Source organism: Pinus tabuliformis, chromosome 3_2, assembly GCF_031772625.1.
Source record: "Pinus tabuliformis cultivar Carrire ecotype Pingquan chromosome 3_2, CPIR1, whole genome shotgun sequence".
Lineage (NCBI taxonomy): Eukaryota > Viridiplantae > Streptophyta > Pinopsida > Pinales > Pinaceae > Pinus > Pinus tabuliformis.
In genome coordinates this window covers 1,002,567,756-1,003,144,471 of record NC_142302.1, presented here as the reverse complement: position 1 = coordinate 1,003,144,471, position 576,716 = coordinate 1,002,567,756, and the positions used below count along the sequence as shown (strand labels likewise).

Below are 576,716 nucleotides of genomic sequence, written 5' to 3'. Positions count from 1 at the left end.
GATGCCCCCCACAGGCTCTTGAATGACATTCATTCAGGGCTTTTTCGGCCTCCTCATGGGTAAGGCACCTCCTCAGAACTGTATCGATACCACGACGGTAAAGTGTATCACCGACGATCATGTAGTCTTTTGCTTGGTATCGTATACGTTTCTGTTCAGAGTGAGAGGTGTTAGGCCTGAATTTTTGGGTTTGGAGATAAACTATGATATCTCCATACCAATCATCGCTTGTAGATATCAGAGACAAACTTTCGTCCACGATTGACTCTTCTGATGTTTCATCGTTGGACGACGATGGGAGATCGCATAATAATTCTGCGAAAACTAGAGCTTTCTTTGATTTGGATTTTACAAATTCCAGATCAAAATCTTGAAGGATTGCTATCCATTTTGAATATTTGCCCCCCAGCAACTGTCGCGACAGTATATAAGTCATGGGGTTGCAATTTGACAAAATGGTAGTTTTCCGAAAGAGGACATAATGTCGAAATCTTTGAATCGCTTGAACAGCTGCAAGCGCTAGTTTTTCAACATAAGAATATTTACTTTCTGTATCATTTAAGTTTTTACTTAAATAATATATAGGATGTTCAATTCCATCGACTTCTTGAACTAAAACCATTGCAATGGTCGTATCCGCTGCAGCCAGATACAGGTTAAAATCTCTTTGATAGTCCGGGGCATACATTAATGATGCTTTTACTAGACAATCTTTCAGAGCATCAAAGGAAGCTTGCGCCACCTGGTCCCAGACGAAAGGTACATCCTTTTTCAAAAGACGAGTATAACCTTTAGCAAGTTCTGCGTAATTTGGAATGAACCTCCTCAGAAAGTTTGCTTTCCCTTGGAGTTTCTGAATCTGAAGCAAATTTGAAGGTGGAGGCAAATTAATGATTGCCTGAACCTTGCAAGGGTCGAGATGAATCCCATCCTTAGAGACTACAAAGCCAAGTAAACGACCAGAACCGATGCAAAACACACATTTGTGCGGATTGAGTCTTATCTTGTAGTGTCGGCAGCGTAGAAATATCGCTCTTAAATGCTGCGGATGATCAGTCCGCTTTCGCGAATGAGCCGGAAGGTCGTCGAGATAAGGTTGAACGATGTTCTTGATGTCATGGAAGGCATAATTCATTGCCCTCTGAAACGTCGCCCCTGCGTTCTTTAAACCAAAGGGTAATTTTCGATAAGCGAATGTGCCCCACGGACAAATAAATGCAGTCTTTGACTGGTCCTGTGGGCGGATATTTATTTGATTATACCCGGAAAATCCATCCATAAATGAAAAGATTTCACATCCGGCGCATTCATCAATTATCTGGTCGATGAAGGGTGTAGGGTAGCTGTCCTTTGGACAAGCTTGGTTTACATCCCTATAATCGACACACACTCTAATCGTCCCTTATTTTTTCATAACAGGGACAATATTTGATACCCAATCGGTTAGAGGAACCGGGTAGATGAATCCAGCATGGAGAAGTTTTTCAACTTCCGCCTTAATGGCAGCGGCTTTCTTGGGGTGCACCTGCCGAAGCCGTTGTCTTACTGGTTTGACATCAGGATACATTTTAATTTCATGTTCAACGATACTCGAGTCTATGCCTGGCATTTCATCATATGACCAAGCAAAGACATCTCTAAATTCGCGAAAAAGAGCGTTATATATTTCCAATTCTGAAGGGGAACAACCTTTGCCGACATAAATATTCTCTACAACATTTGTTTTAGTCGAGATATTTATGGCTATAGTCTCTTCAATATTGGATAAGTTTCGCTCGGAATCCACCATATTTACAGTATTTGTTAGGAATTCAAAACCTGAAGGGTGATAAAGGTCACTTTGAGTATCTTCTTCATATTCCGGAAGAAGGGAACGATGGTGGTGATCATTCCATGGTGCCCCCTCAATCAACATTGATTGTAAGATTCCTTCGTCAGTCCCATGTACTTTCGACCAGGGATCTAATGAGGTACCATATTCTTTAGACCTATCTACCCAAACGCTTGACGAGTGTTGATTTGGGTTCACCTCCCATGCTTGAAACATTGATTGCTAGAATATTTCTAAAGGGCTCGGGGGCAAAACAATTGCATGATCCATGTCGACATTGTCTTTTGCGACCTTCGTGGAAGATATCATGTTGCAGGTTGCTACAAACGGTATATTTCCTATGTAAATAGGAGGTGGTAGCGCGAAAGTTCCCATCATTGTGGGGTGTTTCAATAATCCTACTCCGATATCTTGAAGCGAATGGTTGCTCTCATGGATCATGGGAATGCTTCCTGTAACTTGTGAACCATTAGGGAGGAAGTTCTGTTGGTCGACGACCGTAATCCCTCCTTCAAACGGGAATGCGATTTTCCTAAAATAAGTCGACACAACAGCTGCCATGGCATAGATCCATGGTCTACCCAGTAGGATGTTGTAGTCAAGATTTCCATCGATGACCTCAACATCAATTTCTACTGTTTTTCCTCCCAGTTCAACCTTCAAGTTATTAAGGATACCGTACGGGGTATAAGTCCTTCCGTCGAAAGCTTTTAATGTTGTCGAAGATCGCGACAAGGTTGGAGATCCTAATGTTTTCCAGCAACTCATCGACATAATACATGTAGATGCTCCCTCATCAATAATTGTTCTGTGAACAGTTTTGTTGAGGGCTTTCACTTGAATAAGGAAAGCTAGTTGAGCTGGTAACTGAGGATCGTATCCTTTGTGATCAAAGGATACAAGATTGGAATCCTTAGGATCAACCCCACCAATAGCTGATAACAAAGCCTGCCTTTGGGATGGGCAATTCTGTAGTACTTCAAGAGTCGACATAGCGGATGGCGATTGGGCCAAATCTTCTACTATGTTATAATGCTGCACCGCCCTGACGCGAGGATTAAACGTCGACTTGTGTACTACTCCCTTTGGCAGTTTTATTGTTAATTCAGGAATGATGGGCGGTACAACTTCTGTCGAAGTTGTTGTCGAACTACTTGGTTGATCTTTACCTTTGTCATTCGACAGCTGAGGATTCCCGTAATCTTTGTTCCTTGTCGAAATCAAAGCATCATTCTGCTGTTTTGAAACCGACAACATAAGTACTTGCGACGGGGAAGCATTTCCACTATCAACCATATTTTGACCTGGGTTGGGAAATGGATCAGTTAACACAGCTGAGGTTTGGGAACTTTTAAAGAACCTCTTTAATTCAGCTTTGAATGGACAATTCTTTGTGTAATGATCCTCTTCATCACATATTTGACATGGATAATTTGGTTTCCCTTTCCCAGGAGGGTTTGAAGAATTTTTCCCAGGAGATGACTCACCCTGTTTCTTCTTCTTCCCTTTGTTTTGCTTCTTCTTGCTTCCTGGTTGATTGGTTTCTTTGCCTTTATCTGTTGATACAGCATTTACTTCCGAAGCAAGAATTTCTTCTTTTGCATTTTGATCCGAATTCTTACGGGCCTTCTTAGACGAAGCCTTTATCGATTTCGCGTTTGCCGTGCCAATCACGCCATCACCTGCATGAGAGTCACTATTGGATTTTGGAGGAGGAGGAATTGAAAATTCCGGTCTAGGGGCGTCAGGTATTTTGTCGTAGAGTGTGCCAGACTGAGTATATACTAAGTCTAGATATTGTGCACGAGCAATAACTTGCTCCTCTGTTACGACTCCCCCCTTTGCCACATCTTCCGTTATAGCAGGAAGTAACGATTTTATAAACCATTCAGCTAACAGCTGATCGGGAACGTATGTTTTTACCATCCTTCGACGACGACGCCATTCATGTATATGATCAAATATATGAGTGGTAGTTGTCTGCTTGAAGTTGGTTAATATTTCTGTTCCTGTTTCATACCTTATCGGTAACTGAAAATGGGTTAAGAAAGTCGTGGCTAGGGAACTAAAATTGTCGAACGAGGCTCTAGGTAATTCAATATACCATTTTGCCGTTGGACCTGTCAATGTCCTCTGAAAAAGGCGAAGCCTTATCGAATCGTCGTTCAGGGTGTTGGACGAAAACCACAGATGAAAAGTCATCACGTGATTCGATGGGTCTTCACCTAGATTTCCATTGAATTTAGGAATGTCAGATGGAAGTTTGTGAGGAATCACCGGCTACCAAGGGGCATAAGCAATCGGATCGTTGGTTAGCCGGTGTAAATCGGGTAACTCTAAAGTTGCCACGAATGGTAACTGTTGATTTAGGTTAGGCGAAGCATAACCAGGGTACGATGGAATCGCTTGAGCAGTGGGTCTTTGCATACCAGCAAAATGTAATTGATGTTGGTATGACTGATACGCTTGGTGGATTTGACCACTGTAAAGTGGTTGGTTTTGACCGTTTTGGATATACGGTTGTCCACTGTTCGCAAAGATCTGCTGCTCAGAACCTTGGTACACTTGCTGGAATTGTGGTTGTTGGTATTGCACCAGCCATGGTTGTGAAGCCATGTTCTGTTGTGCTATGCTAACTGTTGGACCAAGGTGTGGGGTAATTGTACCCGTTTGGACCTGTGTCACCCCACTAGTTGGCGATTGTGGTTGTGACCCATGGTCAAGGGGCTGTTGCATTACAACCTGAGAAATCTGAGGTTGGCATGCAACAGGCATCGCTTGAACTTGTGACACTGTTACAATAGCCGGTGTGGTTGGGATGTTCGTCATAAGGACACACTGTTGCATAGAATATACAACCCTCGGTTGTTGAGGTAGCATAGGTACCCAACCACTTGATGTAATTCCAGTATAACCTGAACACTGTTGTGAACTCCCGTATGGATACCCTCCCGGAGGGGGTAATGAAAGGGCATACTGCCCCCCATACGGTAGCAATCCGGAACTCAAGGGGATTGATTGTCCTTGGGGACTGGATTGCCCAAATTGACCTCCAAATGGATCAATTTGGCGAGTCTCAACATAAGAGTTGCCGGGTATTACTCCGGATGAACAAACTGGAACAGACCACACTGTCGAAATAGTCCCTTGGTGGACTCCTTCTAGCGGTTGTGAGCTAGTTGGGATAGATGGTATGCCGGCAAACATTGTTGGAGTGACGGCAGGGGCTTCTGCTGTCGCTGTGTCGTTTGACACAGTCCTAGATGTTGACGGTTGTTCAGACATTTTAAGTCTATCCAATAGATTGCCTAGCGATTCTACAGGAACTTCCACTTGTGGTGGATTAACTTCTGATGAAGGAAATAGAGTGACCCCGACTCCAAAATGGGTTGGAGTACTTGCTTGCAGATCCTCTGCAATTTCCTCTATCGCAATCAAACCAGGTGGAAGAGGAAGACCGTCAGGTCCGTAAAATATTTCTGGTGCTGAAGAAGGGGTTGTTTCGACAGCGACAGTTGTTTGAGGAACAAAACTCTCTGGACCAGTTATAGATGGAATTGGTTCAGTTACACAAGTATTTGCCCCCAGACTAGGATCAGTATTACTGTCCCTCTGTGGCTGCTGAACTTCTTCTATAGAGGCAGGGTTTCCAGAAATGTTTGGAGTAACCGGAATCTCAGATGTAGTTGGAACACTTGTTCTAACTTTGATAGGAGATTTTGAACCGGTTAAACGAGTTCGCTTTGTCCGTACTGTTTTCGATTCCGGAGACAAAGACGGTTGACTCGTAAGCCTCCGCGAACGACGGGGTTTCAATTGACTTTCTTCCACGATTGCGGATTACTCGATCAACCAAAATACAAAAAGGGGAAATTGGTGTTTCTGAACTGAATGAATTTTATTAGACGCTTTAGACACAACTTGCTTTTTTAGTTTTAAAGAGTCGAGAAAAAGCTAAAGATGACTCTAGTCTCCTTCGATGTTTTAACGAGCCCGAAGTGACAAATGCTCGGATGGACTTTTTCTGTTATAGAGTCTGAAAAAGGCCAAAAGAAACTGCTCTGGAGATCTAGACAGAGGGTGTGCCAAACCTTTCGCAAAACCACAGAATACTTTTTACGGTACGGGTGGTCGATCTTCGTGAATGCTGTGTTCACTGCATTGCGATCAGTAGGGCGGCTGACACGGCTTCCTAAAGATAAAAGATATATGCCTATAGGGGTCTCCCAATATATACGCGACGGTACGTGGGAGCACAATCCGTATTAGTGCCACCGACTCTCAGGAGGAATCACCCACCTTCTTCGAGATCGACAGTCACTATGTTTAATGACGCCGGAACACGTCTCTAGCCTAGACCTCTATGTTGTGCGTTATGTTACAAAGCGTTGTTAGGTTCATTCAGTTTATTTTAGGTTGATCTTTTTAAAGTTTGCCTTTCAAGGTTCACCACGAGATGTATGATACAAATTCCTAAATGCAGTCTAAGATGATAAGCAAGCTTTACAATCTTTCAACTTTGAAAATCCTAGCTACTAAGGGAAAAGAGAGCGACTATCTTTTCTCAAAGAGCAATCAGCACACTCTAATGCACTTTCCCTAAATCCAACATGCAAACTTATCAAATGCAAAATGCACAATGCAGGTGTTTGTTTTCACTTTCTTAGTATAAATGCCTACAAAGAAAGCTTTTTGCACAACTTTGAATTTGCTTTTACAATGATCAAAATAAACAAGTTCACTTTCTTCGAAATCAAAAAGGGTAGAAGAGATTACAATCACTTTGCGATTTTCGAAATAAAGACTCGTTTTGATACTTTGAAAAGAACAAATTCAAACCAATAAGCAAAAGTAAAACTATAATCAATCTGAACAAACAGCCAATGAACTCTCTCCTAAGATCACTTTCAATCAGATCTGAATCAAAGGCTATAGAAAGACTACTTTACTCATGCAAAGGAAGACTGTAACTGACGCCACAAACACATAAAAACATTCACAATCTTTTTGTACAAAAATTGGGGCAGAATTCAGGCAAAGAAAAGGTTTATCAGACTAGCACCTATACTTGGTTAAAGGCTGCAAAAACAGAGCTCAAAACAGGGAAAAAAAGGACAAAGAACCCCAGCTGCACAAGGCCACACTGGTTCAACGCAGGTCCAACACTGTCAGTTTGACATTCAGCGCAGGTAGCCCCTTCGGGACCTGCGTTGAAATGCAGACTGCCTTCACAGTGCCTGCGCTGAAGAGAGAAACTCTCGTTTCCCTTGGTTTCTGGGTCACAAAATGCTCAAAAATCAACTGTTTCAGGCCAAATCAGAAACACAAGCAAGGTATAAACAGAGGGATGCTTTGATAGGGTACTAAAGACTATCACAAGGATCAATCAAATCATTTGTGGATCTAGTTTAGATCATAGACAAGTCCAACATACTGGATCAAAGCAACAACTTTTACTTTGCATCCGGGAAAGATGCAGTTCAATAGTAGCTGTCAAGTCTATGAAGTAAACAAATGACGGAAACACAAACGAAATGAATAAACAAGTTCCTCCCCAGCGGAGTCGCCAATTTGTTGTGGGGAAAAATGCCTATTTAGGACGATCCTATCCACCTAAGGTGTGACAGCGCCTTAGCAACAAACGAATACAACTATCATGATTTCTTCCTTTATGAAATATGAAAGAGAGGAGATCGGCAGACTTACCGTTATCTTCCGGTTGTCCCTCGAACTAGATCCTCTTCTCTTTGTGTGTCCACAGCTACTTGCCTCCTCTCTCGATCAAGAGAACAGCTACTTGAATTCCACGAGATCACAAGAGAACAACTACCTGTGACAAGAGAACAGCTACTTGCAACAAGAGAAGAACACAATACAAAGGCAAATATACATATTCATAAATGATTCAGGATTAGAAGTAAATCAAATATACTAATGCAATTACACAAAATACACCAGCATATAGGAAAGAATCAAGATAGCTTTATTGAAAGTAACAGGGTTCAGGAAGAGATACAACCCATAGGGCTCCAACCCAGCATCTCCTTCCCAGCAGAATGGAATTCCTTCTTCAGCTCCTTTCAAAGCATAACACACCCAATATTTCTAGCCACAAACCAACAGCAATTCTTTGCAAATACCAATTTCCAGCCTCCTTGATCTCATGTAGAAGAGATCTATATATAGGGTTATTGGAGAGAGGATGAGTCAGCTTGAGACTGGTCTGAGACTGATTAGTGTCCTCTCCCACTTCAGTTCTTGAGTCCACTTGGAGGTTCTTGCTTCCACTTGGAGATTTGGAACCTCTTACTCATCACTAGTTGAATTCCCTGATCCAAGTGTCATTTTGGAAGCTTCCTGGGCATTGACACCTTGAGAAATGACTCTGCCACTTGTCCAAACTCGCTCAGCGCAGGTAGCCTTCTTTGCAGTTGACATTCAACGCAGGTAGACAGTGGAGCAGTTGACATTCAGCGCAGATGCTCAGTGGAGCAGTTGACATGATCCAGAATTGCCTTGTTTTTGAGTGTTTTCAGGTGGAGAACTTTTGTTAAGTGCTGTGGTTTGCTGGCCTTGTTCCTCTAGGGGTAGGAACACATGTCTAGGGACTTTGGATCCCTTCATTATTGACATTTCATGCTCAGTGATGCAAGGCACAAAAATGTCTATAACAATCTTCCCCTTAATTTGAGAGTGAATTAGAGAGAAAACAAATTTCCCAGTCTAGGAGATGATCTTACTGCATTTCCTAGCAGATATCAAAGAGATGGTGGTAGGCGAGGCTACCTCTGGTATCCTGTATAGTTTATTACCCAAAGAAATAATAAAAATTGTGAGGCCTCGACTCATATACAACATGACACTTCCACAAGTATGGTTGGCCTAATAATACATCACAAAATTCAAGAGGAGCAACATCAAACAATACCTCATTCGTGGAGGGCTTGATGTTGTAGGAAAGGCGATACTGCTAGCTGATGCAGAGATCTCATCCTTGGTGAAGCCACTCGATGGTGTATGGCTATGGGTGTGGTGTGATCAGTAGGCCCAACCGCTTCATGACCTTTGTTGAAATGAGGTTATTTTGGCTCCCGATGTCGATAATGAATTACAGTGGGGAACCCTTCACCCACATCTGCGAGTGGAAGAGATGGTCCCCCTCCTCTGGATCTCTAGGCTCAATCATTAGAATCCTTGTGGTGGAAACAGTGGCACTGGGCTTCACATCAATAATATGATTCCATTTTCATTCCCCCTGTCGAGTTCTGACTCAAAGTCGGAACATACATCTGATTTTGAAGCCTTCAGCTCGGCCACCAATGAATACTTGGCTCAAAAATCACTTGGGTTGTGAATGGGGCTCTTATTGAACCCACACCACTTTCCTGTGTCCTTCTTTGTCTTCATGATGTTGTTCTTTGCTTGCAGATTTTACGGGTTATCCAGGGTCACCCCACCTTGGATTTGTCCTTTGTTCTTCAATTTGGGGCACCTTTCCCTTGCTTCAGATTCAAAAATCCAAAATCTCACTTCTTATGTTTAAATTTCTGCTTGATCTTGACAATGTACTGGTTGGCGGAGCCAAGCGAGGATATGTATAGGAAATCCCTCTCATCTTGGATGTATTTGTGCAGACAACAGTGATACTTGAGTACCAGATGTCGCTCAGAATATTTGATACCCAACTTCGTGCAAAGAGTATGAAAAATATCTGTTAACTCCGACATGTCTCGGTCCCTTCCTTGTCGTAGTGTGGTCCACTTTATCTACTTATCTTCATAGCTCTCGATAGGGTAGTACTTCTCTTTGATGGCGTCTCAAAGAGAGTTCCAAGTGGGTTTGGCTAAAAATAGTGAGGGTTCCATCTTGGCCTTCTGCTCACAGTAGGTTTCCCACCAGTCCTTGACTTGGGGGGCAACTTTGAGGAGTGAAAAAGTATTGTTTTCCCTATTGGAAAAATCATGAACCAAAAAATACTCGTCCAATAGATTTAAGCATCTATCTATGGTGTATGCATCGATATGGCCTTCAAATATGGAAATATCAAAGTTGACTTGTAACTTGAAGGCAGTGGTGCCTCCAGAGTGGCTGTCAGATGAAGATGCGTCACATGTGGGCATCTGTCGAAGGATCTGGGTAAAGTTGGCCATCATTGCATTCCTCTGTCACTCAAGGGCTTCCTCGATCAATATTTTGAAGGGATCTCCTGCTCCCTCGTATTCCTTTTCTTCCACCATGGGAGGTCGTTGGAGTTTGTGAGGTTGTTCTTGCAAAGGTTCAACCAATTCAAGCCCTAATTCCTTATACCTTGACCTCGTTGGGGACATGAAAAGAAAAATAGAGAAAGAGTAGACCGCTATGATACCACTAATCTAGACTTATGTAAGAACGCAATAGAATACAAATATAAAAATATACATAGATATGTGGCAGAAATAAAACTTCATTTCATTAATATCAAAGAACTGAAATATGCTTACATGCAAAATGGAAATAAACTAGCTCGAGCAATGGTAGCTTCTCTCTGAGAAGAGATGTGGCAGCTACATGTATCTGAACTGTGTTACAATGAGGCTTGAAGGTCTATTTATTATTAAGAAACAATGGAAAATCCTAAACATCCAAAAGCCTAACCCCAGGAGATGAAGTGCCAAAATGATGGGCCCCTTTGGGGTAAACTGGTACATCAACTTCCTAGGGTCGTAACTTTGGCATATGATCTATGTTTGATGCACACAATACATTGTTAGAAATATATATCTGAGGACTATAACTTTCAATTGCAAACGTCATTCAAAATTTTACATTTGCTCGTTTTCCAAAAAACGTCGTTTAGGGCCTCAAAATGGCTCTAGAAGTTCATGACCCAAAAAATGCCAAAAATAGTGAACTTTGCTAAAATTAAGGAAACTAAAAAACTGAAATAAAAATGTTGAGGGTCCAAGTGGAATAGGCGAGAGGCCACCAATATCCACCTGGATAAAGTATCAAACAACCTTTAATGCTTGATTGGGCATTTTGAAATGGGAGTATCAAGTGTCATGTGAAGAATTATTATAGAATATATTAATTAGTCATTCTTTTTTGTTTATTTTTCCAAAGGAAAACATTGTGAGGAAACCCAAGGGATGTTTCCACACTTTCATGGATTGTACCCCTAGTAAACTCATTGGTGTAGACCAGTGTACCCCACTTAAAGAGAAACAAATTTGGACCTTACTGGCATAAAACTATCCAAATCCTCAACATTGGCAACAACAAGTTGAGCTAACCCCTTGGGCTACATTAGTCTATGTTTTTGTTTATGTTCTCTTTCATGTAGAATTGTACATATCATTTGACAATAATAAAATCATTGTTATAATATAATTTTCTTTTTGCACTTTTCATTCATTATTTATTTCATTTTAGTTCATTTTTCCACATTCATAATCTAATCACAACCACATATTTAAGTTGTAATTTTATTTGGAATCAAATCAATGATACTTATCCCAAAAAGATACATATCTACTTATGGTCATAAATTTCTAATTTCCTTCGATGGAATGACAAAATCCAGTCTAGAGATATAGGAGTGGGGGGTTCATCAAGAACTTCGAATATAATAGAAAGTTTATATTTATAAAAGTATAGGTTTATCCCTGATAACATAGCCAAGGTTTGTGCTTTTTGCGAAGGTTTTTGAGTACAAATGGAAATAACTAGAGAACTTATTTGCATTGGTAACTATAAGTTATTAATTAATATCATGAATGGATATATTATCCCCTAAAGCGAAATTGAGTTAAAAACTATAACAAGAGGCCCCACTTTCACCTTGTGAGGGTGTTGTGAAGTTGAGGATGGTTGGGTTAAAAATGGACAAGTTGTACAACTCCCCCTGCAACACCACCCTCATGAAAGGTATGCAATATCATATTAGACTCCCTTCTTATCTCCTTTTGCAATAATAAAATCTCAATGTAACCTTACACATGAAGATTACCCTCAAAGTAAGTGTACAAGAGGAAATATAGGGAAAACACAATGTAATTGACACCTTTTTAAAGTCTCTTAGAATAGATGAGACACATTTTCAACATAGAGAATTGAGACATTGTTTTGAATTTGCAATTGGATGGGTAAGCTAAATACATTAAGAGTTTCCAGCCAAAGGCTTAAGATGTTAAGAAGAAAGAATAGACACTTTTGTAAATGAATGTACAATCAAACACTTAGGAAGCGTCAAGAAAAAAAAGGGTGGTCAACACATTAGAAGATTCTCACACTTATGGAAGTAATTACTTTCCATATTATAATTATTAATGAATATGTGAAAATTTTAAATTATCAAATCCAAGGGGATCATTCAATATATTATTGTCATTGTTGTTAGGTATTTGGCTTATTTTGTGTTAGTGGGTGTTTAGTGAAAAATCCTTTGAGTGAGACAAATTAATCTATTTCAATGAATTTACCAAAGATTCCACACACAAATGTGGAGAAACATCCTTTCATTTCTTTGAAAATTTTCCTAAGAGAAAAAGGAGAATACATTATGATTAAAAAATTAAATGAAAACAAATATAAAGAAAATTATATTATTAAAATAATAATAATAATAAATAAGATATTAATTTCAAAACAATTTGAAAATTAAAGATCATATTACTAACTTCTTTTTCTACAGAATTATATAAAAAAATTGCATATGTCAAATGCTATAGAGCATTTCATGTTTTTCTTAGAGGTTTATTATAATAAAATTATATGATTGTTCTCTTACATGAGAAAAAATTATAATTGAACCCCCAAAAAAACCTTTAGGAAAATGTTGGTTCTTCCATATTTTCTTTTCCTATTTTTCTATCATCACACATAACAAAAATCAATCCATTTTTGTTAATTTGTCCATTTTCTTGGAAATAACCTATGTAGATGACACAAAAATTGTAATGGAGAGTAAGGGAAATTACATCCAAGGATCATGGATATATTCATAGATATGTTGATGTTGGTTTTCTAAGATGATGCAAACTCTTTGGTCCAAATATAGTCATACTTTCAATAACCTAACTATTGTCATATTCCTATCCTTATAGATATGTGAGAACACTAAGTATAGACTTTACATTGAGAAACAAACGCCAAAGAGTAGAATTTATCAATATTAATTCTTGTTGCATCTATTGAATTACTAGAAGAGTGTCCCCAAATATGTGAATGTGGAACACTCCATATTCCTGGTATAGCATCAAACCAATTTAAAATCCAACAACTCACAATAATTCCTCATGCTCCTCTCTTGGTTGGGTGTGGGGGGGGGGGGTGGGAGCTTGGGTTCCTTTGAGAAACACCATCAAAGTATGCTTATTGTGGTAGAATTTACACACAAGGAGACATTCCTCTATAATCATATGCCTTGATTAGGATCACTAGAATCACTAGATGGTTGTTGTTGTTGCAAGAGTTTAACATTACTATTTTAGATCGACATGGAAAACAAAATACAGTTGTTGAATTTTTATCAAGGATTCAAAATGATAATAATGACATGCTTGTAGAAGATAATTTTCCTGATGAATATCTTTTTGCAGTATCTACTAAATCTCCATGGTTTGCAGATATTGCTAGCTATTTGGCTACAGGAAAATTACCATCATACTTGTCTCCTCGAGAAAAAAGGAAGGTAATGCAAATTAGTACATATTATTCATGGATAAATGAAGAATTGTTAAAAAAAAGGTCCATATCTGACCATCCGAAGGTGTGTCAGAGAAGATAAAGTACTAGAGATATTGAAAGCTTGTGATGATGAGCCATGTAGAGGACACTTTGCTGAAAAAAGAAATTCTTACAAAGTCCTTCTCTACCATTGGCCTTCCCTTTTTAAGGATGATAGGGAGTATGTTAAGAGATGTGATAGTTGTCAAAGGATGGGAAACCTGTTCCTTCTGATGAGATGCCTCTACAACCTCAGGTACTTATTGATCCTTTTGAAAAATGGGCTCTGGATTTTGTTGGTCCAATCAATCCACCTTTGAGACAAAAAAGGTACATTCTTGTTTGCACTGATTATGTTACAAAATGGGTAGAAGCTAAAGCACTTCTTTCTGTTGTTAAAAATGTTTTAGTTTCATTTATTTTTTAGGATATCTTTATGCATTTTGGTGTCCCAAGAGAAATTGTAACAGATCAAGGTACTGAATTCACATCCAAGTTGGTACAGAAGATAATGGAGGAATACAAAATCAAACATTGGAAGTTTGCTCCATATCATCCTCAAGCAAATGGACAGGTGGAGTCCTCCAATAAATTCATTGAAGCAATTCTCACCAAAACTGTGCATTTGCATAGAAGAGATTGGGAAGAAAAGCTTCCAGAAGCTTTATGGGCATACTGTACCACATGGAGAAACACTATAGAACATATTCCTTATGATCTCGTCTATGGAAAACAAGTCTTTTTTCCTATTGAGTTTCAAGTCAAAATACAACAGTCAAATTGGGTCTTGATCTTTCAGTGGCACAAAAAAAAGAATGGAGCAACTGAATGAACTTGATGATATAAGACAAGATACAATCCAAAGAACCAATCTAGTTCAACAACAGAGATACAGATGGCATGAAAAATATATCAAAGAGAGAAAATTCTAGCCAGGAGATTGAGCAATACTGTTGATTCAAAGTTCAAAGATTTCCAAGGGAAATTTCAAACTCATCGGCTTGGTCCTTATGAGATTGAAACAGTCTTTGATAATGGTGCAGTTAGAATCAGAACTATTGATGAAGAAAGGACCAATTTTCTTGTGAATGGTCATCGACTGAGAATCTATCATAAGCCATTGACCAAGGAAGAATTTATCAAATATTTGCAAGATAATACTGATTTAAAGTTGGTGAAGAAGGATTTTCCTTCTTCCCTGACTTGATCTCTAAAAGTCCTTTCCTTTATGAAAAATAAAAGAAAAATATAAAAACAAATGAAAAATAAAAGGTAAATAAAAAATAAAAAAAATAAAAGATGTATAAACTTGAAAACCAACAATGGCTGGCATGTTTATACAGAAAATCTAAGGTGAAAATCAATTTTTGACACCTTAATTTATCTTCACATCTATTCTAAACCCATTTTCTTTATATCCCACTCTTTTCTTTTCAAGAATAAAATAGCTACAGAATTATTGAGTTTCTGCATCTCTAACAGGTTTCTGCAGCCAATTTGACAGAAATTTCTGACGGAATAATTGAAAGAGTGATTGACTCCCTCCACTGCAAAGCACCTGAAGAAAATATAAAGGACAACAACAAAGGTTAGAAGGCAATAATTCAAAGGTATGCAACTCTTTAATTTTATAATAGGGATAAAAAACATTAAATGTATGAATTATATAGACATCGTACTACCGAAATTCAAAATAATTATTACTAAGAGTTGATAGTATCATCTCAAATCGGATCTAATCCGCCATTCTCTCTCATCATTATACATACACTCCAAGTCACATCCCGATTTTATTGATCTAATCGCCCAAATAATTCTCATCTATGCTCTCAATGGTTAGATTATTTTGCACTTCTTTATACCCTTACCACTTACACTCCCATCATTCACACTCTCGTCCTTATCGCTTTGAAACCCTCATACCCTGTCAAACAAAATAGTCTTGAAACAAAGCTTCTCAACCATGGTGGTTATAGTCAAAACAGAACCAGCAAGGAGAAATTTTTAGAAGGATATCCACAGACAAGAGAATTATTGCAGAAAGCGCAGTGGCTGAAGTTTGTAGAGAAATTCGATGGTTTCCACAAAGAAGTAACCAAATCCTTTGCTAGAGCTTTTGATGGGGTGGAAGTCGAGATAGGAGACATAAAATTTATAGTCACAGAGTCCTTTGTTGTCGAAGCCACTAGATTGCCTCGAATTGGAGAAAAATGGTTTAAAAATAAAGGTATTGAGAGGGAGGAGTAGAAGTTTTTCTGAAGAACTCTAGCATGGACACCACCATTTTCAAGAAGGGCATTTTGAGCACATCATTGAAAAGTAAGTGGAGAAATTTACTTCTGATAATTCAAAAATTTGTTACTTGTGAAGGGAGGTTTGGATGCATGCTTTTCTATCATATTTGACTACTGATGAATTTTATTAAGGATAATGAAATAAATCTTCCATATTTCTTACTTAATAGTTTAAGAACGATGTTAGGGAATGTTCAAAGGAAATTTCAGTTTATAGAGAATACCATGTATCACCATGGTCTTGTTAAAATCCTCGTTGAATATCATCTTAAAAATATGGATGATAATCAGGAAAGCTTTTTAATAAGGAATCATTTTAAGGAAGATACCCAAGAACATTCTAGCAGCAGCAAAGCCAATAAAGGGAGAAAAATAAAAATTGAAGAACCAGTGGAACAAGAACAGTTGAGTAGCAACAAAGCCAAGAGAGCAAGAAAAAGAAAAATTGAAGAACCAATGGAACAAGAACAACAACAACAACAGCGACAGGAGCCATCAAAGGATGACATTCCTCTTGCAGAAATTTTAGAGAATATAAACAAGAAATATGTTAGAAGAAAGAAAGCCAACAAAAAGATAGAGAGCACACCCAAAATAGAAAAGCCTAAGATAGAAAGGAAGAAAGAAAAAATTCAAATGCCTCCTATAACAAGCTTAAGAAGAAGTACTAGACTCAATCCAACAACAAAAGAATTGCCTTCAAAAAGTATGGAGCATATCGACTTAGAAGTAGAGGAAGATTCAAGGGTTTCTTCGCCAACTTTCATCACACCTCCTCAGAGCCCAGGCCGAAGAACACTTGAAATTGATCCTGTACAACAGGATATTTATGATTATATTGAGTCCCTGGAGAAAAGAGATGCGGCAAGAACATCAACATTAAATCAAGAAGTCTAGTTTAGTAAACCACAAGAACCTCCAGTAATAAATGTTTTAAAACAACAAATTTTTAAGATGGAGACACTAAACAGGTACATTCAGAAGGAGAATCAAACTCTAAAGGTGTAGATTGAAATCCAAAAAGCTAAGAGTGACAACATCCTTTTACACCTAAGTTTGTGGTATAAGAAAAATAAGAAGCTGAAGCAGCAAAAAGCTCTACAAAGACAAGTCATAAACCTGAAGTACAAGATTCTCATGAAAAATCGAAGGATGGTATTGGTCGAAAAGAAAGGAAAAAAATGAAGTTGGATGTACTTGCAGAGGTCTCAAAAGAAATGCAGTAATTAAATAGGAGACATGAGTTTTGTGTTCTGAATGAGGACATGCAAAGACCTCAGCATGGGGGAATGTAGAGTCTCCTGATTGTTTTTTTTTTTGACACCCTTTCCATCCATTTTTCCTCTTTTCATCATTACTATCAACTCAAATAAATAGTAAACTATAGATTTTGACATGGTCAGGTACTGAGATGTCTTATTTTTCATATTTATTAATGTGCCTTATTATTAAGTTAAAATATTGTAATAGCTACAGAATTAACATGATTCTGCAGTTGTTTCATGATTCCGCAGCTATCTCCATGGTTTGTCGGATTCTAGTATGCCAGCCAAGAAAAGAAGCACATGGGAAGATGGGGATTGATCTCCTCATGGATCTCCTCCTATTGGCCTGAGCCAAATCATCAAGGAAATCGTTCAGTGGCACAGTCAAAGAAGCAGGTCAATATGTGGATAAATGGAGCAGCGAGAGTTCAGATAGATCACGACTCTCTGATTTGCTTTCCAAATAACAAATCGTCGAGAAACATTATTACTCTGTTATAGATTAGAATTGTTTGAAGTTTTTAAGGCATAAAAGTCTTAATATGTTGAGCATGAATTCTATATATATAACTCTGTAAACAGAAAGAAGGGACGTATATGTAATCTTTAATTGACAATTGGAAGTTTTATAACTCTGTTCTTTTTAATTGAAGAAGTATTCTCGTCAAACTCATGCAGGTAGTTGTTGAAATTAAAGTTCTAAACCTGTTGATTTGTGGAGGTCCCCTACAGACAGTCAAAGTTTAATCTTTTATTTTTACCTCAGTTCATTTCTTTTTCATTATTTCCATAATTGCATTATCGCAACTTCAATTTCTTTGTAATTATTTGTTTACAGTGTTTCATTTGTTGTCTACCAATTTCAATCATTTATATGCTTTCTAAAATAGAAACTTTTATGTAATCTTCTTCTTTTCATATAAAATACTTTTGATTAGATCGCATTCCTTCTGTTTTCATTTTATTATTTCAAGTAGAATTATTAATTTCAGTATGGAGATCTCAACATAAGATGATTTATAAATTCATTCTAGAATAGAAGTGATTTTCTTTTAGAGCATAAACAATTGTCTTTCTAGAACATAAGTAGTTTACTCATAGATTTTAGAATAAATTTATTTTTAGTTTATTTTCAAAAACACAATTCATCTTAAAGAAGTTTTCATAGAATTTACAAAATAGTTTTGATTTTCCATTACCTTGCATAGTAGTTCTTTTGAAACTAATGACAATCAGTTAAATAGGATCATGATAGCTTGTTTTACTTTTCTTTTCAGAATTGATCATAGGAATTTAATTATAAATCTTCAATTTCATTAGGAACATGAGAATAAAGAAAATCCTTAAAAAAACACAATCATCATTCTAATATTCTAGCATATATAGTGCATTTGCACTTCACAAGTTTACCAACTCCAGTCGATAATTTATGTAAGAAATTTAAGAACATTAAATTGACTAAACAGTCCTGAACAATATTATGCTATAATAAAATGATGGCCTCTATGGTGTATTTTTTTTAACATGATGTGCGCTTTACAATGTGAAATGTCTTATCATGTGCATGGTTAAAACTTTAATGTGACAAAATCCAATCTAACACATAATTAGCTAATGAATCAACTAATGTGTTTTTCTCTCGAGGAATCTGAACATAAGAAATATAAGAAAATAAGCATTCTAAGATACCTACCCTAAAAAGGTAATGTAAAATGGTAGGATTCCTTACAGAATAGGGATGGTTGAGATGAGACACCACGAGTTGAGAGTCGATATGAACAACTAAGTGGTGTATGCGAAGGAAAGTAGCCTCAGTCATAGCTCAATGACAACACTATATTTTGCCAGATTGTTGGTAACCGGGTGAAGATAAATACCCCTTGAACTCACAAAATCATTGGTGGGTGAGAACATGACCCAAGCAACGGAAGAAATGTTCTGAGTATAATGGATTGCACCATATGCAAAGCCTACATAAGATAGCAACGGTGTTGACATCTGTCAAACCAAGACCAAACACATGAATCACACACAAAAACCATGGAAAAGTGAGGACAAAAACAGAAAATACCTATCATACCCACACTTATATACAATATGTACAAGAGACCATGCAAAGAAACTAAGAATAGTAGCATTCACATAAAGCCAATTTTGTGTTTGAAACAATGGATTTCCATCACAATCAATTAACTCATAGGCCCCTTTCTTGAGAACACATTTAACAATCTAGGGACCATACCACATAGGTTTAAGTTTACCATCGCCTAACTTATCATGGTCTTAATCATAAACCGAAACCAGATTGCCTTTAGAAAAGACATGAGGTTGGATAGATTTATCATACTAGGCCTTCACACGTTTCTTATGATTTTGTTATTGACCAGGGTGAAAAGGAGTTGTTCATCTAAATGGGAAAGTTGTAAAAGATGTTCTTCGTTGGCCAAAGTGTTAGGAATCATTTATATGGCTAGTTGAAATGAAGAGATTTCACACTAAATAAGGAGGATAAACTCTATGCCATAAACCATTTGGAAAGGAGTAAATCCCATAGCATATTTAACAGAGGTTTGATATGCCCATAGCGCATAAAAGAGCATAAGATGCCAATTTGACTTATGATTCCATACCATCCGTTGCAGCATAGTTTTCAAGGTGTAATTAATAGCCTCAACTTAACCATTAGCCTGAGGATAGTAGGGTGTTGAGTGTTCTTGACAAAAACCCAACTTGGCAGCCATTTCTTGCATTATATGGTTTTGAAAATGTTTATCATGATCAGTCACAATTCCTTTAGGCACACCAAACCTAGCAATGACATGGTTGAATAAAAATAGGGTTGTGGTGGCTTCGTCATTGGAATGTGTAGGCATAGCCTTAACCCACGTAGTAAAATAGTCAACAACCACAATGATGTAGTGATGACTACGGGCTGAGGGTGGGTTATAGTGCATGAAATCAATACCCTACTATGCAAAAGGACCAACAACCAGATGTAAAGGGGCAAGATGCATGTGCATTTTTCAAGAGAATATTTGGGATGTATGGCACTTTTGGACAACATATATGCAATCCTTAAAGAGTGAAAGCCAAAAGTATCCAATGTGTAAGATCTTAAGAGCAGTGGAAAGCCCAAAGAGATGACCAACACATGCCCCATCTTGGCAATCGTTCAAGACTCGTTTGACTTCTTCATGAGTAAGGCATCGATGTAATAAAATGTCAATGCCATGACAATATAAGGTAGCATTGATAATACGATAGTGTTGAGACTGATGACATATGCGTCGACGATCATCATGAGAAATTTCAAACCAAAAATGTTGAGTTTGGATGTATGACAAGATGTCGTCGTACCAAGGATCAAAAGAGCTCATGAGGAACAAGGATTCATCAGGTAAAGGATTTGTGGCCACAAATTTCTCACTAGTCTGAGGAAACTCAACAAGTAACTTTGCAAAAGCTAGGGATTTCTTAGATTTAGAAATGGAAAAATCCAAATCAAACTCCTAAAGAATAATGATCCACTTGGAGTAATTTCCCCCAGTGATTTGATGATGAAGGATATGTTTCAAGTGGTTGGAGTTGGCAATGATTGTGGTCTTTCACAAGAGTATAGTGCCTTAATAGTTGGACAACAAAAACAACTTCCAAACCAACTTTTCCACCTGGGAATAGCGAAGCTCGGGACCTAAGAGGCCTTTTCTAAGGTAGTAAATTTGGTTCTCATTGCGCATATCTTCCTCTTGGACCAAAACCATACTAAGAGCATACTCTGAGGCTGCAAGATAAAATAAAAAGTCCCATTTGAAATCAGGAGGACTAAGTAAGGGCACAAACAACAAATTATGCTTGATAGAATCAAAAGGAAGTTGGGCTTGGTCATCCCAGATGAAGGGTACTCCTTTTTTCAATAGACACATAAATCCTTAGGTAATGTAAGAATAATTGACAATAATCCACCATAAGAAATTGGCTTTCCCATGTAATTTTTGAAGTTGGCGAACTGTGTGTGGAAGAGGAAAGTTATTGATAGCCTCAACCTTAGAGGGATCAACATGAATCCCTTATTTATACACAATGAATCCTGGTAGTCTCCCGGATTGTACATAAATGACACATTTGTGTGGATTAAGCTAGATTTTACAGTAACAACATCGAAGAAAAAAATCTCGAAGGTGTACAAGATGATCCTCACAAAGTAAAAAATGAGTAGTAAGCTCATCAAGATAAACTTCAACAATGTGTTTTATATCCTGAAATTCATAATACATGGACCGCTGGAAAGTGGCTCTAGCATTTTTAAGACCAAAAGGAAATTTACGATAGGTGAATGTTCCCCAAGGAAAAATAAAAGCAGTCTTGTGTTGGTCTTCTGGTTTTATCTCAATCAAGTTATAGCTGGAAAAAACCATCAATGAATGAGAAGATATAATTGTCGGCACATTCGTCTAGAATCTGGTCGATGAATGGTGTGGGATAATTATCCTTTCGGAAATCCATATTCAAGTCATTTTAATCAACACAAATCTAATGGTCCCTTTCTTTTTATCGACTGGAACATGATTAGAAACCCATTACGTAAGGGCACAAGATAAATAAAACCAACAACTAAGAGTTTTTGAACTTCAACTTTAATAACAGTTGCCTTGTAAGGGTTTACTGGTTGGAGTTTATGTCAAACAATCTTAGCTCTAAGATAAGTCTTAATATCATGATGAGAAATCTTGGGATCGATTCCAAGCATTTCATCATAGGACCAAGCGGAAACATCACAGAAATATTTGAAAAGAGAAATATAAATTTTGATTTCTTGAGGAGTACAATATGCCCCAATAAAAATATTTTCCATGACACCTATCTTCATGGAAATATTGATAAGAATGGTAGCTTAAATATTATCCAAGTTCTCTTCAGAAGAGAGAGTAAAACCCCGAGTGGGGATCAAGGAATATTTATCATTGTTAGAGGAAACCAAGATTTGATTAGACACATCCATGTTGACTACCTGATGAAGGAAAGAGGAACGATGATGAAGATATCCCCAGGGACGATATGATACTTACATGAATTATTGAATAGCTTCATCTGATGAAAGAGGAAGATCAAGGAAGTCATAAGACAAAGGATGGTCAACAATTGAAATAAGCATAGGTTAATTATCAAGTGGCTCAAAAATAGCATCACCTGACTCATTAGCTACAGAGGCCAGCTAAATGGTTTGATAAGCAAGTTCTACTGGACTTAGAGGCATGTGCTCACCATATTGATCAATTTCATAAGGAGATGGCACCACCGAAGGATCATCATAAATTTTGGGTCCACATGTGCGAGAAGATATCATATGCATGCAAGAAATAATAGATGAGGAAGAATTGTTGGGCTAGGGTAATTGAGGGAATATCCTAGTAAGAGATGAGCTTTTAAACAAGCTTGCACCAACACTCGCATACTGACCAGGGTGATTTTCGACAAGTGGGATCAAAGTCCCCATAGTGGTAACATGGGTTGACAACACACAATAGTCCAATTGGTCAATGGTAACAATCTTGTCTTCATGAGGAAAGTAAAGGAGAAATAAAATGGATGATACAACCACGATCATGACATAGAATTAATTACGGCCAAGGATAAAGTTATATTCTAAATCAGCGTCGATGACTTCAACATCAACATAGGAGTTTTGGCCCCTAGCTCAATGGAAAACTTGGGAAGAACCCCCTTAGGAATGAAATGATACCTGTAAAATTCCTAAAGGATGGTAGTAGACTTGGTGAGTTCCAAAGAGCTGAGAGATTTCCAACATGATGTTGACATGCCACAAGTGGAGGAGACTTGAACCACCAACATTAAATGAACATTTCTTTGAAATATCTACACAATAATCTAAAAGGCGATCTAGTGGGAAAGTCAAATGGAGACCTTGTCAACATTAAATGTGATAATATTTTAGTCAGAGAGGTCCACCCCACCAATCGCAAATAACAAGGCCTTGCATTGCTAAGGATAGATTTGAAAAACCTCCAAGGCATACATGGCATAGGGAGATTGGGCTAAGTCTTCAACAATACTGTAATGTTGAGTGGCTCGGGTAGATGGATTGTATGTAGTCTTACGAATGACACCCTTAGATGGGCAATAACCTGGCTCCACAAGCTTATCTAATGTGAGAGGTTCAGTGGAAGTATGTGGGTTGGGTGAGTCCTTTGAAGAATAAATCGACTCAGGAGGCTCGTAAGATTTAGCTCATGTAGTCACATTGATTTTCTCCTAACACATAAGGATGGGCATATGAGGAGAAGGATTGGAGGGCCCCTCACTACCCCCTTGTGGAGGTGGAAGAGCATGGGAAACCATTTGTTGTTGGGGTTGTGCAAGGAATGGCTGAGTTAAAACATCATGTTGTTGGGGAAAGAATCCTATGAACGTCATCCATGTGAGAGCACTCATGAGTTAAATATTCACCTTGGAAAATATTGCAAGGGAACTTAATCTTATGATGATGTTTAGATGTACCCCCTCCCTGATTAGACGAGTTTGGTTGAGTCTAATGAGTAGTCTGGTTAGGGTTTATGATTGTTCTTAGTTGTTGTGGACTTCACTTGACAATATTGGTGGGCTGCTTAGAAGAGGGTTCCTTTACAGAGCTAGACGCACTTGCTATGGCTTGTGATGTCATGATCAATTCCCAAGTTGGGCAGCAAGTTGGCTCATAGAATCGGAAACGAAACCAATCACACCATCAAAATGTGGTCCCAAAGTCGGTTTAGGTGGGTTAATAGAAGGGTGTGGAGCATTAGGAAGAATGTCATAAAGCATGTATGACTGGGAATAGATCAAATCCAATTGTTGGGCAACTAAAATGGCTTGTTCCTTACATCTTTGGATATTTGAGGTAATATCAATCGAATGAACCATTTACATAAGATATTGTCAGGAAATTTGGTTCGAACTAACGTCTTGTGACGTCGCCACTCAAGTATATGATCAGAATTCAAGGTGGCATCGTCTTGTTTGAAATTAGACAATAAGTTAGAATCAATGTTATACCTCGTGGGTAACTAGAAATGAGTCAAAAAGGTTTGGACCAAAGATGAGAAGTCATTGTAATCTGTTGTGTCCAATTCGATATACCATTTGGTATCATATCTAGTAAGGGTATGTTGGAATAGGCATAATTTGATTGAATCGTCCACCAAGGAATTTGATGAGAACCACAAATGATAAGTGGTAATATTAGTGGATGGATTTTCTCTGGGTTTCCCTTCAAGCTTGTGGATATCAAATGGTAACTTTGCAGGCATAGGCGACCACCAAGGATCATGTCATATGGGGCCATTTGTCAGTTTCTCTAAATTCGGTAAATCTAAAGAGGATAAAAATGGATTATGGAGTTGAGTAAATGGGTTATAGGCAGGAGAGTTTCCCGACCAACCATGAGATAACCCCTGTTATCACTCTGTAATTTTCCTAGGTCGAGGAAGAAAACTACAAAGGTAACCACAAAACCACTTTTAAGGTTGGGATCTAACCCTTCCAGCTTTAGAGAGGGATCTCTCTATATGATTTAGATTTATGTTTTTAAGATCTTAGGCTAGTAATTTAAGCTCAAGTAGGTTTTTGCAAACGTTTTGTTGAAATATGCAAGAAAAGTCCATTGGGCATGGAGTCATGAACCTTTGGGTAATGAATCACAAAATAAGAGAGTAGTTGTAACAGGGCAGGATAGGCAAACTTTGGATCTTATAGAGTGCCTGTGGGGTGAATAGCATGAATATGATTTAATTTCAATTAAATATAGAGCATACTGAGATGAATTCTATTTTTAAAACAAGAAATAAAACATGGATATTGCTAACAAGCCAGAGCAGAGTACACTTAAGAAAATTTGGCCCTTAATCTTCTTGCAACAATAAAGAGGGGAAAAACAAATGGAAACTGAGAAAATAAACAAATTACATAAGAAAACACATCACCAATTGCTTGACACGGGAATCCTGGAGCAAAAATATCTGTATTTTTGTAAATTGATCACTTTGTGTACAATCCACGACTTACATCAATGTATATATCTCTTCTTCATACATGTTCCAACCCTTTCTAAGTCTTATTACAAAGTATTTATAAATTGTCTCAATAAATTTGGACTTCAAATCAAACTCATTAGACAAATAATATCTACTAAAAACATGTAGATATTTCTAAAACAAAACTAAATAATAGGAATCTTGGACAAATGTGGTGATTATGTTGAATATTTAAAGGAAATTTGTTTCTAATTGTGACTATATACTTCTGGAAGAAATAACTAAAAAATACACTAAAAATAAAAACAGTCACTGGAAAAGTGCAATAAATCTAGAAATTGGTTCATTGATGTTGATCCTCTGCCTTTAAATCTTGAGTGGTTGTAGTTGTTTTCACACTAACTTGTCGAATCTCAATTTCAAACTACCATTCCCCTTTTTCTTGCGATTTCAACAACTGCTGACTCATCTATTTGTTAACACTTCTGCATGGTCTTATTGGAGAGGTTTCCCACCTTGTTTTGGCCTTATTGTTTCACTAATACTTATTATCCCCTTGCGCTTGCTTCTTAGGCCTTTATTTTGTTATATAAATGGGCCAATGAATATTAATTTAATGTTGTACTAGAGCCCCTTTATGATGAAATTTAACATGAATTTCCACTTTTTTCTGGCTCCTTTTGCTTTAGCCCCTTCCCACATTTCTTTACTATAGGACTGAGGGTTTTGACCATCGGCTTAACCTTGAGGTGTTAGGTGTTTTATTCACTTCTAGTGGCTATTTTCCTTTGTTAAATTCTTTAACGCCTTAATTATTTAAGTCTTAATAATTGCGTGCTAGTCCCAATACTGGAGCTTTTCAATCAGAGCTTTTCGATGGGAACTTTTCAAGTGGCAAGTGTTACAAAACTTCGATATCCTCAACCTTCGATACGCCGATATCTGATATGACATCATGACTGCCATGTGGCACCTCGTGAGTGGTGACATGATTCACCCTAATATTCCCACTTATGACCCCTCAAAATGCCAAACTTCCTGCCACATGTCCTTTCGTACCGCCACACCATGTTGATGTCAGATGCCACATAGTTTTATCAGAACCAATCATATGCTGCTAGGTGTCCCTTATCGGAACTAATCATATTCTTCCATGTGTCCCACTAGAGAAGAGATAAAATGTTCGTCCACCTCTGGTTTTGCGATGAAAATCCTTTGTAAATTTGTTTCGGTGTTTGTCAGTGGTTAACACTATTTATGCTTTTTCCCACCTTTTTAACACTAACGACACATCTCCCGATGATTTTAACACTATCGGAACTCGCATATCGCAACACTCTAAAGTTGTCACCTTGAAAAAAAACTGATATGTGATCATCGATGTGTTGATCCCTGATATTCTCCAATGTGCCAATGTGCCCTGGACCTCGCCAATTGTCGATTCACCAATCATCGATTCTACATGGACCTCCGATATGCACATCGATGATTCGTTGATCGCCGATGTGCGATATGATTATTGCTTCGATATACAGGACCTTGTGACTTGTGATCGCCGATTGCCTCTTATTTATCCTTCCAACATGAAAACATCATAAATACCCAAAACTTAGAACGTTTTCATGTTTTTCCTTTGTTTTTTGGTTTTGAGGAGCAAAAGTTCAACTTTCTCTATATTTTGATCCAAAAGTCAGTTTGAAGAACCGGATATACCGTTGGAAATATTCTTCTGAGCACTTTCCAATGAGAACACCTGCAACATGATATGAACCAGACTTTATATGCAAAAAACCTCCCAAACTTTCAAACTTGTCTTGATCACAGGAATTCACAAACTAAATGCTCCTTTGACAAGTAAACCTTTAAGCTATCACACCTTAGTGATACATAGGCTAAATTTTTCATCAAATTATCAAAATGAATAATAGGAAGGATACACTTCAACCCTAAATTATATTACCCTAACATTGGCTCTAATGGGGATGACATCCTCCTAGTGAGGTGTTAAGAACATTATAGATTAGTAGCCTTCTCCCTTGGGCAATGGAATTAAAAACAAAAAGAATAAAACTCAACTGACTGAAAACTGATTACAAAACTGCAAATTTTAAAGGAAATAAGAAATTTGACCACACATCACCAAAGTATTAGTGCCTTCTCCTCGGGCTTCAAATGTTGATGATGGTTGTCCACACCTGTTGAAAGTATATACACTAGGTGATCTCTTTTCTCCAATGTAGCCAATCAAGAAAATGGCTACTTGACTGAGTTCTGATCATAGTTACCTTGAGCAAACAGAAGAAGGAAGAGAATGGAAACTCAAATCTCAAACTGAATCCAATCTTTGCACTGGTGAACAAAACAAGATCTACCTTGACTGATGATTCCATCAGGCTTGTAAAAGGATCTTCAAATGAATGATCACCGAAATTTAGCTCATCTGACATATTATAATTTTTCTCCAGGTGATCTACATACCAGGAATGCAAACCTTTATATGCATTCTTGCTTTCATGTAATTTCAACTTATAGTTGTCATGATAGGGTTGCAAATTTCCATGTGAATTTTGTAATGAAAACACTGCTGGACAAAACAATGATGTTGGATGCCAAACTAAGTCTTCGTCACCCCTATTCTCAAGTTCATAGCTGACTAAATGAGGAGAAATTTGACCGCATAAACCATCCAAAAGATCGGCTATTGGATCATTTAAAACTGAAAAGGGCTAATGCAATTTATTGATTATTGGTTCGAAAGAGACTATAGGCCCCTCTCTAAGGTCACCATCCTTTGCTCCAGTGATAGTTTTAACATTTTTCTTCAAAAACTCCAATGAACCAAAACTTAATGGCACAAAACCACCTTGAATTAATTCACAATTCTATTCATGTTTCAACCCTCCAACCACGTCTTCAATCTCATGGTTGCTCAATGGTTGTGATTTTGATCTGAAAGAGTCTTCCATATAACAAATAACATGTTCATAAAATACATGAGAAGGATGTTGCCAATCTATGATATTTTCAACTTGCTTCCCTACTTCATTAGTAATCTTATAATTTCCGTTCAACAGTTAAATTGAAGCAAAAAATAAGGGTAGAGGGTTTCCATCAGCTAAATCATTGTTTTCCTCATGTTTGATGTCAAGACTACAAGATTGCTAACTTATAACGCTATGAAATTTCTCCTTTAGTAATTGAAATGAAGCAAAACACAAGGGAAAAGTTTCTTCACATGATTCAATAACTTCTTCATGTTCTTCATTGTTGTCTTCAAGTGAATTTATAAAACAATCAATATGTATCCCATGGTGACATGAACCAATAACCTCTCCTTCTTCTGCAAAATCTGCTTGGAAATGAGGTCTTCTTTGTTGTTCCCTAACAATAAGTTTGTTTTTCAAAGTGATTTTTTCCATCAACCTTTGCATGATTTTCACTAATGCATCTAGTTTATTGTCTAATGATGGAATAAACTCCTCCTTAACCACTCCCCTTCTTTCAGCTTCCATTTTGGCCCTTTTGATCAGTAGATTGCTTCTATATCAACAACATTTTTTTTGTTTTTATTCCAAAGTTGCTAAGTTTCTTTCCCTTAATTGATAGGTTGTCCCCGCATCAAATCCATCCAAATATTGAAGCAAAGCCAATCCTGGGGGACACTTGTTTCGGGAATAATTAGTGTTCTTGGAAAAACACCTAACCCTCTAGATCTAGTAGTAGGTCTAGAAACAACAGACAAAGTAATCTTGATCTTTTTCTATAATCAACAGATAAAACAAAAGAGGAGAGAAACCTACTTGTAGTTTTCGCTAGCTCCTTGTCTCCCTTGACCGATCTTGCTACTCCTTTCCGTACTTAAATTGCTTGGAAAGTACCTGCACAACTACAGAAACAAAGACCCATCAAGGCAAAATGATAATGATCTATTGCTTATAAATAACATGGAATCGAGAACATGATATACATATGAAAGCATTAACATATAACACAAGCATAAGGAAAAAGTCTTGAAAACTTTATTGATAAGAGGAAAGATTACAACCCATATGAGCTTAGTCCAACGACACTCTTCCAATTCAAATCTTCTTCAACCTCATGAAAAGCAAGACATTCCAACACTATTACAATACTTGAACTCAATTCTAATCTCATATCACCAGCATCTCCTTACAACTCAATACTTTTCAACCCTGATCTCTTAGATGAGTGATCTATTTAAAGGTGAGTGAAGGAGGTTATGCCATCAATGGAGGTAATGAATGCCTTTCTAAATTTAGAAATCAGTTCCATGGAAGGAGGGATAGGGGATTGATGTTTCCTAATTCCATTTCTCATCCAAAGGCGAACTCAAAGGAGCAGGTGGCATTGAGAAACTTCTAGAGGTTTCCAATGGATAAGTAATCTTCAAACCCTCACCAACATTTGCCCAAATTCGCCCAGTGTAGGCCAAAGAGGGACCAAGTGCGCTGCATAGCACCCTGTCAGTGTATGGTTTGTATTGCAACGCACCCTAATGAAGGCCTACTTGCGCTGATCTTCTTAGAGGTAGTTTTTGGATGTTTTCAGTGATGGAACTTCTTTGGAAGTAAGGCATTCTAATGACTAGCTTCTTTAGGCATTTAACAACTGCACTAGGGATTGATGGGACCTAATAGCATCGATCTGTAATTTGGGGTTGATGTGCCCAAATGGATCTGTAACAGTTGCCCCCTAAAGCATGAAGTCGAAAATATATATGTCAAGTGAAATGATTTATCACGAGGAGAGGAGGTTTCGAATGGAAGGTGACCTGTATCAATTACGATACATATGTCATGATAATTTGATTTTTCTCATGAATTAGCTGAGGGAAGCATACCCATTCTCAGCTTATAAACTTTCATTACATGTACAAATATAGTCGTCTACAAATATAGACCCATGAATGGTTGACCATGAATGTAAGGCCATTGCACATTTGATTTAGTACTCCTGAATATATCGCAGCCCAAATGGGTGAAACTAGATCCAGGGTTTTCAATCTTGTCCAATCTTTCGCTCAAGTACAAGTCTAACCATGTGAATAGATGTTCTAAAGTCAAACATGGAAAGACATTGTCTGATTACTAGCCAATGATGTAAGTTGTTAACAGATGGGGGAGGAATCACCGATAATGATGATGACCCTCAAGGTACTACAGTACATTTCGCATGGTGTGAATAAATGATTTGATGTCAAAGACCATACAGAGTCTTTCAGTCGAAGGCCATTGATGTCAACCTATCGTCGGAAGCGAGAAACCTACCATTGATGTATGCAAGCTTCAAGGCACTGAAGGGGTGTTTCTAAGTTAACTTCTTGGATGATGTGCTAATGTCGACAAGAAGCAACCCTTCGCAGGAGGGCTTTGATGTTTCCCACATCTATGACATGAAACGAGGTAAATGATTTTGGAGATGAGAATCAACTGACGACACAAGGTTTAGGAATGGAGGTCATGAAAATGAAGGTTCACGGTATTGCAAAGGATGAAGTTTGAACTGAATGACTTCTCTTGAATATATCAGTGACACTAAGATGAAATGGTAGCATTGACCCAAAACAAAGTAATGGATGGTATGAAAAACCAACGGTGTGATAAACATCAAGCTGAATAACTCAACCCACATAGTCACGGTGATGAGGTGAAAGTGTCATGTTCAAGAGCGACTCGCTACCATAAAGTTTTCTCGACTTTTTCCCATTTTCCCTAGTCATTGTTGATTCATTACCTCTTTATTTTTTATCAAGCTTAAGGAGGATAACATAGGCTTATTGTATAATTCGTCCTTCGGGCAAACCCATCGCTATTTGATGCTTTAATGAGTCTAACGAAGGTGAAACTCAGTCTTGTCTAGATGGACAAGTTTGTCCCTATTTGATGTTTTTAACGAGTTTAATGACAAAGAAAACTTGGTCCTTTTCATGTTTAGAGAGTTTGAAAAGGGACGAAAAGAAAACTCCATAAGTTCTTTTTCATAAAATAATCTCTCAAGTCTGAAAAAGTGTAAAATAATACAAGAGAGATGTCATTTATAATCCTTTAACAAGCTGGAATAGACAAGCGCTCGACAATCTTTTCATATTTAGAGAGTTTGAAAAGAGTTTAAAGAGGACTCTATGGGGGTTTCTTTTCGTTTTTAACAAAGCTCGAAAAAGAAACAAAATTTTGCTTTGTGGTCAAAGATGTTCAATTTACACTTAAGCATTTGAATTCTACTTTCAGTTGTTAAACCTGCTCAAAACTCCATCAAAGAGGATTAAAAATACATGTTCATGGATAAAATGAATAAAAAACTAACATTTACTTGATTAATATGCAAGAAATAAACATAAAAACAAGTTTTATTATTCATTTTCACCATTTCACTTTTACCATTTGACTTTGGAGATCTGGAGCAGTTTTTTACCTCAAAGTTTACTAGTTGATTGCGGAGGATTCAATGGACTTTTTCTCGTGCCTTCCAAACCAGGTAGGAGCTATCCCTGTTCTATTCCATTTATTTTCAGTTTTGAGCAAAACTTTTTGGTTTTTGAGGCCCCTAGGGTTTCATTTTGCGCACTGGATCAGCACACCCTTTCAATATCGAAAGGTGCGCTGCATTGCATACACCCAGAAGGCAGTATGCATTGCAGCGCACTCTTTAATGGAGGGTGCGATGGTGCAAAAATCAAATTTTGACACTTGTTTTCTCCCAAATTTTCAACTGTTTTTTGCAAAAAATGGATCCTAATTTGTCTAATGGTTTCATTTTAGACATTCATAAGATCAAAATGGTGATTGTATGGAGAGAACGAGTGCATGAGGAACAAGACATGGTTGCCCTAAATGATCAGGGAACGGTTGATGCCCTTAGGAATTGTGGGTTACTGAAATATTTTCGATTATCCAGCATGCGGCAACAAATTGAACTGTTACAGTACCTTGTTCGTTCTTGGGATCCTACCGATCAAGTTTTCCACATTAAGGGTAAAATGATCCCCTTTACCATTGAGGATATTTACTTTCTGACTCGACAACCGAGGTGATCCCATATCATTATCAGGATTTACCAGAGGAGGTGAATCAGTGAGAGATTATATTCGAAAGTTCTGTCGGGAAGGAGCTCAACCCAGTAGAGACGGAAAGATCAATATCAGATATGTTAGTGATTTACCATTGAGAACAATCATTTTCCCCCTCACTAAACTGGCTAGCAGTGCAACTTTACATTTGGCAAACAGGTCATATATGCAGTGTGCTTTAGAGTGCCTGGAGCCAAAGGTATTCAACTAGTGTGAGGCAGTTCTTTCATTAATGAAAGAACAACTGACCAAGGTAAAGAATGGAAAGACAAAAAAATTTGGTTATGGGTCTATCTTGATTTCTTTTGCCTTGGAGAGAATCCCTCTCATGCAGCCACAACATATCTCACTGGGAGTACCTGGACCTAGAGACCCATGGATGCAGAGGTGGGTAGATCTTATGGCTAGGCATGCTGGCTAATCATTGATCTCATTTACCTCTACTTTCTTTGAGTGGTTTGACCATTAGGAGATGGCCTTCGCAGAATATCCATACTCTGGGATGGATTTCCGTGGTGATCCAGATCTAGTGTTGCTAGTTGGAATGCAGTGGAGTGCTATTGGTAAATTGTTTGACCACAGTGTTTTTCTTTTTAAAGTTTCTACTTTTTTTTGTGTTTTTTTATTATTTCCAAGACTAAACAAACATTTTTATATGCATGCATATGTTGGATCTATTCGACCTGTGGGATGCCAACAGGAGGAAGGTGCGCCAGTACAGAGAGCTGTTGGGAGAGCAGTTCTCCGAGACCTAGATTTAGCAGAGACCTTGGTCGAGCTACAGGATCACATAGAGGGTTTGACTCTAGGTATTCCGGATGTCTGGATCGAGGAGTTACCTATGCGATTGCAGCGCCATACCATTGGCGTACCGAGTTGTTGGATGAGACTCCTACGCATGATAGCACAGGTTATGACCTGTTATCACGAGCAACACTAGTTTACTTGGATTATTTTCTGCATACATTTTTGAGTTTTTTGGGTCAGATGACCAATTTTGTCTTGGACACAAACTATTTGTAAAAACTTATATGCAACTATCTATTTGACTTTCAGAGTTTTATTATGGTTAAGTGATGCTATATTATTCAAATGATGTTGAAAATGTTTACTTTACACATGTCGCAAATGTATATTTAACACATAGTTCGATAGAGAGTCAGTTAATGTGTTTAAATTTCTGGAAATATGTTGATATTGAATAAATTCAAAATACCTTTCCAAAATACGAACTCTAAGGAACATGCAATGAATTTCTTGGTTTCAAACGGTATAGACGCCAGTAAGTTGTAGTACAACAAGTGAGTCTAGCCTAATGATGATTCGGCGTATGCCAAGTGAAATGGCATCAGAGAGGAGTTCAATCAACGCACTATACTTAGTGATATTGTTTGTCGATCGTCCAATACATATCCCTCTGAAACTCACTAACTCGTTGCTTGGAGCGAAAATGGCCCATGCTGCAGAAGATAAATTCTGCGTACTACGACTAGCTCCATCAGCATACCCAACAAATGGTTCCAAAAAGTTCAACATCTGCAACAAATGTGAAGTGGATTACCTAACCAAATAAAAACTCTAAAAGAAACTAACACACACAAATGCAATCAAAGCATATATACAGTGAGTCTTACTACACTTAACTAAGCATAGTAACGTTTAAGATACAACCCGTTTCGAGGCTGTGACAATGGAATCCCATCATAGTCCACTAACTCGTAGGCACCTTTTGTCAACACACGTTTAACAATATAAGGGCCCATCCAAAGTGGTTCGAATTTCCCTGCTCCAAGTTTATCAGAATCCTTATCATAAAGCAAGACCAGGTCACCTTCTGAGAAGACACGAGGCTTAACATTTTTGTCATATTGCGCCTTGGTGCGTTTCTTATGCGCCTCGTTAACCACTGCGGCATCACGACAGGTTTCATCCAGATGGATTAACTCCAAGAAACGTGCTTCTTCTTCAGAAGTGTCAAGTAGCAGGTCAATCACGAGTTTGAGAGACGAGATTTCACATTGGATTGGTAAGACTGCTTCCAAACCATACACCAACTGAAAAGGTGTAAATCCGATCGCATTTCTCACCGAGGTTTGATATGCCCACAAATCCGAGTACAGGATTAAATGCCAATTCCTTTTATGAACTCCAATCATTCTTTGCAACATGCGCTTAAGGACTTTGTTGATAGCCTCAACTTGTCCATTAGCTTGCAGGTAGTATGGAGTAGAACTATCATGTGACAATCCTAATTTGGCAGTTAATTCGACCATCATGTGATTGCGAAAATGCGACCCATGATCTGTAACTATAGCTTGTGGTACACCAAACCTGGCAACCACATGGTTGAAAAAAAACAGAGCAGATTTTTCGCTGTTGTTGTTCAATGTTGGCATCGCCTCAGCCCACTTGGTAAAATAGTTAACAGCGACTATAATATACCCATGCCCCCTGGCCGAGGTGGGGTTACATGTCATAAAGTCAATGCCCCATTTTGTGAATGGGTCAACAGAAACAACTGGATGCAATGGTGCAAGTGGTAATCTGGTTTTACTGTCAAATATCTAGCAAGCATGGCAAATTCTAATAGCAAGAATGCAATCTTTGAATATGGTTGGCCAGAAGTAACCGATACGTAGAATTTTCTGTACAGTTGCATAACCAGACAAATTCCCCCCACAAGCACCTGAATGAAACTCATTCAAAGATTTTTCGGCCTCCTCATGAGTAAGGCACCTACGTAAGATCGCATCGACACCACGACGATAAAGTGTATCACCAAGGATCAGATAGTCTTTGGCTTGGTATCAAGTACGTTGTTGTTCAGAGCGAGAGGTATTAGGCTGAAAAGCTTGGGTCTGGAGATAGACCAGTGTATCTCCATACCATGGATCACTTGATAAGATTAGAAACAGAGACTCATCCAGGATTGATGCTTCTGATGTTAAATCATTGGAGGAAGAGGGAAGATCGCAAAGTAACTCAGCAAAGACAAGAGATTTCTTTGATTTATATTTTATGAATTCCAAATCAAACTCTTGCAAGATAACTATCCATTTAGAATACTTGCCCCCCAGCAATTGACGTGACAAAATGTATGTCATAGGGTTGCAATATGATACAATGGTAGTTTTGCAAAGGAGGATGTAATGACGAAATCTCTATACTGCTTGAACTGCTGCCAAGGCTAACTTTTTGACATATGAATACTTACTTTCTGTATCATTGAGATTACGACTCAAACAATAAATAGGATGTTCAGTTCCACTTTCTTCTTGAACTAAAACTATACCAATGGTTGTATCTACAGTGGTGAGATACAGGTAAAAGTCTTTTTGATAGTTTGGGGCATACATTAATGACGCTCTAATCAGGGAATCTTTGAGACCATCAAAAGAAGCTTGTGCAACTTGGTCCCAATGGAAGGGTACCCCTTTCTTCAATAGATGTGTATAATCTTTAGCTAATTCAGCATAGTTTGGAATGAACCTCCTTAGAAAGTTTGCCTTCCCTTGAAGTCTTTGTATCTATAACAAGTTTGAAGGTGGAGGCAAGTCAAGGATTGCCTGAACCTTAATGGGATCTAGTCGAATTCCATCTTTCGAAACTACGAATCCAAGCAATCGACCAGACCAACACAAAACACACATTTATGTGGATTGAGTCTTATTTTTTAGTTTCGACATCATAAGAATATTTATCTCAAATGTTGCAGGTGATCAATCCATTTTCGCAAATGAGCAGGTAAGTCATCAAGATAATGTTGAATAATGTGCTTGATGTCATGGAAGGCATAATTCATCGCCCTCTAAAATGTAGCCCCTGCATTCTTCAAACCAAAAGGTAGCTTTCAATAAGCGAATGTGCTCCACGAACATATAAAAGTGGTTTTTTATTGGTCATGTGGGCAGATATTGATTTGATAGTAGCCAGAAAATCCATCCATGAATGAAAAGATTTCACATCTGGCACATTCATCAATAATCTGGTCAATAAAAGGTGTAGGATAATTGTCCTTTGGACATGCTTGGTTTACATCCCTATAATCGACGCACACTCGAATTGTCCCTTGTTTTTTCATCACTGGAACAATATTAGATACCCAATCAGTAAGAGGTACAGGAAAAATGAAGCCAACACGCAAAAATTTTTCAACCTCTGCTTTAATGGCAGCAGCTTTCTTAGGATGAACAAGTCGAAGTTGTTGTCGTACTAGTTTGACATCAGGGTACATTTTAATCTCATGTTCAACAATACTTGAGTCAATGTATGGCATCTCCTCATAAGACCATGCAAAGATGTCTCGAAATTCGCCAAAAAGAGCACAATACATATCAAGTTCCAATGGAGAATAGGATTTTCCGACATGAATATTTTCTACAATGTCAGGCTTGGTCGAAATGTTTATAGAAATCGTTTCTTCTATGTTGGACAAATTGCACTCAGAATCTATAGTATTTATAGAATTTGACAAAAAATCAACAATCGATGGGTGATTTAGTTCATTTGAATAATCTTCATTGTCATCTAGAAGGTGGGAACGATGATGATAATCCTCCCACGTCATCTCTCCTATCATCATTGATGTGAAGATTCCTTCATCCGTAGAATGTATACGTGAAAAAGGATCCGAAGATGTACCATATTCTAATGATCTATCTACTCATACAATTGTTGAGTGCAGATTAGGGTTTTCTGCACAAGCCCGAAAAATTGATTACTATGATGATTCAATGGGGCTTGGCAGAAATGCCTCACTTTGACCATCAGTTTCAAAGTAGTTGGAAATATTCATAAAATTAGATGATGTAGAAGAAATCATATTTCAAGTCTCTACTCTTGCCACTTCCACCAAACCAGATGGTGATGGGAGGGAAAAAGTTCCCATCAGAGAAGGATCTTTAAGGAGACCTACTCCAACACTTTGAAGTGACAGTGGGTTTCCGTGTATCAACGGAATGCTTCCCTTAGCCTGTGAAATATTGGAAAAGAAGGCTAGTTGATCGATGATTGTGATTCCACCCTTGAAAGGAAATGCAATTGTATGAAAGTACGTGGAAACAACGGCAGCCATAGCATATACCCAAGGCCTTCCTAGTAAAATGTTGTAATCGAGGAGTCCGTCAACTACCTCAACATCAATAGCTACTGCCTTGCCCCCTAGTTCGATTTACCGGTTACTCAAAATCCCATATGGAGTGTATGTTCTTCCATTGAATGCTTTTAACGTAGTTGGTGATCATGAAAAGGGCGGTGAACCAAGAGTTTTCCAGCAGCTCATGGACATAATGCAAGTAGATGCCCCCTCATCAATTATAGTTCGGTGAACATTTTTATTGAGAGATTTTACTTGTATTAGGAATGCTAATTGCGCTGGTAACTGTGGTGAATATCCCGCATGGTTGAAAACCACAAGATTTTAATCCGTAGGATCTATTCCACTTATTTCTGACAATAAAGCTTGTTTTTGGAAGGGACAGTTTTGTAATACCTCAGGTGTCGACATAGCGGAAGGTGACTGAGCCAGATCTTCCACTATATTATAGTTTTGAGCTACTCAAGCACAAGGATTGAATGTTGATTTGTGCACAACTCCCTTTGGTGGATTTATCATCAATTCAGGTACAATTGGTGGAACAAATTCTGATGAAGTCGAGGTCGAAGTACTAGGTTGATCAGTGGCTTGGTTATTCGACGACGACAGATTTCCATAATCTTTATTCCTTGTTGACACCAAAACATCGTTTTGTGGATTTGCGATGGATAACATGAGTACTTGGGATCTGGAAGCATGGTCAGTTGCAACCAAATGTGTCTCCGAGATAGGAAACGGATCTATCAACACTGCTGATGCGTTTGAAGTCTTTAAAAGTTTAGAGACCTCAAAGTGATGTGGATAATCTCTTGTACAATGCTCGTCATTACATATCAGACATGGATAATGAGGTTTCCTAACTGCGGTAGGGGAATTAGATGATTTTTTAGGAGTGGAATTTTCCTGTTTCTTTTTGTTATTCTTCCCCTTTTTCTTACCTCCTGGTTACTTTGGATTTTTTCCTTTGTTAGATGACATGGCATTAATCTCAGAGGCATGAGTGTTTTCTGATGCATTTGCAGCTTGATTGGAAATAGCAAGAGTTTGACTAGATGGTCTTCCTACTATCTGTGTGCTTGAAGAACCGATCACACCGTCGCCAGCAGGAGAGTCCTTACTTGATTGTGGGGGTGGTGGAACAGTGTAATATGGTCTAGGTGCATTGGGAATTCTGTCATAGAGCGTGCTAGATTATGTGTAAATCAAATCTAAGTATTAGGCACAAGCGATAACTTACTCTTCTGTGACAACTCCACCTTTTGCCACATCCTCAATGATTTATGGCAACAAGGACTTTATGAACCACTTAACTAAAAGCTGATCGAGAACATATGTCTTAACCATTCGATGATGACACCGCCACTCATGAATATGATCTGATATATGGGTGGAGGTAGTCTATTTAAATTTGGTCAAGAGTTCCGTTCCAGTCTCATATCTGATAGGTAATTGGAAGTGGGTCCAAAAAGTAGTGGCTAAAGTGGTGAAGTTATTGAAAGAAGCTCTTGGTAATTCAATGTACCATTTAGTAGTTGGACCAGTAAGTGTTCTTTGGAAAAGACGAAGTCTAGTCGAATCATTATTCAAAGGGTTGGATGAACACCATAAATGAAAGGTCATCACATGATTCGATGGGTCTTCTCCAGGATTTCCGTTAAACTTCAGAATATCAGAGGGTAACTTGTGCGGAATTACTGGCGACCAACATACATATGTGATTGGATCATTGGTGAGCCAGTTTAAATATGGTAATTCTAAGGTTGCTATGAATGGCAACTGTCGATTCAAGTCAGGTTGAGCATACCCAGGATATGATGGAATTGCCTGTGCAATAGGTCTTTGCAGACCATCATAGGGCATCTACATTTGGTAACCTTGGGATGCTTGTTGAAAAAAACCAGTATAAGGTGGTTGTTGATAACCAGATTGAAATTGTGGTTGTCCATAACCTGCAAAGCCTTGTTTTCCAAGACCTTAGTAAGCTTGATATTGACCAAAACCAGGTTGAGCTTGTGAACCAAGTCCAAATTGAGGTTGGAACTGTTGGAATCGGGGTTGTTGGAATTGCGGCAGCCACAATTGTTGAACCAACTGTAGTTGCTCAGTAATGAAAGGTTGACCAAGTTGTGGATCAACTATACCAGTATAAGATTGGGTCAATCCGAATGAAGGTATACTAACTTGAGGTTGTTGTTGAGCTCAAGAAACAAGTGGTTGTTGTATAACAACTTGAGAAACTTGAACTTCTTGACTTGAAACATGTGGTTGCAAGGAAGAAGGATCAATTTGTACTGGTTGAGATACAACAGTTTGAGCTTGTGACTGTGGCATAGTAGTAACAACTGGTGTAGTAGGAAAATTTGACACAGTTTGCATTGGTTGCGTTGGATACACAAGCCTTGGTTGAGTTGGCATTACTGGTTTCCATTGACAAACTCTAATTCCAAGTTGACTTGAATATTGTGGGAAACTACCATATGGCCGTCCTCCGAAATAATGAGGATACGGTGAATAAGCATATTGCTCTCCATATGGTGGAAATCTAGTATTTAATGGATACAGAGGTCTTTGTTGACTAGATTACCCAGCCTGACACTGATGTGCAGGATCAAACTGTTGGGTTCCCATTAGAGAAAAACCAAGCAGAATTCCGGATGAGGAAATGGGTGATGACCATGGTGCAGAAGCAACTCCTGAGTGGGTTCCAAACAATGATTGGTAACCAATCAGGACGGACGATTCACCATATAGGTGCGACTTAGGTGTGGTAGAAAACATCGAAGGAGTTACAACAGAAAATTCTACTGCAGCTGCATCAAATCATACAGTCTTGGATGTTGACGGTTGTTTAGCCATAGTTAACTGGCCCAAAAGTTGTCCTAAATATTCGATGGGAACTTGCAAGGAAGCAGGATCAGATGAAGCAAAGTAATCAGGAGTAGTAGTAGGGTAAAGATAAATCCCAGTTCCAAAGTGAAACAGGGTTCCAGGTGTGGAATATTTTACTAATTCCTCCTCTATAGCAATCAAATTTGGTGGAAGAGGTTGACCGTCAGGTCCGTAAAAGATTTCTAGTTGTGTTGATGAAAGTGTTGTTTCAACAGTAACTAATGTCTGAGGGGTAACAACATCTGAATGTTGAAATTCGAAGTCCAGATGTTCAGGTAAATGAACAATAGTTTCAAAGGGAGGTTCCTGAACAACTTCAGGTTCAGATGTAACTTCTATTTGAACTGGGATAGATTCTGGACCAACTCCTGGTTGAGCTGTTTCAAGTTCAGAAGCACTTTCTAGTTGAACAGTTTCAAGTTGAGTATCAACTTGTTGTTGGACAACCTTGGTTACTGTTACACTAGGATCAGTGCTAATGTCCTCAGGTAATTGTGAAACTTCTTCTTTAGGAACGGAAGTACCAAAAATAATCGAAGTAACTGGAGTCTCTGTAGTTACCGAAACAAATGTTTCAAGTAATCTAGATGAAGAACTACGAGTTCTTGATGTACTAGACTCAGTTAAACGAGACCGCTTTGTCCGAATTGGTGACGCTTCAGGAGGAAAAGGCGGTTGGCTCACCGTTCTCGGCAAATGGCGAGGTTTAGGTTGATTTTTCTTCACGATTGCCGATTACTTTTATCAACTTAAAATCAACTAAGGAATGAGGATGTTATTCGGGGTCAATTAATTTTTTACGACACTGAAACACAACTTTTCTTTTTCATTTTTAAAAAGTCAATAAAAAACAAAAGATGACTCTAGTCTCCTTCGATTTTTAATGAGCCTGAAAGGACAAGTGCTTAGATGATCCTTTTACTTTTGAAGAGTCGAAAAGGAGTGAAAGTGACTGCTCTGGAGATTCTAGACAAGAGGGTTTACCAGACAAGTCGCAAAACTACAATATACACCTTGGTGATAAATGAAAGAGAAATTACGAAGGACTTTACGTGCGGCAGTAAATCTTCCTGAATGCTGTGTTCGGTGCGTTACGATCGGTAAGGCAGCAGACTTAGCTTCCTAGGGATAAAGGATTTCAACCTATTGGAGTCTACCACTATATACGCAACAATACAGGGAGCACAAGTTCGTACTAGCACTTATTGAATCAGAGAGGAGGAATCACCCAACCTTCAGTGAAAACCACAGCCACTAGGTTTAAAGACGTCGGAACACGTCTCTAGCCTAGACCTCTAGATGTTTTTTGTTAAGTTCCAATGTGTTGTTAGATTAATTGATGTAAATTTTAAGTTGATCTTGCTTAAAATTTGCCTTTGAAGGTTCACCGCGTGATGTGTTCTGAAATTCCTAAAAATGCAACTAGAATGAGAAGCACTCTTTCCGTTTAGTTTTAGCAATTAAAATCCTAACTATGAGGGATAGAGCATAGAAGTACCTTTCGAACAAGTAAAAAAGAGCACAAACTAATGCAATTCCCTAAACCATTCCTTGAACACACAAACTCAAGCTCTAAAATGCAAATTGCATGTATTTATTTTCAGTTTCTCTTAATGTGAATGATGCAATAAGAAAAAATAATGCACAAACGTTTCAAAACTCTTTTCACAAAAAATGACAATTTATGAAAATTCCTTTTAAAAGAGAAAGGAAGACTGTATGACACTTTTGATTTTAAAGAAATGAAGATTTTCGACTCTTTAAATGAAAATACAAATCAAATGCACAAGTAAATCAATCGATTATTTATGAAGGAAGACTTTACAACACTTCATTTATCGAATAAAATGACGATTTTACGACACTTTTCTATTAACAAAACAATCGATCAAAACAAATTTTCGACAATGGATTGCAAATGATAAATCAAATACACAAAAAACATTCAACAATCCAGTCTAAATATGGCCAAATTCAGGAGATGAAAACTAGTTTCAGAGACAAAACATCATTAACATTCAGCGACTCATTCAAACAAGAGAAAATTGGCAAAAATTTCAGTTCCTAGATGGGAAACTAACCCTAAAGGGATCAGTGCAGGCAAAAGTTAGAGACAGTGCGATGAATCGCACTGAACCTATGTGGAAAGTGCACTATAGCGCACTGTGTCCTTCATCAGACTATGCTGATGACAGTAAGCAATTATGAAGGCAATTTTGTCACAGTTTCGACTCAATTTTCAATGAAAGAGGACTGAAATCAAAAACGACCACAAGTACATTATGTAGAAATGTCTTAAGAGGCTGATAAGCTACTAAGATGGACAATATGTTCACCAACGGAGTTGCCAATTTGTTTCGGGAATAATTAGTGTTCTTGGACAAATGCCTAACCCTCTAGATCTAGTAGCAGGTCTAGAAACAACAGACAAAGTAATCTTGATCATTTTCTATAATCAACAGATAAAACAAAAGAGGAGAGAAACCTACTTGTAGTTTTCGCTAGCTCCTTGTCTCCCTTGACCGATCTTGCTGCTCCTTTCTATACTTAAATCGCTTGGAAAGTACCTACACAACTACAGAAACAAAGACCCATCAAGGCAAAATGATAATGATATATTGCTTATAAATAACATGGAATCGAGAACATGATATACATATGAAAGCATTAACATGTAACACAAGCATAAGGAAAAAGTCTTGAAAACTTTATTGATAAGAGGAAATATTACAACCCATATGAGCTCGGTCCAGCGGCACTCTTCCAATTCAAATCTTCTTCAACCTCATGAAAAGCAAGACACTCCAACACTATTACAATACTTGCACTCAATTCTATTTTCATATCACTAGCATCTCCTTACAACTCAATATTTTTCAGCCCTGATCTCTTAGATGAGTAATCTATTTATAGGTGAGTGAAGGAAGTTATGCCATCAATGGAGGTAATGAATGCCTTTCTAAATTTAGAAATCAATTCCATGGAAGGAGGGATAGGGGATTGATGTTTCCTAATTCCCTTTCTCATCCAAATGCGAACTCAAAGGAGCAGGTGTCATTGAGAAACTTCTAGAGGTTTCCAATGGATAAGGAATCTTCAAACCCTCACAAAAATTTGCCCAAATTCACCCAGCACAGGCCAATGAGGGACCAAGTGTGCAACATAGCAACCTGTCAGTGTATGGTTTGTATTGCAGCACACCCTAATGAAGGCCTACCTGCATTGATCTTCTTAGAGGTAGTTTTTGGATGTTTTCAATGATGGAACTTCTTTAGAAGTAAGGCATTCTGATGACTAACTTCTTTAGGGCATGTAACAACTGCTCTAGGGGTTAATGGGCCCTAATAGCATCGATCTGTAATTTGGGGTTGATGCACCCAAATGTATCTGTAACAAGGCTTTACGTCTGCTAGGTTGGAATTGTAAACCTTGTTGAATCTAGTTGAAAAATCTTGGATTGATTCTCTCGAATACCTCTCTAGATTCCTATACTCAACCATAATTTGGGAAGGGTTCTTTTTTACCTCCCATCTATCAAGGAAAGTGTGCTCAAACTATTGCAGATTAACAATATTGTCTGTTGCTAGTCCCCTGTACCATTTTTTGACCTCTCCAACCAGGATTTAGGGAAAATTCCTCATATTAACATCATCAAAATCAACTTCTTCTACATCTACAAGGTCAATCATTTTTTCTATGTTTTGTTGTGTTGTAGTGGGTCGAGTGCCATCAAATTGAGGCAACCTTTGACCATAGTTTTATGGTAAATCATGTAAAGGAGATTGCAGATCTAATCGAGCATATTGGGCATCAGCCATGACTATGTTTTTTGAAACGGAATTGTACTAGTTTGACTATGATTATCACTTGGGTCTTGTTCAGGATCACTAATACAATAAGGAGATGCATTTTCAACTTCAAAGGAATGATATACAATTTTAAAAGAAGAATTATGTGCAAATTTGTAATATTTGTTTGGATACAACCAGTAAAGGAAAATCATTTTGACATTTTTAGGAAAGGATAGAAGGTACCTGATGAGAAAGAATACATGATACCTTATTTTTCTGAGATGTGCTTCCATTCCTTTGTGAACAAGTTTCGTTCTCCAATCGAGTCTCCAAATCTGAATGTAATAATGATTGGAATTTCCAGGTGAATGTTTCAACCTTCTTATGTCTGATCACTGTCCACCATCAGCAATCAAATATAAACTCTGTTGATATTTCCGAGGAATATGGAACCACCCATCCCTAGTATGGTCGACAGAATGTTATCACTATGTAATTTTCCTAGGTTGAGGAAGAAAACTACAAAGGTAACCACAAAAACACTTTTAAAGTTGGGATCTAGCCCTTCCACCTTTAGAGAGGGATCTCTCTATATGATTTAGATTTTTATTTTTAAGATCTTAGGCTAGTCATTTAAGTTTGAGTAGAGTTTTTCAAAATTTCGGTTGAAAGAGGCAGGAAAAGTCCATTGGGCATGGAGTCATGAACCTTTGGGTAATCAATCACAAAATGACAAAGTAGTTGTAACGGGGCAGGATATGCAATCTTTTGGATCTTATTGAGTGTTTGTGGGGTGAATAGGATGAATATGATTTAAGTTAAATTAAATATAGAGCATATTGAGATGAATTCTATATTTAAAATTAGAAAGAAAACATGGATATTGCGAATAATCCAAAGCAGAGTACACTTAAGAAAATTCGGCCCTTAATTTTCTTGCAATAATAAAGAGGGAAAAAACATATGGAAGTTGAGAAAAGAAACAATTTTACATCAGAAAACACATAACCAATTGCTTGACATGGGAAGCTTGGAACAAAACTCTCTGTATTTCTGTAAATTGATCACTTTGGGTACAATCCACGACTTACATCAATGTATATCTCTCTTCTTCATACATGCTCCAACCCTTTCTAAGTCTTATTGCAAAGTATTTATAGACTATCTCGAATAAATTTGGACTTAAAATCAAACTCATTACGCAAATAATATCTACTAAAAATATGTAGATATTTCTAAAACAGAACTAAATAATAGGAATCTTGGACAAATTTGGTCGTTCTATTGAATATTTAAAGGAAATTTGTTGCTGAATGTAGCTATATATTTCTGGAAGAAATAACTGAACAATACATTAAAAATAAAAACAATCACTAGAAAAGTGAAATAAATCTGGAAAGTGGTTCATTGATGGTGATCCTCTGCCTTTAAATCTGGAGTGGTTGTAGTTGCTTTCACACTAACTTGTTGAATGTCCATTTCAAACTACCATTCCCCATTTTCCTGTGATTTCAACAGTTGTCAACCCATCTATCTATTAACACTTCTGCATGGTATTATTGGAGAGATTTCTTGCCTTGTTTCGGCCTTATTGTTTCATCAATACTTATTATCCCCTTTCGCTTGCTCCTTAGGTCTTTATTTTGTTATATAAATGGGCCAATGAATATCGACTTAATGTTGTATCGAAGCCCCTTTATAACGTAATTTAATGTGAATTTCTGCTTTTGTCCTAACTCCTTTTGCTTTAGCCCCTTCCGACATTTCTTTACTATAGGACCGAGGGTTGTGACCATCAACTTAACCTTGAGGTGATATGCGTTTTATTCCTTTCTTGACACATTGGCATTTGTTATAAAAATAAACCATATACATTACATTATAGCCATGTTAGAATGAGTTCCCTGGTACATTTGTTAACATTTCCATTTTATAGTTGGACCTAATTACAAGGTGTATCAATTGAGCAGTTGGATGGTTATAAAAGTTGTTTAAACTAAGTGGTATATAAAACTATGACATTACATCACCCATTCAATAGTCAGCTCGTGGTGCACTGGATAAATAAATGATATGACTGGTCAACAAACGTCACTAGTTCATGCCCTACTGGGGTGTAGTTTTGGTCCAATCAAGACATTTCAAACCTTAAATAAATTTTTACCAAAATTAAATAATAGTCACCTATTGGCCCAATGTCTAGACCATTAGCTACCCTTCGCTGAGATCGGGTGTTCAATCCCCGTGGCAGTTGATTTATGGTTCTCAAAGCCCTTTTGAAAAAACTCAACTACCATGTGGCAACTTATCATTGCACCATGTTTTAACCTCCTACTAATCCATATCATTGTACAATTAACATCCCTGTCATCGCCATGTGTCATCCTCAGACTCGACCATGTGTCGCCATCTTAACACCTAGTCGCATGCCATGTGTTTTCAGATCATGCTACCACATTCATTGTGTTGTCTATCACATTAGTGTACAGTCTCCGCAAAATGTCAAATGCGTAGTCTTCCATGTCAGCTCTATATTTGTAGTGTTACCACGTGGAACCTTTGCTAGCATTTTTTCCTATTCCATGCAAACTTTGAAACATGATAACTTTCGTGTGAAAAAAAAGAAAAAAAAAAATCTCATTCAAATTGTGTTGGAATCATCTCATGAGGCTCTTTGACATGAAATTTTTTCGATTAGGTTATGGGCACTTCGAATTTTACCCCTTTTTGGGATCCTCCTAGACCATTTCCACCCATGAGAGGCTTTTGGACATCCAAAATATTTTTAGTCATACACGAAGTGAGGATATTGCCTCCGTGTTCTGGGAACTTGTATCATCATAATAAAATGCCCTGTGGTTACTCGCAAGAGGTCATATTCCATGTGATGAGCTAGAATAATGCACTCAACTCCATCCTTGGTGATACATGTTTTCCTTCTTGAAGTAGATAGTCTTCCTCTAAAATAAGTAAGGACTTATAAGCACAATTTTACAAATATCTAATGGAACCACATCTAGTTCAACTTCATCCACAAATTTAGATGTGTTAGAAAACCTAAGATTAAATATTCCAGTCATCTACAACTTATTCTTGTTACATACCTATTCAATCAGATAATGTTTAGGATACAATATTGTTTCCCGTTTAAGATTCTTAATGATTTCCTTGGATATTAGATTGGCTTGAGAACCAGCGTCAAACAATCGACTTTTACATATTTGATTACTAGCCCTATGTGAAAAAAATTCATTAGAAGGTAAAATATAAGAACCATAACCAACATGTAGAGACTATATACCTTTCAAACCCATAGCTGCAATTTGTTTCTCGTCACCAAAGTTTGATCCCATGTCATGTTGAACTGTCATTGCCACTCTATGCTTTCCCTTCTTGCTTCAAAACCACTTGGACCTCAGTTATGAATGTAGCCTCCAACAATGATCATCATCACGCCACTCTTTCTTGCAAAGGGTACAAGAAATTGCTCCATCGCCCTTCTTCACATAAATTGTTCTCTTTGGTTTCTCCTTTCCTTTGCCTTTATCTTCTTTCCATTGCATGGCTTCCATGGAGACTCCACCACCTTGTTTGCATGCTTCAATGTAGGTAACTTGTACACATGCCTAATCCATCTTAGATGGATTCAACAAGAAAATAGTATTGTGAATATACACATATAAAGTAACAATGTATTTCAAGAGAGTCTCTTGTGTGTAAAGTGGAATATTTAAAGCAAATGCCTTTTTCCTAAACTCCTCAATGATTTTTTGCACACTTTGGAATTTACGTTATCATAGAGTTTGACATCTATAATTTCCTTATGGTTATGTGCCAGAAAATAGAATTGCTTTTTCAATGTTGAAGTAAATTCAAACCAAGAGGAAATAGTTTTACCTTCCCGAAGTTTAGAACCATATTAGTGCAGTACCATCCAATCGAAGAGATTCCAACTTAATTTTTACCTCGTATTCAAAAATATGTTTCAAACAGTAATAGACTTCCATTTGGCAAATCCAATTATCAATTTTTTCAGCATTTCTCTCTCCATCATAGACTAGCAAATCGAATTTAATGTCCAACTTCAACAACAACTTATTTGAAGTAACTTTCCCATGAGGAGATGGAGGAGGAGAATGATTAGAATGAGGACTTGAATGAGGATAAGGAGGAGGAGGAACCATTTTTTAATCACAACCATTTACTCTGTCTTTAAATTTCTTCAACAAGATTCCTTCTCCAAACTTCTTCCATTCCCGATACATTTTTTCTACCATGGGCTTCATTGCTACGAAAGCTTTGTAAAATTATGCCTTGGAGTTAAATGGATTTCCTTCTAGATTTGTTTCCTTTGGTGAGGATATCTAAATTTTTTGGGTTTTCCTCTAACAAATTGCAAAATTCCCTTATACAAGTGTTCCTTCACCTCGCTTGAGTTTTCTCCTAGTTATCATGCACACTCACAAACCAATACCAATCCTTCTCTGATACCACTTGATTTGTATCTCTTAAAGTGATTTGGTTTGCAAAACTATTCAAGTGTAAATTAATTTAAACCAAATTTAAGTGAATGTAATTAAATTTAATGAATCATAAAGTACATTAAAATAAAATTCAATTAAATGAAATATAGAAGATCGAGAAGAAAAGAAAAATAAGGACAACAAATTGATAACAAAGTTCATTTGGTGTGGACTATGTCTCTGGGTCTTGCCTCAAAGGGAGTAGGCTCTTTATTAAGGCTCCCAAAATTTTGATTACAAAGAAATTCTACCTCCAAAACCTAGAATAAAACTAAGCTCTCTTCTACTAGGAAGTAGTTTAAAACACCACCCAAAACTCCTTCAGTTACTACAAGTTCGAGCTCCAAATACACTTGTTTGCAAAATATTACATGCTAAAAAAGTGTTCAAAGGCTCTCAGATCTACAATGTTTTCAAATATTTGTGCTCTAGTGTGTTTACATACATTTTAACATTTAAAAAATTAAGGGCTTGACAAAACCAGGGTTGAACCCGCAAGTTTTCAACCCTATCCCATATTGGGCGTCATTCTTTTATTATAAAAAAACATGTTGTCGAGCTTTATAAACCTTATAAAAAATTAAAATGGGATTGTATCCTTACAAGATGGAATTTATTATAAAAAAGAACCATACATACTATATTGTGTCCTACTTTAGAACAAATTCGATGGCACATTTGTTAACATTGTCATTTTATTATTGGGCCTAATTGCAAGGTGTATCGACCGGGAGGTTGGTTAGTTATAACCATTGTTTAAACTTAGTTGTATTTAAAACTATGACATTACACCACCCACTCAATATTTGTCCCATGGTGCATTGGCTAAATAATTAATAGGGTTGGTCAGTCGACCTCATCGATTCAAGTCATGTCGAGGCATATTTTTGGTCCGACTGAGATATTTCAAACCTTAAATAAAATGTTTACCGATATTAACTAGGCCCTTTTGACCAAACTCAACTGCGATGTGGCAATTTGTGGTTGCACCAAGTTTCATCTTCCTATTGGTCCACATCAATACATATTCATCATCCTTGTCGGTGCCACATATCATGCTCAATATCATCCACATGTCTCCAACTCAACATCTAGTATTCACTTACAAAGTGTCGCTATCTCATGTTGCCATGTTAGTTGTATTGTCTGCCACATTAATTTACAATCTGTGACATGTGTCACATACTCAACCCGCTATGTCAGCTTTGTACGATTTCCGTGTCAGCTTCATATTTCCAACTTTCCTTTGGAAGGGCTGCCATGTGGCACCTCTACTAATATTTTGACTTTTCCATGCAAACTTCAAAACACGATAACTTTCTTGTGTGAAATCCATTTTTTCCTACTCAAGTTACATTGGAATTGTCTCGTCGAACTCTTTGAAATGGTGTAGTTTTAATCTTTTTTGAAGACAAATCCCCTCTGCAAACAAAGGTGATCCCTCTATCCCAATGAGTGGGTCTAGCAACAAATCGAACAATCTAATACTCACTTTCATAGCTTATACTTGACAAATGCAATGAGAAAGAGGAACCCACCTCATTCTGATGCTAATCGCTCGTTTCTCAGAGAAGGATTTGAATATTTTGCTCCATACCTCGCTCCTAAGTCATTCTTCACGTTCAGAAACCTACAAGGAAGATCAAAGTACTATACAAGACATGAGAGCATATATAACATATATCAAGCATAAACTACTTAACAGATCAAGGAACATTAAGCTAATCACATAAATATTTATACAATTATGGAAAGTGAACATCAGATGTATATATTAAGAAACTAAAAAGGGAAGCATACAACCTATGCCTTGATGTTGAGGCCTTCCTTTGGGTGGATGTCCAAGTCCAAGCAAATACTCTTCAAGCACTCCTTCTCCAAGCTAGAATGGGAAGCATGTAAGCATAATCTCAGCATAGGGATGCAACAATCAATGACCAACCATTTGGGAATGGAAGGGGGTGAATTTATAGGAAGGGAGAGGGAGTTAGGGATCCACAAAAGAGGGAGGAAGGTCCACATCTCAAGGGGAAATCCCATGATGATAAGATCAAGAGGCCCAAATGAGAGAGCTTGACCATATCAACAACAACCAATATCCAGCTCGTTGTTCCTAAAGGCTCTAGTGAGTAAAGCTTCTCCTCTAGTTTGGGAAATCTTGCCATAAGGGGTTCAGCATGAGTTTTCTTATGAAAACCTACACTATCAGTGTGAGTATCTAACTGAGCAACCTTCCATCAGCATGGGCAAGCAATGGAGCAAAACACATTGATGCCAAAAATTAGGTTTTAAGGCAACTTTCTCCATAATGATTTCAGGGCATCTTTCCTTTGATTCTTCAGGGAGGTTTTGGTCTGTATATCATGATGGATATTCTGCACAGTAGTCAATGTTTTGGCACTCCGGGATATGGCACAGGAAGTGAACAGGAGACATGACAAAATATTGTGTAACACCTTCGATAATCAATGGTTTTATGTCCAAATACATGACACTTATAGCAGTGACCATAAAACAAATAGGCACACCTATTGTTGGAAGCATTAAGAGATTGTGTAAGAAAACACCTTGGTCTTTTGGTTGATTGGTTCGTTGCCTGTTGATGACTTCATCTTTGCACAACTGCTTTTTTATCTCCATTAGCTATTTCATGATACTTCTTCTCATGGCTCTGCGATTCTTCGGATCCTGTGGACCTGAAGTTTTTCTTCCCAATAGAAGATTCTTGTGTCTTAGAGTATCCCAGACCAGTTCTGATTCCAGAGGGCCTTTGAAAATTCAGGATCTGATTTAGCCTTCTTGTCCCTTCAGCAAATTTCTCATATAGACCCTTCTTGGTCTTTTCTTTCTCAAGATCAATTCTTAGAGAGACAACCTCTGCTTCAAGACATTGACATTTTTATTCCCATTCTTGAATTAGGTCTAGAAGAACCTCTTCCTTTCGTTTGGCCTCCTCCAACTCAACTTTCAAAGACAGAATATCATCTTTACATATTTGTGAGATTGTTTCCCTTTTTAACTTGAGCAGCTCCTATTTCAATTACTTGTTCTCCTCTTCCAGTCTCTCACAGTTTCCTTGTTCTCCATTCAGTAGAAGGGCTAGATTGTCCTTTCTCTTGATAGCTTCTTCAAGCTTTTCCTTTTTATAGCAAAACTCCTCATTATCATAGTTATACATTCCTTCCTATGCATGTTGTAAATGTTCCTTCCACTGCTTATTTTTCTTCCTTTCTTTCTTCAACTCATCAAGGGAATTGTTGAGTTCCCCTTCAAGATATACTACTCCTTATTCTTCCTCTTACATGTCAATAATACCCTGTTTTTTGGATAATGCTTCAAAGGCCATAAGAAGATACTTATTTGACTCATTTTCCAATGAGTCTTAACAGTCTGATTCTGGTGCTGAACTATCTTCTTTGGAGAAGAACCCCTTCTTCTTATAGGTTTTGTTCTTCTGATGTGTCTGAGACTTGTTTCCAAATTTCAGATCCTCTTCCCTTTCAACCTTTTCTTTATAATGGAATTTGGAAGAGAAATATCCAACTCTTCCACAGTAAAAACAATTAAAGGGAAACTTCCCTTTATATTTTCCTGAGCCATGCTTCAGTTTTCTGGCTAGTTGAGCCAACTCCTAATCAGATTCACTGATGGAGAAGTCTTGATGAACTTTGTGCTCCTTTCCATTTCTAGATACTTTGAACGTCGCTTCCTTTGGTTCAAATTTTTCCATTCCTACTCTCATCTCATAGGCTGTGAGAGTACCATGTAGCTGATCCATCCTGAGATCCTTTAAGTTATCCATTCCCTCAATAGCTAAGATTTTGGCATTAAATATCATGGGTAGAGATCTTAATATTTTTTGAATAATCATCTCTTCCTTGACTTCTTCTCCAAGTCCTCTAATCATATTAACCACTTCATCAAATGTGAGGAAGTACTCTGCTATGCTTTCATTCTCATTCATTCTCAGGCTTTCAAATCTCATCATGAAAGTATAAAGTTTCGCTTGCTTGACTTTGTCATCTCCTTCATGACACTGGTTAAGCTTTACCCACGTTTCATTAGCAAACTTACGATGCATAACTTTTACAAGTTATGATTGACTAAGACCAATGAGAATGGCATGCTTGGCTTTATCATTGCTCGAATATAATTTTTTTCCATCTGCATTAGTAGGAGGAATACCAAGGACATTGCAGTTTACTAGTATCGAAGTCCAAACATCTACTCCCAAGGACATACGATACGCTTCCATTCTCACTTTCCGAAAAGCATAGTTGGTCCCATCAAAGACTGGTACTCTACTTGAGTAAACTTCTTGACTCTCTTGCATATTCATAATTCCTTATAGATCTACCTTTCAATGTTTAAAATGTTGTTGAAGGAACTTGGCTATGATACCAATTATTGGAATAAGGAATTGCTAAGAGGGGGGGTGGGTGAATCAGTAATTAAGAAACTCTTATCTTTTAGTTTTTATGCTTTTGGTCCCATTCTTTTGCTCTTTATCCTATGAGAGAATTCAAACAACAAATACAATGAGCCAACAATATTTCAGACACACATATTCAAACAACAATCACAAGAGAAACATACATTTGAGATAGTGTTTTTCACGTGGAAATCCGAAGGGAAAAAATGACCAATTTGTTGTTTGTTTATGATGTGAATTAAGTAACCACTTAATTACATTTTTTTGTTTTTGAGCACCCACTCATAGGAGGCACAAACACCCTTGGTTAGCAAGCACAAACTTGCTTAGAAGCACCAACCTCTTTGATTAGCAAGCACCAACTTGCTTAGAGCCACCAACCTCTTTAGTATGCAAGCATCAACCTAATCTTGTCATTGTTCTACTATTTCATACAATTCTCAAACTAAAAACAGAGGCTTACAATAATAGACGTAAAATACCAACAATGGCTACTTGTAGATTCTACTTCTGTACTCTTCCTTCTCTACTCACTTGCAGTCAAACTTCTTTTGCTACCCACAACAACACTCCCTCTGCGCTCTGTCTTCACTACAAGGGCTCTCCACTGACTATTTCTCAGCACTACCATTGTAAATCTCCACGCATTTCTCAAGTTTCTCTCATCACTGTGTTAAACTATGTATACACACACTCAAAGCATTTCTCTCTACATATGCTCTCTTCCCCCACCTAGCTCAATGGAAGTTCTATGTTTTGTTCATGTGTTGCATTGACCTCAATGTAGTCTATGTCACCATCCACACTGCTTGAGAGTGTACTCTTGTCACACTTTACTAATTTTGTCACTTCATTAATTCATAAGAATGGGATTTGTTCATTTCACCATCTCACTGTGTGACGTTCCTTGCTGAGTATTTAATTTTAGTCCACTTGCGAATTCCATCGAGACTCCCCATGCATATTCATGGCTCATAGAGCTTGATTGTACCTCTGCATGGCTTATCTGTTTTTCATTTATATCTTATAATACGTGCACAGGATATCTCCAGTAATCAACTCCTTTGTTCTGCATTCAAACCTGAAGTTGCCAACCCATAAGCCTTTAAGGCTCCCTGTACTATTTTATTGCATATTTTATATCACAGCTTCATAGTGGTGCTAAGTTTCAAAACTGTCGATTTCCGACCTCCGATATGTCAAGCCCCTTTTTATTTATCTCCTTGTTGCATCTCCACCATAGGATTGGGTACGATGATCGGGGGCTCAACCTTAAGGCGCTAAGTCTTTCATCACTCTTTTAGGAATTTTTTCCCTTTGTTAAAGCTTTGTGCCCTTGTTCCTAATACTTTCATGAACAAGCACTAACACATATCAGAGTCCCTTGATCGAGCTTTTTCAATTGTTACCAAGTTCCAACAGCCACAATCCTTTAATTTTCGACTTCCGATGTGATGTCATGACTGCAACGTGGCACTTCCTGAGTGGTGACACATATCACCTAGATATGGCCCATTAGGCCACCCAAAATAGTCGAATATGTTTGACATGTGTCCTTTGGGACCGCCACGTCATGCTGACATTAGTTGCCACTTGGCCTTATCAGAGCCAATCAGATCTTACCATGTGTCCTCATCAGAACCAATCACCTGCTACCATATGTCTTTATTGGAACCCACCAGACACTGCCACGTGTCTTGCCAGAGGAGATAGAAAGGGGCTCACCCATCCTCGTTTTTCACCGAAATCCTTTGTTAATTCTCCTTTGGCCTTCCTGGAGGTTTTTAATGCAATCGGCGTTTTAACAATATCGCCACATGTTAAAGGGTTCACACTTGGAAAGTTTTGATATGTGATACACCATTATGTCTATTAGCACTCCTTTGGATCTCCAAGGCCGAGGAAGAGTCTAGCTGAGGTAACCAAAGACCAATATTTTAGCTTGGTAGCTAGCCCTACCAAGCTGGAGAGGGCTCTCTCCAAAGGGTCACAGCCAAGAGGGCTAGATAGGTTAGGGTTTTAGGCTAGATGTAAAGTGTAGAGGGTTGTTTGATTTGATTTTGGTTGGGTTGTTGGAAGAGGATTAGGTCAGAGCAAATGAGGTTATGATTGCAGACATCTGATGGAGCAAGGTAGTTAGGCACTCAAACACTTTAAGGTTATGAAGTGAGATGGATAAGACTATTGAGCTGCTAGAAAGAGAAAGACAAGCATGTATTCTTTCTAAACTAAAGAAATTGGACAAACTATGTAGATTTCCCCAAAACAGAGCATATAAAATGTATTCTGCTTATCAACTTGAAAATCAACATATCATAGAAGTGAAATGCAATATGGGAGTAAAAAACATTCAAACATATGAAACATAAGAAGAAACTATGTCAAAATTCCATACCACAGGTATTCCATCAAAATAGCTGCAACTCATTCATTAAATTCTGCCAAATACTGATTACACTAGTGTCTCTGATCAATAGCCAAACATCCAACTGATTCCAACCTGTAAAATGACTAAGAAAATACATAATATAGGCCTCAAACCAACTCATCCTAGCCTCAAGGGTCGAATCCATGAGAGGAGGAGCATTTGCAAGAAACGTTGAACTGATAGCTGGAGTATAGGGTGGTCAAAGTGACTCATCCCTAACTTAAGCAAACTGATTCATTACTTGCCATTTAGGCCATTTGACTAATGTATTTGCCCTAGATAACAGTAAAAAACATAATAATTACATCATCTTGATCAATTACATGAGTAAAACATCAATTTCCCATAGGTGAAAATCAATTTAGAGTGAAACAATGAAAATTGGAGAAGACTGTCAAATGCGTCGTCCCTTTGTCAAACGCGCCCTGTTAGTGTCAAATGCACCCTCCAATTTCAGGGATGCTTTTGGGTGCCTTCCTGGTGTCCAAATTTGCTTCAAGATAGCTTTTTGGAAAGCCCTTCGTGTCTACTTTCTAGATATGCCTTTATTTTTCAATTTGGAGGTCATTTTCCCTGTCAAAATTCCAATCTCCCAAGACTAGTAAATGCGCAACGACCAGGCCAAAAAGGAGGTAGAAAGGTGGTTTTTTACCCTTTTGGCTGACCAATTTTCCTCCAAATTCTTAGAAAATGCATAGGGTGCATGTCCTCATCACTTTGAATCCAAAAATGTTGACCATTTTCTCATTGGATGCCCCAAAAAAGAGCGCAACACCCAAGGTGCTGCACGTTTGACTGTTTCATTGTGCTAAAAATACTTCAAAAAACACAGAAAATCATGACTTGCAAAATTTGTTCAAAATTGGTGGGATAATAGTTGATCATATGTTTGAGGCATGGAGTGATGCCTTGATAAGAATATCTAGCCTCCTTTTCTCCTCTTGCTTGGTCAAGGCTTCAATTTTTGCATGGGCTCTTTTGAGTTTGGCTCTTGCAATTTTGTTTCTCATGGCATAGTACTTTGCCATCCTTCTCTGAATCTCAACATCCCTATTGGCCTTGTCTAAGAGGCTCGAGCCAATGTTCCTGGTTCTCATTTACCATTTTGGCAAATTTCTCATTCAAGGTGAGCTCATTGGCTAGTTCTGCCTCCCTTTGCCTTTCTAGCTCCAAAGCTCTCTTTAGGCCTCTAGTCCTTGGCCTTCTTCTCGGTACCTATTCATCAAGTTGTTCACCATACTGTCCATATGCCTCATCAAGTAAGGCCTTAGCCTTTTCAGCCTCTCTCTTTTCTTTTCTGAGTTGAATCTCCATAAGCTCATGTTTGACCTCAAACTGCCTGTTCTCCTACTCATAGTATGAAATAATGTATTTGGCCCTTTGCAAGTTGACCTGGAGCTCTCCTATGAGTGCATTCTTCTCCTTGATGACAATGGCTATGTTCTCACTGTCATCATGTTCATCTGAGTCAACTAACTGAAAATCATGCTTTATCTCATGGAGGTCTTCCTGCTGCTGGATCTCTGCCTCTATAACCTTTTCCTTACCCTTTCGTACCTGCTTTACCAATGAAAAAGGCAAGGCCCCTCCCTCAATCACTTGGGAAAACACTTGCTTGTGCCCTCTCTGATAGGTATGTGCCATGTTACCTAAACCAGCCCTTTTAGGCTTGCTGCTCTGACCATGATCAATATGCTCTTTCCCACTACCTTCATCTCTGCCAAGTGAATGAATAGGCTCATGAAATGTTGATGATGGAGGTGATGGTGTGGCTGAATCATCAGATGAAGATGAATGATGTATGGGTTGAGGTGGAGGAATGGAAGTGGATGGGTGAGAAGATGAAGGTGCTTCTTGTCCATGTTGAATAGGTGGGACTGTGAAAATCTCATTGGATATGAAAGTGTCCCATGCAATGTTAAGCTGATCAAGGTGGTGTAGGACTATCATCTTGATGAGAGAGTGGTGAAATATGTTATGCATTTGATGATCATAATCCTTCCTTTGGGTAATGAATGGTATCTTATCATTGTCCCGATAAAGATAGTAGGGTAGACTGAGACTTTTTACTCTTGTGAAATGCATGAGTAACTGAATATGATAGGAATAGAAGAAAACCTACCCTCACATGTGAAGTACTTCATGATGATTTTCATCATGGGAACATATCTGTCTAGGAGGAAAGAGAAAGGAAAAATCCTCTTTCTCTCATTCTTGTAGCTTGGTTTAAGATATGCCTCATAATATAAATGACCCAATTCTCCTTGTTTAAACCATTTTTCTCCAATATTTGGAATCCCAGTGGCAGCTGATATGATAGCAGGAGATATAGTGAAGGTGACACCAGCAAGGGTTGCCTGGTTTTCATGGAGGTTGGTGATGAATAATCTGGTCAACTCAAGATAATGTTGGATCCTTTCCACTTTCTCACAAAACTCAAAACATCCCATATGTTTAAAGCTTGCCATAGTCGACGTTGATTGGAAAGTGGGGAAAAACCAGGGTTGAGGGTTTCTACCAAGGGGGAGCGAGAAGAGTGGAAAATCGGAAAAACCACGGTTGATGGTTTCTGCGCGCGTTTTACTCCATGGACAGTGGGCAAGGAGGGAGCTCCACTCCCTCCTTCAGAGAGGTAGTGGTTAACAAGGGCAAGACTCCCCCGGAACCAGGAAGAGGTAGCAAGATGGAAGGAGGAAGAAATAGGGAAGAGGAAACAGAATGTAACAAGAAGAAGGAGAATGAAGGCACAAAAGACAAGGAGGAAAACGACAAAAAACAGGGAACAAAAGACAGGAAACAAAAGGGACCGTGCAAACCTAAAGCTGAAATCACTCCCAGAGTAATCTTAAACAATCTAGAGCTGCAGGCCCACAGGGAACACATGCAGACTTATGCAATCATATGCAAATTCATGGGACTATGGCCCACCGAAAGGCTTTACAAACATGGATTAGATACCACTAGAAGCCTAAAGGAAGCATCGATCTTCATCTAGGATCCAAGGGTTTTTTCACTGTGATGTTTGCTAACATTGAGGACAAAGACAGAGTGTTTGAAGGTGGGCCCTACTTCTATGCAGCAGCAGGGCTCTACATGTAGCTGTGGATGATGAACTTCGTGTCGGAGCGTGAAACCTTTACCTCAGTCCCAGTTTGGGTAAGACTCTATTCGCTACCTCTGGATTACTGGCAAATAGAATCACTAACAGCCATAGGCAATAAATTAGGGAGGTATGTCAAAACTTCTAAAGCTACAAGAAGGGGTAAATATACCTCCTTTGCCAGGATATATGTAGAGATGGACCTATCTAGAGCACTTCCGGACGAGGTCATACTAGAGGTTCATGATGAGGAATGGGTGCAGACTGTCGACTACGAGCATATTCCATTTAGATGCCGAAAATGTCATGAACACGGAAAACTTCTTAGATACTTCCCTCTCAGCAAGGCAGAGAACAAAATCAAACCTAACACAATGAAAGAAACAGATGGATTTCACAAGGTAGCTCACAAAGGAAAAAATGGAAAAAAAGGGCCAAATCAACACCCAAGAGATGACCAAAAGGGAGGCCGAATCAGTTCCATGTTCTTGAAGAGGAGGAAGATACAGTAGGTGAAAATCAAGTAATGAAGGAGGGATATGATAAGCAGGGAAAGGAAGAAGAACAGGATCCGAAACAGGTAAAGGAAAAACAGAAAGGGATAATGATGAGTGAATCAGAGATGGATACGGATCAGGAAATGACTTAGAGCGAGATGGAACTGGAAGACAGTGAGTTACAAGAGATTCTTAACAAAGAAAACCTATATCTAGAAGGGTTATTGAGTAAGGGAACAATGGGTGGGGTAGAATCTCTACCACAAGAATAATGCAATATAATAAAGCAGTTATTTTGTTAGGCCCCTATACTACTAGTGTAACCCCTTATTGTTATTATTACAACCCACTTATTATATTGATGTACCCATGTAGTGCCCATATTGTTACTATTGTGCCCCATAGAAGCCCACTATTGTTATTATTGTGCCCTTACATTATTATTGTTATGTCGGCTCTAATTATGTTATGACCCCTTAGACTCCAATATATAGAAAGGAGGTCTTTTCATTTGTATCATCCAAGAATTGTTCATTTATGTAATGTAAAGGATGTTGCCCCCTCGAAGAGGCTAAATTCTAAGGCATTGATATATCTTTTCTTGAGCTGGTTCCATAACATTTGGTATCAGAGCTTTGGATTCTAGGGTTTCGCTGCTCCAAACAGGTCATCGTGGCATTTTCGCTATAAAAAATTTTTGCGATGTTTCAGAAGCTAAAAAGGAAACCCATTTGAGACAAGATCGCACTGAAGCTCGGGTCTAAATTTCAGAGCTTTTCGCACTACAGTTGCAGAGATATGATCTGAGGAAGTTGGTCTTTTTGTAGACTCCTCAATTACATTCCAAACAGGTGACCTGGGGAAAATAGTCATAACTTTCTATCTGAGCATCGGATTGAAATTTCATAAGAAGGTATAGAAAGAGGAAGGACTATAGTTTCTTGTATATATTTTTCAGTGCCAAAGGTCAAAATAGTGACACGTGGCACTTCATACAAGTTCGCTCTTCTGGAAAGGTCTATAATCAGGTCATCTTGGGAGATTGTGCATAACTCTTTCTTGGAGAATCCAATTTGGATCAAACTGGTGGCATTGGAAAGAAGACACAGAGGGCTACTATAGGTCGCAATTTTAGAACTTAAATATCCCAATTCCAACAATATTACCATAAATTGTAGAGGAAGGAAAAATCATATTGGAACCTAGAGCAGTTACAGAAACAAGAACCCGAAAGCTACGAAATCGATCAATTTCAGAGTATCTCATCAAGTGGAAGAACTTACCCGCTGAAGATTCCACATAGGAGGACAAGAATTTTATACAAAAGCATCAAGAACTACTCAAGCGTTGAGGACAACGCTTTTTGAAGGAGAGGGGCATGTTAGGCCCCTATACTACTAGTGTAACCCCTTATTGTTATTAGTACAACCCACTTATTATATTGATGTACCCATGTAGTGCCCATATTGTTACTATTGTGCCCCATAGAAGCCCACTATTGTTATTATTCTGCCCTTACATTATTATTGTTATGTCGGCTCTGATTATGTTATGACCCCTTAGACTCCAATATATAGAAAGGAGGTCTTTTCATTTGTATCATCCAAGAATTTTTCATTTATGTAATGTAAAGGAGGTTGCCCCCTTGAAGAGGCTGAATTCTAAGGCGTTGATCTATCTTTTCTATCTTTTCCTGAGTTGGTTTCATAACATATTCTTATGGAAAACATAGGCAAAGAGCTTGGTAGAAGATAACAACATTGAAAGACCGTGAAATCATGGAATAACAGCAGCAAAATCAACTCCAGAATTAGCTCCAAGAAACCCGAGGAAAAAAAGAGGCAGAAAAAAGCAGAACGAGCTTTTAATGGAATGTGGAAAGCTCATGATAGACTTAGGTAAGATGAAAGATCTAACCAGTTACTCCACCAATCTGTAATTATGAAGTTTACAACTTGGAACGTAAGAGGTCTAGGAAGCAAAAGAAAACAGAGAATGTTGAATAATAGAATGAAACAGGTAGCTCCGGATATAATTTTTGTCCAAGAAACGAAATGCTCGGTTCAAAAGATAAGACAAATCCATAGTAGATGGCTCAGCAGATATGAGTTTATAGAAGTCAAAGCAGAAAATACTGCAGGGGGTGTCCTCATCCTCTAGAACCCCCAAAAAATAGGTATTATTGATGCGAAGGCATCAAGAAATTATTTATGAGTTGTTATACAGCCTGTAGGAGACAGGGACACATATCTTGTAACGAATGTTTATGGCCCTCAAAGGTTAGATGAAAAAATCAAGTTTATTGATTCCTTAGTGGACCTTCGGAGCAGATTCGCAAGGTTACCATGGGTTATAGGAGGAGATTTCAACATGATTAGATCTCTCTCGGAGAAAAAAGGAGGGATAAGAGCACTAAACAAAGATTCCTCAACTTTCCAGTGTTTTTCAGAAAACATGAAGCTGGTGGACATTGAGACAAACAATGGTCTTTGCACATCAAACAACAAAAGAGGAGGGGATTCCCGGGTAGCTTCCAAGCTAGATAGATTCATGATCTCTAAAGAGCTCCTGCTTCTAGACAAGGAAATAATAGCTGATATTCTTCCTTTTGGAGGCTCAGATCACTGGCCAATTCAAATGGAGATCAAGGGCATTGGCACCCCAAGAAACAAACCATTCAGGTTCGAAAATATGTGGCTTTCACACCCAGATTTCATCAGCAACATTGGAAAATAGTGGGCTAAAGACCTGCAGATTCAGGGATCATCTATGTTCCTGTTACATAAAAGATTAAAACACATCAAGTAGAAGCTAAAGGAATGGAACCAGAAGGAATTTGGAAATATTTTCACAAGTAAAAGAATCGTGGAAATCAAAATCCTAGAGTTCAATCAAGCTTTGATCAAGAATGGTTTTGACAAAGACAAAAATGATCAAGCAGAGAAATACCACCAAGAATGGGAAAGGTTGTGCAAACAAGAAGAAATTTTTTGGAAACAAAAATCTAGAGTGTTATGGCTAAAAGAAGGAGAATGTAATACTAAATTTTTCCATAGATCTACCATTGCGAACAGAACTCACAACAGAATCTCTTCGATCAAGGACGAGAATGGCCAAAATCATCAAGCCCGTGAGGAGATAGAAGCAATGTTAGTAAAGCATTTTTGGGACATTGCCAAGGAAAACTTTTCAGGAAGAGAACCTTTCATCAAGAATTTAATTAAACACATACCTAAATTGGTATCCAGAGAGGATAATGGAAATCTCAACAGACCTGTAACTGAAAAGGAGATCAGTGAGGTCCTCAAGGAAATGCAAAATGGCAAGGCACCAGGCCTAGATGGATTTAATGTGGATTTCTTCAAAGCCTGCTGGAATATTGTTAAAAGGGATATTGTAGAGATAGTAGAAGACTCCAGGTGGAACAAGACCATTTTGAAATCTCTCAATACTTCCTTTATTTCCCTTATTCCAAAACAGGACAATGCCCAAACACCAAAGAAATATAGGCCCATCGCCTTATGCAATGTTGTCTACAAAATGATCTCCAAAGTTGTGGCCAATAGACTCAAACCCCTGCTGCCCACACTTATCTCCGAGGAACAAACAGGGTATGTTGAAGGAAGACAAACTCTGGACAACATAATTCAAGCTCACGAGGTGGTTCACTCGTTAACTAGCAACAAGAGAGCTGGAATGATCATGCAACTGGATATAGCCAAAGCATATGACAAAGTGAATTGGCTATACATCAAAAAAGTGCTCACAGCATTTGGTTTTGATCATAATTGGGTCAGATGGGTCATGGCCCTTGTAACTTCATCCAGCTTTTCAATTTTAGTGAATGGCTCTCCTTCTGAGCTTTTTCTCCCTTCCAGGGATCTAAGACAGGGAGATCTCCTCTCTCCCTTTCTCTTCATCCTCATGATCGAAGGGCTGGCGCAGTCCATCAATCATGCAAGAGTAAAGGGAAGAATTCGAGGTCTCCAACTTATGGAGAATGGGCAAGTTCTAACTCATCAATAGTTTGTAGATGATACCATGTTACAAGGAATTCCTACAGTCAAAGAAGCACTTGCTTACAAACAGATTCTAGACGACTTCGCGAAAGCCACAGGTATGGAAGTTAACCTTACCAAATCAAAAGTATTTTTCTTCAACACTCATATTGCCATCCAGAGAAATGTCTCCAGAATTTTAGGCTTTCAAAGAGAATCTCTTCCCTCCAAGTATTTGGGAGTTCCACTTACAGCTAAACCCCGACACAAGAGCATATGGGATCCATTAATAACTAAAATGCAAGACAAGGTCAGGAAATGGACAATCAAATCTTTAAATTTAGCTAGTAGACTGGTTCTTACTAAAGCAGTTCTCCAAGCTATCCCAATCTTCATGCGATCAGCCCTCCCAGCTCCAATTGGAGTCTTGCAGCAATTTCAGAATATTCAATGAGACTTTATGTGGGGCAAAGAAGAAACTAGGAAAAAATGGGCTTTAGTATCATGGGAAAAGGTCTGCAAACCCAAGAACCAAGGAGGCCTGGGTTTGGACAACCCAGAGATTCTCAACAAGGCTCTCGGAGCCAAACTTTGGTGGATGTGGGTTAAGGATCCTAAAGCTCAATGGGCAAGCATCTAGAAGGAAAAATATGCCAATGCCTGGCCGGATTTGAATATCATACGTATGACAGGAACAGTGAAAGGCTCCCCCATATGGAACGAGGCTTAGGAGAACAGAGAAGTGGTGCAAAAAAATAGTTTTTGGGAAATCAGAGAGGGAGATCTTGCTCTTTTCTGGGAAGACAAATGGCAACAGGAACCAAATCTACTAAAGGAAGAATTTTTAAGCCTCAAGCAAGAGACTGGCCATCGAGGATTAGTAAAAGTGAAATACTTTTGGGAGAACTCACATAATGCAGGAAAGTGGAGAATCTGGAAAAAAATTGAGGGCAGAGAGGACAGAACCCTCAACTGTAAAGCATAATCCCTCAAGAGACTGCTGGATCAAAGAATAATTTTAGTAATGGAAGGGTAGGACCAGCTGAGATGGGGTAACAACAAAGAGGGCAACTTTAATATCAAGGAAGCTAAAGGTTTTTTCCTTGATATCGAACCCCAAGCTCCTAATAAAACTTGGTAGAAGCTTTGGAAGCACAAAGGCTGGATGAAAATAAAACTTTTCATGTGGTTAGTTCTCCACAGGAAAATTTTAACCTGGGACAACCTTAAAAAAAGGGGCATGCTGGGGCCCTCCAGATGTCAACTCTGTGAGACCTAGGAGGAGACTATAGAGCATCTTCTCAACAGCTGCATTTTCACCGACAGGATATGGGAATTTTTTACCAACATCTTCAAACAGTCTGATAGAGACAAAGAAAGTATTGCCAACACTCTAAACAACTGGAGGAATAATTTTTCAGATAATGAAATTCTCAACTGTGTCTGGAATCTTCTGTCGAGTTTCATCATTTGGAATGTGTGGAAGGAAAGGAACAAAAGAATATTCAAAGAGGAAAAGTCTGCCTCTCTTAGCCTGGTGGAGCTAATCGTAAAACAACTAAAGGAGACAGTGGGCACCACGGTTAGGAATCTCCCCAAAAATCCTCCCTCAGTTGGAGAGTTGAGAATCCTCCAGTTGTTAGACTTGCAGGGGCTTATTCCTCAAGGTCTAGACAGGATAGCAAGCATGAGAGAAAAGGTGGAGGAATTCTGGCATCCCCCCCCCTGAAGGTTTTTTAAAGTACAACATTGATGGAGCTTCCAAAGGCAACCCGGGAGATGCTGGTTTTGGGGGAGTGCTAAGGGATGATACAGGTAGCATAATCTCCCTCTTCCATCGTCACTTAGGAAAAGCCACTAACAACATGGTAGAACTAATGGCTTTGGAACAATTCTTAGAATTTTTGATACAGAGCAACTGCCAAAATGTCATAATAGAAGAGGATTCAAAGTTAGTCATAAATGCTGCCAAGAGAATCGGTAATGGAACAGGGCCAGAAAAGGTCACAAAACACTGGAGGTTAACTAGAGTCCTTCAGATAATTCAAGTGCATCTATAGGAACTTCGTACTCTTAGATTTATTCGTGTGAGGAGAAAGGCCAACAAATTGGCTGACATTCTAGCCAACCAAGGTGTTAACAGCAACGACAGCGCAATCTTAAGGAGGTGGAATACAATGGTGCAGATTAACCTGAAAAAACTCTGCCATAACCAGGTGGAGGAGGACAAAGAAGAGTACAGATGCAAAATGACAGAACCCAATTAGTAATGTCAGCGGTCAGAGGGCTTCACCAAGTGGGACAAAAAAATCCACAATGAAAAGTAAGCCAAGGTTAGAGATAAAGTGGATCACGATCAGGACTATTCTCAATAACAGGCGTCAGAGCTTCTCGGACCGTAGAAAGCAGCATCAAAAACTTCTGCATCATCCTAATTTTTCAGTGAAGAAAGGTAAATCCGCCTCTGGGTGGTTTCGTAGCGATCGCATCGCTCTCAGGTTAAAAGTGGTTTCGGTTTTTTGGCAGCGATGCCATAGAACTCATGCCACGTGGTGGAGGGCCCAGCACAATAACCACTTTCCCCACGCCCTAAAGGTCGATTACTTTGGGCGCGCGATTTTCTGCTCTGTCGTCCGATGGCGCAAGGTAAATCAACGCCCAGGATCCATCGAGAAGTTGAGTAGGGCCCGAGAGTTTGGTGGGGTTGGCGGTTTCGTAGCAATCGCACCGCTTTTTTGTTAACAATGGTTTTTGTTTCTTGGCAGCGATGCCATAGTTGTCTTGACATGTGGAGAAGGACCCGGTCCTAATACCACTCGCCCCGCACCATAAAGGTCGACGACTTCGGGCATGCAATTTTTTTCTCAGATGTCCGATGGTGCAAGGTTTTTCAACGCTCTGGATTCATCGAGCTAGTTGGTGGGGCCATGGGTTTGGTGGGGTCCGCGGTTTCTTCAAGCAGTTTTTGTAGTGCGTTGCTTCGGGGTGTCGTCCATTTGGGTGGGTATGTGTTTACCGTCTGATCGGTTGGTGCTTTTTTTGGGGGCCACGCGTCCTGATGGGCTGTTCACTTGAGTTGCGCGGATGTTTGTTTGCCAGTGATCAAGCCTTTGTCTTGAATGGTTCAGCCAAAATTATGTAATGAAATATTTTGATGTTTGTTGTAGCGGGGTGAGGCTTTATTTTGGCATCATGCCCTTTGTTTCCCTGTCACCTCTTGGAGTGCAGGGTTCTTGTATATTCTGTAAATTTATTCTCGATATTATGAAATAGAAGGAACTACTCTTGCTTTAGCAAAAAAAAGCTTGCCATAGTGATGGGAGATGCCATGAGTTCTCTGGTGTTGGTTGGCTCATGTCTGATGATTCTCCCCCCTTTCTTATATTTCCTCCTCTCTTGTCTTTATTCCTCACTCTGAATTATGTGCTCTTCTTCTTCCATGAGTTTGTTGCTGTCAAAATTCTAGGGAGATGATAAAATGGACTGTGGGTGCGGAAATATGGAATAATGTGAGGAGATTTGATGAGGAGGGAAAGGGGATGTGTGGTATGAGGGAGGTGATAGGGGATAGTCTTTAAGTGGTGGGAGTGGTAATGAAATGCTAAGAAATGTGATTTAAGAGTAAAAATATGTTACTAGGGTTTTGAGTTGAGTAATGACAGCAAATGACTATGAAACCCTATGTAGATCAACAATGGAGGGGAGGAGTGAATGTATTTCCCACCTACCTCATTTACTGGAGCATTTGATGAAAATTTTCAAACCTTGGATCAAATGGAGGATGTTTTGGGAAATTTCTGGTCTTCCCAAGCAAATGCACAGTGACCCAATCAAATGCACCCTTGAGCTACCAGTGCGCAGTGCCGTTAGAAAATGCACTGTCTTTTCTGGCAAACGCACAACGACCAGGCCAAACGCGCCCTCCAACTTGCAGGTTGATTTTGACTACCTTCCCCGTGTCCAAATTGAGCCCAAGATAGTTCATTCGAAATCTTGTCCTCTCTAGTTTTCAAATATTCCTGAAATTTTTAAAATGGACTTGATTTGACCCTCAAAACGTTGATTCTCCCAATACTGGTAAAAAAAGTGCAGAATGAGGGTGCAAAAATTAAGTGTGATCTTGCAAGAAACGTTTGGAGGTCTTCCTCAACTCCAAATTGACCTCATGATAGCTTATTTGAAATATATTTCTCTCTAGTTATCATTTGACATATCACAAAAGTCATTTGGATAGTCCAAATAGGAGAAACATTGGTTGTCCCAAGGTCACTCCAGAAGTGCAGCAACTCTCTTGTAGCAACTTTATTTTAACATTTTTTCAAAACCATAACACCCGTGTAAAAATGGAAGGAGTTTTTTCATAATTGGACTATTATGGACAAAAACCTCTCTCACTTTTGTAAAATTCATCTATGTTTGGTTGGAAACATACTTGGAAGAAAAATTGGCCCTATGTGTGGCAAATGATTTGTCCCTTGGAATGAATTCTTGAAAAATGATGGAGGCATGATGCTTATGAGTTGGAATGGCCTCACACTTGCTGAAATGACCTCCCTTAGGCCTTCTATGCTCAGATGTATCTGATTCCATAGCCAACCCTAGCTCTGTGGGAGAGGAAATTAGGGTTTAGTGCTTGTGGAAAATGATGATTTGGACACCCTTGGGAAAAGACAACTCCCTTTGGCATTCACTTAACTCTTTGAAACTTTGCCCTTTCCCTTGACTATTTCCTTTGACAAATTAATCTTTTGATGGTCTAGCATCTTCAGAACACTGAGTTAACAGCTTGGGAACCTTGTACTTATTACATTTAAATGATATAAAATTACAAAATGAAAATTAAAAATATTACATTTGAACTCAACATTACATGATGAAATATGCATTTCTCTTTACAAATCATCTTCACATGGTTAAGAGATGTTATTTGATCACCCTTTACTTGTTGGTCTTATGCAATGGAATGGAGTTTTATTGGAACCTTGGAAACCCTAATGACTTAATGGGACCTTGAATGACTAGGTTTCAAGTGGACTTGACTGACATAAGACATGATGACATGAGCCTTTAAAATGAATGTATGCTCAGCAAGACACATGAATGTGGGCCAGCAAATACAAATTTTTGAGAGGGGAGTGTGATTTTTGATTTTGGGCTACCATCAGTGAGTAAACTTTTGCATGATGACCTAGGTGGAATGATGAAAAATTCAAATGGGACATTAATATGATGTAAAAGAGGAATTTTGATCACTAATGGCAGTATGAAAATACTGACTCTAACAGTGTCGATCTCTGATCTTTCGATCTGTCGATATACGATACAGCTTGCTCTAATGTTGCAACCTCCAATTGTGATCACTGATTTCCCTACATCCTCGACCTCTGATCTTCCGATCTGCTAATATGTGATACAGCCTGCTCTGATATTGTGACCTTCGATTGTGATCACCAATTACCCAAGATCGTCGATCTTCGATCTTCCAATCAGTCGATATGTGATCAGCCTGCTCTAATGTTGCAACCTATGATTGTGATTGTTGAATTCCCTGGATTGTCGTTCCCTCGATATGGCTATTGGATTGTTGAACCTCTAATCATCGATCATTGATAATGTGATGTTGTGATGCATTGATATGTGATCACCGATATGGCTGGCCTCAAATCTTCTAATCTCTGATATGCTAAATTGTAGATGCTCTGATCACCAATATTTTGGATCACTGACCTCTGACCATCAATGCCCCGATACGCCCAAGTTCCAACCTCTGATTTTGTTTTCCGATTTTCTTGGATTGTCGATCTCCGATATGCGATATTCCCTTACCTAAGGCTTTAAAACCTTGAACTTAAGCAAGCCATAACTTTTGAACCATAAGTCCATTTTAGGACTTCCACATATCGATGGAAAGCTCTTCCAAAGGAATTTAAAATGGAGAGGGTCTAATGTAGGCTTTGAGACCATATCATATCTCTAGTATGGCTCCAAAATCTCTGCCATTCTTTTTCCCCTTTACTCTCTAGACAACCAGAATCACAACCACCAAGGTGATCGTCTGCATGAAACCTGCAGCTACCATGGACTTCCTTCTAGACACCCAATCATCATGATGACCCTTATTTGACATTAATTCCAACACTTACACAACCACCTATATACCATCAAATATACAATAATCTCCCCCTTTGTCATTAATGGCAACACCATAAGCTCCCCCTCAGGCTTGGCATGGTACTCTGATTCCAATATTCTCCCCCTTTGACATCAGTGACAAAGAATAATTCACAAGAAATCCCCCTAAACCATTGCAGTCTACTCTCCCATGAATTCCACGTGCTAATTAGCTACCACCACCTTCCAAAATGAAGTCATTTGGAGGGAGGAGTCACAACTCCTATCTTCTACCTGAGATACTCAAATGGTTCCCTTGCCAGTGGCTTGTTAAAGATATCTACCAATTTCTCTTTAGTGGGTACATATACAAGTTTGACAATGTTGGTTTCAACCTGTTACCTCAAGAAATGATGCTTAATAAGAATATCCTTACTATTAGAATGCATGACTAGAATTTTAGAGATGCTTATCACACTTTGTGTTGTCACACATTATTAGAATGGGATTAGACAACTCTACATGTATATGTTTCGAGGATTGCTTCATCCTTATAATCTGCATACAACAGGTAATAGAAGAAATATAATCTGCTTCAACAGTTGACATAGAGATAGAGCCCTATTTCTTATTGACCCATGACATTATGCATTCACCTAGAAAGAAAAATGCACCAGAAGTACTCATATTGTCATCAAGACTTCTAGCCCAATCTGCATCTCTGTAGGCCTTCAAATTGAAGTCTTCACTCTTAGCATACCACAATCCATACTCTGATGTACCTTGAAGATATTTTAAGATCCTCTTCACAGCAACAACATGACTTTCTCGTGGAAAAGCCTAAAATTTGGCCACAATCCCCATTGCTTGCATGATGTCTAGCCTTAAAGTTGTTAGATACAGTAATATTCCTATCATTGACTTGTATTCAGTCTGATTTATTGGTGGCGTTCCATCTTCTTTGCAAAATTTACAACCTGTAGTCATGAGCGTGCTGACAGGTTTGCAATCTTCCATTCCAAATTTCTTCAGAGTTTCCTTTAGATAATTGGATTGGGATATAATAACTCTTTGTGGAGACTGAGTAATTTTTAAACCCAAAAACAAGGACAGTTCTCCAATAATGGACATTTCAAACTATGTTTGCATACAATTTTAAAATTGATGCCCCAACTATTCTACATCGCTAACAAATATTATATCATCCACGTACACAACCACTATCAGTAGATGGTCATCTTCAAATTTGACATAAAGGTTATTGTCAATTGTTCCTTTCTTAAACCCTTATTGTTGGATATACCTATCTAGCCTTTCATACCAAGCTCTAGGGGGTTGTTTCAAACCATACAGGGCCTTCTTTAGTTTACATACGAGCCCTTCATCGGAGGAGAGTAGAAATCCTTCTAGATGCACAATGTAAACCTCACTTCTAAATCTCCATTGAGAAAGGAAGACTTCACATCCATATCATATACCTTTATATTATCATGCATGGCAAGAGAAATAAATATTCTTATAGCTTCCAGTCGAGCTACTAGTGCAAATGTTTCTTCGAAATCTACCCCTTCTATTTGGCCATACCCTTTGTAGACCAATTGAGTTTCGTTCCTGATTAATTGACCTTCTTCATTCAATTTGTTCTTGAAAACCCACTTGGTTCCAACAACATTTTTCTCTCTTGGCCTTGGAACAAGCTCCCATGTATCATTCTTTTCAATTTGGTCCATTTCTTCATTCATGGATTTCACCCAGAACTTGTCTTCGCTTGCTTGACATAGGTTCTTGGGTTCTATCTGTGATAGTAGAGCCAAATTTGCATAACTTATACATCCCACAAGTTTCCTTCCGATCTAGACATCCTGTCTTTGATTTCCAATAATCTGACTCTGAGGATGTTCCTTCTGTATATACCTGAAGGGTGTTTTTGGCCTTGAAGGTGTGTCGACTTCCTCACCTTCATTGTCTAAATCTGTTTCATTCAAATATATGGTTGTTGGAATGGGGTCCCCAGGGGTAGAATTGAAGTAATTTAGTCATTTTTTGTAAATAATTTTGTAAAATATGTAAAGTCTCCGTGAAATGTGGATGCGGAGCGTGCAGATAGATAGGAGTCAAAGGGGTCTTAGCCCCTTTCTTTGGTCAGTTTTGAAGACTCACCCATGAACCAGGGGCCATGGTATTGTATTAGAAAAGCTATACATAGTTGAGTCATAGTGAATATTAGATAACTTAACTTTGGATAGAAAAAATATAGAGAGATGAATGAAGGAATATTGTTGTAAGGGTTGGATAGACAGGAAGGTTTGTTCCTGTTAGTAGTGAAGGAAAGGCTATGCATCTGAGTGCGAAGAGGCCTATAAGAGTCCACAGTTGAGTTCGTGGACCCTTGTAACTGAGTGCGTAGGATAGTTGAAGTCTGTAATGAACTGATTCTGATTAATAAAGACTGATTTTGGGTTGGAAATATTTGCATTTGTGATCTATCTGTTTACCTCACTATGAATATTGTTTCCATGAATTAATGTATCTTACCTACATGAATTAGGTTAATTGAATATGTTTATGCTTAATAATATGATTGAATGATGTACGCGAAGTTCTAGATCTAAACTGAGTCAGTTTCAGATAAGGAAGATAGGTTTGTGCAACGGCAGATCTAGATCCCAGAAACCCTAGAAGACTTGTTTAGGTGCATGAAAGTTTGTAGAAATTTTGAATAATTTAACACATATTCACAGAGATTATCCTGATCATACAATTATAAGCGGAACATGTATAATACATAATCTCCTCTACGTTGATCATCAATTTACAGAAGCAGAAACATTCACAGGCACACATAGAAGCATCAATCAAACTCATTAACACAGTATGTATCCCGGGGAAAGCATCTCGCTAAAAACCCCACACTATCTGTATATTATATTGATTGAATCATGTAACATTACACAGCATAATACTTCTCACAAGTATCTCCACCTGTTACACACAATACAGCTCATATTTGATCTCCAAATCTATTCCACTGCTTGCCTGCCTCCACTGCTCAATACCTGCTCAAGAACTGATGAGAATAGCTCACCAAACTCGTATTTCACCTCAAAATAATCACTCACACTTTGTTGGACGTGAGCAAAAGCTACAATACTGGGCAAATACGTGAGAAAACTCATTGGCATACTCAATCCCTTGATTGTGCAAGATCTGGTGCACAACTATAGTCACAACTGATAGCAATCTGATTCTCTACCACTTGTCCTTGTTGAACTGAACATGCACTGACATGCAACTGAGTTAACTAATGTATTCTATAGTTGTATTATGAGTTAATAACTTGTGAATTAATTAATAACTAATTCACCCAACTCATCTCTAGTCTATTGATCAGTTAGACTAAATACAACCAGTTTAACAAAGCTAAACTGAACACAACTCCATCAACTGCACCTCCAGTCCACTAAACTCAACTCACTTGAGTTCTAACTGAAGTCATGCATGCAAATATTAGTCATCCCATAGGTAATCACGTATTTCCTTCTGGGATCTGCATGTACCACATCCGTAGCTCATCCTGAAGTGCTCCAAGAGAATAAGATCAAGTTTATAGTCAAAATATTATTATGAGACAATAATATTTGACTTTTCTATTTTTGACAGCTAATCTAAAAATAGACTTTTGATCACTCACACTGTGATCCAAAAATAGAAGTCCATCTATTTTTCCCAACATGACCAATCATCCATAAACAGCATCCTGCAACTCATAGACATGATCCATATGTCTAAAAATAGACATAGTCTAAAAATAGACTTGCGCCAAAAATAGCCTCCGGGCCCACTTAGTGAAGGCGACTCTTTTCACTAAGCTCCATCATCTTGTTGCATTCTCAACAAGCATTTCTTGTTGCACACTTTTCAACACTCCCTCTCAACAAGAAAGGCTTCCTCTCAAACCCGATCCTGTAGCTCTGGAATGTTCTCCATGCAACACATCTGGCCGGTCCACTTGCTCTGTCATCAAAGTCTCTTACTGCTATTGCCTCTGTCGACTGAAACTCTGCATCTCTGTGCTCTTCAGTATCTGACTGCTCTAGCCTCTGTCACTTTGATCTCTGACTGCATCCGTGCTGTTGTTGGTTCTATCTCCCAACATTGCATCCGCACTGCACCTCCCAACTGACCTCCCTGTTGGGCTAGAAACACCCTCTGATGTTGAAGCTCTACCTACTGCTGAAAAGTGCTCCCTCTCTGACATCTACGCTACTGCAACATCTCCATGCATCTCGTACCATTGCACACCTCTCTGTGCCACCTAGCACTGTGCAAAACACTTGTGCCTCTCGCATTGCTGCAACCTGCTAGCTATGCGCTATCCTGGGATTCCCTGCACTGTCGCTCTCTCTGCCGCTCCATCCACATCTGTCTCTACCCAATCAATCAGTTCCTGCTACTACACATTGGGGCTCCCATAGCAAGGTCTCATCCAAGAGGTTGGGTACCTCAAGGATCCTGCCCCTCCTCCTTGGGAGAATCAATCCACATCACCCCACCTCCTACCTGGAGGTATGGCTGCATGTGATCCCTCAGCCCACCTGGCTCAAAGTTTCCCCCTACTGGAGGTCTCTGGATGAGTAGATGTCTCTACTCGATCTCCTCTCAGCTTCCCCTATTGTGGCTCCTCCACAACCTCCTGAAGCTGCTGCACCAATCGTGGCTCCTCCACAATCGTCTGAGACTTCTTCTGGCTCTGCATGTTGAGAGGTAATATACGCTCCCTCTCAACCACCAAGTCTCCATCAGTTGCCTCGCTGCTCAAGGCTTTGCATGCATCTTGAACCTCAAGAGCATACAGGTTCCTGACCCATGAACCAATCTCATGACAACGAAAGCATCTCACCTTCGCCTTGTCAACCTTCTTCCCATCACTGGAAGAACAAGATTTGAAAAGAGAAACCTTCTCCTTCCCCTTCTTCACCTTACTCGCTAAGGCATAGTTCTCCTCATCCTGCATGGATGAAGAACCGTCTCTGGTGCTCCATCTAATCTCCTCCTGCACAAGATCCGACCAAAGTCTCTCCCATCCTGGCAGTTTCTCCCTTCCATTCACCGAGTCCTGGTAGCTATGCCAACTCTTAGGAAGGTCAAGGAGTGCTAGACTCACCATCCTCATCCGACAGTCACCCCCACACTTCCCAGTTCATCCCGGCATTGGGTGAACTTCGTGAGATACCTGGGCATACTGTCTCCATTCTCAAACTTAATGTTTCTAAGTTTTATCTCTTGCTTTGGAATTAAATTCGAATTCCACCAGCACAAAAACTCAACCGCTTCTGATCTAGAATTCGTGAGAACACAATATTTCTTGTACAGAGATCGACTGTATGGGCATTCACCAGATATCTCACCTTCCAAAGGAAGGATGAATCCAGAGGATACCTGGCCTGATTACAGACTCTGCCTAAAGAAATAGAATGTAAACACTTCTTGAATAATAGATCCGATGATCAATCCTCGCTTGATATCCTGTAAAAATCTCTTCTACAAATCAAGCAGCTCCGATACCATGTAGAAACTTTTTCTACAAATCATCTAGCTCCGATACCATGTAGAAATTTTGAATAATTTAACACATATTCACAGAGATTATCCTGATCATACAATTATAAGCGGAACATGTATAATACATAATCTCCTCTACGTTGATCATCAATTTACAGAAGCAGAAACATTCACAGGCACACATAGAAGCATCAATCAAACTCATTAACACAGTATGTATCCCGGGGAAAGCATCTCGCTAAAAACCCCACACTATCTGTATATTATATTGATTGAATCATGTAACATTACACAGCATAATACTTCTCACAAGTATCTCCACCTGTTACACACAATACATCTCATATTTGATCTCCAAATCTATTCCACTGCTTGCCTGCCTCCATTGCTCAATACCTGCTCAAGAACTGATGAGAATAGCTCACCAAACTCGTATTTCACCTCAAAATAATCACTCACACTTTGTTGGACGTGAGCAAAAGCTACAATACTGGGCAAATACGTGAGCAAACTCATTGGCGTACTCAATCCCTTGATTGTGCAAGATCTGGTGCACAACTATAGTCACAACTGATAGCAATTTGATTCTCTACCACTTGTCCCTGTTGAACTGAACATGCACTGACATGAAACTGAGTTAACTAATGTATTCTATAGTTGTATTTTGAGTTAATAACTTGTGAATTAATTAATAACTAATTCACCCAACTCATCTCTAGTCTATTGATCAGTTAGACTAAATACAACCAGTTTAACAAAGCTAAACTGAACACAACTCCATCAACTGCACCTCCAGTCCACTAAACTCAACTCACTTGAGTTCTAACTGAAGTCATGCATGCAAATATTAGTCATCCCATAGGTAACCATGTATTTCCTTTTGGGATCTGCATGTACCACATCCGTAGCTCATCCTGAAGTGCTCCAAGGGAATAAGATCAAGTTTATAGTCCAAATATTATTATGAGACAATAATATTTGACTTTTCTATTTTTGACAGCTAGTCTAAAAATAGACTTTTGATCACTCACATTGTGATCCAAAAATAGAAGTCCATCTATTTTTCCCAACATGACCAATCATCCATAAACAGCATCTTGCAACTCATAGACATGATCCATATGTCTAAAAATAGACATAGTCTAAAAATAGACTTGCGCCAAAAATAGCCTGCGGGCCCACTTAGTGAAGGCGACTCTTTTCACTAAGCTCCATCATCTTGTTGCATTCTCAACAAGCATTTCTTGTTGCACACTTTTCAACAGTAGACAGACCCTGTTAGGACCTGATTAACGCAATTGACTACTCCAGTTAAGAGTTGAGGGAAAGTATGAGGAATTAGGAGCCCTAATGATATCAGAAGGAAAGATATGCGTGGAAACAAATCTAGGGTACTAAAAGACATCACACTAGTCTCTAGATGCAAAAACTTGGTTCTTGCATCCCCCAATACTGCTTCGAGTGAGACTGCAACCTGCACTATGCAGGTTGCTACCGAAAGGGCCAGTAGTGTATGGTTTTGTTGGTTGGTGCAACTAACTTCGAACCTGGGTCAGGACCCCTTAAGCCAACAAATGGTTTTGTTGTCGGGACTGGATCTGCTTAAAGAGATGTGTGATGTCGCATCATTGGAATCCGACTAAGAAAGAGATTGAAAAGTAGTTAGATCGGAAGATTCACAAGTTTGCGACTCAAGAAAATAGGAATTTGTGCCTGTCAAAGGAGGATTGGTTGAATAGGTATCTGTATACAGAGGTACATGAAATTTATTTTTCACTTTCCCAATTGAATAATATTAGTGGTTATCTAAATTGACAGACAGTCACGGAAGATGGAAACTTGATAGTCCTATAGTATGGACTCCAGAATTGGTGCGACAACTAGAGGCATCTGAAAACAAGATCTTGCGAGTTGTAAACCATTGGCTTGATTGAATTCTGGGAGAGTTCATTACTGAATTTGCAGTTGATACCTCAGTTAGCTATAGTGAAGCGTAGAGAAGATTCTTCAAGGGCCGTGAGGTAAGTACTTAAGGTCATTGAATACTTGGATTAAAATTATATTATGTAACAAGCAAGTAATGCCATTACCTTAATGTTCAAAGCTACACGAAGTGGTAGATTCTTTAGAAATTGTGATGGATCATGTCCAGAGTATAGTCCATTGATTGAACCTCCTTCAAGCGACGATGAAGGGGCGATGCTGACTACACCGTGAAGTGCTATTCAGTTAATAACTCAAGGTATTTTAGTATACCTCATCCATCCACTCCACCTCCACCGCATACACCTTCACCTACACCTCCGCCTCCACGTCCACCATTCATCATAGCCAACGCAATGAAGATGTCGATCTTCAAAGGAATAAGAAGTGAATATCCAGAGCAATTCTGGTTTGTTGTGAACGTTGTATGGACAGTGCAACAAATCACCAATGATAATATAAAGTAGGCATAGTTGGTTACCACCTTACAGGATCTCACAGTAACTTGGTACATTAACTATTGCGTTGATGATCCCCATGCATCATTAGCAGAGACACGAATAGCTCTGAATAAAGAATTTAGTAAGCCTGAATCGAAGGCACAGTCAGTAATTGAATTTAAGGATATTCGAATGAGATTCAATGAGACACCATGGGACTTTGATCATAGGTTGAAGTGCCAGATCAGGCAGGCTATCATGCAAATTTTAGATACCCAGCATCGCGACTGGTTTATAGCATCACTTTTTCCGCACTTAAGAATACCTTTGTCATAGTAGAAGATAGAAATGCAAGCAGAAGCCTTAGAGATCACGATGAGGCTGCACGCATCACCTATTCAGGATACAAATCTGGGGGTACAACAGATCCACTCGTAGTTAGAGAGTTTGCACCTCGAACTATAGAGTCTAAAGAAAGAAAGGGAGGCTAAGCCAGAAGTGCGCATAGAGGTTTGGTGCTTGAAGTGCAAGGGCCACAGGAACGATAAAGATCATTGTCCAGTCTACATGAATTATATTACAAGTGGGGGTCAGTCCCCATAAAACCAGAAGCCCCAACCGGGCCGAGCACGGGAGCTACGCTATGGTGCGCCATTTGTCAAGTTACTGGGCAACATGTGACAAATAACTGCCACTTACTTCATAAGTTAATTCAGACATCCCTGTATCTATTTTGTAATTTATGTAAATCTATGGGCCATGATGAGCGCCATTGTGAAATTTATGAGCTAATAATGGAAAGAACCCCTACTTTCCCTATGCAAGAAGAAACTCGGCCTCCAAATCAAGGCACAGGAGGAGTGCATGGGGGTTTTCAAGATCGAGGAGGAGGAGGAGGAGGACCTGGTAGAGGTCGTGGTCAGATTATCTGCTACAACTATGGATAGTCAAGGCACTTCGTGCAAGATTGCCCGAATCCTACACACCCTTGGTGTCAATACTATAGACAATTCGACCATGACATAGAAGATTTTTCGGTGCTAATAGCTAAAATGAAAAAAAATAAAACGCAACCTCAGCAGCTTGTGCAGAATTTACAAATGATGAGGGTTGAGCCCTGCGAGGAAGATTAGAACGTTAACATTGTACTAAGAAGTGGTATGACGACTAGCGCAAATAAAGGTAAGCAGCCTGAAGAAGATAGATGGGTCTGCAAAGCTCCTGAGAAATAAGTCGCCTTTGACCTTAATCGTGCTAAGGAAACATTCATGGAAGCTAAGAAGAGCTTCGTTGAGGCCTCCACCTCAGGAAGCCAGGAAAAGACACCAGAGACCAGTGTGACACAAGAGGTTGATCCTTCCGTACTCACTACTTTTTTGGAAACCTGCATGAAGTTACTACGCGACAAAAAGGTTGTGGAAGGATTGCAAGACTTAATAGACAAGTGCGCCAATAAGGAAAATACTCCTACGGGGCAGTGCATAGTTATAAAGATTGGTAAGCATAAGGCATGAACAGGAAGTGAGATGCAGCTAACAACGCAAATAGGCGATTATGAAATGGACTAGGAAGTTTGGATCTGGGATCTGATGCGAATGTTCTGCCGAAACAGACATGGGAAAGGATGGGGAGACCTACACTATAGTGGTCTCTGATTCAGCTCCAAATGCTAAATCAGTAGAAAATAATCACCATGGGACGATTGTATGGAGTAACAGTTGATATTGAAGGTGTGAGTGCATTAGCAGACTTCGAGTTATAGAAATTATCGATGACAATAATCTATATCCTGCGCTCCTGGGAATCGACTGGGCTATTGATATGAATAGGGTCATTAATTTGAAGAAGAGGAAAATGACCTTTGAAAGTAAGTCGCTTAGGGTCGTAGTACCACTGGATCTTGCGCAAGGAGCACGCTATACCGAACATGTTCGCTATTATGTAAAAAGAAATGACGAGCTAGATCAAATATACAAGATAACAGCGCGAGATCAGGATCGGATCAATCCAATGGTGGATGGATAGATCACATGGGACCGAGAGAGCTCATATACTTCTGACTCGAATGAGGAATTAGAGCATTGAAAAAAACCACTTACATGAAGTTTCTATATTGCGATGCAATATGATGATGAAGCCGTTGTGCTATGTTTCATCGGAGGTAAGAAAGCTACCTTATTATGATGGTCTGACTGACGTAGATATGTTTTTAGATGAATTTGAGTGCGAAGTCCCTGAAGACCACCATTTTCAAGAATTGGAGTTAGCGTTGCGCATTATGCCTGCACGATTGTGGGGTACGCATAAAGAAAGCTTTGCAGGATGGAGGGATTACAGGTAAATGATGAAGTTACGCTTTGGGCATGCTAATACTAGAATGGCTCAGAAGTATAGTGGGAAGGATTATCCATGCAATCACTTGGAAAAGTGGACTAAGGTGTGGAGAACAGAACTGCACCGAAAATGGGTACATATATTTTGCCATACCTTGGATACAATACCCATGAACTGGTATCTTGAAACAGAGCTCCGACGGCACTGCGGAATGGGATGTATTGAAGGAAGGTTTCTTATTGAATTTCAGATTTGAGGATGGGTTTGCAAGCATAGATGAAGCACTTCAAGAGATTAAAGTGGTTATCTTTAGGACGCCGAAGGAACCTATGGAATGGACCCAACCAGATTGGAGCACCTAGCTGCGCCATGCATTGGAATGCTATAATGTGACCGTTGAAGAGGAGGAAGAAGACCTGAGGAATATCAATATTCCAGAGACAGAAGGGCATCGCATAGTAGAAGGACCACAAGTAGAGGACCCAGACATCTCCACACCTTTGAAAACAAGACAGGTAAACATTGGCACTGAAGAAGAACTAAAGTTCGCGAAGATTGGAGACTATTGGGACAATGCTACAGTAGACAAAGTTGTTGAATTACTTCGTGAATACCAAGATATCTTCCCCACTAATTTTTCAGATTTAAAGGGAATACTTGGTGATTTGGGCGTTATGAGGATCACATTAAATCCGGACGTGAAGCCTATCAAACAAAGGCCTTATCGCCTTAATCCTAAGTATAAGGAGAAGGTTCGCCAAGAGCTGGATAAAATGTTGGATGCATGAATTATAGAACCTGTCGAAGAGTCTGATTGGGTGAGCCCAATGGTAGTCCAAGAGAAGAAACAAAAAGGAGAAATAAGGATCTGTGTCGATCTGCAGAAGTTGAATGATGCATGTGTCCATGATCCATTTCCAACGCCATTTACAGATGAAGTGTTAGACAATGTCGGACGACGGGAGGCCTATTCCTTTACTGACAGGTTTTCTAATTATCATTAAATTAATATTTCACCAGAGGATAGAAGCAAGACCACCTTCGTGACAGATTATGGTTTCTTTCAATACACAGTTATGCCATTTGGATTGAAGAACACGCCTATTATATTTTCTCGGGTAGTCATCGCGATGTTCAAGGAATTTATTCATAAATTCCTAGAAGTATATTTCGATGATTGGACCATGTTTGGGTTGGTGAAGTGACATGTTGCGAGTCTGCACCTCATGCTAGATACATGTCGAAGATTTCGGATCGCGCTGAACTTGAAAAAATGCATATTTAGTGTTCCATTTGGGATCTTGTTGGGTCATGTCATGTGTAAGCAAGGATTGATGGTGGACCCTACAAAGATCGTTGTAATTGTGAACTTGGAAGACCCGAGGAATGTCAAGAGGTTGTGCGCAATGCTGGGACACACAGGATACTACATAAAATTTAATAAAGCCTATGCTCAACTTACCATGCCCATGGAAAAATTGTTGAAGAAGGATATGACATTCTGTTGGGATGAAGAATTACAACACAACTTGGATGTGTTAAAAGAAAATATAGTGACTACACCAATCCTGGTATTTCACGATTGGAAGAAGGAGTTTCATGTACATGTGGATGATTCTTGCATTGCACTAGGTGCAATGATAACACAAGCAGGCGAAGGCGAACTAGACCATCATATAGCTTTCACAAGTAGGAAGTTATGAAAGGCTGAAAAAAAAATCAACAACAGAGCACGAGGGGTTGGCCATGGTCTACGCACTGTAGAAATTCAGGAATTATCTGTTGGGAGGACATTTCAAGATGTATACAGATCATTCTGCCTTAAAGTACCTGTTCAACAAGCCTATGTTGGGGGGGTGGGGGGGGAGGGGGATTTGCAGGTGGTTGTTATTATTTCAAGAATACGATTTTGAAGTTATTGTTAAATCTAGTCAGTTGAACGTCGATCCAGACCACCTGTCGAGGATTGAATCAGGCGAAGAAACCACTAACCTGGAGGAAGGGTTTTCGTATGTGTAGCTCTTTACTGTACGAGTAATAGATTACCATTTTCTGAAATTATTCAATTCTTAACTAACGGGATGGCACCTTAAGGATATACAACTCAGTGGAAGAGAGAACTAGTATTCTGCGCAACAAATTTTTCGGTCATTTCGGGTCATTTGTACAAAATGGGGGCAGATAAAATATTGCAGAGATATGTGCTAGAATTTGAGCGTGATAGTATTCTTGTTGAAGCTCATGGGGGAGTTGTAGGAGGCCATTATGCAGGGAAAGCAACCGCACAGAAGATTTTGCGCGCAAGATTATGGTGGCCAACATTGCACAAGGATTCCAAAGCATACTGTAAGGCATGTGATGCATGTCAAAGAATTGGCAGGATGTCGCGGAGGAACGAACTACCGCTACATCCTTAGGTATCTTTGCAGGTATTTGAGAAATGAGCGATCAATTTTATTAGGCCAATTTAGCCACCTGGAAAGAAAAGGGGCATGTGCTACATTATCACTGCCACATAATATTTAACTTGATGGGCGGAAGCATAGCCAGTGAAGTATTGTACATGTGCTACGGCAACCAAATTCTTATTTGAATACATCTTAACACGGTTTGGATGCCCAAAAGTATTAATGAGCGATAGTGGAACGCACTTTCTGAATGAAATGTTTAGCACACTAACAAATGAGTTTCAGGTTTACTATCAGAAGAGCACTCCATATCACCCGCAGGCAAATGGGACTATCGAAGATTTTAACAAAATTTTGGAGAATGCGTTGACAAAGGTATGTAACGCACAGAGGAATGAATGGGGATGTGCACATACCTACAGTATTATGGGCCTATAGGACAACTTGTAAGAAGGTGACAGGGAAAATGTCGTTCAGATTAGTCTATGGGGTCGAAGCAGTGATGCCTATGGAGTACATTGTACATATTCTACACATAGTGGCCCTGATAGATATGGCGGATCGCGAGGCCTTGGAGGAATGGCTCGCGCAGCTAATGGAGTTAGAGGAGGACCGATTTCTGGCGGGATTCCACCAACAAGTACAGAAGGAACATGAAAAAGCATGGCATGATCACCATATCAAGCTTCGCACTTTCAAGATAAATGATCTTGTGTTGTTATATGATAGCAAGTTCACCAAATTCCAGGTCAATTCCAAATGCATTGGTTAGGACCGTATATTGTCAAGGAAATTACAGAGGGTGGCACAGTTCAGCTCGCGAAGCTGAATGTTGAACCTTTTCTGGGAAGAGTGAATGGAAGTAGGTTGAATTTGTACATAGGGGATCCTTCCCCTATACAATGACTATATGGCAGCAAGACAGTGTTAGTGCTCTAGGCAGTTGCAAGGGAGCATGGGACTATAAACTACACTTCTCGACCAAGAGGACATGGCAGCAAGTAGGATTTGTGAATATTGACGAGGGTGCGCCAGATGAAGTTGTGCTCAAGACGCTGCGCCATGGAGGGTGTCGTGCAGCCCAGCCCCAAAATAGTCGTTAGAGTTACTGTAGCTGATTGAAATGAGAAAATCTCGTTAGAAGGAGTGGCTAGGTAGCAATTAAGGCAAAAATATTTGAAAATTTGCTGCCAAAGGTGCATTTATGACAAATTTATGGAGGGAATGGTTGGATTTGAATCTGAAAATTGTTATAAGTATGTCCTGTTGGTCTGCAAAGAAACACTTTATTGTTTTCGAATTTCTTTCCTGCATCGATAATATTGTGAGGTTTTAGTCAAGCACCCAGGGCTAGTTTCGTATTTTGATACAGTGCGCTAAATTTTTGTGGAGAGGATATTTGATCCTATGAGTTCTGAAGCCGCGGTGTTTCAGGCCCCAACTCTAGAAGCTGCTGGCATATAATCTACATGAGCAGTGCCTACGGCGCCAAGGTCGCCTAAGCCAAAGAAATCGGCATCCAAGTCAAAGCAAAAGAAGTTGGTTGTGGAACCAATGCGCCACTCACCCAAGAAGATTCCATGGGAGGTGCGGCAGAAACGAAAAATGGACAAGTAGAAGCAACCTTTTGTTCCTCTAGATTTAGATGAAGAAGAACTCCACTAGGGGATTGAGGAGTTAGATGTCCAGGATGATGAGCCCATCACTATGCTTCTAGCATATGTGCCTCCACGAAGAGGGCAGAATAAGGTGACCAAAGACCCCAATTCCACCAAATTTTCAATTGCTATGCCACTACTCCCTGTTGAAGTTCCTTTTGAGGGTACGCTCTTAGCGCGCGTACCAGTGTTAAAGATGGAATATTGGGACCTAACTGACCAGGCAAAGTTCCCACATTTAGCGACAAATCAGTATATGTCCCGCATATACTATGAAGATACATGGGTCACGAAGCTAGAATCGATGAAATGGGTCTGTGGAGTTCAGTTAGTGGGACTATTGCACATGTTATTTGTACCCCACTTTCACTGCTCCAACATCAATACTGTGTGTGTAGGACAGATGTTGACATTAGTGCATGATGGGTGTTTATGGCTAGGTGAGCCTATCCCCATCATGGATATGTTAATCCATTGGATTACTAAGCTACCATATAAGGGAGCGGACATGACAAAGGAGTTTTTGGGAAAATCCCTAGAAAAACAACTTGCAAACCACATAAAGATCGAGTACAGGGTGGTCAAGGGAAAGCGCAGATATTATATCTGCTCCATAATAGACTAGGCAGTGCAGTTTTCAACACAGATCTTAGCCAACAAGATAATGCGGAAGTGTCGCACAAATGAAGTGCCGCATCGGTCATTTCGTTAACAGTACAGTGTGCGAACTGGGTCCAGTATAATTGGGCCCGGTATCTCTGTAAATAATTTTTGGAAAATTGTCTCGAGGTGTAGGAGAAGAACCAGTCGTTCCACTATGCTTGGCTCTTATTGTTAATTTTTTTGGTGGCATGGCAGCGCTCGGAGGACAGTTAGTTCCCCCTGTTGAATGAGACCCTCCTAGAGGCAGCGAAGTTTGCTTCATTATGGCAGAAGAAATACATGCAAAGCATTAAATAATCCAAGGTTTTTTGGGTATTCATGGAAATGGACCTTCGAAACCAGCGGCCAAGATTATCTCCCACATTTCTTGAGCAGTTGAGACCCTTCGCAAACTTTCACAATGTCTGGATCCATGTGTGGAAGGACCCTCAACAGGTATGGCACACGCTACCTTACTTAGTAGCTGACATAGATGTACAGGAAGTTGTGGGGGGATGGCCAACCGAGTGGTGGAGCCTACCCAATTGGATGTCAGGATGAGCAAGGTACAAGAAAGCTCCTCCGCATAGACCTCTGTTGCGAAAAAGAAGAAAGAAAAAGACTAGGTAGTCGCACGAGAGAAGGCTGCCCAGCAGAAGAATAAAGAAGTTGTGGCTAAGGCAACTGCAAAGAAAGAGCGTTGTGAAGGAGCGCACTACTAAAGAGCAGGATGAGAAGGAAAAACCAGATACCAAAGAAAACAACAAATCCGAATCATAGCACACTGATGAACAAGATTTGTCTGATCAGGGAGGCGATGGGGGTGAGGAGGTATCCAGCCCCTTTAAATTCTAGAAGCGCACCAAATAAATGGAAACAGGTTCGCAAAAGAAGCGAAAGTCAAATAAAAAATCGCAAGTGGACCCTCTCCTGCTGACAGAGGGTGATTTAGATGAAATTGGCAACAAATTTTGAGATACCATATCGGAGCTATGTTCACACTTTGAACAAAAGTATATGCAGACACTAGGAAGTGTCCAGAAGGATCTGTGTGAGCTGTAGCTCTAGGCTAGAAGGATCCAGGTGAGCATTGGACAAGCGAGCGCGGTGCAAGCGAGCTAGACTCAAGTGAGTGTGAGTGTTCCAGAAGTGGAACGGACCATGGACTTAAGGGTCATCCCTTTACCAGAAGGATCCTTGCGGGCAGATAGCTAGGAAGACCGCGTAACGCTAGAAAAAATCAAGGATCTTGGAAACAATGTGGTTGCGCTACCACTCCAGACCCTCCATGCATTGCATCAAGGGGTCTCAGATGAGTTGCAAATCCGGGAACACTACGCCCTTTGGTCCTCAGTGCAAAGTCAAAAATGCACAGATGTACCAGGAGAAGACACGGTCGCTAAAAGAGAAAGAGGCAATGCAAGCGCAAAGCACAAACCTTGAATCCATAATCAAACAAACCTTGTCAAATAGTTCCAGACTTTCATATCCCAGAGGATGCACAGGCTGAGATGATAGTCAGAAAATTAGCAGCGGCAGTATGCAACGCCAAAGATGAGGTTGGGTGAGTCACTTTTGAGTTCTAGATGAAGATATCTGAACTCCAGCTCAAGCTTCAACCAACTACATCGCCAGAAGTTCGGGAACAAAGAGGTGCAACTATAAAATAATCCATGGGTCAACTAGATGTCGTAGTCCAAGGTTGCAACCAGCTATTCAATCAGGAAATGGGCCTATGGGATACATTACAGGAGGACCCTAAGTTGCAATAGTTGAACACAGAGATCAGGGAAGGCAGCAACAATATGATGAAATAAGTATGAATATGTGAACATTAGCACCAGTCTAGCGCTTGCAAGAGGGCAAGGCAATTCTAGTGCAGATCCAGGAGTTACAGAAAAAACAGTCCCTGCTAAGAGACCAGCTTCAACCTTGGACACAAGAAGCCAACCAACTTTCACAAAACATTCATGAGACGCTGAAGGCCATGCAGTAGACCTAGAGGACTACACAACTTGCAATGTAGGGGCCAACCATAGAGAAATTGGTCTAGGAGGTACATCAAGCAGCAGAACAGAGCAATGTGGGGCTTCATGCATTAACCAAGGTAGTCAGCGAACTCTGCTAGAAAGAGGAACAACCAGCTGAGTGACTCGACGGTGAGTCACGATCTTTGTGTTGGGGGGTTGTTGGTTTGGGGTCCCCAAGGGTAGAATTGAAGTAATTTAGTCATTTTTGGTAAAGAATTTTGTAAGAGATGTAAAGTCTGTGCTAAATGTGGATGTGGAGCGTGCAAATAGATAGGAGTCAAAGGGGTCTTAGCCCCTTGCTTTGGTCAGTTTTGGAGACTCACCTATGAGCCGGTGGCCATGGTATTATATTAGAAAAGCTATAAATAGTTGAGTCATAGCGAGTCTTAGATAACTTAACTTTGGATAGAGAAAATATACAGAGATGAATGAAGGAATAATGTTGTAAGGGTTGGATATATAGGAAGGTATGTTTCTGTCAGTAGCAAAGGAAAGGCTCCACCGATGAGTGCATGGAGGCCTAGAGGAGTCCACAGTTGAGTGCGTGGACCCCTGCAACTAAGTGCGCAGGGTAGTTGAAGTCTGTACTAAACTGGTTTTGATTAATAAACATTGATTTTGGGTTGGAAAATTTGCATCTGTGATTTATCTGTTTACCTTGCTCTGAATATTGTTTTTTTGAATTAATGTATCTTACCTATGTGAATTGGGTTAATTGAATATGTTTATGCTTAATAAGATGATTGAATGATGTACGTGAAGTTCTAGATCTAAATTGAATCAGTTTTGGATAAGGAATATAGGTCTGTACTACGATAGATCTAGATCCCATAAATCCTAGAAGACTTTTTCAGGTGCACAAAAGTAGTAGATAGACCCTATTGAGACCTGATTAATGCAATTGACTGATCTCACAAAGAGTTTAGGGAAAATAGGGCCGAATTAGGGGCCCTAGCGATATCGGAAGGATAGATCTACATGGAAGCAGATCTAGCATACTGAAAGACATCACACTAGCCTCTGGATGTAGAAACTTGATTCTTGCATCTCCCAATATTGCTTCGGGTGAGACTGCAGCCTACACTACATGGGTTGTTGCTGAAAGGGCCAGAAGTGTAGGGTTTTTTTGGTTGGTGCAACTAACTCTGAACCTGTGTCAGGACACCTTAAGCCAACAGCGGCCCTCAAATCTTAACTTTCTTCATCATCTATGTTCAAATTACTTTCAAAAGATTGTGGTTGTGAACCTACTTTATCAACTACTATGTTGATGCAATCCTCTATCATACTTGTCCACTTATTGTAACAATTGTATCCTTTGCTTCAAATACAGTATCCAAGCAACATACCTTCGTCGGCACATGAGTCAAACTTCCCAAGGTTCTTATCATTCTTTTTAATGAAGCACTTGCTCCCAAACACCTTGAGGTGTTTAACTGATGCATGTCTTCCCTTTCATAACTACTAGGTAGTTTTATCACTATCAGGCTTGAGTTGTGTTCTATTTGATAGATATACTATCACCTGGGCTACTTCTCCCCAGAAGTTTTGAGAAATTCCTGCTTCATCTAACATTTCTGTGGCCATTTCCTGAATTATTTTGTTCTTCCCTTCTACTACTCCATTTGGCTTAGGAGTCTTGCCTCCTAATCTCGTGCTCTTTAAAGAATTCCTCAAATTCTCTTGGGGTGTACTCTCTCCCTTTGTCTGGTCTCAAGCATTTTATTTTTAACTCTTTCTTATTTTCTACTTGAGCTTTAAATTTTTTGAAATGCTTCAATGCTTCTGATTTTTCTTTTAAGAGTACAATCCAAGTAGCCTTGGTGAAATCATCAATGAGAAACAGGAAATACCTCTCTCCTTTTGAGGTTTTTTCTCTAGTTGGGCCATAGATATCTATGTGAATAAGCTCCAGAGGTGTGGATGAGCAGAACTCTTTCGATTTGAAATAAGTCCTAGTATGCTTACCAATCTAACATGACTTGCAGATTATGTTATCGGGCTTTGATAGTCTAGGTAATCCTTTCACTCCTCCTATCTTGCTTATCTTTATCAAGTTTTCAAAATTCATGTGCTTGAGCCTCTTGGGCCACATTTGTGCTTCACTCATTTTGCTCAAATAACAACTAACCCTTGAATCGTCAAACACACATACGTTATTATGGGTCATGATTTCTTTTCCCACTAGTTTTCCATCCTTTATGTTGCGGATCTCACAGTCTTTAAATCGAAAGGTCACATCATAGCCATTTTCACACATATGGATAACATTGAGCAGATTGTGCTTGAGACCTTCCTCATACAACACATTCGATGCTTTTGTCTTTTGTTCAAGGTTGACTACTCATTTTCCCTTGATTCTTGCTGGAGCGTTATTTCCAAAAGTGACATTGCTTCCTCTATCTTTTTCTTCAGCGACAGAAATTTTCTTTTTTAAACAATCATATGTTTGGAAAAATCACTATCCACCTACCATTTGTTTTCTTGATTATGAGTTGATAAGGCAAGTCCACATTGCATGCTCTTTTTGGTCTTCTTTTCCAACTTCCTTTATCCTTTTGGATAGTTGTCTGTATGTCATTTTTGGACTTAGACAGGTATTCAAACCTTCTTCTACACTCACTATATTTGTGCCCAAAATTATTAAATTTGAAGCATTCTACCTCACTTAGCAAGGGAGAGAAGACATTCATATTTCTGAGAGAAAAGTTTAGAGACCTAGAAATATGATGCGTATTATATCTGGGATTTTCATCGATTTCTTCTTTGATCCTTCTACAATAAATGGATTTATGTCCAAAGACATAACACTTATAGCAGTGACCATAAAACAAATAGGCACGTCTATAGTTGGAAGCATTAACAGATTGTGTAGGAAAATATCTTGGTCGTCTGGTTGATTGGTTTGTTCCCCGTTAACGATTTCCTCTTTGCACAACTGCTTTTTTGTCTCCATTATCTCTTTCATGATACTTCTTCTCATGGCTCTTCGATTCTTTGGATCCTGTGGACCTGTTTATCTTCCCAATAGAATATTTTTGTGTCTTAGAGTATCCTAGACTGGTTCTAGTTCCTGAGGGCCTTCGACAATTCAAGATTTTATTTAGTATTCTTATCCTTTCAGCAAATTTCTCATTTAAACACTTCTCGGTCTTTGCTTTCTCAAGATCAACTCTTATAGAGACAACCTCTTCTTCGAGACACAGATAGTTTTCTTCCCATTCTTGAATCATGTCTTGAAGCACCTCCTCCTTTCGTCTAGCCTCCTCCAGCTCAACTTTCAATGACAGAATATCATCTTTGCATATTTGTGATATCATTTCCATTTTTAACTTTTGAAGCTCCTATTTCAATTGCTTATTCTCATCTTCCACTCTCTCACGGTTTCCTTGTTCTCCTTTCAGCAGAAGAGCTATGATATCCTTGCTCTTGATAGCTTCTTGAAGCTTTTCTTTTTGATAGGAAAATTCCTCATTATCAGAGTTATACATTCCTTCCTCTACACGTTCAGATGCTTATATTTCTTCCTTTATTTCTTCAACTCGTCAAGGGCACTGATGAGTTCCCCTTCATGATCTACTACTCCTTCTTCTTCTTCCTCTTTAGAGTGCACACTACCCTATTTTTTGGAGTTTGTTTCAAATTCCATAAGAAGATACTTATTTGACTTATGTCTCAAACTTGTTTCCAAATTTTAGATCCTCTTCCCTTTCAGTCTTTTCTTTATAAGGGAATTTGGAAGAGAAATGTCCAAATTTTCCACAGTCAAAATACTAGAAGGGAAACTTCTCTTTATATTTTCTTGAGCCACGCTTCAGTTTTCTGGCTATTTGAGCCAGCTCGTGATCAGATACATTGTTGGAGCAGTCTTGATGAACTTTGTGCTCCTTGCCCTTTCTGAATACTTTGAACGTCGCTTCCTTCGATTCAAATTTCTCCATTCCTACTCTCATCTCATAAAATTTGAGAGTACCATGTAGCTGATCCATCTTGAGATCCTTTAAGTTAGCCATTTCCTCAATAGTTGAGATTTTTTCTTTAAATATCATCTGTAGAGATCTTAATATTTTCTTAACAATCATCTCTTCCTTGAATTCTTCACCAAGTCCTCTAATCTTATTAACCACTTCATCAACTCTGAGGAAGTACTCTGTTATGCTTTCATTTTCATTCATTCTCAGGCTTTCAAACCTCATTTTGAAAGTTTGAAGTTCCACTTGCTTGACTTTGTCATCTCCTTCATGACACTGGTTAATCTTTGCCCACATTTCATTAGCAGAACTACAATGCATAACTTTTACAAGTTCTGATTGACTAAGACTAGTGAGAATGGCATGCTTGGATTTACCATTACTCAAATATAATTTTTTTCCATCTACATCAATGGGAGGAATATCAAGGACATTGTAGTTTCATAGTAAAGTCCAAGCATCTACTCCCATGGACATAAGATACGCTTCCATTCTCACTTTCCAGAAAGCATAGTTGGTCCCATCAAGTACTGGTACTCTACTTTAGTAAACTTCTTGACTCTCTTGCATATTCATAATATCTTATAGATCTACCTTCCAGTGTTTAAATTGTTGTTGAAGGAACTTGGATCTGATACCAATTGTTGGAATAAGGAATTGTTGGGGGGAGGGGGGGGGGGTGAATCAGTAAGTAAGAAACTCTTATCTTTTTTATTTCATGCTTTTGGTCCCATTACTTTGTTATTTATCTTGTGAGAGAATTCATTCACAAATATAGTGAGCCAATAATATTTCAGACACACATATTCAAACAACAATCACATGAGCAACATACATTTGACATAGTGTTTTTCACGTGGAAACCTAGAGGGAAAAAACCACCAATTTGTTGTTTCTTTATGATGTAAATTAAGTACCCACTTAATTACATTTGTTTGTTTGTGAGCACCCACTCAAAGGAGGCACCGACCCCCTTGGTTAGAAAACACCAACTTGCTTAGAGGCACAAACCTCTTTGATTAGCAAGCACCAACTTGCTTAGTGGCACCAAACTCTTTAGTATGTAGGTACCAACCTTCTCTTGCCACTGTTCTACTATTTCATATAATTTTCAAACTTAAAATAGTGGCTTACAATAATATAAGTAAAATACCAACAATGGCTACTTGCAGATTTGACTTTTGCACTCTACCTTCTGTGCTCACTTGCATTCGATCTTCTCTTGCTGCCAATAGAAACACTCCTTCTACGCTCTTCCTTCACTGACAAGGGCTCTCAACTGACTGTCTCTCAACACTACCCATGTAAATCTCCACACAGTTCTCAAGTTGCTCTAGTCATTGTGTTACATTGTGTATTCCCAGGTGCCTTAACCTCTCTGCTTCAATACACACACTCACAGCACTTCTCTATCGCACATACGCTCTCTTCCCCCACTCATCTAAATGGAAGTTCTATCTTTTTTTCCTGTGCTACACTAAGCTCGATGTAGTTTTTGTCACCATCCACACTACTCGAGAGTGTACTCTTGGCATGGCACTCCATTCTTCTGTTGCATCAAACTTTACCGACTTCGTCATTGCGTAATTGATAAGAATGGGCTTTGTTCACTTCACCATCTCACTATGTGACTTTCCATGCTAACGATTTAATTTTATTCCACCTACACATTCTACCGAGACTCCCCTGCATATTCATGGCTCACAAATCTTGACTGCACCTCTGCATGGCTTCTATGTTTTTCATTTATATCATATAATACGTGCACGAGATATCTCCAACAATCAAATCCTCTATTTTGCATTCAAACCTGCAACTGTTGGCCCATACGCCTTTAAGGATCCTTGTACCGATATATCGCAGCTTCACAATGGTGCTATATTTCAAAAATGTCGATTATCGGTCTCTAATATGTCAAACCCCTTTTGATTTAGCTCCTTCCCGCATCTCCACCATATGATTGGGTGTGGTGACCGAGGGCTCAGCCTTAAGGTGCTAAGTCTTTCAGCACTCCGTTGGGGGCATTTTCCTTTGTTAAAGCTTTGTTCCTTTGTTCCTATTAGTTTCGTGACCAAGCGCTAGCACATAATAGGGCCCCCTTATCGACCTTTTTCAATTGTTACCAAGTGCCAACAGCCACAATCCTCCAATCGTCGACTTTCAATGTGACGTAATCACTGCCACGTGGCACTTCGTGAGTGGTGACACATGTCACTCGAATATGGCCCACTAGGCCACCCAAAATGGTCGAATATGCCTGCCCAATGTCCTTCCGTACCACCACATCATGTCGACGTCATCTGCCACTTGTCCTTATCAGAGCCAATCAAATCTTTCCATGTGTCTACATCAGAACCAATCACCTACTACCATATGTACTTATTAGAACCCACTAGACACTACCACATGTCCTTCTAAAGGAGAGAGAAAGGGGCTCGCCCATCCTGGTTTTGCATAGAAATCCTTTATTAATTATCCTTTGGCCTTCCCAATGGTTTTTAATGCAATTAGCATTTTAACAATATCGTAACATTTGAAAGGGTTCACACTTGGAAAGTTCTGATATTGCGATCGTCGACATGAAATACACCAATGTGCCAATATCTGATCTTACAATATGTGATACATCCTGCTCCGATGTTGTGAACTCTGATTGCAATCGTTGAATTCCTTGGATCATCGATCTTCCAATCTACTGATATGCAATATAGCCTACTCTGATATTGCAACCTTTGATTGTGATCGTTAATTTCCCTAGATCATCGATCTCTAATCTCTAATCTTTCGATCTGACGATATGTGATACAGCCTGCTCCAATGTTGTGACCTCTAATTGCGATCGTCAATCTCTAATATGGTTTTTGGATTGCTAACCTCTCATCGTCGATCACCAATAATGTGATGTTGTGATGGCCCGATACGCGATCGTCGATATGGTTGGCCTCCGATCTCTGATATGCTAAACTTTTGATCCTCCAATCGCCGATATTCTGGATTGTTGACCTTCGACCACTGATGTACCAATACACCCAAGTGCCGACCTCCGATTATGATTGTCAATTTTCCTAGATCGTTAATCTCTAGTATGCGATATTCCCTTACCTAAGGCTTCAAAACCCTGAACTTCAGCAGACCATAACGTTTGAACCAAGATTTCATTTTAGGACTTCTGCATATTGTTGGAAAGCTCTTCCATAGAAATTTCTAATGGAGAGGGTCTAATGTAGGCTTTGAACCCATATACTATATCTAATATGGATCCAAACTCTATGCCATTCTTCTTCTCCTTTACTCTCTAGACAGCTGGAATCACAACCACCAAGGTGATCCTCTGCGTGAATCCTGCAACTACCATGGACTTCCTTCTGGACACCCAATCATAATGTTGACCCTTGTCTGAAATCAATACCAACACTTACACATCCACCTATATACCATCAAATTTCCAAGAATCTCCCCCTTTGGCATTGATGGCAACACCATAAGCTCCCCATTAGGCTTGGCATGGTACTCTGATGCCAATCTTCTCCCCCTTTGAAATCAGTGACAAAGAATACTTCACAAGCACTCCCCTTAAACCATTGCATTCTACTCTCCCATGAAGTCCACATGATGAGTAGCTTCCACCACCTTCCAAAATGAATTCATTTGGAGGGAGGAGTCACAACTCCTATCTGCTAGTTGAGATACTCAAATGGTTCCCTTGCCAATGGCTCAGTAAAGATATATGCCAATTGTACTTTGGTGGGTACATATACAAGTTTGACAATGTTAGCTACAACCTGTTCCCTCAAGAAATGATACTTGATAGAAATATCCCTAGTCTTTGAATGCATGACTAGATTTCTAGAGATTGTTATCGCACTTGTGTTGTCACACATTAATAGAATGGGATCAGACAACTCTACATGTATATCTTTAAAGGTTTTCTTCATCCATATAATCTATGTACAACAGGTAGCAGCAGCAATATACTCTACTTCAGCAGTTGACAGAGACATAGAGCCATGTTTCTTACTGACCCACGACACTAGGTATTCACCCAAAAAGAAAGTTTCACCAGAAGTACTCTTCCTGTCATCAAGACTTCCAGTCCAATCTACATCTCTGTAGGCCTTCAAATTGAAGTATTCACTTTTAGCATACCACAGTCCATACTCTGTTGTACCTTGAATATATTTGAAGATCCTCTTGATAGCAACAACATGACTTTCTCGTGGAAAATCCTGAAATCTAACCACAATCTCCACTGCTTACATGATGTCTGGCCTTCAAGCTATCAAATACAGTAAGATTCCTATCATTGACTTGTATTCAGTCTGATTTACCGATGGCATTCCATCTTCTTTGCACAATTTACAGCTTGTAGTCATGGGCGTGCTGATGAGTTTGCAATCTTCCATTCCAACTTTCTTCAGAGTTTCCTTTAGATAATTTGATTGGGATATAAAAACTCCTTGTGGAGACTAAGTAATTTTTAGACCCAAAAAGAAGGACAGTTCTCCAATCATGGACATTTCAAACTATGTTTGCATACAATTTGCAAATTGATGCCCCAACTGTTCTACATTGCTACCAAATATTATATCATCCACATACACAACCACTATCAGTAGATGGTCATCTTCAAATTTTACATAAAGGTTATTGTCAATTGTTCCTTTCTTAAACCCTTATTGCTTAATATACCTATCCAGCCTTTCATACCAAGCTCTAGGGGGTTGTTTCAAACCATACAGGGCCTCTTTAGTTTACATAAGAGCCCTTCATCGGAGGAGAGCAAAAATCCTTCTCACTGCTCAATGTAAACCTCCTCTTCTAAATCTCCATTGAGAAAAGCAGACATCACATCCATTTGATATACCTTGATATTCTTATTGATGACAAGAGAAAGAAATATTCTTATAGCTTCCATTCAAGCTACTGTTGCAAAGGTTTCTTTTAAATATACCCCTTCTATTTGGGCATACCCTTTGTAGACCAATCAAGATTTGTCCCTTATTACTTTACCTTCTTCATTTAGTTTGTTCTTGAAAACCCGCTTGGTTCCAATAAAGTTTTTCTCTCTTGGCCTTGGAACAATATCCCATGTATCATTCTTTTATATTTGGTCAAGTTCTTCATTCATGGCTTTCACCCAGAACTTGTCTTCACTTGCTTAACAAAGGTTCTTGGGTTCTATCTGTGATAGTAGAGCCAAATTTGCATAGCTTGTATTGCCTACAAGTTTCCTTCTGGTCTAGACACCCTGTCTTTGATTTCCAAGAATTTGACTCTCAAGATGTTCCTTCTATACATCCCTTGAGGGTATTTTTGGCCTTGAAGACGTGTCTGCTTCCTCACCTTCATTGTCTGAATATTTTTCATTTAGTTCAACGGCCCTCACTTCTCAACTTTCTTCATCATCTGAGCTCAAATTACTTTTAATGGATTCAAGTTGTGAACCTACTTCATCAACTACTACATCGATGCAATCCTCTATCTTCCTTGTCCACTTGTTGTAACACTTGTATCCTTTGCTTTAAATATAGTATCCAAGCAATATTCCTTCTTCAGCACGTGAGTGAAAATTCCCAAGGTTCTTTTCATTCCTTTTAATGAAGCCCTTGCTCCCAAACACCTTGAGGTGTTTAACTGATGCAGTATTCCCTTCCATAACTCATTGGGTGTTTTATCACTTTCATTCTTGAGTTGAGTTCTGTTTGACAGATATACTGCCGCCTGGATTACTTCCCCCAAGAAGTTGTGAGACACTCATGCTTCATCTAACATTTCTCTAGCCATTTCCTATATTTTTTTGTTCTTCCTCTCCAATACTCCATTTTTTTTAGGAGTCTTAGCCACTGACTACTGCCTCCTAATCCCATGCTCTTCACAAAATTCCTCAAATTATCTTGAGGTGTACTCTCCCCCTTTGTCTGATCTCAAGAATTTTATTTTTAACTCTTTCTTATTTTCTACTTGAGCTTTAAATTTTTTGAAATGCTTCAATGCTCACGATTTTTATTTTAAGAGCACAATCCCAGTAGCCCTGTTTAAATCATCAATGAGCAATAGGAAATACCTCTCTCCTTTTGAGTTTTTTTTCTCTAGTTAGGCCACATATATTCTTGTGAATAAGCTCCAGAGGTCTGGATGAGGAGAACTCTTTCGATTTGTAATGAGTCCTAGTATGCTTGCCAAACTGACATGACTTGCAGATTGTGTTATTGGGCTTTGATATTCTAGGTAATACTTTCACTCCTCATATATTTCTTATCTTTATCAAGCTGTCATGATTCATGTGACCAATCCTCTTATGCCACAGTCGTGCTTCATTCAGTTTTCTCAAATAATAGTTGACCCTTGAATCGTCAAACTCATATATGTTATTGTGGGTCTTGATTTATTTTCCCACTAGTTTTTCATCCTTTATGTTGTGGTTCTCACAATATTTAGATCAAAAGGTCACATCATAGCTATTGTCACACATCTAGCTAACACTATGCTTGAGACCTTCTACATACAACACATTCTGTGCTTCTGTCTTTTGATCAAGACTGGCTACTCCTTTTCCCTTGCTTCTTGCTGGAGTATTGTTTCCAAAATTGACATTGTTTCCTGTGTATTTTTCTTGTAGCGACAGAAATTTTCTTTTTTCCCCAGTCATATGTTTGGAACAACCACTATCCACATACCATTTGTTTTCTTGATTATGAGCTGATAAGGCGAGTCCACATTGCATGCTCTTTTTGGTCTTTAGTTTCTAGCTTCCTTTATCCTTTTGGATAGGTGTATGTATTTCATTTTGGGACATAGATAGGTATTCAAACCTGCTTCTACACTCATTGGATTTATGCCAAAAATTATTACATTTGAAGCATTCTACCACTTAGCAAGGGAGAGAAGACATTTTGATTTCTGAGAGAAAAGTTTTGAGACCGCGAAATCTGATGCGTATTATATCTGGGATTTTCATCTCTTTCTACTTTGTTCTACAACCAGTGGCTTTGTGACCAAAGATCTGACACTTATAGCAGTGACCATAAAACAAATAGGCATTTCTATTGTTGGAAGCATTAAGAGATTGTGCGGGAAAATATCTTGGTCATCTGGTTGATTGGTTCATTCCCTGTTGACGATTTCCTCTTTGCACAGCTACTTTTTTTTGTCTCCATTAGCTCTTTCATGATACTTCTTCTCATGGCTCTGTAATTCTTCGGATCCTGCAGAATTGAATTTTATCTTCCCAATAGAATATTCTTGTGTCTTAGAGTATCCCAGACCGGTTCTAATTCCTGGGGGCCTTTGAAAATTCAGGATTTGATTTATTCTTCTTGTCCCTTCAGCAAATTTCTCATTTAGACCCTTCTCATTCTTTTCTTTCTCAAGGTTGATTCTTAGATAGATAACCTTTGCTTCAAGACACTACCAGTTTTCTTCCCATTCTTAAATGAGGTCTCGAAGAACCTCTTCCTTTCATTTGGCCTCCTCCAGCTCAACTTTCAAAGACAAAATACCATCTTTTCATATTTTTGAGATTATTTCCCTCTTTAACTTGAGAAACTCCTGTTTCAACTACTTATTCTCGTCTTCCATTCTCCCACGGTTTCCTTGTTCTCCTTTTAGCAGAAGTGCTAGACTGTCCTTGCTCTTGATAGCTTCTTCAAGCTTTTCTTTTTGATAGGAAAGCTCCTCATTATCAAAGTTATACATTCCTTCCTCTACCATATGTCCTTATCGGAACCCACGAGGCGTTGCCACGTGTCCTACCAGAGGAGAGAGAAAGGGGTTCGCCCATCCTGGTTTTGCACCAAAATCCCTTGTTAATTCTCCTTTAGCCTTCCCAATGATTTTTAACGCAATCAACATTTTAAAAATATCACAACATTTGAAGGGTTCACACTTGGAAATTTTTGATATTGCGATCGTCGATATGTGATACACCAATGTGTCTATCTCTGATATTCTGATATGTGATACAAATTACTCTAAGGTTGCGACCTCTGATTCTGATTACTGATATCCCTTAATCACGGATCTTCGATCTTTTGTTTTGTGAATATGCGATATAGCCAGCTCTGATGTTGTGACCTCTGATTATGATCGTTGATTTCCCTGAATCGCTGATATTCGATCTGTCGATATGTGATACAACCTACTCCGATGTTGCGACCTCTAATTGCAATCTTCGATTTCCTTGGATCATCGATCTTCGATATGGCTACTAGATTGCTAACCTTCGATCACCGATATGTGATGTTGTGATGCGCCGATATGCGATCGTCAATATGGCTATCCTTCGATCTTCCGATCTCCGATATTCTAAATTGTCAATGCTTCTATCATCGATATTCTGTATCACTAACCTTCGACCACCGATGCGCCAATACACCCAAGTTCTAACCTCCGATTTCAATTTCCAATTTGCTTGTATCGTTGATCTCCAATATGCGATATTCCCCTGCCTAAGGCTTCAAAACCCTGAACTTTAGCAGGCCATAACTTTTGAACCAGGAGTCCATTTAGGACTTCCACATATCATTGGAAAGATCTTCTAGAGCACTTTATAATGGAGAGGGTCCGATGTAGGCTTCAAGCCTATATTCTATCTCTATGATGGCTCCAAACTCTCTACCATTCTTCTACTCCTTTACTCTTCAGATAGCTGGAATCAAAACCACCAAGGTGATCCACTACATGAAGCCTGTAGCTACTATGGACTTCCTTCTAGACACCCAATCATCATGTTGACCCTTGTTTGACATCAATTCTAACACTTACACAACCACCTATATACCATCAAATTTCCAACAACAACAACCTATTGAAACATATATAGAAAAAAGTGCAGGAAACAAAGAAAAAATAGCTTAGAATGTGAGAGGGAAAGGCCTCTCAGCACCATAAAAAAGTAAGTAATGATTATGGCCTCTTGGAATTGCAGAGGTCTCAAGCACTTTTCAAAGGTTAACATGGAAAAATATCTCATAAAATCTGAATCTCCAAACTTCTTGTTATTATAGGAGACCAAATCCTTCGAACAAGATATGATTCAAATAATTAAGAACTTTATAGGAACAATAATAAGTGCAATAGGCGCTTCAGGAGGAATAAATACTTTGTGGAATTCCTCCACTTGGGAGCTAACAGATCAGCGAAAAGAAGCACACTGGATTAAAACAGAATTCAGAAATAAGATTACTGATTATCAAATTTGTCTCTTTAATATTTATGCGCCTTCACATTTTAGGGACAAGGAACAGTGTTGGAGTTCCTTAGGGGATTGCATAGGACAAGAAGGAGGGAAAAACACATTTTATGTGGAGATCTCAACTTGATTATGAACTCCAATTAAAAGTGAGGAGGTTATTTTCAATCTTATCCCTTTAGAGACAAGTTAGAACTTATAATGGAAGTAAACAATTTATTGGATATACAACCTAGAAATGGGAAGTATACCTGGAGTAATAAAAGGATAGGGTCAGGAAACATAAAGGAACGATTGGATAGATTCTTAATCCATGACAACATTACCTCATATTTTAACTCTGTGATCTCTAAGATAATTCCATCTGCAGCTTCAGATCACAAACCAATATCCTTAAAATTGGGGGACAATGAAAATCTCGGCCCTCTTCCTTTTCGCTACAATCCCTTGTGGATTCACTCTGAAAATGCTAGAACCTTGGTTGCAACAGCTTGGAGGAAAAGCATAAATGGTTCCCCAATTTTTGTTTGGGAAGCAAAGTTAAAAAATGTCAAAAAATCACTCAAGGACTGGGCCCGATCACATTACAAAGAACCTCAACAAAGGAAAGAAGAGATGTAACTATGATGTAGGAGCATCCATACTTAGCCAACAATGTGAAATTTTGTTCACGTGTTGTGGCTAAATAAGTTGAAATTCATTGACTTGATGGGTCAAAAAGGCAGTTTTACTGAGAGGGTTTGATCTCTCAAGAAATGAGTTGTATTTCATTATTGTAATAAGTTAGAAATTGTCTTATTTTACGCTGAAAGATGAGTTGTTAACATAGGTGTGAGATAGAGCTAGGAATTAGAAGATTTGTTGTTAGATTGATTAAAATAGGGATTGAGTTGTTAGATACAGTTAGAGTGATATTCGATAGATAAAATAAAGGAAGAATGTAATGAGAGAGAGGATTGAGGAGTGGATTTAGTAGAGCGAGAGAAAAATAGTGTGGGGATTGTATTTTGAGACAGAGGTCTTTATTTGTGTAATCAGGCCCAAGGTCAAGACTCTGTAACTCTTTTATTATGAATAAATTGTTGTTGTGCGCATGATTGTATTTACAGCCCATGGAGATCCTCGAATGCTTGTTTCTTTGTATTCGAATTATATTGATGCTTGCTCTTTTTTTCATACTTTACAATAGAAATACTAAGTTAAAAGAACAATCAGTAAGTTTATTCTATCGTTTTGGTTCCGCAAGTGGAAAACCCAAAATACACTTAGGATCGACGCAAAACACATTCGGATTTGGAATCTGGATTTCAAATATTATAGACAGAGCTTTTTAATGCTATTGGATCCGTGGAACCCAAATCGCATCGCTTTAGTGGAGAGGAACCAACTTGTTGAACCGCCGAATTCTGACATTGCGACACAACCGGATCCGAAATGTTATAGAGAAGGGGTGATAGTCTAACGGATCCACGAAGCGTTATCGCATCGACGCTTTGAAGTGGAAGAAGACTAAACAGTGGCATCGCTGTCTGTGATTGGCCGATTAAATCGCAATTGTTGGATCACGATCAACCGTGACCATTGGATCGCCAAGCGGTTTTGCTACAATGAACGGTATTTCGGGCGCGCTAAATATTGTAAGTGGTTTTAGTGGTCTGGCACTCGATTCCATTGAAACGTTGCCACGTAACAAAGGCGGAGGGAATAAAATTATATATCGGGTGGTTAAACCTTGGTATAATTTTCCACCTGAAATCTCTGACAACCATCAGATCTCACAGATCCAAATTGATGGTTCCAAAGCATCAGCGCGTTGAATTTTGGCGTACAATAAGTGTGCCAATATAAAAAGGTAAATTTCAGTGTTTCAACTTGTTTTTTTTTATGTATTTCGATTAAAAAGGAAAACAGTCGGTTACAGTTAAAGGGGGATCCGCGGGGTGATTTGGGGGTTTTCTTGAGTCAGCTTCCGCGCTGTGTCATTTGTGGTATCAGAGCAGAAGAAAGGGTTGTTTGCAGCGAAAATGCTGCCAAGGAGAGGAGTTGGCATTGGTCGAGGAAGACCTGAAGAAAATGCAATTCTACTAGAAGAGGTCTGGAGTTTGCATACGAGAATGGAGACAATTGAGACTGCCCAAATAAGATAACCTGATGAAGGGGATGAAAGTTCTTCAGAAGAATCTCCTGAGGAGGTAATAGACGAAGACAATGAAACTACCAAATTCATCAAGATGTTGGCGAAAATAGGAGGAAAACCTAAGGTGGAAATCCCTATGTATGAAGGGAGTCTAAATGTAAAAGAGCTAATGGATTGGATCAGATCCTTAGACCAGTACTTTGACTATGAAGAGGTTGATGAGAGGAAGATGGTGAAGTTTGCAGTTACTATATTGAGGGGTCATGCAGCTATCTGGTGGGACGAGGTACAGACATCAAGAACGAGGAAAGGGAAGTCCAAGATCAAGCAATGGGACAAAATGGTAAGTAAAATGAAAGCCAAGTTTTTGCCTAAAGACTATCATTTGAATCTTTTTAAACAATTGCAAAATTTAAGGCAAAAAGGAATGTCTGTTAAAGAATATACAGAAGAATTTTATAGAGTGAGTATTAGAGCAGAGCATGTAGAGGATGATGTGGAAAAGGTAGCCAGATATATCAATGGCTTGAGGTATGACATACAAGATGAAATTAGCTTTTTAAGTCTGAAGACTATTGAGGATGCCTATCAAGAAATTTTGAAGGCAGAAGAGAAGATATTGAGGAAACAGAGTCAAAGGAATAGAGGAAAAAGCTCAGTAAGAGGTAGAGGAACTACCAGACCAAGGGGACAACAACATCAGCATGAAGCAGGAAGCTCAAATAGAAGACCACCATAGAGGGGAGAATCTAATAGAGGAAGATTTGTGCCCAGAGGAAGAGAGTGAGGAAGAGATGTTTGGTGTTATACATGTGGAGAATGGGGACATATGTCATGGAATTGTCCTCATAATAAACCAGGAAGTCAGAGGAATGTGAATGTGGCTGAAGCAAAGCCAGAACCACCTCGACTTGTGGAAAAGGAAGAACCCCCTGAGGTAGGTGAATCTTTGTTGTTGAGAAGGACTTTGCTTAGGGCAGAGCCAGAGATTAGAGAACCAGCATAGAGGAAGGATTTGTTTAGAACTACCTGTAAATCAAAAGGTAAGTGTTGCAAAGTAATAATTGACAGTGGAAGCACTGAAAATCTTGTTTCTACAAAGATGGTGGACAAGCTCGGACTAGCAAAGACCATGCACCCTACTCCTTACAAGGTATCATGGTTACAGAAGGGACATTAGATTATTGTGACTGAACAATGCAAGGTGGAGATACAAATTGGTATGTATAAAGATGTGATATTATGTGATGTAATGCCCATGGATGTATGCCATGTATTGTTGGGAAGACCGTGGCAATTTGATCGAAAAGCTATTCATGATGGAAGAAGAAACACTTATACTCTGGAGAAGGATGGAAACAAACACACATTGTTGCCATTGAAAGATGATGCTGACAAAGGAACACCTGGAAGTAGTATTACGTTGATAAGTGGAAAGGCGTTGTTGCAGGAAGTAGTGAAGAATGAGGAGTTGCATTTTGCTATTGTGGGAAGACCAAAGGTAATTTTGACTTCCACAAACTTGGATGATTTGCCTGAAGAAGTTAAAATTTTGTTAGATGATTTTGCTGATATTATTGTGGATGAGTTGCCGAATGCATTGCCACCGATCAGGAATATTAGTCATCATATTGATCTAATATCAGGAGCAAGTTTTCCAAATAAAGCAGCATACAAATTAACTCCTCAAGAGAACGCAAAAGTTGGAAGGCAAGTGCAGGAGCTAATGGATAAGGGGCTAATAAGAGAAAGTCTTAGTCCATGTGTTGTACCAACAGTACTCAGTCCAAAGAAAGGAGGAGAATGGCGTATGTGCACAGATTCCAGAGCCATCAACAAGATCACAATCAAGTACAGATTTCCTTTGCCACGCATGGATGATTTAATGGACTATTTGAGTGGATCAAAATACTTTACTAAAATAGATTTGAAGAGTGGATATCATCAAATAAGAATTCGAGAAGGTGATGAATGGAAGACTACATTTAAAACAAATAGTGGGTTGTATGAGTGGTTAGTGATGCCTTTTGGACTCACTAATGCACCTATCACATTCATGAGATTAATGAATGAAGTCTTGAAGGAGTATGTAGGTAAATTTGTTATTATTTGTCTTAATGATATTCTAGTTTTTAGTAAAAGTAAAGAAGAACATTTAGAACATCTTAAGTTGGTCCTAAGAACTCTGCAAAAAGAGAAACTACTAATAAATCTGAAGAAATGTAGTTTCATGAAGGAAGAACTGGTTTACTTGGGATTTGTAATTTCTAAAGAAGGATTGAAGATGGATCCAGAGAAATTCCAAGCAATTTGGAACTGGCCTACTCCCAGAAATATATTTGAGGTAAGAAGCGTCCATGGTCTTGCAAGTTTTTACTGACAGTTTATCAAAGGCTTTAGTCAGATTTGTGCACCCATTCTTGAAACAATCAAGGAGATCAATCAGCCATTCAAGTAGACAGAAGCAACAGACAGAAATTTTAATTTGCTGAAGAAGAAAATCACAGAGGAGCCAATTTTAGCTTTGCCTGATTTTGAGAAAGTATTTCAAGTAGAAACAGATGCTAGTGGAATTGTAGTTGGGGTAGTTCTGAGTCAAGAGCAAAGACCGATAGCATACTTCAGTGAGAAATTTAATGATGCAAAGAAGAAATATTATTCTTATGATAAAGAGTTTTATGCTATTATGCAGGCCTTGAAAAAATGGAGACATTATTTGCTGCCAAAAGAATTCATATTGTATTCAGACAATCGTGCCTTACAGTTCATTAATAACCAACCGAAGCTGAATCAGAAACATGCCAAGTGGGTAGAATTTCTACAAAGCTTTACTTTTGTAATAAAGCACAAGAGTGGTAAGTCAAATAAAGTAGCAGATGCAAAATAGTGTGGGGATTTAGTAGAGCGAGAGCAAAATAGTGTGGGGATTGTATTTTGAGATAGAGGTATTTATTTGTGTAATCAGGCCCAAGGTCGAGACTCTATAACTCTTTTATTATGAATAAATTGTTGTTGTGCACATGATTGTATTTACAGCCCGTGGAGATCCTCGAGTGCTTGTTTTTCTCTGTATTCGGATGATATTGATGCTTGCTCTATCTTTCATACTTTACAATAGAAATACTGAGTTAAAAGAACAATCGGCAAGTTTATTATATCGTTTTGGTTCCACAAGTGGAAAACCCAAAATACACTAAGGATCGACGCAAAACACATTCGGATTTGGAATCCGAATTTCAAATATTATGGACGGAGGTTTTTAATGCTATCGGGTCCGTGGAACCCAAATCGCATTGCTCTAGTGGCGAGGAACCAGCTTGTTGAACCACCGAATTCCGACATTGCGACACAACCGGATCCGAAATGTTATAGAGAAGGGGTGATAGTCTATCGGGTCCACGAAGCGCTATCACATCGGCGCTTTATAGTGGAAGGAGAATGAACAGTGGCATCGCGGTCTGTGATTGGCTGATTAAATCGCAACTGTTGGATCACGATCAACCGTGACCGTTGGATCGTTAAGCGGTTTTGCTACAGTGGACGATATTTCGGGCGTGCTAAATATTGTAAGCGGTTTTAGTGGTCTGGCACCCGATTCCATTGAAACGTTGCCACGTAGCAAAGGCAGAGGGAATAAAATTGTATAGCGGGCGATTAAACCCTGGTATATTGTTCCACCTGCAATCTCTGAAAACCATCAAATCTCACCAATCCAAATCGACAATTCCAAAGCATCGACGTGTTGAATTTCGGCGTACGATAAGCGCGCCAATATAAAAAGGTAAATTTCAATGTTTCGACTTGTTTTTTTGTGTATTTCAGTTAAAAAGGAAAACAGTTGGTTACTGTTAAAAGGGGATCCGCAGGGTGATTTGGGGGTTTTCTTGAGTCGGCTTCTGCACTACGTCAAACAGAAGCTTGAAAATATTCAAAGGATTATGGAGGAAGGTGAAGTGACAAGGGAGGATCAGCTAAAAGAAAAATAAACTCATTGGGAAATCTACAAGAACAATAGAAATGAGGAAGAAACATGTGGATTCAATCCGGCGATAGAAATACTACCTTTTTCCACAACACCACCAAATTGAGATCAATTAGAAACGGCATTGATTCAACAATCAGGGAAGGGGGTTTTGACATTATGGACTAAGAAGGAATTAAAAAAGAAGCTTTCCAGCACTATAAGAAATTTCTTTCTTCAAACCAAGAGAACCAAAATTATGAAGATTTTTTAAGGCATATCCTCGAGCTAATTATAAAAGAGACAAATGAGGTCCTAACAAAGGAATTGGATGAATATGAAATTCAACAAGTTATATGGTTTCTCCATCTCTTTCTATTGTTCCTTTTGGCGGCTCATTAAAAAGGACCTCTTAAAATTGATCCGTTGGGTCCTCAAAAAAAGAAGCTTAGTGGAAACACCAACTCCACTTTCTTAGCCCCCATACCCAAGGAGACCAAACCCTCCACCTTTAATTGCTTCATACCAATATCCCTTTGAAGTTCCTCTTATAAAATTCTTTCCAAAATTCTTTCCAATAGATTGAAACCCCTCCTCCCTAACTTGATATTTGAAAATCAAGGAGCCTTTGTTCCCAATAAGAAAATTTTGGATAACATCTTGTTAGTACAAGAATCCATTCACTCCATCATATCAAGAAATGAAAAAGCCTTCATTCTAAAATTATACATGGCCAATGCTTTTGATCAAATCTCTCATCCTTTCTTAATTGTTGTTCTCCAAAAATTTGGCTTCTCTTCTAACTTCATCGGCCTCATTACAACTTGTATAAAGGGACCATGGATTTCCCCTCTTGTGAATGGAAGACTAGGAGAATTTTTCCAAAGCTCAAGAGGTATAAGACAAGGATGTCCTCTCTCTCCTTTTCTATATATTATTATGGAAGATTCTTTAAGTAGAAGCTTAGAAAATAGTAGGCAAAATAGTACCATTATAGGTATATATTACAGCAGGGGTCTCAAAAGTATCAATCACTCCCAATTTGTTGATGACACCCTCTTCTTAGGAGGGGCCTCATGCATAGTAGCAAAAAGAATTAAAAAAAATCTTGGATAGATTTTTGGAAGTCTCGGGTTGTGCTTTGAATAACCATAAATGTTGTATCTATGGTTGGAATACTTTCTCAAATTTTTGATACCCCCTTTAATGCAAATTGGGATCATTTCAAGTATTTGGGACTCCCAATTTTTAAAGAAAATTTGAAATCAAAAATATGGAATGCCATCATTGACAAAATAAAAAAGAAAAAAAATCTTGAATTGGGGAATGCAATGGCTCAATCTAGCCGGAAGAGTCACCTTGATAAAAGTTATTTTATCAGCCCTCCCTTTGTACCAATTTGCAATCATTCAAGCTCCTACAGGATCGCAAAAGAAGATTGAACTTATCATAAGAAATTTCCTTTGGCAAGGGGGTAAAACTAAGTCAAAAAAAATTTAGTCTAATAAATTGGAAGCAAGTGACAACTCCCTATGAGAAATGGGGCATCTAAATTCGACTTCTAGGTTTGATGAATATTTCTCTAGTTGCAAAAATAATCTGGAGATTTATAACTAGATAACCCCCCTGGTAGAAACAAGTATTGGAAGAAAAATATATGATCTCTCATCGGCATCAACTTCTTGTTTTAAATATCCATATCAGGCCTTGCTCGCATATTTGGAAGCTTACTAGGAAAGCTATGCCATTAATAAAGTGCAACACTTCCAGAGTTTCAAGAGGAGGACAAGATATTAATATATGGAGTGACAGTATCATGGGTTCTCCCCCTCTTTCAGACATCCAAGAAATCCATCCTCTGATGATCTGGATGCAAAATAAAGGAATAAACACTCTTGATCAAATTTCCTCATGGAATCATGAAGATAATACTTGGAATGGATGGATTCCCTTGAATTTCCCTCTTGGTTTCAACAATCAATGGAATTTGATCACCTCTAGTCTTAAGGGAGAAACGCCCATAAGCCTTCAAACCCAAGATAATTTCAAATGGAATCCAACAGGAGGATATTACAAAGTCAAGTCAGGATATGCAAAGCTCCAAGATGATCTAGGTCAACAAGATTAGCTTCATTGGAAATCTGTTTGGAAAATAGAAAGTTTACCAAAAATCAAATTCTTCATGTGGACAATGCTCAAAGGAAAAATTCTTACAGCGGACAATCTTAGGAAAAAAGAGATACACAAGCCTTCCAAATTCCTGTTATGTTGTGGAAAAAAAGAAACAATCCATCATCTTTTTTTAGACTGTAAATTTACAAAAGACTATTAGTTGAAACTCATTCATTTGATTAAGGTCAACATCAATTTCAATCTCTTCCTCTTTGACTTCTATGATAGTTGGAAATCTTACTATCCTTATCCATTTAAGAATAAAAATCTAATTAAAATATTTTGGAGTTGTTTTCCATCCTTTCTTTGCTGGCAAATTTGGCTAGCTCGCAACAAGCAAATCTTTCAAAATAAAAATCTGGAAAATAGGAAACTCCTAGCTGAAGCATCGGGTCTCTCTTCTAAATTTATATATGCTGTTAGCGCTTGAAATTTCACCTCAGGCTGAGAAAGGTAAACCTCAAGGCAACATCAAACCATTTAGCCTCGTAGCTAGCCCTACGGGGCAGGAGAAGGCTCTCTCCGGTCTATCTCGGTAAAATCTTCAATGGATGAGATGACCAACAAGGTAACACTGATATTAGGCTAGTAAACTGATCAAAAGGGTTGATTTGGGGTTTTTTGGGTTTTTGGTGGCAAATTGAGGAGAGGGAAATTTTGGGTGCGGGGATTGGACACAGTTTCTGCAGGTGGTTCTTTGGGGCGAGGTAGGAGACAATATTGATGCCTTTGATTGAGGTGGATGATCAGGAATGAAAAATGAAGAGCTAAATAGAGCAAACAATAACTTTGAATTCTCTTTAGACAGTAGAAAACATTGAAATTAAACAAACTTAAAAGCAGAGCATGGCATGCATGAATTCATACTTTAACACTTCATTTGTTTAATGTGAAGAAGTAAAAGAAAGGAAATGATTCACATAACACACTTACAAGCACATTGAGAAACACACCATCAACACATGAGTCCACAAGAATCCCAAAGAGGACTGCAAAACCCTGGTCTTCCTTAGCCAAAAATTGCAGAGATACAGTGAATAATACAATGATAGCTTCTCCCTCAAGAGTCCAACCATGAAAATGAGCAAGAAAGTACATAATATAGATGATCTAACCTCTTTACCTGCCTCCATGGGTCGAGCTCACTATCCTAGGAGCTGTTTCAACCACTTCTAAACTAAGCACTACAAACTAGGCAGTCAAAACAACTTACCTCTATAAGCTAGGAAACCAATTCATTCATTAAATATTTACCCTTTACATGAATGAATCTTCTAGAAGTGTTACATGAGAGTAAAAGTGTCTTAAGAGTACAATAATTACATCAAAGAGAATCATAATTCACCCCAAAAAGTCAAACTGGGTCAAATCTGCGTTTTCTGAGCTATACAGTGCATTTTTGGAAAATTCTGCCTAACGGGTCGCGTGCCCCTGCCTGACGGGTCGCGCGCCTTTGGAGCCATGTTTGGGGCACTTTCAGGTGTCCAAATTGGGCAAGAGTAGGCTTTTTGGAAAGGCCTGTGAGTCTACTTTCCAACCCAACTGGAATTTTTGAATTTGGAGTTCATTTGCCGAGTCAAAAACCAAATCTCCCAAGACTGCTTTCTGCAATTCAAAAAAGGGGCAGAAAGTCATTTTTTGCTAGTTTTTTGACTTTTTGGAGGCCCAAAACTTCACCAAATCTCAAGTCCATCCATAGGCATGTGTAATTTTGCACGAAAAATCTGGAAATGCTGAGTTTTTGCCAAACTGAGTTGCCATGATGAAGGGTCGCGCGGGGGGTGAGACCCGTTAATGGGAAAAACCTGCAAATTGCCTGAAAATGTCAAAATTCACCCAAAATTCTCAAAATTTCTTGGGATTTGTGCTGTGGCAAGGCTATTTAGTGCCTTGATCCTTGAGTGAAGCCTCGGCCAAGATGTGGAGGGGATCGGGCCTCTTTCTCCGTTTTAGTGCCTTCGCCAACCGCCTTTGAAGCACCTTCATTTTTGCTTTGCACACGTGCATCCTTGCCCAATAATGGTTCTTCATGTTTCTTAGCAACTTTTTGTCTTGGTTGGCCTTAGCCAACAACCTCTCTAAGTGTGCATTGACCCGGATAAGCATGGCCTCCCGCTGCATTGGCACTAGATCACCGGGCCTCCTTCGGTTCAAGATTCGGTCACTACGGATGCTCCACAACTCATCAAGAAGTTTCTCATCCTCCAACTGTTTGTTGCACTGCTCCAGGTATGAGATTCTCCATTGTGCACCCTCTAGTCTCTTTTGCAACACCTCATTTTCAGCTCTAAGGTGCTGAATGATCTCCTTTGCCTCTTGGCTCGGAGAACTGGCCTCAAGATCAACAAGCTCAATACCTGGAACTCCTGATGGCCCCTCATCGATCATGGGCTGCTTGCCCCTCTGTGCTGCCTGTGCTGCTGAAGAGAGCGAGGCCCCTTCCACCTGGTGTGGAGATAACACTCACTGAGATGATGATGAAGGCGAGACCCCTTCCACATGCTGTGGAGATAGTACTCGCCGAGCTGCTGCAAATAAGGCCCTCGGGCCTTTCTGATAGGTAACCAAAGGTGAGGAGCTGACATGTCTAGTGACAAGGATGTCATGCTACTGAGATGGTCCTCCCTCCTCGTGAACAACCTCAGGATGTGGCGAGGGTGGTGCTGTGAAAAGCTCATGAGAAATGAACTCCTCCCATGAGATGCCCTGCTGAGCCAACTGATATAGTACTACAAGCTGAATCAAACCATAATGGTAAAGGCTCCTATACTGCTGTGCCGGGCTCTTCCTCTGCAACATGGACACCATCCTCTGAATGTTCTGATAGAAGAAAACAGGGATGTTCATCATCCGTACCCGTGTGAAGTGCATCAATAGGCGAATATGGTACGAATATATCTGTGAAAATCTGCCCTCACAGGTAAAATAGTGCATGATGAGCCTCATCATGGGAGCATACTCACTCCTGAGAAATCTGAAGGGAAACACACCTGTCAAGTGTCTCATGGATGCTGGTCTAACAAAAGGCTCAAAGTGAACACTGTCCAACACCTTGCGTTTATTCCACACCTCCCCAACATTAGGTATCCCTGTGGCATGTGAGATCACCTCGGGTGTCAATGTAAAGTTCACCCCGGCAAGGTTGACATGTCCATCATGCAAGTGTAAAACAAATAGGCGAGCCAACTCTCTGTGGTGCTGAATCCGAGAGATCCTCTCACAAAACTCATAGCAAGACATATACTGGAAACATGTGACTGCCATAGGACAGGCCTGTAAATCTGCTAAAGAGGTGGGCTCCTCTCGCCTATGATGACCACCCTTTCCACCCTTATGAGGCCTCCTCTGTACCTCAATCTCTGAAGCTGATGACTGGTCATCACTTTGCTCATAGGTTTCGGTTTCTGACATTGTTTAAGGAGCAAAGTGTACAAACTGTGCTACTGTTTCTACCTTGCAAAATGCTGATCTATATGCTTAAGCAAATCGGCGATTTGATAGCTCCTTGGGTGAATTTGCAGGTGATTTCAAAGGGAGGGCGCTGACGGGTTGCGCGCCTCACCCAATGGGTTGCGCGCCTCTGAAGGGTCGCGCCCGTTGAAAAAATGAACTGTGGGAATGCGCTGGACGGGTCGCGCGCCTGGCCTGACGGGTCGCGCGCCTGTCAAACTCCTGAATTCGCTCAACTTTCACTCAATCACTCGCCCAAACTCTCTTGCAAGTGACTTGAATGCATAGTGAGGGTAAATGGAGGGAGATTGGGCCTTTATAGTTTTGATTTGAAATAATCTCATGCCCAAACCCACTTTCTAATGTTCTTCTTTGACACTTTATAAAACTGACTTTTCTTGGTTTCCTTTGTCCTGAAATTTGACTGATCTAATGCTTTTGCTCAATTCTTTTTGCAGGGATAGCATCTGAGGGATCTTGGCAAGGGAGCCAGGGTTACATGCTGTCCTTTGAAAACTTTTGAATTTTTACCATTTTTTACAAAATTTTGAAAAATGACCTTGGCTTTAAAAACAGAGTTTTTAAATCCAAGGTGAAAATTGACTGTTCAAGATAGAAATTTGCGAAGAAACACCATTAAAATCATCCCCCTGGCTTGTTGAGCACTTATTGACCTTCAGAGACATGACCTTATAAACAAACTTGACTAAAACCCTAGACCTAGGAATTTGACCTCAAGACAAGACAAGACAAGCTTGAAAGAGATTTAAGGACTGAAATGACTTTGATCCAACAATGCCAAGAGGGGGACAAAGACACCAGCTCCTCCATCAGGGTTATGGCATGCCTAATGGAATGCAAAAATTGACACTGATGAGACACCTACTTATGCAAATGCAAAGAGCTTTGATCGCTGATGGAGGGCTACAAGACCGACTCTAACATATGCTAACGGAGCAAAGAAAATGGACCTAAGCATTCTCCAGTATGAAGAGAAGGAATGGATCAATTTATCCTAAACAATCCTCAATCTAGGAGCTCTCTTCCTACTACTATGAGTAAGCCCGAAGACTAGAAAATCATATTAAAATAAGAGGGCTTCTTAATATGGATAAACTCCTTGAAGTGACCATGTATTTTATTTAATGGAGCTTCAAACAGTAATCCATGAAAATATGGAGCAATTGGCTATATTTTTTATAAGGAAAATACGAACACCATCTCCTTCAAATGGGGATTGGGAATATAATCCAAAAACAAGGCAGAAGATTACGGGTTCCTCCTGGGGTTTGAAATTCTAAACAAAAGAAACTATAAGAATCCAAAAGTCATAGGGGATTCCTCAATTTTAATTCAGTAAATAGTGAATAAAACAAATCCAAAAAACGTCGATCTTAATCAGATAGTTTCTAGAATTCGACTTTAACTAAAAAAATTGGGATGTGTCTCCCATTTTCATATATTAAGAGAGAACAATAAGGCTGCGAACAAACATGCAAATAACGTGTGTGTCCGACCTCAAGGAGAAGTTAAAATCAATGACGAAGTCCAATTCAAATATATTCCATAATCCTGGTATTTTTCTTCACCTTAGGCATGGTTTTCTTGAGAGCAGAATCGTGGGAATCGTCCTCCTGAAGAAGCCTTCCACAAGAAATATCTACCATTTTAATTTTTCTAGGATCTTCATCTCATCCTCAAATTTGAAGCCCAACACCCAGTTTTCATGTCATGGACCAAGAATTATCTTCTTGAATTCACAACACCTTATCCTCTCTGTTAGAAGTAAAATCCAAATAAAATATGCTTCGTCCTCACTCCTCTGCTCCAAGCCAAAATTTTGGTTTTTGTCTCCCTCTCTCCTTGTAATTCTAACCTTCCTGCTCCTCAATCTTCCAATGTCATCATCCTCCCTCCCTTTAAATTAACTCACATCTCGTTGTGCCCCTCATCAAATGTGTGTTCTCCTCTCCACGTTTTTGCATAGCGCTTTCTTGTTTCCTCCCTCTGTCATTTCTTTTGGTCGTGTTTGGGCAGCATCCTTCGAGATGGACTTTCCTATGCCACGTAGATTTAGTGATTTCCAAAGAAATTTGTGCCTTCCTCTATCGTTCCAAAGCCTTCCCCTATTGTGCCTTACTCGATCTTACCTTACTCTGTCGTGCTTTCCAGAGTGTGTCGTGAAAGAGCCTCCCTATTCTAATCTCAATTTCCTATTTAAAAAGGCTCTTAGTTGCATCACAGGGAAAATGGATCCCCTTGAGCATGCCTCCAAGAATGAATCTTGTGTCCATTGTCAAGCAAACAAATTTATGATTTAATAGTTGAGGGAGACTATTAAGAAAATCTGATATCATTCAGAAGCAGAGAATGTTATCCTAATGATGTGGCTTATCAATCAGAATGTCAAAATCCAGGCTCTGAATAATAGGTGTGCTCACCTGGAAAATTACATTACATATCTAAAATATATCCTCACCAACAAGAATGGGGTAAACTCAGTCATGGTGGATAGAAGCAGCGGGAACAAAAAAAAAAAAGAGAGACCACTGTGAACCAGCCATAGGAAGACCCAGTTCTCAGTTTGCTATGGATCTCTCTTGTAGTTTTTCAATTTTCCTTAGATTTAGCACTTCAAGCACAGTAACTAAGTAATATTTTGCATTATGAATTGTAAATGTAAGTTTTTATTATAGCAGTTGTTGGGAGCTAAACTTGCATGTTTTTACTTACCTTTTTATCCTATTTTCCTTCACATTTACACTCCTAACTAAGTCATTTCATATCCTAAATCGTGCAGGTACACCTCTAATCATGTCTTTATGAATTATTTAACCATTGAAGCATAGTCTAAGGGATTATGACCAAAGCACTTGCTAAACTTCCTTTTATGTGCATATTTCCCTATCAAATGGCTAAGTTTACACATCATGCTGGCAGAGCTATTATCGAACTGCAGCTATAACGGCAGATCCAATCCAGACTTCCTCTTTCTATCTTTTGTATTCAATTTTAGGCTTATTACAGCCTTCATGTAAATTGCAGGCAACAGTTACCTTGATCTCAGGAACTATTTTTGTATAAGAAAGGATAGAGAGATTGAAATAGGGGGTTGGAGAGAAGAGAATTGAGCTTTGTAACAGAGACTTGTTTACATTAATGAAATTTCTAGTTTTCTGATCTTTCATTGAGTTCGTGAGTTCATCACAGCCCTGATCAGGGAGTTGGGCCCACTCTCCTGATCAGGTGTTGCTGAATTAGTGTGTGCTAGTTTCCTTTTCATGTATGTATTTCCTTTCCTTGTTGTGATGGTTTGATGTAAATGTTGTGAATCATATTGCTATTACAATTAATTATTGCCATTATTTTCATTGTTGTTACATATTGTTTATTGTTGTCATTTCCATTTGTTGTTACAATCATTTATTATTTGTTGATGAATTCTCGGTCAATTCTGGGTTGTGCAATTATTACCTGCATATACTTTGCGCGTTAACCTTGAAATAACCAGTAGATCCTGGATTGATGATTAATGTGGGAAAGGGTTGAATAGTTTTATTCACACTTGGACACCAACAGCAGTATGTTAGAATTCACAAGAAATATGTAGTAGGGAAGTTTGGCATATATGAAAATAGGATAGCATCTAATTTGGGAGGTTCCTTCTTCTCGGCCTCTTCCACTATCTAGCTAGCTCCAAAAATTTTGTAATTGGAGCTTGCTCCCTCCTCTATTTTTCTAAAAGTAATATCAATATCCATTTTTGTTATAAAAAAATAAGTAGATAATCATATGATATGCATAGTACTTCAAACTCAAAAAGAAATGTTTCAAGATCCTTAGTTCTTAAGCCATGGAAATTTGAAAGGATAGAAGTTGAGTTATTTTTCATGGTGGTTGTGGTATCCTCTTCTAATATGGAAAATCCATAAGGATCATCTCCACCTATGTCAACTCATCCTCTTATACCACCTCCTCTATCTCCTCTTCCTCCTCTTCCCATACCAATCCTAGGTCCACCATCTCCGTTATTTACTTTTCCTTCCCCTTCTCCTACCATTGTGGATTCTTTAGAGCTAATGTAAGGTTCAACAATGGGATTGTCTACTTCATCCTCCTGCTCTTCTACTAAAGGTATTTCAAAAAGGCTTCCTCCTCCTCTTCACTAGGCACTTCCAACTTTTATCCAACGATTTGTTCCACCTGTTGAAGACATAAATATAACTCCTTCAGTAGGAGATGTGGGTTCTTCAACTACAGCTTCTATAGATGAAGTTGGTGAATCCCTAGGTTTAATTTCTAATCTATGTACTTCAGGAAGTCTATGTCTACCTTCTATGGATGGAATACGAGTGTCGGTGGATGGTGTGGCACTACGTGGTCTAGCGAGGGTGGTTGGTGATGTTGGTATTGAACTATGTCCTCTACCTCTACTTACAAATCTACCCCTAGAATCTCGTTCTCTATACATGCATTCTAAATGATTTTATTATGATTTTAAAAATCCATCTAGAAAATGAATGCATCTAATATGATATGCAAAAATAAAACCCTGTATGCACTTCCTCGACAATGACACCAAAAATGTTGGGTAATTTAATTGATAGTTAAATTACTTCATTAATTGTCAACCAAGGTTCGTGTACTTATGAAATGCATGTGTACAATATATGCTAGGAGTTCTATTTTTTATTTTGAGATGAAAAAGTAGCTAAAGGAAATTGCTAAAAATTAACTAGTCCAAGATTAACTCATTTCAAATTTACACACATGTTCTTTCTATCAAACTTGAAGAGATAAATTACGCTTTCAAAAACAAGATCTAGCATAAAATATTGTCTAATTGCATGGAATTGAAAGGAATAATCTAATTGCATCAAATTAAAAGGACTAATCTAATTGCATTGAATTTAAAAGACTAATCTAATTACATCGAATCGAAAGGATTACTCTAATCACATCAAATTGAAAGAGCTAACTTAATTGTTGGAATGAAATCTTAATCTACCACAATGAATTAAAACATATTCTATCAGCAAAATCAAAGCTTGTTCAAAAACCCAACTATTTGAAATCAAATTTCAACTTAGGACAGATTACCAGTGTCCACAATGGAGAATTGAATTAATTCAAACATTTACATCTGAGACTAAGTGGAAATCCAAATGAAGAAAACTTACTATTCAATATTTTGTTTTTTTTTTTTAATTTAGTGAGCACTCAATCCTATGCAACAAAATCAATGGTAAGTAAATGAACATAAATGAACAAAGCAAGATAACTGTAAATTCAATTATGACTAACTGAAATAACACTAAAATCGAAACATCTAAACTATCTTATAGCTCTCCAGGGGGGCCTCTTGTTGAGTGTAAGGTGTTATAAACTTCAAATTAAATTTGCTATGGACACATTCGCACTTCAGGAACAAAGTATTTGCATTGACGAAAATTGAGAGTCTTTGCACAATCTAAAACAAAGGAATCAAAAAATCTATTGTCTATTATCTCAACTCACAGAGCAAGGAGATATCTATACATCAGAGAATTAACCACTTTTAGAAAGAAATGCCAAGAGGCAAGTTTAGAGATCGATAACATAATTTTTTATTTATTTTAATTACAAAATAGATTTGCCATGATTTCTATGTCATAGAAAATCATGCAAATATTCTTCTATTTATCAGCCATATAAAACTCACTCATTTGATATCCTTTTTTCCACGCTTGCTTGATGCCAAAACCGCTTCCTAAAACCTTTGCGTATGAAAAAAATGGCGTTGACTTCGATGTTTGGCCAAAGTGATTCAAATCCAATTGATCTCTTGAGTTGACATAATAGGTGGATGAGCATGTTCTTGACATTTGTCCCATGCCCTTTTTTAGCTTTGAAAGTCTCTACATCATGTCTAACCATGGATCGAGCTATGAAAAATTTAGTTAGATATGGAAATGTTACAATGTGGTAGTCAAAGAGATATTTTAATCAATTTCATAAAGAAAGTCTAGATTATGGGTAATAATTGATTTTATACCTTTTTTATAGCTGAAATGGCATTGATGACATTATAACCTATAAAGATATACCAAAACATATATGGAATGGATGAAGAAGAAGGAAAAAGGATGTCAAAATTGACGACAATTCGAGAGTCCAACAAAAATAAGGAATAAATGCAAAAATCCATCAGGGAAGATATAAAAGAATTACAAAACATTCTGTTAAAAAATCTCCCGAATAGGGATGTGGAGATACAAGGAAAACATGAACATGAGAAACATGATGTTGAGAATAAATATCATATGGGGAGCATGCTATCGCACATGAAGAGAACAAATATTGATTCACATAACAATAATCATGAATTTTCAATGCAAGATCCACATCAATAGGGCTTCAGTTCATCACCAAGGAACTACTATCTTCCAAATATCGATATGATTTAAGTTTTATTTGTAATCATCTTGTAACATGGATTTAGATAGAGAAATACTTTAATCTACACCAAGTGGCATCCTTACAAAAGTTAAATATTGCACCTCTGTTTTTAGAACAAGGCTAACATGTATGGTGTCAATGGTTTTGTGAAAGGAAAAAGGATTATGTTGTATCTTGGTCCATTTTTGCAAAGGAATTGATAACCGTATCGTAGGGATATTGAGAGAAATGCATTCTTTACTCATCTGGTAAATATTCGATGAAAAGGTCCAATTACAGAGCACATTCAACAATTCCAAAAGTTGAGTCTCAAAGTAAATAATATTTCAGAGGATAATTTGGTATACCTATTCATGAGAACTTTAAAGGAAAGAATCAAACATGAGGTGTGTCTCTTTGAACACAAATCTCTAAATTATGCTTTCAATCTATCAAGCAAAGTTGAAAGTAAAACGATGACCACTAGAGTATCGGTCACTAATAACTATAGTGAAGATCATGCTCCTTCTCCTAAATGGACAAGGTTGACTCCTCAACAAATGAATGAAAGAAGAGACAAGCAACTATGTTTCAACTATGATAGTAAGTATAGTAAGGGACACAAATGAAATGAAGAGAAACTATTTTGCATAGACTCTAAAGCGGAATAATATCAAGTATTAGAACAATCACAAGAACTAGAGTTAAAAGATACTACTCCAATAGTATCATGTCATGCATTAGCTAGCATCAATACTCTAAAATAAAAATGCAATAGTGTTGATTAATTTAGGAATTACCCATAACTTCATCAATTACAAATTAGTAAAACTTATCAATTATTTCATATATCTAGCACCAAATTTTCAAGAAATTATTTTAGGTGGAGGCAACATAAATTGTTCACGGAAATGCCATAGTATTATTGTAGATGGAGGCAACATATATTGTTCAAGACCTCACAAGAAAATGAAATTGAGCTATGACATATCCAAGGGAACCCCTATAAAGTGATAAGCCCTAATGGAATGAAAAAATTACTCAAAAAGGGGCACTAAGGTGTGATGGCACAGTTATATTATCTAAATGTTCAAACGTTAATATCATCTATGTTAGGGGATCTTAATAAAGTTGTCAACAACATCCTAAGGTATTTGGTTTAATGGCCAAGGGTCTTCCACCTAATCGAGATCATGACCATGTTATTCATTTTCACACGAGAAGTGAACCAAAGATAAATGAAGGATAAATCATACTAGAAGTAGAATAAATCCTTGAAACAAATATTAAGTATCCAAGTAATGCAGAAATTATGAATAACATCATCAAATAAAATAATCTATTGATGAAAGATATGAAATGCGAAGATAACTTATTCTTCCAGAATCACTAGCAACTAGTCCAATGTTGAGGACATCACTTGTTTGAATAAAAGTACAACACTTTTTTGAAGGGAATGGGCATGTTAAGCCCTATATAAGACCCATGTTAATCCTAAAACCTCTTATTAAACCCTATATATTGAGTGATCACATTTCTCTTGTTATATTGTTAGTAGGCTAGAACCCTTCATGGTCCCATTTTATTATAATTGTACCCCTTGTCTCCTATATATATTAAGGAGACATAGCCTTATAATCACTAAATATTTCTTGTACATTGAATTCGTTGTAAAAGGAGGTTTCCCCCTCGAAGAGGACAGTAATTATTAGCATCTTATCATTTTTAAGGCATACAATTCATAACATAATACAAGTTAGGGCTTGTTATGGAAGATAAATAAATGTCAAGAATCAAGTTTAAAAGGACTATGGGTCAATCTAAAGACTAGGGTTAGCCTAAGAAGTCTCAAATAGGTTACCTCAACACAACAACTAAAAAGAAACTCAAATTTGTTGTAGACTAAGTCTCTAGAGAAGAAAATTACAACAAAACAATAGTTCACAATAGCAGCAAATTTAAAAATGTATAAAAGTTATATGGAACGAAGGCTAACTTTTGAGTAAAGTAAAGACAAAACTACAACAAATTTTGACAGTTTATATAGCATATAACAATAAACAAAAGTACGATGTTAGCCTTAGAAAATGGTAGCAAAATCCATAAGAGCTTTGAATTAACTTCTCTAATGAACCCTTAAACAAAAATTGACCCCAATGTATACATCAACAAGTCATTAAATGCTAAAACATAAGATTTTGTTGTATTTTCACCCTTATTTACCATAAAACAACAAGAAAAAATGAAATAGGGTTTTAAAAGAATGCCACAAATTATAAATACTAGTGTCAACTATAGAAAATGGAGTTTAGGATCCAAATTACTCTATGGTTTCTTTTGGATTAATTCTAAACCCAAACAAAACCAGGGCAAATAAAGTAACTTACCCTATGGTTTGCAATTTTTGTACTCAATTTTCTAGATGATTAAGGAAAATAAATATAGGTTCTAACCCTGTACAATTAATTGTTGTAAAAAGATTCATAATAAAATAGGAAAGATGCAACAACAAACAAACAAGTTAACACAGATATTTTATACTAATAACCCAAACCGAGAAAATCATAAAGGTTTTTCAATATATTTTTCTTTACCTTATTATAATGTATGTGTGTGCGTGTGTGTCCCATGGCATCCGTAAATAACCAACCCATTTACCTTGGATTATAGTACAATCATTGTTTCGATGAAACTACAAAACCATGGGCTAAACCACCAAAACCACTAAAAGAAAAAACCATGTGCCGAAAACCACCAAAATTATATGCAAAAAGCCACCTAAATTTTTTTGGGATGCTACCCCTGAACCCCTATGTAGGGGTCCTTCATCACTTTCTGATGCCATCATTGCACCCAACAAAATGTACAACACATGGTGGTAGTCGTGCAGAGACGATAACACATATCCAACAAGAAAAACATATCTCTATTCCTAAAATACTTGGAGGATGTACTTAGCTCAACAAGAGATAATGAGGAAAATAGAAAATAAACCAATTTAGCATAAGAACACACATCTAATTAAACATAAACCAAGGTAAAGCAAATAAACTAACTTATTTCACCATGGCAACATCCAAGATCCACCATAAGCGTGGATGAAAATAGGTCACATCATCCACCCAAGAAATCTGCTTAACTAGGTGTCTATTGTGCACTAGAGACAAATATTTCTAATGAATAAGTGTAATAATCCAAGTATGAAAATTATCAAAGGTAAATCTACTCACATCTACTTATATGGGGGTAACCAAGTCGATTTTCCCTAGATTAGACTAAAAATCCATAAAAGATAATTGAATCCACAATACAAGATAGATAGGTCATAAGTCGACCTGTCAATTAGGTTTATCTCGGGTGGTTGGGAGGAATGATCAAGATCCTCCACACCCATGTTCAATATTGCGACATGATGAACTTTGATATAATGGTTTTAAGATGATGATGTAATGGAAAGAAACATGTATATTCCTCATTTGGAATAATGGATATTAATATTTAAAAAAAAAAAAAAAAAAAAGTCACATGCTGACCCCTAGAGACAGTTAAATCGATGAAATAACATAAAATTAACCTTCAATTATCCAACATGCATGAGTCTAATGTCCTCAAAAAGTGACATCATCATCCCAAAGGTGTAGGTTTTAATCCCATACAAAAATTACCTGCATACAAAATCTAAAAATAGAAATAAACAATGGCGAGAGCATAACACATAAAACAAATATACACAGAGATTTTCCCCTGGATCCCAAAACCGGGACTACGAGATTGATTTTTCATTATGTTCCTATCAATTTTACAATACATATATATACATGACGAATCATCCATAAACCTCAATCCATTAACCATGGATTAGAACATAACTGTAGTTCCCTTAACCGGATCTATAAAATACCATGGACCGAAAATCATTGCGCCCAAAACCATGTGCGGAATCCATGCACAAAACCATAGGTAGGTCCACCCACCTAATATAGGGTCCAAAAATAAATTCCCGAGGCGCTACCCCGACAGTGCCCGACGCAGCGTACAAGGAGTGCCTACTGCCCCCCCATAACCCCCAACGCGTGGGCTAGTCGTGGAAAGAATATATCACAACCCAACAAAAGGTGTGTCTCTCCATGAAAAGTTGCAAGGAATAACTTAAGGGGTGTATATTATCCCATAAGTTATGGATCTCCATCAAAATGAGGTGGAATATCAACAAAATAGCCTTCCAAATCCCACCTCATCATAAAAAATGACTCATGTCATAATTAAAAGAGGAACTAGGATGGCATCCTCAAGGTAAAGGTTGCATCTACCCCTCCAAAGTGGTTCCAAGTGATCAACATTGTCAATCACCATCAAGAGAATTACAATCTCCATTAAGAAGGTACAATGCCAACTTGGAGGTGTCTAGTCATCTCAGGGGTGCACCATCTCTCAAACCAATGCCCTAGCCCCAAAGCTCAACACCCAATGTCTTGGGGCTAGAGGAGTGTCACATCACTAGTGCAATTTCATCATTAAAGAAAACGCTCCTAAAAAGGACTCCAATTTCCTCTCTATATTGTCATGCATCATCATGGAATGTGATTGGTCATGTTCTACAAAATGCTAGAGAAGAATCGCTTATCCCTTAAGGGTTCCAAGTTGCATCTTCAAGGATCACCTAACACATATTCAAGTAACAAATTGAGATCAACATCATGGGTACAAAAACCATAAGAGTTTCAATTTGGACCATATCCAATGTTAAATTTATCAAGTACTTCACACAGGTATCATCTGCAAATGTCTTACTAGCTTATGATCATCCACGAGTTAGCTCACTTAAGTATGGGGGAGTTATCACATGACCTTATTAGGTATCTCCAACCATAAGGGGAGGAAGAGGTCATAGGTTGACCTTTCAATGATAGGTGCAAGTGATAGGTGTTATGACTTAGGGTTTACTTTATGAAAGGTGTCATCATCTAATGGTAGGTTATGCAAAACCATTGTCTGCGACCATCGTTTGTAAAAGGAGTGTTATGAAACTAGCTCACAAAAAGATATAAAAGAGAGATAAACGTCTTAGAGTTCAGCCTCTTTGAGGGGGAAACCTCCTTTACATTACACAAATGAACAATTCTTGGATGATACAAATGGCAAGACCTCCTTTCTATAGATAGGAGTCTAAGGGGTCATAATATAATCAGAGTCGACATAACAATAATAATGTAAGGGCACAATAATAACAATAGTGGGCTTCTGTGGGGCACAATAATCACAATATGGGGACTACATGGGCACAACAATATAATAAGGGGGTTGTACTAATAACAATAAGGGCTTACACTAGTAGTATAGGGACCTAACATGCCCCTCTCCTTCAAAAAGTGTTGTCCTCAACGCTTGAGTAGTTCTTGATGCATCTGTATAAAATTCTTGTCCTCTTTTGTGGAATATTCAATGGGTAAGTTCTTCCACTTGATGAGATACTCTGAAATTGATCGATTTCGTAGCTGTCAGGTTCTTGTTTTTGTGATTGCTCCAGGTTCTAATATGATTTTTCCTTCCTCGTCAAGTTCTGGTAATATTGTTTAAACTGGGATCTTCTACAACTTTCGAATGAGTGGCCACACTTCTTCGTCCTTCTTCCATTCATCCCTTGCTTCGTTTATCCAATCTGGTTGGATAATAGAAATAGCACAAAACAATGCTTCCACATCCTCATCCTTTCTTGAGAGTGCATCTGCAACAACATTTTCCTTCCCTTTTTTGTAGATGATTTCAAAGTCATAACCCAACATATTAGTGACCCATTTTTTTTGTTCTTCTAAAGATAATCTTTGTTCTAAAAAGTATTTAAGACTATCATGATCCATTTTTACCTTGAAGTGTCTTCCCATTAGGTAAGGTTTCCATTTCTTAATTGCATGTAGTATTGCCAACATTTCCTTCTCATAAATAGCTTGCTTGAGATGTAGCTATAAAAATACCCAATCGCCTACATAAAAACTTATTTCACTGCGATGTTGATCTGCCTGTTGTTTCATTCGATTCTGCACCAAAGTGGCGCTATCCTTTAAAAGTTGGAGAACTTGTTGTTGATGCTCAATGTGATCTTTCACTGCTTGAATATTTTTCTTGTTGATATGTCCTTCTATCTTGAGAGTTTGAGGAGTGGTAATTTCTTTCAATGCATTACAAGATATGGTCGGATTCATTTCTTGATGCTCAATGTGATCTTTCACTTCTTGAACATTTTTCTTCTTGATATGTCCTTTCTATATTAATAGTTTGAGGAGTGGTAAATCTAGCCAATGCATTACAAGATATGTTCGGATTCATTTCTTCTTTCTCGATGTGATCTTTCACTTCTGGAACCTTTTTCTTCTTGATATGTCCTTTTATCTTGAGAGTTTGAGGAGTGGTAATTCTTTCCAACGCTTTACAAGATATGGTTGGATTCATTTTTTCTTTCTCTGGGGTTGGTTCCTCGTGTATATCCTCTTCTTTTGATGTTTCTTTGTCCTTTTCTTCCTCCTCTTCATAATCGATGTAAAATAATTTCTTCTCAACACACTTATGACCTTTAGTGTATTTGTTATCACAATTGTAACAAAGCCCTTTTTCTCTTTTTTCTTCCAATTGTTGTGGTGTAAACCTTGTAGGTTGTGGAAGGTTAGGAGAAAAAACACTTCCATAATTATAGTCGTGAGTGGTGGGATTCCTTGTTTCCATAATTTCGCTTTCAATTTTTCTTGCCAACCTAGATGCCTTTTCCAATGAATCAGGTTCCCAAAGATGAACCTTATGTTGAATGTTATCCTTTAAAGTCCCTATGAAGACATAAATCCTTTGCTTCTCTGGAATATCATTTACCCATATATTCAATTTTTGAAAGTCCTTAATGTGCTCTGCCATTGAACCCTTTTGTTTGAGATTTATCAATTAGCTAAACAAGGTGTTTCTCTTTGTATCCTCATAATGTGCTGTCATTTCCTCCGTGAAAATTGACCACGTGACAAGTGGTTTACGAGAACAAAGCCCTTCATACCATAAAAATTGATTCGGTTCAAAATATAAAGATGCAATACATACCTTTTGCAACAATTGCACATCATGTAGATCAAAATATTGCTCCATCTATAGTATCCATTTTACCGGATCCTTTCCATCAAACTTCCTCATATCGCCTTTTCTTGATTTTAGGAGCTCGATCTTAAAATGACTGTAACGCTGTAATTTTAGACCTCCCAGTTCTGAAATTATGACCTGCGGTATCCCTCTATGTCCTCTTTCCAATGCCACCAGTCTAATCGAAATTGGATTCTCCAAGAAAGAGTTATGCACAATCTCCCAATATGACCTGATTATATACCTTTTCATAAGAGTGAACTTGTAATAAGTGCCATGTGTCATTGTTTCAAACTTCGAATCTGAAACAGATAAACAGAAAACTAAAGTTCGTTGTCTTATTGTAACTTCTTACGAAATTTCAATCTAATGCTCAGAGAGACAGTTATGACGATTTTCCCCAGGTCACCTGTTTGGGATGTAATTTGGGAGCCTGCATAAACCCTAAATGTCTTGGACTGTATCTCTGAAAATATAGTGACATAATATCAAAAATTTGGGGCCAAGCTTCCCCACGATTTTGGTTCAAATGGGTTTTAATTTTAGAGTCTAAACCTTTGTACAAAACAAATTACAGTGAAAATTCCATGATGACCTGTTTGAGATTGAATTTTGGATCTTGCAAAAACCCTAACTTCCTCAGATCAAATCTTCGAAAATATAGTGAGACAAGATCTGAAATTCGAACCCGAGGTTCAGAACGATTTCTCCTCAAATGGGTTTTTTTTATCTTCTGAAACGTCGTAGACAAAACATTATAGCGAAAATTCCACGATGACCTGTTTGGAGCAACAAAACCCTATAATCCAAAGCTTTGATACCAAATGTTATGAAACTAGCTCACAAAAAGATAGAAAAGAGAAATAAACGCCTTAGAATTCAGCCTCTTCGAGGGGGAAACCTCCTTTACATTACACAAATGAACAATTCTTGGATGATACAAATGACAAGACCTCCTTTCTATATATAGGAGTCTAAGGGGTCATAATAGAATCAGCGTCGACATAACAATAATAATGTAAGGGCACAATAATAACAATAGTGGGCTTATATGGGGCACAATAATAACAATATGGGGACTACATCGGCACAACAATATAATAAGGGGGTTGTACTAATAATAATAAGGGGTTACACTAGTGGTATAGGGACCTAACAAGGAGCACTTAGTTGCTTGAGTTACCTTCCCTCACATTTGTTTTTCCAAGTCCCCACATTTGCCTTTCTCTTTTCTTGCTTTGAGATGGCTTACTTAACAAGCTTTAATAATCTATCAAGTAATAATTATCATATAATCCACATTTAATGATGATAATTGTATCGCTTCATTGGGGGGGTTAGGATGTTTACAGCTAATTCCTTTTACTTTAATAGGTGTGATATGCATGAACACTCTTGGGGATGAATGGCTATATGAGAGTGGGTAGAGTTAAAGATAAAACTATAATTTTCTTGCTTTATATCCCTTGTCATTATTTTTCATTTTAACATCTAGATCATGTACTTTATTTTCTTACAATTGCATCAACCTTGGGTATATTCAACCATTTCTTCTGGTAGGACAAGGTAGACAAGGAATTAGTATAAGAGACTAAAACAACGAATCACAATATGGGATAACAAACATTAGGGAGTGATTACAAATGTTAAGTATGAATACCATGGAGTGCTACCCTCATCAAAGCCTCCTATTTGTGCCCTTATTGGATAGTTAACGAAAAGACCCTAAGGAAAGTCATAGTGGGCTAGGGACATGTGATAACCTCCAAGGTGAAGTAACAAAACAAGTACACAACCCATAGTGGTTGATAATCCAATTTCATCTTGTGATCCACACTAGAATGCCTTAAGAATTAAATGAAAGCACTTGAATGCAAAAAATGGTTAAATTACCTCATAATAAATGACCCATATTCATTGGATGAGTAGAGTAGATCAATGAGCACACTAGTCAGAGAAAGGAAAAAATCCATTTGAGGTTGGCTATCTATGGATCAAGTAGGGTTGCTGGCTGGAAAACCGCAATGTAGGAACATTTTCTCCAATTTTTGTAACATAGTCCCAATTGGATTTTTTGACCAAACAATATGATATTTATAATCTCTAAACCTGAAAAAATTGTGTTTTATGTTGTTTATGTATCTTTTCCAAATTATTGCATATTCTTCCCTTAGTTCAATTTCCCTTCGGGATAACCAATGTTGTTTCTATGTAGATGACTTGTCCTAATTTACCACTTGCCTTACAGTATAAAAATATGTGTCTCTTAAATCATGAATCATCTATGGAGATAAATTTTGAAGTCCCTTGCTACCAATCCAAGGAGCTAGATTTATTTGGATTATATCTCCTTTTCCTTTCACCAAACTAACCAATTTGCAACTAGTGCAAAAGCCTGAGTTGACAAATTTCAATATTATGAAGGCATTTTGGGTTCTCTTAACTAGATTTATTACTTATTCCTCCATTGAATTGAGAGTTATGTGCTTGGCATTTATTACTTTCACCCACAACCTAATATTGTCAATTAATCACCAAACATTCTTTATAGCTATGTCTTTGAAAATAGGAAAGGGTTCTTTAGTTTGCCTCTCCCTTGTGCCTTTAATATTGATATTTTTTTCTAAGATAGCAGGACAAACCCCCTTTTTCAATCATTGACCAAATGAGCCTATACAATAACAAATTAATACTTTCTAGAACTCCGTTTGGAATCCATATGAGCAACATCTAGTGTATTACAGTCACTTACATAACTATTTTAGCTAGAACCAAGTGACCACCACTAGATAGCCACCAATTACACCTAATGTTCATTTCTTTCTTTGCTATAAACGATTGCCAGTAACATTTTGGTAAATATTTGGAAGTATTTGAAAGCCTAAGTATTTCATTATCACATCAATATCCACCATATTGTAAGAAAACACGTGTAATGTAGTTATTTTCTAGCCAAGAGACACTCCAAAGGCTATATTGTTGATTCGCTAAATCTATTTTCCTGCTAATGGCCATGGAGAAAAGCTGTATAATTTCTTTAAGCTTCTTGAACACCCTCTGTTAGTCCTTACAATCTCCTAAGCTAAAAAGGAAATCGAGAAGGGTAACCTCAAACCACTTCAGCTTAGTAGCTAGCCCTACTGAGCATGAGAGGGATCTCTCTAAGTCTCTTATCAATGATATGACTTTAAATCAAATGAATTTTAGGCTAGATATGTTTATTTATTTGTTTGTTTGTGAAAATTTGGTTTTTAGGATTTGTTGAACTTAGGGTTTGGAGCCACAAATAGGTCTAGGTTGTAGGAGTGTAGGAGAAAATATGAGAAGGAGCTATATATCAGAAGCCATGGTGTGATTTGAATATTTTCAGTGTAGTATAGAGGATAAAGTGTAGAAGAAACTAATGAGCATAAGCAAACATGATTTCATTAGCTTAGGAAGACATAAACATAACTATGAAAACCAGATAACAGAGCTTGAAAAACAAGAATTTTGTATATTTCACTGTAAGGCATCCATAGAAAGAAGAGATATCATATAGATAAATATGTTTAAACCATGAGAAAACAAATAGAATGAAGTACAAGCACCATGAACTCACTGGGCTAGAGTTCCTTGAAAATAGTTGCAACCTGTCTCTATATTAGCTGAAAAGTTGATTACATGCAAGCTTCCTTCACAAAAAGTTCAACCCTCTTCTCCTGAGGATAAATGATACATATAGACTCTCCTAGACCACCTTATCACCTTCAGGATTCGAATTTCTTGGTGGAGGAACTAACTCCAAAATTCTCTCAACCAACAGGTGAGAGTGAGAAGGTGAAACTCAAACATTTCATGGAGAGTTTGTTTAGGAGTTTGCTTCTTTTATGAGGCCTAATAAACATCAAAAACAACCTATGGTGTACATTTATTAATGCCTACATAACCTATCCTTGAAACTAGTGCCATTACATAGATAATCTTGACTTTGACTAAGTCAAATTAGAAACTAGAAATTTTACACAGTGAAATTTACAAGTTAAAACACAGAAAAGTGCAGAAGCGCAGCTCTGACTTTGAGCTAATTTTGAGGTGACTTCCAGGGATCAAAATATAAAATTGAGAGAACGGTCAACTAGCCCTGCAAGTCTAGTTTCCAGAACAGTTTCAATTTCTGAATTTGGAGCATGGAAAGGCCTTCAAAAATCCATTCTCCCAAGGTCGCTCCAGAAGCACAGCGGCTGTCAAAAAATGGTCCAAAATGCTATTTTTTTGCCACTTTTTTACCTTTTTCTCCAAAACTAAGCCACCTATGCAAAATCTGAGAAAATGAGTTTTTAGAGGATGGCAAGAGATTTCCAAAAATTTATACCTTTCCTCAAATGGAGGCCTAAGGAAAAAGTGCAGCGCTTCTGGAGCAGCTGAATTTCTGAACTTGGACCAAAATTTCTCTAAAAAATCAAAATGGTCAGAATTTGCTCAAAATTGGACGGAAGGTGTTAACATGTTTGTTATAGCTTCATTGATGCTTCAGCAAGCATCTCTAAGTTTCCCTCATCCTTTGGGTCCTTTTTTGCCTCCTTGAGCTTATTTTTCAAGTTGTTTTACTTTGACATTGGCGATCATGTTTTGAGCTTGATAGTGATGCGCCATGTGTATGAGAAACTGAATTTCTCGGTTTGCCTTCTCAAGGAGCTTCTCCAAGTGTTCATTCACCCTGTTGAGCCAATATTCCTTATCTTTATGAACCTCTAGGGCAATCCTATCTTCTAGGTCAAGGTCCTCATTTAGCAGAATTTGTTCTTGCTCCTCTTGCAAAGCTTTCTTGAGGCCTCTTGTTCTTGGTATTTTCCTTTTTCCTCTCCCCTTTCATGCTTCAAGCTCGCTTGATTCCATGATCTCCTTACCTTTGCCAACTTGCTACAATAACTTGGCTTTTTCTTTTTCTAGGATCAACTCCTTTGCTTTGAGTTGATTGTTTTCTTGTTCAAGGAATGATATAACATACTTTGCCCTTTCCAAATTGATTGCTAGCTCCTTGGTTTGGTAGTCCCTATCCCTGATTGTCTGTCGCATGTGTGAGGTCTAATCTTCAGTCCCTAGATCAACTAGTTCAAACTCATGCTCAATTGTGCCTTTCTCTTTTGATGTCGGTTCATGCTTTGTTGATGAAGAAGGTTTGGCCCCTTTCTCTCTGTGAGAAGAAAACACAAGCCTCTGCCCCTTCTTATACACTTTAGTCACCTCAGGTTTGGGTATTTGAGTCTTCTCCACTATTTTTCTAAATGACCCCACCTCTGTTTTTTGTTTTGGCACACTAGGAGACTGAGATGCTTCATTTTTCTCATGCCATTTCAAGGCTACTTCCAAAAAGGCTTCCCAAGCCATACCTTTCTCTGCTAGCTAATGAAGAACAATGGTTTTGATGAGACTGTGATGAAACAAGCTTGGGGAGTGCTCTTTGTCCTTTAATTGTATTTTTTCAAACCTTTTGGAAATGCTCATGAATAGATAATTACACATGTTGAGTGGCTTTTGAGAGGTGAAATGCATCAGGAGGCAAATATGATAGGCATATAACTTGGGGAATCTACCTTCCCAAGTGAAGAATCTTGTGATAGTTTTAATATAAGGGGTGTATTTCTCCAATAAATGTCTGAAAGGCGTGAGGTGAGTATGTGTTTCTCTATATGGCGTCTTCAATAAAGGCTTGTAGTATTCAAGATCTAGGCTCATTCCTTTGAACCAATATTCACCATTTTCTGGTAACCCAGTTCCAATTGAGATGGAGGCAATTGAAAAACTGAACTCAACACTAGCAATGACAATAGCTTCTCCTTTCATTTGAGTTGCCACCCAATCTGTTAATTTCTCATGAAATCCCACCTCGCTCACCCTTTTGCAAAATTCCAGGCAATGGACATCCTTAAAGCAATGTTTGATGAAAGAATATGAGTTGATTGTATTGCAGTCTTATGGTTCATATCCGAGGATCTTCCCTCCTTTATGTTTTCTTTTTCTTTCTAGCGAATATTCTGCCTCCCTGATGACACAAAGCCCTAGTAGCAGGCAGCGAAAATAAAATGTGAGGTGTGAATGGAAATGAAGTGATATGAAGGTGATTTTTTGACAAAATGATGGAGGGGTCTTGAGAAAGGTGAAAGGACTTTGAAAGCTTATGAAAATGAGTGGAGAAATAGTGGAAAGATAATTTGCTTACAGGTAGTGTTATCACCCCAAGAAACTCACCTAGGTTGTAAATCAGTGATGCTCAGGAACATTACAATTTCAACAATTACGGTTGGATAAGATGATGGATAAATGGAGATATGTTGCACATTTAAGCCAGATAACCACTCCTACTATGACTATCCCCGGACATGGGTGAAGACCCCCAAACTACAAGGCTTTCAACTACCAATTACTCACAGTTTAAGGTAAAGGTGATGATGGAGAAGACTAATTACACCAGCAGATGCACAGGACCCTGTGATGGCCAGTTGCAACCAGTTAAAAGATCTACAAAACTATTGTTTAATACCCAGACAGGATGACAGCTCCCTGATATTAAAACAATAGCAATCTACAAGCAATTCCAATGAACCATTAAATTATAATACAGAGGTGGGATGATAGCCCCTCTGATATTAAAAATCCACAGCACATCAAATAAATGCAAGCAGGCACAGTCTGGAACAAGAGAGAGAAGTAGGAAGTGAGCAAATGATAGCAAAAGAAGCTTGTATTAGTTGAAAATCAAGACCAGAAGCTACAAGTCTCATAGTATTTACAATCTCCAGAAGTTAAAGGCAACAACAAAACTATCATTCATCAAACACTCATCAACCCCATTACATCTGTTTTTTTTCAGTATATATGATGTCTCAATACACAATATCTCTGTTAGCCATGCGTGGAGGAGCCCATAAATGGTCACCAACCACATTTACATTCAGAAATGGGCCTCTGATACAAATCTGGCTGTGTTGTAAATGGATTTGACCCCTCTGTTGCTTTGTAGTCCTCCTTTGAGCAGGTGGCATGAAATACCAATGGAACCATAACCATTGATTGCTCTGATCAAATAAACGGTGTCATGCTTCCTCCTCAGCCATACTTTTGATTAATGGCAGCTGCTGAATCATTAAAACGGCTCAATCATGACTGTTTGGCTTTAAAACAGTGAAACACTGCCACATTGTTCATTCCCGCCCATCACTGCTTTAATTTTGACTTTTAAAGGTTCAGGCATGGTTCAATCCTCTATCGGGTCCGCCTTTCGGGTCACAATTCATATTAAAACAGGGCCATCCTTTGTTTTTTAATATTTGAGAAATACATGCAAAACTGCTGCAAAACCATGAAAAATGGCTTTGGCGGATTTGAATCATATATATATTTTGTTTCTGAACCTTTTCGGATCCGAAACCCATTGCAATTGCACCTGCCCATGCATTCCTTTGTATTTTCTTATATTTCATTATACACAGAAAATGGGCCCAAAACCATTGAAAATGGCTTAAGCGCGGACTTGAAAATTTATCAGAAATCATTTATAATCCCATTGGGTCCGAGCCTCATCGCTATTGGCACCCACCAGGCCTCCTTTGTATTTTATTTATACAAAGAAAATACACAAAAAACAATGAAAATGTGAAGGTCGCGGACTTGAAATTTTATAAAATGGAGCGTTGTATAGCAGTCGGGTCTGGCCCATCGCATCGCAACATAACTCATGTTAAAGCCCCGCCCCTTTGTAATCGCCGATAGCGATATCGGTGATCGCTCATATATATGCGAAAGGCCTGCCCCCTTTGAAAGCGTCGATGCGACTGTCGATAGCGATACGCCGATAGTGATATCGGCAATCGCTCATCACACAATAATAAAGCCCTTTTGTAAGTCCTCCCTTGCGATACGCCGATAGCGATATCGGCGATGTCTCATGTCGCTGCCGCTGCCTCCTCCGACTTGCGATATGCCGACGCGATCTGGACCATTGATCGGCCAGATCCAACGGCTGAGATGAATGCGGATCCTTAAGCCTGTAATTTTGATTTTGCATGGTTTTTGGAGTAATTTCGCCTCCCGATAGTGTATTTCCGCCCTCCAAAGGGCTTTCCTCTTGCAGCTTTTTTGCTCGATGGAAGGCTTTTAGATAAAATTTGAAGATTTAAACAGCAACAATGGATCCTTTGGCATGATTATAAGTGTATTTGCAGCCTTTGAGAGTGTTTGAATCCATTTGTTATCCTTTTGCATAGCAAAGCTAACACTGGCTCCTTCTGGGGATGAGATCCTCCCTGTGAGGTCTCAAGAACCTGCAGATCAATGCCTTTCCAGCAACAAACAAATTAGCCAAAATCCCTAGTGTTCCATTGGGCATGGAGTCTACTACAGTTATACTAAAAACTGATAAAAGCACAATATTTACAGCTTTTAAGGCCAAAAGACCTTAAATCACATAGTTTTTCAAAAACCGCCCATTAACTAGGCCATCAAAGACTGGTTCTCCTCCCATACTTTTCAGTATGAAGGTGTTGTTTCCTTGAATCTGTGAAATGATGAAAGGGCCTGTCCAGAGAGCCTCATACTTCCCATGATTGCCTTTCTTTTCTTTCAATGCATCCCATTTTAGAACCAAATCCCCAACCTGCAAATTATTTCTTTTTGCCTTCTTGTCAAAGACTTCCTTGATCTTTTGTTGATGTGCTGTAGATTTTTCAATCAGCTGCTCTCTGATCTAATACAATTCTATTAAACCAGTGATTCTATTGGCCATATCATCTTCTTCATTCTGCGCTATTTGGAGAAACTTTGCCACAGGGAGGGTAAGTTGAATTGGAAAAATAGCATCAGTACCATATACCAGCTTGAAAGGAGAGCAGCCTGTAGATCTTTTGATGGTCACTCTGTCTGCCCAAAGTGAATATTTGAGCTTGGCATCCCAATTCTTCTTACTATCCTCTAACAGCTTCTTAATTATCCTGATCAGACTTTTATTAGAGGATTCTGCTAGACCATTCCCTTAGGGGTAATAGGAGGCGGAATGAACAAGTTTAATGCCCATTGAACCACACATTTCCACCAACTCTTTTGCCTTGAAGGCTTCTGCATTATCTGTTATAAGCTTATGTGGGCAACCAAATCTGCTGAAAATGTTTTATGATAAAAATTTCATGACCACATTATGATCAGCCTTCCTTGTTGGGATTGCTTCAATCCATTTTGTAAAATAATCAATGGCAACTAATATCCACCTATGCTGGCCACTAGAGTGTGGGTTGATTTCACCAATGAAATCCAAGCCCCACTGCTGAAAAGGTCCTTTTGCAATTATTGGCTTTAGGGGCAGGGGTTTTAACTGTTGCTTACCTTCAAATCTTTGGCACCTGTCACAAGATCTAACAAAAGCAAATGCATCAGAAAATAAAGAGGGCCAATAGTACCCAGCTCTCAGGATCTTATGGGCTGTAGTCCTCCAATAATGATGTCCTCCACACATGCTGTTATGGAATTGCTGCATAACTTCTATTGACTGTTCTTTGTCCAGGCATCTTAAAAGCACTCCAGATGGATCCCTCCAATAAAGCAAGCTACCATTGATGCAATATTTCATTGCCTTGAGCTTTAACATTCTTGCTTGACTTTGAGAAAATTCTGAAGGAACTTCTAGCTTTAGCAGGAAATTAATTATTGCAGCATACCAGCTACATGAAGCTAGGTTCTCGGCCACTGACTATCCTCTCTGCGTTTCAGTTATTTCATGCTCTTCTATTAGACCATTTTTTGCTACATTGAACAAGAAATCAATGTCCAAAGACCTGCAATTTTCTTCAGCCAACAGTTTAGCAAGCCCCTGACCTCTTACTAGCTTGGTGGGCTTCAGCTCTATGTTGAATTCTATCATTTTTGCAATCTATTTCACTCTTTTTCCATCAGCATCAGGCTGCGTTAAGACATCCTTTATTGCAGCAAAAGGCACATATGAAACTATTTTGGAATGCAAGATGTACACTATGAAAGCTTTCAAAGATTTGATAATAGCATAAGCCTGCTTTTCAATAATATTATATCTTAGTTCAGCATCCCTCAGATTCTTGTTGAAAAAGGCCATTGGATGCTCTTGACCTGCTTAATCTTGCTGCAACAGGACAGCTGCAATGGTATCCTTAGAGGCGAATGAAAATAGGTGAAACTCCTTGCTATAGTCAGGGCTTATTAAAGTAGGAGCTTCCACAATAGCCATCTTAATGGACTCAAAAGATCTTCTGGCCGCATCAGTCCACTTTACTTCTGCTCTCTTTTTCAACATGGAGGTTATGTGCTTAACTATCTCAGCAAAATTAGGAATGAACCTCCTTACAAAGTTAATTTTGCCAAGAAAAGACTGTATATCTTTCTTTGATCTTGGGAGAGCCAAGGCCTGAATCGCTTTGACTCTTTCTGGGTCAATTTGAACACCTGCAGCAGACACTACATGCCCCAACAGTTTGCCTTCTTCCAAAGCAAATTGGGATTTTTTGGGATTGAGTGAAATTCCAAATTTCCTGCACTTTAAAAACACCTTTTTTAAATGTTGTAGATGATCATGATGGCTGCCAGAATAAACAGTTATGTCATCAAGGTAAATTAGCACAAATTTATCCTTTTCACCCACAAAAGCAATATCCATAGCGCGTTGAAAGGTGGCTCCAGCATTCATCAGCCCAAATGGCATTTTGGCATACATGAACGTGCCCCAAGGAGTGGTAAATGTTGTCTTCTCTTGATCATCTGGATGCACAGCGATTTGATTAAAGCCTGAAAATCCATCTATAAAAGACATTACTTTGGCACCTGAGACTTGCTGCAACAAATGCTCCATTTTTGGCAGGGGATAATTATCCTTTTTAGAGCATTTATTTAGATTCCTGAAATCAATGCACAGTCTGATTTCTCCATTCTTCTTCCTCACAACAACCAGATTGGCCACCCATTTAGAATATTTGAGAGGCACTATAATCTTAGCAGCCAGCAACTTTTTAATTTCTTTCTCAACCAGAGGAAGGAGCATAGGATTCATTGGTCTCAGCTTCTGTTTAAAAGGAATAGTGCCTTTCTCAAGCGAAATTTTATGCTGAATTATATTCCTGTCATATGTTTTCAAATCATTGTACTCCCAAGCAAACACATCAGCAAATTGCCTCATTAACTTGCAGTATTCAGCATTCTGATCAGCAGATAGATTAGTGGACAGATTTATGAATTTGGGCTGACCTGGACCTCCTATATCATGCTTGCAAACTGCAGACTGATCTTCTTTTTGGGCAACTTTGTAAGGCACATCATTGTGATCAAACAATCTCTCAAGAGGAATTAGACCCTTAGGGATATGGTTACTAGGAAGCTGGACTATGCTATTCTTGCCAATCTTATTTCTAAGCTGGGACTTGGGATCTTCTAACAAAGCATCATTATTTTCGTCAATTTGCATTTCAGAGAACTCATCAATGACTTGAAGGAACTTATTTAACTCATCATCATCATCAAAAACCTTCCAATGGTGGACATTATCAGGCAAGGAGGGTCTATACTTCATTTGTACCTCATAAACTAGTTTGGGAGGCGATGGAGGGATGAACAAACTAGCTGAAACAGCAAAGGAATTAGCAAGTTGATTTTGGGCTCTAGGAATATATGAAATGCAGAAAAAATCAAAGAACTCTTTGACTCTCCATACCTCATCTCTGTAAGCTCTCAGCCTTGGATGCTTTGCTTGGAATGTTTTATTTACTTGCTGAATTATCAAATCAACATCTCCAAACACCTTCAGATTTTGTATTCCTCTATCTTTGGTTGCATGAAGGCCCAACAGCAGTGCTTCATATTCTGCTATGTTGTTTGTCACCTGAAAAACCAGCTTTAGAGACAACTAAATTGTTTCTTGTTGTGGAGATACTAGCACCACCCCTGCTCCTGCAGTCTCCTTGGTACATGCTCCATCAAAGAACATCTCCCAAATCTGACCTCCTGTATCATGCTCAGCCTAAGCTGATGGTTTCCTGATCTGCAATGCAGCCTTTTGAGATTCTTCTATTTGGAGAATGCACGCTCCAAAATCAGTGTCCACTGCATATATGGGATGGTTTGTAGGATTCTTCTCATCACTAATGATATATTCCAGCTGTGCTTCTCTATATAACCTCCTGCTTTCTCCTCCAAACACTGGAACAGTTGCATAAGATAGATCATTCTGCAATTTCCCACCTAGTCTCTTAATCCACCCTCCAGACAACAGCATACCAAACTTCGGAGGAACATCTGCCACCACTATATCCATCATCATTCTTTTCATGGGCAGTTGGGTTAAGGTAATGGCCAGATCCTTAATTAATCCAAGGCATTTTACCTTCCTTGAATCAAAAGAGAACAAATCATGATAAGGTCTAGTGATATCAAGGCCTAACTCTTCCATGACAGTTTTAGGCATTAGATTGTGGCTGGCCCCTGTGTCTAGCAGGCAATTGTGGAGGATTTTATCATGGATGGTTAATGAAACATAGAAAGATGGAGAACTATTATCAGCAGGTTCAATCATGGGGCTAAGCACAATAGCAGGCTTGTCATCTTGCAAATTGACAGAGTCAATGGAGGTTTGTTTAGATTCTAGTTCAAGGGCCTCAAGGATGGGTTTTCTAAATAATTCACTCTTCACCAATTCAGCCAGAGGCATGGATATTTTCAATTTCTGAATTTCTGAATCAAAACTAAAAGAAGAGAATACTTTATCAGCAGTTTTTACCTCTTGAACTGGAGCTTTGAGGGTGACAGGATCAGCTGCTGGTTTTCTTTGCCTGCTATTCTGTGGCATTGTTTGAGCAGCTGCTTCTTGTGTAACATTTTCTTTAACATTCTTTGCATTGGATCTTAGATTATATCTTTGCTGCTGCTCACCAGATTGCAGAACAGCACCACTGTCCCACCTCTGATTGTTTTTCTCTTGCAGCAATGACTCTTCATATTTGGCCAATGTTAAAAATGCAGCGCTGCCTTTATCCTCCAAGCAGTGAATTTCATCCTCATCTTCTTCAAATTGTTCCCCCTCCATGACTACATTTTGAAAGGGAGCTTTAACTTTATGATCTTCTTTTGCTTCTTCACCCCTTTGCATAATTTGTAGCTGCTCATTTGCTTTTCTAAATGGGTTTGGATTTCTTGGAGCAAATGTGTTTTGTTGCCTTGTTTTTCCTGAAGTCTGCTCAACCTTTAACTTAGAAATTTCAGCAGCCAATGACTCGATCATTTTAGTCATTTTCTCTAATTTAGGCTCTGAAGTTGATGCAGGGGAAGAAGAAGCCTCACCTCTCAGCCTTCTTCTATCAACTTGACTCTTTAACTTCTCTGCTGCCATAATATTGGATTCCACCTCCAAGGCTGCCTCTTTCATTTCACCCAGAGTATCACATCGTCTTTCCCTCAACAATAAGCAGAAATCAGAGTCAAAAGCATTGGCATGTGTGAATTTGGTAGCAGTGGGGGTAGGCTTTGCCTCAGCTGGAATTTTACTATACATTCTATTAAATCTTTTATTGAAATCAGGCAAAGACTCACCCTTTTCTCTTTTCAAGTTTCCAAACTCTGTATGATAATACAACAAGTCCTTCTTATCTCCCCATTGCTTCAAAAATGCATCATCTAATGCCTCAATATCTGTTATATATCTTTGGGGTAATTCTCTAAACCACTTCCTAGCCTCACCATCAAGGCTTTGGACAAAAACTCTCATCCATACATCATTCTCACTTATATCTAAATTATCAGCATAACTGTAAAAAGCTTCAAGATGTTCTTCTGTTGTCATTCCCTCTGTTCCAGTAAATTTAGGCATATATTTTTGATATTCTCTTGCAGGCATGTCATTTAAAGGTGTAGGCAAAACTAAGGGCCCATACCTAGCAACAACAATCCTCTCAATCCTAGTAGGTGCTTGCTGTCCTGCCATGTTTGGAATATGTGGAAGAACACTAGCAGATGCAGCAATAGGAAATAATGTACTGGATAGCAGAGATATTGGGATGTTTTGGACAGTATGGGAAGCTTTCTTTGGACTGAGATTCAAAGGGGAACTAACTGCACAAGTGGTTGAACTAATCTCTGAAGGAATTTCTTTATTAACAGTGCTAGGCTCTTTGACTTCAAGTTGTAATTCTTCAGTTATGAATTCATATTTCAGAGATAAATCAAAGTTTTTAGGCTTACCTGGTCCTAATGCCCCTTTCTGTGATGATTTCTTCGATTTAACAATTTTCTCAGGGTCATGCAACGGTTCAGCTAGAGACTTCTGCGGATTTCTTCTAGTATGCCTCACAAACTGAGCCAGAACTTCAAAGTGGAGTCACCAAAGGATGGTCTTCCACTAATGGAGTCGCCAGACAGAAGATTACAACCAATACTGTGTTCAAACCTTGTCTGTCATCAAAGCTTGAAACTATGTCGTTCTCCCAGGGAAGCTTGAGCTCCGATTCTCCTCTCCCCGACAGCGGCGCCAATTAATGTTATCACCCCAAGAAACTCACCTAGGTTGTAAGCCAGTGATGCCCAAGAACATTACAATTTCAACAATTATGGTTGGATAAGATGATGGATAAATGGAGATATGATGCACATTTAAGCCAGATAACCACTCCTACTATGATTATCCCCAGACATGGGTGAAGACCCCCAAACTACAAGGCTTTCAACTACCAATTACTCACAGTTTAAGGTAAAGGTGATGATGGAGAAGACTAATTACACCAGCAAATGCACAGGACCCTGTCATGGCCAGCTGCAACCAATTAAAAGATCTGCAAAACTATTGTTTAATACACAGACAGGATGACAACTCCCTGATATTAAAACAATAGCAATCTGCAAGAAATTCCAATGAACCATTAAATTATAATACAGAGGTGGGATGACAGCCCCTCTGATATTAAAAATCCACAGCACATCAAATAAATGCAAGTAGGCACAGTCTGGAACAAGAGAGAGAAGTAGGAAGTGAGCAAATGACAAGAAAAGAAGCTTGTATTAGTTGAAAATCAAGACCAGAAGATGCAGGTCTCATAGTATTTACAGTCTCCAGAAGTTAAAGGCAACAACAAAACTATCATTCATCAAACACTCATCAACCCCATTACATCTATTTTTTTCAGTATATATGGTGTCTCAGTACACAATATCTCTGTTAGCCATGCGTGGAGGAGCCCATAAATGGTCACCAACCACGTTTACATTCAGAAATGGGCCTCTAATACAAATCTGGCTGTGTTGTAAATGGATTTGACCCCTCTGTTGCTCTGCAATCCTCCTTTGAGCAGGTGGCATGAAATACCAATGGAACCATAACCATTGAATGCTCTAATTAGATAAACAGTGTCTCGCTTCCTCCTTGGCCATACTTTTGATTAATGGCAGCTGCTGAATCATTAAAACGGCTCAATCATGACTGTTTGGCTTTAAAATAGTGAAATGCTACCACACTATTCATTCCCGCCCATCAGTTCTTTAATTTTGACTTTTAAAGGTATCAGGCATGGTTCAATCCTCTATCGGGTCCGCCTTTCAGGTCGCAATTCATATTAAAACAGGCCCATCCTTTATCTTTTAATATTTATGAAATACACGCAAAACTGCTGCAAAACCATGAAAAATGGCTTTGGCGGATTTGAATCATATATATATTTTGTTTCTGAACCCTTTCGGATCCGAAACCCATCGCAATCGCACCTACCCAAGCATTCCTTTGTATTTTCTTATATTTCATTATACACAGAAAATGCGCCCAAAACCATTGAAAATGGCTTAAGCGCGGACTTGAAAATTTATCAAAAATCATTTATAATCCCATCGGGTCCGAGCCTCATCGCTATCAGCACCCACCAGGCCTCCTTTGTATTTTCTTTATACAAAGAAAATACACAAAAAACAATGAAAATGCGAAGGGCGCGGACTTGAAATTTTATAAAATGGAGCGTTGTATAGCCGTCAGGTCCGGCCCATCACATCGCAACATAACTCATGTTAAAGCCCTGCCCCTTTGTAATCACCGATAGCGATATCGGCGATCGCTCATATATATGCGAAAGGCCTGCCCCCTTTGAAAGCATCGATGCGACTGCTGATAGCGATATCGGCGATCGCTCATATATATGCGAAAGGCCTGCCCCCTTTGAAAGCATCGATGCGACTGTTGATAGCGATATCAGCGATTGTTCATTGCACAATAATAAAGCCCTTTTGTAAGTCCTCCCTTGTGATACGCCGATAGCGATATCGACGATCGTTCATTGGCGATGTCTCATGTCGTTGCCGCTGCCTCCTCCGACTTGCAATATGCCGACGCGATCTGGACCGTTGATCGGCCAGATCCAACAGCTGAGATGAATGCAGATCCTTAAGCCTGTAATTTTGATTTTGCATGGTTTTTGGAGTATTTTCGCCTCCCGATAGTGTATTTCCGCCCTCCAAAGGGCTTTCCTCTTGCAGCTTTTTTGCTCAGTGGAAGGCTTTGAGATAAAATTTGAAGATTTAAATAGCAACAATGGATCCTTTGGCATGATTATAAGTGTATTTGTAGCCTTTGAGAGTGTTTGAATCCATTTTTTATCCTTTTGCATAGCAAAGCTAACAAGTAGAAACAACAGGGTTTATGAAGAAACTTGCCCAAAAACCTCTAGGAATGAGCTAGGGTTTTGCTTTTTGAGTGTTAAAACTTTGTTTGGGGTGGGTAAAATGGTTAAAATGGATCATTAAACATGTATGCAGGTGTAGGGTATCATTTTACATGTTTTAGAAATCAAAAATAATGATGGCCATTTTCACCCTATCATTTCCCATGCAAATTTCGCTACAAACCCTAACTTGAAGAATCATTGACATGAGATGAAATTGGAAAAGAAAAAGAGGGATGACGATGGTGTACTTACTTGTTCCTTAGCTTAGAAGTCAGTGAAATCAAGCTTGCAGGTGGAAAAAAGAAGTTTGGGAGAGTTTTGAAGGATTTCGGGGTACTTTGTCCTACGCGCAGCGTAGTGTTATTGAACGCAACGCCAAAGTGCAACGCAGTTCTCCTGAGCACAGCGTTGGCCTCCTAAGTGCAGCGCCTGAAATTTTTTGCCAATTTCACCTAGGAAAACGACTTTTTTGCTCTCTTGGACAGGATAGCTTGATAACAAAGAGTGAATAGGATGTGAATGAAGGAATTTGGGGGATTTTGAGTTTATATAGGGAAAGTTTCTTCACTTTTCAAAAAAAATGGGACCCACCCTCCTTTAGAAACTGATTTTCACTTTATGAAAACAGAGTTACCTTTACCATTGCAAACCTGAGATGTCCTTTACTTTCCTTAGTGTTGGAGCTTCTGTTTCTAGGACTTTTGGAACATGAGAGTATGAGGAGTGTGTGAAAAGTCAAAATCAACTCCCAAAAGTTCTTTGTCATGTTTTACTCACTGTTGGTTTTATTCATGAAAATGATGGACCTTGGAAACCCTAGCGACCTAATGGATGACCTGAGACCAAATGGAATGATGATGATGACTGGCCCATTTTTATTGTGACACCTCCCTAAAGTGTGATAGGTGACCAACATGAGTGAATTTCAAAAGAATGACTTCATCTTTAGACTAACCAAACAATGACCAAATTTTGCAGTGTACACCTAGTAACAAAAAAAAAATTGATTTTGAAAGTCTGGAAAAAACATAGTAAAAGCATATTTGATCCAGATGACAGGCTAACAAGACTAACACTAACATTCTCCTTGAAGCTTCATAGAATATCATGATATCATCAACAAATAATAAGTGTGTGTTATAATAAGAATTTCTAGTATTTACCCCTTTGAAACTACCATTTACCATGGTTTCCCTTAGCAATTGATTCCACCCTTGAACAACTAACCAAGATACCATAGGGGACAATGGAAACCCCTATCTTAAGCATCATTTTAGCTTGAATAAAGGAGAGGTTTCTCCATTGATAAGAATAGAAACTAACTCAAATGTAATGAAATTCATCACCCAAACAACAAACTAATGACAATATCCCAAATGTATAAGACTTAATCTTATGTAGAGCTAGCTCACACTATCATATGCTTTGGATAGATCCATTTTAATTGTCTTAAATATTAGATATAATTCCTTGATTCTATGAATTATTTCTTGAGAAATCTCCATTGCCTCATGATTTCTCCAAAAATGTAAATCATTCATCAAAGGTTTTCCTTGAAAAAAACATTTTTAGTCTTCTTGCAATAACCTTTTATATGATTTTACAAATGCATTTGCATAATGAGATTGGATTGGAATATTCAAAGGATGTTGGATTATTAAACTTGGATATTAGCATTATGAATATTTTTTTGAAAACACTGAGGGTTTCCCCTGTGTTTCTTAATGAATTAATCACCCACTTTAGATCCTCTTTTATGAACTCAAAACACCTTAAAAAATCCCCATGGATAGTACATCTATTTGTTACACAGTACTTTGTTACACCTCCTGCACTTCCCCGTGAAATACTCTGAAGTGCCTGAAACATGACCATTATGAAGTTTACTTATTCAAATATGCAGCTCATATCCTCCCTAAAACATTGATTGGAAAATGCCTTGAGCTTTCCCCTAAAGAAATATCTCTAAAACTTTAATTTTGATACTCATCACTCTTATGAGGTTAAAAACCATGATGTTCGCTTGCTGCATCACTCTTGACCTGTGATGGCATCGCTCTGTTCCCTCGCATACCCACGATGATCCCAAAGAGGTAATTTTTCCAAAGAGGATGAGAAGCTTCGTTATCTAGAAGCTTCCAGAGCGACGAGCTGGAGGTTGTTCGGCTAAGATGAGGTCGAATTCTCCCAACTTGGCCTCTTGGTCGTATCCCTATGAGCTACCTCCTTGAGATAAGGGCCTAATCCTATCTTTGAAGGGGTCCTAACTCCCTTTTCCAAGCTATATATTCATCCTTTCCCATTCCCAAATGGTTGGTCAGGTTAGATGTTGGGTTGGTCTATGTCCATTTGCACCCCTATGTTGAGCTTGTGCTTAGAGGCTATTCATTAGACTTGGAGAAGGAGTGGAGTAGAGTTCCTTGTCTTGTGTCAAGCTTGTTAAAAAATTAAGCAAGGATCATGGAGAAGAGTTTCTTCTCTTGTCTCAAGCTCCTTAAAAAATGAAACAAAGGATATGAGGATAGTTCTTTTACTATGTCAACCTCGTTAAAAAATGAAAAAAGGACCATGAAGATAGTTCTTTCGCTATGTCAACCTCATGAAAAAATTACCAAAGTGTCATGAGAATGGTTCTTTTCTTGTGTCAATCTCATTAAAAAATGAAATAAATCCCCTTCCAATTCGAGTCTTTGATTAGATCTTGTGAAATCCCAGTCGAGTCTTTCACTGGATCTCATAAGTGAACCTTCATTCCATCCACTTAGGTGAATGAAATGAAGCTTGGGGGGCATGTACCTTGAATTGAGTCATTATGCTAGTGCCATGCAAACTCATATCGAGCATATTTTTTCTCATGTTTCAAGCTTGTGTAAAAATGAAACACAACCCAAGCATAGTTTGTTTTTGTTTCAAGCTTGTGTAAAAATGAAACCAAATCCAAGCATAGTTTTTTCCCATGCTTCAAGTTTGTGTAAAAATGAAATCATTCCCATTTTACATCTCGTGATTTCCATCTTTATCAACCTATTTTTGCTAGATGAGCCTTGGTTGTTCCATTCCATCGCCACCATCTCTTTGGCCGGTCATTTGCTTTCACTTGGTTGTTTTGCTTGTGCATGAGGAACATCTGCGATGAGTGGTCTTATTAGCTAGCCTCTTCACCATTACATGTTTTGAGCAGTTCCACCATTACCAGACCAATTGATATCCTTTCATGCCACTCGTTCCTCTGGGTGGAGTCCTCATTCACCTCTTTTCAGACTCCAAAACTATGAAAAGATTGTCGAGTACTTGTCATTTCGAACTCGTTAAAGTAAATGAATTAACGTCTACTCAGTATAAGTTAAACCCTTTTACAGAATGAGATAGACTATTGTACGAAAAAGGAACACCATAGTCAAACATGGTTAGGAGGTTCTCTTCAATATTGTTTTCTACCTTTTCGGATTCGAGAGACAAATTACGAAAAGGGACATGATGGAGTTTTCTTTTTTGTCTCTTTTTCAAACTCTCTAAATATGAAAAAGATACCGAGTTATTCTTACGTCGGACTCATTAAAATTTTACGATGAAAGACTCGTCACCATGATGAGACCGAGTCTCTCCTTCCAAGGACTCGTAAAACTTACTAGGATGGATTCATCCGAATGGTGAACTTATATGACAATCATATGCTATCCTCTTTAAGCTTGTGTAAAAATAAAGGGGTACTCACTAGAAATAGTGGGGGAAAAAATGAATATGAAACATCCTTTGTATAAGTAGCATGTCTCTCTTGAACATGACACTCCTTTGTTTCTCATGTCGGTTTTGGGATATCCTCACTTAGTCACTTGTCCTTCCAGGTTTGGGTTATCCATTTTACCTCTCATCTGACTATTCCACTTCATCGTCATGACCCTTGGTCCTATGTTGAGTCTAATGTTGCCACACTCTGGAGTCGTGTCGCCAATATGTTCAAGAGAAGTCCAATCTACAGTTATTTACTTATACATCGTTTGAGTCATTGTTACAGTCTTGAAAACTATTCCACTTTATTTCTTTTTTCGTGTGGATGATGGGGGATTCATCATTTCCCTCCTTCGGCAAGTCGCTTCCTATCGACTTCAGCTCATTATCAGAAGATGACTTAGAAACTCCCTTTCAATACCTTAGAGCTTGCATGCCTTAATGGCAAGTTCTTCGCATCCGACAACAGGTTTTCGTCATTGGCCTTTGATCGGATGATTCCATGAGTGTTCGACTTTAGCTTCGTTATCACATTCACAAATTGTATTGCGTACCTTGAGAGTCATTGTCATTATGGGTGGTTCCTCTCATACTTGTTAACGGCCTACATCAATGGGCAGTAATAAGGTGGTTTTCTAGCATGTTCGACTACGACACATTCATTTGCATGTTAGAATTTGTGCTTTGATTGGGTCGGGATGGAGCACAAGACCTTGAGTTTTGTATGATATAACTGAGGCTGCGTGGAGTTATGTATTGTTCATGATTATACACATGTTTCTTCTATACAGATGGTTGCGCCCATACCACAGATCCTTTCATATAGTTCTTAGTATATGGATGGTTGTGTCCATACCATGGATTCGTGTTTTGACATCATATATGTATACACATCCTTGATTTGCAGGTCTCCTGACAGTTTGCGTCCCCGTCCTTGCAAAAGCTCGTAAAGCATCTCAGCCATCACTCCTCGTTCTGCCTTCATGCTTTGGGGGGCATCTATTACACAGTATTTTTTAACACCTCCTGCACTTCCCTGTGACATACTCTGAAGTGCCTGAAACATGACCATCATGCAATGTACTTATTCAGATATGCAACTTATGTCCTCCCTAGAACATTGACTGGAAAATGCCTTGAGCTTTCCCCTAAAGAAATAGCTCTAAAACCTTAATTTTGAGACCCATCGCTCTTATGAGGTTAAAAATTGTGATGGTCAACACTGCATCACTCTTGACCCATGATGGCATCACTCTGTTCCCTTGCATACCCGCGATGATCCCAAAGAGGTAATTTTTCCAAAGAGGATGAGAAGCTTCGTGATCTAGAAGCTTCCAGAGCGATAAGATGGAGGTTGTTCAGCTTGGATGAGGTCAAATTATCCCAACTTGGCCTCTTGGTCTTATCCCTATGAGCTACCTCCTTGAGATAAGGGCCTAATCCTATATTTGAAGATGTCCTAACTCCCTTTCCCAGCCTATATATTCATCCTCTCCCATTCCCAAATGGTTGGTCAGGTTAGAGGTTGGGTTGGTCTATGTCCATTTGCACCCCTATGTTGAGCTTGTGCTTAGAGGCTATTCATTAGACTTGGAGAAGGAGTGTTTGGAGAGTTTCTTGGCTTGGACTTGGATTACCACTCAAGGAGAGCCTTTCAACATCAAGGATATGGTTGTAAGCTTCCCTTTATTCTTTAAATAATATACAACTGTTGGTTCATCTTCCCAAAATATATATGTTCATATATGTATTAGCTTGGCATTCCTTGATCAGATAAGTAGGTTATTATTGGATTTGTTATTGTTTTTGGCATGCTTTTTTGTCTCTTGATCACTTTTTCAGGTACATAAGCGTTGATAGAAGCAGGAACAAGTCCGTGACACAAGTAGTTCGAGGCTCTCAACAAAGGAAGTCAGAATAGCATCAGAACGAGGTAGGTCATCTCTCTCATTCTACTTTTCAATTATAATCTAAGAAGATGTCTAGTTGATTGTCACTTCAGTTTCTAGACCCACTCATCAAACTAGAGGGATCGTCTTTGTCCGCAGAGAGGATTAACCTTGTCAACACTAGCATCTTGCTTTTATCCTTTTAGAAGCATTGAAGTATCACATGCAATTCCTCTTTGTCACTTCTTCCATTAATGTTTGGTTGTCACCTGGATTGAAAAAACTTGGAAAAGGATTTGACAATCTTCTTACCTCTGCCATTGTGGCTTGAGATTCAACATTGAAAAGGGAGGTGAAAGAATTTAAATCTTTTGTAGTGGTTACCATATTATCCATCTTACTTTTCAATCTACCATATAGAATTAAATATGCTTCCCACAGTTGGCATATCTAATAAAAAACTTAGTATTCTCATCTCTTAATTGGATGGATAATGCTCTACTTTTTATTCTCCACTTTTATCTTTATTTATAAGGATAATCTCTTTTTTTTCTTCAAGCAATTTTATCTTTGTTTTCCATTGCTTGGTTATATACCTACAACCTTTGTTGCTATAATGAGATGTTAATTTTTTGTCCATATCCTTGAGAGTTCTCACATCTTTTTGTCTTCTGACTTCTACCCATTGTTTTGTTATTTTTTTCCCATTTCAAATTCTATTGGAATTGTAAGGGAATATATTTTCTCTTGGATCCATCATAGGTTCCCAAGCCTCTTTAATTTTATCCAAAATATCTTCCTCCTTTACCCATTATGGGTTGAAATTAAAGGGATTGGTGAGTATCCCTTACATTGAGGCTATGATTAGAATCCTCCCCAAGAGGAATTCTATCAATGAATTTTGATGACTTCTTCAAGGAATGCTTCTAAATTAAAGAACAATCCATCCTTTTTGCAATGTGAGCCCTCCTTGTCTCTTGTTTCTCCAAGTTGGGATAATTGTGTAGGTTCAATATCCAATGAACCTAGTTCTTCTAACTTTTTAATGATTTATGTAGTTGATTGCCAAACTTTTGAAGCTCTCAACATGAAATTTTAAACCCCCTACCACAACCAAACAATTTCGAATAAATTTCATATTGGATATCTTATCTTAATATGTGACCCTATCCAAATAGGTCCATATATATTTAGAAGAGTTATATCTTTTCCAAGGTCTAGAGAAATCATTGATGTCCATAAACCTATTGAGAAAGCCCATAAGTTAGTAGGGAAAAATTATTCATTTTTCCCACCTAGTAATGTTCCCCCTCAATATCCATTTTTCACTAATATAACTAAATTCCTAATTCCTAATAAATTTGGAAATCTCATGAATTATTTACTCTCCATTAGCCACATTTTCTTGTAGAAAAAATGACACTCGATGGAATTTTTTGCCTCTACTAATATTTTTAAAGCTAATTTATTTGAGGGATTGATCAATATTTGATGATTTAGGCTCAATAAAATCATTCTAGAATATATTTTGTGGCATGTTATCTAATAGATCTTATTAAAGACACTAGTTTACCACTTTTTATTTATGAACTTGTTTGTTTTTTAGCCATCGATATATATGATTTTCTTCCTTTGTGTCAATCATTTTAATTTCCTTCCCTCTAAAAGATTAAAACCCCCTTCTACCCTTCATGGAATACTTATATATCCTTTGCTTCTTGATATGAGGATGTATTTTGGAATCTCTGTAAAATTTGTTTCATGGAGGACTTCAAGATTTCCATGTTCCATATTCATATTTATAGATCTCCAAGATAAGGAGTTTTCTTAAGCCAGGTGGATATCAGTGGCCACCCACCTATTCCACTGGCTTGTAGCACAGTTTTCCTATTTTGGTAGTTTTCTATTTTGGCATTTTCAGGTCCTTAACTTCTGAAGTTGTTTTGAGGCCATAAATGGTGTTCTTTTTGGAAACAAACCAACAATATTCATATATTTCATGAATAGTAAAAAATTATACTCCTTGGATAAACCTTTCCAATGGGCTATCATGTGCACCAAATGGAGATCGTATGCCAAAGTTACAACCCCCTGAAGTTGATGTTCCTCAAAATAAAAAGGCCATTGAGCTTCATTGTAACACAGTTCAGGAAGGCACATAGCCATCACATCTCTTCTTAGAGATAAGCTACCACTATTTGAGCTAGTTTTATTTTATTTTGCACGCATACAATTTCAACATTTTCCATATATTAATTGAAGTCAAGTTTTATTGTATCTCTTTGTTTTGATATTAAATCCATATTTCATTTTTTCCCTTCATAAATTTGAATTAGTGGTATTAGAGCGATCTTCTCTTCCTCTATTTTTTGGCATGTCCCAAACGAGGTCCGAGTATAAGGAGTTGGGACTCAAACTCCTTGAAACCTTGCAAGACCATCCTCGTCGGCCCCGATGACCTCCCATGGCGGAAGAAAAGAAAGATAAGGGAATATGAGATCCTATAAAATTGTTGCTTAAAAAATCCCTCAAACGACAAAGGAACAAGATGATGATAATTTTTCCCAAATTCTTCGGGGGATACTAATAGGCAACGCATCTTCACCTAGTGGCCATTGTTAATGAATAATATGATTCAATTTAACCCTTATGAATCCGTGGATAGATAGGACAAGAATTTGGGTATTGTGCCCAGTTTTAGCTTGAATAAACTATGGTACAACTTCAAAGTAATGAAAACGAAAGGAAAAACTTTACAAAACAAAAATATATTGACATATGCAAAAGAGGGAAAAGATATATATAGGAACGAAATGTTATACATAGTAGTAAAATGTAATGATTACACTTGTGAAGCAATATCATAAAAATAACAATGTTTAAGTTATGACTCATAAATTATTGCCTTCGTTTATAATAATATTCCATCAAGAATAAAATTACAGTTTACAATGTATAGGGAGTAGTAATAAAGAAAAAGAAAAATACAAATAGCAAAATAGTGCACAAGATGGCAGAAGTAATAAAATAAAATTTGTTGCGTGTATCAAAGAATAATGTTGAGATATGATGATAACAAACTTGAAAAAGCATAAGTCTGCACAAGGGACTTCTTAACAAATGACCTTGATTTCTAGACCATATTATTGAAATGCCAACAGTCATAAACAACAAACTAACTCAGACTTGCTACAATGAACTCAAAATGATATGGATTCTCCGCTACCATAATTAACCAAGATCTTTTACTTATGTGATGTTAGCATAATTGCATGTGAAAGAGTATGAAAACCACGTGTACATATTTTAAAGAAGAGGAAAGATAATGACGACCATCAAATCAAGGACACACACACATTAATAACGGAGTTCACCTAGTGTGGGTTACATCTCCGGGCCTAGTGTCAAGAGTGGTGAGGTAGCTTCATTAAATGTCACAAGATGATGATGAGTACATGGTACATTCTTTGTCAAGGATAAACTCCCTCAACTAGAGTGGCATGTCTCTCCATGAGACGTTCTCCTATAGGAACTCTCACTCATATGGGCCCCCCTTCAGCATGACAAGATATTAAATTCTCACATGACGTGGCATACAACTATCCTTCAACATAATAGTAATAAGGATCTCAACAACAAAATCATCATCTCAGCAAATCAAAAGAAAGACACAACATCACTGCATCATATACCTCCACTTTCGGGGATGGCCTAAAAATGCATAGCTCTGTGGAATAAATCAACTACATCGTTGAATTCGTGGTGTGAAATCATGTCAAATCACTATAAACATGACCCCTTTCTAACATCGTCAAAATCTAGACCCTCTGGAATCTCAAAGATTCCTCAAATATTCTTTCTCGCTTGTTGACTGCAGTTCTGTTGCTCGGATGAGAATTGAGTTCACCAATGCGCACCTTGTGAAAAACTGAGTAATTTGAGTATAAATTCGACCCGGTTTTGAAACTGTCCAAAATCAACCCTCAGGGAACCTTTTAGATTCCTCATGATCCCACAAAGATTCCTTTCTGCGAGTTGAATGAAATTTCGCTGCTCAGATCAGTAAACTGATCATGCCATCAGTCTCTTGGCAAAATTCTAGTTTGTTTGAGTATAAATTTGACATGATTCTCTCACGGTGAAAAATTGGCCCCGAGGGAATCTTTTAGACTCCTCATGATTCCACAAAGATTTCTCTCTGCAAGTTGATTGAAATTTCGCTACTCAGATCAGAAAACCGATCATGCCATCAAACTCCTGGCGAAATTTTGGTTCGTTTGAGTATAAAGTTGGCATGATTCTATCAATGTGAAAACTTGGCCCCAAGGGAATATTTTAGATTTCTCATGATTCCACAAAGATTCATCTCTGCATGTTGATTGAAAATCTGTTGCTCAAATTACAAATCTAATCTCATCATCGCACTCTTTGTGAAATTCTAAGAAAAATGACTATAAATCGGCAATATTATGCCTCTGTCAAAGATCAGCTTCCAAGGGAATCTTTTAGATTCCTCATGATTCCCCTGCGTCAGGGTTCCCTGTCTCGATTTACATGTTGGCTCAAGGTTTTTTGTGCTCCCTTCTACAATTCGTTCCTTTGTTTGGGCGAATGAGAAATTTTGGTTTATATAAAAAAAATGGGCGTGAATTACAAAACCAAACAGGTGTCGCATTGGTAAATTCGGCAAATGGTTGGAGGGTGGCCCGAGTTCCAACCCACAGCCCACCCGTTTCCATTTTTTGTTGGCGTTGTGTTTTTAGATGAGGAAAGGGATCGCAGCATTGGGCGGGCAGGCCATCGGCCAGTGCGGGATTTAGGTTCAAATCCCGTCGGCCCCCTATTATACGACAAGCATTTGAAACGGTCAGCCCATATAGTCGTTATATTTTGTATATAACCTGGTTTGGGGGTGGCGGGGGTGGTGGCTTGCCACCCCATTTTTTATATTTTTTTTAAATTTATAAAATTTGAAAATATTGTCAAAAATCGTCGACCGAATTTTTAGGGGTCACCGGAAAAATTAAGTAGGCAACAAATTCACCCTTTCTGACTGTCGGAATCCATCACCAATAAGTGCCAAATTGTTGCCTCATTAATGGCTGCCAGTGGACCTAGTTTGACCAAAACTTTAACTGACCATAAATTTCACATACGAAGTCGAATTGAGGTATCGCTTGTGTCTTGGAAAGATTGCGACAGGATCTTCGATTTGACTTTGGTTTCACTTCAATCCAAAAATTTTGATTTTTGAGCTTTTCCAAAGCCACTATTGAATTTTGAGCATTTCTAGAGCCACCTAGATCATTCCTCCCCACTGAGGAGATTTTTGTCCTCCAAAAGCATCAACATAATCTACAATTGTTGTGTTACATTTTTTGCATAACAAGTGTCCTGACAAATCACACTTCCTTCTCCTTGACACTTGTTCTTCGGAGCCATAAGTGATGAACCGACATGTGCATCCTCTACAAACTTGTAGTACAATCTTTGCAAACATGATCTTTGATTTGAATTTGGTTTCACTTCAATCCAAAAATTTTGATTTTTGAGATTTTCCAAAGCCACTATTGTATTCTGAGCATTTCTGGAGCCACCTAGATCATTCCTCCCCACTGACGAGATTTTTTTCCTCCAAAAACATGAACATAATCTGAAATTGTTGTGTTACATTGTCTACATAACAAGTGTCGTGACAAGTCACACTTCATTCTCCTTCATGCTTGTTCTTCGGAGCCATAAGCATGAACCGACATGTGCATCCTTTGCAAACTTGTAGTACAATGTTTGCAAGTTACATGTTCAATTACATGACCAATCATGGCCCAAGCATCCCCATACTTGTCAAGAGTTTATAACGCACACTCTTTAGTCAAGTTTACATCATAAAAGAAACCAATACCCCAGCTATCAGTAGAAAGCCCAAAACATTATCGTTTATTTAATAAGTGATGGAAAACACATCATCGCTTTTACAATTATATTGCAACATGTGGCCATGATAAGCTACTATATCTAGAAAAAGCATCTCTCCCTCATCAAATTGAATGGGTCATCTCCCTGTGGCGGATTCACTTGTTGAACATCTTCACTAGCTGATTCCTGCACGATCGCTTTATCCTTGAGACATCGTTCTCAATGGAGCCTCCAACATGTGGCTCTTTGATGTCCATATCTGTTTCAATGAATGCAAAAACTATTCTTCCTCCAGACCTGCTTAACATTCTTCCCTCCATGATGTGGAAGGTCTTTCATGCCTCATCCTCCTTCTTTCTACCATTCTCTTCCAGCACTCGGAAACCACGTGGTTATGCAAACCATGAAAACTACATGGTTTTCTACACCATGATTTATGCTCATCATTAACAATATGTTTGTAATCAAAATTAACTTTAGAATATTAACACTTTTAATACCTCTCTTGGCTATCTCTGGTGAAATCTAGGTGATGAGAGCTTGCCTTAGCTCTTTCTCTGCAATGTGCACTATCGTGGGAGGATTGTGATGTGTTCCAATCATCCTCTTTCCCCGATGGCTTCGAAAATTTCTTGGAAGCTTCTATTTCCTTTGAACACTCTCCTTCAGTGTACGCCAAACTTGAAAATTGAGGTCTTTGTACAAGCTCTAATGCCTAAGTCATTACTTGGCCATTAACATCAAGTCCTCCTCCTTCATACCCCATCTTGGTAAGGAGTGTCATGCCAGTGCCTGAAATGGGTACCTCCATGTTTCCAACATAAATAACGTCAGGTGAAAATGAAACTGAAGAATGATCAACATTGTTTAGCTTAGCTGTCGATTCTAAAGTAGGTGACAATGGCTTCACTAAGACTTCGTTGCACTTCATATTTTCCAAGGCCTCTTCCATGGCTCATAACTGAAGCTGCAATATTTGCTTCTCTTTTTCTTCTTGTAGATGTCTCCTCAATTCAGCATTCTCTGCTTGAAGGCTCTGATTCATCTTCTCATTCGAATGATGATAAGACGATGAAGAAGATGAATAATCACTGGAAGATGGAGATGGAGCATCATCCTCTACTCTTTCTTTCTCTTGATCCTCTCTTGTCATTTTCTCCTCATAATATGCATACATTAAATCTACCATGTTGGCCATCCTGTAGAAGGCCTCATAGAGATCTTTTTCATCCTCCATTTTCTTTTCTTGTTGCACGTTCAATAGCTGGTTATCATTCACACACACAATTCACATCAGTAAGAATACCGCTCTAATACCAAACTTGATCCGAATTCTCTCCGCTACTAGAATTAACCAAGAACTTTTACTTCTGTGATGTTAGCATAATTGCATGTGAAAGAGTATGAAAAGCCACATGTGCATATTTTAAAGAAGAGGAAACATAATGACGACCATCAAATCAAAGGAGACACACACATTGATAATGGAGTTCACCCAGTGTGGGTTACGTCTCCAGGCTCAGTGTCAAGAGTGGGGAGGCAGCGTCAATAAATACTGCAAGATGATGATGAGTGCATGGTACATTCTTTGTCATTACAAGGATACACTCCCTCAACTAGAGTGGCATGTCTCTCCACGAGACGTTCTCCTATAGGAACTCTCACTCATATGGGCCCTCCTTCAGCAAGACAAGATATTAAATTCTCGCATGACGTGGCATACAAGTATCCTTCAACATAATAGTAACAAGGATCTCAACAACAAAATCATCATCGCAGCAAATCAAAAGAAAGACACGTCATCACTGCATCATATACCTCCACTTTCATGGATGGCCTAAAAATGCACAGATCTGCGGAATAATTCGACTACACCATTGAATTTGTAGCGTGAAATCATGTCGAATGACTATAAACTCGACCCCTATTTGACACCATCAAAATTTGGACCCTTAGGAATCCCGAAGATTCCCTCTCACTGGTTGACTAGAGTTCTACTACTCATATGACAATTATGAGTTCACCACTATGCTCCTTGTGAAAAACTGAGTAATTTGAGTATAAAGTCGGTCTGGTTCTGAAATTGTCAAAAATCAGCCCTTAGGGAATCTTTTAGATTCCTCATGATTCCACAAAGATTCTTCTCTATGAGTTGAATGAAATTTTGTTGCTCAAATCAGTAAACTGATCATGCCATTTGACTCTTGGTGAAATTCTGGTTCGTTTGAGTATAAATTTTACATGATTATGTCACTTTGAAAAATTGGCGCCATGGGCCAAACTTTTAGATTCCTAAATGATTCCACAAAGATTCCTCTCTATGAGTTGAATGAAACCTTGTTGTTCAGATCATAAAACTTATCATGCCATCATACTCTTGGCGGAATTTTGGTTCGTGTGAGTATAAAGTTGACATGATTCTATAACTGTGAAAAATTGGCCCCAAGGGAATCTTTTAGATTCCTCATGATTCCACAAAGATTTCTCTTTGCAAGTTCACTGAAGACATGTTACTCAAATGAAAAATCTGATCTCACCATCACGCTCTTTGCGAAATTCTAAGAAAAATTACTATAAAGTCGACATAATTCTCCCTTTGTCAAAAATCATCCTCCAAGGGAATCTTTTAGATTCCTCGTGATTCACCTGCGTCAGGGTTCCCTGTCTCAATTTGTGTGTCGGCTCAAGGTTCCATGCGCTCCCTTGTGCAGTTTGGTCCTTCGTTTGGGCGAATGAGAAATTTTGGTTTATATAAAAAAAATCAGGCATGAATTAAAAAGCCAAATAGGTTGGCGCATTGGTAAATTCGATAAATGGTTGGAGGGTGGCCTGGGTTCCAAACAACGACCCACATGTTTCCCTTTTTGGTTGGTGTTGTATTTTTAGTTGAGGATTGGGGTTGCCGCGTTGGGCAGGCCAGTCATAGGCCGGCGCGGATTCAAATCTCGTCGGGCCCCCATCATACGACAACCATTTGAAACAGTCGGCCCATATGGTTGTTATATTTTGTATATAACATGGTTTGGGGGTGGTGGCCCGCCACCCCATTTTTATATTTTTTTTTTAATTTTATAAAATTTGAAAATATTGTAAGAAACCGTCGGCCAAATTTTTAGGGGTCACCGGAAAAATTATGTAGGAAACAAATTCACCATTTCTGACCGTCGGAATCCGTTGCCAATAAGTGCTAAATTGTTGTCTCGTTAGAAGCTACCAATGGGACTAGTTTGACCAAAACTTTGACTGGCCATAACTTTCACGTACGAACTCGGATTGAGGTATTGTTTAGGCCATTGAAAATCTTACAATGATATATTCGATTTGACCCTAGTTTCACTTCAATCCATCAAAATTGATTTTTGAGCTTTCCAAAGCCACTTCTGAATTCTGAGCGTTTCTGAAGCTACTTGGATCACAAAGGCACATTTAGAGACTGGCATGCTATTGCAAGAAGAAGCAATATCAATATCGATAAAATTTTGCAGTAGTTATAAATCATTTGTCACTGAAATGTATAATACCTCTAACAACAAGAGGTACCATTGACCTTCGTCTATGTTGTTGTTCAAAAGAAGCCTTGTAGATCAGAGGTTGTAAGTCACAAATATCTAAACATAGAAATTAAGTAACTAAGTGAAGAATGAAACCATGTCAAGCCAATTTGCGTTTTAATTCAAGGATCTTGTCTTCCTTTTGTGAGCTTGTATTTGTAGTCACGAGCTTTGGAAACGAATTACATAATTGTTCCTTTTTTAATTAAGTTGACAAAATTGCTTCTGTTGGGGAATAAATGAAATTTTATGGTCAATATAGAAACCCTTACAATCGCGCCTTTTCACTAATGTATCTTCAGGCTCGTATAGTTCCCGAGAGGAAATAGGAATGACATTTGTAAAATACATTACCAGCTATGGTCAACATAAAAGTGTCTATCTAGATAAATACAACTGAAATTAATTTAATATTTAATATAAATTTTAAGAATATTCTGAAATGTAACTGAAAAGAATGAAATTAATTGCTTATTAATACAGTATTTTGGTTTCAGTTTAACGTTTTTCGATAAAATCATAAATTTATCACCTTCAAATAAGTATCTTCGCATATGATTTGGATTATCCGTTGAGCATGTATAGGGTTATTTTTTAATTATCCTCAGTTTGATCGATTTTGAATGTGACAAGCTTATACAAAATATATGTATCACGAAAATAGCTAAAAAAAAAACCCACAATAACATTATCAACACGTGGTGATTAAGTGTTCAATATTTATTAATTTCGGTCGAAAAACAGATTCATCTAATAGTTATTTGGTTTAATTTAGTTTAATATTATTTTTTATTAATTTCAAAAAAATATTATAAATAAAAAAAATTCTATTAACTAAATTAATTACATTAATATTAAATAAATATATTGTTAAATTAATTAATTCAAAGCGACTCTAAAATTTAGTGCTTACAATGATACTTTATATAATATAACATATTATATCCACTTAATTCACCAACGCAACATAGCATTGAATGGTAGGCACCAGTGTTTTAATAAAGAAACAACCAATTCAAAAAGGGCAAATATTGCACCCTCGCTCTCCTCATATTTGACTTTTGGGGTTTTCGTTTTATTCAATTGTGGGTTGGGATTCCCTGCCTGATATCCCCACTAGACTCCACTAATGAAGCTTTCACGGTCTAAAAGAAAGAAGTATGTCAAGTGTTAATGAAGAAATGACTTTTGGGGTCTTCGTTTTACTCAATTGTGAGTTGGGACTCCCTGCCTAATATCCCCACTAGACTCCACTAATGAAGCTTTCACGGTCTAAAAGAAAGAAGTATGTCGAGTGTCAATGGAGAAATGAGGGGCAACCAAATGGGAGAAACCAGTGGGAGTGCAATTAAAAGTAGGTTTGGAATGGTTAAAAATAAAAATTAAAAAATCTAAATCTCATGCTATAACTACTCATACTCTGACTTGGATAGACATGCAATACTTGCATGAGTAGGCATTGAATTTTTTAAAGAGTGAGGTGGACGATTTACCATTAACATTAGAGTTTTACATCCTTATTATGATAATATAATAAGGTGATATATATGTGTGTGTGTGTGTAACAACCTTCGCGAATGTGCATATAAACAACATAATAGGAACATAAATACAATAAACATATCAGCCATCAAAATCCATATATACATAAGTACATTTGCACATGAAAATCAAGGTAATGAATTTTTTTCATTAATAAATGCAATGAACCAACCGAAGATGGGACTACCATGTTCCACCCGACCATAGATTCGCTGAGCCAAGTCTCTCTTTAGCGAATCACCCTCGTGCCATATTCCAAGCATGAATGTGGGATCTCATAGAACACATCAATCAAAACTCATCCAGGGCTTCCAGAGGCCACCCACCTCAACCCATCAAACAATGATTCCACCTCACGGTCGGACATCACCAAAAAACATCATCAGATTGGTCTCCATCCAAGCCTTCCAGGGCTTCTAGAGCGTTTGTCCAACCAAGGCTTCCAGAACTAGTAACTCAACCCGCAGCTTATACAGGGATTCCATAGCGTTTGTCCAACCAAGGCTTCCAAGGCTAGTAACTCAACCCGCCAAGGGCTTCCAAAGCGTTTGTCCAACCAGGGCTTCCAGGACTAATAACTCAACCCAAGTTGTTACAGGGCTTCCAGAGTGTTTGTTCAACCAGGGCTTCCAAGACTAATAACTCAACCCAAGCTAAGGAAACATGAGAACCAACCAAAACAAAGCAATGAAAGTAAACCCACAATCACCATGGTTATCCAGGAAATGGCATGGCTAGGCAAGGCAATTCACTATCAATCCAAGCAATCCTCCATTCCAATGATAGATCACAACCAAGAAACCACATGCATGTGCCATGCATGCCAAAACTAGTGAATAAATCATACATGCAACTCGATACCTGTAAGCAAATCTGATGTAGTTGTTGATGCTGATGCCTTCTTGCTCTTTCCTGCTCTTCCTTTGCCTTCTTGCTCCAAGAATCCAAGTATGCCACACCCTCCAAGAGTGCTCCAAGAAAACTCTAAGTAACCAAGAGTATCAGAGAGAGAGAGAATAATGAGAGAGCTCCAAAACTGAACTGACCAAGTCTTGCCCATTGATCCTCATAAGCCATTTTATTAATGAGGCATTTATTTTCTTCATTTTCCATTATTTTCCTTCAATTTCCTCCTCACATGCAACCTGTGACCTTTCACCTCCTAATTCTCCTAATTACCATTATTTTCTTTCATTTTCCTCCTCACATGCAACTTGTGACCTTTCACCTACTTTTTCTCCTAATTTCCATTATTTTCATAAATAAATGTGCCAAAATACCTTTTTGCCTCTTTAATGCCTTTGGCAATTTCCTTAGCCATAAACAACCAAATGAACATGTAGAAATTTCACCTGTAGAACAAACCGATATATGCAATGTCCTAAAGCATAATACTTGTTCTACTTCTACAAAACATTAAGCGGAAGCATAATCGAATTCATAAGCAACATCAAGTAGAAACATGCATAATTGATCAAGAGAAATAATCACACATAACACAAGATATATCCGGGGGAAAGCACTAGCATAAAACCCCATCCATGTATTATCAATCAAGTGGAAATCCTCTTCACAAAACAAAAAGAATTAGCTCTCAAGCTATTCCATTCTCAATGAACTATGAAGATATGAAGATATGTCTCATGAACCAACCAAGCCCTGTATATAAAGGCTTTACCTATGGTCCAATCCTTCCTTGCGCAGTTTACTTAGGAAATAATAGCAAAAGTATATGCAATTAAGTTCAAACATACCAAATCAACCAATGGTCCAACTATGCAATCCTTGAGGACACTAGTTCCTCAACCATGCAAAAAATACTTACTAGAAATAGTCAAGCATCTGATAGTACACTGTCCCACATTTGATCTCAACTGGGTCTCTGACAGAACTGACACGCAACAATTATCCATGAGTGAATTCTTAGTTATCTAAAATAATAGTTGTCACATGCATGCAAGCATTAACAAACTATATTTTATTATTTTAACAACTTGTTAAAATAATCTCACTGGACTTTACTAGTTAGAACTAAGTCAACTGATTCTCTCATTATAGAACTCATACTTATTCCCTCAATCAGTGGAGGAAATTAAGGATAAATTCCTCAATCAGTGGGACAACTCATGTGCATGCTCACAAAGACTTCAAATTCGAATTTCCTTAACTAATTAACTCAACTGAGTTAATTAATTAATATTTCCAACTGCTATTAAGAAAAAAATTAATTTTACTTCCTATAGATAGACTAAGGACTGCTATAAATAGGAAGGGACCAGAAATGCTATTTTTAGAACTTTCTATTTTTAGCAGTTTCACCTCTCACCCAATTTGGCCAATGACCTCACTGGCCAAACTGCTATTTTTAGACATGCTATTTTTAGCAAGTCTATTTTTAGCACATTCTAAATTTAACATTTCTTGTTGCACATTTTTCAATAGAACACCCCCTAAGGTGCCTTGCCCAACATTGAGCTTGGAATACATGTCCCAGTCATCCGTGGTTATTGTTTTTAACATTTATTACATGGAATTTTCACCAGGGTTGTTACAGAACCCTCCCCCTTGGGGGAACACCGTCCTCGGTGTTCAATCACACATATACCTCAGCAGCCTGCTGAAAGAAGACATACTACTCATGGAGATTTATAACCCAGCTCGATGTAGTATTTACAATGAAAGATCTACTCAAGCCATAACATCATAACGACATGACAACATACCGCATAGTGGAGCTTTATAACATAGCTCATTACGGTATTTACAATGATCATTCTGCTTAAGAAAACTCATATGACATCATAACATCATGATAACATAACCACATGATAGCATAATAACATTACACCCATACCACATAGTGGAGCTTTATAACACAGCTCGTTACGGTATTTACATCCATACACGGGTGTACATATAACAATAGCATCAAAGTATATATACCAAAACATATGCCAAATCATATACCAAACATATATCGATCATACACTAATCATCATATAGCATATATGAAAACATCATAAGGCATGTCAAAACATCATATAGCATGTAAAGCACATATCAAATCATTATAAAGAATATATCAACCATCATAAAACATATATCAATCACCATAAAGCATATACTAAACCAACATAAATCAAATACTAAACCATCATAAAGCAACTACGAAAGCACCTCAAGCAACCACCAAACTACCATATAAAGCTGTTAATTCTTGTAGTTGATTTCAACTACCCAACCAAGCATGTTCATGATTCATGTACTACGCACATAACTTCCATCAGTTTTAAAATAAATTAAAATAAATTCACATCATACCTCATTGGTAGCTCATCAATACAGTACATTTGCAATCATGTTCACTTCCTATCACAACAAGTCAAACTAGCATATTTGACCAAGTCAACATGTATAAAAATATCACATCAAGTTAGCTCAAACATAACCATCAAAATCATAAATGACATGTAACCATCATAAATCAAAATCATAGATCACATGTAACCATAATGTACCATAATCATAAATCACATGCATAATAAAATTGAAATAAAATGTTGATACTTATCCTTTCATCAATCCTTAGCTTCTACCTTTGTCTTTTTTCCCTATGCACTCTAGATCGGTTGCTACACCCAAAAAACACCCAGTGCCTTCTCCTAAACCATGGGCATAGACACATAGTGTGCATCACACACATATAACCACACAGCATACCACACCATGCAATACATGCATCTACACCTGACATACAACACATAGACCTACACCCAGTATATACAATACAATGCATCCATCCATACCTGATGTGAAATACCACCCAATACATGTACCTACACAAAGTACCACACAACGAGTACACACACCGCAATACCACGACTACATGATCCACATACATAATATTGCATGCCCATAACACAACATGGATGACATGCACACAATACCACGCATGCACTAGTACCATATGTACAACATGTACATAATACCACCGGTACACCGCACCACTTGCACAACGTGTGCACAGCATCACATGTAAATGGCACCACCTACACAACGTGTACACAACGCCACATGTACACCGTACCACCTGTATAATGTGTACATAGTACCACATGCACGACATGTATGCGATACCACATGTACACAGCATCACATGCACGACATGTACATAGCATTGCGTGCTCATAGCACCGCATGCTCATAGCACCGCGTGCTCATAGCACCCTATGTAAAGCATGTACACGACACCACATGCTTACAACACCACTTGTACAATCATGCACACAACACCATATGGACATAGCACCGTATGTACAACATGCATGCAACACCAAGTGTACATAGCATTCAATGAGTTTTCTTAACCCAGGTGGATATCAGTGGCCACCCACCTATTCCATTGGCTTGTAGCACAGTTTTCTTATTTTGGTAGTTTTCTATTTTTGCATTTTCAGGTCCTTAACTTCTAAAGTTGTTTTGAGGCCCTAAATGGTGTTCTTTTTGGAAACAGAACAACAATAGTCATATATTCCATGAATAGTAAAAAATTATACTCCTTGGATAAACCTTTCCAATGGGCTATCATGTGCACCAAATGGAGATCGTATGCCAAAGTTACAACCCCCTAAAGTTGATGTTCCTCAAAATAAAAAGGCCATTGAGCTTCATTGTAACACAGTTCAGGAAGGCACATAGCCATCACATCTCTTCTTAGAGATAAGCTACCACTATTTGAGCTAGTTTTATTTTATTTTTCATGCATACAATTTCAACATTTTCCATATATTAATTGAAGTCAAGTTTTATTGTATCTCTTTGTTTTGATATTAAATCCATATTTCATTTTTTCCCTTCATAAATTTGAATTAGTGGTATTAGAGCAATCTTCTCTTCCTCTATTTTTTGGCATGTCCCAAACGAGGTCCGAGTATAAGGAGTTGGGACTCAAACTCCTTGAAACCTTGCAAGACCATCCTCGTCGGCCCCGATGACCTCCCATGGCGGAAGAAAAGAAAGATAAGGGAATATGAGATCCTATAAAATTGTTGCTTAAAAAATCCCTCAAACGACAAAGGAACAAGATGATGATAATTTTTCCCAAATTCTTCGAGGGATACCAATAGGCAACGCATCTTCACCTAGTGGCCATTGTTAATGAATAATATGATTCAATTTAACCCTTATGAATCCTTGGATAGATAGGACAAGAATTTGGGTATTGTGCCCAGTTTTAGCTTGAATAAACTATGGTACAACTTCAAAGTAATGAAAATGAAAGGAAAAACTTTACAAAACAAAAATATATTGACATATGCAAAAGAGGGAAAAGATATATATAGGAACGAAATGTTAAACATAGCAGTAAAATGTAATGATTACACTTGTGAAGCAATATCATAAAAATAACAATGTTTAAGTTATGACTCATAAATTACTGCCTTCATTTATAATAATATTCCATCAAGAATAAAATTACATTTTACAATGTACAGGGAGTAGTAATAAAGAAAAAGAAAAATACAAATAGCAAAATAGTGCACAAGATGGCAGAAGTAATAAAATAAAATTTGTTGCGTGTATCAAAGAATAATGTTGAGATATGATGATAACAAACTTGAAAAATCATAAGTCTACACAAGGGACTTCTTAACAAATGACCTTGCTTTCTAGACCATATTATTGAAATGCCAACAGTCATAAACAACAAACTAACTCAGACTTGCTACAATGAACTCAAAATGATATGGATTCTCTGCTACCAGAATTAACCAAGATCTTTTACTTATGTGATGTTAGCATAATTGCATGTGAAATAGTATGAAAAACCACATGTACATATTTTAAAGAAGAGGAAAGATAATGACGACCATCAAATCAAAGGACACACACATTGATAACGGAGTTCACCTAGTGTGGGTTACATCTCCGGGCCTAGTGTCAAGAGTGGTGAGGTAGCTTCATGAAATGTTGCAAGATGATGATGAGTACATGGTACATTCTTTGACAAGGATAAACTCCCTCAACTAGAGTGGCATGTCTCTCCATGAGACGTTCTCCTATAGGAACTCTCACTCATATGGGCCCCTCTTCAGCATGACAAGATATTAAATTCTCACATGACGTGGCATACAAGTATCCTTCAACATAATAGTAATAAGGATATCAACAACAAAATCATCATCTCAGCAAATCAAAAGAAAGACACAACATCACTGCATCATATACCTCCATTTTCGGGGATGGCCTAAAAATGCATAGCTCTGCGGAATAAATCAACTACATCGTTGAATTCGTGGCGTGAAATCATGTCAAATCACTATAAACATGACCCCTTTCTAACATCGTCAAAATCTAGACCCTCTAGAATCTCAAAGATTCCCCAAATATTCTTTCTCGCTGGTTGACTGCAATTCTGTTGCTCAGATGAGAATTGAGTTCACCAATGCGCTCCTTGTGAAAAACTGAGTAATTTGAGTATAAAGTCGACCTGGTTTTGAAACTGTCCAAAATCAACCCTTAGGGAACCTTTTAGATTCCTCATGATCCCACAAAGATTCCTTTCTGCGAGTTGAATGAAATTTTGATGCTCAGATCAGTAAACTGATCATGCCATCAGTCTCTTGGCAAAATTCTAGTTCGTTTGAGTATAAATTTGACATGATTCTCTCACTGTGAAAAATTGGCCCCAAGGGAATATTTTAGACTCCTCATGATTCCACAAAGATTTCTCTCTGCAAGTTGATTGAAATTTCGCTACTCAGATCAGAAAACCAATCATGCCATCAAACTTCTAGCGAAATTTTAGTTCATTTGAGTATAAAGTTGGCATGATTCTATCAATGTGAAAACTTGGCCCCAAGGGAATATTTTAGATTTCTCATGATTCCACAAAGATTCATCTCTGCATGTTGATTGAAAATCTGTTGCTCAAATTACAAATCTAATCTCATCATCACACTCTTTGTGAAATTCTGAGAAAAATGACTATAAAGTCGGCAATATTCTGCCTCTGTCAAAAATCAGCTTCCAAGGGAATCTTTTAGATTCCTCATGATTCCCCTGCGTCAGGGTTCCCTGTCTCGGTTTACATGTTGGCTCAAGGTTTTTTGTGCTCCCTTCTACAATTCGTTCCTTTGTTTGGGCGAATGAGAAATTTTGATTTATATATTAAAAAAATGGCCGTGAATTACAAAACCAAACAGGTGTCGCATTGGTAAATTCGGCGAATGGTTGGAGGGTGGCCCGAGTTCCAACCCACAGCCCACCCATTTCCATTTTTGGTTGGCGTTGTGTTTTTAGATGAGGAATGGGATCGCCGCATTGGGCGGGCAGGCCATTGGCTAGTGCGGGATTTAGGTTCAAATCTCGTCGGCCCCCTATTATACGACAACCATTTGAAACGGTCGGCCCATATAGTCGTTATATATTGTATATAACCTGGTTTGGGGGTGGCGGGGGTGGTGGCCTGCCACCCCATTTTTTATATTTTTTTAAATTTATAAAATTTGAAAATATTGTCAAAAATCGTCGGCCGAATTTTTAGGGGTCACCGGAAAAATTAAGTAGGCAACAAATTCACCCTTTCCGACTGTCGGAGTCCGTCACCAATAAGTGCCAAATTGTTGCCTCATTAGTGGCTGCCAATGGACATAGTTTGACCAAAACTTTAACTGACCATAAATTTCACATATGAAGTCGGATTAAGGTATCGCTTGTGTCTTGGAAAGATTGCGACAGGATCTTCGATTTGACTTTGGTTTCACTTCAATCCAAAAATTTTGATTTTTGAGCTTTTCCAAAGCCACTATTGAATTTTGAGCATTTCTAGAGCCACCTAGATCATTCCTCCCCACTGAGGAGATTTTTGTCCTCCAAAAGCATCAACATAATCTGCAATTGTTGTGTTACATTTTTTGCATAACAAGTGTCCTGAAAAATCACACTTCCTTCTCCTTGACGCTTGTTCTTCGGAGCCATAAGTGATGAACCGACATGTGCATCCTCTACAAACTTGTAGTACAATCTTTGCAAACATGATCTTTGATTTGAATTTGGTTTCACTTCAATCCAAAAATTTTGATTTTTGAGATTTTCCAAAGCCACTATTGTATTCTGAGAATTTCTGGAGCCACCTAGATCATTCCTCCCCACTGACGAGATTTTTTTCCTCCAAAAGCATGAACATAATCTGCAATTGTTGTGTTACATTGTCTACATAACAAGTGTCGTGACAGGTCACACTTCCTTCTCCTTCACGCTTGTTCTTCGGAGCCATTAGCGATGAACCGACATGTGCATCCTTTGCAAACTTGTACTACAATTTTTGCAAGTTACATGTTCAATTACATGACCAATCATGGCCCAATCATCCCCATACTTGTCAAGAGTTTATAACACACACTCTTTAGTCAAGTTTACATCATAATAGAAACCAATACCCCAGCTATCAGTAGAAAGCCCAAAACATCATCGTTTATTTAATAAGTGATGGAAAACACATCATCCCTTTTACAATTGTATTGCAACATGCGGCCATGACAAGCTACTATATCTAGAAAAAGCATCTCTCCCTCATCAAATTGAATGGGTCATCTCCCTGTGGCGGATTCACTTGTTGAACATCTTCACTAGCTGATTCCTGCACGATCGCTTTGTCCTTGAGACATCGTTCTCAATGGAGCCTCCAACATGTGGCCCTTTGATGTCCATATCTGTTTCAATGAATGCAAAAACTATTCTTCCTCCAGACCTGCTTAACATTCTTCCCTCCATGATGTGGAAGGTCTTTCACGCCTCATCCTCCTTCTTTCTACCATTCTCTTCCAGCACTCGGAAACCACGTGGTTATGCAAACCACGAAAACTACATGGTTTTCTACACCATGATTTATGCTCATCATTAACAATATGTTTGTAATCAAAATTAACTTTAGAATATTGAGACTTTTAATACCTCTCTTGGCTATCTCTGGTGCAATCTGGGTGATGAGAGCTTGCCTTAGCTCTTTCTCTGCAATGTGCACTATCGTGGGAGGATTGTGATGTGTTCTAATCATCCTCATTCCCCGATGGCTTCGAAAATTTCTTGGAATATTCTATTTCCTTTGAACACTCTCCTTCAGTGTACTCCAAACCTGAAAATTGAGGTCTTTGTACAAGCTCCAATGCCTATGTGATTACTTGGCCATTAACATCAAGTCCTCCTCCTTCATACCCCATCTTGGTAAGGAGTGTCATGCCAGTGCCTGAAATGGGTACCTCCATGTTTCCAACATAAATAGCGTCAGGTGAAAATGAAACTGAAGAATGATCAACATTGTTTAGCTCAGCTATCGATTCTAAAGTAGGTGACAATGGCTTCACTAAGACTTTGTTGCACTTCATATTTCCAAGGCCTCTTCCATGGCTCATAACTGAAGCTGCAATATTTGCTTCTCTTTTTCTTCTTGTAGATGTCTCCTCAATTCAACATTCTCTGCTTGAAGGCTCTGATTCATCTTCTCATTCGAATGATGATAAGACGATGAAGAAGATGAATAATCATTGGAAGATGGAGATGGAGCATCGTCCTCTACCCTTTCTTTCTCTTGATCCTCTCTTGTCATTTTTTCCTCATAATATGCATACATTAAATCTACCATGTTGGCCATCCTGTAGAAGGCCTCATAGAGATCTTTGTCATCCTCCATTTTCTTTTCTTTTTGCACGTTCAATAGTTGGTTATCATTCACACACACAATTCACATCAGTAAGAATACCGCTCTAATACCAAACTTGATCCGAATTCTCTCCTCTACTAGAATTAACCAAGAAGTTTCACTTCTGTGATGTTAGCATAATTGCATGTGAAAGAGTATGAAAAGCCACATGTGCATATTTTAAAGAAGAGGAAACATAATGACGACCATCAAATCAAAGGACACACACACATTGATAATGGAGTTCACCCAGTGTGGCTTACGTCTCCGGGCTCAGTGTCAAGAGTGGGGATGCAACTTCAATAAATGCTGCAAGATGATGATGAGTGCATGGTACATTCTTTGTCATTACAAGGATACACTCCCTCAACTAGTGTGGCATGTCTTTCCACGAGACGTTATTCTATAGGAACTCTCACTCATATGGGCCCTCCTTCAGCAAGACAAGATATTAAATTCTCGCATGACGTGGCATACAAGTATCCTTCAACATAATAGTAACAAGGATCTCAACAACAAAATCATCATCGCAGCAAATCAAAAGAAAGACATGTCATCACTGCATCATATACCTCCACTTTCATGGATGGCCTAAAAATGCACAGATCTGCAGAATAATTCGACTACACCATTAGCCCCAAGGGTTAGCTCAGTTGGTCAAAGTCGTGCCTCGCCATCGGGAGGTCACAGGGTCGAATCCACCAGAAGCCCTTGGGGTCAGGTCTTGCAGTAGGCCGAGGGGCGATTTAGCTAGCTATCGCCCAAATTTTTCCGTGGACGTAGCGATCACTCACTGACTAGGGTGCTCGTGAACCACAGCCAAAAAAAAAAAAAATCGACTACACCATTGAATTTGTAGCATGAAATCATGTCGAATGACTATAAACTCGACCCCTATCTAACACCGTCAAAATCTGGACCCTTAGGAATCTCAAAGATTCCCTCTCACTGGTTGACTAGAGTTCTACTACTCATATGACAATTATGAGTTCACCACTATGCTCCTTGTGAAAAACTGAGTAATTTGAGTATAAAGTCGGTCTGGTTCTGAAATTGTCAAAAATCGGCCCTTAGGGAATCTTTTAGATTCCTCATGATTCCACAAAGATTCTTCTTTGTGAGTTGAATGAAATTTTGTTGCTCAAATCAGTAAACTGATCATGCCATCTGACTCCTGGTGAAATTTTGGTTCGTTTGAGTATAAATTTTACATGATTATGTCACTTTGAAAAATTGGCCCCATGGGCCAATCTTTTAGATTCCTAAATGATTCCACAAATATTCCTCTTTATGAGTTGAATGAAACCTTGTTGTTCAGATCATAAAACTTATCATGCCATCATACTCTTGGCCGAATTTTGGTTCGTGTGAGTATAAAGTTGACATGATTCTATAACTGTGAAAAATTGGCCCCAAGGGAATCTTTTAGATTCCTCATGATTCCACAAAGATTTATCTTTGCAAGTTCACTGAAGACATGTTGCTCAGATGAAAACTATGATCTCACCATGCGAAATTCTAAGAAAAATTACTATAAAGTCGACATCATTCTCCCTTTGTCAAAAATCATCCTCCAAGAGAATCTTTTAGATTCCTCGTGATTCACCTGCGTCAGGGTTCCCTGTCTCAATTTGTGTGTCGGCCCAAGGTTCCATGCGCTCCCTTTTGCAGTTTGGTCCTTCGTTTAGGCGAATGAGAAATTTTGATTTATATAAAAAAAATCAGGCATGAATTAAAAAGCCAAACAGGCTGGCGCATTGGTAAATTTGATAAATGGTTGGAGGGTGGCCCGGCTTCCAAACAACGACCCACATGTTTCCCTTTTTGGTTGGTGTTGTATTTTTAGTTGAGGAATGGGGTTGCCGCGTTGGGCGGGCCAGTCATAGGCCGGCGCGGGTTCAAATCTCGTCGGGCCCCCATCATACGACAACTATTTGAAACAGTCAGCCCATATGGTCGTTATATTTTGTATATAACATGGTTTGGGGGTGGTGGCCTGCCACCCCATTTTTGTATTTTTTTTAATTTTATAAAATTTGAAAATATTGTAAAAAACCGTCAGCCGAATTTTTAGGGGTCACCGGAAAAATTATGTAGGAAACAAATTCACCCTTTCTGACCGTCGGAATCCGTTGCCAATAAGTGCCAAATTGTTGTCTTGTTAGAAGCTACCAATGGGACTAGTTTGACCAAAACTTTGACTGGCCATAACTTTCACGTACGAACTTGGATTGAGGTATTGTTTAGGCCATTGAAAATCTTGCAATGATATATTCGATTTGACCCTAGTTTCACTTCAATCCATCAAAATTGATTTTTGAGCTTTTCCAAAGCCACTTCTGAATTCTGAGCGTTTCTGTAGCTACTTGGATCACAAAGGCACATTTGGAGGGTGGCCCAGGTTCCAAACAACGACCCACATGTTTCCCTTTTTGGTGGTGTTGTATTTTTAGTTGAGGAATGGGGTTGCCGCGTTGGGCGGGCCAGTCATAGGCCGGCGCGGGTTCAAATCTCGTCGGGCCCCATCATACGACAACCATTTGAAACAGTCGGCCCATATGGTCGTTATATTTTGCATATAACATGGTTTGGGGGTGGTGGCCTGCCACCCCATTTTGTATTTTTTTTAATTTTATAAAATTTGAAAATATTGTAAAAAATCGTTGGCCGAATTTTTAGGGGTCACCGGAAAAATTATGTAGGAAACAAATTCACCCTTTCTGACCGTCGGAATCCGTTGCCAATAAGTGTTAAATTGTTGTCTTGTTAGAAGCTACCAATGGGACTAGTTTGACCAAAACTTTGACTGGCCATAACTTTCACGTACGAACTCGGATTGAGGTATTGTTTAGGCCATTGAAAATCTTACAATGATATATTCGATTTGACCCTAGTTTCACTTCAATCTATCAAAATTGATTTTTGAGCTTTTCCAAAGCCACTTCTGAATTCTGAGCGTTTCTGAAGCTACTTGGATCACAAAGGCACATTTAGAGACTGGCATGCTATTGCAAGAAGAAGCAATATCAATATCGATAAAATTTTGCAGTAGTTATAAATCATTTGTGACTGAAATATATAATACCCCTAACCACAAGAGGTACCATTAACCTTCGTCTATGTTGTTATTCAAAAGAAGCCTTTGTAGATCAAAGGTTGTAAGTCACAAATATCTAAACATAGAAATTAACTAAGTGAAGAATGAAACCATGTCAAGCCAATTTGCGTTTTAATTCAAGGATCTTGTCTTCCTGTTGTGAGCTTGTATTTGTAGTCACGAGCTTTGAAAACGAATTACATAATTGTTCCTTTTTTAATTAAGTTGACAAAATTGCTTCTGTTGGGTAATAAATGAAATTTTATGGTCAATATAGAAACCCTTACAATCGCGCCTTTTCACTAATGTATCTTCAGGCTCGTATAGTTCCCGAGAGGAAATAGGAATGACATTTGTAAAATACATTACCAGCTATGGTCAATATAAAAGTGTCTATCTAGATAAATACAACTGAAATTAATTTAATATTTAATATAAAATTTAAGAATATTCTCAAATGTAATTGAAAAGAATGAAATTAATTGCTTATTAATACAGTATTTTGGTTTCAGTTTAACGTTTTTCGATAAAATCATAAATTTATCACCTTCAAATAAGTATCTTCGCATATGATTTGGTTTATCCGTTGAGCATGTATAGGGTTATTTTTTAAATTATCCTCAGTTTGATTGATTTTGAATGTGACAAGCTTATACAAAATATATGTATCACGAAAATAGCTAAAAAAACCCACAATAACATTATCAACACGTGGTGATTAAGTGTTCAATATTTATTAATTTTGGTCGAAAAACAGATTCATCAAATAGTTATTTGGTTTAATTTAATTTAATATTATTTTTTATTAATTTCAAAAAAAATATTATAAATAAAAAAAATTCTATTATCTAAATTAATTACATTAATATTAAATAAATATATTGTTAAATTAATTAATTCAAAAGGGACTCTAAAATTTAGTGTTTACAATGATACTTTATATAATATAACATATTATATTCACTTAATTCACCAACACAACATAGCATTGAATGGTAGGCACCCATTTTATTAATAGAGAAATGACCAATTCAAAAAAAGGGCAAATATTGCACCCTCGCTCTCCTCAGATTTGACTTTTGGGGTCTTCGTTTTACTCAATTGTGGGTTGGGATTCCCTGCCTAATATTCCCACTAGACTCCACTAATGAAGCTTTCACAGTCTAAAAGAAAGAAGTATGTCCAGTGTTAATGAAGAAATGACTTTTGGGGTCTTCGTTTTACTCAATTGTGGGTTGGGACTCCCTGCCTAATATCCCCACTAGACTCCACTAATGAAGCTTTCACGGTCTAAAAGAAAGAAGTATGTCGAGTGTTAATGGAGAAATGAGGGGCAACCAAATGGGAGAAACAAGTGGGAGTGCAATTAAAAGTAGGTTTGGAATTGTTAAAAATAAAAAATAAAAAAAATCTAAATCTCATGCTATAACTACTCATACTCTGACTTGGATAGACATGCAATACTTGCATGAGTAGGCATTGAATTTTTTAAAGAGTGAGGTGGACGATTTACCATTAACATTAGAATTTTACATCCTTATTATGATAATATAATAAGGTTATATATGTGTGTGTGTGTGTGTGTGTAACAACCTTCGTGAATGTGCATATAAACAACATAATAGGAACATAAACACAATAAACATATCAGCCATCAAAATCCATATATACATCAGTACATTTGCACATGAAAATCAAGGGAATGAATTTTTTTCATTAATAAATGCAATGAACCAACCGAAGATGGGACTACCATGTTCCACCCGACCATAGATTGGTTGAGCCAAGTCTCTCTTCAGCCAATCACCCTCGTGCCATATTCCAAGCATGAATGTGGGATCTCATAGAACACATCAATCAAAACTCATCCAGGGCTTCCAAAGGCCACCCACCTCAACCCATCAAACAGTGATTCCACCTCACGATCGGACATCACCAAAAACCATCATCAGATTGGTCTCCATCCAAGCCTTCCAGGGCTTCTAGAGCGTTTGTCCAACCAAGGCTTCCAAAACTAGTAACTCAACCCACAGCTTATACAGGGCTTCCAGAGCGTTTGTCCAACCAAGGCTTCCAGGACTAGTAACTCAACCCGCCAAGGGCTTCCAGAGCGTTTGTCCAACCAGGGCTTCCAGGACTAGTAACTCAACCCAAGCTGTTACAGGGCTTCCAGAGCGTTTGTTCAACTAGGGCTTCCAGGACTAATAACTCAACCCAAGCTAAGGAAACATGAGAACCAACCAAAACAAAGCAATGAAAGTAAACCCACAATCACCATGGTTATCCAGGAAATGGCAAGGCTAGGCAATCCACTGTCGATCCAAGCAATCCTCCATGCCAATGATAGATCACAACCAAGAAACCACATGCATGTGCCATGCATGCCAAAACTAGTGAATAAATCATACATGCAACTTGATACATGTAAGCAAATCTGATGTAGTTGTTGATGTCGATGCCTTCTTGCTCTTTCCTGCTCTTCCTTTGCCTTCTTGCTCCAAGAATCCAAGTATGCCACACCCTCCAAGAGTGCTCCAAGAAAACTCTAAGTAACCAAGAGTATGAGAGAGAGAGAGAGAGAATAATGAGAGAGCTCCAAAGCTGAACTGACCAAGTCTCACCCATTGATCCTCATAAGCCTTTTTATTAATGAGGCCTCTATTTTCTTCATTTTCCATTATTTTCCTTCAATTTCCTCCTCACGTGCAACCTGTGACCTTTCACCTACTAATTCTCCTAATTACCATTATTTTCCTTTATTTTCCTCCTCACATGCAACCTGTGACCTTTCACCTACTTTTTCTCCTAATTTCCATTATTTTCATAAATAAATGTGCCAAAATACCTTTTTGCCTCTTTAATGCCTTTGCCAATTTCCTTAGCCATAAACAACCAAATGAACACCCCCTAGGATGTCTTGCCCAACATTCAGCTTGGAATACATGTCCCAGTCATCCGTGGTTATTATTTTTAACATTTATTACATGGAATTTTCACCAGGGTTGTTACAGAACCCTCCCCCTTGGGGGAACACCGTCCTCGGTGTTCAATCACACATATACCTCAGTAGCCTGTTGAAAGAAGACAAACTACTCATGGAGATTTATAACCCAGCTCGATGCAGTATTTACAATGAAAGATCTACTCAAGCCATAACATCATAACGACATGACAACATACCGCATAGTGGAGCTTTATAACACAGCTCATTATGGTATTTACAATGATCATTCTGCTTAAGAAAATTCATACGACATCATAACATCATGATAACATAACTACGTGATAGCATAATAACATTACACCCATACCGCATAGTGGAGCTTTATAACATAGCTCGTTACGGTTTTTACATCCATACACGGGTGTACATATAACAACAGCATCAAAATATATATACCAAAACATATGCCAAATCATATACCAAACATATATCAATCATACACTAATCATCATATAGCATATATGAAAACATCATAAGGCATGTGTCAAAACATCATATAGCATGTATCAGCCAACATAAAACACATATCAAATCATCATAAGGAATATATCAACCATCATAAAACATATATCAATCACCATAAAGCATATACTAAACCAACATAAATCAAATACTAGACCACCATAAAGCAACTACCAAACCACCATAAGCAACCACCAAACTACCATATAAAGCTGCTAATTCTTGTAGTTGATTTCAACTACCCAACCGGGCATGTTCATGATTCCTATACTACACACATAGCTTCCATCAGTTTTAAAATAAATTAAAATAAATTCACATCATACCTCATTGGTAGCTCGTCAATACGATACATTTGCAATCATGTTCACTTCTTGTCACAACAAGTCAAACTAGCATATTTGACCAAGTCAACATGTATAAAAATATCACATCAGGTTAGCTCAAACATAACCATCAAAATCATAAATGACATGTAACCATCATAAATCAAAATCATAGATCACATGTAATCATCATGTACCATAGTCATAAATCACATGCATAATAAAATTGAAATAAAATGTTGATACTTATCCTTTCATCAATCCTTAGCTTCTACCTTTATCTTTATTCCCTACACACTCTGAATCGGTTGCTACACCCAAAAAACACCCAGTGCCTTCTCCTAAACCATGGGCATAGACACATAGTGTGCATCACATACATATAACCACACAGCATACCACACCATGCAATACATGCATCTACCCCTGACATACAACACATACACCTACACCCAGTGTATACAGTACAATGCATCCATCCATACCTGATGTGAAATACCACCCAATACATGTACCTACACAGAGTACCACACGAGTACACACGCCGCAATACCACGACTACATGATCCACATAGATAATACTACATGCTCATAACACAACATGGATGACATGCACACAATACCACACGTGCACTAGTACCATATGTACAATATGTACACAGTACCACCGGTACACCGCACCACTTGCACAACATGTGCACAGCATCACATGTACATGGCACCACCTACACAACGTGTACACAACACCACATGTACACCGCACCACTTGTATAATGTGTACACAATGCCACATGTACATAGTACCACATGCACGACATGTATGCGATACCACATGTACACAACATCACATGCACGACATGTACATAGCATTGCGTGCTCATAGCACCGCGTGCTCATAGCACGCTATGTAAATCATGTACACGACACCACATGCTCACAACACCACTTGTACAATCATGCACACAACACCATATGGACATAGCACCATATGTACAACATGCACGCAACACCAAGTGTACATAGCACTACATATCCAATATGTACATAGCATCATTCGTACACAGCACTGCATATCCAACATGCACAGAGCACCATAGGCACACACACCGCCTATACATCATGAAGACAATACAATATGTATACAACACCCCATATGCAATATTCACACAACCCTATTTGTACCATCATGTACATAACATTGCATAAATAACATGTACACACACTATGTATACCCAACACCGCATGTGCACACATCATATATGAAACATGTACAACATATACAGCGTATGCACAACAATAGCACCACACATCCAAAACCACACTATCCTTAACAAGAAACCTTGCTTCCTGTGTCTTATCCATGCTTATCCTAGCATGTCGCAAACCACACTACTTTCACTTTGCTGATGTATCCTTCAACATTACCTATCATAACATAAACATAGGCATAACACAAGTATACAATACCAAATCATATCCACATGATATTGACCTCGTATATTTGTGGTGACTACTCTTCCCAATTGATTTCTCATGAACCAGGAATCTCTTCATGCCATTCACCTGCATAAGAAATCATTTTGCCACAAGAATGATCCTGACAACCCTGTCAAACAACGACATAGATACATACATACATATATATATAATCATTAGCTTAAAAAAATCATCATCCTGTCAAACAATGACATATATACATACATACATGTATACATATATAAACATCAACATAATCATGATCATAACAAAATTGCTAGATAACATAAGGTCTAGGTTAAGAGAAATTCCTTTATTCATGCAACACATGTGCAACATTGAGAACAACAGTTCCCAACATAGCCAAGGCATATGACGCCTCAAATCCATTTACTTTACCTTTTCATGTTACCTTTCTCATGACTATACTGCTACCATCCATTTACCACAATGGACCCAGCCAGTCCAACCAACTGTCATAGCCTTACCTTCCGCTGCGCTTACTCATGCATCGAGCTTCATCTGAATCTTACATTACCTTTTGGGTACCACAAATCTCTCCTCGAGCTCCATCAACTTTCCTCTTTCCCAACCAATTCCCAAGAATCAAAACAATAAAAGAGAAGACAAGAAAAAACCAAGAAGAAGACCACGAAAGCCCATAACGATATGACACTATAACAAAGTGGCAAGGCCTTGCACCAGACATAAACAAAACCGCAAATCAACTTCAAAAAACCAAAAGCACAAGACTGACACCATGACTCAATCCCCATGGTTCGCAAGGAAAGTGCAACCTGATCCATCTTTAAGATTTCATGGAAACCTCTCTTGCCAACTCCCTGCATCATGCTCTCACATGTCAACCACATGTTCAAAATATCAAGACAATCATATCTATTAATTTGAATTCAATCGTTACCAAGACTAACAATCATGTCATAATCCATAGTCAACTCATTTCATCAGTCATAATACAAAAAATATCAACTACATTCAAGTACATATCAACTGTCTCAACACATACATGTTAGTACAATCATCTTGAAACAAAATCATTTGAATACATACTCATATTAAGCAATTCATCAATCGTTCAACCACTTGCAAACATACCATGTTAAATAAATCAATTAGACAATATAATAGGCACCAAACACTCAAATATCAAATAGACGACATAATCAACTATAATATCCATAACAGTAACTAACTAACATGTTCATATTACAAGCTCATAAGCATTTGTCATTCATGCATAATAATCACATATGTATGATCAGTCTAGATTAGTACGACACCATATCAAAAATATGTCAACTCATACCTGAGTATTGCAACCATAACCATTTGCATAGGTCAAACCAAGCTAACACAATACATATAACATCAAGATCTTCAAGGCAATGAACATAACCATCACGCATATGACCAATCCAAATTATAACATCAATGTCTCAATGAAATAACCCTAATCATAAAGTTAATAGCATATAACAACAAAAATCTCTATATCATGCTCATCAACAACATAAAACCGAATCATCAAGCTAATTGTCATATAGCAATCAACAAGTTAACCTATAACATACTCATCAGCAACATATAGCATAATCATCGTGTTATCTAATATAAAATAACAATAGCAATGCATACAACTACAAGTTACTATCATTCTTGACTATCCGACACATGTGCATCTAAATACACTAATCAACCAACATCTATCATGAATGTAACCATAACATCAAAGGACATGTACATAAACCTAATGTATATAAACCTAATGCATATAAAATCCTTAACTTACATACCTGCATGTCGAACATACAATACCTGTATGACGATCTGCTCTTACCCTAAAGTCCAATGTTGCAACCTCATTATGATGATCTGCATCTCCTGCTCTATCTCAGCCAACACATTAGCATCATAACATCCAATAGCACCATGATGACTTAAATTGCATACAATGACTTCACAAGGCATGTTTGACCTACTATACATGCATAATCATAGCCACGACCATACATGCATAACAATAACCAGTACTCCATTGTACACATTACCACATGCAACCAACATTATGCATAAGCAATGCAAAATCAACTACACCTGCGCATAAACGCATGTAGTCGAACAGAAGCGATTAATTCTTGTAATCAACCTACAAGACTGATACATGTAATCAAAATATTCAAAAATGTAACCTAACATACAAGGATGTAAGTAGGTATCATGAAATCAACATGTAAGCGACATATAATTCATACATAGTCAGTCACATGTTTCAAAAATCAAGACATTGTGTCTATTAATTTGAAATCAACTTTCACCAGTACTAGCAACCTATAAGCATACCCCCTTACTATCCATGGTCCACACTAAGGTAGAAGGAGGAAGTTACTATAATGGCCTGATCTCCAATGTCCAATTATGGAAATGGGATCTCCAAAGCTCTACTAAATTTAACCACACTTGAAAATAAATTGATTTTCATTTCTCATACATCTTGTATGATATTAAGTTGAAACATTTCACTTATTCCACTTCTAACATAATAACTAAAAACATGCCACTTTTCCATTTCTTTACATGCAACTTTTCAAATTCCTTGCATGTAACCTTTCAAATTCCCTACATGCAACTCTTCAAATTCTTTGCATGCAAATATGCATAGATCAACTACATCCATATTATCATACTACAATACTATCCTATAAAAAAAAATAACATTTTCTTCAAACAATTACCATACTTTTACATTTTCTTCAAACAACTACTATACTATTACATTTGCATGTAAGCATTTCTTCAAACACTTTACATGCAAACTAATATAGCAAACTATTTGCATAAAAGTAAGCATATATCAACTAGAACAATACTATTACACATTAATACTATCCCCAACCACAAACAACATGCTCATTGGGGCATTTTATCAAACAATTTGTATGCAATTAATCATTGAACCAATTAAGCATTTCATCAAACACTTTGCATGCAAACTAATATAGTGAATGATTAAATGCATATATCCTAAAATGTAGTAGTACAAGTTATAGAAATTGAACCATATGATCAGTGGAATTATCCCTCACTATGGTTCAAGTTTCAGCTTCTGAGATTTCATAAATGAAAAGTTATAACAAAAATACCAACACAATCCTATTTGGTGCACAATTTTAGGAGTATCCAGAAATCTCGACTTCCACGGGTCATATCTCCTAAAATATAGCAAATAAATGTTTGAAATTTTTATCACAATATAAGTGGTATTTCCTCTCATTACGGAAAAAAATTTCAGCTCTTGAGAGTGCCCATAATAAAAGTTATAACAAAAATGTCAGTGTGACCTGTTTGAGATCTGATTTTAGGAGCATTCAGAAGGCTCGACTCCCTCTACTCATATCTCCTAAAATATTGCGACTCAATATCTGAAATATCTACCACATAATCATTGGTATTTCCCCTCAATGTGGATGATTTTTTAGCTTCTGAAATCCTACATAAGAAAAGTTAATACAGAAATGCGAACGTGCCCTGTTTAAAGGTGCATTCAGGAAGGTCATCTCTCTTAGATCATAATTCCTAAAGTATTGTGAACCAATATATGAAAATTTTACCACATTATCAGTGGGATTTACCTTTAGTATGGACAAATTTTTGACTTCTAATATTCCACAGAAGAAAAGTTATAACAGATATGACAGAAAGGTCTAAAAATTAACCTTTGTTCTTCATTTTACCTATGATAGAGCCCTTCCAGTCCAAGTGTTTGAACAATGCTCTAATACCACTCTGTAACAACCTCCGAGGTAGATGTGCATATAAACAACATGATAAGAACAAAAATACAATAAACATATCAGCCATCAAAATACATATATACATCAGTACATTTACACATGAAAATCAAGGGAATGAATTTTTTTCATTAATAAATGCAATGAACCAACCGAAGATGGAACTACCATGTTCCACTCGACCATATTTTGGCTGAGCCAAGTCTCTCTTCAGCCAATCACCCCCGTGCCATATTCCAAGCATGAATGTGGGATCTCATAGAACACATCAATCAAAACTCATCCAGGGCTTCCAAAGGCCACCCACCTCAACCCATCAAACAATGGTTCCACCTCACGGTCAGACATCACCAAAAACCATCATCAGATTGGTCTCCATCCAAGCCTTCTATGGCTTCCAGAGAATTTGTCCAACCAAGGCTTCCAGAACTAGTAACTCAACCCATAGCTTATACAGGGCTTCCAGAGCGTTTGTCTAACCAAAGCTTCGAGGACTAGTAACTCAACCCGCCAAGGACTTCTAGAGCGTTTGTCCAACCAAGGCTTCCAGGACTAGTAACTCAACCCGAGCTGTTATAAGGCTTCTAGAGCGTTTGTTCAACCAGGGCTTCCAGGACTAATAACTCAACCCAAGCTAAGGAAACATGAGAACCAACCAAAACAAAGCAATGAAAGTAAACCCACAATCACCATGGCTATCCAGGAAATGGCAAGGCTAGGCAATCCACTGTCGATCTAGGAAATCCTCCATGCCAATGATAGATCACAACCAATAAACCACATGCATGTGCCATGCATACCAAAACTAGTGAATAAATCATACATGCAACTCGATACCTGTAAGCAAATCTGATGTAGTTGTTGATGCCGATGCCTTCTTGTGCTTTCTTGCTCTTCCTTTGCCTTCTTGCTCCAAGAATCCAAGTATGCCACACCCTCCAAGAGTGCTCCAAGAAAACTCTAAGTAACTAAGAGTATGAGAGAGAGAGATAGAATAATGAGAGAGCTCCAAAATTGAATTGACCAAGTCTCGCCCACTGATTCTCATAAGCATTTTTATTAATGAGGCCTATATTTTCTTCATTTTCCATTATTTTCCTTCAATTTCCTCCTCACATGCAACCTATGACCTTTCACCTACTAATTCTCCTAATTTCCATTATTTTCCTTTATTTTCCTCCTCACATGCAACCTGTCACCTTTACCTACTTTTTCTCCTAATTTCCATTATTTTCATAAATAAATGTGCCAAAATACATTTTTGTCTCTTTAATGCCTTAGCCATTGCCTTTGCCAATTTCCTTATCCATAAACAACCAAATGAACACCCCCTAGGATGTCTTGCCCAACATTCAGCTTGGAATACGTGTCCCAGTCATCTGTGGTTATTGTTTTTAACATTTATTACATGGAATTTTCACCAATGTTGTTACAATATATATATATATATATATACCCATTTTATGATGTAGGAATATAACGTCAAGAATCTGGTATGAAAATTATTTAAGTACCTATGGAATAGAAGTCAAGTTGTTACGACTTTGTTTCAAGGATAACTTCTCTTAAAGAGGAGAAGGGAAATGTAACAACATTAAAATAATAGTGTTGACAACTCACATATTGGGAAGGTTTGGTTCTGCAGGTCATGTGGTCCAAGAAGGGAAATGGTACAACATTAAAATAATAGTGTTGACAACTCACATATTGGGAAGATTTGGATCCGCAGGTCATGTGGTCCAATCCTGGGAGGGACTACGTAAGCCTAAAAACTGCTCCAGGCATGATTCTACAGTTAAAAAAAAAAAAAAAAAAAAAATCAATTCTCTAAACATTTAATATTGGAAAAATAAGTATAAGAGAAAAGGGTCCTAAGAAATCAAGTTTCTGAGATTGATCCCCAAAGTTGGTCGTGTATGTTTGATGAAGTTATCTAACAAACATTTACAGATAATATTATCTTATTTCAAGGAACACTAGTTATATGAAAAGTTATCCAAGTGTTCCTTCTTTCAAAAGAAGATTCATTATCTAGGTAATATTATATCTAGTGAAAGGATCTCAGTAGATCCTGAGAAGGTAAAAGCAATCATGGAGTGGTCGACACCGAAGAATGTACATGAAATTCGAAGCTTTATGGGTTTAGTCAGCTACTAGGGAAGGTGTGTAGAAGGGTTCTCAAAAATGGTAAAGCCTATCACAACCCTCCAGCGTAAAGGAGTGGACCAAGGAATGAGACATTTTCTAAGCTTAAAAGATCGTTGACCAGTGCACCAATATTGTGAGTACCTTATATGGATTAGGTGTAGTATTAATGCAAGATGGAGGAGTAATAGCATATGCCTCAAGGAAGTTAAAGCCTCATGAAGAACTCTATGCCACTCATTATTTAGAATTGGTTGTTGTAGTACTAGCATTGAATATATGGAGACACTACCTTGTAGGGAGAAGCTTTATGTTTAAAAGTGACCACCAAAGTTTGCAATATTTGTTTACCCAAAGGGACTTGAACACTAGGAAAAAATGGAGTGAATTCTTAAGCGAGTATGACTTTGGAATTTCATACATTAAAGGGAAATAAAATGTAGTGGCAGATGCTCTAAGTAGAAGACCAAGGATATTTTCCCTTTTACCCATCAAGGTAGATTTGAGGGAGCAAGTTCTAGTACATCTCTTAGAAGAGAGATGGTATTTAAAAGTAAGAATGGGGCTTGATAGTAAAGACCCAAAAGAAATAAAGTTTGAGGGATATGAACTAGAGGATGATGGATTGCTACGATTCCATGGTAGAATGGATATTCCTGATAGTGGAGATATCTGAAATACCATCCTTAAGAAATCTCACAAAGAATGAAGCGCAAAATTGTCTAATCCGTTGCAAAATGTCTTGAACGTCAGCAAGTGAAGGTTGATCATCGTCACCCATCGAGCCTCTTATAACCTCAAGATATTCCTATGACTAAATGGGAAGTGATTTCTATGGATGTTATCATCAGACTACCTCTTGCACCACAAAGGGATAAAGCCTTTCCAGTCGTGGTGGATAAATTAACGAAAAGCGCCTATTTTATTACCATAAGAGATACTTATGAAGTTGTTGACGTAGCTTGAAATCATTAGATTTCAAGGACTACCTAAAAGATCATATCAGATAGAGATTCACAATTTACTTCAAGATGTGCTTATATGCAGTCAGCCTTAGGAACTCAACTAAATTTAAGTGCATCATATCATCTGGAGACTGATGGGAAAATGGAAAGGGTGAACCAAGTAATAGAAGAAATGCTGAGAATGTATGTTATGGACCAACAAACACACTTGGAAAATTATTTTCCCTTGGTTGAATTTGCATACAATATCAACTACCACATCTCAATCAGAATTCCTCCATTTGAAGCATTGTACGACAGACCTTGCAGAACATCATTAAGTTGGGACATGTTAGAGGATCGAGTGATATTGGGGCCAAAATCAATTCAAGGGATGGAAGAACAGGTAAAGCAAATTAAGCAAGTGCTAACGGAGGCACAAGATAGGAAAAAAAAATTATGTTGATGCTCACAGGATAGATAGGAATTATGAAGTAGGGGATCAGGTTTTCATCTCCATCAGACCAAATAAAAGCACCATCCAATTTGGAAAAGGAATAGAGTTGTCACCCCAGTTCATTAAGCCATTCAAAGTGATGGAAAAAGTTGAACATGTCGCGTATCATCTTGCAATCCCACCCCACTTGCATAAATTTCATAATCGTTTGCATGTATCTGTACTAAGACATTATATAGCAGACGAATCGCATAACCTTCAATGGAAGGAACTATTGGTATATTGGAACTATTGGGAACCATTTTGGTCGACCATTACATATACTGGAACGTAGAGTTCGACAGCTCGGGAACCACCTAGTAGACCAAGTAAAGTCCAATGGGACAAGTATAGTCCTGGATCGGCTACCTCGGAAGACACAGATGCCATATGCTAGAAATACCCTGACTTGTTTTGATTTTGAAGCACTTAAAACCTTAGCATGTATATCTTTACTTTATTTTGGATGTATACTTAAAAATATCATTTTGAACATTGAAATGTTACACATAAGAATGATTTCAAATGATTTGCTTAACATTGTCAGTACATGGATACCAATATGAAATATGTTATTTGCTTAACATTATTGTACATGATACTAATATTAGTGATGAATTATGTTATGGATATCATGTCTATATTCTTTATTTTTACAAATCAACATTACTTATGAGATGGAAATAAAAGAATGACCACACTTAATTATTTAATGAGAAAACGAACTTACAAATGACGTAGCCAAATACGTTATATGAACTCAAAGATCAATGTCATAGATGAAAACATATTGGGAATGCATAGAAATTGTTATCTGAATACAATTAGTTTTGAATATATTGATGCATATGTTATAATGTGTGGACAAGTGTTTACATTGTAGCTAGTATTGTTACCAAATCGATCCACGTGATGACAAAACTCCAAAAACAATTGAGGCTCAATGAGATTCCATGATAGGGTGTTGGCCCTCGTCCTACTAGGAGGGGTGGAAGTGTTTCCCACTGTTTATCCTCCAAAACCTGGGGTCATGGGAGGGATGTTGTAGTCATGCTCCCCTAGACGTGTGATGATAACAGTCGGATGCCTACTAGAAAATCAGGTCAATATGGTTAGATCAGTATAGTTGATGTCATGACATGTTCCAGTAGAAGACGGATAGGATGGGAGAGGAAAAGATTAGGAAGGATAGGATGATTTAGAATAGTTGGCACAAGGTATGACTATTAAGGATGTAAATCTACAAATGATCAAAACACAATTTTTTAAAATATTCTCACATTAAGTAAGTACTCAATCACATGATTACTCTAATTGCTAAAATAATTACTGATATACTATATAAACTTTAACTTCGAGACGAAGTTTTCTGAAGGAAAGGTGTATGTAATGACCCACCTAGAATTATAGGGAACATAGGACTATAGCATGCATACAAGACATGCATATAATAGCTACATATGCATGTATCGCATGTACTGTATATATATATTAACTGGTTATGAAAATACCCAATTTTAAAGTAAATGGTTTCATTATTGAAATACTAAGTAAAAAACTAACTCTCAAAAATAATATTGAATGGAGTACTTAATATGTGTACCACCATCATAATGTATATAACTATATTATATAAAACAAGGCCGCGTAGCTAGCATTCCCTACGGCTTAGTTTAATTATTGAACCTTAGAAGGTATGAACCAACTATCACATTTTAACAAGGGTTGCATTGTAGAAAATCTCTCTTAATTTAAATATAGTTAAAATAGAGTAAAAAATGAAACTTTCATTTGGGGTGATTGAGAGAGATGTAATCATAATAATGAGAAAAGTATAAGAGTTAGTTTTAAATTTTATGTGCCTAAAGTGTTGGGTTTAATTGTGTTAACCTTCATGAATCATCTTTTTTAAGTTAGTTGTTTGATAGCTAATATTATTTTGACCAAATCATTTTACAAAATCACAAAGATTTCGAAGTAGATCAATCATAATGTAAAATTATGATGTTGTTAAATTGAAACAATTTTATACTTGTACTTAATGTGGTAAAACCAAGTGCCTTTCATAGTCACAAAAATGTCTAAGTTGTAACATCCAGATGTTAATTATAATATAAAGTTGGAACATCCAAATGTTAATTATAATATAAATACACTCATCATATTATTTTTAAACGTTATTATTAATATTATATGTAGTGAAAGAAATAGTCTTATGGTAGGACCTTATTCAATTCATAGAAAATGATACTATATTTTGTTAAAACCTTCCCATGTCTTTTGTTTTGAACATGACATGTTATCTAAATAAACGAGGTGACGAAAACTACATTAAAAAAACTAAATTTAAAATGATAAGGAAAACTTTATATAAAAGAGATAATGGAAAAGATACATTATGATAAAGATGACAAAAAAAAACATTGCAAGTAAAGCTATATTGTCAAATTCATACGTGATGGAGATGGAAAGTGCCAAGGTGAAGTCTTTAACATTCACATTAGATTATACATCATTTCTACCATTCTACAATTCTTCAATGTACAAATATTGCAGGTGTTAGAGACTTGGTCATATTAATGTTGAAGAAGAGCATGACATATGTGCAACAAGAGCTTAACATATGTGTTGTGTTTCTTTTAAAACGGGGTGTGATGCTTAGAAGAAGCGTGTTTCATATATCCCATCATATTATATCATATTTACATATGGTTGCGTCATCGCAACATATCATGTCGCATATGCGATTGGAACCCTAGTGGAGAGGTTATTATTAAACCCTCCCAACCACCCGAGATAACATCCATTGACTATATGTGTTGTGTTTCCTGCACCATCCGAGATAACATCCATTGACTATATGTGTCGTGTTTCTTTATGCATGACTTGCGCCCATGTCGTATTTAGACATCCATCGATTGCATGTCATTAAATATGTTGCCACACTTCTTGGTAACTCTCCATTATGACTCATTGTATTGCCATAGTCTGCATTTTATACATTTTTTCTTGGTCTTCCTGGAGTATATAGTCTGAGGAGGCGAGGCAATTGCAGAAAGAAATACACACCGTGACAGAGATCGCTTACACACAATGTCATTTTTTACTTGTATGCATACTTCACGCAATACGATATCTCCCTACCCTCATCTATGACGCAGAGTCTAATTTTAGCATCATATTGGTAATTTGTGCTCTTCTATTTTTTCTTTCTTTTGTAGAATTTGCATGAGGCTTGAATATATCTGTCTGTTGTGATTACGAATGGGGTCTCTCATTGCAAAACAACTCAGATTTGACAGGGATCTCATCATCCCGTTTAAGATTCCCTTCTTTTTATGTTGCCCTGGACCTTACGAAAGGAAGTAATAACTGGGTATTTTACCATCCCACTTTACTCGGTGTTTGACGAAGTAGTTCTTCCTTCTCTTTATATTATCTCCTTACCTTCATATAATGAATGCATATTAAGGTTATTTTAAGTGATTTAAATGTGTTTTAAAGGTTCTAGTGAATTTGCCATATTTTATTTATATAAAAATTATAAAATTAATTTTTTGATTAAATATTATTTATATTTTAGCGTATAGTTTTTATATATAAATATAAATGATCATTAATGTTCACTGAGTGATATCTAATTGTTGCCACATAATGGTGTACATAAATCGGGATTGGCGGGAATAAGTCATTCTCAATTACAATAGCATTGTTTAAAAATGAGTTGTTTTTAGTGCGATTTTTTAGATTTTCTGGTGCCGGAATCTGCTGGAAAAATTTGAGGTGAAATCTTGATTTGTGTTATTTAAATTAGTTTTTTCATTGTATATATGGATTCAACACCCTCGAAAACCTCTAGGGCACTTGATTGCACAGGATTACCCATCAAACTTGTGATTTCAATAAATTCTTGCCGAATTTTAGAGAAATTTGATCGAAAAAACCCACCGGAAAAGCTTTCAAAAAGTCGCACTAAAGACAACTCCGTTTAAAAAGCAAGATGTAGAAATGAGGTCTGCATACGAGTTTGAATGTCACCAAAGGTTACCAAAACAACCCGGAAGCCAATAAAACCGCCTTTATGTTCGAGTGGTTTCAGACTGGACAAATCAGTTACCTGGATGACGAAGACTATTTGTCAATCATTGGTTGGAATAAGGAGCTCATTAATCGAGGAGGTAATTGCAAACTGGTAGCATTGTAAGATAGTTACGTTACAAACTATTTATATTTAGTTGTGAATTAACATTTGGAATGTTTTTCACATGAGATAGAATATCGTCGATCGTGGTGTTACTATCACACCCTGTAGTGGCAGAGGTTGTTGATTTTTTCAGTTTTGGATGAAAAATATGGAAAGGTGATTTATTTGCATTCGACATTATTTTTTTCGGAAATTTATTTGATAAATTACAAAAAAAAAAAAAATTAAAAAAACTAAATAGATTCCTTTGGTTGTGTTTGTGACTGGCTACCTCTATTTTTTGTGCATGTCGTTGGTTGCATGTTTGTCATTCACTCATTTCAAAAACTGCTACGGGCCAACTAGAATGCTGAGATTAGCTCATGACTACCTGAGTTGTCAAGTAGTTGGAGAGATATTTTCATGTAACTTTCGCTTCCATGCAAATAATCACAGGGAATGTGACGACTAGCAAGACTATTCCCTACCTGTCAAATCATGCAACTTTCCCAAATTTCACCCAACTTCAGCTAGCAATAAGATAATAGGTTGCAAAAATTATCGACCAATCGCTAGTACAAAGTAAATAAAATTATTTTGTAGTGTCATGCCATTTGTCCTACATGCTTAATTAGTCTCATGTCAGACTTTGTACATCACCTGGTCTGCATGTCGACTATGTATGTACATCACTTAGTCTGCATGTTGACTATGAATGTACATCACCTGGTCTGCATGCCAACTATGCCTGCCAACTATGTGCATTCATTGCTTCCATAACCATTATTTGTCAGAGAAGGTACATCACCATGATTATAGAATAAGGCTCAAAGCCTCTAAACCAATAAAAAAAAATGATTTTTTTTATATTGTCAAACATTATGAAGGGTCGTTTCATTTTTCATCAGAGAAGAGTTAATCAATAAGTCAACGCATATCAAAGAAGAGTTAATCAAGAAGTCAACACATTATCGAATGCGTTATACCCTGCAACCACAGGGATAATAAAAAGGTAATTGTAATATATATATATATATATATATAATACTAACAAAAGAAAAAGAAATTATCACATGTATATGCAATTAAACATATATAACATAACACTTATTTTTTTGCGAAAACACCACTCAGCCAAATTAGTCCATGCCTAACCCCAAGAGAGTCTAGGAAAATTGAACTCGTGACTTCCCAATGGCAAGGTGCTTTAACAACAAGACCTCGACCAATTGATCTAACCCTTAAGGCTATATATAACATAACACATATATGGGAATATAACATATTTTATGAAAAAAGAATTAAAATATATATATATATATATATATATATATATATATATATATTACATTAAAAAGGGAATTGAAAATACTGTATTTATTTGTTATTCAAATTAAAACTAAAATAAGTCATAATATATTATATTAACTAAAGGTGATACATTCAAAATAAATATAACTCTTTAAGACATTTTAAGTCATGTTGACAAAATAAAGAAATGACCTCAAATCATTAATCCACGGTATTCAACGGCAGGAAGGACCCGCAAATTCAGGAGAAAATTGAATGGAAGGCAGTGGAGAGATGGGGCGGTGGACGAACCTCAGCAATATAAGCAGAAAGGGAAGGGAAGAACGGGAAGAGGAAAACACGATGGGAGGGTCTCATTTCTAACAGTGGGAGAAGAAAGACAGTAATCATATGGATAGAAACACAGAGGATTGAGCAACTATTCTTGAGTTTTGGGCACGGGGGTCAGAAGAATGTTATTTCAAAGTCTTCAAGGTTTGGGAACCGGATAGGTTGATCCCAGATAGGTTGGGAGAAAAAGGGTCGGTTTGGTAGCAGGAGTGGGAGCAGAAACAACTTAGGAACATCTCCAAATGAAATCTAAGGTAAGTACTTACTAATGATTTGCTAAAATTTAATGATTTGTTAAAATTTAAGAATAATTGGTTGAACCATAAATTTAGGGTTTCATTTCTAAATAAATGGTTAAATTAGGGCTTTCATTCTGCTATTTTGGTTGTTAAATTTTAGCCTCTAGTTATATTATAAAATTAGGGCTCTTCATGTCACCCAGTTTACTCAGTAAATTCGAGTTGGAGGAGTTAAAGTTCAGTTAAGCATGTGTGATTGTTAATTTGTAGCAATAAAGGTCATTTATCTCAAGTTGTTTTCAGTTAAACTAGTTCCAACTGTTGGACGAACTAGTGGAAGGTCAGTTGTGCAGTGGAAATTCAGTCAAACTCAGTGGTCATCCAATTAATTGATCAATCAACCAAAAATAGCTAGTGCATGTAGAGAATTTGAGTTCCCCAACTGTGATGGAGATTCCAAGGCAATGTAACATCAATTGTAGACTAGTATTTAGTGTACAGGGTTTGCATGCATTCAAATGATCTCTTAGCCAAGAAGAAGTAATTTTAGTGCATACTCCAGGCCCCAATAGTTTATTATCATTAGTATAAAAATAAAGATTTAAAATACATAAATAATATTTTATTATACACACATAAGTGGGTGATGAGTTGTATCTCATCGGTTTCTTTTGCAGTATTGATAAACAAGGAAACTTTCCCTTTCTTCCAAGCACAGAGGGGTCTGAGGCAAGGGTGCCCTCTATCACTTTTATTTCTTCTTTCTACAGAAAGTTTCAATCACCTTTTGATTTATGCAAAATCCAAGGGCGACCTACATGGAATTGAGATAGTTGGAAACCTCTTCATCACCCATATTGTATTTGATGGAAACATATTGATTTTATGCAATGGATCTAGGAGGGATATGAGTACTCTTAAGGAGGCTTTGGCACTATTAAAAAAGGCAACATGGCTATTGATCAAGGAAAAAAATCCACTCTTACATGCATGGGCTTGTTGAGGGGTGAAATCAAAAGTGCTCAAACATATTTCCCTTTTATAATCAAAACCTTGCATGATCGTTTCAAATACCTTGGGTTTCCTTTAAATCCAAACTCTTACAAAAACATAGACTAGCGGCATCTTCTTGCAAAATTTGATAAGAGATTAAACCACTGGAGTTTGAAATGGCTTTCCAGGGATGGATGTATGGTGTTAATAAAATTTGTTCTTGAAGCCATCTTGGTTTATTGGATGGTGTTGATTTGGGTATCTAAAGGAATCTTGGAGATCACCTGAAAACTATGTGGCAGGTTCTTATAAACTTGCTCAAAAGAATAAAAGGTGCTCCCCTGGGTTGGATGGGAGAAGATCGCTTTGCCTAAGGCCTCGGGTGGATTGGGCCTAAAATATCTTCCTCTTTTTTTGAAGTCTCTCGCAACAAAATTTGTTTGTAGGATTATCTCCACCTATATATGTGGACTCTTGTGGTTTGCAAAAAATATGTTTTCCTCTCTCCATTGAGGGTTGAACTAGGAAGCCTAATAAGAAGTCTGCAACTCCTTCAATAATATGGAAAGTTGTCATTGCCTATTTTCAGGTAAACGATAATGGTTTGGCATGGTCTGTTGGTATTGGGGAGTGCGTTAGACCAGGGATGGATCCATTTTCCAGATGCTTGGATAAATTTAGACTCCCTAATGAGTTGGTTAATGTTTGAATGAACAAGGTTACATCTTCTTATCACAAATTATGGACGAAGGAAAAACAAAAGTGTGGAAACAAGGTTGGAAGGACGCTAACCAAATTCATTTACTAGGGGAACATAGGACTACTTGGGTAAGGTTCATACACACCTTTGATAAATCTCATGTTCAGATCAAATATATGGAGGAAGTCTTTATTGAGCAGTTGCCCCCTCAAGATTATACTCACCAAAAGTTGGTTATGAGATCTAGATTGCAACCAAAATTAGGGAAGAACCAGAATGGTGGTGCAAAAATATTTGGAGATTACCTTATACTGCAAAGGCCCAACTATTCTTATGGTGTCTCATTAAAATCAAAGTCCCTACTTGGGAAAATTTGCAAAAAAAGATGAAAGGAAGGTTTGGGTTGGTGCGTATTGTGCAAAAATGATATAGAAATTGTCCCACATCTTTTTCTACACTGTATTTTCACCCTTAGTGTCTGGGCGAAAGTAAAGAAAGCGGTGGGATGTGGGAAATTACAGAAGAAGTGGTGGACCATGGAAGACTATGGTCACACTTTGATGGGGCTTTAAATGAGAATGAAATTTGTGGTGGTGAGTTCATATTTTACTTGAATGATCATCATTTCTTAAACTTTGTTGTGGGTTTGGGGAGGGGAACGAATAATTACGTTGAATTTCTCTCATTAAAACTCCTTCTATGTTAACCTCTGGAAAATAATGTGTACTCTCTACAGGTTTTTGGAGACTTTATGAATTTTGTTAATTGGTTCAATGTCACACAAAGATGTCACAACCACACACTTTTGACTTTACCGATGTTATGCAACCAAATCACAATATAGAAGAAAAGATAGTTCAATGACTTGAAAATTAGCCTCTTCGAGCGGGTAACCTCCTTTACATCACATAAATGAACAATTCTTGGATGATACAAATGACAATACCTCCTTTATATATATAGGAGTCTAAGGGGTCACAATATAATTAGAGCCTACGTAATAATAATAATGTAAGGGCACAACAATAACAATAGTGGGCTTCTATGGGCCACAATAATAACGATATGGGGGCTAAATTAAAAATAACACCAAGGGTGCTACATTAACAATAATAATAAGGGGGTTACACTAGCATTATAGGGACCTAACATGCCCCTCTCATTCAAAAAAAGTGTTACCATAAACGCTTTCGTAGTTTTGGATACTTCTATATAAAATTTTCACCCTCTAATGTGGAATCTTCAGCAGGTAAGTTCTTCCACTTAATGAGATACTTTGAAATTGATCGATTTTATGGCTATGGGTTTCTTCTTTCTGTGACTACTTCAGGCTCCAATATGGTTTTTCCTTCTTCGTTAAGTTCAAGCAATATTGTTTGAACTGGGAGCTTGTCACCAATAACCTTATTTAAGAATGAAACATGGAAACTTGGGTGTACTCAAGAATATGCAGACAACTCCAATTTGTATGCCATTATACCAATATTTTGCAACACCTTGTAAGGACCATAATACTTGGGTGATAATTTATTATCCTTCTTAGGTTACTTGAGGGACATTTGTTTGTATGGTTGTAGTCGTAAAAATACCCAGTCGCCTACGTAAAAACTTCTTTCACTGTGGTGTTGATCTACTTGTTGTTCATTTGATTCTGTGCCAGAGTGAGGTTATCCTTTAAGATTTGGAGAACTTATTGTTGATGCTCTATGTGATCTTCCATTGCTTGAACCTTAGAATTTTCTCTTAAAGATGATGTGATGGAAGGTGTATGATATCCATAAAGTGCCATAAATGGGGTGATTTTTGCTGCAGTATTGAAGGAAGTGTTATACCACCATTCAAACCAAAGGTAACCACTTGACCCATTGTGATTTTTTATCAGATATAAAGAAACAAAGATACACTTCCAAACATTTATTCATTATCTCAATTTGCCCGTCAGATTGAGGATGATAAGATGAGCTATGAGCTAATTGAGTACCAAGACAAGAAAATATTTTTTTCCAAAAATTTCCAATGAAAATGGGATCTCTATCACTTACAATAATCTTTGGGTTTCCATGTAGCTTTTGAATTGTTTCCATAAATTCAGTAGCAACTGTACTGGGTTTAAAAGGATGAGATAATGCAAAAAAGTGTGCATACTTGGTAAGTCTATCAAATACCACCACGATGACACTATTTCCATTAGAATTGGGTAAACCTGTGATAAAATCCATTGAGTGTTTCTCCCAATGCTAACTTGGAATGGCTAAAGGTTGTAACAAACTTGGGGTCTTAATTGTCTCAACTTTATTTTGTTGGCAAACCAACCATTCTACCACAAACTTCTGAATATCATATTTAAGGCCATCCCCAAAAAATTCCTTCTTGACCCTATGATAAGTTTTAAAAAAACCTGAGTGCCCTCCTAAGGGTGAGGGTGTGAACCTCCAAAAAAATCATTTGTTTGAGTTGAGAATTCTTACATAGAGATAAGAAATCTTTTTACCATAACGAATCATTTTTCCAGATAAATGTATCAGATGTACTGGGATCTTGCTGCAACTTTAGAATGAGTGTTCACACCTCTTCGTCATTCTTCCATTTATTCCTTTCTTCAATTATCTAATATGGTTGTATAATAGAAATGGCACAAAGCAATGCTTCCACATCCTCATCCTTTCTTGAGAGTGCATTTGCAACAACATTTTTCTTCCCTTTTTTGTAGATGATTTCAAATTCATAACCCAACATATTTGTGACTCAATTTTGTTACTCTTTTGAAGATAATATTTGTTCCGAAAAGTATTTAAGACTATCATGATCTGTTTTTACCTTGAAGAGTCTTCCCATTAGGTAAGGCCTCCATTGATTTAGTGCTAGTAGTATTGCCAACATTTCCTTCTCATGAATAGATTTGTGTAAATACTTTCCCTTGATTGCATGACTTTCAAAAGCAATGGGTCTTCCTTCTTGCATTAAAACAAGATCAATTCCATTTCTTGAGGCATCACATTCCACAATAAAGGTTTTTGTGAAGTCTGGTGTAGCTAAGACTGGTGCTCGACACATTGCCTCTTTAAGATGTTCAAAGGCCTTAGTTGCTTCAGGAGTGCAAAAAAATGCATCTTTCTTCAGTATTGTTGTTAGAGACGTTGTTATTCTCCTATAATTCTTAACAAGCTTGTGATAATACCTTTTCAAACCGTGAAATCCTCAAATATTCTTTATGGTTGTGGGGATTTTCCATTCCTTAATGGATTTAATTTTGTTAGGGTCTACCTTAACACCCTCATGAGATACAATATGACCCAAATATTCCATCTCCTGTACTCCAAAGAAACATTTGGAGGTTTTTGCATATAATTGTTTCTCCTCCAATATTTTGAGCACCTTGTCAACATGTTGAACATGATCCTTCCAAGACTTGTTGTAGATTAGTATATCATCAAAAAATACTAACACAAAATTTATAAGGAAGGTTTGAAAATGGAATTCATAAAACCTTGAAATGTGGAAGGTGCATTAGTAAGGTCAAAAGGAATGACCAAAAATTCATAATGACCTTCATGAGTTTTGAATGTTGTTTTCAAAATGTCTTCAGTCTTCATTCTAATTTGATGATATCCTGAACAAAGATCTATGTTGGTTAAGTAAATTGCTCCATGTAATTCATCCAACAAGTCATTAATGATAGGAATGGGAAATTTATCTTTAATATTGAGCTTGTCGAGCTCCCTATAATCCAGACACATAAGCCATGATCCATCCTTCTTGTGCACCAATACTACTGGAGCAGAGAATGAACTTTGGTTAGGTTGAATTATATCAACCTATAACATTTCTGCAACCGTATGTTCAATTTCACTCTTTTGGGCATAGGGATATCTGTATGACCTGATGTTTGGAGGAACACTTCTTAAAATCAAGTGAATAAAATGATCATGATTACAAATAGGTGGGAGGCCTTTGGGAGTCTCAAATACCTTTGAATGATTGTCCAAGATTATTTGGAGATATGTAGAAATGGATGATTTCGATGTTTAAACATCTAGTGAGCATAATTGTGCAAATATGCCTCATTGTTATTTATTCAAAAGTTTTTTCATGCCATTAGAGCTTATTATATTCCTTGGTTTCCCTGTGAAGCCCTTAATTCAATTTCCTTTACTTCCTAGGAAAATTTCAAGAAAAGTTATTGAAAATTAAAAGCTATCATCCAAAAAGATTGTAACCGTTGAACTCCTAATAAAACATCAACGCCACCCATTGGAATGGAAAGCATTGAACTATTCAATACATATTCCCCCATGGTTAGATTGATATTATGGAACTTCCTTGAGCAATTTATTGTTCCTCCATTTGCAACCATAACTTGACACTCTCGTGCTAGATATAGAAAGAAATTCAATTCCTTGGCTATCTTACAATGAATAAAATTATGGGTACTACCAGAATCGATCAACACTATTACCTTTTTTTTCTTGATATATCCTTCTCTTCCTCCTCTTCACAAACTATGTAAAATAATTTCTTCTCAGCACACTTATGACCCTTAGTGTATTTGCTATAACAACTATAACAAAGCCCTTTTGCTTTTTTATCCTCCAGTTCTTGTGGTGTCAACCTTGTAGGTTGTGGGAGGCTAGGAGCAACAACACTTCCATATTTATAGTTGCAAGTGGTAGACTTCCTTGTTGCCATAATTTTGCTTTCAAATTTTCTTGCCACCTTGAATGCCTTCTCCAATGAATTAAGTTCTCAAAGGCAAACCTCATGTTGGATGTTATCCTTTAAAGTCCCTATGAAGACATCAGTATTATGCTCCTCTGGAATATAATTTACCTTGATATTCAATATTTGGAATTCCTTAATGTGCTCTGCCATTGAAACCTTCTGTTTGATATTAATCAATTGGATAAAGAAGGTATTGTTCTTTGTATCCTCATAATGTGCTACTAATTATTCCGTAAAAATCTCTAAGTGACAATTGACCTACAAGAACAAATCCATCGATACCACACAAAATAATTTTGTTCTAAATAAAAATATGCAATGCGTACCTTTTGTGTGTGTGGCACATCATGTAGATCAAATAATTACTCCATCTGTAGTATCCCTGTTACCGGATCCTTGCCATCAAACTTCCTCATGTCGATATTTGGAATGTGGTGGATCTTAGACTGAACATTGGAGTCTCTAAAATCATAATTCATATTCCTTTTGTCCTCATCATGATTTCCATGCATTACCTTATCACCATTGGGAAGTATTTCTTGCAACAACTTTGTCAACTCTTCCAATTTCACATTCATCGCATCCATGTCTGCTTTAAAAACTCCCAGATATGATTTTAAACCATCCTTAAAGCCTTCCATGTTTCCTTTTATTTTTTATTCTAAACCATCCATCTTAGCTTCTAGTTCATTTTTGGTTACTCTTTGCGAGAATTAAATTTGTTGCACTTGGTCTTGTAATTTCGATATATCATGTTGCATTTCTTCCTCTTCTTCATGTGTCATAGTAGAGATTTCTGGTTGCTTACTAGGTGTGTCCATTTTTTTGTTTCCAGACATTTTGGAATCAAACAGCGATATATATACTTCACTATGACCTTCAAATCACTTTAAAGTGATTTTTCAAACAAAATTTATCAAAAGTTTAAAAAAATACTCACCTTTTTCTTTCTTTTTAGGAGCTCAATATTGAAATTGTTTTACCTCTGTAATTTTGGATCTCCAAGGTCTAAAATTTCATCCTGTGTTAGCCCTTTGAGTCTTATTTCCAATGCCACAAATCATACCAAGATTGGATTCTTCAAGAAAATGTTATGCCCAATATCCCACGATGACCTGATTATAGACTGGTTCAATAGAGCTAACTTGTATGGAATGCCACGTGGCACCGTTTCGACCTTCAGCCTTGAAAATGATAAACCAAAAGCTACCATCAGTGTATTTAACTTAATTTTTACAAAATTCAAATCCGATGCTCAAAGAGAAAGTTATGATGATTTTCCCTAGGTCACATGTTTGAGATTGAATTTTGGAGCCTACAAAAACCCTAACTTCTTCGGACCATATCTCAGAAAATATAGCGAACCAAGATCTAAAATTTTTACACAAAGTTCACCAATATTTCGGTTCCATGTTGTCAAAATTTTAGCATCTAAAGCCTTGTATAAAAAAAAATATAGCAAAAATTCCAAGATAAGTTGTGTGAAAGAACGAAACCCTAGAATCCAAAACTCTAATACCAAATGTTATGCAACCATATTACAAAATAGAAGAAAAGATACATCAACGACTTAAGAATTAGCCTCTTCAAGGGAGAAACCTCCTTTACATGACATAAATGAATAATTCTTGGATGATACAAATGACAAGACGTCCTTTCTATATATAGGAGTCTAAGGGGTCATAATATAATTAGAGCCTACATAATTATAATACTGTAAGGGTACAATAATAACAATAGTGGGATTCTATGGGGCACAACAATAAAAATATGGGGGTTACATTAACAATAACAATAAGGGGGCTACACTAACAATAACAATAAGGGGGCTACACTAGTATTATAGGGACCTAACAACTGGAGGATATTTTGCAGATAAAACAAGATTTTAACTCCATCTCTTGTTGTCACATTTACAAGGAAAGAAATTTTGCTGCAGACCTTCTCTCTAAGGAATGCACTTGGAAATATTGGGGCTCTTAGAATCTCTCGGAGCATATAAATGGCACATTCTGGGAATACATGCATCAAAATACAGATCAATTTCATTCAACTTATGGTTCCTAATTTTTTGTTCACAAACTTGCTTATCTACAGGGATAGATTCACATATATTGTTATTATATTTTTTCTTGCTATGACGGATATATGTGGTGTTTATTTCAGCACTCAACTACATGATGTATACATAGTATGTATACTTTTTGATATGCGGGCATTCAGAATGCCCGACTTTTGATGTATGGACTCTTCTTCTTTGTTGAGAGGAAAATTTTTGGAATGCACTTGAATGCATCAGTTATATGACTTTTTATTATAATAGAAATTATGATTTATATATATATATATATAACAGAACTTTTATAACATTAACCTTAGAGAATGTCAAATCTGTGTTTCCAACATCCATTTTCTAATAATTTAATATCTTTTTAGTATATTTTATAATACACTTTATGATATTTGAAGTGTATCATGATAAGAAGATAATAATGTTTATCTATTTCTGAACATTTTTTCCATATAGAAACACACATAAATTTATTTCACCATGATGGAAGAACAAAATTACATTTTGCATATGTTGAAAGCATTTTAGAAGATGTTCCTTGTGGAAAAAGAGCTAAAGAGAAACAAATTATAAAATATTACAATAAAATGAAGTTAAGTATGGTAATAATCACTTAACTTCTTTTTCTGCCTTTCCTTTTTAGCATTTTTTGCCATCCCTCTAGATTTGGTTTAACGAGAACCATTTCTAGTTATCTGCCTGTTTCCTTTGGTGGGAGTTCTTTGTCTAAGCCTAAGCTCTTAGAAACATGTGCTCCTTTTCCCCCCTATTAGTGTCGGTATCTTCATCCCTCCATCAGTGATCAAATTCTCTTTTTGCATGCATTTTAGGTGTCCCATCCTATCAGTTGCATTCCATTAGGTCATGGATCAACTGATGGAAGTGCTTAATTATCAAATTTCCCTCATGGTTTTTACATGCTGGCCTACTTTCACATATTTAGGTCATTTACAATTATTTTTTGTCATTACATTTGCAAAAAGTCATTTTAGGGTTTTTAGGTCTCACTAGGTCTAGGGTTTGCAACCATGGTCTTCAAAAACTCAATAAGAGGTCATCAGACACATGAGGATATCTAATAAGTTCATAAAATCACAAATTCTACTAATGATTTGCTCCATAAAGGGTTTTTACATCAAAACTCTGTTTTGAGGTGAAAACAGAGTTTTTCTATTTCACGTAAAAATATTATGTAATTTTATTGTTTTCATATGTAATAAAGCATCATCTGCAACCCTGGGTTAACTTACCAAACTCCAGCACTCCAGCTCCTGCAAAAGAAACAAAAACATCCAAGCATCAGTCCATCAAATGACAAAAAAGAGCCAAACTGCAAAAACAGGGTTTTGAAAAAGCAAAGTGAAAAGGGATTTTAGAAAATGGGTTTTTTCTAAATGAAAAATTAGAGTCCAAATGTATATAAAGTGCTCCATTGTGTTAGAAGACCTCATTTTGTGCTAAAGAGAGAGAGAAAGAGAAAAAATCACATTTGAGGAGAAATAAGGGAAAGTTGCAGCAAATTTCAAGTTCTCTCCTGGCACGACGTACCTGGGCACTGGCGCGACGCACTTGCCAGGCGCTACGCACCAGGTGTAGGTTTTGTAAAGGTTTTTAAATGGGCGCTACGCACCTGGGCGTTGGCGCGGCGCACCTGTTAACCGAGATCAAAAACTCTTTCCATCGATTTTCCAAGCCTCTATATTTGCGAGTATCATCTCTTCAAGTAAGTACACCCTCCCATCTACCATGGCAAGAGTTTTTGTCATCCATCATAGTGATTTGAATGGTGAAAAATCAAACCCTAGTTGCTTCAAAGTTGTCTTGCAAAACTGTCTAGGGTTTTGTCATTCTTGTTGTTTTTACTCCCTTGTATGCTTTTCTCACATCCCATCCCCCTGCACTAAATTTCCCTAATACCCTTCCCCTTTGCCTCTCCCATTAACACTCACCTTACCCCCTATCACGAAACCCTAAGCCCTATACCTAATTCCCACTATTTCCCAAACCTTATCATTGCCTAGTAACCCTACAACCATCATCAAAACCCTCCTTTGCATTTATATTATCAGTCAATCCATCAAATCCTAAAGAAGAAAACAGCGAAAACAGCAATCACCTACACTTCAAGAAAATCTCTTCATACTCATCATTTTTCACTCCAAATTTGCAAGTATGGAAACAGATTCAGCATATGAGAAGGATGATGAAACTGTCAGTGATTCTTCCCAAGAGGTTCATGCACCAAGAAAACCACATAAGGGAGGAAACTACATCCGGAAGGAGCCCACCACTCTCACAGAGTTACTAGCTTGCCCTCTTGCAATAACATGTTTTAAACATCAGTCTTGTTACCAGTTTTGTGAGATGGTAGAGAGGGTGAAATATCACCATGAGCTTGCTAGGTTATTTGTTCTTCATCTTCACAATGGCTAGGTGAACCTAGCTGTTGTTTCTTTCACTTTGACACCTGAAACTATTACAGCAGCAACAGGCATTCCTAAGGTGGGAGAACAGTGGAATAAGGGGCAGCGTGTGGGCAAAGAGCATTATGAGCCTTACATCAAGGCTAGTTATCAAAGGCAAATCAGTAGGGTCTTTCCTTTCAGATACCTACAAGACACTTATGCTCCACTCGTGAAGCTTATTATCAAATATTTCACCTATGAAGGGAGGTTTTCTCACTTATACACTTACCATGTTAGATTGTTGATGCACTTTACTAGAGTGAGGATGATGAACCTCCCTTATTTCATATGCAGAAATATTGAGAAGATGGCTACATTGGTGCAAAGGAAACCTCTTCCTCAACAGTTCAGTAGCATTTATCATTTTTCATTGATCAAAATTGTTGTTTTGCATCAGCTGAGCTTGCTGAATATTTCTTGGGATACTTTCATTGCACATGAGGTATTCAAAAGCCCTCAGGTGACTCCATCGGTGCTTCATGAGGAAGGAGGGCCTTCAAACCAACCAGATGTTCATGAGACTGAACCAATAAGTGTGTCAATGTTTGTCACTTATGAGAAAGGCACAAGGAGACTATTTGCAGCTGCCAAACAAGTATTATCTCCACCAAAAGTGGAAGGGGTCTTGTTCTCTTCACCAGACAACAGGAAAATGCTATCTTCACCCGGGGTGAAAGGGGCTTTGCCTTCTTCTTCAGCAAAGCAGGTACAGGACAAAGGAAAGCAACCATTGCATGATGAAGGGCCTTCTAAAGGCCAAGACAGGGATTTCATTTTGGTTGAGGATGAGGACACTGATTTGGGCTCCCAAGGCTCAAGACTCAAGGATATGGTCATTAAGGAGAAAGAAGCTGAGATCCAAGCCTTATCTCTTAACCTTGAGAGGGCTAAATGGATTATTAATTACCTTGAGCAACAGAACAAGCAATTGGAGGACAAACAAACAATCATGGAGCTGCAAAACATAAGGGAAAACCGGCAATTGGCAAAGAGAAGGAAAATCAAGCTAACTTCACTAGAGCAAGAAATAGAGGCCGACCGGAATCATGGTTGGAAAGAATGAATATCCACCTTGAGAAGCTGTTAGAAAAGGCCAACAAGGAGAAGAAAATGTTGCTACCCATGGCTTACCACTATTTGGCCCGGAATAAAATCTGCAAGACAAGGATAAGGTACTTAAAAGCCACGTTAAAGAGAGCTTTGAGGAGCAAAAAAGAGCAAGATAAGCTCAAGATCTTGGCTGAAGCTTCATTGGCCCAGAATAGCACTTAACATAGATCACTCATGCCAAATTTCAAGAAATTTGGTGAACTTTTTGGCATTTTTGAATTTTTCAGGGAAAAAACAGGTTTTTTTGGCAGGTGCGTAGCGCCACCGGCACTACGCTTTTGATGGGGACCTCCATTTGAAGAAAAATTTACATTTTTGGATTCCTCATGAAAAGTTATGCATACTCAGAAATTGCTAGGAAATTTTGACAAGTTTTGGGTCTCCAAAAGGGCCAAAAACACCCAAAAAATGCCCTCTCTGCCACTTTTTGGCCACACAGGAAGCAGTCTTGGGAGATTGCAATTTTGGAGGGGCAAATGGACTCCAAATCAAAAAATTCAAGTTGCTCCAGAAAGTAGACTCACCAGGCTTTCCAACAAGCTATCCTGCACCTAATTTGGACCTCAGGAAGCCTTCCAAAAGTAGCTTGGAAAAAGCGCTACGCACAGAAAAAAATGGCGCTACGCATAGGAGGAAAATTTGCCAATTTTGCCTGTTTGCTCAGAATTTCGCCTAGTTTTCTACCAGTTTGACTTTTTCTCTCTCATGGTCAAATTTATGATGTAAATTGATGTAAATTGATGTACTTTGATGTAAAAATGATGAAAAATGACTTAAGGAGGTAGATACATCATGTATAGGTGGTTTTGAACTGAATGAATCAGTTTCCATAGTTTTAGAGGCAAGCTGTTCCACTGCCTATTTTTCAGTTCCTAGTTTAGATCTTGTTGAAACAGCTCCTAGACTCATGGATTCGACCCCTAATGGCTAGCATGGGTGGTTTGATGCCTATATCTTGTACTTTCTTAGTCATTTGTCAAGGTTGGACTCTTGTGGATGCATTGAGCTACTTTGTACATCACTTCTGCAGTTTGGCAAGGAAATAAACCAGGGTTTTGCAGCATTTTGTGGGATTCTTGTGGTAATGTGAATTAGCATTGTGTTCTTCTCTGTAATTTCAGTTGATTTATGTTTATGTGTGCCATCATCTCTCTCTTTCTGCATAACTAAATGAATCAAGTTTGAAAGGTGGAATTCGTTGGTGTTTCAGTGCTCTACCTTGGGGTTTATTTAGTTTACATGTTTTCTACTGTTTGAAGAGGACTCATGACACTTGCATGCCCTCTCCAGCTCCTCACCAGTCTTTAGACTCACCATTACACTCATTTCAAAGTGCTAAAAAACTTGCCTACCTCGCCCCACAGAAACCTCTGCAAATCTATGTTGATTTCCCGAACCCAAAGCTGCCTTCCCCATCAGATCCAACAACCAACCATTTAAATCAATCAAAATCCTCTGAGAAAACCTACCTAGCCTAAAATTAGTATTTATATTAGTCATCTCAAGCCTTCTTTGATATATTTTCATTGAGATTGACAAGGAGAGAGCCCTCTCCCGACCTGGTAGGGCTAGCTGCTAGGTTAAGCGTGGTTTGATGCTACCCTAGACCTGCCTTTCTCAACCTGAGGTAGATTTAGGCCCTAACATATTGGCGACCATTCTGGGGAATATAGTTTTATGTTCCTCAGCAATTGTATCAAGTTCAGATCTGATTGTTGATGGTGGACAACGATCAGACACAGCAAGGCTGAAATCATTCACCCGATGACTCCAAATCAGTTTTGAGAATCAGATCCAAGGACTCCACTGGAGGATGAACCTGACCAGCAGAAACATGAAAGGATGATATGGACAGATCAGGTATTCAAGTTGGAATTTCATCCAAGACATTATGTTCTTTGTCTTCTCTTTTCCTGAGAATGTCAAGAAAGCTTTGCAAAGTATATTGTATTTGAGAAAAGATCCTCGGCCTGCATTTGATTCCTTCCCTTTGAAGATTGTGAATACCAAAGATTTGCATGCCTTTGAGCTTGATCAAGACCCTTTTTCTGAAACTTGTGATGACCATCTTCAAACTGATGAGCCTCAAGAGACCAAGACTTATTCTACACCTTTTGTACATACTCATATACCTTGTAAAATTCCCGATCGATATAAGCCTATGATTTTACCTCCTATATTCCATGCTTTCCCTAAAAATCATGACCTATATCTACCAAGATTTGATGGTGACTATAACGACATCACTGCTGAGAGACATGTATTGAATTTTGAGTCTTTTCTCGACCTTTTTGAAGTTGATGAAGAAGATGTCAGTATTAGGATTTTTGCTCTTTCTTTGCAAGGAAAAGTCAAGAGTTGGTTCAAAACCCTGCCTGATGCGAGCATCTCAGATTTCCAACAGTTCATCAAAGTTTTCCTCGACAGGTGGGTGGTCAGACAAAACCCTTTCTTGATTATAGAAGAGTATAACCAGCTGAAAAGATTGCCAGGGGAGACAGTACAACAATTTTCTGCCAGATTTAATCAAGTCTACTTTTCGATGCCAGTTAATATAAGACCTCCTCCTGGATCCACTCTCTTGCACTACCCGGAAGCCTTTGATCCAGAAATGGAGTTTCAGCTGAGAGAAAGAAACCTTGCAACACTTGAAGAGATGCAGAACAATGCAGTAGATGTAGAGGCTAATCTGCTGATCAGAAGCGCAAAAGTTGAAGGAAGAAGAGATGAAAAACATAGATCCAGAGGAATCAACTTCTTTAGAGGTAAAGCTTGATATTTTGGTAAGTGCAGTGGAAGAGATGATGCAAAAGACCACCACAAGGAATGATTATGATGTTCAAGATCATGGCTCGCTGCTTGAAGAAGAACAAGTTGCTGATCCAAAACAACTTCTTTCTTATCCCAGTTGTCATAGACCTGATAATGATTGTTTTATAGATCATCTTGGAGAAGAGAGATTTGTTGATATGACATGTATGCTTGATGATGTGTTTTATACTAATGATTTGCCTCAGTTTTATCAGTATGATGATGATTATGTTCTCCAAACAGAAGCTAATCTTGCAGACAAATCAGCAGACAGTTTGTGGGAGGAGGAAGTTCACTTTCAGCAATTCGAATACAATGATCAGCCATTGCATATCAGCTATGGAAGTGAGGAGGAAAGTGCAGCAAATTTTGAAGTAAGTGAAGGATCTTTGCCTTTTTGTTTTGCTTTGTTTTAGTTCATCAGAGACAACTTTCATGCAATCAGAAATCAATTGTCGACAAGTCTTGATCTGGACCATCTTGAGGGCAATGAAAACCTTGTTCAAGACTTTTCATATCCAGAGTTGCAGCCTCCGAATGCCATTGATTGTCAAGTTGCAAATGAAGACTTGGAAGTTGGACCATATGATCAAATGATGCAAGATGATTCCATTCCATTCTGTTTTGAATCATTTCAGTTTTTGAAAGGAAATTTGCATAGTATATCTTCAAATGAGCAGCCTGTAGAAAATCATGCAATCTCATTAGAAACAATATAAAATGGGTTGCAACAGTATTTTCAAGTTTTTCACGATCCAATAGCTGATGTGTTGGATGATGTCTGCAGTCGAAGTCCTTCTCCATTAGCTAACTGTGAGCTTGAAAAAAGTATTGATACAAACTTGATCCGGCAACCGGTTTCTTTGTCATTTTCAGCAGGAGTCTCGTCACAAAGCTCAGATGAAAGTTTGTATTCATGGTACGAGGAGAAGAAAAGTAATCCATTGGATGAGCTAAGTCCTAGTGTGCATGAATTTCAAGATCCTTATGCAGTGTTTTTGGAGTCAGATAGAGAATCCATATCATTCAATGGATCTGTTTACAAGTTTTCATGGGAGTTGCCTTTCAGTAATTCTTTCTTGTTGTTCATAAGCAAGCACTTGTGGAGAATGAAAACAATAGCTAGAATGCTTGCTTGGTTGCATTGATTGTTTCATTTCACTTGATCAGATAATGAATGGAACAGCTAGAGTAGGTTGTATTGAATAAGCTCCATTTTGAGCATATTTTCCAGTTTTTCAGTTGTGTTTTAGTCTTGAGTCATTTTTTGTTTCAATTAGTTTCAAGATAGTTTCAGCTGAGTCTCTAGTTTCAGCTTTTGAGAGTCTTGTTTCAGTTTTAAATTAGTCAATTCAACTTTGACTCTTGAGTCAAAGTTTCATAGTATCGGTTTTTGGGTGTTTTGAATTTATTGATTCCATTGCCCAATGGACAAGGCACTGGTCTGCTCTCCCAGAGATCTGTGGTTCTTGGCACCTCCCAGGAGCTACCATCCCCATTGGAGCCAATGTTAGTGTCGGTATCTTCATCCCTCCATCAGTGATCAAATTCTCTTTTTGCATGCATTTTAGGTATCCCATCTGATCAGCTGCATTCCATTAGGTCATGGATTAACTGATGGAAGTGGTTCATTATCAAATTTCCCTCATGGTTTTTACCTGCTGGCCTACTTTCACACATTCAGGTCATTTACAGTCATTTTTTGTCATTACATTTGCAAAAAGTCATTTTAGGGTTTTTAGGTCTCACTAGGTCTATGGTTTGCCACCATGGTCTTCAAAAGCTCAATAAGAGGTCAGCAGGCACATGAGGATGTCTAATAAGTTCATAAAATCACAAATTCTACTAATGATTTTCTCCATAAAGGGTTTTTACCTCAAAACTCTGTTTTGAGGTGAAAATAGAGTTTTTATATTTCATGTAAAAATATTATGTAATTTTATTGTTTTCATATGTAATAAAGCATCATCTGCAGCCCTAGGTTACCTTGCCAAACTCTAGTACTCCAGCTCCTGCAAAAGAAACAAAAACATCCAAGCATCAGTCCATCAAATGACAAAAAAGAGCCAAACTACAAAAACAGGGTTTTGAAAAAGCAAAGTGAAAAGGAATTTTAGAAAATGGGTTTTTTCTAAATGAAAAATTAGAGTCCAAATGTATATAAAGTGCTCCATTTTGTTAGAAGACCTCATTTTGTGCTAAAGAGAGAGAGAAAGAGGAAAAATCGCATTTGAGGAGAAATAAGGGAAAGTTGCAACAAATTTCAAGTTTTCTCCCGGCGCGACGCACCTGGGCACTGGCACGACGCACCTGCCAGGCACTACACATCGGGCACAGGTTTTCCAAAGGATTTTAAACGGGCGCTACGCACCTGGGCGTTGGCGTGACGCACCTGTCAACCGAGCTCAAAAACTCTTTCCATCGATTTTCCAAGCCTCTAAATTTGCAAGTATCATCTCTTCAAGTAAGTACACCCTCCCATCTGCCATAGCAAGAGCTTTTGTCATCCATCATAGTGATTTGAATGGTGAAAAATCAAACCCTAGTTGCTTCAAAGTTGTCTTGCAAAACTGTCTAGGGTTTTGTCATTCTTGTTGTTTTTACTCCCTTGTATGATTTTCTCACATCCCATCCCCCTACACTAAATTTCCCTAATACCCTTCCCCTTTCCCTCTCCCATTGACACTCACCTTACCCCCTATCACCAAACCCTAAGCCCTATACCTAATTCCCACTATTTCCCAAACCCTATCATTCCCTAGTAACCCTACAACCATCATCAAAACCCTCCTTTGCATTTATATTATCAGTCAATCCATCAAATCCTAAAGAAGAAAACAACAGTCACCTACACTTCAAGAAAATCTCTTCATACTCATCATTTTTCACTCCAAATTTACAAGTATGGAAACAGATTCAGCATATGAGAAGGATGATGAAACTGTCAGTGATTCTTCCCAAGAGGTTCATGCACCAAGAAAACCACATAAGGGAGGAAAACACATCCAGGAGGAGCCCACCACTCTCACAGAGTTACTAGCTTTCCCTCTTGCAGTAACATGTTTTAAACATCAGTCTTGTTACCAGTTTTGTGAGATGGTAGAGAGGGTGAAATATCACCATGAGCTTGCTAGGTTATTTGTTCTTCATCTTCACAATGGCCAGGTGAACCTAGCTGGTGTTTCTTTCACTTTGACACCTGAAACTATTGCAGCAACAATAGGCATTCCTAATGTGGGAGAATAGTGGAATAAGGGGCAGCATGTGGGCAAAGAGCATTATGAGCCTTACATCAAGGCTAGTTATCAAAGGCAAATCAGTAGGGTCTTTCCTTTCAAATATCTACAAGACACTTATGCTCCACTCATGAAGCTTATTATCAAATATTTCACCTGTGAAGGGAGGTTTTCTCGCTGATACACTTACCATGTTAGATTGCTGATGCACTTTACTAGAGTGAGGATGATGAACCTCTCCTATTTCATATGCAGAAATATTGAGAAGATGGCTACATTGGTGCAAAGGAAACCTCTTCCTCAACAGTTCAGTAGCATTTATCATTTTTCATTGATCAAAATTGTTGTTTTGCATCAGCTGAGCTTGCTGAATATTTAATGGGATACTTTCATTGCACATGAGGTATTCAAAAGCCCTCAGGTGACTCAATCGGTGCTTCATGAGGAAGGAGGGCCTTCAAACCAACCAGATGTTCATGAGACTGAACCAATAAGTGTGCCAGTGTTTGTCACTTATGAGAAAGGCACAAGGATACTATTTGCAGCTGCCAAACGAGTATTATCTCCACCAGAAGTGGAAGGGATCTCGTTCTCTTCACCAGACAAAAATGCTATCTTCACCTGGGGTGGAAGGGGCTTTTCCTTCTTCTTCAGCAAAGCAGGTACAGGACAAAGGAAAGCAACCATTGTATGATGAAGGGCCTTCTGAAGGCCAAGACAGGGATTTCATTTTAGTTGAGGATGAGGACACTGATTTGGGCTCCTAAGGCTCAAGACTCAAGGATATGGTCATTAAGGAGAAAGAAGCTGAGATCCAAGCCTTATCTCTTAACCTCGAGAGGGATAAATGGATTATTAATTACCTTGAGCAACATAACAAGTAATTGGAGGACAAACAAACACTCTTGGAGCTGCAAAACATAAGGGAAAACCATCAATTGGCAAAGAGAAGGAAAATCAAGCTAGCTTCACTGGAGCAAGAAATAGAGGCTGATCGGGAATCATGGTTGGAAAGAATGAATATCCACCTTGAGAAGCTATTGGACAAGGCCAACAAGGAGAAGAACATGTTGCTACACATGGCTTACCACTATTTGGCCCGGAATAAAATCTGCAAGACAATGATAAGGTACCTAAAAGCCAAGTTAAAGAGAGATTTGAGGAGCAAAAAAGAGCAAGATAAGCTCAAGATCTTGGTTGAAGCTTCATTGGCCCATCATAGTACTTAACATAGATCACTCATGCCAAATTTCAAGAAATTTGGTGAACTTTTTGGCATTTTTGAAATTTTCAAGGAAAAAACAGGTTTCTCCGGCAGGTGCTTTTGATGGGGACCTCCATTTGAAGAAAAAATTGCATTTTTGGATTCCTCATGAAAAGTTATGCATACTCAGAAATTGCTAGGAAATTTTGACAAGTTTTGGGTCTCCAAAAGGGCCAAAAACACCCAAAAAATGCCCTCTCTGCCACTTTTTGGCCACACAGGAAACAGTCTTGGGAGATTGCAATTTTGGAGGGGCAAATGGACTCCAAATCAAAAAATTCAAGTTGCTCTAGAAAGTAGACTCACCAGGCTTTCCAACAAGTTATCCTACACCTAATTTGGACCTTGGGAAGCCTTCCAAAAGCAGCTTGGAAAAAGCGTTATGCACAGAAAAAATGGCGCTATGCATAGGAGGAAAATTTGCCAATTTTGCCTGTTTGCTCATAATTTCGCCTAGTTTTCTGCCAGTTTGACTTTTTATCTCTCATGGTCAAATTTATGATGTAAATTGATGAAAATTGATGTACTTTGATGTAAAAATGATGAAAAATGACTTAAGGAGGTAGATACATCATGTATAGGTGGTTTTGAACTGAATGAATTAGTTTCCATAGTTTTAGAGGCAAGTTGTTCCACTGCCTATTTTTCAGTTCCTAGTTTAGATCTTGTTGAAACAGCTCCTAGACTCATGGATTCGACCCCTAATGGCTAGCATGGGTGGTTTGATGCCTATATCTTGTACTTTCTTAGTCATTTGTCAAGGTTGGACTCTTGTGGATGCAATGAGCTACTTTGTACATCACTTCTACAGTTTGGCAAGGAAATAAACTAGGGTTTTGCAGCATTTTGTGGGATTCTTGTGGTAATGTGAATTAGCATTGTGTTCTTCTCTGTAATTTCAGTTGATTTATGTTTATGTGTGCCATCATCTCTCTCTTTCTGCATAACTAAATGAATCAGGTTTGAAAGGTGGAATTCATTGGTGTTTCAGTGCTCTACCTTGGGGTTTATTTAGTTTTACATGTTTTCTACATTTTGAAGAGGACTCATGACACTTGCATGCCTCTCCAGCTCCTCACCAGTCTTTAAAATCACGATTACACTCATTTCAAAGTGCTAAAACACTTGCCTACCTCGCCCCACAGAAACCTCTGCAAATCTGTGTTGATTTCTCGGACCCAAAGCTGCCTTCCCCATCAGATACAACAACCAACCATTTATATCAATCAAAATCCTCTGAGCAAACATACTCAGCCTAAAATCAGTATTTATATCAGTTATCTCAAGCCTTCTTTGATAAATTTTCATTGAGATTGACAAGGAGAGAGCCCTCTCTCGACCTGGTAGGGCTAGCTACCAGGTTAAGCATGGTTTGACGTTACCCTAGACCTGCCTTTCTCAGCTTGAGGTAGATTTAGGCCCTAACACCCCCCATTTGACTTTCAATATGGGCCTCATCATTCCACGATTCAAATGCCTATGGCTCAAAAACTTCAGTGTCATTCTGTTGGTGAGATATATTTTCTTTCTAGTTCTATCCATCCTCTTCTACATAGCTTGGAGGATTCTCCATGGATTTTTCAACTTCATATTTAGATAAATTGGGATCCAAGGGTTGCCATTCTTTTGATTTTTGGGCTTGCCCCTATTTTTTTTAGGGGAATTTTTTGCTTGTGGATATTTGTTCTGCAGATGGCCCATTTTGTAGCATATGTGACATCAGAATGTTGTGTTCTCGTAATCTAATTATTGGTTCCATTAAACTTTTTTACATTTCAATTAAATGTGATTATGTAGACCTTCACTCAGGTCTAATTTTACACAAATCTTGGCAAAGGTAAATAGACCTTCCTCTGTTCTTTCGAGGTCCATCTTTCTCAATTTTCCAAAAGCATTTATGATATTCTCTAGAGTTTTAAGATGCCAGAGAGCGAGGAAAAGGTTTGGTGGCCTCACCCAATTAGGCATTGTTGAGATCACCATTTTAGTGGCATCGAAATATCAAAACCAATGGGTGATAAAGAACCTTGCTCTTCCCCAAAACTAGGGCCCTCATGAAGGACTTTCTCTAAATCATCTTCAGTATCAAATTGGACAATAAAAAAACCTTTTGAGCATAAATAGTAATCATATTTTCTGGTCGAGGAAGAAAATACTCACTGATGTAAAGCATCAAACTTAGTCCAAAAACCATTGAACCTATGTATTACAACCTTGGATTGAAGGGCATAAAAAATATCATTACCTCAAGGAGGTTTACCTCCATAGAAAGTGCTTGATTCTTTTTTTCAACAATATAAGGTCCTCGGTTGTTTTGAGGTTGTTTTGCAAGGAGAGGAGCCTTTCCTTGCACCCAATCCTTGTAAGAAACTGATCCATTAGATGTATTGGGTCCTAAAGCTCCTCCTCACAGCCTCAAATTCAAGATAATGGTTGAATTCCTTATTATGCAGTTGTATAATATGTGAAGAGTCCTAAAGCAAATTCCCTTCATATAAAAAGCTCTTAGTTTTTATTGGTATGCCACCTATTCTCTATACATTTCTTCATAATATTGATAGGGTATGAGCTACTTGTCTAGAAAAGGTAGGAATTCCCACTTACATTCTTGATGAATATCTGGAAAAGATTTTGTCCCATCCCTTTCTGTGGTTCATACTTCTCAAACTAGTTAGAGCAGTTGAGTGCACTTTGAGAGAAAGACTTCCATTTGTTCTCAGGCAACAAGTCCATCACCAACCTAAACACCTTTGAAACAGAGAAAACGGGTAATACCAGAAAATATGAGTAAGGGGATTCAAAAAACATCCTTATTGGGCTCGTTCACTGCATCCGTCTACATAATAATAAAATAACCAATGCAAACGAATTTGGGCACCTTTGTCCTACTTTAGGAATTGACATTGGGCACATAACAAGCCTAGACATGTAAGGAGATTGTAAGTCTTTACCCATTCATGTGCACGACAACAAGGTGGTCAGTTCGATGCATACAATAAGTTGTTCATCCAATAATCAACATTGAGGAGAGAGTCGGGGACTACATCTTTGAACCATGGAAAATCCACAAAGTGAAGCACGAGCCCTTGACTCAGGGTGACGAAAGGGCGGAAATTGTAGCTTAAGTATTAGTGCCATATGTTCGTCCTAGTTTCTCAACATACTTACGCTTATGTTTAATTTGAACAATAATATACTTTTATATTCATAACATGTATATTTTATTTTTTCACACACACACACACATATAATAAAATTACAGTATTTATATTCTTTTTTAAAAGACAAGTATATTAAGTCTATCAACTTTTTCAAGCAACTCTACCATGAATATGATTAAATCTTGCCATGTGTTTGCCCCATTAATGAGGAATCTTCTCGTTAAGGTTTTTATGTGCCAATATAAATTGACTTTTTGCATGTAGGAGGTGGTCCTAACCCTAGTTGAATTCCCAAAATTAGGAATCCACTCCCTAGTTTACTGCCATATGTGTTTGCCTGGGACAAATCTTCGAGATTGTCTGACTTATTCTTCCACATCTGAAATAGCTCTTCGAACAACCGCGAGTATTATGTCCATTTAATTTTTTATGGCTTCCCTAACAAATTCTTATGCCCGTGTTTGGTGAATCGATGATGGACTAATATCCGAAAGAAGGGTAAGACTAGGTCGTCCCCATCTTCCATTACACTGAGGTGCTAACGATCAATGTTTGAACATGTTAAGTGGAACAAAACAAGGGGATGGAACTACATAATGAGTCTATTCCAAAGAGTGGGGGAGGGATTTAATTTCAAGTGAGTTGAATGAACGTAGGTGGAGTGGGGGAGAGAAGAACCAAGGTGCATATAAGAAGAAAGTTGACGTAGAGAGTGTACCTAAAATAGAGAAAAACGACTAGAGAGAATCCATGAGGAACATAAAGAAATGGAACTAGAGGAGAATGGAAGAGAGGCCAAGGGAGAGGCGTGAGTTAACTCAGAGAAAAAACTAGACTCCCCAAGACAATTAAACCCAGGAGGGGATAATTAGACAAAAACCTACAAAACCAAAGACAAAATTTAAAGCATTAGTAAAAATTGCTAAAAGTGAAATGGAGTTCCAAATTGGGATAACAAAATTCTTGAACCTACAATTGTTGAAGATGATTCAAGTTGTTCTAGAGGTTTGAATGATTCGGACGAAGAGGCTTTCACCAAGGAGAAAATCCAGACACTCGTGCCTCAACAATTCCATGGATCGGTTTTATCAAATCAGCAACTCTAATCATATTCTCTACTCTCTATTGTCAACTAATTATATGCATACGACCACCTTCAACCCTTATAAACGGATCCTCAATTGGATACTTCTTGACATATTATGTTTTCCTATCATCATTTTTTGCCATAATGAATACCAACTTTCCTTTATAATTCAAAACTCAAGATGAGTGTACCCTCCCCAAGCTTCACATGATCGAGTTCAAGTGCCCTGCAAAATTCCTAAATCATTTTCGGTTGATTCTCATTATTCAGAGTACGATCAAAGATGTAGGTTGCCATATGAAAGGCAACCTACCTCCCTCTTTATTTCCTGTGGCTCTCATCCCAAGTTTGGGTGAGTTTTGTTAGAAGATCATAAAGGCAGAAATATTTTCCTATATAGATAATTACTTGCGATTATTTTATCTTTATGTTCTTCTTTATATTTTAGTTCATCAAGCAATTACCAAAACAATAGCACAATGGCAACAAATGTAGGCGGACAACTAGGGAAAACCCCCTATCTAGGGGAAAACCCAGTCAACAATTCTTCCTTCAATAGTTTCATGATATAATCCAAGACTCTTTGACCTAGACAAAAACTTACTCCACACCAAGTCAAACCTCAATTCTTCTTGAAGATTATAACCCTTCAAAATAAGCTTCTACCTAGTAGCATCAAGATGCAGTGGCAGCTTCGACCCAGTAGCAGCAACAACTTTGACCCAGTATCAGCAACATCTTCAACTAGATTAGGAAAAATTCGATCTCCCTTGATACATCTCAGAAGTGAGAGAGATTTGGCCCAAAATTTTGATTTTTGTGTCTTCTATCTTCGTCCAAAAACTCACACTCTTTTCCATCTCTTCTTCCAACCCTTTCTCAACTTCACACTTCCCAAATTCTAGCTTTAGATATCGAACTATGTGTGAGGGAGTGAGATGCTCCAAATGAATTCAAATTTCCTTGTATACATAGCCTTCCTTACTTGAGGTCGACTAGGTGTGGAGGAGACTAAATTCATTTTTGACTCAAAAATAATTCTTTTTACTGTAGGTTTTAACCCCATACAGAAATTACCTGCATACGAATTCTAAAAAACAGAAAATACACAAAGGCGAAAGCATAACACATAAAACAAATATACTCAGATATTTTCCCCTGGATCCCAAAACTAGGACTACCAGCTTGATTTTTCATTATGTTCCTTTCATATGTTACAATACATATATATACATGCCGAAGCATCCAATACCATGGACCGGAAACCATCGCGCTCAAAACCATGTGCGAAAACCATGCACAAAACCATAGGTAAGTTCGCCCACCTAATATAGGGTCCAAAAAAAAATTCCCCAGGGCCCTGCCCCAGACCCTGTAGAGGGGGGCTACCCACCCCCCTCAAACCCCCTATGACCCCTCCGCTGTGCAACAAAGGGGCGGCTCCACCCCCCTCTAAAGCCCCGGTTAACTAGGGGGGCTAGTCGTGGAAAGAATATAACACAACCCAACATTCTCCCACTTGTTGTTTTCTTTCCATAGGGGGCCATAAGAGAGATTAGTCATTTATCCATCCTTACAATGCCCATTGTTTCTCTACACCAAGAGAACTTCTCAGAGCTCACATATTTTGTCAATGCATCTGCAATATTCTTCAAAGTGTCCACCATTACCAGCAACACCTTTTTGTCTTCTATCATATCCCTCACAAAGTGATACTAAACATCAATGTGCTTTGTCTTTGAATGGTAAGTAGGGTTCTTTTCCAAGAAAATTTCACTTTGGTTATCATAGTCTATCCTTATAGCTCCCTGTACTAATCCCATACTTGAACACAATCTCTGCAACCAAACTGCTTCCTTGCTTGCATGAGTGGTTGCCATGTATTATGCCTCTGTAGTTGATAGTGCCACTACAGATTGTTTCTTACTCATCCAACTGACTGCACCTCCAAATAGGTTAAAAAAATACCCACTTGTAGATCTTCTCTAATCCATATCTCCAGCCCAGTCTGCATCAACAAAGCCACAAATATCCAAAACTTTGTCCAATCCTGGTTTTCCTTGGTAGCACAAACCATAATCACTAGTGCCACGCAAATACCTGAAAACCCGCTTCACTTTTCTCCAATGCTCCTTCCTTGGTTTTGACATAAACCTACTCAATACTCCCACTGCATGTGCAATGTCTGGTTTAGTACAGACCATCGCATACATTAGGCTACCCACTACACTTGCATATGGAACATGGGACATGTCCTCTTCCTCTTCTTGTGTCTTGGGACATTGTTCAACAGATAACTTTACACCTACAGGAATAGGAACCTTCACCAGTTTACTATCCTGAATATTAAACCTCTGCAATATTGTCTCGACATACTTCCTCTGGTTTAACCAGATCTTCCTCTTTGCCCAATCTCTTTTAATTTCCATGCCCAAAATATAGTTTGCAGCACCAAGATCTTTCATGTCAATTTTGGAGGACAATTGGGTCTTCAAATCCTGGATAATTTCTTTGTCATTTCCAACCAGCAACATATCATCCACATACAAGACCAGATAAATAAAACGGTCACCAATTAATTTAAAATACACACAGTGATCTGCTTTGCTTCTGGTGAAGCCAAGTCCCTGTATAAATGTATCAAATTTATGATACCACATCTTTGATGACTGTTTGAGCGCATACAGAGACTTCTTTAACTTGCATACTAGTTCTTTCTTACCCTTCACTGCAAAGCCTTCAAGTTGCTTCATGTAGATCTCCTCTTCCAGATCCCCATCAAGAAATGTTGTCTTCACATCCATTTGTTCTTCCTCAAAATCAAAAGCAGCAACAACAGATAAAAGTAATTTAATAGAAGCTACCTTCGCAACAGGAGAAAAAATATCACCAAAATCAATTCCCGACACCTGGGAATAACCTTTTGCTACCAACCGAGCTTTGTATTTCTCCACATTTCCTTCTACTTTTGCCTTCTTCTTGAACACCCATTTGCTGCCAATGGGTTTCCTTTCAGCCGGCAACTCCACCAGATCCCAAGCCTCATTTTTGTGCAAAGATGTCATTTCATCAACCATGGCCTCTTTCTAGAGTTTTCCATCCTCTGAATCTACTGCTTCCTTCACAGTTCTGGGATCATCATTAGTAATAGATAAAGCAAAATTTGAACAGAAAGTCGATGGACTATACCTTTCTGGCTGCCTTCTTTCTCGAATTGATCTTCTCACAATCGGAGTTTGTGGCTCTTCATCTTCTGATTCCTCTTCTGCTGTAGAGTCTGATTCTTCCTCCTTTAGCTCAAACTCTATCTTCTTAGATTCCTTTGATGGGACTTCATGTTTAATAAAATTTTTCACCTCTCTGAACACCACATCTCGGTTGTACACAACCTTCCTTGTTACTGGGTTCCAAAGCTTATAACCCTTTAAACCATCCTTATACCCAATAAAGATGCACTTTTCAAATTTACTATCCAACTTTGTTCTTTTCTCCTTTGGAACATGTACATATGCATCACATCCAAATACCCTCATATGTGAAAGAGAGGGTTTCTTACCAGTCCATACCTCTTGTGGAGTCTTATCCTCCAATGCTGATGAAGGTGATCTGTTGACCAGGTAACATGTTGTCTCCACCGCCTTTGCCCAAAATTCCTGTCCTAACCCGGCACCACTGAGCATGCTTCTTACCCTTTCCATCAACGTCTTGTTCATTCTTTTTGCAACTCCATTTTGCTCAGGTGTGTATGGAGTAGTCTTCTGTCGTGCTATACCACACTTCTTACAAAATTCTTCAAATTCCTTCCTGCAAAACTCTCCACCGTTATCTGTCCTCAACACCTTTATCTTCTTCTCTGTCTGGTTTTCCACCAGAGCCTTAAATTCTTTAAACCTGTCAAAGACTTTAGATTTCTTCTTGAGGAAATATATCCATGTATTCCTTGAGAAGTCATCTATAAATGATACATAGTACACAAACTTACCCAGTGATGGAACCTTCACAGGTCCAAACACATCACTGTGCACAAGCTCTAATATTTGTTTCGCCCTCTTACCACCAGAGGGGAAAGTCACCCGATTATGCTTCCCATATACACAATTTTCACAGAAATCAAAATCCAGAGACATGGTCTTTTCTCTAGAGACCATTAGTCAGTTCGACAACAATAAAGTGGTCAGTTCGACGCATACAATAAGTTGTTCATCCAATAGTCAAAATTGAGGAGAGAGTCGGGGACTACATCTTTGAACCACGAAAAACCCACAAAGTGAAGCACAAGCCCTTGAATCGGGGTGACGAAAGGGCGGAAATCGTAGCTTAAGTATTAGTGCCATATGTTCGTCCCAGTTTCTCAACATACTTACACTTATGTTTAATTAGAACAATAATATACTTTTATATTCATAACATGTATATTTTATTTTTTCACACACACACACACATATAATAAAATTACAATATTTATATTCTTTTTTAAAAGACAAGTATATATAGATAGTTCTTTCTATTAGTTTGCCACTTGGAAAACCAGATCAGTGGCGTAAACTCAAAATTTTCTGATTTTTAATGTTGTTGTATATTTGAGAGTTTGATAAATAGAAACTGAAACTATTCATAACATAAAAAGTAAATACTATGCTAAAAAACATAAATATAACATTATGGTAGAGTGCTATTGCACAATGTTTGTTTGCATGGGCTTCATTATGCAAGAGTGTCCTCTAGGTGTGATGGTTGTGGCTCTCTATCAATGTTAGATGAAGAAAAGTCCATGTTTGTTAGGTTCTTGGTATGAAGTGTGACTTTTCTATTAAGTCTATCAACTTTTTCAAGCAACTCTACCATGAATATGATTAAATCTTGCCATGTGTTTGCCCCATTAATGAGGAATCTTCTCGTTAAGGTTTTTATGTGCCAATATAAATTGACTTTTTGCATGTACGAGGTGGTCCTAACCCTAGTTGAATTCCTAAAATTAGGAATCCACTCCCTAGTTTACTGCCATATGTGTTTGCCTAGGACAAATCTTCGAGATTGTCTGACTTATTCTTCCACATCTGAAATAGCTTTCACTAGGGTTTGTTGCAAACTCTAGTGTTTTTCCAATTCTCATCAATCACCATCAAATTTCAGATTTTATCATATTTTCATAAATCCCAGATTATCACACTAGTCATTGCATACTAGAGAATTGAGCTTTTACTAAGGTTTAATTACAAAACCCTAGAATTTCATAAATACAATCATCCTAGAGAATCAAACTTTGACTAGGGCTTAGTTCCAAACCCTAGGACTCATGACCATCAACAATTAAGTTAACTCATACATCTAGGCTTCCATCATCATGCATAAGCATATCAAGCCCAACGACTCAAATATAAATAAAAGTAAGACATATAACAAACTTGATCAAACTAGGCTTTGATCAGACAAACACACATATACCAATGATTTCATTTCTAGAACATTATAAGGGTCTTTCTTATACACCCTACCAAACCCTAATGCTCTAGGGTTTCAATACAAAACATAAAAAACCCTAGAATATCAATACTTCAGAGGTTCATGATTTCAAACATTACCATTTAACCCTAAAAAGTTAGGGTTTCCATAACCATACCAAAACCCCAATCATGACATCATCAAAGCATCAAACATTTTCTTTTGACTTCAACAATAACCCTAAGTAAGCTAGGGTTTCACACATTATCATCGACATATCCTTCAGTTAGGGTTTTCACAGAGAACCTTTCTAGGGTTCCACAAGAGTAATCAAAGATATGAGGAGGGTAGATTCATCTAAAGATGAATCACCCAATCAAGAATCTTTAAGATTCAATAAAGCTAGACACAATGATGCTAGTAATAATTCATCAAGAATGAATATAAGGAGAGAAAAAACTTGTAGTTCAAAACATACCTCTTGTTTCTTAACAAACTTGGTAATTCTAATCCTTTGTATTGTGAGGCCTTCTTCCTTGAGTGTTCAACAATTTTTTCCTAAACAAGGAAAATATGAGTAGAAACATTATTAGTATTTAATGCAAGCAAGACTAGATAAGTAAGCCAAACTAAAAATGAAATTGGTAGTGAGATACTTATATTTGGAGGTTGGTGAAGGATCCTTCCAAGATTAAGGGATACCTATAACCTTAAGAACAAAATAAAAAAATGTTTTTCCAAAATATGTTAAACCTACAAATACTAAAAATCAAAGATAAAATAACTAAAGCTTAGATCAAATGACTTACTAGTGTAAGTCCCTTATATCCAGTTCTTCGAGCTTAGTCTTCTTTGGAGATCCTTATTCAACAACATTGGCTTGGTCTCTGCTTCTTTTTGTTCTTCGGATTTCCAAGACAATCACTTCTATAGTGACCCATTTTGTGGCATTGGTAGCATTCTATTTTGGACATATCAACCTTCCTTCTTGGCCCTCTTGATTTCTTGGAGTGTCCTTTCTTGTGAGAAGCAGAGTATGCATTTGAAACCTTTTCTCCTTCATTGTTGGATACTAATGAGATTCTCATTTCTTGTTGAGTGAAATAATTCCACAACTGCTCAAAGGTAGGAGCTTCTTTCCAACTATTGATACCTGAAGCAAAAGAACTCTAAGTAGGTGGTAATCCCAATAGAGGAGTGATTACTAGCTCCTTTTTTCGGTACAATTTCATCTATGGCTTGAATTTCATCTCTAATTCTAGATATCCTCACAAATAATTAAGCCATAGTATCATCCTTTGTCATTTTTGTAGTTCTTAACTCATTCTTCAAATTTCCTACTTGACCGATGTTCTTGATAGTGAATAATTTTGTCAAAGCTTCATACATTCCTTGAGCATGGTCTATATTGGAAATGTATGGGACAAGATTTTCCTTTATGCTTTGTACCATTAGTGTCATAGCTAATATATCTAACTCTCTATACTTCGCTTTGTCTGCCTCACTGGATTCATTGGTAGGTTTCTTCACCTTTCTTTTAACCAAATCCAAGACCTTGTTCTTTTCAAGAATGAGGCCATTCTCTTCTTCCATGCCCTGTAATTTGATGCTCCTTCCAACTTGTTCTCACTCTTTATTGTGTTAGACATTTCCCTTGAAGATAATGAGCTTCTTCCCTTATAAGAGCTCCTTATATGATCCCTTGATCAATCCTTTAGACTCCTTCTAGTAGATTCTCAAAACTGTTTGTTTCCTCCTTCACCTTAGCTCTGATACCATGTTAGAAAATAAAAAAGGCAGAAATATTTTCCTATATAGATAATTACTTGTGATTTTTTTATCTTTATGTTCTTCTTTATATTTTAGTTCATTAAGCAATTACTAAAACAATATCACAAGGACAACAAATTCAGGCGGACAGTTAGGGAAAAACCCCTATTTAGGGGAAAACCCAGTCAACAATTCTTCCTTCAATAGTTTCTTGAGATAATCTAAGATTCTTTGACCTAGACAAAAACTTCATCCACACCAAGTTAACCCTCAATTCTTCTTGAAGACGATAACCCTTCAAAAGCAACTTCGACCAAGCAGCATCAGTTGCAGTTGGTAGCTTTGACCTAGCAGCATCAGTTGCAGTGGCAACTTCGACCTAAAAACATCAGTTGCAGTGGTAGCTTCGACCCAGTAGCAGCAACAACCACAACTTCGACTAGATTAGAAAAACTTCGATCTCCCTTGATACACCTCATAAGTGAGAGAGAGTTGGCCCAAAATTTCGATTTTTGTGTCTTCTATCTTCCTCCAAAAACTCGCACTCCTTTCTAGCTCTTCTTCTAGCCTTTCTCAACTTCGCACTTCCCAACTTCCAGCTTCAAATATCAAACTATGTGTGAGAGAGTGAGATGCTCCAAATGAATTTGATTTGCCTTGTATATATAGCCTTCCAGTGAGGTCGAATTACCCTTCTTGAGGCCGACTTGATATACTCGAGGTTGACTTGGTGTGGAAGAGACTAAATTCATTTTGACTCAATTTTTTTTTTTACATGATTCGAAAGCCCAAGAAGGGTCTCTTTTAATGTACAATGATTCTATTGACTCAGAATAATTCCTAGAAGTACTCAATGGGGACTATGACCTAAAACAAGATGACCCAAGCATGAAACCCATGCTTTAATAAGTCATAATAATAATAATAATAAAAAATTCTTCATTATTTTGATAAGTACATTTCATTGTGACTCAAATACATTTATGAAGACCGAACTTAGTTACATATTTCAACAAGTTGCGAGTACTTCACACCCTCTATGGGGAGATGCATATTTTATATTTACATAAAAAAAATTTATATTAAATTTCATATATATATTAGGCGTAGTCTAACTTATAGACGAAATAACCTTTTGTCAGGCCAGGGTAACTCCACATCTAACAGAAGAAAACTGAGATGATATTTCATTAAGAGAACTATTGTTTATATACAAGAAGGAGACGGAACAGTTCATCTTCTTGATGATTGTTCACGTTCCAGTTCACCCATCCGTTGAGGATTAGGTGTCAACATTCCCCCCCTTAATCTGAAGGGATGTTGGTGAGTCCAAGCATCATTCTGAATCTTTCAAGCTTTTCTCTTCCAAGTGCTTTGGTGAAGATGTCTGCAATTTGCTCGTTTGTGGAACAATGACAGAGATGGATTGTTTTGGCCTCAACATGATGTCGGATCAGATGATATTTAGTATTGATGTGCTTAGTACGATCATGGAACTTTGGGTTCTTGGCCAACTTTATTGCAGAGGTGTTATCAATCATGAGTGGAGTTGATTGTGTTTGTTTTACCTGCAAGTCTTCAAGAATTTTCCTGAGCCACAAAAATTCTTTCGTTGCTTCAGCTGCTGCCACGTATTCTGCTTCTGTTGTGGAATCTGTTGGTACTGATTGTTTGCGTGATCTCCAGGAGACAGCTCCTGATCCAAGACTCATAGCATATTCTGAAGTAGATACCCCAGTTTCTTTGTCTCCATCGAAGTCTGAATCAGAGTATCCAATCAAGTTGAAGTCGTCCACCTGTGTATACTTGATTCCAAGGTCTTGAGTTCCCTTCAAGTACCTTAGAACTCTTTTTGCAGCAGACCAATGTCCCTCACAAGGCTTTTGCATAAACCTGGAGAGGATTCCAACAGCAAATGAAATGTCTGGTCTGGTAGTAGTGAGGTAGATGAGACTTCCTATAAGCTGTCTATACTTTGTTGCATCCTCAAATTCCTTTCCTTCAATAGATGTGAGCTTCAAGTTTTGTTCCATTGGAGTAGAAAGAGGATTGCACTCTGTCATGCCAAATCTGTTTAACAAATCTCCAATGTATTTCTTTTGAGAAAGAAATATGGATTTTGGATGTTGGGTTACTTCAATGCCAAGATAGTAATGAACATAGCCCAAATCAGTCATTTCAAAACTTTTTCCTAATTCTTTCTTTATGGATGCAATATAGCTTTCATTGTTCCCTGTCATTAAAAGATCATCTACATATACCACAAGATATACAACTGTTTTGCCAACTTTCTTGACAAATAAAGTTGCATCATCAAGATCAAAATGTTTGAAGTTGAGTTTCAGAAGATGCTCAGTTAGTTTTGCATACCAGGCTCGTGGTGCTTGTTTGAGGCCATACAAGGACTTCACAAGTTTGCATACTTTGTGTTCATGTCCTTTCACAGCAAATCCTTCAGGCTGGGACATAAAAACATTCTCTTTTAGATCTCCATTCAAGAATGCAGTTTTTACATCCATTTGATGGACTTTCCAACCGTTCTGAGCAGCTAGTGCAAAGAGTGTCCGGATGGTTGCCCATTTTGCTGTGGGGGCAAAAGTTTCCTCATAATAGACCCCTTCCTTCTGTGCAAAACCTTTTGCCACAAGCCTAGCTTTGTGCTTTTCAAGTGAGGCATCAGCTTTGTACTTGTTCTTGTAGACCCACTTGCAGCCAATTGGTTTGGTTCCAAATGGAGGATCAACCAGCGTCCAAGTGCCATTCTTTATGAGGGCATCATACTCCTTCTGCATCGCTTCTTTCCATTCATCATGAGAAGCAGCTTCTTTGAAGGAAGTTGGTTCAAAATCTGTAGACAAGTTCAATTCACAATCATAAGTAACATCCATATCAACAGGTGAATTAGAGTTATCTACATCACCTCCATCTTGTCGGTTTGTATTTCTGGTTCTTGTTTTTCCAATTTCATCAGGATGAACACTTTCAAGTGTCTTTGTCAGCCACTTTGGGGGACCTTTCTGAGATGGTCCAGGCTGCTCTGTTGATTGAGTTGGGTCTGAATCAAGATTGAGTCTCCCAATTCTATCAATTACATCACTTAAAGCATCATTCGTTGTTGGAGTGTCATGCAGGGGAGATTGTTCTTTAGAAGAAGATTCCACATGTTGATCTAGTATAGGAATCCCCCCTTCAAGATGTGGAATCTGATTATCAAACTCTTGAAATGATTTCGGTTTTGTGAATCTATCCAAGCGATCAAGTTGCCGCTCAACAACACTGTCAGATTTGGATGATTCAAGAAAAATGACATCTCTAGATAAAACAAACTTTTTATTTACTTCATCATAGAGGCGGTATGCTTTAGATGTGTTTGAATACCCCAGGAAGATACACTTACGACTTCTAGCACCAAGTTTGTTTCTATGTACCTTTGGTATTAAAGCATAACAGGTGGAACCAAAGATACTGAGATGTTTTACCGAAGGAACATGTCCATACCACAATTCATAAAGAGTCTTGTTTCTTATAGCATTAGATGGACATCTATTCTTTATATATGCAGCACATAGAACAACATCAGCCCAAAACATTGTCTTTACATTTTTGAAGAAAAGCATGGATCGTACCATATTCAAGATTGTTCTATTCATTCTTTCAGCTACACCATTCTGTTGAGGATTATAAGGCACAGTTGTTTGATGTTTAATCCCATGTTGGCGAAGATAGTGTTCAAATTCATTTGATGTATATTCTTTTCCATTATCAGTGCGAATAGACCCAATATGAGATTGTGCATCATTTTCAATCCACTTATGAAAATTCTTGAATGTTTGAAAAACATCAGATTTGTTCTTCAATAAATAAACCCAACACATTCTGGTGTAATCATCAATAAATGTCATGATATATTTATTTCCATTTACAGAAGGAACAGACACTGGACCACATAAATCTGAATGAATGAGTTCAAGCTTCCTATGTGCTCTTGAATGTGAATCATGAAAAGACTGTTTGCTATGCTTTCCTAGAATGCAAGCATCACATTGCTTATGTTTTCTAGGAATTGTAGGCAAACCAGCAACACCATTTTTCTTCAACAGGCGGAGACTATCATAGTTTAAATGTCCAAATCTAGCATGCCATAATAAACTTGACAGAAGTGTACCTTCTTCATGATGAGAAATATATGAGAAATGTTGTGTATGAGCAGAGGTTCCTTGCAGTTTAAGAAGTCTTTCTTCTTCTATACCCCTCATGACAAGTGAGTGGTCAGATGCCTTTCTTACCTCAAGCTTTCCATCAAACATATGAATGGAGTGACCTTGCTGGCGGATGTGGACCAGGGACATCAAGTTTCTCTTGAGCTGTGGGAGATATAGAACATGATCCAGAAGAAAGTCTGGAAGACCAGGCAGTTTAAGCCTGATTGTGCCAAGCCCTGATGGCTTGATTTTTGACTGATCTGCAAAGTATACTGCTCCATCAACATTGTTAGTGAAATCTTCAAAAAAATCTTTCCTATAAGTCATATGACAGGTTGCTCCTGAATCAAGCAACCAGTCATTTTTCGAAGAAGCAAGTGAAGCATTAAACAAATCTTCATTTACTCCAAAGTTACATTGTGCCTCAATATAGTGAGCGGATTCAGGTGCTTTACCTTTGTCTGTGTCATCAGTTTTACCTTTCTGCTGATTTCTTCTCTGCTCAATTTTGTCCCATGGTAGCTTGCATGTAGAAGCATCATGTGATCCATTTCGTTTGCAGCGAATGCAATGCAGATCTGCCTTTTCTGCTTGAGAATGTCTGCCCCCCCTGCCTCTGAAGTATCTTCCTCTTCCTCTTCGTCCACCTCTTCCTCTTGTAGAATCTTGAGCAGGATGCTTTTCTTTATGAGCAAGACAAACAGTCTCTTCAGAAGATTCAGGGACTGTTTTCTTTCCAAAGGCTTTCTCTCTTTCAGCAAACTTTTTCACAAGAGAGTCAAAGGTTATATCTTTAAGATTTCCATTTGCTTGTAATGACTCAAGGTAATTGGAGTAGGTAGGATAGAGTGCTTTGAGAAAGGCAATAAGAGAGATATCCAGCTCAACCTTAGTGGATTTAGTATCATGCATTATAGACTTTATTTCAGATGCAAGAGCAAGAGGATCATTATTTTTCAGTTCAAGAGTGAAGAGTTTAATCATGAGCTGAACAACTTCAAGTGCAGAATGTGTATCATAGAGTTCTTTCAGCTTTTGTAAAGCTTCAAAGGCAGTGGAATAGGATGAAATATGAGGACTTACTTCTTTATTTACAGATGCTGTGATCAATGCATAGGCTTTGCTGTTCTTGTTTTCCCAAATGGCGAGTTCTTTGTCTGATGTAGGCTGCACAGGGTCTTTGTCTTCTTCTCCGACACACACTCCCTTCCACAACTCATTGTAGATGAGGGTGTGTTTTACCATCCGAGACCATTCAGAATAGTTCTCCTTGCCAGTGAGAACTATTCCTACCATAGAAATGATTGAATGCATTCTGTAAAAGAATATCTCTGCTAAAAAAAAACTTCTGTTGAAAAAAAAAAAAAACTTCTGCTGAAAAAATCCTTATGCCACAGCCTTATGTACTTTATTTTCTTGTAACCTCTGTATGTAACAATGCATCACTATTCAAACAGCTTCGTGTTCAACCTTAAAACAGTCTTTTACTTGAGAACAGATTCAATGGTGTTCCATTTTCCTTCATACATCAAAGGCTCTAAAAAATTTCACTTGAAATAGATGAAGAGCACTACTGAAAAAACTTTGAAACGAGGAAATTTCATTTCTATGAAATGTCAGCCTTAAAACAACGCATATAAAAAGATGACACTTGGAATAGGACTACATCATTTCATGGACAGTTTGTAAGAACTGCTGCTTAACCTTTTATGGAGATACTGTAATATACCAATCACTTTGATGTGTCGTCCCATCAATAACAAAAAGCTAACATATCACAGATCTTTATACTTGCAACAACAATATCTTATGCGGGCCTCAGACTTAAAAACAACGCATTCAAAAAATATTCAAACAGCTTCGTGTTCAATGAATGCATGAAAAAAAAAACTCGGGATCCTTTCCGCTTCAAGTATAGAGCCACAGCACCACTCAAGATTTGTATCAAAAATTTATGCAAAACAAATCGATATTCAAATCGACTGACCCAGCAATACGACCCAACTCCACTTGATCATTTCGATCCACTTTCCGTCGCTGTTGTGGCGGGGTAGGACGTAAGCAAAGTCTCGGCATTCAAAGCGGCTGGCCACAATGTAGTCCGAGGGCGCGGATCTCTACCTCCGCATTCAAAGTCTCGGCATGTCAGGGCCAGAGGAGATGTGTTCACGCATTGCATGAAAGACGTTCAATGCTTCTGCCGGCCTCCTCGCCTTTCCAAGGACAGCAATCAATGTTGTATATACATATCAATGTGGCTGTTAACCAGGATGAGCCGAAGCTACACGACGCCGCTGCCGGTTTCCACCGGGTTTAATCCGTTAGTGAAGAGCTTGCAAAGAAAGACGGGGAGTAAAGACCGGAGGGAAGAATTCACGGAGGTACCGTCTCGGTTTCAGAAGGAAAGCATTCCGAGAGGGACTTGCAACCAGGGAACCACGGCAGCATAGTTCTTTTGGTTTCTGATTTTTCCTTTGTATCTCGGAGATAAAGGCCAGCAGGAACGATACTGTGGCTCCGTCACGATACTTGGAATCAAGTCTTCAATATTAAAAGCAGAAGCAGAGACGTTGCATTAAATCCCATTTCCAAGTTTCAAAATAATCTCGAAGCCGGGAGCCGGGCGTTCAAAACGGATGCGAATGTCAGGACAGAGAATGTTAGGACAGAGGCACGGATGCGCAGAGAATGTCAGGACAGAGGCGTTGACAGTGCTCAGGGCAGAGGACAACAGTAGGTGCATCAACGCTCAGGTGCATTCAATATCAAAAAACGCACATTCAGCAGCGCAGAGGCAGGAAGTCTCAGGTGTAACCGAAACACACATTCAACAGGGCAGAAGGCGCAGTGTCAGGACAGAGGGCGGAGTTACAGCTATTTTAGGGACTGGGACCTGTGCTCTGATACCATGTCAGGCCAGGGTAACTCCACATTTAACAGAAGAAAACTGAGATGATATTTCATTAAGAGAACTATTGTTTATATACAAGAAGGAGACGGAACAGTTCATCTTCTTGATGACTGTTCACGTTCCAGTTCACCCATCCGTTTAGGATTAGGTGTCAACACCTTTTTCCCATGAATTCACCAAAATCGGGCAATACAATTTCAAGATTTTTGTTGTTGTTTAAAATACATTTTTAAATGCATAAATGGATTCAACACCTTGGAAAACCCCTAGGCACTGGAATTATGCAGATTAAACAATTTAAACTCAAGTTTGTAAAAATCTCAATCAGATTTTGATTAAAATTAACAAGAAAAAAATGTCGTGAAAATTCCATATTAAACAATTTAAGTTTATAAAAATCTCAATCCTATTTTGATTAACGAGAAAAAAATGTGGTGAAAATTAAAATCTCAATCGGATTTTGATTAAAATTAACCAGATCATCTTGTCTATAAGTTAGACTATGCCTATATATTATGGATTTTTTCTTTCCTTTTTATTATAAAATATATGTAATAAAAATATTATGAAGAAATTTGAAAATTTGTTTTGAAAGTTTCTCTTATTTTTAATTAACATAAATCCATTTTATGTTTGGACTTATTAAAAGCTTAGAGGGATTACAATTTTCAAGATACAAATTTCTTTTAGAATGTAAAACCTACAAAATGTTTGCACCCTAAAACACTTGATAAATCCAAGGTTAAAATGAATCTATGTTAGTTTAAAAAAATATAATTTATGATAATGTGTTAAAAATGATACACGTGGTGGGTTGTCTTGACGACGATTGCACCAAGAGGGGGTCTCCCGCCCAATATGGTAGAAATGTTGTAATGCAATTTTTAACATTTTGACTAAATCAAATTACATAAAAATAAATATAAAAATTAAATCGAATTTAAAAAAATAAATAAAAAAATTCATGTAATGTAATATAAACGTTTTAACTCAGCCAAAATAAAACAAAAAAAATAAAAGTAAAAATTAAAATTAAAATAACAAAATAAAAATAACCTTATAAAAATAAAATAATAATAAAAATAAAATTGACTCATAGTATTGAGAACTCATGATATTCATGTGGAATATAACTTATTTAAAGGGGAGAATTATGATCTATCTTAACTCTGGATTTACCAAGAGCCTAGAGGGATCAAATCTCTTTTCACTCTAAAAGAAGTTTGAGAGTGAAAAAATGTTAAAGAGATTTGATCACTCTCGACTTTTAGTAAATTTGAAATTAAGTCAAATAATTTATTGCTAAAAATAGTAAGATATAAATCTAAAAATAAAGTGAAACAATATTGTTATATATTTTATTGATTTGAAAAAAACAACATTTACCATTCCTCTAAAGTTAAACCAAGATGTATTGATGTTGTCATTTTTGTAATGCAATGTTTAAGAAACAACTTTGAACATTCCAATCAAATCAAGGTATATTCATGTTTCCATTTTTTAATGCAATGTATTTATACTTTTGGGTTTAACCCTAAACCTAGATCCATATTAATGAGATTTTTGCAAGGATCTCTTTAGCCCAGTATGGTAGAAGATCCATATTGATGGGATTTTTGCACCATCTCTCCAGAGTAGTATGGTAGAGAGACTTGTAATATAATGTATTGTTATCCACATTAATGGGATACCTAGATCCATATTAATGAGATTTTTGCAAGGATCTCTCTAGCCCAGTATGATAGAAGATCCATATTAATGGGATTTTTGCACCGATGGCCTAGTATGGTAGAGAGACTTGTAATATAATGTATTGTTATCCACATTAATGGGATTTTTGCACGGATATCTCCAGCCGAGTATGGTAGGAGATCCATATTAATGGGATTTTTGCACCGATCTCTCCAGCTCCAACGTAGTATGGTAGAGACGTTGTAATATAATGTATTTTTGTATCGATCTCTCCAGCCTAGTATGGTAGAGACTTGTAATATAATGTATTGTTTTTAACATTTTGACGAAATCAAATTACATAAAAATAAAAATTAAAATTAAATTAAATACAAATATTAATGCAATATAAAGATTTTAACTCTATCAAAATAAATAAAATAAAAGAAATAAAAATGACTCTATAATTTTTTTTTATCATGAAATAATTTATTAGAATTGTCTGCATGGGATAGCTCAAGCCGAAGTCTCACCGAACTGGAAGTCTTGGGTTCAAATCTTGGGCTACCATTCCCTCGTAGTGGGGTATGTAATAGACATGAAAATAGGAGAGTCCTACCAAAGCATACAAAAAAAAGAAATAATTTATTAGAACTAGAATAATCTTACATATTTAAAAAAATAAAAAGAAAAATAATAAATCCTTATCATCTTAAATTGAAATAAAAAACCTTCAACAAATATAAAAAAAAATACTTCAAACATTTATGAATTACATCAATAATCTAAACTAACCTATCTTATTCAAATATTTATAAATTAAATCCTCTCTTGAACTAACCTATCTTATTCAAACATTTATGAATTATATCCCTATTCTAAACTAACATATCTTATCCCAAAAATTTCAAACCAAATACAGATTTAAATTAACCAAACAACAAACAAATTGACTTCTTAAATTAAATATAATATAACTTTAATAACACTAAATTAGATTAATTTTAATTAATTTATATAAAATATGTAAAAAATAACAACCAGTAGTATAAATTGCTATATTTAAAAATGCCATAAGGATTGACCGGATCAAACATTGAAATTTCGCCCAAAATTTCCATGTTTCTTTCTTTCCCATGCACTTGATAACTAAACTCTAATTTAGGCTATAATGTTATCCATTTCTTAGTTGTCACACATTTAGGAGGTTGCAGTAGTCTCGCATTTTCATCTGCATGGCAAATTCAATTGGTCTCCAGTTTCAACCGGCACCCATGACAATGGCATAATTACTGGTAGCAGAGCCGGCAGTGGACCAATTGATTTTAGAAGGCAGCGAACTTGTGGGGTTCCCTTGCTGGAATGGATGATACGAGTCGGCCACGACGAAAAACATAAGCGTGTAGCCAGCCGAGACCCATTTAAAATGATGCATTTATGCACTCGACCGAGGAGCACAGTCTATTCTATGCCCGAGCTTACAGAGCTCAGCACTAGACGCTGTTCGGCCTCATCCCAGAGTCCTCTACTTGAGTTCACTCCCGGCGCTAGATGAGAGCGAGCTTCCTCCTTGAAAAGAAATTAGGGGATATCCCTCCTCTGTTCGCCGTCACCTTGGTGGTCCACAAACTGTGGGCAGTCTGCATTGATCCTACCACTGAGAAAAAAACAAAGGTCATCATAGTAAATATTTGCTGAAAAATGGACGGAGGAAATCACTTGATTGCTTATCTCGGAAAAGCGACATCAAGCAAAAAACAAGCTGATTAGAAGTGGTCTTTATTATTATTATTATTTGGCCCTCCATTTCCACATTCCATAAGCAACAACAAGCAGCGTATCTCTGAAAAGCAACGTCAAACAAGAAACATGATGGTTAGAAGCGGCCTCCTCCTTTCGGCCCTTCATTTCCACGTCCCAGGTGGGTCATCTTGAAATATAAGAGTCATGCTTTTTTTGTTAATTACAGTGAATGCCTGACACCCATATGCGATTCTTCTTTTCATTATTCTTTTCTAACAGTCGGTTGCGTTCTTTCTAGACTCCATTTGCGTCCAAGTAGGTGGATTGTTAAAATTATCGCGTTCAAGGGTAGTTTGTAGGATTGGTCATGAATACGCAAACATAGAAGGGTCCGGCCATTAGAATACAAACACACAAATATAGTGAGCATAGCTTAAGATTTGCACAAACTAAGAAACTGGAAAGTACTAGAGACCAAGAGGTCAGGGCTTCTAGCGGTAAAAGCATTTTGATGTATTAATGAACTAAGAATTAGAAAAAATAGACGGTTCGTTGGATTTGTAAGGGGAATACTAGGATTCATGGAAAGAAATACATATATGAAATTAATGTATACAAATTATCAAAATAAGTCAATGACACTCAAAAGTACATCGAGGGACCGGATAATGACAGCATGCCAATGGCACTCAGAAGTACATGAAGGGATAATGACAATGTTCTAATCCTTAAGACATTTCCAAACAGGGGAAGATAAAAAACGAGATCGGACCAGTGAAAAGACAATCAGCAAATTGGAAATAAAAAAGGGAAACCCAAATAGGTAAACCTAGACAATAATGCAGAGACTAGTCCTGCATAAGAGGAGAGGAAGGGAAAACACTGCTACAGCAGATAGGATTGGTTGGATAACGAGTAGAGGCCAAGAAAACGAATAAATCCCAATCGCATTAGAATCAGAGGAAGATCTTGTAGAGCAATCAACCACCATGAAAACACCAATTGTAAGGATAATGATGCCCTAAAAAGAAAACTTTAATAAGACTGTGGGTTTGCTCGGTCCTAAAATGTATGATGAACGAAACCCAAACTCCCTGAGAAGAAGAAAACCATGTTTAACACTGTTGCCTGGAAAGTGACTCTGCTTTGATGAAAATGAAGAGTCAGAGCAAGAAGGGGAGAAGTTAGTTGGTTCCCTCTCAGATATGGATGCAGGTGCTAAACTTGTAAGGACCTTGGCACCTTCCACTAAAGAAATCTCTAACTGTTATAATATGGATATAAGTGCACCCATAAATAAGGGAAGGAAACTGTCTAGAAAAGCAGTCAGGGTGCTAGAAGCAAAGGAATATTAAATATTAATAAGAACATGATTTTAGACTTGAAAAGGGTTCCAACCAACGTTGCAATGTATCTCATTCAGAAGATCAAGTCTTGAAACTTTTTGGCCCTAGGCCCAAGAGAGAGTAAGACAGAGATATTATGCTTCTAGGCTTCCAGCTTACTTTGGAAGGGTAAGTGTAATAATATGCTTCCTGATGATGGTTGAAGTAGTGATCAACAGAAACTCATTGGAATCAATTTGCTCACAGTTTACCCAGAAATTTTGCCCAATATGTTGCTTAAATGTCAAAATCCGCTCTCTAATGTAAAGCTCATGTTTTAATGTGCCATATCGTTTCCCTTGTAAGATAAAATTCATTTTTCTTGCAAGAAAAATAAACAGACTCATTGGGACTTGGAAGCTCTAAATACATGTCAGGTGGCAAATTCTTTCCACATGATAGAGGCAATTGTCGTAAGCTTTAAAATTGTAACGATCTATGGACCAAATTTACCCCAAAGAAATGTGGATCCTGGCAAAACTTGGATAAAGATATCAATCACAATAACTTATAGATCTAGTTTGGGGAATAATATGGTGTTTGAAAAGAGGGAAAGGTGATTTTCTGTTTCAATTACTGATAAGAGATATAGGGGCATTTATTTTAAATGTGTCATTGGTAAATAAGTGTAATTACTTGGCCAATTATAGAAAGGCAAGGCCTTGGTTGAATAAATATTAGATGCATTCCTGGTTAGTGAACCTGAAAATCTATTTCACAGTGATATTAATGAAGACATTATAATCTTGAAGGGCATATCTTGATCACTTCCCTCTTCTTCTACTGCCAAAGGATTTCCCCTCCCAATACAGTCATAATTGGAGAAACTTCTGAGTTTCGTTGAAGAAAATGGAGTTCTAGTGGGAGGAAGCAAGCATTTAGGGACAAAAGTCTTGACTTCGTCAAAGCATCTAACATGTTAATCACATCTCAAGAGGTGAGAGTAAGATTTTAAAGTAGAAAAAATAGCTCAAACCAAATGAATATAGGTAGATATGTAAAATGAATGAGAATAAAATAATGACAAAAGGACATATATAGACCTAGAAGGGAAAGAATTAAACATCTTGAAAATGTTAGATGAAACTTACAAGCAATAAGAGGGGAATGGAAGATATATTCTAAAATGCCATGGTTAAGAAAATGGTATGTTATCATGTCGTGGATCTGTTGAAGCCGAATGTAGACTAAAAGCATACAAATGTAAGCTTGCTTCCTTATCTCAACTTTCAAGTGAAGACTTGTGCAAACTATTTGAGACAAATGTTGTTGTGAGTAAGTCATACTTGAAACTATTGCTTTGACAATTGAAAAAGAGTGAGGAAGGAACAACAATTGGCCATCTAAATGACATGAAGGAGCTGGTTGATCGACTAACAATGTCTAGCATTAACAGCTCAAAGGAGAATCAAGTCAAGCCTTTATTATGCAGCATTCTAGATTGATGAGCCCCAACAAGGACCCATCATGGGCGAATATTATTTTTTCCTTCTTAGTATATCAATTATAAAAATGAGGATTGTGATGATGTATTAATTGAAATTTCACTATTATAATTTGTCTCAGGCCTACCTTTTCTAAATCATTAATTAGTGAGACATTTTCATAACTGTATAATCTAGCCTACATTTTGTGTGGGTTGAGTTAGCTAAGTGGTTAGGCAAGGTTGTCTGAGTATAATTGAAAGGTTATTAGCTCAAAAGTTGTAATATAAAGACATGTCTTCTCAGTTCTTTCTATCATTTAACCCTTTCTCCTTCCACTTTGGAAGACAGAGAAGGGCAGGGTTTGAATATAGGTTTTTGACTTAAACAACTTGTCTATGTTGAAATTACTTTGGCATTGGAGCATATACTATTTAGATTGTCAATTGGGCGGGCCTTCAATGGGATATAGCATAGTCCACCCCCTTCTTTCAACGTGTTTTTTTCCATCATTTTCTTTCATAATTTCAGTGAGTATTGGGTTCATCTACAACATCTCACTTCATGCAAGTATGTATGTGAGATTAACGTAGAGATGCAACATTTGTCTTTTGAAGTAGATTGCTGATTTTGAATTTCTGAGCAACTACATACTGAAAAATACTAAAAATAGATCTACTGTAATCTTTAGAAGGTTGAAGAGTTAAAGGTGCCATGACAAGCATATGTCCCCATATATGACATGGGCATGAGGTTTGAGGGGGATTTTGAGTGAAGTATTTCAAGCCTCTGAACTTCCCCATTATAGATTCTTATGAAAATTAGGTGACATTGCTAGGGAATGCAAAGAAGCTAGGGATAAATAATTTGTTCATTTAACACCAAAATGAAACTAGACATGAGTTGGTTGCAATGCAAATGCTCAAAAGTTTTCTATTTTCTAGTGATTTGCAACAAAAGTTAGATAATGTTAATACACACATCAAAGAAGTATGTGGCTCATGTTGGGAGAGAAAGTTGCAATATGTAAGTCCTGGAAATGTGGCAACAAGGACCACATGAAGGGCTAGTGCAACGAGTTGCTAGAGTTTAGGAAGGGCAAGACTTATGTGTTGACTATGCAAGAAAACAATGCACATATGAAACTATTCATGACATTAATTGAAGGACATTGTGTCAAAGATTTGTGGTTCATTGACTAGGGAGTTTCACTTCATATGACCCCACATTGGGAGTGTTTCGCTTCCTATCAAGACTTGAATGAGAGGAGGTCTTTCTAGGTGACATCTTGTGTCATTAGATAGTTGATAGAGGGATTGTGGGTCTATAGTCTGAGTGGAAAATTGCATAACTAACAAAGTGGCATCAAGAATTTGACATCCTAGTTCTATGCAAATGTATGGTATTAGGAAATATCCTTGTTCGAGATTAATTGCATGGAGTTTTCAATAGTGAAGTCCATCACTATGACCCATAGTTATTAGAACTAGATCGGTCATCGAATCAATGGACCCTAAAAATGTGAATCAAACTATAGAACTAGAGAAAATCAAACCAAAAAATTGGTTGACTAAAAAAACATAAATATTTAAATTTCGAAAAAAACATATATATTAATGTGCATCCATATGAATCCAAACCATTATACACAAATATTTATTTAGCAAGTAAGAGTGCATATAACCAAAATAACACTCAGTGAAATATATCTTTGAACCAAAATACATAAGGAGGCTTTAAAAAGGTCTCTAGAGTCCAAAAATAAGCACAGTACTAATGAGTAACTATGGTATAGACTTTAGACTCTACAATTTTATGATACAGTTCTACTAGGTAGAATCATTAAAATCCTCATTCTCCTCATCCTCAAAATTAGTAGCCTCTAAAATGGGATTTTGGCTTTGTTACCCACCAAAATGGGTAATCCCATAGGAGAACTTTTCTCTTAGATTTGTTAACCAACTGGTTAGCTAGATAGCCAACAACCCCTGCCAACTACCATTAGCTGCTGATATGCCATGTGCCTTCATCACTTGCATCAGCCATGTGCTTCTCACCCATTCAACATTAGCACTTGGATGAAGGTGGGCTGCCATTTAAAAGGTAATTTGATCATTTTGCAATCAGGTGCTTATACTTGTTTGTTTTTGGGCATTTAGTATGGATTATGGGGTGATCTGGAAGATTGACAGACCTTGACTGTATTCTTGTTCTCTCACCTTACCAAGGGGGTTAATCTTTGACCCTAGTCTAGTGGGACCTCCCTTAAGGCCCTTTGGGTTATAGGAGGGGCACTACATGGGAAGCCATGATTGAGATAGTGTGTTCCAACTTCCCTATAACATACTTTCATCCTGCATTACAAGGACCTGTTCCCACCTCCATTCTTTGAAGTTTGGGTACAACTTGTCATTGGTTCTTGGGGATTTGGCACTTATATGTTCACATACCTTGGGCAAGGTTGGAAACTTGCACTGAGAGGTTGATTCCACTAAAAGAAAAGGAATGAACATATCATGGCCACAATGAAACAAAAGAAAATCAAAATGCAAAAGATGGTTGAGGCATAAGAATTAACATGTGGGAAAAGCCTAGCATGAGCCCTACCTACCTCATATGGCCATCACCTGGTTCTTGAGCACATGATGCTCCATTACATAAAATAGTAACCCTTGCATGTCCCAACCCCAATGAATGATAAACTAACTCATCTTAAAGGGGTAATAATACTGCTACATCATACAAAGCAAGCTCTAACCCTTGAGCTATAAGTACTAATACAAGGAAAAATCAAGAAGTAAAAGGTGCACAAGAGGGGTGGAAAAACAAAGGCCGCGCTGGTAAGTCATGTATCCATGAATGCTCCCTCCTCACATCTATACAATCAGGATGTGGACACCCAATTAGTTGGTCCCTTTGGCCATGGCACTTAGCTATGAAGTCTTCTCCCCTCCGTTACCACATTATCATTCGCCAACACCTATCAATTGAAGGGTGGACCAGGGAACTATTTCTTCTTCTTAGGGGTGAGAATCACCTAATAGGGTTAACCTTTAGCCACCCCTACCTAGGGAGAAAACACCTTTGCGAGATCATGGTCTTGATTTTGGAAAGGGATCCTTGTTTGAAGTATTAAATTGCCCTTGACATTCAAGTTTGGTTCACTTAGATGCATTATTGATCTTGGTCCCTAATGACTGGTTGCTTTCACTAGAATCCATGTTGTTCTTGTCAGGTGGTTTAGTAGCCTAGGCCTTGGGCACCCACTCCACGGGTACCCAGGCATTTAGAGGAGTTAATGGCCCAAATAGGTGAAGAGTTGAGAGTTTGGAGCCTCCTAGCAGCATTATCAGATGAAACATGTCCTAGAGCACCTCCAATACCTAGGACATTGGTTGACTTTTGACCTAGATTTGAGGATTCTTCAGGATGACATAGTTGGACCCAGCATGCCCCTAGGCTAGCCTTGACACAACTTGATGGGCAACAGCGTATTCAAAGCCCATATGAGGATAGTCTTACGCTGAGAGACTATGGAGGGCTTGTTGCGCCAGAGGAAGCCCTAACACTAAAGAAGAGGAGGCCTCTTTTAGAAGTTGGAGACCCATGTCGATCACTTTGTGGCACCCTAGTTGGATCTTGGGACCCCACAGAAGGTATTGAGGTGAATTTGAGGGCCAACCCTCATATAATGGATTGTACAAACATCTACACCTTCTTGGACACCTCATCACCCTTGGACATGACATTTAGAGCACTTACATTGGATGACATCATCATTATGGAAGACACAACTCACTTGTGTGTGCAAATTAGGGCTTTGTTAGGCTAATTATTAGTCCTAATCCTCATATAAATAGAGGATAGGCTCATTGTATTGGATCATGATCACTTGTGACTTATTTGGGCCCTCTTGGAGATTTTTAGCCTTCTTGTATCTTGTGGAGATGCGACTCTATGGTGTATTCTTGCTATTTGGAGCTATTTCTTTGGTCGTAGAGATGTCATTTTGGAGCAATAAAGGCTCGTTCATGCATTCTATCTTGTAAGTGCACCTTGGATTTGATAAATCTTTATTTTTATATCTAATGCATGGAATGGCTTATTATGTAGGGTTTCTATTGTGCTAGTTATTTTGGAAAATCATTGTGTGAAATCTAGATGATAACATTGTATGCATTACTCACTTATAGAATGTGAATGGTAAAGGGGGTTTTGAAGCTTAGGGTTTCATCATTCGTTACATTTCATCATTCGTTACTCCTTCGCAAGATTTAACAATTTTTCGATCCCATAGACTCCATCATCCCAAGGACTAGGCACTGACCTTGGTCACTTTGTCGATCATCCATAAATGCACACCTAAACTTCACTTTCTCTCTCTAAAACTGATTTTCGACCCCTAAAGAATAAGTCACTAGCTAGGGCTAGAGCAAAAATCGTTGGCTTGAGGGAGGATTCAACATTGGAAGAAAAGTTGGTTGCCTCAAAATCAATTCTTTTTGTGGCTAATCCATCTATTTTAAGGCTAAAGTCTCTTGCCCTATGTAGATATTTGCCCTAGGAAAGCCCTAGTTTTCCTTAGGTTTCAACTTGAGGCTTATTGATCCATAATTTGAAGGTATTCATTGTTTAGAAGCCTTTTCTTGGACTTATGACTTCAGGTTGATCATTTAGGCTTGCTATTTCTCAAGCCCTCTATTGTTTGTGCCCTAAATAGGCCATATTGGAGGATGCAAATTGCCTTATCTTCTTGTTAAGCTTTGTTCTTAGGAAGAGTTGTCCTCTATAAGCTTGTCTTGGCACCTTATTCCCTGGACTTAGCATATCCTTTAGGTGTCCTACGATAGGGAAGCCTCTTTAGTGGTGAAAGTCCACAAAAGAAGAGGAGGTAGTGGCTGTGATGACTATGGGCCACACCTCATATTGTTGTCCCTTAGTCTAGTTCTTGCCATGTGAAGTCCCCTCACACGACCTAGTAGATCTTGAGGCAACATTGTTGGTGTCGTTGCTAGGGAGGATTTGATTCAACCTCCTTGTTATCTAAAGTCTAAGCTTCATTTCATTGATTTAGCTTATCCTGTAGACAAGGATAAATCTGCTCATGTAGCCACTCCATTTGAAGAACAAAGCCTTGGTTCTTCATTGAACTTCAAAATTTCAATGCTTGTAGGGTGAAACAAGCATATTTTAGGGATTTTTAAATTCACCTTGGCGACTCCTCATTTGGTTGCTATGCAAGACTCAAGGCAATGGCTCCATGGGATCTACATGAGATGTAACCTGCTTTAGATGTCAAGGATATTCCTAGATATCCGAATCGATGGGATACAAGTTCTATGACCAATGTCCCAAATTTCGATTGTCACCCTTCTTCTGATGTGGATCATGTTGCCAAATTTTTCAAGTATACTTCAACGATCAACATGATTCATGAATGCTCTCATGAGGTTTTTCATGAATTCCTTTGGGGCTGACCAAAGAGACTGGCTTAAATGTTCTTGTAGACCTAAAAGCATCCCTTCCATTAAGGTATTCATTGAAGAATTTCGTAAGTATTGGGGACCAATGTTTTGTATTGAGGTTGTCCTTCAAGACTTGACCATGGCTCTCCAAGAGGAGGGCCGCCTCAATTATGCTGAAGAAGTTAAAAAAGATCATTGCCATTTGTTGAGTCCCAAACCTGCATCTTCCCTATATACCTTTTCAGCCTTCTTTTCCATTTATTTGATCCACCAGGCTGTCAAATCATTGCATATTAGTCTAAAAAGAGCTTATGAAATGGTTTCCTAACTATGTTTATGACTGCTGTTTGATTTAGATTTTTGTTCAAGCAGCTGCGGAAACTTGTCACTTTCCGCAGCCATTTTGTTAAAGACTATGTTACAGGTGTCCAATGGAGAATCCGGCCACATGGGCAAGCTGCAAGTGACATGTACATGGAGCGTGTCCCCTCAGTTCAGCCGAATCACTCACAAACAGCCATGGTCAAAGACGGTCAAAGGAGGGGTCAAACCAAGAGTTTTGCGGTGGCACGACTCTGTTTTGCCCATGTGAAGGTTTGCGTGGCACGATCCTCAATTTCCGGAGGTGTTGGCACACCTGTGGATCAACCCGTGAATTGAATCAAGCAACCACCACTCCATGGATTTAACTGTCATAATTACCATACCGTTAGATCTCAGGCCGTGGAGATTTACATGTCTGTTTGGCAGCGTAGAATCTAGGAATTAGTTGCAGCATTTTCACTTATAAATAATGCGTTGGTATACGCTGGATAGTTAGCTTTTCAGATGTAATTTTGACTGTTGTTATAAGCCCACTGTACCGTGCTTAACTTTTGTCTTATTACTGCACTTTTATATATGAGAAGACAACATTCTTGAATTCGATTTGTGACTGAGTATTGACTGGTTGAGGTTGCAGAGGGCCCCTGTACACCAAGGCTCTGTATCTATTGTATAGTTTCTTACTTGCTTTCATTTATTGTTTTTATAATCATTAGCTTGTATATATTACGATGTCCTGATAATCATGTTAACTGCTATCCATATTTTCTTTTATGTTTTTTCATGACTGTTAGTTGATTAGTGCTTTTTTTACAGGTTTTTGTAGGCAGCCGGGGCAAATTTACATATTTTTAATGACTACTGACATGAGATCATCTTGTCCTTTCTGCTGATTCATTTACTGAGTTTTAATTCCAGCATTGTCATTTCTTTCAGTTTTGCTTTGCTTATTTACTTCTCTGCCACTTAGATATCATATTACTCATCTGTTTATGATTTCCTTCCTATAGCCAAGCGACTCAATTAGTGAGGAATCTGAATATTATTTGATGTAGTATGATTTAGTTTGCTTTCCTGCAAGTTAGAGATTAAATTACTTATGTCATTTTCAAGAATTGAAATATGAATGAGTAGTTAAATCTTAGTTTCCTTTTATGCAATTTGATTTCCTGCAATTTAGATATCATATTACTCAGCTTGTTTATGATTACTTCCTATATGCAGAGCGAGTTGAAAGGTGAAGGGTCAGAATGTGGGTTGAAGTAGTGTGATTTAGTTTGCTTTGCTTTCAGTCTTCGAGTTGCTTTAATTTCAGTTTTTATTTTCTTTTCATACAGCAGTAAGGATACTGGGCCATTGTCACTAGTTCACTGTTTTGGTACATTTATTTCCTTTTGAGAATTGATTTCATCACAGTTAGTTTGAAACCTTCTTTTTGAGAACTTAAAGTTTGGAAAATCATTGTAGAAATCACCATTACCATCCATACTTGAATCATTGTAGAAATCACCATTACCATCCATACTTGACTTTCAATTTCGCCATCTCACACTAGGGAATCCACAGAAGATAAACCCAAAAAAACAAACTAAAAAAACTCAAAAACGACAAAAGACTAAGAAATCGGTTATCTTGCATATACATTGCACTTCACTTCAGTAGTTTACGACTCCCGGATTGACATTTTAAATAGCAATTTAGGACACACTAAATTGACCAAACACCATTCCAAAGAAAACATCACCCTTGATTATCAAGTAGATCATATTGAAGAGAATCCTAATCATTGAAAGAAATCTGGGTTGTTATGAAGAAGAATACCTTGAGAAAAAGGAAGAGTCCTTTCTCGATCATCAAGATGAACACATTTAAAGTAATCTTAAAGATGGTCTTGAAAGAGAGCGTGGTGAGGATCATGACGAAGATGACACTTTGGCAAGTGAAGTTGAGGCGAGCTCCATAAACCTTGTAATGGCTGATCCCATTAATTTCCTGGAGGTTAACATTTATAATTTCTTGCATATAGAAGGGAAGTGGGATATGAGTAGCCATCATTTTTGTTGAAAATGTAGTGAAGGAAGGTCTTTTGGCTTGTGCCTTAGCCAACAAAGACTTTGAATTGTCTTTCTCTAGCATGAGGCGAATTCATGAGATAGACTCCAGTATGATGAATTGATTTTTAGTTTGCTGGAATGGTCATCAACAGATTGCATGTGTAGTGTTGGAGCTTGAGCTCGTTGGAGTCTTCTTTAGTTAGACTACAGGATGAGGTGGCAGAGACAAGTCCAGTTAGGACGAGTTAAGATTACAGAGACAAGTTTAGTTAGAATGAGTTAAGACTTCAGAGACAAGTGAAGAGAGGACGAGTTAAGTCCTTAGTTAAATCGGTTCACAAGTAGAGGAAATCAAGGAGCAACTTGAGCTAGTTAACTAAGAGCTAGTCCAAGTGTAACTGGGCTAGTCCAAGTGTAACTGGGACTTGCTCGAGTTAATTGGCAAAAGGAACTCGTTGCACTTGTGTGAACAAAAATTTGAACTTGGCCTCCTTGCATGAATTGAATATCTATTAAGGTAAGAGAGGGACGAAGGCACATATTGATGATTCTTTATTGTTGGCAGAGCACATTGGTTGAGGAGTGAAGATCAAAATTCGAAGAGTAGAAGTTGAGTCTAGTTTCAGGAGGAAGCAATTTTGTGTGCAGGCCGAGATCAACAAGCAGGGCTAAGAGCATCTTCTCAAGGCCAAGAGCGGTGGTCTAGGAATAGGTTGAGAACAATTGGGGAGCTAAGATTAATTTCTTAGAAGCTATTTGCTGGCTGCAGTAACACCATACTGAATTTGTAAAAGATCTATTTGCTCAAAGAACAATCAATAAAAAACCTAGAACAAAAAAAACAGGTTTTCCCATTTAAGTTTCCTGGGTAAAACGCTGGTGTCAAAATATTTATGTGTGTGCATGTGTTTTTATCTCAAATATTTTCCGTTGCATGTTGAATGTTGAGAAACTCTGTATCTTGGTGGAAGTTAAACTTGGTTTCAGTTTTCAGTTGCCTTGATTTTTTAGTAATTTCATCTAAGTAGTTGTAGAGTTTCAAGAAAATTAACATGGTTTCAGAGCCACGCTCTGTATAAAAACCAACACTATGATTTTTTTAGTCAGTTATGAGCGTCGTTTACTCAGTGAGCTTGCGATATAGTTTGAAGAGCAGTATTTTGGATAGCAGTTTGTCATTCCAAGGAGTAAGGGAAAATCACTATTTAGAGGTAGCCTCTAACTTCTACTCATGGAGGGAGCATTTTTCAGTGGTGTTGGAAGATAATGGGGTGCTAGAATTTCCAAAGAACCCACAAACTGCGCCCACAGATGCCCAATAGTTGATTCAACATAACAAGAATGACACCAAGGCTTGAGGGGGTTAAAGACCACATTAACCCTGATCTCCATGGGAAGACAACAACAAACAATATGTGCAAAGCCATCTTGGCTTTGTATTAGGGATCCAGTGATGCTAGGAAGCTTGCCTTAAAGGACAAGCTAAGAAATATCTGGATGAGCAAAAAAGAGCCCATCATTACGTACCTTTTCAAGTTCACCCAGGTTTGGGATGAGCTAGTTGGAGTGGGCAAGATTGTAGCAGACAACAACCTTGTGAGTCTTGCGCTACTGGGACTTCATAAGTCTTGGGAGAATTTCCAGGATGAAGTCAGTGGCAGAGAGAATCTTCCCAACTAGGAAAGGTTGTGGGGAGACTGCGTCCAAGAAGAAATTCATAGGGGGATGAGAGCTAGAGTTTCATGGAAGACAGAGGAGAACTTTGCCTTGGCAGGCAAAGGAAGCAAGGCCAAGGGCAAGAATAGTCAAGGCGAGGCCGAGTCCAGTTAGAAGGGCGAGAAGAAGAAGAAATATCTGAGCAAGATCAAATGCTTCTCTTGCCACCAGTTTGGACACTATGCCACTAAGTGTCCTAACTAGAAGAAGGGGTCTAATAAGGATCATGTGGCAGCATTAGCCGAGGTAGATGATTTTAATTCTCAGTTCGAGAAGGATTTCTCATTGATAGCTTGCATGGCAAGCTCAGTGGGCAACAACATGTGGTACATTGATTATGGAGCATCCTTTCACATGAATAAGAACAAGGAATATTTCAGCCAGTTGAAGGAGAAGGACATGCAAATTCACATTGAACTAGGAGATGATTGCAGGTACTTGACCAAGGGCATGGGTACTGTCAGTTTTGAGAGGGAGTATGGTAACCCTCTCCGTCTCAACGATGTCCTTTATGTTCTAGGCCTTAAAAAGAACCTTGTTTTTGTTTCCACCCTAGAGGACAAGGGTTATGATGTCATTTTCAGCAGAGGAAAGGTTTATCTCTAGCCGCCATGAAACAAATTGGTGTGAGGGTGAAGAACCTTTACAAGCTGTAGGTTGAGACAAACACAACCTTGAGCAACAAGGTAGAGCGTGAGCATGGCAAAGACGTGGAAGAGATTTGGTAGAGACTCATGGGACATTTGCATCATGGGGCGTTGAAGATCCTTTAACAGATAGCCACATGGATACCATACTGTAGCATTGACTAACATGAAATGTGAAGGGTTGCACACTTGGCAAGTATGCCAAGTCATCTTTTCAGGGCCAAGACAACAAAGCCGAAGGGATTTTGGAGCTGGTACATTCAAACGTATGTGGGCCCTTCTCTTCTCCATCCCTCATGAGACACAGGTACTATGTCACCTTCATAGATGACTATTCTCAGAAAACATGGTTCTTCTTTATGAAGAAGAAGACGGTCTTCTCCAAGTTCATGTAGTTTAAGGCCTCGGTAGAAAACCAGACTAGGAAGAAGATTAAAGCATTGATGAGTTACAATGGCAGGGAATATGTCTCCAATTCTTTTAGAGACGTGTGTGCCAAGGAGGGCATTAGGAGAGGGCTTATAACACCCCATAATCCTCAGCAGAATGGGGTGGCTGAGAGGAAGAACTGCAACATAGTTGGAGCGGCCAAGGCCATGTTGCATGACTAGGGGTTGCCCATGTTCTTGTGGGCAAAGGCATCCAACACTGCAATTTTTTTTCAAAACAGGGGTCCACATAGGGTGCTTGGATGTTACAACGGATGAGGCTTTCACAAGTAAAAAGCTTGGCGTTTCTCACTTCTGCATCTTTAGGACAAGAGTTTATAGCCATGTGCCCAAAGAGAGCAGGAAGAAGCTAGAGCCCACAACTGAAAAGGGGATTTTCGTAGGTCACTGTGAGACACCTTAGGCATACAAGGTGTACGTACCATCACTTAGGAAGATAGTTATCAGGTGGGATGTGATGTTGCAAGAGGAAAAATCTCTGAGGGAGTCCTTGGAATGGGAGCAGGTTGGGGGACCCAAGGAGGAGCTTCTCGCTCCCAAGCAAGAGCCTCAGCTAGTACCAAAGACTTAGTCTCGGCCAGGTGGCAAGCAGGTTGTACAATAGGATGATAAGGACTCATTACAGAATGAGGAGAGACCAGGACGAGTTGAGGCAGCCACTTAGTCAATGACTCCTAGCACAGGGAGTAAGAGAGTCAAGTGGGCTAAGAGGCTGATCCAAGAGGCCTAGGAGCGAGTCGAGACTCCCAACTCTACATTCAAGCAGAGCAAGTAGCCACAAAGGTACACTGGCACTGATGAATGAGTTTTTAGATGCAGAGCCTTCTTGTTATGAGGAGGCAACCTCTTAGCAGGTTTGGCGAGATGCCATGATAGAGAAATATTCCTCCGTCTTGAAGAATGATGTCTGGGAGATTTTGTCCAACCCAGAGGGAAAATCAGTGGGATGCTCACTCTGGGTGTACAAGGTGAAGCATGGAGCATATGGGAGTGTGGAGAAGTATAAGGCCAGGTTTTTGGCCAAGGGATTCTTGCAGGTTGAGGGCATTGACTATGAGGATACATTTGCTCCAGTGGCTCGTTATTCATCCATCGAGACGATTTTGGCACTTGTAGCTCACATGGGGTGGAAAATCCACCAGATGGACGTGAAGACAACATTCCTCAACGGGGTGGTGGAGGAAGAGATTTATATGAAGTAGCCAGAGGGGTTTGGGACTTTAAACAAAGACACTCATGTTTGTTAGCTGAAGAGATCTCTTTACGGGCTCAAGCAGGCACCAAGAGCTTTGGTACACTTGCTTTGACAACTGCCTTCAGGGACTGGGCTTCAATAAGAGCGAGGTGGATTTGAACCTATACTACATCACGGTTGGAGGGCTTCCACTCATTCTAGTGCTGTATGTTGACGATTTTATCTTGACTAGAGAAGACAACTTGATCCAGGATTGCAAGGCAGATCTTGTAAGAGAGTTTGAGATGGACATAGGGGTTATGCACTATTTCCTTGGGCTGCAAGTATGGAAGGGTGATGGGGAAATCTTCTTGGGGCAGGGGAAGTACACTACAAAGATTCTCAAGAGGTTTTGTATGCAGGATTGCAAGCCCATGACCATGCCTCTAGTCACAAACTGGAAGAAGTTGGACGCTAGTAGAGCAAAGCGAGTAGATGCCATGTTGTACAAACAACTCATTGGGTCATTAATGTACTTAGTTAACACACAGTTGGACATATGTTTTACAGTGAACCAATTGAGCCAGTTCATGATGGAGCCTACCAAAGTTCACTGGTTGCTGGCAAGCATGTCTTGAGGTATCTCAAAGGCATGGCAAATTATGGGTTATGGTACAGATAGGTTGATGGAATAAGGCTTGAGGGCTTCACAAATGTAGATTGGTGAGGGAGCTCCACAAATCGAAAGGGCACTTCAAGTTGTGTCTTTAGCATTGGGTCAACAACTGTTTCCTGGATCAGTTGCTCTCAGTTCAACAGAGGCTGAATACATGGCTGCCAACTTGGTAGTATGTGAATCCATTTGGATGAGGAAGTTGCTTGTGGGTATTTTCAGGCAGGGGTTCGAGCCCACCGCGAGTTATTGTGACAACCAGAGTTGCATTAAGCTCTCTGAGAATCTAGTTTTTCATGACCGCTCCAAGCACATTGAGATCAAGTACGATCATCTCAGAGATTGTGTGCAAAAAGGGATAGTAAAGCTATTGTACATTCCCATAGATGAGCAAGTTGCAGATATCTTAACAAAGGCCTTAGTTAAAGGCAAGTTCGTGGTTTTTAGAGATAAGTTGGGAGTTGTACAGAATCCCTTCCTTACTAAGAATGTTGAAAATGTAGCTAAGGAAGGTCTTTTGGCTTGTGCCTTAGCCAGCAAAGACTTCGAATTGTCTTTCTCTAGCATGAGGCGAATTCATGAAATAAACTTCAATATGATGAGTTGATTTTCGGTTCGCTGGAATGGTCATCAATATATTGCATCCGTAGTGTTGGAGCTTCAGTTCGTTGGAGTCTTCTTTAGTTAGACTACAGGATGAGTGTTGGGAATCACGATTGCCATTAGACCAAAACCTGCAGGTGTTAGTCAACGATCACATCGTCAGAGATAAGGATCCACGAGAGGCGGTTAGTCCATGTTGCGAAACACACAAGGAGCGTTGGTTTATCCAATGTCCAACAATCTCCCCCCTAGCGCGAGCCGGGTGTGTATTGAACTCGTGACCTACACTCTAATACCACTTGATGGGAATCACGATTGCCGTTAGACCAAAACCTACAGGTTTTAGTCAAATCGTTAGAGATAAGGATCCACGAGAGGCGATTAGTCCATGTCGCGAAACACACAGGGAGCGTTGGTTTATCCAATGTCCAACAATGAGGTGGTAGAGACAAGTTCAATTAGGACGAGTTAAGGTTGTAGAGACAAGTTCAATTAGGATGAGTTAAGACTTCATAGACAAGTGAAGAGAGGATGAGTTAAGTCCTCAATTAACTTGGTTCACAACTAGAGGAAATCAAGGAGCAACTTGAGCTAGTTAACTGAGAGCTAGTCCAAGTGTAACTAAGACTTGCTATAGTTAAATGGAAAAAGGAATTCATTGCACTTGTGTGAATAGAAATTCAAACTTGACCTCCTTGCATGAATCAAAGATATATTAAGGCAAGAGAAGCATAAAGGCAAAGATTAAGGATTCTTTATTATTAGCAGAGCGCATTAGTTGAGGAGCGAAGATCATAATTCGAAGAGCAGACGCCGAGCCTAGTTTCAACAGGGAATAATTGTATGTGCAAACCGATATCAAGAGGCAAGGCCGAGAGCATCTTCTCAAGGCATTTATGTGTGTCCATGTGTTTTTATCTCAAGTAATTTTTGCTGCGTTTTGAATGTTAAGAAACTCTGTATCTTGGTGAAAGTTAAACTTGGTTTCAATTCTTAGTTGCCTTGACTTTTTAGTAAATTCATCTAAGTAGTTGCAGAGTTTCAAGAAAATTAACAATTTTGACAAGGATCTAATTTATGATACTAGTGATGATGTTAAAAATGACATTGTCTTGCCTTATACTCCATATGATTAGGAAGATGTAATCATTGTTTGAGAGATCCTTAGATCATCTTGATGTTCCTTAGTCATATTCAAGTCGTGTAAATTTTGAACATGATGTAGAAACATTGGTTGACCCTTTTGAATTTGATTGTTATGATGAGTAGCCTAGTTTTTGAGATCTTGTTTTCCAACCATATCCCTCATCATATCACTCCCAACATGTTTTTGAGGAAATTAATGAGTTATATGCATGAGATAGCTCTTGGGAAAAGGTTCCTAAGATTGATAATCGATTACTCCATATTCAGGTTGCACTAAAGAATTAATAGGGGCAAGCAAAATTTTGATTCTCCTTTTTCATTCCCTACCTCTTCTATTGATAGTAGAACTAATCCACTGTTTATTTATTTTCCCACCTCCCACCCTTATGATCCAACATGTAAGTATGATGATGATTGTGATGCTTATTCGTTTTATCCCATGATTAGCCATAAGGGCAAGAGGTGCGATGTTGATCTAATTATATGTTGGTTGCATTGGTTATATGACTATACTTGGGTCATGCATTATATGCTAGCGTTGATTAGAGTAGTTGCATTGCATATTATGTGGGCATCCTGAAATCTTGCATTCTCATTATATATGTCATGATAGATTAGATTACATTTAGTATAGATTTTATTTTTTGTATAGTTCGTCAACCAATGTCACTAAAATCAAGGTACATAGAGGGCTTGGCATTCTTGATTAAATATGAGTTCCATACCCTAGTATATGACAAAATCCAATGGAAACATTGCAATCCCTCCAATCCTGAAATCCTGAAAAACTAATAAGTCTACTGGATTTTGAGTGAGATCTAAAATTCTACTTTCTCCATATGAAATCCAATGAGATCGAAACCACTCTCAAACATCCTGAGTCATTTCTTCGTAATGTTAAAAATTAAAGTAAAAAGGATGAAAATGAAAGATAAACTAGAATGCCACTTTTAATTTAAGAATTTAACATTACCATGAATTGCATATCAATACTAGGGCCATAGGCTTGATTATTAGGTTGTTCTACTAAAAAAATCTTGTTTCTTTGAAAATAATTTGCATTTGGAACATCTTTGTGACACAATTTTTGTGAAAAAGCCAGGGAGCGTTTTTTTTTTTGCGGGAGCGAACTATCCATTCGCTCTTGCTCGAAGCGCACTCCGGGAATGATTCGAGGGGGGGGGGGCGCTCCCCCGCAACCATGCCTCTTTTAATAGTTGGAGAGCCATGGAGACCACTTTGTGGAACCCAATTTTATCTTGGGACCCCACAGGAGGTATTGAGGTGAATTTGAGGGTCAATCCTTGAATCATGGACTTTACAGGCATATACACTTTTTTGGACACCTCATCACCCTTGACAATGACATTTGGAGCACCTACATTGGATGACATCATCATTATGGAAGCTACGACTCATACGTGTGGGCAAATTAGGGCATATTTTGATAGAGCAATGGGTTGCTGATGGGTCTCTAAATTAGACATAAATTAAGGCCCATGCCTCTAAATTAAACATACATTAAGGCCCATCTAACCATCTTTCAGCGTATTAAACCTCTCTTTTTGCATTTAGATAATGTATTTTTAACTTTAATATGTTCATTAGAAAAGTTTATGAATAATTGCATATTTGTGCCTAATATTATTTTTTTGTGGAATATTATAAGAATATTGGGCAAATTATGAAGATTTGGAGGAGATAATTTAGGGACTTGCTCCCTACTACAGGAGGATCAATATTAAATAATAAATCAACAAGATATTATGGAATTATGACACAGATTGTTTAACTCCAATGATTGAGAAAGTCTAGGAATGTGTTCCTTGCCATTTAATGCAGATTCCTAGTATTGGGAACCAGATCCACTAATCAAAGGAATTTTGGTGGGGAAAGCTTCCTTCTTTCATGGGGAATGATTCCTAATCATTTTGTATAAGTACCAAGTCGAATTTGCCTTTAGGGGTGGATTTTTATTAGCCTTATTGTGGAGAGAACTTGTATTTTTGTAGCTCCACTTTCATTTCTTGTAGGGATGTAATTGTATTGATGAAAATAATGAAGATTGATGTCATGTTCAACTTCTAAATCTTGTTTTGCTCCATAGGACTTCGAGTTACCTTGGGCTTGGCCACCCAGGAGCCTCAGAGCCCTTTTGTATCATTTGTTTGAAGAAATTTAAACCCCCACTCTGGTTATCAGTTTTCCTTATCACTCCATGCATTTAGTTTTAAATCCAAGCATGATAAAAATTCTAAAATCTGGAAGTGACAATAATTTTTTGAAAACACAAATTTAGAGATTCCACAACTGCTAAAATTGTAGAAATAAAACACAACAAAATTATGACTGCCACACAGAGAAAATAACACAATGATTTTTGGTCAATGTGACCCTGGAAAAACCCCCTACAACTCTTGGGGAAAAACAGTTTGAGAGCTCTTCTTTATTTTTGAAAATGCTTTTATAGAAAAACTAAAATACACAGTGAAAATTCCAGCAACCACAAATTACAACATATCTTGATTTTCGTGCTTGAACTCCACCTCGAAAATCGTGCCAATCAGCAAACAACCAAAACAGAAATTTTTACAGCAATAAAACATCATTAAATGTTGTACAGTTAGCCTCGAAAAACGTGCCCAGAACTTGCTGTCCCTCTTCCTCGATTTTTGTGCTTTTCTCCTGCTGTACAATTTTTCCTTCGGATGCGTGCCAATAAATGTTGCTGCCAAGATTTGCTGAAATGTGTTCTTGCAGCTCTCCTTCACTTTCTCACTGCTCAGAAATTTTCTCCTTGCTCTCTCTTCTCTTTCTCTCAAATGCTCATGAAAGAATGAATGATCTTTTCCTCTTCTCTTCTCCTTTTATTCTCTAAATGACCTTTTGGGTTACCTTAAGATCTAATGGCTGAGATTCATTTAGATCTAGGGATGAGAATAAATGTGCATTTAATTCTCACTTTCTATTTTTTAACTCACTCACTTAAATAAAGACCCACTTAGCCTTTGTATTTCTATTGTCACTTTTTCACTTTCTAATTTTTCATTGACTTTAATAAAGTCACCTTTAAATTAGAATGTAACTTTACCACTTATAAAGTCACTTTTAAATTAGAATGTAACTTTACCACTTATAAAGTCACTTTTAAATTAAATTGACTTTACCACTTATAAAGTCACTTTAGGAGAAAAGTACAAATAAATTTGGACACTTTTCCCTAGGCCAAAGATCAAAGCCTTAGGGAACCACTTGTCCTCTGGTATCCAAATTTTAACATTGTTTTTATTCTTTTCACTTCTTATTCACATGCATCTCTTGTTCTTGTTTCTTTCTATTTCTGCATTTAGTATTAATGATTTCTTGTTGTAAGATTGGGTTAAATGGTTAATGTAAGTTCTTTTGCAGGGTCACAAGCATCATTTCATCATTGGAAAAGATTCGGAAGGTCATAGTAATCATTGAGCTGCTTGGATTAGTTTGCTTATTCCCAAATCTAGATCTCTGGAACTCTTTTGTGGCAAATAGCAACAAATTTCTGCTATTTTTTAGAGCATGCTAACGAGCTTCAATCAAGTTGATTCCACTTGCATTAGATCACAAAAACATTCTAGTTAATAAAAAAATTTACCCCATTGCATTTTCACTTGATTAGGTTAGGGATTTTATAGATTTACTAGCTCATTAGTTTTCGAATTTCTGGATTTTAGACTAGTAATTTTCCGTTATTTAATAAAATTTTCCCATGCATAGATAAATTTGTGGATAGATGTAGACAATAATGCATGTTGTTGTAGGAGCTTCTACATTGTAGGGAGACTTCATCTCATTCGCCTCATCCAAGCCTCATCCACCCATGTCGCCAAAATCCACTAAAATCTCAATCCGAATTTTTGTTTTACCAGTAAAAATTGCCATTTCCATTGAACAAATCCACCCATCTTGAAGCCCTTGGGGTAGTGTCCACTACATCCATACCTTATTCTTCCATTATCCACCTTTCCCAAGCTCCATTCCACCTTCTAGACCACTTCCTAAACTTTCAGTCTGTTCTTGTGATAAAACAGGAGATCCTGTAGGAACTAGTACATCCTGTAGACATTCTGTAGACATCATGTAGGAAATCCTGTAGCAGCCTGTTTTGAGCCTGAATTGAGAAAAATCATCATTTAAGCTAGGATTATGCCTCTATTTGACCTCCAAGCCATCAAAACCATTGTACTCTCTTCCGCCACACCTGTCTCCCCTGTCAAAGAACAAGGAAAGATTAGCATTTGCATTTATAAAATGAAAAGATAAAGAAAAATAGTTCTTTTTATTTCTTAATTAGCACATGCATGCAACAATTAATACTCCTTATATCAGATTCCCTGCTCAGTTAGTTTAAATCATCACATGTGATAAATAGGGTTGAGTTAGGTTTTTTTTACATTTAGTTCATGATCTTTATGCAATTAGAATATTTTTTTCCTTGTACTTTATTTCTTGCAATAGGTTAGGGTTTCCATTTCGAGCAGTTCATTTTCTGCAATTAGTTTAGGATTTGATTTCAGTACATGCACTCCATTACATCATGACAGCAAATGAAGGACACATTGTATGTTGCACATATAGTGCCGATACCTCTTAAGTTTGTATGAATCTTGGGTTGATAATTAAAGTCGGTAGCCTTGGGAATTGCAGCATTGTTGTTGCAATACCGAAGCTCATCACTTTTTGGTGCCGTTGCCAGGGAGGTGTCAAAGTATGCATTGTTTTCTTCTCTAGTTGATTCATTTTTTTTTACTTTTTGCAAAAAAAAAAATTGCATTAGGCATATTTCATTTCAAAAATAGAAAAGTGCATTGCATTAGTGTTTTCATTCAATCATAAAAACAAAAAAAATCTCCAACACCAACCCACCCCCCCCATTTGATCACGTGGTGCAGTAAGAGCCACATCACCATTCACTTTTGTAGGTAGAAGAAGACGACAAAGAATATAGAAGAAATGGATGGAGATGATGACAATAAGGAAGATCCTCTCGGATTTCCCATTCAAGACACTGATGGTAGTGTGCACATGAAGAACATCCCTCCATCCTTTCTTCTAAAATTTCATGGTCTAAGGTCAGAGGATCTGGAAACCTTTCTCTTTGAATTTGAAATTGTTTGTAGATCTTATGTTTACTTATTAAAAATTCAAAACCTTAGATTGTTTCCGACAACATTGAATGATAGAACTCTTAAATGGTTCATGAGTTTAGAGACTAATTCAATAAGATCATGGAATGATATGCAAAATATAGTTCTAGAAAATTATAAAGATCATGATCTTAAAGAAGAAATCTTTAGATTGAATCAAAGAGAAGATGAGAGTCTAGAGGATCTAATAGAGAGGTTCATGTATAATGTTAAGAGGGCAAAACTACATCATTTAGGACCCGACACACTAAAAACCCTCTTACTTAGAACAATTAGGGATGAGTGGATTGATCTCCTTGATCTCATGAGTGGAGGTGATGTATACCAACTATCATTTGAAGAAATTTGTGAAACATGCAAACACATATCAAGAGGAAGGGCAAGAGTAAGTAAATCAACATCAAGATCGGTAAGTCAAGCTAAACTTGGAAATTTGCTTAATAACTTTAAAACAAAAATTCTTAGCAATCTAAGTAAATAAGTAGAAATGTTAAGAATTCAAAATGAGAAAAAAAAGGATGTTGATATTTGTGTCATCCATGCAGAATCAGATGATGTTAAATATTGTCCCTCATTACCAAGGTTGAAGGAAGTTTACCAAGAGGACAATGGAGCAAGTCAATTGCCAATGCAACTATGTTATGTAGCTCCAAGAGGACCATGGCAACCTATTTAACCTAGTATGATGCAAGAACCTAATTCACAATTTCAAGCTTATGCACATCCATCTCAAAGTAATTGGAACACACCCTGTCCTTGGCAATAGTGGCCATCTCAACCCCAACACCAATCTTGGCAACAGAGTTGGCAAGGAACTTATGGGAGCTATCCACAATATCCTCAATATTTTCCTCAATATCCTCCATACCCAACTCCATGTTATCCCTACCATTCACCTCCACCCCAACCCGAACCCCAACCACATCCATCTCAAATATCCGCTCCCACTCAACTATCTGTACCACCATTTCCAAACCCACACAATGAAGTAGCTCAGCCCACTTACAATGTTGAGGTACAACACTTCCAAATATCTCCTTTTGATCTCAATGGTATTCATCTTAGCTCAGGAAGAATATTAAAAAAAAGGATTCTCTTGATGCCATTGAAGGACAACATGCAGAAAAATAAGATTGAAAAGAGAAGATCAAAGAATCATGGGTTGTACTTGATGAAGAGCAGATAACAAAATCAGAGATTGAGAAAGCTCCTTCATGGTTACCATCAAATCCTCCATGTGTTCAAGAGAAAAATCAACAAAAAGAGGAAGATTTGAAGGTCATGGAAGAAGAAGACATCCAAGATGATCCAAATCAGCAAGTGGACCAGGGGCATCACAACTATATTGAAATATGGTTCTAGATAGTCATTAAGTTGTAGCAACACTCTCTTCTTCAACTGTGCTTGATCCTTTCAAAGTCAAATCATTTGGTCTTTGAAATCTAGGTACATGTCAAATCATATATTGCAAGCCTACACATCAGTTTATCTGTCATCTTGATGTGCACATGGCTCCATTGGAAGTATTCTTATACTTGAAAGTAATTTTGTTTTTCAAGTAGGGTAGGGTAGAAAAAAATGAAAAATAAGAGGAAAAAAATAAAATCTCAAGTGAAAACCTCCTTTGAGGCACCTGAGATTGGCTCATTGATTGAAAACCTCCATGAGGTGGTCAATGGGTTGGGAAAAAGAGAAAAAAGAGAGAAAAAGAAAAGATCCTAGGTGAAAACCTCCTTTGAGGCGCCTAGGCAGACCTACTAGTTGAAAACCTCATTGAGGCGGCTAGTAGGCCTAAAAGAAAAAAAGAGAAAATAAAAAAAATATGTGCTCCATGTATCTCTCTAATGAATGCGGGTGCCCTCTAACATATGCAAGCAACAAAAACAAGTTGGCACCAACAAAAGAAAAAATAGGTCAAACCTAGTTAAAATAAGTCAAATTTTGACTTTCTCCTCCTTTTCTCAAATGCTCCAACATGACCAAGGCCATGCAAATCAATCACCCTCACCTATTCCCACCATCTAGTCATCATTTCCAAGCTTCTACCACTCATTTTCCTTGCTATCCTAAAATACTACAGGAATGCTTTGTTTTACTACAAGAAATAGAAATACATAGAGCAGAAAACTGTTTTTGCCATATCTTGCAAACCATGCATTCATTTTCCAAGCTGTTTCAGGGAGATATGCATATGGATGATGGTAACATGCTCAAGCAATTTTAGCAAATTCCAGTGCAAAGTTTTCGAGAAATCAGCGTCCATCACCTACAACCGTTTTTGAATTTTCTCGATATCCGTGCATCCATTTAAAAGTTTGTTTCATGAGGAGATGCATATGGATGATGGTAACATGCCCAAGCAACTTCAACAAATTACAGTGCACGGTTTCAAAGAAATTGCCCTCCATCACCTTCAGCGATTTTTAGTTTTTCTCGAGATTCATGCATCGATTGCGACCAATTTTTTTTTTTATGGGGAGATGCATAATGATGATGGCAAAATGCTCAAAAAATTTCAGGTCAATCCATTCTACCGTTTGGGAGATATGGACAAAACAAGTATGCTACAAGAGGTTGTCCTGAATTACTACAGGATCTCTATAGGAAGGCCGAGAAGAAATTACAAGAGGCAATATGATGGAGAAATGGGTCAAAAGGTTATGTATTCTTTAGGGAAGGTTGATATAGGTCCACCAACACCTGCACATCAACAAGAAGACAACCCATCAGTAAAATAAGATCAACAAAAAAGGAAAAGGTAGTGAAGAAGATGTACCTGAGTCATTAGCAGTACAACAACATTAACTCAACAGCAACATGCATGTCTCTCCAATAACCATCAGGTAGGTACAGGTATGCAATATTCTTGACCTCTTTTCTTGAGCATATTATAGTTAGAAATTTGTTGTCAATGCATGAGAGATGAGATTTTATAAGCTAAGGATGGGTCAGCAGTCTCGACCACCTTCAACTAGTTAATTTTAGCACACTCATTCACTCATGTAATGTGGAAAAGTCAAATTATGAAAGGTGATGATTTCAAGGAATGAGGACAACTATTAAAAGAAGATTTTTTTGCAAAGGCCAAGTCATTACAACACTCCAAGCCCTCCATCCACTTCATATTCACTATCTATCTATCATTCATCCATTCCATTTCATAATTTCAAGAACAAACCCTACACTCTATCTCACCCTGAAAATTTCTTGAAAAAAAACAAACAGAGCATCCTCTCCATTTTCACAAACCTACACTACTCCCTCTGAGCCCTAGCATCATCCTCCAAACCCTCTACATCATTTCTCATCACTCCCATACAGTTAAAAGACTCTGAAAGAGAAGGAATGGTTGCTACAGGAAGACAAAATGTTGCTACAAGAAGGAAGAAAGGAACAAATGGTGCTAAAACCCCAAAAAAAAGGTAGTGCCTAAGAGAGACCTAATCAAAACAGAAAACTCCAAGGCCATTAGGCAATCATCTAGGCCACAAAAGAAAAGAAGAAGGCAAGCTAATGGTCTCAAGAAACAATGATTTTTCTATGCACAAATATATTTTTGGGCTTGTCCTTGCAGAACTTACAACCAAGATTCTTAAGAGAAAGGACTGAGGAATGCACAAGAGAGAGGCCACTAGGGCCATGAATGAGGCACAATGAGGTCACTAAGTTGCTCAGAGGATGAGCAACACTTTCAGTAGGGGGTTATGATGGGCCTCTAAATTAGACATAAATTAAGGCCCATGCCTCTAAATTAAACATAAATTAAGGCCCATCTAACCATCCTTCAGCATATTAAACCTCTCTTTTTGCATTAGATAATGTATTTTTAACTTTAATATGTTCATTATGAATATTTATGAATAATTGCATATTTGTGCATAATATTATTTATTTTTGTGGAATATTATGAGAATATTGGGCAGATTATGAAGATTTGGAGGAGGAGATAATTTAGGGACTTGCTCCCTACTACAGGAGGATCAATATTAAATAATAAATCAACAAGATATTATGGAATTATGGCACAGATTGTGGAACTCCAATGATTGAGAAAATCTAGGAATGTTTTCCCTGCCATTTAATGCAGATTTCTAGTATTGAGAACCAGATCCACTAATCAAGAGATTTTGGTGGGGAATGCTTCCTCCTTTCACGGGGAATGATTCCTAATCATTTTATATAAGTACCAAATCGAATTTGCCTCTAGGGGTGGATTTTTATTAGTCTTATTGTGGGGAAAACTCATATTTTTGCAGCTCCACTGTCATTTCTTGCAGGGATGTAATTGTATTGATGAAAATAATGAAGATTGGTGTCATGTTCAGCTTCTAAATCTTGTTATGCTCCATAGGACTTTGAGTTTCCTTGGGCTTAGCCATCCCAGGAGCCTCAGAGCCCTTTTGTATCATTTGTTTTTATTCTTTTCACTTTTTATTCACATGCATCTCTTGTTCTTGTTTCTTTCCATTTCTACATTTAGTATTAATGATTTCTTATTGTAGGATTGGGTTAAATGGTTAATGCAAGTTTTTTTGTAGGGTCACAAACATCATTTCATCCTTGGAAAAGATTCGGAAGGTTATAGTAATCATTGACCTGCTTGGATTAGTTTGCTTATTCCCAAATCTAGATTTCTTGGAAGTCTTTTGTGGAAAATAGCAACAAATTTCTGCTATTTTTAGAGCATGCTAACGAGCTTCAATCAAGTTGATTCGACTTGCATTAGATCACAAAAACATTCTAGTTAATAACAAAATTTACCCCATTTCATTTGCACTTGATTAGGTTAGACATTTGATAGATCTACTAGTTCACTAGTTCTCGAATTTCTGGATTTTAGACTAGTAATTTTTTGTTATTTAATAAATCTTTCCCATGTATAGATGAATTTGTGGATAGATGCAGACAATAATGTGTGTTGTTGCAGGAGCTTCTACATTGCAGAGAGACCTCATCTTGTTCGCCTCATTCAAGCCTCATCCACCCATGTCGCCAAAATCCGCTAAAATCTCAATCCGAATTCTTGTTTTATAAGCAAAAATTGCCATTTCCATTGAGGAAATCCACCCATCTTGAAGCCCTTTCTTGAGTTTTGGGTAGTGTCCACCACCTCCATGCCTTATTCTTCCACTATCCAACTTTCCTAAGCTCCATTCCACCTTTTAGACCACTTCCTAAGCTTTTGACCTATTCTTGTAATAAAACAGGGGATCCTGTAGGAACTAGTACATCCTGTAGCAACATGTTTTGAGCCTGAATTGAGAAAAATCATCATTTAATCTAGGATTAGGCCTCTACTTGACCTTCAAGCCATCAAAACCATTATACCCCTCTTCCTCCACACCTGTCTCCCTTGCCAAAGAACAAGGAAAGATTAGCATTTGCATTTATAAAATGAAAAGATAAAGAAAAATAGTTCTTTTTATTTCTTAATTAGCACATGCATTCAACAGTTAATACTTCCTAGATCAGATTCCATGCTTAGTTAGTTTAAATAATCACATGTGATAAATAGGTTTGAGTTAGGTTTCTTTTACATTTAGTTCATGATCTTTATGCAATTAGAATATGTTTCTTTCCTTGTACTTTATTTCTTGCAATAGGTTAGGGTTTCCATTTCGAACAGTTCATTTTCTGCAATTAGTTTAGGATTTGATTTCAGTACATGCACTCCATTACATCATGATAGCAAATGAATGGCACATTGTATGTTGCACATATAGTACCGATACCTCTTAAGTTTGTACGAACCCCAGGTTGATAATTAAATTCGATAGCCTTGGGAGTTGGAGCATTTTTGTTGCAACACTGAGGCTCATCAGTTGCCTGGTAACCCAAGTACATTTTAGAATGAAACTTAAATAAGGGGCTTTGTTAGGCTAATTATTAGTACTAATTCTCATATAAATTGAGGATAGGTTCATTGTATTGGATCATGATCGGTTATGACTTATTTGTGTCCCCTTGGAGATTTTTGGCGTTCTTGTATCTTGTGGAGATGTGACTCTATGGTGTATTCTTGCTACTGTGAGCTATTTCTTTGGTCTTGGAGATGTAATTTTGCAGCCATAAAGGCTTTTTCATGCATTCTATCTTGCAAGGGCACCTTGGATTTGACAAATCTTTATTTTTGTGTCTAACGAATGGAATGGTTGATTATTTAGGGTTCCTATTGTGCTAGTTATGTTGAAAATCATTTTATGGAATCTAGATGATAGCATTGTATGTGTTACTCAGTTATATAATGTGAATGGAAATCCCATTGATTTAAATTGGGTCTCCCAATTGATTTTGCTCCTTCACAGAAGTGATAGCTAGGGTTTTGAAGCAAAGGGTTCCATCATTCCCTTACTCATTGGCAAAATTTAGCATTTTTCCAATCCCATAGACTCCATCATCCCAAGGACTAGGCATTGGCCTTGGTCACTTTGTTGATCATCCACAAACTCACACCTAAACTTCACTTTCTCTCTTTAAAATTAATTTTCAGCCCCTCAAGATAAGAAACTAGCTAGGGTTAGGGCACGAGTTTCAACTAGGGCACCTAGGGCATGAATTTCAACTAGGGCACAAGTTGTTGGCTTGAGGGAGAATTCAACATTGGACGAAAAGCTGGTTGCCTCAAAATCAGTTCCTTTTACTGGTTAATCCATCGATTTTAAGGCTAATATCTCTTGCCCTAGGTAGATTTTTTGCCCTAGGAGAGACCTAGTTTTCCCTAGGCTTCAACATGGGGCTTCTTGAAGGCTTCTTGAAATTGAAGGATTCATTGTTTAGTTGCCTTTTCTTGGCCTTGTGACTTTAGGTTGATCATTTAGGCTTGCTATTTCTTAAGTCCTCGATCACATGTGCCCTAAATAAGCCATATTGGAGGATGCAAATTGTCTTATCTTCTTGCTAAGCCTCATTCTTAGGAAGGACTATCCTCTATAAGCTTGTCTTGGCCCCTTATTCCTTGGACTTAGTATATCCTTTAGGTGACCTACTATAGGGAAGCCTCCCTAATGGTGAATGTCCACAAAAGAGCAAGAGGTAGTGGCTATAGTGACTGTGGGCCACACCTCATATTGTTGTCCCTTAGTCTAGTTTTTGCAGTGTGAGCTCCCTTCACACGACCTGCTAGATTTTGAGGCAACATTGTGTTGGAAAAAGTAACTATGTTCGGTCTTCAATAATGTACTTAGTCATTATGTAATGCACTTGTCAAACGAATAAAGAAAATAATTATTATTATTGTGACTTATTAAAGCATGGATTTCATGCTTGGGTCACCATATTTTAGGTCAAAGTCCCCATTGAAGACTTCTAGGATTTATTCCGAGTCTATATAATTATTGTACATTTAATGAGACCGTTCTTGGGCTTTTGAATCATGTAAAAAGGTTAAATATTGAGTCAAATATGAATTATGTAACCTCCACTCCATGTCAGCCTAAGGGAAGATCAAGTCGGCCTAAGACCCTATTCAACCCCACAAGAAGCCTATAAAAGAAGGGCATCGAATTCATTTGGAGCATCACTTCTCATCAAGTTCGAATTCTCTCTACTAGACAGAAGTGCGAAAATCTCTTGTTGCTGGGCAGAAGTGCGAAGTGGGTAGCTGGGAAAGTCTGTTGCTGCGAAGCCGAAGTGAATGTGAGTTTGGCTAAATCTAAGGAGACAAGGAAAATCGAAATTTTGGTGGTGGTCTCTCTCTGTTTCGTGCTCTGGATTGGGAGATCGAAGTCTTCCAAGTTGGATTGCTGCCGGAAGTTGTTAGCTGCTGCAAGTCGCTGCATAGTCAAAGTTGCTGGGAAGAGGTCAATCTTTTGGATGCTGACTTGGTGTGGAGGGAAGGTCTGGTCTTGGTCTAGGGTGAAGAGTTTCAAAGAATACTATTGAAAGGAAGAATTACTTTGACAGGGTTTCCCCTCGAGGGGGTTTTTCCCTTGCATGTGCCTACATCTTGTGTTCATTGTTTTATATGTTGCTGCTTTTGGTAATTGCTTGATGAACTAAAGAATGACGATATAAAGAATCATAATAATAAGAAACATCACAAGTAATTATCAAGATCAAGAAAATCTTTACTACCTTTCTGATTATCCAACACATTGTTGGCATCATTGCCGAGGAGAATTTGAGTCAACCTCCTTGTTCTTTGAAGTCTGAGCTTCATTTCATTGATTTAGCTTATCACGTAGACAAGGATAAATTTACTTCTCTGGCGACTCCATTGGAAGAACAAAGCCTTGATTCTTCATTGAGCTTCAAAATTTCAATGCTTTTTTAGGGTGAAGCAAGCATCTTTTAGGGCTTTTTAAATTCACCTTGGTGACTCATTTGGTTGTTATACAAGACTCAAGGCAATGGCTCCATGGGATCTACATGAGATGTACTGTGTTTTGGATGTCAAGGATATTCCTGGATACCCAAATTGATGGGATACAAGTTCTATGATCAATGTCCCAAAATTCGATGGTGACCCTTCTTCAGATTTTTGACCCTTGAAGTAAGTCACTAGCTAGGGCTAGGGTACAAATTTCAACTGGGGCACAAGTCGTTGGTTTGAGGGAGGATTCAACATTGGAAAGAAAGCTGGTTGCCTCATAAATAATTCCTTTTTGTGGCTAACCCATCTATTTTAAGGCTAAAGGCTCTCGCCCTAAGTAGATTTTTGCCCTAGGAAAGCTCTAGTTTGCCCTAGGGTTCAACTTGGGGCTTCTTGAAGGCTTCGTGGTCCATAAATTGAAGGTATTCATTATTTAGAAGCTTTTTCTTGGCCTTATGACTTTAGGTTGATCACTTAGGCTTGCTATTTCTCAAGCCATAGATCATTTGGGCCCTAAATTGGCCACATTAGAGGATGCAAATTGCCTTATCTGTATGCTAAGCCTTGTTCTTAGGAATAATTGTCCTCTATAAGCCTATCCTGACATCTTATTCCTTGGACTTAACATATCTTTTAGGTGACCTACTATAGGAAAGCCTCCCTAGTGGTGAAAGTCCACAAAAGAGCAGGAGGTAGTGGCTATTGTGATAGTGGGGGACACCTCATATTGTTGTCCCTTAGTCTATTTCTTGCCTTGTGAGCTCCCCTCTCAAGACCTGCTAGATTTTGAGGCAACAAACTTGATTCTCTATTGCACAATAAATATGATTGTGCAATAATACATACATACATACATACATACATACATACATACATACATACATACATATATGATGAAGTGATTGTTGAATTATGACATTCACATTGAAGGCCTTCGCTTAAATATAACCTTGGGTGCCTTTTAACGAGGGGTCATGATCTCTAATAGTGCATTTACATAATTAATATATTTATATTTATTTTATTATTTTTATACATAACATTGCTTTCCCCTCAAAAGAAGTGCTTTGTCCTCAAAGCATAGTTAACAAGGGGTGTTGTTGAGAAAAATATTTTGTCTCCCAAGAGGCTTCTTCTTCTACTAGGTTCTTCCACTTAATACAATATTCTTTAATTACTCGTCATTGTAATTTCTTTTCATTGGTGGTAATGATTCCTTTTGGTTCTAAAACGATTTTACCTTCATTATTCGATTTTGGAGTGTTGTCCGTGTTGCTTGGTGCTTATCTAGTACCTTCTGTAGGCAAGATACATGGAAAATACTGTAAATGCGATTTTTAACAAGAAGGCTCAAGCTATATGCTACTTGGATGACCTTTTTGTTAATTTGATATGGTTTGTAGAACTTTGGTGCCAATTTGTTTTTTCTTTGCCTCTTCAGGGATAATTGTTTGGAACGTTGAAGCTTAAAAAATACCCATTTTCAACCTCAAATTCTCTTTTTGTTCTATGTTGGTCGGTTTGCTGTTTAATACAATTTCTTGCAATATTTAGATTTTCCTATAGTGTCTGAAAGACTTTTTGGGTTTCTTCTAATTGATCTTTTTATTGCTGAAAATTTTGTTTCGTTTATGGTGAATTCCTTCCTTTAGAGTGCTCATAATCGTAAAGAGCTTGAAATGAAGTCATTTTGGTTAAAGTGTGATAAGCAGAGTTGTACCATCATTCAGCAAGGTGTAACTATTCAAACCACTTAATTTGTTTGTCTGTTACATAACAACGAAGGTAAGCCTCTAAAAAATTATTGACAATTTCTGTTTGATCATTTGTTTAAGGATGATAAGTTGAACCCATGTTGAGGTATGTTCCAATCTGTTTGAAAATTTCCTTCTAGAAATTCCCTTTAAATTTGGCGTCTCTATTGCTAACAATGACTTTGGAAAATTCGTGTAATTTGTAGACCTTTTTGCAAAATACTTTAGTGATTTGTCTTGTGGAGTCCAATTTGTTTATTCCCATGAAGTGTGCATACTTGGTGAGTCTATTGACTACTACAAGAATTTTGTCCTTTTTATCCGACACAAGTAGTCCTTCAATATGAATAAAGTCCATAGATATTTCTTCCCACTTTTGGTTCGGAATATTTAGGGGATGGAGCAATTCGGGGGTCATATTGTTCTGATTTTTATTTATTTGGCATTGATCATGCTTTGCTACATATTTTTAAATATCATTATTCATCCCTTTCCAAAAAAATCACTGGCACACATTATAGTAGGTTTTAAAGTATCCCACATGCCCTGCTGTTGGCGAGTCATGGGATTCCTTGAGAACTTTGGACTGAAACTATTAAATTGGGCTTAAGTAAATTCGTCCTTTATACTAAAGAATATCATTTTTTCATTGGAGTTTTGAGTTTTGAACACTATTATTAATTATAGCGCATGTTTATGGATCTTTTGCGTACTCACTTCAAGAATCGAATTTCATTGAGTCATTCTGGAACTACAGATAAAATCACAAGCGATGGTGAGTCTTCTTGTTTTTGGGAGAGAGCATCTGTTGCTATGTTGTCTTTTCCTTCCTTATGTAATATCTCCATGTCAAAAGTTGCAATTTTTTCGATCCATTTCTATTGTTCTGTAGAAAGTGCTTTTCGTTGGAGAACGTGTTGAATACTATTATGACCTGTTCGTATCAAAATATTACTTCTCGAAAGATATTGTCACTGTTTGGCTAGTGTGTGCATAATGACAAGCATTTCCTTGTCATATGTAGACTTTAGGCATTCTCTTTTTTTGAGGTTCTTGCTTTCAAATGCTATAGGATGGCCATCCTGCATCAACACTACCTTTATTTGAAAACTAGAAGCATCACATTCGATTACAAAAGGTTTTGAAAAATCTAGAGTTGCTAATATAGTTGTAGTGGACATAATTTCCTTTGAAGTTTGAATCACCTTTCTGCCTTTCCATCCCATCGAAATGAGTTCTTCTTTAAAAGGTTTGTTAGGGTGCGATTACAGGAGCATAACTCCAAATAAACCTTCGATAGTATCTTATTAAACCCAAAAATCCTCTTAATTTAAAAATGTTAGTTGGCTTGGGCCACTGTGATTGCTTTAGTCTTGTTTGGATCTACCATCACTCCTTCCTGTGATATCACATGTCCTAGATACTCTACTTCCTCTCTGAAGGTACATTTTGACATATTTGAGTAGAATTGGTACTTTTTTAGAAGAGAGAGAACTTGCTCCAAGCGCTTCGGATGCTCATCCCATATATAAGAATGTCGTCAGTGAAGACTAACATAAATTTCCTTAGGTAGGGTCAGAATACTTCATTCATGGATAATCAGAACAAAATAACTTTGAATTCATAGTGCCATTCATGAGTTTGAAAGGCAATATTGTCCATATCTTCCAATATTACTTTGATTTGGTAATATCTTGATCTCAAATCCAGTTTAGAAAAATGCTTGGCTCCATGTAGTTCATCCAACATGTCGTCTATAAAGGGAATAGGAAAATTGTTTTTTATTGTTATCTTATTCAACCCTCTGTAATCAATGCATAGCCTGAAATATTCATCTTTCCCTCGAACAAGGACTACAGAAGTTGCATAAGGACTTCTACTTTTTGTAATGATATCACACTTTAGTAGGTCTTGGACTATCGTTTCGATTTCTGTTTTCTTGATGGGTGTATCAATACGGTTTGATGTTGATAGGAGTGAGCCTGCTTTAAATTCGATAATGTGCTCAATCTCTCTTTCAAGGGGCATCTCCAATGGCAAATCTTGGAATACTTTATTGTGTTTTTGAATTAACTCCTAAATCTGAGGTGGTTCTTTGCTAACTAATTTGAGGCAAATATTTCCATTTGATGACATTGCACTATAGATACCGGTGCTCCTTTTTATACCAAATTCACCATTTGATGGGATGATACAATTTGATTTTCAGGGGGTTGAACACCATATAAATTATATTTTTGTCCTTCCCATCAAATATTTATAAAGTGTTTTTGATGGTTGGCAAAGTAAGTGCCTAATGTTTATAGCCATTGGACACTTAGGACCACATCCACTCCTCCAAGAGGTACAGTGTAAAATGGGGATTCTAGATTGTAGTCCTGAATCTGCAATTTAACCTTATGGCATTTTTCTACTCCTTCGATTTTCTTTCCATCTGATACCATCACTTTCATATTAGGCATTAGATATGTAAAAAGATTCCATTATTTGCAAGATTTGTGACAACCAAATGTGAGTACTTCTTGTATCTATTAGAACCATTACAATGTTCTTTTTGATATGTCCTACTGCAGATATCACATCATAATACAGAAACAAACACATGCACAAGAATCGACACAAATATTTTGGACAATTGGTCCTCAGAAAAACCCATTGTGGGAAAACGGTGCAGCAAGGGAGGATTTTATTATTTAGCAATTCTTCAATACAATTGGGTGCCAACCTGGCTTACCCAACAAAGAGAAAATTCTTCAGCACTTCCCCTAGTCTCAGCGTCAGCCTAGCTAACCTTTGCATAGCTCCTAAACCCTCTGCGTCAGCCCCTGTCTCTCTGCATCTGCACTGGGCCTCTGCGTCACCCACGCAGGTCCTCCAGTGACTACGCAGTCTGCAGCCTCTACGTCTGCCTCTCCAACCTCTGCGTTGTTCCCCTGGTGCTATTCCCGACTCTCTGTTCTGTACTTGCTGCCCCCTGCTGCTCTCCAGGCCACTAGTTCGAATTTCTTAGCTAACCCCACTCCAAAAATCGAACTGACTGGTCTCCCTCAGTGTGTTCTCCAACTGACCCTCAAGCCTCTTCTTATACTTTTCCTGTTGGTCCTTCAACGACCGAGATTAAATCTCTAATCAACGACTAAGATTAGATTTGGCTTGATCCATGACTTTTGGAACCTTTTAACCCAGTTTTATATTAATACCCATTAATATTTTATTTTTCCTAAGTTTAGACTTAGGAACTCCATTAAAAATATTAATTATTTTAATATCTCCCAAACTGGTTAGAATCCACCCAAACCATTTATGGGTCTTGGAGATCTCATGTGGTTTAGCCTCTCCACCAATTTTCATGGATAGAGCACATCCGAGGCTACCCCAAATCAACAGCCTAGTGGCGGTGGCGGCTGTGGTGTGCGACAGAGGCTGCTTGTGGCCCAACAACAGTGGCGGCTATGGTGTATGAGATAGACGTGGTACAATGAGGTGGTGATAGCGACAACGAGATAGAGGGACAACACAACGGTCGGGAAGAAGGGATGACAGTGTCGACAAGATCTTCGCAATGATGGCAGTGGTGGTAGACGCTGTAATAGAGGCAGCGATGGTGGCGGTGGCAGCAGTTGTAGTAGAGGTAAGGTGGTGGTGGTAGTGGTAATAATTGTAGTAGAGGTAAGGCAGCAGCAACAATGGTAGCAGTTGTAGTAGAGGTAAGGCAGTGGCGACTATTTGAAGGTGTCGATACATAGGCGGTTGCTAGAGAGGAACAAGGGGCAGGAAATGACAACATGATAGGAGGGTTGTGAGTTGATGGTGGTTGGTGTGGTGATGAGGCAGATGACGGTAGGTTGAAACACATGGTGGTGATTAAGCGAGCTGGCGACTGCTACAACGACTAGGGTGGATTGTATAGTACGGATGCTGGTATGATTGGTGGTGAGACATGATTTGTTGGATTTGATACTAGCTTAAATATAGCCTTGGGTGCCTTTTAAGGAGGGGTCATGATCTTTGATTGTGCCCCTTGACATTATTAATATATTTGCATAATCATATTTTTTTTTTTACACAAAACATTCCCTTGGCCTTGAAAGTAGTGGTACTTGTCCAATGTTCATATACTATGGTTGTGGAAGTGGGTCCTTGTCCATCCAAGAAAGGTATTCATTATCAAATGCTAGTTCTTGACTCTCCACAACCCACTTTGATGAGGGATCTAAGTCATCCAATACTATGTTACTTGATTTAGGGTCTTGTTCAGTAATTGGTTACGCGTCAACCTAAGGCTGTACTAAACACAAATCATATCATTCAACCATTTTATCAAAACAATTTTGCTTCTTAGTGTATAAACTCAAAAATGCTCCAATTGCATTCACAACTAGAAGCACCACATGTCTAGCTCAATATTTGAATTGCAAAGTTTGCAAATTAGGGCACTAGCCACCAAACTATTTTCATCAGTGGATACAATAAGAGTTGAAGGTAAAGAAGCTTCTATTAGAATAATGCTATTTTTAGTGTTTAATGCTCATTTATGTAGATAAGATCGTCTGTGATCTTATTAGCAGGGTCTTATTAGAAACTTGCTGTTTCTATTTTCTTAGTAGAAACTTGCTGACTCTGTAAACACTTTTGTATTATTTATTGAGCTTCATTGCTCATTGCAAATCAATTCAATCCATTCATTGATTATGGTATTAGAGCTTGGGTATTTTTTCGAAATAATTTTTCATAGCTTGAAAAATTTCGTGCTTCATTTCGAAATTGCTCTCTACTGGATCGATACATTATTATAGTAGTAGAGAATCCACTGTAACAGGCAAAGGCTGATTTCGCACATTTCTTGGCCCAGATTTGATAAATTTTGCACCATTTTTTTGGCATATCGGCGCTGTCGGTGTCGACTTTTGTGGAGAATTTTTTTTCAGTTTCCATTTGCGACACTGTTAAAGGTACCTACCTAGACACGATCGATCGTGGTTGTGTTGATTGATTCAGCGTGCGTGCGTTGATTTTTTTGTGAGGGATTGGTCTCACTGCTCTCACAATTTCTGAGAGAGCAGGATATAAACGCGACCCTGTGCATCACCAACCGCCACGTATTTCCCGACGCCGTCGTCGCCTTCATGGGGTAAGACATTCAGGCATGTCACATCAGATTCCATTTTGACGGCCAACAAGAACTGAAAGCGCTCTAACTAGGCCGGCCTGAACTTCTCCACTGTGATACTCTTTCTATTCCCCGACATCCTGCTACTCTGCCGCCCAGCTTTCAGCGTTTCTCCCTCTGACGCCTCGGCAGCCTTTTATTCTTCGGCATCGGGGCAATTGTTTGGCTCGACTGCTCTCTGTTTCGGACTCGGCCGTTGTTGGTCTCGCCCAAGCTGTAGCTTCTCGATGGTCTGGTGGAGAATTTTGACAAGATCTTCGAGTTTCTGCATTCTTGAGAAATTTGCTTTTGCAGGGACGAATCTTCTGTTTTCTGAAGATTATTGTGGAGATTTCTGATCGGGTATTCACCTTTTCTGCTGTTTGGATGTGGTCTTATTTATAAAGTTTTGAATTCTTGAAGATTTGCAGGGCTGAAATCCTACTGTTTAGCCAGAACTTTGAATTATTGAGAGAAATTGTTTGCATCGGGTGAAGTTTGCGAATCTTATCAGGCTTAAATATTGAAGCCGTTTTGCAGCCCTGGAAATATCACATTTGTAAGGGCAAATTTTCTGTGCTTAGGGTTTAAATCAGCAAACTTTTTGTTATTTGGCTCAAGTATCGAAGCATTGAAATCCGTATCGGACTCCTTTTTTTGTCTGTGTCTTGGGAAATGTGCAGATGGCCTTGCTAACCAACTTGATGTTGGAAGGCAGTCAACGCTTTAATGGCACCAATTATAACATTTGGAAACAGAGAATGTTGACCATTTTTGAATATAGGCGTCTTGACCAGCTCGTTTTGGGCAAAGAGCTCAGTCCTGGTACACCTGGTACAGATCAAGATAAGTTTGATGATCGAAATCGAGAGGCTGTTATGCTTCTCAAACTCTCTATGACTGATGATCAGTTACCACAGATTCCTTCCGGCAAGATAGCTGCCGAAATCTGGCAACATTTGAAGGAATTGCATGAGACATCTGACAAAAGCAGAGCTTTCTTTCTAAAGAATCAGTTGTTCTCCATCATGATGGACAAACGTATGTCTTTACAGGAACATCTTAACAAGATTAAAGACATTCGAGATCAGCTCGAAGCCATAGTTCGGACCATGGAGGAAGAAGATATGGTAGTCATCACTCTGAAAAGTCTACCAAAACCTTATGAACACTTCATAGAAACACTCAACATTACCTCCACTAATGTTGATCTGAAGTTTTCGGAGTTATCCACCAAACTCCTGCATCAGAATTGTTGGAAACAACAGTTTGGTAATGGTGCTTCATCAGCTTCCTCAGAAAATGCTTTTGCTGCCAAATATCAGTCCTCTCAGTCCTTTTCGCAGAAAGGTTCTTCTCAGCCTTCTGATCCTGCTAAGAAGAAAAATGTGTAGTGTAATTGTCACAAGTTCGGCCACATGAAGAAAGATTGCCAACAGAGGATTGCTTCTGAACAGAAGAAGCAGGGAGGGTCTCATCAGCAAGTGAATGTTGCAGAACATTCCGAGCAGAAGTATCTGCCTTTTATGCCTTTATGGCTAAGAGGTCCTCAGATCATGCCTCGTCTTCTGCCTGGTACATTGACTCTGGTGCATCACATCATTTTTCTCACAGGCGTGACTGGTTTATTGACTTCTCATCTTTCAGCGATTCCTTGGTATTTGATGGAGGTGAAGAGTACACAGTGGTTGGCAGAGGTACAGTTCAGATCCAATCTGATGGGCGCACACTCATCTTCCTGAATGTGTACTATGTTCCTGGTATGGAAATTAGTCTGCTGTCTGTCAGCCAGATTATGAGGAACTCTCCTCAACTTGATGTGGTGTTCAGTGCACACAAGTGCTCCATTATTGACAGGGAAACTCATCTTACGGTTGTTGTTGGCCTAGAGGATCATGGTCTATACAGGCTTCTTGACACTGGTGATTCTCCTGAAGTGGCTCTAGTAGCTTGTGTTTCTCCCATCAGCACTCTGTGGCATCAGCGGTATGGGCATCTAAACATTTCAGTATCTCTCTCAGCTATCTCGGGAGGGACTTGTGTCAGGGTTACCTGATATTCAGATTCAACATTTGGGAGTGTGCTGCGCCTGTCAAGCTGACAAGCAACATCGGTCTTCATCTTGGCGCGCATCTAAGGTACTCCAGTTAATTCATGCTGATATTTGTGGTCCTATGAATACATCTTCAGTTACTGGTTGCAAATATTTTTTTCTTATTGTAGATGATTTCAGTAGAAAGATGTGGGTGTACTTTCTAAAACATAAATCTGATGTATTTAGTATCCTTCAGAAGTTTAAGTCCTTAGTTGAAAAAGAGTCTGGCTGTAATATCATAACTCTTAGGACAGATAACGAGGGGGGGGGGGATTTTGTTCTGCTTCTTTCTCCAACTTCTGTGATACCCATGGCATCAAACGCCAATTAACTACACCCTACACTCCTCAGCAGAACAGTGTTGTCGAACGTCGCAACTGTACGGTTGTTGAAATGGCTCGTTCCATGTTACAACACAGTAGTGTTCCAAACAAATTTTGGGTTGAAGCAGTGTTTACTGCTGTCTATTTTCTTAATCGATTACCTACTCAGGCTGTTAAGGGGAAGACTCCAGAAGAGGTTTGGTCTGGCCGTAAGCCTACGATCAGTCACCTCAAAGTGTTTGGCTCGGTTGCATATGTTTGGATTCCAGCTGCTAAGCGCTCTAAGTTGGATTCCAAAAGCCAGAAACTCATGATGATAGGGTATAGTGATCACCACAAGGCCTATAGGCTGATAGATATAGACACTGATCGTCTTATCTTCAGTCGGGACGTAGTATTTGATGAAGACAGAGGGTTCTTTCAGTCCTCTCCTTCTGAGCAGTGTTCTGAGGATCATCCTCACAGTGTTCTTCTTCCATTAGGTCCACCTGATGGGAGGGATGATGTAGCATCAGCATTTGATGATGCACTACCTGAGTTCCCTCCGGAAAATAATCCTCCTCTCGCTGCTCCTGTTGTTCCTGAGCCTCCTTCACCTACTCCAAATATTGGTTCTTCTACTCTCTGGCCTAAATGGTGGGCTAAAACTATTGGTGATCTCCAGGATAATGAGCTCCTTGAAGGTAGAACTTCCAAAAATAAGAGCAAGCAACAGCCTACAGTTAATTTTGCTCTTATGGCTAACCTACACAGTGTTTTTGAGCCTCAAACCTATTTAGAGGCTAAGGGTATACCTGAGTGGGAACAAGCTATGGAAGCTGAATTCCAGAGTCTTCAAAAGAATTACACTTGGACCCTTTCTGATCTTTCTGCAGGGAAGAAACCCATTAGCTGCAAATGGGTGTGTAAAGTGAAATACAAAGCTGACGGAACCCTAGACAAATATAAGGCTCGCCTTGTTGCTCGAGGGTTCTCATGGAAGAAAGGCATAGACTATGAAGAGACCTTTGCTCCTACAACCAAGATGAGTACCATACGGCTCGTCCTTGCCTTAGCAGCTCAGTTCAATTGGAAAGTCCATCAGATGGATGTAAAGAGTGCTTTTCTGAATGGTGACTTATAGGAAGAAGTCTACATGACTCAACCTCCAGGATTCAAGGTTGCCGGTCAAGAACAGAAAGTCTGTAGTTTAGTCAAAGCACTCTATGGTCTGAAGCAAGCCCCTTGGGCTTGGTACATGAAAATTGATAAGTACCTAACAGATCATGGCTTTCAACGGAGTCTATCTGATGCAAACCTGTATATCAAATATACTGGTGATGATATTCTGTTTGTGGTTGTCTATGTGGATGATCTTATCATTACTAACAGTTCAGCACATTTGATCCATGGGATCAAACAGTATTTGTGCAACACTTTTGATATGACAGATTTGGGACTTCTTCATTACTGTTTGGGGGTTGAAGTCTGCCAGACTGAGAACAACATCTTTCTCTCTCAGTCTAAGTATGCCAGAAGTCTTGTGGACAGGCTCAAAATGCAGGATTGCAAACCTGCCACAACTCCTATGGAACCAGGGCTCAAACTTTCAGCTCAGTCATCCTCACCACTTGTGGATGAATCTTTATTCAGGTAACTAGTAGGCAGCCTCATCTACCTTACTGCCACTAGACCTAATATCAGTTTTGCAGTGAGCTACATTTCACGCTTCATGACAACTCCTAAGGCTGATCATTGGATAGCAGTGAAGCGTGTGTTGCGTTATGTGAATGGCACTCCTGATTATGGACCTCTGTACACTCGGAGCTTAGATCCTACACTCAGTGGTTACATAGATTCCGAGTGGGCAGGTTCAGTTGATGACTGTAAATCTACAACTAGGTATGTGTTTAGTCTGGGATCCGGTGCTGTCACATGGACTAGTAAGAAGCAGCAGGCAATGGCTCTCTCCTCGACAGAAGCAGAGTATCGGGGAGTAGTGAAGGCATCTTGTGAGGCAGTTTGGCTTCGACGTATGCTTGCGGATATGCATGTTTCCCAGGCAAGTCCTACTCCCTTGTTCTGTGATAATCAGGGAGTGCTCAAACTTGCCAAGAATCCAGTTTTCCATGAACGAACAAAGCATGTGGAAACCCATTGTCACTACATTCAACAACTTGATGAAGACAGATCTATTCAGTGGTTGTATGTTCCCACAACAGAGCAGCCAACAGACATCTTCACCAAGCCCCTTGGTCCTGATAAGTTTGTAAAATTTAGAGCGTCTATAGGTGTTGTAAATAGATTGAGCATTAAGGGAGGGCATTAGAATAATGCTATTTTTAGTGTTTAATTCTCATTTATGTAGATAAGATCATCTGTGATCTTATTAGCAGTTTCTTATTAGAAACTTGCTGTTTCTATTTTCTTAGTAGAAAGTTGCTGACTCTGTAAATACTTTTGTATTATTTATTGCGCTTCATTGCTCATTGTAAATCAATTCAATCCATTCATTGATTAGCTTCAAAATCACTTTGAAGCATTTACTTAACTTCTGCAATGATTCATATAATTTGAAAACTTTTGAAATTTCTTACTTGGTGGATCTCTTGAACTGCTTCATATAGCCATAGACATGCCAAAGGTACTAATACTCTCATTGAAATGCGAGAATTTACTATGTATCTCATCTTATATTATGGGATTAGGGAGCATGCTCTCAATGCATCTATATAATCCCTCTTTTACCTCCCCAATCACTTCAAAATATTTTGTATAATGGTACCTTCAGTGTTCAAAAGACAAAAATATTCATCAATTGAATTTGAATCTTTGGTTAAGCTTTTGTAATGAATAACAGAACTTAAAAACTTTAAAATTTCTTACCTTGGGTTTTGAGTTATAACTAGTTGCATGTGAAAGTCTATGGAGTTTTTGATCCATCTATCACCATTGATTTTCCATAGCAGATGATATTTTTGTCTTTTATCACCATACGTTGAATTTATTATCTCTTTGGCTTGTTCCATTCTCTCATAAATAAAGCCCATGGTGGTTTATCATAATAGGCCATTCACAACACTTTCAGAAGAAGCTCATTGAATAGTAATCTCTTTTTCCTTTTTTCCAAATTGCTTTTTAAAACACTATCTCAACTATTTCTTTTCCTTTAGCCTTTTTGCTCCATCAAGATACATTCCACTCATCATAAGAAAACATCATTCACGAGTTTGCTTTTTGCTAAACACAGATTATAATGCAAGAATGTTTGTTGCAAATGGTATAATAGTTGACTAAACAAGCTCTCCATGTTTTTTTTCATAAGGTTTAAAATCCATATGTGGTTGTAGATGTACTTGGCTATGGATTTTGCTTGTTCCATGTATTTCTTCACCCGCTCAAATTTGCCAATATTGTTAAGCATGAGATATAAACAATGGGCTACACATGGAGTCCAGCAAATGGTAGGGTGTTGCGTTGTCTATGACGACCTATACAACCTTCCCCACCCCCACCTCTACAACCTCGTCATCCAGAAGACAAAATAACATTTATGCATCCCCGACTTGATTAGATGCATCCACAAATTTAAGAAACATGGTTCCTTTTGGGCAAGCAATTAAGAAATTGAGAATGGTGTGGGAATTTCCATTAATCCATCCATTAGACATGATTGTGCACCATTTGGACTCATTGAATGCTATGAGGTATTCATCTATTCTTTAGATTTCATTTTGTAAAAGTGCCCCCATGATATCAAGAAAACTAGAGCCTTGGAAGCTCAAACCACATGAAGCTATAACATCTAGCATAGGTTGATAATATGAGGAATTAGTAGCATTGAAAGGTACAATTGCGTCATACCACCATTTAATAATGTATTGCCAAGCAACCTCCTCCTACGTCTTCTTCCATTTAGCATCAATAGTGGGCTGAGCACTAGGAATAGGGTGGGGTAAAAAGAAAGAGTCATCAAATTGGATGAACCAGGGCCAGAAACATGTTCATCTTTATGTCCAATAGGAACATTGAAAGATTCTTCAAAACTAGGCATTTGATCTTTAGGCTCATTGTCATACTCATCATCAATTTGACTTCTAGTTCTCCCCATGTCTTCTTTAATCTTCTTCATCTTGGCTTTATTTGCTTGGAAGGATTCAAAATAACCTTTCATCTCCACTTAGACCTTTAGAATCTTTGGGGAAGGTTCTACTTGTCCTTTTGGATGTGATAAGTGCTGTTTTATCCTATGGATGCCCCTTTAACTTTCTTCCCACAATAGTTGCATATCTTTCTATGCTTTTCATCCAAATGGAAATTTTTACACCAACAGTAAAAATCTATGAATAAAACCTGTAGAATTTTTAATTACTAGGAAAAAATAGCAATTGTAAAAAGAAGAAGAGAAGAAGAAGAGCATTCTTGACATACCTTAACAAGCCTTCCAAATTAGAGAAGAAACAAAACTTAATGGTATAAAAAGTAGCTCTATTATTGTTAGAATTTCATGCACCCCATGTTTGGTCTATATTTTGATAATTACACACAACAGAAAACATAAACACACTGAAATGCCTAACTTAAAAAAAAAAAACATGCATAGTGGAAAATACACCAACAATTGGATCAAGCACATAACATTGAAATTTAATTGCCAAACTTATTTTCTTAGGAGTCCTTTAACAAGAAATCCAAGGGCTCCCGTAGACTGCCGTAGTAGGGATAATGGCCCTCTACAATGCCTCAAAATTCCCAAAAAACACAAGTCCAAAAATCCTTGGGTTGAGGCTAAATCCTTCAAGCCCTCACTACCTAATCACCCAGTCCAGCTTCTCGTTTAATGGATTGTCCACACAACCAACTTGCTATAGCACCTTAGGGCTTCCCAACCCTCCTTAAACACTTGGTCCACCCGCAATCTTCCCTACTTACAGGTCTGTCCTGCTGTGACTACCTCCTTTAGCCCACGATCCTCACACAGGACCCTTGGCCTGCACTTATTACCTTCCTGCAGGCAGTTGTAGCCCTTAACAACTCATGACCTATAAATGTCTTCCCTTAGCAAGGTTTTGTAGACCTTTCACAACCCCAACCCGCTTCCTTGTACTGTGGCTTGACCAAAATAGGCCTTCTCTGCCCTTGCATAGGCCTCAATGTGCTACTACTTGTTGCAATCTGTTCCTAGCCACAGGTCCAGACCTTCCATAGGATTTGGCCTTTTTTCCCCGCTTATGGATGATTTCACAACCCCTAACTAGACTTCGGTCCTTACCTTTTAGCTGCGGTTTGCTTCCTCTAAGCTGCCAACCTCTTGCCAGCTACCAAAAGGACACAACTAACCCTCTTTCTAAAGCTTGGCCCTTACATGGCTGCCTTATTAGTCAACCAATCCTACTTAGGGCACAATTCCTTCTTCCCTTGACGGTGGTTTTGTCGACCAAATCAATGGCTAGCTTCCTTTACCTTCAATGGCTTGTACTTTAGCCTTCACTCACACATTTTCCCCAAGAACCAATTTACTCACCCTTCAAGAGTACTTTGTTGCTCCTTTGTAGGTCTACGGTTTCCTTAGCGAATCAAAATCCCATTCAACAAGAAACATCCATTATTCTCCTCTCCATGATTGATCTCAAGCCTTTTTGTTGGCTTCTAATTTATACTTTTCCTTAAAGTGTGCAATACCATGGGTCTAAACCTACACACTCATAAAGTCTCATCTTATGAGCATTTCTCTCTCACAAGCCTAACACTAAGGGCAAGTGAGGGTACCTCCCAATGCTACCAAATTTCAACAATTACAACTTGTTACCCTCCAAAATTAGGTGAATCCATAGGAGAAATTTTCTCCTAGTTATCTCTTCTATTGGTAGCCACCAATGTAGCCGATACATTGTGCCATGTGATCTCTGCTCCTTGCATCAATCATATGTCCCCTTGCCCATCTATTGAGCGCATATGTTAGAAGGTGGGCAATCCAACCGAAAAGGCATGTTTTTCATTGTGCAATCAGGTTCTTATGCTTGTTCTTTTTGGGCATCTTGGGCATGGATTATTGGGTGACTTGGAAGAAGGAAGCACTGTGACCGTGGTTTTGTTCCCTCACCTTAAATGGGGGGTTCATCCTCAGTCCTAGTCTCGTGGGATCTCCCTTATTGACCTATGGTTTTAGGGAGGGAAGTAATGGGAAATCCTAATTTTGTTCGTGTGGTCCCATTTCCTTGTTCCACATATTTCACTCCCTTCTGCACATTATAAGCCCTATTTCATCATTTTCCTTCTCTGGGTCTGTTACCCCAGTAAAAGTGGGTGACCCCATAAGAGAAAATTTCTCCTAGATTTGTCTTCAATCAACAATGAGCAACCCTTGACAACCACTAGTGTAGCTAATATATTGTGCCATTTGATCTCTACTCCCTGAAACAATCATATGTCCCCTCGCCCATCTGTCGAGAACATATGTTTGAAGGTGGGTAATTCAATCCTAAAGGCATGTTTTTCATTGTGCAATTGGGTGCTTATGCTTGTTTTTCCTTGGGTATATTGGGCATGGATTATTGGGTGACTTGGAAAAAAGAAGGGTTTTGACTGTAGTTTTGTTCCCTCACCTTAAATGGGGGGGTGGGGAAGGGGGACGGGGAGGTGGGGCAGGGCGAGGGGGTTAATCCTTAATCCTTGTCCCGTGGGATCTCCCCTATTGGCCTATGGCTTCAAGAAAGACACTGCTTGGGAAACCCCAATTTTGGTAGTGTGGTCCCGTTTTTCCATTTCACATTTTTCGCTCCCCTTCGCACATTACAAGCCCTATTTCATCATCTTCCCTCTATGGGTCCATATGACCACTGGGTCCACAAGGCACTGATACACCCCCTTCCCTTGTCCGCATGTCTGGGTTAGGCTTCGAAATGTTACCTCGAAGGTGATGCGACTAAAAGAACGTTAAAAGCATGTCATGGCCACAAGCAAGAAACAAAATAAAAGAATATTATAAAATGCAAAAGATGGCTAGGACATTAAAATAGCACGTGGGCAAAAGCCAAACATGAGCTCTACCCCTTATGATTATGGTCATCACCCTAGTTCTTAGGGCCCTATGAGTGCCCCCACATCATTATGGAACCCATGCACGTCCCAACCCTTGGTGGGCAATGAATTGCCCCACCTTAAGGGGGTAATAACTGCTTATATCATACACAACATGCTCTCATCTATCAAACAAAGAAAAGTTAAATAAGGCAAAAGGATTACGAAGAAGGGTGGGAAAACAAAGGTCAGGGTAATTCATGTATCCACAATTGTTCCCTCATACATCTATACACCCAAATATTTGGATATCCCTCATCATTACTATTATCGCTCAAACTAGCAGGGGTCCTTGGAGGGGTTCCTAAAGAGCAATTATTAGGCCAAGTGGCAACAATGGAGCAATAGCCCACTGTCACCTCAGCTAAAGCTCCCTGCTCTTTACGGACTTTCACCGATGGGAGGAGTCCCTGTGAAAATTTCAACTATTGCAACAACTGGAAATTATTCTTCTAATTGTAAATTAGAAGAGCCTCTCTTGTGATTAGTGATTATTCATAGATCATTACATGAGATAAATTACAAGATAAAACATGAAAATGAGTACTCATGAGTATAGCGAAATTATTCCAATCATCAAAGTGCAAGAAAATTGAAGCTCCAAGGCAAGAATTAAGCTCTTCCAAACATCGAAATGCATTAAGAAACCAATTCGTCCAGCAAAAGGCTTTGCGAAAATCCCAGAAGAAACAATGATCCAAATCCAAGTGCTGATCAAATGAAATGATCATCACATCAATATATATCCTCCCTAAGGGGTTAAATTTGCCTAATTAGGTTTAATAATGCCCCAACTAATAAAATAATGTGCCAAAATAACATGACTTGGTGACAAGCCCACCAAGATAGCTCCATAATACAAAAATAAGCCTCTCAAGAGGGCGGAATCAATAATACAATAGGTGAAAGAGTCATCAAGGAGGCGTAATGGAGGCTAGTGTGCGCCAAAATGTATGAATGAGCTCCAAACATAGTGATCAAGGGGTTGGCCCCTTATCTCCAAGCAAATGAACTGTGGTGCCCCTAAGTGGCTGTGGGGGCATCATAACATCCTCATGGGTCTCCAAATGGATCGATCAAGCCTGTATCCCATCTGTGTCGGTTAGAGGAATGATGCAAACCCTCCCATTGTCTCCCATGGCGAGACACATTCTCATCTGGGCCTTGGATCAGTTGCCAAGTGTGTGGTACTAAGAGTGTAGCTGGATGGGCAAGGTGGTCTAGTTGAATCATCATCCTCAAATAAATGGAATATGAGCAATAAATGGAAAGTGATGAAGTATGCCATGAAGTGGTAATCTGCTCTCTGCTATGGTGGAGGCCCATGACTCTCAACGCTCACCCTACATGTGCCAATATGACCATCTAGAGGGCTTGGAATCCATATAGGGAGACCAAACCCCAAATGGAGACCCATCTGCAATCCTGTATAAGAATCAATGCATCCCTTAACCTTCCAGTACAACAAATCATTAATGCAATTGAGTAAAAGAGCCTACAAATCATGGAACCAAGTGGACACTTCATAGTGGCATGCCCTTCCATAGTGGGCTTTAGAACGTACAAGTGTCTCCAAGTTCAAGAAGAAGGTTAACCAAGGACCCTATTAGCTGGTTTCAACCTCTAAGGGGGTGATATGTCTCTGGTACATCCATCAAATGGCAGGTGGCATGTGATATAATGATGGGATGGGATGGAGTGGGGCATCATGGGAAAGCTTCAAACCACATGCCACAGTACAAGGGTAGCTATAATAAGGGAAGCCCACACTTAGGTATATGAATGTAGGAGGGATCAATCGTGGTACATGAGTTACCTCGACCTTTGTTTTTCCACCCTCCTTCATATGCTTTTTGCCTTCTATTGATTTTTCTTTTGAAACTGCTTGGGGCTCCAGGGGATGAGAGCATGATATGTAAGATATAGCAGTGAATGCCCCCTTAAGGTGGGGCAGTTCATCACCCACCAAGGGTTGGGACAATCATGGGTTCCTTAATGATGTAAGGGGCCGATATTAGGGGCCCTAGGAACTAGAGTGATGGCCATAATGATAGGGGTAGAGCTCATGTTTAGCTTTTGCCCACTTGCTAAATTTGTATGTCCTGACCATCTTTTGCATTTTATGGTACATTTTCTGTTGAGAGTGGCCAAATTATTCCTTTTATTTCCTTTTTAGTTGCATCAACCTCCAGAGCATCGTTCCAGGCCGGGGAAGCTAACTCGTTATGGACCCAGATAAGAAAAGTGATGAATGGGGTTATAATGAGCGGAGGAGAGTGGTGTGTATGGAGTTGGAAAGTAGGACTACACGACCAAAATCAGGGTTTCCCATGTAGTGGCACCCCTGAAGCTAGTAGCGAGTAAAGGAGATCCCACAGGACTAGGATACAAGGTTAACCATCAAATTGGATAGAGAAGACAAGAGTACAAACCAAGCCAACTCTTTCCACTGAATCCCCCCACTAATCCATGCCCAAAAGTGTCAATAATAAGTAAACAAAAATACCCAACTACATAATGAAAAGCCATACCTTTAGGGTTTGGAAGGCCCATCTTCAAACATACGATCGTAATTGATGGGCGAGGGACCACGTGGCTGGCTTAGGTGGTGAAGAAAATGGCACATCAAGCTATCTGGTGGCTACAAGGGGTTGCTGGTTGTCGGCTGAGGACCATCTAGGAGAAAATTTTCTCTTATGGATATCACCCACAAAGTGGTGGGTAACAATTACCATCCTTGAACTCATGGCATTTAGCTTTAAGACCCCTGTGTCCCTATCCATCTCATCATTATTCACATGATCCCTATCAATTGAAGGATGTACATTGGAACTGTCCTTCCCCTTGGGGTTGGGAACACCTAATAGGGTTGCTTGTTAACCACTCCTACCTAGGGCAGTAACATTATTACAAGCTTAAGGCCCCAAATTTGGAAGGGAAGCCCATTATGAAGTCTTAATGTGCCCTTGATTAACAAGCTTGGTTCACTTCGGTGCACTAATGAATTATTGTACTTGATGGTGAGGAAGCACATTGGATCTTATATGTAATTTGCATGTGGTTTCATTAGGGGTTGGGCAACTTAATTGGGACTCAAGCCCACCAGAGGATCATATTGACTATTCTAGTGGAAGCGTTCATGTGTTAGATCAACATTTCATGCCATGGGAATCCTCAACACTTGTGAAGAGATAAGGGATTGACAACCGAGAGGGTTGGTACCCAACAACCGAACCCTTCGTCTATTGAGTTAAGTCGGAGGTGGCCTAAATTAGTTTCGATTATGGCTTTTGATAAATTGTTTTTAAATAAAAGAGCTGTCTCTCTTTAGCCTTGCAAGTAAAAGTACAAGACTAAAGTGCGTAAATCAATAGGGGGATTCAATAGTTTGTTCATTGCCCCATATTATTCGCGAGATGATGCACTTGGACCAGCGTGCTTGATCGACTTAACATGATTATGGCAGTTGATCCAAGGCCCAGAGGAGGTCTGTCTCACCCTTGCGACTTGGGAGGGTAGGCATCATTGTCAAAGCCGTCATTTGGAGCATTGTACAAGCTTTTCTTTCATCTGGAGACCCATGAGACCAGTATTTGTGCCCCAAACTCACTTTGGGGTCCTGTTACCGCTCAAACTAGCAGGGGTCCTAAGAGGGAATCCTATAGAGCAACTACTAGGTTAAGGGGCAACAATGGAGCAATAGCCCACTGTCACCTCAGCTAAGGCTCCTTGCTCTTTAGAGACTTTCATCGATGGGAGGAGTTCTAGTATGAAAGGAATGACGAGGATGAATAGGTCAATCAGTGGATGGAGGCTAATTCTTGGGGCCTATTCACAAGAGAGACTCAATTATATGGCTTACTTGCTTAAGAAGCAAGGTGATGGGTTCTCTAGGAAGGGCTAAGAGGTTACTCGAGTCTAGGTTTGGGGGATATGCCTTGGCAAGGGGTTTCCTAGATTTAAGGATCCTAATGAAGAAATGGCTTCTAGGTATTCCTTGTGGATTTTGAGTTGTAGATTTGTGGGACCACAGAGAAGCCAAGTGGACCCAAACTAGCTCAAGGGTATGGATTTGATCAAGCAAGGAGGGGCTTGACCTAATTGGGCAAGATAATAGGATCAAAGGACTAATTTTCTTTGAGATTTTGAATGCAATGATCCTAATGAGGACACCAACCCAAATCAAGCTAGGGCAAGAATTGGTCTTGTGGCTAGGGCTTGCTATATCTCGGGATTCCACTGTCGGATTTGCTTGAAACTTGGAGGACCTCTAGAGAAAACCTCAACGCAGTAGTGGACCAGAAATTGAGGTGTTTGGATGGTTAGAAAGGAATTCGATTGATGCCCTAGGTGACCCTCTAGGGTTAGGCCTAGAATTTGGAAAAGTGAAGAAAAGAGAGGTAAATTTGACCACCAAAGGGATACAAGGATCAATGCCTTATTGCTTGGGCTTAATGGAGTCAAGATACACATAGATTGAGAATTTTTGTGAGCTAAGGAGCCCTAATTGATCTTTGCTAGCCTCTCCAAGGGCAAAAACTAGGTCAATAGGGATTTATACTTCAAATTTGCAAAGGAGACAAAGTTTCGAGGTCTTCAACATAAGAGGTGCCTCTAGGAACATTCAGCCAATCCCTCAAAGCTCAACGGATGCATTTAATCACTTATTCAAGGTCCCAAAAGAATTTCGCATTACATTAAGCCATACAAGAATAATGATAACAAAATACATGCATTTGACAAGTAAGATAAGAAGAATAACATCAAAATTTCGAATTACATGAGAGAGAGAGTATTTCCATTCATCAATTTCGCATTAGGAAGAAGCTCCAAAGACAATAGCAAAAATCCAAACATCATAGTGCATCAAGAAACTCCAAAAAGTTTACCCCAACAAAAAGTGCGAAAATCTCTCAGGAGATATTAATTCAATCCAAGTGATGATGAGAGGTTAGAATGAGCCTCTCTCATATTTATACAACTCTAAAGGGGATTTGATTTGCCTAATTGGCCCAATTTAGCCCCAAATAATAAAATAATACATAATAATGACATGACTTGGTGACAGACCCACCAAGGTAGATCAATAATTCAAGGAATAGCCTCTCAAGAGGGAAAAATGATGAATATGATGAGTCGCTAGGGCATTGAGGAGGCCTAATGGAGTCCAAATGTGCCAAGTTGAGTGAAAAGGATCTGAATATAGTGGATAAGGGGTTGACCCCCTGTTTTCCAAGCAAGTCACATGTGGTGCTCCTGTGTGGGTGTGGGAGCACAATGACATCCTCATGGGTCTCTATGTGGATCGATGATGCTTGTAAACAATTTGTAAGGGCTAGGATGATGACATAAGCCCTCCTTTTGTCTCCTGTAGTGAGACACATCCTCCTCTGGACCTTGGAACCTCTGCCAAGTGTATGGTACATGTGTGGAGCTGACAAGGTGATCCAGGTGCATGATCCTCATCCAAAAAGGTGGAACACGAGCAATCATTGAATGGTGCTGGGAATCCATGAAGTACTCTTTGCTATGGTGGAGGCCCATGGCTCTCAACACTCACCCTACAAGTGCCAATGTGGCCCTTTAGAGGGATTGGACCCCGCATAGGGATGCCAAACCCCAAAATGGAGACCCACCTGCAATCCTTCATAAGAACCAATGTGTCCCCTTGCCCTCCAATACAACAAATCATTAGAGTAATCAAGTAAAAGAGCTTACAAATCATGGAATCAGTGGGCAATTCCTGGTGGCATGCCCTTCCATAGTGGGCTTTGGCATTTACAAGTGTCTCCAAACTCATTAAATGGTTTAAACAAGGACCTTATTAGGTGGATTCAACCTTTAAAGAGGGTAGCAGGTCCACGGTATATTCATCAATGGGTAGGTGGCATGTGATATAGTGATGGAACAAAGTGGGGATCAGGGGAAGGCTCTAAGCCACATGTCATGGTACAAGGGTAGGTATGATGAGGTAAGCCCACACTTGGGTATATGAGTGTAGGAGGGACCAAATCTTGGTACATGAGTTACCCCATCCTTTGTTTTTCCACCTTTATCAATATGCCTTTTGCCTTTGATTGATTTTTCTTCTTAATTGCTTGGGCTCCAAGGGATGAGAGCATGATGTGTGGAACATAGTAGTAGATAACCCCCTTTAAGGTGGGTCTGCTCATTGCCCACCAGGGATTGGGACAATCATGGGTTCCTTAAGGTGGAGGGGGTTCATCTAGGGCCCATAGGAACCAGGGTGATGGCCATGAATGAGGGGTAGAGCTCATGTTCGGATTTTCCCCATGTGCTAAATTTGTACGTCCTGACCATCTTTTGCATTTTGTGGTACATTTGCTGTTGTAAGTGGCCAAATCATGCTTTTTCCTTAGTTGCATCAACCTCCGACCATCATTCCAAGCGCGACCCAAAGTGTGGACAAGGGGAGGGGGAAGCTAACCCTATGTGGACCTAATGGACACATATGCACAAATGTACTCGAACTGGGAGGTCATGAGAACTCCAATAATCTCTTGGGTCCATAGACTTGTCATCTAAACATATCACAAATCAAACACACGGGGCAACATGCTTTTGCGACGTCTCATGATCACACATGCTTATATTAGGCCACTAAAAATCAACTGGTAAATAGAATTTAAATAAAATTTCAAATGCAATCTTAATCTAAATGCAACTAATCTAGCATGATAATATCATATGATGTTAGTTCTAATGAGGAAAATGAGCATGCAATACATCCTATCTAACATGCATATTACATTGTACAAGTACTAAGTGTAATCATAAAGCCAATGCAACCAGGACATCTCTAGGTCAATATAAAAAAATTTGCCCAATGATTACTTATGTAGCAAAACCAAGACGAAGGACATGAATAATCATATGGAAGGCTACCAAAGCGGGAGGTAGGAAAACAGAATGCCCACGCATGGGGGATCATAGGAGAAGAGGGAACAAAGGGATGTAATCTACTCCACAGGATCCTCTCTTCTGACCAAAAAGTAGAGATGTCAACAATCAAGCTCATAAACCTTTGATGGATGGCAACCTTAGGCATTTCACTTCCATCATTATACTTAACATTTATGTCATGTTTTATGTCCACCAAAGGGTCATGATTATTGGGAAAGGAAGACTGATGAGATGGAGAAACACAAGTAGGTTGCCCACAATGATCACACTTAGGAGGGATGGAGGATTCCTCATTAGTAGTAATAATATAAGGAGGGTTGTGGAAAGGGTCCACACGAGACTCAAATATAACCCCAAGATTGTGAGGAAAGATGAGGGTCCTATTGATATCAACATCATCAGTGTCATAAATAGGGTCCTTGTCAAAACGATTTCCATGGACCTCCATTTTCCTTCTTTAATATGTAAGTAATCATTGATATCAATGTTTGAAGGGGCTATGAGATCACCTTCTCCAAGGTTTCCAAAGGGGAGATCGCTATATATAGTATCCTTGGGAAAGGTAGGGATAACTCTAACTTCACTCTCTACAAACTCACCCTCCCTATCACACATGCTTTCAGAATTATCATCCCATCTTTCGTCATGCAGAACTAGGGAGGACCCCCTTTCCTGCTCATCATGATGATGGTCAATGAAAGCTTCCTCTTGAATGTTTAATGCGGGGCATGCTTGAAAATGTCTAAGAAAGCCATCAAAGAATTCCTCAATAGATGAGATGCTCCTAGGTTCGTGATTTTGCAACCATGAGTTATGACCACAGAGAGATGTCATGAACAACAACATAAGGACATCCTGGTGGACCACTTTCTAGTTTGAAGCATGCACATTAAATCTTTCAACATGATCAATTGCGGAGAGTGGATCACCATCAAATATGGGCACCCCATGTACCATCTTTCTTGTGACATGATTAGGGTACCCAGGGATGCTAGCGATGTCCAAAGCGGGAAAATGATCAAAGAAAGACATACTAGTGAGGTATACATATAAATTACGTAGGAGTCGCCAGGGTGAATTTAAAGATGCCTAGACAAATGCTTGCTCCACCCTACAAGGATCGACCTTAAAGTTCAATGAAGAACTAGGGATTCGCTCCTGTAATGGAGTTGCCAATAATGATATGTCAATAATGTCGTATGAGGAACAAGACACACGCCTCGTATCCTCAACAATGACGCCAAAATGTTACAGCTCCAACTAGCAGGGGTCCTAGGAGGGGATCGTATAGAGCAACTACTAGGTTAAGGGGTAACAATGGAGTGATAGCCCATTGTCACCTCAACTAAGGCTCCCTGCTCTTTATGGACTTTCACCGGTGGGAGGAGTCCCTTTATGAAAGGAATGACGAGGATGAATAGATTAATGAGTGGACAAAGAGTGATTCCTAGGGCCTATTCACAAGAGAGACTCAATTATATGGCTTAATTGCTTAAGAAGCAAGGTGATGGGTTCTCTAGGAAGGGCTAAGAGGATTCTTCAGCAAGGTTGCGGGGGAGCGCCTCCTGCCCTCACGATCCCGCTCCCAATTCACGCTCTGGTCGGGATTGACTCAGGAGTGTGCTCCCGACAAAAGAATTTCACTCCCTGGTTTTTTTGGGAGCGAAGTTGGGAGCGTCGCTCTTGCTGCTCCGGTAGTGATTTTTACAATGGGGGAGCGGTCGAGGAGCGATCGCTCCCCCATTGGAAAAATCGCTCTCGACTGGCGAAAAGCAAAGCCCGCGCGGTCGAGAGGGAGGGCGACGATGACTTAGAGAGAGTGGGAAAGGGAGGGAAAAGGGGAGATGAGAGAGGGAAGGGGAGGGGGGGAAATAAATAGACCCTCTCCCCTCCCATTATTCACTTCATCCCATTGAAAAAGCAAGAGAGTTTGGAGAGAGTTTGAAGCAAGGAGAGGAGCTTGGTGAGAGAGGAGCTTGGAAGAGTTTGAGGAGTTTGCAAGGGGAGATTGGAGTTTGGGATCAGAGGCCAAAGAGGTAGGATCTATACTCTAATCTAGCATTTTTTTTATGTTCATTGCTAAATAAATAAAAAAAAATTCTCTATTTCCCATTCCCATTTCTCCATTTTTTTTGCAGATTCAAAACTTCAAATTTCAAATGTCATGGTTATATGGCTTGCAATTTTCTTCTTCTTGGTTCATTTTTTGGTTATTACGGTGTTGGAGAGTAGAAAAAGGAGTGTTGAACATGAAGAAGAGGATGAAGAAGTGGGTTATAGGGGATTTGATGAAAATCTCGGAGAGGAGTACCTTGGTGACGAGGAGGAGAGTGAACATGATTCAGCCCAAAAAACTAAACAAGACCAAACCCCATTGTGGAAATATGTTACTAGGCCTGAAGCAAGGAAAGGGGGTGGAACCACTAAATTTCATTGCCCCCATTACAACAATAATTACATAGGTTCATACACTTGTGCCAGAAAGCACCTCTGTGGGAAAAGGCCATGGGATGGAGATAAACAAATAGGAATCAAAACTTGTGCAAGCTTGTCAACAACAGATAGAGCCAAATACATAAGGGAAGAGGAGGAAGCCCAATACAAATCTAAAAAATCAAAGGGTTTCTTTGAACCAAGTTCATAATCACATGCACAAAGAACTCCTTCAACATCCTCCCATGGTAGTGGATATGGAGGCACAGGGTCACCAAACATCTCTTTAAGGCGTAGAACCATACCAGATTTCCTTGATGAAAGGTGTAGGAATGACGTGGATTCAAAAGTTTACCGATTTCTCTATGCATGTGGGATACCATTCAATGTTGTGCGCTCACCATAAATGATGCCCCTAAAGGATACAAGAGCCATGGGTATGACAAGGCTAGAACCATTGGACTTGATCATGAAAAAGCAAAAATATCACATTCTTTGAGTAGAATGACAAATTCTTGGACTGAGCATGGGGTGTCCATTGTATTTGATGGATGGACAAATGTAAAAGGCAAACCATTGATAAGTGTTCTTGTTGTGTTTGTTAGTGGTGCCATCTTTCTTTCAGCATATGATTACTCAGACAAGTTCAAGACCGACATCAACATTGCAGAACCATTACTTGAAACAATTGAACGTATTGGGCCATACAATGTCATCCAAGTCATCACTGATAATGCTGCTAATTGTAAGGCAATGGGAGCAATTATTGAGGATAAATACCCCAACATATTTTGGTCTGGGTGTTTGGTTCACACAATGAACCTTTTGATGCATGATATTATTAAGAACAAAAACCAACAATACAAATGGATTGGTGATTTGTACAAGAGAGGCAAACAAATGATAAAATTTATTACAAATCATAGCAATATCCATGGGCTTTTCTATAGTCACTCAAGATTGGAGCTGTTGAAGATTGCGGAGACTAGATTTGCTAGCTATTACCTCACCTTCAGGTGCCTTTTGAAGGTAAGAGAGTCATTGGCTAGCATGGTATCAAGTCCACACTGGCAGGTATTAAAGGAAAGGGCTACAAATGTAGCTGACAAGCAAGGTTTTGAACAAGTGGAGGAGACCGCTCTTGATGGTTAGTTTTGGGCACATGTAAGGCAAGTATTGGAATTCACCAAGCCCATTTATCACATGATTCGTTTTGCAGATATAGATAAACCAGTGATTGGGGAGGTGTATGAGCAGATGGATACCATGTTGGGGCAAATAAAAGATATTGTTCAGAAAGATGATCCCAACTTGTATACACTGATTCACAATTGTGTGTGTACACGGTGGAATAAACTTAATGTTCCACTACATGCCTTGGCGTATATCCTTATGCCAAAATACTACTCTCCAACTTGGTTGGGCCAACTTGCACCTGGGGGTGGGGTTAGGGTCAAACCCCATACAGATCCAAAGGTATCTGCAAGATATATGGAAGCATTAGACAAGTTGGTACGTGACCGGGAGGAGTGTGCTAATCTGCGTCTTGAATTAGGTAGATACTTTAGTTGCACTGGTTTGTTTGGTTCTTTGCATGTAAGAAGATAGAGACAGATTTGATGCTCTAACATGGTGGGAAGCATATGGCAGCATGGGACTTTTGCCAAAATTGGCAAAAAAAGTTCTCTCACAGGCTGTAAATACTTCTTGTGCAGAGAGGTTTTGGAGCACCTACAACTTCATATATAATGTGAGAAGACATAGACTCAATGAAAACGGGGCAGAAAGCTTGGTTTATGTGCACTACAACTTGAGGTTGTTGAGTCATTATTGTGATCGGGCTTATGAGGATCCAACATATAAAATTTGGGACAACCACTTAGAGGACGATAATTTGGAGGATGGCACTATACATCTTGAAGAATTGGAAGCAGAACTTATGAGAGATGAAGATGAAGCAACTGCCAACAACCATGCCACCCCCGCCATCCAGTAGCAGTGCTCGAGTTCCAAGTCTTGTTCCTTTGCTGTCGCCACCTCCATGTACATCCACACGTGGAGGGCATTTGCCTTCTGGTTTTGGTTGTGGGACTGTGCGGGAGGAGACTCCTAGAAGACCACCATAACCTGCTTAGAAATTAGACATTATTCATGACGGCAAGAGGAAGATGTAGATGATAGATTTACTTGTCTTTTCTAGTTTCTAGTAGTTTTTATAACTGTTGACTCTTTCATATTTATTATGATATTTTTTGTAAACAATATATGACAATTTAAGTTTGAAGTTTGAAGTTGGCAATTGTAACTCATTGGTAATGATGCTTCGTGAAAGTTGAAAGTTGTTTCATTTCATTTCATTTTATAACATTTCATTTCAAGTTAGATATTATTTGTTGCAATGGTTACACTTAGCTTACAAGTATAACTTTGGTGATCAATGATGATAAATGTTATATAATTAATTTTGAAAGCTTGAAACTTTAAGATTGATGAATCATGAGACTCAATATGTTGTATGTTACTATGTTACTAACTTGTGGATGTGGTTGATGAAGATTATAACTTCTAGATGATTGTTGTTATATGGTTCAATCTATGTTTTTTATATCTAATTCATCATTCTACATGTTTTTGTTGACATATATGCATCAAATATAATATATATATATATATATATTATATAAAAAACGCTCCTGGAATCGCTCCCAAAACGGGAGCTTCTGAAAATGTCGCTCCCGCTCTCGCTCCCAAGTAACCTTGTTCTTGAGTCTAGTTTTAGGGGATATGCCTTGACAAGGGGCTTCCTAGACTTAAGGATCCAAATGAAGAAATGGCTTCTAGGTAATCCTTGTGGATTTTTAGTTGTAGATTTATGGGACCATAGAGAAGCCAAGTGGACCTAAACTAGGTCAAGGGTATGGAATTGATCAATCAAGGAGGGGGTTGACCTAATTGGGGAAGAGAATAGGATCAAAGGACTAATTTTCTTTGAGATTTTGAATGCAATGATTCCAATGAGGACACTAACCCAAATCCAGCTAGGGGAAGAATTGGTCTTGTGGCTAGGGCTTTCTATATCTCGGGAGTGCATTGTCATATTTGCTTGAAACCTGGAGTACCTCTAGACAAAACCCCAACGCAGTAGTGGACCAAAAATTGAGGTGTTTGGATGGTTGGAAAGGAATTCGATTGAATCCCAAGTGACCCTCTAGGGTTAGGCCTAAAATTTGGAAAAGTGAAGAAAAGAGAGCTAAATTTGACCACCAAAGGGATATGAGGATCAATGCCTTATTGCTTGGGCTTAATGGAGTCAAGATACACATAGATTGAGAATTTTCATGAGCTAAGGAGCCCTAATTGATCTTTGCTAGCCTCTCCAAGGGCAACAACTAGGTCAATAGGTTTTTATACTTCAAATTTGCGAAGGAGACAAATTTTCGAGTTCTTCAACCTAAGAGGTGCCTCTAAGAACATTCACCCAATCCCTCAAAGCTCAACGTATGCATTTAATCACTTATTCAAGGTCCCAGAAGAATTTCGCATTACATTAACCCATACAAGAATAATGATAACAAGATACATGCATTTGACAAGTAAGATAAGAGGAATAACATCAAAATTTTGCCTCACATGAGAGAGAGGGAGTATCCATTCATCAATTTTGCATTAGAAAGAAGCTCCAAAGACTAGCGAAAATCCAAACATAATAGTGCATCAAGAAACTCCAAAAAGTTTACCCCAACAAAAAGTGCAAAAATCTCTAAAGAGATATTAATCCAATCTAAGTGATGATGAGAGATTAGAATGATCTCTCTCATATTTATACAACTCTAAAGGGGATTCGATTTGCCTAATTGGCCTAATTTAACCACAAATAATAAATAATACATAATAATGACATGATTTGGTGAGAAGTCCACCGAGATAGCTCGATAATTCAAATAATAGCCTCTCAAGAGGGCAAAATGATGAATATGATGAGTCATTGGGCCACTAAGGAGTCCTAATGGAGTCCAAATGTGCCAAGTTGAGTGAAAAGGATCCAAACATAGTGGACAATGGGTTGACCTCTTGTTTTCCAAGCAATTCACATGTGGTGCTCCCAAGTGGGTGCGGGGGCACAATGACATCCTCATGGGTCTCCAAGTGGATCGATGATGCTTGTAAACCATTTGTAAGGGCTAGGATGATGACATATGCCCTCCCTTTGTCTCCTGTAGTGAGGCACATCCTCTTCTGGACCTTGGAACCTTTGCTAAGTGCGTGGTACATGTGTGGAGCCGACTAGGCATGGTGATCCAGGTGCATCATCATCATCCAAAATGGTGGAACACGTGCAATCATTGAATGGTGCTGGGAATCCATGAAGTACTGTCTGCTATGGTGGAGGCCCATGGCTCTCAATACTCACCCTAAAGTGCCAATGTAACCCTTTAGAGGGATTGGACCTTGTATAGGGAGGCCAAACCCCAAAATGGAGATCCACCTGCAATCCTGCATAAGATCCAATGTGTCCCCTTGCCCTCCAATACAACAAATCATTAGAGTAATCAAGTAAAAGAGCTTACAAATCATGGAATCAGTGGGCAATTCTTCGTGGCATGCCCTTCCATAGTGGGCTTTGGCATTTACAAGTGTCTCCAAGCTCATTAAGTGGGTTAAACAAGGACCTTATTAGGTGGATTCAACCTTTAAAGTGGGTAGCATGTCCACGGTACATTCATCAATGGGTAGGTGGCATGTGATATAGTGATGGAACTGAGTGGGAATATGGAAGGCTCCAAGCCACATTTCATGGTACAAGGGGAGCTATGATGAGGGAAGCCCACACTTGGGTATATGAGTTTAGGAGAGAGCAAATTGTGATACATGAGTTACCCTGACCTTTGTTTTTCTACCCTTCTTCATATGCCTTTTTCCTTTCATTGATTTTTCTTCATAACTGCTTAGGGCTCTAGGGGATGAGAGCATGACGTGTGGAATATAGTATTAGATAATGCCCTTTAAGGTGGGGTAACTTATTGCCCACCAGGGGTTGGGAATATCGTTGGGTTCCTTAATATGGAGGGGGCTCATCTAGGGCCCACAGGAAGGGTGATGGCCATGAATGAGGGGTAGAGCTCATGTTTGGCTTTTTCCTACATGCTAAATTTGTATGTCTCGACCATCTTTTGCATTTTGTGGTACATTTGTTGTTGTAAGTGGCCAAATCATGCTTTTTCCTTTCTTTTTAGTTGCATCAACCTCCGGGCATCATTCTAGGCCCGACCCAAAGTGTGGACAAGGGAAGGGCGAACCCTATGTGGACCCAGATGGGAAAAGTGATGAATGGGGTTAAAATGAGCAGAGGGGAGTGATGTATATGGTGTCGGGAAGCAGGAGCACACAACCAAAATAGCGATTTCGATTGCAGTGCCATCCATAAAGCTAATGGCCAGTAAATAAGATCCCACGAGACTAGGATACAAGGCTAGCTACTGAATCGGGTAGAGGAGACAAGAGTACAAACCTAGATCGCACTTTCCGCCGAATCCCCCCACCAATCCATGCCCAAAAGTGTCCATGATAAGTAAACAAAATTACTCAGCTAAACTAATGAAGAGTCATACCTTTGGGGTCAAGAGGCCCACCTTCAAACATGCGATCATAACATTTGGGCGAGGGACCACAAGGTTGGTTCAGGTGGCGGAGAAAATGGCACGTCGAGCTATCTAGTGGCTGCAAGGGGTTGTCGGCCGAGGACTATCTTGGAGAAAAAAATTCTCCTAGGGATATTACTGCCAAAGTGGTGGGTAACAAGTGCCACATGGTGCATTGCATGGAGACCAAGGGGCCATCCCCTTGTTCGAGATTTATGGAGCCCTCTCTCACATCTTGGCACAAAGAGGATTCAACGTGGCCCTCCAAAGGACCTACATTAGCATGACGTCACCATTTCGGCTAGCTCTTGGATGGTTAATTCATAATTTATCATAGCTACTTGGTTGGCTTGTGACCAAGGCCTTTATTTTGCACATTTTTATAATGTTAGGTGCTTCAAGATAGAAATTCGACCTCTAAGGTACCATATAAATATAACCTGCTCTTTTGTGAGAGAGCATCGTCATCACTTGGATTCTTCTCTTTGAAAAGAACTTGCACTTTTCCTTTGGAGCTATTGGAGGTTTCTTTGATGCATTTTGACATTTGGAGCTGAAATTTTCAATCTTCTTTGGAGCTATCTCATGATTTGTGGATGGATATATCATATTGTCATCTTGTAAGTGCTTCTTGTTGAATATTTTCTTGGAATAATGTCTAATGTATGGAATTGTTGTAACTAGGTTAATGCTCTTGTGCCCTAATTTGTTGAATATCATTTTGGAAAGCTATTTGGTTCACAATTGCATATGTTACTCATTGTATGGCAAATGATGAATGTTCCTAGTGGATGAAGTTTTGTCTTTCTTCCATAAAACTCCATAAATTTTGAGTGGGTAAATGTTGAAGGTTGATAGCTAGGGCATCAACCTTTAGCCTCCTTAAGGACGATTTTGGCCAATTTAAAAGCATCTAGGACTCCATAGCCCAAAGAAATAGGCAAATATTCCAAGGATATTGGTGATTAAAATCCTCTTTGTCCATATTTTCTCCTCCTAAATTTTGGTCCCCTAAAGATAGGGCGGAAACCTAGGGCATATACCAAAATTTTAGGGAGATTATTTTTTTGGGAATTTGGGGGCCGAAACATCAAGCTCAGGGTCTAGGCTACCTATGCTCCAAGTTTGGTGGGCATCCACCTAAATTTCATCCATAAAATTTCTTGCCCTAGGTGCTACCCCAAGAGGGAAAACCCAGGTCTTTCTCTCTCACCTTGGGGCCTTCTTTGAGGGTTGATGAGCATAGTATTCAGTGGAATAAATCTCAAGAAGCCCTTTCTTCTCCTTTCCTTGACCTTGGGAGTGCCTTGGAAGTACTTCTTCCCACGATTATTCATAAAACCCTAGGTCTAACAGTAAGTCTTTCCTATGTCTCTTAATGGGAGTGAAGAGCCTCTTGGAAGTGTTAAAGCATCACATAGAGCTTCCCATCATTTGGAGTCTTGATCTTAGGAATACATATTACCATCACAAGTCTCAAACCCTAAGTCTTGATCTCCTCTTAGGCCTTTCTTGGAGAGCGTTTAGCTTCTTTGAAGAATTGGGCCATTTGTTGCGTCTCTCCATGAATGGGCTTTGCGGAATCACGTCATACAAAATCATTGATATATTTATTCTAAGTGATTCCCTTCCTATCGGGACTCCTACCATCGATGAAAGTCTATAAAGAGTAGGGGACTTTGACTGAGGTGACAGTGGGTCATTGTCCCATTGTTGTCACTAAATCTAGTAGTTGTCCCTTAGGTTTTCCCTTCCTTGCATCCCTGCTAGATTGTGTGGTCACATTTTTGGCACTGTTCCCAAGAGGAGCAGGTCTACCTCCTTGGTCAAACATTTGAAAAGGTGATTCCTCCAAGGACCATATATATCTTCTTCTAACGACTCCATTGGAAGAGCGAAGCTTGTTCTTCATTGATCCTCAAAGTCAATGCTTGTAGGTTAAAATAGGCATCTCTCAAGGCATCTTTGAATTCACCCTGACGACTCCTACATGATTGATATGTGTAACCTAATAGGATGTCTTACCTTTATGAAATCCCCACCTTGCACATCACTAGCATTCTTGGGTACTCGAACTGTGTCACCTTACAATACTCGGGATGCCCATGTTTGATGGTTATCCATCTACTATTGATGTGGTTCATCATGATGTGCTCATAATGTTGTTCATAAGGTCCCTTCAAGGTCATGACTTATGGTTATATAATTGCAAGCCTAGGAGTATTTCATCAATTGAAGCATTCTTTGATAACTTTCTAGAGCATTATTGAACTAAGGACCAGGCTAGCCCAATATTTGATATTGATTTTCAAAAGGAAGCCTTCATTGAACATAAGGATGATCATAAGGAAGAAAAGGATCCCTTTCTAGATCATCAAGATGAGATCATTGATGAAGACATTAAGGGAGATCTTGAATGGGAGCAAGATAAGGAGTTTGATGAAAGAGGTTCCTTAGAAAGTAAAATTGAATATAGCCCCATCTCTTTCAAGGACGTTATCTCCGACATTGAACATATCAAAGACCTTGAGAAAGGTGACCCCATTAACCCCTTAGACATTAGTGATTTCTTGCATATTGAAGAAAGGAAGTGGGAGATCACAGACCATCATTTCGACAAAGATCTCATCTATGACATTGATGAAGGGTAATTTGTGGAAGTGGAGTTGAGGGACAAAGGGAGCAACAATGGTAGGAGGATTTGCTTCCATGATAGAGGGGGAAGTCAGGCCCTGCTTCAATGTCAGAGAGAGTAGACGTTCTGAGTCCGAGATGAAGGATCTTGGTTTGATACATCACTTCTAGGTACTAGAAGTGTGGCAGAAGCTGGGTGAAATCTTCCTTGGTCAAAGGAAGCATATTATTACGATCCTTCAGAGATTTGGGATGATGGACAACTAGTACATGTCCACTCCCATAGTAACTAATCTAAAGAAGCTAAGTGGCAGGCGGAGCAATCAGGATTGCCACAACAGGACCTATTATAGTGTCAGAGGGAGCACCTAGTCAGGGTGATTGAAAAGTAGTTGTAGCACATGTTGAGGTATGGAAATGGTATAGTTGGATATGGATTGAGATATGATGAAGTACAACTGCAGGGATATATAGATTCAGATTGCGCAGAGTGTCGAAGACAGGAAGAGCACATCAGGAAGATGATTCAACTTGGATTTTAGTATGATATCCTGGATGGGCAGGAAGTAGACATAGAGGCCGAGTATATTGTAGCTTGTTTGGCGAGTTGGAAAGCATTGTGGCTTTGGAAGCAATTCACAGGATTGTTTGATCAGGTGCAAGAGACTGTCTTGATGATAGTTAAAAGCACATGGCACACTACATTTGGGACATAGTACAAAAGGGAGTATTGAGGCTCCAATGTATTTCTATGGTCGAGCAGGTTGCTAACATACTCACAAAGCCTTTGTCCCGGGATCAAGCTTGTTTACTTTAGGGATAAGCTTGAACTGGTTGAGAATGCTTCCCCTGGATAAAGAGAGTGTTGACGTTGTAGCATCAAGGGGTGGAGATTCTCCTTAGGTCAAGGGTATTGACTAGGTCATAGGTAATGATCGGGAGCCATGTAATGTGGTTAGGGAGATTAGCCCAGTGAGCACCAAGGCTCAGAGTGCTCCCCTGGTCAGGGGTTACTTGACCATATTGGTAAAGGTTACTTGGCTAGTGGGTTGAGTGAGTGCCTCATAGCATCAGACAAGTATTTTTACCATTCAATAGCATGTAGTGACATGTGGGAATGCTAAATGGGCCCAAGGTTTCACCATTTGTCATGGGGTACCTAACATGGTTCCAAGTGACGACTTGGTGGGTTGGTGAAACAAGGACTAGTCTTGTGTCAAGGGGTGTCTTGGTTAAAGGGAGTGTTGATGTTGTAGCATCAAGGGGAGGAGATTTCCCTAGGTCAAGGGTATTGACCAAGTCATCGGTAATGACCGAGAGCCATGTAATGTGGCTAGGGAGATTGGCCCAGTGAGCATCAAAGCTCAGAGTGCTCCCCTGGTTAGGGGTTGCTTGACCATGTTGCAAAGGGTTACTTAGTTAATGGGTTGAGTGAGTGTCTCATAGCATTAGGTAAGTATTTTTACCATTCAATAGCATGTGACGACTTGTGGGAATGGTAAATGGGCCCAAGGTTTCACCATTTTTCATGGGGTACCTAACATGGTTGCAAGTGATGACTTGGTTGGTTGGTGAAATGAGGACTAGTCTTGTGTCAGGGGGTACTTGACCAACCGATGGGTAATTGGCTTGTGGGTGACTAGATCCTTTGCAAGGGAGAGAGGTGACTTGTGGGTGACTAGATCCCTTTACATGACGTTGATGAATGATGCTTTCCACGTGGTTTTGGAATAGAATATGAAGTGGATGGATGCATCAACATAGCTAGCTCATTCAACCTTTCTTGGAATGGGGATTTTTTTTTCAACAAGAGAACATCTAAAGAAGTCAAGATGAATAACTCCCTAGCTAAGAGGGAGTGTTGAATTTTGGTAGCTGCGATTAATATTCTTCAATTATAATAGCCTATAAAAATAAAAGAGAATGAAAATTTTAATTTGGATTTGTTAAATTTCTAAGGGCTAGATAGTTCTCTGTTGTAGATAATTGCTTTTTAAAACATTTTCAACATTTTCACATTACATTCACCCCATATCATCATAAGCAATTATATAGAGAGAACATTAACATTAACAATGCAGCGGAACAGTAAGGAACATTAGAAGAAAAACATACACAGTAGAGGCACTAGGATTTTTGGTCAGAGACCAGGGCAAACCCTCGAAGGGGAAAACCCAAATCAGTCTTCTTCTTATGGAGAGATCTTTCAAAGTTCAACATGAGATTCATAGTATAATTATAATGAGACACAAGTCTTTCAACATCAATCACATTAGGCCTCCTAGGGCCAACCCTTGATCATACAAGACCCTCATAAGATGGCAAGAGACAAGCCTATCAAGGAGGCATTAACAAGCACTCCACAAGACTTCTGCTAGGTCTTCTAGTGATCAACAAATGAAACCATAAAGGCTGCCTCCATATCACTGTTAGCTCAACAATCTGCCACTATCAATTATCACTGCTCCTTTAGGTCACTAAACTTTCGCCCAACACAATTTTCCCACTAGCTTCTCCTTCCTTCAAGGACACCATCACATAGGAACTTCACAATACTGCCCACTTCTGCCACATTGTTGGTCCAAAGATGACAACCTTAGGGCTTTGGAGGCTGCCGTATCATCACTGAAGATGACCTTTGCAACTCAATGTGACCACTAACAGAAAAAATTTGCCCTTTTGTCCTCTGCACTTATGGCTTGAAGCAAGCCACTATAGTCCTCCAAATAAGTTGTTCTTAGGTTGCTCCTATACTATCCAAATAGGACCTACACCCATCAGCAAGACATCAACACAGAAGTATCAACATGTTGGAAAAGTAACTAGGTTCGGTCTTCATAATTATCTTTGTACTTGTATCAAAAGCAAAAAGAAGAAAAAGAATATTATTTTTCAAGCATGGGTTTCATGCTCAAATTGTTTTGTCATCTAGGTCAAGCATGGTATTCATGCTCCTAGGGTTTAATGAGTCAAAAGAGTCTTTGTCATATGTGAAAGACCCATTTGGGCATTTTGTAACAAGAAAGAAAAAATATTTTTTAAACTAGAAAGTCAATTTTGTCGCCCACGATCAAGTCAACCCTGCCAAGGCAAGTCGACTTAGGAGAGGCCTATTTGACCCCTTGAGAAGGGTATATATTGGAAGAGACTTCGACCTATTTGGCACATTAATTCAAGCATTTGATCTTTGCACCAAGAAAGGAAGAAAGAAGTATGAAAGACAAGGAAGAAGGAGAAAACCCAAGAAATAAGAAGATCTGAATTTTTGATTGGTTTGCTCACATGTGCGAAGGATCTAGGGTTTTTGTGCGAGTTGCAGGGCAGAGGATTGCAGGTCCGAATTGCAAATTTGAAGTAGAGGATCGAGACTTCGAATTGAAGCAGAATTTGTGGAATTTGACCATCTTTGACTTGGTAAACTTTGACTTGTTTGAGGAAGGCTTTTGGAGGGCTCACATGGTGCTTGGAGGAGGTCTTGGTCTTTGGGTCTTGAAGGTCTCACTTTGATCTGATTCTATAAGAAGAGGGTTGTCCGGGTTTTCCCCAGTTGTGGGGTTTTTGCTTGGCTTGGAGCCTATATCTTGTGTTCTTCATGCATTTCATGTTTTGATAATTGCATGATGAAGAATAATAATAAAGAAGAGGCCAACAAATCTCAAAAGTAATTATCAAGTAAGGAGAATGTACAATTACCCTGATTTTCCAACATGGTATCGGAGCCAAGGTTGGTAGAAGGAGGCTGGAAGATCACAGGTTATTGGCATTATGAAAAGAAAGAAAGTCTACTACAATAAGGATCCGAACTCTGATACAAGTCTGATTGTGGGTTGATTCGAATTTCCTCTGATGTCATATAAAAGTCTCTATTCTTAAGTTTTGGGCATAACAAGTAATCCGAGCATGTGATCCAAGGTGCTTTAGTATGATAGGAATTGATACAAGTATAAATAAACAATGGGATGAATGATCCAAGTTTCTTGGCACATATGCGAAGGCCAGACAGGGGTACAAATCATCTTACAAGACATTATAATATGCGAGCCAAAGAGGGACAATATCGTGAGCCACAGATGGACTCTACTAATTAAATTATGAGAGCTATTGGAGAAACATAAGGTTTGTGGTAACTCCAAATTCAAGGTACAAAATTGAGATCTAAAGTCCTAAACAATCCGAAGTATAGACTTTATGTTCAGTGCGAAGTCCTGTACAATCCAATATGAAGATCTTGTAGTATTATCCAAAGTTTCCTATGGTAAAATAGTTCAGTCTAAGGTCAGATCCGAAGTTTCTGTGATGTAATATTTCAAATTTTGTTCCTGTGATGACAAATGAGGAGAAGTGACAAATTACAAAAGAGAGATGATGAATGGCTTATTTAAGGTTCGTATTAACACACTTTGTGGCATTCAAGGACCGTTTTTAATCTCTATACCTATGGCTCGTATATAAGATTATGGTGGTTCGCTTGCCCGAACTATAAAGATAGAGTGTACCTGTCAAGGCCTTGGTAATGTCACAATACTAGCTATGATGATACTATCATCATTGATCCTTTTCAATCCTAATCCCTTCTTATGTGAATATTCCAAATTGAGATAGATCTGTTGAGTCATTATGAATACCTTTGTAGTTAAGAGGGAGTGTTGGAAAAGAACTAGGTTCGGTATTCATAATTTTATCTTTGTACTTGTATCAAAATAAAAAAGAAGAAATGAATATTATTTTTCAAGCATGGGTTTCATGTTCAAATTGTTTTTTCATCTAGGTCAAGCATGTTATTCATGCTTTGAGGGTTTAATGAGTTAAAAGAGTCTTTGTCATATGTAAAAGACCCATTTGGGCATTTTGTAACAAGAAAGAAAAAATATTTTTTAAACTAGTAAGTAAATTTGGTCTCCTAAGACCAAGTCAGCCCTGCCAGAGAAAGTTGGCCTAGGAGAGGCCTATTTGACCCCTGGAGAAGGGTATATATTGGAAGAGACTTCGACCTATTTGGCACATTCATTCAAGCATTCGATCTATGCACCAAGAAAGGAAGAAAGAAGAGTGAAAGCCAAGGAAGAAGGAGAAAAACCAAGAAAGAAGAAGATCCAAAATTTTGACTGGTTTGCTCACACGTACAAAAGATGTAGGGTTTGTGTGTGAGTTGCAGGGCTGAGGATTGCATGTCCGAATTGCAGACCTGAAGTAGAGATCCGAGACTTTGACTTGGAGCAGAATTTGTGGAGTTTGATCATCTTTGACTTGGTAAACTTTGACTTGTTTGAGGAAGGCTTTTGGAGGGCTGACTTGGTGCTTGGAGGAGGTCTTGGTCTTTGGGTCTTGAAGGTCTCACTTTGATCTGATTCTATAAGAAGAGGATAGTTAAGGTTTTCTCTAATTGTGGGGTTTTTCCATGGCTTGGAGCCTATATCTCGTGTTCTGTGTTCTTGTAATCTTCATGCATTTTATGTTTTGATAATTGCTTGAAGAATAAATAATTAAGTAATAAGAGGCCAACAAATCTCACAAGTAATTATCAAGTAAGGAGAATCTACAATTGCCCTGGTTTTCCAACACAACATATTGCTGTTCTAGACTTCTTTTTTGTCCTTAACTTCTTCACGACTTGTGCATATACATGATATTTTCAGTCCTCTGATTATGGCTTCCTGTGACCCACATCAACCCTAAATTTGCAGCCCAATATTCTCACAAATCCTGTGCAATTCACTTCCTGCCCTTATCTCCTGCACTGTCTTACTAGGTATCTCAACCCCTAATCACAGTTCTGCTCCAAGGTGGAATGACCTCAGATCTGCTCCTGTTTAGGGCTCGGCCCTCCTGCAACATACACAAAAATTCTCAGCCAGATATACAGAGAATTACTTCACCAAAATGAGCACTGAACTACCCTCCAAACTTGCACAGGAATTTGCCTTCAAGCCTTGAAAAACATCTGCCTTCTTATCCTAGCCCAGTCACAAGAAAATACAACAAATACTCCTCTCCACTTCGGCTAGTGCACTCAAGGCTGTGGCTACCACAAGTATCCTTCTCCTTTGATGCTTGCACTTGGATGTCTTTTAAATAGGGTGAAAGGGTGCCACCAATAGTGGAGCTGACCTAAACTTGTGTCATAATAATAACATTATTTTCTACAGTAATATGGAGCCGACTTGAGTAAATTATTTTCTCATCTATTTATTTGCCACATAATAACTTGAGACGACTTGAGGATTTGCCCAACAATAATAATAGGGTGTCAAGCTGACATGCACAGGTTGATATAATAATTTCCATTTAATTTCTTCTTGGGGCACAGTGGATTCCCTTTGGGGAAACTGAATTTCTCTTGGGAAAATTCATCCTGAAGCTGCCCAAATTTCAACAGGATTCAAGTCAGCCTTGAAAAGAAAATTAATTGGAGGGAAAATTAAATTTAATTTTCATGTAGGCTCCAAAAGTATAAGTCGGCCTAGTCAAAAGACACATCACTTGCGCAACCCTTCAATCACTATATATTTCCATTTGACCTCATCACTTGGAGCAATTCGGATCACCCACAAGATCATCTGATTTCTGTTCACATGTGCGAAGGAGAGAGTAAAGAAGGCTGAAATTTGACCAGTGTTGACCAAGACTTTCTGGGGATTTTGACCACAGTTGACTAGGGTTTCTAAGGCAGTTGCAGGAGGCCGAAATTTGGCCTGTTTGACCAGGTTGCAGCTGGTCAAAAATGTGGTCTATTTGACCAGGTTTGACTCATTGGATATTGTGGCAGTTGACCTAGTTTGACTGGAAAAATCAGATTGTATCTCTTGTTGAATTGGACAATTTCTCTGAGAAAAGGTTGCTGAGTTTTTGCCTAGTTATGATTTTCCCAGGGTAAAATTTTGTGTCTTGTATTTGGCTGTCTCTTCATGATCCTACTGTCATTATTGTTTTACTGTTGAGATTTTCTATGTTTTATTGCTTAATGATGTATGTGACTTCAATTAATGAAGAAATTATTGGAAGTAATTATCAGATTAGAAGATCCTGAAAAATCAACAAGGCTGTTCTTTTCTTTTCTCAAATGTTTTACCTTCTCACAGCTTGATCCCAAGTAATTTGAATTTTGAAAAGAAGACTTGTTTTAATGGAAGTTATTATTGCTGTGGAACAGGTTCTGGTGTAACTCAGACTGTAAATGCTATTGGCCTACATGAAACGAGGAAATGTAATCATAATGCACATATTAAGGTAAATCATGAGATCAATCTGTATAATATTCCTACATGATGTATGCTGTTGTTTTATTGTTCTTACTGAAATGCTGTTCTCAATATTCTTGTGGTCCAGGTATTATAAAATGAGGAAGCTAAGGACATACATGCAAGCTTCTATTGTATTCTCAAAACAAATTTTCTTGCATTTTGCAACTTCTGTGATAATCATTTTATTTGTTGATAAAACTGGACCTTCTTCTGAATCAATGTCTTAGGTGGTTGGAGCTTTTATTGTATCTTCATCCAAGAATAAATCTGCGAAGAAGACAAGAAAAGAGGATCAGAAACCAAAAACTTCCTATTTGAGAACAAACAATGTAAGCAGAAAGGAAAAAGAAATAGATTCACTTAACAAATCAGCAAATTTGGATTCCAGAGACAAGCTTCTCATGGTTGATAAGAGTGGATCATCATATGCAGAGGTTATAGCTAAGAAAGATTCTCCACAAGGACCTGGGAGAGATGCTGTATTGAGAGCTTGTGTAGTGACATCTGGAATTTTTGCTGCCATTGCTCTAACTATTCGACAGGTATCTCTGCCCCACTTATAGATGATGAAGAGATACTGTTTATGAACTATGGAAGGCATTAATAGATATATGAAACTTTGCTATGCCATATGTAAGTGAACATGAATCTCTTTGTAATATACCTCTTGGGGAAATTACCCTTAGGGAGCAATTCTGAGCTAGGATTTTCAATAAACCATGAAAGAATTGCATTTTGTAACAGCAGTGCAATATTTCGCCAATCTATAAACAACAATGACCTTTTATTAAAAGTACACATAGTATAATAAGATACTCAAACAACCATTGGTTTTTCAGCAACTACTGTAAATGAGGGCTAATTTGACCAGTAAACAGCAGACCTATTATGCAGCACAAGATTCGGAGATCCCCAGTAGGGCTAACAATACAAACTGGTTTCTATGCTTATAATGGAAACTATTCCCGGTTCTGTTACTCAACGATGGGTCATTTTACCACACGATCTAGCAGAGGTCCTAGAAGGGGTTCATAAGGGACTACTACTAGACCAAGTGACAACAATGGGACAAGGACCTACTGTCACCTCAGTGAATGTCCCCTGCTCTTTATGGACTTTCATCAATGGGAGGAGTCACGATATGAAAGAAATCACTAGAAAGATAAGGTCAATAACAATGTACAATGTGATTTCCAAAGCCCATTCAAAGGGGAGGTTCAGATGATGGCTTGCTTGCTTCAAAAGCAAGAGAAGGGCTCTCCAAGAAAGGCTTATGGTAGGAGGCCTAGACCTAAATGAAAGGGTATTCAATAGAAGATATATGCCTAGATCAAGGATTCCTAAGAAAAAGGAAAGGACCCCTCTTAGGGTTTTGCGAGATAGAGATCACAATGTTTGGGACCACAAGAGAGACCTAAGGGGTACCCAAACTAGGCTTAGGGTTTGAAAGATCAAGATGCCCTAAGTCAAGCAAAGGTAAGATAGGTCAATGAATGGTTAACTTCCAATGAGTTTTCAAGTAGAGTTGACCTACAGGAAGTCACTAAGCAAAGAAACCTAGGGCTAGAAATGATATTGGAGCTAGGGCTTGGGGTTTCTCCAAATCTAGCCACGGGAATTCGTTCAAACTTGGAGGACACCTGGAGGAGACCTCAACGCAGTAGTAGACCATCTCATTCTTAAATGGACCCTAATGCATTTCGCACTAGGACGTAGGAGACTTCTAGGGTGAGGGCAGAAAAAAAGGAAAAATGTTAAGGAAAGGTTTGAGGTTGATCACCAAGGATTCCAGACCTTACAATTGGGAAGAATGGAGTCTAGAATTATTTTGATCTTAAAATTTTGCTCTATTAAGGAGACCTCAGCAACTTCGCTAGCCCTAATGAGGCAACAACACAACTACTATAGGTATTTATACTTCATTATTAATGATTGATGGAGTTTCAAGGCAATGCAATGTGCAATTAAACCTCTAGGAACATTCATTCACTTTATCTTAACATGTAATGTATGCAATACTTCAAATCCCAGTGTTTCCAAGAATTTACATTTCAATTAGGACACAATAAGACTTGACAAGGCATTCCATACATTAACCATGTAACATAGTAAAGAAAATAACATGAAAAATAACACTTACAAGAGAAAGCGAATATATCCATCCATCAAGACATCAAAGAGAAGCTCCAAAATAAGATAGCGAAGTTTCCAAACATCAAAATGCATCTAAAACATCCAATTCGTCCTTCAATTGCAGGTTCGAATTCTTTTACAAGAGAGAATCCAAATCCAAGTGATGATGATTTACAAATGAGAATCATTTCCAATTTATATGAGCCTCTAACGATTCGAATTGGTTAAATTAGCCTAATGAGCCCCTAAAAATGACTCTATTGTCCAAAATAACAATCTAATTGGTGACAAGCCCACCAAATAGCTCAAAAGTACTCAACAAGCCTTCCTAATGAGGCCGAAATGATAGAAAAATAGTGCAATAGGGCTATTGGAAGGCCTAAATAAGTGTTTCATGTGCCAAATCGAAGAGGAGGGTTCTCATGATGATGACCAAGGTGGTGGCCCCTTGGTTTCCAAGCAAAGCATCTGTGGTGCTCTCAAGTGGCTGTGGGGCACAATGAATGGTCTCATGGGTCTCCAACTGGATCAAACATGTCGATACTCCATCCATGAGGGATATAGTGATGATACATGCCCTCCCAATTCTCCCTAGGTGAGACAAAACCCCCTCTAGGCGCTGGATCAAATGCCAAGTGTCTAGTGTAAGTATGTAGCCGACTAGGCAATGTGGTCCAAGTGCATCATCATCTCTACATGAGTGGGGAACAAACAAGCCAAATGTGGTGCTGAAGAATCCCATGGTGTGGCAATCATTGTTCTGCTGTGGAGGAAGCCCATGGCTCTCAACGCTCACCATCATGACCCTCTAGAGGGCTTGGATTCCATATAGGGAGGCCAAACCCAAGGTGAAAATCCACCTGCAATCCTGTGTAAGATCCAATGCGTCTCCTCACCTTCCAGTACAACAATTCATTAGAACAATTGAGTAAATAAGCTGACAAATCAAGAGCCCAAGTGGACACTTCATAGTGGCATGCCCTTCCAAATGGGCCTTAGAATGTACAAGTGTCCATAGGCTCAAGAAGGAGGTTAATAAAGGACCCTATTAGGTGGTTTCAACCTCTCAGGGAGTGACCGATCCATCGTACATCCGTCAAATGGCAGGTGTCATGTGAAATAATAGTGGAACAGAGTGGGGTAGTAGGGGAAGGCTCCAAGTCACATGCCATGGTACAAGGGTAGCTAAAATGAGGGAAGCCCACACATGGGTATATAGATGTAGGAGGGAGAAATCGTGGTACATGAGTTACCCTAACCTTTGCTTTTCCACCCTTCTTCATATGCCTTTTGCCTTTTATTGATTTTTCTTTCTTTTAACTGCTCGAGGCTCCAGGGAATGAGAGCATGATGTGTGTGATATAGCAATGATTACCCCCTTAAGGTTGGGCAGTTCATCGCTCACTAGGGTTTGGGACAATCATGTGTTCCTTAATGATGCAGGGGGCTCACATAGGGGCCTTAGGAACTAGGGTGGTGGCCATAATGATAAGGGGTAGAGCTAATGTCTGGCTTTTGCCCATGTGCTAAATTTGTATGTCCTGACCATCGTTTGCATTTTATGGTACATTTCCTGTTGTAAGTGGCCAAATTGTGCTTTTATCTTTCTTTTTAGCTTCATCAAACTTCGGGGCATCATTCCAGGTCTGACCCAAAGTGTATATTATTGAGAAATCAATAGGGCTACTATTGAGGTGATTTCTTTTAGACTTTATAATTGTTTGTGATATTCTTTTACTTTTCTTATTATTAGTTTCTTCTTCTCTTGTTATTATGTTGTTCTTATCATCAAACAACTACCAAAACATGAAGATCAATAGTACACAAGGACACAAAATATAGGCCGCTAGCTAGGGCCAAAACCTCTCCTAGAGAGGAAAACCCACAAAAATCTCTTCTCTTCTTATAGATGCTTCAAATGATGAATTCCAAGACCTCTAGACCAAGACCAAGATCCTTCCAAGACCAAGTCAAACCTTCTGGAGGATGTGCTTCTTCTTACCAAGTCAAACCATGTCAAATCTCTTCCAAATGCAAAAATTTGACGCCCAACTTTAGAGTTTTAGCTCCTACTACAGGTTTGAAATTTGCGGTCCCTTGCAATAGTTACAATTTTGCACGTGTGGGAGATTTAGGGCTTCCAAGACTTCCTCCTCTTTCACTTGGGCTGCTTCCTCTCTAGGGCTTGTAGGTGACAAAATCAACCTCTCTTTGACCAATTTCGATCCTCCTTTTGTAATTTGAAAACCTCGACCTTGCTGCTGCAGAAACCCTAGCCTTTCCTTCACATGTGTGTGAGAGAGTGTAAACTTCAAAAATTTTGGCTTTTTTCTTCCTTTTTCGTCCTTTTCTTGTCTTCTTCGTCCTTGTTCTTGCTTCCTTGATGAGTGAGTGATGAATGCTCCAAATGAGGTCAAATGGTCTTCTATGTATAGCCCTTCTAGGAGTACGAATTGCCCTAATTAGGCCGACTTCCCCACTGGCAGGCCGACTTGTTCTTGGAGGGGTAATTTAACACTTTTTGACTCAAAATAAATCTTTTGTCTTGTTACAAGATGCCCAATGGGGTCTTCTTCATATGACAATGATTCTATTGACTTCTTGACCTTATGGAAAACCCTAGAAGCACTCAATGGGTGCTTGACCTAAAATAAATTGATCTTGAGCATGAAACCCATGCTACAAAAATAAATAGTAATAATTTTCGTTTCCTTTTACAATATACAAGAATCAAGAGTACATTACATATTTATGAAGACTGAACCTAGTTAAAAATTTCAACATGGGCAAGGGGAGGGGGAGGCCAACTCCTTGTGGGCCCAATGGAAAAATGTGGACCTGGATGGGAAAAGAGTGAAAAGGGGTCATAATGGGTGAAGGGGAGTGATGTATATGATGCTAGGAAGCGGGACCACACAACCAAAATCGGGGTTTCCCATGTAGTGCCACTCCCAATGCTAGTAGCTAATAAAGGGAATCCCACAGGACTAGGATACAAGACTAACCACCGAGTTGGACAAGGGGACAAGAGTACAAACCAAGCCCATTCTTTCTGTCGAATCCCTTCATTAACCAATGTCTAGATGTGTCCATGATAATTAAGCAAAAGTACCCAATTACATAATGAAAAGCCATACCTTCAGGTTTGGGAGGCCCACCTTCAGACATAAGATCATAACAGATGGAAAAGGGCACATAATGGCTGGCTCAAGTGGCAGAGAATGGTTGCACATTGAGCTATCTGGTCGCTGCAAAGGGCTGCTGGTTGTCGGCTGAAGACAAATCCAGGAGAAAAATTTCTCCTATAGGGGTCACCCACTAGTGGTGGGTAACAAGTCACACAAACTTTCCTGGCCTTAGATCAACTGATACTACATTAGATTTGCTGTTGGACCTAATTTCACTACTTTCGTACCTCTGTAATGCCTTCACTACCCTAGCTTTAGTCAGCCACACCCTAAGTTACTTGGTTCAAATTTGTGTTTGAATTCGACAACTTTCAAATTCGAAAAAGATTCGACAATAAAAAACCAGATGATAAAATTCGACTTGAAGTTCGAGAAGTTATCTATATATCTATATATATATATATATATATAGTTTTAGGTTATATTTTTATTATATAACATAACATTCATAATGTAATAAGAATATTAAATAATTGTAATGTTAATTAATATTAATTCATTTTTTTTTTACGTGTGGTTCACGGACACCCGCGGTGACTGGGTGGCCGCTACGTCCACAGAAATATTTGATCTTGATCAAGAGTATCAAGCCCTGCGGCCAATAGCCTAACCCTAAGGGCTTCGGGAAGAATTGATCTTGTGACCTCCCGAATGGCGAGGCATTTATTTGACCAGCTGAGCTAGCCCTTGGGGCCTATTATAATTCAAATTATTAACCTTTATAACTTAATTTTATAAATATATTAAAATTTATATATTATTATATATTAATGAATACATAAATTATATAAATTTAAATTACTATTATATAAAATTTTAAATTATTGTGTGTAATTTGTTTATATATAACTATATTAAAATTTACATATTATTATATAGTTATTGCGATAAATAAGTTATATTAATTTAAATTATGATTATTAAAAACCTTTTAAGTTATGTGTGTGTGTGCGCGCGCTTTGATTTGAACTACACAAAACAAAGGTTTCAAGAATTGATATCCCTATTTAAAAAAAATGACTAAACCCTTGTTAAACTCATTAGAATATTAATTTCAGGTTTGTATTTGTGTTCAATGTGAATTTTGCCGGCGAATTTAAACGAACAAATTTTAAATAGGATTAAACGCTCATTGAATCCATTTGAATATTATTTTTTGGTTCACATTTGTGTTTAATTTAAAATTTTCCAATGATTTTTTTTTTGGTAAGTTTGACATTGGTGAGGCTACATCATGTTCATGTCCAAGAATAACACCCAAATAGGGTAGGGAATTGAACCGGTGACTTAACATCTAAGAGTGCCTTAACAACGTACCCAATCACTGCCTATCCAAGGCCTCATGGACAATTTTTCAATGTTCCACCAAGACTCCAGTGCAGGGAGACGCGGGTGCAGGGAGACGCACAGGGGGGGAAGTGTGGGAGTACCCTCAAATTTTAGGGAAATTTCGGGGGTGCGGGGAGTCGTAGAGGTATATATATATATTATATAATTCAAGTTCATATTCATTGTTCACTGTTCAATAATGAAAGCATAAAAATATTAAATAGACAATTGAAATTTGAATCATTGATCCATCCTCATCATTCATTTTGATACATACATCATTCATATGACATACGCAAGTGACAAAACTCATTATTGAATTAATTATTATTCATACATACCATGAGATTCGAAAAACAAAAATAAAAATCAATAATAAAATATTCAAATGACAAATACATTGATCGATATCATTCATCATTCAGTGGTTCATCATTCTACAACAATGACTCGGCTCATCGTCCCTCAGCTCAGCGTCTCAACGTTCAGGCAAACAGCGGGCTGGAGCAATGCAAGGTGACTGGCTCAGAGTCTTGGCTCAACAACGGCGGCAGGGAGGTTGGATGGGCGTGTTCACTGTTCACGCTTTCAACTGTGCGTGGAAATGGTATTTCAGCACTGCCTGGAAATGCCTCTGCGTGGAAATGGAAATGACTTTGGGTTGAAATGAAATGAGCTTTTAACTTCAAGTTCTGCCTTTCATGACTTTTAGGTTTAGGCTTTTAAGTTTTAGTTATTTAGTTTTAATTTTAATTTTTTTGTGGACTTTTAAGTTTTAGTTATTTAGTTTTAATTTTAGTTTTAAAAAAAAATTAATGGTTTTGATTTTTGAATTTTTGATTTTGAATTTTTAATTTTTAAGTCAAATTAGACAAATTTAAAGGGGGACGCCCAGGCGCACCCTTTTTGGGGAGTCTAGACTCCCACACTGAAGGGGGACGCCCAGAAGCACCCTTTTTGGGGAGTCTAGACTCCCACACTGGGGAAACGCACCCCCTTGCGTCTCCCTGAGACTCCCCAAAAAGGGTGCGTGGGGAAACACACCCCCAAGAGACTCCCAGTCCCGGGTGCGTGGGGTGCGAGGGGTGCGCACACCCGACCCTTGGTGTAAGGCCTTCGAGTTGCGGGTGCGACGGGCGCCGACGAGTCATCGTGCACGAAGGCGCGGGTGGGCGCGCACGAAACGACAATGCGACGGGCTGCGGACATAATGCGACGATTGGTGCGACAAAAGGGCGAGACACTTATGCGACTAAGTGTTGAAACGACATAATATATATATGCGATGGATAAGACTTGAGGCCGACTTGTGTACAAGTCTTATGGGCGCATGATAGTGGTTTTGGGGGTCGGCCAAGGGGCTGCACACCCCATGTAAACCCACGCTAAGTTGTGTATATATGTGTGAGCCTTGAGGCTCATTTCAACATCGAACTCTCATCACTCTCTACGCATAAGAGGAAGGGGTAAAAGAAGAATTGCGCAGATTTAGATAGGAGCTGCGCATAGCTCATGCGCACTATCTAAGGTGCAGTTTGGACTTGTCTTGTGTCGGTTGAGGTGTGGGCAAGTGTGCCCGGGGTTCGGTGTATGTGCAGATTTGTGCAGGACTTGGTGAAGAGGATTTAAGTGGCTCGGGTGAGCACTACTCTTTGTGCAAGGGTGCACATGTATTGTAAAAGGCAGGGTTGCCTCTCTGTTGTAATATTTGGCTAAGTGTAGACTTGGTTTGGCAAGGCACACTTGTACATTGTAAAACTGATATTCTTAATATATTGTCGGGCAGACTCACATTACGGGGAGTTGCCCCTCCCCTTTATACTTGTTGCAATTGTTGTTGTTCTTGGTATAATTGCATGATGATAATGAATGAGTATGGGCTTCATTAAGTATAAAGGATAATTGCATTTTACTTGGTTGCGAAACACAAGCTAAGTATGTTAATGTGAAAGTAGGCGTAGTCCACGAATGTTAGTATTGGTGAAAAGAAAGCGTTCGGTGGTGCCACACCTTGCTACAAGCGGTTGAAAGACTACCGCAGGTGTAGGGGCGTGACACTGGGGGACGCGTCCCCGTGGAACACTGCAATTTTTCCAACAAATTTAAATGAACAAATTCGATTTAGTTTTAGTTTCGGCACATTTCGAATTTCATCGTTAAAATTTGTCAATCCTAGTGACTTAGGCCACACCCTTTAAACCCTGAGAGTGGCCCCCTTAGGCCACCCACTGCCATGAATTCAACCTTATGTTGTCACAGGATACTAAAACTAGCCCTTCTACTATCTCAGACCAGTCGGTCCCCTTCGTTGCCACAGATATCTCAGATCCCCCCTTTCTAGACCTCGCTACCCTTGAGTGATGAGTCCCAACATTTTTACTACCTGAGAAAGGTGGCCCGCTGTCTCATAAGGATTTGATTCCAACTCTCTCTGTCACAGAATTAAAATACCAGCGTGCACTTGCCTCAGAAAAATAGTTTGCTGCCATAGAAAAAGATGATCCTCTAGCCAAAATTTGGTCCTGTAGTAAGAAAGATAGGAGGATTGGCTAGGGTTGAATATTTCACTACCGAAACCAATAAGAAAAAGGGGCCTTAAAACCTTCCAAGAGCCTTATCCCAAAATCAGAACGAATAACAATCCATGATGATCATAATGAATATCCTCTCTCCCTTTTATGGATTCTCTCTCTTTGGGGCTTGTTGACCACTACGTGTCAACTACCCATAGTAGTACATCCCATTTTTTCGCAAAAGGGATAGCACCTGATCAACGTGTTGGTGCCATTCGATTGTCATCATCAGCCTGATCATATTATGTTGTAAACTCAGTCTCCATGTGTAAATTGTAAATAATCTTAGCAGATCTGTATCATGTATGTAATTGCCTAGGTAAACTTAATTTTCTAGTGATAATCTACATTCCGGAAGGTTTTTTGTCTCACCGATCCATGATTGGTAGAGTTTTTCTTCAGCCTAACCCCAAAGCCGGAATGGATTTTGTCCTTAGAATCTTAGGGGAGTCCTAGTGTGCTAAATCGAGTCCATGTAAAAGTGATTTGGGAAAAATCCTAACTATTTGGTTAGGATATTTTATTACAAATTGCTTGATCTGATAGATTATGTTTGTGTCGCAGAACTAGGTAGTCTATGAGGGTCTATGTCAAATGGGTTTTTCCCCTTGAGATGTGGAAATGTAAAATTCATGATGTAAAATGTCTTGGGGGTTAGAAAAATAATTAAACCCCTCACAAGTCTTAGGTCCTAGGTAATTTTTTCCAAAGGCTAAGTTCGAGGGTCCAATAACAATAAAATAAAAATAAAAAATAATTAAAATAATTATAAAATAAAAAAAAAATAAAAAAATAAAATAAAATAATAAAATAACAATAAGAGAAAGTTTTGAGGAAATAAATGCAAGATTTTAATTTTTTAATATATTAAAATGCATTTAAAAATTCGACGGATAAGATCAAAAGAAATTTTAATCATCATCGACGGTCGAGATCACTTTGACAAGGATCACTCGAACTAGCTGTTGGGAAATTTATCTTTAAATAGGGGGTCAGTTCTCATTTGAAATGATTCGATCTATGAGTCTTGTGCTAAAGAAAGCTCTCTTGTAGTTATTTTTCATGTGCAATAAAGAAAGACTTTGGGGTTGAAATCTCGCTGGTGTTACTCTTCTAGAAATGTTGTAAGATGTTTTATTTCTGTGCATGATTTTTAATTTCAGCCATTGATGATAGCTTTATGAAGAGTGATTTTAAACACAGGTATCTTGTTTAATCGCTAGGGTTTGAATGGTAGTTAAATCTCTGGATATGATGGCAGGTATCTCCATTAGATCTGGATTTTAGTATCGTTTTCTCCCTCTTTGTTAATGGTTGAAGTAAGCTGTGCAGGAAAATCTTGATTTTGAACTTTAACGGGCGTTTGGGGAAGTTCTCGGCTGAACCAACCAACTCCTGAGAAAGCATTTTCTAAAGAGCCCAGCCAGTTTTGATCCCGGGCTTATCATTTGAATTTTTCTTGTGAATGCATGAAGGGTTTTCTGAAGCATCTCATGTTAAATTTAAAATTTTGAAAATTTTTCTGTGGCATACTGACAAATCTGGCTATTTAGAGCCTTTAAACTGTGAATATAGTAATTATTTAGTTAGCTTTCATGGTTTAAGCTTAGGGTTAATTCCTTTTCATATTTTTTTTGACTAGGCATAATGCTGCATATAGTTCGATTTAGTGTCATCTTTATTTTTTTTGTTTTATTTTGATCAGTAAAATTTTAAGTTAGACCTTTATCTAATTTAGATTTAGATTAGTTTAAGATTTTGATTTTATTAAGCTAGGTTTTAGTTTTAGATTTATTTGATTTTAGTTTTGTTCTATTTAAATTTTAGATTTAGAACTTTATACATAAAAATAATAAAAAATATAAAAATATAAAAGTCCTAAAAAAATCATAAAAGTTAATCTTAGGATTCTTTGATTTATTTTTGTTTAGATTTTCTCTATAAAAAAAAAGTCCTATTTTTTTATTAAATTAAAAATCTAAAAATTTATAAAAAAATAATATATTTAAAAATAAATTTTTTTTTTGAAAGAAAAGTTTTTCATGGTATTTGAGCTAAATGTGCTTAGATTTGATTTGAAGATTAGGTTTATGAACTGGTTAGCATTTTGTGGTCATTCAAAGTATTCTATCTTTTGAAAATTTAATTGCTGGAGCTTTGTTAAGTTATTAAAATTGATCATGGTTGCTTGAATGTTTTAATGCTCATCATATGCTAGACATTTCCGTAAATATTTTCAAGCAATTGTTGAAAGATTTGTTCGTATTTATATTTCCCAAGCAGTGAATCAATTATTCGATTTTCACTTCATCTAGCAAAAGCACTGGTTTGAAGCATTTAAAGATCTAATCAAGTTTTAAAATCAATCAAGTGCTTGTTTCCCTCGCTGTGTCTCCCAAGCCAGCTGATTACCAGTTGGTCTTCTTTTATCCCATAGGGTCTACCCCCCTTAGCCTAGGGAGATGGCTTAAACGGAGAGATCGGGGATTAGGGTGACAACCCCCGGTCTGAGCGTTGTAGCGGTGCCTAGACACTCTGCGCGACAACAATTTTTTGGCTCCGTTGTCGGGGATAGAGTTTTCTCTGTCCTTGGTTTATTCGACATTCATCATTCATCTTTCATCTTTCTCATGTCTCATTTGAGCCAGCAAAGTCAACATTTTTTGGCACATCTCATCTTTTCCGCCATTCATTAGCCTGTCAAACGGCCAACATTTCTTGGCGTCATTTGATCTTTTCATTGCCCTATCTTTCGTCATCTCGTTAATCGTTTCATCTGTACCTTTAGCACCTGGATTTCTCAGTCCGTTTCTTGTTTGGGTGGCGAATTCATTTCTTTTCATTTATTTTTCCCAGACAAGAAGCCTCCCTCATATCTAATTGTTTGTTGCTTTTTGGATGCTAGAGTTAGATTCATTTTCAAGTGGCAACTCCAGTTCTTTCATCTCTTGATTTTCTTGAGCAGAGTTCTCTCTCTATCATCCATTTGGTCCGTCATTATTCATCATGGATTATTCGTTTACCCCGTGTCATTTTATTGATGTTCTCCATGATATTCCAGAAGTGGCCATTTCTAAATTGTCTTTGTTCTCAGTTGGTGATTTAATCGTTGTTAGAAAGCATTTATGGAGTTTTACTGGTATAATGTTCATATATTGTAGATCTCAGTATGATCATGAAGATGTCAAAATGCGTCTATTTGTCTTTTCTTTAGAGGGTGATGCTTTGAATTGGTTTAATAATTATCCTGAAGACTTTTTCACTTCTTTACAAGACATTGTCAATGCTTTTAAAGATAGATATGGTTATCAAGATAGCTCGCCTTGTGCCCCTAAAATTGTGCAACAGAATGAAAGTAATCTTGTGAAGAGTCCAACTGTCAATAAAAGATTTCAAGACAATTCATCATATCAGAATGTGCCATCCACCTATACCGTTGCAGATCAAATCCATGATAGTGGGAAAGCAGGGACAAATTGTAAAATCAGTGTCGACAATGAAAGGGAAATCAGAAGCAAATTATAGAACTAATGCGGCTGGTAAAAAATATGGAGATCAATCAAGAAAAATTTGTAACTGATTACGCCAATGATATGAGAACTTTATGCAACCACCTGGAAAAATGTGATAAGGAGATGGAAATCATGAAAATTAAACACTCTGATCATGTAACCGACATGCAAAGTCAACATGCTAAGGAAATTGAGACCATGAAAGCTAATCATGACGGGGAAATTAATTTTATGCAAAGCAAGTTATCAGGCTTCGAGGAAAAGATGAAGATCATGGAATTCAATCATTCAAATCAAGTGACTGCCATGGAATTAAGTTATCAAGAAGAAGTAAGTTTGATTCAGAACAAATTGTTAACTATGGATGAAGAAATGACCATCATGAGATTCGATTATAATAATCAGTTAGCTACCATGCAAGCAAATCATAAGAAAGAGATAAACTATATGCAAAACTGTTTCGTGGGCATGAAAGCAAAAAATGATAAAATTATAAAAGACATGGAAGTTGGTCAAATACCTCTTCAAAATAGATTATTGGCCATAGAAGAAAAGCAGGTACCACGTGTCATAAATACAGATGGAATACATATCATCAAAAACAGATTAAAAGTAATGGAAGTTAATCATTCTAATCAGATGTCCATTATTCAGAATCAAATAAAGGCTATGCAAGCTAATCATGTTACTCTGCAAGAAAGATTTGTGAAAACTGAATTCAATCAAGTGATGTTAATAGTAAGACATGCCAGAGAAATGGGTTCATTACATAAAAGGCCGGAAGAGAGGAAATCACAGGTCCCGTCTTGTTGTGAATATACCGAGAAAGAGGCTAACTCCATTAACGAAGATTTAACTAAGAATGACATGACCGAAGAAGAAATAAAAAAGGGTCAAGTTATAACTCATGATACCTGTGCGACTGATACATCATCCTTGACAGAGCAGATGCAGAATGAAGAAAGACATGTCATGCATATCTTACATACTTCATCTGAGAGTTTCGAAGCAAAATGTTCCACATCATCAGTGATACAACCTGCCACGAAGAAAAAGCGCAAGAGAAAGAGAATGAGAAAAAGATTTGATGCATTAGATGGCCGCGAGCAACTTGATTTTTGGATAGGAAAAAGTCCTATCGTATGTAGAATTGGACATGGCATATTTGAGAAGCACCGACAGATTCGCCTGAAAGCAGGCAAATGCTCAGTATACACTATATTGAACTCATATGATGCCATGGGGCATCCTCTATATTTCTAACCCTACTCCTTGTCTTTTTAGCATTTCATTTCTGTTTTAGGATTAGATTTACCTTTTCATGTTACTAGATAGTTAATAAATGAAGAGCTTATATCTTTCCTGTGCTTAATGTTATATGATGATTTTTTGGATGGACGCTACTTATGTTTTGTTGTGTGTTGCGTGGATGCAGATTCTGGATTCTCACATTTCTACAGTGCAGCAATGTGTCCCCATGTAGAGCCAGATGTTGACCACTACGTGTCAACTACACATAGTAATACACTCCCTTTTTTCGCAAAAGGGATAACACCTGATCAACGTGTCCGTGCCATTCGACTGTCATCATCAGACCGATCATATTATGTTGTAAACTCAGTCTGCATGTGTAAATTGTAAATAATCTTAGCAGATTTGTATCATGTTTGTAATTGCCTAGGTAAACCTAAGTTTCTAGTGATGATCTACATTCCAGAAGGTTTTTTGTCTCACCGATCCATGATCGGTAGAGTTTTCCTTCAGCCTAACCCCAAAGCCGGAATGGATTTTGTCATTAGAATCTTAGGGGAGTCCTAGTGTGCTAAATTGAGTCTATGTAAAAGTGATTTGGGAATAATCCTAACTATTTGGTTAGGATATTTTATTACAAATTGCTTGGTCTACTAGATTATGTTTGTGTCGCAGAACTGGGTAGTCTATGAAGGTCTATGTCAAATGGGTTTTTCCCCTTGAGATGTGAAAATGTAAAAATCATGATGTAAAATGTCTTGGGGGTTAGAAAAATAATTAAACCCGTCATAAGTCCTAGGTCCTAGGTAATTTTTTCCAAAGGCTAAGTTCGAGGGTCCAATAACAATAAAATAAAAATAAAAAAAAATTAAAAAATAAAAAATAAAATAAAAAAAATAAATTAAAAATAAATAAAAAAATTTAAAAGTAAAATAAAATAATAATAAGTCAAATTTTTGAGGAAATAAATGCAAAATTTTAATTTTTTAATATATGAAAATGCATTTAAAAATTCGACGGATGAGATTAAAATAAATTTTGATCATCATCAACGGTCAAGATCACTTTGACAAGGATCACTCGAACTAGCCATTGGGAAATTTATCTTTAAATAGGGTGTCAACTCTCATTTGAGATGATTCGATCTGTGAGTCTTGTGCTAAAGAAAGCTCTCTTGTAGTCATTTTTCATGTGCAATAAAGAAAGACTTTGGGGTTGAAATCTTGTTGGTGTTACTCTTCCGGAAACTCTGTAAGATGTTTTCTTTCTGTGCATGATTTTTAATTTCAGCCATTGATGATAGCTTTATGAAGAGTGATTTTAAACACGGGTATCTTGTTTAATCGCTAGGGTTTGAATGGTAGTTAAATCTCTGGATATGATGGCAGGTATCTCCATTAGACCTGGATTTTAGTATCGTTTTCTCCCTCTTTGTTAATGGTTGAAGTAAGCTGTGTAGGAAAATCTTGATTTTGAAGATTAACGGGCGTTTGGGGAAGTTCTCGGCTGAACCAACCAACTCCCGAGAAAGCATTTTCTAAAGAGCCCAGCTAGTTTTGATCCCGGGCTTATCATTTGAATTTTTCTTGTGAATGCATGAAGGGTTTTCTGAAGCATCTCATGTTAAATTTAAAATTTTGAAAATATTTCTGTGGCATACTGACAAATCTGGCTATTTAGAGCCTTTAAACTGTGAACACTGTAATTATTTCGCTGGTTTTAGGGTTTTTAGTTTTGTTTTTTGCACATTTTATTTCTGGGCTTTCAGTTTTCTTGTTATTGCAGGTCGCAGATTAGAAGAAAACATTTTGTCCGAAGTCAGATCTAGGCCCTGGAGTGTAAGATCTGGCCTCAGGTTTAGTTCTGGCAGGAATATTTACTTCATATCTGGAAAATTTTGTGGGGTTTTCATCAGACAATCTAATGCAGTTGATTCAGAATTTTAAGAGTTCTGGTAAATTTTAAAGGGTCTTCCGGCCATTTGTTTTTTGATCGGTTTCTTCAGATTTGTTGCCTACGGGTTTCGTTTTGGTTACAAAGAAATTTCGAATTTTTTTAGGGGCATGCGGCCTTGACTTGTGTCCTCTGCTCTAGCGTTCTGCCATATCCATGCTATCTCTTCATTTACTGCCAGATCTGCACGCAGTCTCAACTCCCACGTTTCTCCATTACTGCCACATCCTTGTCCATATCCGCTGCAATCCCTCTGCTCCATACGCAGTGTTCACCCTTACGCTGCAGCCTCCGCTATTGCTGGCTCCCTCCTACGTTCATCTCCAAACGCTCTCCATGCACTCCCTCACGCCGCTCCAACGTTGCCATAACCAGTCTGCTATCCCGCAAATCTCCATTCTTCCACGCTGTCCCTTCCTCTGTCATCGCTGTTGCGGCTTCATTGCAGCCCCACGCTGCCTCTCCTCCTGATCCACGCATTCTTCAACGTGCTGCTCCTGATTCCCTACTCACCTCCCTACGTGGCCCTGTCCATCTCACGCAGCTGAATCCAACCTCAATCTCCTTACGCGTTGCCTCTCCTCACTGCTGCCACTCCAAAATTCAATGTTGCTGTCCAAGTCGCCTCTACTTGCAGATACATAGTGTAGCACGATTTCAAATTTTCTATATCTCTAACGTTTGCAGCTAGGGTTAGTTATACATATCCATTCGTATATATGATAAGTTGGATTTTTATTTGATTTTGATTTAGATTGAGTTTTATTTATTTAGGATTTTGATTTTATAGACTTTCATTTTCGTTATATATATAGATTAGGTGTTAGCTTTTTTTTTGATTTCTCTTTTCATTTCTTTTAGTTTTAGGATTAGTTTAGCTTAGTTTTACTTTAAATAAAAAAAAAAAAATCATAAAAAGGGTTTTTAGGTTTTGGTTTGGTCTTATTTTAGAATTTAGTTTTAATTTTATGATTTTGATTTTAATCATTTAAAAAAAAATAATAAAAAAATAATAAAAAAATCTTGAAATATTTTTGTCGCATTTAGTCTTAGCATATTTTGTCACGTTTCTAATTTTGGTATATTTTGTGCTAAGGCTAAGCTTTGAAAGAAAAGATTTTTATAATTTTATTTTATTTTATTATTATTATTATTATTTTTTTATTTGGACTTTAACTATTGGAAAATGATAATTTTTTCTAAGTTTGGAATTTCAAGCATAATCATTTTTTGTGGATTCTTAGCTTTTAAATTTCATAATTGTTTCAAGCATATAAACTTTAGAAATTTAATTGCTGGAACATTGTTAAAGCATTGTGCATCTTGCATCTGGTGAAATTAATCATTGCTTGGATTATTTGATGATAAATGATTGTTAGTCGTGGAATTACAAATTTCATATTTCTGCAGCGGTTGATAAACAATTATTTAATCAACTCGATAAGGCACTGTGGTGAGCACCAGTATTGCAGCAATAATTCTACAACTCCTGGGGCTTCCTACTTTACTTTTATCAACCCGGTAGTTCATAACAAACTTGGAAGCAACGGTGCTGTATGCACAAGTACTAGTTCTTACTGCAGGCTGTCACTTGGTCAGCTGGCGCAAGATCACTAGGAGCTCAAGCCAATTTCTATGAATTCCAGAAGAAGCTTTAACTGTGATGAAAGAAAAGAAAGCTTACTCTACAGAGGCTATTCTACTTGCAGAAAGAGAAAGAAGACTGACATGTGAAGTAAACCTAGCAAACCCTACTTTACTGACTAACCCTACTTTTGCAAAAAGAGGTGAAAATCTAGGAAAGGAGTGCCATTTCCTACTGAGGAAGTAAACTACACCTATTCAAGCTATTTTTGGAAGGAAATAAGAAAAAAACATCTTTTTTGGATTTTTATGTATTTTATGTGAAATTGTTATGCATGAAATTTGTTTGTTTGTGGATGTGGCAGCGATTAGGTGGCGATGGAGGGCGACTTTGGGATTTGCAGAGGTGTAGGATGGTGTAGAGGGGTCCTAGGAGGCCTCTGGTAATCTTCTGGAGGCTTTCCTTGCAATCAGACTTAAAAAAGCCACGTACAGGAAATTCAATAGGAGGCTGTAGGGGATCTACAGGAGGATGCCGAGGGCTGTTTTAGAGGGTTTAAAGGTGGAAAAATGTTGGGAAAGGGTCGCTGAAGACTAGAGGGATATGTTAAGGTGTTTGAATTTCATCAAGGATGATTAGGAAAGAAAATGATGGTTGGATTTGTTCAAGAGACGAGAGGAAAGCTTATGAGAAAAGTGCAGGAATTAGCGCAAATTTGTGAAGGGGTGTGAATGACCTGTGAAAGCACGCCACTCCCATGAAAGAAACATTCTCTGCACATCCCACATAGAATTCAAGAGGGATTGAAGAGATATGAAACTAGTGGCAAACCGTGTAATGGCGGGGCGCACCAACTCTTTGTTGTTGGTGAATCTTCTCATCAAGCTAAAGCATAAATGTATGGTTATATATAAATTTTGTAATGCTTTTGGATGAACCAACAATATCTTTGACAAAGGGAATTTTCCCTATGTCCTCCAACATCAAATCAATACAGTGTGCAGCACAAGGTGTCCAAAATAAAGTAGGATGCCTATCCATAAGCATCCTGCCAGCAGCAACATAATTTGCAGCATTGTCCGTTATGACTTGGACAACATTTTCTGCACCCACCTCCAAAATAAACACATCTAGCAAATCACATAAAGTTCTTGCATCTTTGATTTGTGCAGATGCATCAACAGATTTGATAAACATGGTCCCCTTGGGACAACTAACCAAGAAGTTTATAAGGGTTCTCCCCTTTTGGTCAGTCCAACCATCTGACATAACAGTGCATCTTGTTTGTGCCCATGATGCCCTAAAATCCTCCAATCTTTGGGTGCAGTCACGCTTTTCATTTTGAAGAATCCGGCCTCTGAAATCATGATAAGAAGGGATTTTGTACCCTGGGCCAACACTTGCAATAGCATCAACAGCAGGTTGGAAAAATGGATTATTCCTTATAATGCTGAAAGGAATATCACTCCAGAGGAGATATTTTGCCAGCAACTTGTCAGCTTGTTCTTTCTCAGTTCTTTTTAGCATTGAACTGATAGATGGCTGTGAACCAGGTGTGGTTCGAGGAACAAAAAATGATGTGGCAGCTACCAGATTGGTTGATGCTGCAGTAGAACCAGTGCCACTTGCTTCAGCTGACCTTTTTAGTTGCCTTTTGATTTCTTCTTTGGCCTCTCTACTCTGGTCTAAATTTTCCAATGCTTTCATGGCTCTTTGGATGAGTTCAGGATTTGTATTTGAACAAGGCCCCACATCTTTTCCAGGGATTTGTGCAAGGTGATACTTCAACCTGTACACCCCCCCGGACATAGGGTGGCCACACAACTTGCAAGTCAAGTTTAGTCTATCATTCGGAGCATTAGGTTCACCATATTCCCAGAAAGGATCCAATTTCCTTGGCATGTTTGTTTTTGAACTTTGAAGTTGCAAACTTGAATGGTGTTTCGGTGAAGTTGTGAACCTATGGGAAAATAAGGATTACAATTTAGTATTTACAAAATTACAAGTTACAAATTTACAATTTAGTATTTTAATTTTTAATTTTTACATTGTACAATGAAAACCCAAGTTACCCAACCAAAAACAACCATTCCAAAGTTCAAACCCAAGTTACCCAACCATTCCAAACCCAAGTTACCCAACCAAATGGCAAAAACAATGAAAAAAACATAAACAATGTTTAAAAACAATGAAAAAAAAAAAGAAATTGGTTCCCATTGTCATACCAAGCTACCCAACCAAAAACAATGAAGAAATACAAAAACAATCTTTAAAAACAATGAAAACAAAAAAAAATGTGCCCATACCAAGTTACCCAACCAAAAACAATGAAAAAATAGAAAAGCAATGTTTTTAAACAATGAAAACAAAAAAAAATTGATCCCCATACCGTTTCTATGGAGAAATCGGTCTCCTCCCCTTGATTTTCTCCTCTAAGCACTTGAATCAGCTTCAAACCCTCTCCAGCAACGTCTCCCAGCTCTCCTCTGCCCTCCGCGCGCGACTGTGTAAATGAATTCATAAAAAAACCAAAAAAAACTTTATAAAACCTCGTTGCCACGAAGCCCCATGATAATTTCGATTTTTATCGCGATTTTTTTGAATTTATCGCAATAATTTGAAATTATCGCGATAATTTCATAAAAATCGTCCAAAAAAAATTGCCCCTGATAAATTCGAATAAAAATCGCGATAAAACGATAAAATCGCGATTTTATTGCGATTTTCACAACACTGGTTTGATTACAATTGACCATCATCTGAAGTTTTCTAAAGCTGTCTGAAGTCTGAATCAAGTTGTCTCTGATATATTCTGCCACCGTAAATTGGTTTCTGAAGTTGTTGGGTTGTATCGCTGATCATATTGTATTATTAGGCTCATTGTACTCTCCACTGAACATTTTATGACAATCTAATAGAAGAAGAATTTGAAAAGGTTTTCCCCCTAGTGGGGTTTTACCTTGGTCTCTGACCAAGTCTGGTGTTTCTTGTTGATGTGCTGAATGTCTTCTTTGTCATTGCATATATTGTTCTATCTTCAATTACTGTTGATGAATGGAAAGACTAATTGTAATTGGAAATATTGTTAATTGAAGTTTGGAATTGGGCTAAAGTAATTGATACAACATAGAACAATCTGAAAATTAACACTCAAACTGTTGTAAACTTCCTTAGAACTTTTGGAACTTATGCATAATCATGGTCTCTTTAACATGGTTCTTCTGATTTTTTTTTTTAAGGTGACTGCGGTCTTTTGGTTAGGGTTAGCACAATCATTTCAAATGACCTTAGAACTAGCATTAAATCTACTACGGTGTCTTTCCTCCTTTACGATCACTTCTTTGTTGTCTTTAAACACTGATTCTCGGATTTGAAATGATGATGTGGATGCTTTCTCAATGCCTTAAGAACTTTGGATTTCTGAGGGTACTTGGAAACGTCCTTATCAAGACCCTATGACTTATGCATAGGCCTTCTGTCTACCTTACAAGACCCTCGACCTTATCTAGGCATATTGTCTTGTTTTTGGAAAAGATGATGAAACCACCAAAAGAGTGCTTTTCGGTCCCTACAAATCTTTGGTCCTTTTGAACATGTCTGCGGCCTAATCACTAAGGTCTGATCTCACAAGTAAGTGAGGCTTGAAACAAAACAAACGTGACCTTCTAGTTGTCTAAACTATTGACCTTAGCTCTGATACCATGTTGAGAAATCCTTAGGGCAACTAATTAAGATGATTTCTCTTAATTTGATAGTTGCTTGTGATGTTCTTTTACTTCTTTAATTAGATTTTTCTTCTGCTTATTATTATTATGTTCTTTATCATCAAACAACTACCAAAACATGAATATTATCAAAGACAAATGGGCACCAGATGTAGGCTATAATAAACCAGGGCCAAAACCTCTCCTAGAGAGGAAGACCCAAACAAATCTCTTCTTTTCTTCAGGAACCAAAACAAATGAGACAACTAAGACCCAGGACCAAGACAAATAACGTCCTCCAATCCACCATGTCAGCATCCCATGAAGACAAGTCAAACTTCCAAAATCAAGTCAAGGAAAACATCTAAAATCATGTCAACTAGGGTCTCGACCCTCTTTTCCACTTCTACATTTTTCGATCTATTGTCTCCATTCTACACCTTTGGTCCTGCATACTTCAGTTCTGTCACACGTGTGATAGAAAATGATAGACATTTCGGCTTCCTTTTAATTGGATAAGTGTCTCCTCTTCCTCGCTTGTGATTTTCCTTCTTCGATTTGGTTCTTCGTATTCTCTTCTTCACTTGTGTGTTGCAGATTGAATTCCATGAATGAATGATCTCTCAATAGGTCGAATTCTCAGCTATTTATCGTGGTTTGAAGCTTCTCTATTTGGACGACATGAAGAGAAGGGCAGGCCAACTTGGTGGAGGAGTATTGCATGACCAAATTACATAAAATAATTTTCTTTCTTTGACATAATGAGCCCAAGAAGGGTCTAGGACAAGATGACATGGACAATGACTCATGACATAAACCTATAACCCTTCAATGGAGGCTTGACCTAGAAACAAAATACATAGAGCATGAAACCCATGCTTATATAAATATATTTTCTCTTATAATAATTTTCCTTTTCTTTCTTTTGACAAATACATTACATCATGACTCAAATACAATTATGAAGACTGATACTAGTTACATTTCTCAACAATACCAATGTGGTACTCGGAGTTCAGTGGCTTTATTCCATCGGGAGATGGAGTTCATGGGCCATAATGTCAAAAATGTAGTCTTGTGGGCCATGCATCAGTATCCGCCCAAGATAGTGTCGTCTCATAGTATGGAGGCAGTGTTGTGGCATGGAGACATAGAGTGGGTAGTTAAGTGCTATATTTCTGACAGGAAGCCACTAGATCAGTCTCAACAACATTCAAATGATATCCAGGTATTACTCATTAAAGATCAAAATTTTTTTGGTGATATTCATCCAAGTAGACACCTAGATAGAGGGTTTGAGCATGTTATAGAGTTAGAGGAGGGGGTTCAGGCAGTTATAACCAACCCTTACCGTCATCCCAAAGTATATGAAGATGAGATTGAAAAAACTATCAAGGAGTTGTTAACGTTGGATCACATTCAACCTAGTTCTAGTCATGTTGCCTCTTTAGTAGTGTTGGCCAAGAAGAAAGATGGCACCTTGAGGATGTGTATCGATTACTGAAATGATATCTGATTCTAAGGAATTATGAGTTGATGGACAAGTTGAAGGGAGTGAAATACTTTTCAAAGATAGATCTTCGCTCAAGTTGATCAGATTTTGGGAACAAGACATCTCGAAGACTGCTTTTCGATGCCATTATGGGTACTATGAATTTTTGGTTACGCCATTTGGGCTAACCAATGCCCTCACTACATTTCAGTCCTACATGAACCATGTATTCAATAAACAATTATGGAAGTTTCTATTGGTTTTATTTAATGACATACTCATTTATAGTAGGACTTGGGAAGATCATCTTAGGCACTTGGACGAGGTGTTGGGAATTTTGGAAGAACAATTTGTCTACACAAAAAATTTCCAAATGTGAATTTGCCATGATTAAGATGCTTTATTTGGGGCATGTGATCGAAAGAGACGGGGTCTAGGTACACCAGGATAAAATCAGGGAAATCATCGAGTGGCCTACCCCCAAGAATGTGATAGAACTGAAAATCTTCCTAGGCCTCTGCACCTATTACATGAAGTTTGTTAACGGGTTCTCATAGTTGACGACACCTCTTACAAACCTCACTAAGGGGCCTTTCAGTTGGACAAATGAGGCACATGTGACCATTGAGAGGATGAAACAGGTGATGTTCATGTCTTGTGCTAGCTTTACCAGACTTCACTCAACCATTTGTGCTTAAGTGTGATGCTTCAGGGATAGGGATAGGAGCTATGTTGATGCAAAATAACCATCCCATTTCTTTTGAGAGCCGTAAACTCAAGGAATATGAGCGACATTACTCAATATACGATAAGGAGATGTTGGCCATCATGCATGCATTGGCCAAATTCAGACAATACTTGGTGGGGAATAGGTTTAAGGTGAAGAGAGATCATAACAACTTAAGGTTCGTCATGGAGTAGAAAGAGTTGAGTGAGTGACAACAAAAGTGGATCAGTAAAATTCAAGCATATGATTTTGAGATCGAATATGTTAAGGGAAAGAACAATGTGGTAGCTGATGCCCTTTCCAGAGTACCACCAACTCTCCCTCTCATGGAGATTTTAGTTCATCAGAAATCTCTCCTACTAGTTGAGTACTCCAAGAACAAGTGTGCTTGTGAGATCCTTGATGGACTGACGTAGGATGATAGGTACCATGTTATTTGTTATCACCCAAAAATTCTCTAAACATGGACAGTTTACATTTGTTCCTAAGTCATAGTGTTAGATAGGGGTTAAGTCATTTTTATGTTTTTAGAGTCTAAATCATAGGGTTAGAGTCTCATTTCCATCATCAAATAAAGTTCAACAACCTTGTTTTACACTTTATGGGTCCCATATCATGTTTTGAAAGTCATGTGTTTAGCCATTTAAAAAAAAATTAAACGCGCTACGAAATTGTCTAGTCGTTTTCGTAGCGTAAAACCCTGAATTTACACTAGATGCGCTACGAAACTGCTGTAGGTGCAGTTTTGGTGTTTTTCTAAAATTTCAAAGGGAAGAAACAGTTCGTTTTTTGGAGAATGATGCTGCTGGAGGGTGTGAAGAGATCACCAATGAAAATTTAAGACTCAAGGCAGGAAAAACTAAAGGGTTAAAAGATATGTACAAAGGCAAAATTCTGTGCTACGAAAACAACAGACAGTTTCGTAGCGCAGCCAAATCAACCTTCTTTATGCTCCTTCAGGGGCTTGTTTTTTTTGTACAGGTGGAAGAGCAAGGTTCCAGGGATGATAGAACACATGTCACATGTCTTAAAGGGTCAATTTTGTTAGCAGAAGGATTCAAAGACAAGCATAAGGATGAAACCCTAAAAAGGAGGAACTCTGTCTCCTTGTTTTTAGCAGTCAACTTCCAAGGGGATTCCTGAGCAATTGAAAACTCATTTATGAAAAGTGAAAGAGGTTTTTATTCCTAACATACTGAACTACAAAAACCTCTTTCAGTTTCTTCAAATTCAGTATGAGGTGGGAGAAATTGATGGTTTAACTTGCGCTATGAAACTGCTGAGAGGAACTCTGTTTTCTGGTTTTAGCAGTCTTTTTCAAGATCAGTTTCTGGCCACATGCAAAAGTATTTTGGAATTCTGAAGGAGGTTTCTCTTCATAAAATCTCCAGCTACAATAACCTATCTCACTTTTTTCATAAGTGTTACCAGTTGGGAGATACAAGGCTTTCTTTGAAGCCATATTTTCAGAAATCAGAATTTTCTAGTTTTATACATGATGTTCAAAGACAGTTTTTGGGCAGTAGGAGAGGTATTGCAAAAAACCAAGAGAGGTTTTTGTTCAAGACAACATGGTTTCCAAAAGCCTCCTTCATTTTCTCAAAATACATTTTGGATAAGGAGATAAAAGCTCTGTCTCAACACCTATTTTTCAGGGCTGAAGAGGCAAATTGAAGATTTTGAAATTCAACTAACAAAGTCTGAAGGTCAGCTACAACAAAGATGAACAAAGCAGTGGAAGGGCATGGTTCTATGGAAGTGATAACACATGTCACTTGTCTCAAAAAGTCGAAATTGCTAGCAAAATGGTTTGAAGATCATCAATAAAGGTAAAGTCATAATTGCAGAAAACAAATTTCCTGGTTTTCAGGGTAGTTAGGTCATGGAACAACAGGGTTCATAACAAGGCTGGAGACATCACCAAATTCGACCTCATGAGGTTGCAGGTGGCAAAGGATTAATTGAAGACTAGATAAGGTTGTTAGAAGTATATTTAGGAGTTTTAGTCCTACTTGAATTAGGACTTTTCAAAGATAGTCAAGCTGTCATTTTGTAATTAATAAGCCTGTTTTATGGTTAGAATAGGTGTCTAGGATAGGAATTCGAATTCCTTTGATGGTGGATCATAGAATCCAAGGTTGTAAAGCTATATATGAAGCAAGAGGTCGAATTAGCAGAGGGTTGGAGACTTTTTGGCCCAGCTGCTGCTTTATGTGAAAGAATACAATCAATAATACAAAGAGGTTTTCTTGAACAAAACTAAGTTTAGATAGGGTTTAATCCTTTCTTGATCTATATGTTATTTTAATTACTTGCAGTAGATTTTATTGCTAATACTCATAATTCATAATCTAATGCTCCGACTTCCTTTAACAATAAGATGACTGTGTTTTATCTTTGAACCACCAGCACTAGATCACATTGCTATTATTCAGAATTCACAACCATGTGCTCTGATTTCTTTTAGTAATGGAATGATTGTGTTGAGCAATAGATCTCATTGCTATTACTTAGAATTCATAATCTTTTGCTCTAACTTCCTTTAGTAATGAGATGACTGTGTTTTTTTGAATCTTGTGAGTAAACCACCTTTGAACCATCAACAATAGATTTCATTACTATTACTCAGAATTCATAACCCTATGCTCTGACTTCCTTTAGTAATGGAATGACTCTTTTGACCTATGTTATTGAGTGAATTGTCTTTGTTTAAGAACCTTATTTGTCTCAGCTTTCATGTCAAGAAACCTTGCCACTGAATTTATTGACTTGTTGACTCCATAGCCCCATGGTAGCAAGCCTTCATCTTTTCAACCTACAAACACACAAAACCAAGATAGAGTTAGCCATCTATATTATCATTAACCCTTGAGAGAGCCCTCTAAGGCTGAGGAGGCTAAGCCTTAGCTAAAAGATTGGTTTGAAATAGTTACACTGAGATAGTCTGATCAGCAGCCTATCGGGGTCCTATTTTGGTGATAACATTATTGATGACATCATTTATGACAAAGATAGGATCTAGGTAGTACCAGAATCTCAACTTAAGGAAAAGATCATGCATGCAACATACAACTCACCATTAGTAGGGTACCCTAGGTGTTTGAAAATTGACAGGAAGACCAGGGAAAGATTCATGTGGAAGGGCCTTAAGACGGATTTGTTGAGATTCCTGAGGGAGTGGAACAACCAACAAAATAACGCAAAGCATACCTATCTAACAGGGTTACTCCAACCACTTTCCATTCTAGAGCAAAAATGGGAAAGCATTTCGATGGATTTCATTACAGGTTTATCTTAGGTGCAGGGGAAGGACTCACAAAATTTTCACATTTCTTCGCCATCCCTTCCGGATATTCGGTAGCATACGTAGCAAAGTTATTCTTCAGAGAGATATTTCGATTGCACGAGCTACCAAAGACCATTGTTAGGGATAAGGACATCAGATTCATATGAGGATTTTGGTAGGATTTGTTTAGGTTGGTTGGGATAGAGTTAACTTCGAGTACTAGTTACCGCCTATAGATAGATGGGTAGATCAAGATAGTCAACAAGTTGCTAGAGGGCTATCTTAGAAAATATGTGTCAGGCCAACAAAAATCCTAGATAATGTGGTTACACTTAGGAAAGTATTGTTATAACACCACTTATCACATGTCGATTGGGATGACAACCTTCAAAGCCTTGTCTAGGCATGATGCAACAATGTTTGTGGGTTGGGTGTTTGGAGATAGCAGAGCACCTAAAGCTAAGGATTGGATTCAGGAGAACTCGAACATACTGTGACTCCTCAAAGATAATTTGCAAATGGCTCAGAATCAATAGAAGCTTTATGCAGACAAGCATCGGGTGGAGCGTAGCTTTGAGGTAGGGGACTTGGTATATCTTTGTTTGCAGCCCTACCGGCAATCATCACTTAAAATGAAAGGGGCAAAGAAATTGAAACCCAAATTCTATGGACCCTACAGGATTTTGAGGCATATAGGAGAGGTGGCATATGAGCTAGAGCTTCCAGAGGGGTGGAAAATACATAATGTCTTCCATGTTTCATGCCTCAAAAAGGCCCTGGGACAACACATTGTCACTTCTACTGAGCTTCCGCCATTATATGAAGAAGAGCTGTTAAAGAACAATACCATTAAAGAGTACCTAGTTAAATGGAAGAATTTACCTATCGAGGATGCCACGAAGGAAGGAGAACAGGTGCTCCAACATCCTTGATTGAATTTGCTTGAGGACAAGCAATCTTGGGTGGGCAGGTTTATAGTGTCCCTATCCGCTTAGGAGACATACAGGGAAGATTCTGCTAGCCTAACTAAGTTCCCTTAGGCTAGGACGAGGAAAGCTAATCAAGGGAACACAATTTGCCTAGGATAAAACTTTATAAAAGCTAAAGTGGAGAAAAGGGGGCATGGGTTATGGGTTGATGAAAAGTCACTTTCAAATTATAAAATGAGAAAACCCACTAAAGTGACTTTATTAAAATAAAAGGTAAAAGGGTGATGAAGGGGTCAAGTGAGTTATAAAAAATGGAAGTGAGGAGTCTCTCGTCATTCTTGCGTTTAATCACTTGAAAAATAGATTTTTGGAGAGCTCTTGAGAAGAGAGTCTATGGTTTGGAAAATCCTCATTTGGTTGCTGGTTTCGGTTTTGAAACTATACACCATAGCTAGTATTGGAGCATCATCACTAAGGCTCTGAGATTGCACTTCATTGTTAACGAAGAAGGCATTTGTAGAAATGGAGCAAATCTGAAGGTGTTATCAATTGATTTTAGAATGTCTTTTAGTATTCCTTACTTTTTATACAGGTTGAGTTCTGAACTACATTGGGGGCCAAGTCTATACCTTGAAATGAGGCCAAAATTCACTACTTAAATCAGGCTGAGAGTATTTTTAAAGGGGCCGAGAGTCTCTCTTCTTTGCAGGCTGAAAGTCTGGCTGCTAAGGAGGCTGATATGTTATTGAGGGCTGAGAGTACCTTTATTGAAGGGGTTGAGTTATTACTATTTTTGCAGAAGTATTGGGTCGAGTTTATGCTCTCTGTTGGGTGGTCTAATCTCTGGTGTTGTAGAGAGGCTGAGATCACTGACATTGGGTGGTTAATTGCTGCAGGCCGAGTTGCCTGTATTTAGAGGTAGAGTTGCAGACATTCCATAGAGGTTGAGCTGCTGATTTGAAGAAGGCCGAGTTCCATATCTTAGTCCATTCGAGCTGCTAAATAAATTAGTCATAACTTGCTGAGGACGTGTTTAGCAAAGGGCTGAAGATATTTTCATTCATCAGACCAACTTATCCTTGTGGGCCGAGTTTCTAGATTTATCCTCTGAGTGGCTATCCTACAGAATAACTGTTTGTGCAAAGTCTGCTGATATTTATCGTCATATTTCATCTAATATTGATGTAGTGAGCTTCTATAGTGGTTTGTGTAACTTCTGAACTTAATACAAATTATATATTGCTGGTTCAAGTACTTTGGAGTATCTATTTGGCACTGCGTATATAACTGTTCTAAAAGATAAATATAAAAGAATACACCTACAACCATGTGCATGCAAACTATTTGACGAAACATCTCAGTGACAAACCCAAACAAAATCTGAAATTTTAGTGGGAATTTCGAGATATTCCATGGGGGGTATCTTACAACATGCTGGTTAAGATTTTATGGATGAAATTAGGTTATTGTCTTGCTATATCAGATTGCAAATTTTGCGTAAGATGATAGGAACAACGTATTTTTCCCAACTTGGCCACCCAACGAGTAGTCAAAGCACTCCTATATCATAGATCTAGGTGTGGGGAGGTTGGTGGCACTTGCCAACCTGTAACAATAGAAAGATATGGAGATTTCCTTTTCAGAAGAATGATTAAATCCCTCTATGAAAAGTGCCCAAATTTTTTCTATATCCAAAGATATACTTCGAGTATGGTTGAAAATTAAATATTTTGACTTTAACACAGTAAATTCATCAAGAAAAAGGAGTACAAAATCGCTACAAAAGATTTATGAAGGTTACTTGTTGGGAGCTTGAAATTGTGGAGTTTGGTGTAGAGTTTGTATGGTACAGCTAGCAAAAGTTTCAGATTTGCATTCAACTTACTAGATAAAAATGTAAGATGTGCCCAACAAAACAATGTATCTGTCCTTGGTTCATATTTAGTGTTATTTTCAAATTTCCAAGGTAAAACTTGCTATTAAAATGAAATGAATAAAAAAATCGTGTATTGTTAAAATTGGCAACTAGAGGAAAATTCCACCTTAGGACAGCTCATATGCTAGAGATGATTATTGCATTGGATTCCTCTTTCGGAGAGGTACAATTTTGATATAAAGATCATCTCATTCTGACAAGCAGAAATGGAATTATGAATTTATTTCTCCTATGGACAAATTGTCAAGGTCGGCTCTAGTGAAATGTAGGTTCATGAAGCCCAACAAATGTGTCTTTCCACCCTCAACGAAGTGTATAAATAAGAGAAACCTTTTCCTCATTTGGACATCATCTCATCACATCTTCTTCTCTCTCTTGATTGGGTCGTACAACATTGGAAGCTTCTCTCTCTTTTTTTGCACGTGTGGCAACTCTCCTCTCTCTATTTTGCAGGTGTGGCAAGAGGCTGTGTTTTTCTGGGCAGAACAGGTCGCAGATTTCAGGGCATTGACCAGCGTTGACCACGGGTGATTTGACCAGCGTTGACCTCAGTTTTTGGGCCAAAATTCTGATTTTTCTAGGCTGCATTTATTGGCATAGAAATCGAGGTATTTGGGGACAGTTTGACCGGTGTTGGCTTCAGGCTGACTTCTGTTTTGACCACAGAAAATTATAGCAGACTCTCTCTCCTTTGACTGGGTTTGACTGCAGAATTTGAGCTGACTTTGACTCTCTTGGAAGGCCAAATTGGACTGTTGTTTGGAGGATGTTTTGGGGTAGCTTTGACCACTGTTGACTTTCTGGTTAGGGCTGATTTGACCGCTGATTTTGCAGATCTGTTTTGGGCTTATATTTGTGCTCTTTCTCTCTCTGCTGAACTATTGAAGAATAATAAGAAGATTTGATCAAATGGTTTCCCCACATTGGGGTTTGTCCCTGGCATTCGCCACATCTTGTGTCGTCTTGTCTTGGCTTGTCTTATGCATATGATTTTATGTTCTATCTGCGTTTACTGTCAATCTTTATAAGTTAATGTGATTGCTATTGGAAATAATTGGAATTTGTCATTGGGCTGCTAAAGGAACATTGAAGTAAATTGTCTTAAGCATAGAACATACCATTGTTATCTAAAATTAACATGGTATCAGAGCTGAGGTGAAGACAAAGACCAAGCAAGAGTGAAAGAAAAGCAATCACTAAAGGAAGTTGTTGGACAAGGACTTGTCACTAGTCCCAATGACGACTACATCTTTCTTCGAATTTGAGGACAATCTCAAGGAAAAATCCATCTATCATGCATGGAAGATGATTTTGGGTTTGACTTTGGAAGAGAACGATGCCGTGGACTACGTGACATGTGAAAGGAAGAATAACCAAGCCTCCTTCAAGTGCATCCACTGCTGTTCAAACCAAGTACAAGAAAGGCGAGACAAAAGCTAAGAAGATTCTTGTTGATTCTATTCATAGGCCTTTGGTTGCATATATTTTTGATTTGGAAACATCTAAGGAGATGTATGAAAGGTTGGTTGGGATGTTCAAAGTGAACAATGCAAATCAAATTCTCTTTCTCAAGAACAATTTGAAAGACATCAAGATGGATAGAGGAGAATCCATCCAATCCTACTTCATGAGGATCACTGAGATCAAGAATGATCTCCTATCTATTGGAGAAGTCATTGATGACCAGGAACTCTCTCTTATTGCACTTGGGGGTGTTACAAGAGATTGAGATGTGTTCAACACTACCATTCTCAACAATGACAGGATTCGAGGATTTGAGGAACTATTGGCCAGATGCACTCAAGAAGAAATAAGGATGATGGAACGAAACAAGCCCTCAAATGGAAAAAATCCTACTGCCTTCTCCGCTCATTCTAGAAGAAGGTACAATGCTAGTCCAAGGAATCAAGGACAAGGGTTCAATCCGGGATTCAAAGAAGGAAGAAAAGGAAGGTGCTTCAATTGTAATAGGTTTGACCTCTTCTCTAGAGTGTCCTCACAAGAAGAATACTCCAAGAGATGATGACAACAATAACAACAACAACTTCAAGGGCAATGGAAATCGAAGGAACAAGTCCAATAAAGGAAAGAGGAATGCTCATGCTGCTCAAAATGAAGGTGGTCGTCCTCCCAAGAAGTCGAGAAACTCCAGTTATGATGAAGTTAATGTTGGAAAGCAAAATGAATTTTATCTTATTTCTGCCCTCTCCATCGCCTCTCCTCTAGATACATTGGACCATTGGTTGATTGATAGTGGTGCCTCAAGGCACTTCACTGGGTACAAAGAAGCTCTTTCAAACTTGGTTGAGAAGATGACAAATATGGAGATCATACTTGGGGATAATGCCACTTATCCTGTGAAAGGAATTGAGACTGTACTCTTCACTTAAATCAAGGTCAAACCCTTCACCTACAAGAAGTATTATATTTACTTGACTTGAAAAAGAACTTGGTTTCTATTTTTGCGATGGAAGACAAAGGTTTTAAGGTGTCATTCGTTGATGGGAAGGTTCGTCTTTGGTAAAGGAATCCAAGAGATGCATTCACTAAAGGATTCAGGGTTGAAGGTATCTATTAGGTTGTTGGAAGTCCATTGGCAGCAATGATTTGTGACATCTCTCTTCAATCCAAATTATGGCACCGAAGATTTGCTCACCTTCATTTGAAAGCCTTACTCGATGTAAGGAAGATGGTCATAGCGATGCCCGAATTCAACTTGAATCATGAAGGTGTTTGTCAGGGATGTGAAGTTGGGAAACATACAAGGGGACGATTCCCCTCAAGTGAGACTCAAACCATTGGTATTCTTCAATTAGTCCATTCTGATCTAGCAGGTATGATGCCCATGACATCTTTGGGTGGGTATTTGTATTATGCTATTTTGTGTACGCCTTCTCTCGCAAGACATGGATCTATTTCTTAAAGAAGAAGAATGAAGCATTCAAATGGTTCCTCTCCTTCAAAGCCTTGGTTGAGAATCAAACAGGGAAGAAGATCAAAATTCTGAGGATCGATAATGGGACCGAATATGCGTCTAATGAATTCAATGACTATTGTAGAGAAGCTGGCATTAAGAGGGAGACTACAACCACTTATACTCCTGAACAAAATGGTGTTGTCGAAAGGCAGAATCGTACTATCATTGAAGCCACCCAGGCTATGCTTCATGATCAAGGTCTTTCGAAGCTGCCAACACCGCTATGCATGTCCAAAACCGATGCTCACATCAAGGTTTGGACTTCAAGACACTCGAAGAAGTATTCACCAGTAAGAAACCTGATGCTTCTCATTTTAGAATTTTTGGATGTCCCGTATACTTTCGTGTGCCAAAAGAGAAAAGAAACAAACTAGATGCATCTGGGAAGAAAGGAACATTTGTGGACTACAACGAAACTTCAAAGGCATATAGAACCTATGTGCCTGGTCAAAGGGAAGTGGAATTAAGCCATGATGTCACTTTTGATGAAGATTCTGCACTTCCCGATGTTGAAGGAACGATGGATCCCATTGATCCACCTCCTTGTGATCCCTCTACTACAAGGAAGAGGCTTTTGTGGCTTAAAGATACTCTTGAAGATGTCGAGAAACATATTGCACTGAGAGGGACATTCCGTGAAAGCAAGAAGCCGAATAGGTACCGAGGGTACTTAGTTGCCATGAGTACCATTGTACAATCTGAGCCTTGCACATTCGAAGAAGCCGTGAAGCAACAGGTTTGGAAGGATGCAATGAACGAAGAGTACGAGTTGCTCATGAAGAATGAAGTCTGGGATGTGGTTCCTAGACCCAAGGATAAGTTTGTGGTCACTTCGAAATGGCTCTACAAGATCAAACATGGAGCTTATGTGAGTGCTGAGAAATTCAAGGCCAGATTTGTAGCTCAAGGCTTCTCTCAAAAGGATGGAGTAGACTATGATGAGATATTTGCACCGGTTGCCCGATATACCACCATCCGTTCGATCATAGCCCTTGCTGCCTCGCAAGAATGGAACCTTCATTAGATGGATGTCAACATTGCCTTCTTGCATGGTTCGCTTAAGGAGGAAGTATATGTGGAACAATTCGAGGGGTTTGAGGTTTAGGATCATGAGACACATGTATGCAGGTTGAATAAAGCCCTATATGGGTTGAAGCAAGCCCTTAGGGCTTGGTATGAGAGGATCGATAGCTATACTATGAAGCTGGGATTTACAAGATTCGATGCTGACCTGAACCTATACTTCAAGGTTGAAAAGGACATACCTCTCATTCTGGTCCTTTATGTGGATGATCTCTTTCTGACAGGTGATGACCCTCTCATTCATCAATGCAAGAGGGAGTTGGCTTTCGAGTTCGAGATGAAGGACCTAGGACTGATGCATTATTTCCTAGGGTTGGAGGTCTGGCAAAAGCCAAGTGAGATTTTCCTTTCTCAAGGAAAATATATTGTGAAGCTACTTGAGAGATGTGGGATGGTGGACTGCAAGTCCGTGACTACTATGATGGAACTCAACTTTAAGAAGCTATGTGAAAGTGCTGCTGGACAAGGATTGGCGAACCCTACCGAGTATCATCAATTTGCGGGAGCACTGATGTTCTTGGTCAACTCTCGTCCTGACATATGCTTTGCTGTGAACATGTTGAGTCAATATATGGTTGAGCCTCATCACATTCATTGGGTTGCTGCCAAGAATCTCTTGAGACATCTCCCGGGCACTATCCACTATGGACTGAGATACACTGCTGGGGATTTGAGGTTGCATGGATATACAAATGTTGACTGGGCTGGTAGTGTGGTGGATTGTAAGAGCACATCTGGATGCTGCTTCTCTTTGGGGCCAGCTTCTATATCTTGGATGAGCAGGAAGTAGAAATCGGTTTCACTAAACACTGCCGAGGCTGAATACATTGTTGTAAGTATGGATTGTTGTGAAGCAGTCTGGTTGAGGAAGCTCTTCAGTGAGCTATTTGAGCACGTGCTAGATATCATCGTGATCTTTTGCGATAACCAGAGTGAGATTTGTTTATCAGAGAATCCCTTGTTCGATGATTGCTCCAAGCACATTGATATCAAGTACCACTTTATCTGGGATATGGACAACGGGGAGCAGTTAGGCTCCAACATATCAGGATAGTTGAGTAGGTTGCAAACATTCTCACAAAGCCTCTTGAGAAGGTCAAATTGTTAACTGTCTGAGAGAAACTTGGAGTCGTGGAACAACCCTCTTATGAGGGTCCCGTATTAGTTGGACATAAAGCTCTAGGAGCTCCTTGGGGCGTGGGGTACTTCTTGGAGCTAGCTATTAGCGACCACAGGGTGAGTGGTTCACCTTCCCCTAGTGGTGCGCTGGATATAGGGTGAGTGGTTCACCTTCCCCTGTGATACCCCATTATGGTTGAGATGTGTGTAGGGTGAGTGGTTCACCTTTCCCTACCCGGACACATGCATGTAGGGTGAGTCTTTCCCCTACGGTTGACATATGCATAGGATGAGTGGTTCACCTTCTCCTATGGCATATGAGCAGGATGAATGGTTCACCTTCTCTTGTTGATGCCCCAACACACATCCTACCCATAGAGTTTGGGACTCATGGGAAGTACCTCTCATCTGGCCAATGAGCTGGGAAAAGCTAGTTAGGGACCATAGCACTACCAATGGACACATTGTGTACTACCATACTCCCTATGACTAGGATGCATGGTGTTCAACAACTTGATCTGGGATCAGGGATTGACTTTAGTCAGTGGAGGGTGGTATGATACACTCTCGATCACTTCTTCTTCATTATTACTTCGTGGTTCAGCAGAACAGAGTAGAGCAGTGATGGCATGATGGTACGAGATGGCAGGTTGGCATGATGATGGATTGATTGATAGGTGGAATTCTCCCTAGTTGAGAGGGAGTGTTAAAAGTGGCAACTAGGGCCAAATTCCACCTTAGGACAACTCATATGCTGGATATGATTATTGCATTAGATTCCTCTTTCGGAGAGGTACAATTTTGATATAAAGATCATCTCATTATGACAAGCAGAAATGGAATTATGAATTTATTTCTCCTATGGACAAATTGTCAAGGTTGGATTCAGTCAAATGTAGGCTCATGAAGCCCAACAGATGTGTCTTTTCACCCTCAATGATGTGTATAAATAAGAGAGACCTTTTCCTCATTTGGACATCATCTCATCACATTTCTTCTCTCTCTTGATTGGGTCGTACAACATTGGACGCTTCTCTCTCCTTTGCACATGTGTCAGCTCTCCTTCTCTCTCTACTTCGCACGTGTGGCAGAAGGCCGAGTTTTTCTTGGCAGAACAGGTTGCAGATTTCAAGGCATTGACTAGTGTTGACCAAGGGTGATTTGACCAGAGTTGACCTCAGTTTTTGGACCAAAATTTTGATTTTTCTAGGCTGCATTTATTGGCACAAAAATTGAGGTATTTGGGGACAATTTGACCAGCGTTGACTTTAGGTTGACTTCTGTTTTGACCGCATAAAATTACAGCAGACTTTCTCTCTCCTTTGACTGGGTTTGACTGCAGAATTTGAGCTGACTTTGACTCTCTTGGGAGGCCAAATTGCACTGTTGTTCCAAGGATGTTTAGGGGCAGCTTTGACCACCGTTGACTTTCTGGTTAGGGCTGATTTGGCAGATCTGTTTTAGGCTTATATTTGTACTCTCTCTTTCACTGCTGAACTATTGAAGAATAATAATAAGATTTGATCAAAGGGTTTCCCCACATTGGGGTTTGCCCCTGGCATCCGCTACATCTTGTGTCCTCTTGTCTTGGCTTGTCTTATGCATATGATTTTATGTTCTATTTGCATCTACTATCAATGTTTATAAGTTAATGTGATTGCTACTGGATATAATTAGAATTTGTCATTGGGCTGCTAAAGGAACATTGAAGTAAATTGTCTTAAGCATAGAACATATCATTGCTATCTAAAATTAACAAGTATTTATTCCTAATCTAATGTTGAAAAATAAAATTTTTGAGGTTTCTCGAAATAAAGTGGTTGTTGGAATTATACTTTGTACCAAGCAATGCTTACTTCACTTTGCAGAGATGTGAAACACGTGCCTTCTTAGATCAATCATGCAATTGGTCCAGGAAGAGGGTTTGATGTGCTCAGTGAAGTCGCACCCCCAAGTGACTTAATAAGCTCTCTAACTTCTAAATCCAACTAGGAGTGGCCCCTGATGTGGTGTTCTCTAGCCTTTAGATTGATTGATAGATGGAATATGAACTTACTTCCTAGTGAATCATCCCTTTGGAGTGGTCCAACTGCTTGAAGCGACCCACTTGCAAAACATAAAGAACAAAGTGGGGTTTTTACCTAGTTTGTCTTTTTCAAGTGATGAAATAGCCCCTTATGGGTCAGCCTGTTAGCTTTTGTGTAATCTTAATTATTTGAGAAATTATTAGATTATAGCTCAAATGCAACAATTAATTGAGAAAAGTTAAAATAGTAAAAACCATCCCACGTGACGAACACAAATATTTTAACAAGGGTTTGCCCTAGACGGATAAGGCACCGGTCTTATCTCCTATAACCATTCTTAAATCCTAAAATAATTTTTTTACTTATCTTAGTGTAAATTAGGGTTTAGTTACAACAAAATCATACATTTTTAACATTTATTATCTTTGATTTTATTGTCCTAGGGTTAGGATGTGTTTGGAATACATTTAAAAAACAAGTGTCATTTTATGTGCATTTCTTAGTCCTAAATTAGAGCTGACATCTAGGGTTGAAGTGTTGTTATATGCAATTTTTAAACCATAGAAAATTGCTATAATTTATTCTCTTGTTACTCATAATTTTAAATCTCATTTTACACTTCATTATCATAGTTTTTGTGGCCAAATTTGCTTCTGTCATAAACAATTGTTACTTTGTCAAGCTAGTTTGCGATAGTCATGTGTAATTTCTTGATTCTGTATTTGGGAACCTCTTTTGAGCCACTATTGGTTGACCTAAGCCTATAGAAGAGCCATATGAACCTTTGAACTCAAATCTGAAAATTAGTCTTAAAATCCACCCTAAGCTCTAATTGCCTAACATCATTCTTTGGTTGTAAATCATTGTGGAATCCTTGGGGGCATTTAGTTTAACCAGATTGGGTTATTTGATCCCTTAGATGTACTAGGGAAACCTCAATTAAGTTGAATTGTGTCTGTCACTAAAATTAGGGGAGTAGTTGTTGAGGTGCTAATGGCGTCACTTCCATTTTTGTACATTTTCTAGGTCACCTAGTGAGGCGTTGCACCTATGTTACTGTATCTACGGGTTTTGGACACTGGATCTCCACATTTGAGATCCAGTTCTGGATTCAGAATTGCCTAGATCCGTGAGACATCTGCCAACAAAAAGGATCCATTCTCGGTGAAATGCATCCCGGCCCAGATGACCCCACACTCGTGGATCCTAAAGGAAATTTACACTGAAGTAGTATTTGTTTTGACCTGTGTCTGTGTTAAGTTATGGTATGTTCTAGGCTTAGAGCAATTTACTTATCTTTCTTATTATTATCCACAGATTAGCAATCACATGTACATTAAGTAAGCAGATAGAACATTTAAACGATCAATAGAAAACAAGCCAAGACAAGAGACACAAGATGTGGCTGCTCGCCAGGGACAAACCCCAATATGGGGAAACCCTTTGATCAAGTCTTCTTTTATCTTCAATAATTCAATAGAGAGAAATAGTACAAAGATCTGATTTATATCAGCAGCAACAAACCCTAGATCAAACTCATCAAGTCTCCACCGGTGTGTCGTTCACCGCGCATCAATCCAAGACTTTGTCGTGCACCAGTCCAAGACTTTGTTGTGCACCAGTTCAAGACTTCGCCGCACATCAGTCCAAGACTTCGTCGTGCATCAGTCCAAGACTTCGCCGTGCACCAGTCCAAGACTTCGCCGTGCACCAGTCCAAGACTTTGCCGCCGTGCACCAGTCCAAGACTTTGCCGTGCACTAGTTCAAGACTTCACCGTGCATCAGTGCAAGACTTCGCCGTACACCAGTGCAAGACTTCGCCGTGCACCAGTCAAGACTTCGTCGTGCACCGGTTCAAGACTTCGCCGCGCATCAGTCCAAGACTTCGCCGTGCACTAGTCCAAGACTTCGCCGTGCACTAGTCCAAGACTTCGCCGTGCACCAGTCCAAGACTTTTCTGTGCACCAGTCCAAGACTTCGTCGCGCATCAGTACAAGACTTCGAACGACTTGTTTCGGCTCGGGTGAGAGAGAGAGCCCTTCTGCGTAGGAGAGTGAAGAGTCTCTTTTTCTGTGCAGGAGAGAGAGATATGATAAGTAGTGAGTGACTAAATGAGGAGTCATCCTGTATTTATATCCAAACATTGTAGGTGAATAGATGTGTCTGTTGGGCGTCTGAGCCTACATAAGTTGCTGGCCGACTTTGATAATTTGTCAATAATCAAAATAAATTCATATCTCCATAAATACTTATCGGAATTGGATGATCTTTAGATCAATCCTACACCTCTCGATGAGAGGAATCTAGGAAAGATATTATCAACCATGAATAAGGTGACCCACATGGAGTTTGGCCCTAGTTTCCAATTTTAACACTCCCTCTCAACAAGGGAGAACTCCATCTGCAATTCGTCTGACTGTCGCTACTATTCATCCATCAAATGCATTGCCTTGTACAACTTGACCCCTACTCTTCTCTGCTCTGCTTTGTTCTGTTCTGCTCTGCTCGAACTATGAAGAAGAAGAAGTGATCGAGGATGTCTCATACCATCCTCCACTGACCCGAAGTCAGTCTGGAGTGTGTACCACTTTCACTGGTCCCAGACCAGTCCTCTACTGACCCGAAGTCAGTTTCAGAGGGTGTACCACTCTCACTGGTCCTAGACTAGTATCATTGATCCTAGATCAATGGAGGTCATCCTAGCATAGGGAGTACGGTAGATACAATGATGTGTCCATCGATAGAACTACTATGGTCCCTATCCTCATTTCCCTACTCATTGATCAGATGAGAGGTACTTCCCATGAGTCCCAGACTGCATGGGTAGGATGCCTCGACAGGAGAACTAATCATCCTGTCCACAGGAGAACGAATCATCCTGTCTAGTGGATGCCACGGAGAACTAATCATCCTGGCCTACAGGAGAATGAATCATCCTGTTCCACAATCGCCATGGAGAACGAATCATCTTGGCCCACAGGAGAACTAATCATCCTGTTCCATAGTCGCCACGGGGTGTCAGGGGAGGGTTGAACCTTTTACCCTGTACAAAGTGCACCAACAGGGGATGATGAGTTATCTTGTGGTCATATGTTGCTCCAAGAAGTACCCCACACCCCCCTGGAGCTCCTAGAGCTCAGTACATCATACTTGACCCTCAAAAGAGGGTCTCTGAACGACTCCAAGTCGTTCTTGGAAAGTAAAAAATTTGACCTTTCCTAGGGGCTTTGTCAAAATGTCGGCGACTTGTTCATCTGTACCGATATGTTGGAGTCTTATAGCTCCCCACTGCACCATGTCACGAATATAGTGGTACCTGATATCGATATGCTTGGAGCGATCATGGAATACGGGATTCTCTGATAAACGTAACCCACTCTGGTTGTCACATAGGATCACGGTGGTATCCAATGTAAATCCAAACAACTCACTGAAGAGCTTTCGTAACCAGATTGCCTCACAGGAGGCCATGCTAGCAGCAATGTACTCTGCCTCGGCGGTGCTCAAAGCCACATACTTCTGCTTCCTGCTCATCTAGGATATCGAAGAAGATCCCAAGGAGAAACGACACTCGGAAGTGCTCTTACGGTTCACCACATTGCCTGCCTAATCAGCATCAATATATCCAAGTAGTCTCACATTTCCGGTAGTGTATCTTAACCCATAAGTAATTGTGCCACGAAGATATCTCAGCAGATTCTTGGCACCAATCCAATGTATGTGGTGAGGTTCAACAATGTGTTGACTCAATGTGTTGATTGCAAAGCATATATCTGGATGGGAGTTCACTAGGAACATCAATGCTCCGACGAGTTGACGATACTCGGTGGTATTTCGTAAAACAGGTCCAACAGCACTACCGCTTAACTTCTTGAAGTCAAGCTCCATTGGGGTGGTTATGGGCTTGCAGTCCACCATTCCGAATCTCTCCAATATCTTCACCACATATTTTCTTTGAGATAGGAAAATCTCCCCTGGTTTTTGCCAGACTTGCAGTCCTAGGAAATAGTGCATAAGTCCTAGGACTTTCATCTCTAACTCAGAAGTCAGCTCCCTCTTACATTCGTGAATGAGAGGTTAGAAAGAGGTCGTCAACATATAGCACCAGTATGAGAGGCTTGTCATTTATAACCTTAAAGTAAAGGTTGGGGTCGACTTCACTCCTAGTGAATCCCAACTTCATCAAGTAGCTATCGATCCTCTCATACCATGCTCGAGGTGCTTGCTTTAGCCCATAGAGGGCCTTCTTCAACTTGCACACATGAGATTCTCAATCATGAATCTCAAATCCTTCGGGTTGCTCCACATAGATCTCTTCTTTGATCGAACCATGTAAGAACGCAATCTTGACATCCATCTGATGTAGGTTCCATCCTTGCGAGGTAGCAAGGGCTATGATCGAGCGGATGGTGGTATATTGGGCAACAGGTGCAAAATCTCGTCATAGTCTATACCTTCCTTCTGGGAGAAGCCGCAAGCGACAAAACAAGCCTTATACTTTTCTGCACTTCCATCAACTGCATGCTTTATCTTGTAAAGCCATTTTGAAGTGACAACTGCCTTGTCCTGGTGTCTGGGGACTACATCCCAGACATCGTTCTTCATAATAGACTCATGTTCTTCGGTCATAACATCCTTCCATACTTGATGCTTGACGACATCTGTGAATGATGAAGGCTCATTTTGGATGATCATGCTCATGATGGTCAGGTATACCTGATACTTGTTTGGTTTCTTACTTTCACGGAAGGTTCCTTGGGGTGCTGTGTGTCCTTCAGCATCATCAAGTGTCCCCCTAAGCCATGAAGGCCTTTTCCTTGAAGAGGAGGGCTCAGGCAGAGGAGGATCAATAGGATCCAGGGGTTCTTACACATCAGGCATTGTCTCCTCTTCTTTTTCTTTCAGTTCCCTGGTGTCAGCTTCTTGAGTGCTCCTCAAAGTAGGAAGATTATCTGCCTTGCTAAGGGCCATATCTTCATCAAAGGTGACATCATGACTAATCTCGACTTCCCTTTGACCAGCTACATAGATTCTATAGCCCTTAGTGTTTTCACTATAACCCACAAAGGTTCCTTTCTTTCTAGATGCACCCAATTTATTCATTTTCTCTTTCGGCACATGAAAATATATTGGGCTTCCAAAAATTCTAAAATGAGATACGTCAGGTTTCTTACCGGTGAACATTTCTTCAGGAGTTTTGGAACCCAATGCTTGATGAGGGCATCGGTTTTGTACATATATAGCGGTGTTCGCAGCTTCGGCCCATAGAAACTTCGGAAGTCTTTGATCATGGAGCATAGCACGAACAGCTTCCACAATCGTACGGTTCTTCCTTTTCGCCACACCATTCTGCTCAGGAGTATAGGGTGTAGTGGTCTCCCTCTTAATGCCAACCTCTTTGCAAAAGTCATGAAACTCATTAGATTCATATTCGGTCCCATTATCAGTCCTTAGGATCTTGATCTTTTATTCGGTTTGATTCTCGATCAAGGCTTTGAAGTGTCGAAACCAGGAGAACACTTCATTCTTCTTTTTCAAGAAATATATCCAAGTCTTGCGAGAATAATCATCTGTAAAAGTGAGGTAATATAAATATCCTCCCAAAGAGTTCACAGGCATCATACCAGATATGTCTGAGTGAACCAACTGCAATATATCGGAGGTCTTGCTTTGGCTTGAGGGGAATGGTCCCCTTTTGAGCTTCCCTTCGGCACATCCTGGACATACACCTTCTTGCTCTAATCTGAACTCGGGAATCCCAATTACCATTTTTCTTACATCAGGTAGAGATTTATAATGAAGGTGAGCAAACCTATGATGCCATAATTCTGATTGAAGAGATGTGTCACAAGTCATCACACCCAACGGACTTCCTCCAACCTGATATAATGAATCAACTCGAAACCCAAGAGTAAAAGCATCCTTAAAGTTATTTTTTCATACACGTACCTTGTCATTGCTGAAAGCCACCTTGTAGCCTTTGTCTTCCATTGCCAAAATGGACACCAGGTCCTTTTTGAGATTAGGTACATATAATACATCTTGTAGGTGGATGGCATTACCTTGATTTAGTTGAAGAGTGACATTTCCTATGCCTTTCATGGGATGAAGAAAAGGCAGAGGGATGACCTTTAAGTATGGGTATTTCTTGCTCTTCCATCCTTGTTTCTTCTTGAATGCATCTGGCCATTAATTCGTCAAATCCAGGAATTACGTTATTGTTGAGAAGAGTAGTCCTGAATATATACCAGTCAGATGGTAGTCCTCCAAGAGTGGTGAGTGTCATTTCCCTATCAGGAATTACTTCCCCAATAGATAGGAGATCATTCTTGATCTCAGTCATTCTTAAGAAGTATGCTTGCATACTCTCATCTTTGCCCTTCTTAATTTCCTTCAACTTATTTCTAAGAAACAAGACTTGATTTGCACCATTAACTTTAAATAAACTCACCAGTCTATCGTAGATTTCCTTGGAGGTGTTCAGCTCAGAAACATAAGCCACCAAGCGTTTGTCAATAGAGTCCCAGATGATCTTCTTTGCTTTGACTTCTCCCTTGGTCCATTTGTTCCTAGCAGCAGCGGATGCATTTGATGGAGGCTCAACAATTCCGCCTCTCACATGGTCCAACACTTCCTGTTCTTCTAATGTTAGATCGAGAGACATCTTCCATCCGTGATAGTCAGACTTCTCATGGAGTTTGTCTTCAGCAGGGAAGTGTGTTGAGGACCCCATGATTTCTTTCAGATAGCCTTGCCAACCTTCTCTTCGGTGATTGCTCTTGCTCTTGCTTGGGCTTTGTCTTCACCTCAGCTCTAATACCATGTTAAGTTATGGTATGTTCTAGGCTTAGAGCAATTTACGATTAGCAATCACATGTACATTAAGTAAAGTGCAAATAGAACATTTAAACGATCAATAGAAAACAAGCCAAGACAAGAGACACAAGATGTGGCGGCTAGCTAGGGACAAACCCCAATATGGGGAAACCCTTTGATCAAATCTTCTTTTATCTTCAATAATTCAGCAGAGAGAAATAGTACAAAGATCTGATTTATATGAGCAGCAACAAACCCTAGATCAAACTTGTCAAGTCTCCACCGGTGAGTCGTTCACCGTGCATCAGTCCAAGACTTCACGGTGCACCAATCCAAGACTTCACCATGGACCAGTTCAAGACTTCGCGCACATCAGTCCAAGACTTCGCCGTGCACCAGTCCAAGACTTCGCCGTGCACCAGTTCAAGACTTCGCCGCGCATCAGTCCAAGACTTTGCCGTGCACCAGTCCAAGACTTCGCCATGCACCAGTTCAAGACTTCGTTGCACATCAGTCCAAGACTTCCAAGATTTCGCCGTGCACCAGTTCAAGACTTCGCCGTGCATCAGTCCAACACTTCGTCGTGCACCAGTCCAAGACTTCGTTGCGCACCAGTCCAAGACTTCGCCGCACATCAGTCTAAGACTTCGCCGCGCATCAGTCCAAGACTTCGCCGTGCACCAGTCCAAGACTTCGCCGCGCACCAGTCCAAGACTTCGCCGCGCACCAGTCCAAGACTTCGCCGCGCACCAGTCCAAGACTTCGCCGCGCACAAGTCCAAGACTTCACCGCGCACCAATCCAAGACTTCGCCGCGCACCAGTCCAAGACTTCGAACGACCTGTTTTGGCTCGGGTGAGAGAGAGAGCCTTTCTGCGCAGGAGAGAGAAGAGACTCTTTTTCTGCGCAGGAGAGAGAGAGATATGATGAGTAGTGAGTGACCAAATGAGGAGGAGTCATCCTATATTTATATCCAAATGTTTTAGGTGAATAGATGTGTCTGTTGGGCGTCTGAGCCTACATAAGTTGCTGGCTGACTTTGATAATTTGTCAATAATCAAAATAAATTCATATCTCCATAAATACTTATCGGAATCGGATGATCTTTAGATCAATCCTACACCTCTCAACGAGAGGAATCTAGGAAAAATATTATCAGCCATGAATAAGGTGACCCACATGGAGTTTGGCTCTAGTTGCCAATTTTAACAGCCTGAATCCCATCTCAACACTATTTTGACTTGAGTCCAAACTCTGTCCTCCTTGTCGCCAAGGTATGCCTTGAAGGTTAAATTGATACTTCCCATTTTCATTAATTAATTCATTCCAATAGGTTGTTGTTTGGTGGAGCATGTAGCACAACGGCAGGTCGTTCTTTCTTTTGAGTTGACTGAAATGTTTCACGATCTGGCTCAACAACTCTAATGAGAAGGTTGTTTTCTTTTCTTTCTCGACCTCATCTACGACTTCAGCATTTTGTAAAGTGGGATTTAGCTGATAACATTTTGATAGGCTCTAGATGTGGCCATAAGCTAAACACATTTGATCTTAGATATTGTTTATATTTTAGATAGGTTATAACTTTATAATTTAACTTGTTATAGCTTATATATAACAAGAGATTAAATGGATATGTTTAAGTTGATAGAGTTATTTTGAATTAAGTTATTTAATTATTAAATCAAAGTTTAATTTTTTTGATATACTATAACATGATGCATAACCTTTAAAACTTAATTTAGTATTATAACTTATATATTTAACAAAAAATATTAAACTTTTATAAATTAAACTTTCATACAATAATTAATTAAAGTATTAAATTAATTATTATTTACAAGTACTATAATCATTAAATATAAGTATTATATGTTTTTCAATGTAATAGATGCACAGGATACCTGTAAACTTTATCGTTGTTGATAGGTGATAAATTGATAATCAATAAACTTTTGATGTAGACTATAGTAAACCTCCCTCGACAAATACATCAATTATTGACATGTTAGCATGTCACATAGGCAACCAACCCGGGACTTGTTTCTATTTGCAAATCATATCACTCAGCCAGTCAGACTAACCCATCAAATTATAATATCAATATTATATATTATAAATGTAAATATAATCATATATTTAAATATTTTTATTTTGAATTTTTTTAATATAAGTTTTATTTTTAACAAATTAGTAAAAATATTTTTATAGTGTTTGTACCTGTCGTTTCCCCGTAGTATCCAGATTGTGGCTTTTAAAAAATCCTGATGGATCTAGACTCGGATCCATATCCGGATCCATGTCCATATTTAAATAGTGGTAACTTAGATTTGCACTTAGGTGCTAGTTTTTGCTGTAACAGGATTAATGTTTGAGTTTTTCAGTGGTGAGAAGTTTGCTTCAAACATCAGTGTGAGTTGATGCAAATGTTTGTTTTAGTCTAGTGTGATGACTAGGTTGGTGCAGTGGTCTCTAGTTTCCACATCATGGAACTAAAATCATGGTGCTCCCAGCTTACTGACAACCACTTCTTCATAAGATTGACCCATCTCACATTCTCTGGAGAGAAGCGTTCAACAGTTCCCATTGGCTTTTTTTTGTTGTCACAGACATTCAGTTGGCATGTGTATGTGTCCTCACATCTGCAAACAACAAATGTCTAGCCAGAACTGTTTCTGTGTGCCCACTAGACTGGTTTATTCACATTCTGTGTTGTCATTCACACACAATCACTACTCACAAACAGTCTCGTGCTGGTCACAGATAGACAGTGCTCATCTCACACTTGCTGGTCACTCTGGTCACAGATTGGTCATGTTCAATGGTCTGGTTCACAACTCCGTTCATTTCTTTTTTGGTTTAAAATTCTGCTCATTTACTGAGTTTAATTCTCTATGTATTAATATGTAGAGTTGGATATATTTCAAATACGCAAGTGAAAATAAAGTAAAAAACCTCATTCCAGCATTTTGATGCAAGTTTTGCAAAGGGAAACTAATTGAAAGTTTGGTGAAATTGAAATTACAACGGAGGGAATCGAGAATTGTTAGATGATTCCTTGGGAAGACTGCTTTTTCTTTGCTTGTGATTTGATTGATTTATAATTCATATCCTTTATTGATGGTAGTCGTGCCTTGCAATGAATGTTAGTAAGTGATTTTCCAAAATTCATAACCTTCTCAACAATGCCATATTTTGATATTTATCAGCACCAGAAAATCGCAACCCATTCTTGGGGGAGAGTGAACATCATCATCAATATATAAAAGATAACCTGAAAATTGAGACTTTATTTCTTCTAGTACATATTTCATGTCACTGGTACTTTACATGGCCTGTGTCATGAAGTTGCACAAAGTTGTTGATCTTAAATAGTGTCATCTAGATGTTGAATTAATGCGATCTCAGTCCCATTACACATTGGATTGTGTAGGTGTCTCATATTGCTTCAGAAGCAGGATTGCCTTTTCCTGATTGTGCAGAGGCAATGCCATGTAAGATTGTTTCCATTGATGACTCATTTTTTTCCTGAATATGCTTGCTCTAGAAAATATTATTTAGATGAGCTCGCAAACATTGCTTGTAGCTTAATTTTTATCTCACGCATTCATAGATGAGAAATTTAAGGCCTGATTGACAACTAAGGAGGATCCTCGAGCACTGTATCACAGTTAGATGTTGCACTGAAAAACCTAACTTTGGGAAAATGATACATTTTTGATGTAACCATCTTTGGAGTCAAACTAACATTCAGTATTTTCCATCGATGGGTCTTGTATTTTAGTTCTCAAGCCTTACAAAAAGAAGTTGGTAACACTTGCACCTTTCTCTGCTGTATATTCAGCTGATGTGGTTGAATAATTTTGGAATGAGTATTAGCACTGTCTAAAAGTCAATTTATAGGTAATGGACTATCAATATGTACAAGTCAACAGGTTATACTTGCCCACTGAATATCACAAGCTTGGTTTCTTAACATGTACACCTTAAGTTATGTGTAGACATTATTGGTGATGCAGAAGCGGAGCATAATATTACTTTTTCTTTCTTTCCCCTGTTGTAAATGATTTAGAGGCATAACATGAGCCAAAGGTCATCAGAGAGAGTAAAAATCAGATGTTACATTTTCTGCATTCTTCAAATTACAGTTTTGGTCATTTTATTAAACTTTGTTGGACATAGCTGCCTTTTGCTTGCTTTATTCTACATTTTGGAGTTATGCTTTCTATGTATGCATGTTGCTTTTGTCTGTATAGTTTATTGGATGAGAACCGTATATGGTTAACTGATCATTTTGTGTCTTTAGTATTTGTGTAGATACCAATTTTGTTCCTCGTGCATTTGACTAGCCAAAATACATGTCAGTTAAAATGGAATTTTGTACCTCTAATTCTGTATCTAGTATATGGTCATGCATCATATGGTAAACAAGATTTTCTTTCCTACTGAGTGGAGTATTCAAAATTTTCTCTTTGATTGATAAGGTCCTTCCCTTCATGCTACCTAAATTAGCATTTAACTGTAGGGATGATTCATGGGAAATTGGGAATCTTTCTCTCACACTTTTACTAAAATCCCTTTTCATCTTGTCCAAACTTGACTTGCTGTTCAGGAAATTATGGATTATCACTACCATCATTGTGGATATGTTAAAACTTAATAGCTTAATGTACATCTTTTATCTGATAGATACAGTTTTGCTCACAGACACTTTAGAATGGTCCCAAGCCGAGATGATAGCGGTATTAGTTGTGTTGATATCTTCATGCCGACAACTCCTTTTGATATTCTGGCCAGAGTTTGCAAAGTCGAGTAAAGCAGCGAATCAACAGGTATAGCAATAATTCTATTTGTTTAGATTCAAGAAATTTTCCAGTTAAGGAAACAGTTCAGAGGATGGATTCTAAGAAATTAAGAATGTAGGACTGACTACTTTTTAATTATGAGAGTTCAATGTTGCATTTAAGAAATTAAGAATGTAGGACTGTATTTATTCTTTCACAGTTTCTGGCAGACTTTGCAGTGATACTATAAATACTTTTTCAATGTAATGACCTTTGTAATAAATCCTCATCAAGATATTTTAGCATGTTGTAAAAACCCTCCTTCCCACCTCAAAAAAGCTAGATGTTAGTTTCTGTAGCATCGTATGTGTTCTAGTCACAAATTTGGTGGAGAGGCTAGAATACACGAGTTCTCCAAAACCCAGAAATCGTTTATGGAAATTCCACCTAGAAGTGTCTCAATTAGATTATTAGCCATTTTTAAAATATTTCCCAAGTCTAAACTTAAGGAATATGGTTAATTAATTAGTATTAATTGAGATAAGGTGAGGATCATCTAGAAACCCACAAGGATCGACTTCAAGATGATCCCAGCCATTGATTAAGATTTAATTTTGGTCGTTGGTGCTCCAACAGTGGATTATAAGAGGAAGTCGATGGGCACTTGGAGAAGACACACCAGAGCACCAAAAGTTTGATTTTCTTGGCAGATCGATTTCTAGAGTAGCAGTGGTTAGTTGCGGAGAGCTAGAGATCAAAGTAGAGAGTGAGGGGCAGGGACAATGAGTCTAGAGGAGATTTTCCAGATTTGGAGAGTCAGCGACAGGAGGGCCGAGTTTCCTCACTGAGGCTGCGTAGAAGCTTCAGAGGCAACAATTCGATTTGGCCAGACAGAGGATCAATTTAGTTGCTGGAGGCTGGGAAGATTTCCGGAAGGGAACAACGAGTTATTCTTAGAGGTTGGATTGGGTAGACGACTTGACCTGTTGCAGTTCCAGGCATAGCTACCAGCGGCTGCGTAGGCTTGATGCAGAGGTTGTTTCAGGGGTTTTGTGGAGCCCATTCAAAGCTAGTTTTGGAGCTGGATCAGTGTCGGGTGAGACAAAATTTGTCTCACTAATTTTTGTGCATCCATATTCTCCTGTAGTGGATTTCCAGTTTGTGCATCCAGATTGTACTATGATTTTCACTACTGCTTAATAATACAACCCTCAACTGCTGCACTGATTTTTCCACATTGGGGTTTTCCGAGGACTTTTGTCCAAAAATAACGGTGTTAATTTTATGTGTGTGCTAGCATTTCTCAGTTCCAACGCTATTTTATTTCTGCAGTTTTTATTTGTGAAGGTTGAAGTGTGTTTATTTTGATGTTTTTGTAGCAATAAACTGAATAATTAATTTATCAGTTAGAAGAAATAATACCAGTTGCTGCAATATGATTCCAGATTTGGAATTTCCCCATGGTATTAGAGCGTGATTGATCAACTGGGAACCTCAAAAGAAGAGAAAGAATTTTGCTGTTCAGAGGGAGTAGCAAGCTGAAATTCTTGAGGCAGCGCAATGCTCAGACAAGCAGGCCGAATTGTTGGGTCAACAGTTCGAATTCCAGTTGCAGTGGTGCAGAAAATTCGATTTGCCTAGGAGAGTGATTCCAGCAGTTAGAGCGAGCAGTTGCACCTCATATTTTCGCTGAGCAGATTTCTGGTTGGATGCAGAGGGTTTTTGCAGCAACAGATTCATCGTCAGGTGGAAGAGAAAAACACACACAGTAGAGGGAAAATTTCTCCCAGGGAACTTCGAGTCTCAGAAGTTCGATTTTTCTAGGAAGATTGGCAGTAGCAACTAGCAGATCTATGCAGTCTAGAACGGAGTGCAAGTGGCAGAGCAACAACCAAGCACAGAGGGAAAGAGGGGGTTTTTGACAATTTTTCAAGATGGCCACTGCAGGGCTTAGAGATTAGGATAGGTTGGATGGATCATCGAACTATGTCATCTGGAATGCTGGGATGTATTTCCTTATAGATGAATATGGCTTGAAAGCCTACATTGATAATGTAGTGGCAGTTCCTCAGGATGTAGACCAGCTCAAGGAATATAGGAAGGAGATGGCACGGACGAAACGTTTTATCTTGGATGGAGTCTAAGACCATATTGTCTCACATATAGCGGCCAAGGGAATGACCAAAGAAATGTGCGGTGCTCTCTCCACGCTATACCAAGGTATTTCTGAGCAGTGAAAGATGTTCCTAGAGGAGAAGCTGAGATGCATCGGGATGCAGAAGGGGGAAGGCATAGATCCCTTCCTCACCAAGATTCAGGAGGTTCGAGACCATCTTTCAGCTATTGGGACAACACCTCAACCTTCAGAGCTAGTACAATTGGCACTCAAAAGTGTCTCAGAGGATTGACAAGTCTTCACCCAAAGTATATTGGGCAAAGACACGCTACCAAGATGGGACAGAATGTGGGCCGATTTGCAGTAGGAGGAATTGAGACGAGCTCTATTGAAGAGCTCCATCAATGGCAGTAGGCAGAAGGTGGTGAAGGGGAGGAAAATGTGGCCCTAACATCTAAGGGTCCTAGTCAGAGGCAGGGGGAGTAGAGAAAGAAGGACCTGTGTAAGGTCAAAAGTGTTTCAGGTGTGGTTAGCTCGGTCACTATAGCAGGTAGTGTCCTCTGAGGAAGAAGGACAAGTCAGAGAAGTAAGACCAGCAGGCAGCGTCAACTGAGATCGATAAGTTGTCCTCTAGGTTGGAGGAAGACTTTGCGATGTTGGAAGCCATACCTCCAGGAGTGAGGTGGGGTGACTTGGAGTTGTAGCCCTAGAGAGCTACAGATTTGGGAAGGGTCCTTGAGGAGTCCACCTCATGGATCATTACCTGGCTACGGGGGCCCATAGTATTCCGTAGTAGGATGGATCAGTGGCAGTTGATGCAGTCAGTACTAGAGTGGCAGTTGCAGACTAGTAGCAGTCAGATTTAGAGGAGCGTAGTGCAGTGTTGACATCAAAGCAAGTGGCTCAGTGCAGAGTCAACAACAACGCAAATTCCTTGGTGGACAACGGAGTAGCTAATAGTAGTCAGGACTAGGGAGACAGATGCATCATATTGAACACAGTTGATTCAGTATTTTGGATGCTTTTCAATTGCAGAAGTTGCAATTGTAGCAACCATAGATGAGAGGGAGTTGTAGTGCAGATGCAGTGTTGGCAGCATAAGAGTTGCGCAGTGATCGGTGGGTAGTATTAGCCAGACATTAGCAGCATGACAAAGGGGATACAAAAACAAGGTGCTATAGCAGTAGGATGCCACAGATTACAACATGAGTTGTTGAGCACTAGTTGGAAAGAACACAGTCCTCGCTAATAAGGAGTGTTAGTTTTTGTAGCATTGGATGTGTTCTAGCCACGAAATTTGGTGGAGAGTTTAGAATACATGAGTTCTCCAAAACCAAAAAATCGTTTCTGGAAATTCTACCTAGAATTGTTTCAATTAGATTATTAGCCATTTTAAAAATATTTCCTAAAGTCTAAATTTAGGGAATATGGTTAATTAATCAGTTATAAATGAGATAAGGTGAGAATTATCTAGAAACTCACACGGATCAACTTCAAGATGATCCTAGCCATTGATTAAGATTTAATCTTGGCCATTGGTGCTCCAACAGTGGATTATAAGAGGAAGTCGATGGGCACTTGGAGAAGACACACTAGAACACCAAAAGCTCAATTTTCTTGGCAGATCAATTTCTAGAGTAGCAACAGTCAGTTGCGGGCAGCTAGAGATCGAAGCAGTAAGTGAGGGGTGGGGATAGTGAGTCCGGAGGAGATTTTCCAGATCCGGAGAGTCAACTACAGGAGGGCTGAATTTCCTCAGTGATGCAGCGAAAAAGCTTCAGAGGCAATAGTTCGATTTGGCCAGACAAATGATTGATTCAGTTGTAGGAGGTCAGTTAGATTTCCGGAAGGAACCAACGAGTCATTCTCAGAGGCTGGATTGGGCAAAGGAATTGATAAGTCGCAGTTCTATGCAGAGCGTACCAGTGGCTGCATAGGCTTGACGTAGAAGCTGACGTAGGGGTTTTGTGGAGCCCATTCAGAGCTAGCTTTGGAGCTGGATTAGTGTCGGGTGAGACAAAATTTGTTTCACTAATTTTTGTGGCCAGTTTCTCCTGTAGTGGATTACCGGTTTGGGCATCCAGATTGTACTAAGATTTTCACTATTGCTTAGTAATAAAACCCTCAGTTGCTGCACCAATTTTCCCGCATTGGGTTTTTCTGAGGACTTTTGTCCAAAAATAATGGTGTTAATTTTATATGTGTGGAATAACATTTCTTAGTTCTGGTGCTATTTTATTTCCGTTGTTTTTATTTGTGAAGGTTGCAGCGTGTTTATTTGGATGTTACTATAGCAATAAACTGAATAATTAATTTATCAGTTAGAAGAAATAATACCAGTTGTTGCAATAGGATTCCAGCTTTGGAATTTTCACACTACATGCACCATGAGCTTTTATTCGACTGAGGAGAGGAAATGTTAAGATAGGTTCAAGCAATAGAATAACTAATCAGAATTTCTTCTATTCCCAACTACTGATGACAATCTTGTTTCACAAATATAATTTTGTGGTATGTCCACAATTGCATTGACTTTTATAGTTAAACAATGATGTTCAATATCTATTTCTGGCACCCATTTTAGACCTTTGTATATGAGCTTGGGGACATAAATATATATTCACTAGGAAAGCAAACATATCCTTGCATTGATTGTAAGATAGGCAATTAATCTGTATATTACATATGGATGGCTTTGCTGACTAGAGACTGATTAAAAGAGAAGTCAATGGATAAAGTTGTACTTTATCTCATGGGGAACAAACATAACTATTTGTCATCCTATTTTAAGAAATACAACAATAGTATTCACAAAAATTGGACAAAAAGGGACATTCATCTGGCTGTCAAACCTATTCCTAGTAAGGTGGGATCAATCCTTTCCTATCTGGCTAGTTGCAATGTAGTTGTTCCATACAAAATTGAAGCAAAAGGAACATTTGCACTTCTGGCCATTCTTGATCAGGGGTATCTGTTCTGACTTCTTTAATCACATACCAAAACTACTCTCATCATTTAGGTTCAGGGCATCTTTTCTCACTGACAATTCACATGTCAGTCTACTCACAAGTCACACCGTAGAGTTTCTAGGCTATCACTGACCAGCTATAACTCCATGCAGAGCATGCCTGGGGCAGACTACTGTGGATGAATCCTGGGATTCCATACTCAAGATGGACTTCAGATATTGGAAGGACATTAGCAGGAAAAGAATGTACATTGAGAGGGATTCACGATACATTGTGAGAGCTAAAAACAAAATTATATAGGAGATTGGATCTAGTGAGATTGTCTTTTTCTCCTCCAAGGGGCACTAGTAGGCTTGATACTCACCAGATCCATTGAACCATAATGATCATGCCTTCTCTATTCACATGCCTCTGTTGAAGGGGATTGCTGTCTAAGAGGAGAATTTCATATCTTGAGGGAATCCAGTATGCTATCCACTGATCTGTCACTTGCCTATGATTCATTTTGGTTTGTGTGATAAGATATGCTCCCATGTGTCTTCTTGGTACCCCGCATGTCAGCAGGGGTACATACAAAAATTTTTGCAGCGTTTATCACCACCATTGTAAGCCCAACGTCATGAGTCATGTTGCTGCTTTACACACATACATAAGTTAGTGAGAAAACCCCTTAACCCGACAAGGTGTGGTTGGTGGCAAATTTAAGGGATGGGGCTGTCGCCTATTCCCAAGTCTCTCCATTTAAGCTCTCTCCTAGGTAAGCTAAGGAGGGTGGTCCCTAAATGGAAAACTAAGTTAAAAATGGGAGATGTGAGGTTTTTAGGATATGTCAAATTTGGATTACTTGAGATTATGAGAAAAAATAGTGAACAATAATATGAAATGAAATATATAACCATCAACACATGAATCAAAGATTAGCATACATAAAACCAGTGTCTTCAATACTTCTTAAAAATAAATAATACTTGCTCAAGAAAAATGAAGTGTTTCAAATTGAAACAAAAGTAACCCTGTCAATCAAACAAAAAATGTTAGCAAGATATGATACCACATGCAAGATATAAAATTTTCTTTCAAGTCATTCATAAATCCAAAGCATGTAAGGAAACGATATAGAATGACTTGCAAAGGAAACAAATTAAACTTTACTTGTAAAAGTGAACAAAATGATACTTGCCCAAATAAGATAATTAATTCAAAACATTTGCATCAATGACAAGTACATGAAATAATTTGCTAGTAAAATAGTAGAACGTATTAATATGAAATACACTTAAACTAAGATTAAATGCAATTATCTTGGTTAATCTTAATCTAAATTCCTAGTCTAGATGTCACCTTTCTTTCGACTGTTTTGAAACAAGTCCCTTATGTAAGTTGTGGAAGGGATCCAAAGAAAAATAGCCAAGGCTACATTAACGATACCTTCCTTGGATTGTCCAACACACCCAATGCCTCCGGCATTGCAGGGACTGTCTTTGACGACTGCAAGGTCATAACTACATAAGAAGGTCTATGTCCCTCAAGTTGATGAAGGAAAGGGGGTCCCTAAGAGATGTTTTTCAACCAAGCTTATTCTTGGAGGTAAAATTTTATTAGAGATGCAAACTATGCTAATATGCTTAAATGGAATGCAAGTGAGTTTACTAGTGCTTGTAAAAGGAGAAGCCTCAAGTAAATGGAAATATGTTCAATGAGATAACTAGATAATTGCTCAAAATTGTACAAGATACAAGAATATAAGCTTTATAAGTACATAAGATTGTAAGTCACTCAAAGTAAGTTCTTTAACAAATGATACATCAATGATCAACCAACTAAAGCAATGGAATGAGATGAAGTTTCAAAGTATGATATGCTTGCAAAATTGAGCAAATAGCTTTAAAATAAATGGGCAAGTAACAAATGAGCCTATAGTGAGGCAAACTTGAAGCAAATTGTTTCACTAACTGAAATTTTGCCACATGAATTGAGATGTTTACATATAATGAAATAAGTTGCTCCAAAATGAAATTCCAAGTTGTACTTAAAAGAAAAATTTCAAATGTAAGACATAAAATGGAAACTGTAGCAAAATAAAATATAGAAAGTTATATTGTGATGGTGAGATTGTGTTAATTCTTAAGGCATGCGAATTGAAAACTAAGAAAACAATGCAAGATCAACCCACCTGCATGTTTCTCCTTCTAAATAAGGAGAAAATGATGCTTTGAGTGAAACCCAAGTTCCCACAAGAAAAACTAACCCTTTTTATTAGATTGTTACAAAGATGAAAAACCTTCCCAAAAAGTCTCAAGTAAAACTTCAAGAGGAATCTTTAGAACATATGAGGCTTTTCAAGCACTAGACTTCCTTCTTGAAAGTTAAAATTAGTCACTAAGGTAAGTACAAAAAGAATGCTCTCAAGATTGAAGATGTTAGTTGTCTCTTGGTATTCCAAAGCTTAGCATCCAATGCTGAATGAAACTTTGCAAGAGAGAGGAGCTAGTCTTCTATGCCCACAGCTTAGCTAAATGGTTGCCCTCCTCAAGTGCACAGGACCTCCTAAGATATGAATTTCGAAGGCTTGAGAGGTCCTACAAAAAAATGGTTAGAGTTTGAGTGATCTTTCTTCAATGCTCTTGTCACCAACACTTCAACTATGGGCTGCAAAATCAAGAGACAATTAGTGGAGAGAGAACATATGAAACAAATAAATATAATACAAATAATATACAAGAAACCAAATCAAGTGATTAGAGTGAATTCCATCACTTGTTTTAGTTTAGAAAATGCTCTCAAGTAGCTAATATAAAATCAATGACGCACCATTTGAAAAGATTTAAAATGTGAAATGGTTTGCTTGTATACAAGCTATGTCCAAGCGAATCCCTGCAAGAACACTTCTCCGTAAGATAAACTATGAAAATCCAAATAACAAATGAGAGTTCCTTTAAAGATGCTTCAAGAGTGGGTTGGTCTCCCAAAGACTTCCCCTCACGCTTGATCCAACAAAAATAATTCTTCTACAATACTCCAATCACACATTAGTCCATATAGATTTAGAGAAGCAAACAATGAATTGAAACTTTTAGAATTTTTTTTTGAAAATAAACTAGAACTTCTAATATCTAGAGCCTACTTCCAAATCAAATGGTAATGCAAGATAGATTTGCACTAGTAAGTCTACAAGAGTACATGGAAAATGAAATAACTCAAAGCATAAATAGAAGAGATTATACCAATGTCTTCTTGCAAAGTGTACAAAGTAGTAGCGCTTCCGCAAGCACAATAGCTGGTAATAAAATGAGAGATCAAAGCTCTATTATATAGAGGAATGGGAGCAAATCCCAATGAAAAACCATGTGACAAGTGTGATGATGATAATCCCAAGGCTCCTTCATGCAATTCGATTTTCCCCAAGTGGCCATTCGATTTCCTTTAGAGAGGCCTACACAATCCTTGAGGAGGAGAACTCGTTGTTGAAGAAGGGACATGTGTATGTGGGAGTGGAGTGGTGGGAGACCATTCTCCACTCATCTCTAATGGAACTCTAAGTCCAAAGCCCACCAAATGATGACTCATCAAGCCAATTTGAATTTCTTTCTTCATTACATGTGTTTTCCTTGTGAAACTCGTGGTCCCCTCCATGAGAATTCGATTTCTTTGGAGCACATGTTTTTTTTCCTTAAAGTAAGGAGTCCACATAACCTTGGAACTTCGCTTTGACTCCTCAATGGTTTTCCACTTCATTTCCACATCATTTAGCATGTGTGGATATTATTTTTCTCCATTTATTTAATTGTTGGCTCAATTTAGTGCCACATTTTCCACTAGACTTAGGAAAAGTGGGTTTTAAGGGTCTAGAACACATTTTTTTACCCGTGTGTCATAGTAGAAGGTTGAGGGTGAGAGGTGTAATTTTGAGCACACATACCCCATACAACTTCTCTAGACATCATTTTTTACATATTACATTGAAATTTTATTCAAATTTCCACCTCACGGGAAATTAAAAAAAATAAAAATGACCCCTATACCTAGTCAAATTCCACAAAATTTAATGAGTGATCTAGTATGGTAAGATACAATGACTCTAGACACTAGGACTCACCCAAGGCCTCACCTTCAAGCCGTACTCCGACTTTGGGGGTATGCTTAAAGGATGAAACATAATTAGTTATTAAATTCTTGGAGGAAAATGATAATTAATCAAGTGAAAGAAAACCTCCCAGAATAGACTCACTTGATGACAAGGTCCCAAGTTAGCTAGGCCTGTTATGTGACTCAAATTCTTCATACTAGCATCACTTTACATCATCCCCGTAGGGTTTGTGGAATCTGGGTACAATAGAAGAAGAGGTAGAGTTGAAAAACTTTGGTGATATGATGATCTCTGATGGCACAAGAAGCCTATGGTACATCCTTGGGTATGGAGTCTTCAAAAAATCCTCAGGTCATAATATGAGGACCCCATTGGGCATCTTGTAAATTGTACAAAGAATTATTTTTGTATTTTACTAAGCCTTCCAGGACCAAGTTGGCCTGCCAGCCTGTCAAGTCGGCTTAGAAGCTGGAATTTGTACACTTGGAAGACCTATATATAGGAGACAATTCGACCTCATTTGGACACACTCATTCCTCTCTCTCATATGAAGGAAGAAGCATAAAAGAGCAAGTGAAGAAGGCAAAAGAAGGAGAAGAAGTGTTTTGGGTTCCTCTCTCTCTCTTTCTCTCCACACGTGCGAAGAAGAGGGCCAAAATTCTGCAGTTTTTCACTAGGGTTTTTGTTACCAGACTAAGGTTTTGTTGTGGAGGTTTGATCTGGTGGAAACGAGCTGAATGAAGGGCCAACAAAGTTCCCTTCTAGATCCAAAAGTCAAATAAGGTCAAGCGAGGTAGCTGGAGGCAAAGAAGAAGTAGTTCTAGTCGACACGTGCATAGTAGAAGCTATTGTCGGGGGGCCGAAGTTGTAGATCTTCAGTTAAGGCTGAAAAGCTGTGGCTGGAGGTCGAAGTAATGTTGCCGGAAGAGATTCTGCTGGGTTTGGAAAGAAGTGAAGCAAGTACATTCTTGAGAAGCTGATCTTGGTCTTGGAAGGGCTTCAGTGTTGGTCAAGGGTCTTGGTATTCATCAATAAAGAATCTATAAGAAGAGATTGAAGGGTTTTCCTCTCAAGAGGAAAGGTTTTGCCTTGGCTTGGAGCCTACATCTTGTGTACTTGTATCTTGTTGATCTTCTTTTTTTGGTAGCTTTTTGATGATTGAAGAACACATTATAATTATAATAAGAAGAAGATAATCATAATAAGTAAAAATACATCACAAGTAGTTTTCATAGTTAAAAAAATCATTAATGTTATCTTGCCTTAGATTCTTCAACACGAACTTCAATAATTTTTGAATCCATAACACAAATGTTGTGGTAAGGTCTAGAAACCCTCAAGTTCAACTGATTCATAATCGTCTTGGTCATGACACAAGATGATGCCCTAGAATCAAACATACAATTATGCAAAAATAACCTATTAACCAACAATGTAATGAAGAAAGGTTGATGGTCCTTGTTACTTGTACACATGTCACTACTTTGCAAAACGATAGAGGCATCCTCACATCCATCCTTAGCAAATATTGACATTTCTTTCACATGAGGTGCATCAATGGCTTTCAACAACCTAAATTTTTGGGAGGGAATCTTTAGGATTTCAGTTATAGGTACTAAAATCTTTGCATTGTTTATCCATCATCCCAAATCAATATTTAAACCATATGTAAGTGGAGTGAAAGTTTTGTGAGAATTTTGATTTCTTTCCTTATTTCTTTCCCTTTCTCTATCTTTGGCTATCTCTAAAATCTGATTTGATGAATTCTTTTCTCCATATAATTCAGTGATCCTATCCAACTCTTCAAAGTTATTCACACTATGGGAAGATGGAGACTTATTATTTATCTTTTGGCTATTCTCCACAACTCCCATCCAATTTTCCATGGACAAATGATGCTCTTTGCCAACCACATTGATTTGCTCACTTGTCCCAACCATTCCTCCTTCTAAAATCCTTCTTACATAAGGACAAGTAGCTTCATCATGCATTTCATCACAAGGTCTACAATAGGGGATTGAATCATCAACTAAATTTGTAGACTCAAGTGGGTTTGGTGGCCTATGTTCATTGGGAGGTCCCTTCTTTTTCCGTCTATCATTACCTCGATTTTGGAATCTCCTAGCTTGATTCCTCTCCATGGCCACCAATCTATTTTGGATGACATTCATTTGAGTAGTGTGATTTGCTTCCATAATGTTAATAAGTTGGGTTAATTATTTAATAGGACCATATGCATTTTCTTCCTTTGCCTTCCCCTTAGAATCATGAGACTTTGATGGCCCTCTATTGAAACCACGAATTTTAGACTTTCTCGATTCCCTTCTAGCCCTTTCCATCTTCAAGGCTTCAGTTTGAGCTGCACCCAAATTTGTAGGCTCTTTCCTTCTTAACTCATAGGTAGTGTCAGAACCAAAAGCATCTAATTATGAGCACAAAAGAAACTCATCAGGAGGTTTAACAATAGGAGGCATGCTCTTCACTAAACTATTATATCTCTTATTGAATTCCTCCATGGCTTCATTTTCATTCTTCTTCATAAAGCTAATAACATTGATCAAGTGCCTATTCTCTTTCTTCTCTCCAAATTTTCCTTTGAAAGCATTGATGATAGGTTGTAAGGAGTCATAAGAGTTAGTAGGCTGCTTAGTGAACCAATCAAGACCATACTCTTCTAAAGAGAGAACAAAAAGTCTCATCTTCACATCCTCATAGTTAGTAGTGTTACACCACTTGAAAATGAAAATATTGAAATTCTTAACATGTGATGCAACACTAATGGCATTGTTACCTTGAAAGGAAGGCAACTTTTCAATAGCCTTGTTAGGGATATTGTGAGGATAGCCATTTATGTTAGTAAAATCACAAGGAGCAAAAAGATCATTCATGATGCTTGGCTCTACTTGTTCTTGAAAAAACAAATGGATATCAGAAATAGCCTCTTGCCCAAGATTAGCAAGAAGTCTACTATGAGAGAGTCTCTTTAACCTCTCTCTAAAAACCCTTTCAAGCTCAAGAGTGGGGCTAACTAGACTACTTGGATGCCTCCTAGTAGAAACTCTTGCAGAATTTGAATTAAGTGGAGTCGCCACTTGAGCAAGAATCTAATCCTAAAAGTCCAATATGCCAAAACCAAAAGTTAGTCGATTTCCTAGGTACAAGAGGACTTGTCCCCAACAACGGCGCCAAAAAAATGTTGTCGCCTTACACACACACCTAAGTTGGTGAGAACAGACCTTAACCTCCCAAGATGTGGTGGCAAATTTAAGAGATGGGGCTGTCATCTATTCCCAACTCTCTCTCCGTTTAAACTCTCTCCTAAGTAAGCTAAGGGGGGTGGTCCCTAAATGGAAAACTAAGTTAAAAAGGGGGCTGTGAGGTTTCTAGGAGATGTCAAATTTGGATTACTTAAGATTATGAGCAAATATAATGACCAATATGAAATGAAATATATAACCATCAACACATGAATCAAAGATTAGCATACATAAAACCAATTCCTTCAATATTGCTTAAAAATAAATAATACTTGCTCAAGAAAAATGAAGTGTTTCCCTGTTAATCAAACAAAAGATGTAATCATTCACAAATCCAAGACATATAATAAAGCAATATAGAGTGATTTGCAAAATAAATAAATTAAACTTTACTTGCAAAAGTGAACAAGATGATACTTGCCTAAATAAGATAATTAGTTCAAAACATTTGCATCAATGACAAGTACATGAAATCATTTGCAAGTAAAATAGTAGAATGTGTTAACATGAAATGCACTTAAACTAAGGTTAAATATAATTATCTTAGTTAATTTTAATCTAAATGCCTAGTTTAGATGTGACCTTTCTTTCAACTGTTTGAAACAAGTCGCTTATGTAAGTTGTGGAAGGGATCCAAGGAAAGACAACCAAGGCTATATTAACGATACCTCCCTTGGATTATCCAACACACCCAATGCCTCCAGTGTTGCAGAGACCGTGACTCTGACTATTGCAAGGTCACCGTGTTAACTATATAAGAGGGTCTATGTCCCTCAAGTTGATGAAAGAAAGGGGTCCCTAAGAGATGTCTTTCAACCAAGATTATGCTTGGAGGTAAATTTTGTAAAAATTTCTCATTTCCCACCCTGGTTTTCAGTTTCACCTTATTTCTCCAAAATAGTTAAATGCCCTTTCCCATATCCATACATTCAACAACTGAAAAATAAATTTCGCTGAAAACACATTCTGGAAAAATTACAGAATGCTGGAAAATGCAGAAATAAAAATCAGCACATACAAACAACCATTCAATACATTTAAACACAATGATTTTTGGTCAAGGTGACCCTAGAAAAACCCCCTACAACTCTTGGGGAAAACTAGTTCGAAAGCTCCTTCTTATTTCTGGAAAATGCTTTTTACAGTGAGAGAAAATATTCAGCAAAAAATCAGCAAGCAAACTTTAAAAACTTACCTCGTTTTTCGTGCCTCACAGCCAACTGGAAAAACTTGCAAACATCAAAACTGAACAACAATAAATGTTGTACGGCCTCCTCGATTTTTGTGCCAAATTTCAGTGTTAAATGTTGCTGTACGGCCTCCTCGATTTTTGTGCCAAATTTCAGTGTTAAATGTCGCTGTACGACCTGCATAGAAAAGCGTGCAACCTGTCATAAATGCTGCTGTATGGTTTCCTTGATTTCCGTGCAGAAAAAATAGCAGTACAGTGTACGGATTTCTGCCTAGAAATGCGTGCCAAGGTACAACCACTTGCTGTACGGCCTCCCTTGAAAAACGTGCCAGCAATTTTCAGACTTTCTGCTCCTCGATTTCTGTGCAAACTTGCTGTACGGCCTCCTTGGAATTTGAGCCAAAACTGCTGTACGACCTTTCTAGAAAATCGTGCCCAAAACCTGCCTTTCACTGTGTGCTAACTCAGCTGTACGGACTTGCTGGAATGCTGCCTTGGAATGTGTGCCAAGCTGCTGCCTCCTTCTCCTCACTGTCCAGAAATCTCCCTTGCTCTCTTGCTCTCTTTCTCTCAATCTGCTCATGAAAGAATGAATGACCTTTTCCTCCTTTCCTTCCTTTAATCTAACCCTAAGTGACTTTTGGGGAATCCATAAATCCAATGGCTGAAATAGATTGAGATCTAGGGCTGAGATTAAATGCTCATTTAAATCTCACTTTCTATTTTTTAATTCAGCCCACTTTAATAAAGACCCACTTAGTCATTTATTTCCAAAGTCACTTTTCCTTTCTAATTTTACATTGACTTTATTAAAGTCACTTTAAAATTAGACTTTAGTAACTTTATCACTTAAAGTCACTTTTAAATTAGATTTGACTTTATAAAAATTATAAAGTCACTTTAGGAGAAAAATTAAATTCTTTTGGACACTTTTCCCTAGGCCAAAGATCAAAGCCTTAGGGAACCACCTGTCCTCCAGTACCAAATTTTAACAAATTTTTATTAGAGATGCAACCTATGCTAATATGCCTAAATGGAATGCAAGTGAGTTTATTAGTTTTGTAAAAGGAAATGTCTCAAGTAAATGGAAATTTGCTCAATGAGATAACTTAGATAATTGCTCAAAATTGTACAAGATACAAGAACATAAGCTTCATAAACACATAAGATTGTGACTTGCTCAAAGTAAGTGCTTTAACAAATGATACATCAATGAATAACCAACTAAAACAATGAAATGAGATGAAGCATCAAAGTATGATATGATTGCAAAAGTAAGCAAGTAATTTTAAAATAAATGAGCAAGTGACAAATGAGCCTATAATGAGGCAAACATGAAGCAAATCGTTTCATTAAATCAAATTTTGCCACATGAATTGAGATGCTTCCGTATAATGAAATAAGTTGCTCCAAAGTGAAATTCCAAGTTGTACTTAAAAACAAAACTTCAAATGCAAGACATAAAATGGAAACTAGTAGCAAAATTAAATTTAGAAAGTTAGATTGTGATAGTGAGATTGTGTTAATTCTTAAGGCATGCAAAATGAAAACTAAGAAAAGAATGCAAGATCAATCCACCCACATGTTTCTCCTTCTAAATAAGGAGAAAATGATGCCTTGGGTGAAATCTAAGCTCCCACAAGAAAAACTAAGTCTTTTTATTAGATTGCTACAAAGATGAGAAACCTTCCCAAAAGGTCTCAAGTAAAACTTCAAGAGGAATCTTTACAACATATGAGGCTTATGAAGCACTAGACTTCCTTCTTGAAAGTTAAAATTAGACACTAAGGTAAGTACAATAAAAATGCTCTCGAGATTGAAGATGTTAGGGGTCTCTTGGTATTCCAATATTTAGCCTCCAATGGTGAATAAAACTTTGCAAAAGAGAGGAGCTAGTCTTCTATGCCCACGGCCTAGCTAAATGGTGTTGAGAAATCAATGCAAGTAGATTAGGGTTTGGTTCCTCTTTCTTGATAATTACTTGTGAGTTATGTTGAGTTCTTTTACGTCTTTATTATTCTATCTTTCATCAAACGGTTACCATATTATGTGTGTATGAAGATCACAAAAACACAAGACACAAGATGTAAGCACTATGCCAGGGCAAAACCCTTTTCGAGGGGAAAACCTGGTAAAAAATTCTCTTCCTTCAATAGTTTTTTTTGAGACTCTTCAACCTAGACAAAGACCAAACCTTCCCTCCACACTAAGTCAACCCTTCTAGATCTTCGACCCCTTTGTAGCAACATTTCCACCCCAACAACTTTGACTATGCAACAACTTACGACATTTGGTAGCTACTGGAAGTAACAACACTTGGAAGACTTCGATCTCCCAAACTAGGGCACGAAAGAGAGAGAGAGTAGCACCAAAACTTCGATTTTTTCTTTCTCCTTAGCCTTGACCCAACTCGCACTTCCTTTGAATTTCTTGATCCGCTTCGCACTTTTCCCAGCTTCACTAGAGATATCGAAGTTGCTTGAGATGAGATACTCCAAATGAATTCGATCCTCTTCTGTTTATAGGCTCTAGGTGAGGTCGAATTGGTGTCCCTTATGCCGACTTGATCTCCTTTTTGGCCGACTTGGTGTGGAGGTTACATAAATCATATTTGACTCAATAATAAACCTTGTTACATGATTCCAAAGCCCAAGAAGGGTCTCTTTAAATGTACAATGACTCTGTTGACTCAATATCAATCCTAGGAGTCCATAATGGGGACTTTGACTAATATAATGATGACCCAAGCATGGAACCCGTGCTTTAATAAGTCATTGATACAATAATAAAAATTCTTTTCTTTATTCTTTTGACAATTACATTACATCATGATTCAAAAACATTAATGAAGACCGAACCTAGTTACATTTTCCAACACTCCCTCTTCACTAGGGAGGAATTCATAATATACAAATATAATGGAAGATCTCAAACTATATGAACAATGAAGAGTTTAGGCATCGCAATGCCATGGGCTAGATTCCTTACCAGGGCAATCTATCCATTGGTCTCTCAACAGTTTAGGCACCGCAATGCCACAAACTAGATTCCTGACCAGGGAAATCTATCCAAGTGGGACTAAGGTGGACTCAAGCATTCAACCTCTCTAGGTACCATCAGGCTTACTTGCTAACCACCAACCCTAGGACCTAGGTGCATAGTTGATGTCAGATCTCTACGACCAACGCTACCCTCCCTAATTTGGGACCTAGATATCAACACAAAGTGCTTGCCAAATGTCCTCCCAAGTAATGCTTCACTCGCAAAGCCTCGACAAATTCTGTCTTATCTCTTATCATCAATACAATCAACAATATCTACTAAACCAAGCATGTTTCTTAGATATTCAAACTTCTTATTAGGACGAGACTGTGTTCGTATGTCTGCTACCTGCTCATCTGTTGAGACATACTCCAACTTCACGATCCCATCTTGCAACAAGTTCCTAATAAAGTGGAAATTATCGTTGATATGCTTCATTCTAGCATGAAACATGGGATCTCTAGACATTTTAATACAACTTTGATTATCACAAATAATCACAGTAGGACCCAAAGACTTCGCGAACAAATATGTCAGAAGCTTCCTTAACTAAACAACCTCCTTTCCTACTTCACATGCAACCACATATTCCGCCTCAACACTACTTAAAGCAACGAGGTCTTGCTTTCTACTCATCCATGAGATCATAGTAGCTCCCAGAATAAAACATCCTGTGGTAGTGCTCCTTCCATTGGTCTCATTGCCACCCCAATCAGAATCTGTGAAGCCAAAGCTCGACTTCCTTACTATCATACTTCAGGCAGTGATGTATAGTGCCACAAAGATACCTCAATATGTGTTTGGCAGCTATCCAATGATCATGACGAGGCTCCAACTGAAACTGACTAAGAATGTTTACTGCAAAACATATATTTGGCCTAGTATTTACCAGATACATTAGGGAACCCACCAATTGACGATAGGAGGTAGGATCCACGAGACTTGAGTCAGAGCCCCTCAACTTCTTGAGATTGGTGATCATAGGAGTAATCATAGGCTTGGAATCCATCATCCCGAATTTCTGCAACAACTTGATGATGTACTTTCCTTGCCCCAAATATATCTCCCCAGGTTTCTGCCATACTTCTAGACCCAGGTAGTAGTGCATCAGTCCTAGATCCTTCATCTCAAATTCAACTGCCAACATCTTCTTGCATTCTCGAATTCTTTGCTCCACACCTGTGATGAATAGATCATCCACATATAGTAGAATAATGACAGACTCATTATTCATGACCTTGATGTAGAGATTAGGTTCAATAAAACTCTTTATGAACCCAATTCTAAGGAGATATGCATCCATTTTTACATACCATGCCCTGGGTGCTTGCTTCAAACCATATACAGCCTTCTTGAGTCTACAAACATGAGAGTGCCTACTATTAAATTCAAAGCCTTTGGGTTGTTCGATATACACTTGCTCATCAATGGCCCCATTCAAAAATTCGGTCTTCACATCCATTTGATGGATATTGTAGCAGCCAACGAAACCAAGGATCTAATGGTAGTGTACCTTGTTGTGGGTGCAAGGGTTTCTTCATAATCAATGCCTTCTTTTTGAGAGAAACCCCTTGCAACGAATCTAGCTTTGTACTTGTCTATACTTCCATCAATAGCATGTTTGATCCTATAGATCCATTTGGAGGTGACAATCGATTTGTCACTAGGTCTAGGAATGATTTCCCAAACCCTATTCTTCATAATGGATTGATACTCTTCCTGGATTTCTTCCAAACCTCTTGATGAGTAGTTTCCTTGAATGTAGATGGTTCAACTTCAATTAACTTTGTCATATATGCAGCATAACCATAATATCTCTTTGGTCTTTTACTTTCCCTGAAGGTTCCTTTCACAACTTCATGTCCTTCAACATCTTTTAATGTAGCTTTCAAGCAATTTTGCCTTTTCCTTATGGTTGGGATGACCACAGATTGAATAGGCTCACTTGGTCCTTCTTCTTTTTCTTGATTTGTAGTAGGGTTTTCATGATGATCTTCTTCTTCTTCAAATATTGGAATTTCTTCGTCATCAGAATCAATAGGAATATCCTTTGATTTCTTGTAGGCTTGATTTTCATCAAATATGACATCCCTGCTTACTTCAATATGTCTTCCTTCCTTAATGTAGATTCTATATGCTTTTGAGGAGAGACTATATCCAATGAATATTCCCTTGATACTTGTAGAATCCAACTTCTTTCGCTTGTCCTTTGGAACATGGATGTATGCTGGACTTCCAAAGATTTGGAGGTGATCCACACTTGGCTTCTTTCTTGTGAATACTTCTTCGGGTGTTATGTTATTAAGACTTCTACGAGGACTTCTATTTTGAATGTACATGACTGTCATTGATGCTTCTCCCCATAAGAATTTTGGTAGGTCTTGATCAAGGAGCATTGTTCGAATGCCTCCTTCAATTGGCCTATTCTTCCTTTCAGCCACTCCATTTTGTTCAGGATAATAGGGAACAATGAGTTCCCTCTTAAGTCTTGCTTCCTTACAATATGAAATCAATTCCTTAGAAGTGTATTCCCCACCATTGTTGGACCTTAGAGTTTTTATCTTTCTTTTGGTTAGGGTTTCCACTTCAGATCTAAACTCCTTGAACTTTTGAAATACTTCATCTTTTGTTTTGAGAAGGTAGAGACATGTCTTTCTAGAATGGTCATCAATGAATGTCACATAGTAGAGATGACCTCCAAGTGATTGGTCAGACATGGGCCCACACAAATCAGAAAGAATGCAGTCTAATATTTCTTTAGACCTAGTTTCACTATTCGAAAATGGTTTTCTTACATGTTTTCCCAAAGAGCATCCCTTGCACACACCTTCATGATCTAACTTCATATTGGGGATGCCATGAACCAATTGATTAAGAGTAGGGATAACCTTGTAATGTAGATGACCATACCTCCTATGCCATAGCTAAATGGGATTGATCTCCATGTGAACCAAAGCTTGAGGAGGTGGTGTAATAACTCTATAAAGGCTTCCTTCATGAACTCCAATAACCCTAGCTTTATCAAAGCTAGAGTCTTTTCTCCAAACCAATACTTTTCCATCAACAAAAGCAACTCTATCCCCTTTATCTTCTAAACAAGAAATAGAAAGCAAATTCTTTTTCAAGCCTGGAACATATTGTATGTTGTTGAGGTGCAACTTCGATCCATTTTCTAGCTTCAACGATGTTGATCCCAGGCCTCTAACAACATAGCTTTTGTTGTCACCCAATTCTACTGCATGAGAAGATGGCTCCTTTGATAGTGTATGAAGTTATTTACTTTCTCCTGTCATGTGCCTTGGTGCTCCACTATCAATGATGCATGCATTGTCATCACTAAGAGAACCTGGAAGAGCAACCAAGAACCCTTGACTTTTGACCTTATTGAATAGGTAGTGGATGGCCTTCTTGATCTAGCTTCCAGCAATGTTGATACCCATTCTCATATAGTTTATCAAAGAGGGAGAATCCATGTTCATTCGTTTTGAGCCAACAAAGTGATCTTCAACCTTTCTTGACTTTAGCTCTGATACCATGTTGAGAAATTAATGCAAGTAGATAAGGGTTTGATTCCTCCTTGTTGATAATTACTTGTGAGTTATGTTGGCTTCTTTTACTTCTTTATTATCTTATCTTTCATCAAGCAATTACCATATTATGTGTGTATGAAGATCACAAAAACACAAGACATAAGATGTAGGCACTATGCCAGGGCAAAACCCCTTTCTAGGGGAAAACCTTGTCAAAAATTCTCTTCCTTCAATAGTTTTCTTTGAGACTCTTCAACCTAGACAAAGACCAAACCTTCCCTCCACACCAAGTCAACTCTTCCAGATCTTCGACCCCTTTGCAGCAACACTTCCACCCTAGCAACTTCGACTATGCAACAACTTACGACATTAGGCAACAACTGGCAGCAACAACACTTGGAAGACTTCGATCTCCCAAACTAGGGCATGAAAGAGAAAGAGAGTGGCACCAAAACTTTGATTTCTTTCTTCTCCTTAGCCTTGACCCAACTCGCACTTCCTTTGACTTCCTTGACTCAATATGAATCTTAGGAGTCCACAATGGGGACTTTGACTAATATAATGATGACCCAAGCATGGAACCCATGCTTTAATAAGTGATTGATACAATAATAAAAATTCTTTTTTTTATTCTCTTGACAAGAACATTACATGATGACTCAAATACATTAATGAAGACCGAACCTAGTTACATTTGCCAACAAATAGCTGCCCTCCTCAAGTGCAGACGACCTCTTAAGAGATGAAATTCGAAGGATTGAGAGGTCCTACGAAAAAATGGTTAAAGTTTGAGTGATCTTTCTTCAATGTTCTTGTCACCAACGCTCCAACTTTGGGTTGCAAAATCAAGAGACAATTAGTGTAGAGAGAACATGTGAAACAAATAAATATAATACAAATGGTATAAAAGAAACCAAATCATGTGATTGGAGTGAACTCCATCACTTGTTTTAGTTTAGATCTGGTGCTAGTAATGGTGGTACCTCCGCCTTAGATGCTGTTGTTGGTTCGGATATTAGCTCGGATGCTGCTGGTGGAAGTGCTATTGGCTAAAATGCTCTCAAGTAGCTAATATAAAATCAATGAAGCACTATTTGAAAATATTTAAAATATGAAGTGGTTTGCTTGTATACAATCTAAGTCCAAGTGAATCCCTGCGTGAACACTTTTTCATAAGATGAACTATGAAAATCCAAATAACAAATGAGAGTTCCTTTGAAGATGCTTCAAGAGTGAGTTGGTTTCCCAAAGACTTACCTTCACGCGTTATCCAAGAAAAATAATTCTTCTACAATACTCCAATCACACATTAGTCCATATAGATTTAGAGAAGCAAACAATGAATTCGATTTCTTTGGAGCACATGTTTTTTTTCCTTAAATTAAGTAGTCCACATCACCTTGGAACTTCAATTTGACTCCTCAATGATTTTCCACTTCATTTCCACATCATTTAGCGTGTGTGGATATTTATTTTTCTCCATTTATTTACTTGCTGGCTCAATTTATTACCACATTTTCCACCAAACTTAGGAAAAGTGGGCTTTGAGGGTCTAAAACACATTTTTTACCCCTCAAACTGTGTCATAGTAGAAGGTTGAGGGTGAGAGGTGTAATTTTGAGCACATATACCCCATACAACCTCTCTAGACCTCACTTATTACATATTACATTCAGATTTTATTCAAATTTCCATTCGACGGGAAATTAAAAAAAATAAAAAATGACCCCTAGATCTAACCAAATTCCATGAAATTTTACGAGTAGTCTAGTATGGTAATATACAATGACTCTAGACACTAGGACTCACCCAAGGCCTCACCTTCAAGCCGTACTTTGGCTTTGGGAGTATGTTTGGAGGAAAAAACTCAATTAATTATTAAATTCTAGGAGGAAAATTATATTTAAGCAAGTGAAAAAAAAACCTCTCAGAGGAGACTCACTTGATGACAAGCTCCCAAGTTAGATAGGCCTATTACATGACTCAAATTCATCAAACTAGCATCACTTTACATCATCCCTGTAGGGCTTGTGGAATCTGGGTTCAATAGAAGAAGATGAGAAGAAGTAGAGTTGAAAAACTTTGGTGATATGATGATCTTTGATGGTACAAGCAGCCTATGGTACATCCTTGGGCATGGATTCTTCAAAAAATATTGAGGTGCCACTCTAGTGATGAACAAGTCAGAGCATTGTAACAACCATGTGAGGTTTTGTATTAGGCGTCCTAGGCCTGCGTCTTGTCCTTGAGTTGTATCTTGTTGTCTTGGTCGAACTATGGCTGGTCCCTTGTATTCATTTCAGGTGCACGTTGTCTTGTGTAGGATTGAAAAGCCTTGGGTTATCTTACTTGTAGACTCATGGTGTTTTGGGAGCCTACATTTGTAGGGATGATCATCGATGTATGGGCTAGTTGAGCTTGTGTCAAGTTTCTTCTATATCTTTGCCACATGTTTATGGTCTATATAGTCTATAGGTGGCCTTGGCTTTGGTGTAGTAGTCTTTAGATAACTCTCATGCATCACAGTCTCATTTTTGAGACTTCCATGATTACCTAAGGTAGTACACGATTCTCATTGCAAAGTTGTCCTTGTGGTCAAAAAGTCAACTTGGTCTGAGAATGTTCAGTTTGACGAGAAGAGTCCATGCCATTTTGAATTTTTTCAATCAGAGGTGGCAGTGGGTAGTTACAACTTGGTCAAACTTGGTCAACATGTCAAGCAGGTTTTCAGGGGGTAGAATAGGGGCAATGTTGAGTGGCATGATGCATGCTGTATGTCAAAAGTGGTTTACTCAATGAGAGGAACAAAACCCATGTTTTAGATTTACCAGATCCTTATGGGCATTAAAGATATGTAATGACCCACTTATAGTAAATTAAAATTTATGAAATTAAATAAAATTAATAAAATTAAAAATTAAAAATTAAAAATTAAAAAATAAATAAATTAAAATTAAATCATTAAATAAATAAATAAATTTTATTTCAAATTAAGATATTCAAATAAAATAAAATCAGATTTTGTTTATAAAAATCAACATGTATCATAATTTGGACACGGTGATGGAGGATGTCGGTAAATGGAAACTTATAAGAAGGAAGAGACGGTTGGAGGCAGAGGGAAAAAGGAGGAGGAAAGTTTGTACACAGAGTTTGTTTATCATCAGAGACAGTTGGGCCTTGCTTGTTCTGAGGTTTCTGGGCATGGGGGAACATTCTGCTTCAACTGAGAAGTTTACTGGACTGAGTAGCGAGGTTCTGCTCAGTTTGGCTAGGTGGTTTCGGTCTTGTGGTAATCGAAGCAAGAGCTGTTTGAGGCATCATCGACTGTAAGATTACAGGTAAGTACTCTCATTGGTTCTGCCAGTTAAATTTATAAAATTCAGAATTTTTTTATCACAGGCTCATGATGTTTAATTTTAGAAGGCTTTATTGTTTCTGCAATGGTCTTAATATTCTGTTATTTCATATTCTGTTCATAGGGAATAGTTGTTTAAATTATTCACAGTTCTTACATTTGGTATCAGAGCAAGGTTCAAACTCTCGGATCTGTTAAGTCTGTTAAAGATATGGGTGCCTGATTTAAAAATCTCTAAAAAACAAAGAATAAAGAGCCAAAAGTCTGTGGCAATATATTAAGGAAAATCAGAGTTCACTCGGAAAATATATAGTCTTTAAAATGAACTCTGTCTAAAAGAAGAGTGCATTATTAATCAAGTTAGCTAAAAATTTGAATAACTAATTCATTGACGGCCTTCCCTCATCAGTGAGCTAATTCAAATCCTTGTCCAATGATTCAAAACCATCGGCAGCAACTTCTGAGCATGGGTGCAATATGGTTAGATGACAATCTTCCTTTTTGTCATCCCTATCCCGCTTGGTGTTCACAAGTTGAACAGAACTTATACTTTCTTGACTGTAGAGTTTATCTTCTTGGATTCTTTAGCTTCAATCCGAACATGTAAGCATCACCTTCTTATAGACATCGGAGGTAACTTATGGGAGCGAACTCCGTAGATACCATCAGGCTCATTAATATTTGTGGTTGCTGCCATCAACACTGCTATATGATCTGGTAACTGCTCATGATAAAAAAAAATTAGGATCACCTAATGTGAGAGATCCAAAATATTCTTCACACCAGTGCTCAACATATAAAACAGAAGTGAAATATGAAGCACATCGTATTGCAGTTTTGCCGCTAGAAGATAGTCAATCTGTTACCAGTAGACCTATGTAAATTTGCATTGAAAGTAATTCGTTGGCTGCTGCTTTGGCCACCACATTGGACATAATTAAATTCAGGAGAAATCCAATAGAAATCCCACTTTCCTGCTCGCCAAGCTGCTTCATACTGCAATTCGATAAATTCCAAATCTTGCTGTAGGAAGTCCTTTTGGGAAGCCAGGCCCTGAGAATAAAGATCAAGCACATGACCGCAGCCAGTTTGTTGCAATGATTTCATGAGGCCTTTGTAGTATTTCCAGTCTGAAAATTCATCTTTGAATGGCAAATTATGGCATATATTTCCAGATAGAGAATGCCTTTGAGAATTATTGCTTGACAGTCCAACAGTAAGATCTCTTCCTGTTGCCATCATCATCAGAGCCGAAATGAAATTTCTCACACAATTTATGGAATATAACAGTCTTGGGTGCCAGAGAGTTCCGCTGCACCGCGAGATTGCAAGATCACACGTTAGCTTCAATTACTCGCACCATTTTCCAAGCAATAAGGCAAAGTAGTGAAGGTGGATGCGTTATGTTTCTACAGCAATATGGGCCACCGAAAATTTATAAATGTTCTGCGTACGGTGTCAAGTATCCAGTTAACAAACTAAGCGTTGAGCCACGGGGAAATATCATAAAACAACCAGACGCCAATCACCTCCGTAAAATATGCCAGCGTGTTATTATGTAGACGCGCGTACCAAACCTGGATTATCGTGGCCGAGGAAATAATTTTATTAAGGTTCAGGTGTCAAATATATGTAAGTAACCACCGGGAATAAGAATGATGTTAACGTGGTAATGTTATAAGCCATATATGATATATTATATCGTAAATATATCATACGATATATATCCAACCATATCCAACATTAAACTTACCATATCAAAATATGCAATATTTATGTCATATGATAACCGTGTAGAAGGCGGAAGGGTCAGGCGGAGGTTTGAACCACCAACCTTCCAGAAAAAAAAATCATTATATAAAATGCTACACTCCGCACCAAACTATATCAAAACGTTGACAATGTGTGGCTAAAGATTAAACGTGGGATGCTTTTTCATGTCACTGTATGGGTAGAGGTTTTGGGTTCGAGTCCCTTTGAGTGAACAATTTTGCAATTAGGGTTTTAGTAGCATCAGTCAGCATGAGACGGGTGCGCTTCTTCTTCTTCTCCAGCATCCCCACGGTGGTCCTCTGCTCCTGGTGATTGCGGTACCAATATTTTTTGGTAGATGCTAAAGTGACATTCTATATGGTCAAAACATAATCTCGCTGGTTAATGTGTGTTTCAATTTGTGTTGATTGAATGTTTCTGTGTGCTTCACATTGCAAGCATCAAATTCCTTTTTATTTATTATTATACGCGTCTGATGGGTATTTACAATTATACTCACGGTCTTAATATATCACTCTGTAAACCTGATATGAATCTGGAAGCTCATTAGCGAATGAGAACCAACGAACACGGATGCAGAAAGCGGAAAAAAGATAAATATCAAAATGAATTGCTTCACCCCTCATTTATGCCTTTCACATGGAACTTGAGGTCTTTTTTTTTTAGGGGGAGAAGCGAGGTGCACTCTGCAGCTCACGTGGAAGAGATGTTGTCACTTGGGTGGGTAAAAATAAAATTAAAAAAAGCCAACTATTAATTCACATAATGTTAGAAAAAAGCTAAATGTTAGCTATAAGGCATTTGTTATTTTATGGTGGATTTTGATTTTATTAATATGGCATTTGAAATGAAAGTTTAGTGTCAATATTTATTTTAAAACAGAATTTGAAACGAATGTTGCAATTTCGGTCACTAATTTGCCATTGAGATATTGAATGGTTTTGAGTTCAAGGATAAGAAATTAAGAGTATCTGAATCCCAACCAAAAAAAAAATAATAAAAAAAAATCGCCTTTTTCTGGGTAATATTCCATCAAATTTGAAAAAGCGGAGCTTACAAAAATAGTCTCTGAGCAAGGTCCTGGATTTCAATATTTGGAGTTAATAAAGGATCCAAAAGATTTAACAAGGAATTGTGGTTTTGCCTTGTTGAGTATTACAAGAAGGGCTGTGCTGAAAAGGCAATGAAAAACATGACACACTCAAAATTCACCTTGGATGACAAGGTCATAACAATTAAATGGGCTACTAGTCAGCGTAGCTCATCAGAGGAGGTCAAGTCTGTTTATGTGCGTAAATTACCTGAGAATGTGATAGAAGAGCAACTAAGAGAACTTTTTGGTAGACATGGTGAAGTTGCTAAAGTTGTCCTGTTGGAACAAAAGCCTAGGCAGCCAAAGCGTGATTTTGGTTTTGTTCACTATGCTGACCATTCGAGTGCCATAAAGGCTATAATATATATATATATATACAAAGAATTCAGTACCTACAGGCTACAAGTATGATTGAAGCTAATTATAAGGATAGTTTCTCAAAGGACGCCAATGTCCATACAATCAGTTCAGCAGAAAGAAAATGCTACCCAGAGAACAATTTATACTTCAGATTATATAGTACAAGCATGTGTGGAACTGCATTCTAAACATGGCTTGGCAAACTGCACCCAAAAATATAAGACTTTGAGGAAGGACATAACGGATATTTCCCAGACATACTGGCATGGAAGGGAAGAGGGCCTTTGGCATGTAGATTTAGAAGATTTTAAAAATTATCAGGCCATAAAGAAAACATAGCCTATAGTTATAACCACTAGGAAGCATGTCAAACGATATACCAAAAGAAATATTAGGGTTTTGTATTTTATATAAAATTGCAATGCATTGCCATATTCACGTGTTATCAGAATAAACTACATATAGAAACCTAAGGATATTGTACCATGAATCTAGTTTCATCCAAAGTTCAGAATCCTGATTATTAAATTGTTATGGCAAAAGCTACAGCAGAGATTGCACATGATATCGTTTTATATAGTTTCAAAATTTCAGTTGCATAGTCCATAGACCCTGATACAGGCCCAAAACACAAATTAGTCTTAACCTTCTGCAAAATTATCCAATGCTTCTTTATACAATATATCCTATAAAACGTGCCTTTATTTTTAAAAATAGTCCTAAAAAAGAAAAAACATTTAAATAAGCAATAAGCATAGTGGGTGGTAGCATCCCCAAACCTGTACTTGTTGGTTTAGCTTCCGAACTCACGGGTACCATTTCCTTATAAATTGATGCATCCTTCTATAGAACTGCTCCTTACGAGTTCGCAGAAGCCCTTGGTTCGAGGTTATTGACTGGTCAACGTTATTTAGTTTAAAGTGTCAAATTCTGGAGAAGGTTGCATTAAGCATTCTCAATTGCCAATTGATATTTTAAGTCCACCAAAAACCCTTTGAATTATGCAATTTGTGATGTATTTGACTTTCAATTTTATGGATTATTGCAATAAGTTTAAAGAGGCAATCCCTGTTACAGTGGATATGTTTTTCGTTACTTCTTAAATACTATGTATTTTGTCAATTCTCAAACCATATGTTGCCCTGTAGAAATAACACCCTCAGCAAGTAAATTATACACTGCCAACAGTAACTGCCGCATTCCTTGTACCCTGTGAGCACTAAAAGTAGGAAAAGACAAAAATGGTTGATTTGGACTCTTCTCATGTGAAAGTTAATAGAACTAGGTAGAATTTAAAATTTGCATGAAGGGAGGTGTTTCATATTGTATTAAATTTCATGAGTAGAAAATGGCCGAGCTGGTATGCAAGACACAGTTATCTACACAGGCAACACATAAATTAAAACAAAAGTGATACTCTGAGTTGAAAAATTCTAGTGATTTTGATTCAATGCGTGGTAGTTGAAGAGATGAAGATAGTGCTCCTAACATTTCTGGGAGAGTAGATTATTGTTTCCTGTTAACACTCATAGAATTGAGATTTTACCAAAATAGTATTTTGGGGAAAGAATTTCAGAATGTACATTCTGATACTGAAGAATCTCTCAGCCCTTCTGTAGAAGCAGTGAGAGAAGACATTAATGATTCCTCAGTGTTTGAAGGCAATACTTTGGCAGATGAAGAAACACACTTGGATTTGCAGAACCGATATGTTGAAGCTTTTTACCATGAATCTCAGGACATAGAGAGAGATTTCCTTAAAAGAACACTTCCAATTAAACTAAGTGGCTGGTATATCTTGAATAAAGGATAAAGATTGGGACTTAATGGATAATTTGTTTGAAATATAAAATAATATCGACATAGCAATACAATTGATTCCAATTAGTAGGTTATATGCCTTATCCTCTGTTATGATAAAGTCTGAGAGCATTGACTTGATGAAAATGATGGGCAAACAGAAGTATACGGACAAGGGAGGCAAAGGTGCTTCTATAGCAAAGTGAGGCATAAATCTAAAACAACCATGGAAATACATGTTGAATGTTATATTAGTAATATAGACACTAGAGGTACAATGGAAAGGTACGAAGGATCTAGCGAATTGGACTCTTTAGAGGTCATGGCAGGATCCAAATACCACAATAATACCTATGAGCTAGTGAATTTGTAGAACAAATATTAAAGCTAGTACAAGTAGTCATAAGTGATATTATGGAAAAATAAGAAGCAAGAAAAGGTCATAAAGCTACATATTTTCTGTTGTAAACAAAAAATAGGAACTCAATTAAATTTAAGCACAGCTTATCATCCTGAAACTGATGGGCAAACAGAAAGGGTAAATCAAGTACTCGAAGTTATGTTGAGGATGAATGTTATGGATCAACAATCGCATTGGGAAAAGTATTTATCCTAAGTCGAATTTGCATACAATAACAATTATCACAGTTCAATCGGAATGCCTCCATTTGAAGCATTATACGGTAGACCTTGCAGAACACCGTTCAGTTGGGACAAATTAGATGATCGAGTGATGGTAGGGCCAGAATTAATCCAAGAAATGGAAGAGCAGGTAAAACAAATTAGGCAACAGTTAAAAGAAGCACATGATAGACAAAAGAGTTATGCTGATGCTCACAGAACTAATAGGAAGTATGAAGTAGGGGATCAGGTTTTCATCTGCATCAAACCGAATAAAAGCACTATTCGATTTGGAAAAGGGACAAAGTTATTACCCCGATTTATTGGACCATTTAAAGTCATGGAAAGAGTTGGACCTATCACCTATCGTATTGCACTGCCACCTCACTTGCATAAAGTTCATAATGTATTTCATGTATCTGTATTAAGACATTACATAGCTGACTGATCTCATAACCTTAAATGAAAGGAACTGCAGGTATCGGACGAAGGAACTATATCGGTCGAACCATTACGTACACTGGAATGTAGGGTTCGACAGCTCAAGAATCGTCTGGTAGACCAAGTTAAGGTCCAGTGGAACAAGTATAGTCTTGGATCAGCTACTTGGGAAGATACGGAGATCATATGTCAAAAATACCCCAACTTGAGTCAATTTTGAAGAACTTTAAACCATGTTTTGTATATATTTACTTTACTTTAAATCAGAGACTCAAAACCATTTTTGAATGATCATATATAAACGTGAATTTTTATGACATGATATCTGTTTAATTCCACTAGTACATGGATACCAAGACGAAATATGTTATTGATCTTACTAAATTATAGTTATCAAAGTAAAGTTTAAATATTTGAGTAATTTTGCTTCTAATGAGAATTAAGATATTATAATTTTATTTTATTTATGCATATCAATATGATTGATGAGATAGAAATCAAAGAATGATTACATTTTGATATGAAAACTACTGACATGAATAGATTATGGCAAAATATGTTATATATGTATGAAATATACAGAAGCTATGTGTTTTTGAATATGTTAATGCACATTTTATAAATGCATGGACAAGTGTTTATGATTGCAGATAATATCTGTTACCAAAATCACCACGTGATGACAGAAACTTCAGAACAATTAAGGCTCAAAGAGATTCCATGATAGGGTATTAACCCTGATTCTACTGGGAGGGGTGGAGGTGTTGTCGACCATTTATCCTCCGAACCCTGGAGTCATGGGAGGACTGTGCGAGTCACGCTCCCCTAGACGTGTGATGATGACTGCCAGATGCCTACTAGGGATTAGGTCGGTATAACTGATGCTGTCATCCTTGGAGTTTATGAATGGTTAGGTCAGTATCACTGACGCGATCACATACTCCAGTAGAGGACGGATAGGATGGGAGCGGGAGAGATTAGGAAGGATAGGATGATTATAGAATAGCTGAAAACCAACTGAGGTAGAACATGGATATTATAGTTGTAAAATATTAAAAATATTAAAGAAAACAAATTCAATTTTGTAATATAAAGACTTATATACTCATAATAATCATTAATATATTTTATAAACCCTAACTTCGGGACGAAGTCTTTGGAAGGAGGGATGTATGTAATGACTCACTTATAATAAATTAAAATTTATGAAATTAAATAAAATTAATTAAATTAAAAATTAAAAATTAAATAAATTAAAATTAAATCATTAAAATAAATAAATAAACTTTATTTCAAATTATGATATTCAAATAAAATAAAATCAGATTTTGTTTATAAAAATCAACACGTGTCATAATTTAGACACGGTGATGGAGGATGTCGATAAATGGAAACTTATAAGAAGGAAGGGACAGTTGGAGGCAGAGGGAAAAAGGAGGAGGAAAGTTTGTACACAGAGTTTGTTTATCATCAGGGACAGTTGGGCCTTGCTTGTTCTGAGGTTTCTAGGCACGGGGGAACAGTCTGCTTCAACTGAGAAGTTTACTGGACTGAGTAGCGAGGTTCTACTCAGTTTGGTTGGGTGGTTTCGGTCTTTTGGTAACCAAAGCAGGAGCTGTTTGAGGCATCATCGACTGTAGCATTACAGGTAAGTACTCTCATTGGTTCTGCCAGTTAAATTTATAAAATTCAGAATTTTTTTATCACAGGCTCATGATGTTTAATTTTAGAAGCCTTTACTGTTTCTGCAATGGTTGTAATATTCTGTTATTTCATGTTTTGTTCATAGGGAATAATTGTTTAAATTATTCACAGTTCTTACAAGATCATCCACTTGGGCATGATGATGTGGCAGAACAAGTTTCTAGGCAACATAACAAATGCATATTTTGACAGAATTTGACTTGTAATATGTCAAAATTGTTCTAGAGAATGAGAGGAACAAAACCCTCTTAGTTTCTCCAAATTCTTAAGGGTGTTAGAGATCCAACACAAAGCATAATGATGTGGCAATGCAAAGCATAATTTGGTCAAATTAAGACCTAGATGAAATCAAGCCAAGTTACATGTTATGAATAAAATAATTAAAATAATATAAATTGTAATAGTCATAAATAATGATTAATTAACCAGTAATTAGAATTGAAGATTATTATAGAGTACAATTTTTTTTCGTTACATTGGTATCATCTCTGTCCGATCCTCTGGCCGCTCAACCACTGCATAGAGCCCGTTTGATCTGGGCTTTGGCCATCAACATTCTGTAAACTTTGTTGTCGTGTGATTGAAGCATTTCGCTACACAGTGTGGAGGTTCTCCATTTTGCAAGTTTCATCCTTAGGCCTTTGGCCATATTTAAAAAAGAAAAAAGAAAAACAATATATAATTTAAAAAAACAAAAAATGAATATATTAAAAAAAGTCTAGATATTAAAAAAAGGAGAAGAAAAACATATTTATATATTAAAAATAAAATCAAAATATAAAAACAAAATATATATATTTAAAAAAAATCAACTTACCTATGAGTGCCCCGTATTGCTATGAACACCACCAACCAGAGGACCAATGTTGATGTCGTTCAAACGACCGACCCTCTGTTGCCGCTATATTGCTACCGCAATACTCCTCACGCCGCCATCCCTATACACTCTCCTCATGTTGACACCCTATTCCATAGTCGCTTGTCCTTGTACTCTTTGCATGTCAATTCCTCCCACACCATTCACCATACACCATCAACACCATGGTTCGTAGCAAGCTACTCTGTTCGCTGAAGCCTTCTCACCTACCGCCCAACAATTAGTTGTTGCAACTTCAGAAACCTGTTGTCTTGGTTGAAGCTCCCACCATATACGACAACTGCCACTGTTGTGAGTCCCTGCCGCCATCGACACAACTGCGGCCCTAGTTCGTAGCTTGCACATTGCCCACACCCCATCACTGCTCCTTACCACCACAATCCTGTACAATTCGAATGGACGATTGCAGACTCCACTGATGTGCGTACAACAATGCAAAAATCATCATTTTCGTGCTTACTAGTCCATAATAATCATGAATTATTTTAAATTGTATAGTCACATCGCTTCATTACAAATTATGAAAAAGGGTTAAGTGAATAGGTTATAAATTATGTAGAAGGGAATAAATTATTATATTCCAATCTCAAATTAGAAAGGTATAATTTATAATTTAAAAGTCATATGAAGTTAAAAACAAAAGAAAAATGTTAAAAAGTTTTTGAGATTTACCAAAAAAAAATATTAATGACTCAATACTAAAGCTTGAAGGATTAATAAGTTTAAGGGTCATAAAAAAGGAGGGTTACCCTTAATACTAAGTTCATTTCAAAACAAAATGGCTAATTTGAAAGTGAATGAAGGAACCATGGGTTCCATTTTGTCGAACAAAATATGAATACTAATCGATTTTTTAAAAATCACACAATATTTTGTCCAACATGTCGGAAGTTGTTTACTTTGGAAGAATATCACGGTAATCCACATACACAAATTAAAAGATTAAAAGAAGAGCTTGTAGAACTTCAGCAAAAAGATGAGGCATCAGAAAGGAAATATAAAGATCTCAAAGATTAGTGTTATGAAGTATCAATGGAAAATAACGGAGAATTTTGCGTCTAAGGGACCATAGTCAAAAATTACTTACAAAGGTAAAGAAGGACAAGGCTACAAAACAAAAATTAGAACAAGAAAAGGAATCTCTCAAAAGGAAGTTCAATGAGAGTCTATTAGAGGAGGAAGAAGAAAATTTGTGCTTAAAAGACCTTAATTAGAGGTTATTAAAACAAATCAAAGGTTTAAAAGATGAAAAGGTTGAATGTCAAAACACTGAAAATAAGGTTGATGAATCAGAAACTGAAGAACTCTTATATCTCAGAAATCATAATCAAAGTCTACTAACTCAAATTAAGAAACTAAAGAATGATAAGAAATCATTGAAAAACAAACTAGAAGAACTTATCACGAAGGAAACATCGAAGTCTTCAGATGCAATAGTCCAAGTTGAAGAAAAGGAATGAATATTGATCCAGTAAATACTACAACACAAGATGATGACAAACCAGTGGAAGTAAAAACATATTAAGATGTTTTAGTTCAAACGACGAAAATTTCAAGTGAAGATCCAACGATTAACCAAGCGACTTCCATACCTAACATACTTCAAATAAATCAAGAATCGACACGAAAACATTAAGGGGAAATCAAATCACAAGAACTCCTTATCTACACTTGAATCACAAGATTAAACATCTCAATCAGTCTGCGAATCTATATCACTTAGAACAAAAACAACAAACTTATGTTTTGAAGAATAATGATATCAACACAATCCAATCTGATGATAACAATTTATCCCAACTATCAAGTAATTGCAAAGTTCCACAAAAGATTGATTTAGGATGGTCAAATCCTTTCTCAATTCGACAATTTTATTTGTCACTTAGAGGATCTTATCATCTTGTATCAATGAAGATGATAGATTGAAGAATTCCAAAAGATACAAATAGATTACAAAGACAAAGAATAGATGATATGCCTTATCAACAATAAGCTTTGAGGACAAAGCTTTGTGAAGAGGAAGACAATGTTATGAATAAAATATATATATATATAATTAAAATAATATAAATTGTAATAGTCATAAATAATGATTAATTAACTAGTAATTAGTATTGAAGAGGCATGTCTCTAAGGACATGACCATTTGTGAAGGGGTAGCTTCCTAGGTATATATGCAAATCCTCACCCTCATTTGTAATAATCTCACTTGTATTTAAATGTTCTTATATACAGTTACTCGTCTTACAGTGGATGTCTTTGTTTTCGAAGTGTCTTGAAGATTATTGCAAAGTATGAATTTTGTCTGTAACATTACAACAAACCAAGTTGGAAGATTTGGAAAATTCATCAAGGCATTGGAAAACTAGAAAAAGCTGGTCAAGTTTGGGTTAGTAAAAGGGAAAGTCAATTCAAACTAGCTATTGGACAAGTCAACTAGCCATTAGAGTGTCTGACTAGTTGCTGGACACTTCATGGACCAAGTAGTTGAATAACGGACCATGAAAGTAGCTATTAGAAAGCAAATTATTCTTCCAAATGACCAAGTCAAATTTCCTCCAAGCCAAATAAGTGGAACATTGAGGTACCATTATGTGCTATTTTTCTTCTTTGACCATACTGAGCTATTACAAAGGTGGAATTTGACCGCAGCTGCAAAAATTAACGCTAGTAGGCTGACTTGTTGTAGCAAGTTTGAATTGTCTTGGATGGTCTTTTATGACTCAAATAATTTTGTTTTACAAAATACATGATGCCCAAATGGGTCTTCAACATATTACAATGACTCTTTTGACTTGTTGACTTAGTGACAAGCCCTAGAAGCACTCAATGGGTGCTTGACCTATAAATCAAATAACCTTGAGTGTGAAACCCATGCCTCAAGAATGACAATAATAAATTTATTTTTATCTTTACTCGACTACATAAAAATCATGATTACATATGTCATTATGAAGACCGAACCTAGTTACACATTTCAACAAGAAGAAGCTAAATTTCTCTCTTTTTGACGTACACATGCGAAATTTTGAAGCTGTTGGGGAGCCGAAATTTCAGATTTGTAGTAAGGGTCGAAACATTGGAAGCTGGGGGCCGAAATTTTGATTTGTAGCTGGGTTGATGCTGATTGACAAGAAGTGACTACTGAAGTTTGGTTAATCATCTTGGAAGGATGACTTGGTGGAGTGAGGGAAGTCTTTTGGTCTGGTCTAAGGTCTTGGTTTGTCTCAATTGGTTTGAATCTACTAGTGCAAGAGTTTGACTGGGTTTTCCCCTTCATAGGGGTTTTAGCCCTGGCTAAGTGCCTACTTCTGTTGTCATTGATCTTCATGCTTTTGATTTAATGATTTCTTGACAAGAAGAAGATAAAGAAGAACGTAAAGAAAACTAATAAAAATATAAGAGTATCACAAGGAATTGTCAACGAAGAAAATCTTTCTGTGTTTCTGATTTTCTAACAAGGTCAACTCTCATAGAGATCTCTAGCCCATAATTTGTACTGTGATTTAGGTATTTACCTCAAAAATCAAGTTTTCCAAAAGGACTGAAACTCTTCCTTTGTCTTAGCCTTACAAAGCTTCACGTCATGCCTCAAAATGTGAGCCTTAGACTTTGCATGGTTCCTTAGAACTTCGGTCTTGATTCCTGACAAGCTCAGACTTCTTTCCTCAAACGTGGCCTATTGAGGCTCCTACATTTTGAAGTACTTTGGACCTTTGAGGATTGAGTCATCAAAACCTCGGCCTTCTCAGAAGGCTAAATAGGATTCTCTTTATTCAAGCTTGGATTTCTATCACCATAATTCAGACTCTAACTTCAAACTTCAACATAGAGAGCTCATATGCCATAACTCATAACATATTAGGCTCAGATCAGTTCACTACAATGTAGTCAACTTTTATTAAACTCAGATCGCATATAGACCTTGAACCTCTGATCTGGTTCTATTGGTGCTATCATTTTCTGATAGGAAATACCTCTATTGTCATTCACACATAGCATATATATATATATATATATGCATTGTGTTACAGACATAATTTGGATGCCTTGGTTGCTATGATATTGGACTTGTCGTTGTTCTTTAGAGGTTCGAACTCGATTACTAACATAGAGACTATAGGCTTCTAACTTCTTTTTACAGGATGTAGCTCGGACATAACATAGTTCCACAAAGGTAAACTCATACTATATAATTTGGATTTCCCTCACAGTGTCTCAGATTTAATCATTCAATGGGATGAGGGAGCTTAGATTTGATTAGGTAGGAGGAGGCTTGGGCTTGAACAATACCATAAAGATACAATAATTCCACTTTAATTTGGATGTCATAAAGATGTAAATCGAATTATTCCATAGAGATTACACAGTTCAGATGCCTTATGTTAAGGAGCTCAAACACGAATCCCTACACAAAGATGGATCTTAACTTGAGGACCTTTGGACTTGAGAGTTTTGAGACTTTGGAATATCCACAGTAGCCATTTTTGTGTCGACGTTTTGAGTCTATAACAAGACTCATCGTCAGGACAAATCTTGACGATGAGTCTTGTTATAGACTCGAAACATCGACACAAAAATGGCTACTGTGGATATTCCGAATTCTCAAAACTCTCAAGACCTTTGGACTTTTTGAATAGAATTTCATATTCTTTTCCAGACTTCAAATAGCAACCATAGACTTGCTCCACAGAGTTTGGATCATAGAGGATAATTCAGACCTTGTTTTAAACTGCCCTTTAATTCATAGCTCTAATACCATGTTGATTTTTCTGAAGTACCATAATGTAGAATGATTTTATTTCATTATAACTACTTTTAATTATTTATTAGCATCAGTTACATACAACATTCAATATCATCAAGCAATTATACATAAGAAAATTTCAACCATTTATTAGAGTAGAGCGGTAGAAATAACAATGAGACAATTGTGAAAATTCCTACACTTTGAAGGAACCCCTACTACAACAAATTTGAATCTACTTGACCTACTTCATTTTTAAATTACATTCATCAAGTTATTCTTCTGAATATCGAAGCTAATGACTTCTGCAGCCTACACTAATTAAATATTTGGTCTCATGAAATAGAAAACAGAGCAAAGAACAAGATACATAGGGCACAATTATTTTTGGACACAATAGTCTCCGGAAAAACCCAATGTGGGAAAACCAGTGCAACAGCTTTGAGGGTTTATTATTATGCAGGATAAATATCTAAATACAAATCTAGGATGTTCGTCTAGCAATCCTTTACAGAGAAAAATACTGGCGGAAAATCTGAGCGAGTTTTGTTGTTCCTTTGAGATGATAATGGTCAATTGATCATGCCAGAGCATCTAAGATATTTGTTTTGGGGGTCTTTTAGGAGGTCTTCCAGGGCCAGGTCTAGGTCTAAGATCATATCTTTTGTTCAGCTCTGCAATTAGGAATTCAGAGAAGGCATGGGACATGGAAATCTGTGAGGATTCTTGATTTTCTTGAACTTGCTCATGTTGTGAAAGAGGAATAATAATGGTCTGACCATAAGAAGTATCCATATTATTAATGTCTTCAGTGATAGTCATTGTATTGTCATCAGACTGTTGATCATCTATTAATAAAGGAGTTGGAACCTGCTGATCATTACTAGGTCTTTGAAGAATTTGTAATTGTGGATTTCTTTTGTATTGACCTTGATTTTGATTTTGAGGTCGAGTGACTGTTTGTTGAATTGTTTTAGGTTGAGTCTCAATCTTGGAAATTCTATTAGATAGATTTCTAAGAAGTGAAGTGATCTCATCTATTTTAGAATCTTCAGTTTTAGTCTTTGAAGAAGTAGAGGCCTCTTGACTAGATTTAAGTTTTCTTTGGGCCTTTTCCTCTTTAGCCTTTAAAGTGGCCGAGGCAGCCCTATTTGCTTCCACCTCTATAGCATTAGTTTGCATGTCTTCAAGATTCCTTGAAGTTATTTCTCTTAACATTACAACAAAATCATCTTCAAAGGCTTTTGAAAACCTAGATTTGGCTGCTGCTATAGGGGGTTTGCAATCAGGGGGCATCTTATGATAAAGTTTGTTGAACCTTTTGATAAAATCAGAGACAGGTTCACCAAAGTTTCTTTTAAGTTCTTCAAACTCAGTCAAAAAGTAAAGAGCATCTTTCTTCACACCCCATTGGTTTTTGAATATGTTTGTTAGCTCCTCCCAATTTCTAATGGAATTTGCAAGTAACTGCCTAAACCAGGTTCTCACATTTCCCTCAAGAGATTGGACAAACAACCTCATGTAAACACTTTCTTATTCTATGTTCATGTTATCTGCGAAGTCTAGAAATGCTTGAAGATTGTCTTCAGCTAAGGAACCAATTTCTCCATTATACCTAGGAAGGTGCTTTAAATATCCAGGAGGGAATGCATCAAGGTTTTGAGGTAAGACTAAAGCTGCATATCTGGCCTATACAATAGGTTGGAATGCCATAGTAGAAGGTGGTGTATGAGGTGTTTGTGTGGATGAAGAAGAAGAAGAAGAGGATGGTGATAGAGAGGGTGTATAACTATGTGGAGGTGAAGAAGGAGGAGATAAAGAAGGAGGAGAGGTCCTGAATGACTTTAAGGGAGTCTTAATAACTAACTTCTGGACCTGAGAATGAATATCCTCTTTTGTTTCAAAGAGTGGATTTGAATATATAGAAAAGGTCCCTTCAGGTTGTTTAGAAGTAGGAGATTCAGGTTGTTCAGAAGTGGAAGGGAATGAATAAGTAGTGGGGGATATAAAGTCTGTAGGTTTGTATTCAGGTAAATGAACACCCAAGTCAGACTCAGATTTAGGTGATCCTACTGGTAGTGGGGGTTCTTGACATGATTCAAGTGAATGAATAAGGAAAGCTGATTTGAAATCAACTCCCCTATCTAAAAGTTCAGCAACCCTAGGTGATAAATGAGTCCAATCTGGATTTGATGGAATGTTACTATAGGGATCAAATTGTAATATATCTTCAGACTACAAGGCTGAAGTAGAAGAAGATGGTTGATGTCTTCTTCTGGAACTGGCCTTTCTCACAAGTTTTTCTGGATCTGACAAAGGACTAACTATGTCAGATTCAGAATGGGATCTAGTGTGCTTAAAAGGTGCTAGTTTGGCACAGTGGAGTCGCCAGGTGAAGGATTTTGACCTATCTAGACCTTTAGTCACCTTAAAGGAATAGGATTTATATCATTGTCCCAGGAAAACTAATCAAATTTGAGTCCCCGACAACGGCGCCAGATTGATGTTGTTCCTCTGAGATGATAATGGTCAATTGATCATGCCAGAGCATCTAAGATATTTTTGGGGGTTTTGGCTTTGGTTTTTTTATGGAGGACCAATACATAGACAAACTATAACAATTATGTATTAACTCTTTTGGCTAGTACTAATAGATAATCAAAGGGCTGCTTTTTAACTTCACACAGTGATTTGAATTTATAAGGTGTGTAGAGAGAATTGTAAGGAGATATGATTAATTTAGATTTCAGATAGAAAGATAAATGATCATAAGTGGAAAACCTTTGTCCAATGTTCAAAAGTTAAACAAACTATGCTTAAGATTACATAAGACGCTGACAAATTTATGATTTAGAGGGAGCTTTTCAGTCAGAGAGTCCAATATCTCAGTCTCTTTATGATAGTAACTTCAGAAAGGAATTTTAAGAATAACTGCAACACATTTATTCGCACCTGATATCTTTGTAAAATTTAAACACATGAAGAATAAACAAACTGAATGAAGCACATGAAAAACTTACAGAAGAAAACAAAACTGCATGAGACCAAATTCAAAATCCTTTGCTTTATTATTAGTCATCTAGAAACAACTTGTACATCAATGCTTTTACAAAATTGCTTATGAAAGGTACCACCTTTGATAACTCATAGAAGAGAGTTATTTATACAAGTTGAATGTTAAGAAAATATCTTAAACAAATTTACAAAAATAACTTAATACAAAATCAGGAAAAATGAACTGATAGTCGATCTATCACTATTTTGTTGTTGAACTGTTGATGACTGTTCCTCAAAATTTTGAATGTTGTTGACCTGTTGATGACTGTTCCCTAAAATGCTGAATGCTGTTGATCTTTCTTTCAGTCAAGTAAATCAGTTAACTGTTCCCAACGTTTATTATCTAGGACAGATAACATAGTTACCCTTCGATAAACCTCATCCATTTCTGTATATTTAGTAGAAGTAGGTTTTACTAAAAATATATGTTTTATTTCATTAAGGATGAAAAAGGTATCTCGGAGGGCATTCATCACAAGTCTTGGTGTTGTTGTACCTTTTATATTTGAAATTGTCGCTGCACTAGTCTTGACCTCTGTGAGCTTTTAGACATAGTCTTCAATAGGCATTAACTTATCATTTATCATAAATATGGAGGGCAAACCCTTGTTGGTCAAGGGTTCTAGCTTGCTGAAAAAACGTTGAACTATGACATTAACATTGCTGCACTTTTCTTCCAACTAAAGAATGAGATTTTTCTTTGTAATAACTTTCTCCACTTCCAGTATGGCTACTGTCCTGTCATCAATACCCAATTCTTGATGCTCATAGCTGTCTTTAGAATTCAAAAACTTGATTATACCAGTGGCTATTTCTGATTTGTCCTCAAGTTGATTTGAGATAGTTTCAGTAGCTTCTTGAGCTTTTTCCAACAAGTCTTTTTGATAAAAAATTATTCTGATATAAGGCCAGATATCTTTGATGGATTCAATGATCTCTTCCCATATAATCTCCTTTACTAAACCCAATGTATTTCCGAGGTAAGAGTCTTTGACTTCTTTCTGCAATACGTCAATTTTACCTCTTGCCCTCTGCGACTCAACTGCATGTGAGATGTCTGCAACTGCTTTCATGTGTTGTAGTTTCTCCAGTTGATCCTGCAATTTCTTTATTTCCTTTGTCTGAATAGACAGGTTCTGAACAGCTTCAGCAAGCTGTTCAACTCCTTCTGTTGTTCCTGTGGTTGCTGCTATGCCTGAGGTAGAAACTGTAGTTATAGAGACTGCTATAAGAGGAGCTACATACATTGGAATATTGGCGTTTTTCACAGCTTCCTCTTTCTCTTTGACAAGTTTTTCCATTTGTTCCTCCATCTGTTTTATTCGCAGATTTTGTTCCATAATGAGTTTCATCATGTCTGATTTTTGAGTCTCAATTTCTTCAATTTCTTTAGTCATTGGGTCCTCTGACGTTGGCAATTTGAGTTGCTTCCTTATTACTGAAATCTCAGTATTTTTCTTCTTGACAATTTTTTCTGCAACCTTTATATCAGAGGGATCATATTCCATCTTCGGCACCAAATCTTCCAAAGCTTTGATCTTGGTGTCTTTTGCCAATGAGGAAACTTTCTCAAGCTTGAGCTGTGATTGTGTATTAGCCAAGGTAACCTGCATCTTTGACAGACTCATGGCAGTGTTAGTTAAAGTAGAAGCAATCATTTGGCCAGTCTATTTGTGCATCTCAATTTGGTCAATTGGATGTACATCTTTAACATTAAACTCAAAGGAGGTTTGCTTCTGGTAATGTGCAGCAGTTCTGGGTTGTGGAATCTGAGCTTGTAAGAAAGCCATCTGCATTTTACCCTTTTTAGAGTCAAACACTAAAAGAAGTCTGGCTTGAGAACTGGAAGAATGTTTCTAGAACTGAGTATAAGTGTTTAACTTTAATTCCTCATTCTTCTTAATTTCACTGAAAACATGAAAAATAGCATCTTCTTTATCCTTTTGACTGCCTTCATTGGTCTGAATCACTTGCTGTTCATGAGATGTGGTGGAATGAGTGGGAGACTGAGTAGACTGTCCACCAGACTGTGTGAAAAGAGATGTCTCTCCAAGTCCATCAAATGTTGTTTTCTGTGACTCATTAGTTGCACTGACCTTCAAGGAGATCTTAGGCCTCTTCTTTCTGTGTACAATTCTGAAGCCTTTACTTGATGCTTCTTCTGTAGGGGATGATTGTTCTTCCCTTCCTTGTTTGGCTATCTTTTCTTGTGCAAGTGGAGTCTATATATTTGAAGTAGAGACTGCCTGTTCTTCAACTTATTGAAGGGTGTTTTCCTTCCATTCCAACATATTTGTGTATTGTTCAATCTCAGGCCTTGTGTGATGATATGGAGTAAATTTATTTTCTACTTTAAGTTTTGAAATCACTCCCATTGGGTCATAAGACCAAGTAACATTGAGGTCAAACTTCATCTCTTTCAATAACTTGTCTGCTTCTTCTCCTACTGCTCTAGTGTTACAGATGAATGGACCAACCTAAGCTTTTAGATTAAACTGTGATTTCCTCTTTGCAGCCACGAAATTCACTTCATCTGCATTGAGCATTTGCCTAATATATTCTAATGCAAAAATTCTCATAGGGAGGTACTTAGGCAGCTTGTAAGGTGGAAGCTCACAGCGAAAGACTCTGATATCTGTATAATTTTGGTAAAGATACCAATCCCTTTTGTGGCTTGATCAACTAGCTGCAAAACTTTTACAATTTCATCACTAATCCTTGGTTCTGGAGTACTGCTCAGAAGATTAATGGTTGGATGAACAAACAATTCTATGAATTGTTTATATGAAAATTCTTCTTTCTCCTTCATTCCCATAGAAGTCCAAAAGATAACTGATCGTTGGTTCCCTTCTTCATCTAGCTTCTACAAAGTGAATGGAAACTTGTCTCCCTGAAAATAAATAAAAAGATATACAAGCACTGAGCCATACTTGAATACCTCTTCAATATTGAACTGGACAAATTGTTCATGAATGGCCTCAGCTAGAAATTGACTAAAGTTAAAAAGAACAGTGGGCTTGGAACCAACAGTAAAGATAGACAAGAAACCAATGATGGCTTCATCTACATATTGATCAGAATAGTAACCAAGGAGATAAGAGAGAATGGTGGTAATTTGCTTGGTTCTGGGAATATAGATGAATCATAGGGAGGGTTTCTTTTAGGCAGAGGGCTATTTACAACTAGGAAAAGTTGTAGGGTTTGAGCTCTTTTAGTGAAATCGAGCTTCTGATAGGCTTCTATTAGGCTTTCATGAGAAAAAGGATGGGTTGTTATAATAATTGGGGCTTGCAACATTTGGTCAATGGACTGGGCATTGATGGAGCATAGGATTTCTCCTTTAGGTGAGATAATAGCTCTTTGATTGGGGTCATAAGCTGCATGGCATTTTCTGACAAATTCAGGTGCTCTCTGGATTTGAGGGAAGATGTAATGAGGAAGATGGGAATCCCAAAGTCCAATTTCGTCAGTTTGATTGAAGAATTGGTCCTCCATCCAGCAATAGATCTCAAACAAGTCAAATTCGGACAAGGAATCATGGATTTTACAGTCTCTGTCAACCAAGGGAAGATGATGGAAATCAACTTGAGGAATAAGAGGATTTTGGGTTTTTGCAACTTCCTTTCCCTTAGAAGGCATTCTGTTGATTGGATTACAAACTGAAAGTGACAGAAATGGGAAGGATTTAGCTGAAACATAGTGATAACAGAAAAATAGTGTAATTGAAAAAGATTTAGTGAACTTGGATGTTGGCTTGCTTGGAATAGGATAGAAAATTGGCTTGAATGGTGAGCTTGTCGTTTTGACTATAAGCTGCAAGTATCCAGTGATCAATTGAGTTACAAGAATGCACTGTGTAACGGTTTCTATGAAAGAACAGGGAGCAGGTCTATTAATCAACGGCTAAATTCGTATTAACTCTCCAACGGGACTGAGAAACGGATTGATGGAATATTCATTTGTAGGTGTGGCGAATTAAATGGATAATGGGCAGATAGGCGGAAGATTGGTCCATGTAGGATGATGGGACAGAGGAAGTGACAGGGTGTTGTCGCAAACGACGACTTGGGAGCGGCAGTGATGGAGGAGGTCGAAAACTGTGTTCGAGAGTGAGTTCAGGCGGCAAATGGTTTGGGATTTTAAGTCTCGAATAACTAGGAGTGGAGGTTGGAAGTTTCGGAGGGTGGTTTCTAAAACTGCCGACTTCGGACCCCCCCCTCCACTGATAACGTTCGGATGGCAAGGGAGGGCCGAAGAGCAATGTAGGCCGTTCGATTAGAGGGAGATGCGAGGGATGAAAAGAAAATGGAGGGGGTTTAATGAAGTGAGGCGGAAGGTGATGGTGGGGCTGAAATAAATATGATGGATGTGACAGGTGTGGGGTCTGAAGGGAATCAATGGATAAAGCTGAATAACATTGAGGTTTAGCAAATAATGGTTAATTAAAACCATTCGTTATATGCACATATATCCAATATTTTGACTTAGGATAAAAATCCTATCATGCTCCAATTTCATTTCATTTCTCTACCTATCCTTAACTTTCCTAACATTTTTTTTGCAAAGTTAGTCATTCGAGTGTATTTAGACTAGCAACTCAACATTTTCCTTTTAATGGTTAGTCTACTTCTATCCCTTATTTCTTCCATTGGTTCAGATTAAACTGTTGAGCCAATTTTATTTGCTACCTATTAACAAACAATTTAAATCTAATCCAATCATGATTAAATTGTACGCTTGAATTATATGAACTAGTGTGGCATTTAAACAATCTGCACACAACTTTATTTGCAAGAATAAAATTGACTAAGAGTAGTGGCATTTGGATGTGCAACACTTTTAGAATTTATTATTTTTTTCTTTTATTTCTAACCTAACATTTTATTTTTTTACCTTACTTTTTTAGGGCATCTATTCTAACATTTTATTTGATATGGGCTTATTCATCAAAATATTCCTAACATTGTTTCTTTATTCTTTTTTTCCATATCCTAACTTAACATTTTCTTAAAATATGTTTTCATTTTTTGCTAACTTACCAAAATCGAAAAATGCTACAACAAGTTTTACCTCACTTCACTCGGCAGAATTCCGGTTGATCCGGCACAAGACCAGCTAACCTCGACCCCGACTATTTCTACCCTGGCTCTGCATCACCTTCTCTGCCCTCTGCGTCAGTGCTCTCGGCTGTTTCGGCAGTTCCCGACAGTGTCGATGTAATATCCCTTTCTTGGAATATTTCTCAAATACCAGCAAACCCCAACTAGAAAAACGTACAAGTGGTATAATAGCCCGAAAACTCACAGAGATGAAATAACGATAGTGCAGCAAACAACAATGTATACATGAAACGTAAACAAATACTCAATAAATGCAGCAAGAAATGCTAAGCCATTTTATTACATTGAGCAATAGAATGAGTACAGGAGGGGATCAGAAAGATGGCACCTCGACTTGCACAAGGCAAGTGAAGAAATACACTCAGAATAGCAAAGGAATGGCCTCACACTGATCTGCGTCCCAACTGCTGGAAAATTGCCGTGCTGCTGCTGCTGGAAATCAAATGAGGATTTGGGGCTTTTCCCCTCAGAAAAGGTTGAAACTCTGGAATTGGACTTTACTCAAGAAACCCAGAAAAACCCAGAACGTTTTCCTGGAATGGCTGACCCTCGAAAATCACCCCCTTGGGGTTCTGCGTAGTCTCTCAAGGCTCTGCGCTACCACTAAATGAAACCCTCCAGCAATTTGCCTGAAACCTCTGCCAAATCCCTCCAATATGCAAGGGCTGATCCCCTGCTCAATCTCCCAGCACAAATCCTACTACAAACCCTCAAGCCAGAACTCCTGCCAGAAAGAACTGCGTCATCCCTCCCAGTGTTGTGCAGTCCTCCAAGATGCTCAATCCTCCTGCCAGAAATGTTGATGGAACTACTGCCAAAATGCTGATGGAAATACCTTGCTCGAGTAGGCACTCGAAGTCCCTCAGGGCTAAGGGTGAGATCTCCGAACGGAGACACTCAATGCACTAAACAGTGCTGCAGACTAGCTAAACAGCCAGCGTGCTCTAAGTCGAAGTGACTAGCTCAAATGCACATAACTGAATGGAAAAATGAGGAAGCTCCTCTCTCTTTTATAGCCTTTGCCTCTCTCAATCTCAAGGCCCACCTTCTCCAGCGTAATTCCTCTCTTGCCACGTGTTTCTTCCCTTCTGCGCAGTCCCTCCAAGTGTCTGCGTGGGCTCCATTTCTGTGTCCCCCTTTGGCCCCCTTGGCTCCCCTCTAAGTCAAAACGTTGTGCTACTAGGAAGTGACTTTTATTCTAAAAGTGAGTCATGTCCCCTTTCCCTCACCTTTTTTATTCATAAATAACTATAGAAGGCAAAAATAAGCAAAATCGAATATTCCAATTAGCCATGGCTAATTAGGAATATTACAGTCTCCCTCGGCAAAATGTTGCTTGCCCTCAAGCAACTGAAGTGATGGATGCTGCAAGATTTTCTCACTCTCCCAAGTGGCATCCTCATCCGGCAAATTCTTCCACTTCACCAAGAATTCCTGGACCGTCCTGCTCCGCAGTTGCCTCTCCCTGGTATCAATAATAGCCTCTGGCTGCAACACCAAATGCCCCTCATCATCCATGTGTGGTAGCTCATCTGTCACTATCACCTGCTGCCCCAATGCCTTCTTCAAGCATGATACATGAAAAACGTTATGAATCTTGCTGCCTTGGGGCAGCTCCAACTCATATGCAACCTGTCCAATCCTGTGTATCACCCTGTACGACCCATAAAAGCGGGGCTTGAGCTTCTAAGCCCCCTTCTGCTTCAGTGACGACTGTCGGTATGGCTGTAATTGTAGGTAGACCATGTCCCCTACCTCAAACTGTCTCTCCACCCGACCCTTGTCAGCATACAGCTTCTGCTGGTTCTGCGTTGTAGCCATGTTATCCTTGAGAGCTCAGAGGATATCCTGACTCTCTTGGATCCAAATCTTGGCTCTTGGAGCCTTGCTATCACCAAACATCATGTCAACAAAAGATAAAGGATGATACCCATACAAAGCATAGAATGGTGACATACCAATTGACATGTGATGTGTAGTGTTGTAGCAATACTCCCCTAGATGCAGCCACTTCAACCATGCTCTCTGTTGCCCACTGACATAGTTACACAAGTAGCCCTCCAACCACTTGTTAACTATCTCTGTCTGTCCGTCTGTCTATGGGTGATAACTAGTGCTCGGTGTCAAATCCGTCCCCACTCGCCGAAAAAGCTCCTGCCAAAACTCGCCCATGAAACAACTGTCCCTGTCACTGACGATGGTCTTAGGAAAACCATGTAGCCTGAAGACCTCTCTAAAGAACAGCTCGGCCACCTGTGCTGTTGTGTAGTGTGCGGATATGGCAAAGAAATGTGCGTACTTTGTACAATCCTTGCCCTGTACCATGGGCAACCCTGTGATGAAGTCCATCGAAATACTCTCACATTTCCCCTTCGGAATGGGAAGAGGCTGTAATAAACTCGCGGGATGGCTCATCTCCCCCTTGTTCCTTTGGCAAACGTTGCACTCCTGGATATGTTGGAGTACGTTCTCCTTGAGGCCCTTCCATGAAAACCTCTCTCTGATGGCCCTGTAGGTTTTGGTAAACCCCTGATGGCCGACCAATGGTGAATCATGTGATGCCTGGAGTATCTTCTTCTTGAGCTGAAATCCCTTAGTCAAGAAGATCTGATCCCTGTAGTAGATGATCTCATCGACCACCCTGTACCTGTCATTCGCCACCTGCCCATCCAAAACCTCACATGCAAACCTATCCTTGGAGTACTCTACTAAGAGTTGAGCCCTCCAGTCTATGTCCAAGCACATAAGAGACAACGTGGCTGGTCTACGTGAAAGAGCATATGCTACCACGTTGTTCTTACCCTTGACATACTCAATGTCAAAGTCATATGCTTGGATCTTGCTGATCCACTTCTGCTGCCTCTCTTGTAGCTGCTTCTGCTCCAAAAAGAATCTGAGGCTATTGTGATCAGTCCTCACCCTAAACCTGTTACCCACTAAATACTGCTGGAACTTGGCCAATGCATGCATGATGGCCAACATCTCCTTGTCGTATATAGAATACAACCTCTCATGCGGAAGGAGCTTCCGGCTCTCATAGGCTATAGGGTGACCTCCCTGCATCAATACTGCGCCGATCCCCTCTCCCGACGCGTCACACTCCAAAACAAATGGTTGCGTGAAATCTGGCAATGCAAGCATTGGGCAGCTGCTCATAACCTCCTTGAGCCTGTCAAAGGCTTGCTGTGCTGTATCCGTCCAACTGAAAGCCCCCTTCCTCGTCAAATCTGTAAGGGGTGCAACAAGCTGTGAGAAACTCTTGACGAACTTCCGGTAGTAAGTACAAATGCCAATGAACCCCCAGAGTTCTGTCACGTTCCTTAGCTCCGGCCACTCTTTAATGGCCCTGATCTTCTCCTCGTGGACTCTCACTCCGTCCACCCCTATGATGTGCCCCAAATACAACATCTCCGTCAACCCAAACTCACACTTGGAGAGTTTGGCATAGAACTGCTGCTCCTGCAAGATACGTAGCACTGTCTCAATGTGCTGGAGATGCTCCTCCCAAGTCCTACTGTAAATGAGAATGTCATCAAAGAATACCAACACAAACTTCCTCAAGTGACTGCGGAAGATGTGATCCATGCAGGATTGAAATGTGGCGGGGGCGTTGGTTAGCCCAAAGGGCATCGCCAAGAACACAAAGTGCCCATAGTGACACCTGAAGGCGGTCTTGGGAATGTCCTGCTCCCTCACGCGAATCTGATGGTACCCAGATCTCAAATCAATCTTTGAGAAGAACCGTGCTCCTCTCAACTCATCCATCAACTCGTCGATCCTGGGTATGGGGTACCTGTTCTTTAGTGTCTTCTTGTTCAGGGCCCTGTAGTCAATGCACATTCTCAATGTGCCATCCTTCTTCACCAACACCATGGAAGAAGCGAAAGGACTCGTGCTCGGTTCAATATGCCCAAGAGCCAGCAACTCCTAGATAGCCCGCTCAATCTCATCCCAATAGGCCTTGGGGTGCCTATAGGGGGTGGTAATCACTGCCTGTATGCCCTGCTCAAGCTCGATGGTGTGCTCAAACGCCCGATCCGGTGGTTGTCCCGGCGAAATCTCTCCAAACACTATGGCATACCGGTCAAGGATGGATTGTATCTCTGGATGTATCGCTTGCCCTGTAGTCCCTGCCTTTGATGCACGCAGCTCCATTGCCCACTCTATGTCCCTCTTCCGGAAGACTGCCTCCATCCAATGAGCCGAAACAGTCTGAGGCGGATATGTGTTGTCCCGGTATCTTCTCATGCCTCTCTGTCTTCTCATCATCCTCTTCCCCACTTCTCTCGGAGAAGACCTTAATAAAATGTGCTTTGCCAGCAGCACATCTATGTCATGGTGCCCACGGCTTTTGACAAGTGAAGCACAACCGCTTCTTCTTCAACTCCCTCCTGGCATCATCGTCAATCTGCGCTCGTCTTGGGTTCCCCTTTGGAGGTGGAATCCTCACATCCTTCCCCTTAGACTGAAAAGTCCGTCTCTGGGGGTAAGGTGTCTGGGTCCTGGGTAAGACATCGTGTAAGTCTCGGGTCCTGCTAATGGCGTCCTGGAGCGTGGCTGGTTTAGTGGATCGGACTAAACCCTGAAGTGGCTCTACTAACCCCTCAACATACATATAGATCCTCCGTGCTGTGGATAGATCTGGCACCATCACTGAGACCCTTAAGAAATCTGCAATGTAGGTCTCTGGGCTCCCTGTCTGTTTGAGCCTCGTTAGCTCAACAAAATGCTGCTCTGGATCCCTCTGATCAAATCGCTCCATCAATCTCCTGGTGAACTCAGCATATGTCGTCACTGTGGAGTGTCTGAGTGTAACCATCCCATGAAACCACCAATCCTGAGCCTCACCATCCAAATGCAACATTGCCACCTTGATGGCCTCTGTCTCCGACATCTGGTTAAGCTGGAAATAAATTTCCAGCTTCTCCACCCAAGACTTTGCTGAGCTGTTTGATGAACCATCAAACATATGCAAGTGGAATCTACTCGCTGCACGGTGGGTGTCACCATCATGGTAATGTCGGTACCCTCTGTGATGGTCGCGGGGTCTACTATCCCACTGGAGCTGAACAAAGTCTCTGAATGAAAGAGCATCCCTGAACTCCTGCCCATAGGCCTGGTACTCTGCAAAATAATCGCCCATATGACTGGGCTCTGTCTCCTGCTGGGCTCCGGCCCCCGTGTCTGCTCCTAAGAAGGTGGGCATGGTAGAGCGTGTAGGGGCATGCGAGGCCACCTGCTGCGCAGTATCACGCTGCTCTGGCAAATGATGGGATGCACCTGATCCCTCACCAATCTGAAAAACCCGTGGGCTCTCACGCTGTCTGGCCTCTACTGCTGTGAATCTCTGCCCCATCACCTCAATCTGCCTCGACAGATCCTGCACTGATTTGAGGAGCATATCCACAAATCTCTTCCCGTCCTCGTCTGCCATCGGATCCTTCTGCTCTGCATCCACCACAGGCTCCTTTTGTTCCGTGTCCACTACCAGAACACAGTCTCCCTCTCCGTAGGTATTTTCCAACCTACGCCTAGTGTCTCTGTATCTCCTACCTCTGTAACAGATGTAGGGTTTTTCCCCCGGTGTCATAGATTGCTAGCTCCACAGGCTGAGCCAGAACTATGATCTGATACCACTGTAATATCCCTTTCCTGGAATATTTCTCAAATACCAGCAAACCCCAACCAGAAAAATGTACAAGTGGTATAATAGCCCGAAAACTCACAGAGATGAAATAATGATAGTGCAGCAAACAACAATGTATACATGAAACATAAACAAATACTCAAGAAATGCAGCAAGAAATGCTAAGCCATTTTATTATACTGAGCAATAGAATGAGTATAGGAGGTGATCAGAAAGATGGCACCTTGACATGCACAAGGCAAGTGAAGAAATACACTCAAAATAGCAAAGGAATGGCCTCACATTGATCTGCGTCGCAGTTGCTGGAAAATTGACGTGCTGTTGGAAATCGAATGAGGATTTGGGGTTGTTCCCCTCCTCAGAAAAGGCTGAAACTCTGGAATCGGACTCTACTCAAGAAACCCAGAAAAACCCAGAAAGCTTTCCTAGAATGGCTGACCCCCGAAAATCACCCCCTTGGGGTTCTACGCAGTCTATCAAGGCTCTGCGCTGCCACTAAATGAAACCGTCCAGAAATTTGCCTGAAACCTTTGCCAAATCCCTCCAATATGCAAGCGCTGATCCCTTGCTCAATCTCCCAGCACAAATCCTACTGCAAACCCTCAAGCCAGAACTCCTGTCAGAAAGAACTGCGTCATCCCTCCCAGTGCTACGCAGTCCTCCAAGATGCTCAATCTTCCTGTCAGAAATGCTGATGGAACTACTGCCAAAATGGTGATGGAAATACCTTGCCCGAGCAGGCACTCGAAGTCCCCCAGGGCTAAGGGTGAGATCTCCGAACGGAGACACTCAATGCACTAAACAGTGCTGCAGACTTGCTAAACAGCCAGCGTGCTCTAAGTCGAAGTGACTAGCTCAAATGCACATAACTGAATGACAAAATGAGGAAGCTCCTCTCTCCTTTATAGCCTTTACCTCTCTCAATCTCAAGGCCCACCTTCTCCAGCGTAATTCTTCTCTTGCCACGTGTTTCTTCCCTTTTGCGCAGTCCCTCCAAGTGTCTGCGTGGGCTCCATTTCTGCGTCCCCCTTTGGCCCCCTTGGCTCCCCTCTAAGTCACAACGTTGTGCTACTAGGAAGTGACTTTTATTCTAAAAGTGAGTCATGTCCCCTTTCCCTCGTCTTTTTTATTCATAAATAACTATAGAAGGCAAACATAAGCAAAATGGAATATTCCAATTAGCCATGGCTAATTAGGAATATTACATTCGAATTCTGTGTGACAGGCAACTTTTCTGTGTCAACTCTCCCAGCTACTGCGCTGCCTCTGTGTCAGCTGCCCTGGTTGTTCCGGTAGTTCTCGTCAGTTCCTAGCAATTTCATCTGTTCTGACAGTTCTGGATTTTGCGTGACAGGTAGCTTTTCTACATGAGCTCTCCAGGCTACTGTGATGCCTCTTTGCAAGCTCTCTCCGCCTCTTTGTTCTGTATTTTCCAGAAAGTCCTTCTCTCAGATTCTATCTACCCCTCAGTTGCAAGATCTCCCTAATCGATTTTCCTCCTGAGAACTTCTCACCTTAGAAAAACAATTTCCTCAATCTCTCTGCATGTCTTTTCAAATGAACCCCAAGCCTCCATTTTATACTTTTGCTGTTGAGTCTTCAATGACCGAGATTAAGTCTCTAATCAACGGCTAAAATTAAAACATGACTTGATCCACCTTCTAGATCGTTCTCACCCATAGTTTGCACCCATATTTTGATTAATACCCATTATTATTTTAAATTCCCTATGTTTAGACTTAGGAACTCCATTAAAAATATTAATTATTGGGGGTTTTCGTAGTGCATTATATTATATATCATCTTTGGGATTCAACTGCGTTAAGTAAGCCATTCATTTATGACCATTTCCATGAGAGGTAGTCGTAACTGACTAATTTCTCATGATTTTTGAATAGTCCACTTAGCACTCATTGCATCAGGTGATGCTCACAGGAGTGAAGAAGTGGGATTGAAACTAGTGAAATGAATCACAGTGTCAATCATCACTTCCAGGGCTTGTGGGGAAAACTCCATAGTTAAGCGCGCTTGAGCCAGAGGCGATCTGGGATGGGTGACCTCCCGGGAAGTCCTGGTTACCGGGTGCAAGCCCTGTAAGTGATGATTGACACTATGTGATTCATTTCACTAGTTTCAATCCCACTTCTTCACCCCTGTGAGCATCACCTGATGCAATGAGTGCTAAGTGAACTATTAAAAAATGATGAGAAATTAGTCAGTTACGACTACCTCTCATGGAAATGGTCATAGATGAATGACTTACTTAATGCAGTTGAATCCCAAAGATAATATCTAATATTAATTATTTTAATAAAATATAATCTGGGTAGAATTTCACCAAACGGTTTCTAGGTTCTTTAGAACTCATGTGCCTTGGCCTCTCCACCAATTTTCAAGGCTAAAGCACTTCTTATGCTACCAAAAACTAACATTCCCTCTTAGCGAGGAAAGTGCTCTAGCAACAACGTCCCCTTGCATGCTGCTTTGTTTCTGAAGCACCTCTTTTTTGCACTACTTCTGCCACTAGCACTGTGCTACTGTTGCAACTGTATTGCTGCCCATGACACTGCCACTGCCACTGCTGCATCTGTACTACAACTCTCTCTCAAACGCTGCATCTGCTATGCTACTAGCACTGCATTCGTACTGCAACTCAACTGCTAAGAGAAGCAACTAAAAAACATCCAAAATTAGCTGAACTTAACTGTGTTCAACATAATACAATGAATGTTGGAATCTGACTGCTGTTGATTCTGACCCTCTGAATCTTTTGCGCTGCTGCCAACCTTGCTCTATGCTGATTAGTCTTTGGTCTCTAACCACTGCATCTGTCTCTCCAAACAGTTCACTGCATTATCTGACAGTGCATCTCGCTACTGCTGAATCTTGGGCTCCTGTAGCAAGGAATTGATCCAAGAGGTGGACTCCTCAAGGATCCTGCCCACATGTAGTCCTCCCGACTACAACTCAATATTGCCCCATCTCCCTCCTGGAGATGTGTGGGCACTCATGGCATACTCTTCCTTGTCTATCTTCGCAGTTGCAACCTTTGGATCATGCTTCTCGTCCTTATCCTTTTGCTTCAAAGGACACTGAGATGCAAAGTGACCCATCTCACCACATCTGAAACATTTCACCTTCGAAATGTCCTTCTTCCGCTTCTGCTTCTGTTGTCCCTTCGATGCTAGAGCTGCATTCTCCTCCTCCTCCTTCATCTTTGTGCCACTCCCACTGCTGCCATTGAGGTTGACCTTCACTAGCTCCCTTCTTAACTCCTCTTGTTGAAGAGCCGCCCACATCTCCTCCCATGAAGGTAGTTTTTCCCTTCCCAATATGATTTGGATGAAAACTTGCCATTCATCCGAGACTCTATTCGGGGCTGTCCTCACCATCGTGGTTGGCTGAGGGGTGGACCCCACTGCAGCAAGCCAGTCTCTAGTGTCTTGAAGAGGTTGAAGATAGAGGTTCACCCCTTCTCCTTTCTGCATGAAGGTCCGCAACAACTTCTGCTCCAAATACATCTTCCGCTATTCGGAAGAGCCTTCATACAGAGAAGACAAGGCTTCCCACATCTCCTAGGTTGTATCCTTGCCCTGCAAGTGTGAGACCACATGATCTCGAACTCCATTGAGAATGAGCCTCTTTGTCTTCCCCTGCTCGACATTGTACTTCTTCTTTTGATTGTTGATAGCAAGAACAACTGCAACACTATTGACGTAGGCCTCGAGATCTTATTCCTCCAGAACAACTATGATTTTGGTCTTCCATATGACATAGTTGGAAGCACCTTCGAACCTGTCTTGATCTCTAAGCCCATGCGATGCCATCTCACCCGACTGTTGAACCGACTCCTCTAGGCACTTCTTAGCACTGCTCAGCTGCACAACAAGTGAAAAGTTCGAACTTTCTGGCGGAAAGTTCCTGTTAGCTCTGCTATGCAATGCTGATTTTCTAAGGTTCGAAAGGATCATGGTCTGATTGGTTACGTTCAAAGGAAAGCTCACATTGGTCACTTTTTCCCTTTTTCCTCCACCCTTCTCACTTCTAAACCCTTTCCATTCCCCAAATAAACCCTCTGAAATCCGACAAATTCCCTTTTAGCCCCAGTTCTAAGTGCACAAACCCCAAACCTACTGTAAGACCCTACCATATGCCTTCGCGCTTTCATAACTCATCGCGCCTCATCCCCACTGTTGATCACCCTGCCGATCCAACGGCTCCCATCGCATCCAATAAAGGTGACCCACTCTACCACTCTCCGCCGTCAGATCATCTCTGCCAATATCTGACGGTCTTCGCTCTCATCGCACCGGCAACTTGATCGAACGATAGCGCGCAATGAGAGCGGTTTTTCTCTCTCATCCGCCGCTACTTGTCGATCGCTGAATGGAATCGCTCGGCCCCGGGCTTTTACGACTTTACGCCCGAAAGCGGCGCGATAGAAACGATTACCACCCAACCAATCCGCCCCACCCGATAAACAACCGTGCAACTTCGTTTCCCGATGACCATCCGATCTGTTTGCTGAAGATCCAACAACCTTAACTCACCCCGCTCTCACCTCGGCCGATAGCCTCTGTCGAGCCATCTCCACCGTCCATTTCCTCAATCCGACAGCCATTATTCCCGCTCATCCAAATCATTCACCTACCCATGAATCCCACGTCCTCTGACCATTCTATTGCCCAAAGAAGGAGATGACCAGCTCCGCCATTATCAGTCACTGCCAGACCACCAATAACCATATTTAACAGAAAGCATGGCCAAGGGAGAAAATGACAAACACGACACTGTAACTGAATTTATCAGTCATGGACTCCACTGGTACGAGCACTCCAACTGCCCAAAAGGATAACACAACACTTGAACAGATTGGATTCACTCAGTGAAGTAAGCAAACACGTTTAGAGACTCCATCAGGCGGTTAAATGCAGTTAGTGGTCAATTATGACCCCTCCATACCTAAATGGCCAAGTGCCCTTGTAATGTAAATCTATAAATATCCAGAAGAAAGATGTAATCAAGGTTGGCATTTGATGTAAGGTTCAACTTCTGGAGACTGTAGATATTTTGTCACTTGTAGCATCTTGTCTTCATTTTCAGCTAATACAAGCTTCTTTCGCTGTTAACTGCTCACTTTCCATTTTCCTTTGTTCCAAGCTTGTGCCTGATATGCTGTGTTCTTGATCTCTTGATGTTTAGCACTAGATAACTGTCATCTTATCTCTGTGTTAGAATCTTGTATGCATCATTGAATAGGTTGCCAAGGTTTCTTTCTATCTAATGCAGGAGAGCTGTCATCTTGTCTTTGCATTAGTAGATTAGATTTACAAGTTTCTTTACTAGTTGCAGTCGGCCATCACATGGTCTTGTGCATTTGCTGGTGTGGTTAGTATTCTCCATATTCACCTAATATCTAAAATTGTGAGCATTGGTGGTCTAAAGCCTTGTAGTCTGAGGGTGTTCACGCATGTCTGGAGTGAAACAAAGTAGAAGTGGTTATCTGGCTTGAACCAACCCATCATTCCTTCCATTAAACCTGCAACAATAGTTGAATTTATATGTTACCAATCATCTCCGAGCTACAACCTAGGAGAGTTTCTTGGAATCCTAACCTAATTGGCGTCGTTTTCGGGGAGAGAAGATTGAAGCTCAGCTTCCCTGGGAGAACGACATAGATCCAGCTTTGATGATAGACAAAGTCTGGACACATTTTTGGTTGTAATCATCTATCTGGCGACTCTACTGGAGGACCAACCTTTTGGTGACTCCACATTACAGTTCTGGCTCAGTTTGTGAGACACACTCGGAGAAATCCTCAGAAATCACCAGCTGACCCAGTGCCTGACCCTGAGAAGATTGTCAAGCAAAGAAAAATATCATGAAAAGGAGCATCAAGATCAGGTAAGCCTAAACAATCTTATGTATCTCTGCAAGAGAGGCTTGTAACTGAGCATGTACATGTTGAAAATATAGAGCCTAGCAACTATCAGTGAAGAAATACTCTCAGAGATTCATAAAGCTCCTTGTTCAATAAGTTCCCCTTTGGATCTCAGTCCAAAGAAAACCTCCCCTATAGTCCATCAGTTTCCTTCAGCCCTGTCATTCATTTCTCAGCTCCCTACCTTCCAAACTGCCAGTACCCTTCCATCTACCCTAGTCATGGTAGGCCCACAAGCACCCACCAAAATGGAGAGAATCATAGCTGCTAGGTATGGACCCCTGGTCCTGCCTATTCCTTTGAATGCCATGCCTGCAGGAGAATATCAGAAATACATGCCTAAGTTCACTGGTACAGAGGGAGTAACAGCTGAAGAACACCTTGAGTCTTTTTATAGCTATGCTGATAACCTAGATATTAGTGAAGATGATGTGTGGATGAGGGTATTTGTCTAAAGCCTTGATGGAGAGGCTAGAAAGTGGTTCAGAGAGCTGACCCCTAGGTCTATAGCAGACATTGAAGCATTAGATGATGTGTTTTTAAAGCATTGGGGAGATAAGAAAGACCTGCTATACTACCACACTGAGTTTGGCAACCTCAAAAGAGAAAATGGGGAGTCATTGTCTGATTTTAATGAAAGATTCAATCGTATGTATAGTAAGATACCAGCTGAAGTAAAACCCACCCCCACCTTGGCCAAACTCACCTATGCTAATGCCTTTGACTCTGATTTCTGCCTGCTTTTAAGAGAGAGAAGATGTGCTTCCCTCGCTGAAATGCAAGATGCAGCCTTGGAGGTGGAATCCAATATCATGGTTGCAGAGAAACTCAAAGGACATGCTGATAGAAGGAGGCAAAGAGGTGAGGATTCTTCTTCTTCTTCTTCATATTCAGAACCCAAAATAGACAAAATGAATAAAATGATAGAGTCATTGGCTGCTGAAATCTCCAAACTGAAGGTTGAGCAGAATTCTGGGAAAACAAGGCTTCCTAATACATTTGCTCCTAGAAATCCAAACCCTTTCAGAAGAGCAAATGAACAATTGCAGAACATTCAGAGGGGCAAAGAGGCCGTTGAAGAACAAAGGGTTAAGAGTCAAGACTCCTTTCCAGAACGTAGTCATGGAGGAGGAACATTTTGATGAAGAGGATGAGATTCACTGCATGGAAGACAAGAGCACTGCTGCCTACGAGGAGTCATTACTCAGGGATCAGACTAGTCAAGAGTGGGACAGAGAAGTTGTTCTACAAACTGAAGACTACCAAAGATATATTTTGAGGTCAAGAACGAGTAATGTCAAAGAGAATCCTACTCAAAGAGCTGCTGTCCCCACAGAGCAGCAGATCAACAAACAGAAGAGACTAGCAGCTGATCCCATCATCCTCAAAACACCGACCCAAGAGGTAAGAGGCCTTGACAAGTCCCTTTCCCCTTTCAGTTTTGAATCAGAAGTCCAGAAGTTAAAAATATCTGTACCTCTGATAGAACTTGTAAAGAGTGAGGTCTTTAGAAAGCCCATCCTTGATGCCCTTGAGCTGAAAGCCACACAAGCCTCCAATGACTATGTGAATCTTCAAGATGATAAACCTGCAGTTGTGCTTAGCCCAATGATTGAACCTGCTGATGACAATTCCCCATCATTTTATGTCTCCTTGATCATTCATGACAAAATCCTCCACAATTGTTTGTTGGACATAGGTGCCAGCGATAATCTGATGCCCAATTCAATCATGGAAGAGTTAGGCCTCGACATTACCCGACCTTATCATGACTTGTTCTCCTTTGATTCGAGGAAGGTGAAATGTCTGGGGTTAGTCAAGGACTTAGCTATCACCCTAACTCAGCTGCCCATGAAAAGCATGATGATGGATATTGTGTTAGCAGATGTCCCCCCCTAAGTTTGGTGTGCTACTTCCCAGAGGGTGGATTAAGAGGTTGGGTGGGACATTACAAAATGACTTATCTTATGCCACTGTCCCAGTTTTTGGAGGAGAAAGCAGAAGACTGTACAGGGAAGCCCAACTGGCCTATATCATCAGTGATGAGAAGAATCCCACTAATCATCCCATTTACGCTGTGGAGACTAATTTTGGAGCATGTATTCTCCAAATCGAAGAATCCCATAAGGCCTCAGTGCAGTTCAAGAAATCAGTATGCCAGGCCCTGGAAGGGGAAGGAACACAGGCTTGGGATATGTTCTTTGATGGAGCCTGTTCAAAGGAAACTGTAGGAGCAGGAGTGGTGCTGGTGTCTCCAAAACAAGAAAGCACACATCTGTCTTTTAAACTGACTTTCCAGGTCACCAACAATATAGCAGAGTATGAGGCTCTGATATTGGGCTTAAACGCTGCCAAAGACAGGGGAATTAGAGACATAAAGGTGTTTGGAGATGCTGATCTCATCATTCAACAAGTGAACAAAACGTTCCAAGCAAGGCACCCAAGGCTGAAAGCATACAAAGATGAGGTATGGAGACTCAAATATGCTTTTGATAGTTTTTGTATCTCATATATTCCTAGAGTAAAAAATCAGCTTGTTGATTCCCTTGCTGTGTTTGCTAGCATGTTCATCCCTCCCATGCTCCCTAGATTGGCTTATGAAGTCCAGATAAAGTATAGACCATCCTTGCCTGATAATGTCCAGCACTGGAAAATCTTTGAGGATGATGATGAAGTAAATAGGTTTCTGCAAGTCATTGATGAATTCTCTGAAATGCAAATTGATCAAGAGAATGAAACCTTGGAAGAATGTCCCCAGCCCCAGCTAAGGAACGAAATTGGCCGAGACGACATTGTACAACTGCCTAGCAATCATATACCAAGAGGGTTAGTGCCTCTAGAGAAGCTGTTTGACCATAATGATGTGCCTCATAAGATTGCCCAAGAAGAAAATTAATCCGCAGTCCATAGGCATAACATAGGGAGTCCAGATCATCCAAAGTATATAAATCTGTCCATTCATTTGTCTACTGCCCAAAGTTCTGAGTACTGCACCTTAATGAAGCAATTTGCTAATGTCTTTGCCTAGGAATACAGTGATCTCAAAACTTATGACAAGAAGATCATCCAGTGTAAGATCCCATTGGAAAAAGACACCATTCCTTTCAAGCAGAAGTTGAGACCCATGAATCCTTTGCTCTTCCCTCTGATTGAAAAGGAAATCAAGAAGTTGTTGGCTGCCAAAATCATTGTTCCTCTGAAATATTCAAAGTGGGTAGCCAACTTGGTAGTGGTGAGGAAGAAAAGTGGAGAAATCAGGTTGTGCGTTGATTTCAGGAACCTGAACAAATGCTCTAAGAAAGACAATTATCCTCTGCCCAAGATGGAGCATTTGCTGCAGAAAGTCTCAGGAGCCAAAGTGATGTCTTTCCTGGATGGATTTTCAGGGTATAACCAAGTTGCTGTTCATCCATATGACCAAGAGAAGACTACATTCACCACTCCTTGGGGCACTTTTATGTATTCCAAGACGCCATTTGAACTGATGAATGTTGGAGCCACCTTTCAGAGAGCTATGGATATAGCATTTGTAGGAGAGAAGGATAAGTTTGTCCTTGTCTACCTGGATGATATAATGGTATACTCTAGCAGTCATCAGGATCATTTGCAGCATTTGAAGAAAGTGTTTCTGAAATGCAGGAGGTTTGGGATATCAGTGAATCCTAAGAAGTCACAATTTGCTTTAGAAGAGGGCAAGCTTCTTGGACACATTGTTTTTGCTGCAGGTGTCAAAATTGACCCAGAAAGAGTAAAAGCAATACAGAATTTGTCTGTCCCAAGATCAAAAAAGGACATCCAATCCTTTTTGGGCAAAATAAATTTTGTAAGGAGATTTATTCCTAATTTTGCAGAATTGGTAAAACAAATCACGTCTATGCTGAAAAGGGAATCAGAGATCAAATGGACAGATGCAACAAGAAGATCTTTTGAAGCCATCAAAAGAGCTATTATGGAAGCTCCCACTTTGATCAGCCCAGACTATAGCAAGGAGTTCCATATCTTCTCCTTTTCTTCCAGTGACACCCTTGCAACAGTCTTACTGCAGAAAGATGATGAGGGTTCGGAGCATCCAGTGGTATTCTTTAGAAAAACATTAAGGGATGTTGAACTAAGGTATGATGTCATCGAAAAACAGGCTTATGCTCTTATCAAATCTTTAAAAGCTTTCAGAATATAGATTCTGCACTCCAAGGTAGTCGCATATGTGCCTTTGGCTTTAGTAAAGGATGTCCTAACGCAGCCAGATGTTGATGGAAGAAGGGCTAAATGGATTTCAAAGCTTATTGAATTCAACATAGAATTGAAGCTCGCCAAGCTTGTCAGAGGTATAGCAAGGAGTTCCATATCTTCTCCTTTGCTTCCGGTGACACCCTTGCAGCAGTCTTACTGCAGAAAGATGATGAGGGTTCAGAGCATCCAGTGGCATTCTTCAGCAAAACATTAAGGGATGCTGAACTAAGGTATGATATCATCGAAAAACAGGCTTATGCTCTTATCAAATCTTTAAAAGCTTTCAGAATATACATTTAGCACTCCAAGGTAGTCGCATATGTGCCTTCGGCTTCAGTAAAGGATGTCCTAACGCAACCAGATGTTGATGGAAGAAGGGCTAAATGGATTGCAAAGCTTATGGAATTCAACATAGAATTGAAGCCCACCAAGCTTGTCAGAGGTCAGGGCCTTGCCAAGTTGATGGCTGAGGAAAATCACAGGATGTTGGACATGAATTGGATAAGCACAAACTCAGATGACAGAAGAAGCAACAGTAAGACATGACCAGTTGTTGGCTGAAAATCCAGCTTCTTGTGAATGGTATTCTACAACAGCTCGATTTTTGCTGGAGCTAGAAGTTCCTCTAGGCCTAAGTTCAAGACAAGCCAGGACTATTAAGCTCAGGGCAGCTAAGTTCTGTATCCATGAAAACTTGCTGTATTGGAGGGATCCATCTGGAATCCTTTTAAGATGTCTGGACAAAGAACAATCTGTGGAAGTCATGCATCAGTTTCATTCTAGCATATGTGGAGGACATCACTATTGGAAAACCACAGCCCACAAGATCCTTAGAGCTGGGTATTATTGGCCCACTTTGTTTTCTGATGCCTTTTCATTTGTAAAATCTTGTGACAGATGCCAGAGGTTCGAAGGAAAACAGCAATTGAAGTCCTTGCCCTTGAAGCCAATACATGCTAGTGGTCCTTTCCAACAGTGGGGTTTGGATTTCATAGGAGAAATTAATCCACATTCCAGTGGCCAGCATAGATGGATCTTAGTAGCCACTGACTACTTCACTAAATGGATTGAGGCTATCCCTACTAGGAAAGCTGACCGCCATGTGGTCATGAAGTTCTTGATAGAAAACATTTTCACCAAGTTTGGCTGTCCACACAAATTAGTTACAGACAATGCAGCAGCCTTTAGGGCAAAAGAGTTGGTGGACATGTGTGACTCGATGGGCATTAAGCTAGTGCATTCCACCTCATATTACCCTCAAGATAATGGTCTAGCAGACTCGTCTAACAAAAGCCTGATAAGGATAATCAAAAAGCTGCTGGAAGACAACAAAAAGAACTGGGATTCCAAACTGAAATATGCATTGTGGGCTGACAGGGTCACCACCAAGAAATCCACTAGGAATTCTCCGTTCAAGCTGGTATATGGCACTGAGGCTTTATTCCCAATTTAGTTGACCCTCCCTGTGGCCAAGTTCTTGCAGGAAGAGCAGAATGAGGAAAATGACATGGCAAAGAGGATTAATGACCTGGTTGAAGTACATCAAATCAGAGATCAATTGATTGAAAAGTCTGCAGCACATCAAAAGAGAATCAAGGAAGCCTTTGACAGAAAGGCAAAGATGGACATTTTTCAAGTTGGAGACTTGGTGCTTAAATGGGATGCACTGAAGGAAAAGAAAGGCAATCATGGGAAGTTCGATGCTCTGTGGATTGGACCTTTTATCATTGCTCAGATCCAGGGGAACAACACTTTCATGTTGCAAAGTATGGAAGGAGAAACAGTTTTTGATGGCCCAGTTAATGGGCGATTTTTGAAAGTTTATGTTGTTTAAGGCTTTCAAGCCTCAACATTGTAAATAGGTTCTTTTTACAAGTATTAGTGTAGGCTTAATTAGACTCCATGCTCAATGGAACACTAGGAATTATTGCTGATTTGGTTTTTGTATGAGAGGCAGTGGTCTACGGTTCTTGAAACCTCACAGGGAGGATCTCATCCCCAGAAGGAGCCAGTGTTAGCTCTGCTATGCAACGCTGATTTTCTAAGGTCAGAAAGGATCATGGTCTGATTGGTTACGTTTAAAGGGAAGATCACATTGGTCACTTTTTCCCTTTTTCCTCCACCCTGCTCACTTCTGAACCCTTTCCGTTCCCCAAATAAACCCTCTGAAATTTGACAAAGTCCCTTTTAGCCCCAGTTCTAAGCGCACAAACCCCAAACCTACCATAAGACCCTACCATATGCTTTCGCGCTTTCATAACTCATCGCGCCTCATCCCCACCGTTGGTCACCTTGTCGATCCAACGGCTCCCGTCGCATCCGATAAAGGCGACCCACTCTACCACTCTCCGTTGTCAAATCATCTCCGCCAAGATCTGATGGTATTCACTCTCATCGTGCCGCCAACTTGATTGAACGATAGCGCGCAATGAGAGTGGTTTTTCTCTCTCATCCGCCGCTACGTGTCGATCGCTGAATGGAATCGCTTGACCCCGGGCTTTTACCACTTTACGCCTGAAAGCAGTGTGATAAAAACCATTACTGTCTTTGCATTAGTAGATTAGATTTACAAGTTTCTTTACTAGTTGCAGCCAGCCAACACATGGTCTTGTGCATCTGTGGGTGTGGTTAGTATTCTCCATATTCACCTAATATCTAAAACTATGAGCATTGGTGGTCTAAAGCCTTGTAGTCTGAGGGTGTTCACACATGTCTGGAGTGAAACAAAGTAGAAGTGGTTATCTGGCTTGAACTAACCCATCATTCCTTCCATTAAACCTGCAACAATAGTTGAATTTATATGTTACCAGGCATCTCCGAGCTACAACCTAGGAGAGTTTCTTGGAATCCTAACAATTTCCTGAGGAGAAAATTCTCCTTCTATGTGTCGTCGTTCTTTTCTAGCGGATTTCTGCCCCAGCAGAAATTGTACCCTTCAAGCACTGGGCTGAGGCTCTGTGTCACTCCCTCTGTCTTTGCAAACTCCTGAACTGGAAATCGTACCTCTGTCGTCTCACTAAGAGAGAGATTTCATTGAATCTACTTCCCGACAAGGACTGCGCAATCCCTTCAAGGGGGTTCGAATTGCTGCCAAGTGCAGGTTTCGGCCTCACTGTTCAACACTGGATCTGCTCTTTTTGTTTCAAAATCAATGCTCTGATACCATGTGAAAATTTCTACACTCTGAAGGAACCCCTACTGCAACAAATCTGAATCTACTTCACCTACTTGCCTTTTAAATTACATTCATCAAGTTATTCTTCTGAATGCTGAAGCAAATTACTTCTGCAACCTACACTAATTAAATATTTGATCTCATGAAACAGAAAACAGAGCAAGATACTAATGACACTTATTTTTGGACACAATAGTCCCCGGAAAACCCAATGGGGGAAAACCAGTGCAATAGCTCTGAGGGTTTATTATTTTGCAGGACAAATATCTGAATACAAATCTAGGATGCTCATCTAGCAATCCTTTACAGAGAAAAATACTGGCGAAAAATATGAGTGAGTTTTACCTCACTTCACCCGGTAGAATTGTGGTTGATCCGACACAAGACTGGCTAACCCCGACTATTTATATGCTGGCTGTGCTCCAACCCTGTGTCACCTTCTTTACCCTCTGCGTCAGCTGTCCCTATTGTTCCCGCAGTTCCCGACAGGTCCGACAGTTCCCGTCAGTGCCGGTAGTTCCCAGCAGTTCCGGATTCTGCGTGACAGGCAACTTTTCTGCATTAGCTCTCTCGGTTACCATGTTGCCTCTGTGTCAACTCTCTTGGTTGTTCCGGTAATTCCCGGCAGTTCCGGCAATTCTCGACAATTTTGACTGTTCCATCAGTTCTGGATTCTGCGTGATAGGCAACTTTTCTGTGTCATCTCTCCCGGCTATTGTGCTGCCTCTTCGCAAGCTCTCTCCGCCTCTCTGTTCTGTATTTTTCGGAAAGCCCTTCTCCCGGATTCTCTATGCCCCTCAGCTGCAAGATCTCCCCAATCGACTTTCCTCTTGAGAACTTCTCACCTCAGAAAATCGATTTCCTCAATCTCTCTGTGTCTTTTCAAATGAACCCCAAGTCTTTGTTTTATATTTATTCTATTGAGTCTTCAACGACTGAGATTAAGTCTCTAATCAATGGCTAAGATTAAAACATGACTTGATCTGCCTTCTAGATCATTCTCACCCATATTTTATTAATACCCATTAATATTTTAATTTCCCTAAGTTTAGACATAGGAACTCCATTAAAAATATTAATTATTTTAATAAAATACAATCCGGGTGGAATTTCACTAAATGGTTTCTGGGTTCTTTAGAACTCATGTGCCTTAGCCTCTCCACCAATTTTCAAGGTTTGAGCACTTCTGATGCTACCAAAAACTAACAACAATGAGACAAGAAACACAGAAAATTAAGCCTTTGGCCAGGGCAAAACCCACAAGCATAAAACACATAAATCTTTCCTTATGAGAGAGAGAGTTCAATGTTCATCAATTCGTCCAGAAATAAGACATCAAGGTAACATCTAACTAGTAACAAGAGCTTCCCACAAGTGCCAAGCCTCTCTTCCTCCTTCCTTCTAAAATTCGGCCTCCTCCTGCCCCTTGCTTCATTGTACAAAGAAAAACAATAAATCATTCGATGTGCCAAAGTGAGGAGGAGGGGTTTCATATTAATAGTCTCCAAAGGGGGTCGTATAGATGCCTCAAAGGGGTCTATCTAACTTGGGGCCGAATCGACAATTGTGGAGTAATTAATTTAAATTCAAATTATTCTCTTTCTTTTTATGATGAAAGCACAAACCATGGTTACTAATTATCCAACATAGAGCATCCAGTCACATGATGGGGATGAGGTCAATATTTTGCATCATTTTAGAGACAGGCTCATTTTGCCATGTAAATTGTGGAGCTAGCATCAGACATGCAGTAAAGGGGGTTGGATGTGTTAGATTCTAGCTAGAGTCAAGAGGAGTTTTGTAGGTGACAGGGATGTATTTGCTTCAAGGCTAATGGTACACATGCCCTCAATATTAGCCTTGGAGGATGATGGATATATAGAGTTTTGTTTCAAGATGGATAGGTGCTTCTATGTTCAAAGGGAACGATCTTGGATGCAGTAGTTGTGCTTGGCATTAGACAGGGGCAGTGATATAGGGGTAGCCGAGGGGATCTTGGATACAGGATCAATGTTAGTTACTTAGAGGGGACAAGTGACTAGGAAGAGGCATTCTTCTGGTGTTGCTAGGAGACTTAATTGGCATGATATGACATTGATAGATGCTTGGGCGTGATAGGACTCCTTGGATCATGATTGGTTATGATAGGTTCTCAACTTAGGTTTCAAGTAAGGTAGCAAGGCGGGCTTCAAGGTTAGAGGGAGCAACTATAGGTATTGAGATGGGCTTGGAAACTGATCCAAGTGGAGGAGGTTCTTCCCTTGCTAAGAGGGAGTGTTGAAGTTTGTAGCTCAGGTAGGTACTTCTGCACAGGTCTTGTGTGAAAAGTCACCCACATCTACTTAGAACACTTGCTTTAGGTTGAACAAGTTGTTGATGTAACTCAACCTAAGTTTAACTTTGGAAAAGCACATATTAATATGTTGGCTTATTGAGCTAAAATAAAACTTTGGAAAAGTAAATTATTTACTACGTTTTAATCTTAGTTGTTGAGCTCAAGTGAGGCGAGATCTAATCTTGGTCGTCATTCACTTTGATATTAGGGTTAGGGTTAGGATTAGGGTTTTGGCTCAATGTAAAGTTATAAAAACAAGGCTAAGGTTAGGAGAAGACACAAAACAACAACACAAGGTTGAGAGCCACATCTCAATGAGCATGTGCTGGTTTTGAGAGAGTGGAGACGAGCTGGAGAACCAAATATGCAAGAGAGAACAAATCTGCTAGATAAGGTCTATGATTTTGTAATATGTAATTTCTCAATTGGGCCTGTTATTGCTCAATGTAGCAGGGGTCCTAGGAGGGATTCCTAAGGGACTACTACTATATCAAGTGGCAACAATGGGACAAGGACCCACTGTCACCTCAGTCAATGTCCCTTGCTATTTACGGACTTTTATTGATGGGAGGAGTCCCGATATAAGCAAATCACTAGGAATGATGAGTCAATGATAGGATAGGTAGTGATTTCTAGAGCCCATTCACAAGAGAGACACAAATAATGGGGCTTTCTTGCTTTAGAAGCAGGGTGAGGGGCTCTTTAGGAAAGGCTCAAGGGAGGCCTAGACCTAAGGATTAGAGGTATTCCTTAATGAGGGATGCCCTAGACCTAGGATTCCTTTAGAAACAAAGTTTCTAAGTGCCCTTGTGAGATAAGGAATGATAGAGATATGGGACCACAAAGAAGCCCAAGGGCATCCAAACAAGACCTAGGGTTTATGGTGTAATCTTCAACCAAGTGTTGAAGAATCTGGTCCAATTTAACATTAATGATTCTTCTTCCTATGATAACTGCTTGTGATGTCTTCTTATTCCATACTACCTTGAGGTTTTGCTTGAGTAGGCTAGCTAATGATGAACACGTCTTTTCAAGCCTTTTCATAATATAGTTGACCTTCTTCATGCCATGTACGAACCATAGCTCTGATACCATGTTGAAGAATTTGGGGTAATTTAACATTAACGATCCTTCTTCCTATGATAACTGCTTGTGATGTCTTCTTTCTAGAATTAACTTCTTTATGTTAGTGTGTTCTTCAATTATCAAACAACTTATCAAAACAAGAAGATCAACAAAATACAAGTACATAAGGTGTAGGCTCCAAGCCAGGGAAAAACCTCTCCTCTTGAGAGGAAAACCCTTCAATCTCTTCTTATAGATATTTCAATTGACGAATACCAAGACCCTTGACAAAGATACTTGACACAATTTTATCTTCAAGACACTTGTCACTATCTCTTGCACTCTTCGGCCTTCACATCACAGTCTTCCTTCTTCGAACTGTATCACTTCAGTCCTTCTCCTTCGCACTGTTATGGCACTATCACTTAGAGAGTCTTGGTCTCCTTTTCCTTTGCAATCCTAGACACAGTCCTTAGCTTCCACTGATCTCTTCCTTCGGTCCAAGAGAGCCTCTCTGACTTTGGTCTTTTTCTATCACAGTTCAACGCTTGATATAGCCCTTAACTGTATTGACACTGTCTTAGGATAGTCTTCGGTCCTTCGTTAATGTGAAAGTGACAAACTTAGCCCAAGAACACTTGAGACATTTACGCACTTGTAGCAGCCTTCCTTCCTCATTGTAATACCCTCATCTTCTTCGTTCTGAGATCCATATTGTTTCAAATCAGAGATGTTCGAAATTGCTTGTCATTTATAAGGTGAGGTCACTCTATATATATATAGTGACTTATGCTTGCTATTTAGGCCGACATGAGATCCTAGATAAGTCAACATTTCCTTAAGGAGAATACTGTCTTTCTTTTAGCCGACTACAAGAGGGATAGTGACAATGTCTTGGAGTGCAATTTTGACATGTGTAACATGACTTCATGACAAGACAACAAATCCTAAAGACATCAAGAAGAAGTCTTTGACATATGAAAAACACTTCTAGCTCATGAAACCCATGATGCAAGGAATACAATAAATACATTTGTTTCTTCTTTACATAAAATCATAATTATAAGTCATTATGAAGACCGAACCTAGTTACACTTTCTTCAATGCTCCCTCTTAACTAGGGAGGTATTCATAAATGGTACATGGATATTCTCAATACTGAAGAGATCTCATAAGAAGAGTCGGACTAGTAACCCATCTATATAGCATCATTATAACCAACATTGTCACATAACAAGGCCTTGACTAACAACTCTATCTCTTAATAGATCAGAGCACAATGTTGGTGAGCAATGATTATAGACACCTTCATCATTGTTTCTCAAGGTACATACCCACCTGAGTGTTCACCGAGTATGACCTTCTAGGACTATTCTTATCTTGGGTCCCCAACCTTCAAAGAATATCGATCCTCTTGCCTACTCTTATCTTGGATGCCCTACCACATCCTAAAAGAGTATCGGATGCCAGATGATTACTCAATCCTCCATTATTTCTTCCAAAATGAAGACAAGAATGATGTGTCTATCTCTCCCTCTCAACCAAGGAAGATATGTGAACCAATCCAAGTTTGTTTCTAAAATACACAAGCTTCTTATTGGGAAGAGATTTTGTTAGAATATCGGCAATTTGATCATCGGTGGTGATATACTCCAGCTTCAGCACACCATCTTGTACCAACTTTCGAATATAGTGGTACTTGTTGTTTATGTGCTTCGTTTTCCCACGAAAGACCAGGTCCTCAGGTAATCTTATATAGTTGGTATTATCACAATGTATCATGGTATGGTCCAACGGTACTGCAGACAGATCCGATAACATCTTCCTTAACCAGACCGCTTCCCTGCTTACTTCATAGGCTGCAATGTACTTGGCCTTAGCACTACTCAAAGCCACTTTCTCTTACTTTCTGCTCATCCAAGAGACCATGGAGGATCCCAAGTTAAAACATCCTCCTGTAGTGCTTCTTCCATCCTTCTCACCACTTCCCCAATCGGCATCATTAAATCCTTCTAGATGAACATGTTTTCCTTTGTCGTACTTTATGCAATAGTGGATGGTTCCCTGTAGATATCTCAGTATGTGCTTGGCAACTATCCAATGATCATGTCTCGGCTCCATTTGAAACTCACTGAGAACATTCACTGTAAAACATATGTCTGGCTGAGTATTCACCAGATTCATCAGAGGGCCAATTAGTTGTCTATACTTAGTAGGATTCACTGGTTTCTATTCAGAATTCCTTAACATTTTCAAGTTTGTGATCATCGGAGTTGTCATGGGTTTGAATTCCATCATATCAAACTTCTTCAGTAACTCAATCACATACTTTCCTTGTCCCAGGTAGATTTCATTCGGTTCCTGCTAGACTTCCAGTCCCAGATAATAGTGCATAAGTCCTAGATCCTTCATATCAAATTCAGCTGCCAACAATTTCTTACATTCTTGAATTCTTTCTTCAACACCAGTTATTAGAAGATCATCTACATATAGAAGAATGATGACAGGTTCATTATTTTCTACTTTGATGTAGAGATTGGGATCTTCCGTGCTTTTTCTGAAACCCAACCTTTGCAAGTATGCATCCATTCTGGCATACCATGCCCTAGGAGCTTGCTTGAGGCCATAAAGTGCCTTCTTCAATCTGCAAACATGAGTTTCTCTATCCTTTACCTCGAATCCCAATGGTTTTTCTATGTAGACTTCTTCATCTATGGTACCATTCAAGAATGTTGTTTTGACATCCATTTGATGCACCTTCCATCCCATTGATGTTGCCAAAGATATCAGAGATCGGATCGTGGTATACCTTGCTGTGGGAGCAAAGGTTTCTTCATAGTCAATGCCTTCTTCCTGAGAGAAGCCTCAAGCCACGAATCTTGTCTTGAATTTATCTATGCTTCCATCTAGAGCATGCTTGTTCTTATATAGCCACTTAGAGGTTACCACTGATTTGTCTTCTGGTCTTGGGACAATTTCCCAAGCTCTATTCTTCATTCATTGCATTCTGCCATTCTTGATGTTTCGCTGCTTCTTTAAAAGTGGAAGGTTCATCTTCAATGAGCTTTGATATGTATGTTGCATATCCTGAGTATCTTTTTGGTTTCTTGCTTTCCCTGAATGTTCTACTTGCAGTTTGACCTTTTGCTTCTTGAAGTGTAGAAGTTAACCAGTTAGGTCTCTTTCTTCCTTCAGGGAGAGTGATTGGTTCACTGGGACCTTCTTCTTCATGATGAGAGATTCTCCTTCCTTAGTAACTTCTTCCTCAAATATAGGAAGATCCTCCTCATCAGAATCATATGGGAGATCCTTGGATTTCTTGAAGGCAATGCTTTCATAAAAAATTACATCTCTGCTCACTTCTATTTGATGTCCTTCCTTTATGTAGATCCTGTAGGCTTTGGAAGAGTTGCTATATCCAACGAAGATTCCTTTCTTGCTTGCGGGATCTAGCTTCTTTCTTTTGTCCTTGGGAATGTGAATATATATAAGACTTCCTCTGGAGTTATATTGCCAAGTGACCTGTGAGGACTTCTATTTTGGATTTACACTGCAGTCTTCATTGCTTCTCCCCACAAAAAATTTGGTAGATCTTGATCATGGAGCATAGCCGTGACACCGTTTTCTATAGCTCTATTCTTTCGTTCAACTACTCCATTCTGCTCGGGATTGTATGGAACTACAAGCTCCCTCTTAATCCCAGCCTCCTTATAGAAAATAATGAGCTCTTTGGAAGTATATTCACCTCCATTGTCTGATCTTAATTTTTTTTATCTTCTTTCTGTAATGTTTTCTACTTCTGCCTTGAATTCTTGAAATTTTGTGAATACTTCGTCCTTGGTTTTAAGTAGATAAACCTAAGTTTTCCTTGAATGATCATCGATGAAGGTGACATAATAAAGATGACCTCCAAGAGATTTAGACATGGGACGACATACATCAGAGTGGATGAGATCTAAAATCTCTTGAGCTCTAGATTGACTATGTGCAAATGGTTTTTTTGCATTCTTTCCCAGGGAATAGGCTTTGCAGACTACTTCATGATCTTCTTTAAGATTTGGTATCCCATTTACAATGGAGTTTAGAGTTGGTAAAATCTTGTAATGGAGATGGCCCAATATTCTATGCCATAGTTCACATGGACTTATCTCAATGTGGACAAGTGCTTGACTTAGAGGAGATGAGAGTTTGTATATTCTTCCTTATCGAACTCCAATAGTTCTAGCTTTTTCAATGCTTGAATCTTTAGCCCAAACCACTACTTTACCATCTATAAAGGTAACTCTATCTCCTTTTTCTTCTAATTATGAAATATAATTAAGATTTTTGCACAAAACTGGAACATATAGGATGTTTTTGAGATGAATATTACCTCCTTCTAGCTCAAGTGATGTAGACCCAATGCCTTTCACTGGATATCTCTTAACGTCACCAAGCTCCACAAAGCATGAAGATTTCCCTTTGGACAGCATTTTGAGTTGCTTGTGATATCCGGTCATGTGCCTTGAAGCTCCACTGTCTATTACCCATATGTTCTCATCTTGAAACGTTTTGGTGAGGGCTGAGAACAATCCTTCATTCTTTGAAGATTTGAGATCTTGGGAAGAGAAGAGTTTATTCCATACTGCCTTGAGGTTTTGCTTGATTAGGCTAGCTAATGATGAACACTTCTTTTCAAGCCTTTTCATAATATAGTTGACCTTCTTCATGCCCTGTACGAACCATAGCTCTGATACCATGTTGAAGAATCTAGGGCAATTTAACATTAATGATTCTTCTTCCTATGATAACTGCTTGTGATGTCTTTTTACTAGAATTAACTTCTTTATGTTAGTGTGTTCTTCAATCATCAAACAACTTTTCAAAACAAGAAGATCAACAAAATACAAGTACACAAGGTGTAGGCTCCAAGCCAGGGCAAAACCTCTCCTCTTGAGAGGAAAACCCTTCAATCTCTTCTTATAGATATTTCAATTGACGAATACCAAGACCCTTGACAAAGATACTTGACACAATTTTACCTTCAAGACACTTGTCACTATCTCTTGCACTCTTCGGCCTTCACATCACAGTCTTCCTTCTTCGCACTGTATCACTTCAGTCCTTCTCCTTCACACTGTTATGGCACTGTCACTTAGAGAGTCTTGGTCTCCTTTTTCTTCGCAGTCCTAGACACAGTCCTCGGCTTCCACTGATCTCTTCCTTCGGTCCACGAGAGCCTCTCTGACTTTGGTCTTTTTCTATCATAGTTCAACGCTTGATATAGCCCTTAACTGTATTGACATTGTCTTAGGACAGTCTTTGGTCCTTCGCTAATGTGACAGTGACAGACTTAGCCCGAGAACACTTGAGACATTTATGCACTTGTAGCAACCTTCCTTCCTCATTGTAATACCCTTATCTTCTTCGCTTTGAGATCCATATTGTTTCAGATTAGAGATGTCCGAAATTGCTTGTCGTTTATGAGGTGAGGTCACTCTATATATATAGTGACTTATGCTTGCTATTTAGGCCGACATGAGATCCTGGAGATAAGCCGACATTTCCTTAAGGAGAATATTGTCTTTCTTTTAGCCGACTGCAAGAGGGATAGTGACAATGTCTTGGAGTGCAATTTTGACATGTGTAACATGACTTCATGACTTCTTAATTATATTCATGACAAGACAACAAATCCTAAAGACATCAAGAAGAAGTCTTTGACCTATGAAAAACACTTCTTGCTCATGAAACCCATGATGCAAGGAATAAAATAAATACATTTGTTTCTTCTTTACATAAAATCATAATTATGAGTCATTATGAAGACCAAACCTAGTTACACTTTCTTCAACATCAAGAACCTAGGTCAAGCAAGGAGGGAGAAGGGATCAACAATAGATGAACTTCCTTCGCGTTTTCAAGCATAATAGATCCCTTATAATGTTGCTAACCTAGAAGGACCTAAATCCAAACGATTTTGGAGAAGGGGCTTGGTGTTTCTCATAAACCGACCATGGGATTTGCCTCAAATTTGGAGGGCTAGTGGAGGACACCCCAACGCAATTCGTTGCCAAATTGCTCAACAAATTGATTGCTAGAATGGAATTCATTGGATGCCCTAGCCAGGCTGTCTAGGGTTAAAAAAAAAAATTGTGGGAAAGAGGAAAATTTAGGTTGATCACCAAGGACTTGAGACCAGTGCCTTGCTAATTATGGAGAATGGAGTCTAAGTGAATTTGATTTTGAGATTGTTTCCCTATCAAGGAATCCTTATGCAACTTTGCTAGCCCTAGAGAGGCAACAACTAGGTCACAAAGGAGTTTATACTTCAATATGCAAATTTCATGGATTTTCAAGGTCAAAGTTTCATACCCACCCCTAGGAACATTCACTTCTTATTGCCAAGTGTTGAGAAATTTAGGGTAGAGAGATGAGAAGATTTCTCTAGCAATGATAACTACTTGTGAAGACTTTTTACTATTCTTAATTAGGTCCTTCTTTTCTTGATTATTATTATGTGTTCTTCTTCATCAAATAACTACCACATCATAAAGAACAATGGGACAAAGGACACACGATGTAGGCTATCAGATGGGGCGAAAACCTCTCCAAGCTTAAGAGGAAAACCCACCAAATTATTCTTCTTATAGAATCTTCAATTGATGAATTCCAAGACCTAGACCCTTGAACAAGAACCTCTCCAAGACCAAGTCACCTTGTTGAAATTTATTCAACTTCTTGCCTTCGCTCCTACAATACTAGTCTAAAATTTTCGATGCCCTTGACTACAACTCTCGACCTTCTGCAATGGATTGTACTTCTCATACGTGTGGCAGACTTAGGGTGAATTCTGTCCCTTTCTTCCTTCGCTTGAATAGAGAAAGTCTCCTTGTGAACTCAGCTTGAAATATAGATAAATTCCTTGACTTGATTCAGTTTTCTAGAGGTCTGCACTTCAGTTTTCTGCTACAGGGAGAGTCTCTAATCCTTCCTAGCACATGAGAGTAGAATTACCCTAAAACAAACTAGCTCTTCCTTTGTTTTTGATCTTCTCTTCTTCACTTGTATGTGAGGCTTCTTCTTGGTTCTTTTATCGAACTTCTTGTGTGATGTATGATACTTCCTTGAATGAGGCCAAGTGCCCTATATATAGGCTTCTTCCTCATGCTTGTAGGTTGGCTTTACTTGACCCTAGGCCGACATGTCATCTTGGTGTAGGCTTATTGTTTCATTTGAAGGCCGACTTGCTTGTAGCACTTGGACTTGGGCTTGGAGGGTCCTTTAACTCTTACAATGACTCAAATAATTATGTAACATGCCCAAGAAGGCTCATACATGACAAAGACTTAATTGACTTTATGACTTAATGACCAATCCTTAAAGCTCACGATGGGAGCTTGATCTACAAAAATAAAATTCCTTGAGCATGAAACCCATGCCTCAAGCATAATTTTTTTTTTCTTTTCTTCTTTACATTAATTACATAAAATCATGATTACACATGTTATTATGAAGACCGAACCTAGTTACATATTTCAACATTCCCGCTTAACTAGGGAGATATTCATAATTCATACAAGGTAATTCGACATTCTCAGTTTGGAGAATTCTCATAAGAAGAGTCAGATTGGTAACCCATCTGTTTAGCATCATATCATCCAACATTGTCACATAGCAAGTTCTTGGCTAACCGCTCTATCTCTCCACAAGATCAGAGCAGAATGCTGGCGAGACCAATGTTTTATAGACATCCTCATCATTGTTTGTCTCAAAACATACCCCACCCGGGTTCTTTTAGAGTATGTTCCACCATGACTATTCTTATCTTGGATTCTCAGTCCTCAAAGAATATCAATCCTCTATGACTACTCTTATCTTGGATGCCCTATCACATCCTCAAAGAGTATCAGATGCCAGATGCTTACCCAATCCTCCATTCTATCTTCCCAAGTGAAGACAAGAATGATGTGTCTATCTCTCCCTCTTAACTAGGGAGGATATACCCATTCTAATGAAGGAATGTACCCAAGCTCCCTCTTAATCAGGGACTTGACCAAGCTCCCTCTTGACTAGGGACTTGCTTCCAACAACTCTTTAGGTGGAGATCATGGGACAAACAACTGCTTGTAGGACTCCTTTCTTCGATGTCATGAGTTTCTTCTTTGATATGGAGCCTACATCTTTTTGGGACTTCTTGTAGGGAAAAGACCATTGATCACTTTCATTCATGAATCATGTCAGTCATGTCACCCTTTCTTTTATTGGAAAGTGATCCATATACCATGTTACCATCTTCGCATCATGTTTCCTTCAGGATCTTTCACCCTATCACATGAATGTCAGTTGTAGATGACATCTACAACTCTTCCCTTGGCAGTGTTGCATTAGCCCATCCAGATATCGTTCAAAAATAGAAAATGAACATTAAATCAATATTACCTTTGTGATGGTCTTTTGTCATGACATCTCCTTGCTTGCATCAACATCTTGCATACATATTGACACATCTCCAAAAGATATATAATGTTAAGGGTTTCTTTCTTTTCCAGACTTTATCAGGATCTTCATATCTTTCCCATGGAGATATCATAGTCAAATATTTTAGTCCTTGGATGTTGATTTCCTTCTCCATAGTTGCATTTTTCATGATCTCTTCCTTTTATTTCTTCCCAGAAATTTCCAATCATAGTTCCTTCAACTTTGTCAACCACCTCATATTTCATATGAGGACATATTATGTTGATTTCATCTAGTCAATGTGTGAACCATGCCTTCATGCATCCTTCCAAAGGAGGAGATCCTTTTCTTTTGATTATGCTCATGAGGTAGAGCATTTATCCTGCTACCTGCAACTATATGACATGACTCGATTTTATTAAATACAAGCATACATACCTCATCTTCTTTCTTTAGGTCATCTAGACTTCCTTCAACAACTTCCTTGATTGAAAGAACTTCAATCACCTTGATCTGCTTCACTTCTCTTGACATCATACCGTCGTTCCATGAATTCCATACAAGGTGGCGTTCTCAGCAAGACACTTGCTTCTTCCAAAAGGTGAACCTTCCAATGAAGATTCCTAAGGAGGATCTTGATCATCCTTATCCAACAAATGCTCCTCTAGAACGATGCATGATGAGCTTTATACTAGATGACTTACTTTTTCTCATAAGTACTACTTATGCTTCTAACGAGCTTACTAAGAGATACATCCTTCTATAGGTGACGACCATAGACTTCTATTTCAGCTATCTTTCTTGCTTTCAATCATATGCTTCTATGCATCCTATCATGCTTTTTAGTGATTCCTATCATGGTAGCCATACAACAGAAAACTTGAAAATAGAAACTTGAAAAGAGCTAGGTGAGGAAGATTGTCTCAATCATAGTAGAGATCTTTTACTTCCTCCTCCTCCACTTCTTCAGTGATATGGCTTCTTCTCTTCCTCTTTTGTTGCTGCCCTTCTTGAGTTTAGGGCAATCTCTCTTGTAGTGCCCATATTCTTGACATCTGTAGCATTGAACCTTTGCCATATTCTTCTTTCTTTTCTAAGGACCAAATTTCCCAAACTTCCATTTTCTTTTTGCCATAGGAGCATATGCTTGAGTTTGCTCCTTTGATCCTACATCAGATTTTGCCTTCAACCTAGTTTCTTCGATTTTGCATAGTGGCCATAAATCATTGAATGGAGTAGCTTCCTTCTTCCCGTAGATACTGGATGTGAAGTTGCCCCATTCCTCCAGTAGTGCATTGAGTACTATGGTAGTCATTTCCTTGTCAGACATTATTTCTCCCAAATCTTGTAGTTGGTCCCTTATTTCAGACACCCTCATAAAGTATGAGGCTATTCCTTCTTCTTTTGATATCTTGATCTTGTAGAGTTCTTGTCTTAATGAGATTACTTCTCCTCTAGTGCTTACAGAGAATAATTCTACAAGTTTGTCATATATCTCTTTTGATGTTTCTAGTTTAGATACGTAGGGAAAGTTGATTTGTGGTAGCATCGGATGTGTTCTAGCCATGAAAATAGGTGGAGAGGCTAAAGCACATGAGATCTCCAAGACCTAGAAATGGTTTGGGGAAATTCCACTCGGTTAGAGAGATATTAAAATAATTAATATTTTTAATGGTGTTCCTAAATCTAAACTTAGGAAAATTAAAATATTAATGGGTATTAATATAAAACTGGGTGAGAATGTTCTAAATGACATGGATCAAGCCAAATCTAATCTTAGCCGTTGATTAGAGACTTAATCTCGGCTGTTGAAGACTCAACAGGAAAAGTATAAGAGGCTTGACAGTTAGTTGGAGATACACCAATATTGATCAATTAGTTCGATTTTTTGGAGTGGGGTTTGCTGAGAAAATTCGAACAGGTGATCTGAGTTGCAGCGACGAGCAGTGAGTACATAGTAGAGAGGCAGAGATAGTGCCAGAGGGCCAGTGCAATGATTGAGGAGGCTACACATAGGCAGTAGAAGCCACGCCGAGGCAGCTAGAGACTGCGCAGAGGCTGAGGGGCCTGCGTGGGTGACGAAGAAGGCTAGAGAGTTGACGCAGAGAGGTAGAAGGCTGACACAAAGGGTTTCAGAGCTACGCAGAGGCTAGCTGGGCAGACGTAGAGCCTTGGAGAAGCGGCAGAAGGATTTTTCGTGGCGCAGACTAGTGTTGAGAAGTTGAATATCTGCTTCTGAAGAGAGGTATTACTGCCAGATAGAAATCTTTGTTGGGTGAGCCCGTTTGGCACCCTAGTTGTACTCAAGAAAGCTGCTTAATAATAAAACCCTCAAAATTGCTGCACCGGTTTTCTTGCATTGGGTTTTTCCGGGGATGATTGTCCAAAAATAATGGTGTCCCTTGTGTGTTTGTCTATTATTTTAGTTGATGATTTGTATATGAGTTGAGGCTACATTTGTGTTTATTTTCAGTATTTATATGAATAAATAACTTGTTAAGGAATAAACAAATAGGTGAAATAAACCAAATAATGCAGTAGGAATTTCTGACGTGTCAGACTTAGAAATTTCAACATGGTATAAGAGCATTGTAGATCACATGAGGACTGAAGACACCCGCATAATCAAAAGTATTTGTAGCAATAGCAGCTGTCCTGAGAGACAGAGCTGCTCCTAAGCAGAAAGCAGCAGAGAAGGAGTGATGCAGAGGGCCCGCATCATCATTTCGAGCTAGAGAGAGGGCCAACGCAAACGCAGAGAGAGGTAGAAGAGGCTCATGAAGAACCACGTCATCCTACTTAGTCAGGTAGGCTTGACGCAGTTGGCCAGAGGAGTGATTCAGCCTTTGTCGGGATTGCGCAGAGCTGGAAGGCTCAGTTTCTTTAGTTGCTGGGGCACAGGGAGCTGTGGGCAGATTGTGGATTAGGAAGCTGGTGGGGTGTTGTTGCTATCGAAGTAGAATAGTACCTAACGGGACAGAACCAAGGTAGAGGGAGTCACTGCCTTGACGAATTTCTAGCCAAGAAATCCAGATCTGAGTTGCAGTTGCAAAGAGGATCGGAGAGGAGCAGATCAACAATTGGCGGGAAGATTTCCAGCAGGGAAATTGGGACTTAGATGGAAATTTCCAGGAGGGAAGTCGAATCTCAGAGGGAGTCCAGAAGGAGCGGAGATGGTAGTGAACGGACTGAGGGATCAGGACAGGTTGGATGGGGCTTCCAACTTTGTCATCTGGAAGGCCAGGATCCTGTCAGTGCTGGATAGACATCACATCAAGGGCTTTGCCTTGAGAACTGTGGCTATCCTAGTCAACCTAGCTGATAATGAGAAGTATGAGGATGCAATGGCAAAGGCAAACTGCATAATCCTTGATGGGGTCAAGGATCATGTCGTACCACATATTGCCGAGAAGAACACGACAAAGGAGATGTGGGATACCTTAATGACATTGTATCAAGGCACTTTCGTGCAACGGAAGATGCTATTATAGAATCAGCTACAGTCGTATTAGATGCTGAAGGGGGAGCTGATAGATCTATACCTCCTCAGATTGTAGGAGATTCAGGACCAACTTACTTCCATAGGGGCCACGCCAGATTAGGAGTTCATAGTAAGGACTGCCCTGAATGTAGTCTCTGAGGAGTGGGAGACATTTGTCTAAAGCATTTTGGGCAGAGCTAATCTTCGAGGATGGGAAGAGATGTGGGCAACACTCCTCCAAGAAGAGATCAGGCAACTGACCAAGGCGGGGAGTAGCAGCAAAGGAGGTCGAATCAAGAAAGAGGAGGAAGAGGATGCGGCTCTGGCATCTGCAGGACAAAAGGGGAAGAGGAAGAAGAAGGATATCTCTAAGGTTAAGTGCTTCCATTGAGGGGTGCTGGGTCATTATGCAACCGAGTGTCCCAGGAAGAAGAATAAGGGAGAGGCTTCTGACTCCAAGGCAACTCCGGCTAAGGCGGAGAAAGAAGTCGAGATTGATGACAGTTGTGCCATGAGTGCTCATGCACCTCTAGAGAAGAGGTGGGGTAACATCGAGCTATAATCAGGAGGACTACATAAGATGTAGGGGCAGGATCCTTGAGGTGCCCAAACTCTTGGATCATATCCGGCTACAGGAGCCCTTAACGACAGTAGCAGGATGACAGATGTCAGGTAGAAGGAAGATGCGATGGAGCGACAAGGAAGTGCTAGAGTGCAGAGGTCTGTAGCAGCGCAAAAGTGTTTGCAATTGTGCGAGAGGCACAAAAGTGTTTGCAGCAGTGCGAGAGGCACAAAGGTGGTTGCAGCAACGCAGAGGCAATAGAGGGAGCACAGGATAGCAACAAAGGTATCTTCAACATCAAGAGGCTTCCAGACTAACAAGGATGTCAAAATTGGGTAGATCAATTACTTACTTTTCAATAACTGAGTTGCAGTGCAACAGTTAGCAGTGGCAGTGCTATGGGTAGCATGGGCAACATGTTGAGAGGGAGCTACGATACAGATGTAGTAGTGGCAGTGATAGTGTCATGGGAAACGATACAGGTAGCAGCAGTGCAGTGGATGTTGGGCAGTAGGCCAAGCATCAACACAAGTACCGGTGCGGAAGGATTAGTGTGATGCCCAGTGGTGGAGCATTACTAGAGCACATTCCTCGCTAAGAGGGAGTGTTGATTTGTGGTAGCATCAGATGTGCTCTAGCCATGAAAATTGGTGGAGAGGCTAAAGCACATGAGATCTCAAAGACCCATAAATGGTTTGGGGAAATTCCACCCGGTTAGAGAGATATTAAAATAATTAATATTTTTAATGGTGTTCCTAAGTCTAAACTTAGGAAAATTAAAATACTAAAGGGTATTAATATAAAATTGGGTGAGAATGTTCTAAATGACACAAATCAAGCCAAATCTAATCTTAGCCGTTGATTAGAGACTTAATCTTGGCCATTGAAGACTCAACAGAAAAAGTATAAGAGGAGGCTTGAGGGTCAGTTGGAGATACACCAAGATTGATTAGCCAGTTCGATTTTCTGGAGTGGGTTTTGCTAAGAAAATTCGAACAAGTGATCTGAGTTGCAGTGAGGGGTAGTGAGTACATAGTAGAGAGGCAGAGATAATGCGAGAGGGCCAACACAGTGATTGAGGAGGCTATGTAGAGGCAGCAGGAGCCACTCTGAGGTAGCTAGAGACTGCGCAGAGGTTTAGGGGCCTGCATGGGTGATGCAGAAGCCCAGAGAGCTGACGCAGACAGGCAAAAGGCTGACGCAGAGGGTTCCAAAGCTACACAAAGGCTAGCTAGGTTGACGTAGAGGCTTGGAGAAGTGCTTGAAGGATTTTTCGTGGGGCAAACTAGTGCTGAGAAGCTGAATATCTGCTTCGGAGAAGAGGTATTACTGTCGTGTAAAAATCTCTGTTGGGTGAGCTAGTTTGGCACCCTAGTTGTGCTCAAAAAATTTGCATAATAATAAAACCCTCACAACTGCTGCACTGGTTTTCCCGCATTGGGAAATTCCGGGGGTGATTGTCCAAAAATAACGGTGTCCCTTGTGTGTTTGTCTATTATTTCAGTTGATGATTTGTATATGAGTTGAGGCTGCATTTGTGTTTATTTTCAGTATTTATATGAATAAATAACTTGTTAAGGAATAAACAAGTAGGTGAAATAAACTAGATAACGCAGTAGGAATTTTTGACGTGTCAGACTTAAAAATTTCAATAGGGAATGAGGGGATCCTTGATGGATTCTATGAGAATCCTTTGTGCCCTTACTTCCCCTTTCATACACCTTGCAAGTGCTCGAACATCTTCCTCTGGAGGTTTAGTGTTTGAGCCATTAACATGTTCCATGGGCTCATTTTCTACGAGGTTTAGATATGTCCTTTTCTTCCATGCAAGAAAGTTTGAAGCCCCAACCAGTTTGTTGCTTTCCTTGCAAAAAGATATTTTGACAGATTTAGATGTAGACATAAATATACTTACTTGTGAAGATTCTCCAACTTGTTGCCTTCTTGAATTTGATGATGATATAGATAATAGAAAACTTCTTAATGATGAAGATGGTTTCTTCAAAAGTGATTCTTGTCGCCAAAGAGATGGAGATCACCTTGAGTCCTTTGATGATGCCGACAACTCCTTTATTCTTACTTATCTTGGATGAGTATACTTCAAGATGCTTTGATTTGATGATTTCTTCAATTCAAGTAGAGTTAGGGTCTTTTGAGTTCTCCTTCCTTGTGATGATGATTTGAGCGAGGATCCCAAGAATGCTTTAACTGTGGACTTCTTCTTTGATCGATCTAGGGTTTTGACACTTCCTTCAAGATGATGATGCAACCTTTGTCTTCAAAATTCCTTGGAGATAAGAGGACCTTCTTGATTCTTTGATGCCCTTCATATCCTTCTAGAACCTTGATCTTTGAGAGCTTGAGTGTCCCTTATTGAGCTGGCCTTCCTTGACTTGTTACCTTAGCTCCGTTACCATGTTGAGAAATCTAGGGCAAAGAGATGAGAAGATTTCTCTAGCAATGATAACTACTTGTGAATACTTTTTACTATTCTTAATTAGGTTCTTCTTTTCTTGATTATTATTATGTGTTATTCTTCATCAAATAGCTACAACATCATAAAAACAATATTACAAAGGACACTCAATGTAGGCTATCAGCCAGGGCCAAAACCTCTCCAAGCTTGAGGGGAAAACTCACCGAATTCTTCTTCTTATAGAATCTTCAATTGATGAATTCCAAGACCTAGATCCTTGAATAAGAACCTTTCCAAGACCAAGACACGTTGTTGCAATTTCTTCTTCAACTTCTTGCCTTCGTTCCTACAATACTAGTCTGAAATTTTTGATGCCCTTGACTACAACTCTAGGCCTTCTGCAATGGACTGTACTTCTCACACGTGTGGCGGACTTAGGGTGAATTTTGTCCCTATCTTCGTTCGCTTGGCTAGAGAAAGTCTCCTTGTGAACTCAGCTTGAGAGATAGATAAATTCCTTGACTTGATTAGAGTTTCTAGAGATCCGCACTTCAGTTTTCTGCTACAGGTAGATTCTCTAATCCTTCCTAGCACGTGAGAGCAGAATTACCCCAAAACAGATCTGCTCTTCATTCGATCTTGATTTTCTCTTATTTGCTTGGATGTAAAGCGAGCTTCCAAATTTTGAGATTTCAAAGGCCTTTCTTTGGCCTCATTTGTATCAATAGTTCATCAAGGAAAGTCTATGGTCTAAAGCTTTCATTGTAAAGATTTCCTTGATCTTATTTGAGACCTTTAGTGGCTCTCATCTCTTGTAACTAAAGTGTTACTAAACTAATAGAAGGGCTGAATTCTTTTTGTGGAAGCTTGGGAATTTTTCCCATGGTATCCCTTCTCTCCATTTAGAAGGAGAAACTTTGTGTGTGGATTGATTAATTTCTTGGTTTGTTGCTCTAATATTCTTTACTAATTTCACTTGCTAATTTTATTTCATGCACAATTAACATACCACTCATAGCTTTCTTTGCTTTAACACATGCTCAAGATTAATTTATAGTTTGCCATTTCCATTTTCCTCAACACTTATGCATTCCATCTACAACACGTGCAAGTTTCATTTGGGCAAGCAAGTATTTCATTTTGGCAAATTTAAACTATTTCACTTTACTCTACAAGTTCATGAGAATATTGCTTCAAATATTTTATCAACCCATGTTCATATGGCACTTTGGTCGTTGATGGTTATTTCTTGAAATATTTTGTGCTACTCCATTTGGAGTAAAATTACTTTATTACAAGCAACATATATTGGAACTTGTGGTTTTACATCAAGCTAATTGTTTATTGTTTCATTTCCATTGAAAGCTAGTGGTGACATTACTTGAAGATTTTCTCTCATTACACTTTCTTTGGAATCACTAATGTTCACATGCATCTCATTTAAACATTTTTAGTTTTAATTTGCATCTTCAATCAATTTAACTCCAAGCATAAGCTTGGTTGAAAGACTTTTAGGAACCACCTTTGTCACCCAACTTGCAAAACATAGACCCTCTTTTGTTGTTAACATAGTGACCTTGCAGTCGTTAGAGCCACAGTCTCTGTAGCGCCAAAGGCATCGGGTGGTTGGATTTCCATGAGAGGTATCGTTAATACAACTTCAGTTGCCTTTCCCTAGGTGTCCCTCCACAACTCACACTAGAGACTTGTTTCAAAACAATTGAGAGAAATATTACATCTAGATAGGCATTTAACTTAAAATTTACTAAGATAATTGCACTCCATATTATATAGATTGCATATCATTCTAATTTAGTCATCTTGAAGCACTTTTAGATTTACTTGCAATATTATTGGTTTCATGTACTTGTCATGATGGATAGCCTCATTGTTTCTTGATGTTATTATCTTTTGTTATTTGAACATTTCTTTTAGGAAGTACAATCTTCCTTTACATCTTGCAAGTGATATTCTTGGATTTATTAAATCTCATTTGCAAGCATTATCTTCCTTTCAAGTAGCATTTTGCAAGTAGTGTGGATCTTTCATTTGCAATTTTTACCTTACTTACTAAGTTGCTATTTCATGTACTTGATGTTTAGCTCATGATCATGGGAAGATATTATCTTTTTACTTGAGCATTTATTTATAAGTACAATATTTCCATCTTACAATTGACATTTCATTTATCACTCTAACATTATTCCTTTTGCATGATTGTTTGTCATCTTATTTTGAAATGCCCATTTGAGCAAGTACATATTATTTATTTTGAGCAATTATTTGTTTAAGCACTAGTCTATGATTGTATATTTTTTGAATGAATCATTGAATGTTGCTCATATATATTTCCTTACTTGTTCATATCGTGAAATCAAGTTGATTGTGATAAGCTCTCTATTTATATTAGTTTCCTAGAAACTCACATTTCCTTTAACCTTCTTTAGGGACCACCCCCTTCTCTTCAACTAAGAGAGAGTTTTAACGTAGAGAGTTGGGAATAGGTGACAACCTCATCTCTTAGTTTTCCACCAAGTCATACCTTGTGGGGTTGAGGATCTTTCCCACATTAACTAAGTGTGCAAGCAAGACCACTGTTACCCACCACTTTGTGGGTGACATCCATAGGAGAATTTTTTTCCTAAGTGGTCCTCAACCGTCAGCCAACGACCCCTCACAGCCACTAGATAGCTCGTTGTGCCGTTATCTTCGTCACCTGGGCCAACCATGTGGTCCCTCATCCATCTGTTATGATCGTATGTTTGAAGGTGGGCCTCCCGACCCCGAAGGTATGGCTTTTCATTGGTATAGTTGAGTAATTTTCCTTACTTATCATTGATACTTTTGGGCATGGATTGGTGGGGGGATTTGGTGGAAAGCATGGCTTAGGTTTGTACTCTTGTCTCCTCCGCTCGATTTGGTGGTTACCCTTATATTCTAGTCTCGTGGAATCTCCTTTAATGGACATTAGTTTTAGGGTTGGCACTACATCGGAAATCCTGATTTTGGTTGCGTGGTCTCGCTTTCGACACCATATACATCACTCCCTTCCACTCATTCTAACCCCATTCATCATTTTTCCCATCCAGGTCCACATGTGTCCACTAAGTCCACATAGGGTTAGCCTCCCCCTTCCTTTGTCCAGGCGTTTCGTTGGGCCTGGAATGATGCCCCGAAGGTTGATGCAGCAAAAAAGAAAATAAAAAGCATAATTTGGCCACTCTCAATAGGAAATGTACCAAAAAATGCAAAAGATGGTCGGGACATACAAATTTAGCACGTGGGCAAAAGCTAAACATGAGCTCTACCCCTTATTTATGGCCATCACCCTGGTTCCTATGGGCCCTAAATGAGCCCCCTCCACATTAAGGAACCCATGATTGTCCCAACCCCTGGTAGGTAATGAAATGTCCCACCTTAAAAGGGGGTACTTATTGCTATATCCTACACGTCATGCTCTCAACCTTTGGAGCCTTGACCAGTTATGAAGAAAAACCAATCAAAGGCAAAAAGCATATGAAGAAGGGTGGAAAAACAAAGGTTGAGGTAACTCATCCACCACGATTTGCTCCCTCCTACACTCATATACCCAAGTGTGGGTTTCCCTCATTATAGCTACCCTTGTACCATGACATGTGGCTTGGATCCTTCCCCTGATCCCCACTCTGTTCCATCACTATATCACTCGCCACCTACCACTTGATGGATGTACCATGGACATGTCACCCCCTTTAAAGGTTGAAACCACCTAATAGGGTCCTTGGTTACCCCCCTTATTAAGCTTGGAGACACTTGTACATGCCAAAGCCCACTATGGAAGGGCATGCCACCATGAAGTGCCCCATTGATTCCATGATTTGTAAGCTCTTTTACTTGATTATTCTAATGATTTGTTGTATTGGAGGGCAAGGGGATGCATTGGATCTTATGTAGGATTGCAGGTGGGTCTCCATTTGGGGTTTGGTCTCCCTATACGAGGTCCAAACCCTTGAGAGGGCCACATTGGCACTTGTAGGGTAAGCCTTTAGAGCCATGTGCCTCCACCCCCCAACATCGTTAAGTAATTGCTTATGTTCCACAGTTTGGATGAGGATGATGCATCTGGATCACCATGCCTAACCGACTTCACACTTGTACCACATACTTAGTAGAGGTTCCAGGGTCCAGATGAGGATGTGTCTCACTACAGGAGACAATGGGAGGGCTTATGTCATCATCCTAGCCCTTACAGATGGTTTACATGCATTATCGATCCACTTGGAGACCCATGAGGATGTCCTTGTGCCCCCACACCCACTTGGGAGCACCACAGTGACTTGCTTGGAAAACAAGGGGCCAACCCCTTGTCCACTATGTTTGGAGTCCATTCTCTCACATGGCACACTTTGGACTTCATTAGGCCTTCTCAATGGCCCAACGACTCATTATGTTGATCATTCTGCCCTTTTGAGAGGCTTTTTAATGTTATTGAGCTATCTTGGCGGGTTTGTCATCAAGGGATGTTATTATTGCACATTATTTTATTATTTGGGGCTTAATTAGACAAATCAAACTTCTTAGAGATCATATAAATTGATGAGAGGTGATTCATTTCTCTCATAATCACTTGGATTGGATTAGTATCTGTTGAGAGACTTTCACACTTTTTGTTGGGGTGAACTTTTTGGAGTTTCTTGATGCTTCTTTCCAATGTAAAGTTGATGAATGGATATACTCTTTCTCTCATGCAAGTGAAATTTTAATGCTATTCTTGTTATCTTACTTGTCAAATGCATGTATATTGTTATCATTAGTCTTGTATGGATTAATGTAATGCGAGATTCTTCTGGGACCTTGAATAAATGATTTAATGCATGGGTTGCTCTTTGAGGGATTGTGTGAATGTTCCTAGAGGCACCTCTTAGGTTGAAACACCTCAAAACTTCATCTCTTTGGCAAATTTGAAGTATAAATCTCTAATTACCAAGTTGTTGCCCTTGAATAGGCTAGCGAAGGTTAATTAGGGCTCCTTAGCTCACGAAATTCCTTGACCTAGGTGTATCTTGGCTCCATTAAGCCCTCTAAGCAAGGCACTGATTGTCACATCATCTTGGTGGTCAAATTTAATTTTCTTTTCTTCACTCTTCTCAATTTTAGGCCTAACCCTAGAGGGTCATCTAGGCGTTGACGGTGCTGGACCCACCAACATGTTAAGGGGATCTCCCCGGTAAGAAGTCCCAATTAGACCTCAGACGTTTGGTGTAGGAGTCCCAGCGGTGGGTCATAAGGTAATGCCTTGATTGCGATGTCGCACAGAGAGAACTAAGATAACTCTGTCAGTAGCAAGGGTGTGACTGATGTAAAGAGTCAAGGAATGTGTACGAGAGGTTCCAACACTTCGAAGGGAGAGGAAGGTGAAGGTGAGTTCCAGGTTGAAAGGGATCAGTCCCAACTCGGCTAGGAACACACCACATAAAGGACATGCATAGCTTTCAGCAGAGCAGTCCACTCAGATGCGACAGTCAAAACAGCAAGGTAAGATAACACAAACAGTACTCACGGATCAGTCCGAAACGAGTGTGACGTTGATATAGCAAGGTTCATGAGAAAGGTCCGTCTGATGTCCGGCAGAGCAATCGACACAGACGGTGACAACATTAACAACATATGCAACACATTAACAACAAGATTCATATGATTGCATACAAATCAGTTCATATACAAGTACGTAAGTTAAACAACATATATCATCAAGGAAACTGGAACAGTCCAACTACAATAACAACATATGCATGGAAATGTGCTGGCTCATGTTATTAGAGAAGTGTAAGTCATAATCATACAACACACCATGTAAACTTGGTAGTCCCAACAGTGGAACGTTACAGCCACATCCGCCTGCTCCTCCAAAGAGATGTACTAGCTCTGTGTAGTGGAGAAGCCAAGGCGCATTACAATACTGTCCAAGCCTTCTTCAAAATAGTCTTAGTAGAAGCTTGGTTGACCAAAAGCCTATACAATGAGTTATGATGGACTATTTATAGCAAAGGGTGGGGTGACCCTTGACATTCCCTTTTGTGGTAGTTCAACTACCCTCATGACTCTTCAGCTACTCTATGACTGTTACATCCAACTCTTGAGACTTGACTTACACTTGACATGACTCAACATTACAATGCACATGTACTCATGTGAGACAACATGGCTTGAGCAAGCCATGCAAGACATCACTGACACTCGGTCCACTGCATGAGACCAACTCTTTGACATGCTTGTGATGGTGAAAGTGGTGAGATGATGCCAAGCTTGGTCGTCTGTGATGGTGTGCATGCACCTCATGGTGACATCTTGCTGAAGCGAACTCTTGCCTCCATTGCAACCGATGCATTGGTTCGACCCCTTCATCCAACTCGTCTGCTAACATGTGCATGGTCTTCTTAGGTGCGGCTGAACTGACAACACACTGATGCATAGTGTTCGTGTTGATCTTCAAGTGTGTGCTGGTGGTCATGCGCATCAACTTGTTGAAGTACATGTTCAACTTCAGTTGGACTTGCTTCTTGTCTTCGTCTTGGTGAGTGTGCCGAATGGGTTGGATTGCATGCGCGTGCACAATGACATGCATGCTGCTGAATCCCTTGCATGCGATCAACAACACTGCCCACCATGTTTGCTTCATATCAACTATTGGGATGGATCTTTAACTTGTACAGGCGCAGTTTCATCTATGAGTGCACGTTGTGCCCACTGTTGTTCCTGTTGTTATAACTCATTTATATTTCTGTGCAACTTCATGTTCTTCCTGAGTTGCTGCTTCAGCACATGCAACTCCTTTGTTCCATCTTCTGCCTTTGTGCGATCTTCATGTCGTGACATCACTTCATAGCCGGAGTCTCCAAAGTTGCTTTCATTATTAGTGGATCTGCTTGATCTTGCAACTTTGTTCTGCCTTTGTGTTGCCAACAACCTTCCTCTTGCATTCATTGCATTTGGTATGCTGTCTTCAGTTGTTGTTCACGATGCTGCTCGTTGTGATGCTTCTGCTTGATGTCCTTCTCTATGAATAGCTTGATGTCTTCGTGAGTAGGCAAGCTCATAGACACTTGATCGACTGCATCCCTAAGCATGCTCTAAACGATGTCCTCGTCTCTGCTCTCCTGGAAACCATTGTACATGTATTGCTGAGACACAGATGAACACCTGCGATACCAAGAGACTGGCAACACTCATAGCAAGCAATCTATCAGTCGAAAACCAAAATGAACATGAGCACTGACTTGCAACATACCTGGGTGAATGATCATGAAGGTTGCACAATTTTGGTCGGGAGGTCGGGAGAAAGACTGCCAAGACTGATCAAGGCACAGTCTGGGCTGCTGGAAGACTGGCTGATTGTTGGAATTACATAATGCACAATCCAGTGTAGCTGCTGACTGCTGGGATCGCGCAATGCGCAATTTCGGTTGGGAAGTACTGCTGGCCCAGGGACAAATTTGCGCAATTTCTTGGGCCAAGCAGCCATTGTCCTCTAGAAATGCGCAACACAGTCCGGGAGGGCAGTGCTGGGTAGGAATCCACAAATCTGGAGAGGAACGTGAGCCTTCCTTTCCCAAATTGCGCAATATAGCCTTGGTGAAGCCAAAGTTCGGGCCAAGGTTGGCCCGACTCGCTGACGGGCGACTAGAAGCAAGTCAGTGAATGCATTTGGACACTAAGTGATAGCAGAAGTCATTGATAGTGCATGCAAAACATGAATGAAAGATTTAGCAAGCAGATCAACATGCATGTGGGTGAGGCAGTTTGCCGGTCAGGCGAACATCTGTGCAAAACAGTTTCATGCATGCGACAACAGTGAGATAGCAACGAAAACTGAAACAGAGCTAGGACAAGTTAGTACATATGTAAACAAAAACAAGTGTTTAAAGAAATCAAGCAAACAATACTCCCACAAGCGAAAACACAAAAAGCAATAGAAACGCAGCACAAGGCATGGGAAGCAGGCTTACCCCAAAACAGCTGAGCTGAATGTGCCGACTGATCTTAGATGTGATGTGGGATGTCAAAGCTGCAAGGTTGATGTGAGGAATGAGCTCTGCAACATCCAGTTGATGAGTTTTGATAACATCGAGGTTGTGACGTGCATGCCACGAATCTAGGGGAAGCGACACTTGGTGGGAGGTTTCAGAATTGCTCCTTGCATGTAACCTCCAACTGCTAAACATAGATCCTTGAAACAAGGGATGCATTTGCATGCTGCCTTGGGAGAAGCAGCCCATGCATGCTGCCTTGGGAGAAGCAACCCATGCATGCAAGTTTGTTTTGCTCAGTCCCGGAGGGAACTGGTCAACTCAATTGCACATGCAAGAGATTGCTCGACTGTTGGAGAAAAATGCACATTTTTGGCTGGGAGCTGGGCTGGCTGCCCAGGAGATTTGCGCAATTTCTGGGCAGCGCAGCTGACTGCTGCTCAGATTTGCGCAAATCCTGTTGGGAGGGTTGGCTGGCAGGATTGCGCAATCCTGGAGCCCAGCAGGCTGTCAAAGAAGATTGCGCAATTCCTGGAGGGAAGGCTGGTTGCCCTCCAGAAATGTGCAATTTTCAAGGGGAAGCTGCTCAGTGTGCAACTGGACCAAGTTTGGGTGAGCAGCCTGTGAGGGGAACGGATCAACTATGATCGACAAGCTGTGTTTGTGCGAGGAAAACACTTGAAGCTTGAGTAGTTGATGAAGCAAGACAACGTGCTGTGTAAGGTTGGTAGGGAGGCTCCAAAACAGGCTAAGGCAAAAAGTTTGGAGGGTGGTTGTAGCCGCTACACTACTTGGCGACACACTAGTAGAACTCTAGCTCTCTGAATGGACCTTGTTCGTGAAAAACAAGTCTAACACCTCCGGAAGTATTGTTCAACTCTCAACTCATCTTGGCTTCACACTAGTTTGATTATAAGATGTAGCATCTGCCAGACTCTTGGTCGATTGACACACATTCCAAGCCAAGGCAACACAGTTGTTTTGATTGGGGTTGAGGGGTATATAGGTGCACAAGCAGTATAGTCGTCAGAGTCTTAGTTTCATCTCTGGTGTTGCTCCACTACTAGCAGGCTTGGACAGTACCCTGATGGAGTCACAAACGAACACAGGCATGGCTCCGCTGCCAGCGAGCTTAGCCAGTACCCTGGCGGAGTTATTTGCATCACCTCCTTTACGCAGGAAGCCTTTCTTTTCTTTCGCCTTATAACACTTATTTTATTAAATTTGGAAAAAAATTATTACAAGGACATCATTAGAATTGAGTATTTTGGTTATTTTGAAATTCTATATCCACTTTTTAATTCCAAATTTAATGAAATATGTGTTTTATCCATTTTTCATTTTTCATTTTTTTTTTTTTTTTTTTCATCATCATTTTCATTGTGCATAGCACTTATTCATTTTAAAGGCGGAAGAGGGATCCCGACTTATTGAGAGTAGAAGAGGTTTTTCCAGCAGAGAAGTAGTTTATTGCATCTCTGACATGCTTGTTAAGGTTTCCCCCCTCACCTTACTCTACTTGACTGAGCTGACAAGGGTTAACCCCAAAACAATCGACTAGAGAAGGTGACACTAGTTAGTGTGCAACCGTTGTGTTTTCACCAAGGTTCATTTCAAACAGTACGTATTTTTCTTTGACGTATCATGGACTAAGAGCAACAAGTTCATCATACAAAGGCAATATGACAGATAACCAAGTAGTGATAGCTGTACAAGCCCTCTTGTACTTTACCCAGCGTGCTTCAAGAGTCATATATGGTTTCATGCAAGACTAACCTATAAACGAACTGACAATCAACAAAGCAAAACAAGAGTAGAAGCAAAAATGAAAGCGAAGCAAGTAAACAAACAAGCAAGCAAACAAACAAGCAAACAAATCACATAAGCAAACAAGCATGCAAGCAAACACTACTCCTACTCCTACACTAACGGTACATGGGCTTGATCATGTGAAGTGATACTTCCAATGCAACCACCGACGCATTGGTAGACCCATGTTGGTGACAATGTTTTAAAACTCCGACTCTGACTCCGACTCGGTCGAGGGTCAACTCCGACTCCGACTTCGACTCAGTATCGACTCGGTCGACTCGATTTCAATGACTAGATCATTCTAAAAAATGCATTAAATATATATATATATATATATTTAAAAAAAAAAAAAAAACATAATTTTAAAGATTTTCATTCATGTTTCCAAACACACAGCATTAGCTTTGCTCAACATGTAAACCCTAGCATCTTGTTATCAATGCTCAAACACTGCTATCAACAATTCTGTTGTTTTGCCTCATCATCTCAACCTATAGAAAAAACCCTACTCAAACCCTAGTTGTAGCATAATACACCTTCACTGTCATATCCTTCAATGCAAACTTCAAGACAATCTAAGTATCCAACCATTGTTGATGTATCCCTAGATGTGCAATCAGCTACCAAGTTGCTATAGTCAGAAAATTTCAACAGTCTAATTAGATACACCAAGGTGACTGTCATATAACAAGGTGACCATCATATATGGGGTTACTGTTATCACTATCAAGTCAAAGGGACAAGCCATTCATTGTTGTCATATCATTTCAAGATTACATAGAGATGACTGTCATATACTAGGTCACTGCTATATGTCTAGGGCACTGTCATATCAAGAGCACTGTCATATATCAAGGTGACTGCCATTACATTTCATTGTCAAGTCTAATCACACAATACTGTCATACTTGTCATTACATATCATACAAATTACTGCCAAGATTACTGTCATATCACAAGGTTGCTGCTATATCACAAGATTTATGTTACATACAAGATTACTGCCCTATGTATCATTGTCAGGCCAAGTCATGGATGACTGACCTACTACTAAGTTTCAAGGACACTCAATCATGTGTCAAGGTCATTGCTATGTCAACAAGGTCAATGCCATATCAATTTGTATGATGTATCATACCTCAAAAGAGAAACATGACTGTCATACCTCAACCTTTGCATTACAGTCACTGCCCAAGCATCACTTCCATGGATCACTAACCATACATCATAACCATGCATCACTTTTATATTGCTGTCAAGCAATATTGTCATAAACATATGTCATAAATATCACTTTTATACTGCTGTCTCCAACCCGGCCGAGTAGGCTCGGACTCGACCGAGCCAACCAGGTTATTACCGAGTCAGCCGAGTTGTTAGACAACTTGGCTGGCTCAGTAATAACCCGGCCGGTCGAACCGGTTCACAAGACGAATTGACCTAGTGAGGCCTTGACTCAGAGCAACTCGGTCGAGTCGGTTCCGAGCCAACCAAATCTTAAAATAGTGGTCGGTAAAGGCTTGGTCCGCGAGCAACCCAGTTGTGCGAACCAGCAAGCAAGAAAGATATAACAATTGTCAGGCCAGGGTAACTCCACATTGAACGAGAGAAAACACTGATTGATTTTATTCATTAGCTAACACATTATTTATACATATACAAAACGGATCAGTTCATCTTCTAGATGACTGTCCAGCTTCACCTCATGCGTTTCGGATTAGGTGTCAACATTCCCCCCCTTAATCTGAAGGGATGTTGGTGAGTCCAAGCATCATTTTGAATCTTTCAAGCTTTTCTCTTCCAAGCGCTTTGGTGAAGATGTCTGCAATTTGCTCGTTTGTGGAACAATGACAGAGATGGATTGTTTTGGCCTCAACATGATGTCGGATCAGATGATATTTAGTATTGATGTGCTTAGTACGATCATGGAACTTTGGGTTCTTGGCCAACTTTATTGCAGATGTGTTATCAATCATGAGTGGAGTTGATTGTATTTGTTTTACCTGCAAATCTTCAAGAATTTTCCTGAGCCACACAATTTCTTTCGTTGCTTCAGCTGCTGCCACATATTCTGCTTCTGTTGTGGAATCTGCTGGTACTGATTGTTTGCGTGATCTCCAGGAGGCAGCTCCTGATCCAAGACTCATAGCATATCCTGAAGTATATACCCCAGTTTCTTTGTCTCCATCGAAGTCTGAATCAGAGTATCCAATCAAGTTGAAGTCGTCCACCTGTGTATACTTGATTCCAAGGTCTTGAGTTCCCTTCAAGTACCTTAGAACTCTTTTTGCAGCAGACCAATGTCCTTCACAAGGCTTTTGCATAAACCTGGAGAGGATTCCAACAGCAAATGAAATGTCTGGTCTGGTAGTAGTGAGGTAGATGAGACTTCCTACAAGCTGTCTATACTTTGTTGCATCCCCAAATTCTTTTCCTTCAATAGATGTGAGCTTCAAGTTTTGTTCCATTGGAGTAGAAAGGGGATTGCACTCTGTCATGCCAAATCTGTTTAACAAATCTCCAATGTATTTCTTTTGAGAAAGAAATATGGACTTTGGATGTTGGGTTACTTCAATGCCAAGATAGTAATGAACATAGCCCAAATCAGTCATTTCAAAAAATTTTCCTAATTCTTTCTTTATGGATGCAATATAGCTTTCATTGTTCCCTGTCATTAAAAGATCATCTACATATACCACAAGATATACAACTGTTTTGCCAACTTTCTTGACAAATAAAGTTGCATCATCAAGATCAAAATGTTTGAAGTTGAGTTTCAGAAGATGCTCAGTTAGTTTTTCATACCAGGCTCGTGGTGCTTGTTTGAGGCCATACAAGGACTTCACAAGTTTGCATACTTTGTGTTCATGTCCTTTCACAGCAAATCCTTCAGGCTGGGACATAAAAACATTCTCTTTTAGATCTCCATTCAAGAATGCAGTTTTTACATCCATTTGATGGACTTTCCAACTGTTCTGAGCAGCTAGTGCAAAGAGTGTCCGGATGGTGGCCCATTTTGCTGTGGGAGCAAAAGTTTCCTCATAATCGACCCCTTCCTTCTGTGCAAAACCTTTTGCCACAAGCCTAGCTTTGTGCTTGTCAAGTGAGCCATCAGCTTTGTACTTGTTCTTGTAGACCCACTTGCAGCCAATTGGTTTGGTTCCAAATGGAGGATCAACCAGCTTCCAAGTGCCATTCTTTATGAGGGCATCATACTCCTTCTGCATCGCTTCTTTCCATTCATCATGAGAAGCAGCTTCTTTGAAGGAAGTTGGTTCAAAATCTGTAGACAAGTTCAATTCACAATCATAAGTAACATCCATATCAACAGGTGAATTAGAGTTATCTACATCACCTCCATCTTGTCGGTTTGAATTTCTGGTTCCTGTTTTTCCAATTTCATCAGGATGAACACTTTCAAGTGTCTTTGTCAGCCACTTTGGGGGACCTTTCTGAGATGGTCCAGGCTGTTCTGTTGATTGAGTTGGGTCTGAATCAAGATTGAGTCTCCCAATTCTATCAATTACATCACTTAAAGCATCATCCGTTGTTGGAGTGTCATGCAGGGGAGATTGTTCTTCAGAAGGAGATTCCACATGTTGATCTAGTATAGGAATCCCCCCTTCAAGATGTGGAATCTGATTATCAAACTCTTGGAATGATTTCGGGTTTGTGAATTTATCCAAGCGATCAAGTTGCCGCTCAACAACACTGTCAGATTTGGATGATTCAAGAAAGATGACATCTCTAGATAAAACAAACTTTTTATTTACTTCATCATAAAGGCGGTATGCTTTAGATGTGTTTGAATACCCCAGGAAGATACACTTACGACTTCTAGCACCAAGTTTGTTTCTATGTACCTTTGGTATTAAAGCATAACAGGTGGAACCAAATATCCTGAGATGTTTTACCGAAGGAACATGTCCATACCACAATTCATAAGGAGTCTTGTTTCTTATAGCACTAGATGGACATCTATTCTTTATATATGCAGCACATAGAACAGCATCAGCCCAAAACATTGTCTTTACATTTTTGAAGAAAAGCATGGATCGTACCATATTCAAAATTGTTCTGTTCATTCTTTCAGCTACACCATTCTGTTGCGGATTATAAGGCACAGTTGTTTGATGTTTAATCCCATGTTGGCGAAGATAGTGTTCAAATTCATTTGATGTATATTCTTTTCCATTATCAGTGTGAATAGACCCAATATGAGATTGTGCATCATTTTCAATCCATTTATGAAAATTCTTGAATGTTTGAAAAGCATCAGATTTGTTCTTCAAAAAATAAACCCAACACATTCTGGTGTAATCATTAATAAATGTCATGATATATTTATTTCCATTTGCAGAAGGAACAGACATTGGACCACATAAATCTGAATGAATAAGTTCAAGCTTCCTATGTGCTCTTGAATGTGAATCATGAAAAGACTCTTTGCTATGCTTTCCTAGAATGCAAGCATCACATTGTTTATGTTTTTTAGGAATTGTAGGCAAACCAGCAACACCATTTTTCTTCAACAAGCGGAGACTATCATAGTTTAAATGTCCAAATCTAGCATGCCATAATAAACTTGATGGAAGTGCACCTTCTTCATGATGAGAAATATATGAGAAATGCGTGCATGAGCAGAGGTTCCTTGCAGTTTAAGGAGTCTTTCTTCTTCTATACCCCTCATGACAAGTGAGTGGTCAGATGCCTTTCTTACCTCAAGCTTGCCATCAAACATGTGAATGGAGTGACCTTGCTAGCGGATGTGGACCAGGGACAGCAAGTTTCTCTTCAGCTGTGGGAGATATAGAACATGATCCAGAAGAAAGTCTGGAAGACCAGGCAGTTTAAGCCTGATTGTGCCAAGCCCTGATGGCTTGATTTTTGACTGATCTGCAAAGTATACTGCTCCATCAATATTGTCAGTGAAATCTTCAAAAAAATCTCTCCTATGAGTCATATGACAGGTTGCTCCTGAATCAAGCAACCAGTCATTTTTCGAAGAAGCAAGTGAAGCATTAAACAAATCTTCATTTACTCCAATGTTACATTGTGGCTCAATATAGTGAGCGGATTCAGGTGCTTTACCTTTGTCTGTGTCATCAGTTTTACCTTTCTGCTGATTTCTTCTATGCTCAACCTTGTCCCATGGTAGCTTGCATGTAGAAGCATCATGTGATCCATTTCGTTTGCAGCGAATGCAATGCAGATCTGCCTTTTCTGCTTGAGGATGTCTGCCCGCCCTGCCTCTGAAGTATCTTCCTCTTCCTCTTCGTCCACCTCTTCCTCTTGTAGAATCTTGAGCAGGATGCTTTTCTTTATGAGCAAGGCAAACAGTCTCTTCAGAAGATTCAGGGACTGTTTTCTTTCCAAAGGCTTTCTCTCTTTCAGCAAACTTTTTCACAAGAGTGTCAAAGGTTATATCTTTAAGATTTCCATTTGCTTGTAAAGACTCAAGATAGTTAGAGTAGGTAGGATAGAGTGCTTTGAGAAAGGCAATAAGAGAGATATCCAGCTCAACCTTATTGGATTTAATATCATGCACTATAGACTTTATTTCAGATGCAAGAGTAAGAGGATCATTATTTTTCAGTTCAAGAGTGAAGAGTTTAATCATGAGCTGAACAACTTCAAGTGCAGAATGTGTATCATAGAGTTCTTTCAGCTTTTGTAAAGCTTCAAAGGCAGTGGAATAGGATGAAATATGACGACTTACTTCCTCATTTACAGATGCTGCGATCAATGCAAAGGCTTTGCTGTGCTTATTTTCCCAAATGGCGAGTTCTTTGTCTAATGTGGGCTGCACAGGGTCTTTGTCTTCTTCTCCGACACACACTCCTTTCCACAGCTCATTGTAGATAAGGGTGTGTTTTACCATCCGAGACCATTCAGAATAGTTCTCCTTGCCAGTGAGAACTATTCCGACCATTGAAATGATTGAATGCATTCTGTAAAAATATCTCTGCTAAAAAAAAACTTCTGTTGATAAAAGACTTCTGCTGGAGAAAAAAAAATTCTTATGCCACAGCAAGACTTCTGCTGAAAAAAAAATCTTATGCCACAGCAACACTTCTGCTGGAGAAATTTTTTTATGTCATAGCCTTATGCATTCTGTAAAAAATATATATCTCTGCCAAAAAAATCCTTATCCCATAGCCTTATTTTCTTCTAACATACATCATTTCTTATATCACCGCCACAATATTATGTTTTGAAAAAAGGAAGGCGCTCAAGGGATCTCATATATCATTGCTACAATATTAAGTTTTGAAAAAAGATGGCGCTCAAGATATCTCTTCACTGCTACAATATATATATCAATGCAATATTACACAATAACTTGTCAGACAATAACTTGTTCCGCTGCTGGATGACGGCTAGCACAAAACGTGTTATTCAAACAAGCCTCAAAACACCGTCAGGCACCATTTCAAGTCTTCAATACATCAATACGCAGTCACCATTAATACGCAGTCCACAGCATTAAAATGCATATACCATGACAGCGTTTCTATAAGCTTAAAATGTATATACGCAGTCCACAGCATTAAAATGCATATACCATGACAGCGTTTCAGCAATCTAATTGATGCAGCGTTCCAGCGTTCTAATTGATGCAGCGTTCCAGCGTTCTGTCATTCAGATACCATGCTATATGTGCCAAATCTCATGCCCAAAGTTTGGGTTCTGTCAGGCCAGGTTACGCACAGATCATTAAATAAAGCACAAAACATTTGAAAAAATATCACTGTAAGAGGACGCAGTCTCCAGCTAACTGGAATGATCTTTATAACACAACGCCCCTTCCGGAAGTGTTTGAGGACCAAACACTGCTCCCCTATGCATTGCCTGCGTTGTGGGATGCGAACTCCGGCAACCAAAAACGCAGTCTTAAAATAAGAATGCACGCATGCTTTGATACCAGGCCACCATTACAAAGAAAAAAACGCTGTCTTTATTAAAATAAGAACGCAGCCACCATACAAGAAACGCAGTCGCAGTCTTCATTAAAATACAGTCATGGTTACGACAGCCTTAATACAACTCAGTCATAAGAAAAAAAACGCAGTCACCATAGACTACTTGAATGGAATGAGATAGGTTTTTTTTACCAACAGCAGAAAACGCATCAACGCATAGTTCCACGGACAGAGGGCGCAGTCTCCATGTCAGGACAGAGGGCGCAGTCTTCAGCAGTGTTAGGAATCCCTCAGGATGATGCAACGCTCAGCAGGAGTTACACTATTTTGGGACCTGTGCTCTGATACCATGTCAGGCCAGGGTAACTCCACATTGAACGAGAGAAAACACTGATTGATTTTATTCATTAGCTAACACATTATTTATACATATACAAAACGGATCAGTTCATCTTCTAGATGACTGTCCAGCTTCACCTCATCCGTTTCGGATTAGGTGTCAACAACAATGAAGACAACCACACTTTGTGATTCAAAGTGCCCACGGGACATAAGTGAGTGCACGTGTATGACGGGTAGTCCGTGGACTTATCGTGGTGCTGTGTGACACTACGTGCAACTTTGAAGCAAAAGCACACTCTTGACTGTGACATGCAAGCAAACGAAAGAAACAAAGATAACTTGCGTCGCGCACGAGTGCTTGCAATGTAAGATTCCTCCAATGCATGGGCAATGGGATCGTGTAGTTCGAGTGGAGGAAGTGTGATCTGTGTGTGAGATGGATCTTCAATGCATACAGATGAGTGATGAGGAGCCTTGGGTGATTGAACAGTTTCATGATTGGAAGTGAGACTAACCCTAAGAGAGCGAGGACCTAACATAACCATCAGCTCGGGTTGAAGTGCCTCGACAGTCTTGGGTATCTCAACTTCATCATCAGGTAGATCATCATAAACCGGTGGCTTCGAAAGATCAACTGCGATAGATTCATGATCGTGATAAAAAATGGAAGCAAATGGATCACGACCGCCACGATTAGAAAAATCAATGAATTCTTTGGCATCCTCATGATCAGATGAATCGAATAGAGGGGTAGATGAAAAGCGAATGAACTCATCCTCTGTGTTTCCGGAACAGACAGATGAAGGATCAAGTAGATTTTCAATGAGTAACTTATCCTCTCCGTTGTCGAATGATGGACTAACATTTGGTGAGTCCTGCGAGTGATCAACAATGGGTGCATTCGTGGACGAAGACACACATGCAAAATCATGGATGGCAGGTTCACCAAAGAGGCTAGGAAAGAACGGAGGGGGATCGGACGAAAGGGAGTCATCCTTCGCCGAGTGTTGATGTTCAAGCTCCCACTCATACTCTCCATGAATGATAGCGCATGTTGGTTGTGCAACACCAACTCCATCAATGGGTTGTTCCTCGTTCACAACAAGTGAAGAGTCCGGAATGGACGAACACAAGACAACATCATCCGGAGGAACACTTGAGTGCGAAGACGAAGGTCGGAAAAAAGAATGCATGTGAGAAATCGAAGGACTCACAACCAAATCTGTGCGAAAATTAAGTGGAGTGATGTTGGGAGGGTGTGAAGGTTGAACAGGTGTACAAACATGATCCTCAACATCACTGGGCAATGGTGGAACTATTGAATGAGAGGGAGGCAGACAGTCCGTTGAGACAGTCCCTGCTCCCACATGAGAATGCGAAGTTACATCAGCGCAGAAGGCTGAGCGAGGCTTGAAATCAAGCTTCCTCTTGGGACGGGAAGATTTCTTAAGACAATACTCGAACTGGTCCCAAAGATAAGCAAACTTCATCTGGCTCCACGGAGCTTGAAACTGCAAACCAAGGAAGTGTTGCCAAAAATCAAGGACAGATTCTTGCGGAGCCCTCCGTTGCTATAACAGTTTCCGGTCAAGATGGTCTGGGTCAAAATGATAGAACATGTCTTCAATAAGATCACAGAAGTGCTCAAACGAGTGCACGGTGTCAGCCAGTAGGCTAAGAACCCAACGAAATGGATATTCGCGAAGTGTGAATGCAAGCAGCAAACTGGCCTGTTTGTCACTAAACTCATTTTCCTCACGAATCATGGAAAGAAAGTTATGTAAGTGCTCAAGCCAGTCCACTTTTCACCATCGTATGTGTGAGTGGTCAAGAGATTGAAAAGCTTCCCTGAGATGGAGATATCTTCACGATTCGAAAAACACCTCAGGGGAAGAAGAATGCAAGACTCCATGAAAGATATGCAAAGGTTCAAAACTGGATGAGAGGACACTGCTTGTCATCAGGCCCTCCTTCTAGTGCCAGAAATGTTGATGGTGTTGGACCCGCCAACATGTCAAGGGGATCTCCCCGGTAAGAAGTCCCAATTAGACCTCAAACCGTTTGGTGTAGGAGTCCCAACAGTGGGTCATAAGGTAATGCCTTGACTGTGATGTCGCACAGAGGCAAGTAAGATAACTCTGTCAGTAGCAAGGGTGTGACTGATGCAGAGAGTCAAGGAATGTGTACGAGAGGTTCCAACACTTCGAAGGGAGAGGAAGGTGAAGGTGAGTTCTAGGTTGAAATGGATCTGTCCCCAACTCGTCTAGGAACACACCACACAAAGGACATGCACAGCTTTCAGTGGAGTAGTACACTTGGATGTGGCAGTCACAACAACAAGGTAAGATAACACGAACAACACTCACAGATCAGTCCGAGACGAGTGTGATGGTTGATATAGCAAGGTTCATGAGAAAGGTTTGTCTGATGTCCGACAGAGCAGTCGACACGGACGATGACAACATTAACAACATATGCAACACATTAACAACAAGATTCATATAATTGCATACAAATCAGTTCATATACAAGTACGTAAGTTAAACAACATATATCATTAAGGAAACCGGAACAATCCAACTACAATAACAACATATGCATGAAAATGTGCTGGCTCTTATTATTAAAGAAGTGTAAGTCACAATCATATAATACACCATGTAAATTTGCTAGCCCCAATAGTGGAACGTTATAGCCACATCCGCCTGCTCCTCCAAAGAGATGTACTAGCTCCGTGTAGTGGAGAAGCCAAGGCGCATTACAATATTGTCCAAGTCTTCTTCAAGATAGTCTTTGTAGAAGCTTGGCTGACCAAAAGCCTATACAATGAGTTATGAGGGACTATTTATAGCAAAGGGTGGGGTGACCCTTGACATTTCCCTTTGTGACAGTTCAACTACCCTCATGTCTCTTCACCTACTCTATGACCATTACTGTTAGCTTTGTTGACAAATGGCCGAAAAATGGATCCAAATATGCCCCAAAATCTCCAAATTTGCTTAAAATCATGCCAAAGGATCCAAATATGCTCTTGAAGTCTTCAAAATCCTCTTAAAGATCATTCAAAGTCAAAACCGTCGCATGCCAAGAGCCCTTGGAAGGGCAGAAATACACTATTGGGAGGCAAAGACACTCCAAAACCATGAAAAACCAGGAAAAACAGTGCAATGCACAACAGTCGTTAGATTTGGCCGATCAACGGCCCAGATCTAAGCGGCAAATCACAATCGGCACAAGCAGGCAGCGGTAATCGGTGCAAGACACCACCGATCAGCGATCGTTGATGATCGGATCGACGGGTCGTTATCGGCGAGTCACATTGGCATAGGTATCGGCGCAGATAGTATGGAATGAGCAATTGCAATCGACAATTCAACGTGGACCGTCGATCGCGCGTAGATCGACGGCCCACATCACATCGACGGATCGCAATCGGGAAACCAAAGGGATTGAGCCTTTACACCTTCATGTGTGTGATGCGATGATGCGGACTCGACAGTATTCTAAATATCATTTTTGGGATTCAACTACGTTAAGTAAGTCATTCAAACGTATGACCATTTCCATGAGAGGTAGTCGTAACTGACTAATTTCTCATGATTTTTGAATAGTTCACTTAGCACTCATTGCATCGGGTGATGCTCACAGGGGTGAAGAAGTGGGATTGAAACTAGTGAAATGTGGAGAACGAATCACATAGCATCAATCATCACTTCCGGGGCTTGCACCCGGTAACCAGGACTTCCCAAGAGGTCACCCATCCCAGAACTCCTCTGGCTCAAGCGCGCTTAACTGTGGAGTTTTTCCCACAATCAAGCCCACTTAGCTTGCTACCCCATTTGCAAAACCTTAGCAAGTATTGTGCCTCATGAACCATTCAAGTAGAGATCCCTTGACTCTTTTTGAATTTAAGTATGGGGGATTTACGCAGTGCATTATATTAGATATCATTTTTGGGATTCAACTGCGTTAAGTAAGTCATTCAAACGTATGACCATTTCCATGAGAGGTAGTCGTAACTGACTAATTTCTCATGATTTTTGAATAGTTCACTTAGCACTCATTGCATACGAAAAACAATCATTATAAACGTTTAAAAGATCACAGAGGCATGCAAACCCTTTCCATTACCTAACAGAGACCGGGAGATAGGGACAGAGGCCGGAAAGTGATCATGGACAGCACAACACGACACAACCAAAACAAACCGAAGCGATCATGGAGCAGACAATGCAACACAACTGAAACAGAAATATCATGGGCATCAATAGCGCAACACAGCCCGAAACAGAATCGGTCATGAGGCATCAACAACGCAGCTTATCCAAAACCAACAAATGATCATGGAGCATCTCTGGCACGAGAGAGCTCCCAGACAGCGCAACAAACTACCCTAAAGCAGTTACTCTGCTGTCAGAAGAAGAAACTTCCGAGCCCACGCTTGCCTAGTCAGGGCATCAAACTGTTGAAAAGACAGAGAGGAAGATTAAGACACTCCGAGCCTTTGAGAGCTCAGGAGCATTGTAAAAGGCCTATAAAAGGCTGAAAACAAAATGTAACAGGGGTTAAACTTCTGGAGATTATTGAGACTCTGCTACTCAAGCTTCTCATCTTCATTCATTAGCAATATAAGCTTCTTTTGCTGTTATATGTTCAATGTCCATTTTCTCTTTTGTTCTAAGCTTGCACTTGAACAGGTTGTTCAGGTTTCTTTTGTATCTAATGCCAGATAACTATCATCTTATCTTTGCGTTGATAAAGTAGATTTGTAGGCTTCTTTACTGCCTGTAGCTAGTGATTCATATGTGTTATTATATATGCATCTGCTAGTACAGTCAGTATTCTCATTTGCTGTTTGTAGCTAGCCATTCATATGTGTTTATATATATGCATCTGCCGGTATGGTCAGTATTCTCCATCCATTCATTGAATCTACAAACTATTGAGCATTAGTGGTCTAAAGCCTTGTAAGCTGAGGGTGTTCATGCATGTCTTGAGTAAAAACATAGTTTAAATGGTTGTCTGGCTTGATCCAAACCATCATTTATTCCAATAGTTCAGAGAACAATATTGAAGATTATATGTTACCAGGCATCTCCGAGCTGCAACCTAGGAGAGTTTCCTGCAGTGATAATAGTTACATCCAACTCTTGAGACTTGACTTACACTTGACATGACTCAACATTACAATGCACATGTACTCATGTGAGACAACATGGCTTGAGCAAGCCATCCAAGACATCACTAAGACTCAGTCCGCTGCATGAGACCAACTCTTTGACATGCTTGTCATGGTGAAAGTGGTGAGATGATGCCAAGCTTGGTCGTCCGTGATGGTGTGCATGCACCTCATGGTGACATCTTGCTGAAGCAAACTTTTGCCTCCATTGCAACTGGTGCATTGGTTCGGCCCGTTCATCCAACTGATGTGCTAAAATGCGCATGGTCTTCTTGGGTGCGGTTGAACCGGCAACACACTGATGCATAGTGTCTGTGCTGATCTTCAAGTGTGTGCTGGTGGTCATGCGCATCAACTTGCTGAAGTACATGTTCAACTTCAGTTGGACTTGCTTCTTGTCTACGCCTTGGTGAATGTGTCGAATGGGTTGGATTGCATGCGTGCGCACAATGACATGCATGCTGCTGCATCCCTTGCATGCGATCAACAACACTGCCCACCATGTTTGCTTCGTATCAACTGCTAGGATGGGTCTTTAACTTGTACGGGCGCAATTTCATCCATGAGTGCACGTTGCACCCACTGCTGTTCTTGTTGCTGTTGTAAATCATTCGTCTGTTTGTGCAACTTCATGTTCTTCCTGAGTTGCTGCTTCAACACATGCAACTCTTTCTTTGTTCCATCTTTTGCCTTCGCGTGATCTTCATGTCGTGCTGTCACTTCATAGCCGTAGTCTGCAAAGTTGCTTACATTATCAGTGGATCTTCTTGATCTTGCAACTTTGTTCCGCCTCTGTGTTGTCAACAACCTTCCTCTTGCATTTGTTGCATTTGGTATGCTGTCTTCAACTGCTATTCATGATGTTGCTCGCTGTGATGCTACCGCTTGATGTCCTTTTATATGAACAATTTGATGTCTTTGTGAGTAGGCAAGCTCATAGACACTTGATCGACTGCATCCCTAAGCGTGCTTTGAACGGTGTCCTCGTCTTTGTTCTCCTGGAAACCATTGTACCTGTATTGCTGAGAGGCAGATGAACACCTGCGATACCTGGAGAGATGGCAACACTCATAGCAAGCAATCTGTTAGTCGAAAACCAAAATGAACATGAGAACTGAATTGCAACATACCTGGGTGAATGATCATGAAGGTTGCACAATTTCGGCCGGGAGGTCGGGAGACTGACTGCCAAGACTGCTCAAGGCATAGTCTGGGCTGCTGGGAGACTGGCTGACTGCTGGAACTGCGCAATGCACAGTCCAGTCTAGCTGCTGACTGTTGGGATTGCGCAATGCGCAATTCCAGCTGGGAAGGACTGCTAGCCCAGGGACAAATTTGCATAATTTCTTGGGCCAAGCAGCCACTGTCCTCCAGAAATGCGCAAAACAGTCCTGGAGGGCAGTGCTGGGCAGGAATGTGCAAATTTGGAGAGAAAGGTGAGCCTTCCTTTCCCAGATTGCGCAATGCAGCCTTGGTGAAGGCAGAGCTAACTCGCCGATGGGAGGAGTCCCAACTCGCCGACGGGCGATTGAAAGTAAGTCAGTGAATGCATGGTGACACTAAGTGATAGTAGAAGTGATTGACAATGCATGCCAAACATGAATGAAAGATTCAACAAACAGATCAACATGCATGTGGGTGAGGTAGTTCGCTGGTCGGGCGAACGTCCGTGCAAAACAGTTTCATGCATGTGACAACAGTGAGATAGCAACGAAAATTGAAACGGATCTAGGACAAGTTAGTATATATGTAAACAACAACAAGCATTCAAAGAAATCAAGTAAACAATACTCCCACAAGCGAAAACACAAAAAGCGATAGAAATGTAGCACAAGACATGGGAAGCGGGCTTACCCCAAAACAGCTGAGCTGAATGTGCTGATTGCTCCTAGATGTGATGTGGGATGTCAAAGCTGCAAGGTTGATGTGAGGAATGAGCTCTGTAGCCTCCAGTTGATGAGTTTTGATAACATCGATTGTGACGCGCATGCCACGAATCTAAGGGAAGCATCACTGTAGCGTCCAGTTGATGAGTTTTGATAAAATCGATTGTGACGCGCATGCCACGAATCTAAGGGAAGCATCACTTGGTGGGAGGTTTTAGAATTGCTCCTTGCATGTAACCTCCAACTGCTAAACATAGATCCCTGAAACAAGGGATGCCTTTGCATGCTGCCTTGGGAGAAGCAGCCCATGCATGCAAGTTTGTTTTGCTCAGTCCCGGAGGGAACCAATCAACTCAATTGCACATGCAAGAGACTGCTCGACTGCTGGGGAAAATGCGCATTTTTGGCTGGGAGCTGGGCTGGCTGCCCAGAGGATTTGCGCAATTTTTGGGCAGAGCAGCTAACTGCTGCTTAGATTTGCACAAATCTTGGGCTTAACAACTTGCTGTTGGGAAAAATTGCGCAAATCCGGTTGGGAGGGCTGGCTGACAAGATTGTGCAATCCTTGAGCCCAGCAGGCTGTTAGAGAGGATTGCGCAATTCTTGTAGGGAAGGCTGGTTGCCCTCTAGAAATACGCAAATTTCAAGGGGAAGCTACTTAGTCTGCAGCTGTACCAAGTCCAGATGAGCAGCTTGTGAGGGGAATGGATCAACTGTGATCGACATGCTACCTTTGTGCGAGGAAAACACTTGAAGCTTGAGTACTTGATGAAGCAAGACAAAGTGCTACGTAAGGTTCTTAGGGAGGCTCCAAAATAGGCTAAGGCAAAATTTTGGAGGGTGGTTGTAGGCGCTACAACACTAGGGCATCCAACGAATTTTATTGCAGTCATTGAAACCCCTTGATTTTTGGTCCACTACTATACTGGGCTTTTCTCTCCTAGGTCCTCCAAGTTTCAAGCAAATTTGACGGTGGAATCCTGAGATATATCAAGCCCTAGCCATAAGACCAATTCTTGCCCTAGGTTGATGTGGGTTAGTGTCCTCACTTGGATCATTGCATTCAAATCTCAAAAGAAAACTTGTCCTTTGATCCTATTCTTTCCCCTAATTAGGTCAAGTCCCTCCTTGGTTGATCAACTCCATACCCTTGACCTAGTCTGGGTCCACTTGGGTTCTTTGTGGTCCCACAACTCTACAACTCAAATTCCACAAGGATTACATAGAATCCATTTCTTCACAAGGATCCCTAAGCCTAGGAAGCCCATTGTCAAGGCATATCCTCTAACCCTAGGTCTAGGTATCCTCATAACCCTTCTTAGAGAGCCAATCAACTTGGTTTCAAAGCAAGAAAGCCAATTACTTGAGCCTCTCTGGTGAATAGGCTTTAGGAATCACCTCATATCTTATCATTTACCCATCCATTCTTGTGATTCCTTCCATATCGGGACTTCTCCCATCGGTGAAAGTCCGTAATGAGTAGGGAGCTTTAACTGAGGTGATAGTGGGCTATCATTCCATTGTTGCCCCTTGACCTAGTGGTTGCTCTATAGGATACCCTGCTAGGACCCCTGCTAGTTTGAGTGGTAACAGTGGCAACAGGGCACAAGTAAAATCAAGACATAGCATTTCATACATTAGACATTAAGCATAAAAAATTTCTCATGAAATAACACATACATGACAAAATAAGTATATCCATCCACCACATTTGCAAGAATGAAGCTCCAAGACAAGATAACAATTATCCATACATCAAAATGCATCAAATAATCTTCAATTCGTCCAACAATAACAAGTCCGAGTTATTTTCTCCAAAGAGATACAAATCCAAGTGATGATGAGAGATCAAATGAACCTCTCTTACATTTATATGATCCTCCAAGGGATTCGAATAGCTAAATTAGGCCTAATGATGTCCCTAACATTAAAATAATGTGCAAATAACAATACTTTGGTGACAAGCCCACCAAATAGCTCCATAATAAGAATAATTAGTCTCTCAAGTGGGCCAAAATGAAAGATAAGTAGTTGGAAGGCCAAATGAAGTCCCTCATGTGCCATGATGAATAGAAGGGCTCTAATGACAGTGAAGAAGGGGGTGGCTGCTTGATCTCCAAACAAATGACTAGTGGTGCTCCCAAGTGGCTGTGGGGGCACAAAGAACATCCTCATTGGTCTCCAACATAATCGAACAAGCATGTGCTCCATCTGTACGGGCTAGGACAATGATGCAAGCTCTCCCTTAAAAGGAACTAATAGAGTTGTGGGACAAAACCCCATCTGTAAGGGCTAGGACAATAATGCAAGCTCTCCCTTAAAAGGAACTAATTGGTGAGACAAAACCCCATCTGGGCCGTGGATCATCTATCAAGTGTGTGGTGCAAGTGTGTAGCCTGCTGGGCAATGTGGTTCAGGTGCATCATTATCATCAAATAAATGGGACACGAGCAAGCACTGTATGGTGTTGAAGGATCCCATGGCGTGGTTATCTGCTCTTTACTATAGTGGAGTCCCATAGCTCTCAATGCTCACCATCCAAGTGTCATTCAGACTCTCTGGAGGGCTTGGACCCCGTATAGGGAGACCAAACCCCAAGATGAAGACCCCCATGTAATCCTGTATAAGATCCAGTGTGTCTCCTCACCTTCCAACACAACAGTTCATTAGTGCAATTGAGTAAATGAGCTTACAAATCATGGAACCAAGTCGACACTTCATAGTGGCATACCCTTCCATAATGGGATTTAGAATGTACAGGTGTTCCCAGGTGCAAGAAAGAGGTTAATCAAGGACCCTATTAGGTGGTTTCAACCTCCAAGGGAGTGACAGGTCCATGGTACATCCTTCAAATGGCAGGTGTCATGTGACATAATGATGGAATGGATTGGGGGCATCAAGGGGAGGCTCCAAGCCACATGCCATGGTACAAGGGAAACAATAATGAGGGAAGCCCACACATGGGTGTATAGATGAAGGAGGGAGCAATCGTGGTACATGAGTTACCCTAACCTTTGTTTTTCCACCCTTCTTCATATGCCTTTTTCCTTTTATTGATTTTTCTTTTTATAATTGCTCGGGGCTCCAGGGAATGAGAGCATGATGTGTAAGATATAGCAGTGATTACCCCCTTAAGGTTGGGCAGTTCATCGCCCACTAGGGGTTGGGACAATCATGGGTTCCTTAATGATGCAAGGGGCTCATGTAGGGGCCCTAGGAACCAGGGTGATGGCCATAATGATAGAGGGTAGAGCTCATGTTGGCTTTTTCCCACGTGCTAAATTTGTATGTCTCGACCATCTTTTGCATTTTATGGTACATTTCCTATTGAGAGTGGCCAAATTATGCTTTTTACTTTCCTTTTAGCTGCATCAACCTCCGGGGCATCGTTCCAGGCCTGACCCAAAGTGTGGACAAGAGGGAGAGGTTAACTCTTTGTGGATCCAATGGACAAAAGTGGATCCGGATGGGAAATATGTGGAAAGGGGATATAATGAGTGGAGGGGAGTGATGTATGTGGTGTCGGGAAGCGGCACCACACAACCAAAATTGGGGTTTTCGATGTATTGCCACTTTAGTAGCCAATAAAGGAGATCCCACGAGACTGGGATTGAAGACTAACTAGTAACCACCAAATTGGACAAGGGGACAAAAGTACAGACCAAACCCATTCTTTCCACTGAATCCTGTTGAAGTTTCTAAGTCTACTAGTTAGAAGCCCTCCATGCACTTTACCGATTTATTCCTACCTACTTGTTCCGTTACTTAACAAGTTATTTACAATGTAAATACTGAAAATAAACACTAGTGCATGCTCAACATATTACAGATCATCAACTGAAGGAAACAGAAACAAGCACACAAAATGACACCGTTATTTTTGGACCAATGTCCTCAGAAAAACCCAATGTGGGAAAACAGGTGCAACTATTTGAGGGTTTTCTTATTAAGCAATTTTAGAGTACAATCTGGGTGCCAAATCTAGCTTACCCAACAGAGAATGCCCTTGGCAGTAGTACCTCTCAATCTGAGACAAATGTCCCAGCTGAAACCCCAGATAAACCCTCCGGTAGCTCCTCAGCCCCAATCTGCCCCAGAAACCCCAACGTCAGCCTTTCTGGAGTGTGTCTGCCTCTCTCTGCCCAGCGCTGGCCCTGCGTCACCCTGAATGGGTCTGCGTCAGCCTTAGGAGGCCCTGCGTCAGCCTTTTGGCCCTATGCGTCAACAACGCTTGCCTCTCTAAAGCACTATGCAGCTCTTGGCTGCCTCTGCGTGAGCCTTGACTGTTACTGCATCACCCTCTCTGGCTCCTGCGCCGATCTCCCGGCACTATCTCTGCCTCTCTGTCTCTCTGTACTCACTGCCCTTCAGCTGCAACTCTGATCACTAATTCTATCTCTCTTGGCAAACCCCGCTCTAGAGAATAGAATGATTGATCATCTGGTGTATTCTCCAAGTAACCCTCAAGCCTCCTCTTATACTTTTCTCGTTGACATATCAACGGCCGAGATTAAGTCCCTAATCAATGGCTAAGATTAGGTCTGGCTTGATCTATGTCTTTTGAACCATTCTAACACAATTTTATATTAATCCACATTAATATTTTAATTTCCCTAAGTTTAGACTTAGGGACTCCATTCAAAATATTAATTATTTTAATATCTCCTAAACTATTTAGAATCTGTCCAAACCCTTTTTGGGTATTGGAAATCTCATGTGCCCCAACCTGTCCACCAAATTTCGTGGCTAGAGCACATTCGATGCTACCACAAATCAACAAATCCCCCCACTAATCCATGTCCAAATATGTCTATAATAAGTAAGCAAAAATACCCAATTACATAATGAAAAGCCATACCTTCAGAATTGGAAAGTCCACTTTCAAACATACTATCATGACAGAATGGGCGAGGGCGCATAATGGTTGGCTCAGGTGATAGAGATGATGGCACATCAAGCTATCTGGGGCTACAAGGGGCTTGTTAAGTTTAGGTATGTTCTATCCTGAGATAAAATTTACTTCAATTTTCCATATTAACTCAATATCAATTCCAGATTAGCAATCACATTTAACATGATAGTAAAATGCAGATAGAGCATAAACATAAATCGTAGAAAACAAGCCAAGACAAGAGGACACAAGATGTGGTGCCAGCCAAGGACAAACCCCAATGTGGGGAAACCCTTGATCAATTCTTCTTATGTTCTTCAATAGTTCAGCAGAGAGAGAGATACTACATATACATCAGAAGTCAACATTTTGACTTATCAAAATAAGAGCAGATATCTCCTCTATGAAGATAACACATGAGGTAGTTGATCTGAACTCCGGTGAAGACATACTGCTTCAACTGATCCTACAAGGTGACTCCATCACCAAGCTGCACCCATCATTGTGCTGCACCTCATTATCATGCTGCATCTGTCACTGTGCTGCACCCAATCACTGAGATGCTCTCATCACTATGCTGCTCCCTTCACTGAGCAGTACCACATCATCATGTTGTACCCATTATCAACAGGCTGCTGCAATGCATCGTGCTGCTGCTATACCTACATGCCCATCATCACCATGTTGTGCCATTGTGCTGCACTGTAATGTACCATGCTGCCCACATCATGCTGTCACCCATCACACCATGTCCAACATCAGTACACTGCAATACGGTATCCAATTACCAGCCTTAGCTGCTTGCTATGGCTTGCAGCCTAGCAGAGCAGCTAGGATATAGTTACACACTCCTTCAACAGGTCCAAAGTGCAGTCTCCTAACAGTCCCAAAATCTGCCCATATTTGACTGCAATTGATCTCCAAGGAAAGGCTGTCCTCTTTATTGTTCAAAGCAGCCTTCTATTCATATAGTTGACCTCCAAGGGAAAGCTGTCCCCTTTGCTGTAATGCAGAGCAGCCTATTTGCCCTTAACAATAGCTCTGCCTTTCACAAGGCCATTCTTTACTAGCCATCATGGGTCATGGTAAGTTACAGCCAGTACCAGTCCTCAAGTAAGCACCCAAGCAAGCTACTATCACGGTGGCTAGGTTCCTATTCTTTGCTGCTGCTCTACGAGGTAGTATAGGGCTAACACCAGCTCCTGTACTTACCCAACAATCCGCAGATTAGGGCTCTGTCACCTTGTACTCCTTCCACTGTCCCAAAACAGTGCTGCCTTAATTAACTCGGCTCTCATACAATATGAGACAGCTTCCACGCAGTCATAATGATCCTCACAAATCTGCTTCTAAACAATAGTGACTAGGGCATTAATTCTGCCAGCGTATTGGAGTCTCTTGACTGTGTATAAGGGTCACCCTTTGAACAGCAATTAGGGCTCCTTAGAACAGCGGTTTAGGCCTTCTCATGCTGCTGGTTAAGGCCTCTTCTTCTGCGGCTTAGATCACCCTTTTAGGACAGCAGTTAGGGTAGCATAGGACAGCAGCTAGGGCTAGATATGATGACGTCTAGGTCTCCTTGTCTGGACTGCGTATAGGAGTCCCTTTTGGGCTTCGTATAGAAGCTCCCTTTCACTGCATTTAGGGCTTGAACTCTCTTCTAAGACAGCGTTGAGACTTCCTCCATTAACTGCGTTTATTAGGGCAGCGTTAGAAGCTAGGTCATCTTCTTTTAGGGCTGTGTAGATCCTTCTTTCCCATGGCAGCATTCAGATCTAGGGCATCTCTTCATTAGGGCAGCATTGTCTCTTAGGATCTCTCCTCCCACCAAAACCCAAAGACAAGTGGAGAGGAAGAGATCACAAGAAGAGTGTGTTCAAATGACTAGCAAGCCACCTCTTTTTATACTAAAACGTTGAGCACAAGTGGGGGCAATTTGGTTGTTGGCCGACCTTGACGAATTGTCCCATAACACAAATAAATTCATATCTCCATGAATACATGTCGGAATCGGATGATCTTTAGATCAATCCTACACCTCTCGACGAGAGGAATCCAAGAAAAATATCAGCTGCCATAAATAAGATGATCCACATGGAGTTTGGCCCTAGTTGCCAATTTTAACAGGGCTGCTTGCTGAAGACAATCTAGGAAAAAAAGTTCTCCTATGGGTGTCACCCACTGGCGGTGGGTAACAGGGCCATTATCCCAGGACGTGTGCCTAAGTAAGTTCTGAGTTTTTATTAATGAAACACTGATTTGTTGGGCAAAAACTATTTGTGATTATACGATTCAAATTGTAATTTACTTCTGCTAAATATCATGTGTTAGCAACTTAACCGTGTATTTGTTCAGTAATCAATTACTTGGAATTAAATATCGAGTGTTGGGTTTGTGTAAATTTTAACATCAACAGGGGTACCTATATTCATTGCAACATTCTTAGGCACCATTGTAAGCCCAAGGTCACAAGTCAAAGCCATGTAACAACCATGTGAGGCCTTATAAGCATCCTAGATCCCGTGTCATGTTGACTTAGTCTTATTATGGTTGGTACCTTTGAGTTCATTTATGGTTCCTTTCATCTTGGAGAGGGTTGGAGCTCCTCAAGTGAGCTTATATGTGGGCTCATGGTTTTAGAGTAGCTATATTTTTGTAGGGTGGTTCACCAATTTAGGGGCTATTCCAACCCATGTTTGGTGCAGCTATGTCTTTCCATATGGTTATGAGTCTATCAAGTTTGTAGGTGGCCTTGGCTTTGGTGTTGTATCCCTCAAATGTTTCTTAGATATGTCAGTCTCATAATTAGTGACATTCATGCTTCCCAATGCAAAGTGGTCTTGGAAGTCAAAAAGCCTATTGGGTTTGAGATTGCAAATCTCAGTGAGAGGATGACATGCCACGTGGAATGTTTCCATTTGATGACTCATTCTCAAGTTGTGATTGGTCGATGGCAGTCAATAGGGGTGACAACTTTCTAGAGGCATAATGGGTGGAGTGTTGCATCATTTTGGACATGCGTTACATCCAAAGTTATGTACCCGAAAAGAGGGACAAAACCCATGTCTCTGAAATTTTTTTCCTCAAGGGAATTGGAGATGCATGGTTTGACCAAGTTTTCAATGGGTTTAACGAAGCTTATGTGGCAAAGCCTTGGACTTTTTCAAGTCACAAACATATGATGTGGCACTATATGGCAAGGATACTACCTGTCTTGGTCAAGTAGTGATTGTCATGTTTCTTCTTAATGGTGTAGTTGATGCAATCTTGTTCTTTCTCTTGATTGCCTACCTACCTCTTTCTGTATAGTTTTGTCAACCTTTTACCTTTCAACAAATGGGCTTGTAGCTTAACTTTGAGTTTCCCTTCATGAAATAATTTTCCCTGTTGCCCTATCAGCAAACCAAAGAAAGAATCAAAAGAATAATCCTTACTATATATATTTTGGAATGCTTAACTAACAAGAATAGACAAACATAATACATCATAGGATGTCTTTAGATTCATCAAAATCTGTCTGTGCGCTAACTATCCTTTTTCAAGAAATTTGCTCAAATTCACCTAATTTCAACTGAATCTTCTTCATGCGATCCAAATAATCTTCAATTCTTTCAAAATGAGAGATGATCAAGAGAGATGAACTCTTTCTCAATATGCATAGCCTGACTTTCATCAATATTATCCTAGAGAATCTTCAGCTTCTATACTTCATTAGGATAGTTGATCCCACTATATGAAAGCGAATCTCCCTAGAAATATCAGTCATTATGACTCCTATGACCTTGTCCTTCTTCTTGTACATGGCAAACTTCAGCTGATCATTTATTGGATTTGGAACTATGACCTTTGTAAAATACTATAGTGCCTGACTTTTTAATTATGTTTTCATATCTTGTACTCACACACTAAAATAATGGCAATTCATAACCACAGGATCTTGTTTGGAACCCATGATTTTGATTTATAGATCTAAACCCTGATTTGGTCTTCAACTCAAAACCTTGTGTCAATCTACTAGAGAGATCTGGCTCTTCAAATGCATGAGCTAGCTCTCAAACCATTAGCTTTGATACCATGCTAGAGAGCTAGGTAATTAGTTAGATCAAGAAGCTATACATTCCAAGAAAAGGTGGTGTCTATAGACATTGTAACAACACTTAAGCACAAGTAAGTATAGCTCAACATACATTAGGAAACACAAGCAATCAATTTTTTTTTCACATTGCATGCTAGATTGATCCGTAGGACCATCTTTATATGGTTTCGAAGTGTAACTAACTCCCTTGAAACGAGGAAGACATGGTCCACTTTGATTGGCCAAGTAGTAGAATGAACTCTTTGAATTCTGCCTCAACCTACACACCAGTTGATTTACCTGGTCATCCTGATGAAACGTTGGATGCTTAACTGACCACTTAATCAATTTCTTAATCGACTATCCTAGTTGAATGCCAATTGTTGACTGACTATGTCCAGAAAATCTTGAGATGTGATGAACCTGCTTAGCCAACTATTCCAGTGAGGGACATATTTCTTAAATATGATAATATTTGTTTCATGAGTCAAAAGATGACTTGCTGAAAATTTGACAATGCATTGACTTTGGATCTTTGGGGTATGTTTAAACTTGTACTTCTGCTTTCTGTTTTTGCAGGTTCTTGGATCCTTAGATACATGGGATTATGTTGTGGTCTCATTCTTTCCTGGTATTAGTGAGGTATACTAAATAAATATTTCACTACTTTATAGTTGGATCTTCTTATGAAAAAGTTGCCTTCAATATTCTTTTAATAACTCATTCATTTTCCATCCTAGGAACTTCTTTTTCGTGGGGGGTTGCTTCCTTTGATTGGTTTAGACTGGAAGGGCATGACAATAGCGGGCATTACTTTTGGTGCCTTGCATCTAGGAGGGGGAAGAAAATATGCATTTGCACTTTGGTAAGATATCTAACTTCTTTATTTTTCTTTCGATCTGGCAAATCTCATGTTTCAAAACATAATTCCATGCTTACTAGACACTTGGAACCTCCCTCTGGCTTTGGATGTCTGCAGTGGCTGCTCTAGTCACCATGTTCTCCATAATTAGAATGTAGATTCTGAATTATTCCCTTCTAGGCAGAAACTTATTAGAATTATGACAGTTTGTTTGGGCACAAAAAATATCACTATTAGTATAAATAAGAAGACTGATCTTTTCACCTAGCTGATAAATTCTATAGAATCAACCTCCATGGTTGAGATTTCTTTCTTAATTTCTTTCCCATTTTGAGATTTTCTTTTATATCAAACTTTCAAGGAGATTGCTTTTTCTGGGGATTGAATTAATATCCAAACACTAATGAAAATAAATGAGTTGTGACTTGAACGACTCCCAGTTGTATAAATTTAGCATGAAAATTTACGTTCATATTTAAAAACTTTGCTCTTATACACCAAATGCTTTTGCACAATTGTACAGGGCTTCATTTGTTGGGACTGTATATGGATTTGCAGCAATTTCTTCCTCAAGTATCATTGTACCAATAGCAGCTCACTCTTTGAACAATCTTATTGGAGGGTTATTATGGAGATACCTCTATTCAAAGGAAACCGCAAAAGTTGGCAGTTCTGATTCCACATGAAGATTAGCAAAGAAATTCTAGGTCACTCTATGATCTCTTACTTGTAACATTTGTACAAAATTTAGCATTTACTTTTTCTTTTCAAACCTTGATCATAGATTTCATCTTATCCCACAAATGGCTAAATGTGGGCATGTATAACATGGTTGCAGATATCTCTGATTTCTCCCGATATTACAGAGTTTTGCAAGTTGCTGTTTTTCCAAGTTTTTCATGTGCAAGTTTATTCTTGCAAATATTTTCTGATATTTTCCTCAATGCTTGTAGGAAATGGTGTAGGCTTCACTTTCAGCTACGACCGACCTTATATTGTAATTATTATCATATTTCTAGCTTTGGCTAAGGATGACCTTGTACATATAGGCTCATAATCCCTCTTAGGGAAAGTGCCTTGCCTCGTTAGTTATACACACACACACACACACACACTCAGCTACGACTGACCTTATATTGTAATTATTATCATATTTCTAGCTTTTGTTAAGGCTGACCTTGTACATATAGGCTCATAATTCCTCTTAGGGGAAGTGCCTTGCCTCTTAGGTTATATCAATGTTACCAGACTTGGAATCGGCAATAAATCAGCAAGGCAAAAGAGAAAAGAGTTTTAATCGGATCAGGGAAAAATCTAGAAAAAATGAAGAAAAAATCAATAAAGATATACACATATATTGAATTAAAAGAAAAAAAAAAAACATTTTTCATTGACATTCAATAAAGCTATGTCCAAACAATCCATAATATCAATAGATGTCCAAAATATCATGAATGAATAAGTATCTCATATATGTTATGAGTCCAAACATGATCCAAAGTATTGAGTCTTGACTCCTAACGAGTGACTACATAGAACCAAAAGTTTATAAAATGCTGCATACTAATCAGTGAAAAAACAGTAACTGAAATCTCTTGATTGTTGTTGAAATGATACGATAATGGTTTACTACTGAAATCTCTAACAGAGCACATGTTGAAGCTAACGCTAGAGCACACTACACACTACGCCTCTATTACGCAGAGTAAACTGAAACTGAAACCATGCCTCTATTACCTTCTCGACGTATGAGTTGTCGGGTCTGAGTAGTGAGAAGTAAGTTACAGACCGACGTTTAATTTTTAACCTAACTAAACCACGTGGCGAACAATGCAACAACCCTGAAAGTTAAAACCCGTGCTCATCGAGTAAAGGGTTGAAAATCACCTTAGTCCCCTAAATTGCAATTAATCGGTGAGTCGTGAGTCAAACTTGGTCAACGTGAGTTTAACTCGCCCAGAGTTGAATCAGATCGTTTGAGGGAAGAGCAGAGTTTGACTCGTGATTAATCATGAGTGATCGGAGATTCATGTTTCACTGGGTTTTATATATATATATATATATATATATATATCCAACTCTCGTTTGTTTTCCATAAGGTGATTTGCCTAAGGGAACCTATCAAGTCTTGTGTTCTCTTGTGCTTGGGCTTATTTCTCTCTAGTGCACTTATTTTTGGGTTTAGTCTCTGTATACAAGAACCTGCTCTTGGCTGATTCCTCTTCAAGTTTTGTACATCCCTAGTTTTGGTATGCCCTTCTCTTTATTCTAGAATTTGGTTTTGTATTGGTTCCACTAGATTCTCTCGTTATTTCTTCTAAATCTCAACATGGTATCATAGTATAGGAATATATGGATTATAAATTTTGTCATGTGACTATGAAATATGTACATGAATGTTATTATGACGAAATAGCTGCATGGATATTATTTTGAGGTGTGCTAATGTACCTTAAGATTTCTAAGCTCATCTTCCAATGTTTTTCTATTGATGGTAGTGCTATTGCACTCCAATGAAGAAAGATGAGTTTTAGTCCTTGTATGCAACATGATTGTTTGGCATGTTGTCAACAAACAATCTCTTTGGAAAGGTGTGAAGGAGGTTTTGGCATTCGCTCATCGTAAAACACCCTAATTCGATGGTCTACATTTCGACATGCGAGACAACATGGTTTCTGGCTTGTGTTTGTTGGTTTCTGAGTTGTGTTTTTTGGAACAAGCCTCAGCCATCCACAAGTAATATTCATAGTGGTCAAAGCCTTTCAGTGAAGTATCTACTAAGAAATCGGATTGATATACAATAATGGATATGTGAGAAATATTGAATTTACAATGAAGTGCCTTAGTTTGACTTTACGCGCAGGCTATTACTGGCCCACATTATTCAAAGACGCACATAATTACGTAAGGAAATGTCAAGTCTATCAAACTGCTGCTGGGAGACAAAAGAAACCATCCTTGCCACTGCAACCAGTTACCATTGAACAACCTTTTGATCAATGGGGATTGGACGTAATAGGTGAGATCATTCCTCACTCTTCTAAACATCATAGATATATCCTTACAGCAACATATTACTTTACTAAATGGGTAGAAGCAGTTCCACTCAAGACGGTTAATGCTGAAAATATCATCGAGTTCATAGATCAGTTCATAATCACCAGGTTTGGGTTGCCTTCCACTTTAATGTTTGATAATGCATCATATTTTTCTGGTAATGCAATGACTGAATTTGTAGTCAAAAGGGGTTTCAAGCTTAAATACTCTGCCAATTATTACCCACAAGGGAATGGGTTAGCTGAATCTACAAATAAGAACTTAATTAGAATCATTAAGCAAACCATTGACCAAAATCATAAAAATTGGCATAAGTCTTTAATATATGCTTTATGCGCAGATCGAATAACGCAGAAAGCCTCAATTGACACTTCTCCCTTTCATTTAGTTTATGGGAAAGAAGTGGTTCTTCCAACACATCTGGCAATTCCCTCTTTAGCCTTGGTTCAATATATTGATGAAGCACCAACTTCTTCCTTACAACTAAAGCAGCTGGAATTAATTAAGTTAGAAGAACAACGAGAACGGGCTAAGATAACTCACGCTCATCACCAAACATTAGTAAAAGCCTCTTTTGATTCCAATATGATATCCAGAAAAGATTTTCAGATGGGAGATCTAGTTCTAAAATGGGACAAGGCTGATGAGGAAAAAGGAAAACATACAAAATTTCAAAGAATGTGGCTTGGTCCTTTTCAAATCATAGAAGTCATAGGTCCATCCACTTTCATGATACAGGATTTAACATGGAAAAAATATTTTTTACCTGTTAATGGTCAGATCCTCAAAAAATATTTTCCATACAAGATCATTCTTCTATTTTTAGAGTAGTTGTTTTTCTTTTCATAATAAAATTGGTTGTAAATGGTTACATTTGAGATTCACGAAAAAGACACAAACTCTCTTTTAGATTTTGTTTCTTTCACTTGTATAAATAGAATTCCTTCTAAAAAATTGATCATTACTACTGAAAGATACAGTTAAAGACTCTAGACCTAGAAATGATACTAGTTTCAACTGTATGAACTTTGATGAAAAGCTACCTTTAGTTAGAAATTGTTTTATTTCGGTCCAATGAAAGGTATCAATAACAAAAAATGAAGATTCTCTGTAGAAAAGCTCTTTCCAAAAACTCTATCATTGTCGTCCAGAGCTGTCTTAAGGAAACAATGACTTCCTCCCCACCTAGGAAACTACAATATTCAGAGAATGATCCAAATATACACTTTAACTTAAAGAGTAAGAGGTCTCATCACGAGCCGACTTATCATGATCATAGATATTATAGCTCGTTGACTTTGCCAAATACTGCATACCACAACAGGGCAATGACTCAAGATTGTTAAAATCAAAAGACAAGGGGTCTCATCACGAGCCAGCTTGTTCAACAAAATTATAAATCAGTGAATGACTATGTCATGAATTGGCTACCAAACCAAGACATTGTTCTTTAATAATAAAAAAGAAAATGAAAGCAAAAAGTGTGGAAATGGATTTTTCTTTGAAAGTTGTAAATTTCCCTAAGTAAGATACATGATCATTGTTGGATAACAGGTATCCCTGTCGAAGCTATAAACGCTTGCTGGCAGCAGAGGCTCTACCTACGACAAATGAGCATATTTAAAACTGATTTACATAGAAGACTTTGTTTTTATCTTTATAAACCAAGTAATGACTGATGTAGATACAATGGACTAGCTTGAGGGAGTAAATAATCAAAGTTGAGAAAAGAAGAAACGAAATATCATTGATAGGTAAAAGCATAATGTACTTAATATTTCTATAATAAAGTTCAATTTTCTGGAAAATTTTCTGTTTTGGAAGTTTTGAAAATTCAAAAGAACAGCAGAGATAACTGGTTCTTCCAAGTGAATCGCCAATTGTTGTGGCCAGCAACAACCCCCCTTCTTATTTAGTGTTATTCCTAATACTAAATAAGTGGGGACCCTTAGTTAAAAAAATTTAAAAATTGAATTAGTGCTTAAATTTCCTTTCCTAATAAAACTTACCATCATAAACTTAGGAAGACCCCCTTAAAAAATCTAAAAATCTAAGTTTTATGATAAGGTAAGACAAAAATCTTTCCTTAGGAAATATCGCATCGCAAAAGGATAACAAGATACCTCCTTACAAGCCGAATTCTATCATTGCGAGATCGCGATACGCGATAATAAACAAATATCGCATCGCATACATCAAGCACAACTTACATTGAAACATCTTAAATTGTCGATATGCGATGACGCATATCGCAAATTGCATTTCGCAGAAAACAGATTAACGAAGATTGTCATATATCATGTTCCTGCGATCTGCGATATTGCGATATTGCAATTTTGCGATAGAGTGACAATGCGATAATGCGATATAGCGAGTTGCGATTCTGCGATGTTGTGATCTGCGATATTGGAAGCAAATTGCAAAATCGCTTCATCGCAGATCTTTCGAGCTCGTGGTTCAAAAAAGTATTTCCATAAACTGACACCTGATTATGCGCTTTAATGCTAATAAATGAGTTAGTTGCCAGTTATTAATGAAATATGGTTTCATGCTTATCGAAAAATCATTTCACGTAAGGTGGTATATTTGATACGTCTTCGGCATTTAAAACTTTCCCATCACCCTTCCTTATCATTATTCTCACTTCACTTGTGAATTGCGGGAATGAAGAACAGAAAACGATACAAAGTAGTATGCAGGATATTATGGGAAAGAAAAGCAAAGCTCCGAGCTCTGAAGAGAAAGAAATGACGCCCTTGTATACAGACACAACCTGTAACAGAGACGCTGGTATTGCTACGTGGGAAGGCATGTTTAATCTACTTGAAGAGGAGAATCCCAGAGTAATGGAAGTTACTACTACTACGGGCTCACATAGTTCTTTTGAGGCATCCATCACAGAGCTAGCTTGTTCATTCTTGCACCGGATAGCAACAAGGCCCAAAATTCTCCCATACACGGACATGGTTAAGTGGATACTGGACAACGTTGATATCAGAAATAGACAGTTTAAGACTCAAGGTCAAGGACTCATTGGCTGATTCACTGCACAGGATTTGAAGTTTATGTATCATTTACCAGAGCCACAAGAAACTTATAACAAGCAATTTATGGAGAAATTTGCAAAAGAAAATCAAGACCTGGCAGAAACCACTAAAGACTGGTTGAGGAGGGACGAACCGCTGAAGAAAGATAAACATGGTATGTATAGTACTGGTTCTCTCACCTCCCCGTATTGCTTTGCTGCTGCCATGCTCTGTAGACTGTTTGGAATGCCAGATATTAACAAATTTTCATCTGAATGGCTACCATTATTGGATGCCGCCACGAATGCCACTATTGTAGATTGGGCTAAAATATTGTTTGATAACCTAGTCATGACCATTGTAAATTACTGGTCTAAAAGAACTGTTTCTTAGAGAATTTATCCCCCTTTTTACCTATCTGCGTATGTGATGGATGCGATATGTTATGTTTCTAAGTTTCCTGTTATGGGTTGGAAATGGACAACTCAAGACCCCTTACCCATTCATATCTATCATAAGGAATTGTGGGACTCTAAGTTCGCTCCGCACTTCTACCAGATTTGTCATGGAATCATGCTGCCCTTGTACAGAATGTTGTATGATAAAGATGCTCCAAGATGCTCTCCTGAAGCAGAGGTAGACATACTCCCTGTCGCGAGATGGTTCGGGGAGGAATTGTTTACTTATGTCAGGGTATTCGGAAGTTCTGCTTCCCCTCACATCCTACCTTTGTATGTCCCTGATAAACTCATGGCTCAAGAAATTGCTTATCAAACCTGTGGAGAAGGAGGTTTGACTAAAGATTTGAAAGACAAAAAGAAGGCTATCTGGGCACAGTTTCCTGTAGCCTGTGGAACCTTTTCACTATTTGATGTAGGCCACGCATTCACAGAAGTAAAAAATATAACGTGTTTACAGTTATTCAAATTTTCAGGAAGACCGTTCGAACCCCATGATGTTGCTAATAATTTCACTACTGCGATCAAGATAAAGGTGTTTTCTGGAGAAGATGATCTGTTCGATGACATATTCCAACAGAAAATCACACTTGAAGAAATTCTGCATGCAGCCCAAATGCAATTCTCTCCAGAAGAATTTCAACAGTTCAAAATATACAGGGAAAGAAGGTTAGCTAGCATTCCTTTGGAAAAACTATGCTTAGAACCCGTAAGGGAACCAACTCCAAGTGTTAGTCTTAGTGGAAGTTCAGGCACAAACGGATCTAAATCCAAGTCTGGAAAAGAAACATCTGAACATTCTAAAAGATCCGAAAGTGAACAGGATAAGAGCGAAGGGTCAGTAAAAGATACTGCCTAGTCAACGGAACTTCTACAGCAACAGGTTTTTACCTCCCCGCAAAGAGATCCTCCCCCTCTCGTCGTTTAGCAACCATCAGTCAGAAACGAACTAGATAAAGAATGGGAAACCTTCAATGACTTGATCAATCTTGAAGGACAAACCATAAAGACACCTGTGAACAATGTACAGGTAACAAAAGAAGTAGTCAAAAGAACAGTTAGCAATGTCTCAGATATGGAGCATATTCCTATTGCCCCATCTTCTGAGCTTATGCTCAAAATAGAAGAAATTCCTCCTCTTGATATATTTTATAGCCCACAGCACAAAGCAGTAGTGAGAAGACAGAGGAAGAAAATGAAATTGGAAAACGTGCTTTCTCATGACGCAGAACAATTAGACGTCCTATGGAAAGATCCCACTACCGATCCCACTGAGAATCTCACCAAACTATCTCAGATCGCAGGAGTGTATGCCTTTGCGACTATTGATAAAGCATCTGAGGTACAACAACTGCTAAAAGAAAAGGAAGACCAGATACAAGTTTTGCAACAACAGTTGCAACAAGCCAACACCAACAATGAAGCACAGAAACAGCTTGAAAGATTACAGCAGGACTTCCAACAAATGCAGATAGGTTATCAGAAAAGTTTGAATGAGAAAGAAAATCAGTTACAGGATTTACAGGAGATGCACAAGGATAATCCTAAACTTACAGAATTTATCACAGAATCCATTTCCTTGAATGAACAATTACTACAACAGCAGGAAGCATTGGGCCAAAAAATATCGCAGTGGAACTATTATTGTGAAATAAGTGATAAAACCACTAATCAAGTTGTAGATTTACGAAGTGATTATGATTTAGTTGATAAACGGGTTACTGAATATTTGGCTTGGCAAGAAACAGATGAGGGAAAAAGAGAAGGTGCACCAAGGATCAATGAAAATCACAAAGAAATGATCTTTAACAAATGGGACAAACAAATCAGGGAGGCAGAGCAAGCAGCAGAAGGAGCAGCCACGGCAGCAAACAGTATTATTGATTGTGTAAATGAAAATTGCACAGGGCAAATTTGATCGCAGAAACCACTGCAGGGTATTTACCTAATGTATAGCAACTACAAACAGATTGGAGGCAGAAAGCTCAAGAAAAGGCAGAAGCAATCCAAGGGTTAACCAAGTTGAACTGGGATTATTACTGGGCATACTTGGTAAAGCCACATAGCCAGTGGATGACTCTCAAGTGTATCATCAATTCTGTTGAGAAGATGGTGCCAGCTCTTGTCGATTGTGTTTTCTCAGCTCATCTAAAATCGGAAGTCGGCCAGCTGACTCTTCTCAAATAGATGTTGAATGCATGTGATTTCAAAGAGAAGATACAAAAGTAGTTTTAATTTTAGTTTTAATTTTGTTTTATTGTTGCCTGAAATGAGGACGGTCATTTAAACCGCATCCTACATTTTTGTAATAAGTTATTTTTAGATTTAGTTAGTAGTATTTAAACCCTTCTCATGCATTTAGAGAAGGGTCTTGAAATTTGTCAAAACTTATCTCCAGAACATGCGCTTTTGTACCCTCTGAGGAGGTTTTGATGAATGAATGGAACATGATTTATTGATATTTGCATTTGATATATGCTACTGATGTTGCACTTTTGTACTCTTAGTCAATGTTAGATCAAAAAGAGATAAATCATTATTGCTTGAAGCTCATGAGTAGGACTAGTTATAAATGGTACTTCTATCTCTTAACTATTTCTGCTTTGTGTTAAAGTGATATTCATGTTCAGTTGTTTATATATTGATGCATGAATGCCTGAGTTATCATTTGGCACTTTTGTACGGTGATAGCTATTTATTTATGCTTAATGTATGAGTAGCTTATTATGCGATATGTTTTTCACAACTGTTCGTCTAACTTTTTATACTAAGTGGTTCATCTTTATTGAATTATTTTCTCATAACAGTTGAATGATCTATATTACCAATTGTTATTTGAAATCATTTTAGATCGCATAAAAGAAAGATTACACCCCGGGTTAGTGTAGACTTAGATATTTCTACTTATTAGAATACAATTTCTATATTATTAGATTAGAGTTAGAATAAAAATATTCCATTTAGAAACTGTTAGAAAGAGAAATATCAATCCTTCACACACACACAAATTGGGAAACTGGTCCCATATCCCCAGTGGGACCCACCATACCAAACGGAAAAGGAGCTGCTAACCAAGGTCCGGACCGGGTGGGTATCCCCCTTGTTGTAGACCCGATTTTCGGGGCTTCAACACAACCCAAATCGACTGTTGCACTGCTTCCTCAAAGGAAGATGGCTCGATCTCAACACATTCCCCAGCAAGGGCCATGTATCCAGTGTACCTCTCAGGTGACCTCCTCTATCTATGCTGAGAACATGGTGCTCCCACATTCTCTCTCGCATCCTCCAATAATCTGTCAACTTCTCTTGTGCGCTTCCATCCATCTTTGGAAGACTCTACTTGAGTGGATGTCTCCACTCCTGGAACCTCTGCATGTGTCTGCTTCGCATTAGTCTGAGGCTCCTCCTCCTTAGAAACCAACAGTTCCCCCATAGCCTGTAGTTAGAGCTCCCTCTCAAGGGAAACTCGCATGGCCTTTTGCTCATCAAACTTGAGATCTTTGCGAGCCAATGTCCTCCAACTGGTAGGAAAGTACACTCGATAGTTGTGAGGTGTATCAGTGTACCCCACAAATATCCCCAACTCTGTTGTTGGCTCAAGCTTCTTCCATGCATCCTTTGTCACATGGAAATATACCGATGAGCCAAAGATCCTGAAGTGACCCACATTTGGTTTCTTACCGGAGAAAGCTTCCTCTGGTGTCTTCATCCCAAGTATCCGATGCGGGCTTCTATTCTGCAAATAGACCACTATGTTGCATGCCTCAGCCCAAAAGTGAAGTGGTAAGCCTTGGTCATGCAGCATTTCTTGTGCTACCCCTACAATAGTTTTGTTCTTCCTCTCGGCCACCCCATTCTGCTGTGGGTTATGACGTGTTCTCAATTCTCATTTAATTCCTTCCACTGCACAGAAGTCCTTAAACTCTTGAGAGACATATTCTCCACCATTGTCGCTTCTCAAGGCCTCGATCTTCTTCCCTAACTCTTTCTTGACCAAAGCTTTGAACTCACAAAACTTTGTGAAAGTTTGGTTCTTCTTCTGCATGAAATAAATCTAGCATTTACGAGAGTAGTCATCAATGAAAATCACATAATACCTTTGCTTCGTTGTGGATGTCATCGAGAATGGTCCACACAAATCAATATGAACTCGCTCTAAGATATCCTTTGCCCGATTGTCTCAATCACGAAAGGAAGACTTGGTGTACTTTCCTAAGGTACAACCTTTGCATGTTTCAACTTGCTCAAGTTTACCTTTGGGAAGTCATGTAGATATCTGTTGCATTATCTTCAAAGCCCCATGATGAAAATGGCCCAACCGCCTGTGCCACAACTCGCCAATGTCTTGGCTTTGCACCGATTCTGCTTTCATACTCAATGTTGCACAATCATCTACCTCTATTTTATAGAGATTCTTCACCCGAATCCCTATCCTCTTGGTCTGACCTGTTAGCGCTTGAAATTTGCCTCAGGCTGAGAAAGACAAAATCCAAGGCAACATCAAACCACTTAGCCTCATAGCTAGCCCTACGGGGCAGGAGAGGGCTCTCTCCGGGTCTATCTCGGCAAAGATCTTCAAAGGGCAGAGATAACCAATAAAGAACACTGATTTTAGGCTAGTAAACTGATAGAGAAGGTTTGATTTCAGATTTTTAGGGTTTTGGTGGAAAACAGGGGGAAAGCAATTTTGGGTGCGGGGATGGGACACAACTTTTGCAGAGGTCTTTTTGGGGCAAGGTAGGAGACTGTCTTGATGCCTTTGAAAGAGTTGGGTGGATAGGAATGACTGGTGAGGAGCTAAGGAGAGCAAGAAATCACCATGAGTTCTCCTTAAACAGATGAAAACATTGATATTAAGCAAACTTAAAGGCAGAGCATAGCAATCATGAATTCTACCTTATCACTTCATTTGCCTAATTTGCAGAAGGAAAAGTGAGAAAATGATACACATAATAAACTTACAAGTACATAAGAGAAGCACACCATCAACACAAGTAACCACAGGAATCCCAAAGAGGGCTGCAAAACCCTGGTCTTTCCTTTACCAAAATTGCAGAGATACAAAGTGTAATACAATAGAAGCTTATCCCTCCAGAGTCCAACCATGAAAATGACTAAGAAAATACATAATATAGGCAAGCTAACACCTTTCCTTGCCTCTAGGGGTCGAGCTCATCCTTCTAGGAGCTGTTTCAACCAATTCTAAACTGAGCACTAAAATCTAGGCAGTCAAAACAACTTGCCTCTATAAGCTAGGAAACCAATTCATTCATTAAATTTTTGACTTTTTATGAATGAATCTTCTAGAAGAGATAAATAAGTGCCATGACATCATAAAATTACATCAATTACATCAAGGAGGATGAAAAATCACTCCAAAAAGTCAAAACTAGTCAAATCTGCGTTTCGCTGAGCTGTAGGTGAAAATCTAGCAAATTTCCCTGATGCGTAGCGCCCCGATTCTCTACGCGTAGCGCGCCTTTGAGCCAACTTTTGAGGCACTTCCCGGCATCCAAATGAGGCAAAAGTAGGCTTGTTGGAAAGGTCTGGATGTCTACTTTCCAACCCAAGTGGAATTTCTCAATTTGGTGTCCATTTGCCCCTCCAAAATTGCAATCTTCCAAGACTGCTTCCTGTGTGTCCAAAAAGTGGCAGAAAGTCATTTTTTGCATGTTTTTTGACCTTCTGAGGGCTCAAAACCTGATGAAATGTCTTGGCAATTGCTGAGCAAGTGTAATTTGTCATGACAAATCCAAAAATGTTGAGTTTTTGAGAAATGGACTTGCCCATCTTCAGGGTAGCGCGTGGCGCGCTACGCGTTGAAGGCAAAAACCTGTTTTTAGCAAAAAAAATTCAAAATTGACCAAAAGTGCCCCAAATTTTCTGAATTTTGAGCTGGGGGTGTATCATTGAGCACCATGCTCCTTCAAGGAGGCTTCGGCCAAAATCTGAAGTGGATCGGGCCCTTTTCTCCGTTTTAGTGCCTTGGCCAATCGTTCTTTGAGTACCTTCATTCTTGCTTTACACACATGCATTCGAGCCCAATAGTGATTCTTCATGTGTCGGAGCATGTCCTTTTCCCTGTTTGCCTTGGCCAACAACTTCTCCAAATGAGTATTGACCCGGATGAGCATAGCCTCTCGCTCAATGGGTGTCAAATCATCGGGTCTCTTGCGAGCCAAGTTGCGGTCTTCATGGATCCTCCGCAACTCATCAAGAGTGTGCTCATCCTCTAGTTGCTTGTTGCGCTGCTCTAAGTAGGTGATTGCCCAATTTGCCATTTCCAACTTCTGCTGCAACAAGCGATTTTCAGCCTTTTGTTGCTGAATGATCTCCTTTAGCTCCGAGCTAAGAGAACTGATGTCAAGGTCAATAATGTCAATGTCTGGATCACCTTACAGTCCCTCCTCAATCATGGGCTGCTTGCCTCTCTCCGGTACCTGTGCTGCTGTCGAAAGCGAGGCCCCTTCCACATGAGGTGGAGATAACACTCGCTGTGCTGATGAAGAAGGCGAGACCCCTTTCACCTGGTGTGAAGATAATACTCGCTGTGCAGATGCAAATAAGCCCCTGTGGCCTCTCTGATATGTAACAAATGGAGGGGAGCTGACATGCTCGGGCTCTGGAATGTGAAACTGATGTGAAGGCCCTCCCTCATCATGGACAATCTCATGGGGTGGCTGTAATGTATATGCTGACTGTGCACACAATTGATTGTTGTTTGACTTTTTCAAATGTTGTTACCAAGGGGACATAAATACAAGGGAAATGTTAGGGAAAAGGAAACATTGAGGGGATTAAGGAAAACAAATGTGAAAGGAAATTTTAGGAAAGGAACATGGAACATATACAATCATAATTTGTGGGATTTTAATGGGAAGTAGGGTTTAGGAAATTTACATAGGGTTTTAGGAATTAGTAGGGTTTAGGGATTTTAATGATTTTTAATAGGGAAATTATATGATTGCATGGAAAAATGTCAAGGAAAATGGTGATGAAAATATGGGGAAAGAGGAATGGAAAATGGGTAACCTTGGGCAACAAATTTCAATGAAACCCTAGCACATTTACATTTTTAAATTTTGACACAGCAAGGTAGGGTTTTTACTCCATATTAGCATGGCATTTTTTGCATGTTCATTGCTCATTCATCTTAGCCAAACCAAAATCACCATGGATTAGAGGCCTACCTGAAAAGATTTCGAGAGAGAAGTAGTTTTGGTGGCTTGCTGGCGATTGCCTGAGCAAGAAACCCTACGCGTAGCGCGCCCAGCCTGATGCGTAGCGCGCCTCCAACGCGTAGTGCCTGAGTTAATTTGCACTGGAAAATGCGCACTGATGCGTAGCGCGCCCCCAACGCGTAGCGCGCCGCTGTAATTGCCCAATTCGCCCAATGAACTTTGAAATCGACTTGACAAGTATTCTCTTGAAGTGTTGAGAGGCAAATGAGTTACCAATGAGGAGGGAGGGGCTTTTATAGGCTCACTTTTGAATTTAATTTGCCCAAAACCCACTTTGTAATGTTTTTGAAATGACACTTTTTTGAATTAATTGTTGCTGACTTCTGGTTTCCTTTTTTCAAAATAAATTGGTTGAAATGATGATTTCTCTTGAAAGTTTTTGTAGGGATAGCTTCTGAGATGTCTTGGCAAAGGAGACCAAGGCTGCATGCCAACTTTCGGAGAATTTGAACTTTTTACAAATTTTTACAAAAATGAGATAATGACCTTTGTCTTCAAAAACAGGGTTTTTGAAAACAAGGTAAAAATTAGATGTACAATGATAAGAGTTATTAAAATGATGCTTTATGACGGACATCCCTCTGGCCTGCTGGTCCTTTATGACATCTCAAGACAAAGCTTGACTCAACCCTAGACCTAAGACCTTGACATTTAAAACAGGGAAATGACCTTGTGAAGATTTTATTTACTCAAGAAAACATGATCCAGCAGTGCCAAACAAGAGGGGAATAAAAGACATAAGCTTCTCCACCAGGGTTATGGCATGCCTAACGGGATGCAACATGATCACACTGATGAGACACCTAATTATGAAATGCAAAGAGCTTTGATCTCTGGTGGAGGGCTACTAGACCGACTCTAACATGACCCATGGCTATGTGTCTTAGGAACGCCTTTCCTTTACTGAAGACAACATCATAGCCTTTGTCCTCCAACATTGCGACCAATACAAGGTTCTTCTTCAGTCCAGGCACATACATCGCATCTGTCAAGGTGAGAGGAGCTCAATGCTCTCTCTGAAAAGCAACCGTGCCCACTCCTGAAACACTATACCTTCCGTCATCACCCATCTCTATGAGCGTCTTGAGGTCTTTCTCCTCCAAGGCACTGAATAAATTTTTATCACTAGTCATGTAGAATGAGGCTCCACTGTTAAGATACCAGACACAACCCATCATCAATGACACCATGCATGCAATGAGGGTAAAGTCCATTTCGAACTGAGAGGCTAATGCCTCACCTTCCGATCCTTCTGAGGATCCATTCTTGGACTTCTTCGATGGGCAATTAGTCGCATAATGTCCCATCTTGTGACAATTAAAGCATCTTACTTTAGACATGTCACCCTTCTTCCCTCCATGAGAAGAATTCGATTTGAAATGGAAAACCTTCCCCTTCCCTTTCCTTGCCTTACTTGCTAAGGCTAGATTTTCTTCATCATGATTCTTGGATGAAGAACCATCTCGTGTGCTCCTCCTAATCTCCTCCTGCATAAGATCTGACCACAATCGTTCCCAATCCGACAGTTTCTCCCTTCCATTCATAGAGTCCTAGTAGTTATTCCAACTCTTTGGGAGGCCAAGGAGAGGGAGGCTCACCATATCATCATCGGCAGTAGTTATTCCCACACTACCAAGCTCATCTATGCAAGTGGTGAGCTTGTTCAGATATATGGAAATAGTATCGCCCTTCTCCATCTTGATTCTTCGAAGCTTATCCTTGAGCGCCAATTTCCTTTGGTCGATACGGTTCTAGTAGAGGTCCTTCAATGTCTTCCACATTGAAAATGGAGTATCATTCCCATGGAAACTCGAGACAATATGGTCTCGAACTCCCTCAAGGATGATTTGTCTCACCTTCGCCCCACACGTATTCCACTCAACCAACTCTTGTGCATTATTTGAAGCTAGCTTTGGGATTTCTTGATCAATGAATTCCTTCAAGCCATTGTCTTCTAATACAACCTCCATTCTATCTTTCCATGCTATGTAATTCGAGCTACCTTCCAAAGCATGCTGGAGTCTCAAGCCATAAAACGCCATTGGCCAACCTTGAAGTATGATATGAATTTGACTTGCACCTGCAATCCCGAACTTAAAACTTCAAATTATCTTCTCAGTATATTGTTCACAGCTCTGAAACCATGTAGAAAATCTGTGATAGGTTAACCCAATAATGCAATATAAATCAAAGCATAATACTATAACCTACTTCTACTATCAATTTGTGGAAGCTTAAAGATTGAGCTAAACAATATAACCAGAAGAAGAAGAATCAATGGCATAATACACATGAAAATACTTTGGGGAAAGTCTCAGATAAAAACCCCACACTATTGTATTATCATACATGGTGGAAATACATAGGAATTATACAAATCCTTAGCTCTCACAGCTAGCCAGCTCTCAGTACAATCCTCACAGATGCTCACAGGCAACCTTGGCTTCTCTCCAGCCTTCCTCTCTTTCCTCCAAGCTCCTATTTCCTTGTGTTTTTCCTTGTAGATGATTAGCCTATTACTGAGTGGAAAAACAAGCCTTCAAAACTGTGCAATCCTCAAGGATGAATCCTTGACTGCATGCATGAGTTTTCTCCATGAGAAAACACATGCACCTGATAGTACATTGCCCTTGAACATTAATTTCAACTGGGTCTTTCTCAGAATAGACATGCATGAGTTTCTGATGAGGGAATCTTCAGTTAACTGGAGTAGCACTAGTTGAGTGTATGAATGCATCAACTGACTGTTAACTCACTATTAGTTCCTCAAACAGTTTGGAACTAATTTAACTGGACTTAACTTAGTTAACTGAGTTAAATAATTACAACTCAAATATAACTCAATCTTATCTTCTTAATTTAAGGGATAACTCTTGCATGACTTCTGAAATACTTCTAACTTGACTTTCCCCAACTAATTAATTTAAAATAAATTAATTAATTATTTCCAAGTAGTTGTTAAGACTAAATTCGATTTTAATTCAAGGACAAATTAAATTGGAATATTCTTGTTGCCATATTTCAACAAAATCAATGAGACAATAGGACACAAGATGTAGGTGATCATTCAGGGCCAAAACCTCTCCAACTTGAGAGGAAAACCCACAAGAATTCTTCTTCTTATAGAAAAATCAATTGACGAATTCCAAGACCTAGACCCTTGACCAAAAACCCCTCCAATACCAAGTCAAATATCCTTCTTAATGAACTTATTTTCCTTCAAGTCAATGTTTGTCAAACTTGATACACTTCTTTAGATTTCGACCTTAACTCATAATTTCATCTTCTTGGTGCATACCTACAATTTTGACTTCTTCTGCAGAAACCCTAGGTCACATGTGTGGCTTAAATATGGATGGATTTTCCTCCTTCTTACTATGTTTGGTCTGACTTCCTTTCCTTGGAAATTCGGCTTGCTAGATAGACCTTCTTTGACCCAAAATTCGGCTCCCTTGAGTGACTGCAATATGGTTTCTTTTGTTGTGGGATGATGCCCTAATCTTGGCACCTACGGAGGTATTTAGCCGAAAACAGAACCAGAATGCTCTTCTTTTATTTCTTCTTCCTTTGCTATATATTTGGCTTCTTTTCTTGTCTAGATCGAACTTTCTTGTTCTTGAATGAATGCCTCCTTGAGTGAGGTCGAGTCCTCCTTTATATAGGCCTCCTAAGGTCCCTTAATAGGCCGACTTGTCTTATTAGGTAGGCCGACTAGCTCTTTAGAGGTCGAATTGAAGCTTACATCTTGACATGGTCTTGGAGGGTCATTTGACTCTATTTTGGCTCAATAAATTTTTCTTTCTACAATATGTAACATTCCCACATGGTCTTTCATACATGACAATGACTTATAAGCCCTAAAGCACTCAATGGGAGCTTAACCTCTAAAAGTAAATTCCTCTTGTGAATGAAACCCATGCCTCAAGAAAACAATAACAAAATTCATTTTTCTTATTACATTAAATACATAAAATCATGATTACATATGTCATTATTAAGATCGAACCTACTTACATATTTCAACAAGGAAAACCCAGAAAAATTTCTTCCTTGTGAGAGAGATATATTGTCCAGATTCATCAATGAATCATAAATAACAAATAGTAGAATAAAATCAAACTAGTAACCAAAATCGTGATCAAGTATCATGTCAAAATCCAAGTCTCTAAAATTTTGACCCTCCTTAGAATTTCGGCCACCTCTTGATATTTTGGCCTCCTAGAATTTTGGCCCTCCTATAATTTCGTTGGATAAGAGATGCATGAGACCAAATTGAAGTGTAAAAATGAGGAGAAATGATCTCCTTTCTATAGCCTTCAAGTGGGTTTGAATGAGTGCCTCTAAGGTGCCCAGTGGACCTAATAAATTTTGGAGCAAAATTTAAAAATTCAAATTTCTGTATCTTTTTCAAGATGAAAATACCAACCATGGTTACCGTATTTTCCAACAACTTTTAGCTCCCTCTTAATTCTAGATTATTTGCAATAGGCCACAAGTTCTTTGGATGTATATTCCTCTCCATTATTGATATTAGAGCCTTGATCTTCTTTTTTGTCATATTTGCCTCTTTTTCCTTGAATTCTTGGAACATTTTGAATACTTCATCTTTAGGCTTGAAGAAATATGTCCAAGTCTTTTTGGAGTCATCATCAATAAATTTTACATAGTATTGATGATCACCAATTGATTTTTTTGCCATGTGCCCACAAACATCAGAGTGGATGAGGTCCAATATTTCCTTGGATCTTATGTCACTGTTGGGGAAATATTTCTTCACATTTTTACAGGGAACACCATTTACAAATTCCTTCATGCTCTTCCTTAAGTTGGGGTATACCAGTTGTTAGGGTCCTATAATAATAGGATTCATAATTTTGAATTGACTATGGTTAGTCTTGTAATATTGTACATACTTTTGCTTTTTGCAAAATGTTTTCCATATTAAAAAATTAAAAAATGTAAATAGGGTATGTCCTAAAAGAATAATCAAAGGACAAAAAGAAAAAAATAAAAGATCAAAAAAGTGAAAAATATGAACCCCAAACAAAAACAGATCATGAAAGTGTGCAATTCAAGTGCCACTACTTTTACTTTTATGTGCAAAATAATGGTTGTTTGCAGCGTATCATAAATGCCACAGGCCATGATAGTCAAATTAAAAATAATCAAGGGCAAAAAGAAAAAAAGAAAAGATAAAAAAAGTGAAAAATATGAACCCCAAACAAAAACAAATCATAAAAGTGTGCAAATTCAAGTGCCACTACATTTACTTTTATGTGAAAAATAATGGTTGTTTGCAGCTTATCATAAATGCCACAAGCCATGATAGTCAAATAGCTTAATCTTGACTAATTCATGCTTTAAATTTCATGTTTACAGATAGAGAATAAAGATCTAGCCAAACTGTTTAACCTTGGCAGATCAATAGTTAGGTTGAGAATAAAATGTGTTTATCATCTTAATCTGAGCCATTGGAAGTTATAAGGTTAGAATTAGATAGTTTGCTTGTCAAAAGAAAAGGAAATAAAGGGTCTGCTAGCTTAAATGCACCTAAGAAAGTGAAGAAAAAATGTTAAGGTATAAAGGGTAGGTAGAAGAAAGGTTGCAGATGTACAACGTTGGTAAATCATGAGCACATTTATCATGCTTAAACTTATGTTTCAGTGTGCAGGAGCATTTATGAGAGTGAAAGAATGTTCACTATCTTACTTGATTAACTTCCCCTCATTTCATTTCACCCCCCACATACTTGCTTACTAATTTCCCCATTATCCCATCATTTCTTATAAAAATACCCTTTTTCCCTTCATTTTGACCCTTACCCCTTGGTTTCACACATTTCCCTAGTAAATTACCCTCCAAAGGTCATCCCCCTACCCAAAACCCCTTTTCCCTAGTGTGAAACCCATTCCCCATTGAAAAAATCACCTTCCCCCTTATTAATTTCCCTATTTTACCTCAAAAACCAATGAAACCCCCTTACCCTAAGTTTTACACCCCTCCCCCCGCATTATTTAATTAATTCATAGAATTCATATTTTCCCAAAAAACCTTTTAACCCACCACCTTTGGTGCATTAAGAAAATTGTTTAGTTAATTTAGTGTCCTAAATTGCTAGCATAAATTATCAACCAAGGTTTGTAAGTTGATGAACTGTGGTGCACTATATGTGCTTAGCCAACCTTTTTCTTACTTCTTTGTTTTGTATTTTATGTTGTTTTTGGGGGGTTTTGTTCTATGATGTCTGTTATCACTCAGGTTGTTTCCTAAGCTCCTCAAAGGGAATACGGCCGAGGTAACCACAGACCAATCTTTGGGTTGCAGATTCTAGCCAATCTACAGCCAGAGAGGGCTCTCCCTTTATAGTTTAACTTTGTTTTGCGGTATTTTAGGCTAGTTATGATGAACAAGGTTTGGTTTTAAGTTGGTTGGATGGTGATTTCAAACAGAGCTGGGGTGCAAGTGTAAAAGAGTTTATTCCATTGGGAAATGGAGTCGATGAAAATGAACAGCTGAGAGTGTTTTCTTTGATGAAAGGCAATGCTATAGAGCAAGATAATCGATCTAAGAACAATTTTAAAATCTGGAAATTGATGGAGTGGGTCAGGGAATGAAAGGCAGCTAAGAATCTTTCATTATGCTGGCAGAGGGAAGGTGTTTGAATATTATCTAGGAGCAGTTAAGAATTCCTAAGTAGTATTCAAAAGGAAAGAATTAGTGAAAACAGGAGCAGCTAAGAATTCCTATTTATGACTAACTCTGAAGAAGACATAATTAATAGCAGAGATTGAACACAGAGTGTATTTAAACAAATTCTGGGCTATTCTTTTTCTCTGTTACTAAGACTATGAAAGATATGTGAAATTTGCAAACACAAAAAACATAAAACACATTTTAAAAACACATGAATTCTGTAACAGGTCCCAGATCATCAAATCCACCTTCAGACGGTCCAGAAACAGTGAACTTCAACAGCCATTTGTATTAAAGAGTCTGAAAATTTACAGCGCAGTCCAGAGAGAAAATCACCAACCCCAAATGCATTTTATGGGGAGGTATTTATACAAAAATGAGACACAAAATATCTTGCAGATAAGTCCTGAAGTCATAACTTCCTTTACCAACTCTTAAGAAGAAGTAAATGAGAGAAATAAATGTTGCAGTAAATGTGAGTATGCTAGCTGTCCAATTTGTCAGAGGTAATTTGACTTTTTGGACTAAGTGAGTTGGCTGGTTGCTGCGTATTTACTCTGTGTTTGCTGCTTTAATGCCCTGTTGTGTTGTTGTGCTATCCTGGCCTCGTGATCAATGCTTAGTTTTCATCAACGAGCTGTAGTCCCAGTCATTTTCTGCTTTTTCGTTGTTTTTACTCTTGGACAGGTGGCCCGTGCCTTTGTATTTACTGACCTATCGCTGACCGAAAGAAAATAAGAACAAAATTACCTGAGTAGTATCTCCATCATTCCTTGCCACCAGTCCTCTGTAGGCAATTGATGTCTTTGTAATTTTACCAGTGTTTCATCAGCTTCAGTGTATCTATAAAAGTTGGGCTGGACTTCAAAAAGATGGTTTATCTCATGTTTAATATAGAACAGATTTTCTAATTTGTCATAAAGACTCTGTCCAGAGGGAGGCCATGTTTCTTCTGAGGTGCTTGAGGATGTTGTAATTTGATTGGAGGAATAATTATTCACCCTGTTGGCATATTGCTCATGTGATAGCAATCTTCCAGCGCTGGTTAATAAACTGGGTAGCCCTTTGCTCTGTAATGTTGCAAACTTTATTTTGAAGTCATTTATTTCTTCCTGCGTTTCTTGGCATTTTCTTTCCAGAGTCTGCACAAAATTCCTTAAGGTCAGCACCTTCTTCACTATCAAGATAGTGTCTGTCCTGTTCCTAATACCTATTGCTGCCAACTGCTCTCTGGTACGAGTGTTCAAAATTTGAATCATTCTATTGGCTTGCTCAGGCATATTTCCCAATGATACTCTAGCCTTTTGAGTCTCAAATTGAGCTAAGCCTATCAATTCCATTTGCTCATGTATGGTCTGAATTGATTGCCATTGGTCAGCAATAGATTGGCCAATTTTTGCCCACAAAACTTTCTTGATTTCAGCTAGAGTCTTATCTAAAGTAAGGTTCTTCTCTAGTTCCTTTATTCTTTTCTCCAAGGCCTTTACTTCCCTTATCTTCTCAGCTACATCCATCTTTGATTTGTCATATCTTACCTCGATTTTGGCCAGCTTTTCTTTGGCTTCTTTTAATTATGCCATCTGCAGTTCCAGAGCCTTTATTTCTTTCATCATCTCTTCCATACTCAGGCTGGCCTCTTGCTCTGCTGTTGTGTTTGTCGCTAAAACTGTTGCTGAAGTTGAGGCTGGAGCTGAGGTACCTACTGTTGGTGTCGGATCCATAGGAGGGGCTGCTGTGGTGACTGTAGGAGGAGCAGTTTCAAGATTTAAAGATGTTTGAGCTGGCTGAGAGGCCAACTCTCCCTGTCTTCCTTGCAGTGATGCCTCCAAGGCACTCTCTGTTTCTATCAGTCTTTTATTCAACCTCATGAGCAAACTTACTACATCCTCCTCTTCTCTCTACTGTGCTACTTCTATGGTTTGAGGATGTATTGTAGGTGGTAGCCTGATTTGTTTCTTGAGGGCTGCTATGTCTTCTTCTTTCTTCTTAATTAAAGCTTGCACGCCCTTGGGATCATTGGGATTATGTCCCAACTCCATAATGATCTCCTCCAAGGATTTGATTCTATTGTCCTTGGCTTGTGATGAAGTTTTCTCTAGCTCCAATTGGGCAGAAGTGTTGTGACGTGAATTCTGCAATCTGTGGGCCAATATTGCTTTATCCGCCAAGGTTGAGTACACCATTTTTCCAGTTTGTTTGTGTAACTCAATCTGGTCCATTGGATGGATGTCTTTAGCAAGCACTTCCAGATTGGTCCTGATATAATCAGCAGCGGATTGGGGCTGCTATACTGTAGGTCTGAAATGACTGAGGGTCATTTTCCCTTCTTGGATGTCATAGGCTGCCATTAGCCTCTGTTGATTAGTGGGAGCCATTCTTAGCAACTGGTTGTAGAGCTGGAATCTTACCGGCTCATTTCTGGCCTTGATTTCTGTGAATGCCTTCTTTATGTCAGAGCCTTGTTTGCTCTGCTGCTTGGTGGAGGTTGAGGTAACCTCCACACCTTGTTGTCCCTCTTGCTCCTGCTGAAAGGAACTCGCTGATGTTTCAATGCCTGGAGGAATCTATTGTTCGGTTGTTTCCTCATCCCTTTGACTGCCTGCTGTCTCCTCTGTAAACTCTTCCTCAGAATAGGGGTTTAGCCTTTGCCTTTTCTCTCCTTGTTGTTCTGTGGAGGCCCCTATGGGTGTCTCTTCCTGCCTGTCCCTTTTCTTGGCTCTTTCCTCATTGAGAGGAGTTTGAAAGACAGGGACTTCAAGTGCTTTAGCTTTTGTTGAAGGGGCTTGCCCTTGACTTTGTTCTTTGCTTGTGTTTGGCTGGTCTGCCATTATCTCCTGCTGCTCTGAATGTTGTACCTCCTTGCCTTTAGATGTCCCTGTAGGTGGAGCACTTTCTTGGGCAGGCTGTTGGGAAGTTGTGGCAGATGATGTACCCGCTCCCAGGTGTTGAGGCGATGTAAAAAACACTTGTCCAAAAGATTCCAGGTCAACTGATTTTTCAAGGTCTTTGATTGCTTTTTCTGTTATCTCTTCTTCAGTAAGCTCTTCAACTAGTGTGCCCTCTACCCATTCTTGTTGATTAGCATATTGTTCAATTTCAGGGATATTGCAGCGTACATATCCTTGAAGCTTATGTTTGACTCTTCTAAAGCTTATGAAGTGATTGGGGTCATATGGTGCCCAATAAAAGCTTTGTTTTAGCAACAGAAAATTTTTCAAAATTTTATCTGCCTCTTCCCAGGCCTCTTCTCTCTTATTGAAAATAAATGGGCCCAATTGATGTCTTATCTTGAGCTGTGCCTTTTTCCTAGCGCCATAGAAATGAATCATATCTGAATTACCAAATTGCCGGAAGTATTCGAAGGCAAAGAGTCTCATAGGGACATATTTTGGCAGTCTGTAAGGGGCTAATTCACAGCCATAAATCCTGATTACTGTGTGGTTTTGGTAAAAATACCAGTCCCCAATGATGTAGCTTTTGGAAAGCTATAGAATCTTTTGCATCTCATCAGTGAGTCTAGGAGGGGGAGTGCTCGCCAATAAGGAGGAAGTTGGATGTATAAACAGGTCAATAAACTCGCAGTAGGTATAAGGAGAGTAATAAACATGGTGGCAGACTGATGACCAAAATATTACAGACCTTCGCTCCCCCTTAGCATCCAATTTTTTGAGGAAAACTAGGAAACTATCAGGCTGATAGTACATCAGTAAATGATATATGTAGGAGGTGTATTTGAACACTCTTTCTCTCTCCAGGTTCATGAATTGCTCATGAATTTTATCAGCTATGAAGGTGGCATAATCATATTGGACAACAGTGGGCTATCCTGGAGCAAACATGGACAACAACACTAAGATTGTCTCATCAACAAACTCACTGGTTTTGAATCCTAAGATGCAGGATATCATGTCTACCAGCAGTTTCCCTGCCTCATTGAACCAAGCATGTAGATAAGGAGGAGGTTGTCGGGGCTGACAATCTGGTGCCATGAACAACTGGGAAATTCTTGTGATCTCTGAGCTGGGCAGTTTGGCACCTTGGTCCAGCGGAAGTTTCATGGAGAGAGGAGCCAGAGGCTTAGTTGGCCTAAAGTTTAGCATCTCATTTATGGATTGAGGAGTGATGTGAAACAAGACAGTCCCAGATGGAGCCAATACTACTCTTTGTGTGGGCTCATAATTTTCACAACATTGATGGATGAGGTCAGGGAATACATTTACTTGTGGGAGATAGTAGATGGGCATGTTGGACTCCCAGATACCAAGGACATCAGTATTGCTTCTGTAGCTTTTTCTTATCTCACAAAAGGTTTGAAGGTGATATTTGTTGCAAAGTTCAATTGTTTCCTTCATTTGGAAATCCCTGTCAGCAAGGGGCAGCCACTCCAAGTCCTTATGTGGTGCATTCAAAGGTGCAATATTTAGGGCCACTAGAGCCTCCATGATTTACTGTGCTTATAGATGGATTTGAGTCTATGTTTCAACAGGAAACAGAGTAGTAACAGTGGGTTTTTGGCAGGGATTTTACAATTTGAGTTCTGTGCAAAGGTGGCCTTACTGGGTGGAACTCGAAGGGAATACAGAGTCTGCAAGATTCTTCAACGAGAAAGCTTTTAAAAAACAAGTGGAAGGAGCACGGATTCTACAGGTGTTTCTGGGTGATTTTGTAGGCAAACAGGAGCTCAATTTCAGGCTTTAATGGCCAATTTTATCAGAGGGTCACAGAATTGACGGGTTTTGCTCGAAAGCAGGGTTACTTAGTGAGGCAGAACGCAGGAGTCTGCAGGCGATAGTGTTTTTTAAGCTGAATTTAACTGTCCTAGCAATCGTTTTTAGAGAATTTATGAAAAACAAGGTTTATGGGTGTTTCACGGGTAAATACCTGTTTATTCGAGACTTTGCGGTGAAATGGAGTTGTAGAGTGAGCTGGGTAGTCAGGTTTGCAGTATGAAGATGCCTGGGTGACGGGCAGGGACGTTGATGGCGGATTCAACGTAATTTGCATGCACACAGTCTCCACTATTGGTCGCATAAAAATAAACAAAAAACATCACTTTCGTGACTTTTAACGAAAATTTGGGCTTTTTTGGATTTTTTGGCGCTTTTTGTGCTGACATCAGCATGATGTCGCCTTGTCCTGTAGCATGGTACGGAGGGTGACGTGGCAGCTGATGTGGATGGTGACGGGGCAGACACGATGAAGGATATAGTGACAGGGGTGCTGATGCAGAGGCATACGTGGGGATGATGTGCGCGGCAGGGAGAATAGGCGATAACTGGTTTGCATCGGACTGCTTTTGGTACAGTAGCGGTCTCTGTCAGAGCGGGCCCGATGCAATAGAAATGGGCCACGCGTCCCCGCGTAGGGTGGCAAAACCGCTTTCTATCGGTAGCTAACCCTCGTACAACGGGGCAGCTCCGATATCAACGCGTGCTGTTGGATCTATAAGGCTCGATCCAACAGTTGACGAGATAGCAAGGTGACGGCGGTTTATGAGACGGGACCCGCATATTATTTAAACATTTAATAATGTTTCGGCGGGGTTTAAACTTTGGGTTAAGAGTTTAACACTTGCGGTTATTTGATTAATCAAATATTAACCAAATCCCAATGTTTGTTGCGCGATGGCTATGGTTATTCGTTCAACTGGAGGTCAACGAATCCCAGGGTGACAAGTGGCGGGTTGTTATTGGTCCCAGATGGACCAATGACTCTCGAGAGAAATTTATAGCCATAGTAGGCCGGGGCAGGGTATTTACAATATTTTTATTTTTTTTGGGTTTTTATAGTTTTTTAAACATAATAGGGGAAGGGAAAATATAGAGGATTTATATAGTAAAGTTAGAATATTGATATGAACATGAGGGAGAAGCGCTAGGTGTATGAAACTAAATCACCTAGGCTTTAGGGTATTAGGAGAAATAAAATTTTACACAAGAAATGTGGCTTTTAGCTCTTAAGCAAACCTGAAGTTTCACTTAAGTTTTTTTTTTTAAATGGAGTGAAGTTAAGAGTTTGGGTAGATCGCAATCTCTTTAAGGGATGTTAGTGAATAATTATTGTGAGGGGAGAGGGGGAATTAGTCATACAACATCTGATCTGTCATCACACCTCTGCCATGGCACTTGAAACATGCATGAAATAGATCATATTTAGAAAGATGACATTGGTGATAGACCTGCTTCTGCAACTTCAATTTACTTACCCATTCTACAATTCCTAACATTTTTTCTTCATTTTGATTGGGTGCATTTGAACTAGCAAACCCTGATTTTCCTTTTTCTTTTTGGCTGCTCTCCTATCTAAATCTAGCCTTATTTCTTCTAGGGGCTTAGATTAAGCAGTTGAGCACCTTTATTTCTCTAGCTAGCTAATTACCTGCCAAGATTGAGCTGTTTGGACAGGTTCCTTTCTCTATTCTAAGACAAGAAATTTAAACATGGACTGGCCCAGATTGAGCTGTTGGGCCATCCATCAAATGTGACTAGATCACTGACTGCATATAGTGACATTCTTCAAAAATGGAACAGTAGTGGCATTTGAGCTAGTACACTTTCCTAGCCTTTTGGTTGGGGTTCATTTCTTTCATTTTTCTCTTGGCCAATTCATTCTTCTTTTTTGCCCTTTGATTTTTCTTTTAGGGCATACCCTCTTTACATTTTTTAATTTTTTGGTTTTACTGGAAATATGGAACCTTTGCAGCATGGAAAGGATGACATATTTGGCATTTCCCTAGTCAATCATGAAAGATGACACCTATTGGTATAGGAACCTAACAGTGGCTCCACTTGGGGATGGCTTTTCGAGATGAAAAGCTAAGAACAGCAGGTCAGATTGCCTTATGTTCAACTATTGCTGTAATCTGAAATTTGCTTCTGCTGTAAACAAACAAAACTGTATCACTGCAATATGTATGTTTTTCCCATAAGCTGATTGAAAAAATTTCAGCTCTGTCTCTGCTGATTTGTTTGAATGTTTGCCATCAATTTGCAGCTCCCAAGTCTCCTTTCCATTCCATCTGATGAACTCAAACTGTAACCCTGATAGGTGGCACAACTCTCTGCCTTTTCCCTCAAAATTTGCTGCATCTTATTGTCTATCTTATTGCTGTAAACAAAGTGCAGAAAATAAACAGTAATATGTACAAAATAGAGTGCTGATTTTTTCAACAAATAGGATCAAAATAATGCTTGAGCATTCGCCCGTTGATTGGGCCTTCCTCAGCTTCTGTGCCATCCAAACTCTTCAGAAAGTAAGTGTTATTTCCTTGTACAGCCTGAATGACAAATGGTCCTTTCCACAGGAAATCAAATTTACCATGCTTCCCTTTATTCTCTCTTCTAGAATCCCACTTTAACACTTTATCCCCAATGAAGAAATCCTCTGCTTTGGTTCTTTTATCAAACATCTTTTTCAGTTTCTCTTGTAGAACCTGACTTCTCTGATATACATCCTCTCTAGTCTGCTGCAAGTGAATAGTTTGATTGATCCTTCTTTGAATATCATTAGGTTCTGCTTGTATTTCTTGTTAGCAACTTTATCACTGGAATTCGCAAAGATGAATGGAATCTTGCCTCCATGCCATAAACCAATTCATATGGGCTTGTTCCAATGGATCTTTTAGTGGTCAATCTGTCTGCCATAGTGCATTTACAAGCTTCTTATGCCAATTCTTTTTATTTTCCTCCAGTACTTTCTTGATGATATTGATCAAGCTCTTGTTTGAGGATTCAACAAGACCAATAACTTGAGGGTATTAGGCTATGGAGTGACTTAAGGTAATATGGTATTTGTGGCAGAAACTGATCATTCTTTTAAATTTAAAGGCAGCAGCATTGTCTATGATAATTTTTTCGGGACAGCCAAATCTAGATAGAATATTGGTATCTAGGAATTACATGATGATTGAGTCATTGGCTTGCCTACAATGGATGGCCTCTATCCACTTGGTAAAGTAGTCTGTGGCTGTCAAAATCCATTTATGTTGGCCAGAAGAGGAAGGGTGGATTTCCCCATTGAAGTCTAAACCCCATTGTTGAAATGGCCTTTCGGTTGAAATGGGTTTGAGGGGCAAAGGCAGCAGCTTTTTCTTGCCTTCAAAAATTTGGCACTTGTGGCATGAAACTACAAATTTTTTCACATCAACAAACAGGGAGGGCTAATAAAAACCAGCTCTTAGAATCTTGTCAGCTATTGATTTCCAATATAGGTGTCCACCACAATCCCCTGCATGAAATTCTTTAAGTACTTTGTCAGTTTCTTCCAATGTTAGGCAATTAAGCAAAATACCTTCATGATTTTTCCAAAATAAAACATTGTCTATAATACAAAACTTTGATGCTTTCATTTTCAAGAATCTCTTTTTAGTCCTGGATAACCCTGGAGGAGCTTGCAGGTTTACCAATACAAAACATATGTCAGCATACCAAGGTGATTGTAAAAAGGCTTGATTGATCTGTGGAGTCGCCATCTCCTGTTCGTTATCCAGTTCATTGATGTCAAGGGCTTGGAAATTAGTTTCAGTCATTAGTTTGGCTAGCCCTTGTCCTTTTATCAGTTTTGTAGGCTTGATTTCAATGTTATACTCTAAAATGTTGGCTATCCATTTACCCCTTTTACCTTCAATTCCTTCTTGGGTTAGAATGTCCTTAACCGCAGCATTAGGGACAATCTATCACATGTGAGTACAGGATATAAACTCTGAAATCCTTGATGGCTTTTACAAGGGCATAGGCCTGCTTTTCCATGATTTGATATTTGAGTGGAGCATCTCTTAGTGTTTTGCTAAAAAAGGCAATGGGCTTCTCACACCCTTGGTCATCTTTTTGTAATAGGACAGCAGCAATAGTATGCTCAGATGCAAAGGAAAAAATCATGAAGTCTCTATCAAACTTCGGACTTGTGAGGACTGGTGTTTTTGTTAGAGCTGTTTTGATGTCCTCAAAGGCTTGTTTGGCTTCCATTGTCCATTTATCTTTAGAATCTTTTTTTAGCATGTTATTCAACAGTGTTATTAGCTCGGCCAAATTGGGAATGAGTCTTCTTAGGAAATTGATCTTTCCTAAAAAAGCTTGTAGTTCTTTGATGTTTCTTGGGTGGGGCACTTGGAGAATAGTTTGAATTCTATCCGGGTCAATTCTAATGCCATCTTTTGAGATAATGTGACCTAGGAGTTTACCTTCTTCAAGACCAAACAGTGATTTATTTGGGTTCAATGATATGCCATATTTTCGACAAATTAGGAACACTTGTCTCAAATGCTCTAAATGTTCTTGGTCAGATTTTGAAAAAGCAGTAAGATCATCAAGGTATATGACTAAGAAATCATGGATCTCTTTGGCAAAGGCTATGTCCATTTCTCTTTGAAATGTGGCCCCTGCATTTTTGAGTCCAAAAGGCATTTTGACATATTTGAAGGTTCCCCAAGGCGTTGTAAAGGCAGTTTTGCCTTGATCATCCGGGTGAACTAAGATTTGATTAAATCCTGAGAAACCATCTAACAATGAGATCCTAGAAGCTCCTACTACCCTTTGTAGAATATGATCCATCTTGGGTAAGGGGTAGTGATCTTTGAGAGAGACTTTGTTCAAATTTCTCAAGTCAACACATAGTCTAATCTAACCTGTTTTTTTCCTTGTGGGCACTAAGTTAGATACCCATTCTGAGAATGTGATGGGTGCAATAATTCCAGCCTCATACATCATTTTCACTTCTTTCTCAATCAGGGGAAGAAGCACAGGATTGATCCTTCTAAGCTTCTATTTGAAAGGCTTTTGATTTGGTTTCAGGGGTATTGTATGTTGAATAATAGAAGTATCATAGGACTTGAGGTCCTCATAGCTCCAGGCAAAGACATCTTGGAACTCTTTAAACAACTCAATGTATTTCAGCTTTTGATCAGCAGGTAATGCTTTGGACAGTTTTACCATTTTGGGATTTTTTGTGGTTCCAATGTTGCAGTCCTCAATTTCTGCATTGAGAGGTTGCATCTTTGGCTTTCTAGGAATGTCATTTGAATCAAATATGTCCTCCAAAGGAGTTAAGCCCGTGGGAAGAAAATTATCCTTTAGTTCAATTACTTCAGATTCTGCCTTAGCCATTTCATCAAGGTCCATTTGCTTCAGTTCTTGTAAATTCTTGTCATTAAAAGTTGTTGGGTTCAAAATCAGATTTGTTGTTTCAGCTGATATACTTTGCTCACTTTTGTCTATTTGTTGTTGTTCATCGATGTTGCTTGTGTCAATGTTTATACTTGAGAATTCCTCCTTCAAAGTGAGGAAATTGTTGATCTGTGTATCATTTTCAAAGACCTACCAATTTTTGACATTATCTGGGACAACAGGTTTGTGTTTGATTTCAGCAGTGAAGTGGTGGTTGGGCTCGAATGGTAGGTTGCAAGTGCTGGCAAAGGTTGCCAAACTATGTGCATGTAAATTGTGCTTTCTAGGAATTTTGGTGAGTTGAGATTCTGAAAAGGTGTTAAGTATTTCAGTGGCTGCCCATCTGTAAGCTCTCAACCTAAGATCATTTGTAACAAAATTTCTCTTCATTTGTTGGATGATCAAATCTGAATCTCCTAGAATTGAAACCTTGGTTGCCTCTAGACCTCTAATCAATTTGAGACCTAACAACAAGGCTTCATACTCAGCCATATTGTTTGTGCATCTGAAATTTAACCTATATGCACGACCCTCAGCATGGTTGTTTTGTATGTTGTGTATCCAAACCCCTACCCCTGCTCCTAATTTGTTTACTGAGCCATCAAACTCCAAGTACCATAAGATTTCTTGGTTATGACTAACCATAGGAGCTTTGGAAGCTTGTTCAATGCGCAGATTTGGCTCTTGTAACTCATATGATGTGTCATTTTCCTTTGTTGTATCAATCATATCAGGGATTTCTTTATCTTGGGCACTAGACTGTTTATTCATGCTCTCTGTTTGTGCTGTTTTCAGGAGTTTGGCACCAATTTTGGGACACATGTCAGCATTGTATAAGATGAATGAATCCATATCGGAATGCATTGAATAGATTGGGGAGTTTTGGGGTTTCTCTTGACTGTTGACCACATATTTCATCAATGTATCTCTATATAACCTCTTTGGCTAGCCGAAGACCGAGATGGTGGCATAGGACATGTCTAGTCGCAAAGATCCTTGGAGTTTTGCACCCCAAGATCTGGACAAAAGCATACCATACTTAGGTGGAATGTCAGCTACCACCACATCCATCAAGATTGTTTTGGCTGGATATTGGACTAAAGATACACAAAGGTCTTTGATTAGGCCTAGACACCTGACCTGGCTAGAATCAAATGAGAACAAGTCTTTGTAGGGCCTTGTGATGTCTAGATCTAGCTTTTCCATGATAGACTTCGGCATTAGATTATGGGAAGCTCCTGAGTCAAACATTGCATTGTGTAGGACCTTGTCATGAATGTTTAGACTGACATAGAATGGAGGAACTCCTCCATCTACTGATTTACCATTCACTTCCGGGCCAAAAATCAATTATGGCTGATCATCTAAAATGTTGACTGCATCTTTGTTTTCCGGAATTTGAAGTGACTTGTTGATTTGTTGTTTATAAACCTCATGTTTAGTTAGTTCCGACAGTGGAATAGCTATTTTCAGCTTGCCTATTTCTATTTCTAAGTTAAAAGGTTTTTCTATCTGAATTTTTGTATTGTGGACAACAAACTTTTCCTTTTCAGCAGAGTTTTCATTGACCTTCTCTTGATCATGAGTGTTGTTTTGAGGTACCTCTGATTTGAAATTATTTTCAGGAGGGTGATTCAAATTTTCTTTTGAAGAATGGGATGTAAATAACTGGTTTTTTGAAGGTTGTAACTCTGATATATCTTCCACAGTGACTTTCTTTGAGTCTGGGTTTGCTTTAGTGGAGGGTTCTATCAGGACAGCTTTTTCCTTTGTTTTCTTTGGCTGCTTGGTATCCTTCAGCTTGGCAGGTTCAGGCACATCTATGGTTCTGCTTTTTAATTGGTATTGTTTATGGACCTCATAAACAGCTGCATCATAACCTTCTCTAAAGTCAAATGACTCTCTGGACATGGTTTGAAATTGATCAAAATTGTGAGCTTCTTGGTCTTCTTGGATTAGAAAAATTTGTTGTTCACTGTTCAAACCCATTAAGTTAATGTGAGGGTCCTCTGTTGGTTCACCCGAGGTCGAAGCTTCGGCAAAATTCTCTTGAAATGGAGGTCTGATATTCTGGTCAGGACCAGCCCTTCCAGCATTTGGGTTTTGATTTTTTCTAAAGTTTGGGTTTCTAGCTGTGTTACTTGGTTGACCCTCCCAAGAGGATTTTCTCTCAATGGTCTCCACCCTCTCACCAAGTCTGTCCATTCCTTTGATGATGGCATCTAATTTCTGCTCAAAAGCCGAAGGCTCTTCTTTGAAAGTGGTTCTCCTTTCAACTCTTACCCGATTTCTTTTAGCAATCAGATTTGCCTCTACACTAACAGCTATATTCTTCATGTCTGCTAGGCTTGGAGGGGCTCTTTCCCTCAGCTGATATGCCATATCAGGATCAAATCCATCCGGAAATTTGATCAAAGCTAAATCAGGTGGAGGTCTAAGGTTTTGAGGAATAGCATTATAGACATTGTTGAATATAGCACAGTAGTCCTGGACAGTTTCTTGGGGACCTCTTTTCAAGTTGACATATTCTGTTAATATGTGTAAAGGGTCCTTCTTTTTCTCCCATCTATTCAAGAATGATTGGTATAGGGCATCTGGATTAGCTATGGAGTTTGCTGCAAGTGCTCTAAACCAAGTCCTTACTTCACCAGTGAGACTTTGGACAAATATTTTCATTCTCACATCATCATCGTCAATTTCATAGTTCTCAAAATAATCTTGCATTTTCTTAGTGTGTTGTTGGGCTGTATAGGTGCCAGTACCATCAAAATAAGTGATCTTACTTTGATAATCTTGAGGCATAGCCCCAGGATTTGCAGGCAGCACCAACGGAGCATATCTGTTAGCCATATTTACAGGGACAAATGGAACAGCAGGAAGGAGTGGAACAGCTGGAACAGTAGGAACAACAGTGGAAATATGTGCAGTGGATGGAGGAGTGGAGAAGGTGCTTTGAGAGGTGGATGAAGAACTAGGAGAAGCTACAGTAATGTGAGGACAGAGTGATGCTTTAGCGGGAGTTTGGATATAGTTCTGCTGAACTGTTTCAAGGTTTAAATCAGCAGAACTCTCTTGAGCTTCTCGTTTTCTAAGGTCCTTAGGTATCAAATTAGGATTTTCGAAGATGGCTGGAGGGTCTGGATCTGGATTAGATCTGGTGTAACGAGTTTTCTTCTTCGGAGCCAGCTTCTAAAAATATTTTTGGTATTTTCAAGAAATATTTGGGAGGATACAACTTTTTACAATGTTTTGAAGGAAGTTTATGAGAAATAGGAGCTTGAATTTCCTTCAGATGTATTTGAAACAAGGAAACTGATCAAACCTTTGAGACAGCTGTTTTAAAGCCTAAAACTAGACTGGAGATAGACTGAAGCAGCTTTTATTTACTCCTGTAATTGCATAGCAAAGATAGTTTCAAAGGCTACCTGGCTCACTTCAGGCTCCATCTGTAGTTTTTAGAAAAAAGACAGCAATAACAAACATTTATTCAAGTTCCCCAGTTGAGTCGCCAATGATGTTATCACTCAGGTTGTTCCCTAAGCTCCTCAAAGGGAATACGGCCGAGGTAACCATAGACCAATCTTTGGGTTGCAGATTCTAGCCAATCTACAGCTAGAGAGGGATCTCTCTTTATAGTTTAACTTTGTTTTGCAGTATTTTAGGCTAGTTATGATGAACAGGGTTTGGTTTTAAGTTGGTTGGATGGTGATTTCAAACAGAGCTGGGGTGCAAGTGTAAAAGAGTTTATTCCATTGGGCAATGGAGTCGATGAAAATGAACAGTTGAGAGTGTTTTCTTTGATGAAAGGCAATGCTACAGAGCAAGATAATCGATCTAAAAACAATTTTAAAATCTGGAAATTGATGGAGTGGGTCAGTGAATGAAAGGCAGCTAAGAATCTTTCATTATGCTGGCAGAGGGAAGGTGTTTTAATATTATCTAGGAGCAGTTAAGAATTCCTAAGTAGTATTCAAAATGAAAGAATTAGTGAAAACAGGAGCAGCTAAGAATTCCTATTTATGACTAACTCTGAAGAAAACATAATTAATAGCAGAGATTGAACACAGAGTGTATTTAAACAAATTCTGGGCTATTCTTTTTCTCTGTTACTAAGACTATGAAACATATGTGAAATTTGCAAACACAGAAAACATAAAACACAGTTTAGAATAACTTATTGATCCATAGAAAAGCACATGAATTCTGTAGCAGGTCCCAAAACATCAAATCCACCTTCAGACGGTCCAGAAACAGTGAACTTCAACAGCCATTTGTATTAAAGAGTCTCAGAATTTACAGCGCAATCCAGAGAGAAAATCACCAACCCCAAATGCATTTTATGGGGAGGTATTTATACAAAAATGAGACACAAAATATCTTGTAGATAAGTCCTGAAGTCATAACTTCCTTTACCAACTCTTAAGAAGAAGAAAATGAGGGAAATAAATGCTGCAGTAAATGTGAGTATGCTAGCTGTCCTATTTGTCAAAGGTAATTTGACTTTTTGGACTGAGTGAGTCGGCTGGTTGCTGCGTATTTACTCTGTGTTTGCTGCTTTAATGCCCTGTTGTGTTGTTGTGCTATCCTGGCCTCGTGATCAATGCTTAGTTTTCATCAACGAGCTGTAGTCCCCATTCATTTTCTGCTTTTTTGCTATTTTTACTCTTGGACAGGTGGCCTGTGCCTTTGTATTTGCTGACCTATGGCTGACCGAAAGAAAATAAGAACAAAATTACCTGAGTATTATCTCCATCATTCCTTGCCACCAGTCCTCTGTAGGCAATTGATGTCTTTGTAATTTTACTAGTGTTTCATCAACTTCAGTGTATCTATAAAAGCTGGGTTGGACTTCAAAAAGATGGTTTATCTCATGTTTAATATAGAACAGATTTTCTAATTTGTCATAAAGACTTTGTCCAAAGGGAGGCCCTGTTTCTTCTGAGGTGCTTGAGGATGCTGTAATTTGATTGGAGGCATAATTATTCACCCTGTTGGCATATTGCTCATGTGATAGCAATCTTCCAGCTGGTTAATAAACTGGGTAGCCCTTTGCTTTGTAATGTTGCAAACTTTATTTTGAAGTCATTTATTTCTGCCTGCATTTCTTGGCATTTTCTTTCCAGAGTCTGCACAAAATTCCTTAAGGTCAGCACCTTCTTCACTATCAAGATAGTGTCTGTCCTGTTCTTGATACCTATTGCTGCCAACTGCTCTCTGGTACGAGTGTTCAAAATTTGAATCATTCTATTGGCTTGCTTAGGCATATTTCCCAATGATGCTCTAGCCTTTTGAGTCTCAAATTGAGCTAAGCCTATCAATTCCATTTGCTCATGTATGGTTTGAATTGATTGCCATTGGTCAGTAATAGATTGGCCAATTTTTGCCCACAAAACTTTCTTGATTTCAGCTAGAGTCTTATCTAAAGTAAGGTCCTTCTCTAGTTCCTTTATTCTTTTCTCCAAGGCCTTTACTTCCCTTATCTTCTCAGCTACATCCATCTTTGATTTGTCATATCTTACCTCGATTTTGGCCAGCTTTTTTTTGGCTTCTTTTAATTATGCCATCTGCAGTTCCAGAACCTTTATTTCTTTCATCATCTCCTCCATACTCAGGCTAGCCTCTTGCTCTGTTGTTGTTGTGTTTGTCGCTGAAACTGTTGCTGAAGTTGAGGCTGGAGCTGAGGTACCTGTTGTTGGTGTCGGATCCGTAGGAGGGGCTGTTGTGGTGACTGTAGGAGGAGCAGTTTCAAGATTTAAAGATGTTTGAGCTGGCTGAGAGGCCAACTCTCCCTATCTTCCTTGCAGTGATGCCTCCAAGGCACTCTCTATTTCTATCAGTCTTTTATTCAACCTCATGAGCAAACTTACTACATCCTCCTCTTCTCTCTGTTGTGCTACCTCTGTGGTTTGAGGATGTATTGTAGGTGGTAGCCTGAGTTATTTCTTGAGGGCTGCTATGTCTTCTTCTTTCTTCTTAATTAAAGCTTGCACGCCCTTGGGATCATTGGGATTATGTCCCAGCTCCATAATGATCTCCTCCAAGGATTTGATTCTATTGTCCTTGGCTTGTGATGAAGCTTTCTCTAGCTCCAATTGGGCAGAAGTGTTGTGAAGTGAATTCTGCAGTCTGTGGGCCAATATTGCTTTATCCGCCAAGGTGGAGTACACCATTTCTCCAGTTTGTTTGTGTAACTCAATCTGGTCCATTGGATGGATGTCTTTAGCAAGCACTTCCAGATTGGTCCTGATATAATCAGCAGCTGACTGGGGCTGCTGTACTGTAGGCCTGAAATGACTGAGGGTCATTTTACCTTCTTGGATGTTATAGGCTGCCATTAGCCTCTGCTGATTACTGGGAGCCATTCTTAGTAACTGGTTGTAGAGCTGGAATCTTACCGGCTCATTTCTGGCCTTGATTTCTTTGAATGCCTTCTTTATGTCAGAGCCTTGTTTGCTCTGCTGCTTGGTGGAGGTTGAGGTAACCTCCACACCTTGTTGTCCCTCTTGCTCCTATTGAAAGGAACTAGCTGATGTTTCAATGCTTGGAGGAATCTATTGTTTGGTTGTTTCTTCATCCCTTTCACTGTCTGTTGTCTCCTCTGTAAACTCTTCCTCAGAATAGGGGTTTAGCCTTTGCCTTTTCTCTCCTTGCTGTTCTGTGGAGGCCCCTGTGGGTGTCTCTTCCTGCCTGTCCCTTTTCTTGGCTCTTTCCTTATTGAGAGGAGTTTGTGTTGAAGGGGCTTGCCCTTGACTTTGTTCTTTGCTTGTGTCTGGTCGGTCTACCATTGTCTCCTGCTGCTCTGAATGTTGTACCTCCTTGCCTTTAGATGTCCCTGTAGGTGGAGCACTTTCTTGGGCAGGCTGTTGGGAAGTTGTGGCAGATGATGTACCCGCTCCCAAGAATTGAGGCGATGTAAAAAACACCTATCCAAAAGATTCTAGGTCAACTGATTTTTCAAGGTCTTTGATTGCTTTTTTTGTTATCTCTTCTTCAGTAAGCTCTTCAACTAGTGTGCCCTCTACCCATTCTTGTTGATTAGCATATTGTTCAATTTCAGGGATATTGTAGTGTACATATCCTTGAAGCTTGTGTTTGACTCTTCTAAAGCTTATGAAGTGATAGGGGTCATATGGTGCCCAATAAAAGCTTTGTTTTAGCTGATAAAAGCTTGGTGCATTCAAAGGTGCAATATTTAGGGCCACTGGAGCCTCCATGATTTACTATGCTTATAGATGGATTTGAGTCTATGTTTCAATAGGAAACAGAGTAGTAACAGTGGGTTTTTGGCAGGGATTTTACAATTTGGGTTTTGTGCAAAGGTGGCCTTACTGGGTGGAACTCGAAGGGAATACAGAGTCTGCAGGATTCTTCAATGAGGAAGCTTTTAAAAGACAAGTGGAAGGAGCACGGATTCTACAGGTGTTTCTGGGTGATTTTGCAGGCAAACAGGAGCTCAATTTTAGGCTTTAATGGACAATTTTATCAGAGGGTCACAGAATTGACGGGTTTTGCTTGAAAGCAGGGTTACTTAGTGAGGCAGAACACAGGAGTCTGCAGGGGATAGTGTTTTTTGAGCTGAATTTAGCTGTCCTAACAATCTTTTCTAGAGAATTTATGAAAAACAGGGTTTATGGGTGTTTCACGGGTAAATACCTGTTTATTCGAGACTTTGCTGTGAAATGCAGTTGTAGAGTGAGCTGGGGAGTCAGGTTTGCAGTATGAAGACGCCTGGGTGACGGACGGGGACGTTGATGGCGGATTCAACGTAATTCGCATGCACACAGTCTCCACTATTGGTTGCATAAAAATAAACAAAAAACATCACTTTCGTGACTTTTAACGAAAGTTTGGGCTTTTTTGGATTTTTTGGCGCTTTTTGTGCTGACGTCAACATGACGTCGCCTTGTCCTGTAGCATGGTACGGAGGGTGACATGGCAGCTGATGTGGATGGTGACGGGGCGGACACAGCGGAGGATATAGTGACAGGGGTGCTGACGCAGACGCATACGTGGGGATGATGTGCACAGCAGGGAGAACAGGCAATAACTGGTTTGCATCGGACCGCTTTTGGTATGGGAGAGGTTTTTGTCAGAGCGGGCCCGATGCAATAGAAATGGGCCACGCGTCCCCGCGTAGGGCAGCAAAACCGCTTTCTATCGGGAGCTAACCCTCGTACAACGGGGAGGCTCTGATATCAACGCATGCCGTTGGATCTATAGGGCTCAATCCAACGGTTGACGGGACAGCGAGGTGACGGCGGTTTATGAGACAGGACCTGCATATTATTTAAACATTTAATAATGTTTCGGCGGGGTTTAAACTTTGGGTTAAGAGTTTAACACTTGGGGTTATTTGATTAATCAAATATTAACCAAATCCCAATGTTTGTTGTGCGATGGCTATGGTTATTCGTTCAAACGGAGGTCAACGAATCCCAGGGTGACAAGTGGTGGGTTGTTATTGGTCCCAGATGGACCAATGACTCCCGAGAGAAATTTATAGCCATAGTAGGCCGGGGCGGGGTATTTACAATATTTTTTTTTTTTTTTGGTTTTTATAGTTTTTTATACATAATAGGGGAAGGGAAGATATAGAGGATTTATATAGTAAAGTTAGAATATTGATATGAACATGAGGGAGAAGTGCTAGGTGTATGAAACTGAATCACCTAGGTTTTAGGGTGTTAGGAGAAATAAAATTTTACACAAGAAATGTGGCTTTTAGCTCTTAATAAAACCTGAAGTTTCACTTAAGTTTTTTGTTTTAAATGGAGTGAAGTTAAGAGTTTGGGTAGATCCCAATCTCTTTAAGGGATGTTAGTGAATAATTATTGTGAGGGGAGAGAGGGGGAATTAGTCATGCAACATCTGATATGTCATCACACCTCTTCCATGGCACTTGAAACATGCATGAAATAGATCATATTTAGAAAGATGACATGGGTGATGGACCTGCTTCTGCAACTTCAATTTACTTACCCATTCTACAATTCCCAACATTTTTTCTTCATTTTGATTCGGTGCATTTGAACTAGCAAACCCTGATTTTCCTTTTTCTTTTTGGCTGCCCTCCTATCTAGATGTAGCGTTATTTCTTCCGGGGGCTCAGATTAAGCAGTTGAGCACCTTTGTTTCTCTAGCTAGCTAATTACCTGCCAAGATTGAGCTGTTTGGACAGGTTCCTTTCTCTATTCTAAGACAAGAAATTTAAACATGGATTGGCCCAGATTGAGCTATTGGGCCATCCATCAAATGTGACTAGATCACTGACTGCATATAGTGACATTCTTCAAAAATGGAACAGTAGTGGCATTTGAGCTAGCACACTTTCCTGGCCTTTTGGTTGGGGTTAATTTCTTTCATTTTTCTCTTGGCCAATTCATTCTTCTTTTTTGCCCTTTGATTTTTCTTTTAGGGCATACCCTCTTAACATTTTTTAATTTTTTGGTTTTCCTGGAAATAAGGAACCTTTGCAGCATGGAAAGGATGACATATTTGGCATTTCCCTAGTCAATCATGAAAGATGACACCTATTGGTATAGGAACCTAACAATGTCTAAGAATGCACAACCTGAAACTATGAGAAAATTTAAGTGAATCTAATGAATTTTAAAGGAAAGGAAATGTTCCTAAGTTAATCTAATTTCCTAAAAATGGACTAAGAACTGTTGGCTAGTTAGAACCTAATAAAAAAATAGAGCATCTATCTTATCTTATCATTAGTCCTAATCCATGGATCTAATTCTTCAAACCAAAAATTAAATTGATGTAGAAGGTAACTCAGTAATTGCATTCATTAAACATTCAACCATTCAATTTTGGAATATGATTAAATCAATCTCCTTGAAATGATTATTGGGAATACCATTGATGCAACTAAGTGAGGATCTGAAGAGAAAAGGTAAGAGCATGTAAAACTAATTGTAAACAACTAATGTATTTTTGACTTTCTCCAACATTCAAATGTGAAGCATTACCCTCTTGAAGTGTTGTGCAAGAAATCAATTATACCTTAGTTCCTAAGTTCCTAGGAAAATAACAATGTACTGAGTAAATTCAATCACTGTATGAATTAGACATTTAACCATTTAGTTTAGGATCATCATCATCTTGAAATGGCTTTTGAAAACATCTATTAACACAGTTAATTGACAATTCTGTTCTAAGAAAATGAATGACAAAACAGTAAGAAAACTAAGCAACTGTGTATTCTTATTACTTCAATCTTAATTCAGTTTGGAAACAAAGTCGTTTTTCTCCACGAAATATCTTAGAAGAACAAGGTTGCACAATTGTGATTTATCATTATGCTATTGATTAAAAACTAAAATGAAATATCATCCTAATTTAGAAAATAGATTTGTTGAAAACAGAGTAATGGAAATTGAACTAAAAACAACTAATGAAAAACGTCCTTAAGTGCAGGGGTCCTCTGCAACTGACGTGGCTGGAATGCTAGCTAGTTAAGGATGCACTTTAAACAATCATTGGCAACACAAAATTTGTATTATGAAAAAAACGAAGTCTGAATACAGAGTATCAGCAAAAAGCCTAAACTTAACACGTAATTCCTTCTAACTTCTTCCTTCCTCTTGGTTCCATGCAACCGATATTTAAAGGAAAATAACATAATTGTTTATGAGATAAACTTGCTACATGTGGCTAATTCGAATTAAATTTAACATGACTGTTTATAACTTAAACTTGCTACAGGTGTCTAATCTGAATTGCAATAGGACTGTTTAAACTTTTGATTAGCTACAGGTGTCTAATTCGAATTAGATTTGCAACGGAACTGTTAGACTCTTGATTGGCTACAAAAGAGCAAATCAAGAGTCCTACTGCTTTTGGATAACGTACTATGACTCCATCTTTGACCATGACCTTAGGCTTGCTTTTTCGTCAATCTGGACTGAGTGAATATGATAGAATCCATGTGGAGATGATTCTAGAAATTCCCATGTGGCCCAATTCTTCATTTAACACCTGGAACCTGCGAAACCATGAGAGTAGCTACGGAATACATAGTTAGCTGTAGAATAGGCTACGTTCTATAGCTAATTTGCAAAAATCTATTCAAATAACAAGAACATGAAAATATAATATAGAGATCATTTAATGCTTTCCTTAAGAGAAAACCTAGCATTTATCATTGTTTGGATATGTAATCTTATGAGAAAGTGAGGGAAAAAGGTGAGAAAAAATGCCAAGGAGATGGTAATTCTGAGGTTCAACAAAAATCCTGCCACAATAAACCCTCCTCCCACTCCATTAACCCTCGCTTATATTTAATCCCCACTTTGTTTATTAATTAATTACAATTAATTGTAATTAACCCCCCGGGCCCCGCAAATCCCAACCCGATTTCCCTCCATGCATCTTGACTACGCAACAGCCGTTAGATCTTCCACCCCCAGATCCTAAGGCATGCATCCATATTGCGCTCATTCCCTCTCTGACCTTTATCAGCCTGAGAGCACGCGAGATTTGGTGTTTTGCCTGTGCCCTATTCTGCTACGTGGCAGCCTCAGGCAAGTTCGCGTGCTCTCAAGGAAATACCGCCCGCTCTCCAAAAGTGGTGCGATGGCCCCGGAAACTACTTCCCCGCCAAAATCTAAAAGCATCCACTGTTCATTTATGAATTCCATGCCAAATTGTGGTTGTTTCCAGTTAAAAGGCCGAAGAAGCCCATTTCGACTCTTTTCGCTCGTTTGCACTGTGAATGCTGCCCAAGCCTTCCTCCGCCACCCTGAGCCTCTGCAACCGAATTGACCATCGTTTACCTCCCAAACAAGTTCCAGATGCCCAATTAAAGCATCTAGTGCACAGCTGAAGCCACCGTACCATCTACAGGCACCATAGAAAGCAGTTTGCAACTAATACCACCAATTGCCAGGTATTTTTGGGAAAACCAAAAGGGCTCTCTAAATTTGAAAACGCACAATCGAGTTTAAAGGTTAATTAATTGAAATTAATTAATACATTTGCCTAATTCAAGAGTAATTTGTCTGTATACCCAAAACCCCTCTTTTGCAAAACTGCAATTACCCTCTCATTGTACCACAGTTTCCCAAACCTCACTTCTACAGCCAATACAGGCCTAATCTCAATCCATAAACTCAGGCATGGCTTCCCAAACCTCTCTGGATGTGAAACCTATGTCAACCCCTCACTTGGACATCGACCATTTGGCACTAGCAAACAGGGATTTCCAGATAAAAGATATTGCTACCCTAGCATACCTTCTGAGACTCCACTGCTAGAGTAAGGACAAATTCTTGAACCATACCAATGACATCCATTTGTGGGAATCTAATTTACCCAAATACCTATTCCCAGAAGTTCACCCATTCCCTGATATCATACATTTTTTTCATGCCTGCTATATCCCTAGCCAAAGGGCTATTGTTGCCCCTAACCAGCAGCTCTTATTCACCATTACTCCAGAGTATATCAACCAAATGCTGCAAGTCCAAACTAGCCCTAATGAGACCCTATTATCTATTGGAGACCTATTGGACTTATATATCACACTAGACCTGATTAAGATAAGACAAATCTTCCAAACCTTCATCATTGAAAACTGCCATACTCCCACAGATACTCCACCTTATGTTGCCACCATTTTTCAGAGGCAGACAAAAATATAATCGCCATGCTCTCTTGCATCCTAGGATACACCTCAGATGAGCATGTGGATGAGGTTATCCTAGCCTTCTTGTCCATCTTCACCCCAGGCAAGCCTCCTGAAAGCATGTACAATTATGCTCAGTTCATTGCAGACAGGATGCATGAACAATTCACAACACTACCCACTAAAAGAGTTTTCAAGTACTCTTTAGTGTTATTTCACATGTTTTTGTATTACCAAGTAGATAAGTTCCCTATAAGCATCCAGAAGTTGGATACCAAGGGAAAAGAGAGATAAGTGGTCTTCTGGACACCCTTGATCCAGAAATACTCCACAACATTTACCTACAAAGACTTAATAGATTCAGTTGTCTACTCAGTCATGAACATGCTGACCAGTAACACTCAACCTAGAATTAGCCAAGAAATCAAGAGGGTGCTACAGTTTGCTAAGAACAGCAAGGTGGGATATTGGTACCTATACCAGAACCACATTGAGATTAGGGTTTATGGCTGCCAACTAGCCCCTTATAAGCTGCCCAAATACCTCCCTATGAGGATATTTGCACTTGAGTATTTTAGACAAATCATCAACTTTGATGAAGTCCACTTCCTATCTGCTAGGAAGAAGACCTAGTTTAAAATGAAAAACCACTTGGGCCCATTCATTTGCAATAACAAAGAGGTTATGTAAGGACCTCTTTCTAGACTGTATTTTTTTTTTTGTTTTTATACAACCAATACAATCACAAAAGAAACACATTGAATCTCAAATTCATTTAACTCATACATTCCTACTACTCATTCAGGAAACATATCATAACGGTTCATACTTTTAACTAAGATCAATAGTAATGAAATACATATGTACCGTGCACCAGAGGCGATACTCCGCTTGCTTTGCTGTTGCTGGTATTCCCTTGTAGCTGGTCACCTCCGCGAGTGAATGATGACGCACCTGATCCGAAGGCGAAGACCCACCGGTTAACCTCCCAACCTACTCCTTGGGTACTCTTCTTCCCCGCGGACCCCCGAGCTGCAATGGGGTTGTACAATGGAGACAAGCACTAGCTAGTAGAGGAGAGCACACCTTGGCTCAAGAGTCCCCTCTCTAATCCTCTACCTCACCAAACTCACTATAGTTTCGTAATCACTGCTCTGACGACATCTCATCCATCCAACAATAGGGTTCCCCAAAAAGTCCCTTCTTCCATGGCTTGCCCCTTCTTTTATAGGAGTCCTCAAAGGTGACACTTGTCATGTCATGCATAATTACTTTTTTTTTTTATAATTTAATAGCTTGATTATTCACCCACCCATGTGTCATTCTCACATCAAAGGTCTCCCAAAATTATTTACTTCAATTTTTATTTAAAACTAATATTTCCCTCACCTCAACAAGATTCATATTTCTTCTCCTAGTTGTCTCTTTATTTCCCCCTTTTATTCCTTAATTTGTGTTCATTACTTGAATTCAATTAATGAGTCAAGATTTTATCCCCAATCTACTCCCTAGTTTAACTCAGGTTATCTCCTAGATGGATATTCTTATGTTGGTTGTTGACACATGGAGCTTCTCTACATTTCTCTAAATTTAATTTATTATTCTCATTTTAATTCACCTTCCCCTTTTCTTAATTAGGTTTAAATTAGTTTAGGATTAATCTTTATCCTTACTATTATGTTTGTCTTTCCCCTTTTTCCTAATTAAACCACATAATCTTCCTAGTATTTTCCAAAATGGGAAGGGTAGAGTTTTTAAGGTACTTTATTTTAATTCTTCCTATGATCCTCCTTATTCCAAGTTTTATTTTTGATTTATTTACATTGGTTTCTAATCATCATTTACCCTTGATGTAAATTTACCTAGTTTTCATTCCTTGCTTATATTTATTTAAATGATTCCAAGGATGCCAAGTTTGGTTGCGCCCTTCAAGAACTTCCCTAGAAGTTCCAAGGGTGCCACGCCTAATAGCTTATTTGTGATGTCAAGGGTGCCAGTTTGGTTGTGCCCTTCAAGAAATTCCCTAGAAGTTCCAAGGGTGCCACACCTAATATTTTATTTGTGATGCCAAGGGTGCCAAGTTGGTCGTGCCCTTCAAGAAATTCCCCTGAAGTTCCAAGGGTGCCACACCACTTGCCCTTCAAGCATCCAGTGATTACGAGGGGAAAGTATAGTGCAACGTCATAGACCACTGTCATCTCTTATGTTGCCTGCTATAGTGAGACTAATGGTGTCGGGGATCAAGGAATCCGCCTTGATGCGCGCCCCCCGGTAAGGTCCTCATGAGCGAACCAACTTTGGAACCTGCCCTCATGGCATCGTGATCTTCAAGGCGAAGGTGTTTCAACCCTTCCAGCCCAAGTCATGGCGGGAGTGCTAGTGGGTGAGATCAGGGACTCTGTCCCACCCCTCCCATGTAGTTCCATCCACTTGTACAACCCCATCACCCATATGTGAGTCATTCGGTCAAGCAACTAATATGTGCCTGCAACCATTAGTATATCATCATAATATAGTTAAGCATATATGGCAGATTCTAAGATCGACTTAGACTTTCAAAGATAAAATAATATGAATTTTCGTCAAACCAGGTGTCATCAACTCGTCACATGCGAGTGCCTCTGATGGTTCCCTGCCATACTCAATAATCATCCGTAACACGGTTTCTCAATGTTAGTCAATTATCATAATAGCATCATTAACAATTCCTGGTCATTCACATCATTGTCCATTGTAAGTCTGAACTAAAGGAAGTAGGTAACATAGGTGACACATCCCTCATGGCTATCATCAATAATCATCAATGGAGACATACATATTCATTAAGCTATCAACATCGTAACATCGTAGAAATATACCTATCCATAAGATTTAGCCTCATTATGCTTTTAGTAGAGCGCATACATATTCTTTACTACCCTCGTCATAATTTCAAATAGAGACCAACTTAACTATTAATATTGCAATCATCAGAATACTGATCGATAAGATACATAACCATTCATGCTACCATAATATCAATGGGAAGCATTCATCAACATCACAACCATGACTATCTCAATCGCTAATAATAGTGTCATGGGTCCAGATCCTCAATCTGAGGTCCTCGAAGAATAGAGTGTCTAAGATAATGTCGTATCCAGGTCAGGAAACTAGAGTGGGCACTACATACACCCCATCTTAACAATGGACTTCGTCCCGAAGTCCTTAGAACATAAAGGAGAAACGGCGACACATAATCTTAGGAACCCTTCCTGAAACTCTTGCCAACCTTCTGGTGGCAGGTTAAAATTTTCCCAAGGTATCTATAACACGAATTCCGTTATAACTGAAGGACTATATCTGGGGAACATTGCAATCCACTTTTTTGTATAAATGTACAAAACATACATTATAGATATTATTAAAATTAATAGTTAAAGGAAGCGTCATACATAAACCTTTCCAACAAAATCATCATAATCAAAATCACAACTAATTAAAGCAACAATTAATAACACCCATCTTCCTTCAAATGACAAATTGACTAATTTAGGAGAAATCTCTCTAGTTTTATTCATTCAATCATGCAATTAAGATAGCAATAATTTTGTATTAACTCAAATTCATAGGGGATGCCTATGCCTTTTTCATAGGAGGAACTACCCACCTTAAGCTCGGACTTCAATATTTGTAATGGTCAATAATAATGGTGTTAATTATTCGTGATATTTCACCTATGACATAATCCACCCTTGTTTACCATGTTCGAAATCTTCAATTTTGTTAGGAACTACAATCAGTACTTTGATCTAGTCACAATAGATGCATTTGAAGAACTTGGTTGTGGAGTGGTTGTATGTAAAGAATTAACACTAGATGAAAGTTTTTATATGTGTTCCTTTAAATCAATTATATATTTCTTTAGTTTGTTGTGATTCTTGAGTTCTATTTTTATAAAAGCCCTAATATGAGTGATTTTAGATCACTTTTATTTTTCTCTAGTTTTCATGATTCTTGGCTTTGATTTTCTCTTCAACTTATCCTGATTCTAATCAATCAATGATATGTTTGTATTGAGTATCTACCACTTGCATGTCTCTAATTTGTCCATTCTAAATTGGCCCTTGGAGAAGAAGTTTTAAATTTTGTAGTTTAATTATTGGTGGTTAAGTGAATGAGGTCTTCCATACTTAATTGTATGGTTTTGTTGTTCCTAAATTTTCTTAACAAAGCATAACATTTTTTTTTTCTAAATATTCAAATTGCTCATATGATGATACAAAAATGGCAACACAAGGTTGAGTTGCAACTATGTGTTGTGATGAATGGACAACAATATGATATGGCAACTATATGACATAGAAATCACATCTATTGTACAACCATGGAATGATGTTGGTGTATGCGTGTGATACAACAATTCCAATGCATGACAATTACATAGAGAACTTGGTAACAATTTATTTTATTTTTTTAGAATGTCAAGCCTAATTCTTTTAATTTTTTTTGCTCTTTTGCAATCAATTTTGCTTGAAATCCAATAGGAATTTGTTGGAATTACAAGTTATAGTAGGTATAGATTGAGCACCCCAAAGGTTTTTTTTTTTAAGGTAATAAATCCATTTATGCATTCAAAAATGCATTGAAGTAACCAAAAATCACAAACTTGCCAAAAATTGCATCACTACATCCTCATGAAAGAAACCAAAATATAAACAAATAAACTATGCATTTTTAAACGATAGTGAATGAAAATAGTATATAAAAATCAACTGACAATATGGAAAATAATATTTTTGTGTGATCACAGTGACAAGTATGGTAGAAATGACAAGTTCAATATCTCAAACTATCTTTGATGCCAATGGAGCATAAAAGTCCATGATAAATCGTTGAATGAATAAATTAATAATGATGACATTTATTGTGAATGACCCTCATGCATACCAATTCGAAGCAATAATTAATCTGGTCTTACATTAATGATATAATATATAAATGCTTATATAGCTAAAAGTGTATGATATGACACAATGCTATACTTGGTATAAGAACATTTATTAATAATGAAATCATATATAATATTAAATTCCATTATTTATATGGAAAAATAATTAAATAATGAAAATAATGTAATGGTTCTCACAATGCTAAACTAGCACAACCCAGAAGCGTAAATGACTAAAATAGTGCAAGAGCTATTTGAGTTATTATTACGTTCAGGTAAATAAGCATATTTACCCATAGTTATTGCCCACCATTATTTATGCAAATTATTATTATTATTGCATAATTTAACTTAAGAATGTCAATATGTGGATTTACCATGGTTAATGCCCACCAAAATTTATGCCAGTTGTTGAGCAATTTTAAGTAAGAATTCTATTGATGTATTTAAAAGAATCCAACCATATGACCAAATTGTACATTAGTGTAAAATATTTTTATAACTTACAGACACTATTACCATATTATAATATCTCAACTCCCAAACCATAATGAATAATTTAGTAAAAATAAATTCTTTGAAAACCTTAGACTCAACATTATTTTGCAACAACTTTAACCACTAGTCACAAGAAAGTTAAAATATGTATATATGATCTACTTTAAACTCAAACAAAAATCAACAAAAATATGTCAAAAACTCGAAAAATTAATACCATTTAATTATGTTTAAAAATACAACACTGTCAAAAATACCGTTTACTGTATTTTCAAGTAATAATAGAAAAATGTAGAAAGTAAAATGTAACAATTATACAATACTTACTTTTCTAACAAGGCATGCCTGAAATTATAAACCAAAAAGACATGCAAATACTTTGTAAATTCCAAGTTGCCCTAAAATATTTCAGAATTTAAATTGCAAATTACGATAAAGTATTTCAGAAACCATCAACTAAATCCATTTAAATTATTGAATAAGTTATATTTCAGAAACCATCAACTAAATCATTTAAATTATTAAATAAATTACAATGAACATGCACTATAATTAACGCCATTTCAAATCCCTGGATTCACTATTCTAAAACCCTCGATTCTCAAGTTCCTTTACATATTAAAAGAAAGTGTGTTCCATATGTTTTCAGGTTTTCTTAAGAATAAATATTCTATAAAATTTGATTCTGTTTAACATGAGCGACCAGATTGGCTGCTGGAGTAATGGAGTAATGGGTTAATACGCTAGTCTTGTACAAGTACGCTTTCCTTCCGTGTCTATGCAAAAGAATTGCTCTCTAAATCCGTAGAACTTCTCATCTCTTTCAATATAATATAAATTAGGAGTGATAGTCTATTTAATACGGGTATGTGCTTCATTTCTTTCTCATGCAGATTTACTTAAAATGAGAAAAAAAATGCCAAATAATAAAAAGCTGTCCACTAAGTTTGAATTGATCATAATTTACAACATATAATATGCTCCAAATTGAGTGATAAGACAAAAACCGTAAATATATGTTTAGGACTTCGTTCACCCAAACATCAAAATTTGGAATCATGCTGCCAAACTGTGTCTATGTGTCCCTGATACCAAATGTAAGGAACCTCATTCCAACCTCTATATATATATATATATTTTTTTTTACAGCAAATATACTTAAGAATATATTTCTAGACTATTCATAATTATTTATTTATTTTTTAAAATAAAAATTTGTAAAACTCTATCATGAATAAACTACACTTATTAGTTTAATTAAATGGTTATTCAACCTTTTTAGTTCCATTAAAATAAACTAATATAGAATTTCATCCTCTAAACTTAACCGAAACTCAAATTAATTATACATTCTAAAGCTCTCATAGTTTATAAAGCTTACACGTGTTATGTGGTACTATTGATTTGATTACTCTTATGTAACACTGCTATGATTTGAACATGAGCTAGATGATCTTTTATTATGGATATGTGATTAGTAAAAACAGGAGCTCTGTGATTAGAATAACTGCCATATATTAGTTTTTTTTGACATAATACTAAAACTAATTTCTCTTAACATAAATATATATTCAAACTCAACTTCAAATTCTCTAAAATTCTAAAATAACGGTTAACAACTTCATGCTCTAAATTTTATTTTCTATTATATAACTACATTTCAACAAAGGAAACTATACCCGTTCATTCTTTTAACCACACTATTTTATTGAGAGGTATATTGAACTATGCACGGTTACCAAATTAATTTTATTGAGAGGTATGTGGAACTATGAACCGTTACCAAATTAATTATTAAATTAGATTGTGTTTGTGTTATTCTAAAAATTCTATTAATGTGCGATGATAAACCATTAAAGAAAACAGTAAAATTCAAAACGTGAGATCCGTTTGCTTTTATTTTGTTTTTACAGGTCACTGCATTTGCGTTTACCATTCCAGAAAAGGCAAAAGAACATACAAAATGATCAATGTATATTCTGGTGGAGTTGGTTGTCATTGACGTCTTTAAATACAATTTCATTCCACGACCTTTGAGGAGAAACCCCGACCTCCGGTTGTTTTTTTTTTTTTTTTTCCTTTACGCTCACCCGAAATATTCTGGAGGCCCGGATCTGAAAATATGGCAGCCGTGTATGATAATGGCAGTGAATGCCAAAGACCGATACAGTATCTAAGCCAGATTCATGACGCTATCTTTCTTAGGATTTGCAGAAAATTAAGGAAGGTGTTACAAACTTCAGCAAGAAAGCGTGGAGCGAAAAGGCATTTTTGCCGGAATTTTAGGCAGGAACACACATAGATAGAGATTCACATGCTGTAAAGTCGGCTAAAGGAGCATGGCGCTAAGAGAAGATATTCAAAATAAATCTCGAGAAAGATCTTCGAAATTAAATATGCATAAAGAAGGCACGGTACAGTTTGGTAAGGTTGCATAAAACATGCGTACTCGAGTACCCAACCAATTGTGTCGATAAGTCTGGTTTCCATAAGCACTTCAAAGAGTATGATTGTAAGTCCAAACCCGAAAGTAGTTGTATTTAATCCTTTCAAACCAATCAAAGCTATAGCAATGTACATTGTAGTATACGCCAATGTATAAGCATGTGAAGATGGCATCCCTGGATCTTCCCATATGCCTTATACTGTAGACTGTAGACGGCCGACTCTGGTTGAACAAAACTTTCAAAGTTTTTTTTTTTTTCTTTTTTTTTCTTTAACATAGGATACTGGCTATGATGCCCATGACAGCCCAAGTGGCCTGCGGATTTTGTGTCCGACCTATCGTACTACCTACGATTATGATGTAAACCCATCTCATCACTGCATTCAGAAAATGACATATTGCCGGTGAAATTGGTGCCGTGTTGCTAGATGCTCTAGTTTTAAACACAGGTTCCTCTGCACCCCCAAATAGATTTTCTCCGCTCACGCGGTTTGCAATTATATTTCTTCTGATCATTAGTGTGGAAGGAGATGATTCTTTGCTAAAATATTTGAGACGGTAAAGTGAAGTGGGCTATGAATATAGCATTTTGAAGGGCAAATTTTATTTGAATGTATGGTGTTAAACCCTGTCGATATTGCGGCCATTGCCGGAGATGCAACCGCAGAATTCATACGGGAAATGCAACCACAGAATTCATACCGGGCTGTTGGATATATTTGGGTTTGTAAGCTCCAAGTTACCTTCTCTGTAGATCTGTGCACTGGGCCTTTAAGAGCAACCGAGACATATGCTCTGCTGAAGATTTATGTGTTTGGGAACGTGCTGAGAAGGGATTTAAGGCCCACATATCTAGCAACTGATTTAAAATCTGCTTCGATTGTAATGGATCTACATTCATAGAGAGGAAGCGACGAGATCACAGTTTTGGGCTATCGTCCAAACTTATTTTGCAATCAGATGGCATCCCTATACCAGTTTTTTTTTTTTTTTTTTCCGATGGGAATTTGGACCGGGTTAATTATAGACCTGAAGGATTAGAAGCTTTCAAATCTAGACAAAAGACAGGTAGAGTCAAAGGCGTACTCGATCTCCCTTAGATTTAATTTTTTACGGTTCATCGTTTTTCAAGGTCATGGGTGCAGAGTTTTCATCATATTTGGAGATCCCTTCAGAATGTTCTGAACATATTCAAATTAAGGAATTCAGAGATGCAATTTTAAAAGGGCCAAGCGGTTACTTATGGCATGTGCAGATATATGGTCCTGGTACCTCGGCATTTTTCAGAGACGGCTGGGAAATATTTGTTTCTGATCATTTGATACAGCCTAACAATATTAACGACTGGAACTAAATGATTGTTCATCACATCATTATAATAAATATACAACTAAGCACTGAAAATCAGAATTCCAATTATGTTCAGATCCAATTTTCCATAATCTAGATGGTCAGAGGAAGCCAGAGACAATTTTTGCAACTTCAGATAGTTTTAAGTCTTCACGGAAGGCAAAGCATATACACGCAATTGCATCAGAGAAGGATCAACATCGACTTCATACACCTGCAGTTGACCATTCTGCTGGAGAATCAACTCCCTGTGTAATTGTGGTGCAGTGTCCTCCAAAGGTTGGGAAGTCTCTAATTATGAAATTACTTGTAAAGCATTACACCCTACATAATCTTTCAGATATCTGTGGTCCAATAACTGGTGTATCAAGTAAACAAATACGACAACAGCTTGTGGAGTGTCCAAGTGATATGGATTATATGACTGATGCAACCAAATCAGTCGGCTTTGTTTTGCTTCTCATAGATGGAAGTTACGGTTTTGAAATGGAAACTTTTGAGCTCTTGAACATTCTTCAAGTTCATGGATTTCCCAAAATTATGAGGGTTCTTATGCATTTTAATTTTAATGATGTTAAAAAGAAGGGATTGGGTGAAAAAGATGAGTTGTTTATGCACCAATATCATATTTGGGTGATCTCCTATATGACCAGGACATTGTTTACATAAATAAAATGATTATATGGTTCAATTATCCAAACCAAACAATGAAGATGGAGAAAAAGAACAAAAATAGGTTTAGAGAAATACTTATATATAGCAAACCAAACTAGTCAAGCATGCATGGGCCCATAGGCTTCAAGGGTTCAACCATGCTCTGATACCAAGTGTAAGGACCTCTTTATAGACTGTATTTTTTTTTTCTTTTTTTTTATACAGCCAATACAATCACAAAAGAAACACATTGAATCTCAAATTCATTTAACTCATACATTCCTACTACTCATTCAGGAAACATATCATAACGGTTCATACTTTTAACTAAGATCAATAGTAATGAAATACATATGTACCGTGCACCAGAGGCGATACTCCGCTTGCTTTGCTGTTGCTGGTATTCCCTTGTTGCTGGTCACCTCCGCGAGTGAATGATGACGCACCTGATCCGAAGGCGAAGACCCACCGGTTAACCTCCCAACCTACTCCTCGGGTACTCTTCTTCCCCGCGGACCCTCGAGCTACAATGGGGTTGTACAATGGAGACAAGCACTAGCTAGTAGAGGAGAGCACACCTTGGCTCAAGAGTCCCCTCTCTAATCCTCTACCTCACCAAACTCACTATAGTTTCGTAATCACTGCTCTGACGACATCTCATCCATCCAACAATAGGGTTCCCCAAAAGTCCCTTCTTCCATGGCTTGCCCCTTCTTTTATAGGAGTCCTCATAGGTGACACTTGTCATGTCATGCATAATTACTTTTTTTTTATAATTTAATAGCTTGATTATTCACCCACCCATGTGTCATTCTCACATCAAAGGTCTCCCAAAATTATTTACTTAAATTTTTATTTAAAACTAATATTTCCCTCACCTCAACAAGATTCCTATTTCTTCTCCTAGTTGTCTCTTTATTTCCCCCTTTTATTCCTTAATTTGTGTTCATTACTTGAAGTCAATTAATGAGTCAAGATTTTATCCCCAATCTACTCCCTAGTTTAACTCAGGTTATCTCCTAGATGGATATTCTTATGTTGGTTGTTGACACATGGAGCTTCTCTACATTTCTCTAAATTTAATTTATTATTCTCATTTTAATTCACCTTCCCCTTTTCTTAATTAGGTTTAAATTAGTTTAGGATTAATCTTTATCCTTACTATTATGTTTGTCTTTCCCCTTTTTCTTAATTAAACCACATAATCTTCCTAGTATTTTCCAAAATGGGAAGGGTAGAGTTTTTAAGGTACTTTATTTTAATTCTTCCTATGATCCTCCTTATTCCAAGTTTTATTTTTGATTTAATTACATTGGTTTCTAATCATCATTTACCCTTGATGTAAATTTACTTAGTTTTCATTCCTTTCTTATATTTATTTAAATGATTCCAAGGATGCCAAGTTTGGTTGTGCCCTTCAAGAACTTCCCTAGAAGTTCCAAGGATGCCACACCTAATAGCTTATTTGTGATGTCAAGGGTGCCAGTTTGGTTGTGCCCTTCAAGAACTTCCCTAGAAGTTCCAAGGGTGTCACACTTAATATTTTATTTGTGATGCCAAGGGTGCCAAGTTGGTCGTGCCCTTCAAGAAATTCCCCTGAAGTTCCAAGGGTGCCACACCACTTGCCCTTCAAGCATCCAGTGATTACGAGGGGAAAGTATAGTGCAACGTCATAGACCACTGTCATCTCTTATGTTGTCTGCTATAGTGAGACTAATGGTGCCGGGGATCAAGGAATCCGCCTCGATGCGCGCCCCCGGGTAAGGTCCTCATGAGCGAACCAACTTTGGAACCTGCCCTCATGGCATCGTGATCTTCAAGGTGAAGGTGTTTCAACCCTTCCAGCCCAAGTCACGGCGGGAGTGCTAGTGGGTGAGATCAGGGACTCTGTCCCACCCCTCCCATGTAGTTCCATCCACTTGTACAACCCCATCCCCCATATGTGAGTCATTCGGTCAAGCAACTAATCTGTGCCTGCAACCATTAGTATATCATCAGAATATAGTTAAGCATATATGGCAGATTCTAAGATCGACTTAGACTTTCAAAGATAAAATAATATGAATTTTCGTCAAACCAGGGGTCATCAACTCGTCACATGCGAGTGCCTCTGATAGTTCCCTGCCATACTCAATAATCATCAGTAACACGGTTTCTCAATGTTAGTCAATTATCATAATAGCATCATTAACAATTCCTGGTCATTCACATCATTGTCCATTATAAGTCTGAACTAAAGGAAGTAGGTAACATAGGTGACACATCCCTCATGGCTATCATCAATAATCATCAATGGAGACATACATATTCATTAAGCTATCAACATCGTAACATCGTAGAAATATACCTATCCATAAGATTTAGCCTCATTATGCTTTTAGTAGAGTGCATACATATTCTTTACTACCCTCGTCATAATTTCAAATAGAGACCAACTTAACCATTAATATTGCAATCATCAGAATACTGATCGATAAGATACATAACCATTCATGCTACCATAATATCAATGGGAAGCATTCATCAACATCACAACCATGACTATCTCAATCGCTAATAATAGTGTCATGGGTCCAGATCCTCAATCTGAGGTCCTCGAAGAATAGAGTGTCTAAGATAATGTCGTATCCAGGTCAGGAAACTAGAGTGGGCACTACACCTATCACCTACAACGAAATGACGATTCAATAAAAATTATAAAGCACAATATAGAAATGCCCGTACCCAACACATACCACAAATCAGTAGATCAGAGACACCATGGACTGCATCCCAAAGTCTTTATTATGATTATTCAAAATGTTCCCATTAGAACAATAGTTTTACATCAGCGTCGCAGAGTTACATTAGCCAAACATCAGATGGCTTGAGACACAAATGAGTCAATTTATAGATAAATACTCCAAGTGGAAAAATAACGGCTAATTGACTTGATTCCCATCTGTTGACCTTGCCACCTACACCTACCTACAAGTTAGTGAGAAGAGCCTTCAACCCCACAAGGTGTGGTTGGTGGCAAGGAATTAAGAGAAGGGGCTGTCACGCTATATCCCCTCTCTCTCCATTTAAGCTCTCCTAGGTTAGCTATGGGGGGTGGTCTCCAATATGGAAAACTAAGATAAAAGAAATGTGAGGCTCTAGGAGAGATGTTAAAGTAAAATTTGATTACTTTTAAGAATTATGAGCAAAATATGATATGAGCAATAAAATTCATTAACATAATAAAACCATAAAACCAGTGCCTTAAGATAAATTGCTCAACATAATGAAAGATACATTTGCCCAAAACAAAAGTAGAATGCTTCCAACAATGAAAGGAAAGAAATCTTGAAATGGAGACAAAGATGTTAGCACGATAATCGATACAAAATATAAAATGATTTTTAAAGTATAATCAATGCTTAAATCAAAGCATATACAGATATATTGCAAAAGGAAAAGCAATTAGTATTCTACTTGCAAAAGGAAAATGAAACAATGATTGCTAACATAAAATATTTAATAATGACAAGCAAAATGGACAATTGCAAATGAACTCATAAGATGCATTAGCATGAGATGCACCTACACTAGATTTGAATGCAATTAGTCTTGATTAGTTTTAAACTAAAATGCCTAATTTAAATGAGAAGTCCTCTTCTTGAGCTCTTACTAAAGGGTAAAAATAGGGGTGACTGTAAGAAAGAGGCAGCGAGGGCACATAAATGTCATTAACGATACCCATCCTCTAAGTCTTATGAGCCAGCATGTGCCTTCGTTCCTACAAGGGGACAAACCACCTTCATTATTGCATGGTCACAACGGTTTTATCTATTTTCATATCAGATGGAAAAACTTTCCGAGAAAGTCTTTTTCCTTATACTTTCTATCAACCAAGCTTATTCTTGGAGGTTAATTGAGTTAAAATGCAAACTATGTTAGAACTTGTAAATGATATGCAAGTAAGTTTCCCCAAGGAGATTTGCAATGCTTCAAAATAACGGAAATGAGATAATGCTCAAAGTAAATGGCAAATGTAACTTCAATTGAAAAAATGAAATTAGCTTGTAAATGAATTAAAGTGATGCAAGTAAGTTTGCTTTGCAAAAAATGGAAATTGCCTCAAGTAAATGGAAATGCTCACAATGATGTAACTTGAAAAATTTCTCTCAAAGTTGTACAAGACATGTAAACATAAGCTTCATAAATAAATGGAATTGTAAATTGCTCCAAGTAAATGTCACAAACCATAAACTTATAGCAATTGAAAATGAGATGAACCTAAAAAGTGAATGCTTGCTTGTAAAGTATGCATTGAAAGTAAATGAGAAAAACCACAAATGAGCGTATAGTGAGGTAAATTGTAAAGAGAGCAAATGTTAGACAACTAAATTAAACTTGTTTCACAAATTGAGATACTTGCATGTAAGAATTGAGTTTCTCTAAAGCAAATTATCAACTTATTCTTCAAAGAAAAATGAATGAAAGAAAAAGCATCAAATGAAACTTGTAGCAAAATTTAACTTAGAAATTGAAATGTGATGGTGAGGTTGTGTTAATTTTAGAGCATGCAAAATGAACTAAAAAAGAAAGTTAGAAAATATGAGATGCCAAAATTAATCCACCCACACCAAATCCTCCTAAATAAGTAGAAAGGATGCTTTGAGTAAACCCAAGCTCCCACAAGGAAAAAAGAGATCTTTTATTACAATGGTGTAAAATCATCTTTAAGAGTTGCCCAAAAGATGAAAGAAATGTGTACAAGATGAGAGCTAGAAATAGCTAGAATATCCCTCCAAACTATAGCAACCTCAAAGGGCAATGAAGTCTTTCTAAAATTAGAAAATTACAAGCTCCCAAAGGCCCACGGTTTAGGCTTCTTTGCAGCGCCTTTTAATGTCCACGACCTCCTTAGAATAGATCTTGGGTGCTTGAAAGGTCCTACAAGAAAGATAGATTTTTCAATGATCTTTCTTGGAGAACATAGTTACTAATCAAACGAGAACTATTACCTCAAAACGGGTACTCGAGCTCAAAAATCCCAAAAAAGCATTAAAAACAACCAAAAAATAAAAAGTGTTGATGCTACATCACCATTTTTTTTCAGAGTAAATTTTCAATATTTTTTAAAAATAACAGTGAAAAACAATAAAATCCATTTTGTTTGGTGCAAAAAACATTTTGAAATCGAAAAGTGTTGATGCCGGAATAACGTCCTTTTTTTTTAAGGTACATTTTCAACATTTTTTAATAATGACGTTAAAAATAAAATATTGTGACTCTGAAAATTTTTAAATTTCCAATGATTTTCAAGCATGACATTAATGATAAAATATCACGTCTTTAAAAAGCCTTAAAATTTCAACGATTTTTAAGCATGACATTAAATTTAAAATATCACTTCTTTGAAAAGGTTTAAAATTCCAACAATTTTCAAGGAGAGTGCTAAGAAAAAATATTTATAATTGTTTCCAACTATATCATTAAAAATAAAATATCACGACTTAGAAAAACATTAAAATTTTGACAAATTTTCAACCATGAAATTAAAACCAAAGATTATGACTATAAAACAATCTTAAATTTTAAAAATATTTCAAGCACGACATTATGGAAAAAAAAAATATGACTATAAAAACTTTAAAAATGAACCCCTGAATGAAAGAGTTATTATACCAATAGTAATTTTTTTAATGTTAAATGTATAATGATTTTGAAATCTTAGCCTAAGACAACTTGATACATTGCAAAAAAAAAAAAAAAAAAATCAACTCTCAAATTGACACGCAATGTAGGTGAGCTCAACCCATTGTAATAAAAACTTAAAGACCAACCATGAAATTAACACATTGTGAGGCAGACTCATTATAACGAAACATTTAAAATCAATTATCAAATTATGCATAATGGAATTGGGTCACTAGACGAGCATCGACACAGACCTTACAAAAAAAAAAAAAAAAACCAAAAACAAAACAAAACAAAAAAACAACTTGGAAAAAAACAATAAAAAAACACAAAAATACAAAAGAAAACAAAAATTCAAATATTGAGAAATAAAAAAAAAATAATAAGTAGTAATAAAATATAAAAAACATGACAAAAAAAAACCAAATACAAAGATATATAGAAACGCAAAAATTCAATATTGAAAAAAATAAAAAGTAATAAAACATGACAAAAAAGTCAAATATAAAACATATATAGTAATGACATAAAAAAAACTATAAAATGTAAAAAAAATTAACCATACCATATATAAAAAAAAATGAGAAAAAAAAATAAAAATAAAATTACAAAAATGAAATACAACATTAAAAAAAAAATAAAAACTTAAAAAAAAATTCTCAAACCACCTCTAGGCCCAACCGGCCAAAGGTGGCAAGGGGACGATTCATGACAAAAAAATATATTAAATTTCTCAAAATATATAAAAAAAATAAAAAATAAAAACCAAAAAAATCATTAAAAAAATCAAAGTTAACTTATAAAAATTAAAATATATATTTTTTCCCGTGGAAAAAGTCGTAATTTCCATTAATAAAGATGAAAATTACATTCTGTATATGCATAAGCATTACTTTGATCTGGCACTCCCTGTCCAACCAAAAATGTAAGAAAATTGTGCATTCCTCCTCGCAGGGAGTACATATAGTTCAAAAACACTTATTAAGTTTTTGTCCTCTTCTCAGAGGATAAAGAGTAACCGATGACTATTTACATAAATATCAAAAAGATAAACAAAAAATATATGTTTTTCATCAAAAAATTGAGTTAAAATGTTTCATTCCAGTGTTGCTCTTATAGTGCTTCAGGGTCTACGAATGGCCTGTGATAATGCTGATACACGACCCCATCCAAATCTTCGCAGATCATCCAAGAGTTGTCGTCCCTGATCGCTGCTTCTTTGGATAGGTAGTCAACAGAGGTGTTCCGCTCCCTGTAAATATGATGACAAGTGAATGAGTCAAAAAGCAAGACAAGTCTATGAATCTCATCCAGTATATGCCTCAAAGTGAAAGAAAAACATGTATATTTTTTGTTGATCCAGTTTATAACCAGTTTTGAGTCACCAAAAAGCTGCAGGTTGGAGCAATGTTTTTGTAAGGCAAAAAGGATAATGTTTTTTGCAGTAATCAGCTCGGCATAGTTGTTGGTTCCCCGGCCTAGTCCCATTTGAATTTTGAAAAAATGGGTTTCAGATAAGTATAGAATCGCTCCCCCGCCGCAGCCTATCTCCTGAGCTGAACCATCAAAATAAGCCCAAGGGATTGATTTGTTGATGACCTCTGTCTCAACATTCCTTGTTTGGTTTTTTGGGACTCTTCAGGGATCAAATGATAATCTGCTACGATTTTGTCATGTATAGAGGGCCAGTGTGTGACCTTCTGCGAGAAAATTATCTCGTTCCTGGCTATCCAAATCGCCCAACAGATTAGTAGAGGCAAGTTCATTTCCTTTCCAGATGTGTCCCTCCACCAAGAGGTCCACGCTTCCTTTACTGCTATCCCGTGCCAGTTGGGCCTGATGGAAAGTGTTGTCCGGATGCCATTCTAAAGATCCTATGCCAAAGGACAATCCAGGAAGAGGTGTTCTATGTCCTCATTGCTGCTTCTGCAAAGGTGGCACCAGAACGGTCCAACGAAAGATCGCTTCATCAGATTTGCCCCTGTAGGGACCTTGTTATTTAAGATGGACCATATGAGCAGCTTTGTTCTAGGGGCAGATTTGAGTTTCCAGAGGAGGTTCCATCTTATCTCAGAGTCAAGTGGCTTAAAAGGTTCCATGAGCACCAAGTATTCGGTCTTAGGTGCATAGTAACCATGTTTTGCAAAAGCCCAAATAAGCTCATCTTCCCTTCCATGACCCTAATGTGAGCCTCTATTAGCGCTGTAATGAAGAGGCTCCAAATTTGCTGCCACTGAATGGGAATATTTAGGGTTTCTCCCAATTTCCAAGCCTGTTGTGCTAAGGAGCATCGCTCACTGTCTGCAATTTGACTGAGATGTGAAATCCCCTGTTCAGAGAGATGGAGTCTCAGGTCTTTGGGGAGTTTGTTAGCGTTGCCACACCCCACCCACGGGTCCACTCCCAGACACACGTTTGAGCCCGAGCGAACTTGCCAAGTCAAACCGTTCTTTACCAGGTCCTTTGCTTTGTTTACTGCTTTCCAAATGTTGGAGATGTTCCTGAATGTTCTTTGATCATGTCAAATCCAATCCAGCGGGTTAATGGGGCTTATATATTTTGAAGTTACTACCTTCGTCCAAAGGCTGTCTTTGTTGAGTAGCTGCCAGCCCAGTTTTGCCGCTAGCGCTTTTGAGAAAAAATCCAGCCTCTTTATCCCCCACCCCCCCCAACGTTTAGGCAACGCCAGAGTCTCCCATCTTGTCCAAGCAAAAATTCTACCTGTCTAGTTCCCCTTCCATAAAACTCTGCAGCATATTTTCTGAAGCCTGTCCAGGATGCCTCTAGGGATCCATGCTAGGGACATCCAGTAGACTGGGGTTGCTTCCAGGACCGCTTTAATCAGGATTAGTCTACCGCTTTAATAATTATTTATGGTACCATATATTCAGGCGCTTTTCCACCTTTGTGATCAGCCATATCCAGTCTGCGATTTTGTAGCCAAATGACTTCAAACGGTATCCCAAGTATCTCAGGCCTTCTTCAAGCGGATAGGTGACGAAGGGGAATCTCCTGAGTGCAAATAACAACTCGTTTTGGGCACAAACGAGCGCAGACAAGGTAGATTTGGATTCATTTACAACCATTCCTGTGGCCTTTTGAAAGACCCCCATGACTTGGTGGAGAGCTGTGAGGTCACTCAGGCTACCATCGAGAAAGATGAGGACGTCGTCCACAAAAAACAGATGAGTCAAGGCAAGGGAATTAGTAACTTTTATACCCTTTAAGTGCCCATTCCTATGCTCCTCATGAATAAATCTGTTGAGGCCTTCCATGACCAGGAGGAACAAAAGAGGAGACAGGGGACATCCTTGTCTGAGTCCTCTTTCTGCATGAAAAAGAGGGGAAGCCGAGCCATTTATCAACACACAGAAGGGAACATCGGTTATGCAGCTCATGATCCATTTGATAAAAGGAAAGGGGAAGCCAATATGGGTAAGGAGCATGCGGAGATATAGTCAGTTGACTCTGTCAAAAGCTTTTGAGAGGTTAATCTTCAGGATCATGCCTTTTGTTTTCTAGTGCTGGACTGAATGGAGGAGTTCCTGAGACATCCCATCGGCCTCATGGATTTATCTGTTGTGCAAGAAGGCAAATTTCTCTTGGGAAATGTGGAGCGAGAGGACAGGCTTTAAGCAGTTAGCAATGATTTTGGCTATAATTTTGTAAATGCAGTTGTAGAGGGATATCGGCCTGAAACCATCAAAAGAGGAGGGTTTGTCAGTTTTTGGAATGAGGGCGATGAAAGTGGCCTTCAAGCTGCCCGAGATCCTTCCTCTCTTTCTGCTCTCCTCGATAATTTGCAAGAGGTCCGCCCCCAGCACCTCAAAGAAAGTCACATAGAATTCTACATTCCAGCCATCCGGTCCCGGGCTCTTTTCTTTCTTCAACATTTTTAAAGTATCTTCCAGCTCTCTCATAGATACTTCTCCCGCTAGCTCCTATTCCATCTCCTGCTCAACAAACCTTGGGAAAAGCTGAATGGTTTTCATCACTTCAGCCAGGGAGGCATAAGGAGGAGCTTTATATATATTGTGAAAATGTGAGCAAGCTAAAGAAGCCAACTCTCTGAAGGATTGAACCGATCTTCCCTCTGAATCCTTTAGTTCTCAGATAGTATTAATAGCCTTTCTACGATTTGCATGTTTATGAAAGAATTTAGTATTCTCATCCCCCTCCTTCAGCCAGATAGCCCTACTTCGGAGCCTCCAATTCGCTTCTCTATTTGATAGAACTTGGGTTCTCTTTTGAAGCGCAACACTGTAGGCCTCTTTTTGTTCTTGGGTCCTCAAGACACCTCCTGTGTCCTCCTCAAACGAGAGTATAGCCCTCTCCGCCTCCTGGAGGGATAAATCGTTCGCCTCCTTTTTCTTCCGAGCCCAAGACTTAGATAGGCTCTTTAGTTCCTTCATATTGAGGAGGAAATTCTGAGTTATGTCCCCCGATGCACCAGGAGGGTGTGCCTTCCAGAAGTCCGTCACAAGCTTGATATATTCCATATCTTGTAGCCAGGTAGAATTGAACTTATAAGGGGCCTTTGGCTTACTAATAACATCCTGTATCTCTAAGTATATTGGGCGATGGTCCGACAACCCACCCGAGCTTACCCATTGTCTAATACAGTGTCCTCCATTGATCAGGCCTTCTTTAGTAAGAAAGTGATCAAGTCTTCTAGCCAAACTGGCTTCTCCCACTCTGTTATTCCTCCAAGTAGGCTGCTTTTTTGCTGAAGGGACATCGACGAGACTGTGGGACTCCAAGAGGTTCTCAAAAAGACCCGTCAAAGCATCCACTTGGGCATGATTGCCCCAAGATTCTGAGTATCCCAGAGAGAAATTGAGATCGCCCCCTATAATAACATTGTCTTGGAGAAGAAGAGACGAGCTGAGGAGAGGTCTCCAAAAAGCCATCCTGTCCTGATAGGGTCCATACACATTGAGGATCTAGAATTCCGATTCTAGGGTTGGGGAGTATATGTCTGCACCCAGAAAGCCTCAGCCTCCCCATACACTCAAAGTTTTTATAGATCTGTTACAAATGCCCAGGGATAAACCCCCTGATCTACCCGAGGCATCAAGAGAGTGAAAGGACCATCCTGGGAGCCAAGAAGCAAGAAGGGAGGATACAACAGAAGCAGAGCCAAGGGTTTCTTGAAGGAAAATGATGTCGACCTGCTCAGAGGCAAATAAGCGCTTGAGGGCTAGTTTCTTGTCCGGGCTAGCCATCCCACGACAATTAAAAGAGAGGAGCTTCATGGAGAGGGGGGGAGGGGCTTGCTCCACTCTAAGAGCCCAATTTAAAGTTTTCTGCTTGCTAGAGGCAACCTCCTCTCCAGCCTGATGCATGGCTTTGGAGAGGTGGGAGGGTCGCCCTTTGGACTTGGGAGGGGGGGGAGGCAATGACCTCAAAGCCAATAGAATCAAACCCTTGAGAGTGCATCCGGGAGCGGAGGGGGTAACGGGGTTCGAGATACTCAGGGCTCGGGAAAGGGGAAAGGGATGCCTCCAAGAGGGAGGGCTGAGGGAAGGAGAAAACGGGGAGCGGGAGGGGAGGGGAAATTGTGCACTGTTGGACCATGGGGGACAAAAGGGAAGGTCCAGAGGGGGGGAGAGAGGGTGTGCCTAAAGGGAGATCTAGGGGAACATTTGAACAAACATGCTTGGAAAGAGAAGGCATAACAGAAGTAACATTGGCAGAAATAACAGAGGAGAGGGAGAGAGAAGACATACCCGTGGTGTGAGCATCCCCTATGGCCGCCCGTGCTCTGGTTAGAGGCGGAGAGGGAGGCCGGAGAGGAGCCTTCCCACACTTCTTTCTGTAGTCTTTCTCGTGGTCCTTGTCCACATCGGTCGATTCTGGAGGGCCCTGAGCTTCCTTGATAGCAGATGGAGGTTCCTCCCATGGGGGACGGTTTTCTAGCACGTTCTCCACCGGCGGTTGCACTCGCTTGTTTACCAGAGGGCAATCTTTGTACACGTGCCCCACTTTATGGCAGCGTCGACATCTGTATGGTATGCCCTCGTAATCCAGGGGTTGCTTCTGTGTGAAGGACCTCCATTGTATCGTTAAATATTCTTGCAAACCCCCTCGAGTGTCCATATGAACTAGTATCCTCGCAAATGCCATCTTTCCCGTGGACAAATATGACTTGTCTGATTCCATATATGTGCCGATTGAATTCCCAATACGTCTGAAAATGTCCTCTGACCAAAAATGCAGGGGGAGGCCAGGAAGCCTTACCCATATCGGCCCGACTCCGAGTTGCTCCGTGTCTGGATCGAAAAGGAGGGACCATCTCTTCAGTAGGACCGAGGCATGTTCAAAATGTCAATATGACGAGAGTACCCAGTTCGTGAGGTTAGGCCTGGAGAATCTGAGAGAAAACCAGCCCTTTACGAACGTTTGCACAGTAGGCAACTCTGCCAAGTGGTTCCCCCAGACCTCCGAAACCCAAGATTTCAGTTGAGCCGCGGTGTAGTTGCGTCCCCGTATTCTGCCGACCAGTACCCTATCAACAAAATCCATTGTCTCTCCCAGCCGAATGTCTTCCTCCAACCTGAGGAATGAGTCCACCTCCTTTGTTCTGAAGCACCGCATCTTCTTTGTTGTCCTATCCTCAGCTATAGGGTTCACGCGACTTTCTGAGGAGCGCCCCTGAATGGGGGGGTTCGTCAGGGGAGGGGTAGAAGCAGAGGGGAGACTTTCTGCAAGGGGGGGGATACCAGTGAAACTGCCAGAGGGGGGAGGGGAAGTGCACGACGGGGTTAGAGGAGTCAAGGAAACCAGAGGGGCACGGGGGGAGGGAGGGTTTACGGAAAAACTGGGGAGAGAAAACTGTCCAGGGGCCGGGGAGGAAGGGTTAGGGTTAAGGCAACCCGTAGCAAACCCTAAGGTTGCCAGGGACGACGGGGGAGTTGAGAGCAACAGCCAGGCAGGAGGGTCATCCAGCAGGACGAGCTGGTGGTCCGGTGGTCCAGAAAGCACAGGGAGTCCAAAAATTGTCTCTTGCAAATCCTCGCCAAATGAAATGGTCCCCAACTTAGCAGGTCGCGAAGTCCAGATGGAGTCCTCCACTATTTCCTCTTCCGAATAATCCACCATATCTAGGTCCATTGTTGTCCGGGTAAAAACCAATGCCAACTGCCTTGGTAACCGCCAGAGGGAGGAGCAGCAAAGCGACAGAAACCGGCAAGGGAGGCCAGAGGTCAAACAGTGAAGCTGTAAAGTGGGAACGGGCGATCAGGTAAAAGAAAACGGAGTAAAAACCCAAAAACCACCCATGGTAAAACGTAGGAGGTCTGCACGTGCAATGATGGGGACGTGTGCAGTACTGGTACAAACAGCTGCACCCTTCTGCGGCGTCCACGAAGCAGCTAGCCATGATCGCCTGCTACCCTAGCCTGGACCTCCATTTCCCCTTGTGTGTCCCAATATATATATATATATATATATATAATAAAATATATATATATATAATTTAAGAAAAAAAAAAATTAAAAAAAAAAAAACCATTTCTTAAGTTAAAAAGAAAAAATAGAAACATCATTTAACAAAAAAAATGTTAAATAATTTACCAAAAAAATTAAAAATAAATAAATTTTAAATTAAAATAAAATAAATAAATTAAAAATATTTAAAAACAATTATATTATGAAATTTAAATTAATAATTAAAAAAATCCATTAAAAAATAATTAAAATAAAACCATTAAAAAATATAAAAACAATTAAAATTACCAAACCTTTTACAAACCTGAGGAGTCCTTTCTCCTAATTACTAAAAGTTATGAAGATATAAATACACTATTACCAATACTTAATTACACCACAAAAAATATTAAACAATTCTGCCAAATAAACATAGGAACCTTTTCTTGATCAATTACTCAACGGACATTTGAGTTCTTTTCCTCTGTTACTGAAATATTTGAGCTATAGTGGTTCAGAGAGAACGCTAATTAAGACAATGGGTCCACAGCTTGTTGGAACACAACCCAGTTGCCTTAATTGGGAAAAACCAAAAAGCATGAACTCCATTTTTAGAATTATAATTGTATGTCAGTCTCAAATATGAAAGAATATGTTCAAATTTCTCACCTTTATTAAAACCCGCAAACCCAAAATACTAATCCCTACAATCAAACCTGGGAACACTGGTCGTTGGCCGTCATGAAAGGAGGCAATAAACATATTCTTGGGCACAGGGGATTACAGTAAAAGCTCCACTGATTCAGACATAACAGGCACAAGGTCTTGCACCCCCGCCCTGCCCCTGAGGTATATGAGAAAGAAACATTTATTACTTAATTATTATAACCCTTGCACCTTAGGTAGATTTCAGGAGTAGATTATGAAAGATGAAATATCTCCCATAGTTATTGGCTTGACTAAATATGAAAATTCAAATCCCCTCAATCAGTTTAAGAAAGAGACAAACCCTTAAAACTTGGCGCCGCCCGCCCGCCCAAGCCCCCAGCCAGCGGCCAAGGAGGGGAGGGGAGCGGAGGAGAGAGAGCGGCCGCGTGGTGGGGGAGAGAGAGGGAGGGAGAGTGTAAGGCCTTCGTGCAGCGGGGCGATCGTGCACGGGCACACAGCGGGTGAGCGCACACGACAGTGCGACGTTTCTACGAGTCATGTGCGACGATAAACGACACAATGCGACAATAATGAATCATAATACGACTAAGTATTATGTGGACATATTATATATAATATGGAGGTTATATATATACATGGAATTATAAAACAATAAAATATGAAGACCGACATGATAATAATACATATGGACATGCGATGGCACATATGTATGTGAGGAACCATGGATAATATAAAATAATGGAGCACATACATTAAAACCATGTAATGCGAAGTTTATACATGTTGAAACATAAAATATAATATTATTATGTGGAGGGCTTATAACATAAGTCGGCCTCAAAGAAGAATACGCATGATGAAGAGTGTATATATATGAGGAGGATGCTCCTCATTCAAACCAAGAAACATTTGCTCAAGTCTTCGCATAAAGGGGTAAAAGAGTACGCATTCTTAGGTAGGTAAATGCGCATATCTCATGCGCATTAGGCTTGAAGGAAGTGCGCATTTTATCTTGGGTGAAGGTTGGCAAAGAGTGTCGTTGTGAGTGGAGTTTTGTACACGGTTTTATGCAGGTTTTTGTAAAGAGGTTGAGTGGCTCAGGTGAGCACTCTCTCTTGGACAAGGATGCATGAAATGTTGTAAAAGGCAGGTGGCCTGTCTTTTGTAAGAATATTGGTTAAGTGTGAGGCTTGGCACACTTGTTGTAAAATCTGATATTCTTGATATAATATTATTGTTGGGCAGACTGTTCGGGGAGTTGCCCCTCCCTTTATATTGTGTATTGTTCTCGGTTTATTGTTGATGATTGATGAATGAGAATGTTATTTGTTGAAGTATAAAGGATAACATTTTATTCGGTTATAAGAACACAAGTTAAACTAAGTTTATGTTGAAGTAGGCGTAGTCCATAAACGTGAGTATTGTTAAAAAGAAAGCGTTCGGTGGTGCCGCACCTTGCTACAAGCGGTTGGAAAATCACTGCAGGTGTAGGGGCGTGACAGAGAGGGTCGAGAGTGGAGAGATGTCGGGGAGGGCCGAGGAGGGGGAGCGGAGGGTTAATTGTTTTTTTTTTTTTCTCAAATTTAAATCTTTCTTTTTTAATTTTAATTTGTTTTGAATTTTTTTTAATATGTTTTGATTTTTTTTTTCAATTTTTATTTTGATTTTTATTTATTTATAATTTTTTTTTAATTGTTTTGATTTTTTTTAATATGTTTTAAAAAAAATATGTTTTTTTTTAATGTTTTTAATTTATTTTTTTATTATGTTATTTGTTTAGTTTTATAATTTTAATTTAAAAAATTAATTTTTAAATTTTTATTTTTTATTTTTTTATTTTGTTTATTTAAATTATTTAATTTAAATATTTTTTAATTTTTAATTTTTTTTTTAATATATTTTTTTAATTTTATTTTTTGATAACTATTTTTATTTTTATTTTTATTTTTTCTTTCTTTTTTGATGAGGTCTTCATTTTTTATTTGTTTTTTTAACTTAAAAATTTTCTTTTTCTTTAGATTAATTTTTTTTGAAAAGAAAATCATTTATTTATTTATTTTTGATATTTTTTATTTATTTTTTGTTTTCGTTAAATTTTTATTCATTTTTTTTTCTTACGAGTTAATTTTGATTTTTTTTAAATTTTAATAGGTTTTTTGTTTTTTTGTTTTGTTTTTTCTTTATATAATTTTTTGTATTTGATTTATTTTTTGTCATGTTTTTTTTACTAACATATTTTATGTTTTATGTTTTTTATTTTTGTTACGTTTTTACTTTTTATTTTTTTATAGCTTTTTATGTTTTATTACTAACATGTTTTTATTATTTTTATTTACATCATGTTTTATGTTTTATGTTATTTTTACATTTTTATAGGTTTTTTTTTGTTTTTTGTTTTATATATTTTTTTGTATTTTTTTTTTTTTGTTTGGTTTAGCATGAAAATCACCAACAATTAAAAAAAAATTATCCACACTTAATTCATTAGAAAATTTAAAGTATAAAAACTAAGCCCTTTAAACAAAAAAGGTTGATGCTCATCAGCACTTTTCAAAATCAAGATGAAAATCACTAACAAAAAAAAATGTTCACACTTGATACATAAAAAAATTTAAAGTGTAAAAAATAAGCACTGTAAAAAAAGTGTTGATGATGCATCAACACTTTTCAAAATCAGCATAAAAATCACTAACATTTAAAAAAATTGTTCATACTTGATACATAAAACAATTTAAAGTGGCAAAAATATGCTAAAACAACCATCCCAACGAAGAGACGCTGATACTTTAGAGAGTCTTAAAATGAAAGACATGATTAAAGAACTAGAATAAAAAGTTAATAGCCGCCTCACCCTAAATAATGTGGTAGAGAAGCTAGATATCAAGCCAATTAAAGATGAAATGAAAAAATGAGTAGAATTAGACCACGAACGTAACAAAAGGGCCTTGAACCTTATAATCTTCGGTTTAAAAAAGGAAGTAGATGAGGATACTTTAGCCTTAGCCCAGACAAAATTACATAATAGATTACAAATTGAAACAGTGTGTCTCACAGAAGCAACAAGGTTGGGGAAATTAACCGAGAATAAAGGAAGACTAATCCACATAAAGGTGAGCTCCACTGATCATAAGTATGACATACTTAGTAAAACCTCAAGTCTAAAAGGAACGGGAATATTCATAAATGAAGATCTCATTCCAAAAGATCAAGCAGAATTAAAAAAGGAAGTTCAAAAGGTAAAAGAAGCTAAGAAAGGAAGGAAAATGGACAATAATCAGAAATAGAAAAGCCTTTATTCGAGATAGAAACCAAAAAGATAGCAATCAATAGCAATTAAACATGCTCCGGATCCTTTCTTGGAACTGTAGGGGCTTCCCATGGAACAAAGGCCTCAAGCTAAGTTGGGTTTCAAATGATGTTGATATTATTTTGCTTGTTGAAACTTGGGAGCACGAAGAATCTAAGGTCCCTAACACAGATGGCTTTACGCTATGGTCTACCTGGAACAAGTGATCCTCCCGTAGAGGCATTGGGGGAATAGCTTGTTACATTAAGAAGAACATCTCCCCCCATTCCAGGATTTATAAAAACGACTCTCACAACCAATATAGTTGGATAGAGATCAGTGACATTAATAATAAAAAGTCCTACATAGCAATATGTTATTTTCCCCCCATCAATTCTAACTTCTATAAGAAGAAGAATCTAGATAAAACTAACCCTTACAATGGTTTAGAGAATGATATTTCTAGCCTAAGGAATGACGGTAATATCCTTTTAATAGGTGACTTTAATGCTCGAACTTCAAACAACCAAGCAATTATTCTAAGCAATCATTCCAACCCTAATCCTCTTTGGTTAGACGAAGACCCTACTCTGGCTAGTAGGTATAAAAGGAGCTCTGAAGACCTTGGGGAAAATTTGTTTGGGTCAGAGCTAGTCAAGCTCTGTAGTGCTCAGGATCTCATAATTTGCAACGGTCTAAAGAAGTGGCCCAATTCCAGCAAGATGACTTGCATCCATGGACTTGGTAGCAGTGTGGTAGACTACGTTATTTCTGATCTCCCATTATACAACAAAATAATAAATTTTGACATCTTAAACGACCACGAACCTGACTCTGATCATAGGCATTTACTTATAACTCTCAATTTTGTCATGCATAGAGTTCCCATAGAAAATAATACTTACAACCAAAAGAACTTAATATTTGATAGAAATAAAAATGATCTCTTTCTAAATGAATTAAAAACTAATTTGCTTCATTTATCTAGTATAGACAACATAGAAGACCTCTATCATAATTTTACTACAATCCTCTCATATTCTATTAACAAATTCTCAGTTGAAGTTTCAAATAATAAAAGAAATAGCAAAACCAACCCATGGTATGACAAAGATTGTAAAAGTGCGAGGAGAGAAATTAAGGAAGCTGTTGATGAATCTCTTAAAATGGACAAGATAAAAATATACAATGCCCTAACTAAAAGGAAAAAGAGGCAGTACATTTGTCAAAGACAGGAGAATCTCTTACACCTCTCTAAGGTAGCTCCTAAGAAATTTTGGAGGCAGATTTTGACTAGGAAGACTAAAGATAATAAAATTGCTCTTCACGATTGGAATTCCTATCTTAAAAAGCTTTACGAATCTCCAAATGTCATGGATAATTTGGAAACCCTGCTCACAACGAAAGAAGTTTTCTCTTTAGAAGACATTAAGTTTGGGGTTAATCGCCTGGCTAATGGGAAAGCTAAGAACATTGAAGGTTACCAAGCGGAAATATTAAAAATTGGAGGTCCTGTCCTCATCCCCCACATCCACAAGCTTTTCAATCAAGCAGTCAAGCAAGGGTTCCCTAAACCTTGGACTGAGAGCCTCATTATCCCTATTTTTAAAAGTGGGGATACAAATAACCCCTCTAATTATCGGACAATTATGATCAACCCTCTCTTAGCCAAGTTATATGGTAGTATTTTGGAAAAGAAGTTAAGCATATGGCTTGAAAGTGAAGGTAAGCGGGCTAAAGTCCAAACAGGTTTCAGAAGGCATCACTCAATAACAGACCACCTCGTCACGCTTAGGATCATTGCGGAGGAATGTCGTAATGATAAATCCAATTTATTTTGTTGCTTTGTGGACTTTAGAAAGGCTTTCGTTATGGTTCCTAGATACAACCTTTGAAATAGATTAGAAGAGCTAAAGGTTCCTCTCGAGTTGAGAGCTGTCGCTATAAGATTATACGAGAATGTAACTGCCAAGCTAAAGAGCAATGAGGGGTGGTCGAAAGATATTAAGTGTAACATCGGAGTTAAACAAGGTTGCCCCCTTTCCCCTACCCTATTTGGCATTTACATCGATAAGCTCGAAGGCTATTTAGAGGAAGCAGGATGTGATGGCACGATCTTAGTTGGGATAGTCGTCATCCTTCTTCTCTATGCTGACGATATTGTTCTTTTCGCAAGGTGCCCATCTAATCTTGATAAGCAACTCAGGCTTCTTAAGGATTTCTACTCTACCATGGGTATGATTGTTAACACTGACAAAACAAAAGTTATGATTATCAAATCCAAGAAAGACACTTATGCTAATTTTATGTATGACAATAATAACTTGGAGGAAGTGTATTCTTACAAGTACCTAGGAATTGATATTCATCACAAGCTCAACTAGAACCATAGCATTGAGAAAATGATTAATGGGGGGTGGAAAACTTATTTTGGTCTTGAAAATAATTGTAAAACAACGAACCTCGTAATGTGGGATAAAAAGAAGTTCCTCTTTGAAACTTTAGTCACTCATGTTATCTTATATGGCTGTGAGGTTTGGGGTTGCAGCATCTCTAGAGAATCATGGAGAAAGATTGAGCAAATCCAGAAGCGTTTTATAACTTATAACCTGAAAATCAAAAGTAATACACCCTATCCTATTCTCCTTATAGAAGCATGGCTTTACCCTATTGAGAGCCTAGCTATGATTAGGTTTCTGTTGTACAAGCACAAACTCAATAACATAGACGATCATAGACTTCCTAAGCTAGCTTTAAATTCCAGCCAAAACCACCTAAGGCTCAATCGGGGGTGGCATAAAGACACAAGGGCATGGTTAAACTATTGGGAGATCAACGAGAATGATGCATTGCAAAACATTAATAACATTAAAGATATTGTTACCTCTAAATGTGGTGTGAGAAAGATTTAGCGGCTAAAAGAAAATTAAGTTATTATAAGAAGGTCATCAACCCCACCTTAGAAGATCAAAAGTATCTCTCTGTTTTAACTAGCTCAAAGAAGAAAATTAATATAGCAAAAATTAGAACGAATTCTCATGAGCTCCATGGTGAGACAGGTCGTTGGCCAGTTCCGAAAACACCATGGATGGAAAGGATTTGCCATATATGTGAAAATAGGAACATCGAGGATGAAAACCACTTCCTCTTAGAGTGCCCCGCGTACAACCACATTAGATCTCAATTTCACAATATTTGTTACAACACTGACCTTCCTAGCCTTTTACAATGTCAAAATTATAATGAGCTCAGGAGGCTTCTCTTCAAGCTTTTTGAACATAGGAATAAAACCTTAATTCAAAATAAATAATTTGTTTCTTTAGGTCTGATAGACCAATGTTTGGTCTCAGCGGACATTAACCATCATCATCATGAATCACCATTTTTCAAAATTGAGTGATTTTTTGCTACCTCAAAAAAACAGGTACTAGGTCATTTTCTCGTTTGATCGATAACTATGTTCAAGGCACTTGTTGTAAAAAAAACTCCAACTATGGGATGCAAAACCAAGACAAAACTAGTGTAGAACACATATAAAATGAACAAGGATGATACAAAATAATGTACAAAACCAAATCAAGTGATGGGAGTGAAATTTGAACCCCATCACTTGCTTAGCTTGGAAAATGCTCTTAAATAGCTAAATAAATCAACGAAGGCACAATTTTTTAAAAGAGATTTAAATTTAGAAGTATTTGCTTGTACACAAGCTATGTTCAAGAAAATCTCTGCAAGAAACCACTTTATAAGATAAAACTATGAAAGTTCAAAAAACCAATGGGAGCTCTTTGGAAAATGTGACAAGAGTGGGTTGGTCTCTCAAAAGACTTACCCCCACGCTTGATATTTGAATCCCAACAAGTTTTTCCTCTACAACACTTCAATCAAACATTAGTCCCATATAGATTTAGCAAATAAGCAATGATAATAAAACTCTAGAAATTTATTGGAAAATAACTAGAGATTTCCACACCTAGAGCATACTCTTAAATCAATTATCAATGCAAGATATCTCTGCATTAACAAATATACAATAACATATGGCAACAAAATAAATCAAAGCTTGATCAAATGAAATTATTTCAATAGTGAGCCAATTATCATACTCCAAACGAAGAACAATTCATGAATGAACCCCAAAGTCTTTTATTGCAATTGAGAACAAGTGTGCATAAGAGCAGAGCTTTTCCAAACACAATAGTTCATAACATCATACAATATGAGAGCCCATGGCTATATTATATAGAAAGTTGAGAGAAAATCCCAATGAAGAATGAAAATAACAAATGACATTGGAGCCAATCCCAAGGTAGAGAGATTAAACAAGTGGCATGAGGTGACAATCCCGAAGAGAAATTCAAATTTGTTGAATGGAACTCTAATGCCAAATGTAAAAATCGAATTATGGCAAGAGGACATCATTTTCTTCTTCCTTTATGTGTCAAATTCGAATTTTATGATGGAAGGACAAGTGTAGATGGGTGGTACCCCATGTGGGGATAATTTCCCATAAAAATTTCCATCAAATATTCTCTCAAATCCTCCCAAATGTGCATTAACTTCACAAATTCGAATTTCCAAGTAAGTAGTTTTCTCATTTAATGCCAAAAATTTGATTTTATTTGAGCACATGTATTTTCCTTGATTTTAGGAGTACACATCACCTTGAGACTTCACTTTAACTCCTCCACAATTTTCCACCTCATTGCCACAACATGTAGCATGTGTGGATATTTATTTTTCTCCATTTATTTAATTTCTGACTTAATTAATTGCCAGATTTAATTCGAGTCACCACACGATTCACTGTCAACAAAATTCGATCTTGAAGTTTGCAATATACTAGAATTGTTTTTAGAGGTGACAATCCACCACACTGTTGTAATCCGAGTTCTCAACTGCAATTAAACCGAACCTTTCAATGACCTGTAGGTAGATTTTATTCAAGGGATTTGAACATGCTTTCTTGTCAGTTGTCCAAGAATATGGCAGCTTGCTGTCACAGGTCCAAAATAGCTGCAATTATTTACCACAGGTTTAATACATATGCTATAGATCCACACAGTTCTGGGTGTAATCAATTTCCACAGGTATGCCGAGCAGTTTCCTTCCACAAAGTCGAGAACCAAACCAGACAACAACAAAAAAAAAAAAATGAAACCAGATGACTAAAGTCTAAAACCCAAAATATTGTGAATGAATGCCCTGTTTAAGCATTTCGGAGCACTTTAAGAACGATATAGTTACAATGCAACTGTAATGGCAGGGGTTTGAGTAGTGGCATTCTCTATGTAGAATGCTACCATCTAATGCCATAGCGTTCTCTCCCAAAAGTAGCATCTTTTAGCACATATATTCAAATGTGTAGCAATGTTTCATTTTCAATACTCATCAAGAAGTTTTGCTGCTTCAGTTTGTCTTTTGTCCCATTCCAAGAGCATAGCGAGCAAAATTTTTGTTTTGTTGCAGTCTATGATGTAACACGTTGAGAGACATTTACAAATCTATCAGACGTGTGGTTAAAAGAATTGGACCTCTATTCTACATATCAAGATTGTATCAAGATGGTTGTTGGGAATAAATTAGACAAGGTAATCGTGGTAATCTCCTTTTAGAATAAAAAAAAATTAATCAAATCAATGCATAATTCAATCAAATCAATGCATATGGAATATTAGTCATGATTATTATCAATGTTGGAATAGAACTAGAGGTGTCTAGTGAATAAATATTTTTCTTGTTTCTAAATGAATATAGTTATTGAATATATGTATTTTATATATATCTGTGTATATACGGTCCCTTTTTGACTTAGAATTTAGGGAAGTATTCTTTAGACTTGAAACACAGACAAAAAGAAGAAACACTGATTATTATAGTATTAACATGGGTGCATGCTTATTATATAGTGTGGCGGATGGCCTCCACGCTTGAGGATAAGCTATATGGCTAGCCAAACCAATGGTTTATGAGTATCCTTTTCTTGGTTTAAATGGTTTGGTTCATATTACAAATGGAGTATTGATGTCCTTTGAGATAGAATAAGGGGCAAGTCATCCTTGTCTCATTCCCATCTTCCTTTCTTTGGCGAAATTTTGCTAGAGCTCTGAAATCAAAATTTCTTCGCTAAAATACAATATAAGGAAGAAATAAAATAACCTTAGAGTGAATAAAAGATACAATATAAGGAAGAAATAAAATAACATTTGGTTGGTTGAGACCAAACCTGGTTTGCAAATGACTAGATAATGTTGTAGGCACATTACAAGGTTTTGAGCAATGCGTAAAAAAAAAAATAAAAAAAAAAAATAGAGTATTCATTAGCAAGAGAAAATTCTTGGTAAGAGTTCACATTTGAGTATTTCTTGTCTAAGAAACACTAATATTGACTTGGTGGAAGACTAGTAAGTTACAAGTGAAAATGTAATTCCTTACTATGAATATCTTTGGTTTACACAAAGGCGCTGCATTGATAGCCAAATATGAGGGGTGGGGGATTTTTCTTTTTAAAAGAGAATCACTAGTATGGATAATGAAGGAAGAATCATTTCAAACTAATTGTTAGTGATTCATAATGGATCAACTATGGCTAGCATGATTCACCAACATGAATCCTAAAACTATTTTAAGATATGACCTGTTTTTTTTTTTGTGCTTATTACTATTATGTGATTACCAATCATTGTAAATTTCAAATACAAACAAGCTTGGTGCTGCAAATGACCGAAGTCAATAACATGCGAAGGATATGAAATATGACGTAAAACAGAAACATGAAACGCATCATGCATACGTGCTAAAGATGGAGGTAAGGCAAGCCTATATGCCACTGACCCTTTCCTTTCTAAGATTTCAAAAGGTCCCTCAAACCGTCCCATTAATACTCGATCCTCTAGTCGGTCCCAACTGAGAGGTGTTATGCAGAATCTTCCATATAAGAACCCAAATGCTGCCCTCTTGATGGAATTTTGATAACTACTTTGGAGGAAACCAAAGAGATGCGTCACTGTTTTCCTTACCTATTCCAAGGACTTCGGGACGAAGTCTATTATTAAGAGGGGGTGTATGTAGTTCCCCGCTCTAGTTGACTAAACAGTGATATGACTCTAACATTTATTTAGCCCTAAGGCCCACTCATTATTCTTTGAGGACCTCAGGTTGAGGATCTAGGCACATGACTCTATTATTAATGGTTGAGACGTTTATGTATGTTCTCCATTGATGTTATGATAAAGATAACATTAATGGTTATGTAGGTTATCTATTGGTATTATGATGATTGTAGCATTAATGGTTATGCATGTTCTCTATTGATACTATGGTGATTGTAGCATAAATAGTTATGTTTGGTCTCTATTGAACTTATGATAATGATGGCAATAAAGGATATGTATGCTCTCTATTGATATGATGAGGACGATAAATTTGATGGATAGGTATATTTCTATTGATTTTACGATGTTGATAATTTGATGGATATGTAGGTTTCCATTGATGTTTTGATGATGAAAGCCATGATGGATGTATCCCTTATATTAGCTACTTACATTAGTTCTGATTCACAATGAACAATGATGTGAATGACCAGGTGATGGTAATAATGCTATTATGACAATGACTAACACTGAAAAAACCTGGTTACTGATTATTATTGAGTATGGCAGGAAACCACCAGAGGCACTCGCACATGACGAGTTGACGATACCTGGTTTGATGAAAATATATATTATTTTATCTTTGAAATTCTAATCGATTTTGAAACCTGCTATAGATGTTTATCTATATTCTGATGATATGGTAATGGTTGCAGGCACATATGAGTTGCTTGGCCGAATGACTCACATATGGGTGATGGGGTTGTACAAGTGGATGGAACTACATGGGAGGGGTGGGACAGTGTCCCTGATCTCACCCACTAGCACTCCCACCGTGACTTGGGCTGGAAGGGTTGAAACACCTTCGCCTTGAGGATCACGATGCCATGAGGGCAGGTCCCAAAGTTGGGTCGCTCATGAGGATCTGACTGGGGGGCGCGCATCAAGGTGGATTCCTTGATCCCCGACACCATTAGTCTCACTATAGCAGGCAACATAAGAGATGATAGTGGTCTATGACGTTGCACTATACTTTCCCCTCGTAGTCACTGGATGCTTGAAGGGCAAGTGGTGTGGCACCCTTGGAACTTCAGGGGAATTTCTTGAAGGGCACGACCAACTTGGCACCCTTGGCATCACAAATAAAATGTTAGGCGTGGCACCCTTGGAACTTCAAGGGAATTTCTTGAAGGGCACGACCAACTTTGCAACCCTTGGCATCACAAATAAAATGTTAGGCGTGGCACCCTTGGAACTTCAAGGGAATTTCTTGAAGGGCACGACCAACTTTGCAACCTTTGCATTACAAATAAATTGTTAGGCGTGGCACCCTTGGAACTTCTAGGGAAGTTCTTGAAGGGCAAGCTTGGCACCCTTGGAATCAGTAAAAATAAATAATAATAAATAAAAATAAGTAAGGAATGAAAACTAGGTAAAGTTACATCAAGGGTAAATGATGATTAGAAACCAAGGTAATTAAATCAAAAATAAAACTTGGAATAAGGAGGATCATAGGAAGAAATAAAATAGAGTACCTTAAAAACTCTACCCTTTCCATGTTGGAAAATACTAAGAAGATTATGTGGTTTAATTAGGTAAAAAGGGGAAAGAGGGACATAATTGTAAGGATAAAGATTAATCCTAAACTAATTAAACCTAATTAAGAAAAGAGGAAGGTGAATTAAAATAAGAATAATAAATTAAATTTAGAGAAATGTAAAGAACCTCCATGTGGCAACAAACAACATAAGAATATCCACCTAAGAGATAACCTGAGTTAAATTAGGGAGTAAATAGGGGATCAAATCTTGACTCATTAATTGACTTTAAGTAATGAACACAAATTAAGGAATAAAAAGGGGGAATAAAGAGACAACTAGGAGAAGAAATGGGAATCTTATTGAGGTGAGGAAAATATTGGTTTTAAATAAGAATTTAAGTAAATAATTTTGGGAGACCCTTGATGTGAGAATGACACATGGGTGGGTGAATAATCAAGCTATTGAATTATAAAAAAAATAATTAATTATGCATGACATGACAAGTGTCACCCATGAGGACTCCTATAAAAGAAAGGGCAAGCCATGAGAGAAAGGACTTTTTAGGATCCCTATTGTTGGATGGATGAGATGATGTCAGAGCAGTGATTACGAAGCTATAGTGAATTTGGTGAGGTAGAGGATTTTAGAGAGGGGACTCTTGAGCCAAGGTGTGCTCTCCTCTACCAGCTAGTGCTTTCCTCCATTGTACAACCCCATTGCAGCTCGGGGGTCCGCAGGGAAGAAGAGTACCCAAGGAGTAGGCTGGGAGGTTAACCGGTGGGTCTTCGCATTCGGATCAAGTGCGTCATCATTCACTCGCGAAGGTGACCAGCTACAAGGGAATACCAGCAACAGCAGAGCAAGTGGAGTCTCGCCTTCTGGTGAATGGTACATATGTATTTCATTACTATGGATCTTAGTTAAAAGTATGAAAATGTTATGATATGTTTCCTAAAATGAGTGGCAAGAATGTGTGTGTTAAATAAATTTGAATTTCAATGCGTTTCTTTTCTGGTTGTATTTGCTATTAACAAAAAAAAAAAAAAATGTATACAGTCTGGATTTGGTCCTTACATAATTCTTGTAGATGAATGGTGTTTCCTTGATTCAATTGAAGAGTAACATTCCCAACTCCTTTCTCGGGATAAGTGGCATTGTCTCCAAGAATGATTTCCAAATTTGTATCCTTTTTTATCAGATTTGAAAGAGCTTCCTTATAACCAGTGAATTTTCTTCAGGCACCACTATCGAATAACCAATTTCCCAAGGAATCTGAAGGGGAGGTAGTAGAGAGGGCAGATATAAGATAAAAATAAAAATAAATAAAAATAAAAATAAAAAAATAAAAATAAAAATAAAAAAATAAAAAATTGTTATCTACAACATTAGATTCATCATACCTGGAGTTTATTTATCTTTTGGGAGGTCAACCATTTCCATGTTGAGTAGCAGGAGCATTCCTTTTTCCTTTGTTGTTGAACCTGCCATTCCTTTTATTGTTGTTGCCCCTGAAATTGTTGCGGTTATTGTTGTCATCATCCCGAGGTGTATCCATTTTATTAGGACACTCCTTAGCATAGTGGCCAAACCTGTTACAAATGAAGCATCTACCCTTTCTTCCATCTTTGAATCTCGGTCTTCCTTGACATTGCTTCTTTGAACCTGCATTGTTCTTCTTTTTAGCATGAGCGGAGAATGCAGTAGGATCATTCATATTTGAAGGCATGTCTTTTTCTATCATCCTTGTTTCTTCTTGAGTACATCGAGTCAATAATTCATAAAAAATTGAATTCTGGTCATTTTTTAGGATAGTTGTGTTGAAAACATCCCATTCACGAAGGAGACCTCCAAGGGAAATGAGAGTGACCTCCTTGTTAGCAATAACTTATCCAATTGATAGAAGATTATTTTTTATTTCAGTGATCCTCATGGAGTAGGATTGGATATCTTATCCTCTCCCCTTCTTTATGTCCTTCAACATGTTCTTGAGAAACATGACTTGGTTTGCATTGCTAGCTTTAAACATGCTAACCAACTTGTCATACATCTCCTTAGATGTGCCCAAATCTGAGATGTAAGCAACTAAATTCTTATGAATAGAATCCATGATGATCTTCTTATCTTTGACTTCACCTTTATTGTACTTTGTCTTAGCGATAGTCGGTGCATTTGAAGGAGGTTCAACAATCTTTCCCTGCACATAGTCCATAGCATCATGCTCTTCCAAAGTCAAGTCAAGAGACATCTTCCATGCATGATAATCAAACCTATCATTGAGCTTGTCATCAGATTTGAAGTAAGATCAAGAGGCCATTGAAATTTGTCATTGACCAACAAATCTCAATGATTTCTTTTCTCACTCTTGTTTAGGCTTTGTCTTCACCTCAACTCTGATACCATGTTAATTTTAGATAACAATGGTATGTTCTATGCATTAGAGAAATTTAGTTCAATTTTTCTTATAATCCCAATATCAAATTCCAAATTAGCAGTCACATTAACATTGATAGTAAATGAAGATAGAACATAAGCAATAAATAGAAGACAAGTCAAGACAAAAGGGCGCAATATTTGGCGAATGCCAGGGAAAAAGCCCAATGTGGGGAAAACCCTTTGATCAAATCTTCTTATTATTCTTCAAAAGTTCAGTAGAGAGAGAGAGTACAATATGCAAAATTTACTTGCCCAATCACTGTAAAACAGTCCAGTCAAATTGTAGTCAACAGGATGCCCTAACCAGAAAGTCAATGCTAGTCAAACCAACAGAAAAAAATCCTCCAAATGAGCTCGGTCAAACCCAGTCAACTCAGCCTCCAAAGATAGTCTGAATCAGCCCAAAACAGTCTTGAAATTCTCGGTCAAACCCGTTCAACACTACAGTCAATGGCCTTGCGGTCAATGTTTGTCAAACAACTGCAAATTCCTCGATTTCTGTGCCAGGAGATGTGGCCTAAGGAAATCGGATTTCCTGCCTGAAAAACACAGTCAAAGGAGTGAGTTTGACCCTCGATCAACGCTGGTCAACATCCCTATAATTTGCCCAAAACAGATTTTGAAATTTTCGGCCTGCAATTTCAGTCAACCCAAGTCAATGCCTAGAGAAGAAGATGCTCTTGTTTGTTGTACGAACCAATGAGAAGAAGAGAGAGAAATATGTGTGTTGAGGTGTGTCCAAATGAGGAAAATGCCTCTTCTATTTATACACAACATTGAGGGTGAAGAGACATGTCTGTTGGGCTTCATGAGCCTACATTAGACTTCTGGCCGACCTTGACAATTTGTCCATAGAAGAAATAAATTCATAATCCCATTTCTACTTGTCAAAATGAGATGATATTTAGATCAATCTTGCACCTCTCGGAAAGAGGAATCCAATAAAAATATCATCTCCATCATATGAGTTGTCCATGGTGGAGTTTGGCCCTAGTCTCCAATTTTAACAGATGTAGCTTTCCTCCTCCTTCTAGCTTCAAATATGTAGTTCCAAGGCCTTTTGTTGAGAAATTTAGGGGCAACAAAGTAAATGATTTTTCTTGCTTGATAACTGCTTGTGATATATTTTTACTTCACTTAGTTAGCTTCTCTTTCTCTTGTTTATTATTAGTGTTTTCTATCATCAAACAGCTATCAAATCATAAATAACAATGAGACAAAGGACACAAGATATAGGCAATCAGCCAGGGCCAAAACCTCTCCAATCTTGAGAGGAAAACCCACAATAATTATTCTTCTTATAGAATCTTCAATTGATGAATTCCAAGACCTAGACCCTTGACCAACAACCCCTCCAAGACCAAGTCAATCCTTGCTTCAAGTCAAAGTCAACTTCTGCTTGATATTGCTGCAATCTCTCCTTTGTCCTTACCCCTCGGCCCTGCAACCCTAGTCTAAAATTTTTGGCCTTCCTTCCTATAATTCTCGGCCTTTTGCAATTGATTGCACTTTTCCCATGTGTGACAAAATTAGGGAAACTTTAGCCCTCCTTCTCCTTCGCTTGGCTTGAGCTAGCTTCTTTGTGACTTTGGCCTTCAAGATAGATTCTTTCCTTGTCTTGTTTTGGCTCCTTTGAGATGATTGTACTTTGGATTTGTTGCAGTGAGATAAGCCCTAGTTCCCTCGCATGTGTGAACAGAAAATGGCCCAAAATAGATCCAAAACTATTCAGTCTTTTCTCTCCTCTTCTTCGCTTATCCAAGAGACTTCTTATTCACACTTATGTCCTTGATTTGCTTGCTTGATGAATGGTGTCTTGAGTGAGGCCGAGTTCTCCTATATATAGGCTTCTCTCCCATGCTTTGAGGCTGACTTGACTTCATCTCTAGGCTGACATGATCTTTTGATAGGTTGACTTGATTGTAGCACATTGACAAGGTCTTGGAGGGTCCCTTGACTTGACTTTGACTCATAATTTTTTCTTACAATATGTAACATGCCCAAATGGGTCTTTTATACATGACAATGACCTTAATGACTTGTAGACTCAAATGACAAGCCCTAAGATCTCACAATGGGAGCTTGACCTAAAAATAAATTTCCTTGAGCATGAAACCCATGCCTCAAGGTCAAAAATAATACATTTATTTTTCTCATTTCATTAAATACCTAAAATCATGATTACATATGTCATTATGAAGACCGAACCTAGTTACATATTTCAACACCCTTGACTGAATAATTGTTGTTGTCTCCAAGTTCCACTACATGTGATGAAGGTTTCTTTGATAGAGTATGGAGTTTTACACTTTCTCTTGTCATGTGTCTTGTTACTCCACTATCAATGATCCAAGCATTGTCATGATTTAGTGTTCCTGTAAGTGCAGGCAAGAAACCTCCACTTTTTACCTTCTTAGATAGATTGAAGAAGATTCTTCTAACAAATCTTCATGCAACTTTCAAGAGATTGAGTCCCATTTTCATATAGCTTGCCATAGAGGGAGTTGTCTTTACTTCCAGGATGCTTTCCTTCCTTCATTGATAGCCAACAAAGTGGTCCTCAAATAGTCCTTCTTTCACCTTAGCTCTGATACCATGTTGAGAAATCAATGCTAGTAGGCATTAGGATTTGATTCCTCTTTTCTTGATAATTAATCATGATGTATGTTGGATTCTTTTACTTCTTTATATATTGTCTTTCATAAAACAATTACCAAATTAAATGTATATGAAGATCTTAAGAACAAGAGACACAAGATGTTGGCACTCAGCCAGGGCAAAACCTTTATTGAGGGGGAAACCCAGTCCAACTCTTCCACTAGTAGTTTCAAATCAATATGAGACAATTCAAGACCTTTTAGACCTAGACAAAGACCTCCTCCAATCACCAAGTCAACCCTTCTTTCCAGTAGATGATCCCTGCCAAAGTCTCCAAGTGTCAACTTCTTAGATGTAGCTTCAATCCAAAATTTTGGCCCCCAACTTCAGAATTTCAGACCTGTAGTAAGTTCAGAAATTTCAGCCCCAACTTCAGCCCAGAAACTTCGCACATGTGAGAGATAGATGCCCAAGAACTCGATTTTGGTCTTCCCAACTTCTTCCTTCCTTCTTCTGCAACTATGTTCTTCTTTTCTACCTCTTTCTCTTGTAGATCGATCTTATTGAGTGTGTGCTTCAAATGAGTCGAGTTGACTCAAGACAAAACCTAGAAGCCTTCAATGGAGGCTTTGACCTAGAAAATAAATAAAAGAGCGTGAAACCCATGCTTTAACATGATTTTATTTTTACAATAATTTTTTTCATCAGATACAATTATGAATATTGACACTAGTTACATTCTTCAACAAGAAATTAGCTCAGAAAAATTGCGTGTGTGAGGAGAACTAGTGCAGAAAACTCGTCTTCTCTCTCTCCTTTGACTTCCTTCTCTTTCCCTTGACTTTGATTGTCCTTTCTTCTTGATGAGGCACAAAAGTGATGATGATGTGTGATGAATTAATGATGTCCCAAGAGGTCGAGTTCTCTTGTATTTATAGTTGTTTAGGGGGTCAAATGGTTACCACATAGACTCACTTGTCCAAGGAAGGCCGATTTGGTCTTGTGTTGACTCTTTGACTCCAAAAATAAAATTATTTTTGTCTTTACAAAAATTTCAAATGGGACTTGACTCAAATACATTTTTTTTACTCATAATAAATTCTTTTTGACTCAATTGACTCTATAAGCATGAAGAGCATGCTTTGACCAAGAATAAAATAAGAATAATGAATATAATAATATGTCAATGATAAAAATTACATTTTATATCAAGGTTTCCTATATGTGATACTTTTTAAAAACTTTTCTGGTTTATTTTTTTATCTAGTTTGTTTAGATTCCGACATGGATTCAGTGAAATCACAAGTTTGGTAGGTGAACTCTTCACAATCAAAGTGCCCCAGGGGTTTTTGAGGGAGTTGAATCCATATATGTAGTCAAAAAACCAATTTAACAACAAAAAATAAAGATTTTACCACAAAATTTTCCACCATATTCCAGCGAGAAATTTTTCAGAAACTCCAAAAAGTCTCACATATAGACAACTCCTTTTATTACATTATGAAGATTGACACTAGTTACATTTTCAACAATTCCTTGGAGGGGTGACTTGGCAGATTGGAGGGACAAATGACATTGTCAAAAATCCAAATTTACTTATTTTACAAGGGTCACGAAGAACATGTGATTTTACATTTTCTTTTGACCAAATAAAGCATGAAGAACATACTAGAAAATAATAATATTTCTTCTTCTTTTGTTTTTACATAAAATACATATTGATACAATGGCAATTATGAAGACCGAACCTAGTTACAACTCCAACATTATTGTCATTGCTTCTTTAATTTTCTCTTTCTTATTGATCACCAATTCTTGTTTTGGAAATATATGGCGAAGATGTGCTTGAGATTGTCCATGTTTCACTAGAATATTGACTTGTAGAATCACCAAATTCTTTTGTCTGTTCAATTATTTTTCTTCTAGTTCTTTTCAAAAGTCATTTAAAGATCTTAGAAGTGTCCAAATTAAAAAATAGTTATTAGAGTCTTCGTTCTCGATTTTCTTGGATTGTTACTTCTTGTTGATACAAATCTTGCCAAGATCGCTCGAGCTCCTCTATTTGTTGTCGTCTCAAGGACTATGTCATATAATTGTTGGTGAATATTTCTTTGATCTTATAATCCATTAGGAAGAATGGGTTGTGATAAATTAGGGTGGGTCATTTAATGATTTCAAATATTTTCTGGCCTACAAAACCAACTATTTTAGGTTTAATTCCCAGTATGGATGTCAAAAATATTGAGCTCTAAGATTGTTCAAAGCCTTGTAAACAACATTTCAAGGAAAGTTTATTTCTTAATTTTTTGAGACGTGGTACTCCCCTTTTAGAGTAATAGCTATGAAGATTTATGAGATAAGGCCATGGTTCTTCAAAAGAAACAAATATTTACAATGTTCACTATCATACAAGACTTTAAAAAATGAAATGAGAAATTTGATAACATAGTAATTCTAACATATCACATAGTAAAGTAGACCATGTTGGCTTGTTGGGGCTTGAACCAGGTTCAATGTTAGTTAGCCAAACAAATCCCTACACTACTGGCCCTTTGGGCATCAGCCCGCGAAGCGCAGACCGAAGTCTCACCCGAAGCAGTATGGGGGGGGGGGATGCTGGAACCAAGTTTCCGCACCTTGAGATGGTCATGATGTCGGTTTATTCCTTTTATTCCTACTTTCACGCAGGTTACTTTAGTTCTAGGGCTTTCTAGACTAGCCCTTTTTTCTGCCCTTCAGTACCTTCGCAAAAAGGTATGATTGACCTTCACGCAGGCCTAACCTGCAGCTCAGGTACTTTCACGTTGCTATGGCAGCGTATCGTGCAGATTCCCAAACTAATTTAAGTCTCTTACTTATCTTATTAAACAATCACAGTTAGCACCGCGTAAACAGATGTTCTTACTTGCGTTCACTTAACCAATGTGATTACATAAATTCGCACATCATATAAGCATTATAAATGAACTTCATACATAACATATCAAGATGAATTAATACGAAACAAAGACACTGAATTCATAGAATGCTTCTCTTTATTGATATCTTCAGATGATTACAGACTTTATCCACCCTGGCACACAGCTGCAGGGGTCCGCGCACTCAACTGTGGACCTCCACCCTAGGCCTCTACGCACTCAGCTGCATAGCCTCTACCTATGCTACGACCCAAAACTTAGACTTCTTACCTCCCTGCTATGACTATCTTAACGACTATTGAACTTCTTAGAGCTTACTTACTTAGCTCTTTTTATACAATCCCATGGTTCACGGACCATGGGTAGATCTTTTATAGCCGAATTTACTTTACAAGAATAAGGGCGGACAACCCTTTATGACTCATGACACCTTCACGCTCAATGACCACAAAATGTGGAGAATTTACAAGTTGACTACAAAATTTGACCCAAAACATGGGCTTTTAGCCCCAAAACTGTCCTTGGGGGATCCCGTTCCCAACAAGCCCCCAACACAAACATCATGACTCACCCTCGAGTCACTCGGTAGGTGCAGAGATCTTAGCGTGAAGACCTTCTAGCTCGACTCATATGACCGTAGCCTCGACAGTGCAGTGAGCTGTCGTCTGCTTCGCATCTTCGACCATCTGCTCGGTCACTGCTCCTAAACTGCCGGCCTGAAGATTTTGCTGAGTTCCTTGCAGAGTCGCAAGCTTTCCTTCAATAGAACCTGTCACTATGTAAGCCTCATCTAGCTAGGGCTTCAGTTGTGCCTTCAACATTGCTTCCTTTTGCAGCTCGACATCCACCTGTTCTTTCAGTTGCTTGGCCTCCTGCAAGTTTGCTAGTCTTTGTGTCAGCGTGACAGTTCGCACTATGCCCTTGACCTCATCATAGCGTTGCTATAGCTCACGCGCTTCTGTCTCTAGTCACTGTACATTGGGGTCCTCCTTCAAGCTTGTCAGGACCTCAGCCCAATCACTTCGCTAAGCATTGCAAACCTTGGTCAGTGCATTCTCCAACACTTTATTGAATGCTTCCACCGTCTCGTTAGCCTGTGGGTGATAAGGCATGCTCTTCTAGTGATATACCTAAAATTCCTCCATCAGCGCGTTGATCATCTCATTCAGAAAATGCATACCACGATCACTCATCAAAATCTTTGGACTACCAAATCACGTTAGTACATACTCAAAAAAGAACTTCGTGGCAGTCATGCATGTGCAGTCCTTCACCGGCTGTGCCTCAGCCCAACGAGTCAAATACTTTGTCGTAGTGATAATGTACCTCGCTCCCGTCTTTCCTTGGGGTTAAATGGGTCCCACAAAATCTATCGCCCATTTCTCAAAGGGTTGTAATGTCGTCTGTGGATTCAGAGGCATCTTATCCGTCCGCGATGGTCTGCCAATCCTTTGACACACATCACACGCTTTACACTAAGATTTTGAATCCTAATGAAGGGTTGACCACCATAACCCTGCGCATAGAATCTTCTGTGCGATTGCTTTCCCTGCATAATGTCCTCCTGTGACGCCTCCATGAGAATCTATGAGGATGCTGCTCCTTTCAAACTTCGGTACATATCGTCGCAATATCTCATCAGACCCCATTTTGTACAGATACCCAGCAATGACAGAAAAATCCACCACGTGCACCACTAACTCCTTCTGCTGGACAGTGTATCCTTTCAGGGCAGTCCCTGTTGTTAGGAAGTGTATGATATCCTCAAAATGACCATCCGCAACACGTACTGCAAATAGTTGCACGTCAGAAAATCCTTCTTCAAAATTAGTGGGCTCCTCCCCTGTTTCGATGCATGACAAATGGTCTGGTCCTGCGTTCAGTCATCTAGGCTTCACAATAACTTCAAGATCATACTCCTGGTAAAATAACAACCACCTGCAGATTCTCCCCCCCAACAAGGGCTTATTGACCAGGTATTTCAGCGCAGAGTGATCTGTATACATCTTAAAATGGCCACCCAACAAGTAGTGTCTAAACTTCTGGAGCACGTATACCATAGCTAACCCTTCACACTCAGTGGTGGAATAGTTCTTATCCACCTTGGATAACCTTCTGCTTGTGAATGCGATAGGATGGTCCAAGTCTCCTCTTCCAACCTATGTTAGTACTGCTCCCAGCACTATACACGATGCGTCGACATGTAGATGAAACACCTTCTTCCAATCCGGGAAGCCTAGAATCGACGTGATGACCATCTTTTCTTTCAATACATCCAAGCTCTTCTTATAGTCCTCATTCCAACAGAATGTGACATCCTTCTTCAACAACTTCTCCATAGGTGCAATGATCTGGGCATAGCCTTTGATAAACTTTATGTAATATCTTGTATGTCCTAGGGTAGCACGCAATTGTTTCGCACTCCTCAACGCTTCCAAGTTCAATATCACTGCTATCTTCTCGAGATCTACCATCAGTCCCTGTTTTCAAACCACATGACCCAACAGGGTCCCAAAAGGAACACAAAATAGACACTTCTTCAAATTGAGCGCGATCTAGTATCTTCGACAAGTATCTAGCATCAGGCGTAAACTTGCGACATGGCGTTTCACCAACCCAAACATAGTCCAGTCATCAAAGTATACTTCCAGGAACTTATGAATAAATTCCTTGAACGCCGCAATGACTACGTGCGAGAAAATCACAGGCGCATTCTTTAATTCGAACGGCATTACAGTGTACTGGAAACACCCCCACTCAGTCACGAAGGTTGTCTTGCTCCTATCCTTCGATGTGATTTTGATCTGATGGTACCCAGAGAACCCATCAGTGAAGGAATATGCTTCCTGGCCACCTACATTGTCCAACACTTCATCAGTGAACGAAGTCGGGAAAGGATCATGTACACAAGCGTCATTCAACTTTTTGAGATCCACACATATCCTTATTTCATCCTTCTGCTTCTTCTCTTGTACCACCATTGGGCTTACCCAATTAGATTCTTCCACTGCTCAATGATGCCTACCACGAGCATCTTGTCTAACTCTAAGTGAACCTTCTCCTTATACTTCGGATTAAGATGGTAAGGTCTTTGCTTAACCAGCTTCGCGTCAGGCTTCAACGTGATCTTCATAATACCTAGGTCTCTGATTATCCCTTTTAGATCCGTAAACTTGGTAGGGAATAAATCTTGGTATTCGCAAAGCAATTTAGCGACCTTATCTGTCGTCGCGTCATCCTAGTAATCTCCAATCTTTGCGAATTTAGGCTCTGCCTCCATACCAATGTTTACCTGTTTCGTTTTCAGCGATGCGGTTATATCAGGATTCTCAATCTGCGGTCCTTCAACCTCGCGGTGACCTTCTGTTTCAGGGATGTTAATCTTTCGCAGATCCTCATCCTCTTCTTCAATGGTTACGTTATAGCATTCCAGCGCGTGACTCAGCTGAGTAGCCCAATCAGGCTGAACCAGGTCCAAAGGATCCTGCGGTATCCTAAAGATTGTATTTCACCTCTTGTAGTGCCTCGTCAATACAGTCAAACCCGTCTTCAAAGCTGAATGTCATTATGAATCCTTCACGCAGAATATCCCATTCACCTGTACCATGGTGGAGCTCTATTTCTACGTACCATTTCATCGGGACAACATCCAGGGTATGACAGAACAAGTGCACCCATTCAGGTTGGGGCTTTTCTCCATAACCCTGATCCCATTTGGCTAAGTGCGCGTGTGGATCATCCCACTCATCATACTTGTCTGTCATTCATACCGTCGGCTTCCCAAAGTGTGTTCTCATCATCCTCCTACATTTGCGCCAATCATCAAAGATTCCATTGTGCGTACCCCACCATCTTGCGAGCGTAGCGCATAGTGTCCAGTCCAGCGCTTGGAAGCGCTGACTTTATGGAACCTCCCGATCAAATGCATCCAAAAAGATATCTACATCATTCAGGCCATCATAAGTGGGTAGATTTCTTTCCTCTGACGACACAGAGTGCAGCGACCGGGTCATCATGTTACAGCTCAGTGTAGTTACTTCATGTAACCGATTTTGCCAGCGCTCTAATTCTTCATCAGAGTCGAAGGTGCATGAACTCTCATGATTCCATGTAATTCGTCCATCCACTATTAGATTCACCCAATCTTGGTCTTGTGCTGTTATCTTATAGATACAGTCCAGATTGTCGTCGCTCTCATAATCGCGGACTGGTTTAGTATAGCAGGATCTAAGGGTACTATCACACAGAGCGATTTCTTCTCAAATATCATCTTTCACTTTTTTATATTGATTACCCTGTTCATATCAGTAGCCCAATCAATGCCAAGGAGCACAAGATAGGGGTTTCTATCATCCACAATTTCTATTATTTCCAAGTCAACCAGCGCGCTCGCACCTTCAATATCTACAATTACCCCTTGCAGCTACCCATGGGGATGATCTTCTGTGAATTCACCATCCTTAGCTGAATCGGAGATCACTGTAGCATGGGTCTCCCCATCCACTCCCAAGTCTGTTTCGGTAGGACGTTCACGTCTGACCCCAGGTAAAAAATAACCTAATCCATTTCATACTCTCCTATCTACACGATCAGCCTCATCTCTCGTCCTGTTCTTCTTTTATGCTTACTAATCTTTCGTACTATGCGTGGCTCACCAGGAGTGTTTATGACGCATCTATTTATGAGCTCTTGTAACCCCTTCACAGCCTTGCTATCGCACAATAACTTCATGTAGGTCTCTAGGAAGGTTGTAAGCATAGAAGGGTCCATCTCCTAATCAGGCTTATCCTTGCTCCTTGAGGTGGAGGCCTCAACGAAGCTCTTCTTTGCTTCCATGAATGTTTCACGTGCATGCTCCAAATCGAATTCAGCCTCCTTCGTCGGAGCTTTGCAAACCCATGTACTATCTTCGGGTTGTTTCCCCTTGTCATCTCCTATTGTGATTCCACTTCGAAGCACTATATTCACATTTGGATCCTCTTCACGCGGCTCAGACCTCATCATCTGTAGGTTCTGAGTCAGCTGAGGTGGTAGTGCCCCTTTGTCATGTATCCTTGCTATCAGCGTAGGACAGTCTTCCGTTTCATGATCAAACAGAGTGAAATATTTGCACAACGGACGTGTTGGGTTAGTGCAATCGTGGGCATAGTGTCCTGGTCCTCCGCAATTGTAGCAGATCAACTGTCCCTGACCTCTGCCAGGTCCTCCTCCGCCTCGGCCTTGTCTGCGCCCCTGAAAGCTTGTCCGTGCCATCCTCGTGCTCTAGTCAAGGGGTCGTGTTTATGCTTGAACCTTATAGGCGGAAGTTCTATCCATCATCAATTCATAGCTTCTGTAATTACGTTCATCATGCCCTACCGACCTATAGAAGTTGTAGACTAGTTGTTGCGATGTCTGTACAAACTTCTGCACTAAATGAAAGTTATCTGTGGCATGTTTTCTTGCTGCCTGACATATAGCGCACCACAAAGTAGGCCCCGTGCTCGTTCTTACTTGAGATTTTGACCTCAAAGGCATCGGTCCCCCTCCTGCAATGTAGTTCACAAAGACCGGGCAATGGTCTTTGTCATGCCCCTGACCCTTGCATTTCAGGCACCATACCACTTCGCGCACCTCTGGTTGAACTGTTATGTCTTGCTTCAAACTTTTCATCTCAAGGCAAATATTTTTCAATTCTGCATGGATTTGTTGAACCCCCAGATTTGGATCTTGCATCGGCGTTTCATGCAGTCTCATGGAAATCTCCAAGGCCTCTGCCTAAGTTGTTATCTAATTCCTGAGGTGTCTCACCTGGTTGCATCGCGATTTCCTTGAACCCCACAATCGACTGTGCCTCAGATTTAGGCCTATTGAATTCTTTATTCAGCGCGGTCTAGATGTCTTCCACTCCAACGTTTGGGTTATCATTAGAGTACTTGATGTACCAGGTTAGCGTGCGATCCTGCAGAGCACTAACTAGTGTTGCCTTCTTCATGTGATCATCTGTAATGCCCTAAACTTCCCATACAGCCTTCATGACGAACCATAACTGGTCTGAGTCCTCATTCCCCAAGCCTTTGAACAAAGGCAACGTCACTGAATTTGCCATATTGAACTGCGGTGGAGGTGGAGGTGGAGGTGGTACGGGTGAAGTCGGAGGCGATGGTGGTGAAGTTGGAGGTGGTAGTCGCGGGAATATTTGTCTTATTAACTGAATATCACTTCACAGAGAAGCCTGCACTACTCCTTCATCACCTCGTGGAGGTAAAATCAATGGAGTATATTCAGGACCCTTTCTTCCTTCATTCCTGTAAGTTTTTCCGCTTTACGTAGCTCCAAACATCAAGGTAGCTGCATAACCCGCTTTTCGCACAATAACATTTCAATCCAGGTATTCAAAGATTTCAAGTACTTACCTCGTGGTCCTTTGAAAAAGCGTCGCTCCCCCTTGCTGTAGTTGACTGAGGTATCGACCGCTAACTCAGTCACAAATCCTCCTATGACGCAATCGAGCTAATGATCGACAATGCAGACGCTCTTATCCTCAGATGCTTCCACTTTCTGTACTAGCTCCATGGTCCAAACAATAGGACCGTCAAGTCTCCACCTTCCTTGGCTATCTAATAGCTTCGTGATCCACTCGTATAGCTCAACCAGAAAGGAACAGAAAAAGATCTTGTGGATCTTTGTGGATCTCATGGAGGTGGAGGTGGTACGGGTGAAGTCGTTGGCGATGGTGGTGAAGTTGGAGGTGGTAGTCGCGGGAATATTTGTCTTATTAACTGAATATCACTTCGCAGAGAAGCCTACACTACTCCTTCTTCATCACCTCGTGGAGGTAAAATAAATGGACTATATTCAGGACCCTTTCTTCCTTCGTTCCTGTAAGTTTTTCTGCTTCGCGTAGCTCCAAACATCAAGGTAGCTGCATAACCCGCTTTTCGCACAATAACATTTTAATTCAGGTATTCAAAGATTTCAAGTACTTACCTCACGGTCCTTTGAAAAAGCATCGCTACGCCTTGCTGTAGCTTACTGAGGTATCGACCACTAACTCAGTCACAAATCCTCCTATGACGCAATCAAGCCAATGATCGACAACGCGGACGATCTTATCCTCATATGCTTCCACTTTCTGTACTAGCTCTGGGGTCCAAACAATAGGACCGTCAAGTCTCCACATTCCTTGGCTATCTAATAGATTCGTGATCCACTCGTATAGCTCAACCGGAAAGGAACAGAAAAAGATCTCGTGGATATTTGTATATAGGTACCTGTCCAGCCACTGTTCCTTTGTCAGTCACAGGGTTCTGTTCTCCTACACCACGAATTCATGGATCTTCCTATCCAACTAGTCTATGATCTCTTTCTTAGTTGGATTCCAATGATATGACATCACACATCTCTTATGCAAATTCTAGTCCCGACAATGGAACCATTTGTTGGCTTGTTGGGGCCTTTCCCAGGTTCAACGTTAGTTAGCCAAACAAATCCCTACACTACTGGCCCTTTCGGCATCAACCCGCGGAGCGCGGACTAAAGTCTCACCCGAAGCAGTATGGGGGGATGCTGGAACCAAGTTTTGCACCCTGAGATGGTCGTGATGTCGGTTTATTCCTTTTATTCCCGCTTTCGCGCAGGTCACTTTAGTTCTAAGGCTTTCCAGACTAGCCCTTTCTTCTGCCCTTCAGTACCTCCGCGAAAAGGTACGATTGACCTTCGCACAGCCCTAACCTGCGGTTCAGGTACTTTCGCGCTGCTATGGCAGCGTACCTTGCAAATTCCCAAACTAGTTTAAGTGTCTTACTTATCTTATTAAACAATCACAATTAGCACCGCATAAATAGTAGTTCTTACTTGCATTCACTTAACCAATGTGATTACATACATTCGCACATCATATAAGCATTATAATGAACTTCATACATAACATGTCAAGATGAATTAATAGGAAACAAAGACACATAATTCGTAGAATGCTTCTCTTTATTGATATCTTCATATGATTACAGACTCTATCCACCCTATGCACATAGCTGTAGGTGTCTGCGCACTCAGCTGCAGACTTCCACCCTAGGCCTTTACGCATTCAGCTGCAGAGCCTCTACCTACGCTACAACCCGAAACTTAGACTTCTTACTTCCCTGCTATAACTATCTTAACAACTATTGAACTTCTTAGAGCTTACTTAGCTCTTTTTATACAATCCCATGGTCCACGGACCATGGGTAGATCTTTTACAGCGGACTTTACTTACAAGAATAAGGGCGAACAACCCTTTATGACACATGACACCTTCGCGCTCCACTACCACAAAATGTGGAGACTTTACAAGTTTACTACAAAATTTGACCCAAAACATGGACTTTTAGCCCCAAAACTGTCCTTGGGGGATCTCGTTCCCAACAGAGCATGTCTTTTGGAAAGATGAAAAGTACCAAATTTATAGAGAACTTTTAATAATCATTCAATTAAAATTCATAAAATTTCTAAGGAGACACACACTTCAAATCTTGTGCTCAAAACCCAAAGTGAAAGATTGCACGAACCATGTGCTCCAAGTAGTTCTCTTTGGAGCTTTAAATATACAAATGTTTATTAAAAAAATTTCATAATATTCATAAAAATGTAATGCATTTTCCAAAATGGACTCGGATATGGCTCCTATTGTTGAGAAACCAAGTGCTTTATAGATTAAAGCTTCATTCCTCTTAATTGATAATTACTTGTGAATATTAGTCATCTTCTTTTAAATTTATGTTCTCTTCATCAAGCAATTATACAAAACTTCAAAGCATAAATATCACAAAGAGACAAAGAACACCAGAAATTAGCTCCAAGCCAAAGGAAAATCCCACAAAGGGGAAAACCCAAACAATCCTTCTCTTATAGAATCAAATCAAAATGAGATATCCAAGACCCAAGACCAAGACTAAGACTGTCACAAAGTTTCCAAGCCATCCCCCTCCCAACTCATCTCCAACAAAGTCAAAGTCAACAAAGTCATCGTTGGTCAAATCTTTGAAATTTTGGTTAAAGCACAAAAATTTTGGACATATAATAGATGGCTGAATTTTGAACCCGTAATAGCCTCAGGAAAATCATAGAACCTTCACACATGTGAGAAAAATTAGGGCAAAAAAGTTTGATCTTCTCTCTCCTTTGACTTTCACTAATATTTCTTCCTCTCTTTTGCACTAAAAACAATGTGTGATGATGAGTAATGATTTTCTCTCTATGTGGTCAAATTGACTTTTATTTGTAGTTGCCTAGGAGGGTCGAAAAATGCCACATAAGCCAACTAGTAAAGGAGGGCCGACTTGGTCTTTGTGATGACATTTTTGACTTTTGAATCAAAAATAAAAATAAAAAATTTCTTTTATTACAAAAATTCCAAAAGGGACTTCACTCAAATAAATTTTTTTGACTCATAAAATATTATTTTTGACTCAATAAATACAAATTACATTTTATTACATTATGAAGACCAACACTAGTTACATTTTTCATCAATCCCTCTTAACTAGGGAGGTATTCATATTGACACAACATGATACTCAAGTTGAAATATTCATATAAGAAAGGGTCTGGATTGGTAAGCATCAATGATGATTTACATCATCATAGCCAACATTGTCAAAAATAGCAAGGCCTTGACTAACAAGATCTATCTCTCTAATAGATTAGAGTACAATGTTGGAAGGAAAAAATTTGGTCATTGTTGCCTCTCATGTAATACCCCACCTGGGTGTTCCTAAGGTATGACCTCACAAGACCATTTCTTGATCCAAGGAAAAGTACGTCATTTGGACCATTATTTACCAATTCCATGTATCCAACTTAGGATATTAATCCTAGTCAATCACAATACTGTTGGAAAATCAAAGATATTATATTAGGGTTTGATTCTCCTTTCTTGATAATTACTTGTGAGTGTGGCTTCTTTATTATCTTATCTTTCATCAAGAAATTACCATATTATGTGTGTATGAAGATCACAAAACAAGAGACACAAGATATAGGCACATGTCAGGGCAAAACCCCCCTCGAGGGGGGAACCCAGTCAAGATAATTCTTCCTTTCAATAGTATTCTTTGATACTCTTTACCCTAGACCAAGACCAGACTTTCCATCCACACCATGTCAGCCTCCCAGATCTCGACCCCTTCCAGCAACTTTGCCTAGGTAAAAGCTTCCGGCAACAACGAAATATTAGGAGACTTTGATTTCCCAACCTTAACAATGAAATAGAGAGAGAGAGAGGCACCAAAAGTTCGATTTTCTTCCTCTCTATAGACTTCCCCAAACTCGCACTTCTTCCGTCCTCTCGACAACAGACTTCGCACTTCTCCAACTCTTCTTGAGATAATGAACTTGCTTGAGAGTGAGTGTTTCAAATGAATTTGACCTCCTTGAATATATATGCTTCTTGTGGGTCGAATGGGGGTCCTTAGGCTGACTTGATCTCCCTTATGCCGAAATGGTGTGGAGGGTACATAATTCATATTTGACTTGATACAAAACTTTTTTACATGATTCGAAGGCCTAAGAAGGGTCTCTTCAAATGTATAATGACTATAAACTCAATATTATTCCTAGGAGTCCATAATGCAGACTTTGCCTAATATAATGATGACCCAAGCATGAAAGTCATGCTTTAATAAGTCATTGTTACAATAATAAAAATTGTTTTCTTTATTCTTTTGACAAGTACATTACATAATGACTCAATTTCATTATTGAAGATCGAACATAGTTACATTTTCTAACTCTACCTCTTAACTAGGGAGGTATTTATAATGTACATATACAATGGAAGATCTCAAACTATATGAAAACATAAAGAAATTTTAGGCACCGCAATGCCATGGAATAGATTCCTGACTAAAGAAATCTATCCAAGTGGGACTAAGGTGGAATCAAGCTTTCAACCCCTCTAAGCACCATCGTCCTTACTTTCTAACCACCAACCCAAACATATAGGTGTGTATCCAAAACAAAGCCCAATAACCAACACCACCTTTTCAATTTCAAGATCTAGACATCAACACAAAGTGTCGACCTGATCTCTCCCCAGGCAATGCTTCATTTGCAAAGCCTAAAAATATCTCTTCCATTTCCTTATCATCAATACCATCACCAATATCTACCAAACCTAGCAGGTTCCTTAGATATTCAAACTTCTTATTAGGAAGAGCCTTTGTCAGTATGTATTCTACCTGTTCATCTGTCGAAACATACTCTAACTTCACTATCCCATCTTGCACCAAGTTCCTAGTAAAGTGGAACTTATTATTGTTATGTTTCATCCTTGAATGAAACACGAGATCTCTAGACATCTTGATACAACTTTGATTATCACAATTAATCACAGTAGGACCCAGAGACTTCTCGAACAAATCTGTCAGAAGATTCCTCAACGAAACAACCTATTTTCCTACTTCACATGCAGCCACATATTCTTCCTCGGCACTATTCAATGCAATGGGATCTTGATTCCTACTCATCCATGAAATCATAGAAGCTCCTAGACTATAGCATCCTCCAGTAGTGCTCATTCCATCAGTCTCATTACCACCCCAATCAGAGTCTGTGAAGCCAATTAGCTTGACTTCCTTACTATCATACTTTAGGTAGTGATGTATGTTAGGCCATAGAAACGGTATGTTATATCCTCATATTAGCTTAATTAATCATTCTTTTTTATATGATTATCTTCATTTTAGAAAATAATTTAGAAGGAACGATTGTAGAAGCTGGATAAAATCAATCATTAACGAATTGTGTAATTTTGGGCATGAAAGCTAACTTTCACTATTTTTATATGCAGGAATATGAATTGAACGATTGTTGTTCAAATGATGGAACAACAATGACCAAGAAAACAATAAGGACAATGTCTCGCTCATGAAGGCTAGCATAAGAATAGGGGAATCAAGTTTATTTTGTAATACAATCTGATTTTCGGTTGCGAAACACTCAGGATCTCCTGATCCATTTATCTCTCATAGATTATATAAAGCTGACAGGTAGAATAGAACGGGCTAGCTAGGAATTGGGAGATTGTAACTTTCATTTTGACACAAATTATTCTCACTACGGTGATGTTGTATCTTTATTATTGAGTTTAATGAGAAAGATTGTGTTTTACTTGTAATCACATTCTGAGTGTCTTTTGGCAGTGACTTCTGGAGACTTTGGGCCCAGTCGCTAGGGGATTTACTGCTTTGTTTGTGCCATACTTATTTCTTTTTACTCTTGCAATTGTTTATTCTTGTTATTTCATGAAATTATAATTATTCTAATTGTTGTGAGTATTGATCTTTATGATTTACCTTTACCATTCAAAGTAGATTCTAGATCTTTCTATGTTTACATCTGTGTGTTAGTCTTTAATGAATTTATCAGATTAGTTTAAGTATTTGATTGGTGTTCCTTCTAAAGTAGTGTTATCAAAGATCTTGAGTTCACAGTTGATTGCTTTCAGTTAAAAGCTTGAATAGTTGCTTGTTGTTTATTTTCTATAGTTTTCCTTCTTGCTGAATGAATTATTGTTGATGCTAGTTAGTAAATTTGCTAAGAGTGATTCCTTTAGCATACTTGCATTCAGATTCAGTTTTCCGCACAATAGATTAAAATAGATTTGAAAATGCTTTAAGGTTTTCCTTCAGATTTGTTTTGGATTGAACTTCGAGAATTAGATATTAATTATTGCAACAATTTGAAATCATTTCATTCTGAATTAGCCTCTGAATTCACTTGCATAGACAATGTTGAACACTCTTGAAATAAATAGACTTACCCTGGTTTGATAATTAATGTAGGTATTAAGGTTTCTTTTAATAGTCATCTTAGTGCACCAACATTTTGGCGTCGTTGCCGGGGAGAGTGTTTCAAAGTGATTTCTTTTTATTTTTCTTGCTGTAAAAGAATTGGGTATTAAAAACAAGAGGTAAGAACCTGTGTAACCAGCAAGTAAAGTGCTTGCTCAACAACCCACTTTTCAGCAAATGCATAGAGGTTAAATAGGAGTAGGGGTTTTTATGAATGACTAAGAATAAAAAGGTAGAAAAAGATCAGAACCCCCCACCCAAATCCACAAAACCCAAGGGATTGGTGAACCTTGGAAGATCAACTTTTATAGATGAAATCACAAGAAAAGCAGAATCTCAGGCATCAGTAGGACCCCAGACTATATTTGGAAAAAGCCCTACCGTAATCCCTCAGGCAGCAGGCTCACCATCTGCAGCCTACGCTGAGATTCATAGCCAAACCAGAGGATCTGAACAGAGCTTTCAGGTTATCGAAAATTTACATTATGATCCTTCACAAGAGGGAAAATCATGCAATTTAAGAGAAGGAGAGGGAGAAACTAGTGGAGCTGCTAAGGCAGAGCCACAGTTGTCTAAACTAGGATCTCCTGTGATCCCAGATCTGGGCAGTGCCGTAAAACCACTTTGGATTGAAAATACTCCACTTACTCAGATAACATCCCCTAAAGTCCCTGAAGGATATTGGCACATTTTCGACCAAATGGCGAATCAACCACCTCAAGGTCAGACCTCGATGTTGGAATATCCCATAGTCGACCCAGTAGCCAACGCCCCGATGAAAGTTATTCCCTTGCAAAACATCCCAACCTTTCATGGGATGACCACAGAGGATCCAAATTCCTTCTTTTTCGAGTTTGACATCGTGCGCAGAGGATACGATTACACCACCGATCCTCAAAAATTGAAGTTGTTCCCTTCTACCCTAAAAGGAGCAGCTTTGCGATGGTTTATGGGTTTGGGTGGATGCACTATTAACTCTTGGGATGACATGAAAACTTCTTTTCTCACAAAATATCAGGACTACTGTAGGACTAGGGAATTAAAAGATGAAATCTTTAAAATGTCTATGAAGGATAATGAAACTCTAGAGGAATATGTCGAACGGTTTCAGTACAATTTGCAGAGGTCCCCTCACTCCACATTACCAAAAGAAGTCCTGAAATCCATATTAACAAAAGGAATGAAAGAAGAATGGATAGAAACTTTAAATCTAATGGGAAAGGGAGACATTTCTTAATAGGATTATGATGAAATTGTTCGATTGTGTATCAGGTGTTCGCGAGGTAGCACGCGCACTGGGTCAGGAAGCTGAGATTCTATGACTAGAGGAAGCAAACTGCCCAGTGGAGGCATGACAAGAGCGGAAATCAATAATCTCCTAGAGGACTTTAGGACAAACATCTTAGGCATGCTGACTACATAGTTAGATGTCTTGAAGGCCAAAGAGAAACAAGCCTTCGCAGAGCCGAATTTGGCTATTTTTTGCCCATGCTGCCGAAAGAAGCACAGTCAACCAGAGTGTCCATTGGACATGGTCCATACATGCACTATCTGCACCAAGGACCATGCCACTGAGCAATGTCCATCACTTCCAGGGCTGAAAGTAGTTTTTAAAGAAGAAAAAGAAGAGACATAACTAGTATACTTAATGAACTAGTGTCGACAGTGGCAAGGCCGACCCACAGGTATGTCACAAGACCCATCTTAGTTCTTTCCTTCTTCGTCATTTAATTAGCAACAAAATTCCGGAACAACATGGCAAGTTCAATCAACTTTATTAACTTGGCAGTCCCAACTGTTTCCTATGTCACCTTGGCCAACTCATTCCTTTCCAGGTAATGGTTGGCCGAATTCTCCTTTTCTACTCCTTTTTGGCAAAATAATCCATACCCATCCCAGTTGCTTGCCTCTAATTCAAAAAATTCGAACTAGTCTCTGAATTGGCAACGACCTCTAGGATTAACCAATTCGTCGATGGGGACACGTCCTCAACCTCAACCTACATTATCAACCCCATATCCATTACAACAAAATCCTCAGCCCCTTCTGCATCCCCAACTACCAGCTCAACCAAATCCAAACCCCAATAGCATACCATTTCAGTTGATACAAATTGTTGAAAAATCAGACCTTGAGACCGAACAAAAAGAATGCAGTGAACTTAGGTTGAGTTTAGGACGCATTATCACTCCTGAGGAAGACAAATACCAACCACCAAATGAGTTAGAAACATCACCTATAACTACACCTTCGACTATGACTGACACAGAAATAAAACAAGGAGAAGACACAGTCGAACAGAAAGATCCTGAAAAACTCATAATTACTTCTCCCCTGTTCCCTGAAAGATTAACAATACCTAAACCAATTGTTTATCCAGACTTGATCTCTCAGGGGAACTTAAACATCTATGCATTAAAATTCCTCTCCTCCAGGTCATCCAAGATATTCCTATTTATGCTGAAACGATTAAAGAACTATGTGTGAAAAATCCTGTGAGGAAAATAAAATCTTCACCAACTATGTATGTCGTAGGGACCTTATGTGATTTACTTTTGTGAAGGGAAACACAGATAAAATATGAAGATACAGGAAATCCGATAGTTACGGTCCAAATATATGGGCGCTCCTTTCCGAACACACTAGTTGACTTGGGCGCAGCCATTAACATCTTAACCATGGAAACTTGTGAGACACTTGGTATCATAGCTCTGGAACCAACCACCACCCTGTTAGAACTCATTGATCGTTCAGTGGTAAAACCAGAGGGAACTTTACAGGAAATTACAGTTTCCATTGATTCATGGGAGTACCCAGTGGATTTTCTAGTTATCAACCAAAAAGTCGATTAGATGGGCACCCTTTAATTTTGGGTCGACCTTGGTTGGCAACAGTTGATGCTTACATAGGTTGTCGTATGGGAAACATGACCATTGCTAAGGGAGATGCTGTAAAGAATCTCATTTTATATCCTCCTACCAAACCAAGTCCGCCCATTGTGAAAATACATAAACAACCACCCACATACCTGGAAGAAAGTATTCGTTCACCACTTACAGTAGCAGAGGCGCTTGAGTTCAAGAATCAGACTGAAGACGATGTGATCAATAACTTTATTAATCATCCAGACACTGTGAATAATGTCAAATCTTAAAAGCTATTATTGATAATGAAGCCTTTGAAGACCCTTTGAAATATACTGATGATCAGCATATCCCGACAACTGTCGTTCATAACAGCAAGCCTGTTGAAATTGAACCAGGCAAGATTTTAAATATCAATGATAGTCTGGACAGTGACCAATAGCAAAAGCTCATTCAATTTCTGTAAAAATATAAAGGGGCCTTTGCTTGGGACTATCTAGACATGAAGGGCATAGACCCACAATTATGTACACATCATATCTACACCGAAAAGGATGCTCATCCTATCCGGCAACCTCAACGAAGATTAAATCTGCATCTCAAAGATATTGTAAAAGAAGAACTACAAAAGTTGCTAGACATGAATTTTATTTATCCCATTTTGGATAGTAAGTGGGTGTCTCTGCTGGTAGTTGTTCCCAAGAAAAACGCGAAGTGACGCATCTATGTGAATTATCGGGAATTGAACAAAGCCATGCAGAAAGATCACTTCCCTCTTCCATTTATTGATCAAGTCCTTGATACACTGGTAGGAAAACAGTTATTTTCCTTTCTTGATGGCTTCAACGGCTATAATCAGATCCAAATCGCCCCTGACGACCAAGAAAAAACCACCTTTACCTGTCCATGGGGTACGTTTTCTTACAGAGTGTTACTGTTTGGTTTATGCAATACCCCAACTACATTTCATAGGGTCATACTTAGTATTTTTGCTAGTATGATAAATGAGGGACCTGAATTTTACATGGATGACTTCACCCCATATGGGGACAACTTTGACCAAGCACTACAGACTTTAGAGAAGGTTTTGGAACGATTCATCGCCACCAGGATGTGTTTAAGTAACGTAAAGTGTCACATGATGATGACAAAGGTGTAATCCTAGGATACTACAGTTCTATGACTGGGATACAGGTAGATCCAGTGAAGATAGAGGTAATTCTCCTATTACCTGCACCCTGTACTCAGACGGAGGTACGTAGATTCCTCGAATATGTAGGTTACTATCGCAGGTTCATAAAACAAATTCACAAATTGTTGCACTTTTGTATGCTTTAACAGGAAATGTTGAATTTAAATGGTCTGATAAATGTGACAATTCTTTTACATATTTGAAGAAATTAGTTTCAACGGCACCAGTATTTCATGGACCCAACTGGGAGCTACCATTTCATATATCTACGGGCGCATCAAATGCAACAATAGGCATTGTCCTCAACCAAGAGGAGGACAGAAAGCCTTATGCTATTTACTATATCAGCAAAAATCTTACTATTATTGAACTTAATTATACAGTAACAGAAAAGGAATTTTTAGTTGTTGTTTATGCCATAAATAAATTTATACTATATATAAATAGCTATCAAGTTTTTTATATATATTGATCATTCTGCCATTAGATACTTAGCTAATAAACCAATTACAAATGGACGAGTGACTCGTTGGTAGTACTTTTGCAAGAGTTTGATATCACCATTAAAGACCATCCAGGGAAGGAAAACCCAGTCGTGGATTTTCTGTCTCAGGTTCCAAAGATAAATGATCCGCTAGTAGTGGATGACCAGTTTCCAGACGAACATTTGTTTGCCATAGCAGTTAAAATGCCATGGTATGTAGATGTAGCAAACTATTTGGCGGTAGGAAAGCTGCCCAGACACTTGACAACAAGGGAAAGGAAACAAATTGTCTAGCGCAACGCCCGATTTTCTTGGATTGGTGGATACCTTTTTCATATAGGGTCTGATATGTGCATATGCAGATGCATTCGTGAAGATGAAATCTACGACATCCTGAAGGCCTGCCATGACGAGCCTTGTGGAGGACACTTTGCAGATTGCAGAACTGGGCATAAGGTACTACAGATGGGCTATTATTGGCCCACCATTTTTAAAGATGCTAAGAAATATGTCCAGGCTTGTGATAGCTACCAGAGGATGGGTCGTCCTGGTCAATCTGACGAAATGCCACTACAACCCCAATTGGTAATAGAACCTTTCGAACGATGGGCATTGGATTTTGTTGGGCCATTTCATCTGCCATCAAACCAAAAGGCCTACATACATGTTGCTACAAATTATGTAACAAAGTGGGTAGAAATAATAGCTTTGCCAAGAGCTACAGAAGAAGCCATAATTAATTTCCTTTTCGAGTTATTTTTGCGGTATGGTTTACCTAGGGAAGTGATAACAGATGGAGGGAGGCAATTTGTAGGACATAAGATTACATCCACTCTACGGAACCACCACATCATACATAGAGTCACTTCCCCCTATCACCTGCACTCAAACGGGCAAGTTGAAAACACTAATAAGGTCATCAAAACAATTTTGACCAAGACAGTTTCGAGACATCGGCGGGACTAGGCTGCTAGACTGCAAGAGTCCTTGTGGGCTTATCACATAACTTGGAGAAATACTACTGGATATTCTTCGTACCAACTTGTATTTGGAAAAGAACCCATCTTTCATATTGAATTTGAAATAAAGACTCTCAGAACAGCCCAGGAAGTGGTACTGGATCTGACGAACGCCCAAACTAAACGACTTCAACAAATAAATGAATTTGATGAGGTTCGACTACTAGCTCTACAACGCACCGTAATTATTCAGCAGCAAAGGGCTAAGTGGCATGATAGTCTTATTAAAAAAAAAACATTTCAAAAAGGAGACTGGGCACTCCTCTATGATTCCAAATTTCAAGACTTTCTAGGTAAGTTACAGACAAGGTGGCTTGGCCAATATGAAATTCAAGAGGTGCACAACAATGGCACTCTCACTCTGACCACCATTGATGAGTTTGGCCATTCTTTCTGGGTGAATGGACATCGGGTATGTCTTTATCATAAACCACTCACCAAAGAGTCTTTTTGCCAACAGGTACGTGATGATCCCACTATGAAAATTTTAGCTACAGAGAGTAATGACTCGACAACTTTACTCTCATGAAAACTTATCTCTTCAGTTGTAAATAATGTATATATTTTTCTTATGGTTGGTTGTAATTTATTTTAGATAGGCATCACTATGTAAATAGGGGGATTTCTCTTGTTTTTTTTTATGTTTAATAATTGTTGTTCAATCAATTGAATAGTCGTTGTTCATTCAATTGAACAGCAGATGTTTGGTAGAACGAACATCTCCGGCTTTCTTTTTGGTGTGCTTGCTATTCAATCAATTGAACAACTGTTATTCGATATAACAAACAACTCTGATTTCTTTTTGGTGTGTTTTATATTCAATTAATTGAATAGTTGTTGTTCAGTCAATTGAACAGTTGTTGTTCAATAGAACAAACAACTCTGATTTTTTTTTTGGTGTGTTTTATGTTCAATCAATTGAACAACTGTTGTTTAGGAAATTGAACAGTTGTTGTCCGATTTCGTTCTACTAAACAACAATTGTTCAATTGACTGAACAACAGTTGTTCAATTGATTGAACAACAAACACACCAAAAGAAATCGGAGTTGTTCGTTCTATCGAATAGCAGCTATTCAATTGATTGAACAACAATTGTTCAATTGATTGAACAAGAAACACACCAAAAATAAATCGAAGTTTTTCATTCTACCGAACAATAGCTATTCAATTCAATGAACAACAACTGTTCAATTGATTGAACAACAAACACACCAAAAATAAAATCGGAGATGTTCGTTCTACCGAGCAACAGTTGTTCAATTGGTTGAACAACAGTTGTTCAATTGATTGAACAACAGTTGTTCAATTGATTGAACAACAATTATTAAACATACCAAAAAAATAAGAGAAATCCCCATATTTACATAGTGATGCCTATCTAAAATAAATTACAACCAACTGTAAGAAAAATATATACATTATTTACAGTTGAAGAGAGATAAGTTTTCATGAGAGTAAAGTTGTCGGGTCATTACTCCCTGCAGCTAAAATTTGCATAGTGGGATCATCACATACTTGTTGGCAAAAAGACTCTTTGGTGAGTGGTTTATGATAAAGACATACCCGATGTCCATTCACCCAGAAAGAATGGCCAGACTCATCAATGGTGGTCAGAGTGAGAGTGCCATTGTTGTGCACCTCTTGAATTTCATATGGGCCAAGCCACCTTGTCTGTAACTTACCTGGAAAGTCTTGAAATCTGGAATCATAGAGGAGTGCCCAGTCTCCTTTCTGAAACGTCTTCTTTTTAATAAGATTGTCGTGCCACTTAGCCCTTTGTTGCTGAATAATTGCAGTGCATTGTAGAGCAAGTAGTCGAGCCTCATCCAATTCATTTATTTGTTGAAGTCATTTAGTTTGGGCCTCCATCAGATCCAGTCCCACTTCCTGGGTTTTTTTGAGAGTCTTTATTTCAAATTCAATAGGAAATATGGGTTTGGTTGACTGTCGTAGGGACTGAAGTTACTGTGGAGGAGGATCCACCACTCTGAACTGTGCCTACTCTGGGGAATCTAGTGATAACTTTACCATCTGTTTCGGTAATGATAGACTGAGCAGCAGCGACAGATCTTTTTATAGGTTTTCCCCAGTTAGTTACCCAATCATCTGGAGGACACAAATCATCCCTTGAAACATACATTGGTGCTACTGGATTGCAGGCGGAGTCATACTGAATGAGGGTTACTCTGCCTTCTTTTATGTCAGGAGTATGTAGGACAGCAGGAATGGTTGTGTTATAAAAGCGAACATAGGTAATGTAGAAAACAGCCAAATTTTTTTATTTTGATTTAAAATTTTCATATCCAGCAGTCTGGATACCTAAAGTTAAACATTGCAGGATATTGGGATCATCTAGAGCAACAGAAAAGTCGGGAAAGACATCATATTGTATTGGACCTTCAGCAAGGCTAGTCTCAATACCTCCAATCATAGCTTGTGTAAATGTAGTCCATCGATTATCAAATAGGGCTGAGAAAACATATGCCTTTTGGCCCTTTCTATGCAAGGCATTCAGTCCTATCCTCACCATCCCCAGATGGGCATACTGATATCCTGATCTTAAAGCAGCTTTGACATGTTTTGGTTCTAAGAGTGGGATAGTCATCATGGAATTTAAAGTGAGTTCAGCTTTGATTGACTTTTCTTTTATCTTTATTTGGCTGAGAGCATGGAAATTGAAAGCAGTAAGACCTTTATATACATCTGAAGGAGAAACTGGGGGAAGTTTCCAATTAACAGAAGGGTTTGTTTCTTCTTGTTCAATACAGGCAGAATTTCCAGAAATAGATTCAAAGCGACATAAACCTTCTAAACCTGATCGTAATTCATCCTTTGTTTGTACTGATTTAAAATGATTTGAACCAAACGTTCCCATTGACTCAGAACTACTAGGAGCATCCATGATAAAGGAGATGAGGGAAATACCCGTTCAAGAACTTGCAGAAATGATACCAAGAAGAATTGCGGCTTTCTTCTGTTGGAGAAATTGCAGCTTTGTCGCGTATCGAAGTACAAATTCTCATCCAATGTCTTCAACACCTTCAACGCCAACACACGGCAACAACAGGCTACAAACGCTATTCAGGACTCAGACGAATTCGTGATCCACTTAAACAATATCTCACATACAAAATCCACTCAAAAAATACTTGGCTCTGATACCACTTTAACAGGATAAATAAAACAGCAAGATTGCGGAATATTTGAACAGAGTTTTATTATATATGGATGTTGATATTACAGAGAGAAAATATTTTCCTCAGATGGACTGCTGCAGCGTTTAGTAGATATGAGTTAGCCGAAGCTTAACAAATCTACAGGCTACCTGGCATACAAGCAGACTGAGCCACAAGATTAAAACAAACTTACAGACTCATAAGACAATCTAAGAACTTGCCACTTTAGGTTCACACTGGCGTCAAGCACCAATGAGCAGGCTTCTCAATTCTCCTAAAGACTTTAACCCTTCTCATGGTGCAAGCAGTTCAGACTAAGAGTCCGCAGATGCAGAGCAGGAGAAAAGTTCGACTCAGACTTCTAAACTCTCAAACTCCCCAAACCCGAATGAGTCTTACTTCGCAACCTCCAATATTTATAGGGTTGGAAGGGAACAAACATCCATGAATGGACAATGTACAGACTGATGACTCAAAATCAAGATTCTGATCAAATCACCGAAAACCAGATCCCGGCATGGGAGGACTGTCCCATGTTATCTCGTCCCTTCTCCTTTTACAGATAGCCAGAAGCATGTGGGGACTGAATCATGAAGTGTTGACTTACTAAATAGTACTACAAAGTGGAGATTCCAAACTGCGAGAACCCACGAAAGCTTTATGAAAAGACTTAAAGCAGAGATATGCAAATCTCTTTTTATTGTACAAAAGATTACAAGGTGGATATTTCCATATCAAGGGAATCCACGAAAGCTTGTCCAACACCATCGTCAGTTGGAAAGACATCAATTGAACGTATAATAGTCAATTTGAGGATTAGTATAGTACTGATAATTCCATCTCTCGATCATGTAGTTGGAATAATATTGTACCCATACTTCTTTTTCTGTTTCCCAGTTTGATGTGTCATGTGGGTCAGGTAAGTCAAGATAATTCAGATTCATGAATGGGTTCAGGTTCGGATCAACTTGTGCATGAAATTCATCATAACTTGTGCTTTGAGCAATCCTTCTTGTTTTGTAATGATTCATTACGAACCAT

At 38.8% G+C, this 576,716-nt stretch overlaps 1 protein-coding gene across 7 annotated transcripts; it reads left to right on the top strand.

The window, feature by feature from the left end:
- Nucleotides 1-230,086: 230,086 nt before the first annotated feature.
- Nucleotides 230,087-468,375, top strand: LOC149183991 (CAAX amino terminal protease family protein). 7 transcript variants are annotated; one of them, XM_089417359.1, is made up of 9 exons: nt 230,095-230,907; nt 302,444-302,520; nt 302,762-303,076; nt 349,585-349,645; nt 350,847-350,983; nt 467,064-467,126; nt 467,225-467,349; nt 467,870-468,053; nt 468,300-468,375. In XM_089417359.1, exons 1-8 carry the CDS (start codon nt 230,856-230,858, stop codon nt 468,030-468,032), a joined length of 993 nt encoding a protein of 330 aa, XP_089273485.1. In that variant the 5' UTR covers nt 230,095-230,855; the 3' UTR covers nt 468,033-468,053; nt 468,300-468,375. The 7 variants fall into 7 exon arrangements, with proteins under 7 accessions (XP_089273488.1, XP_089273487.1, XP_089273485.1 ...); XM_089417358.1 differs by having other exon boundaries at nt 468,185-468,375; XM_089417357.1 differs by having other exon boundaries at nt 467,870-468,375.
- The last annotated feature ends 108,341 nt before the right edge of the window (nt 468,376-576,716 follow it).

What these genes read in the sequence shown, in the direction of transcription:
- LOC149183991 (XM_089417359.1), top strand. Translation starts at nt 230,856, where the DNA reads ATGATGGTTAGAAGCGGCCTCCTCCTTTCGGCCCTTCATTTCCACGTC. An exon ending in ATCATAATGCACATATTAAG is followed by an intron (nt 302,521 to 302,761) that starts GTAAATCATGAG and finishes TCAATGTCTTAG; the next exon opens with GTGGTTGGAGCTTTTATTGT. An exon ending in TCTTTCCTGGTATTAGTGAG is followed by an intron (nt 467,127 to 467,224) that starts GTATACTAAATA and finishes TTTCCATCCTAG; the next exon opens with GAACTTCTTTTTCGTGGGGG.